This window comes from Parasteatoda tepidariorum, chromosome 11 (assembly GCF_982258835.1).
Source record: "Parasteatoda tepidariorum strain Cologne lab strain chromosome 11, Ptep-v5.0, whole genome shotgun sequence".
Classification (NCBI taxonomy): domain Eukaryota; kingdom Metazoa; phylum Arthropoda; class Arachnida; order Araneae; family Theridiidae; genus Parasteatoda; species Parasteatoda tepidariorum.
In genome coordinates, this window is record NC_141765.1 from 30,569,527 (window position 1) to 31,138,888 (window position 569,362).

General features: G+C 27.3%; 9 protein-coding genes and 4 long non-coding RNA genes across 16 annotated transcripts; 7 read left to right on the forward strand and 6 right to left on the reverse strand.

Annotated features, from left to right (window-relative positions):
- Positions 1–43,474: 43,474 nt before the first annotated feature.
- On the forward strand, positions 43,475–274,399 carry LOC107457473 (protein couch potato-like). Its single transcript, XM_071187649.2, has 9 exons — positions 43,475–43,733; positions 236,231–236,308; positions 237,211–237,264; positions 241,338–241,400; positions 246,042–246,183; positions 256,017–256,150; positions 265,495–265,715; positions 269,298–269,367; positions 271,086–274,399. The coding sequence occupies exons 1-9, from the start codon at positions 43,638–43,640 to the stop codon at positions 271,095–271,097; spliced, it is 870 nt and encodes a 289-aa protein (XP_071043750.2). The 5' UTR covers positions 43,475–43,637; the 3' UTR covers positions 271,098–274,399.
- Positions 274,400–306,560: 32,161 nt separating this feature from the next.
- On the forward strand, positions 306,561–318,117 carry SIFa (neuropeptide SIFamide). 2 transcript variants are annotated; one of them, XM_071187669.2, is made up of 4 exons: positions 306,561–306,711; positions 312,480–312,630; positions 313,292–313,401; positions 318,008–318,117. In XM_071187669.2, the coding sequence occupies exons 2-3, from the start codon at positions 312,498–312,500 to the stop codon at positions 313,387–313,389; spliced, it is 231 nt and encodes a 76-aa protein (XP_071043770.1). In that variant the 5' UTR covers positions 306,561–306,711; positions 312,480–312,497; the 3' UTR covers positions 313,390–313,401; positions 318,008–318,117. The 2 variants fall into 2 exon arrangements, with proteins under 2 accessions (XP_071043770.1, XP_087011148.1); XM_087155022.1 differs by lacking the exon at positions 318,008–318,117 and adding an exon at positions 317,319–317,426.
- Positions 318,118–319,228: 1,111 nt separating this feature from the next.
- LOC107457478 (uncharacterized) lies at positions 319,229–336,258 on the forward strand. Of its 3 annotated transcripts, none has more exons than XM_071187801.2 (5): positions 319,229–319,380; positions 327,828–328,020; positions 330,616–330,749; positions 334,943–335,103; positions 336,049–336,258. In XM_071187801.2, the coding sequence occupies exons 2-5, from the start codon at positions 328,014–328,016 to the stop codon at positions 336,131–336,133; spliced, it is 387 nt and encodes a 128-aa protein (XP_071043902.1). In that variant the 5' UTR covers positions 319,229–319,380; positions 327,828–328,013; the 3' UTR covers positions 336,134–336,258. The 3 variants fall into 3 exon arrangements, with proteins under 3 accessions (XP_071043902.1, XP_015931131.1, XP_015931129.1); XM_016075645.4 differs by lacking the exon at positions 319,229–319,380 and adding an exon at positions 325,007–325,349 and having other exon boundaries at positions 334,943–335,093; XM_016075643.5 differs by lacking the exon at positions 319,229–319,380 and adding an exon at positions 325,009–325,349.
- Positions 336,259–341,449: 5,191 nt separating this feature from the next.
- On the reverse strand, positions 341,450–349,468 carry Trissin (trissin). The gene is made up of 2 exons (XM_016075642.4): positions 349,413–349,468; positions 341,450–341,909 (listed from the first exon to the last, which is right to left on the reverse strand). Exons 1-2 carry the CDS (start codon positions 349,441–349,443, stop codon positions 341,542–341,544), a joined length of 399 nt encoding a protein of 132 aa, XP_015931128.3. The 5' UTR covers positions 349,444–349,468; the 3' UTR covers positions 341,450–341,541.
- An 11,186-nt stretch (positions 349,469–360,654) lies between these two features.
- Positions 360,655–389,123, reverse strand: LOC107457475 (uncharacterized). Its single transcript, XM_016075640.4, has 5 exons — positions 388,773–389,123; positions 366,092–366,151; positions 365,280–365,336; positions 362,359–362,456; positions 360,655–360,908 (listed from the first exon to the last, which is right to left on the reverse strand). Exons 1-4 carry the CDS (start codon positions 388,949–388,951, stop codon positions 362,375–362,377), a joined length of 378 nt encoding a protein of 125 aa, XP_015931126.1. The 5' UTR covers positions 388,952–389,123; the 3' UTR covers positions 360,655–360,908; positions 362,359–362,374.
- A 25,066-nt stretch (positions 389,124–414,189) lies between these two features.
- LOC147801271 (uncharacterized) lies at positions 414,190–417,657 on the reverse strand. Its single transcript, XM_087154753.1, has 2 exons — positions 417,207–417,657; positions 414,190–414,944 (listed from the first exon to the last, which is right to left on the reverse strand). The coding sequence occupies exons 1-2, from the start codon at positions 417,243–417,245 to the stop codon at positions 414,453–414,455; spliced, it is 531 nt and encodes a 176-aa protein (XP_087010879.1). The 5' UTR covers positions 417,246–417,657; the 3' UTR covers positions 414,190–414,452.
- Positions 417,658–430,090: 12,433 nt separating this feature from the next.
- On the forward strand, positions 430,091–435,325 carry LOC139427046 (uncharacterized). The gene is made up of 3 exons (XR_011638198.2): positions 430,091–430,417; positions 433,584–433,626; positions 434,755–435,325. It is a non-coding gene; the product is annotated as an uncharacterized LOC139427046 (long non-coding RNA).
- Positions 435,326–440,362: 5,037 nt separating this feature from the next.
- On the reverse strand, positions 440,363–448,660 carry LOC107449354 (uncharacterized). The gene is made up of 3 exons (XR_001584766.4): positions 448,504–448,660; positions 445,085–445,198; positions 440,363–440,709 (listed from the first exon to the last, which is right to left on the reverse strand). It is a non-coding gene; the product is annotated as an uncharacterized LOC107449354 (long non-coding RNA).
- Positions 448,661–455,537: 6,877 nt separating this feature from the next.
- On the reverse strand, positions 455,538–461,387 carry LOC122269095 (uncharacterized). The gene is made up of 3 exons (XR_011638223.2): positions 461,102–461,387; positions 458,839–458,881; positions 455,538–456,803 (listed from the first exon to the last, which is right to left on the reverse strand). It is a non-coding gene; the product is annotated as an uncharacterized LOC122269095 (long non-coding RNA).
- Positions 461,388–469,609: 8,222 nt separating this feature from the next.
- On the forward strand, positions 469,610–504,177 carry LOC107449355 (xylosyl- and glucuronyltransferase LARGE2). The gene is made up of 14 exons (XM_016064859.4): positions 469,610–470,006; positions 471,684–471,870; positions 473,314–473,442; positions 477,516–477,583; positions 480,623–480,774; positions 487,096–487,213; positions 489,132–489,290; positions 492,990–493,109; positions 495,422–495,575; positions 496,015–496,093; positions 497,247–497,364; positions 498,129–498,218; positions 501,481–501,562; positions 504,041–504,177. Exons 1-14 carry the CDS (start codon positions 469,834–469,836, stop codon positions 504,134–504,136), a joined length of 1,725 nt encoding a protein of 574 aa, XP_015920345.1. The 5' UTR covers positions 469,610–469,833; the 3' UTR covers positions 504,137–504,177.
- Positions 504,178–506,015: 1,838 nt separating this feature from the next.
- On the forward strand, positions 506,016–506,886 carry LOC147801272 (uncharacterized). Its single transcript, XM_087154956.1, has one exon. The coding sequence runs from the start codon at positions 506,125–506,127 to the stop codon at positions 506,884–506,886; it is 762 nt and encodes a 253-aa protein (XP_087011082.1). The 5' UTR covers positions 506,016–506,124.
- A 20,866-nt stretch (positions 506,887–527,752) lies between these two features.
- On the reverse strand, positions 527,753–530,618 carry LOC147801273 (uncharacterized). The gene is made up of 3 exons (XR_015430408.1): positions 530,488–530,618; positions 529,534–529,708; positions 527,753–528,925 (listed from the first exon to the last, which is right to left on the reverse strand). It is a non-coding gene; the product is annotated as an uncharacterized LOC147801273 (long non-coding RNA).
- A 167-nt stretch (positions 530,619–530,785) lies between these two features.
- Positions 530,786–553,386, forward strand: LOC107448949 (F-box only protein 8). Its single transcript, XM_016064323.4, has 7 exons — positions 530,786–531,179; positions 534,007–534,110; positions 539,550–539,679; positions 540,619–540,745; positions 543,992–544,110; positions 546,046–546,230; positions 549,834–553,386. Exons 2-7 carry the CDS (start codon positions 534,044–534,046, stop codon positions 550,031–550,033), a joined length of 828 nt encoding a protein of 275 aa, XP_015919809.1. The 5' UTR covers positions 530,786–531,179; positions 534,007–534,043; the 3' UTR covers positions 550,034–553,386.
- The last annotated feature ends 15,976 nt before the right edge of the window (positions 553,387–569,362 follow it).

The following is a 569,362-nucleotide window of genomic DNA, read 5'->3' on the forward strand; positions in this document are numbered from 1 at the left end:
TTTTACAATAGAATGCAAATAAGTTTAATCCATTAGTTTTCTGTTTCATATGTAAGAAAATTCTAAAATATCGGTTAAAATATTTGTTTTACTCGAATATAAATTAGCCGAAGTTTTATAATTGTTAAAACTATGTGTTGAAGAATGTCTTATTTTATATTAAATACAGAGCTATAATACGGAATAATTGATATTAGAGGAACAGTTTAATAATTTAACCGAAAGTAGAAAAGGTATTCCCATATTCAATTAAGTTTGAGAATGTTGAAAAATTCTGCTAAAGTAAAAACATTATGATTGACAAGATAAAAACTAAAACATTCATTTTTGTTTCCAGTTTTAAAATATTTAAGCTAAGAGTTTAGAATTTAGAGAAATATAGTTATTGTCACACTTTTTCTAAAAGAGTTATTTTTTATTGCATCAAATTCATTCTAATTATTGTTTCCAGATATGTACTTAATTTCTATAATACCCCACTAGACGGCAGCAAAATTTATAGAAATATATTATTGCCATTATGAGAAATATTATTTTAAAACAAAAACGTGATATTGTGATTTAACAAAAATGTGATGCAAATTTGTAAATTGTTTGTATATTTCCGTAAGCCATTCAGTTTCAATAGTATAATTCAGTAATAAGTAATTGCAATTCAGTTTCAATAGTATAATTGATATAATGCAATAAAATCATAATTCAACATTTTAGTGAGTAAATAAGAAATAAAATAGAAATAAATAAATAACTGTTAAAATTAAACAATATTTAATTAAAAAGAAATACTAAGGGCAAATAATGAAAAAGCTTTTAAAAATTTGTTTCTGAATTCAAGACGTACCTTTTTTTGAAAATTTATGTAATTTTCAATAAAGATAATTGAATATTAGTTCTAAGTAGTTAGTTCTTTAGATTATTCATATTACAATAGTTTAGTACATGTGATTAATATATACTAGAATAACTTAGGTTCATTTATATGGATAGTTATTTAACAGAATAAAAACATACGTATAGCAAAAAAATTGCGTAGGAAAATAAAGAAATTAATGATACGAAATAACTTTTTAAGGAAGAATGCAGCAGAAAAGTGGGCGGGGATAATTTTGTTCAAGCATCAATGTATTTTAAATTTATTTAAAATTTGAGTTATTCATTTACTTTTTTGTATGTCCCTTATTTCATTGCCTATAAAGTGCATATTTAAAAAAATTATGAAAGCTTAATCCCTCCCCATAAGCATTCCTTTCTACTTATTTAAATTTCAGAACTTCATACTCCTTATCAGTTTTGATACACTCATTTGAAATATCATCTTCCGTTTTTTATTATACGCAATCACTCACTTGAATTTCGAGATTCAAAATGAAATTTTTGAAAACTTATTTAAAGATTATTTGCTTGGGTGCTTTGGAAGAGTACATATTTACAAAGTAATCCATGCAGTTTTCCTGAAGAAATAAATTGATTTGAAATATAAATCTGAAAAAATCTATTTGCAAACAAATTAACTTGAGTTTATTTTAGGACCAAAAAATAAACTCTTTCAGAAGATATTCAAACTCTCAAACCTGTATATACAGGCTATATACACTGTTGTAAGAAGTTGTAAGAAATTAAGAGAATTTACAGACTTGGTCGTTTATCTCTAGAACTGATTTTAATGAAATTTGATGTGTACATAGATTGATACAAAACAAAACAAATAGCCATTCAGGAATTGTACTACGCACGCATGATTGCGAGTAACACTCGTTGGAGTAGGAAGCTAGGAAATTGTCACAGGCAATTCAGTCCAATTGCCACAGGAAATGATAAAGTGCCTTATTTCAAGTATGAAGTCACGCTGCAAGGCATGTATATTTGTAAGAGGGGACCATACCCCCTATTAATCCTTTTTTTTAATGTTTTCTGCAACAGCCATTTCATACCTTCAGAGTCCAAAGAGTGCTAAGCAGGATCATGCGTGTGTATTACAATTGTTGAATGGCAATTTGTTTTTATTGTATCAATGTATGTACATACCAAATTTCATTACAATCAGTTCAGTAGTTCTAGAGATAATCGACCAAGTCTACAAATTTTCTTAATTTCTTGTACCAGTATAGTTTCCTCAACAGTAAATTAAAATTAATTTGAAATTAAAACTACTTAATGAAGATAGAAGTATCTTGTAGTACACGTTATGAATAAATAAATAACATAAAATACAATTACGCAAGCAAGTTCAAAAGAATATTATACTCTTTCTTACGTTTGAAAACATATTAAGATATGTTTTGAAGTAAATATTTAAATACAAAACTTTTTGTTTCCATGCTTTAGATATAATATTCCAATAAGAAAGAAATTTAAAAAAACTTATACTTAGACTATGAAAGTAGATTAACTATAATAACACCTTAATTTATTAATTTTTTGTTGAAACTAGAAATAAAAGTAAAGTAAAGCAAAAAAAAAATTTTAATTGCAAAATAACATTTTCTATTTTTACTTTATTTAATTATCTCGGCGAAATATTTTGATTACTCATGCCTTTATTTAAGTAAATTCTAAAAAAGCCGAAGGAATAATTACCATTATTTTGTGGTAAAAATTAAGCTAATTTTTATTAAAGATAATTAAAAAAATATTATGCATATAGTTTGATTTATTGTAATGAAACGGTGAATTTAGCATCTTTTGAATTTTCTTAAACGAAAAAAATAGTTATAATTTTTTTGCTTCGAATAAATATCAATCAAAAATATCTATGAACTTTTTAATTACCTATCGATTTGTGCTGAAAAAATCTCAACTCTAAAGATTAAATATCAAACACGTGATGCTTTAACAATTTAAAATTTAATCGGTTATAAGCTATTTCTCATGTTTAGACAATGATCAGGTCTAACCAATTATCTTATTGCACTTAATTCACACAAAATCTAGCATTTTCAATTTGGTGGGGGAAAAAAGATTCCATAGAAGATATAATCAGTTGTGAAGAGACTTGTATAGGCTGTCTTACCTTAAATACTTCATTCTGCCATATTTGAGTAGTGCATTTTCAATTGACAAATCTTAAAAATTGAGAGCAATAGTTTCAGTTCTTAAGAGGGAGATAAATTAAATGCTCAAAGATAAACATTACAGAAAGAATACAATTCATGACAGCATATGTGTTAACATGTAAACATGATTTTAACTCATTGGGTGGGCTTTCCAGAGAAAAAAGTTTTGAAATTGGAAAAGATGAGATAAATAAAAAACCTTCTACGTATTTCACGTCAATGAACAAGTGGGTTTTGCATTGGCAGAGGGGGGGGGGATTTCAAGAATAAATTAACTTTCAACTCAGATACTGGGGAAGTTTAACAGTGAAGAATGTTGAGCAGGATTCTCAAATATGTTTGTAATTATTACATTTTGTGTTATTTCATAATAAATGAATACATCTTTCTGGGAGAGAGGCTTCAGCTGTTACAATAGACCAGAGAAAGCCTACAGAAAATCTTGATAACCAAGATAATTGAGGATTTACTCAGAATATCTGAAAATTTACCCTCTTCCAAACAGAAGTTGATAGTAGACCTGCAATCGATATATGATATTTTAAATTCAAAAGCAGCTGTATAAAAAAGTTACAAGTACGGAAAAAATTTTTATGTTTTAATTTTCTGATATTTATTTGTATTTTAATGACTTTTAATGATATGCGGATAAGAGTTGAATCATTGAGTCTTCTCTTAAATTGTAGTACTTTTATAATATCAGTATAATAGTTATAGCATCATGGTATAGTAGTTATAGTATCATGGTATAGTAGTTATAGTATATAGTATAGAAAATTTTATAGTAGTTGTAGTATAAAAACTTTTATCAATAAATGTGTTCTGACTTTACGCATCTACATTTTTCATTATTTTGGAAGCAAAAAGTTCTTTATAATACGTTAGTTAACATTTTAAAATATGTTCATTGTTTTCGTGAAAATATAGTGACGGAGCCACAATGGCTCAGGGGATAGAGAGTTCGCCTTCCAATGAGGTGAACCGGATTCGATCCCGGCGATGGCTGGTCGATACGAATCCCGCACCGAGCACAGTCCTGACGGGAAATATTCTCAATGGTAGACCGATCATGGGTTAGAGTCCTCTTGCCGCCAGGCTAACAGTGGGAGGTTCTCGTGGTCATCCTCTCCATGTAACGCAAATGCGGGTTAGTTCCATCAGAAAGTCCTCCACGAATTCAAATTTCTCCCAATACTTGAATCGGGACTTTCTTTGTCTTCTGGATTGGGTTCAAAATTACAAGGCTATGGAGTTGAACATTAGTAATCGTAAACCCAGAAATTGAGTCAGCTGTTCAATGACGGTTATAAAATATAAAATAAAATATAGTGACGAGTAAAAATTTTAATCTGGTAATTAATGAAATGAATTTTAAAAATTTCTAACAAATGACAAACAAACAATTAGAACAAAAAGTAATCTTCTAGCAAATAGTACGCCGCCAGCACTTTTATTTTTAAAATATATTTTGTTTAAAATGTTCAAAATAGATCTTCTCTAGATTCCGTCATTTATCTATGCATTCCAACAAAACACTAATATTTAAGAACACCCCACTGTGACGTCATAGCGAGACATTTTTTGAAGCATCTTTCCGCTCTAATCACAATAGAATCACCTGAAGACTTTACCAGGAAACGTGCAATATTCATGTTGTATATTTGAAGAATAAACTTAAAATTAAAAAGTAAAAGTAACGTATCTGTAATTTTTTTTCATTTATTTTTGTTTATTTTTTAAATAATAATTGATATATTACATTGTTATATGATATATTACACTATTTTTAGTAAAAAGAAAATAATGAAACATATCATTTAAATGTGCATTTATTAGCTTGAAAATATAATTGGAGCATGTTGGGCTACAAGCATATACTGTTTTTAACTTAGAAATAAATTTAAAACAGGAAAATGAGAAGATATGCTCGTTGAACATTGGATCAGTCTCAATATTGCATTATGGACTTGTCGAAGGTTTGTGCAGTATGTCAAGCTAACAAAAATACAGTTTTCTTTGGAATTTGTTACTTCCAATACGTTAAAACTTTTATATTTTGAGTAAAATTGTAATTTGTTTCAATTGTTAAATTGAATAAAATTTTGAATTACGTTTATGAAGCAGATTTATTTCGAATTAGATTTTGCATAAATTTATCAACTATAGCGAAGTTTAATTAACTAACAAAGTTAGAAAAACGGAAAACTCAAAATTATTTTCACCTGAACAGTAACATTAACGGTCCAATGTACAACACCATATCCTACATTAGACCCATTTTGTTATCTTAAATTCTCATATATATTGCTGAAATATGTGACGATATTCATTCACAAAAAATTTAATAATTGACAAGCTTATAATATATGTCTAATATAATTTCTAAGTCACTTGAATTCTAAGTCACGTTCTGCATGAGAAAATTCGAAATTGTAAATTATTAAATTATAATTTAATAATTTACAATTCCGCTAAGAACTATTTGAATGACTTTCAGAACATTCAGAGCATTTTCCTAATGATACATATATATATATACGTATATTAATATATATATATATATATATATATATATATATATATATATATATATATATATATATATAAAGCGGTAAAAAGAAAAAAAAGTCAGTAAAGTCATCAGTGTTTATAGAAATAATTATATTCTGAAAACCAACTAATGTTTATGTTAGATCACTATCTTTCAAGAGAAAAGTAAAAATCAGAATTGCAATAAAAGCCTCTTTACAAAATCATATAATTGGAAAGCAGGTATTTATAGTTTCTATGGTGAAACAAAAAAAAGGATATAAAATTGATTTGACGCATAATTAAAGCCTGCAAATATACTCAATTTATTTTGTAGGGAATCCACTCCTGAAAATAAAACACAATCGAAAATCGTGATTGGTTGGTTTCTTCTCGAAGTCTGCCTTATGTAAACAAACGACAGCTCTCCTCCTAAGGAAGCAAGTACACTGTCATTAACATATCGGCTTTTGTTTCCTTCAGAATAAGCTTCCTAAGGATTTGCCTTTAAGGAGAACGTTTGTTAATATCTTAGTGATTTCTATTAACTTTTAATTTGTTTACTGAACCTGCTGGGAAGCTGATTAATTCAGATGCAAAGTTTATTCCAACATTAAAATTAAATTACAAGTTATCGGATTTGAGGCGATTTTTACTCGCGTTGTCGGTTACATCACCTGTTTTATCAACACCGATTAGGTACATCATGCGAGTTTACGTTACTTTTACAGCAATTTCTGATTAATGGAAAACGTTATCGACTAAGTTATTCAAGCACTTTTATTAAATAATTAGTTTATTTCATACTTTTATAATAACCAATCATTTGATTTCTATCATCAAAATTCTATCAGAATATATCTGTCAAATTTATCGATTGAATGCGGTAATGGGAATATTCAAATGCCAAATAGGGAGAAAAGAAATGCATTTTGTAATGAATTTTTCAGAAGTTGCAAGTTTATATTTCATGGATGGAATACTCTGAGTTTTAATATAATTGTTGCAATTAGAAAGTAAATAAATTTACTATAAAATTTTTAAAATATCAATTACGTTTAAAAGGATTTAAATTATAAGTAGAAAATAGCCTACAGTATTAGATAAAAGTGTTTAAGATTTTATTGAAACTGGAGTATTTTTAGTAATTGATTCCGGAAATATTCGTAGGGTATTATCTATAAAGTATTTTGTGGTATTTTGAAAACAGCCTAATAAAACCGAATCTTGTCCGAAACATTTCATACAAACTTCCAATAAAGAATACAATAAATTGACCATTTATATTTAATTAAAAAAGTTAAAGTGAAAGCGTAAGATTTGTGTGTAATTTTTACACAAGTTTTGAAGATATGGAGCTTATGTATTGTATAGTAAAATAATTTTCAGTCAGAGAAAATTTTATCATGCGTTAGTTTTATCTATCAGAAGTATACAATAATCCAATAAGGTTTGTGTATTAGTTTTTAAGAGAGAGAGAGCTTGTGAATGCTGACCTCGAGAAAGCTTTATTTCTGCATTTTTGCTCTTTTATTTTCTATTTTTGCTTTTTTTTTTAAACTTAATTCGCTCTTTCTCTGTCTTAAAAATTTTTGCCGACCGTCTTGAAAAGTTAGCATTATTGATGTGTGTGCTAATAGTTCAATTTAAAAAAAAAAAAAGCCTTGTCGGGATAGAGCTTTCGAATCCCAGAGTTGGTTGGGATTTGAACAACTGGTTGAGAATACGAACTCCGCACCAGGCTCGCACAGACCACAGAGCTGACGAAAAATTTCCTCAGTGGTAGACGGATCACAGGTTAGAGTCCCCTTGCCGTCAGGCTAACCATGGGAGGTTTTCTAGGTTTTCTTGTAACACAAATGCGGGTTTGTTCCATCAAAGAGACCTCTATGAAGGGAAATTTCTTCCAATACTTGATTCAGGAGTTCCCTTGTGTTCGGGATTGGATTCAAAATCATAAGGGTGCGAAATTGAACATTAATGGTCGTAAACCCAGAATTAGATCGGCTGGTCAGCGAGAGTTATAAAACTTTAAACAAATATTTAAAAACGTAATTAATTGTAAAAGTACGGTTTCTCAAAATTTAGAGAAAATGTGTCAAAATAGCTTCGAAACAAATAAAACCAGTGAATTTAAAATTGAAACAGCATCTATTCATATTTGAGCAAAATGCACAGTCTCAATATTGATGTGGAGTGAGATACGTTGAGGAGAGATGTCCGTTTTCTGTTCTCAGAATTCGAACCAAGGACCTACAAAATCATACTAAAATACCCTAACGGCTATAGTTGTACAACCCATCGCAGGAGAGTTAGAAGGCTTTAAACAGTTTCTACCACAAAAGCACATAACTACATACTTTTAGGATATAGTGAAGTAAGCGAAAGTGAAATCAAAATTACCGATATCCTGACTAAGCTATTGGGGACATACTTTCCAAAATGCAACCTTTTGTACCATTGATGTTGGAAAGTAGTATGTCATGATGAGTCCTCGTGTTGGTATATAAAACTTCGTAAATCTGCCTCAACTGGAGTGGAAAACGATGGTACTTAGAGCATCATTTAAGGAGTCCGGAGATCATTGGTTCGAATCGTGGGGCCACCGATAAATGTCTCTCTCAAACATATACCTTATAAAATCTATCACATATCTAAATATGCATTTTGCTCAAAAATGAATATATGCTGTTTCGATTTTGAACACAGACTCTTCAAATTATTTGCTTCGGAGCTAATTTGATGCACTATTGTTCAGTATTGTAATTTTTCTATATGTATTCCAGCGGATGAATGCCTTTTCTCAGTTGAATTAAATAAATAATATCCGGAGGAACAATAGTTGTTTTTTCCTTAAGAATGCCATTTATAGATTTATTAAACAAAATAAATCATTAGGATTCATAATTTTCATATTCTCTAAGAGTTTTTAATATGAAAATAGAAAAAAGAATGAAAATATAAATAATAAAAAGTATTTTACATTTAAACTGATTATTAAGTGTACTGTTGCAGTACAAATTTAAATTGTGTTGCTTAGTGAATTACAAAACAATAGTGGTGAATAAAAAATTTATAACATATATACCAAATATAAAATTACTCAAATATTGCAGAAATCTTTATGCCTTATCAACTTATATGGCATGGCATTAGTTTGGAAGAAGAATTATAAAAAAGTTCTTCTTGTAGAAATAAAAGTTGACGAATAAGAATACTGAAATATGATTTAAAAGATAAAAAAATAATAAAAAGACAGTAAAATATAGAAAGATATATTAAAAATATGGCCAAATTCGTAAAATGAAATGAACTGATCGATTTGAATATTATTTACTCTTTTAAGGTTTATTGACTATGATGTCCATAAAATCAGTAGGACAATGAATTATTAAAAAAAATCATCAACAATTATAATTTTGTGAACTATATATAATTTTATTAAGAAAAAAAGCTTGCAGGGAACATTAAATTCTAAATGTTTTAAGTAATTAGTAATTTGAATGCTTGTGCAGTTTCAATAACTAAAGATATTGAAATGGAATTGTATTTATGTTAATAAGTAATAAAATAACATTCAAGCTATTTTAAATATTAAAATTGGTTGTTATGGAGTGTCGAAAACGAAGAATGTAAATTTTCGTTGAATAAATTTACATTACCGAAATTAAAATCTTATTTATTGCAATTTCATCTTTACAATGACTACGAAAAGTTACGCCATCAAATTTTAGATTCTCTTCATTAAAAAAAGCAATTTTTTTCCATCGAATTATGTTAGAGAGGGCAAAGATCTTTTACAAAGCGCGATATCACAAACATATATAGGTTGGTTGTTTGTAAATGAACTTACGCTCATTTATAGAGATCATAATGAAACTGCTAGCAGTGAGGTTAGTATACTTTTACTAAATATGCCATTCAACATACAATAATTACCATGTTGCATACAATAATTACTAACATAAAAATGAATTAAGGAAAAAATAAATATATTTTACGTACCTTTATGTTAAATGCTATTCTTTATGTTGAAATAGGCATTTTAAATCCTTAATATTACCTTAAAATAATATTTGGATAATAAATATAAAATGATACAATATGTAATTTCATATGTTATTGAACATACAATTTAAATATATATATATGAAACTGATGATAAAATATATCACCGTCAAATCACTGTTTTAAATTATCATTCAAAGCATATGAAGCAAATGTCCCATCCTTAGAAATTAAAAAATCGCAAAATTTTTATCGTGTGGAATATTTTCCTTCCCGTTTAATTAGTGCAATATTTTCAAGGATTTAAAGAAAAATGCCAGTAGAAGTTCAATTATAGTTTAAGAAATGAAACTCTGCGTTTTGGCTATTCAGTAGTTTATGAGATGTATTTGAGCTGTACTGGGCTGTTTTGTCACAAAATCGTGCGATTTTCTTTCACGAAACGAAACGATTGTGATTTTCAAATGTTTAAAATTTCTTTCTGAGGCTTGAGTTATATCAGTGCAATTTGAAAGGCCAAGAAGTTTCATTTTCTCTTACTTTAAAACCATTGTATTCCGAGATGTTACATGGATTTCTGTGCATTTTTACAAGCAGATATCCCGGATTCAATACCTGATAATGTCATAACAAAGGTGTTAATCGATATGTTGTATTATGCTTTATGCTTTCACGTAATTAGTTTCGTTTAAGAAGTGATTTGACAAAATTTTTGTATATGCTTCCCAGGAATTTTTTTGTTCTTAGGGAACTGCTTTGTGTTTTATGGAAAACTTCATGCGTTTAAGAATTCATTTTTTCCATTATACTTTGCTTGTATTCGCATTGCTTTGCATAAGGAAAAAATTATTTTTTTTATAGATACATCATAAAAGAAAAGTTTTGCTTCAAACTAACATAGGCAATCAGCGTATTGAGGGAAATAAAATATTTTTGTATTTTTGTATGATTCATTTTTTTTTCTAAACTATAAGAATGTTTCTGTCACTTTTTCAATTATTAAATAGTCCCTTCATTAACAAAATCTGGTGTGGTGCCCGATGCAATCGCCAATAGGAGAAAGTCTGTGTTTGCTCGAGCCTTTGAAGTTTCATTATGAAAGAATACTGGGGAATATTAAGAAAGCTTCAACAAGCTAGAAATGAGACCAGACACCGTATTCTAAAGAGTCATGATTAATATACATGAGCATTTACATGTATAAGTGAAAGCAGTTCGCAACAGTTGCAGCAACTTGAATTTACTTTTGGTTGGAATATCAATTAGGAATGGTACTGCTCCAAAATTTCTAATGAGGCTCGGTTGAAAAGACTACCTATTCCCGCTTCCGGCATTTGCAGTGACTCAAAGAGCGGCAGTTTTGAATTTATTCGATGTTCGAAAACTACTTTCAATGCAGCATTACTTTTTTTTCTGTGGGGATCTTTGCACTTTAGATAGTATCGAGATATTATTCTTGTTTTAAGAAATCTTTAAAGAGTTACAATGCTCTTAATTTTTATGCATAAAGATTAGATGTCGATGCGGAAGGTTGGATTTGTAATTACTTCATTGAATATTTATATATTTCGTTTTGAGATATGCGTTTAAAATCAATTCAATTAATAAGCATTTCAAAAAAGATGAGAACGGGAAAATTTTTGAATTTGTAAATCCCATGTTTTATCAGGTAAAAACTGATTTTATGATCATGAAAGTAATGTAGATTTGATTTTCCAGAAGTATGTTTGGAGTTTGAGATAAAATGTTTAAAATAAGTTTTTAGAGTTTATTCAGAAATAGTTTCTATTTTTTTAATCTTCAATATGCGCTACTTAAAAAAATCGTCGTAATATTTTAACAAAAGTTATAACCTGGAATGAGAAGTTTTATTGCTCCAAAACAAGAAAATTAATGGGTCAATGAACATATTTGCTTTTAGAAGTAAAGTTTCAAGATCTTATGAAGAAATATTTAATAAATATAAGTGTGATTTGATGCATATGTAACACTTAGTATGGGATTGAAGAAAAAGTTACTTCTTGATATACTTATTAGAAAGAATTAACTGAGAATTTTCTAAAATATACAAACCTTAGTCTATTGTGACTTTTACATATGTATCAAAGCGTATTTTTAATTAGTCAAAAATAAAAAATTTAAATTAAAAAATAACTTAATTTAAAAAATAACTAAAATATAGGTTTCAATAATTATCTTTTTTGAAAAAATATCCAAACATTTAGCTTGCAATTGTGTTTAAAATACATCCTAAAAAAGTAGTTTTTAATTAAAAATAAGCTATAAAAATTATTTTGGCTGTACACTTATTTATTTGAAGACTACGGAACTGAAGGGATTTTGTAATTTTCGGTTTTACAAAATAAAATGCATTTGGCAGTTCATGCATTTGGCAGTTCATATCACTCTGAGAAAAAAGGCATGTTTAAAACAAACAAAATATAGTTAAAGTAACTGTGTTTTTGGATCTATAGGAACAAAAAAAGAGGATAATTTTTACAAAAGCGCATTAGTAATGATTTTGGTAAAAATAAAAATAAAATATTGCTCTGCAATTTGAGTTAAAATTTGGTTAAAATGATAATTTACTCTCATGATAAAATTTGGTAATTTTATCATGATACTTTAGAGCATGGCATAAAAACCACTTATTCAGTTAAATTCCGTTTTGCATTTTTACTGTATGTAAATGTGTGGTGAAAAGAATTATAACTTTGGAAATTAGAATTTCCGTTAAACCGCTATCAAACAAAGTGTAAAATTACAAAATGAATGTTTTAAGCACTGCAGATTTTGCTTGATTACCTCAACTACTGTTTTTTCTTAATAGAAATGCCATTACCATACAAGTAAGGAAATTTTACCGTAATATTTTTCATGTGTAAGCACAGAAATATTTTCCCAACTGTAAGGAGTATATCTCAAATTTTTTGATCAAATTTTATTTCTTAAATCTACACTGTTTAAATATTTTTGTGATCTCAATTCAGCATTTTTTTGCGAAAATGTTTTTCCCCTAACTTAATGTAATACGAATATCAGTCTTTGCCGGAAAGTACGTATTCGAAATCTGAATCTATTTATATTATGAAAACTTCTAGACGAATAAAAATAGTATATGATTATTTTATAGTTATTAATTTTAATCATTGGCATTATTAAAGATTCCTAAAATTCCTTTGCTAAAGTGAATAAAATGTAAAGGAATTTCTGAAACATGTTTCTCTACAAATTAAATAACTAAAATCCTGAACTCAATTTTAAGCAAAATTTTATGTATTTTAGTGTTTTAAATTCACACACTGCTTATTAATTCATTTTATTTCACTTCACCAACTGCATTTTATCCAAGCATATTACAAACATTTTAAGCATTACACAATAAATATGAATCGCTGAATAAGGCTTAATAAAGAATAAATAGTATAGATATGTATGTAGATGATTTCTATGCATTGCTGAGATTATTTACATTCACTAACGTTTGACCGGATATTTTAAGCAATTTAAATATGCTTAATGGTATTAATCTGATGTTCTTCTGTATTAGCAAACTCAATTAATTATTAATTTCAAAAGCACGGCATATCACTGGAAATACTCCGGCAATATTGTTTAAAATAATATCAGAACATAACATTGACACGGTGCAATGAGTTCGTTTTATTTAGCAAACCTAACAAGGCAATTTGAAGTGTTTCAAGTAACAAAAAAATACAATACTGCGAGCTACAGTTTGTTTCTAATTCAATAATCGAATAAGTTTGCGTTCGTGTGTTTTGTCTCAATTACCAGGTGCTTAATTATGACCGAAATTTTAAGTGGTTTCCCTGAAGATGTAAAAATGATTTTTTTTCAGTGCTTTAGAGTTTGTAGTTCTCAATGAATCCTGTTGCAATACACTTCCTACCGAGACTAATTTATTTTCCCGTCATGGTCCCCATAATGTCATACTTTTTATCTTAATTGCTTAGCCTGATAAGCTATAAATGCTTTAAATATTAATTAAAATATTCATTTCTAAAAAAAACCAATTTCAGGATGTTTTATGGTTTCATTTATTTTATAATTTTTAAGAATAACTAAGAAATAAATGTAAAGGATATGGAACGACAGATGGTATAGCAATAGATGTGTAAAGTTAGATGCATTAATTTTTGTAAAAGATTCTAAATAATTTAAGATTAAACTGCAACAATATGTATTGCCCATACTTTAAATTGACAGCTACGTTTAATATCAAGTAATGTATGCTTTCAATGTCACATTTGCGGATTATTATTGTACCTCGGTGGTTTCCCAGGAGTTCTCAAAATGCTGTTTTTCGACCAGTTCTTAAGAGTTCGTAGCCCTCAACGAATCTTATTGCAATGCGTTTTCTACTGAGACTAATTATTTACCCTTCATGGTCCAAATTAAAGTCATACTTTTTATCTTAATTGCTTATCCTTATTATTATTAAGCTATAAATGTTATAGATATTGATTGAAACATTCATTTCTAAAAAAATTGGTTTCAAGATGTTTTATGGTTTTATTTATTTTATTATTTTCAAGAATAAGTAAAAATTAAAAAGAAAAGATATGGAAAGATAGATGGTATAGTAATAGATATATAAAGTTAGATGCATAATTCTTTTCAAACGAATCTAATTGCTTTACAATTAAGTTGCAAAAATCTGTATTTCATATTGCTATAAATATGCTATTATTTTCATAATTCAGCTATATGTGCTATAAATTTTAATTGACATATTCATTTCTGAAAATAATCATTTCAAGATGTTTTATGGTTTAATTTACTTTATTATTTTCAAGAATAACGAAAACATAAATGCAATGGATATCTAAAGTTAAATGGTTATATTAATAAATATGTAAATATAGATCCATAAATCTATACAAAAGTTTCTAATTCATTAACAATTAAGTTTCCTTAATAAGTTTCACCCATAGCTACAGATATGCTATTATTTTCCTTATTAAGCTATAAATTCTGCAAATATTAATTAAAATAGTCATTTCTAAAAAATCATTTTATGATTTCATTTACTTTATTATTTTCAAGAATAACTAAAATATAAATGAAATGGATATATGGATATAGAAAGATAAGTGGTATAGTAATAGATATGCAAAGATTGAAGCATTAATCTTTACAAAAGATTCTAATTGATTAACAATTAAGTTACTATAATATGCAATACCCATACTTTAAATAGACAGCTACATTTTATATAAATGCTCTCAATGTCAATTTATCGGATTATTACTGTACCTGGTGAAGATACATTCTGTTCCAAGATTGAAATATTCAAAAATATCGATAAATGTGAATAAATGCTTAAATTCTAGTGTTTGAATTTTAGTTTGAATCATGGAAGACTGGTTCAGCATAGGGAATAAATATGCATATCGATCGAATTCAGCGTAATCATTGTCTCATTAACTCATGAATTAGGGAACGTACATTTAACATTCACACTAATATATGATTCACAATGCCATTTACTCTCACATAAGCGTAATGAATATAATAATACACTCTATTTTTATTAATATTTTATTGGCTTACCTTAAAGCTAGTTTACATATTGGAGTAGAATAAATATGTTTTAAAATTAGTATTAAAATACAGGTACGAAATATTTTAATTAGTTGTATTTAAATGAATAATATTTTAAATATAAGACTACTTACATTCTAGATTATAGTTGATCAGATTTCTATTCTCAAAGTGTTAATAATTAACTACTTACAACTGCAAAATAGGTTATATTTCTATTTCTGAATTGCAACAATAAAATTTGTTGGAAACTTACAATCTCAAATAAACTATGTTTTAGGAAAATATTCCCCTTAATATTTCCAAAGCAGGATTTGTAGGCCTTTTTATACCATATAAACTTTTATTTCACCATAAAATCATATGAAAAAATTTGAAAATCAAACTTTTGAGCTCAATCTTTGATCAGTTAAAAATTAACTACAAATTAAAAAAATATATCTTTATTTGAAATTCAGAAATATTTTTTTTTTATTTTTCATAAAAACGAAATAAAATTTTAAACTTAATGGTCTTTGAGAAGGCTCCCCATATAAGAATGCAATTTTTTATTTTATTACTTAATCTGTAAAAAATCATAATATCGAATTTTTTGACGAAATTAACTTATTGCTACAAATCCCGAAAGTAAAAACAAAATTTCTAAAGATTTGATAGTTTTAAAATTAAAATAATTTAAAACTCCTTTTTATACACAGACTCTGAATTTTGATTTTTTTCAGTTACTGGATAATTTTAGCGTTTACTATTTCAATGATATTTGTAACATTTTCCTGCAATTTAAATTTTTTGCATTTAGAAGAAAGTGTATTGTATTTTAAATTGAAACATATATTTCTTTTTACATATTTTAATGAAATTTATAGCTACTTTGAATTTTCAGTTTCCACAAAAAGTAGTTTCAAACCGATACTTTTTTTGCTTTGTACTTGTACTTTTACTCGTTACTTTTAAAAGTAACGTTCTCATGTATGGTCACATGGCTTTAAGGAAAGAATTGGAATTTTCACATTCGATTAATCAATTAATGTAAAGGAAGTTCATAAAAGAATGCAACATAAAAAAAGTTATTTAGGCTGTTTACAACATAAAATAACATTATAATATCATATAAATAACATCATAATAACATCATAATAAAATAACAATATAAAATAACTCATTAAACATAAAATATTTTTTTTTAATCTGCTTACTTTAATGAAAAAAAATCTTTTTGATTGAAAGAAAGGAAAAGTAGTGAGGTATTAAACATGCAGAAACTGTTAAGCAGTAAAATAAAAACAATTATACGGCATTTCAGTACTGTGATATATCACCGAGAAATATAGATATTTTGCAATGCATTGCGGTAACTTGCTAATTAATGCTGTGCTTACGGCGCTTAGCATGGTGAAGCCTGTCATTCTGGTCCACTTATTTTAACAGCCGTAAGCAAATGGTTGAACTAATTTCCATTAATTTTACATTGCCGAGCACTTTTGTTATTATCGTATTGATAATAAAAATCTAGGGGTTGGAAAATATTAAAATTTCGATTGTAAAAGGTATATTGATATATCATAGGACTTTAACAATCATTTATGAAAATATCTATAATTTAAGATTTTATTTTTATTGCAGCATTAGTTTCTCATAAAATTTGCAAAACAAAAATTAAATAAAAATTCAAATTAGTCAAGTTATTTTAAAAGTCTGTTATCTAAGAAACTTTATGAAATCAAAATCCAGTTCTTTTATCATGTGAATTACCCTGTATGGAAATTATTTTATAGAAGTTAAAGGAATTGTGACAAAAATTAATTGTGCCAAAATACTTCTTTAAACAAAAATACCTAATAATTGTTTTTTTTTTCTGTATTATCGTCGTCAAATGTTGCTCATCACGCCCTATTTATAAGACAAGATCGATCATATCTTTTATACATGAAGAATTTCTTTTATATTCTAAATGATGAAAATATTATTAACTAACTATAGAAAAGAGTATTTGAATATAATTACAGGTATTAAATATGCAAGTAAGAAATTTTATTGATTTAATTTCTACTATTTTAAATCATTGAAATATACTTTATTATTGCTATTTATCTACATTATATTCATCCTAATATGCACATTCTCATTCAATTTTTGCATTTAAACATTCAACATAACAATTTATATGAATTCTGATTTCGTAGCAAAGCAATATTTTATTGTTATTTTTTAAATTCACGGGAAAAATATTATTTTAATTATTAAAAGCATTAATTCTTTCGTGTAAACTACAAAAATACCTAATTGTAACAGCTAATTATTTTCAAAAAATTCATCCACAATAATTATCTGCTGTGAAAGAAATAGGCATATTGTGTCATTTTAAATTAATAATGATTTCTGAAAGTCTAATGTTATACAAGATTTTATAACATAAAAAACTCAATTATTCTAGAAAGAAAATAATATTAAGAACTGAATAATATTAACTAACAATATATATATATATATATATATATATATATATATATATATGTATATATATATAAGTTCAAAATGAAGAATAATAAGTAAAAAATAACAAACAACAGTTTATATAATATATTAAAAAAGAAGAAAAGGATGAAATTTTATTTAAAAAACCGGAAAAATAAAACCGGGAAAAAAAGATATAATCTTTTCTTCAGCTCACATGATTATATCCGCAAAATAGAGTGCTTTCTGATATTGTATCAATAAAGCCAAAGCAAAATATATTAACACAATAGTGTGAGGAGCACTCAAAAAATTTTTTTATAAAAATAACAACAAATAAAATAGATCACAAAAAGAAAAAAATAGCATGTAAAAACAGAAAATAAAATAAAATAAAAAACATGTAAAAGGGACTATAAAGCGAGTAGCAAAATCAGATCAACTTACAAGGACAGAAAATTTTTCAAGAATGATTTAAAAATGTTTTCGCAGAAAGATTGCCAGATTGCAAAATATTATTTAAAAATGTTTTCGCAGAAAGATTGCCAGATTACAAAATATGAAAACAAAAGATGAAAACAAAAGCACAAATTGAGTGTAACAAGAGGGTTTTAAAGTGTCGTTCTTACTGCACTGCTGAAGTGATTTGTTATTCTGAGCTTTGATTTGTTAGTTACCAAGGATGGGCCCGAAATGGATGTGCGCAAGGTAATATTATACTGGATAATTTTAAAAATTGATCATAAATAGTTTTAAAAGATAGATGTTAATTTAAGAAAAATATAAAATAGAAAAGAGAAGCATAAATTGCCTGTTTTGCAAATAATTTTAGCCGCTGATTTGCACAATATGGATTAGCACATAGAAAAATTATTTAAATTATCAAAGAAAAAAAATTTTTAATAGATAATTTTAACACGGATTTGCCCGAAATGGATTTGCACATGGAAAAATTAACAAAGAAAAATTTTTTAGTGGATAATTTTAGCCACGGATTTGCCCGAAATGGATTTGCACATGGAGAAATTTTATAACTCAATTTTGCCCACGGATTTGCCCGAAATGGATTTGCACATGGAAAGACTGAATAGATTAACAAAGGAAATAATTTAGTAAAGGAATTTTTAGTAAATAATTCTAACCACGGATTTGCCCGAAATGGATTTGCACATGGAAAAATCATACAAATTAACAAAGAAATTATTTAGTAAATAATTTTGGCAATGGATTTACCTGAAATGGATTTGCACATGGGAAAATTATAAAAATTAACAATCAAAAAAATGTTTATTAAATATATTCACAAAAATATACGATTAATTCAGTGATTTTATATAAAATTTTATTATTTTAGTTGGGTATTTATTGTTTCTTATCAAATTTTAAAATAGTTTATCGATTTGTTTTTCGGATAAGTAAATATTACTACATATTCTTTTAATTCTGTTCATTTCATTAAAAGTGGTATTTAAATAGATGCTCCTAGAAACATTAGAATTCCAAGTAACTAGTTTATTAATATTAAAATTGAAATCATTTCTTTTATCGTATAAATCAACAACGCAGATAATTTCAACTTTCATAATACCTAAATCCAAAAAATTGAAATTAATATTATCATCATGATTACGAAGTAAGATTAATTCCTCAGGGTATATATCACTCAATAAAACAGTAAAATCTTGGAAATTAAAGATAATAGTCATCAATATATCTAAAAACAAATTTAATACTAAGAGTAAAATTTTTTTCATAATAATGCAAAAATAAGTTAGCTAAGAGAGATGAATAATTAGATCCTTGTGGTATTCCATTAATTTGAGGAAAAATATCCTTTCCATTGTAAAGATAATTACTAAAAGGACAAAAATTGATCAGAATTTCCTAATAATCAAAATCGCAACAAAGGATATTTTTAAAATCATAATAATAATTTAAAAGGACATCTTTTAGTTTAGAAAGGGGAATGCTATTGAAAAGATCCTGGAAATCAAAAGTCGCAATAGAATTAATTTTATTATGTTTAATGAAATCTAAAATCGGTTGATTATTAGTGATAATCCAAGAGAAACCTTCTTTAGTAATATAGTTAATAATCTTTTTTAAGTAGTTAGAGAAAATGGTGCCAGGTTTAGTAAAATAAGTATTAGACCCACATGTGATAGTTCTAAATTTTACTGGAATTTTATGAAATTTAGGACTGATAATTAAGTAAGGAAATTGTATATTGCTAATTTTAATTTTTAATCTCTTGTAAAAAGCTAAAATTTTTTTAATGACAATATTATTATTGAAATTACTAAGTTCAAAATTTTTACTATTTTTTAATTCCGTATTTAAAAGTTCAGCATAGAATTTTTTACAGAATATAGCGTAATTATTGTTAGCTTTGTCTATGGGAGTAATTACAAAATTTTGTTGAAGTTGCTTAATTGATTGAACAATATTTGAAAAATTTGTTGAATTGTTATTCTTATTTAAATTATCCTTATTATTTAAAATAAAGTTTCTAAAGTAATAATAAACTCCCCATTTCCATTCTGTTAGCATACCTAAAGGTAAAGAGAATCTATTTGATATCTTTAAACAAAAACTATTGAGATCATTAAGAAAGTATTTTAGAATCTTATTGATTGATATATGGTAAATGGGTCTAAATTTTGTGCCTTTTATCATTAAATTCCTAAGTTCCAAGTTTTCTATAATATTTAAATTACCAGTAATAATATGTTTATGATGTTTATCAACAAAATCAAAATATTTATCCTCCTCACAGTGACATTCATAATCGGATATATTAATACTCCCTAAATGTTTGCTTATATCATTATAGTTAAATATGGTTCTACCAAGAGATTTGTTATATTTAAAACTTTTAATAATATTAAAATCTTTTAATGGAAATAAAGCTTTAAAATTTTCAAAAATGTTGTGAAATTTGATCTTATCGAAAATAGGATTTTGAAAGTTAATAACGAAATATAAATTATTTAAACTTTTCTATTTATTAGGCAAAATTTTGCTCATTTTGGCTTTTATGAGATCGAAACAAAGAGTTTTGAAATGTAAATTAATGAAAGAAAAGTTAATAATTAGATCGTAGAACTTATATACTTCATAATTCTTAAGGGAGAAGACATAATCTTTAATTGGTTTATATATATATATACATATATATATATATATATATATATATATAAAAGATTGATTGAGATATATAGGCTTGAAGTAAGATCCGGAAAAAATAATTTTAGTGAATTTAAATTTATTTTTCAAGACACAATTTCGCTATGGGTAGGAAATTTAGAGTTAAAACTATATCCGAAATATAGTTTAGATGAGTATTTTAATTGCAAATAAAAATTATTCTTGTTTCAGTGACAGCCAAAACATAAAATAATTTACACTTAATCAAACTTAATCATTTTATGAAATATTTCAATAATATTTATAGAACCCAGCATCATAATGAAAAAATGTATTATAAAATTAAACAAAACCACTTTATTTAACCTATTCAAATCATTCTTCATAGTTTCAAATAACGCGTTAAGGATTGTTCACAGTTTTGAGCACGCATAAATTATTATAATTATTTGAATAAATCACAAAGCTTGATGCTTTGATCTGCGTTTAATAAGCAGTGAAGGACAACACATATGGTTATTATACAATGCTCCCTTAATCCTTACAGCTCTAATTCTAGTTATACAGAACATATGCCGCTCTATGCTTGATTAAATTCTTGTTTTCAATGAGAATTGGATATGATTGCACTTTGAATTTATCTTTATGTTTTATGCAATATACAGTTCCCAATGGTATCAGGAATTTCAGCCGTTTAAGATTTATATTATTTGTGATCAATAAAATTTATCTTTTTAAAAAATTATTTTTGTATAAAAAAATTTATGATCGATTATACAATGAAAAATTCCAATGCCATGAAACCTGAAATTAATCAGATGGATAAGTTTATTTTTGTTGCTACCCGCGATATTCTAATTTTTGCTTATACACAATTTATCACGTGATTCCAACTTCATCTTCATGAGTAACAATATCTTGCTGCATGTTTAATTTATCATCATTACTGATATGTTAACACGTGTTACGCTTCATGTGTAATTGAATGCTTTATTGTGCCTTGCTTCATTATCTATCATGAGTTGCTTTATTTGTTACTTAAAAAGTTATTATAAGTTGTTTTATGCATTATCTTGTATATTGTTATGTTTCATATGTTATCGGGTCGTTCCGTGTTGTTGTTGTTGTTAATTTACGTCGCACTAGAGCTGCACAATGGGCTATTGGCGACACTCTGGGAAACATCCCGGAGGATGATCCGAAGACATGCCATCACAATTTTGATCCTCTGCGGAGGAGATGGCACCCCCGCTTCGGTAGCCCGACGACCTGCGTGCGAAGTCGAGCACTTTACGGTAGCACAGTTTAACGAGGACCAATACCGTACACCCTCGGTCCCTACGCAGACTCATCCAAGTGGTCACCCACCCGCACACTGACCGTAGCCAGTGATGCTTGACTTCGGTGATCTGCTGGGAACCGTGTCTTAACGATCAGTCCACTGCGGAACGGTCGTTCCGTGGCATTCGATTCACACTTAATGCATAAATATAATAAATATAACAATCTAAACATTGTTTTAAGTTTGTTTCTGTGCCTCAAATATCTTAGCACCAAATGTGAGTTCATAAATATAACTTTTCATATTCATAAGAAAAAAATCCAATTTTCTATATTTTGTTATTGACCCTCTACGTTTGAATTAACCAATAGCTGATTTTTCTATACAGAAACAAACATATACTTGTCGCTATGACGTATACAAATCACATAATTTAGATTTGCATTTCTTTAAGATGTATTGCCCACGGAGTTAGGCGAATTAGTTTACACTGACCCTATGTATCTTATATTATTTATAAAACGTGATAGGAAATACTAATAATTTTCTAATAGAGTATGGTGGGCGTGTTACTGTCAGTGTTAAACTTTTATTCATCATTATAACAACTATTTTTCATTAGTATTGTAGACAATACTTATCAATATTATCGATGCTAATGATACGGAATAAAACAACAGAAAAACAATTTAAGCTAGAAAAACCCTATGTATTCAGAAGTAGAATGCATAAAAAGTACATTTAAATTTTACTCTGAATGAAAAATACAGTTTTTTTCCCCGTTGCAATTAACTGAAAAAATTAAGAATCCCATTGATGAAAAAATTTTGAACACATTTGTTGAACCCCGTTTTGTTGAACCCATCAAAGGGGTTCAACAAAAGGTGGATTTAATTATATATAACCTAATTGAACATTAAAACATAGTTAATATAATAAAACTTAATTGAACTCAGTAAAGTGTAGATTTTTTCCACGCTAATTGATTTAAAATTTACGAGAAAAATTAATTTTATTATTTTTTCATTGATGCATTTAAATATTTTTTCATTAAGGAGTGGCTATAATATTATAAAATTAAATTAAACAACATAATGCGTATATTTAAATAAAATACTATAATTCTATAAAAAAACACTTTAAAATAAAGTTAACTAAACACATATTGTTTAAAAATCTAACTGTATACTAGAAATTCGGCTTCTAAAATTATAGTTCTTTTTACCACATTTAGAAACAGGTAAAAAAACTGAAAATTTAACGTAATTTAAGGGAAGTCGGGTGGGCATATACCAAGAATGCTTAAACTGACCTTTTTCGATGAACCTTTTCTCAGCATCAAGATATTGCGTCAGTTTTTCTTCGCAGAATATTTACATATACATGCTTACACTGTGATAACTGTTAATGCATATCTTTGGCAGAATTTTTTTTTAAAAATTATGAACAGAGAATTTAAAAATCTTCGCGTGATAAAAAGTCTTCGCGTTCTATGACTCAATCTTAATGTCGTGAGGGTGTTATCTAAAACATGCAAATTAATAAGTGCAGACGATATTTTAAATTACTATAACGTATTTTAAATCATCAAAACGTACTAACTGTGTACTTTCTGTTCAGAATCTTTGTACTTGCAGTACAAAAACGCACTTTCTCAGGATAAATTCACCTCTTTTCAATGGATTTTTTCTGATCCCCAAAATATAAGGGAAACCACAATCTGGGAAATATGGTAATTTAAATCATCAAAACGTACTAACTGTGTACTTTCCGTACAGAATCTTTGTACTTGCTGTACAAAAACGCACTCTCTCAGGATAAATTCACCTCTTTTCAATGGATTTTTTCTGATCCCCAAAATATAAGGGAAACCACAATCTGGGAAATATGGTAATTTAAATCATCAAAACGTACTAACTGTGTACTTTCTGTACAGAATCTTTGTACTTGCTGTACAAAAACGCACTCTCTCAGGATAAATTCACCTCTTTTCAATGGATTTTTTCTGATCCCCAAAATATAAGGGAAACCACAATCTGGGAAATATGGTAATTTAAATCATCAAAACGTACTAACTGTGTACTTTCTGTACAGAATCTTTGTACTTGCTGTACAAAAACTCACTCTCTCAGGATAAATTCACCTCTTTTCAATGGATTTTTTCTGATCCCCAAAATATAAGGGAAACCACAATCTGGGAAATATGGTCCTAATAGTTCGGTCAGGAGATTCGTCTAATGTTTGAACCTTTAAATGCTAATATTACTTTATGCGTATTTTGCTAACTTTGAAAGCAAATTGAAAATTTTTTGCACACAATTGTAAAATTCGTTTATCCAAAAATAATTTCATGCAAAAATAACTTCTAGTAAATAATCTTTATTTTTTATTATTTTATTTAATAATGGTAAAAGAAATGAATGTCAGGTATACAAATTTTTACACCATTTTAAAGCATGCAATTTTGCATAGTGAATAGCAAAAAATCGTGCCAAATCGGTTGAATAGTTCTTGAGAAATTGAATGGCAAAAATGTCAGATATTAAAAATTTTATTTCTGAGGAACTATTCGATTTATTTTGATAAAATTTTGAATTTTACGTTGTAAAACTGCATTCTTTAAAATGATGCAAAAAATTTATACCTTACAATTCAAAATTTTTCCGCCATTATTAAAAAAAATTATGAAAAATAATGAATATTTACTAAAACTTATTTTTCTCATGGAATTTTCTTTGGATGAAAGATTTTAATAATTTTGTGAAATTTTTTTTCATTTCGCTTAAGAAGTTCTCGAGATATAACGAAATACTTAAAAAGTAAAATTAACATTAAGGGATCCAAACTTTGGACTGCTCTCCTGTTCAGACTATAGGGACCATACTTCCCAGATTGAGGTTACCCTTTATATTTTTAGAGTTAGAAATCCGAATCCGGTGAAGAAAAGTTATGTTTATTCACAGAGTTTTTGAATAAGTACGTTTTTGTCTCCGATTTCGAAACTTAATATGTGATTTGCTCTTATTAATTAGAATATTTGAAATTACCCTCTTAAACCATAAAGATTGAGACTTAGAACGTGAAAATTCGATCATTGGATCGGAGTTATTCAGGGTAATCCATTTTTCTTGGCGCATTGCTTAATATTGCAGTGTTTACCTGCACCTATTTATACATCTAACTTTGCCATGGAGAGTTGTGAGGTTATGTTCCCAAAATCTTTCATATATTAAGTCGAAGGAGGCTAAACGTGAAACAAGCAGACAAGTAGTTAAAATTATTCAAGTTTTCAAATGTATCAAACGCAATTTTTTTTATTGCAATCTTACAGTTATCAAAACAAGTTCGATTCTATATGTTTCACTCTAAAGTGAATGAGGCAAATTGAGTAAGCAGGATAAGTTGTCAGGATACAGGATAAAAAATACACTTTTTTGATTTACTATATCACTACTATATTGTAGCTATTTAAACAAGCTATTTAAAATGAGGAACACAAAATCTGAGTCAACAGAATAAGTAGTTTCCAAATTTACATAAACTGAAAAAATTAATCTTTCCAAGTTATGCATTTCAAAACTGTTTATATAAATAAATTAATTTTTGCCAATAAATTTAGCTTAAAAATTTAATAAAGTTTGGGTTCTTTTAAACTTTTCGTTTCAAAGTAATTTATTCCATCTCCTTATCAGATTAGAATTAAATTGTATGATCATTTTAAGCAATCGTTAGTTCTTCCCTAATCAGAAATATTGCTCAATATTAATATTTGCAATAAAAAATATTCCGGATAAAATACGTTATAACAAATAAAAAAGTTAAATAATGATATTTCAAATTGCGTGCATCACCTGTGTAAATATGCAAACTTTATTTAAAACCTCAGTATCCATGCAACTAAGAATCTTATGCCGTATAGAGGATACAGGTTAAAAGAACACTTCTATCCATTCTCTTAGCAACGAGGCCCTCTCACTTAGTTATTCATGAAATGTTGGCATGAATTTTGCTGTTTTAGCTACGAAGAGATTTTTTTACCTTTATTGTTTATGCAGGTATTCATGAAAATGCCTGTTTCTCGGAAGCATTGGCTGAGACCCTTATGTAGAAACACAAAAGGGCTAATGACATACTCAAATGTGTAGTTTAAAAGGGAAAAAAATAAATAACAAATAAAGTGAGGTATAACGATATCTATCTAAACGATATTTTATTGTGACTCGCCAAACTTAAAATTAAATCAACATTTCACTAAAAAGTGTGTAAGACTATATATTAGCCATGTATTCAAAATGCCTGCAATTATTCCAAATACTGACTTTAGAATAAGCTAAATACAACAATTTCTAGTATAAATAGCAAAAGTGAGAACTAGCTTTTAAAAATGAAGCTATTTATACATTAAAATGGTGATTCAAATATAAGAATTAGAGATATTTAATTACAACACTTTTGATGAAATAAAATTCCTTGTTATACTCTCATTTACGTTTTATTATAATAAAGTTTGAAATTTTCATTTAGGGCATTTCTTGAGTTGATCATTACTGTGAGAATGAAATCTTACAATTTAGATACATACAATATTTTAATCATCAATTACTCTCACCCTTTATATATCTGCTCATTGGGTTCATACTATGTTTAAAATTATCCAGAAAAAATTAGATGTTGCAAAAAGTTAACTTTAAGTTAAATACAAACAAATACAAACACTTCAAATGTGTGAATTAAGATATTTTCCACAAAGAGAAATTTTATTTCTAAAATTGTACTTTTTGAATAAAATTGGAAAAGTAAGAAAATTATTTTTAAAAAAAGTTTTATAAGCAGCATATGAGTTGCAAAGTCATATAACACTTAATATAGGATAATCACGCATGACAACGACAAAATATCGTAGAAATTGAGAAAGAAATAATAACACATAGTTTAAAAAAAGAAAATAATAAAGTAGAAATTAATTAAAAAGTAATTAGTTAAATAGTAAAAGAATAATTATTTAATTAATATAAAGATATAATAACCACGAAAAGATATTACTTCTTTTTTAGCTCACTTGGCCCACAAAAAAGATCCTTTCTGTTATTGCATAAATATAGTCATAGCAAAATATTTCAATACGATCGTGTGAGGAGTATTAAAAAAACAAGACAGATTTCTTTCGTTAACGAAATTAAATCAAGTAAGAACAGAACAAGAAATTCGAAACACGGCAGCTAAAAATATGAAAAATGTATTAAGAATAAAGAGGGAAAACGAAAGAATGTTACTAACAATCAACTTACGAGCTTGCAATTTACGATACGAAAAAAGTTCGAAGATTTCTTCACACTAAAGTTAAGAACCGATCTGATTGGCTCGTTGCCTGATATGTGCACAAAAACTAGATACGCGCAAAGCAATAAGTTATAAAACTGGATAGATCAGTAAATATTATTAATTTGAAGTCGTATTTTAAATATAACATTTTATTTCCACTATTTTTATAATATTTGCGCATATTTTTTAGGTAATATTTGATATTGTAATTTAGAGTTGTAGGAGCTAGTTACATATAAAATTTTAAAATATTTACAGTACGCGTAAGGGCTTATTTTATTTGTTGGTTTTCTAGGATTTGCTTCAAAAAGGTTTGCACCAAGCAACAATTATTAATTAATAAAGATTTTTTATAAATAATATCACATATTAAATATTTAGTTTTAATTCAATGATTTTGAACAGAATTAAATCATATTTGTTGGATAATAGTTGTTTTTAATCAAATTTTGGAAAAATAGGTCATTTTGCTTTGTTTTTTAGATGTATAAATATCTCTTAATTTCATTCACTAAGAATGGAATTTAAGCAAACTGTCGCTAATTTTGATATTAATCTTTATTGAAATACTTAAATCCGGAAAATTTTAAATTAATGCTGTTGCCATGATTAGTTACAGTATCACTGCGATTATAACAGGATTAATTCTTTTGGTTATACATTTTTTATTAAAATTATATAATTCAGAAAATTAAAAATAATTAAATTGGCAATAATTATAAAAGTATATTTACCATTTAATGTAATATAATTTAAGATTACCATAATGTAATCTATAATTTAAGATAGTTAAAGGCATATACATAAGTTAAAATTTCATAAAACTTAAAAATTACATTTTTAATTCTTGAAAATCATTTAAGTAAGTAACCAATACCATCAACCAGTAACCTAAAATCTACCATAAGTACAGTAATAATGAAATAATGAATATAAGTCTTTCCTATAATCTGACTTTATTAATGTACAAATTTAAGTTATTTTCCCTCCTCAGCTAATACTACTTTTGCGAATGCTTCAACTTTATCTGATTAATCATCACTGATTAGTCAGCTAAAGTTGAAGCATAATTAAAGTCAGGTTATAGCAAAGACTTATATTCATTATTAAGTTAATATTGTACTTATGGCTTATTTTAGATTACTGGTTGATGGTATTGGTTATTTGCTTAAATGAAAAAGATTAAAAAAAAATTTTATCTAACGTAAATACAGAGCTGTGACGTAAATACAAAACTTAAGATTTAATTTTTAAAAAGCAAAATTTTTAATACGTGATATTAGTTTAAATTCAACAAAATCTACAGTATTAAGATTTCTATCATTACAAATAGAAAAACTCAGAAAAGATGAACTTAGCATAAATTTAACTTAATTCAAGACAAAATAAATTCTCTTAACAAAGAAAAGCTAATATAATAAACAAATTGAATCATTTCTTATTTAATTAATATGAAGATAATAATATGATATCCTTTTCAGTCATTCTAATAAGCCTTTAGGTGATGATAAATTGATCATATTTCACAGAATGAGTCTTTTGATGCACTCTATTAAATGCAATTAATCTAGCCTGCCTGATACAATCTCTTAGTCATAATTAATATAATCATGTATGTTATATTCGATCTTCTCAACAAAATTTGCTGAAATTCGATATATTATTTTATTTCTTATGAAATATTTGAAGGATAACAATTATAAAAATCATTACTATCCGAATAATTATTTTATAGAATACGAAAAATATATTTCTCGAGATTTAAAAAAAAAAATCTCTGCATATATATGTGATTCAAGAAACAAACCTGATTAGTAATGCGTAATTTCCCATCAAAGAAGATTTTTAAATGTTTTTAAAGGAAATTTTTGAAAGAAATAGCCTAATTATCCATAAAGACATACGATATGACCGTATTTATGCTTGGTATATCTAAGCACAACATTTCTTTCTGCCTTTTCTAAGAGTTAAAAATATTTTACTTAAAGAATTACAAATTGGCTTCTTTTAAATAGAAAATAAAGAATAAAGAAAAAAATGTGCTCACATGTTTTTCTTTGTTTATTTTATAGACTTTTTTTTTTCTCAAAAAGTATCCACATAATTGGCATGTCCCAGCACGCCGCGGGTACACAGTTTTCAATCAAGGGCTTTTTAGAAGAACGAGTTAATAACTCTTCTTCCTTTTTAGCTTTCTTTCGGGGTTTATTATCATATATATTAAATAGATTTCTTGGGTAGCGAGCAGGTGAACTCGGAGTATTCATTCTAAGAGAAATCTATTTGCTTCTTTTCCGTCATCAAATAACATTATCACCATTTTTTAAAGGTTAATTTTCTTCTTTACTAGAATGTGTACTTTTGCATTAATTTCTTAAAAAATGCTTTTGTTAAATTTGTTTATAAATTTAACACAGATAAGTGAAGGGGCTTTTGTAAATATGTTATGAATAAACTTTCTCACATATTTTAAATATTATTTTCTTGAAGGCTAATTATAAAGATACATGCAAATTTAAAAGCATAAAGGCTGAAAAATAAATGTAGCAACGTTTATTACATATGCTTAGAATTATTTGTTGACATATGGCTTTGTTTTTGGTGTTTAACGTGCCTTGTTTTTATGATTTGAGTAATTTTAAAAGACACTTTTAAAAAATCAAGTATTTATTTTATCATTTATATTTACATTACAGAAATCGTTATTAAAGTAAATAAATTCTAAACCTCCAAAATATACCAGGAATGAATAGTAATGCACACATTTAGATGACTGATTTTTGTAAAAATAATTTTAACTGATTATAAATTTAGAATTGATTTTTCTCTAAAATTTCAACAACTGAGGATTCATATATTTATATTCATTTTCTTTTTTTAGCTTTAAATTTTATTAATGGTTTAAGTTTTTCTAGAACTCATAGTTAACGCTATTTATAAACCGCAATTACGTCATGTGTATTATATATTTAATGGAAAACAACTCCTTAAAATACAGTGCTTGGTAAAGTACTGTAATCAAATATTCTGATTAAGAGATCGGATTTTATGGATAATTTTGGAGAAGACATTTATCCTTGAGTTGATTGATAGACATTGAAGTTAATGATGTATAGTAGGTCATAAAATCAAGTACCTTCAATTCAAAAGCCTTGAAAAATATTGATTTTTAAAAAAAAAAATGAAAAGAAGCATAGGGTAAATAGGGTCTATTGCTTATTGGCATTAAGTATTATACTTCACGTTTTTAAATTCCACTAAAATCCAAATGAATATTTGGAGCATAAATAAGGCGGAGATGTAAATAACAATGTCAGAGTTTTGATATTTTTTTGAAAAATATTTTCCTTCAGGAAGTAAGAAAAAAAACAGGTTTTAGGAGTAATTAAAATGGGTTTCAAATTCATAAAAAAAGAAATGAAATAAAAAAAATAGAAGTAATAATAAAAGAACCTTTTTTGTACAACTCAATAATCACCTTTATTTTGAATCTACTTCCAAAATAGCAACATACATATCTAATTGCTAATCCACAGTTATTCTATATTTGCACATAAAGAAGAAAAATGGAAATAATTGCAATTATACATAAGTTACTTGAAAAGGAAAATTAATTTGTGCTTCTTGTTTAATTTATGAAGGAATAAAGAAGTGGATACAGTTGCAGGATGATCCTAGTTGATATTAATTCAGAATTAATCTGTTCATAACGAATAAATAAAAATAATATGCAATTCAGGTATTTTGTATCTACTTACTTACTGACTTATTAAATTATTTACTTAATTTCCAAAAATTAAATTGTGTATTAGTTAATCCGAAATACCCCCGATATTTCAATTAATGATTATTTCATCAAAACAGTTACACTTAATATATCTAAACACTATCAGAATTCAGTACTGTTTCCTAATATAACATTAATATTTAAAATTAACATTTAGTCTTTCTTGAACCAAGAAGATGCATATTTTACATTTCAGGAAAAAATTTAATTTCAATAAACAGAAAAGTAAAGCTACTCTATCCTCTAAATTGCTTTAAATTCTTGAATTCAATTTTCCGGAGTAACCGTTGCAGAACAAAGAATCTGGTAGATTAGACACTGAAAGGTATTATTTCTTTGCTCATTTTTTATGAAAAGGGAGGAACAAAATATTTTCTCGAAGTTAGAAATGAATAAAATTCTTCAACTACTGCGTTACTAAGAGGAAACTATCCGAATGAACTCAATGCTGTCTATTTAAAATTTCAATATTTGTATTTTAAACTTTCAAGGCTGACATTGTTTAAAGACAATATTAAATTTTATGTCTTATTACATACTTGTTTCGGACATGAACCAATTCAAGCAAAAATATTTCTTTAGTATAAGGTAATATTAATATTTGATTACAGGCTCTTCGTCATTCTGAAATCTCTCTCTGTATATATATATATATATATATATATATATATATATATATATATATATATATATATATATATATATATATATATATATATATATATATATATATATATATATATATATATATATATATATATATATATATATATATATATATATATATATATATATATATATATATATATATATATATATATATATATATATATATATATATATATATATATATATACATACATATATATATATATATATACATATATATATATATATACATATATATATATATATATATATATATATATATATATATATATATATATATATATATATATATATATATATATATATATATATATATATATATATATATATATATATATATATATATACGATAATAGAAGAAAATAAAAGTAATGAAAAGTATTGTGATTCGAAGATGCATTGTTTTCGTTATAACAACTTGACGAACAGCAAAAGCTATAGGCTGGACCCTACACTATCAATTATAACTAGCGCGAAACCTATTACCAAAAGATCAGTTATAGTGTTATTGGCTACGGATGATTTACAGCCCTTTTTCAGTTTTTATATTTTGGTACTATTGTAAATCACATATTATATTTACTCTAATTTTCGTCGGCAGCTTCCATATGTTTATTAGAGTTTAATGACTTTTCATATTTTTTTAATTTTTCTTAATGCTAATTCATTATATATATATATATATATATATATATATATATATATATATATATATATATATATATATATATATTAAAATGGCGAAATTTAAATCATAACTCTTCATAAACAGTATATTTCCACATTTGCAAGATAAATTTCAAAAACCATTGTCGTTTTAAAGCTTATTTAGAAAGCAATAGTCCAATAAAACCTTATAATTGGCCAACAGTTGCACAGTAAAAAATTTTATGCTTCTTAAGAGCAGAAGTGGAAACTACTTTGTACTAAAAATTGTGTAATCATTACACCATTTAGTGAAACACCACAATAATCTATTGCTTTTCTGTTTTAAATAGTTGATACCATATTTGGTATTAAACAACTGCGACGCTTGACAATAAAAGGTAAATTACAGATAATTCAGTAATATTTATTTAACTATCAACTTTCAATAAGAATTAATTATTTATATTACATATACACAAAATATGTTATAATAAAATTAGTTTGTTAATCACACATTATCGAGAGAAAATTAAAACAAATTCGAATTAAATTTAATGAAACAGAAAAAAATATTAATTAGGTATCATAATTTTTTTAATATATTTGACAGATTTAAATAATTCTTTTTACGGGAACATGATTTTCTTTGTTATACAAATAAAACATGCACGCCTTTTGCAACAGGGAATTTCAGTTTCTGTGGAAAGTCTTCCAATATGCAAGACGGCAATAAACTTACAACTTCTCGTTCACCATTTTAAACAATATCACGTGATCATGTAATTGACACCAAAATTGGAGAAAGTAATTCATGAATGGAGAGGCATCTGAGGTTTGTGTAAGTTTGCTCAATCATTCGAACTTAGTTTTCTCCATACCCTTTAAAAGTACGTTCAGTATTAACTTGAAATAAAATACAATTTTTGGAGTTTTTCAACACTAAATTCAGAGTCAGATGCTCATATGTCACGAAATGTTTTTTATCTTAAATTTTTTCCGATATATTCAAGAAAATATATTTTGGTTTTTTAAAAAAATATTTCGTATTGAAAAAAATCTCCAAATTCAATATTTTTTTAGCATAGCATTTAGAGAACACAGAAATGGGATAGATGGTTGTTCACTTTACGGATTAAAATATTTATGAATCACGTTAACACATTAAAACAATACCTTAAAGCAATAATTTTTAGAACTTAAAGGGTCGGCTTTATAATCTCTTCCATTATTTTTTGAGCTTCATTTGATATAAAAGGCTTTAAATCTCTTTTAAAGTTTTGAGCCAATACTACAAATTAATTTTTTTCCTTTTTCAAAATTTCATAATTTTTATTCCGAATTTAAGCTAAATTTGATATAAATTGATTGATACATTTGGTTATTGCATACTTTTGGAATTAATACAACATAAGTCACCTTTACAGTGTCTTTATAATATTATAATTTTATATTAATACCATTATTTGTAACTATGCTCATTTTGAAAATAGTATTTCATTAAATCAGATTTGGATACAATTCAACTATTTTCTTTAAAAAAAAAACGATTGAACTTATTTTCGAAATTTGATGAAAAAATATTTTAAGTAAAATAGAATAATTTACAGTTTTTTTAATATTGTATTGGGGATAAAAACAGAGTTTTTATTAGTGTGCATTTGATTTCAAACCAGACTAGCATTTATTTTTTTCAGTTAAATGTTAAAAATTTGTTGCCTGTAAATGTTTGAAGCCTATGTTCATTCTATCAGAATTATATAATATAATTTCAAATGAACAGTGAGAAAAAAAACTAGTCATCTGTACAGAGATCTTGAAAGCATCTTTTGCTAGAAGTTGGTCTATAATATTTCGGGGGCGTTTTTTCATTATGAATCAAATTCAGTCACTAAGTTGACCACTAACATAAGACAACATGTTTATTGTGCATGAAAAGGTGTTGTCGTTTAGTCAACCTCTTCATGTACTCAGAAAAGAATTAATTCAACAATTAATCGTAATATAGGTGCCTTGAGCCATAATATAAAGAAAAAGTACTATAGCCTTAATAAAGTGTTAAAATGAAGTATTGTGCAATCAAGTTTAAAAAAATACGATAATATGGTTTAATTTTGCACAATATTAAGGTTGCAACACATTTGAACGATATTATGGTTTGACTCTCTCCAAAATACCTAACAATGTTGTAAATATTAAGCATCGATAGCACAGTGGTCAAAGGCGCGGTGCAACCATTAAGAAGGACTGGGTTTCGATTCTCTGCGTCAGTTTGAAGCCCTTCTAACTCTAGCGTAATGAGTGCTTGCTTATCTGGATAGCAAAGGTGGTTTGTGTGCAGTGTTTGCCACAATTTTGCTGTTGGTAACGATTTCGTTTAGTTATGACCTCCATGACTTCCTGGCCCGTAAGAGGCTTTTGCGGGAATGCTTTACTATGTTTTCAATGTATTTGCTCAATCTATCTGTAGTTAGGATATAGTGTGTTAATACACACATTTGTCTAACAAAAAAAGTCAGAATTTTTTCTAAGAATAAAACATTAGAATACTCTTAAATGTTGATTTAAAAGTTTTAAATTTTAATCATAGAGCTAGGTCATATAGCATGTCTACTCACATTAATTAAGGTATCTTACAATCTAAATCGCTTACTGTGGTTTTCTGTTTAAGCGAGTCATTTAAATCGCTTACTGCGGTTTTCTATTTAAGCCAGGCAACCTGTTACCTTCTACCATTTACAAACGACACCCCAGGGGTTCTCCCCAAATACCCGACTCATAATTATTCGTGTAGTTAGACGCTTGGCTCTGAAAACCACGTGTTTACGGTGAACATGAAGAAGTCACGGTTGACGTCAGATCCGCCAGACGGCACCACTTCCTCAAATCCTGGGAGACAGATGATGGAGGTTTACGTGGAAGAATATTCTGAAGATTTCATGTCTCTCTCGCTAAGATTTTTTCCTCAATCAAAACTCAAATTAGAATATAAGAAAATAAAACGAATACTGTTTTAGTACTTTTTTTCCTAAGGTTTTAAGCTGCATGTTTAAACAGAATTTATTTAAGATGTCTTCTAATACAATTTAGTGCTTAAAAATGTCTTAAAAGTTATTCAAAGAGGGAGTATAAACATGGCTAATATAACAGTATTCCATAAAGTCATGAAAGTTATGAATTAAAAGATTTGTCTTTAATAAACACTTAAATGAGGTGTCAAAATACCCTCACAATTTTAAATTATTACATTTTTTACCTAATAATAATTATTATATAATAATTTAATTAAATTATTATTTCTTTAACGAAAAGAAGAAAGGAACTTCTAAATATGAACTAATATCTGCCAATGACATGGTTGTGGTTTAAAGAAATAATAATTCAATAAAAAGTTAGAAAAGAAGATGGAACGAAAAAAAAACAATTGCGAAAAGGATAATAAATATTTTCAAATTTCTTTTGCATAACCTTAAAAAGGTTAATTTACTGTATTTATCAGATGCTTCTCATTGTTGGTTTGACTTTCAGATCATATTCGAACTTTGTTTGGCTGATGATTGGGGAAGTAAGTTCATAATTAGAAACAATACTTTTAAAATATCGCCAGCTGGAAGTCATAGTCTCAATAGCTTAGTATGTAAAGTGCTTATTCAATGATTTGATGCTTATGCAATGCTTATTTAATATTTTATAGCTTTTTGCAAAAAATGATTAAAAACTATAAAAAATTTACGTTAAACATTGAACTTATTTCGATTAAGTTCTTAACTAATTAAGGGAATAAGATTGTTTACAACGGTGTAAAAATTAAATTTTAGGAGTTTTTACGTAATTTTTTTCATGTGATCAATTTAACCAATTGCGTTAAATTAAATCATTTAAAAAGAATTCAAATTCCCTATACTTTCAAAGACAAACAAATAAAGTTACATCAATATAAAGTTACATCAATATAAAGTTACATCAATATAAAGTTACATTTCTATTAATGAAAAATTGAAATGATAAAGTTACATTTCTATTAAAATAATCTTTGGATATGAGAATTTTATTCATAAATATATTTATTTATTCTTCGAATCACATGATTAGTTTAAGATATATATTACTTTCCAGTCCTAATGAGACATACTCTCCCTCTTAAGTCAAATATACCAGATCGGAATCTAAATTCTTGAAATTTAATTGGAATCTAAATCTGAATCTAAATTCTTGAAACAAAAAGCGTGTTTAATAAGAGGAAAGTGGTATGTGTATTTGATTCGCAATCTGCGAAGATCGACTCGACTATATACTAACACTCAAACATTTAAGATGAGGTTCCGTTAAAACTATTTAAATCAAACTTTCGTAACTGAAATTTCTGACATAACACTCATTATGTTCAATCCTCAAGTGTTATTTGATTAGAATAATTGCTAAGGGTATATGAATATTTTGAATCAATTGGTAATATTCATGTTCCCGTAACACTAGCTCTTAGCCACTACTATTAATTTGTCATATAATTGATATACCAAAGATCAACTGATATTGTGATCTGATATTTTGAAAATGTATTTTGAAAGGATTGATTTCAAAATTATTATTTCCTATTTTTTCTTTAAAAAAATACAAAAAAAATTGAGCTTTTTTCGTAGCAGCAAAAAAAAAATTAAATTTGAAAAATTGACAATTAACTTCAATAGCATTTTTGAAATCAATGTTACATATATTAAAGAAAAAATATTTTTGACAACAAATGGCACACTAACTGTGCCGCTTGTAAGAAAAACACTCATTAAATGTTCAAGTCAGTATTTTTCAGTTTTCCTAACAATTTACCTCATAAATTTTCTTAAATATATTTTCTTTTGAAAATTTGAAATTGTAACTTTTACTATAAAAAATATGCGATTATATTTTTCTTATTTAAAATGAATATCACGTAAGTTAAGTTTAAGTAAGTAAGTTTTTAAAGGCCTTTGAGAGGGTATCTTTACACTAAGCATGAAAAATCCATCAAATTTAAAACATATGCAGAATAACTAATACAGTGCATTAAAAATATTGATACAATTCTATAAAATCAAAACCTAAATTTTTCTTAATCAGTGAACAATAATATAAAGCTTTCAAAAGCTGGGGAAATTTGTTAAAAGAAGCCTAAAAGTGGGTCGTATGCATGTCACATGATTTTCTACATAAGTGCGCTGCGTGTTTGAATTTTTTTTATTTTTAGTTGAGCTTTTATTCTGTTTTCTTCTTTTATTACTGCGGGATTTCTCCATCACTTCTTACACAAGTTCTCGTATTTTTTTTAAATATGTAAAAAGTAATAAAATATATCTTTTTGAAAATCGAGTAAATTATGTGTCTGTAACGAAGTTTATATAAATTTATCTGTTCTGCTATTTATTTACCTGTTTATTTTGGATCTTGCAATTATAATAAGAATTTGATTTTTCAATAAGATATACGAATTTAATTTTCCAAAATAATCAATGATTAAATAGAGCATCCCATGCTTTAGTTAGCTAAAATAATTGCATTTTTAACGTCTTAGTCTAAATGTGTTTCTGTTGAAAAATTTTACAGGCATGTAGGTATTTTCTGATTCATTTATTTATTTATTATTACCTTGTGCTTTTATTTATTTATTCTCATCTTATGTATTCATTTATTTATTCTTTATTCTTTTCACTTTTTATTTTCAATAAAATATTTATCATTAAAAAATCTCAAAATGTAAGCAGAATTTCATTTTATTGAAATGAATTTAAATGATGTGTATCTTATAAATCTCCCAAATAAATTATTTTTAAGCTTATACAAAATTAGTTTCTTGCATATTCTATTACTTGTTTAATCCTTTGGTTCCCAAAAGTTTTGTCTCGTGCAGTTTTTATCCAACTTATTTCTAAAATGAAGACTCCTCACCACATATCACGAGTAAATATAGCATCAAATTGCAATAAAATGCTGTCAGTCTTTAAAAGTTGTATTTTATACCAATTCAAGTTTGAGAAAAATTATATTTTGCAGACAGTGGAAGTCTTATAAATACAAAAGTAAAATCTCAGTTATAAAAATACGACAGTTACGATAAAGTTAAACTGACTAGATTTAAAGAATGTGATAAATTTAGCATTATAATATCAGTCTCGAATTTTTTGAGATAATAACATCTTCTATTATTTATGATAATTTTTGATTAAACAAATGAAAGATTTTTTTTAAAGAAGAAATCACCTAAGATATATTTTACAAAAATTCTAAGGAAAAAGATGTATTAAAACAAAGTGTTAATTGAGTTGACAATAAAGATGATTTCAATATTTTTATGAAAGTGATAAAAACTTATATTTAAATAAACTTTGAAGTAAATCAGAATCCATATCCCTCTAAAAAGATATAATTTTGCTGATTTTCATAGTTGTGAGCTTTGGCAATAAATCTTTGTTTCCCGTGTATTTATCTTTCAAGATATCGAAAAATTTAGGGTTTTGCAAATTTCTGTCTCTTAATGTCCTGTTAATTGTAAAAAGTCAAGTCGCATTTCATTTATATTAAATTAAATCCAACTATGTATATTGCACTGTACAAAAATATCACGCTTTTGTGAGTAGAAAAATATCGTTTGCAAGTATTCTAATTTGTTACGTAGTTTCTAAGAAAATTATAAATTTTTTCTAAAGTTTAGAAAGTTTGGAATGTAATTTATTATGAATTCTCTATATACTACCAATTAATAAGAAATCAGAAATCGCATGCCCAAAGATATTTAATGCCTAAATATAGTTAATGGAAATATTCTTATAATATTTCTCTTAATAGCAAAATGGATACACTTTTCACATATCTGATGCAAAAAACATATATGTTAGTAAAAATTCACTGTTTACAAATTATTATAGTTATACTAAGATGAATAAAACAAAGTAAAGAAAAAGCTGAAGCTCATGTAGATCAATATGGAGATTAACAATGTTGTATGGAGAATAACAGTGATTTTAAATTATTAATGTTTCAATGTTGAAAACTTTCATTAGGGCAATTTAAGAATGTCGTTACGTTATTGTACGTTATTTGCAGTTGCTTTTTAACTATCTGACCTAAGAAATTGCTCCATTAAGAAGAAAAGCTCTAATCTTAGTGTACCTGCGCAGATTTCTATGCACTAGATTTAACTTCCTTTAATGAATATTGAATGTTACAGAACTCGAAAACGTTCATGGTTTAATTAAAGTAGATGATCAAAATAATGATGTAACATTGTCTCAAATTTATTTGTGTTTCAATATTATAAGTCTGCATTAGATTAATTTCAACATGATAAAAGTGCCCAATTTGCCACTCCGTTCTATCTTTCGAACCTAATGAATTGTTCCGGAATGAATAGATGTTTTAGTAGTTTCCCTGCATAGTGAGTCACGATGGAAGAAAAACACTTTTACAGCGGTTTTTAAAGCGCTACCACTTGGTACGATTCATAAAAGAATAAATGGAATTAAAATCAGTCTCAAATATTGATCTGTCCTCCTATTTCTAATAAAAAAAGTACGGTTAAAACTACAAAAAATAATAAATTTTACCCTGCTTTTGGCTCTATAGGAACATTAAAAAGCTCGGTAATTTGTACCGAAGCGCAATGGGTAATGATTTTGGTAAAATTAACAATAAAATAGGGGTTTATAATATGTGATAAAACTTGGTAAATGCGGTAACATTTTGAAATTTGATCATGTTACTTTAGAGCATGGCATTAAAATCATTTCTTTAGTTAAATTTGTATTTTTTACTAAATGTGAGGTAAGAAGAAGTATTATTTTGAAAATCAAAATTCACGATAAACCTTTAACTCATAGATTCTCAACTGTTTTAACATTGTTGTTCCCCTCAGGAGCAGAAAAAATTTCAACCCCCCCCCCCTTTTTATGACAATCCAGTTATTTAGAACATGAGGACAGAAGGGGGTGGGACTGATATATAAGAGGAAACATTTATAAACAATTTTCTTACTCGGTAAATTTGTTTGGGTTTTTTTAAATACCAAGCGGTAAAAGTAAGAAGAGGCTATCAAACCATCGTCGCATTTTTGTGATGAGGTTGCTAGTAAGTCTGAGACCAAAGGTGCCTTCAGGAACTTGTTCTTGATGTTCGTAAAAAATGGCAAATCTTCATTTTGTTTGTCAGGATGAATTTTTTGCGAATGTTAATGCAAACGGTAAGGCTCATTTGATAAAACTTTGTTACTAAGTAAATTCATGCCAAGTTGAGAGTTCAATGGTGATTAAACAAATTCAAAAAACAAGTGCGTGGCACTGTATTGATGACACTTCTTGTTAGCCGACATTGTTGGCGGCAGCAAAATACAAACGATGAAAAAAAATCAACTATTCTTCAAAATTAATTAATAATTAACGATAAAGAACTAATTCGCACACGTACCTGGTAGAATAAACAATGAAATCGAATCGGAACAGTGGGAAGAACTGAAAGAAAGCGAGTAAAACCATCATAAGAAACATGGGTCAAATCTAACATTCATACTGAAAGCGCATGCATTTCAATTCGCCAAATGGCTTGAATGAGGCAAAAGCAACTGGCCCATGCGCTGGATTGGAGAATATGTGTCACACAACTTCGTCTTATTGCCGGTACAAGTGCTGAATCCGATAATCTTAATTTGTTATATTAATTCAATCTTTTTTTTCTTTAAAAGTAATTTTGGATTAATTTTATTTATCAAATTATCTTAATTTAATAATTTTATTTGGGATTTTTAAAATTAAATTTGAATGGCAAAACATGCTCATCTCCCCCTACAGCCCAAAAACATACCTACCGCCCCCTACAGCCCCAAAAAAGTTCACCGCCCCTCAGCATACTTCCACCACCTCCCGGGGGGCGGTATCGTCACAGTTGAGAAAAAATGCTTTAACGTATGAACGAAAAATTACTCAATTGAATAATTTAAATACCGTTTATTTTGGTTCATTAACCAGAATTATGTCTTTTTTTATTATTTATTTATTTATTTATTTTTTCAAAGAAACGTCCTTACCATACAATACGGAAATTTTAGCTGATATTTTTACAGTATAAGAGGTTTAAAAATATTTTATAAGTATGATATGATTTTGTAAACATGAAAATGAAATGGAAATATCATGAATTTTTATCTCGCATTAAGTCTCTTTTCTTTTGAAAAGCAGATCGTAATCGCATATCTTAGATAGAAAGATATTGAAATGAATATTGTCATGAATGAATAAAATCGCTTTTATATTTTATCTACGATTTTCTTAACATAAATTCAAAACAATTTTATTAATTTCAAATAAATAATTTCGTTTTCTTTTTTAATAAATGTCTGTACTTCCTGAAACGAAAAATGTAAAGAAAGGTAAAGTTTTGTTTTTGCTATTAAATGTTGATCAATATATGTACATTTATTTTAACAATTTTTTTTTACTCTATCACGAACTAAAATAAGCCAAATATTAAATAACTATTGTTAGTCTAAATTACATCAATGCTAGGTAACTTCAAGTCTAATGTATTTTGTCTTTAGCATTCATTTCATGAAAAGCTTTTATTTCTATAAACATGAATTGTGACTGTAGATGTTGGTTATACAGCCTATTCCCTGTATTTTGTAGATGTCTTAAATTGATAAGGGACTTATATGATCCAGAATAACGGTATTTCGTGCTGAAAAAAATGATGTAGATACTTCGTGTTCATAATTTGTTAGTGATTTTTTCTCAACTAAATATTTTAAACAAATTATACAAAATTATTTTCCTTAATATTTTATTTATATCTCTGCTTATAAAATTAATGAATCCGTATTGTAAAATTAGTTTCTGAGTATATATATATACTCGAATGCTACGTCTGAATAAATACTGCTTAATTTGGCGGAGATAGAGGTGAATTCGAATACACAATGATTAATAAAAAAAATATTGTAAAAAGGCTCCATTCAAACCCACATATTGTAAAAAAAAATCTATATTTTAATCACATAGAAAAATTAATATCATGACACCAATTGAGATTCTACATTTATCCAAATGTCCTTTAATAAAAAATTAAAAAGAAAAACAAATACTTTTCTCTAATTTTCATAACGGAGTTTAGAGACGTATATAAAATTTGTTTTTACTCTTTGTTACCACATCAATAACTAACGTGTGTCAAATATTAAGGTCATTTTTTTATTACAGGTTCTAATCACCTCATATTTCAGAGTAATTCAAATTATCATGTTTATGTTTCTTAATCTCTAAGATACATGTTTCAAAGACACGCATTTAATCATGTCGAGTATAATAGCGGAACTAACATTTAAACTATAAAGCTCTCTAGCATTCTATAATAAAAGTTCTTCTAGTGAATCAAACAACATTATTGTGAACTTATAAACTTAAATTTTAAATGTTGTTTCTTGAATTGATATATATTTTCAAAAATGCCCTAAAATAAGTCTAGTAAAATATTACTCCAATACTTAACAATTAAATATTTTGAAATAAATCGTACAAGATCATTTTTTAATTTTTTTTCTCTACGGGTTCAGCTATTAAAAGGTAATCTTCATGCATCTATTATTCTTTAATATAAATTTTTACTATGAGAAATTACTATGACAAATTGTTATAACTACAGTTACTGATATTATATTTTAAAATATTCATGAATGTGAATTTTAGGGAGTTAAATTTAATCTCAATAAATTAAAACAAAAATATTAGGTAAATTATCAATAAAAATGGTAATTTATATTAGTAGCACGTCAATTTCCATAAAAAAATATAACTGCTATGTGAAGAAAAGAGTAAAAATGTTTCGTAAGCTTGAGAGTTTTGCTATAGTTGAGAAAAAGGAGGCCAAAAGTTGAACAGGTGAGACATTTCTAAGCGATTTGTCGCCAAGCATAGAAAGGCGAAAAGGGGATGTTTCCATTGAACGTAGAAAGCGAACGAGAGCAAGAGAAGGCTTTATCATTCCTATCCTCTAGCAAGAACTTTCGTAGTTCTACATCCGTTTGAAGCAGACAGAGCGCTCTTGCGGATCAAGTGTTTCTACGAAAGCACGTGGTAGAGTCTTAGAAGAAGTTATTAAAGAAGGTTGCTAATTTTTTCAAGAAGATTTTTTTTCTTACTTCTAAACTCAAGAAGCATTTTACATGAGTTGGGAAGGAATGTCAACACCAAGCAGCAACAACAGCCCACTAACTTTAAGCCAAAGCATGGATTCGGTACACACATGCACCGAAGAGGAGGTAAAAAAGAAAACTTTCTTCCATTTAGTTCGGCAGGTGTACAGATGGCTTCTATTTATAGAATATTAAAACTTCTTTCGAAAAAAAAAAGAAATGATTTTTACAGATTTAGTCCTTTATAACGATGTTTTATGTAAAAAAAAGTTTTAATTACTAAACAATTTAAAAAAAAAGAACTGGAGAAAGAAATATAGTTTTGAATAGATTATTTAAAATTATAAACTTTAAATGATAATATTTTTCAGAGAATGCATTAATATTTGGTAACAAACTTTTTAAGACATTTTATTGCTTTAAATTTAAAAATAAAATTGAAAAATTTCTTGTGGAAAAAATTTTCACTTTTTAGGAGGATTTTAATTATTATTTAGAGAATATTATCGAACAAGTTATTAATTAAGCTAATTGTTAGTTGAAATTAGTGTTAGTGAGGTGAATTTTTGAGACATTTTATTACTTACTTTTAAAGCTCTAAACTTAAATTGAAATTTTATATCTAAAACTAAGAACAATTTCATATTTCGTATTAAATATCAAAAACTACTTTAATAATATTAACAGAGCAATCTATTTGCTTTTATGAACTGAACTTTATTAAATTTAAATATAGAAATATGACTTTTAAATTATTATGGAATTTGGGACTAACTTTTGACTTATGTCATAAGTGTTTTAGGGCAAAAAAGTCTTGAATTCTCTAAAACAACAGTTTTACATGTGATTAAATTTATAGTAACGATTATGATTCATGATTTTATATTTTAATTAGTCATTTTTATCATTTTTTAATGCGCTAGATAGACTGAAACTTTAACGTCAATTAGTATCATTCCTTTTTCAAAAATAAATTCTATAATAGAAACTATTAAACACCTGCTCGATGTACTAATTTTTTCATATTAAATGTAAAACTGCCGTACACTTATTTTGCCTGCCAAAGTTTGAAACTAAAGGTTTACGATTGGAGTTTTTTTGCACACGTTTACAAGTATATTTAAATAGTAAAAAAATTTTATGATATTTAAACAAATGTTTCGTTCCCTGTTGAAACTTTAGAAATATTGTTATTTGCATTTTCTTTTTTACAAGACAAAAAGAACTGAGTTTTTTCTTTTTTAAAAATCTATATAATGTCTCGTTTTAAGCAAAAGGTTGTAATATGAAAATTAAATATTCATTTCTCATGGCTAATACTAAAATTATTGCAATGGTATGTTTCCATGAGAACTGTTTTAAATCCTACTTTACAAAATATTACTTACTTCATTTGGCACGACTCTATACTCTGCGAGTCATCAGACGCGACTATATATACTATACGAGTCATCGGACACTAATCTAACATTAAACAACAATGTTTTAGTTTTGATTTCTTCTTATATTACTTTAAAAAAAGCAATTTCATTACAATATTCTGCATGTTATAATTAATAATTTGTTAATGTTTCTTTGAATCCTAATAACACACAATATGGAATATATTTATAAATTTCGTAAAGATTCTTGCTGACTAATAAGTCAGAACAATGTTACAACTACACTAATATTAGTTCTATTAATCTAAGTTAAATACTCATAAATGTAAGATTTTTATCTCGTGTTATTCGAACACGTTTTTCAAGTCCTTAAACACTATTAGTTTTCTTTTAAATATTTTTTAATAAAACTGAGTCCTTTTAAGGTAATTGGTGCTCTTACCTAGTCTTCTTTAGAGTGAGAATTGTTCTTTCCTTCTAATTTGATTTTTTTGCTAAGTAGGGAAAAAAATGAGTTTAAAAAATAATGTACATATTTAATTTTTGAATTATATTCAAAATTGAGAGTATTAAACAGAGAAAATTGAAGTTTTGTATTTATATCGGGACATATCCTTAGTAAGCTGTGCAGTTTTTACGTACTTTAAAAATACATCCTAGGAGTTTTTTATGAATATAAACATTTTCATTCAGTTCTTCTTATTTCAGGAAATTTTTCATAATTCTTTATTATTTTTATTTGAAGAATTTATATACTTAATCGTCTATTTTGTCATTTTAGTTCTATCGAGTTTAATGTCACCATAAATTTACTAATTCGTAACTAACTTTTTTAATTTAAATTGTTTAGTTGTATTTAAATTTAAAAGTTTCTGTCCATTGAAATTTTTTAAAATCACTTTTTTACTATCATTACCGAACACAAATACCAAATATGTAATTTTTTGACATGAAATTTTATTGAATTCTCAGAAGGAACGTTTCAGGTAATGTAAAAGTTTAAAATTATTTTAAGTCTTGTGGCGATGTTTCAAATGCTCTTCTAAAGGTAAGAAAATCTTAACATTAAAAAATATGTTTGTTAAAAATTTATATAAAGTCGCAGTTTTTCATACGTTTTATTTTTTATAAACTGGTAATTTCAGGTACTACATAACTGGAATAAATTTTATATGATAGCATAATTTCAGTCTATTCTTTTAACACCAAAATGAATCATTGTAAAGCACTGCTTGTACTTTGTTTATGCTTAAACTATATTATTTACAATATGTTAAAAATTTCTGAAAAAAAATCTTTGCATATACCATGATCTAAGCAATTTGGTTTATCTTCAAACAAAGCTAATTTTGTCTGTCTTAGTTCATGAAGCTCAATATTACACTGAACATTTTAATCACTGCCTCAAAATATTACTCCAGTTATTTGATCATAGTCAAACATAAAGAAATTATTTTAATCAGTGTTTCAAAAGTAGTCATTTCTGCTCCAAAAAGAAAGTTAAACTTTAACTATAATTTTCTAATTAACGTCATTAACAGAGATTTGTCTGCATTCATGCAAAATTGAATAGAAAACTTAAGCTTCATTTTTGAATAATCAGGTTTAGAGATATAACTTGAAAAATATGTTCAGTGTAGAGTATTTCTAATGAAACTGAAAGTACATATAAGTTCATTACTAATGCATTAAAAAATAAAACAGGGTTTCGAGCATTTTTTTCTAAATCCTATTTTATACGAAGGGCTCTCTTTAAAAGCATTTGATATCTTTAAAATTTTTATTGAGACAATTTATCACCGTGAAAAAACTGCATTTGAAATCATTTGTCTAAGTAATTAGAAAATTGAATGGCGAATTATAACAACTATGTAAACATTTTTAATTAAAGAAAATGTGTTTAGTCACAAGCAGTCATAAAAATAGTCACTGATAATTGTTGATCAGCAATAATCAACAATTACTGACTTCTTAATAGATTCTGAGTTTCAAGAAGCTAAGATTTCTTGAAAGAAAAATAATTGTTGAAAACAAAAATATGTTTTAGTTATCATTTCTTTTGAATAACACTATTCAAAATGAAAATGCAATCGTCAAATAAGAAAGCTTGTCATTCATCTTCATTTTTTCCAATAATTTATTTTAAAAATAGATTTGATTTTTTTAGACTAAAGCGTTCTTTTAATTTATAGTTATCTATTATTATTCAAATTCCTTGCAAAACATGAAAATTCTTTTAAAATTGTTTTATTTTTTAAATTTTTTTAAAGAAGTGCTTAATTTAAAATTGTAAAATATGTGGCGTAAGGTTTTGTTTGGATTTTGCAATAGGGGTGATGATGGGGCTGATTTATGGACTTAGTTTCGCGTCGTTCGAATACAAGATATTCGAAATATTATAAAGGTAAATTTTAAATACTAAATTTGCTTATAAATTTTAAAAAAAATCTTAGAGATGAAAATAAATAACATTCAATCAATTTTTACACCTAAAATTTCAGACGTAAAACTTAATAGAACTTTTGGTTAAAAGGAATTTAATTTTGAAAATGATATCAAGAATAATGCAATTCTAATAATATATTTAATAGTCACTTAAGTAGAATTTTCGATAAAAAGCAATAATACTTAGAATGAAAAACCTTTTTTCTTATATTTCCCCAAATATATGGTGCTTTTTACCTTTAAGTTTTCTTACTCTCTGATGCGTCTGTCTACTGCAGATATCTAGAATGGGTAACGCTTCCACTACATTCATGTCGGAAGAAAATGATAACATTGTGCAGCATTTCTATTCTTACCTGTCCTGCTGCTCACTTCTCTTTTTTTTCCTTACATCATCCCATTTGGATTCTGAAAGATGTTACGTGTAAGCTTGCCTCTGGCCAACTCGGGAAAAAGGTTTTTTTTTCATTTCTATGCCTTTCATACTTTTATGCAGGTATGACTCTTCTAAACTTTATGACCTCTGTTACGTTTTATGTATAATAATCTCAGATACAATATATTTTAATATGAAATAATAAAAATTTTAATATCTTTGCTCGTATCAACTATCGAGTTTGTTTTTATACCCGGGGAATGTTTGAGATGATTGATGGAGGTTTTTTTTTCAAATGCTGATTAATCTGTATGATCAGCCTTAGACAAAGAATGTCAAATGCAGATAATTTTAGAAAAAAATATATGATTATTTTTATATGAATTGATATTTATATTATTCATATTTAATAATAAAGGTCTCATAAAACCGAAGAAAATTTATTTCAGAAAATTTATTTCCGAATTAAAACAATTTTAAAATATCTTCAAATTTACGAATGACAAAAATGTTTTGTTTTGGGAAAGAAAACTTCCTTTTAAGCAGTAATATTTTCAAAAAGTTGAAAATAGCTATGTTAAAATATAGTCAATTAATAATTAAAACCATTTATCTTAAAAATATGAATCTGAAACTATATATTTTTTTTACCAGATTGTTGAAAAACTTCTCTTTTATCGAGCCGATAATCTAATTTTAAATCTTTATCATTATGGGAAAAATTTAAACTTGGCTATTGATTCATTAATAATTTTAAAGAAGTTAAAGTCAATTTCTGCAATTAGATAAACTATTCTGGTTTGCTTAAAAAAATTTCATGTTTCGGTTTATAACAAAATATGCAATAATGTGTCGTTTACGTGGAATTTAAATTAAAAAGTTAAACTTTTTTTGAAGGACTTGCTTACATAGTTTAAAGATCAGGATTAAAAAATTATATATAAATAGTTAAAGGGATTATAAGTAGTGTAAAGTAGGTTACATTTTCTAACTTACATGAAATATGATACACAAAGACCATTTAGAAAGAAATTTTGAGCATTAATATTTTTTTCTTATATTATATTCCGAAGAAGAACTGAATTTTCATATCATAAGTAGGAAAATATAAACATTTCTTATAATGCTCCAGATATATTTTTTAAAGTTTTTATTGAAGCATATATTTCTTCATTTTGACATATTATTTTGGAGCATCGGTACATTAATCAAAATAGTTAAGATTTTTAATTAATGTTATTTAAAAAAAAATAATTATGCTCCAAAGCACTCTTACAGCAGAATAAGTTATTGCAAGAATCATAAACACGAACATAATAAACAGTAAATACTCAATTAAATTCTAGTTAAAACAGAATTGTTTTGTATTCCTAATTTAAATAAAAACAAACCCACTAGATTTGTCGGAGAGTCATGTCCAGATGCCCGCCAGACTGCGTCAGTGATGCGGCGAGAGTGAATTCCATGCACCGGTGAATCTTGTTAATTTAACTCGCACGGCGAAATGGATTTCAGGTCAATAATGGTAGATTTGTTTCAACGAAAACTAAAATAAATTGATTCTGTTTAATATTTTTCTTCTAAAGCTTTTTTTTCTTGGAAATATATTACAAATATATATATTTTAAAATGACAAATTAATTTTTAAATGCATAGTTGTTTAAAAAAATCTAAAATGGAACTACGGAAAATAAAAGTCAATCAGCCAAATACCATTATTTATCGCTTTTTCTAGTTGTTTTTCATTTTTTTCTTTAAAATATTTGATGAACATCAAGGTGAATATTTTCATAGAAGCAGTAAAATGAATTCTAATTTTTTTTTTAAATCGAAGTAAATATCAAACACTAGATCACAATTATTTTCGTATTTGCTTCTTTTTTTTTCAGAAAATAGTTCTCCATTTCTTGGAAATATAACTTTTTTATAAGATAATTCTTTAAAGCATTTTTTTTTTCAATTTTAAAATATCTTATTATTTTTTATCAGAAATGAACCGCACATAAATACACTGAGAAAAAAAGTATGGTAAAAATTACCAAAATATGGTATCATTTACTGCGTTTCTAGCTAAATAGGAGCATCAAAAAGAACAGTAATGTTTGCTGAAGTAATCTGGTAACGAATAGTTTAAAATTAGCTATAAGATAGAAAATATTACTTAATAATAAGCACTAAAATTTGGTATTTTTATCATGATACCTTAGAGTATGGCTCAAAAGCCTTTTATTTGGTTAAATTTACTTTTCTTTTTCATATGTGTTACTAAATGTGTGGTAATACGAATCAAAATTTTAAAAACCACAATTATTGGTGAACCGTTACCATATGAAAGGAAAAATTTATAAGATCAATGGTTTAACTTACAATATATTTTGGTTTCATTACCTAAATTATGGTGTTTCTTTGCTAGAAATGTCTCTACCATACAGTGCGGTAATTTAATCAGATTTTGCTTTCTCCGTGTACAAAACAGGAAAAATTATTACAATTTCCAAATCTAACATTAAATCCATTTTTTAAATCAATAAATATACAGCTTAAATACACAGCTTAACATCTAAAAAATACTAAATACATTTAAAAAATGTGATTAGCGTTTAAAAAACACACAGAAGGAATTCTTCCGTTTAAAAATAAATACAGATTGCTGAAATACATATTTCTGATTTATTTCGTTTATTTAAATTATAATTCGTTGATTTATAATTTAAAAATTCAATTTTAAAATTTATTATACATTTAATAGCTTTATGTTACAAATATTTTGATATGATTATTTTGTGAAAAAACAACACATAAAAATACAACAGTTCTCTTTTCCAGTAATTTGTAAGTGAGATTAATTCAAAGTTAATATATTTTCTTGGTGGTTTGAAACCGAATGCTAAAAAAAAAAATTTCACATTTTAAGTTGCAAAAATATATCGTACGTATCAATCAATAACTTTTTTAAAGTATCTGTATCAAACATTATTTTTAAACTATGAATTTTATTGGTTTAAAACTAAGAATTTTACTAATATTGTTCAAAAGAGGCCGTGATTTTAAATGATTTATTTTTATGCGTGATTTCCTTATATTTAAATTACCATTGAAATACTTAAATCAAAGTAAAACTGAACTTGTTTTCACAAAAATTTGAAATCTTTGTTAACATTGGACTATATATTATTTTTTGTGTGCAAAATTTGTGACTTGGAAGAGTACTTTATAGATGTCAAAAGAACACTTATGGCAGGTAAGATGGTGAACGGCAGTTAAGTTATGAAATTTTCTATTTCAGGGTTGTTAAGCGGAATTATTTTAGCTAATGGTTTATGTATTAAACTTCTGTTAGTTATTCTTCTATATTTTCATAAATATTAAACAGCTTTATTTCTTTGTAAAAGAAAACTTTTGAAACCAATACGACAATTTTGTATTTTTAATTCACACTTACATTTTTATATTGCATAGACTCGGCATCATTTGTTTCCTAAAATTTGCTCAATAGTAAGAAGTATTTTGCTACTATTAGTGCAAAAGAAGTGAAACAAATCTGACACAATCACAGCATACATAATTTAATGATGAAGTAAAATCTTTCAGCTATGAAATAAATAATGTAGCATTATTTAGTAAAGTATTAGTACTTTACTAAAAAATTTTCTATTTAGTGAGGATAATTAAGCTGAAGTAAAGATTACAAAGCAATTTTATTTCTAATATTTTTAATTATAATTCTAACAAAAACTCGATTTCTGTTGCTGAATTTCTAAGCATGATAGTTAGAAATAGGTACCACTTTTAAAACGAATCACATTTATTACAATTTTAAGAAATCAGCTTCAAACAATTTGTTGCTTAAAAAAGCCTGTAAAAATTCTACTTCCAAAAGGTAAGTTTTCATATCATTTCATTATTGTGACTTCAGGCTTAGTTATCCCCTATGTATCATAAATAAAATGAAAAATTTTCTTATTTAGCAAGCAGCACTCAACAATGTTTTAATTTAAAATTAAACGAAATTTTTTATGTTTTATGCAAATAACTCTCAATTAAAATCATTCTAAAGATACATACCTCAGGAGCTTTCATTGTCTTCAACTTCAAATTTCTGACTACTTTCACTTAGAAAATATGGAAATGTATGGAAATTAATACCAGGTGAAAGAGTAACACTAAGTTTTCTGTTCGCAAACAATAAAAATACTGCTTCTAGGTGAATTAATTTTCTATGAAGTAACTGATTTCATTCTCTCAAAATATTGAATTTCTTGTTTTTATGAGAAATGGTAAATGTCAGATTGCAAGAAAGCTTTTTAAAACATTACGAGTTTCACAAAAATGTAAACTTTGGTGTAAAGAAATTTAGTTTTATGTTAAAAACAACAATTTAACTTGAAGAAAAATATTATTTTTAAAAATATTTTCCTTATTAAATGACAAACAACTGTATGAATTAAAAAGACAATAAAATTCCTCTGTCTAAATTTTGTGAACGCTTTCATGTGTTAATAATGATGTGTTTAAAGCTTTATAAATAGTTCCAAGAAGTGTTTTTGTCCAGTTGTAAATATTTTATACTTAAGTGGCTTTCTTTTTTTAACGAACTTCTAAAATAAATAATATTTTATTAAGAAAAAAGAATTAATGTATATTTCACAAAATTTTCTCTTTTTTTTATTGTTGTTTTAAAATATATATGCAAGGAAACTTCCTTCAATCATGTTTTAAAATTTATTTTCTTCTTTCAACAAAATAAGTTTAATACTTTAAAAGATATATTTATTTCCATTTATTATGATACAATTATTTTAAAAAAATTCCTTAACTATTCCAAGAAATAGAAAACAGCTATTGTTTGTGTAAATCTGTAAATATAATACAGTGACATTTGTGCTTCAAAAGATTTTAAATGTGTTAAAAATCAATACATCTTATGTATTTTGAAAGGTATATGGTACCAAGGAATTCTGTAAATAAGGGATTAATATAATGTGATGTAACACTATTACTTGAGTGTTCCATATTTAAAAAATTCAAGCGAATTTATTAAAAAAATCCTTTAATAACATTTATGAAATAATCATGTTTTTCTTGTAAAAAGACAGATTTGAAGCTTTAAGGAGAATGTGCATATTTTGCTTTCTTTAAATCCAGAATATCTTCCTTTAAATCCACGTTTATTTTTTTCTAAAATTTACGGCTTTCCGAAAGCTTCTGTCAATATTATTAATTTTTACTGATTAATAATTAACTCTCATTAATAATTTTTTTAAAAAGTGAATTCAGATTTTTATTAAAAATTTTGTTAGTTTTTGCTTATTTTAACCGTAAAGATACAATATAAATTTTAGACAGTTTTCATTTTCATATATGCTGCAATTTGCTGTTGCTACAAATCAAAAGCCGCAATTTTGTCCATGTAGTATCATGAAATGAAACTGACACCAAAGATGTAAAAGCTGGTTTTCTGTGGTGTGCTTTGAATCATTTAAAGCTATTTAATAAGTGCGCGAACTTTTCCCTATAATAAAACATTCCATGCATATTTTTAAACGCATATTAGCATGCTTCATGATAACCATAACATTAATATAAAGTATTACAAAGGCTTTATCATAATCGATTTTCAACTTATTTTGAATGTAAGTAATGCTACACGTAAACAAAAAAGAATGCATACTTAAAATGAACCTTCCAAAAATATAGTTATTATAATCTCTGACTAACATAATTTAATTATTCAAGATGTGAATTGTTCTTTTATAATTTTTCTTTTAAGACGTCAAATAACATTTAGCAGTTAGTTTCTAGTAATTTCTACTGTAGTATAATATTTTTCTCTTGGAACATAACATAATAAATAACATAGCATAAATGATTAAATAATACTTTCAAACAATAAAATAATTTGAATAATTTTGTAAATAAGGCACTTTTTTATGATATGCATAAAAAACTGCTGAAGCATTTACAAACATTAAAGAATTTGCAACTGAACAATATAACAATATATGTTATGCTTAATGTATAAGACATACATTTAATGAAAATCCACCGCAAAAATTTTTTTAAGAAAAGCTTGACATTTTTTCCTTGTTCAGTTCAAAACTTAAGGTTAGAAACACTGTGTTGTTTGACTAAGGACCTATCACATAACAGACAGGTATGTACAATTTGTTTTTGCAAATTAAGAGATCACTACTCTTACAACTAGAATTTTTTGACTAGCTCATAAATGGCTTTGTAGGTAAGTTAAGAGTCTATAAATAGTCTTTCTTTAAGTGTAACATTGATTTGTATAAAAAGAACACTTAGCAATTTTAATTTCTTATGGACTATTATTAGCACAGTAGTTTTAGGCTAGTTAAATAACACAATGCAATATTACTGAAATTTGCACAGTAATATTCATTTTTAAGTAGTTTTGTTAAAAGAATTTAGTATTTGGCAGAACTGCTAAGGACACGTCATATCTGTAAAATAGTTCAGTCTTTCATATAAATTTTTTATTTTAATGTTCAGCCTCTTCAGCAAGAAATTCTTGTATAATTTATGATAAAAATTTTATTTTAATTTCTTCTTCATCAGGTAATAAAAATAATAATACTTTTTTTTTACAAGTATTTTTTATCTTATAAATCATGTAAAAGTGGTCATTTTACATGATTTATAAGATAAAAAATACTTGTAGTTATGAATTTTAGACTAAGACATAAAAAGGAACAACAACTTATTCCAATGTTATTAAATAATATAATTTTTGAATGAATACGAAAGATGTACAGCAAAGATCTCATTGATGTTCTTATAAATTCTGAATCTAATTTTTTAAAGTTTAGGAAGTTAATATATAATAAATTAATATATATATAATAATAAATTAATATCTATCTATCTATATATATATATATATATATATATATATATATATATATATATATATATATATATATATATATATATATATATATATCTATATATATATATATATATATATATATATATATATATATATATATATATATATATATATATATATATATATATATATATATATATATATATATATATATATATATATATATATATATATATATATATATATATATATTAATTTAGTACTTTTACTTTAATAATAATTTTCATATACCTTTTTAGGCTACGAACAATTACTGAATTCCTACCTTATTTTTTAAATTTATGATTAATTTTCTCACACTTCACTTTATTAATTTTAAGGTTAACTTCTGCATCATCGGTTTAGATTTATACCAAGATTTTCCTATACTCATGCTTATTCATTTTTCGTATAGTATTTTTCTTAACTGAAATCAATTTTAGTAATTTCAAGTCATTAAAAAAGCAATGATGCTTACATTTGAAGTAGATTGTAACTAGAAGAAGAAATCTAAATGCATGAAATACTATTTAACTTAATATCTATCTTACTTAAACAATTGTAGTGATTTCAAATCAATAAAAAAAAGTGATTTTTAATTTTGAAGTAGATTGTAACTGATAGAAGAAATCTAAATATGCGAAGTACTACTTCGTATTTAGCTTAATACTTATTTTTACTGAAATCAATTTTCTTTACTTCAACACTACTTCGTATTTCGTTTAGTATTTATATTAACTGAAATCAATTTTAGCGATTTTAAATCATTAAACAAGCAGTGATTTTTAATTTTGAAGTAGATTGTAACCGAGAGAAGAAATCTAAATGTGTTATGATTTAGAAATACATTTCAGCGTTCATTTCGATTTAGATGATAATGCAAAAGGCCAGAGATTCTCATCTAAAACAAGTATACTTCATAGCTGATGCAGTGCACAATAAGCACGTGATACAACCACCCTTACACAAGAAGTACGTGTCCCCTTCTCTTAACATACCAGCTCCCCCTACACCCAAAATTTCATCACTCGATCCCTTATCCAATGTAGACGCACAGAATTCCAACACGTTTTCTCCAGACCACAGAGTCTGTCTTTTCTCCCATACTTTTGCCTTCTCAAATGCAAATATTTTCCAAATCGCATTGCCATGGTGTTGGAAAGTAGAACTGCTTATATTTATATACATATACATTCATACACACGCATATTTATCTTTATATATATATATATATATATATATATATATATATATATATATATATATATATATATATATATATATATATATATATATATATATATATATATATATATATATATATATATATATATATATATATATATATATATATATATATATATATATATATATATATATATATATATATATATATATATATATATATATATATATATATATATATTTAAACATGTGTGTATAAAGGAGATAGGCAGATATTTGTTGTTTGTGTGAATATTTTAGTCTGTTTTCTTTGTCGCTCTAAACTTAGAAAAACACCAGAAGGAAGTACTTCGATGATTTATAACATATGCGTTTAGGATTTAGATAACATTGTCGAGGTTATGGTTGCATTTATGTGTATTTTAGCATTTGCTTGAGATCGGGCAATTTTATTTTCTCCCCAAAAGATCGGAATCTGAGTTGCTCATCGGAAAAAGGAATGGGAAACTACGTCTAAAAAACTGAGTAAAATAACATAAATTGTTCAATGATTGAAATAGGAAAAAAAAGAGTAAATGGTAGATGCGGGCGAAATGTTATAAGTGCCTATGATATACTATGAGTGTTCATGATTAAAAATGAGGAAATATTTTTTTCAATTTTGAACAATTGTTTCCTTAATTGAGAATTTAAGAGGCACTATACAATAGTGCCTTTTAAATTCTCAAATAAGGAAACAATTTTAAATTCTCAATAAGGGAAATAACAATTGTTCAATTCCAACAACTAAGGCGACGGTAGATGTGATAAAATGTTATAAACGACTAAGTATTTTGTTAATTACTTCTCTATAATTAAAAATTAGAATTTTTAATAGTCGTTTCTTTAATTGAGATTTTTAAACTATTACTATCATATTACAAAAGCCAAAGAATATGGTAGATGATTGGAAAACTTATAAGTGCCTATTGTCGTTTGTTATTAAATATTAGGAAGTATTATGATTTGCTGTTAATTCTCGATAGTTCAATCGATAACTTTTAACAATTGTTTCTTTAATTGAGAATTTAAAAGGCACTTTCGCACACCAAAAAAGTAAGAAAATGGTAGATACCGATAAAATGTTATAAGCGTCTATAGTAGTTTCTGATTACAAATGACGAAGTGTTTTTGTCAGTTATTTCTCAACAATTTAAAACTATAAATTTTAACATTCCTTTCATTAATTGAGAATTTAAAAGGCAATATTATACTAAAAAAATTAAGGAAATACTAGATGAGAACGAAATTTTATAATCTTTGCTTGTCGTTCGTTATTAAAAATGACAAAGTTCTTTTTTCAATTATTTCTCGATAATTTAAAACTATAATTTTAAACATTCATGTCATTAGTTGAGAGCTTAAATGACACTCCAAAATACTCCAAAAAAAACCTAAGGTAATTTAAGTAAATTTATTAAAAAAATAAGTACAAAACATATAACTGGGATATTAGTGTAAGCTTATATCAAGTGGTTTTGAAATCGTTTTGAATTGACGGATAAATGTATTACTTCAAAACTGTAATGACATAGTTTTACTATAACTAAGCACTGGATTATTTTGGGCATGTATAACTATTTAATTTATTTGTAGTACAATCCCTTGTCTTACAGTTTTTATAATAATTAGTTTCTTCACAATAATTCATAAATTATATGCATTATTAGCAAGGTAATATGTATTTCATACATAATACCATAAAAGAAAAAAAAATGCGATGAATTATTTCTCATGCAATAGTACATTTAAACTACTTATTATCCTATTTATATCATATTTCAATTATGATTAAGAAAAACATTTAAAACTCCCAATTTGTGTGTATTATGGTGCAGATGGGATACCGGTGCCCCTTTTATATGCATTTTTTTACATACATTTCCAAATATATTTTAGTATTTTTCAATTTTAAAGACTCAGTCTAATAAGAAGTAAAAAATCTGTTAGAGTTTCGAAATTATATTAGTTCTAAAATATAAAGTTTAAAAAATGTTTTTTTTTTATTTATATTTAAAACTTTATCAATAATTCATATGCAAATTAAAGAAATTTCACTGATCAATTACTGCTTCTCTACGATACAAATAACTGTAAGTAAAGGAAATTTTGAAAAATTATTATTTGGAAGTGAGCCATGCTTGAGCCCCCAAAATTTTACCTTTAGCACAAAAACGAACACCTGTGTCCTATAGTGTATTTCATAAATAAACATTATTAAAGCACTAAATATAAATGATTTACATATTCTGACCTAAATCGATACAAAATATTTAAAAAAAAATAAAAATATATTAAAATTCTACGTCAAACATTTTATAGCAACATAATTAATCAAGCTGAATACTGTTTTCTCATTTCTCATAGCAAAATTGAACTAGTCATTATAGTTTTCATTAAAAAATTAAATAGATTTAAGTTTTTAAAGTCAGATTTAGGTATATCTTTTTACATTATATTAGCTGCATTTTGTGAACATCTGTCAATAAATAAAAAAAACAGTTATATTTGAGCAAATTAATTTATTAATTTAATAAACAAATCTTTTATTTACTTATTCATGGTATCATGGTAACTAAATTATGGTAACTAAAGCAAAGCTAAATTAGTTTCAGTTGAAATCTGCATATAGATGGAAAGTACACTGTTTCATTTATCTTTTGTAACTCATCACTAATTGTTCAATTTTAAATTTATAACTAGAAAATTAAACTTGCCCCAACAAGCTATTAATAAGTATCGTCATAAAATATAAAATGCTTCTAATTTCAGAGAATGTAGGTTGTATTTAAATCAGACGTTTTAAATAATTTTGTTTAAAGTTTGTTAACTGCTTAGACGCAAAAACACATTATTTATTTATCAATCAAATTAACTTTCTTTTTCAGAAAATTGATTAATTTCTAAATATAAATCACAAATGCAATTAATTGAAAGACACATTTTTAAAATTTATATATAACTAATAAATTTCTAATATCTTGCATTAAATAATCTCAATTAAATTAATTAAACTGGCAAACACGTAGAAAGGAATTTAAGGAATATTTTGCCATCAGACTTAAAAAATGAGGATTAAAATATTAGCAAAGTATAATTTTTAATTTACCAATTACTTTAACGCCGGTGACATATAAACTCTATAATTAAATTGACATGAATTTGTTTTGAGAAGATTAGGCAATATAAAAAAGGGGAAAGTTTAATATTTGTTTACAAATATTTGTTAATCCCTTGGTATACATCATATTTAATTCTAAATCTATTACTTTTGTAGAAAACATTATTGACTTTCCGAAATAAAAGCTTTTTAAATATTAAAGAAAGTTCAATTAAATTCCTTACGACAAATTTAAGCAACAATCGAAACCACAAGTACTTCATTCCGTATCATATTCATATTTACGTGAACAATTTTAGAAGATTATATTTCGCTTACTTTTTCTCGATTAAATGCCATTAAATCATTACTTTGAATTTTTTCTCTATCTTATAACATTTATTACGAAATTGTTGTCAGATAATTTGAATGATTTTGAGTTACATGAGTAATTTTTTATACGCAAAATTCTTTACTTAAAATAATCAAGGCTTTTATTTAGCTTTTTGTAATGCATGCTTCTGAAAAAAAACATGTTTTGAGCCTTGAAAAACGCTGTGTATTACGACTTATTGTAAAAGTTAAGCCCTAAATACTTGATTTTTCTCAAATTTAATTATATGGATACTTTAATATACGAAGTGGCTCTCTCGTTTTGAGTAATATGGTTTAAAAATTTCTTTGAGAACAAGAGATAATTTATCTTTATATTGTTGCATTTAAATATAAATATTATACCTATCATCTAGTAAGTTTAAATAGAGGACAGCAACATTTATTAGTCCTAGTTTCAAAATGCTTTTCAGAATTAAATAGGAATTTTGAAGGGTGACTGTACAATAATTCGTCACAAAAATTTTATGACGCTATTTGCCGCGCTGTCCCACGTTTATTTCCATTCCAACATGTTTTGGAATGTTGTTCTTAATTCTACTATATATAAATATATATGTGTGCGAATGTGTGTATATCTGCACATGTTTCTATTTTTAAGAGAGTGTGTTTTCCAAATAAAGTTAATTTCAAGAGAACCACATATTCTGCAATTCTGCTTTTATTCTATGATGTCAACTTAATAAATATTGGGAATTTTTTGAAAATTTACAATATTAATTACCAATTACATTAAATAGAAGAGGACAAATAGGAGTTTTTTAAACGATGAGAAAAAAACGTATTATTTAATAAGAAGAGTAACAGAAGTTTTAATAATTAGGATCTAATTTCAAATAAGGTATTGTGGAATTCACAGACATAGAGTAAACATTTTGAATAAAACATAACTTCAGTAAATAAAATAATTAATAATAAATGACCAGACAACTATGGCCAAACTTAATTATAAACGAACTTTAAATTTTAAAACTTTTCATATAAAACTATGGAATATTCTTAGATTTATAATATTGCATAAAAGCAGTGTTCAATTTTGGATAGACACATGCTTCAGTATTCCAATATGATTAAGTTTAAATAAAAATTCTCTAACTGTAAATTTAACAACAAAAGGTGCAAAGATTAAGAAATCACTCTAACATAATTTCGTTCATGTGATAATTTTTTCATGTATTTTATACAAGAGAAATATTGGAATTCGATAGCGGCCATTAGCAAAACGATTTGACATATTAGTTTGCTAATGAGATGTTACTAGGATGCCCAGATATGACATTAACAGCTGTTCAGTCAGCTCCAATAGACTCCGGCTATCCAATAAACGAACGTTGAAAGGAAAGATTAATCCAAAATTAGCAAAACTGCCGCAGGCGAAAATCAACTTCTCGACTTTTAATAAACAATGGAAAGCAAAAGGGTTGCTCGTCAGCCTTATCAGAATTTAAATTTTTTTGAAGGGGTTTACAATAAAGTACTTGACAATGCCAGAGGGAATTCTTTATGTCAAGTTTTTATCACGAATGATACATTAGTTGAATATTGAATTAAATCTCTCCATTCTATTTGAAAATTAAATAAAATAGTTTTTCAGCATTATGTTTAAGTGTAATATATTGTTTGCATTGCTATAGCTAGAAAAAATTTGAAAAAAACGTATATATATATATATATATATATATATATATATATATATATATATATATATATATTCATTTACATTGTAACTGATTATTGTATCCAAATCAAAGCAAATTATCACTACGATAAAATATTTTAAAATACATAATTAATTATTATAGAAAAGGTTGATTCACATATTAACAGACTTAGACTTCAATTCAATTCTCTTATCGTAATCCGTGAAACCAATTTTTATAATTGAATCACTTTCCTTAATGATAAACAATTAATGTACTAATTTATATGCATTTTATAATATTAGCTTTTATATGAGCTCTAACAGGCTGTTACTCAAAAAAGTGAACACACTTTATCTTACAAAAATTTTGCTATTTAGTTATAAATAAAAGTTAATTAAATCGCATACTAACCAGTATACTACATAGAGAGTAACAGATTTGAATATTAATCTGCATGTAATGGTTCGAGGACTTTTCATTGAGCATCCTAATTAATTAGTGCAGATGTAATGTTTTTCCCTAAAACAAACTTTCTCTGGATTAATATACTTTTTTTGATGATTTAACATTTAAATTAGAGTAGCGCTGCAATCTGTAAAATATGGTCCCTATAGTTTTGTCAGAGGAGCAGACAAAGTTGTTAATTCACTAATGAAGTGAATAGGCAATTTTACGCACGATTTGAAAGCTTGTTTATTCAAACATACATCTATGTGAAGATTGTTTTTTATTAATTATTTATTATATTTTTTGTTAAAATTGGAAATATGTATAAAAATATTTACTGAAATTTATACTACGTTGTTATGACCACATCTAATGTTGGAAGAGAAACGGTCGATTAGTTCTTGAGAAATAAAACCTAAAAATGCTACTTCTTTTAAAAGGCAAAACACACAAAATGTGAAATTAACATAAAAGGGAGGCAAACACTTCAATCTTAAATATTTAATTTATAATTTCAAGTTTGCGGCTTTCTATCATAATTTCGTGGTCAAGAATCCGAATATATTAAAAATAGTAATATTTATTCAGAGAAAATAAGTCTTCGTGTCAGATTTCGCATCATAAAATATCGTTACACAAATTTAGTAGCATATTATTTTTTAAACACTCGAATCATTACTATTGAGTTTAATTACGTAAATCTCCGATTGTTAATTTAAAAGTTATTGAAGATGTTCACTCTTTTGCTCCGAGTGCATTTGAACCATACAATACTTAAAAGCTCATTTAGTACAAGAAATTCTTAATGTATGCTAATTTTTTTATTAAATGAAATAATAGAACTTGCATTTTAGCTATATTAAAATTATATAGTGCTAAAACTGTTTAGATTATTAAATAAGTAAGCTTGTGATCAGGACTCATAGCCATGATCACAAGACAACTTTTTATAATAAACTGGATTATATGTATATTAATAACTTAAACTACCTATAAAAAAATTATTCTTTTTAAAAGCATTTCAAAAATAATTAGTAATAATCCAAATTGATTAGGTGTTGAGTCAATATTTGGGTACGGAGAAAAAAGAATTCTGGTTAAACGGATCTAGTTCATATGGTATTGACACTTCTGGTGAAACAAATCTATAATTCTGTTTAATAAAGCCAAAATATACGATATTAACCCGTTCATTTGATAATTTTTCTATTCATTTGATATCGCTTTACTGGAACTTATTTCCAAAAAATTTTAGTTCTTCTAAAATTATAGTTCTTGTAGTCTAAATTATATTTACTTTACCGCAATTGTAGCAAAAATTCGAAACTGTAACGAAAATTAATCAAATGAGTAGCTTTCATGCCGTGCTTTAAGTTTATCATGATGAAATTAGTAAAAGTAAATTTTACCACGCTTTTCAAATTTTAACATATATTTTATAACCGTATTTTTTTGCTAGTTTTTTCAAAATCATTACCAAAGCTCTTTAGTAAAAATTACCGAGCTTTTCAACTCACTTTTTTTCTCACTGTAATGCGTAATATTTAAAGTGGATATGTGATAAATATTTATAGCTTATGCAAATATTTGAATGTAATATTTACATGTAAATATTTATAGTTTATATATGATAAATTGCATATTAAAAGCGGATTTTTTTCTTAATTTATCTCATCCCACCACAAAATTAAAGAGTTTTATAGAAGAGAGATAGGGTATACACGACTAAATTTATATAGCTCTAAATAAGGGAAATTACAATAAGATAAGCTTGTTTAAACGAATGTAGCTCAAAAGCTTTCAAATTGAGAGAATACAAACTCAGGAAAATAACGAAACAGACTGACGGATTTAAAAGAATAATGAAATAGGCGTGTCCGTCATAAGTTTGATCCAAAATGAAATTTATGACGCGTCGAAAGCTTATTAAGTATGTCCCTTGGAAAGTATTCACAAAACTAATGGAGAAAGTAACAAATAATGTCACATTCTAACAGAGACACTATTTCACTTGACTTATTGTATACAACTGTATTATCTGAGATTGATAATGAAAGAGTCAAAGATATTCAGAAAGTATCTAAATAAAATTATTTATTTTTTGTTATCATAATTAATATGAGCATTGATAAGATTTAGCTTACATGATGACTTGTCAAAAATGTGCTAAACAAGTAACAAGTAACAATGCTCTTTTAAAACAGATTTAGCAGGGTCAAATGTTTACGAAACAGCCATGCATCCATTCATTATGTTTAAAGACTGCATAAACAATCTGCGGAAATAGTTTTTCAAGGGTTGCAATAAATTTATCAATCACACTTCATTTGAGAAAAAATTTTATTTGCTCTTTTTGCAAAATATTAATCTCCATAAGTGGTTTAGTATCAGTTTAAAATATTTTGTATGTGTTTTTTACTTCGCATATGTTATTTATTATAAATGGCTACCACGAACCATTTTACACTTCGAAAAATTCCAAATCAAATCACGGTGAAGAATTACAGGAATCCTAAATGCGGTATCCGTAAAATCCATTTTGCCATAAAATCCATTTTACCGTAAAAACCATGTTTATGGTAATATTTTTTGCCGTAAGTTTTACAGTAATATTTATTTAATTACAGTGATTCAGTGGTTTTGCAGTAAATATTACTGTAAAAATTATGGTATACCATATTTTTTACTTGTGAGGTTTGCTACTCTTAAGATTATTATTTTTAAGCGTATTTTTACACATTCATTGTCATAAAATATCCTGTTTTTTTTTCTCCTAAAATAGTTTATTCTGAGTTATTCCTCTAAGCACAAATCATAATAAAGTATTTTATTTCTTTAAAGTATTATTAAAGTAAATTTCCCTGTTAAAATCGGTGTAGCATTTTAAGTTGAGAGTGAAAATTTGCGAATTTGAGGCACTCACGATATGACAGCCTTGCATTTTAAAGTCCGATGTTTTCCTCCTGATGATCAGAGTTAATATATCAAGCGATATTTATATTTAATGTTAAAAAATTCATAACTATTATTTCGATTCAATTAAATTATCTAATGCAGTTTGTTAAAAGACGCATCTACCATCAGCTACAATTACAAGCACATATACAAACCTAAAAAAATAATTATAAAATAATTGTAGGAGTTGAGTAACTCAAATAATATTTTAAAAGATGGAGTAAGTCTAAAACAACTCTGTTACAGACTCTGTCTTTTAAAAAACAAGTATATTATGAATAGTAATCATGCATCGGTAGAAAATAAACTAAGCAATTTACACGAAGCTTCAATGATTAGGCGATTATATGTGATGGCCAAAAGAAGACACTAGGGTAGATTTAATATGACTTACTATAACAAACACATATACAGATACAAAATTTCAGTACAAAATAACTAATTTACTTATGCTTTTCTATTTTGTGGATAAAATTCGTAGATCAAGTATATTTCAATTAATGAAAAAAACTAAAATAAATAAACTAAAAAAACTGGAATTGATCTACTTAAATAGTATTTCAAATGAGGATTTTACCACAAAATATTTATTTATTTTGTGGTAAATCTTTTATTTATTTATTTTTTGTTTCATAAAGAAATTCGCAAATTAAATATTTTTCAATTCATGAATTAATTTACTTCAGTATTACGTTACTTGAATAATATTTCAAAAGAGGATTCTAGTACAAAATAACTCATTTATTGGATGAAATTCTTAGATAAAGTTTGTTTTAATTGAGAAAAAAAACTATTTTAATCTAAATGAAAATTAAAACTAATATTGAATGTTACGTTACTTCAACAGTATTTCAAAAGTAAAAAATAACTCAGTTATTTATTTTCATTTTTATTTTATGAAGGAAATTCGTAGATAAAGTATATTTCAATTAATTAATAAAAACTAAGAGATATTAAAAAAATCATGAAACAACTGCATGGCAAACAAAACAATACACTAAAAATGCTAGCAAATATATTTGAATAGCTTGTTTTAGGAGTATATTAGTTAAAAAAAACGTTATTATTTTTTTCATGAATAAAATTCTCTAATTGAAGTGTTTTTGATCCAATTCAATTAGCGGACTCAAACTGAGAAAAGACATGCGAATCATCAGTCGTAAACCTCGAAACTTTTCTCGATAGACTGTTGTTTGGGAACAAAAGAAAGAAAAAAGAAGGTTCACACAACGAACACTATTTCCTATACAGTTTCTACGTAACACACACTTTGAAAACCACTTATAAGATTATCCAGAGAAGGAACGAAAAAAAATTATAGCAGTAAAACTGACTATCGTCCCTATAGTTTTTCTTTGCTCGGCATTACATGTAATCGCCTTAGCATTTGAACCTTCAGCCACCAAGAATCTTTCGTTAATACGACGCAAATGTAATTGTCTTTCTACGCAATGATTCTTTTCGTTTCACATGAGAAAAAATGTAAGCTCTTGTATTATAAATAATATATAAGACAGACCTCCCCCTTCTTCCAAAGATATGATGGAAAACCTTCATATTGCTTTGTACCTAAAATTAGATTACTTTTGAAAAAAACAGTGCCGAATGACTGAAAAAAAAAGTATGGATCTGTTATGTGTGTATATTATAGTTGGTTATTATTCTTATTCTTAATTATGTTCATGTTATTTCGGATTTTTAAATTGGATGCAATTCGGGTGATTCTTTCAAGTCTAGTAATGGGCTTAAAACTCAATTCTTCCACATTCGAAGGTTCCGAATCTTACTTAAATATTCTTTACGACTTTCTTTAAGCACATCCGTTATGTGGTTCTCTAACGTTTTGTGAAAGATCACATTCAAACCGCGCAGTTAATTGACTAATAAAATGTGCATCACGTTCTATTTTAATTTATTAAATGAGTTTCGTTCGGCTAGTTTTTTCACTTAGCGCTACGATTACTTATTGTTTCTCACATTTTTATTAAAATGAATTATTGAAGTATTCTGTAAATGTGTATCTGGTATGAAATTATCAATAATATTAATTACTAAGCCTTTAGTGCTAAAAATAAATGCTAATTTTAAAGTCATTCTTAATGAGTACAAAATAATTTTCATTTTTTTTAAATGAAACTTATGAGTGTGAATATTAATGTTAGAATATGAATAAAATCATTTTCCACTGCTCATCAGATTGATTTACAGCAGCAATGTATTTTGATAACTACTATTTTTAGGAATAATTAGAATTTATTACGTTAAAAACAAATAAAAAATATTTAATGGAAATATATAAACATATTACAGGTATTTTTTGATGTCTATGTTTTTTTCATTCTGATTTATATTTATATGAAGTATTTGCCAAGCTATTACCTCCAAAAAAACCATCAATTGACAGATTAAATTGTCACGAAACTAAAAACTAAAATTAAAAACATTTCTCACTCAAATTTTATTCTTATTTATTTGCATAATAAATTTTAATGGAGTTATGTAGTTATGACGTTAACAATATTTATGAAAAAAATCATCAATATTTGCAAAAATTTATGATCTAATTTTAAATTATTCCCCTGACAATTAATTAGAAAGTTAGGTTTACTTTCACAACAGGTAACTTTTAAAAAGTTTTAAGAAAAAATAAATATAAAATATTAGAGAGTGCTGCACAGTGTTAGAACATTAGTCAATGAATTATCGGAACAAATGTAACTCATTGACTTAAATAATTGCAAATATATTTGTACCCTTTATTGTAAGTCTCATCAGGAAATTTATAACTTAAAATATTTCATATATATTATAGCATAAGATGGTAATAACAGTTTACTTATTTTGGAAAAATAAGTAATTGAATTTATCCTTGTAACTAATTAGAATCAATTACGCAATATTTCAATTTTAGGTAAGTAATAATTATTAAATTAAGTAATTGTTATATTAAATAATTACCCTCGGGAACAAATATTTTTGTTGTTTTTATAAAAATACTTGATCTTGTCGAATTCGAGTGAGAGAATTTTAAATGTGAAATTATTTTTGCTCCTAAAGCTATGGATTTTTTAAAATGACATTTTAATTTATTTCGCTGTCAAAATGCACAAGTTTCAAATGTGAGGATTAAAATTGTACAAGAATCCATGCCCGGAAGTGTTATCGCACGGGGTTAGGGGCTCTTTTCTATTATAGTTTGTTTCGAAGCACATAAAGAAATAGTTCATAAAGTTTTTAAATGTTACCTATGCAGTTTTCAAGCTTGTAAATTTTGACAAAAATGCACTAAAAATGTCCTTTAAAAAAATTGTAGATTGGAGAGAGATTTGAACAGTTTGAAATTAGGGATTTGAAAGTAACAGTGACCGTTAAAAATACCATGTAACAGAAAACAAAATTCCCCTGTGTTATTAAATTCCTACTTATTATTTTCGGAGGAATCATTATTGATCCTTGCGATAAATAAGTTTTAAGAATGCATTTACTGCAATTTTTCTGCTTAATTTGTATGTACAATTTCTGGCTGCCTCTTTGCTTATGAAAAAATATTAAATTAAATATATAATTTCGAAAGCTTTAAATTCAAAACAATTTGAAATTGACTTTTCAGCAAAGCGCGTATACATAGAACTTTCATTTTTTTATGATTATGGACATGTAATTTATGTTCTGTGCACAAAAGTATTTTATTGTTAAATATTATTATCAAGGCTAAATTTGAAAATTCAGCAGAAAGCGGAACGACTTCACAAACGATGCAATAGTGAGTCTATAAGTAGGAAGTTGGAATATTGATTCTTTAAAAGTTATATAAAAGTGTTTTCTATTTTCTAAAATGTCTTCAAGCAAATCTCAGACATATTTCAAAGAACCTTAACATAGAAATCCTCCCGCTAGAATTCCTTTAAATATTTGCTTCCGTTTCTTAGCCAAAGGGATATTTAGGCACTCTCGCAACAATTTAAAACTTTTCAAACTTCAAATGAAGAGAAATTTTATTCAAAATATGACGTTAATAGTCGTAACTCTTTATACACATTATAATACTTATCCAATAACTATTAGATTAGTTGAAAAGAGTTGACAAATTTTACTCAAAATTATATTGTTTTATACAATTTATGTGAATGCGTGTTTAGTTTTGCAAATGAAAAGAGAATGCTGGTTAGAAACTTTTGAAGTATTTAGTATTGTAGAAGATAGGGTATGTCTTTTTAAAATAAAACTGATTTTTATTGCTTAATGCAAGCGAAATATAATGTACACTGTTAGAAACTTCTCTGAAAAAATGATTAAATAACAATTTATTTATTGCTATTTTGCAATCTTCGAACAAAATAGTTAAATAACAATTAACAGGATGGTGTTTAAACTGTTGACTGTGAAAAAAACCCGTTTATTAGTTGCTTTCATCTAATACCATTAAACAACCATAATTTCATATCACCAACTATGCCCACTTAATGAAATCACTTAGTTCCTTGCAGCTGATTACATATTGCAGCCGAGAGAGCAAATCTGTCAATCTCATGACTGACAAAGGCCCAGTCTTGCCACCACCTTCCTCCATTTCCTTTAACACATGAAGAAGAGTTTTCAGTATCCGGCACTCTCCAATTTGTGACCCTGGGCTATTAGAATAAGGTTCTCTCATTCACGCATAGATGGAAGCACCATATATCTGTTTACTATAAAAATAAAGCCTCGTATTTCCCATCACTTACAATAGGTGAAACAACCGGATAAACTATTTAAACACATTCCACGGTTCATTTGCTAAAAACAACTTAATCACAACCTAACTCCTACGTCCAGTTGCATTTCTTTTTTCATAGTTTTGAAACCATGCTAATTGTAAATGGTTGAAAATCGTGGAGTTCTGTATTCATGGTTTTTTAACCACACTAGTTGTAAACGTTTCGAAAACCGTTAAGTTCAAAAATACTCTATACCATAAACTTTACTGTTAATTGGATGGAAGACTACTGCAGGTCATTTTATCGCAATTTTAGAATCAAAATTCTAACAGTGTGCTCACAAAACTTTAATGTGCAAAGTATTAAATGATAGAGTATCTGCTTCTATTTGATAAAGCTGATTTTTATTGCTATATGCAAACCAAATTTGATGTAGGGTCTAGCAACTTTGTTGACCGTTTCTTATGATGTCATGAGGAAAGAATACTTGCAAAAAATTTTTATTCAAATCTGCCCAAGAAGTTTTGCTTCTGAAAGGCACATTAAGTTATAAAAAGTGATTTAAAATTTTATAGGCAAAATAAATGTAAGTTTAATAGTTTTTAAAAAAAATCATGGGAAAATAATATGGAATTTATCTTAAAACTATTTTAATTATTTATAAAAAATGCGTTGCTTCGAGCTAGCGCAAATATTAACCCAAAGATAAATTAATTATCACTTGAAAATAAAAAAAAAGCTTTTTATTTAGGAGAATAACTAGACGAAGAAAACTTGAAATGCCCTCTGTCGAAAGACATACTCTAAAATATCGGCTTAAGGGAAGAAGTTTTTTTAAATGCTGAAATATAATCATTATGCATTTTAATATACACATGTAATTATTAGCTATTTCATCAAATTTAAAACCTCTGTAAAAGCGAGTAAAGTTATTATGGTTAATCATTTTTAGTGTGTTACGAAATTTGCTTTATCAAATACTATTTTGTGATAATGAGGTGTTATTATCTATTTTTTTTTAAAAAATTCTCTTAAAATGCATTGCAATAAAGAAATCATTTGATATATTGGGATATTTTGCAAAAAGAAAAAATATTTATCGTTGTTTAATGGCATTTGTAATACCAGGCTAATTAGTAATCAATAAAATGGCCATTTTAAACTTAAAAGTTTAAGTTACTATTATACATTATGGCCCTTAAGATCCCTAAAATTGAACATAAAGCTGCCAAAATGTGCTCTCAAGCGTGATGAAGTTAAACTAAAGGATTTCGATTAATAATTCAATTGGACTAACAACAAAATTAAGAATAACTGAGCAAATTTCTCCAAGTCATTAAACTTAAAGCGATCTCTTTGATTATTTGAAACCTATTCACTTTACTTCTAACATACATGTAACGTTTTATTTTAATTGACCCCTGATGAGAAAAATTAATCTCTTCGAAATATATTATCAAAACAAAATCTTAAGCTCTGCAAGACGAGTCCATTTGGCAGCGCACCTGTTAGTTCTCGGCCATTTAATAGAATAGATTCCTGCACCATCCATATTTTTGAATATTTATATCCAAGCAGCAGATGAATTGCTAGATTTACTTTCAGTACTTTCGTAAATAGATTTTTACCCTTCCTATTTATAAATGCGATGCCTGTACTTTGATGGCTCAGTTAAATAGGACATTTTATAAACATTAACAGCATAGCTCAGTAATAGATTGTAGACCTTTATGATTGCTTAAGAAATTTCTGCTGCAGATTTTTCATTAATTGTTTTATATTACATAACTGATAGGTTTGTCAAATGTAATATTTTATTGAAAACTTCTATATTTGTTTACTCAATTTTATTATTTACACGACGAGAATTATCGTACTGTATGGTTCCTGCTAAAAAGGAATATATAAAAAAACTTATCTAATAAAAATTCTTAACCTAATAAAAATTCTTACAATAAAAAACCAAAATATGCACTATTCAAACCATTTTTTTGGTGATTTTTCCGTTATATGGTAATGGTTAACTGAAAATTTCGGTTCCTAAAATTATAGTTTTTAGTGCTACAGGTTTAGTAAAAGTACCAGTTTAGAAAATTTAACCGAATAAATTATTTTAATAGTATGTTTTAAGATGTCATTATTAAATACTCAAATTTTACCGCATTTACTACCAAAGAGAGACCAAAGTTTTTTAATAAAAATTAACGTTTTTTGTTGTTGCCATAGAACCAGAAACACAGAAGTTTTTTACAAATTCTGATAGTTATGACAATAATTTTTTCTCGGTTTACTTTTTAGACTTCTCCGTTTATAAAATTTCTTATTTTTTTTACACAAGTCTTCGCTTATTTCAATATTATATTATTAAAAAAAACTGAATATATAAAAAAGGCTATTCATAATTGGCTTCATATTTACTTTTAACAGCCTTATTTAAAAAGAATTTTTAAAAAAAACTTATTAACGCACATGTTCAGAAAAGTTAGTTCAGCATTTATTCATAATGCGGTGCAAATTTTCTTCAACTGTAATAAAGTGATGTATTGAACAATGTGTTCCCTTAATTGTAATCCCAATAACTTGTAATAAATTTTTAAAAATGTCTTGCACAGTTCAACTTGGTATTATATTAAGGTAACAGCAAATATGAACGATGCATTTATTCAAAACGCTCAAAACTTTCTGTGAGTAAGATATGTTCAAAAATTGGATTGTTAGATTCTTAGACGAAATTGTTCAAAATAATCATATATATTAATAAATAAAGAATGAAGCATTAAATACTACTATATTTACCTATTCACTAATATTGAATTTAATTATTATCGTGGTATTGAATTTCTGGGAATATTGGATGATATATTGTTCTGCATTTCTTTCAGAAAATAAGTTTTATTCAGAGGAAAGCTCTAAAATTATAATTTTTGAATATATACCTGTGAGCATAAATAAAGCTAAAATGGCAGAAAAATTATTGTAACAAATATTTCTGTTATAGGGAGAAGTCCCAAACTATACTTATTTACTTCAAAAATCATCAAACTGTTGATTGTTATTGTAACTAATAATTTCTACTTGTTTGTTTTGAATTTCAGTTCTAAAAACATCACCTTAAAAATATTTTGAAAACAGTCATTAGTAACTCTTAAAAATCTATAAAAATATGATATATTTTGAATAGTTTACCGAAGGAAAAGCGCAGTTTACTAATATAAAATAGTCAATCGTTTGACCATGGTAAAAATGTTAGTTTGATGAATTATATAATTTAAAAAAATATATATTTAATCCATTTTCGATTTAATTCCTCATTCTACAATCTAACTACTAATTGTATAATTTAATAAATAATTCTATATATTTCCTTTTCTATTTAATTCCTCATTCCATAACCTAACCACCAAATTTATAACTTTATTCACATTTATAATTCTAACATTTAAATTTTTCATTCAAATTACTTTCATTAAAAATTTGATAAAAATAGTCAATCTATATTACGCATGTCAAAAATATTTGTTATTATTAAAATTATTATATATTGTTCTAATGACACTTTCGTAAAATTACATAAAAGTTCAATATTTTTATAATTGGGATAATTTATTTTTCATTCATTTCAATTAAGACTTACAGATTTCTTTTCTACTTATATCAAAATTTATAAGAAGTATAAATATATATCAATTCATTGTGTCATTTCCCGAAAAAGATCATCAAAACGGAATCTATTCACTTACAAAACAAATATGTTTGTTTTAAAACATGTCTGAACTTGTTTACAGAAGTATCCAGATAATGGTTTCAAAGTAGAAGTTTCTTCATGACTAATTTAATTTCAATCAAGTTGGGGTACAAAAATTAAAGTCTTGAAGGGAGAGAGAGAGTGAAAATACAACGGTCGTCTAATCCTCTCTTCTGCTTCGGTTAATCCCAACGAGATTAACTTAATACACCTGTACTTTTCTTAAAGATCTTGTAATTGCGGAAAATGAGGAAAGGATCTTTTGGTCAGAAATGGATCAAGTAATTTCGCAGGAAGCTTTCTGCTATTTGGGCACGTAATAAATATTAACTGCTTTTTTACATTGTTTTCTTAAACTTAACTTTATCAGAAAGTTAACTTTTGTTTCTTTTTAAAAACAGGGGAACTTTAAAGGGTTTTGAGTTTAATTTTTTAGAAGCAATTATATTTTTATAATTAAAATTAAAGAGGGAATTAGTGTTTTTCTTTTTTGTCATGAATGGCATCTTAGGACATTATTATACATTTATCATTACTTGTTATTTAGTTTCCACGTAATAATGTTATAAAAATATAATTTTAATCTTTAAATATTATTTTATGCTTAGTCTAAACTTAATAAAACATCCATGATTAATTGGTATTCTAAGCTACAATGCTTCATTGGTATTTTTTTTCTCTTCCAAAATTAAAGATAAATTGAAATTCACACTGTACTGTATTAAGGAACATTGAACAATTTCTTATTTTGCTGAGCAAAAGAACCGGTCATTGTATTTTTACTTTAATTTGATTGCATTAAAAAAATAAGTGAAGCTCATTTGTCTCTCAAAAACACATCCTTAAAATGTTTATTTTTAGCTTTTATACCATTTATGATTAAGCAGTGATAGGAAAGAAGTTACAAAGAATTTACTTTCTGGAGATATGCATCATGCCACTGTATATAGATTAAAATATACGAACAAAACCCAAATTATACCTAAAACACTTTTCTTTGTTTGGAATTCTAATTATATAAAAAATTTTACATATAGTATAGCACTCTCCGTTTTTCCGTTGGAAGCTAAAATTATCATCTTTGCATATTTCATCACCTTTGTCTACTTCCTCATCTATGTCTATTTCATTTCTATAATTTATTGAATTCATGTTTATTAAATTTTAATATTTTACCTTGCTATAGTTAGAGAGAGTTTACCTATTTTCTGTTTAAAAATGATTCTCTCCATAGAGCAACTAAATAATAAAAGTTTTTAACCTGTTCTAGTAGACAAATGTGATGGGCCTTATTTTTGTTTAGAAAATGGGAAGTTATTTATCATCTCAAAACTTGCGCTACATGCTCTTTCACCAGAATTTTACCATGGTTTCTGTGACTACGAAACTGAACAATAATTCCGTTGAAAATATCCCAAATACAATTCATCCTCTCCTTTTACATTGTTTATCATTTTTTAAGAAAAAAATACAAGGTTTATCTTAAAAAGACAAAAAAAAATCTCTTTCACCAATTGTACACAAGATAAATATAAAACAGAAATAATTGGGTTCTAGTGTACATAAAATAAAGAAGCTTTATTTTCTTGATGTTAAAATAAAAACAATACAGTGATTTTATAGAGCTATGTATCAAAAGATGCACTTTATGTAAATTAATGTGCATTTTATTAATGCGTATTAATTTGCATTACATGCTGTCGTGCCACAGGTCCCTGGTTCGATCCTCGGGTCGGGTAAGGTTGACTCAGCCTTTCATCCTTTCAGTGGGTTGCAATTGGTTTGCTTAAACTATTAATAGTTTAGGAAAATTTAAGTTTTAAACTTAATTTGTTTTTGATTTTATTTCTTGTCAAAAATAAATCGAAAGATTCATTTTTAAGGCAATAAACACTATGAACAGCAAATTTTAAGCATTTTATCACCTTCCCCACAATTTTCTAAAAGGTTTATAAAAATGCAAGCCATAGATTAATTCTTATCTAGATCCATTCAAAATTTAATTCCATATTCGGTTTTTTGACCATTTTTCTAGAAAGTAACAAGTTTTCTACAAAAAATAGATTTTGTTTTATGGTCTTAGATATAGAAATGGATAGATTAAGTCCAAACACTTTCTTTCTTCTACTTTCTGGAAAAGCTTAAGCCAGGAAAAGTGCGACCAAGTTGCTTCCAACCACACTCAAGAAGGTGAAATCCCCCCTAAAAAAGGAACTCGTTTTCTACTTTCGTCTTGAAAATACTATTTCCGAATATAAGGTGAACAATGCAGAAGTAAGCTAAGAAGGACACAAAAGAGGAGGAAAAATCTTCCTTTCCCTTGGACAGAATTCTTGCTGTGATTGCTCTTTAATCCAAGATTCCACGCACCTCAGTAATTAACAACACCTCGACTTTCCTATCCTTCTATAGAACACCGCTCCTGATCTTAAATCAACGGGAAAAATTGGACGAGAGAAACTTTTTATGTGCTTTGTTGGCGGAACTAACTGTTATGATGAAACAAAGAGGGTTGCAACATTTTTCTACTACTCCTTTATTTGGCGCAAAAATCACTGATTTAAAAATAAATTTACTTACACTAGCCTCATTTTTCGTCTTCTACTCTATTTTCTTATTTTATGCTTTTTAGGAACATCCCATTTAAATAATGCTCAAAAAGAGGCAAATCAGCATGTTTCTTTATATTTTTTGTTGCAAAAAATAGTAATGTTAAAAATGCTTTTGAGAAACAATTTTCTATTCAATATAATATTCTCTATTAAAAGAAGAAAAAAATATCAGGAAGATAACAATAATTCCAGAAATTAAACAAATTTATTTGCTTGTTTTTTCCCCTAAATACTTCATTTTTCCGACTTTTTTAGGAATTGAAACTTATTTTTTTATCTCCTAAAAAATAAAGAACATATCGTATGTAATTTAGTATTGCTCATATTTTAACATAATGGTGTAGCCTATCAATATCATGATGTGGTATATTGAAAGCATGTAAAATTATTTTATTTCGAGTTCACTGTAAAAATTTCTGGATCAAATTACAGTAAAAATTACTGTCACCCTGAGTGCATCATCCATGAAATCCGTTTTATAGTAAAATCCATTTTTACCATAAAATATTATACGGTAATTATAACAGTAATAATTATTTAATTACAGTGTTTTAGTGATTTTTCTGTAAAAATTAAAGCAATATTATATTCATATTAGGTTTTCTTCTTGTAAAATTTTACGGTAAAAAGTGATTCTATGATAAAATGAGAGTACTCTGAGTGCCGGTAATTTTTACCATGATTTGATCCTGAATTTTTAATAGTGTAAATAACATTATTTAGAGTTATTTTTTATTCCATTGCTCAATTAAGACAAGAAAAATACGAAACGTTTATTTAAAATGAATTATATTCGAAAACCGTGTTTTACAACTCATTCTAAATATATATAGCACAGTAGATTGTGCTAAGTCATGAGGATTATATATATCATTATTAGTGTTAAGTTTTAAATTTAGATTCCTTTTTGCAAAATAACATTTTTTTCCTTGATACACGCACTTTTCTGCTTTCTTTTGGAAAGTCAATTTAATTATAGTGCTTCATTTTTTTTAACTAAGTGAGCTTATTTCACTAAATAGTAATAAGGAACATGTGTGCATAAAACAAACAAAAAATCAATTGAATAGCAAAAATTGAACGTTTTAAAAAAAATTGTGTAAAATAAACAATAAAATTCATACTTCTTCCACTTTAATTAGTAAAAATTTTTCAGAAAAGCAGTTAGCACAGTTTGTAACAACTCTGTTCTTGATGTTTCTAAATCCATTCACACTAAATTACAACGTAGATTGATCGTTTTTTTTCCATCGAAAAACAGTACAATATTATCGGAAGTTAGAAGAAAAAAATAAATAGTAGTGCAAGTTGTATTGTTTTCTTGAAATAATATTCTTAAACATAATTCGTAAATTGTATGATGTTTAGCATCTTGCAAACTTCTTTAAAATTTAATTTAATGATTTTAAAATTCTGTATGTTAGTCTCGTTGAATACTATTCTCGAAGAAATACTCTTAACATAATAAGTAAATTATATGCTGCTTAACATCTTAAAAACATCTGTAAAAATTCAATTAAATGATGTTAGTCAAATACTTTATGTTAGTCATTAAAAAATTGAATTGCACAAGGATTTGCTTTCCGTTGGCGGTATTTTCTGACTTTTGGCGTTAGTTTGTTGTTATATTAAGCAAAAATGAATGAATTTATACTTGCAGACGTGCAGGAGGCGTTGACTAAGTATAGAGGATAAAGCTAGACTGTCACAACAAATCCAATTATGAACGAAGAGTTTTAATCTGAGGCATGGTTTCTGACAAAAGCAATTTGCCAACTGATTTTTCTTCTTCCCTGATTTTGGAACAAATAACTTCACTCGCCAGTAGCGCTCAGAAATATTAAAAGAAAAAATTCAAATCATGGACAGGAAAACATTTTTATAACTTTTTTTATTTCGGTATTACGTAATTAAACTTTCCCTTTTCCTTAGACATTTTAAACTTTCATTTGAAATAAATTTTCAAAAAAAAAATTACTGCACAACAAATTGAGAAAATATATTTTAAGGAAATATCATTTTGCAGAAGAAGAAACAAAAATTAAAAAAAATAAAAATAAAAACAAGTAAAAACAAAATTGTATCTAAAATTGAAATTAGAAACTTTCTCGGCAATTAGTAATGTCAGAAGCTTAGAGTAAATTTTGATTAATTATTAATTACTATATAATTTTAAAAAATGAAGATGTTTGTTTCCGATTTGTTTCTTAATTAACATTTATTTTTCTGTGTCAGAAATTCTCTTCATAATTTATTAAAATCGTCTGTGTCTAGTTTGAAACTATATTCTCAAACTTTTTATGACAATAATTTTAGTAATCAGAGATTAAATCTCAGTTACTTTTTATTAAAAATATGTAAGAAGAATATGTAAGAGTTTTTACTGGCAAAAATGCATAACAATAACTTGTCATTAAACCTGCTATTCTAACTTATTTTGTAGAATAATTACGTTTCAAAATAGGTGTCTCTTAATTATATTTTTAAAGTTAATGATAAGATGAAATTATTTGTTTCTACGGTTTAACTCGGAAAGGAAAAAAATAAACAAAATAAAAAATTAATTAAACTTTCGAACCCTTTTTATTCTTTACTTAAATTTAAAAAAAAACAGAATTCTATTTTTTAAAACATAAATGCTGAAAATTTAAATTTTGTGCAAATTTTTTTAAAACATCAGTATTAAATAAATTGTTGAAATTATTTAGAAAACATTTTTGATGCGCAATTCTGTTTTTTTATTAAATAAGCTAAAATATTTTTTAAAAAAATTTATTATCTTTTTTAAAAAAATATTATACCTTGCTACCTTCTTTGGAATACTTTCCGTGGTCGAACAAACTTAAGCAACTGGATTAAAACTTTGAAAATAAATAATTTTCCTTAATTATTATTTAGTAGCAAAATTATACAAATAATAATTTATTTAAAAAAAATATTTTCTAAGCAATTGCATTGATAATTATAATTCATCAAATAAAAATGCCATTCTGTCTCTCATGGATCAGCCCCGTATTTAGTTTGAGATCAGAAATTGGGTAGAATTTTTCAAACAATTAACAATAGTTTAAGCAATTAAGCAACAATTAGTAAACAATTGTATTTTTTAATATTACTTAATTTTTTTTGAAAAAAGTACTAAAGACTTGCTGTTTATAACAGATCATGATGGAAAAAAAATACCGTTAAGAAATTTCAACAATCCTCAATATTAAATCGTCTGAAACCAAAGTTAATTATCGAACACATGGAGCCTATTCTCCTTAGTCAAGGTCCTCCAGTATGAAAAAGGCAACACCTTTTTTTTTGTTGAGAAAAATGTATTATTTTTAGGGGCCTGCAAAAGTTTAAAAGTTTCAAAAGCACAAAAATTTCATCAATAACTCAAATGTGTAAGTTAAAATAAATAAATATCATTTGAAAAAAAACGTGCCTTTCTTCTCCCAAATCCTAGTAGTAGTGTAGCCGGTAAGCTATGAGAGGAGAGGCTAATGGATATGCAGTACTATCAGGATAAACGCAACATTAACATTTTGGTTCATGTTACGCCTGTGCTAATACATCAGCTCTCCCCTCATATCTTATCAGCTAGTACTACTAAGGAAAAATACCACTTCCAAAAAAAGCTAATGAAATATAAGTACTCACACATATTTCAATTAAGAACATTAGTCCGTACACAGAGGTCAGAAAAATCATGGCCTTCAGAAATATGAAGTATTTAAGAACTATTCTTCTACTAATAGCATGCAAAAAATAATATTAGGTTAGGATTATTGGACATTTTATTTCAATTCTGATTCTTTTTCTTCAAAGTCATATGATTAAATAAATATTTTTTTTTTCGATTAATCAGCTAATTCCTAAAAATAGATACTGCTTTTCTGAAATAAATGACAGTGCATATAACATTATATAATCAATTAGATAAATTTTCATGAATAAAAATAATTTGTCAGACAAAAATAGAATAACAATGAATTTAAAATATTCAATTAAAATCTTTCACACGTTACACAGTTTTCTCCCTACTACTTTTGTCATTAAACGGAGGAGATTTACAAAACTAATACTATTAAAAATATTTCACTACACTATTTAAACGCTTAAATGAAGTATTTATCGCATTTAAATAAAAGCGTATAAAGGGTAAATATCAACTATATGTTATTCAATTGAATATTTCTACTTCTTACTTTTAGATTACCATCAAAAACTTTAAAAGTGTAAAACCAGATACATAAAGTGATGATAAATTTATTTACAGTAAGAAGCAGTAAGGTTAGCTGCACTCAGTTTGAAAACAATTTTTTTTTGATTTTTTAGAAAACTTATCGAAACATTACTAATCCTAAATTTAAAACATACTTTGCTTAAAATATCTCCAAAGTAATGCGAAGTTTCGTTACAAAATTAAGAACTGAAAAAAGAAGAAATTAAGGTCATGTTACGCAATCTAAAAATATGTCAAAATTCTTTCATAATAAAAAGTACATACTTTCGTGATGGAAGAAAGTTAAAAAATGAAAGAATTAAGATTTCTTAACTTTCACTTTCGCCATTTTTCTAGCACTGTAAAAGTCATACATGAGATGCCTTGACTTAGAACTAATTAAAGTAGGAATGCCTTTTGTTTTAATTTGTCTGCAGCTTTCCTGAAACCGGTGAAAGAACTCACGAAAAAATTACGCCAAACCAGAGAATGTCGTAGCACAAGTGCAAAGAGGACAACGATTAAGAGAAAATTAAAGAAAAAAATAAGCATTGTGATGAAATTGTTTCTTCTAAGGTGGATTAACACGAAAATCAACGAGAAAAAAACATGATTGCTTTTCTAATCTTTGCGCCAGTTTACTAATAATGAAGCAGATTAGTGCTGCTGTATTAGCGTACGTTGAGATAAATTGTATCACGTGAAAGAAATATTTATATCTTATTCTTGCCTTTTTTAGAACCTGCTCGAGACGAGAGTTTTTAATTTCTCCACTCACAAAATAGCTGAAGAACTTTGGACGAAACTTGAGCACCAAAAAGCAAAAGCAGTTGTCAGTTTTAATCTAATTTATTAAGTGCAAGCGCTCGAGCGTGGACGCAAAGTTTTGCACGGCGGCTTCTTGGATTTCCCCAATCTGATGCTTCTTGTGAATGTCATTACATTCTTGCTCTTTTTTCACTTCCAACCTCTTACAAAGTTTTTGTTTAGGTTTTTTTAGTAAGATAAAATTGCCTTTTCTTCTTGTTTCAACGGTTAATATCGATTGAGTTGCTAGCAATAATTATCTTTTTTAGTGTAGCGTTACAAACTAATTCGTGACGTTCAATTAACGATTATTGCAGGACGCAAAAATTGTAAATATTTCTTACTCCAAAGCTGTTCTTCTGTAATCGGTATTAATTTTTTCGTGTTATCATTTGCACATTTATTACTTAAGATAACCTACTTTTCAGATCTGCCTAATTACTTACAACTAGTGAATTTCTAGGATACATCTTAAAATAATTACACTCGTTGTGATATAGGAAAAATATATCAACTCAATAAAAAATAATATACTGAATAAGTGAGTAGCTAAATAAATAAATAGTTAACTAAATAAATAGTTAAATTAATAAATAGTTAAATAAATAAATAGTTAACTAACTTAATAAATAGGTAATTATTTGATGACAACTATATTTACGTCTTATCAGTGGTTCTGAAATTTTAAATTAAGTTTTCTTCTAAAGTTTGGTCTGTTGAAAAACTATGGCTTTATTTGAGTAACTTCAAATATAACTCAAATCAAAATTTATGAATAACGATTGTAATCTGAGCAATGGAAATATTTTTTTTTCAATTAATAATCTTTTTAAAGTTGCTTTGTGGAAGTATAAGCTACAGGTAATTTTAGTAAATTCACGTACGTTAATACCTACTTTTTTGATATTTTCTTAGAAATTTTTAAATTTGAATTGAAACATGAGTCGACAAAATGTATCATAAATAAACTACGTAAGCTCATGGTATTCATCCAGATTTTTCCCCCACTTCGTATCGAATGACGAGCTACAATTCTTCATTCTTTTCTTTATCTGAGGGGTAATAAATTTTTGTTTGGTTGAACAATGTAATTTTAAAAAAGTACTTTAAATATAAATTATTTTTTCAATGTGTTTCACCCATGTTATTTTTATTAAAAATTCCAGTCCTCGGATCACATTTTATGTTTCTAAATAGTTCAATGGTAAAATAATTTTTTTTAAATAAAAATATATGGTTATGTCTGTAAAATAAAGGAAATAATTTGTTATTTAAAAAAATCAGTAAAAAACTAGTGAGATCTCACAGCTGAAAGACCTATCTATTTTCTGGAAAGCTTTGAAGTTTGCTCCTCTCTCAAATTTAAAGAATGTAGTAATATATATAAGGATGAAATGTAACATGCATGAAAATTGCTGATAGAATCCATGGTATGGTATTTGCCTAGATTTCTTGTTTTCATTACTTATCTATTCAAAATGCATCCTTTTACTTTCCATCATTTCATTATTTCCTTCAATCCATCATTTTCATCAGTCCATCATTCAAAATCCATAATTTTTCTTTCCATCTTTTAAAATCCGTCATTTTTTCCAGGCTTCACAGGATAATAGTGAAATTTGTTTAACTAAAAATTATCAAACAATTAAACAAAATTTACGTCAAATATAATATATTTGTCAATGCTATTCATAATTGTTTTAAAATTCAGTGACAGAGATCATGTTGTTTGAATTTCGAAATAGCGCAATTTTCTTTAATGTTTATATGGGTATGTCTATGAAACAAAGAAGCGGATGTATGATAGTTTTTTTTAAAATCCTGTATAGAACTGCTTATTCACTGACTGCATGTTTAAAGACCTTCTTACTTTCGTATTTTCTGGAAAGCTTGAAATTTATATAGATATGAATGTATAAAAAATGCTGGTGTACTCCATGGCGAGGTACTTGATATTTCTTTTTCTCACTTTTTATCGATTCAAAGTCCATCATTTTTCTTTTTTTTCAAGCTCTGCAATAAAGTCTGCTTAATTTGAATTTATCTTTTTTTTAAATTCGTCAGGCATATATTTTTCCTTGTTCTTCGTTTTTTTCCCTTTTAATTTCGTGGAATTGATCACGCATTTTACATTTTAAAATTGAGCAACTGTATAAAATACATCGCTTCAAAAATGTTTCAAAATAAGTATATGGGTATGTCCATGAAACAAAGAAACGAGTATAATATTTTTTTTTAAAATCCTGTATAGAACTGCTTAGCATTGACTGTATGATTAAAGACCTACTTATTTTTCCATTTTCTGGAAAGCTTTACATTTTGCTCCTCTCCGAAACTGACAAAAAATATCTAGATAAAATGTAAGGTGCATGAAAAATACTGAGATAGTCCACGGTGTGGTATTTTTCCAGATTTTCTTTCCCCACTTCTCATCTGGTCACAAACCATCATTCTTCATTTACTTCTGGCTCCGAGCAGTAAATGGGGAAGTTGAGGGGCTATCCGACTTCCAATGAGTGTCCAGGTGAGGTCAATCGAAAAATCCCACTCCATACTTCCTTTTAGTTGTCGATAGGATTTAGATCTGGTGGGAATATCAAAAATCCACTACTCTAATGAATGAAGTTTACTTTTTGTTACAGATTTGTTTTCCAAGATTAATGTTGTTCTGAAAAATAGTTGATTTCAGTTGTGTTCCGAATATGTCTTTTATTTTGTTAAGAAGCGTTATTATTTTTTAATAAATTGTTTTGCTGTTTGATTCGTAAAAGATTTACAGCTTGATTAAGTATATGTGTACTTTCATTATTTGTAAAGGATTTATTAAATAAATATATTTTAAACGGGATGACGGGATCTATCTATCTATATATATATATATATATATATATATATATATATATATATATATATATATATCAAACAGCAAAACAATTTATTAAAAAATAATAACGCTTCTTAACAAAATAAAAGACATATTCGGAACACAACTGAAATCAACAATTTTATATATATATATATATATATATATATATATATATATATATATATATATATATATATATATATATATATATATATATATATATATATGTATATGTATATATATATATATATATATATATATATATGTATATATATATATATATATATATATATATATATATATATATATATATATATATATATATATATATATATATATATATATATATATATGTATATATGTATATATATATATATATATATATATATATATATATATATATATATATATATATATATATATGTATATATATACATCTGTATTTGAAAATAGACTGCATTTTAGCAATAATGCCATAGAAAAATAAAGCTTAGAGAGATTACTTATTTTCAAAACGTTAACTGTTAAATGAGAAAATAATTCAAGAAATAGTATCTCAATTCAAAAACAATAAATTACTTTTAGCTCTAAATTTCTAACTTTAGCCTCCTACAGCTTTTAAATTATAATAAGAAGAAACTTGAAACGACACTTTAAGAAACTACGTACTTGGCATTATTATCAATAAAATTTTTGGCATAAACATGTTTGTGAATATTTTATTACATATTTCTTTAAGTATATAAAAACATGTTTAATAAAAAAACTTGTTGGTCTGTGCATTTCTTTCTGTTAAATTCATAGAGAAATTTTATTCTGGGAATAATTCAAATAATTTATCTAACTTTCCTATCTAAAAAAAATTTCTCTAGCTGTATGGCCTCAACAAAGTAAAATCCCAGTATTATTAAAACTGAAAAAACAAAAACAGTAACAGTACAAATGCTACTAGAATTCATTTGAAACAGTAAAAAAAGTCATTTGTAAGCTACAATAAGAATAAATTCTCATTTGTTTTAAAGCGTATATTTTTAAGCAATTTTTTGGAATTCTTCTTCAAGGAAAATTCTTTTTAGCATTTATAATCAATAAAAATAATTTTTCTAAGATTGTGAATACTTGGCTGAAAATGCATGGTTGTTTTATAAAACTATTTTTATAAATTTCAAAAGTGATGACATTTTTTTCTTTGAAATATTTTAATAATATAATTTGTAGCAAATAATTATTTTAAACTTAGAGACGATTCTTGTGTACTACACTGAAAAAATGTTGTTATTTATTTTATTTCATTTTATTACTCAAATCTAAATCATATATTTTATTTCAATTAAATTTAACGTTTATGTAACATTAAGTCTATGCAAAATCACATACTTATTACTATCATCTCTCTCAGAAATGTGTAGCGTAATAGAAGATCAATTTTTGATTCCTTTAATTAAAAATTAATGAGAAGTATTACAAATAATTTGAGGAGAAAATTTATAATATAATTCATAAAAACTAATTCTTTCGAACTCATGAACCATTATTCTCTTCTAAAGGCAAAATTATTCTGATTTTCTGTTTTTCAATTTAAACATTTACGTCACAAAATATGGGATGTCGCTAATAGGATGATCAAATCTTGGAAAATTTTGAAGGTTATTGCTGTCAAAGTATTTAAGAGTAGTGGAATGCCCATTTTGGTTGTCTCGTTAAAAAATAACATGTGAAAAAATTCCTAATTGAAAAGATATTAATGGGTGTTAATTTTCACGTTATTCAATCAAAAATCACATATTTCAATTTTTGTTTAATAGAAGAGTCAAGATTTATTTCTAAAACAATTTGTATTTTGATGTTTGCTGCCCATTAGAAGTATTTATTGGATTTTACAAAACCTCTTTATTCCACCCATTAACCTTCTTAATTGTTCTTATTGATGAGAATTTCTCAAAACTGCAACTGTCTACAAATGAAAAAACAGAAAAGTTTATTTGTTTGAAACTACAACTCCAATAAACCTAAATTTTGGCTTATTAGAAATTCCGAAAGATTTTTAAAGAACTTTTTAAAATCATTCATCAAGATAATTGTGTTGCGTTTTTTTTTTTTGGTTTTGCCAAAATTCTTGCACTTTAAATAACATTTGTTTCTTCCTTTTTTTTTAAATTATAATATTTAAGAAAAAAAACTCTAAACTCATAAATTCGCTTTTAAAAATTATAATAACAAAAATTATAAAAATTAGTAAGTAAATTAATATTAAATACTGTAAGTAGAATGGTATATAAATGGACACTGCTATACAATACATTCAGCAATATAGATTTTTGAAGTGAGTAGTGCAATTACCTCTGTTGTTGTACCACAAGCACATTTTTGTCGAGGGTTTTCGTGAACAAACTCCTCCATCACGTTTAATATATAATAGCATCTGGAAATAAACACTGCTATATAATACGTTAAAAACAAACAATGATACACAGGTTTTTAAAGATAGTGGTGCAATTAACTCTGCGGCTGCAGCATCAACACACCTTTGTTGAAGGTTATCGAGAACAAACTATCCCATCTCATTTAATGGCCCAGTAATAATTTCTGATTATGGTTTAATATTTATCTCATAATTAAGGATAAGCCATTCATATAAAAACGTCGTTAATATTAATATTGAATAATACTCTGGCATCGAGGTTGAGATATTAACTCTGTACTTCTTTCATTGAATATCAGGTAAGGGGCCTGAGGACTTGGATAGTGTTTCGTCATTCTATTAAACGAGATTTACACCCCTTCCCTTGAGAATAAGGGTTAGTGAATATAAGCCTGAAGCCACGTTTTATCTTTGCGATGAGTGGAAAAACTCTATTCGAACTGCATCATTTGATTACCCTACTTTTTGTATGATACGGGAAAATCAATGATCAAGGAATACGAGTCTAGGACGATGCATTATTTTTTAAGTATGAAAATTTTAAATTTATTGGTATTTGAGGTCATTTCACCTACCTTAAACCTATGAATATTGATTTTAATTTTTAAGTTTCTTTTTGTTCTTTTGATACTAAATGTTTGTGTAGCGAAAAAAAATAAGAAAAATTATTTAAAAGTAAAAGTTTTTCTCTTTATTCTTTGATTACCCTATTTTTTGCATGACACGGGAAAATCAATGATCAAGGAATACAAATCTAGGATGATGCATTGTCTTATAAATGTGCAAATTTTAAATTTATTGGTACTTGAAATTGTTTTATCCATCCTAAAGTTATGGATATTGACATTATGGATATTATGGATATTATGGATATTTGGATATTATGGATATTTCTATTAGTTCCTTTGATATTAATTGTTTGTGTAACAAAATAAGTAATGAAATGATTTAAAAGTAAAATTTTTATCTTTATTCTTTGTTTAGCCTCTTTTGTTTAGAGATAAGGGGAAAACAATGATCAGTAAGATGTGTCTAGGACATGGGATCATTTTATGAATTTACAAAATGTAAATTTATTGGTATTAAAAATGGCTTTATATATCTTAAACTTAGGTGCATGGATTTTAGTTACGTCATTTTTATCATTTAATTTGATATTTTATTTTTAAAAACAAAATAATTGAATAATATTTGAAATAAGTAAAAAAAATTTTAATCTTCATATTCGTATTGTTTTGTTTCCTTAGTTAGTTAGATTGTGCAGTATCTATTTGAAATGTAATTTTTTCTGAGCCTCTGTTCCCCATCATTGATCATGATTATGCTTTATCGATAGTTCCATTTTAAGACAAATTATTATTGTATGAATTTGAAATTTTTATTTGTACTCCCTTGCAATACTTTTATTTTGCTATAAGCTTCTTTATAAATGTTTAGATTTAAGAGCTTTTACTGTTTTAGTTATTTCTTCGCAATCAAATATTTTAAATCCTCACAAAATGATTCAATATTTTACTTGATCTTACACTTTGATCTATTCTTTTCACCAGTTTTTGCTAATTGAGTTTTTGCTAATTATTTTTTTAATCAAAATTCAATCTACTGGAATACTAATTCACATTAAATAAATAAACCATTTATGTGATGAATGATATTTTTAAAGATTTTTCTATTCATATATTGATATTTTAAAAAATCATATATCAATTAAGTGAACTTTGTACAAACACAAAGTTTTCAGTTTTTATATTTTGCACTTATTTGATATTAGTGAAATATAATGCAAGATTATAAGATTTTTAATTGTATATAATATATTTACAAATAACCGCTATGAGCAAAAAGGTATAAAGCTTTCTATTTGTAAATATATTATATTTGTTATGCTAGGAAACTGAGCATCGATTATATTATTTATAAAAATCATGCAAATAGATTCATAGCAGGAGAATTGACAGTTTAGCACAAGCAGCAAAATGAACATAATCAAACGATAACTTCTGTAGATCAACACGGATCAGTAATCAGCGAAATATCATCTCTTTCTCAATTTAACACAGATTCCTTAGAAAAATGTTCTCGAGCTGTTACATTTATTTTAGTTTTCACCATTTAGCTAGTTATCAATCCAAATAAATTGTGTGGTACAAAATCAATAATTTGATATTGTAAGATCGTATTTTAATCGCAGCAATCAGTATAGTTTTCCAATAAAAGTATACTTATTAAATTTTAACATTTTATTTCACGTTAATGTACACTAAGAAAAATTGTATGGTAAAAACTATCAGGTTTTATTTTTTATTAAATGCATGATAAAAAGAACTTTAATTTTTCAAATCAGAATTTCCGGTAAACTGTTACCATACGAAGAAAAAAGTTACCAAATTAATAGTTTAAATACCGTATATTTGGATTTCATTAACCGTAATTATCGTTTTCCTTACCAGAAATGTCGATGCCAACCATTACGGAAATTTTTCTTGTATTTTTTCTCCGGATGGGCTATCAGTTGCTAATAATAACAGATCATAAATTGCTAACTTTTCATTTTATTTACTTTTTCTTTCAACCAAATAAAATACAAGCATACCACAAGAAAATACACATAATTTAAGCTGTAAAATGTGCTATCAACCAAAGTAAAAAAAAATTTAAATTAACTTTTTACTAACTAATATTTTTGTCCTAACGTGCCATAAGCATTTACTAAATAAACGTTATTTTGAAGTTGGTGAACACTCCAGAGCAGCAAACACAGTTATTGATCGAACGCAACAACTGGAAAAGCCGTTATACTTGTGCCTTTGCGTGATATTCGGTCATAAAGAAGTAAAAAGGGCCATCTTCGCAATATGCATTTAAAAAGGCACATCAAGTTCTGAGATTACAGGAGTGGGGTGGATTTACAATGAAGATAAAAATTAATAATTCTCGTTTGTATCAACTCATAAATAAGTTTTTTAAATGTTCGTCATTTAATTTAATTATTATTTTAAAAGTACATTATGAATCATACAAAATGCCCATATATATTTTTAACATTTTTTGCTTTGTTTTTGAATTATATTTATTTTAAAAGTGGGTACGTGTCTATTTTTTTAAATGTTAGTAATAGTTTATAACTAAAAAAGTATATTTTCGAACTTTTGCTTTAGTGTACTGATAAGATAATGCTTTCATTTGTAATGAATTCTCCTCATTTATTTCAGTGTAAAAAAACTTATGAACAAGCATTGCGACCGATTTAGGCATTTACATCATCAAATGTTAGATTTTAAGCAACCCATTGTCGTTTCCAATATTACGAAGCAAATATATCAGTCCATTTTTACTTTGGGTTTATATATCACTATCATTCCAAATGTTTTATAGCTTTAAAATATTCCTTTCATTTGAAATATTAAGATTAATGATATCTCCTTTAGTCGGAATATGCTCTAGTGTTTCGTATTACTCCCTTCAAAAAGTAATATTGCTTTCATCATCAAATAAAAGAAAATTCTGTGATTCTGTTAATTATTAATTAAGACAATATTAAATAAATTGATGCCCTGTATACCGGATGCCAGTAAATACGGCAGTATATTACCGTAGTTGCAAAATATCAAACTACAGTGATTTATTCTTTCAGTCCAGTTTAAAATATCTTCCTAAACTTATTTTGTGTATTTTTAGTAGCATTTTTAGATACATTTATTTGTAAATTTTTCTATTCAAAATTCTTCTTTTTGTAATCTTCGTCCTTGCGCATACAGCATCTAGTAAAAACATGAGTAGTTAAATTATTTCATATATTATGAATAATATGTTTAAACTTTTGTATGTTATGTTTAAAAGTTCCTTTTTATAACTTTTTAATTATTCTTTCTTGCAAACTAACGAGAAACAAAATAAATAAATGAATAAATAAACTGAAGATTTGGAAATATGAAGAAACTAGAATATTAAAATATTCGAGAAAATTAACATCAAAACACATATTTTTGTGATCTTCATCTTTTTGTATATGACATAAAGTAAAAACGGAAATTATAAAATTATTTTATACATTATAAATAATTTAATAGAACTTTTGTATTTTAAAGAAGACTTTAAGCTCATTTTAGTGACTTCTTTATAAATCTTCCTTTCCAAACAACAGAAACGGAAATAAATAATTGAATAAATAAGTGAATTAAAATTTGTGAAAATGAAGAAGCTGGAATATTAAAATGTTAGTGCAAGTTCTCTCCAAAATTCTTTTTTTTTAACAAGTGCAAAGGTATAATAATTAAAAGTATATGAACATATCTAAAAAAAATAACATAGAGGAAGAGGCGACAAAATTATATCTTTAGTAAAAATGCAAACTTTCGATATATTTTAAGCTAAGCATGTTAAGGACAGTAAAATCCTTCTTATTTTCTAAGTATGAAGAATAAAATAATCACAATAAAGGCTAAAAAAACTAGTTGATAACAATAGTTGCAGTTTTATATTGTATTATTAGTGTCGTAATATTAAGTGTCTAGACACGAGACTTAATTTTTTTAACTCTCAGAAAAATAAATTTCAAGCTATTTTTATAGAGGGTACGGACGATATTCTGAACTCTTTTATAACAAATTATCAAAAAAAATTCTGATTGTAGTACAATCTATTTAAACTGATGTCAACGTGCTATTGTCTGCTTCAGTTGTTATTAATTTCATTCTTTTGAAAAATTATAAGAAAGCTACATAAGTGCATTTTATGCGAAAGTAACTTTTAGCCTTTTTTTTAAAACACAATACTCTGATATTATTCCACTTCAATTGTTTTATGTCTATCACGGGTGAAATTTTTAAGGTAATATGCTGCAATATGCGGATAAAAGGATTATGAAATTGCCAATAAAACTTTAGTTAAAAATACATTAATTTAACACCAATTGCTTTAAAAATTATTACCTAGATTTGATTAGATCTGAATGCCATATTTGAAACATGGTTATCATGAAGCTCAGTACATCAAATAATTCATTAAACTTGTTAGGGCATTGCATATTCTGCATAAAACCCAATCGAATTTAAAATTTTAAGAGTAACAATTAGATATAAGGATATTTTTCATGAAATTCAAGTCCATTCACGCCATTTTAGCAATCATATTGATGGTCATATAGCAACGGAGAAAAATTATAGGTGACAGCTATTATAAATGCACAGTGCATCTATTATAAATCTACAAATGTAGAAAAACAGCTATTATATTTAATATATTTTATTAAACAATATGTAAAAAATTTTTAATTTTAAATGTTTGTTCCCACAGAATAATTATAATTGTTTCTTAAAACCTAAATAAACTAGTCAAAAAATTAACAAATAATACTTATGCCTAAAATATAAATTCATTTTTTTTTTTGTAAAAACACCTTAATCTTTAATATTGTAACTATTTTTAATCGTAAAATTTTCACATATGTGCATTTATGTTTTTTATCTTTCTCAAAAAGATCTAATGCAACTTATTTATTATCTTCGTTATTCTTTATAAAAATATTTTAAAAGACTATCTTATTGATATTGTAAGTAAATAAAACCTATATTTGAAAGGATATAACGTTTCGTTTGAAATATCAGTATTCCCTATTCCAAGAATTGCAACCATAGATGAATTAGTCATTCGATGAGATTGATAAAAACCTAAGAATCCTGAAAGGGCATAATAGAAACGAAATTTAAAACGTTAGGGCCCTTTCTCGATATTTTTAGGTACTATATGCGTATTATTTTTCTCGAGTGTAGAGTTGGAATCAAGCTGCATTTTATCATATCGTATTTCATAATTTTAAGATCATTATTGATGTCGACCAGTTTAAAGCATTAACTTATTCTTTTAAGTCTTAATACAGCCATTTCATATAATTTACAATAAATCAAAGTCTGTAAAATGCAATTGAATATACTATTTAACTAAGCCGATCAAACAATTATATAACGCTTGTTTATCAGTTGGGAAATATTATTTTTTTCTTAACGATTAGAGGAAAAATTAAAATTTAACATATATAGTTATATGTCAGTCAAAATGCCATGCATTCTCTGGAAAGGTGGTATAAGATTTGACCTCAATATTGGCTACGTGAAAAATACTATTATTTTACTTTTCTGAAACTATATAAGGTGTTAAAATGAACTAAAATATACATCGTAAGAAATTCTGGTTCAAATTACGGTAAAAAGCACTGGCACCCTAGGTGCATCATCCGTAAATTTTATTTTACTGTAAAATCCATTTTTAGCGTAAATTTTATGCTGCAATTTTTACAGTAATACTTATTAAATTACAGTGATTCTGTTGCTTTACCGTAAACATTACTGCAAAAATTGAGCAATTTTTTTATTCGTGAAATTTTACAGTAAAAATGGATTTTACTGTAAAAATATCGGCACCCTGAGTTCCGGTTCTTTTTACCGTTATTTTATTCAGCTGCTTTACGTAGTTACTTTAAAACATATAATCCTACAAATTTGCTGAATTTTGTAACAAAGGTTTCAGTTAAATCATGTTTATGTTTCACTAGTACATAACAAGCATTTGATTTTAAAATGATTCTAAAGTACAGTAAGATGGCACCTATATTTTAATTAGTGTATGCAAGATAAAATTGTAGCCATTGATATTTTTTCACATACTTTAATTGCTTAACTTTAAAAAAAACAGTTGTGTTATTTATATATCTTATTTTTCAGCATTCATTTTGAACTTTATATTTGCAATATTATATTTTTTCATAGTTTTAATTTTGTATAATTCATCTAATTTTAATGAAAGTCATTGACAAGAGATGCTTCAACCATGGCATATAAAATTTCAAGGAATAAAATCATATTAACAAACTCAAAGCTTAAAAAAATTGTTTATATTAAAGCTAAAAAATATCAAAGCTTAAAACTGTATAGCACAAAAGTTGATACTTTGATACGTCAGTCATAAATTAAACTTTAACTTCTTTCGAATCTAATACTAACTGACAGAGCTAGACATTATGTGTTTTGTTAACTTATTACCTATTGTTTGTACAGATAGATATAAAGAACTTAAATCATTCTGCAATTTAAATTTAAACTCTGAAATTTTTTACTGTAAATAATAAGCAAATTCATAATGTCATGTGTTTAATCTGGATCAAAACTTTCAACAAAATAATGAAACTCTATAAAAAAAACTACTTCTTTAGATTTTGAACATATTTTACTTCACTTATGCATTATTTTCAATTAGTACTTAGCATTAGCTTTATCAAATAATAAAGTTTTATCGAACGTAAGTGGAAAAAATTTAGCTAGGTTAGAAATGTTATGTCGGTAATTATTTAACGTAATTGACTAGATTATGTAAATCCTCTTTTGGGAACAGAATTGTCATTTAGTCTAGACAACAAAAAACATAAAAGAGTTTTGTAACAGTGAACTTCTCTATTTGTAAAACGTTTAGCAGCGCGTGAGAAAATTAACTTGCACCATCTTGTGCGTTATAGTAAACTATATATCATAGTCATTTGATGATTTCCTAACATTGTGAAAATTGATATTTTTTGAGGCAGAACAGTTCGTAAATATTTTAATGCATGTTAGCTTGGTGAACGCAATCTCCATTAATTGTTTTTTAAACTTAAATACATACTTTAAAGTGCATATGAATGCTTAATTCGGTGTTAACGTGAAATAAAATAATCATTTAAAAAAAATTGGTGTTTTTCAATATCAAATTTGAAGAGGTATTTTACCACAGTTTTCACCACATTATTTCACGTAAAATGCTAATGCAGCTCTAACACTGAACATGTCTTATTATCTAACACTATTCTAACTATCTGCGAAAAAATAATATTTTCTTTTGTAATCTAAATATTGGCTTCAATGTAGTATGGTTTTATTTATGTTTACGAGGTTTTTTTTTACAATTGTGTGCAAGGATAACTTGAATAGTTTCTTTATACGCTTGAATTTGACATGGTTAGTTATTACTTACTAATCTCAGATTTCCTTACTATACTCTTAATCAATATGAGTATATTGTAAAAAGAAAAGAATTACCACCTTGAACACTAAAAATAAATGCTCCCTAGGTGAGTTAGATGAAAGAGCAGAGGTTTCTGTTTTAATATCATCCTAGATATCTAATAATGATGAGTAAAATGAAAAAAAAGATACTACCGAGGATTTTTTTTTACTATATGTAAATGGATACGTTGAATCGTTTTATTTTTTATTTAATTATTTTTTTTAAATTTAGAATGGTTGACTGTATCTTACTATTCCCTGATATCTTTATTATACTCTTAATCAAATTGAGTGTATCGTAAAAAATTAAGAACTATCCACCTTGAACACTAAAAATAAATATTCTTTAAGTGAGCTAGATGAAAGAGCGGAGATTTTAGTATTAATATCATCTTAGATATCCAATAGTGAAGAATAAAATGAAAAAAAAAGAGGATAAAATTCAGCCGAGGTTTTTTTTTTTTTTTTTACAATTGTGTGCATGGATATCTTATTCATAAATTCATCAAAGTTGACTATTTCTTACTATTCTCTGATTTCTTTACTATACTCTTAATCAAATAGAGTATATCGTAAAAATTAAGAACTACCACCTTGAGCACTAAAAATAAATGCTCTTTAAGTTAGATGAAGGAGCGGAGATTTCTGTTTTAATGTCATCTTAGATATCTAATAATGAGGAGTAAAATGAAAAGAAAAGAAAAGTTTGTTCAGTGAAGTACCGACTCAGAAACCCAATGAAACATTTCAGAGTAGTATCAAGGGATTTGTGGCGTGTGTTTTTAGTCAAGAGGGCTGTCCGAGGTAACGAGATGAGATGTATAATTCTGTTCGTGAGTTGTTGAATCCTGCGAAGTCCCAAGACAATCCGGGCGCAATCGGGAACTGCATTTGCGTGTCATTTCAAGCTCCCGGATTGCGTTCATTGGCAGTCCAGTCATTAGTTTGCCGGAGAAGGGAGAATAGTTGCAATTAAAAATTAACTCCTTCCTAGGCAGACATTTCACTCCGCTTAGTCGGTGACTTTGCCACACTGACGGCATATTTCTCTGAATAGTTTTTGGAAAGCAAAGGGGTATACTCGAAATTGCAAAGTGAATAAATTATAATCAGAATTTAATTGTGTTGTCTGTGTCTTCGGTGTGCATAGTTAAACGCGAATATTTTCCTCGCAAAGATAACAACTTTGGAATATTTGTGCCAAAAGTTTCCGAAAATATATGGAAGAAACATTATAGATCAACGAGTGTAAATATACTGTTACTTAAAAACTAGATAATTATGTTATTCGCTTCGTCGAATAATTAGATTCTGTGCATTATTAAATATTAAAGAGAAATGTTATTTTTATTAGATAAACTAAACGACATGATTTTATAACATTTAAAACAGCTGTTATTAGCAAGTATTTTTCTATTTTCAAGCGTGATTAGAAATATTAAAAAAACATGATTATAATTACGTTAAAGAAACGACATAGTTCAGGAGAAAATTAAGTTGTAGATGTATTTTATTTATTTTCGAAGTTAAACTAAACAAATTATTGATTAGAGATATTTGATAAATTATGACAACTATTTTTTTGTAATTTATTTGTGCTTAAAAACTCAATAGATACAAACTTTTTTTAATACTGTTATTGTTTATATACTATTAAAGTGACAAATATCAAATATTCCATGGATTTTTTTTTCGCTCGAAAGAAATTATCAAGGATTCAAGCATTCTTCATTTTCATTATTCTTACAAATATCCATTATTATATTTTCTTTCCCAACTAATATTGTTGTATTTCATTTGAAAATTAGAGGATAAAATAAAAAATATTTCAATTACAATTTATATTATATTCACGGATGCTTTTTTGTAGTCATATGTTTTTAATCATTATGTTTTACTAATGAATAACTATTTTTTCCCGAAAAATATATTACATCATTTTACATCATTACCCCTTTACACTCTCAGAAATAAAACTCTCATTTTTGAAGATAAATTATCCTTGAGCAGTATTTCGTTAATTTTGAGAATTATTTAGTCACGAAATCACGTAATTGTGCGTAATAAAGACTAGAAAATGAAAAATAAAGCGTTGAACTAAACCGGCAGGGCTGTATGGTGATGGTACTTCATGATTGACTTCGTACCAGGAAGGTCTGGGGTTCAAATTCCTCATCGGGCATGGGAGTAATTTATCTATCTGTCCTTGTTATGTTGTTCCAACTGTATGGTGCCCACATTAAAGTGATTATAAGAAAAGATAGATGTACTAGGCACTAAGAATAGAAATTTTTTTCGTTGGAAAAAAATAGAATGATTAAATGTTTCTTTTTGACGAAATTCTTTAATTTTGCCAGGAAACGGTTTCGTCAAAAACAAAGAAAGTTTCGTGTTATTTGAGTATTCATTTTTTATTGCTCACATTTATACACATCACTACGCACTTTAGATTACTTACGTACCATGTTACACAAGCATTATTTGCTTCATGTTTTTTTAAAAAACAAATTGAACAACAAAGATTAAGCAATTATATATTTTTTTATTTATATCAAAGTTACTTCTTTTATCATCTATAACGAATTAAAAAAACAGCTAATTTCGTGTAAAGTTACGGTAACTATACAAAAGTAATAATAATAAGTTTCTTCATTTAATTATTGCAATTTATTGTCATTTATTTATTTATTTTAAAAGAAATTTTGTATAAAACTTATCCCTACATAATCATTTTCGCATTGTTCAGTGGTGTTTAAAAAATGCATCATCCTTGTTATTCTTTAATCAAATTTGGGATGTTGAAATGAATAGAAGTAAAAGATCAGAAATTCAAAGCATTTATAAATATTTAGTAAGAAAAAATGTATTTCATAAAAACTATATTATACTTTGCACTCATCAAAGTATTTTGAGATTCAAAGCTATTATATCATTTATGGACTGAGGTTAACCTCACGGTTTTGTTCCGCATGTGAAGCATTAAATTAATTAATATAGCCTGCCAAAAAATATTTTTTTGAATATGTATCTATACCTAAAATATCTTAGTACCAAACATGAATACCAAAAAATAATTCGTAATAAGAGAAACCTGTGGAAAACCATAATTTTTGTTTGTCCTTTTAACGTGAAATCATCCTTGATTATTTGGAATATTAAATAGTTGTATAAATCAATAAATCTCTCTATCTTTTCTTATACTTAAAATAATAATTTTAAATGCTATATCCGCTTTGGTGTAGTTACAAGAAAATAACTTAAAAAGCGAACAAGTTTCAGTAAACGAATTATATTTATTTTTTGTTAATCAATTAACTTATTAATCAATTAACTTAACTATGGGTTTAGTCAGTACTAAATAAGTAACTGAAATAATCTTTCGTTATTTCGATACCACTAACAGTCTCTTTTACTATAATAAATAATCCTTCCCTAAAGACAGCACTTTATTAATGTTTGTTTAAATATTTGATATTGTTATATATTTAAATCTCAACATTTAAATACTTATTCATACTACATCGTCTTTTATACATGAAATAATAATTTTAAATGCCACATCTGTTTAACGTAATTATAAGAAAAATGACTTAAAAATTTAGGGAATGAACTGTAGTTATTTTTTGTTTGAACTCATTAATCAATTAACTCAACAATAGGTTTCCTCAGTACTCAACAGTAATTGAAGAAATCTTTCGTTATTTCAATACCACTTATCGTTTTCTTTAATATACTAAATAATTCTCTCTAAAAGAGGGTTTTTTATTAATAATTGTTTAAGTATAGAATATTGTTCTGCATTTAAATTTTAGTATTTAAAAACTTATTCATACTACATTTATTATAATGAAAGGAGACTGAGCAATTCCATTTGTTGCTAAATACAAGAAGCCAGATATTTCAACATTGATTGACTCTGTGTATGATTAGTTAATTATTTTGCTAATATAGATAGAATAATATCAATAAAATAATATCGAACATTTAGAAAAGTTTAAAATTGATACACAATACCATTTATTAATTTTCCCGTTATATATTTTTTTCTTTAGCTCTATAATTTTGAAAACAAATACTAACCACGATTAAGTAATTATAGTGGTGTTTCAAAGCATATAAAATAAAATATTTTCAAAGCAAAACTTATATAAAAAAAAGAAATAATTATTTTTATGATGTCTTTAAAAAAAATTTATTATTCACACTTCATTAATTTTAACCTAAGCAGCGCTTACACTGCTCCCTGTAAGTTAAAATGTAACCTCATAGAACTTCATGATTTAATAAAATCCTTAAAAAAATAAATCTTTCCAATGGTTTAAATATTCTATCCCTTTTACAAATTTTAAAACAACAAACTAATCCTGACTCAACTTGAAAAATCTACCATATCAGGACACAAAAATGTTAAAAATTCCAATGTCGAAGCTCTCCTTCCAATTCAGTTCTAGTTCCTTCCTTTTTTTTCAGATGGAAATATGTTTCCCACGCATGATTTCCTCACCCCCTCATCTGAAGGGTTCAGACTATGTAGTACAAGTACCCTCGAAAAGTGGTTTTAGAGAACAAAAGGGGAGGGGAGATCAATCGTTTTCCTCCTACCCAACTATAAGCATATAAATATTTTTTTTTTTCATTTGGTTTGTTAGGTTTGCACAAGGAAGATTATCTAATTCTCTGGCTTGCCTGCGCTTGTTTTGACTTGGTATTTGCTACTTGTCATTCTTACTGATGCAAACTGCTTTGAAGCATGTTTCTTATTAAGAGTGTTTTGATTCACATCGAATAAAGTTAATACCTTAGAAATGTGTTTTTGGCATCGTATAAGCTGATAAATTTTCTATTTCTATTATTTTTAGTACTATGTATCATTCCATTATTATTTTTTTTACTAATATTTTTATTACTACTATTTATACTACTACGTATAATGCTATTTTTATTACTTCTGTCCGCCTAAACTACTATAAGCATATAAATACACATATACGATGTTTTCATTTGGTTTGCTAGGTTTGCTCAAGAAAACTTATCTAATTCTCTGGCGTGCCTATTCTTGCTTTGACTTGCTATTTTCTGCTTGTCTTTCTTACTCATACGTGTCTTCTTCTTTCTACTTGTCTTTCTACTGTGGGTTTGAAGCATGTTTCTTATTAAGAGTGTTTTGATTCACATCGAATAAAATTTGCACCTCAGAAATGCGGATTTTGGTTTCGTATAAGGAAACAAATTTCCATTATTTTTAGTACTATTATTTATGTTACTACTATCCCCTTGCTCTTTAAATTTCTCGGTTTGCCGAAGGAAGATTATCTAATTATCTGACTTACCTTTGAAGCATGTTTCTTATTAAGAGTGTTTTGATTCACGCAGAATAAAGTTAATACCTCATAAATACGATTTTGGTTTCGTATAAGATAATAAATCACCACTATTTTTAATTTTATTCAAATAATCTTATTACTATTATACTCATTACTATTATACTTATTACTACTATTTATATCTCATTTTCTAAACGTTTTTAACAAATATATAAAAAATGAATGCTGTATAAATTTTTTAATGCAAAAAAAGAAGCTCAATCAGTGAGTTACTGAAAAATACATGTTTTTGAAAACTTATGTTTACCTCATTGTGTAATTATAGGGAAAAAAAATAACTAAACTGGTATTTATGCATGCTATGCGTTTTGATACAGTTTAATTACATGGTGATATTAACAATGGCAATAAAACATAAAAAATGGCTATTTTATTGCAAAAAATATATTTATAATGATAATTTTATACTATAATCTTACTGTTGTAACAGTTGGTTGAGATTTCATTTTACATTTCAGCCTTTTCTTTTCCAGTGTATAAAAATATTTCGATTTATTCCTTTTTTATTACGTTTCTTATTTACTTATTTAGTCTCAAATCAGCAATAGTTACAAAAATAATCTCTAACTTCATTTTATCTTTTCTAACTGAATTAATGCTAGTCTAATTTTCATAGTAATTTAGTTTTCTTTTCTCAATAATTTAGTAATATAAGAAAAAGAGTTTGCTATTTTTTAAGCTTAATTATTAACTTTTGTCTGCAACATTTTATTATTTTGTTTAGCTTGAGTCCATGGATAAAAGCGTTTATTCCGTATGTCATTACTCATATAGTATATCATTATTTATAGTATATAATTTTATTTTACATTTTTCGAATACGTTAGTGCAAAGAATCCCCTAGCCCTATTTATCTTTTATTTTCTAGAACTGAATTAGAATTACGAACCTTATACATTACATAAACCGCGCAACTGGAAAGTTTTACTAAATCATGTGTTGTACAAAATCTGATATGAAATCCCTGTAAAAATATTCCGATCCACTTAAAAATATACAAATTTTCTTTAAACATGAAACCTTAAGAAAGTGTATGATTTAAAATTATCATTTCCCAGAAAATAGAATTACCAACTTGAAATTAGTGGTAAATATCAAATTATTAAAATTATCTAGCCAGTACTGTATATTTAATTAATTTGACCTTCAGCAGTTACATTTCCAGTACGCATCGTCGATAAAAATGGCCTCACGTGAAAAATGAAAAAAATTATGTAGTCATTATATTGTATTAAGTGCGCACTAAAAATACAATAAAACTATAACGAGCGTCACTTCTTAAATATGTCACATTATTTTAGAGAGTCGAATGTTACGAACAATTTAAACTCTTAAGAAAATATACGATGACGTCAGAGAAACCCAGACCAATTGGGTGCTGGTATAGTTTGCAGTTTCTAAAACGTCCCCACTTTCTCTCTTCTAATTACTTATTTAGCTAGAGGCCCTAACGCACGCCTTACACCACTCTTATGTTATACTATAAAAGACTGTTTAGCTGTTGTCAATTATTCACGTAATGGCTCTGCCAGCCGCATTTCCATCCCCTACTCTGAGTGCGGACCCTCCCTATTGACAAGAATGACTCTCCGGGACTCCCAACCAAGTGACACTATTCTGCACACCTTCTCGGGGAAAGTCACCTACGAGCTACTTAAAGATGTTCTTCTGCAATTACACTGATTACAATACCAGAGAAATGAGGAAAGTTACGGTCGCTTTCTCGCATTTGAATATTGGAAGAGATATCACTGCTTTGTGCGTGATGCAATAAATCTTTCACTTTTGGCTGACCCCTAAAGTGCATTTTATGCAATTGGGACACTATTCGGAATATTGGCCATTAAAGACAATCAAGCACTTTTAAATATGCTGATTTCTCATTTTCTTTTTAGTGGAAAAAATTATTTCCGCTAATGGAACAGGTCGTTTTAGATGAATCTAATTGTCTGATTTTATCACCTGGCTTCAAAACTGAGTTCATTTTTTGTCATCATATGGATTACCTAATCTAGAATTAATCTTAATTCAAAGTTTAAGGCAAACTATGCTTTAAATGGTTTTTAAAGATTTTTTAGTAAGTATGAAAAGATTGTTATGTTAGGATACAGTTTTTGAAAAAATAATCATCTAAATTTCTGAAAGTGGTTAATTAATTCAAAGTTACCAAATAATGTTTGCATTGCCACAAATAAAAAAGAATTATAAATCATAAAAATTTTATTTGCTATATAAATATATTATTAATGCAATCAATTAAGAAACTCAATTATGCATTTTTGACACTTACAATATCTTAATTTGCCTGTATCTTTACGATAAGGGCCATGACTTAAGAACTGCAATTCATTTTATGCAATTATATTGGGATATTTGTCAGATTTCTAACATCTTCAAAGTAGTACCTTGGTTAGTATAAAAAATGAAATGAGTTTTTTTTCACAAATTTGGTTCTGAAAAAAATGACCGCTTACAGAACTTTTATAATGTTCTAATTTTCTAAATAACATGAACTTTGAATTGACTCTTAATTCTTAATTATAATGGATGCAAAATAATTTTAACTATGTAAGTTGATTCTTGAACAACAATCAGCACTTGAGCATTATGCAAATAAATGCCCCTTGAAATGATAAAAAAAATGTGATTTACCTTAATTAAATCGTGAAATACCTCTAAGAATCTTTCCCTTACCATACTCAACTTTAATATAATGTGAAACTACAAAGGATTATTCGCTCATGAGCACTCAATAATGTCTTTTGAACGCATAAAATTATGTATTTAATTTCCTATTGAAAATTAATTCAGTTAATACAACAATTTATCCTCCAAAATTCATAAAACATCCAAGTATTTTATGCTTCTAAAGCAAATAAATCAATGAAAAAAAAATTAATTTTTCAAGCATTTATAGAAAAAACTAGGGAATATAAATTTAAAAAAACTTAGCCATTTTATTTTAAATTTAAATTAAGGAACATCAAATTATTTCATAAAATGTATCATAAAAAATGACCGATAATTTTTTGTATATTTGCTGTAGGAGGCAACAGAAAGAAAAAATAAAAACAATCCATGCAGTTAAATATAAAAAATTAAAAAATAGTTACAAGAATATATTTCAGACGTCTATAAAAAAATAAAATTAGTTGGAAAATGTGTCAGGAATTATTTTATAAATTTAAAGAAAAACCGTTCTTAATACAAGTAGTTTTTCTTTTCCAATTATAAACTTCTTTTTTATATATTTGTTCGGTTTATTGTTTTTTACTTTCAATCACCTTGTATTTATATTTCGGAAAATGCATTGAATCATCGTATCTCTTTATTCTTTAGTTTGTTTTAGAACCAGAAGCTTCTATGACCTTATCTAAGATCGCACCTTTCCCGTCTAACGTGTTAAAGATTAAGCTAAGAGAAAATTTCATTCGCTTTGAGCAGTGGTTTGGGGAAAAGACAAGACGGAATCAGTCTTCTATTTGGAAGCCAGTTAAAGCCTCCTGGGAAAGTGATTACAAGTTTATTCTCGAATCTCCGCCTTGTTTTCCTTCTTAGAAGCCTTACGTTGAGGTTAAGGATGAAGAGGGAGAACTATAAAAGAATCAGCAACGAGAAGGCGACAATTTCGAACTTACTAAAGAATTATATTAATAAAAATAAGTGAAACGTGCAATATTATTATGTACTTAAATTAGCTTCTTAGTTATTTATCAGTTAATATGTTATGGAAATTTTTACAAAGGGAAATTATGATTATTTGGCTTTATTAAGCAAAATTTTAACTTTTTCTCGCTAAAATTCGCTTTAAAATTTTTTTTAACAATATTATAAAAAGAAAATATATTAAGTGTGCAATACTTGATTTATTTAACCAGTTAACAACCTTTTTGCACTTTAAAATAAATTCTCGCCTTGTTTCATTTCTCAGAATCTTTAAGTTTAGGTTAGGGATGAAGAAGGAGAACAGCTACTAAAAAGCAAAGGATTTCAAAATTACTAAAAAATGTATAGATGTAGTCAAACATTAAGTGCTAATATGTAGCATTTAGTGATCATACGTAACATTTAGTCAAACGTTTAGTGTTAATAAGTATTTAAATTACTTTGCTATAAAAATTGTTTAATATGAGCTGGATATTTTTCTGTATGAAATTATGTTTGTTTTGCTTTATTAGGTAAAATTAAAATCCAATGATTTAAAAATTATTTTTCTTTAAAATAAGAACTTACTAAAACCATTTCCTGTAAAATGTAATGCTGTATGCAAAACTCGATTATTAACTAGCGTAATAAAACATAAACCACCACAGTATTTTTTCAGATTTTTTTATTTAATATCTTCTATTTTTTTACCATATCTCTACTTAGTTAACTTCATTTGTTTAAACATTTGACATAACTTTCTACGAGTTTTCATATTCCTGAATCAAAAAAAAATGTACCGCCTGTAGTTGCTCTGCATTTTTTTTTCAGACCACCGTGTGTGGCAAAGTTCTACTTGCTGAGAAACCAGCTTAAAGAGCGGGGAAAGTTAAAATCACTCTATACAAAATATAGATTGTACGGTGGGTGTTTAGTATGCTCTAATTCAAAAGATCTATTAAAGTTTTAGCTGGCAATGGCAGAATGGGGTCTGGCAAAATGGTTAAATTGAATGGCGGAATGGCTAAATTTATTTTGTTGAATTAGAAAACTTGCTAAAGTACTTATTTGAACTGCGAAAATGTCATTATTAATGGTAAATAACACTACGCTGAAAAAAAATTTAAACCTGAAACCATTCCTGTTGAATATTGCTTAAAATGACCTCCTGATTCTAAATATGATAACATTCCTCCCTCCATTCCCCGACCGTTTTCACGAAACGGCCCCTCCGTCTATCCATTTCAATAATTTTACGGCCATGAACTTGGTTAGGGGGAAGTGAACATGATTATTTCCAAATTTTAACTCCTTATGAGGAGCTAGAAGGGTGAAATGTTCTAAATAATCATTAATTATAAAAATAAGTGAGATTTTTCCCCTTAAAACGTTGAGGAAAACAACAAGTTATCGTTTTTTCGAAGAGTATTATTCTTCGCAAGTTTTTAATTCATTTTCTGCATATTCTAGTTGAAGGTTCATTTTTCATTTCCCAAAAAATCCTCTAATAACAAATATATCGCTCATGGGCTACAATAGTGGCACAACTCAAAAAACATGAGCTTCGGACTAAGAACAGGTGTAAATAGGAAAATACACATTCTTTCAGCAGCAATACTTGCACAACTCATAATTAAGCATGAGGGTAATCTTCATTTAAGCAAACGAAAACATTTCCTGTGCATTTTGCTTAGCAATGAAAACTTTAAACCTACTTATCTCAAAACTTCATTTTTTGAGTTGTGCCGCTATTGAAGACCATGAGCGATATTTTGCCACAATTTTGTCTAAAAGGTATTAAAAGGGAGAGGTTAGTAAGCCCTCGTGCAGTAAGTCTTCTAAATATCTTCGCGAAACTCTTTCTTTGAGAGGCAAAATCATTATTTTATCTATAAAATTTTTGCAAAAGAGATAGAGAAAGGAAAATTTTTTGTCAGAAAAATTCGTAGCCTTTATTTGTAAATAAAATCATAAGAAATTATCATTGTTTCAAGTTTTTTTTCGCAATTTTTTTTAAACTTGCATCGCAGATATTTTAGGTTGTTAGTAATTTTTTCTCCGCAAAACATCCTTAAATAATAAAAATATTTCGTAACAATTTTGACTTAAAATGGGGGAGGTAGGGCTCCCGAAAATCTCGCAAGAAAGTTTATAAGATTCCCTAAATCGAACTGATCTTACTGGCTAAACAAACAGGCTAAGAAACAAAGGCTAAAAGCTAAAATATTAAAGGCAAAATTATCTGCAAAATCACCATCTTTGCTGCAATTGGTTATATAAGTTCATGGTCATGCTCTGTTTTCGCCTATCTAGCAGCTCAATAAAATGCAATAATTAAAATAATAAATTTTTGCCAAAGAGAACCTTCTTAGTATAGTTTAAAAAATCCCCTGTACAAGGTGCTTCTTATGTCTCCCCTTCACATGCTGTTAGCCGACAATCGTGGCTAAATATTTCGTCTGGGAAGTACAGGGTGCTTTAGACTGGAAGATGTGGTAAATAATTAAAATGCTACGAAACAATTGTAATTGTATCACTGTAATTGTTTTATACAAATAAAGCTGAGAAATCTTCAAAATCTCCATTCTTGCCACAACAGTTCATGCGTTAAAGTTTCTTAGATTTCTTCAGCTCTATATGCCTTTATAAATAGTAAAACTATAAAAAATATTTTTATATTATAGAATATATATTACAAAAAAATCAGATACAAAAAGGCAGGCCTTTTTTCATGCAACCTAGTGTAAGGAAACATAAATATATGAATAAATTAATAAATCAAAGATCTTTGAATTGATCAAAGAATCATTTAATTTAGCTAAATACTTATTTTTTGCTGGATTTTTTTTACTTCCCATTTAGATGTTACACAGATTAAATACTCATGCAAGCTAAACTAATGTTAATTACTATTGCAATTGCTGGAACTTGATAAGTTTTCCATTTTACAAAGCTTTATTGGGTATGAGTCTTACATACTGCTTACTATTCGAAATGCGACTTTAGCAAATAATGCTTCCTTTTATGAACCTGATTATTGTTTGAAGTTATAAGATCCTATATTGCTTGATTATTATATATCAATTTAATTATAGCGAAAATATTGAAATCAAGATGAATATATTTTTGTTTTCAATTCAAATTTTAAAATAAAAAATGATAATATTAAGCAGTTGAACATCACGCATAAAATTAGTTTTACAAAAATACGGACATTAAAATCAGTTCAACACCTTCAAAGTTCTTTGGTGAGATTGAAGAAGACTCAACAACTGCAATTTAGTCTGTGTCACGTTTTTGAAGTTAGAAAAAGTAATAAAGTTTTTATGGGAAATAATTTGCTCTATCAAAACGGAGGAGTTTTGTGATAAAACTAATATCGAGATGCATATCAGTTTATAATCAAGCAAATTAAACACGATAAATATTATATGTAATTTAATAAACTATGCGATATAAAAATGCATATAATATTTTAAAATTGTATTCATTTTACCTCTCAAGAAATCTTGCAACTTCTTAACAATTTGTCGCTTACTCGATTCAGCTTAAATAACTAGAAAGAGCACAATACCCCACTTGCGTAAAATAGCAATATTTAAATATTTATTTGATACCTCATTTCAACCCCCCATATATACATATATATAAAACACAATTAGTAAAACGAAGAAAACCAACTAACACATCCATAACTGCACATTTACTACACACAGGTGCAAGTATATAGCACTCATAAATAAGTTAAAAATATAGTGAAAACATAGGAAATAATATAATAAGGATTACTGAAGAAAGAAGAAGAAAAATTATTAAAATGAAATATTTTTAAAAATATTTTTCATTCAGCAAAATAATGAAATATTTTTCATATATTCGAACAAAATAATGAAAAGATATAATCTCGTCATATATTTTTACCAGGACGATATATGATATTGCTTTTATTTTTTTTAATTACCCTGGTAGTATTACATTAGTACCTTGCGCACATCCATTTTAGGACCAATTCAACGTAACTAACAAATCAAACGTGCTTCGGTACAACAGAAAGAATGCGCCATTAGAGATCTCTCTACTTACGCTCCTAAACTCTATTTGCGCTTCTGCTTTCATATTTTGTAATCTGGCAACCTTATTACGAAAATATTTTTAAACCTTCATGAAAGACTACGCAACGTGTAAATTCATTTCAATTCGCTACTCGCTTCATTGATTACGTTTTGTGTTTTGTTTTGTATTTTTTTACACTTTATTTTCCGCTGTTTGCTTGATATGTTTCATTTTGTATGTATTTTTTACTTAATGCATTCTATTTTCGCTTCAATTTTTTATGTGCTCCTCACACTATAGTATTGATATATTTTTCTATGGCTATATTAATACAATGTTAGAAAGCACTCACTTTTGAGGATATAATCGTGTGAGCTGATGAAGAGACTATATCTCTTCCTTATTTTGTTTTCCGGCTCGTTAATATTTTTTTAATACTTTTTTACTTTTTTTAAATATATTTTGTTTTAATATTTTTTTTTCTTCTCTTTTCATTAATCTTTATTATATTATTTTCCATGTTGTACATTTTTTTCTCCAATGCCCAATTGGATAAAGACCTAGGTCATACAGGCATCTGCAGGGCAGATTTGTTGACCACTCTTTCAGGGGCAAAGTATTAGGTGGGCCAACGTTGCTCCCACAGTAAGGACAGATAGCACACAGAGGGAAAGGACCTAACCGCTACACTTGGCGAACAACTTGGCTTAAGTATTCTTTGGCCAAGCCCCTACACATCGGCTCCATGTGTTAATATATATATATATATATATATATATATATATATATATATATATATATATATATATATATATATATATATATATATATATATATATATATATATATATATATATATATATATATATATATATATATATATATATATATATATATATATATATAAAATGCAAAACTATCTTAAAAGGAAATAAAAATCAAACAAATAGTTCTTCCTATTCATTACACTTAATAACAGCGAACAGTAAATAGTTGCAGTTTTTCTTTTGAGGTCTCCTCTCCCGAAAAGGTATACTGCTGGAATAAACCATACTGTCAACTTCTCTAGGTATCAACTGTGGGCAACAAGAATAAACGTCTGCTTTGACTTCACCCTTTCCGCCCTAGGCATTTTTCTTTAATTTCCTTTAACCACCCTTTTCAAAACTTCATAAATGGTTGCTCGCATTATTTTGGCAATGTTGACACAAATGCCAAACGAGAGGTTTTCAAGGATTAATTTAACTGAATACATAAGGTACCCTGAAGTCTGTTATATATTCATTTGGAAGAGCGATAGGCGTTTAATAATACTCCTCGGAAAAGAAATCTTTCTTTTTCATACACTAAATAAAAACTACCATTTAATATATTGAAAAGAAAGACTTTTCCCGCTGCATTTTGGTATGTCAACAACTTTCCACTTACAATTGTAAAATGGAAATTCGTTTATTATCATAGTCGATTGCTTTTCACCATGATACACTTTTCAATAAAGTTACAGGTGTTTTTTTTTTCTTTTGCTTCTTCTTCGAATGGCTTAAAGTAAAATGAGTTTTAATTACGAAATGTTAAAGCGCGACTAATGTTGTATTATATCTTTTTAAAAATCCCATTTGTATCAACAAAATCTGGCTTAATTGCTCCTAATATAAGGACAAAATTTTTTATCTTGCGTGGAATGGCAACAACAGTTTAAGCAGCGCCATTTACCACTTGCTTATCGTAAGTATATGAACGTAAGGCAATATGTTGATTTTGGTATCCAACTATTGTTTCAATGCATTTCTTAAGAAGAAATTACTTGTTGAGTAAACTTTTAAGTTCCATTTTTAAATTTAAAATAGAATCTGGAGGGAAATTGATTGTTATTCAGAACTTAATGAAAATATTTAGCTCTAAAAAATATTTTCCTAATTTCAACATTGTTATCGTTAAAATACTTCTTATCCGTCTATATATCCAATATTTATTCAGAGTTTGTAAACACTGAAAATAAAACTTTAATTAAAATGGTTTATAAAATATAAATGAGAGCTTTGTAAAACCAATTTATGTCGCGTTGCGAGATTGATCGTAACTTCTACTCGACTGGCCAAGAATACATATTGCTTGATCGTTGAAATTTTCCTTTGTTTTATACTTTATATAGATGATTACTTTTAAAAATATTGAATGCTTAAAAAATATTTAAAAGAATATTATATGCTTCAAAAATATTATATGCTTCTATTTTCCTTTCTTAATTACAACATAACCCATATGATTTATATTTTTTTAAGATTAAAACCAATATTTTTAAAATATTTTCTTTGTTTTTAAACTTAAACATTACTAAACGTGAATATAGAATATTGATTTTAAATTCGAGTACTGTAAAAAACAGTAACATTAAATGGAGCTTTATAACTCTTTTCTTTTCGGTTTTGCGACATATTAAGCAAATAAAAGAAAAACTCTACATATTTCAATACAAAAATGCAGTTACTAGTATATTATATTTATATCGAATAAATTTAAAAAAATTTAAACAGAACTGAGATTTTGTCTATAGGATTTTCTACATAATCTTAAAAAGGACTGATAGTTTATCTATAGGACAAGGATTTTACGCATTCCATATATGCTTAAAAAATATCATAGGTTGTTCAACTTCTTTTTTTAATATTTTTGTTCGATGAAATATCGGGGTGAGAGGGATGGTGCTTACGTATCGGACTCAATATTTAAAAATTCCGAACAGCCCTTGAAATATTTCACACACATGACATCATTAATCATCAGTAATTTAAATTCAACTGTTTCAGAAGCAAGCTATTAAATCAAAACAAATAATCAAGTTGCAGATATTTAGAATGTGAAATTTTTTCATTCTAATAAATATGGCTATATATATTTATAGCTAATTCAATGTATTGTATTTTATTTTAGTTTCATTTCTTTCAACAATTGAAAGCCTGAGAAGCCCATGAATTATAAACTATGCTTAATTTTTCAACTATGAGTTTTACAGCTTCTGCAAAGCTTTAGAAACTGATCGAAATTACAAAAATGGTTGTGACTAAACTATAATAATAAACTGTGTACAGCTTATTAAATGTTATTGCTAGATAATACAGTCTGTGCTTTCCCCTGGTTCTCGTTAAAATAGTTTTTTTCAAATAGAACTAATACGAAGAAAAAAATAGTTAAATATTTTATTTATTTTTTAGAACTCATTTTTTATTAGTCAAAAGTTTCATATTGTTGTTTTCAGTTAATCTGAAATTTCAGCTCCAATTTCAGTTCAAATGAACCAATCGATTTAAGGTTTTGTAAGATAAAACCAGGTAACGATTTGGAATATTCTAATTGGTCTAACATATGCAATTTTTAAATGTTAACATTATTGCCAAATTATCATTATAATATGAAAAACTATTTTTTTCATTTCTAAAACATACCGCATGTGCTTTTGCCATATTCTCTTTAAATTAGCTTTTATAAGGCAGAATAAATACAAGAAAATAAATAAAATATTTTATAAATTTTTTTAGCTCATTTTTTGACTGTCATAATTTTCCTATTGCTTTTTCAATCTATCTGCAATTTCGGCAGCAGTTTTACTTAAAATAAGCCATTTGAGTTTAGGTTTTGAAAAATATCAAGTTATATGGAAATAAAATGCTGTATAAATACATAATGATTAAACTATGCTTCCACGGGGAAATTTCAATTGATAACTTTAAAAGATACAAGTCTAAATGCTTCTTTGTTATACAATGTCTTAAACTGCAAAATATCAAAAGTATAGTTTCAACTATGAAAATCAAGTAAATCCTGAGGAAGAATGCAAATTTTCTATATTTACTCATAAAATCTAAGAGGAAGCCTCGTTTACTCAGTTTCTGAAAAATTACTACTAATGACGAACCGATGAGTGACTTTTACCTTTTCTATAAGAGTATCATCTAAATGGCGAGATCTACTATTGTTTTGAATATTCATAATAAATAAATAATTAAGGGAAATATTATTTAAGAGGCAGAGCGTTGAGCTTTGTAAGCACTTAAGCTGTATCAAATTCCTCACCACATTCCTAAATTCCTTTCCTCCAACATTTGTCATTCTGACATATTTCTGCTTTTAAAAGCACAGAACGCGAAAAACTTTCAGTTGTATTTACTTAAGTCGCTTTGAAACAAAATTTTCCTTTAATGAAAACTAATGGAAAGAGGAAACGCTTCACCTATTGCTCGAAATAATAAAAAAGTAAAACTATTTAATGTTTATTTCTCTTTGGTACGATTAAATGTATTTTTTCTGTTATAGTTAATTGCAATGTATAATTCTTAGTCATATATTTTGTGTTTCTTAGAAAGCATGATGGTAATAAAATATAAAGAATCCTTAAATACATGAGGATATAAAAATGTTTGACTAAGCCTTAAACTCAAGTATATGAATATAATAAAAAGCTAATATAAACGATTAATTTATACAAAGCACTGTTAACGAAATGCTACCAAAGAAACCTCTGAATTTTCTATTTAAAATATATTTTTAAATGTCTTTTTATTAAAATTCAAGAACAAAAGAGGTATATGGAAATCAATTTAACTATAAAAAATACTATTATAATATTACTATTATCAAACATGTTCTCATAAATGGTATTGATTCATCAATAATGCTTTTTTTTCATTCTTTTCTACAACTTTGTCCACCTCTAAATTTTCTATTAAATATTTCATACTACTATTCGTTAATTTTAAGTTTAATTAATCAAAATTTCATGCTTGTTCTAGCTATGAGAGTGGATTTGACTTCTTTCCCAAATTATTTTTTACTTTGTTCTAATTATATAAGTAAGAAAATAATTTATTTGCAATCTGAATGGGAAAAATTTGGGTGAACAAGCATAAATTCTTCTTTAAAAGTTTTAATTTTTGAAGTGTCTGTTGAACGACGTGTGTCTTTTCAAAATTACCAAAGATGATATTTTGGTTAGATACCTGTGCATATAACAAATTATTTCTCCTCAATAAATTGCTGCAGCCATTTCTGTATTATCATTGGCGATACAAACACTTTTTTCAGCTGATTCGAACCAAACATGAACAACTTCTACCACTTTATAAAATTATTTAAGATGCTGATCTTCAAAATCATATTATATTACACATTTAAATATTAGCACAATCTAAATACAAAACGAGAATGCTTAATCTCGTAATTAAAAGTAACACTGCATATAATAATAATACAAATAAAATATAAATACAAATCATGAAAGAAATTATTTTATTACACATTTAAGTTTTTAGCGTATCTAAATTCAAAACGAGATTATTTAATTTTCATATTTATACTTAAAAGCAATTTTACCATTTATGTCACAGTAAATATTATATAACATATTTAGGCTTTTAGTGCAATCTAAATACAAACCGAGACTGTTTAATATATATATACTTACACTTAAAAGTAACGCTATAATGCGAGTCACGAAAAAAATATAATGCTATATATTGTATTACAGTTTTAAGCTTTTAGCATAATCAAAGTATAAACCGAGAAAGTTTAATTTTTATTCTTATACTTAAAAGTAACAATAAAATGAAAATATTTGCATAATAATAAAAAGATTATTATGCAAATCAAGCAGTATGCACAGGGATTCAGTAAATTATTAAATCACTAAACCATGAAACATAAAATTAAAGATATAAGAATAAATTCCTCTTGCCCTTAAAAGGACATATCCTTATTAAAGAGAAAATATATAAATAGATTCAAATAAAATATTATTTAATTAAATTTCATTTTAAAATTTATGCATCTATTATTATATTGATGACGTATAGCAAAACATATTTAATGGTGTATATGAAATATTTTAATGTTATAAATGAAATCTGTAGCTTTTCCGTATAAATTAAAATGTTTTGTGGATATAAAATACATTATAAAAGTTTTAAAATATGTGACATACGTTAAAAATTAAAATTATACTTATTACGGATTTCGATAAACTGATTAATGATTTGAAACGAATCATTCTTGTAAGCGATGTTGAGAAAAAAGAAAACCTGAAAAAATAGAGATTTGGAACACAATTAGCACAGAATTTCCTTGTAATACAAAATAAGTCAACCTATTTGAAACTAAAAATATATAAATAAAACATTAAAAAATTTTCTAGAGACATAATAAGACAAATATTTCTAAAATATACTCAACAAATCGGTTTCTGAAAATACATAAAACGCATTTTGTTTATTTATGTCCCTATAGCATATTGATTTCTTATTCTGCTAAACTAATGAGTGATTTCATAAAATAATTGTTGCAACCAATTATGAAAAAACAAAACCTGAAAAAATAGAGACACGGAAAACAATTAGCACAGAAATTACTCTGTAATACAAATAAGCCAAACTACTTAATACTGAAAAATATAAATAAAAACATAAAAAAGTTTGGCAGAGACATAAATAAGGAAAATATTTCTAAAATATACTCAATAAATCGGTTTCTAAAAAGGAACATCAAACGCATTTCGTTTATTTGTGTCCCTAAAGCGTATGGATTCCTAATTTTGATAAATTAATATGCATTTTTAGAAAAAGTAATTGCTACAAACAATTACGAAAAGAAACAAAACCTGAAAAAATAGAGAAATTGAAACAATCGACACAGAAATTTACCTGCAATATAAAATATACCAACCTATCTAATACTAAGAAAAATAGAAAAAATAAACATGAAAGATATTTCTAGAGACATAATAAGAAAAATATTCCTAAAATATACTCAACAAATCGGTTTCTAAAAATGCATAAAATGCACTTTGTTTATTTGTGTCCCTGTGGCACATCTTAGAAAAGAAAATAGAGTATGAAGAAAAAAACTTGTTTTTGCACGTGGAGGCAAACAATAAAAGCTTACAAAACATCTAGCCTTAACAAGTAGCTTTTCAAATTTGTATGCAAACATTTCTTACAAGTCATTACTTTATAGGGGAAGCGAAAAACTCAGGTGAGAGGTTGGCAAAAGAAAATTCCATATCTTTTACCGTTCGGAATAACATTTTGCATGAGAGTAATATTTGTAAATTTTTTTGAAGATTTCAGTAAATGTCTACTTTTTTTTTCCTTATCCAAAGTCACTTACTAAAATAAAACAAATTCTTTGCTCATCAAAAAGATAAAACCCAGATTTTTTTTATACCAAATACAGTTTCAAAGACAGTTTTCAAAAATCTTTCATGTAATCGTACAGCATCAAAGAGATTGGAGGAGGGAGTTTGTAGATGAGTGGAGTGTCAAAAGATTTAATAAGAACAAAACTTAACGTCTTCTATCAATTCGTTTCCACTTCACCCTTAAGAACGGTCGAAACTTTTCTATCGAACAGTAGGAAGTCACGGAATCTTATTGGAACGTTTTCTTTACTGTTTTAGTAAATTTGAAACATCAAAGGGATATATTAGAAAGATAGATAATATAAGAATATCGTCTTTATTCCGTTACCACTTATCCGATAAAATACTTTATGCTTTTAAAAGCAGTTAAAAGATATGAGCATCTGTATTTTCGCCCTTGAATACTGTCTTCTGATGCATGCGGACAAAAGCATCAAAAGACTCAGCGCTCTGTACTCAAGTACTGTCTCTTTTGTGATATTCCAAAAGTTTCTTGTGTAATAACTATTTAGTCACACAAATGGTATGTTTTTTTATTGTAAACGCTTCAATATTGATAAGGCTTTGATAAGAGTATTTTGTAAACGACAAGTAAATTTTTTTTAAAAATAATGAGAAAAAACAATATGGGCTAGCATTTCTAGAATTAAAGAAGTAAAATATACATGCTTATAATAAAAAGGATTTTTTTTTAATACGGAGTAATCAAAAGGTTCTTTGATGTTGCTTCGCACAAAAATTGATATGTAAACGATAATTGCTCATTTTATACTTGGATTGTTTTATTTAGTTAAAAAGTTTTCATTGAACATTAATAAGAGTTGTCAATTTAGTTGATTTAACAATCTAAAATCTGAACACATGTACAATTAGCAAAGTAAATTACTTCTGCTTATAGCTATTTTATTTTCAAAAGCAATAAAAAAGAAATTGTCGCTCTCTTATGTGCTTTAAAAATCTTAGACTTCGAAATTATATAAGTATAAATTAAACAAATAAAGATATTCAAAAGTTCGGTTGGAGAACCTTATAAATAAATTCACTAATCTTTTACGATATTAACGATAGGTTAATTTTCTAGTTCTGGGACATTATTTTTTAATGCTTATCATAACTATTTTTATATTTAAATATTTAAAATAATTTATTCTGAATAAATCATTATAAACTAAAACCATTAAATCTTTTGATTAAAAAACTAATTCATTTTTTTTAATTATAAAACTTCTGCCGGCTATTTTACTAAGGAGTATTTTCTTATTCGAATACTTAGATGGTACTTGATGTCTTCTTTTAAAGTTTTCAATTTAAGCAAGCAACAACATTAATTTAAGCAAGCACTTCTATAGTTTGAAAATATGAATTATTTTCAAAACATATATATCAATCTTTTGTTAGGTAATAGAAAATATTTTTTCTCCATGAATGATTTTTAAAATAAATTTGAACAGTATATATGTACGTTTTATATTTCTCTGCATTTCTGATAAAACAAAAAATAATAGTTTACTTTCAAAATTGTATTTTTGTAAAAAAATAAATATTTTTCTTAAATTTTTTGAAAAAAATATAATAATTTCTCATTAAGTTGTTCAAAACAGTTTACATTTTCCTAGAAAAGTAATATTTTTATTAATATTGATAATCTTTAAAATTATTTTTCCAAAGCAGTACTTTTTTAAAATGTGTACGTATGAAGAATGCTAGTGAGGATATTCAATCTATTTTTTTTTGTCCCATGAAAATAATGTTTCTTAATTCGATTTTAAGAGCATAACTGAAATGTTGTCTTAAAGACATAGAGACATATAAAAATGCTGAAATTTATAGTTCACTTACTTATGCTGGGCAAATAATTTTAATTATTTGATTTAAATTTGCAACGACATTTGCAGGGATATAATTATCTTATCAGTAAAAAATTACTTTTAAAGGTTTTATGTACATAATGAAAGATTAAACATTATTTTATAATTGGACCTGAATATTCGTACCATATTTTCATCTGTATCTATTTCGATAATGTAGTAAAAAAGATTTTTTAAGAAAAACTAAGTACTATAGAATAAACTTGAATAATGATAGAAAGAATTTATAGTGAATTTTTCAATACACTGATTTTTGTTGTAAATATAAAACATGAACTGCATAAAAAAATATTGAATCAATGCATCGTCAATTCAAAGGCGTTATTAACAAACAAAGCGTCCAACCAAATGCGGAAATGATCATACAACAGAAATATGTTAATAAATGTAATTCAAGTTAAAAGTATAATGGTTAAATAAAAAATTAATATTACGCATAGTTGATGCTGGTATTAGTGTAATTTTAAAATAATATTCTTCATACCTGGCAGACTTGGAAGCTTCTTTAGTTTTCATTCGAATTACTTAAAGTTTGTATCGAATGCACATTCTGTCTAAACTTGTTGTCAGAATATCAGAAGGAAAATGATAGTCAAGTAAAAGAAGAAAAAAAAATCATAATACTTAGTAAAATCTGTATAAGTTATCGAGCTGGTAAATATGAAAAACACTACTTTAAGAATTTCATTTTAAATTTGTAAACCAGCTCAAAACCAGCTTTAAGTTAGTTATTTTAAAATGTTCTTACCTCCTATCCACCAACTTTCCACCCAATTTCTCCTTTTTTTTCTTAATTGTTTAACTTCAATTTTCCAGTAATTGAATATGGATTTGTGAATTTTGAACGAGATTGAATTTAACGATAAATTAAAGTCCAAAAAAAATTTAAAATTTAGACTATGAAGTATTTTTACTTCCAGTTTGATTATGTTTCCTCAATTATTTGATTTTTAACGAATTTTAGAAATTTGGTATAATTTTTAAATTTTCTAACGCTTGTAACCTAATTTTTCTAACCTAGTTAATTAATAAGTAGCTTTCCGCATAATTTTTAATATTTTTTTCTTAATTATTTAACTTCAATGTTCCAGTAATTAAATATGGATTTTCGAATTTTGAATGAGTTTGAATTTAACGATAAATTAAAGTTCAAAAAAATATTTTTATTTCAAATTTAGACTATGAAGTATTTTTACTTCCAGTTTGATTCCGTTTCCTCAATTATTTGATTTTTAATGAATTGCAGAAATTTGGTATAATTTTTAAATTTTCTGACGCTTGTAACATAATTTTTAAAGAAAATTAATTTTTAAAAGACAACTACAATACTTTTGAGTTTTTTAATGAGAATATAATCCTTAATTAGGCATTAAAATAATTTTTTTAAAAAAATCTAAGTTAAAATACTAGTTAAATATCAAATTTTCCATTTTCCGAACAATGGCGTCTTAAGTGTTTTAATTTTAGATTTCATGTGATTTACTGGACAGAATTGTGTGGATTTCATTCAATTGGTACTATGAAACTAATCCAATAGAACAGAGGGAATCGTGCATCCAGGCTCATCTTTATTAGACCAAGAATTTTAGGATTTGCAGTTGGCTGATAAGAGTGTTAGTAACAAAATAGATGTTTTAATCAGAAAGCAATGGAAGATCTGCACCCATTTATACTCAGTATTTTTCTCTTTTGTTGAAATTCTAACTATCTCAAATTAAATACTTTGTAATATGATGATGGTTTTCAGAGGGTGTTTTACATATTCTTGTGTTATTTGATAATGATAGAATTTATTTTTATAATAGAAGTCCTAACAATAGTACTGTATAGATTGTGGCTACTGATAATTTTTGTTTTCCTTATTCTGTTGATTTATTATATTTTCAGGGCATATTTGTTTTTAACAAAGGAGTAAAAGAAAATCGTACACTCTTATTTGACTCTTTTATGAATTTTGTTTGATCTTTTCACCATATCTAAATGGTGCATAACGCTACAAGATGCGATCACCGTCTTAGAAACTTTTTCTGATTCAGATTTGGAAGATAAAGATAATTGTCAGTTAGAGCCTGCCAAACCAGGGGATTTAGTTGATAAAGGAAACATATATGAAAATAATTTGGCGTCTGTTTATTCAATTCCATGTCTGAGGAATTGTTTTGAAAAGTAATATTAGAACAGATGAAGTGGAAAATTAAATCTCAGGATCAAATGTAATTAAAAAGCAAAAAAAAAAGAAAGCCCAGTTACAAATTAGAATTATAAAGTGAAATTTTATGTCCTGAACTCATGAATTGGTTTCCAATTGAAATTTATTATATTTGAAGAATATGTAGCATGGATCGTCAATATACGACAACTTTTGACTTGACAAAAAGTTTAAACTGTTTTTATTTCATTTCATAACCATCTTGATCAGCCTACTCCATTTTGAGCTTACGATTTACCAATGTTCAAATTCGTAGCCTTATAATTTTAAAATATATACTAAAATATTTAATGCAACACAGTTAAAATGATTATAACCACCAGAGTAAAAAATCTCCTGTAAAACGCCATGTTTTGAAAATGGAACATCGAAAAAAGCACACTTAAAAAAAAAATTTTATTATTATTATTTTGAACAATCTTTAGTAGCTTGTTTATGAAACTTCAAATTATTTGGTTAATCATTTCTTAATTCGGTTTTTAAATGTTTGAAAAAAGAGTACAATCATAGTCGAGAGTAGTATATTATAAATCATTATCGGAATTTTGGTTCAATTATTTAGTTTATGGACGTGGACCTTACCCATTTATTTTCAATTACTGATGTAGTTTTTCACAAAAATCCCTTTTCCAAACAGTTTTGAAAGAAAAAAATTTTTTTTTTCTCATGTTCATCTGTTAAAGTACTAAACATAGTAGTGCTGTTTATTCAGAACACTTAATTTTGAAAATGAATCTATCATAGGTCATATTTTTAGTGTAATTAGTCGATAAATAAAGTCTTACAATATTATTTATCTATGCTTGAATTTTTTCCAAAATTCCTTTTTAAGGCATTATACCAAAACTCATCACTCTAGGTAGAATTTGACACTCATATAATTTTAATGCTATATAAATATTCTCAAGTAACTAACTTTTCTGGTCTTGTACTCACCTATATCAATCATAATGTTTGAGATTTGAACAGTATTTTTATTTCCCCCAAGCCTCTAAGTTGAGTGTTTGCCAGTTTTCCTTACATCTAAAATATATAGAAAATTTTAGAAACTTCAAGAATTAAAATCTTTAGAGAGCAAGTTTAATTTATTTTCTCCGGTATTCCTGATAAATATAAAACCTATAAGGTACTATATGCAAATGAAAGTAATTGAGATTCTGAGTGACTTAGACTAGAAACCAAAGTACAATGATGGTGAAAAGTCTGAAGGATGTGACTAGCAACTAGCCAGATTTGAAAGTATTCAAAAATTTGCATATGGAATTGCTTTGAATTTTGGAAAGATGGTAGAACGGTTATTTTCACTTAAGAAAGGAAATAAGTCTATAAGATATTAAGTATTAACATTATCCGTCTTGGATCCGTTTTGAAAACAATAACAATAAGCAGCACTTCGTCTCAAAATGCTAAAATTAATAACAGAAAGAGGTAGAAAGTGTTTGGAGATAAATATGAAATTGTGAACTAGGTAAAACAAGCTTTTTTTACTTTTAAATTGTCAGGAATTTTAACATAGAGTAAACAAAAAAATTTAAATTTAAATTTACATTTCATTCAAACTTCAATGATATATTTTTGCTTAAAACCCTTTTTTAATGCCATAGTTTTTTTGTTATAATCCGCTTTAACTCCTGTTGTAATATCAATTAAGGAAAACAAATTATTAAATTTAGCCATTGACCTGATTATGAAATATTAGTAATTCTTATAACTTCAAAAATGGCCCCAATGTATCTTAATTAAATGCGTGAAATAACACTGGGGAACAAACTTTTTGATGCATATATAAAAATAATTGATCAGTTGTTAATAATTGATAATTCAAGTGTGGAGGTTTCAAATCTGAAATCAGTTTTGCTTCTGAAGCTACAGATTTTTTTGCTCAAAATTTCATTTTTAGTCAATTCTGCGTTGAAATGTACAAAATCAAGAAAAAAATATCTATACAACAGTAGTTCACGTAACTTTTGAGACGCGGAGAGTTCAGATACATAATCAGGATAAAAATTACTTAGGAACCCATGTTCCGTAAGGTCGTTATACGCTACTAGGTTTGCTTCCCTATTATGAACTGTTTTGCCTCTTCCCAAGTTTCATAACTTCCAAAATTTTATATGTTATCAGTATTTTTCAAAAGTTAAACCGAAACAATAAAATTACATGGAATAGTCTTATTGAAAACGAATGTGTTTATTTCCTATTAATCTTTAACAATCTATGCCAAACATCACTAAAATATAAAAAGAGCATAATTCATTTTTAATATATACATCAATGAATCAAAATTTTTTTTAAAAAGTTAGAGCAAAACAACACTGATCTAGTATTTTCTTTACTCAACTAATATTCTTTGCACTTAACTAGTATTTTTTAGCACTTTACTCGCATTTTCTCTTTTAATTACAGATTTACTAGTTATTTTCTTCATTTAGAAACTGCATTCATTTTCTATTTTTATTTAAATTATTCAAAAAAATTTCATTAAACATTCTATAAACCAATTAATTAAAATATGAAACCTCTTTTAAAATTTATTTTGTTTTTATAAATTACTTGGTCTCAAAATATAAATTCCACTAAATTTGAAATTTCCTAAGTGTAATAAATTCTAGAAGCATCTATAAAATATTTGCAATAATAGGGCTTTATTTTCAAATTGGAAAAAAATTTAAGCAACGTTTTTTTAACAACTATAGCCGAATTTTTTTAAAAAAATATTTACTATTTAAATTCAGCCTCAGGAAAAATCTATTGATGTTGAAAATTGTTATATTATTTAATGAAAAGATAATGTTACTTAACAGTTACCATAAGTCATGATATTTAACGAAAACGTAATAACATAATTTTTTAAAAATTTCCTTGTCAATAACTTTCGTATCATTTTAATTTTTTCATTCGGAGGGTATTTTTAGCACTTCCTTCCTTTTTAGTAACACTTCCTTCTTTTTTAATATGTAAATAAAAAGTAAAATAAAAAGTAAGTTTTTAATATGTAAATAAAATGTAAATAAAGTCTACCTATTTTCTATGATATGAATTTTTTATTTTTTTACTTTGTTTGAGAAATCATCACAATTTTCCACTCATCAAAAACAGCCGAAAAACATTTTTACAAATTTTTAAATTTCGAAACAGTTAAACTTAAAAATTTATACATTTCAAAAGATTCCAGAGACGTAAATACTAGAAATTTTCCGTTTCTTGCTCACATTTCTGAAAAACATATCTTTAGCATTAATTAAAATTTCTAAAACATTGCGAAAGCATATTAGTTGCTAAGAAATACAAAATACTAAGCTTCTTGATTTTAAATAAATATGAAGCTAAGTCCAAAGACTAAAAAATCAATCCGAGTATATTATGAAAAAAAATTCATTAATTTAGTTTCAGTTTATAATCTCCTAACTTATACTTTAACATTCAACTCTTAATGTTATTTTCCTCCTACTGACATTTGAACCTCCATTTCCATGTCAGATCAATGTTACTCTGTATCCTACACTACATATGATTTGGCAATATGGAATTGAATATATATTATAATTTCTGCTTTTAGAATCATTAGGTTTAAAATAGATTATCAAATCTGGATCAAATTACGGTAAAAAGTACAGGCATTCAGGGTGCCGGTACTTTTTTCTGTAAAATTCACTTTTACCGTAACAATTTACAGAGCAAAAAACTATATATACCAAATTTTCTACAATAAATAAATATCGTAAATTCTCTGAATTATTCTAATGAAATAAATATTACTGCAAAAATACGGTATAATATTTTACGGTAAAAATGGATTTTTCGGTATAAGCGATTTTATGGATGATGCACCCAAAGTGCCGGTACTTAATATCGTAATTTGATCCGGAATTTTATATACGGTATAAATCCTGTTATTTTTGGGGGGGAGGAGGGATATTAATGTATTCAAAACATAAACTACAATTTCATGCTATGGAGGACAATTCTTAAATTCCAGATAATTAGCATTTATTATATTGGAAATGATATTTGAAGTTACGGAGGAACATTGAAAAAATATATTTAACCCAAGTAAATACAGGAAATATCAAAGTAAATGTCTCTGTGATACTCCAAAATTGTTAAAGTTCTAACGCTCGAGATAATTTTTTATCGTAAATTATTTAAATGTTTTATTACACAGAAATCTTTCCGAGATCGCAAATAAACCTTGTTATATTTTTTAAGTATTCAAAGTGTTTCTACAATATAAAGCGCACTTTTTGTGCTATTATTATTGCCTGTTTTTAAACCCCATTTTTTATTAATATCTACTTGTATTATTGATGTTTCTTAAATAGTGGTAATAACATTGGAAACAATAGTCAACCAATTAAGAGATTTAAAATATCTAACTAAATTTCCTTGCGATAGTTAGTTAGACATTTAAATTCTATCAAAAATATTTTAAATTCTAACAAAATATTCTAAATTCTGTCAATCGAGAAAATCTTTTAACTTCAGTTTTTTAAATATTTCGTTTTACTCTACGTAAACATTTTTGAGAACCATGTTTCTTTAATTAATATTAAAAGTATTTTTGTTACAAAAATTACTATACTTCTGCAATGGTGGATTGTATTTTAATTTCATATTTTGGTAACATCTATTTATATTATTAATCATTTTGAATTAAGAGGAACTATTTAGGAAACAATATTCAACCACTATAAATACTTGAAATGTTAAACTGAATATTCTTGTGATACCCAAAATTTTTAAATTTTAACAATCGAAATAATCTTTCAAAGTTAGTTTTATACATGTTTCATTCAACACCATAGAAACGTTTATTAAAGTATGTATAAACCATGTTTTATTATTGGAGTAAAAAAAGGTATTTTTGTAACAAAATTGAGTCTTTTTCTAATATGAAGGATTGTTCTTGAACTCACATAACTCGAATTTTATTAGTATTTATTTATATTATTGATGTTTTTGAATATCAGGACTTATACTAAAAGCAATATTAAGCTAATATAAATACTTAAAATGCGAAGATGAATGTCTTTGTGACACCCAAACGTTGTGAAGCATAACACATTTCATAAACATTAATCTCTCAATGTTAGATTTTTTTAATATTTCATTTTACACCAGAAACTCTTTTGAGAGCATGCATAAACCATGGTTTATGTTTTGTAGCATTAAAAGTATTTTCGTAACGAATATTACTTTTTTTCTGCAATGGAGGATTGTTCTTGAATTCTATATTTCGCTAGTTTCTATTTATATTTCCAATGTTTTTGAAGTAAGAGAACTTATAATGGAAATAATATTCAACCAATATAAATACTTAAAATGACAAACTAAATGTCTTTGTAATACCCGAACATTTTTAAGATTCTAAGAATCGCGAAAACCTTTCCGCGTCAAAAGAGTAATAATAATATTTACAGATATGCTTACCTTACGCGTCTTGTTTTGGCAAAATTTCTTGATGTCTTTTATAACGTCAAGATGGATGAAAGACAACTCCATTTGGGCAAATATTTGCAATGCAAATTTTTTGTCGTGCAAAGAAAAACAGTTTGTCAAGGAAGTGACTGTAGATTAACTTTAAAAATATTGATGTCACTCATCCAGCAGGATTTCAATAGAATCCTTCTACTTATTTAGATCTAAGCAAAAGATTTGATTTCAAACCGGAGTGTTTGATAGATTAAATACTAAGTTACCTTTATAACTAGATATCTTTAGAGTTCTTTGAGTTTAGTTGTTTTTTAAAATATTTTAAGAAATGCTTTTGAATTGTTTTTGTAACGCCAATTCACTTTGGTGTTTAGATTAAAACAATTTCAGAAGAAGGAAGTTTTTGTGCAGTAATTATGCTTTATTAACCAGAATTATTGTTTTTTTTCCCAGACATGTCATTACCTTACATTCTGGTAATTTTACCAGAACTTTTTCACCGTGTACGCATCAAATAAAAAAAATCTAGATTAATATATTTTAAAATGTAAAATTTTATGGAGTGCATTTTTTATGAAAAAGTTTGCCTTCTCCGCTACAAAATGTTTTGTTCTGGAATAAAACTATAACCCTAAAATGATTTATTGTGGTCCATATTGTTCAAAACATATCACACCATAAATATAATGTTTAGATTTCGAAATGAAGCTTAAACAATAGTTTTAGAATCTTCTTCAAAAATTATTCATTTTCATTGATAATTGAGAGAAAAAATTTAATGAAAGAAATTAAAAAGTTATTAAAATGCTAAATTTGAAACAGATGGATTTAAAGTTGACTAAAATTGCTGAAAGCAAGAAGCAATTTTCAGTCATAATCTTACCTTCTAACACTCTATGATTTGATACTGAGATAAATTTTTCATTCACTTTTTTTCGAAAAAATACTATAAACTGTTTATGTGTGTTCTCACGTTGTTTGGCTCTATAGCATAGAAGCACACGTTGTTTTAGCGCAAAACAAACCAATTTTACTCTTTCATAAACGAAATATATTAAGTTTATTTTGCCAAATCTAAATACTGCATAAGGACGAATATTTTTTCTTAGAAGAATATGGTGCTTTTTCGTTCTACAAACAATATTCCACATTGCTATTTGGAAACCATATATATATTTTGACTATTTATTTGTAAACATCAAAATGCAAAATCAAAAAAAGTAAACATTGTTACATAAAACTGTCTATATAAATAACGTTAAATTTGTCAAAAGTCTCAGTATCTTTCTTTTTTTTCTTTTCTTTCTGTTAATCTGATTGATTTTTTTCAATAAGCATAAGTACTAGTTTGTCTAAATTATTCGTAAATAACTTTCTTGATGTATGATATTTCTTTACTTTTTATTTAGATCATCATTTGAAAAAATGCAAATAAAATAAAATTTTAAAAACTTCGGACATGTGCTTAATAGCCAAATAGATTGTTATTTGTAAGAAAATTATTTCATGAATTAAAAACATTTGATTATAAAATATCTATTCAAATTTTAACTAAAGCTGTCTTTGTTAAAGCAGCTACAGCACTTCTAATTTTTAGTCGTCTCCCTTAATTAAAATGCCACTTAAGTACATATTTATTCTCATCTAAAGCAATTTAACCTTTTTTTTCTCACGTAAAGCAAGAAATTATTTAATGTATTTGTTAATAAAATTTTATGCTAGTATTTATTCCGTAAATATCCATATACCACATCTGAATACGCATATACGTATATACAGTTTCATACGGGTGCATTATTCGTAAAATCTACTTGATCATAAAATTTATTTTTTTACCATTAAATAGTATACCGTAATTTTTGCAATAATTTTTATTTAATTAGTCAAATTTAACGATTTTGCGGTGAATATTACTGTAAAAAGTTCGGTATATCAGATTTTTGCTCCATAATATACTCCGATAAAAATAGATTTTACATTAAAAAGTGCCAGTGCAGTAACCGTACTGAGTGCCAATACTTTTTACCTTAATTTGATCCGAACTTTTTTACAGTGTAAAGGAGACCTTTAAGTCAAAAATTGTTTCATTCGCAGGATAGCATGATTCAACTTGTGCCGCTTGCAGCAATTTGTACAATATTGTGCTTAAATGAGCTCTAAAATTTCTGAAACTCATGTGGAAATCATTTGCGTTTAGAGGATCAATATATTTGTCAAAAAATTTAAAATTTAGTATTTACAGTTTCATTCGTATTTAAAAAATACGTTTATGAAATTCTATCTTGCAAATGAAACAATGTTTGACAATTTTGATTACAGTGTAAAGGTCTCTTTTGCACTGTAAAAAATTCCAGATCAAATTACGTTAAAAATACCAACACTTAGTGCGGTAAAAAGTACCGACACATTTTAATGTAAAATCCATTTTTAACGTAACCGGTAACGAGATAAAAACCTGATATACCGTACTTTTTACAGTAATAATCACCGGATGCGAATATGATGCGAATATGTGATGCGAATATGTTCCAGATTTCATAATATAAAATCCAGAAATAGGAATAACCAGATGGAGAGATCGTTGCGTAGAAATCCATCATACAATTGGTTTCTTAAATTATTTAATTTTTCACATTTTTGTGACTCATCTGTGAGCCTTTCAGTGTTGATTTACAGAGTTCTTTCTTATAGATAGGATTAATTACGTCAATGTATTTGCAATTGTTTTATTAGAGACTAAGTTTCCTTAACCACATGAAAAAAAACACAATAGCGAATAATCTAAAGTAAAATTAACCAACAATCATATTATATAAAATATAACTCTACCTGAAAAGTAGTGTATATCTCCTTAGTTGTCTTACTTGTCAACAACCTCACGCGTCTCAAATATCCCTTTTTTTTTGAAAAAAAAATTCTAAAATACTCACTATTCTTATAAGTAAACATACTTTACTGATGCCAATAGATTTTTTTGAATGCATTTAAATTTAAAATATATCTTAATGAATCTTCTAAAAAAACCCACAATAAAAAAACTAAACCAAAAAGTTTCTGCCATTTTAAAATTATCTATATTTGACTATGAAATAAAACTAAATTTCGTAATTCCAAAATAATAGGAATTGTTTATTTTATTGCTAGAGGTAATATCAAAATACTTATTAAACTGTATGGAATAGTGCACCGAAAAAAATTTAGGGCCCAAGCTTCTAGAATATGATACAATTTGCTGAGTTCTTGGCTCAATGGGAACACCAAGAACGCTCGGTAATTATTACCAAAGCTCCTTGGTAATGACTTTGTTAATATTAACAATAAAATATGGATTTATAATAAGTGATAAAATTTGGTAAATGCGAAAAAATGAGGCACTTTTAGCCGGAATTTTTATTAACCGGAATTACCTGTTTAAACCGGAATTTTCATTCAACCATTACCATATAAACGGAAAATACTGATTCGTTTAAATAAATATCTTGTGAATGGTTTAAATACTGTATATTTTGGTTTTATTAACCAAAATTATGTTGCTTTGTTTTACGAGGAACCGCATTACCATACAGTACGGTGGTATTTACAGAATTATTTTTTTTTCAATGTAAGCAATTTGTTCTGCGTAATTTATGTATTTTTCTATAAATTATTATTCCATGTGATCTTCGGAAATACTTGTTTATTTATATATTATTTGCGCTTTTCTTGTTATATTACGAAAAGAATAGCTTGAAATTTATGGATTTTAAGTGATATAGTTTTCATAATTGTTATTTTAAATCACTTGCATTTTTGCGCATGGTTAAATATTGTGATTTAAAATAAAGTCTGTTGCATATGTGTTTATTAATCTAGATGCATTTTTAGTAAATCTAAAAACACAAAACTCTAAATACAATGTAATTCAATAGTTTTAAGATAACAATTAAATGCTTAAACGATAAAGTATATCACAAAATTCAATTAAATTTTTTTTACTGTTTTCGATTATTTACAAAAATAAATAGTCAAACTAAAATATATTTGGGTCCTCATAACGATCCTAAAGCTATACTTTTTAAGTAAAGGCCTATATTTTAATTCTTTTGAAATATAAATCTAAAATGAATTTGAGTTTAGAAAAGTGTAAAGTTTAGAATTTAAAATAATTGTAAACAAATGAAGAAATGCTGAAACTAACATCTGCAAGAAAACTTTGATGTATTCCAGGTTCTACATAATAGCCTCACTTAAAAAAAGGATTAAAAATGATTTTTTCTTAATGAAAATTATGTTTCTCATGTAAATGGGAAGGTGTTTTAGTATTACTGCACACTTTTGTACTTAAAAACTAAAATATATTTTTAGACGTACTTTAAAAATTATAACTAAGACCTAATACAGGAAGTTTGAGACCATTACTGATATGATAGGGTATGATAGTGTTGTTTGAAAAGTATTACGAAAATATAAAGATATTGTTTACGATCAATCGCACGATCTCTTAAATGTGCTGCATATATAATTTTAATCACTATTTTCACAGTAAATATGTTGCCTTATTTAGATCAAATTCTTAATATAAAAGCTTAAAAAAAGTAACACGAAATTATTAATGAAACGGGTTCTAGGAATTTTGTAATTTAACACTCGCATTTCCGCCTTCGCAATTTTTTGCATCTCCGGGTTTGTATTTTTCTCTCATTGTATCTAGTAAAAAATATCTTGGAAAATCTAAAAAAATAATAATACAACATTAAATTAACACAAAAACTTATTCCGAATAATTTACCAATCGTATCATATTTCTATCTCTTCACAAATTTATTTTAAGTTACAAGAAAAGAGTATGAAACAGTAACCAAAGATCTTCGAATCCAAGCAGATGTGTACCGATGAACGAGAAAGGATAAGCACTTAGGCTGTATCTAACGACTTAATGGATCTAGCTGAATCTTCATGAAAATGGATGAAATAACCATTTTTGTAAAAAAAGAATTTTGTGAAAAGAAAAGTATTATCTGAGTAATGATCCCTTTTTTTTAAATAAAATTTATTAGGATAATTTGAGAAGAGTTTCGCAAATACCTCTCAAGAAATCAATGAGAGGTTGTGAAAATTTATTATTGGGATGGGATTATTGTATGATGAACTTTTAATTTTCATAATCAGAGATAAATTTAATCTTTTTTGATAGCGTTCAATCTAATAAAGAACAAAACGTATAATGCAAATTTTAATAAAACTAAGATGTGTTTAAAAATATGTAAATTGAAAAAAATTATCATGAGCAATCAATCAGTTAAGTTTATTTATATTTGTCTTTAGAGTAGAGTAGAGTTGCCTGCTGAACCCAAAGTGTTCTTAATTTTAAAGAATAATTTTGAATGCTTATGCTGCCTTAAAATTTCTGAATGAATGTTTCTCAAATTCACCCTTCTTATTGCGAAGTAAGAAGGGTGTGCTTCTCCAGACTTTAAATATGGTGAAAAAACTACCGTAGGTATATGAGTACTAAATGCAAAGCAATCTAAGCAAATGCAAAGCAATTTTTAGAGTAATATACGAGTTTTAATATTATACTCATCCTATATTTTGAACGCATGATTTTTTTACAAACCTGCATATGTATCGAGACAGAAAAATTCAGAAAATAATTTGCTCCCCTTTTTAAAACCTTAAGATAAGTAATATTTCGCTAAGTATATTTGTATTATATACACACACACACACACACACACACACACACATATATATATATATATATATATATATATATATATATATATATATATATATATATATATATATATATATATATATATATATATATATATATATATATATATATATATATATATATATATATATATATATATATATATATATATATATATATATATATATATATATATATATATATATATATATATATATATATATATATATATATATATATATAAACGCAAAGAATAATAATACCATAAAATTAAATAGAGAATATTTTTTAATGGGAAAACATAAAGGTTATCATCAGGACACATCCTTTACGATAATTGCGATATTTCGGAATGAAGAATAATTATCCTCAGATAAAAATTACTCTTTATAATGTGTATTATTATATAGATATTTATGTATATATTCTAACATATATTCAGTTAATTATAATTAATTATGTTTAAGCATATGTTTAAATATATTTATATAAATAAATTTACATATTTTTTTTATATTTTTTTACTTCTTCCATTTTATTGTCTTTGTTAATCCAAAAGATATTATTTTATAATACGGAATGGTAAATATATATATATATATATATATATATATATATATATATATATATATATATGCATTATGCATTTTACCTCCGTCAATATGATGAAATTTTCTTCACATTTGTTAGTTCGATATATTATGAACAAATTTCGCACGCTTTGTGTTTTGTATATTTTTTTATTAATTTAATACAAAAAATCCACGCGCAAGTGTCACGCAAAATGACAATTTTTGCACCCGTAGGAAAACTGTTCCGAATAAAACATTCCTTTGATGAATAAAAGAAAATCTCCCAGGTCCTATTTTTCAACCCTCTTATGCATTTCTTTATTTTAACTTTAACCACGGAATGATTTCCCGTTGTGTTTACAAGTGAAATGCAACAAGAAAGGCATCTTTTTATTTTATTGCCTAATGGATTTTAGTCTGCGCTTTATACAGATTAAATGCCTTTAAATACAAACTATTGCCTATCCCACTATAGGGTTATATATTTATATTCTTTTTCACTCTGTTCTTGCAAATACGTCCGGCCACGGAACGTCAAACAATTACCATATGTAGAAATTTCATTATACAGTTTTAGGGTTACATCTTTTAAAATGCGCATGAACTAAGCTTAAATAACGTATTGAAAAAAAAATTAAAAATCAAAAAACCTGAAAATACATCTAAAAGATCTCGGCTTTTTTATCATCTAGAACTAATGTTTTCCATTATTTCCTCTTCCTGATTGTATCGTACACGCAATGTAGGGTCGACAGGAGGGATAAAGAAAATTTGCTATTTTTTTTTTCCTGTTGAAATAAAATGTGCCTTTCTGCTCAAGCTTTCAGTAAGATATTTTAATCGACCATGGAATCTCAATCAGCCAACTACTTTTTTAAAAGCTTTCAAGAAGTCTGTTTTAATTAGAGAAGCTAGTTTATGAATTAAAGTGTTTACACAATTTATTTATCTCTTTGGTAGGTTACCAAGGGAATCTAAAAAAAGTTTTTAGCCAATAAAAAATCAATCAGTTTAAATTGTATATTTTTCCACTGTAAATTAAAAATGTGCATTTGCAATACTATGTAAAATTGATAGAGAATAAAACTCAATTGATATACATTCTGTTCTGAAATTCCGTCCTTTCTATATTTTGTTTTATTAAAGTTTTGTCTAAAATAGGAAAATTCATACATATTAGATGTCGCAAGTTAATATTTTGAGCTAATGATTGATAATGAGTTATTGATATTGAAGTTTGAGGTCAATCGATCGAAAATTGAGATAATGAGTCTATATTTTTGAACTTTGAGAAATCGCTATTAAGGAAAGTGCTTCTCTATTCTGATTGTATTTTAGACGAAATGGAAAGCCGACACAAAAGATAGATAAGAGGCGTTATTTCTTTCCTTTACTGAGAAAAAAAAAGGGTCAAAACTACCGGTATATGCTAAAATTTACGTGTTTCTGGCTCTAGAGGAACACCAAGATCTTCAGAATTTTTTATTGAAGCACTTTGCCAATGATTTTGCACAATTAAATATGTATATAGCTTTATAATAAGTAATAACATTTGGAAAAAGAGTTGAAATTTTAGCATGATACCTTAGAGCATGGCATAAAATCTATATATTCACTCAAATTTACTTTGTATTTTTGTATTTTTCACTGAAAGTGTGGTAATTCTTCCTCGATCAGAGTTCGCTCACCATGTGTTTTGCCATGTAAAATTACATTCTTTAAAGTAGTGTAATTGTTTTTATTATTTACGCTATTTTATTTAATATTGGTACGTTTTTGTGCCTGATTTTGTAATTTGAAATATCGTATGCACTAATTAATTAGAGTATTTAGGTCAATTTCTTGAACCATTAAGATTGATTCCTTAGTCGTGAAGATTCGATTATTAGAGCAAAAGTTATTCAAAGTTATCCATTACTTTTTGGCTTATACATCAACGAAAATCAATTGTGTATTAGCTGTTCTAAAAGCTTTGCTCTTTACATATAATTTTAAAATTTTGTCAAAACTGAGGGTCAAATATACATATTAAGTGTATCAACTGAATTAAAAGCAAACAAAAACTTTAATACAATCTGAGGAATTACTACTGAGAATATCTTCTTCTAGGTTGTATCTTAGAATGCAAAGTTGACACAAGGAGTAGAGAAAATTTATTATTTCTTTCTTATTGAAATAAAATATACTTTTCAGCTTTGGTTTTCAACGAGATATTTTAATCGACTCTGGAATCACAATGAATCAAATGATTTTTAAAAACTTTGCCGAAGTTGAAACTAGAGTAGCCAGTAAATTGATTTACGAGATAATTTTATATATTTCTCTTATTTTTAGATTTTAGAAAAATCTATAGAAGTTATTTTTTATAGAATATTTCATTTTGTGATTAAATAATCGACAGTACAAATTCTGCACTGTCTATTAAAAATTTAGGCTCTTAACTTCATTTTTTCTACATTTTTCTTTATTTTTAATGATATGCATTATTATAAGTTTATGTAAAAATTGAAAATTAGCATTGAAAGTGTCTTTAATGAGATATATACGTTATTTAGCAAATCAAATTCTCAAATTGAAAAAAAATGCATTTTAATTCCGGGAAAATAATAAAATTCGTAACTAGAAATCAAGTATGTGCATTTTTTATTTAAAAATAAAAGGAAATAAACTTAAAATAATCTGATTCCTAAACAGGATGCCATGTAATCACCATGTAATTCAGGTAAGCCATGTAATTCTTAATATACATTTTTCAAACCATTGCAAAAATGCAAGAACAGTTAAACACATCAGGAGACACAAATTAGCATTCGAGCAATTAAAAACTTAAAGGTTATTAAAAAATTACGAATCACTATTACAAAAGTGGGAACCTAATTATTAAAACCAGTTTGATTGCCTTATGAAACTTGAAAGTGCTTCTCATAAACGATATTCCGCTTTTTCCTTTTTCCTTTCTTCAATAAAACAGATATTTAATTTTTTAATCTCTTGTTTCAAGTTAATTCTTCGTAAAGTTTGGATAACGACTGCTAGTTTAAATATTTGTTTTTGACTTCTGATGTGCATGCGTATTCGACTTCATTTTTAAAGAATTATAAAGTCATACATAAAAGAATGTAATTACGGATCTTGAATGTTAAGTAAATGTTTATATTTGTTATTTTAAGTTCTTCGATTGTAATATTACAACAAAAGTTGCACTTTGAATAATGCCAGATTAAATTTCCGATTGGTTTTAAAATAATTAAAAAAAACTAACTATATATGTTTTATTTTGTATTTTTTGATGACAAAAGGACTTCATTAGGAAAGATTTTCATTTTTTTTAAAACTTAATAGAAATCAAACTGGGCCTTTTAATGAATATATGAATAAATAAATAATCAATAAATGTAGGAAAAAATATCATCTAAATGATTAAAATATGAAAAAAAATATACTGATTGAATGGTTACTACATTTACAAAATTTTTAATTTAAAAATTGTTCAAAAAAATTTACCATTTACTTTTGCTTCAAGTTATCAATTAAGAAACTATATGAAGAAAACGCAACATTTTTTTTTCCTTTTTGAAAAAAGTTTAATGCTCGGTAAGAGTTTTGTTTCCCATTCTTTATGAGAAACTCAAAATTTAATCATCAAAAGGAAAGAGACAGAACTTCTTCAACCCCCATCTCAAGCAACAAATAGGAAACTTCGAAAATCCCAATTTTCCTACCGACTGATATTAAAACGACCCAGAAATATGCTAATGTGCAAGAATATGCTTGAAGTTTGATTAACGGCAAGGACGGAGCAATCGTTGCGGCCAATGTTTATAAAATTCTGTCTGCAGATGGCACTAGAAATTAGGGTTCCTCATCACATGCATAATTCTACAACAAGAACCTCCCCATTGTTAGAATCGGGAAATATGTATCTCTAGACAAAGATGATCACCTGAGAGACTGGCATGATTAGCATTGACAATACATGCCCCAGATAGAGTCGGATATTAGGATTTACCTGGATAAGCCACATCTGCTAGTTCTATTGATCGCGAGCGCTTAATGTTTCACGGGATTCATAGACGTTATTAGAGAGATATTGGAGACTTGTTAATACCTACCTGACTGCTGATGTTCTATGCAAATAGCTAGATCGGCCAACTTACATTGACTGTTCGGGGACTTAGACTAAAGCGGGGAGTCCCAATTGGGGATTCTATATCTATCGATAGAAGAATAGATACAGGCTCGCTTAGCTTAAATAAATGAAGAGAAGTTTTGATGAGTCAATATCTCCAGGTTTTGAAGCAGACGCACTGTTGCAATGTAACAATTTGATTTGGCTTTCAATATTGGCCACATTAAAAATAAATTCGTTAGGCCTTGCTTATTTGAATAAACGATATTTATTTTACGTCTATCTTGCAAACTATAATTGGGCTTAAAATTTTGACCAATTTGTTCTAATGAGGTATGGAGTAGTTATTCAGTTTTTTTTAATTATTTGCTTTATTATTTGCTCAACGTTTATCTGTCGCAAACATCTTTACACATTTAAAGTAATTTCAGATTCTATTCATCTTTAATTAAATATTGAGGACATTTTTTTTTTAATATATACTTTAAACAAAGCAATAAATAGGATATTCTCCAATAACTATAATATGTTCTGTTGTTGTTGTAATACGCAATAGGTAATACGTGGTTTTAAAACTGTTTTACTATTTTAGCTACTATAGCATTTTATGTAATAATAAAAGTTAACACTTTAATATTTTGAACATAATATATACAGCTTAACTTACCTCAAATAAAAAAGTGATGATTTGACGAGTGAATATCTTAAGTTCTTAACCCAATAGCGTTCTGAGAAAAAAGTATTGCATAAACTACCAGAATATGGGAAAAAAATTTACCTTGTTTTTGAGCCCTATGAGACCGGTAAACCGTTACCATATAAACGGAAAAATTACCGAAATGAAAGGCTTAAATATCATATATTTTTGTTTTTATAACAAGACTTATGGGCCTTTGTTTAAACAGAGATGTTATTACCATATAGTTCGGTAAATTTACAAGTTTTTACTCTCCATGCTGCATTCCAATTCAGCTATTTGATTTGCCATAAAATAATGGCCACTTTAAGAATAAATTTTTTATGTGCCGCTTATGATCTTAAGGGGTCACAGTACCTTTGCAACAATTTTTTTAAAATAAAGGTATAATTATTAATTTTGAGGATGCTTTACATGCTCATTTAAGTTATAATCAATAATTCATCTTCAAAAAGTAATTAAACTGTTTAATTTTTTTAAAATTTTAAAAAAAGTTGAAAAAATTCTAAATTTTTAAATCCCTAAGGCTTTTTTATTTTAACATATTTTCAAAAAATGTTTTTTTTCGTATTGCTTGCAATATTTATCTTAATAATTTTGTGCATTCATTTGTTGATATATCAATTAGAATATTTTTTATAGATTATTTTGTAAAAAAGTAGAAAAAAAAGGGTAAAAATTCCTGTTAGGTATATATAACATGCCGTAAAAATTGTAATACGTCATAAAATGCTTATTCCATGCACAGTTTAAATAAGTGTATTATACTCAAGATAAAAAAGTTTACTTCAAAGCTTTATCTTAAATAGAAAAAATTCCTTAGGGATTTAATTAAGATTAAGACACAAAATTATCATCTTTGCGAAAAAGCACTTTAAAGTCAGACTGCTGAGCAAGTTTCTGTATTAGAACAATTAAAAATCATTCATAACTTTTTTAAAAATGTAGATAGAGAGATTAATTTTTTTTCTGTACATTTGAAATACTTTGAAGTTTTATTATAAGCAATAAAAAAAAATTTGGTATTTTCGTCATTTTTTGGGTACTGTGACCCCTTAATAGCTATGCCTATACATTTTAAAAAATTTAATAGAGCTTGGAAATTCCAATTGATGTCATAAAGTGTGAGATAATTGCTTGGATTTTGCTATTAACTTTATCATTCGGTTAAAGTTAACTTTCAGTGAAGAAGGTGACACATTAAAAGTAATTTTACAATTAAAGTAACTTAATACGTGTATATATAACTTTTTAATAACATAATTACATTTGTTTTCCAATTTTATGCTCAAAAAATAGCTATGTTATTACTTTTATTCAATGAAGAGCGGAAGTCTAGTTAAAGAAAAAGTTTTTTTGTTAAATATAAACAAATTAACATAAAAATTCAAAATAATATTTGATCTTTAAATATTTGGCCTAAATATGCAACATCCATTAACTTTATTAAATGTGAAGCATTTTAAAATAATTTAATCCTCCAATATTAAATCAAATCAAAAACTTAAATAAAAAGTCAAATAATAGCCTAGACTAGACTATTATCACCTAGACTAGAATAAGTTGCTTCAAAGATCTTCACTTACTTATGATTTGAGCTCGATCTCGTTACAAGTTAAACACTAATTTTGAAGTTTTCCAATCATCGGTAGTTTTTGAACTTGGAAATTAAGATTTTAGAATTCAGCGTGTTTACCCATATGAATACGGTTAAAAACGAATATTTAAGAAAATAAACACAGCTCAAAATATGTTTACGAAAAACGACACAGATCGAAATGTATGTTTATGAAAATGAACATAGCTCAAAATGCATGTTTACGAAAAATGTGCACAGATCGAAATACGTATTAAAGAAAATGGACATGAATATTTTTTAAAAAATGGACATAGCATTTGATTTCGTTTCTAATTTTTTATGGGTATTAACTTTTTTAAGAAAAAAGTAATAAATCCAACTGAATTCGTGATGTGATATCATCCATCTCATTCAGCTCCTTGTACATTTTATTAAATTAGTCTTTTTTTAAAAAAATTAAATGTTAATAGTTGTTTTCAGGAGGTTGCCATGGGTGATATAAATTTATAATTGTAGTAGTAAATTTATGTTGAAGGAATTTAGCGTATTTAAACTTTCTATATCATTTAAAGTTTTGAATACGAAAACTTTGCATGAAAAGTTACATTTGTAATATAGTCACCTCACGACAAAGTCCAAGAAATTGCCTCGTAATGATGATGTTTAGTGTTTAAATAAGTGAAAAAAATAAGCGCGTAATTTCTCGTTTAATTGTAAACTTTTGGTTGGAAATAGAAAGGGTGCAATTTTCGCTGTGTCCATTTTCTGTTTGTTGTCTGTTTTATTTTCGTAAAAATGAATTTCGAGCAGTGTCCAGGTTTAAAAACTCAGCAAGAAAACGAAATTCGTAAAAATATTTGTTCTCGCTCTAGATTTGGTCGTTGGTTCGGGAACCTTTCCGTCCATTATCTCTGTCTTTTTTTTATATTTGTCTGAATTCGAGCTGTGTCCAGATTTAAAAACTCAGCAACCGAATGTAATTAATAAAAATACATTCCCCCGCTCTAGTTTTGATTGTTAGTTCGAGAGCCTTTCTATCTATACTCTCTGTCTTTTTCTTATATTTGTCCCTATTTGTCTATATCTATCTCTGTATTCTTATTTGAAGAATAAAATTAAATAATGTATCCAAAATGAGTATAAAAGACAGAAAATATAGCTAAAATCTACGAATTAAATATCAGTTAACGATAAATTATTTGCTTTCATTTTGCTCTACCTCACAGTTAGCCAGCATCCAAGGTTTCGTGGCCAAAACTAGTATTTCGATAAAATTGTTTTCAAAATCTAAGGTTTTCATGTTCAGGTAAATTGAATTCATAGTTGAAATTTTGAAATACACTAAAAATACCAACAAATAAAACAAGGTGTCGACTGAAATATGGCGAGCAAAAAAAAATTAAATAAAAAGAAAAAAAATATGTATATATATATATATATATATATATATATATATATATATATATATATATATATATATATATATATATATATATATATATATATATATATATATAGTAAGTTTAAATAATTAAATATAGCAATGAAAATATAATAATTTTCGTAATTTTATATTAAAAAAGAAAAGCAAATTATATTTCCGAAGCAATGTTACAAAATAGCACGAATTAATCATAATATAACACGAAAACATGAAAAAAAACATAATTTTTGTTTTTCGGTATATTTAGTCCACCTTTACAATATGGGCAAAATGGGGCAGGTTTTTTCGAAAAAAGAAACATGAAAGAGGACAACAAAAAAAAGTTTAGCTAATTACCTAGTGGAACTTTTTGCAGATAAGTTTCGAAAGTGATTCAAACAATGTAAAACGTCAAATGATAAGATATAAACTATAAGTTTGTCAAGAGTATTAACTAATCCAGAAAATTGAAAAATTGTACTACAATTTCAGACTTATTTCTCTGATAAAAATGTAACAGAAAGGTGAAATTCCTATATTTATTTCTGAAATATAAATTTAAAAGTTACATTTAAAAAAAATTTACATATTTTTTCACTACATTGTGCTCTCGTCTGTCCAAAAAGTAAGTTATAATGTTTGGAATGATTATGAATATTTAATTTGGGTGATATTAAAGCTGCCTAAACATATTTTAGTTGAAATTTCATTTTTGACTTTCGGCCAAAGATCATGGTCTTCTGGCCCACTGTAAACCTGTACAAAGATCTTGAAAATGCTCTCAGCATATACTGAAACCTTTTCAATTTAAGAAAACATATTTTTAAATTCGAAAGATTTGTTATAAGTGATGAGAATTTAATGAGTGATGATAAGTTGTTGGTTTTGAGATAATAATTAGTTTCTTAGAATTGCTAGTCAAGAAGAAATCATCATAAGATGAATAAATTTCTATAAACAATGGACCAATTACGTCAATAAAAAATTAGCAAACATTTATCACTAAACTTATGTTTGATCTATGTTTAAATAATGTTTAATATAAATTCAAAATAAAGCAATAATAATGATATTAATATTATTTATAAGTTTCAAAATTATTTTTCTATTTAAGCCGTAATTAAATTTAAAACTTTTGCAAAAGCTAATACCCTGATATTTTGAGCCGAACGGAAATAATTAATCTCTACGGAAATATTTATGAATAGCACAATTAAAGCCTTTTTTCATCGCGTTTTAATTAATACAAACTCCGCATTACTCAATAAATTGAAAACGAATCTATTTAACAAAAAATCATGCTATTAATTAGTATTCATATGATTTCAATAAATGAATTATGTAATAAATTAAGTAAATTTTTAAATATTTAAGGAATATGGATAATAGTTACTATGAAAATTTTTCAATTTAAATACCCAATTTGGTTACAATATCAGGTGTATATAAATCAAATTAGCACTTATTTAGAAGTCAATACGCATTTTCAAATAAAAAGTTTCTTCAGTGAATTTTGATTTTAATTAAGGGCAATTAGATGACTCAGTGTTTCTAAATTAGTAGCGAGTTAATTCATAATAATTTAATTCAGTCAGTATAATTTCTAATGTCATATTTATATTCTTATGTAATATTATGTGTTTCTACTGATGCTAAATTAGCCAAAACTTTGACTAAGAAAAAAAATTGTTTGATTAAAAAAAAATTAGTAAAATTAATAAAACTACATGAGAATCACAAGAATATATTATTATAATTTTAAGATTACAAACACATATTAAAACAGATAATACTAATTGAATCGTTTTACAAACGTTTCATTCCTGCTTGTATTAAAAATAAACTTTTTTGTACTCAAATTATAAACTGAGTTAAGATATAAATATAAATAATTACATTTCATTCAAATATGAAACTATTAAAATGCGTTATAACTGGCAATTTTAGGTGCTTGTCACTAAAAATGCTTTTATCTCAGAAGTTTTCGCAATTTCTTTTTTTTCTGAAATTTGCTAAAAATTTAAGCATGTCACTATAATTTATTTCATCTTGGTGTTTTAGTCTTTATAACATTTTTAATGACTTATTGGTGTAGTACCTATTGCTTGGGAACAAAACTTCAGTTTAAAAGCATGGATAAAAAAATCATAAAAGTAACAAAAAGTAAAATAACGCAAAATACAACTCACCTTGTCTTACTGCCTACTAGTTGCTAGAATTTAAGTTTAATTTAAAGATGCAATGAGTAAATTCAAAAATATAACGCCCTGTTGAACTAAAAACATAGTTCAATATCTTAAAATGATTTTTTCTCGCAATTGTAGAACTTGATTGATATTTATGATACAATGAAAAATAATTAATTTAATTGTTATTAAAATGTTGATTACGTTGCAAGAAAATAAAGTAAGAATTTGAAGAAAATATTCCCCCAGGAACTATGAATTTTGAAACAATATAGCGTTATTGCTTTGGTTTTCTCTTGAGAAATTATGAGTACATTTCAGCATGTAACTCTGTTAGTGCGTAGTTAAGGTATTCCTATTTACCACTATTTTTGCTTCTACTCTGTGCCATATCGTGAGAAAACTGCTGAACCTAATTAATTCAATATATTTTTCTGTTTCTTATTATTTTCAATGGTGCCTTATATGGCCAAAAATACGACTTCGGCCACACTAACGTTACACAGGTTACTCCCGTTTTACAGGGAGAACCCAATCATACTCCACTCATTCATTCACAGATCGTAATGTTTACCTGAATATGCAATTCAGTTCCACCAGAGGTATTTATTTGTATGGGAACTTGATGGACTTGGTAGCCTCGACAGACTTAACGTACATCAGTCACCATTTAATACATGAGGTTTCTGCAGCTAGTGTGAACTTCCATTCTCATGAACACGAGCCCAACGTCCTACAAACAAGGCTATCCCGGTCCACTTAAAGCTTCCAACTGACATAACTTAGCTTAACTTTAAAGCTGGCCGTATGTGAACCTAACGATTGATGTTAAAACTTTCAAAATAGAGCAAGAAAAATGCTACTTTTTTAAAAAAAGTTTTTTCTGCGGAGCAGGTGCTTTATAGTTGTTTTGTAAGAAATTAAATATATTAAATCTATCCAGCAAAAAGGTAATTTAGAGTATAATTTAAAGCAAGTTGTTGAGTTATTTTATTTATAAATAATGAAATCTGCAATAATTCATTATGAACAGATTACATTTTTGTAATTGATTTAATTTCATTTTTCGTACTATTTCCTAAAACGATCTATTTTCGATTAATTTGATATAATAGGACAACAAAGTAATAGAAATAAGTTTTTCTGAATTCACTTAATTTTTTTAAAAACTATGCATATTATTCAACTATGTGTTATACATATAAACCATATACTATATACTATATTATATATATTATCATATATTAAACTATATATATATATATATATATATATATATATATATATATATATATATATATATATATATATATATATATATATATATATATATATATATATATATATATATATATATATATATATATATATATATATATATATATATATATATATATATATATATATATATATTAAAGTTTTATGCTCATATTTCCACACGAAATATTCTTATCATTTTCAAATTGTGATTTTTTTTTGAAAAAGTCTAAACTCGTTTTAAATATTTCCATAAATAATTTAGTAAATAAAAAAAGATAGCTATTACTGAAGAATTCCGTTTTTTAACTGTTCAGATTCCCTACACTTTAAACACGTCCTCATTTTGTAAAGCCTTATTTGTTTCCACTATCAGAGCTATATTTTACAAATTGATAATTAACATTAAACAATTATAGCCTACACTAGAAGAATGACTTAAAGATTATGCAAAATCTTCCTGTAAGTATGTTTTAATTATACTGCTCTTGAGAAAATTAAAATTGCATTAGGGTGTCAAATTCTTTTTTCGTCGTTCGAAGTGTTTGCTTAGAACAATTTTGCAAATTCTCCCGCCATTTTTGTCAACTTTAATGTTACACTATTTTCCGGTAATGAGACGTTCTTATTATTTCTGTCAGGAAAAATTGAACGTACTTCCAATTTCTCTTTCCATTGACTTCATTTAGGCAATTAGTGTTTCTGTCTGTCTTAATCGATGTCATCAACTTTCTGCTTTAAATGCGAATGAAATTAACCAATCAAAAGTTAATTTTTTTTATCATTTTCACGAAAACATTATCGAATAGATTTTACGAAATAAGTGTGAGTATATTCTAAATGCTGAGTATATTTTCCTATTAAGTTCATCAATCGCAGAGCAACTTTTTTGTATAGTTAATACAGAATTATATTAAAAGACGTAAACATTTTGAAAATAAACTCAAAAATTACAAACGTGAAAATTTCAGAAACATTTTTTTTAAGAAGTAGTTTAAATTTTTAACTACCATAAGGAGGAGTTTCTCCAGAAGAGCTTAAAGAGAATATCACTTGTTACATATATATATAATATATATATATATGTTATTGTGAATGTCCGAAACATAAAATATGCATAAGTGCATTTATAAATGCGATATACATTTGCCGAGTATGCTATGCATCAATGTTTTTTAAGGTGTTTTAATATCAAAAAGTAGAAAAAGTTTGGTTTTTATTATGCATATGAAATCTAAAATGTATAGGGAAATGATTGTTAATGATTCAAATACTTATCTTAAAAATACGTTAAAAATAGAAAGTTAGAAGACAATTTCCGAAAAATAATTAACGCATAATAATATTGAAAATATCAATCATAAATTAATAACATTCATTAATATAATAGTAACATATTAATATAAAAACTAAAAAAAATGAGAAAATATCGAAATAATATCTAATTAAATAAATAAAATTGATTAATTAAAAACATATTAGCTGCTGCACAACTAGACTTGCTTAACTGAAATATATATATATATATATATATATATATATATATATATATATATATATATATATATATATATATATATATATATATATATATATATATATATATATATATATATATATATATATATATATATATATATATATATATATATATATATATAAACGTTCCTTCTAAAGTACATATTTCTTAGTTTTTCTGATCTCTTTCAAGCAAAAGAAGACGTCGGTTTCGTGATTTTCAATATTTGCCGCTGTTGATGTAAAAGAGAGGCCATTGTAACGAGGCGGGGTGATAGACAGGAAGTAGAGAGTGTCAGGACATTATGGTCTTTTTCTCCCTTTTTGGCGACATCGAATGCCGTGGTTTCATGATGAACTAATGACGCAAATCATACACGGGGAATCGATATTACATTCATCACTCTTGCGGTCTTGATGGAGGGAACTTTGCATCCAGAAATGTAAGGTGTGAGAGCAGGATAACGTGGAAAAATGGAATGCATAGCATCGTCCAAATTAATTATAAATTATTCAGTTCGTTAGAAAAATTTAAAAATGGTGAAATTAGTAAGGTAATTGAATTCCCTGTGGAGTGTATTTAATAATAATAAAGGGAAGGAAAGAATTTTTCTCCAGTTATTTATGTTATGAGAATTTCATGTACCTGACCCCTTGCTCAATTTTTCAATTTTTATATTTTTATTTTATTTATATCTGATTTAAAAATTACTTGTACTGCTATATAGATTAATATATAGATACATAAAAAAATTCCATCAGTTCATGCAGTAACTTGCTCTCTAACATTTTGTTTTTAATTGCTAAATCAAACTGTAAAATATATTCTGAATTCGATATTGCAAGAAATTAAAAAATCCAAGATGAATGTTTTTATGTATTTTAAAACTTCTTCTAAGAATTGATAGAAAGATTCTTCTAAGATTGGCTAAAAAATTTGAATGCATAGTAAAATATTTATTATGCGGGTTTTAAATGGTTTTCATATTTAGATGTTATATATTAAGATCGAAATTTTGACCTTTCACTTCGCAGAACTATTGGAGTATTATTTTCCTCAAAATCAATATTAATAATTCATTTTTAAATTTCCTTTATCTCATAACAAAATCTGAGTTGCAGTTTTATTTGTGTTATTTATTAATCATGTTAATTTTTTTAAAGATATCCAATTATTTTCTTCAAATTTAACGCTTCATCCCAAAATGTTTTACCTTTATTCAATAAAAAGAAAGAAAACTAAACGCATATGTTTACAAAAGGAAACAGATTATAAATAATGGTCACTAGATTTGCTTAACTGAATGAAAAAGAACGCAAAAAGACATTTTTTCGATGATATCGTGCTTTTAAAATTCTTTAAAATCTAAGAGCTTTATTTTATTTCTTGATTAGCAAAACTACATTTTTTTCATAAACTTTTATCTTATAAAAAATTGACATTTTCAAAGTAGAGGCAAAAACTGACCTCAAATTTTTTCTATCTATAAAATGTCTAATTAACTGGTGGTTACTATTTTTTGGTCATTTCCGTTCAAAATTTCATAGGAGGAAAAGTTAATAAAATGAAAAGACATTTGATATAGTTTGTTGGTGTTGTTGTTTTTAGTGTCACTTGCCAATATCAGCAAGTCTGCTTGATGAAGCCAAGAGAATTATAACAGAGGGTGTGTTTCTTGCTCTTCAGTCGCACCATCTTCGGCCAAGAATACTTCTTCACACACACACATGTCGCATCCGGTTTATAAGGTGGACTCATTCATACATCCATTCATTTATTCACAGATCATAATTTTGATATGAACCAGAGAACAATTAATCTCCAATTCAGTACCCCCAGAGGCATAATTTGTTATGGGAACATGGAGAACTTTGTGACTCGACAGATTTAACGTGCATCAGTCACCCTTTATAACACGAGGATTCTTCAACCGGTGGGAAACGAACTCACGACCTCTTGGACATAGGCCCAATGCCCCGGCCCTGATGTAGTTTAAATGGTTTCATTGAACGTTTATTTTTAATTCTATTGCATTTGCGAAGTAAAACAAATGACAACCTACTTTAAGATGCCCATTTAGTTACAATTTGACAAATATATTCCCAAAAAAGCAAAAACATATTTGACATGATAAATTTATTTAAAATTATCGACATATTCAGGCGTTTAGCAGACAAACAAGTTCAAGAATAAATTACATAGCTTTGTGTAGAAATTTCTAGAACCATATTGTTTCCATAGATCAAGACATTTAAGTATATGTATATAAATAAATAAGTTAAAAAATAAATTTTAGAGCTTTATACAGATATTTCTAAGAGAATTCTTTTTGTTATTTTCCTTCTCATACCATGTTTCTTTGAAATGCGCTACGACTAATATAGGAGCATAAATAAGATCAAAGTTCTCAGAAAGCAACATTATATCAAGTTGTGGAAAATAAACAAGTAACAGCTGTTTTAAAGTTCTCAGTACTTCATATATTTTTGAAAACAGATAAACGGAATTGCTGTTTATACCTGAAACCCGATCTTTGATCTTTATAATCCATCATGATAAGAAAAAAATACTGTTGTTCACTTTTTTGCCTTATCTCCAAGAGCTGAAATCAAAAACTTCAGTTCTAAGACTTTAAAAACTATTTTTAACTTTCTTAGCATGTATGGTAGAATAACAGGATACAATTTGAAGTCCCCCCCCCCAGTTCTCTTAGAATTCTTTCATTTGTTATATTTGGTACTTATTATTTTATCAAATTAAAAAGAAGGGATGAAACCGTATTTACATTTATTTTATATATTTATATGTTATTCATATAATGCTCTTGAAGATAATATACGATGGCATTTTTAGTTGAAACTCCAGTTTATTAAAAAATCAACTTAGAGGGGTGAATAAATCTTATAACAAAAAACATTTTAATTCTGATCGCTAGTTTCTTAGAGGTTTAAGCTTTAAAAATCATAGCTAGTCATAACTTCAAATGCACTACAAAAAATAAAATGATTTGGAAATTCATATAAAACAATCATTTTAACATTCTGTCCTCTCATACATATTCACTCCATTTAGGCTACAATGATTTGAAGTTCCAAAGTCATGGTTAATGGTTAATTCACAGTTATTCATTGTTGAATATAAACTTAGTGCTTTTTAACTGAAGTTTCATTGCTAAATTTAAACTAAATTCTTCTTTCTATTCATTATTAAATATGAAACTAATTTTTCATAACGAAAGATTCTATATTAAATATTAGCTGAATACTTTTAAAATTAAAACTAAAAATTCATTGTTAAGCACAAACTTAGTGCTTTTTTAACTGAAATTTTATTGCTAAATATTAACTTAATGCTTCCAAATCGAAAATTAATTGCAAAGCTAAACTTAATGCTCCTTAAAAAACATTCATTGCTAAATATCAACCTGACATTAGTTTGTTTTTCAAAAGAATAAAACTTTTACGTTTCCATACACGAGTAAAATAACAAGTAAAACTATAGCAAAGTATAGTATTGCAGTATTTGCTTTTCGATTTCTAAATTCTGCTCGCTAAATAATATTATAGCTATGTCAGGAAATATCTTTATTCATATTCAATAAAACTCTTCCTGATCTTACTTCCAATCATCCTAAAGTAATAACAAGTATTTACTAGTAAGAGCTTATTTGATGTTATCAGATATTGTTTTCTAGCATGTGCAAGTGACTTCCTTGACAATAGATCGACCAACTTAGAGTAGTGGGAAATCCATAATTATTAGATTTTGAAGGTCTTTCCGCGTTTCCGTGTGCAAAGCGATATGATATTTCACTGCACGGCCTCCGAAACACACAATTCATGATATGTACGGCACTATCAGGACGCATGACTAAACTACTTCAGTAATCCTGCATTAATCAAGTCTGAAGTATTAAATTTTGACTGGTAAAACGGACGTATTCAATATTTAATGAGTCTGTCACTAAATATTAATCAGGTCTAAATGATAGCGGATCAGGCTCTATGTGAGGAACACCTGAAGTGTACTTGTTGACGTCATAAATATATTAAGCGGTTATCCATGTCAGAGGTCATCAACATTCGGAATTACATGCAAATTTATCTAGGTGAGTTTTAACATAAGTACTGTTTTCTGTAACTTATTTTAAGGATACATGCCAGCGTTTAAGTCATTTTCAGTGATGAAATCTGAATTTTACTAAATTAAATAGGTCTGAGGCAGCATGACTGGAACATTACATTAATAGCCCAATTATCGTATTTTGTGTTTTATTGTACATTTGTAAATTGTCCCAATTATCGTATTTTAATACTAGATTAAGAGGTACAATAGTTTAATTGATTGGAATATTAAACTATTGTACCTTTTTAATGGACAAATTTAACTGAAATAGGGTTCAAGTTGAGAAGTTATTGAGGTAGCTGTTAATTTGCATAGTTTTGTGATTCAAAACGCACCGATATCATGGTTCAATGTAAAACCTATTTTTCCAAGCATGAAATAATAAAGAAATTAATATCTATTTTGCTTTAATTGAAGAAAGGAACTATTTATAAATAAAATACATTTATCGTAAACTGATTTGAAAATTCATTTCTTTAGAGACCACCTAAGAATTCTAAAAAATACTTATTATGAAACTTATAATGATTTTGAAACATTTGCTTTTACTGTAGTTTTCCCGTGAACTTACATACCATTCGGTTTTCAGTAGAAAAATAATGATTTTTTTTTTTAATAATCGTGTTTTAAAAAAAATGCGAATCAATTAAGTGGAATATTTTCATTTTGATCTCAAAAGCATTTTCTCATGGGCTTATAAAATTAGTGAGAAGTAAATAAACTCCAACGTTTTCTTTAATTAGTAATATGAATTTATTATTCATTCGTAATTTTTGTAATGATAATTATTTTGGTAAAACATTTTTTTTATTAATTTTTATTAGATTCAAATTAACTCTTATTTTATTTTAAGGACAAAGTTATTCGTTAATCAGCACTCAATTATTTCAACAAATAATTGAATACAATTAGCAAAAAAACTATAAATGCTCAATAGTGCAAACAATGATAGTTAACTTCATAATCTGTCTCTCACTTTATTAGTATCAGGCTTTTGCAACTGATACCCAGTTAAATCAAAATAAGTAAGTATACCGAAAAGTTTGGTTCTTACTTATCTCTACTCATTACACTGTAAAGAGTTTTCGTGCACTTTAACACCTAAAATGGTGATAACTACTTATTACCTAAGTATTTTCCTACATCTGCTTTTAGTGTAGTGAAGCACCTGGAACGTTCGTTTACTTTTCTTGGTGCAAAGTAGCCGCCATCATGTTTGACTGATAATCAGCAAAGCACGAGAATCAGCAAAGTTACGTTTACGGTACAATTTAAAGCAAGAATCGTAAATTTATGTTGCATATATACAATATTTCTTGAAATATTACTAGTTTATTAATCAAACATGAACACAGCACAGACGGAATATCATAATGCATTCAAACAAAACCGATATGAATAGATGTTAAATAATGCAATATAATTTATACAAATGACACATTTATGTAAATTTTATGAGAAAAAAAAATATTTCAATAATACAAATGCATTTTATAACAGTTTATAAAATATTCTGCCAAATGAATCTGACAAGAAAATTTAAATTACTTGGCAAATAACGGACCACAATCATTAGTTTTTATTTTTATTTTATAAATCAGTAAAGAAGATTGAGATTTGCTTTGTATTTTGTTTTATTTTATAACCGTCGTTGAACAGCTGACCCAATTTCAGGTTTACAACTGCTAATGTTCAATTCCTTAGCCTTATAATTTTGAACCCGATCTATAATACAGGGAACTCCTGGATCAAATATTCGGAGAAATTTGCCTTCGCGGAGGACTTTTTGAGGGAACCGACCCACATTTGCGTTACACGGAGAGGAAAACCCTGAAAACCAAATAGGGTTAGCCTGATCAAAGGTGAACTCTAACCCATGATACGTCTACCACTGAGGATATTTTACGGCTGCACTGTGTCCGGTGCTAGCCAGTTCCGGAATTCATATCGACCAGCTATGCTGGGATTTGAACCCGGTTCACCTCATTAAAAGGCGAACGCTCTATCCCTTGAGCCACCTCAGCTCTTTGTGTTTTGTATTAAATATGCTGTGATAAGTTTGTTAATTTAATCCGTCAAGAGGAACTCACATTTTGCTAAAACTCTTCATCTAAACAAACCGCCATCTTGGAAGCCATTTTCTCACTGCCTTTGTTACCTTTGCTACCTTTAACAATGGATCAAAAGCATTTGTTATACGTTTAAAACATGCTTTTACCATCATTTACCACAAGAATTTAGTTAAATTGCTTAAATTCACAATAATTATCTGCAAAATTTACGGAGTTTCAAAAAACACAATTTCTTCACATGAGAGCTGCAGATTGATGTAAGCTATCGGGATTAAGATTTAACTGCACCCATTAAAACGTAAGAGAATGCTCTATTCGGTATTAACTTAAAATAAAGTAATCATTCACACTACAGCAAACTGGGATAAGTACTACACCACGAATTTTTCAGTGTATACTGAACTATTACTCATGAAACGCATCAGCAATTAGCAGAGTGCCAGTTTTACCAATAAGCCAACGCCGCATTTATTTTTCGAGTTTTATACAAGCAGTGTTTATGGTAGGAGAAAATTACATACTCTACAGCTTTTGCCGTTCATTCAAAAGAGTTTTTATTCCTAGATAAATTTTCTATTTTAATTTGGTACTCAATGTTTTTTAACATTATTTTTCAACATAACAAAACTGTACTTATAATTATTCGTTGATTTAGTTTTTTTTCAACATAATAAAACAACTCTACTTATGATAAATCGTTGATTTAGTTTATTTTTCAACATAACAATACTCTGTCTATGATTAATCATTAATTTAATTTGAATTTTACAAAATAGCCAATGTCATTCTAACCTACATTAAAACATGTAAATTTTTCCTAGTAAATGCCTGAGTAATTTTGCTTAGTACATTTTTTCATTTGTGTAAATGAGTCTCGTTTTCTTTATTTAGGCTTTTCTTGTTTCTCTCTCTCACTTGCTCTCTTTTGCTATATTCTCCATCTGCTGTGTTCTTTTCTGTAAAAATATATGTAAAATTTTCAACTTTATGTTTAAAGAAATATTTTTTAAAGTAAATAACAAAATTATGTTCAACGCACTAAAATAAATATTAATTTGCCATTTCAACATGAAATTAATAAGTTGCAAGAGTTCATAAAGTAATTTTTCAATCTTTCACATTTTTAGTAATTTTAATTATTCTTATAAAGCATTTAAATTAAAATTTCTTTTATTAAATGTGCTGAAATGTTTTGTTTTCATATCTATCTAAAATTATATTTGATTTTTATTACATTTAGTTATATCCAACAGCACGCCCAAATAACATAATCTGACTCATCTAAATGCAGATTTTAAAGTATTTTGAAATCTTTAACTATTTTATGAAAGCTTTATGAAATAGAATTTCTAAGTAATTAGCTTAGAGGAATATTATTTTTTCCTGTTATCTTGAATTCATCTGAAAATTCTATCTAGAATTTAACTCTACCTTAAAATTACTTATTTTAAAGATTAGTATGCTTTAATGTTAAATTAAAATATAGTTAGTGATTTTGTATTACTAACTAAACATACCTAACTAAACTTAATTGCCTAAGTTAAGTAAGTTAATAAGCTACTTACCTAAACTACATTTAAAAATTTTATAATTTTGAATTTTAGTGCAATAGAATTTCTTCTATCTTATATTACACTTTATTTTATATTATATTATTATCTTCTATACACCGAAAAATACCTTAATATAGACTAGTTTTCAATTTGTTACAAAATGTGAAGCAGATGTTTTAATAATACTCTTCTATGAGTGAGATATTCTAATAATTCGCTTAAATTTGTTATGTTTCCTAATAGAAATATTTATTAAATAAATAAAAATATCTTTATCATTTTTCCATTTCCAATTTTCGACTTTAATTTTTATTTCATAAAGTCAAAGAGCTTATTGAATTTCAGTATCGCGCTATTTAAATCTCTTCTATCTAATTCGCTTACCTTCTATTGTCATGGCCATCTCCTCAAACAAACCCGATGAAACAGTGGAGTTCAATTCCAATCTATGGAAACCAAAGGCACACCTTATTAGTGCAACAAGTCTAGTTTACACCTGTAGATTGAAGCAAACTTTGTAGTCGTGATAGCTAATGTAAAGTTTATTTCAGACCATCTGATGTGATTATCTCGCGTATATAATAAACTCCCAAACATATTGGTGCAACATAATTGTTACAGCGCTTTCTAAACATTGACCTGTATTGTGATAACCAATCCAGCTTTTCTTCTCAAATTTCTAATCCCAAGGGATCTAGATAATTAGGCTGTTTATTAGCATTCCCTCTTTCAAGCTGAAATCAATGCTGACGTTTCATTTTGAATTAGTGAGAGCTTTTCGAAAAGGGGCTAGTTTCTAACCATTAAAAGGATTATAACGGTCTTTAGAGTACTGTGAAATTTTAATAAGCAAGCGCAAACCATGCATGAATAATTGAGAAGTAAAACATTCTTCCAGATCTATTCAAAGTACGGGAGAAATATTTGTTTTCCTCTTTCGTAGATAATCTCGGACAAATTTTACTCATGTTTTCTCCGCCGAAAACATTCACTGCAGACTTAAATAAAAAATGTATTTCTCTCTGTCAAAATACAGTAATATAAGTCGCATTAAACTTTGATCAGTTACATTTTAATAACCTAAAAATCTAGTCTGCGTGCCCTAAACTAATCCTGTAAAGTTTGGAGATGTCACAAAATCTAATTCAAAATATGGAAATAAAACAATCAATAATTTTGTTTTACTTGTCCTTAAAATAATGTTTACCTATTATTTTTGATAGTGGGATAGATCGGTAGATGTTTTGTTTTATTCTAAAGTTCCATTATTAATATTAAAATGAATGTTCTTTTATTAAATGAAAGTATGTTTAGCATTTCATTTCGAATTACTTTCTTTGATGTTTAAAATTGAAATAAATCTATTTAAAATTTTAAAAAAATATAGTTTATTAAAACAAGTTAAACTTTATATAGAGCATTATTTTGGTTTGCAAAATTGCAATTTTATAAATTAATTTAATTTTAATTCCGTGTAAACATTTTATGTGCAAAACAATTTCGATTTGTGCTTATTGGATTCAATTCACTGTTCATAGATTATAGTCCAAATATTTTACTAAATATAAAGATATATTCTACGAAATCGAGCAATTACACTACTGTTGGTAAATTAAATGATGCAGAAAAATAAAATAATTATTCGAAATTTATAATAGATACTTTTTGCGAACTTCGAATATGTGTTAAATTAAGAAATAATGATGCTTTGCTAATGTATTAAAAACTGATAACATTCGAAACTGAATTAATTTCATTCAATTTAAAAACATTCCTAATCTTGTAAGTTTAAAAAAAGAAAAGAAAGAATCTCAAAAAAGAGAAGACTATGTGATTTAAATGTTTCATGACATATATTATTCACTTTCTGAAATAAGTAGATTTCTCTTTTCACTGCTGAAAAAAATCTTTGAAACAACGTCGTAAGCCTAATTTCACTAAGTCAAAAAATCTAACTGTTCTTAGTCTAACTATTTTAATACTGTAATCATGTGTCATCATCAGTGATGAGGCACTAGATTATATACTGTGCATCGATATTGACGATTATGCTTGCTAGTAGTAATGAAATAATAGCTTTCTATTTGTGTTTATTAAGTTTTTTTAGGTTATAAATTATTCAGTTTCAAAACTTTGAAACTACGCATTTAGTGATAAAATATTGATAATTTAACTGTTCATTTTGTATTATTTTTTATGCAAATTGAGGAATGTTAAAAATTTTGGTTAGCTATAAGAAATGTGTAGTATCTGTTTCTATTTTCAGATCAACTACGGAATTCTTAATTTTCATTCATTAAATTAAATATAATTCGTTAATATAAAATATGAATTTAATAAATAACTATTTAATCATAATTTACCCACTTATGCTAGAATTAAAATTATGCAAATAATAATTGAAATTAGTAGAATTTTGAATATTTCAATTATTTCATAGGATTCTAGTATTAATGGTTACACACTGTAAAAAATTCCGTATCAAATTACGGCAAAATATACTAGCACTTAGAGTAGCTTTGCAATCCATTTTTACCGTACAATCCATTTTTACCTTAAACAGTATATTAACAGTTTTTTTTACTGTAATATTAAGTTTAAAATCAGTGAATCACTGTAGTTAAATAATTAATGTTATAAAATATTCGATGTAAATTTTACAGTGAAAATGGATTTTACGGTTAAATAAATTTTGCGGATAATGTAAGCAGGTTGTCGGTATTTTCAAAATAATTTGATCCGGAATTTTCAATTGCGCATAAGAATCTATACTGACATTCCCAGTATCTTTTCCATTACACCTTTACTGAAAATCTTGCATATTTTTTGTTGAAACTGAACTTTATCTTTTAACATTGGAAAGGGAAGCAATAAATATAAGACATTTTAGATTTGCATAGGATCTGTATTAGATACGTTCGTTTCGTAATGAAACAGTATTTTCAGAAATTCCTCAACGACCATGTACTCCGCTTAGTGCACTATGCTATGTTCTATTCAATTCCATATTTGAACAAAAAAATCTAGGAAAATTTTCTGGTTGAATAAATCTTTTCAATTATCCTTCATTCTCCTCAACATTTTACAAAGACTATGCTATCATTTTTTAAACATTTTGGTACGTATAATTTACATAAAAGTATATTTTCAGAAATTCCTCAACGTCTATGTACACCGCTTAGTGCACTATGCTATGCTCTATTCAATTCTATGTTTGAACGAAAAAATCTAGGAAAATTTTCTGGTTGAATAAATCTTTTCAATTATCCTTCATTCTCCTCAACATTTTGCAAAGACTATGCTGTCATTTTTTAAACATTTTAGTGCGTATAATTTAAATGTAGACAATTTGCAATGTTAAAAAATACTTCCCTACAATCAACTATAAAAGGAAAGAGGGATAAATTCTGAAAAGACAAATCAAACTCTATGAAACAGATTATCTTTTGTAATTGAGTGTGGCATCTATCGAAGCTCTCTTAACCTGGATATACAATCATTTGGGCTAACAGTTGAACTTCAACTTTATGTAAATATTTACAATTTGACATATTAACTAAATATTTCTCTATAAACGCAACTCAATTTGGAGAAGAGATTAGAAAATCTCGTCAATCCCTTTGTTCAATCGAATGTTATACATATGCTCCAAATGAATGGCAACCAATGAATGAAAGCTAATCAAATTGATTTGCAATGCTTATCAGCAATGCATTATAGTAAGATATGTTTGATGCTGTGTGATGAAATTATTTATTTGCATTTAATTAATTTGTAATAATATTCAAATTAATAAAAAATTCCTTTATTTAATTGTTTTTTTGTTTGTTTTTTTGAAAAGGTGTATGCAATTTTAAATGCAGTCTTATTTATAAATAGTCTTTTATAAATATTATAATATATAGTTAATTTCTTTCCTAGTTAATTTCTTATACATATTATATATCATATATATCTACTATCATTTCAATAAATTAATGGCAATGAAGGTTCAGAAACAAAGCAAACATGACTTATTCTTAATACCCCTATTATTAAACAAAAGATAAGGTGGTGTATGTAGGTGGTGTATGTAGGATACCATTAATAAAAATTACAATTTTCACTCACTAGAGTAATTATAAAAATATATCCTTTTTCAAAAACTTAATATTGCGTGGTACGATGGTTAATACAGTGTGTGTTATTCATGCAATGAAATACAGTCCGTACAACACTTAAGCATGCTGATAAGATAAATGGTCGAGCTCACTCAGCAAGTAATGCTCTCCGAAGTTTCATTACGCATGTTGGAGGTAGTTTACGGACTATAACTTGTCGACCAAGCATGTTCCAAATATGCTATATTGGATTCAGGTCAGATGAAAATGCTGGCTATTCCATACCTCAGTTATCTTCAGATTGAAGGCATTTACTTACGATGCTTGCTAGGTGAGGACAGTAATTATAATCCATGGACATAATTTCTGCGCCTATGGCAGTGCAAAACAACCGTACAGGTTGTTTCAGAATGATGTCCCGATACATTTGGATTGTCGTGGTTCCGATTTGAACATGCAGATCTGTTCAGAAACTTTGTATATTTCCAGCCGAAGCGAGAGATTCTGCAACACCGTAACGGTGTGGTTCAATGGTGTTGTCTTGGCGGTAACGAGTGCGTGGCGTTCTCTATTAGAATGATCGACGTGAATCAAACAGCAAACTGAACTGCAACTCGTCAGAAAACATAACGTAAGCCCGCTGCAACCATATCAACATTACATGTTCCCTACTCCAGGCTAATTGTTGGCGACAATGAGTTACCAAAAGCGGAGCGCATCTGGCAGGCCTGTTAGCATATGGACCTATGTTTCCCAAATGTATGTGCATGGTTTACCTAGTAACTGTGGTACCCGTAGCTGCAGAAAGGTGACGAAACAGATTGGATCCTGATCCGTCTGCTTCTTTTGACAATTACTACTGTTTTCATTGGGCATTGCAACTCGGAGCCGACTTGTACTGTAAAGCCTACTGATATTTTAATCTTCTTGTAATCATTGCCAAAGCTTAGAGATGGCATTTTGGACAATTACAGTTACTAGGATACTTCAATCTGAGTACCCCGACATTGCAGGTGGCAGATAATTCTGCCATGTAAAAAATCATCCACATGCATAATCTGTGTCATTACCCCTCTCTGCCACTGTCGTCATTATGACGTAATATCGGAGTCATCTGCTAGTCTCTCGTAATTTGCATATTATTCTTGAAGATCTGTGCGATAGTTCTACATATGAAAGTTTCACTTCAGTGTTCAACTTCCGTGTGATTATGAATTATCCTTAATTTGTGTACATGAGTGTATAAGTCACATATATCTATATAATCGTATACATCTTATCTTATAAATTTGAGAACACATAACCTTATATGTTGGCAAATTTGTTGCTATAATTATTGAGAAAATCATTTGATTAATACTTTTAACCTTATTTTAAATTATTTTGTCTATTTTCATTTTCAAAATTGGTAAAAATTTGTGCTAAAAGACAAGTTTTTTTAATAAAACATAAGATACAATTCTTATGCTGAGAATAGTAAAATATAGACAGAGCTCTAAGTAAATTCGACTGTTTAAACCTAAATTATTTGCATTGAATGCAAACTTTTACAACTCTTTTTAAACGCATTGTTTTTCAAAAAAAGCATCGAGTATTCCATATCTTCATAGAATTTTCATAGAAATCTTAAGAGTAACACTCAGTATGTTAAAACGAATGCAATATCTTCAGAATTAACATTCTCTATATTTAAGCTTTAATGATTTCCATCGTTTTAAATAAAATCTACCATTGCATGAAAATTATTTCTATTTATGTACCAATTCCAAAATTAATGAGAGAATTAAAAATTAAAATCAAAATTTTACAATATTTTAAACCTAGATGTAATTAAACATGTAATAATCAAATATGAATTTTTAAGTATAGTAATTTCAAAGCTCAAATAAATTTTATTTCTTCAACGATATATTACAGAATAAGACAACCTTACTTCAGTGTAATTTTAAAGTCAATAATTAAAATACTTATTTTCTAGTTCAATAAATTGAATTTTTACAAATTAAATAAAATATTCAATGCAATTAAATCAGATGAATTCGGGAGCTGACAATTATTATTTTAAAAATATTAATATATTTCTTAATACTAAGAAGATTTTTAAAAATGCAAAAGTAAAAGGACAACATTTATTAATAGTCTCAACTCAAATATGCCATATTATATTAAAAAACAACTGTTTAAAGTACGTAAACTAATTCAAAAAATACAAAATACTTTAAATAACAGAAAAAAATGAGTTTTTAACATGACAGTATTCATTATTTTTAGAGCACTTATTTTTGACAAAATAAAGCATGCAAAACATACTTCGATTCGGGAATAATTTGCCAAAAATATATTCTGTTGCAAAATTGGACTTTTCATTTTGTTATTTTGATATTGTTATTTATTTGCTATTTTCATTTGGAAAACTCATACATTATCTGTCAACAAGTGCAAACAAAATTAGTTCAAGATTGTTAGTTTATGCCCTGTTATTTCTATTATTACTATTTCGATTATCGTTCTACATATAAGAAACAAAAAAACTTGTATTAAGAGGAACACTTTTGTAAATACTCAACTTGTTAATCTAACTTGTTAATCCAGTAGTGTAATTAGCTTTTTAAAGTGTGTATTAAATTAAAAAGAAGTCGTTTTTTTAAAAAAAATTAATGATTAATTTCATGATATCTTGCATATTCTAAATCGAAAGCGTTACGGCTATAGAAAAATCTTTAAAGATAAAAACAAACTACATAAAAGGCATACAAGGTATACAAACTATGTTTATTGAAAATATTACACCATTGCAGTTTCTTTCACAGTTTTAACTTTCAGTTTCGTAAGGGAAAACAAAAAAAAATCGAAACAAACTTAGCAATATGTACTTGATTGCTCAACGTAATCATTATATATATATTAAAATTTATACTTTAAATTACATTGTTTTAAATTGTAAAAGGATAATTTTCGACTTTTTTTTTTCTTTTGGAGGTAAAACTGATATTACATAATAGTTTGTTCGTTGGGTTTTTCAGGCTTCTCATCAATATACCTTAAATTATATGCGCTGTTAGAAGTTCCTCAGTAAAAATGGTTAAATAGCAATTTATTAAATTATTATTTTACCTTATTCAACCAAAACAGTCAAATCACCATAAAAAGATCATATTAAAACTTTTAAGAGTTAGAAAAAGCGTTTATTGATTGTTTTTCTAATGTTTTTCTAATGTATGTTAATGTTAATGTTTTTCTAATGTATTGATTGTTTTTCTAATATGGTTAAGCAGCCAAAATTCCATCAGCGCCAACTAGGCCCACCCTATAAATCCTTTTCGTTCCGTGCAGTTGAGTACATGCTGTAGCTGAGTGGGTTAATCGGTCAATCTCATAACTGGTTGAACAAGAGTTCGATTCCCAGCGTTGATACAACAATATTTCCTTCATTCCTTAAATACAGTGTCCTGCTCTTTTGAATTGGGGATACTGGACTATTAGAATACGAAACTATCTTTCATGCGTCATAGCACACACAGAGCTCCAAAGTCAACTTAACTTTTATTTTAGAAACTATGCTAATTGAAAACGGTTACAAACCGTAAAGTTTTGAATTCATGGTTTTTTAAATCGTGTCAGTTGTAAACAGCTTCAAAACCGTAAAGGTAAAAGAAAAATTCGAACCATAAATTTTATGGCTAATCGGATGGACAAACTACTGCTGGTTATTTTACCGTAATTTCAGGAAGAAAATTCTAATAAGGTATAAGGAACTGAGTGAATTAACAACAGTTCCTTATACCTTATATACGACATTTAAGGGAATATAAACGACATAAAGAAGCCGTATAAGCGACATTTAAGAGAATTTGCCAAAATTAGTGCAAAACTTTTCAAAATAGGAAATACAAAAAAAAAAAACCTTTGGCTTTTTTTTATCCAGAATATTTCCATTGTTAAAATCTATAATACCCTATAACCAATTTAACTTTTTAACGCAGCACACTATTGGTGATTTAATTTGTTGCCTATAAATGCATATTTTAAGGTTGCTGGGAACCTTTACAGTTGGAACCATTTTCCACGCTTATTCAGATCTCCGGAAAATTTACTGAAATCTCCATCTTGACAAAATAAATCAGTATTGTATAGTTCAAACGGACTAAAATGACATAAATATCATTTAGAACCTTCATCATAAAGCTCCTCAGATGTAGACAAAAATGTGATAAATTCCAATAAGTAGATGCAAAAAATTTCCAGTAAAGTCGCAAAGAATTTCGGAGTGAGTACAAACATTATGACTCTCTACTTGAGTCAATTGGGAACTGTGCTTGTAAATAAATCCCTGCTATTTTTGTTAAGAAGCTTAAAGACGCTTCAACAAAATATGGAGTTTTGAACCCTATGATTCCAAACTTGTAAAACGACATTTAGAATTTTGAACTTCACTCATAACAGAATGCTTTCTCATTTCTACGTATACTACATACATCAACTTAGCAAATTGTTGGTATATATATTGTTTGCCTAAAATGGTTTACACTTAATGATTAAGACACATACTTTTACCTAATTGATTAATACGCATACTTGTGACGTTGCCAGCATTTTGTTCACTGAATTCCTGAAGTTCAGTCTTTGTATGCATCTAATCTTTGTTATGTGTTTAATATTCTTCGGTACGGAAATATCTGTTCAATTTGGAATTTCTTTTAGAGCCGCAATGACTGTTAAGGTAAGAGAAATCTTATTCATAGAGTAAATTATCTACTATTCTCGTAAGTAATGGACTAAGTGGTCATTCATCAACAAAGAAGATGTAGGAATACAGAAGAGTTTAATCAGGAGTTATTATTATTAAGCATAAATGCTCCTTAGATATTATTCATTAACAACGAAGTAAAACAAATAGCAATGATTCCAATGCTTTGAAAAATTTTTGATTAGAAGAGTTTTGACTTTTACTCTACTTTTTCTATTTACTTGAAAGTTTATTTAAGATAAGTTATTTTCCTTCCTCTTTTATCTGTTATATAAAATTACTAAAACTGGTTTTGGATCAGTTTTAAATTGTTCTGAATTCTCTTTTAAATAAAATATCCTCCCCAAACTAAATGCAAAAATGCTTGATTACGTAAATTTTAATTGTATAAAAATAATATTATTTTGACTTTAATTGCTCATTAAATCCAAACTCAAAGTCCATATTGAATTTTTTGAGACATCTGCTGGTAAAAGGTTAACTTGATCAGCTAATTTAAATTACTAAACATTCCAACTATAATAAATCAAATTAATTAATAATAACGGTTTTTAAACTCATATTTGTTTTGCAATATAGAAATTTATTAATAAATAAGTTATTTATTATTAACATTATAAAAATAAACAATAAAAAGCTGTTAGGTGTAAAAATATTACCTTTTTAAAAAATGTGGCTTGCCATACCTTTCCTATTCATTCTTACGGAAAGCAAGAGACTTAAATTAATTTCATTAAAATTATAACAATTTATTTCATTAAAATTATCAATGATTAATTTTAAATAATATTGAAAAAATATCAGGCGGAAGATGTTAATTCATAAATTATCTTTTTGCAACAAAAACCATTTGTGTTAATTATATAAAACATATCATTTAAGTGATCTATATTTATTCTTTATTTAGAATCTTGCTCTAAGTATGATAACAGTAAATAGTCTTGCTCTAAGTATGATAACAGTAAATTAACAGTAAATAGTCTTGCTCTAAGTATAAACAGTTAATTCAAAAAATTCTAAAATGAAGCCATAAATATGCATTTTGCGTTAGAAGTATTTCTACCTCCCATTTCAACCTCTATTACAGGTAGAGACGAAATGATTGGTAGTAGAAAATAATACAAGCGGACTTATATTCGATTCATTAAGAGTGGAGTTGCGAAAATTCAAGAGTTCGTCTACGGAATAAAAGGAGAGAGGAAGCCATTTTCCTGTGAAGGAATTTTTGAAGTGAAAGATTCGGATTCAGAACGTATTTTTGATGACCCTAAATGGTTCTTCTTCGGACGGAACAAATATATATCTATAAAAGAGCGAGGATCGAATACTAGCCTAATAATCGGTAAGAAATACCACCGTGTACAGGAACCATTCCATACCTCGTGGTTCGAGTAAATACAGCTGAAAGTAATTTCCAAAATTCTGGGGTAGATTTTTTTTTTTTCAGAATCTTTTCCTTCTCCCCTATTTTCTGTTTTTTAAAGGGAGATTGTATTTATTACTTTCCTTTATATAAAGTGGGATTATTTTTACCTATGTGTTCTCTAGTTTTTGAAAACATTATTGTTCGGTTTTTGGTATTTATTTTATTTCATTTTCGAAAATAAATCTTCCGATCATAGTTTTACAAAAGCTGTAATAGATGACTCAGTTGAACTTTTAAGAATAATTCATAATGATGTTGGAAAAGCTTAACCTGTTTTCAACTTTTTATTTTTATTTTTGTGGTTACATATAGGTCTTGTAAAATGTGACAAAAATAAGTTTTGAACTAAACAAATGCAAAATTATGCCTAGTTAGCAATTTAAAATAATTTGTTCTGTTTGGGTTTATATTTAATTTTTTTTCGAAAAAAAAAATTCTAATTTTGCTTTTACAAAAATTGTAATCGAATGACTCAACTGGACTTCAGAGGAATTCGTAAAAATATTCTTAAAATTCTTAAAAATTCTTAAAAATATTCGAAGAATTCTTAAAAATATTCGAAGAGCTTAAATGTAACATTGCTTTGCTATAGGGGAAAAGTTATTAATATCAGAAAACCTAATTAAGATTTTATTTTATATTATAACCGTCGCTAAACAGCAGACCCAATTTTGGGCTTACGACTACCAATGTTCAACTCTGTAGCATTGTAATTTTGAACCAATCCAGAAGACAAGTAAACTCCTGGTTCAGTACCCTTAGAGATATGATTTGTTATGGGAACATAGAGTACTTTGTGACTACACAGATTTAGCGTGCATCAGTCGCCATTACATCTTTGGCAGACGGGGATCAAACGCTCACGCTCTTGGACATGGACCAGAGCCCTACCAACCCGGCTATCCCAGCCCTTAATTAAGATTAAGATTGGAACATAACAATTATTATGATGTTTTTTATTACTAATATAGCTAACGTGTATGTGACTACTATAAGTCATTAGGGTTAGCCAAATTGAAAAAGTCTTTATATGGGTATAGTACCAAATAAGATTAAATACGCACTGAGAAAAAGTAGTATGAAAGTAGTATAAAAGTAGTATAGTATAAAAACTTCCAAAATATGGTAAAATTTAACGTGTTTTTGACTCTATGGAAACAACAAAAAGCTCGATAATTTTTACCAATTTGCATTGGTAATGATTTTGAAATTAACTGAATTTTTTACTCTTAGTGTGGTAAAAAGAACAATAATTTTGAAGACCACAATTTCCAGTGAACCGTCATATGAACTGAAAATTACCAAAGGAAAGATTTAAATGCAGTATATTTTGTTTTGTTTTTTAACCGGAATTAAATTGTTGCTTTTTTACCAAAAATTTGATAAACACCATAAAAAATACCATACAATACAGTAATTTTACCAGAATTTTTTTTTCTTTCCATGTTTGGTCTTATTGTTATAATCTTGAACTAAGATTATTTATGGAGAATTTTGTGACAAAAATAATATATTAAACATAACGAATTATTCATTTGCATTTAAATAAAAATAATACACTTCAATTGTGAACTTATGAACATCATCCAGGTTTACGCAACAGCCAAAAAAAGAACGTCATTATCGTCACACTCACTATAGTCTTCCCACAAGGTGCTCAAATATTTAATATTGTTTTTGGTTGAAATTCACCATCTCCTTCAGTTACAATAAAGGTATTGCATACTAGGGAATTATTACATTCATGTACCTTTCCTCTATATAAAATATAAATTTTTATTTAATAAATGCTTAAAACAATTTTACAAATACTTTTAAAATGCTTTATAAATGCTTTATTAAAATGCTTTATTGAAACTTTATTAAAATGCTTTATTAAAATTATTTATAATGTCATCACTCTTTAATATTTTAACTTCTGTCACATAGTTTTAATACACAAATGTGGTGAGAATTTCGAAGCAACTTTTATACATTATATAATCTAAAATATGCGAGGTAGCTAAACATTGCTACTTTAGAAGGGTTTACTAAATTAGACTAATGGAAATATAGCAAGATAATGGTTAGGTTTAGAAATAAATTCTTTCAGAAATTCCTTTGTCAAGGCATAACTACTTTTGCAAAAAATATTCATTTTAGCTTTAATTTTTTTAAAACCGGATGGTGATAAGAATAGTTAATTTATATATCGATGAAAAGTACTTAAGAAGAACATCATAACAAGTCGTGTTATTGCGTCTGATGGTGGATATTTCAGAAATAATAAAATTTGTTTTCATATGGTTTAAAGAAATTAAAGAATTGCGATGTGATTTTTAGTTAGTTTTTCTGTGATTTACACGTTTACTATCAACAATGCTCATTTACTCTTTACTTGGAACTAAAGCCGAGTGTTCTTTATGGATTTTTTTTAAAATTCTTTGATGATAATTACAATTCTTGCTTCAAATTCTTGTAGAAATGAATTTGACGTAAGAGCTGTTTTTTAAGCTTAGCTGTTTTATGCTGTATACTTTTTATAAGTTTTTAGAACAACTCTTATATGACACAGCAACAATAAGCTTAATTTTATATATAAAATAGTTACATACTTGTATATTTGTGGCGCATTACTTTGTGATACTTAGGCTTTCGAATTTATCATAAATATTTTCAATCATAAATCTATAGAATGCTTGAAAGTCGCAGATATGATAACTGTTTTGATTTCTTGAAGGTATATATATTTACTAATCTTCATAAATTTGTTTTCCTTTCAGTTTTTTTAAACCAATTACTGTTTCTACTTTTAGTAACTTTTCTATCAGTTGGGTATTTAATGTCTGTCAATCGGTACCCAAAAGAAAGTATCTTCTAAAATTTTCTTAGATTGCTATATCTAAAACTCGTAATGAATTGCAATTAAGTTTAAGCTTAGATTATCTGAATTTTATTGACTTTTAGAAATTAATTTACAAGCCCCTTGAGTATAATATAGATCTTTAAGTATGGCAATGGCTTTCTTAAAATTTATAAGCATCGTGATAATCATAATCAGTATTGGATAAGGGAATCGATGATCTCTGTTTGAGTTTCAATGTAAGACTAAAATTTCATTTAAATATATTATCTAAGGTACATGAAATAAAGTCTAAAACTGAGAAATATCTATTACTAAATAAAACGTGAACTAGTTTTGGGAAATGCAATATTATATTACACTTATTTTATAAAAACTTTAATTATCATAACAAGCTACAGATTGCATGGAATGTTTATTAATATTTTATTGAATTTACTATATATATCTCTAACAGTATAATTCTATTGTGAAACACACAAACATAGCCTATAATACTATTATAAATTTATATTTTAATATGTTTTAATTACTGAGTATATGTAAAATGTCGTTTCCACGACTTTGCAAATTAGAGTTTTTAAATAACTTAGTAATGCTTTTTAGATCACATTTGTTTATTGAAACACGAACTATCAAACAAAGACTAGACTAAAGAATTATATTGAACTCTATAAATCACAAATTTTTTGGAGGTAGATTCTATTTTGTATTGTTTTAAAGCATTGATGATTTGGTATACATAGTGACACAAAAGTGTAATTTATATTAGTTCCGATACACAAAACTTTGAAACTATAAAATTTGAACATGATATTCATTGTAAAATTTCTTTTACACTACTTAACACGGCAATTCACACATAACGCTGAAATGCATCTGCGAAAAAATTTTAACAGGTTTTTTTTAACATTATGAAATAATTTAATGAGTAATGAAATATTATTGATCTATATCATAATTATAGCAATTTTTTACTGGTCCTATTATTATATCTAAAATTTAATCTCAAAATTTCTGGTATTTATAATTAATTCATCATTATATTGATTTTCATGTTTTTCATTTTTATAAAGTAATAAAGTGTATTTGGTAAATATATGTCCAATGTTATTTTGCTTTATAGCAAGAGTATTTATCCTAGTGCTTAAAATATTCGACAATAGTTCGTAGGTTAAAAAAAGGCTATTGATGATAACTATTTTTAATAAACAAAGCATATAGTGCTGTGGTCTTCTGTGTATAATTTTATATGTGAAGCGTATTTATAATATATCCAAATAAAACAACTTTTTTCCCAATAGTTTTAATTTTATGAAAGTCGTGATATTTATTTATTTCAAAGTTTTAAATTAAGATTTCCAAAGGTATAGGTATAAAAAGTGTGATAGAGTGCCATTTTAATCCAATTGAAAATAAGCTTTAAAGAAATACCATAAGAAAAACACTCAACCTTCGCTATAGACTTATTTTTATTTACTTTATTTTGTCATAATTAAATAATCAATCGAAAAAAGATGCTTAATCATCTACAACTCCTTATTGTTACCGATTTTAGCTTCAAATTACCCAATTTTACTGCATTTACAACCAAACAGCATGATAATAAAAATCATATTTTGTTAAGAATTTTACCAAAATGTCATGACTAAAGCGCTTCGGTAAAAATTACCTTTTTTTGTGTGTTTCCGTAGAGCCAGAAACACAATCACATTCTGGTAGTGTGATTTCAGTGTTTTTTACAGTGTTTGTGTATCACTTTACATATACAGCGTATTTATAATATTTCCGAATAAAACAACTTTTTTCGCAACTGTTTTATATTTTTGGAAGTAACAATATATACTTATTTCAAAGGAGGTTTAAAGTTACTATTGCCAAAATTATATTTATAAAAACTGTGATAGAGAGCCTTTTTTAATCCAATTGAAAATAAGCTTGAAGGAAATGCTAACAGCAAAAACTCGACCTTCACTCTACCCTTGTTTTTATCCACTTTATTTTGTCAAAATTAAATAATCGATAGATAAAAGATGCTTAATCCTCTACAACTCTTTATTATTCTCCGGGGTCGGTACTTTTTTTTTCATTCTCCTAAGCCGTTGGAAATTAATTTATTTGTCGACCCTCTCCTCTTTGCGACAGTTTTCTATATTCCTGAAGTTGACGTGGGGGCTATAAATGACCCCATCTGCAGAGCTGCGGACATAGGGGAGAGTTAGGTGTAGTTTGTCATCCATCACAAATTTGTGTATGGACGGTTGCTTTTGGGGTTTTCATTTTTTCTTCTTCGTTTTTATTTTGTTCCTCAATTTTTTCAGCACTGTAAAATGCATTTTACTGTGAAAGAAATGGAAATAAATAGAATATTTGAAATTACTTAAATCAGTTTGTTAAGGAATTTAAATAAATATTTATTCCATACTGCCTAAGTATCATCGTATTGCATTCACCTTTCATTGGTACTTTTTTTCATTTTTATTTTTTTCATCAATTTTTTCATTAATGTAAAATGCGCTTTGCTGTGCACTGTAAAATATTCCAGATAAAAGGACAGTAAAAGTGCCGGGTGCCAGTATATTTTATAGTAAAATCCATTTTTACTATAAAATTTCACGGAACAAAAAATCTGTTTTACCTTAATTATTACTTTTATATTTGCAGTAAAACCACTGCATTGCTGCAGTTAAATAAATATTTCTGTAAGAATTATGGCATAAAATTTTACGGAAAAAATGGATTTTTACAGTAATTGGATCCGGAATTTTTTATAATGTAAAAGAAGTGTAAATCAATTAATATTTAAAATAACTTTCATTCAATTATGTAAAAGAATGAAAATAATTATTTAATCAATACTGACTAAGTATCATTGTATTCTAATGGTGAGAATTCTAAAGAATCTATAATACTTATATGTATAATAAATTTTTCAACAAAAATTATTCTATTAAGGATGGTGATTTGTTCATTAATATGTAAAGAATAACGCATTTCATTTTATTTACAACATTAATGTCTTCATACAACTATTCGCAAATCCTCAAAAAATGATTTAAATTTATAATTTCTGTTGTTTTCTTATGCCATTTCATAATGCAAAAATCTTAAAAGCCCTTTACAAACAATTTACATGGTCTTTCATAATAATAGCCTTTAATAACTATTATTAGAATCCTTGATGAAAAATTAAGACAAAAATTTACAAGCATTAGAGCTTGTTAATTAGTATTGAAATTATGAAAAAAGCCAAAGTTCGCGAATTACTTTTCTTTAAAGTAGCTGTTAAACATCAAGACTCGTTTAATTACCAAAGAAGCAGAATGGAACTGGAAGACGATTATTTAGAACACTTCTAAAATCCAACCAGCAATCAAATAAGTTTCGAGGGATTCTAAAAATAATACGAGTGAAATATACCTTGTTTACCTAAATTTCTATTTTTTTTTAATAAATACATTGATTCCTCTGTTATCAATGATTATTACTTTACATTGCAAAATTTAATTACAGATGAGTTAAATAATAATGCAAATATATATTTTTATAGAACGCTAAGCCAGATGTCCATTAAGGAATTTTTAAACAGGACTTTGATTTCGGATCATGAAATTGAATTATTGTATTTATTCTAATTGTTTCCTCATTTAGAGACCACTATAATACGAATCTTAAAATACTTCTAATTGAAATTTTCTATAGATGGTCAATGAGAGTTATTTATTCACTTGTAGAAATGACCACGCAAATCACCACAAATGCAAGTACACGGGAATGCACTTGAATTTCCGTGTATATACTCAGTGAAGGGTAATTCTGACATGCATAAGTAATTAGTCACCTCTTTAATAAAATTTTCGAAAAGCAATATCTATTTAGCGAATTAAAGTTGTATATGGCTATTTGAAGCGTATTTCTCTCATTACCCGATCGCAAGATGGAAGACTGAAGTAAAATGAATGCCAAGTAATTGTCTTTTCAATGGCACAATTAAAGCATTTGGGATATGTTTATTTCCACAAATATTGAATTCTTACTATTTTTGAAAAAAGCAAGAATTGAATTTTTTTTATTTTTAACAGTTTCATTGTTTCAGGAAACTTTCTATTTTGTAGAGAGGGAGAGTGCTCAATTTTTTTAGCATAAAAATTGTTTTGTGATTTACAAATAAAAATCAAAAGCAGGAAATAAAACAATTTTAATATAGGCATTTCATCCCTATTGAAAGAAGTGAGTCTGATTCAAAAGATTCTAGTTCAGTTTTCGAAACAGCCTTAATACAATCTAAGTAGTCTTTTAGACGTTGAAACATTGAATTGATGTATGCATAAAGAATGTCTAATATGTTAATATATGTTTCTTCTATGTTATTTAAAATGCATTAATAATTTAATATAGAGCTGAAAATGTTCAAATGTTAAGTCTAATGTTTTGATGGACAGTTTTATTGTATTAGAATAGAACTTCGTGTCATAATTCTCCTTTATTCCAAAAAAAATATTGCTTTGTAGTTTAAAAAAAAGTCAAAAAGCAGGGAATAAAATATTCGAAATACATACATTTAATCCCTAATTAAAACAGTCTAATTCCAAAGATATTAATCATTTTTTGAAGAAGCATTTAGACATTCTAAGACGGAGTATTGCAAGGTGGCGAAAACATTTCGAAAACAGAAATAATAAAAATATTCGAAGGTATAATGAACTTATATATTCCAGCATTAATGATCCGTTTATTTTAAAATTTCTTACTCTTTGTGAATATGAATAGTTAAATACAATTTGCAAGCATTTGTTAGTTTGATTAGCTAGTTTTCAATATCTTATACGTTAAACTCCTTTCATATTATTTGTATAAAAAATTAAAATGTCACTTTTCTTTGTTTATTTTTTTTTAATTTTATTTATTATTTGGTATCTATCTTTTTATTTACTAGCAATGCACACATTTCATTTATATAATCAGTTCTATGGAAGTTGAAAGACAGAAAACTGAATGTAACCGCAAACATCTCGATATCAGAAACACTTAAAACATTCGTGTAACGAACTTACAATATCTATTCCAATATTAATTACCCGTTTGGTTTACTCATCTTTTGTATTCAATTAAAATAAAATTTCCAAACTTCTGATTGTTTGATTAGCTTGATTGATTTTTGTTAAACTTTAAATTATAACCATTTATCTAGACTAAATCTTTATTTTTTAAAAAGTTTTTAAAAAATAAAACCTATGAAAGAAAATTCACAGTTTTTCTAAATACATGCTACTAATTTAAAGATCTCTAAATTTTATTTTATATACATCTCGTTTTATCTGAAAAATTGCTTTCTTTTTAGCAAAATTGTTTAAACATACTTTTTACTTCAAAGATAAGTTATCCTGATAGTTATATTTTAGAAAAAGAAGAAATTCCTCATCATGATAAACATTTTGCAGGTTTGAATACTCTGTAGTGTTTCATTAAATGTCTCAAACATATGAACGTAAAAAAATATTCTTATCAAGTTCTTGAGAAACTGCTAAAAATAATTTATTGCGAGAACAATATTTAAGATCCATATTTTTAATATTTCAATATTTTTACATTCAGCGTTGATCTAAGATCGCAGATGTCGATATTTTGGATCCAGCTACCTTTCTGAAAACCATTACACAATAGTTGCTTTAGGTACAGTTTGTCTTCACTTTTCAATCTTTTTTTTCGGTAAGGGGGCTTAAACAGTTACAAGTTCCTTTGAACAAAGTTATTGATAGGTGTGCAAATAAGTTTTGATTGCCACAAGTGCTTAATGAGCATCAATCTCAGTTGCTATTCTCTACTCTTCTTCTCTCTACCATATGCTATAATGGCTGCAGAGGGAATAAAATGAGTACCGGAACAAGTGACCCTAAAGTAAAGTTTAAGTAATAAAAAACAAAAGTATTGTATATTTTTTAATTAATTTTAGCATTTCTATTAACAATCGTCTCACTCATTACACGATGGCTCAGAATCTAGTCCCATTTTCAATTATATCTTTACCCAAAAGGTTTAAAAACTTATTAAATTTGGCTTCTTTTGGAAACTGATCCCAAATCTGTATAAAACTTTAGTAACCGCTTTCATTTAATACGGTTAAACAACCAGAATTTTATCACACCAACTGGAACCACCTGATGAAGCCACTTAGTTCCTTGCAGATGGGTACATAATATAGCCGAGAGGCTCAATAATCTCATGACTAACAGCAATGAAGTTTGAGTCCTAGCGTTGGCACCACAATATTTCCTCCATTCCCTTCAACCCACGAAGAGTGTTCAATTCCTGCACTCCCTAATCTGTGACCCAGAGCTGTTAAAATACGCATAGATGGCAATCACTTACGCAAATCACTCACGCATAGATGGCAGCTTCATTAACCAGCTCAACTATCTCCAATGCCCAGCTAAAGTTCTTTTTTACTGCTTTGAAACTTTGCACTCATGAAATCGGGCAAATTGCTTTTGCACAATGGTTCTTTTTTGATTAAAGAGTGAGAGATGAGTCTTGGAATTGGAACAAGTCTAGAAGAAGCCATTGATAGACTCTGCTTCAGATTTACTCGACGGACAATCATATTGCTTTTAACAAGTTACATTAGCTTTGATTTCAACTGCAGGATCAATAGAATAACTCGAAAGCGAGGGTTTTCGGTAATACCGTCGTTCTACAACCACCTTGTCGTTTTCCTGGTTGTGATTTTCTTGTAGGATAAAAAATCTTTCCTCCAAAAAGAGAATGACACATTCCACGGAGTAACGTTGTTACATCTCTATTTATCTTTAGCTTACTTTTGTGCGTATGTAAGACCATGAATTTGCTGTTTATTGAATGGTTTCAATTCTCATTCTTTGAATATTCTGGTCATTGATGATGTTATTTGCCTCTTTTTGAACAGATTGGCATAGATTGAGTTTAATCTGTTCTCTAACGGGTGTAATCACCGTTATTTTAAAATTTATTTTGACTCTACCTCTATCTTGGCTTGAATGATCACCGGTGCTTCTGATTCCTTTTAAAGAATGAAAAACCACTTTTGGCTTACGCCAAACTCTTTCACTCTCTTGAAAATTTTACTAGGCCTCAACTCGCTCGTCTAACGATTTCGAATAAACTTTTGAACGGCCTCCATTTGGTCTACACATATTTAGACTGCATATAGTGTCTCATACATTTCATACATTTTCATGTAACAAAACTGGTGAGTATAAAGCAATGCAAAAATTATTAACACCTATTCTGGTACACTCTGTAGTTATGTGCAAACTGTATCTTTTCTTCTCAAAATTACAATTTTAACTTTATGCTATTTTGTTTCTTTTTTATGAGTACACACTTCAATTACATTGTATATATTTCATAGTTATAATATTTATATTTTCACTATTCCAATATTTATATTTCAAGGTATTTCAGTTTTTTCGGTATTTCACTATTTTATACGATTCAATTTGTTTAATATTTCCAAGATTTCATAGTTTAGTGTATTCAATATTTCAATATTTTAAACATATCAATATTTTTCACTATTTATTCACAATTCTTTTTAGGTTTTTTAAAAAAAAGGTAAACATAAATGTATTTATCTTCTTTACTTTCAAATTAAAAAAAAAACTTTAAAGAAAAACTAACAAAAACACTCCCAATTTAAAGAATGCTTGATAAAGTTAAGTATGAACTTATTTATTCAAAACTAACCGCATGGTTTTATTTCTAAAATACCTTTTTAACACCCAATTCAAAATATCGCATCGTGTAAACATTTCAATTTCGGAAGTAATCAAACCATTTAAATATAAATATGAATCAAAACCTTAACAAAAGAGCCAGAAAATAATTATGTATCAAACCAAGTCTTCTTTATTACAAGAATCGGTTTTTTTTCCTTCGCTTCCCGAAACCTTTTATCGTCCGGGAGCCATACTTTATTTGACTGTGAGCCAAGCTGTAAGGTAACCTAGAGCTTCAAACAATAGATCACCCTTCTTCCTATTAAGTGAGAGTGCGGTTGCGACTGTTTCTTTTTTTATTCTTGTTTATAGTGTTATTTTTACTTCGATTTTTTTCCCTTTCCTTTCTTTCCTTTTACGGTGGTTTTCCAGAGGAAATATTGGGGACTTGGAAACACCTCCTTAACATCTCGGCTATTAAGTCTCCATTAAATTCAAAGCGAAGTAGCTTAACGTTGTAAAAACGTTTTTCTTCAGTTTCTTTAGAAAACTTTTGACTTTAAATATTGTTGTATTTTTTAAACACTTACTGACATATTACGCAGAACAAAGTTTACATCCATTCCATAAAAATTCTCTCATCACCAAAGTAACGCATAATTTTTCAAAACTTCTTAGGTGTGATATTTTCGGTCTGGGAAAGGCTAAAAACTGTTAATTATGGCGGATAGCTACATACATGTTTAAAACTTAATTTGTGATATTTTTTTAATTACGAACGGTCAGTACAAGTTTGTTTTTCTTTCCTCTAGTTGAATTACAATATTTTTATTCGAAACCCCAAGATAAAGACGTGCTCTTTACACCAATTTAAATTTATATCAAAAAAAAATATTTCAAGCAAAGTGTTTTACGATTTGATTGTCTAGCATTGGAAAATAAAATAGACAAATTTAAAAACATCAAAACTTCCAACTTTAGAATTTGAATCATCCTTTAAAACATACGCCAAAAAGTGTTTTTGAAATTGGAATTTTGCGAATAAATTGTATATATATATATATATATATATATATATATATATATATATATATATATATATATATATATATATATATATATATATATATATATATATATATATATATATATATATATATATATATATATATATATATATATATATATATATATATATATATATATATATATATATATATATATATCGTATGGTTACGATTTATCTGAAATTCACCATACATTTAAACAAAAAAACCAAAATTGAAAAGTGAATTGTACCGAATAAATGGTTTTTATGACATGACATTAGGCTCCATATTAAAACAATCAAATTTTACCTCATTTACTAAATTTCATTACGTACTATAAAACCATATTTTTTGCCCATTTTACCAAATTCTCTACTAAACTGCCTCGGACGAGCCAAAAATACTTCAAGTTTCACCATATTCTAGTAATTTTGACTATTTCTTTCTTGTTGTGTTGATTAATAAAATATTAAAATTTAGTTAGACCCTCAAACTTACTTCTACAAATGAAATTACAGTTTTCATTTTCTCAACTTTCACTTCGCAATGTGTCATAATAACAATCATTATCTAGTTAATAAACAATAAATATGATTAATTTCTATTATTTACTGTACGAATCAAGTCATATCCTTGCAAATGTTGTTTCACAACTTTATAAATATCTGTACATTCATCAGTTTTCGTTTCTGCAATTTCTCTGCTTCTTAATACCATGAATGCTAAAAATAATATAGAATGCAGCAGTTTACCCTATCAAAATGACTTCTCATGCGACAATTTTAACACATCCCCTCAAAAATTCCTGTGATAATTCGTCGCAAGCCTTGATTAATGAGATGGAGAAGGGGTTGTTAATGGTTTTGAGCAAAAGTCAAAACCCTCTTGAGAAATCACTGGTGACTTTGAAAACCCCGGTTAAATTAAGACATTATCCTTAAATGTACATTCTTAATGGAAGACTATGCACTGTTTAGAAACTTTTAGACGAAGTAAAGGAAAAAAAATCACGTAAACTTTTTTAAGTAACTTAAGTAACTCGAGATAGTTTTGTGGTAAAGGATGGAGAAGAAACTGTTTATGTTTTTTTTTCCAAAAAATAAATATTCTCTTAGCCTGTCCTTTTCTTTAAAAAAATAATTTAAAAAAATGAGTGATTTAAATAGCAATGTAAAACACTTAGCGTTGTCAATCTATAATATACAAAGTGACAAAGTGAAAAACGTGTATTATCTTAAGCTATGAAAGAAGTTGTATCTGTTTTAGTATGAAAAATAAAATCCAGTGTCACAGTTTTTTTTTTAAAAAACAAAGCATTTTTAACAAAAGTCGATGAAAATGGTGTGTTTTCGATGAAAACAGTGTGATTCAAAAACTTAGTATTATTAAATTATTCCATACAGGGGAATATAGAGAGGATGGAAACAAATATTTTTGACTGGGGAAGAACCGTATCCGAATGTTTTTTTATCCAGAAGAAAAGCATTCTCAAAGTCTATAGCTGTTTTTAAAAATGAGCACTGTTCTATCAACGCCATTGCAATTTTAAAAATAACTGATCAAACGACGGTATGAAGTCCCGGCACTTAGGAAGCATCATCCGTAAAATGCATTATTACCTTGCATAAAATGCATTTTTACCGTGAAATATTACACAGTAATTTTTACAGTATTATTTATTTAATTAGCGTGATTCAGTGATTTTACTCTACTACAAAATTACTATATATCGGATTTTTTATTCTGTAACACGTTCCGGTAAAAAGGATTCAACGGTAAAAAGTGCCGGTAATTTTTTACCGTTATTCGACCTGCAATTTTTTACAGTATTCAAAATTATGACCTAAAGAGTCAGTAGTTAAAAAGGATATTTTCTTTCAGATGTAATTCCAGTTGTTTCTGTTTTTGTCCAGAGATTAAATTGTGTCACTTTTTTTATGCAGAAGTGATAGCGATTAACAACATTGCACAGAAAAATTATCAATATTATAGACCTTATGATTAAACAGATTGCTTTAATGCTACTAGAATCCAACTATAGAAAATTATTAATAAAGAGGGAATTAATAAAGAAATTACCTTTATTAAAATTATTAATAATTGTAAAATTATAAATAAGAAGCTTTCTGTAGCAATTTTAAATAATATTGCCTTTAATGATAATATATTAGATAAATCAATTCTTTGTTACATTTTTACAGTATATTTCTAAAAATTTCATTATTGTTAATTCTGAAAAAAACTGACATAAAATGCTTATTCTTTGTTTATAAATTTCTTCAATTAGTTGAGAGATTTTTCTTAGAGGATTTTTTTTTTGTGAGAAATTACAGTATAAATTCACTTATCATCTCTAAGAAAGGTAATAATTGTACAAGGAATCTTTACTTCCTAATATAAATTGTTTTTCGTTTCTGTCGCAAGCCTTAAGAGAAAAAATGTTTCTTTTAAATTAATATTTCTTCATTTCTATATTCTTAATGAATCTTGAATATATCTTTATTTTCTATAATTTTAGGAAAATTCTTTCAGCTTAATTTTAAAATTGAATAATATATATCCTACTGAAAAATCGATTTTATTCTTCTATAAATTATAGTTTTAAAATAGAAAATGATATCAAATAACACTTAGAAATGTAACATTAAAAATCGCTTCATTACCTGAAACTTGTATATATGTAATTAAATTATATACTCAGCATTTAAAACATGTAAACAAAATTTATTCCGCTTTTAGTATTTTTCAAAGCGTTAAAAAAATAGAATTTTTGGCTTATATATAGTAATACATTAACCATATATTAAACTATATATGTCCATATATATCACAAACTTTAGTCTTATTAGCCCTTAGATAGCATTAGTTAGTTTTTAAGTAGTGTAGGCAATGAGGAAATTTTATAAATATTGGGATATTTTGCCAGAAAATATTTATCTTTTCAACTTTAACGAACTTGAGGAATTTTTAAATTAATTAAAACTTCCTCTACCCTAATGAAATTGTATTTTAATGTGATTCTAACACCTTCAATAACATTGCTATTATCCCAAGCGTTATTATCTTATTCATTTCTTATAGTTGTCTATAACTATTTTATATTCGCAAAAATTTTACGTGTATTATATCGGGAGAATACTTTTTTAGATATTGTTGTAACGATGCTTAAAAATATCCATTTCTTTATATATCGAATATTCCTTCACATATCGATCACACTGCTCTCATTTGAAAACCTTGAAATTAAAAGACATACTTACCAAATATGATTTGTATGCGCCATGTATATAAGTATAATAATAATATGATAACATTTTCACACTAAAATTTATCCCTCAAAGATACTTTTCAAAAAAGACATAAATACACTTTAAGAATTTAAAGTATATTTGCTTTATTTTTAGATTTTGTCTTGCAAAAGGGAAAGCTTTAAAGTTCACTATATTAATGCAATTTTGATAATCTTTATCAAAGTATGAAACTTTTGAATTGTGTTTCCTTTTCAATATTATGCAAGGCCATTACAACTTTAACCTTGCAATACATATTGTTCATTTGTTCAAAATAACACTTGTCACTCACTTATAAAATTCACCCATAACAGATGAGTTCAAGCATCATCTTTTAAAAAAAGCTATCTTATATCGATATTTATGCAAAAGAGGGTTTCTCAAGAATCCTTAATATTAAAAACATTGTTTCAAAAATCTTGCGAAATAAAATTGTTTCCATTAGTGTACTAATGAAAAAATTCTTCTCAAAACTACCAGACTACGGTTAAAATGACCATGTTTCTGGCTCTATGGGAACACCATGATGCTCGGTAATTTTTACCGAAGCGCTTTGTTAATGATTTTGGTTAAAATAACCATTAAATATAGTGTTAAATATGTGATATAATGTGTTAAATGTATCAGAATATCTTAGAGCATTGCATAAATACCATTTGTAAGGTTAAATTCACTTTTCATTTTCATATTTGTTACTAAATGTTCGGTAATAAAAATTTTAATTTTTTGAAACTAAGAATTTTCGGGAAACAATTACCATTCGAACAGAAAAATTACCAAATAAATGGTTATAAATGCCAAATATTTTGGTTTCATTACCAGATTTATGGGAGTTTGTTTTTCAGAAATATTATTAACATACAGTCCGGTAATATTACTAGATTTTTTTCTCTGCTTAAAATAATATAAAATGCTAGACTAAATTAAGTCACATCATGACATATCATGAATAAAGATATAACATAAACATTTATAAGATCTCATGAAATTAGTTTTATAAATATTTTTAATTTTAATTATTTTTCAAAGATAGTATTTTCAAAGAGAATATCTATTGGAAATATAACACATATTGATAAAATTTTAGTATATACTTCTTATACTCATAAATGAAAAAAGTGTAATTGGATAGCATGTCGAAAAATAACTGGAAGAAAATAATGAATTTCTGAGAAAATATTTCAGTGATGTTATCCATAAAATAGTTTTGAAAAGCAGTTCTTAAAATACATTTATATATTTTCCAAAATCTAAGTTTTGTATGTAATTGGATCTAGAATAATATTTACCGATAAGTAATGGCAACGATCATTATCAATGTTCCTGGTATAAATCATAGTTCCTGGTATAAATTTAAGACACAAATAGAGTGCTTACATGCAACTATAAATCTTCATTTCACGAAAATAACGACAAGAAATAAAATGCTATTGGACAAATATGTAAAAAAAAATATTAATTTAAATAAAAGATTTAGTGTCAAGAAAAATATAAATAAATTTAAAATTTACTAAAAAAAAATGACTTTTTTAATAAAATATATTTAAGTTTTTGGATTTTTTTTTCTTCATAAAAAAGATGAAAAGTGTAGTTTGTTTGAAACTTAAACTAACAAGCTTTCATCACTAATTATTTTGCTAATATTTGAAAGATTTTTTAAATTTTTTTTTAGAATTATTTATAGAAATTTTGCATAGTCTTAATTACACCAAATTGTTCTTTTAGTCACCAGACTGTAAAAGTTCACCAGACTGTGAAGTGATAGTTAGAATAGTAACTCACATATTATTAATGTTGATTTTAAACTGCATTTATTTTTTTTTGTTTTTATCTCGCAGTAAATTATATTTCTGGTTTGAAATTTTTATTAGTAAAAGGAAATTGTTAAAAAAATAATAGAAGAAGAAAAACTATTCCGCACTAAACAGTTGCAAGGGAATCGTGGAATTAAAGCTCCACTATTTTAAGATCAACAGTATGATAGTGACTATATGGCCATGATGGTGTCAATGTGATTTTTACTTCCTATCTGTTACCTATCAACCTAAGATCGGTATACTTCAAGCCGCCTACGGGGATACAAATCCAACCGGACACAGTCTCACCTCAGAGACTTAACCACTGTTTCAAGTTTCAAAGATTTAAATAGATTCGACGCAGTCAATATCCGCTTGAATCACGCAGTGATAGTAGATACCCAGCAATCTGAAGTCTGAAACCGATTCGAAATTGACCCTGCTGATTGAACCTCAATTCTACACAATGGCGAATCCGTGCTTTAACCACTGCGAGATACAATACTTTTCTATTAATCATTCATCACAATCATATACTGAGAAAACAGATTTCTCATATCAAATTATTTATATGTTATTTAGAACTCACATTTAAAATAGTTTTTTTTTTCAGATGCTTATTTTTGTTACATCTTTATTATTATAGAAGCCGCGATGCCGTGGTAATTAAAGCCGCGATGCCAAACTACTTCAAATCTAGGTGGTTTCTTCGATGACTAACAGCTTGTTTGCGAGGGAAAGGCGGCTGGTGCGCAATGCTAACCATTAACCAATCATTGGTTACTGAATTAGGTTGACTTAACCCCCATGAAATCCTGGCCCTCAAGAGGTTGTTGTGGGAATATTTTTTGCGATATATAAAAAAAATTAAATTAGATGGATTCGTTTGATTCAATTTTGTAATAGAAATATGAAAATTTAATCATGCAGTCAAACAGGTAGATTTCAATATGGTTGTTATTTAATATTCATGGTATTTTTTTATATTGATGCTTCTACAAATACTATGCATAAGATTTGAATTCAAAATTAACATTGATTTCAATTATTATCAACAATGCCCATCATTTCTTCACAGAAAAAAATTCTTTAATATTTTTAACTATTCAAACCTAGTATATCATTAATTACCAATTGAATTGCCAACTGTGATTCTGAGACAGACTAGTTAAGTAACCATTTTCCATACTTGAAACTATCCCCAAGAGTGCTTTATTCATCGTTTGAAGCAATTTCCTGCTATGAGTTTTATTCAATATCTCTTTGTAAAGATGCAAATGTTTAAAGATATGTATTTCTTATAAATAGATAAAAATTAATATTTCTTTGAATATCTTGAAATGAATGCTTCTCATTAAAATTTTTAACCGACTTTGAATAGTCTGCCTTTTCAAACTTAATCTCTGTTCATTTGCTACTACTTTAAATTAAATAGATATGTGCAGAGTGCAAAATAAAAAATGGACTACCTTTAATAACTTTAAATCTATTGATCGGATCTTAACGTTCTAGGACTCATTCCTAATAGTACGAAGAAGTAACCTCAAATATGCAAATTAAATAGTGCAGACGATATTTTAAGTTACGCAATCAGGCACAAAAACGTACTTCCTGTGAATAACCATACCTTTTTTCTGAAGAATTCGGATTTCTGACCCATAAAATGTAAGGGTTAGCCACAATCTGAAAATGTAGTTTCAATAGTTTGGTTTGGAAAGCAGTCCAAAGTTTGGATCCCTTAAGTTCAATTTTACGTCATGCGTATTTCGCCATATCTCGAGAAATTTTTAAGCGAATTGAAAAATGTTTGCCCAAATAATAAAATTGGTTTATCCAAAGATAATTCCATGCGAGAAATAAATTTAATAAATGTTTATCATTTTTTGTTATTGTATTAAATAATAGTAGAGCAAAATTTGAATTGCTTTGTATAAAAATTTTTACATCATTTTAAAGTATGCAGTTTAACATAGGAAAATACAAAATTTGATCAAAATTGGTTGAGTACTTCATGAGAAATTGAATTTTAAGATAGTCTTGCATTTAAAATGTGATTTTTCAGGAACTATTTTACTGATTTTGCTTAAATTTTGTATTTTGTCATGTACAATTATTTATTTTAAAATGATGCAAAAAATTGTATACCTTACAGTTCAAAATTTTTTCGACTATTATTTAATTAAATAATAAAAATTAATAAAAATATGATAAGAATTACTTTGCGATAAATTCAATTTTCAATTCCCTTAAAAAGATCTCAAGATATGGTGAAATACACAAAAAGTAAAATTAACATTAAGGTATCCAAACCTTAGACCACTCTCCTGACTAAACTATGGGGACAAAATTTCCCAGATTACGGTTACCCCTTATATTTTGGGGGACAGACATCTGAATCTATCGAAAAAAAATATGTTTATTCAAAGAAAATAGGTCTTTGAGTCTGATTTCGTATCTTAAAATATCGTCTGCACTTATTAATTAACATATTTGTAATCACCCTTTCCAGCCATTAAGATTGAGTCCTAGAATGTGAAGATACAATCACTAGATCAAAAGTTGTTCTCAGTAGTGCGTTTCTTATTTTGCTCGCTGTGTATAAGGAAATGATTTCTTTTTGCTGAATTTTTATCGCTTAATACTCAATTCTTTGTATTTTAAGAAACAGGTTGGAAATATGTATTAATCGAAGATTTGTAATTGAACTATATGTCCTAGGAAAAATCACGAGCAAGCGGACAAAAAACAATTAAATACACATTGGGGGAAATGACTATCAATTTTACAAACTAGAGAATATTTTTATTATTGAACATAAACACTTTACAACTTAAGTCAACAATAAACAACTGAAGTTAAGAAGTATTTCCTTTGCTATTAAAATTTCTGTCTATGTGCTAATTGAAACTAAAAACATTATATTAAGGCGAAATTTGGAAAGCTCTGAAGGAAATAAAATAGTTATATCAAAAAGAAATTTAAAATAAATGCATTTTTAGCAGCTAAGAAATTACATTAAACTAAATATAAGAGGTTAGAATTGAAAGAATTGTTATTGTAATGATAAAGTTCGATTGTATATTGATCAAAATTTAATTTGCTTTAAAGTAGTAGTATTATTCCTAAATTGATCTATAATGGAATATTAAAATATAACTGACTTTAATGGAACATTTTATTTGGCCATTTACATTTATTTTTTACGTTCCTATGTTCCGTTTGTTTAGTAGTACTGTATGAGTGCCGGCTGTATGAAATCAGCAAGCGACAATAATTGAATTGAATAACTCGATACTGTTCCAGAAGTTTTTCAAAACTTGCCTAAATCATAATATTGGTAATTTTTACATAATGCTAATTTGTTGCGAGAATAAACAAGTGTTAAATTCAGTCATATTTGTGTTCAACTTGAGCCATGATATCGTGTAAATAAGTTTAAAAAGTAGAGTTATATGAATAGGCTATAAAACCATACTACGTTGCAACAAATTTCAACAATATTTCGATTTAATACGCTCCCTTACTTTTAATAACAAAGTTTACATATTTTTTAATGTATGACAATATATTTGCCGTTTAAAGAAACTAAGATAATGTCTTTTTGAAATAAATTATTCATATGAAACACCCTGATAAAAAAACAATAATTTTAATTTTGAATATTAACTCTCCGAAAGCAAATATAAATATGGATTAAAATATATTATTTAAAATACTTGCAATATTAAGGAATCATAAATTGTATTTTAATGAAAGTTCAAATATTAATTTTTTTTTTTAATTTTTGCATACTACACAGAGAAAAAAAATTTTGAAATTACCTTACGGTATGATAATTATATTTCTGCCACACACACCGAAAAAATCATAATTCTAGTAATAAAACTCAAAATATCCGGTGTTTAAACCATTCATTTGGTAAATTTTCCGGTACAGTTTACTGGAAATTCTGGTTTTCGAAATTATAGTCCTTATAACCACACACTTAGTAAAAAGTGCAAAACTGAAAAGTTAATTAAAACGAATAAAGGGATGTTTGTATACCATGATCTATGGTGTCATCATAAAATTATCAAATTTTATCACATATTATAAAGCCATATTTTATTGTTTATTTTACCAAAATCCTTACCAAAGTGCTTCGGTAAGAATTATTGAGCTTTTTAATGCTCCCATTAATCTAAAAATGCGAAAATTTTTACCATATTCTTGTAGTATTGACCATACTTTTTTTTCTCAGTGTATGCGTAATTTTAAAGTATTTCAAAAGATGCTTTTGTCTTTGTGTCAGATTAAATAACTATGAATAACATCTTTTGATAAATTAAAATGAGTTATTCTTAAGAAATAAACACAAAAAAAATTATTTATTACCATACACATTTCCATGTTTTAAAAACAAACTTAAGTATAGATAATAATAATATTTGACTTATGGTAGGTCCAACTTTTATGAATCATAAATGATATTTCAATAGAAATTCAAGTATTGAATTAATTTAATAAAGTTTACCATACTAGGTAAAATTAATGACTGTTAGCGGAACTTTTGGCTTGGAGTCAAATTATATAATAAAGATTAAATAACGAACCGTCAAACTACTATATGCAATATCGAATTCAGTTATTTTCCTATAATACTATCAGTCCCTATGGAATTGAATTTATACACCGAGTTTTTGGAAATTCCCTAATTAGACTCAGTTCATTTGATGTGCGCGTCATGGATTATGATATAATCGGGTAAACTGTAGAATTCTTAACGAGGGCAAGAATATTATGACAGAAAAGATTCAAAAATCATTTCATTAAATATGATCCGTCACTGTGTCAGTCCTTTGATTCTTTGCCAGTATATTGAGGAATATTAATCAGTAAGAGAGAGAGCCTGAAATCAATATCTCTCATACAAATTTAATGGTGTCTGAAGTATTAATCGTATTGCAGTGGAAAAGGGGAATAGGTCAGAGGTTTTAAAATGCAAAGAGGGGGAGTACTAACTTTTCGATTCAGGATTTGAAAAGCGGAAATCGTAAGGGATAGATGAGTGTATGGACGAAGAGGACAAAGTTGAAGTGGGGGTTCGGTACATAATCGCCGATCGCTAAGCCTCTTTTATGTGTGACGGAAAATTCGAATTCTAAATCCGCTTTTCGAGCGTCGAGGGGCAAATACTCCTTGCGGGAGGTACTGCGCAAGAAGAAGTATGTTCAGAACTCAACATATTCAGGGAATTACGTATTGTCTCACCTACAAAGCCTACGCCTAAACAGCTACGACACCGATATATAGTTCTTCAGTAGGAAAACTTATTGGAAAAGCGCATTTAAATATATTACAAGTTCCTTCAAAAGATATATTTTAAGATTCTTTGAATCGAGCTTTTACCAATAGAAGAATTTATTCCGTTATACTTTAAAGTTAATTTGCTGATTTATGATAGGATATTTTACTCTGATATTTAATAGTTCATATTGATTTTGCAGTCTGATAATATTTTCAACTTAAATTGACTTTTCGGGTGTGGAATCTGTTTTTACAATTTAACCTATTATTTCTTAAGGAATAATTATTGCTAATTATATTATAAAAATTTGTATAGACTAGTTGTTTCATTTAATGCATTTAATTTTTCTGAACACAAAATACCTGTTATGCATTCTGGATATTCTGCACGAAGAAAAGAATTCTGGTATAATTACCCTACAGTATGGGGATGACATTGCTGGTAATAAAAAGCATAATTCTGGTTAATAAAACCAAAATATACGGTTTTTAAAACATTCATTTAGTATATTCATCTTTCGTATGGTAACAGTTTACCAAAAACTCTGATTTCCAAAACTATAGTTCTCTTTAACACATATTTGATGGTTAATAAAAAACAGAAACGTAAAGTTAACCAAATAATGGTAATTATGTCATGCACTGAGGTATCATGATAAAAATTAACAAATTTTACTTTATTAACGGATTTTTATCACTTATTATAGAACTATGTTTTTTTTTGTTAACTTCCCACAAAGCAAGAAATACAGTACATTTTCCATATTCTGGTAGTTTTATGTCTCAAAGGCCAACTTTTTAAAAATTCCATTCACATACTTCTCTCTCTCGTTCATTATATGCTTGTTAAAAAAGAGAATACTAAAAATTTATAGTTTTTTTTTGTTAAATACAAACTTTACATAGTCCAAATGGAACATACAATGTATATATATATATATATATATACATATATATATATATATATATATATATATATATATATATATATATATATATATATATATATATATATATATATATATATATATATATATATATATATATATATATATATATATATATATATATATATATATATATATATATATATATATATATATATATATATATATATATATATATATATATATAAAGAGGTATATTCAAATCTATCAGAATAGGGTAAAATTAACCAATTTACCGCGCTTCTGGTTCGCATCGTTTTAATTACACCAGATTGCTCTTTTAGACACCAGTTTGTAAGGGTTCATCAGACTGTGTTATAGTTTGAAAATAATAGTTTGAATAATAGAAGTAATAGTTTGAAAAACAATGCCTATATTATTATTGTTGAATTTAATTCCAAACTTCATATATTTTTATTTTTGTTTTTATCAAGCTCTAAATTAAATTTCCGGTTTGAACTTTTATTGGGACTAGCACCAAGAAGTTCGGTGTTTTTAAAAAATCACCTATTTTTCATGCAGCGTGGCCTAAAAATTGTTTATTCGATTTAAATCCCTTTTTAAATATTGCTTTTTTTAATAAATGTGTGGTAACACATAATGTTTTAAACCAGTTACCATATTAACGGAGATATTACCAAATGCTTATTATACCTCCGTGTTTATTGTATATTGTGCACTATGTAATTTTATTTATTATGCAGAATTATTTGAGCACTGATTATATGATTATATATATATATATATATATATATATATATATATATATATATATATATATATATATGCTGTGCTCAATATTTATAATAACATGTATATTAACAATATTTTCATGCACTGTTAACGTAAAAATAGAGCCTTATATTACTATCGCAGTATTCTAATTCTGTATGATAACTAAAAATATATATCTTACAATATGCAATTTTTTGTAAATATTTTCAGTTCATTGGTTGTTCGTACCGTCTTCTTTCTTCGAAAAGAAGACCAATTCAAAGCTCTCAAAACAACGTTTGATCGAATCTAGTCTGCAGCAAAGAATTCCGATTTTCAGGAGCTTTTGAGAGATTTGCTTTGGACTGAAGTCAGTCAAACAGATCAAAATACTTTTGTTTGGTTTCCCCTCTCAATTCCTTCATAAACCTATGTTCAGACAACTACAATCACGCTTTGAGAATTCAAATATGTCTTTTCCCAAATACTAAAAAGATGCACACTATTGTCATCGCTGGAATTGTAAAGAATTATTTTTGGTTGAATTAACATGGTTTTGAAATCGACTATTGCTATGTAAGAATGGCACAAACACAACATCCTCCACTTTGAAATGTAATAGTTCAATGAATATAATGCAAGTTAGTTCCCGTTAAAATAAAAATAATAATATTTGGATCCCTTTTTTTTAAATTTAGAATTTCCTAATGCTGTACAATGCGCAAAAAAAAAGCGGATAACTCTGTATAACTTCTGATCTAATGATCTTTAGGTTTCAGGACCCAATCTTAATGGTTCAAATGGGAGACCTCAAATATGATAATTAATTAGTGCAAAAGATATTTAGTTAAAAGATATAAATTTTAGAATCAGACACCAAAACGTACTTTCAATGAATAAATACATCTTTTTTTTTTTTTTTTTGATGGGTTTGCATTTCGGACCCCCAAACTATAGGGAGTAGCCGCCATCTTGGAATTATGGTCCCAATAGTTTGGCTAGGGCACCGGTGAAAAGTTTAGACACCTTAATTTTGCTTTATGCGTATTTCGCCATATCTTGAGATCTTTTTAAGGAATTAAAAAAATTCTGCACACAATTAAAAAATTAGTTTACTCGTAATAATTTCATGCAAAAAATAACTTTCAATTAATATCTATTATTTTTTATTATTTTACTTAAAAATATTCGAAAACATTTCAATTGTAAGTAGTACAGTTTCGTAAATATTTTTAAATAATTCAACTTTACATTGCAAAACACAAAATTTGAGCAAAATCGATAGAATAGTTTCTGAGAAATTGAATTTTAAAAAAGTTGTGTTTAACAAACATTTAAACAAACGCGCATGAGTTTTAATCTATAAAATAAAATAATAAAGAAATAATTAGCAACCACAGCAATTTTAACAATATTTAACTAACGGTCAAGTGTCAATCTTTCGAATTTGCTTAGGACTTAATACACTCATTTATATACTCGTGAAATTGCAAATGAACAAAAGTTTGGAAGTTAAATAATAATTAACATTGAATTCTCAATACGCTAATGTAGGTTTATAAACAAACACTAAGTTGAAAAGTAGTATTTTTCTTCAAATTATCAAGGGTTTACTTTGTGGTGTTAAGAGTATATTTTTACTTAAAAAATAAGTAGTTTTGCAACAATCGAAAAGCCTGTAATGATGGTATTTATCTTATTTTCATTTGAATTGTCTAAAAGACGAAAAAGAATTTGGCAAAATCCATCCTAAATAGAAGATTACTTGAAAACATTTTCCCAAGAAAACAAGTTCTCCTTTGTAAGAAATATTTCTGATTTTTAACTTAAATATATTAATCGAATAAAATTCAGTTTAAGCTTGGATGTCATATTTGATATTTATAATTATTTATAAATATTATTTTTATAAAATTTTAGCAGTTTTTATGCAATAAGTAAATTGGATCATTTTCACAAAATTGACCTTACAATTCTTATACAGATATGGACATTATAGGCAAGGATTGCATGTGTCATTAACTCATTATACTACTTTCATATTTTTATAACAACAAATTATAACGCTATTTAGCTTATTGAAGAGCATGGTTTTTCTCCTGACATAAAATAAAACTTATTAAAATGCCATATACTTAATCAATATTATTTTCCTGAGTAAATATGCAGAGTATACACTGTAAAAGGTTCCGAATCAAATTAAATTGCAGTATAAAGTACCGGTACTTTGGGTGCATCATCCATAAACTCCATGTTATTGCGAATATTAGAGCTTTACCGTAATTTTTACTGTAATATATACTTAATTAGACTGATTCAGTTTTTTCACTATAATTATTACTGTTCAACTTGATGTATATCAGTTTTTTTTTATTCCGTAACTTTGTCCTGGCAATAATGGATTTTACGGTACTTTCTGTACCCACCAAAACTACTTTTTGTCGTATTTAGGTTCAGAATTTTTTACAGTGTCATAGGTAATCATTTAGCACCTGAATCTTTATGTATAAAGATGTTTCTAATATTCATTCCAGTTTTTTGTAGCAACTTTTATCAGTAATAATTTTTAAACTTAAAAACTAAATTTATTTTTAAAAATATATTATTGCTTATTATCTAAACTGTAATGGTTGCTTATCATTATTTAATAATTTTGTTTTTTAGATCAAATCGTGTGTGTACTTTGTGTTAAATACATTTTTTTAAAAAAGCAATTTCTCAGAAAATATTCCACTGATTTCGCTCAAATTTTGTATTTTGTCATATAAAACTGTGTTCTTAAAATGTTGTTGTCTATATATATGATTTCCAAAACTTAGATATTGATAATTTATTAAAGAAAATTAGAATTTTATATTTTATTATTTGCACTTCAAATTTAATTTATAATCGCAACATGTATTTTTTGGTTTTTACTATTAATTCCGGAAACTAAAAAAGTAATTTTTTTAAGTTACGTTATATTTAGCTGGTTTGTATAAGAATTAAGTAAAAACATTTTTACTAATGTTTTAACGTAATTATTTGGTTTCAAAATAAGTAATAAACTTAACTAAATAACATTCTTTTTTAATCTGTCAGTTCCTTTTCCAAAAGAGTTTCCTCTCAAAGGAAAAACTCTAGAATTTCAAGTAGCACAAATCTTAAAACTAAATAAATATTTAAGATGTTTGTAAATTTCCTGATAGGTAAAAAATTTTAGATTTCCTAAATCTAGCACACAGATATACCAAAGAATAAAGAGAAAAAGACTTTTAAAAAAATTTCAGAACAAGATGAAATTTTGTTCTTTTGCCAAATCTTGAAGAAACTTTCCGGTTGAATGCAAAGATTTTGTTTGGTTTAAAACTAGATTAGAGCTTTATTTTTTTCTCTCCTTTCCACAAATAAAAACCATTTTAAATGATTTTTACCGCATAAGTTCGTGATGATACTCTAAGTCTTTTTTTTAAAGAGCTGTTACAAAAAGAAAGGCGTTTTATTGTTTTTCATCATCTTCCGTTGATACAGTAAATAACTAATAAAAAAACACCCATTATATTTTTTCATAAAAAGCAATCAAAGTAAAGCTCACTCTTTTATTATTACTTTGTATCTAGCGTTAGGTGATGAACTATTCGAGGTAATATCAAGATTTTGCATATTTTCAATGTTCTTTGTCGGCTTTCTTTCAAGTAGAACTCCTGTTTCTAAATGAGATTAAGTGGTTATGAATTATGCATATTGTTACAATGCCTATTCATTTGTGGCAGAGAGAACTATAGAACATGATACGTTCTGAAACAAATTCAATAATGTTCTTGACGAAAGATCCCAAGAGAGCTTAAAAATCACGCTACTAATCCGCCAAATTTAAAAGTTGACGTTTGAGTCAAGAATCACGTATTTAAATTTTTAAAGAAATAAAAAGGCATTATGAATCAAAGATAAGACAAATTGTGTATTTTATTCAGAAAACAAAATTTATTGATTTCTGCTTTGAATTTATCATATAATAACTGGCTTTAATGCATTCGTTTTTCGCATGGGTTAAATATAATTGCATTGTTATGGAGAGAAAGTTTTGTAATTGTTTGTAACTATGTTGTAGTTAAATTTTGAGAAATTTTGTTCATAAATAGATTTTATTTGTTGATTGAGTGAGCGAGGGAAAACTATTATATCATAAATAAAATAACTTATTGAATAATAAATGCTGACATTAGTCAAGCGATAATTGTATAATACTTAATATTCAGCTTTCATTACAATTTTAGCAAATTTTTCAGATTTTAGCGAAATTATTTGTAATTTTATTCAAAATATGAACAAAGCAGATTTTTTTTAATGTGTTTAAATAAATGTAAGACGCAATTAATGTTACACTTGGAAAACACTTGCAAAACTTTTGGGGGTTCAGTCTAATTTAAGACCAAAATTTATTTCTACCAACATCTAAGTTAATATGACTCATAGATATTTGAACTATAGAGTGGAGAGAAGTATAGTTCGTTCACCAGGAATAAGCACTTGACTTCGCCTTCATCACGTGGTATACGACGATACTATTTCTCTATTTTTGGGAGAAGGATGTAAACAATCTTCAGCAAGGTTGCAATTTGGCGATCGTATGACAAAAATATTTATCTCGCAATTTTATGTGCATTTTTTAGCATTAAATATTTCAAATTTGATGATATTTTGCTCTTTTGAGTGAATAGTTTGTCCTTTTTGAGACATTTTACAGCAATATATTAAATTAGCTAAAGTAATGAGAGGTATAATAGCAGATGATAAAGCGAAGTAAGTGACTGTAAAAGAATTCACTGTTTGCGTTTGGCTCGCATTAAGGGTTGACTCAATTTCAAGAGCGAAGATGTTTCTCATCTTACTCCCGCGCTGAAATGAACTCTTCGTCCGAGGAGGTGGAGCCAAGTGCCAACTCCTGGTGAGCAGACTATAGATATAACGTCTGGAAAGTGAAACCACATTCTCACTAAAAATCACCAAACTGCGCAGTTCATAGCCTGAGCCAAACGTTAATTATTCACATCTAGTGCAAGTATTGATTTACCTCATAACATTCACGGAAATAGCTTAGTCCCATATGCTGAAAATCCGTTGAAACAACAGATTATACGGAGAAAAAAATCTGATTACTGATTTTTTACGTAATTCTTACTGCAGAAAACTAGTTCTTGAATGGTATGATACAGGCTACAGATTTCTTTCTCAAATTTTTCGTAAATTTTAAATTAACTGGCATTTTTTTTATAAATAACCATTTTATTATATCTTAAATCTATAGTATTTTTAAATTGCTTCTTAATTTAAAGGGGAAAATTATTTTATTCTGCCATTTTCATAAATTTTGCATCAGTTACGCAATTTACTACTTCCACTGGCAATATCCTACAAATTATTTTACATCAATATCATTTAGATCAATAACAAATTCTAAATAACTGCTTTTATTACCGGACTAATTTTCGAATTAACATAGTAAGTAAAATAAATTTCATAGTTTCCGCTAGTTTCTGAAGATTTATTTTACTTTCCGTTCCATTTACTTTTCAATTAATTTGGGCTGTGAAAAATCTAATCATTAACAGTAACTATATTAGGAACCTATATTGGTTACCTATATTAATATATTAGGTGCCTATTGCCTATATTAAAATATTAGGTTCCTATTACCAAAACACCTATTATCTATTGTTACAATCCCAGCATCAGAATTAATTAGGCATCACAGGCGGCAATGATAGTTGGAAATTTTTCAACAGCACATTTGACTGATAAGTACCAAGCAAATTGAAGCGTTTGTTTTCTGATAATACTTTGTTATTTTATTTGTTATTTTTAAACATTAAAAAATTTAATTATTATGATATATTATTAAGCAAGTTTTACAAATTTTTTTCTTAAAATATTAAAAATATATTGCAAAACACATTGAAAAACCAGACAGTATTAAATCAGAGCATGGGGAAAATAAATGAATGTCCATTAGAATTAGCACTAATTGTTTTTAAAAACAAACTGAGATAGTATGTTTCTAATAACACAGACAATAGATGAATTAAAAACCATAACCTTAATGACATTTTTAGTAAAACCAATTAGTGAAGGAAAGAAATGATTCCTGTTAACTCCATTAGTAAAAGTTTAATATAAATCTATAGAGATTCATAAAAAATGGTTAATTACATCTATAAATAAATAAATAAGCTTTAATTTACTATAAAAAATGAAAATTCATTTTATGATTAGAGAAAGAGAAAAAGAATGTAGGGAATTAGTTTTCAAATATTAGTTTTCTATTTTTTAAATAACTGATACGTTATATGTAGAATTATATGTTTAATTTTCAAACAAACATTTCATTTTTTAAAAAAAAAATTAATTTTTATTTGTAATTTTTTTGACAGTTACATTATGCATATTTCATAATTGAAATGCAATTTTCTTTTGAGAATTTAAATTTAAGTTTAACAACACCAAAAGAGGTATATTTCGAATATGTTGAAGATAAATGTTTTTGAGTTTGAAATTAATGTCGATAGAATAACGAAATCTGAAACACGGTTCATCTTTTTTCATAAATTGCATAAAAAATCTATTATTATACCTACAGGGATTCAAAAAATTTTATTTTAGAGAATTAGAAATAAACAGAAAGTATTTTCATGTGTTCAAATATTTCATGTTTTCAAAACTTGCATTTGAGATTTTCTGCAAATTATAAGTTTTTATTTATTTTATAACCGTCGTTGAACAGTCGAATATCTGGGTTTACGACTACTAATGTTCAACTTCGTGACCTTCTAATTTTGAACCCAATCCAGAAGACAAGGGAACTCCTGGATCTAGTATTGGGAGAAATTTGCCTAGATCATGTGTTGGGAGAAATTTGCTATTAAATATACCTGTAATTTGACTACGTTCTGCATTTTACGTTTTATGGCTAGAAGCAGATTGTTTGATAATTCTGATATAGTGTATAATTTTAATATTCCAGAAAAATGTTGCAGTTTTTATACTCATGAGCAACAATTGACACTTGATTCAATTGTTTTTTAACAAACTAAGATGAAACAATTTGATTTCTTAATATATGTAATGACGTGTAAAATTTGTAGTTCATTCAAAAAAATCAAAATTCGCAATTAGTTTTCTTAAACACAAAGATTGATCAATTCTGTAAGAAATTCATATTTTGATTCTACATCTATGGTCAAAACTACCAGAATGTGGTAAAATATACCACGTTCCTAACTCTATGGGAACGCCGAAAAGCTCGGTAATTTTTAACGAAGCGCTTCGGTATGAAATTTAGTAATAAAATATCGTTTTATAATGTTTGATAAGGTTGGGTAAATGTGGTAAATGTGGTATTGGGTAAATGTGGTATTCTGAAACCTTACAGCATAAAAACCATATATTCGGCAAAATTTACTTTTAAGTTTTGCATATTTTACTAACTGTGCTGCAATAAGAACTTTAATCTTTAAGACCAGAATTTCGAGAAAGCCGTTACTATATGAACGGATACAATGCCAAATGAATGGAATAAATATCGAATATTTTTGTCTTTATTACTAGAAATGTCATTACACTGTTAGAATTTTCATTCTAAATTTACGATAAAATAACCATCAACAGTCTGTCCATCCACATAACGGTATAGTTTACGGCAAAGAACATTTTCTATCTTCATGGCTTTGAAACCATTTTCAACTAGTATAGTTAAAAAATTATGAACACAAAACTATACGGTTTTTTAACAATTTACAACAACCATTGTTTTAGAACCGAGAGAAAGAAATTTAACTGGACATTGGAACTGTTAAGCAGCTTTATGTTGCTGCCATTTATGCGGGAATTAGAGTATACAATTCTAATAGTCCTGGGTCACAAATTTTGGAGTTCGGGACACTGGAAACTTTTCGTCAGTGTCATGGAGCGCGAGCTTTCCTGTCAATATGCCAGTAGAAAGCTTCGTAAGCTTCACAAATTAACCGGTGAAGGTATACAGCAGACAAGTTTTTTTGCTGACTAAAAACGCATCACTGAACGTACTTCATACGCGGCGGGTGATATGCTAAACTTGAATATTTTAAACATGCAACTGTAAATGAGCACAGTTGTTCCCAAGGAATGACGGGACGTGACGCGACGCAGGCACTCGTTACAACGCCTGCGTCACCTACTAACGTACTCAACAAAACGGCCCTTACTTAGAAAAAGTAGCCCTAGTAGAATAACAATTGAGTAAATTTTCATTTAACCATTTTTTCCGAGAAATTTTTAGCAGTGTGCAGTGTGGTTATTTTGCTGAAAAGTTTTTTTCATCGTATACCAAAAATATAATAAAATGCAAGATTTGTAGTTCTTGCTTAGAGCTTTTATTTATTTCAGAAAAAAAAATTTAAAAAGTCTCAAAGATGTTTGTTAATGTTAAGAAAAAAAGTAAAAGAAAAACATAAGAAATAAAAATACTTCGCCACTACATATCTGCTTAAAAATGCATAAATAGTATACTTGTTTTTTTTTCTCCTTCAATTATTATACAAAATTTCTAAATTCTTGCTCTTTTTTGCGTATCCTTTGAATTCGTTTGTAAATATCAAAGGCATCCGCCTAATTCTTTCCGTAAGACGGTGGTCTTGAAGTACATAAATTAGATTCATCAAAAGGATAGCTCTAACTTGCACTATATCACTTGGTCTTCCTCTTAGGATATAGCCAAACACTACTAGTGCATTAGTGAGTGCTAGCGGCCTAAGCAAAGACAGGAGAAAAAAAAGCGAAATACATATTTTGAATTCATTTAATGACTCAGAGGACATAAGTTCGGAAACACATAGAAAAGCGCCGCGCTTCGTTAAGAACAACCCAACTAATTATAAAAACAAATCATATTCAAATTAAGTATATAATTTTATTCTCAAAGGTTTCTAAGGTTTCTTCAATAAGCTCTTTGTGGTGAAGAATTGTTCATATTTGGCGATAAATGACTACTTTTACGATGCTATATGAAAAGTTTTCAATGAAAATAATTACTCTTCAATTTAAAGTAATGAAACGTATAAATAGAAAAATTCATTTTGAAAATAATGGAGGTAAAATTATTTCTGAAAGAGATTTGAAATAAAAATTTTAAATAAAGACTATTTTTTTTTTACATTTCTGTATGCATCAAAAAAAATAAAGTTCAGAACTTTCTATCAGAAGTGGTATAGAAGATGATAATTATAAAATGTTTTGTACTAACATTTTTTTCGGAATCTCCTTCAATTAGGATCTATTGTAATTAAAAAGAGAACGGTATTCAGCTCTTAATCATTATGCGAAATTGGGGGAATAATTTATGTCTAATGATATGCACTTCATTTTGTTCTTTGAGATAATATACAATTGATTTTTTAATATATATATATATATATATTGAAGATTGTTCAAAAAGTAATTAATTTTTATTTATGTTGACAAATATTTTGAAAGAAACATGCAATTAATTAGATCAGTCAGATAGTTGATATGACGATTGCAAATGGAATTGAATAGAACGTAAATCTATAAATATTTTTCTCCACGTAAACCAGCTTCACATAAATGTTTATTTTAACGACTTATTAATAAATATATAACTTCGTAAAGCATACAATTCAAAAATTAGTGCATGCGTTAATTAACAATAAACATGATACAGCAATATCATACCATCAAATATCATGCAATAACTTTTTCAAAAACTGTATAGGTGTTTAAAAAGAAATATAGGAGCTTAAAATGTATAATTTGTGAGTGGAATTTCTTCCAGCAAGCTTCAAACTTTAAATCCTGGGAATATAAAATCATTAAATAACATTACACTAAACAACTGGTTAGGTAATAATTTCGTTTTCTTGATTCCGGTGACCAGCGAGATACTTCAAAACCAGAAATAAGTGTTCTGGAAACTCTAAATTTGATTTCTACAGTGTTATACTATGTCAATCAAAATGCATTACACGTGGGTTTAGTGAAGCTTCTCGGGGTTAATTGCTTCTAGCTATCCAACAGCAACATTGAACCTTCGGAATAAAATTGCATATTTGAAGAATTTTCGAAGTCAATGACGTGTATACCGACGGCAACAAACATTCCTTTACTTTTCAATATCTGATTTAGTGCCTACTCCCGACGATAAAGATGAAAATGATGAAGATGAGTAAAAAATATCGGAGGAATACCAACCACTGATGAAGAGTTTAAAAGCATAAAAACTACGCAACATTTGAGAATGTAAAATATAAAACAAATTACCAGACAATAGCAAATAAATAGAGGGCATCTAGAAGTATAAAACAATTAAAGATTACGCATTTTCTATAGTAGTTCATTTCGAAAGTGTCAATTCTCAAAAAATGTACTTATACTTTTTTTTTACCCCAATTTTACGTTATATATATATATAATGCGTGTGTGTGGCGCCAGTTTAGATCTTGGTTAGATTCATAGAAACCACCTAAACCGAAGGAAATAATCAGTGATAAAGGTTCTGACTACAAATCAGTTGTCAAAATTAAATAAAATTATAGTGCCCAAAATGTAAAACATCTTTCTAAATGCTTACAAAAGCAAGATATAGATAGTTCTGACATATTTAATTTTATTTAAACGCATCTCTTACAAAATCATAAAAAAGAAAGTTTGCAATGCTGTTTCCTGTAAAATATTATTTTATAATGTTGATGGAAATATAGTGAATGATTTCAGTATCACAATTCCTATTTTTAAACATCTCATTCAGAATAAAGCTTCTTAAAATAAATAATAGATGTCCAAATCATTTATCGTAATCAAGTTTGATTGTAGTTTGTAATAAATATAACAAAAGCTTTGGGTACAACCGAAAGAAAACACAAGCGTGGCGTACGGAGAAAATTTGAATATTAGAGAAACAAAAGACAACAATCACTAATAACAAGACTGATCGAATTAGAAGAAAAGTTTATTTGAATTGCAAATTTTCTATGTTGGTGCCATCACGGACAGTTACAAATAGCATACGGAAGACTGTATAAAAAAAAGCTAAGCTTAATTTAGCTTGAAAGATTTTTGCAATATAACGTTTAATCGGACATTTCAAATCCGATAAAGTTTGTGGATCGCCCATGTACATTCTAGATTTGAAATATCCCCTGAATCTGAATTTCATAGGAGTGAGATCGGGGAATCACAGAGGTCACGAAAGTGGTGCAAGGTGACACGATTGCCAAAATGCTGTTAAGGGACTCTCAGGAAAAGGCGTTGCATTATGTGGATGTGCACCATTATGCATCCATTCATTCAGTCATTATTTGCATTTTACTGCAGCCTTTCTGGTATGACGTTATTTTGCAACATAGCCTGAGCCTTTTACGGACAAAAGATTGATTCGCAATGTCAATATATAGTAGGTGGTCACCCGCGTCCAACATTTGGATCCGCTAGCTTCGGTATAAAACCATGTGAAGTAGCTTTAAAACTATTAATTCCGATATACCCAATACACGAGTGGTACTTCTTGCTGTTCGTCTCTATTCTGAAGTCAGTATTTGATGCACTTTCATAACAGCTTCCTCGGTAACAGTTAGTCGTCTAGATCGATGTCTATCACAGGTGCCTCCAGTTTCTTTGAATTTGTTTATTAAATAAGGTGAAACTTGAGGGGAATATGGACCATGTGTTTGACGATGATCTCGACAGTAAACACGCAAGTATTTCGTATTATTCATCACATTTCGATAAAAGAGTTTTACAACCCGAGAGTTTTATCAATTCCCCCGTACTTCCTTTGGCTGAGTCATTTCGTCGGCACGCACGAACTTCTGAAAACTAATATTTCTACCCCAATATTTAATTTTTATAGTTTTCTGGGTTCAATATTTGGCAAACGTTATTTTGTGATTGTTGTCTTGACTCTGCCAAATATAAATTTCATTATTCGTTCGTTTTTTTTTTAATACGTCTCCCGCTCTAACACTGCTTCAGATTTTTGCGTGCGCTGAACATTTTGCGACGCAAATAAATGGGTGCTTCCATTCAAAAATGTCGAATGTCTGTACCAATGACAGTAACCATGAGCGCCCCTTTGCTACCGTTCTCAGAATCTTTAGCCAGAATCTCTGAATAACAATAACTGAAATCTTATCCCGATCGGCTGCCAGAAGTCTATAAGTAAGCCAAGTTTTTTATGGCCACCCTGTATTTACCTTTTATTTCACCTTTACATCTCTACTTACCTATAATTACCTTTATAAGTTTTTCTTTTTTTTTAGCTCATTTTAATTATCTGATTTCTGTTTTGATAGAAAAAAAGATTTAATATCAAATACAATGATATTTTTCTATACAACATATTATTTTTAATTTAAAATTTTTAAAATGCTTGAATTATTTTATAAAAAACCTATTACAAAACTTATTATATACTTTATTATATAAGCACCTAATTTTACTAAGCACTAATATAATATATCGAGGCAGATATTTCAGGACTCGGAACTTATACATAATTTAGAATAAGTGTTACTTGAAACTTCTACAGACTTTAGAGAAATTTTTAAAATAAATTTCTTACGGCAGCAATAAATCCCGTAATTCCACCAAATAAATCCTTATGCTTTGAATTTTATGGTTCATTGAAAATAATCGTTGAAATATAAATGATTGATTTCCCATACAACTTTCCTGTCCTGTCATTTATAATAAAAAAAAATAGAAAAATACATGAAAAACATTTCCTCTGAAGTGCAACAGGTATCAGAACTGTTGACAGATTCACACTGCCACTGCCTGGCGAACGTATTTTCTTCCCGCTCGTCTTACGCCAGAACGTCAAAAGCTCATTTTGTGTCTTAAAATAACACAAAGCGGAGATAAAAATGTTTTCAGAACAATACTAAGTCTTTCGTTTTGTATCTTACAGTCGTTGACCGTTAATATGTCAACCTGAAAAATAATGCGGAATGGGACTAAATCAGTGACGGGTAGCTGATTTTTTTTCTTCTTTCCCCTTGAAAGATTTGAGTGTATCTGTCATCGCCTTTACATTAACTGGATAGGTACGGCAGTGCTTTAGTTCCGCTACGTCGAGCTCCCCCTGAATTCTACTCCTCATATATTCTCATTCCCCAGTGTCGTGTACATTTTGCATTTGCTGCTTTACACCATTGCTCTTCGGGACAAATTTGTCAACGAGTTTGCCCGCTAATGCTCGAGTCCGCCATAGCTTTTTCTGGCATAACGCCTTTCATACCCTCTATTTATGAAATGTTCTTATTCGGATTTGTTTTTCTCTATTTTATATCTTATAAAAGAGAGATGAAAAAATGGTGTAAAGGAGACAAATATATGTTTTTACCTTTGGTCTTCTTTTTGCCTTATTAAGGGGGATTTTACTCTCTAAAAGAGTATTAGTTTTCGACTTTTTGAAGCATAAATTCTTTATACTCAGTGGAATAAAATCTTTTATCGCGTAACTTCTTTTATTTCCTTTAAAATAAGCATTCCCGAATAAAGTAAGATGTAGTATTGCGCTTATATCAATTGTTCATACTTCAATTCTAAGTTTGAAATCATTTCAGCAAACGAGTAAATTTAAATGAGAAAAAAAAATTGTGGCATTAGTCTTTTTCAAATATGAAAATGTTGAGTTTATATAATTTTAATGATTATGCTTCTTTTCATAATTAATTTTAACAGTATAATTTTAATAGTTGCAAATGTTTCGAAAGGCACTTATATTGAATTAAAAATTGCCGTGATATTTTAATACCCTTATTTTCCAGGATTAGAGGCATATTATGGTCAAATGTGAATAAAGTTTGCCTAGCTTTAATGTACAATTACGTTAAGAAGCAGCTTTCTGGTTTTTGAATTTCTAGAGACCAATATCTTAAATAACCTAAATTACAGTCCCTTATCCGACATTCTTTAATTTAGATATTAAAACAAAAGCTTTTCTGAAACAGCCTATTGTAGGCCAGGAGGGTCATAGAGGTTAAGAGTCAACAATTTCGTGACCAGCAGCATCATTGTAACAATATGGTCAACATTGCGCACAGGTCTCCATTACTAACCTGACTATCTTGTACCCACATATTTGAAGCTGGATGGGCTCCAAGCCATGATTTGGGATCGAATCTCAGTTCTTCACAATGACAGTTCAGTGACTTAGGCACTAAGGCATCGTACTCCAATTCAGACGTTAAAGAGGTTTATTATCAACAGTTTCATTTTTTAAACTCTGTGCTACAAAATTATAATATTTAAAATCTATTTTAGTAACACTCGATAAAATATTTAAGGTGTCATGTGCATTATTAAACCTTTTATTTGACAAAATATTCAGAAATCAATGTTTTTCTTTATAAAATACTTTAAAAATTTGACTGGTGTATCAAATTTGTTTTTTTTTTTTTCATTATCATACCTAAAAAACTATTAATTTCTTCCCATCTTTTATGTTGAGCTTTGTAGTTTCGGGGGATTTGTTGCTTTCCATTGCTTAATGTTTAATCGGTTCAGTTGTTTAATGTCTTCAACGTTAAAATTTATTTTCCTGATATCTGCATTCGTTCTATACTTGTGATCGCAATCTTTTCAACAAATGAATATATAAATAACTGCAATAATAAAAGCGTTAAAGAAGGTCGAAGGTGAAAACTAAAACTAAATTTTAGACTTTTTTTAAAAAAACTTTAAACAATATTGCACTTAATTCTTATTACAATCTTGAAATGATTACATTTGTAACTGAGTTAGTAAAGATTTGTTTCCCTTTTAAATATAAAGTTTGCTTTCTATTTTACCAAACTTAAACTTCAAGTCTAACTGCTTTGTTTGTAAATGAAACTCAAACGTAAACTTCAGTTTAAAATATTAAAAACACCATAGCTTTAGTTTTAAGATTTTTTATAACAATCTGCATCTTTGTAGTTTGCAAATAATTTTGCATTTTAGTGTATTGATTATATATTAATCAGAAGTTTTTTTTCTGCACTCAGACCACTCGACGAAAGCCTATTTCATTTTAACACACTCATAGAAGAACCAATTTGTAAACCATAACTTACTCTAATCATAAAAAGTGAACTTTATTCTCAAAAATTTAAAGATAAATTTCTCCAATTGAATTGTTTTTAAATACTATTTTGCTGCGCAAGGCACTATGACTTTTGTCTGAGTATGTGCTAAATTAATTTGTTTCTTACAGGGCAAACATCATCAGTTCCTCTTTGAGATTTCGTTTCATTTTCAAAGCATTTAAAAAAATGAAATTATAATTAATAAACTAAAAATGGAACAAATAAATTACGCATACATATGTTTGTTTGTTGATATCGAAATTAAAATATCCAAATTTCTTTAGATGTTATTTTACCTACTTAAACGAACATTAATTTGACAGTTTTTTTAATAAAAATAGAAGACATTGTTATATTTTTCAATTAAAGAACAAAAAGAAAATATTTACCCCTCCTTCTTTAATTTTTTTTAAAAAAAATCCACCCTCTCCACAACAAGAAACCCCTTTTTAAAATCTCTCTCAAACTTTCAAAAGTATGCAGAGTAATTATCCTTATAAAATAATTGTCTTTGTAATTAATTGAGCTATGAGTACCTAATTGCGTCTCATATATGCTTTAAACTCATTAGTTTGTTTGTAACGAAAAACCATTAAAATTTTTAATCAAAATAAATATTTTACTTAATACATATTCTGCTTTTTACTTTAAGGATGTGAAATGAACGAGACGCAGCCACGTATACAATAAATAGTAAAATTAAAGCTATCTTCCATCATTTTGAAAAATCAAGTAAATATTCTAGCATCATTGCATGAAAGAACTACTTGTATTTAATAGCGAAAATAAAAAAATTTAGTCTCTTTAAATATTCGTGCTAATGAAAAATTAATTTTAAAATTTATTTATTGTTTTACAATCGATGAGTGTTTTTTTCTGAACTAAGTTTATTTTAATTGTTTTTCTTAATTCTAAATTAAGTAGCATTAAAATATTTAATTTCGATCTTAAATTAGAAAGAGCCCCCAATCACAAAAAAAATTGTAACTTCAGTTATTAGATGCAAATCTATGTCAAACAGCTACTGCAAAGATATATAATGATAATGCAAACATAATAATGAGAAAATTTATCATGCGAAATTCATACAAATGTGTTAATTTTTCACTAAGTTTAATGATATATACAATTAATAAAATATAAATACACTATTGAATTGAAAGAAATCGTTATTATTAGTTTTTGACAGAAAACGCAAATAAATCTGTTTTCGAATTGAAACGAGCGAGTTGTTATTGTGAAATTAAATTTTAATTTTGAAACATCTGAAGAAATGTCCATCAATGATGAGTCCTGAATTTCCAAGCATTTAATACCATCATAAATTATCATTTAAAAATATGCAGTTAAAATATCATAAATTTTTATTTAAAAAAAAACTTGCAAAATCAACATCTATAACTCATGATTATGCATAGCAAATTTGCATACAACCATTACCTAACTAATCTTACCTAACTAACCTAAACTATCCATGCAAAAATAGGAACAAAGACTGTATTTTATGCTAATTAATAATTTCATGTTTATTTTGCTTTTGTTTATATTTATTTTGCATATTTATTATATTTATTTTTCTTAATGTTTGAATAAATTTGCAAAGAAGTTTTAGGTAATCGAGTTTATAGAATATGCTCTGAATAACTGTTGATTAAAACAACATTAATCAAAGCTCCCTCAACTCATAATATACCTTTAAACACCTAAATCTGATTTCATATCTTCCTCAGATATAAAGTTACCTTTAAGAATAAAAAGAAAACAATAAGATCTTTCTCAAATATTTATTTGAAAACTGCTTATCCGGTTTGCTTTTTTCCCTCCTGGTTTCGCGGAGGAAACAAGACTTCTTGAAGCATGTTAGGACAAGCATTGATCGAAACTTTTCTCTTTGCTAAACAATGCAAATCTCTTTGATAGGAAGAAAACAGGAAACCGCTTGATATGGAACAAGACATAACCCACATAATATTTTTACTACTGGCATTATTTACGATTAACTAATTGATTTTGCCCCACGAAACATTGATGGAAAATATATAGAATATGAATTTAGAGTAGGTAGCTGTTTCATTAACTATCGCTTGCAGAGAAAGGTGGCGGTATTATTAATTATTCCGGGTACTGAGGAGGTAGTGCCGTGTGTTCAAAGTCTGCGTGCATAATATATGCATATTTAAACAGATTCCCGTGCACGCATAGTCGAGAATGTAGCCGTATTAGAAATTGAGTTGCTAATTACATTTTCACGGAGAAAGAGATATGTAAAATACGCGAATAATGCTAATTACCTTAATAAACCATTATCAATACGGAAAGGGTAAAAAAAAGTTTTATTCAAAAAAAATTCTGCTTGCGCATCGCTGGTAAATTATCCATCGCATAAATTACATAATTTCCGGAGAAGCGCTGGAAAAAGCGTTATCTCCACTGTTTTCGTGAACATATTTCCTGAAATTTTCGATCCACGAGTATTCAATTAACTCGAGTTGCTTTCTAACCTCTTTGAGTTTTCTTCCTGAACCACCAGTGGATGAAATTAGCCATCCGGCTGAGTTTAAAACCGATTATCCTACTCTGAACTCGATTACGGGGTACTTTTCAATGTTCTTATGGAGCTGAAGCGATTTACTGCCCTAAAGAAGCATTTTCGATCGCAAGGGACCGAGGATTTTTATTTAGTTCTACTGTCACGACTTCAGAATCATGAATATTGAACAGAGTAAGGCGGGACCTTTTAAAGCCGATACTTGAATACAGAGAGAGAGAGAGAGAAAAGGAATTTTGAGAATTAAAAATTTCTCTAATTATTTGCTCTTTTCTTTTCTGCTTTCTTCAATCCTGTTTTAATTACATTCCCTCATCTTGAAACATCTTTTAATACTTGTTTTTCTTTCCATCCTGAAATTGAGAAGGTAATGAGTGTTTATTTCTAACAGCAAAAGCTATTAAACTTTTCATTTGGCTTGTTCCTTTCTTTTTATATTAAATTATAATTCAATACCGTGAAATTGAAAAATTTGAAGTAATGCGAGGGAAATTCATTAAAAACTTCTCCTAATATTAATTGATTTTGAGAGATAGCTTCTCTGATTTTTCTTTAGAGTGAAAAACTTTCTCAAAATTTTGTTGCTCAGACACTCTTTATACCGATAAAATTTAGACAAAGTTTGAAAAGAGAAATTTACTACATGCATCTACATGCAATGAAGAATAACTGATAAATTATTGTTAAAAAAATTTCCTCTTAATTAAAATTGCAGGTAATTTAAATTATTTCACTTGACTTTGTTCTCTTACCATAAATTGGTTGCTTAATATTTTTAAATTTTTTTAACTAAATTCACTACTATGAATACATACATAATATTATCAAAATGAAATTTTAAGCACTGTTACTTTTTAAATTAGTTGTCGGCATTTTCAAATGTATTAACCCTTTCATTATTATGCATAAGGAGTGAGAAACATTGCTATTTGAAACTTTTCTTTAAAATACTTATTCGGTGTATTTTTTACGTCAACTTCTATTTTTTCTAACATTTAAACATAAGCATTGACTTTGTTTACCTATACAATTACTAAATCCTTATTTTGTTATTTTAAATAAATATAATAAACAAGAACTTTGTTCAAACTGTTATCAATTGTTTAATTTAAAGATATTCCTACCTTAAAGTTTTAAAATTTTAAGAATTATAACAGTGATTTTCGTTGTAATCCCTAAGAATAAATTATTAAAAATCACGTATTATCCCTTGAAATTTTTATGTTAGTAGGAAGTTGGACAATATGATATATATAGACATTTTTGTTGATGTTTTAAGATTATTATGTTTGTTTCAGCCAGTCGTTATTATTTTACAAATTCTAAGATTTCAATATAATCTTTGACTTGGTTAACTTATACAATTACTAAATCCTCATTTAGTTATTTTAAATTAACATAATAAACAAGAACAAATTTATTCAAATTGTTATCAATAGCTTATTATAAAGATATTCTAACCCTAAAGTTTTAAAATTTAAAGAATTGTAATTGTGAATTTCGCTATATTTTTGAAAAGTAAATAATAAAAAATTACATATAATCCCTTGAAATTTTCATGTTAGTAGGAAGTTGGACAATATGGTGAATATAAACATTTTTGTTAATGTTTTAAAATTATCATGTTTTTTTTTAACTATACTTCTTAATTCTACTTTTGTATGAACTTATTTGTAAATTGTGTATCCTTCGTTTATTTATTCGTTTATATCTATCTTAAATGTATATCATTTATTACAGAAAAACACTTCATAACTGTTAAAAAGAAATTTAGTGCAAAATAAAGCACAAACAAAAATTACTTACCCATTTCTATTATTAATTATATTACTAATATATTATAGTATTACTAATATATTAGAGCATTACTTATATATGATAGTATTACTAACATGCATTTTGAGATTGATGTGTAAATTAGTAAATAAGTACTCTTTCAAAAAAACACCAAAATATTTAGTGCTATTTACAAATCATTTATATTATAATGTATATGCTAAAAATACATTTTAATAAGTAGTTTTCAGTAATTCGAAACACAATTACCCTACACGATATATGTAAGCAAAAAAAATATATTATAATATAGTATATATTTCAGGATGCTGAGCTTTTAAAAACTCTTAATTCACATTTTAGTATGCAATTAATGGACATTTTATGCGGGTAATTTAAATTTATTTTTCAGATACATTCTGATCTTGCTAAAGTTTTTACATCAAAGTTTTCTACTAAACTTGATTGGTGAAGTAAAAGTGTAATGCCAATTTTTTTATTTTCAACATTTATTTTTAAAAATGTTATTTATTTTGTTTTTAAAGCTTTTTCCATGTAGCACTACATTAATAATACACATATTCTAAAAATTTGGGCTTAAACTCTTACAGCTCTGGCTTAAAGAAATAGTTGTGATATTCAATTCTCTGAAAAATAATCAAATGTGATAAATAATGTGAAAAATAATCAATAATCAAATCACATTAGGGTTTTTAAAATACTAGGTATTCTTTTTTCAAATGAAGTTATATCTGGTACGCAAACAAATCATTGTAACATACTGCCCAGATATTTAACTTCTAAACAAAGTAATTTTGGCAAAATATTTAAGTTGCTTTAAAATGAAGGAAAAAAATATATATGGATCAGTAAATTTTAATTGAATTCCTTGATCCAAAAAATACCATTTATATTTTAATAGATTTATTCATAAATATTACTCTTTTTACTAATTAACTAACAAGGTATTCTTGATAATTGTAGTTATTATTTTTATTTTAGAAATGAATGAGCAACCAAAAGTGGGAAAACATAATAAATAATATCCCTTAAACGCATTAAGCGTCCTCATCAGAAAAAAAGGTAAACCATCATAGAAAACAAATTATGAAAACTTACCATTTTCCACAAGAACATTACTTTTTAGTTAGAACATATATTTTGAAGAAATGAATTGATAAATAAAAATCTGCTTTGTAACAGCATGAATAACATAAATAATACTTCAAAAACTCGCTATGAAAATCTTCTAATAAAAAGCAAAGGCTACGCAAGGGAAATGCTTTTGTCGATAAACCTAGCCCAAGCTTAGATACTCGTCGACAAGTTTTCTCGTCTGTAAATCCTATTTTCACAGCTATTTTTAAATATTTACGCCATACTTTCTTTAAATGCTTATACTGTTTACCAATTACTTTTACTGGTCAATGTATCCAATGAAGAATTACAATTATTATCAGAAAAACGTGCTACTACTTTAAAAATTTTAATAAGGATTTTCATTTTCAAACATAACGAAAACTATAGAAAAAAAATCTGCAAGTAAAATTGGTTTATTATATAGATGCTTTAGATATCAATCTAGAAATGCAAAAAAAAAGGAAAAAAAAGATTGACTTTTTTTAAAGGTTTTAATACAGTACGCTTTAAAAATATTAATATATATATAAAAATATAGTGCTTAGTAAAGTACATAGCATTTAGTTTTCCAAAAGATTAAGGAAAAAGCTTTATCACAACAGCCTGTTGTTGGCCATGGTGTCACGTAAGTGAAAGCTCTATAATTCCGTGACCAATGGCATGATTCTGGCGATGTGACTAGCATTGCTCACTTTATCTTCCAAAAAAGTTGGTGACCATTGATCTGCGGCTAGATGGAATTCGAGCCATGAGTATCGAGCTCCGGTTCTTTGCAATAACAGATCCGTACTTTAACCACTGAGTTATCATGGCTCAGTGGTTAAGTCACTGAAGAGGAATATAAATGATACAATTCAATATAAAAAATCAATATACTTAATCTAGGTTTGAATCATATTAAAATTATTTACTTATTTGTTTCTTATTTAATTTGATTCAATATTTTTTTTTAATTAAGAAAGAAAGATTTTGATTACGAAAGAATTTATGTGACAATTGGTTGAGCGAATTTAATTTTCTCTATTCGTTAATTTTGTTATTAGTTAATTTTTATTAAAATATTTAGAATAGAATAAAATATTTTGTTCCAAAATTGATTCGGTATTTAGACAGTTTAAAAGATCTTTGTCGAATAGTTTGGAAATCAAACCAGTCATGCATAAAACCATTATCTCTTTTGAAGGATTTTACTCTGGGAGATTTTCTTATTGAACATTCTCTATAAAAACTATAGGCTTAGTTGAGGTCTTTCAGAAACATATGTAAGTATTTTGAGAGTAATTAAATAAGTTAAAATTTAATTTTGTCAAAAAAGATTAATTTGAATTGTATGGCAGTTATAAGGGAAAAATAAAAATAAAAAATAAAAAAACAATTTTACAAGCTAACAATGAAAATAAATTTTTCCAAATCAAAATGCCGTCACCATAGTTAATATTTTCAACAATTTATGATTAGTTATGTTTACTTCAAACTTTTGTAATCAAAATTTTAGTTTCTCCTCCAAAAACGTATATGAGTACAATTTTAGTCAGCTCTAAATTTGAAAAAATAAATATCTCCGACTTTAAAATAACAATAACAATTATAATAAAACTAATACTTGATTTTCTCAAAAACATAAACATTAATCAAACATGCATGGAAAGCCTCCTAATATTATATAAAGAGCATACAAAGGATGGCTAATTGATTAGAAATATTTTTAAAAAAATTGCTTGAATTTTTTATTGTTTACTTTTCAAGCTACCAACTTATGGTTTAGCTATTGGATACTTAACTTAATTGAAAATGCTCATGCTTATTATTAAAACATAATTAGCAAATATAAAATATTTTAATTCCTAATTACTAAAAGAAAACAAGCACTTACTTGCTTAAAAAACTCAATAAACACGCATAATTTCGAAATCTTGTTTTCCTCAGAAGCATATTGGTTAATCAAAACTTTACACAGAAAGCCTTTTTGTGGCACATCTAGGGCACTCAAATGCTAACTGATTTATCCAATTAAATGTTTCCGGAAGAACAAAGCTCATGAAAAATCCCTGCAACTCTTGTCTAAGTGGCACCCAAAGCTGCCATTTTAGATTACAATTTGCTGCTTCAAGCGGTGGGTGATTGCTTCCTCTGGTTTTTAAACGGAAGTCTTTCTAGCTGGTATGGGTATTGCTACGATTAATTAATCCAAGCAGTCATCTTTATTTTTTTATTTTCTGTTTCGTTTCATTAATAATGGGTTGCTTATTGCAGTAATTTACATGACTTTATGTTTATTGAGAATTTTACGTGCTGGTGGTTTCGAAGGATGCGTTCAAATTTTATTTAATTTGACACTAACACAATTTGTATTTAGAAAAATGTCATGCTTTTAAATGAGTCATAATATAAGCTTCAAAATTTGAAAGTTACACGTTTAGACTTATATGGATCAACTTGAAATTGATGTTTAAATTATTAATAATCTTTAACTTTTTAAATCAAATGTCTTAAGAATTTCTAATTTTGTTTCTCAATTTAAAAAGTATTAGCTAATTAACAAATATTTAATGACGCTTAACTGAGGAGTATAACTGTGCGGTAGGAAATTTAAGTTGTTACAGTACGCTGGTGTTTAGTTGTTATAGTACACTGGTGTTGTTACAGTACACTGGTGTTTACAGTACAGTTTTGGAAAAGGCTGAACTATATATTTCACATAATCTGAAACCCTAATGTGTTAAAAATTTGAACCAAATTCTCTAACTAATAGAACTTTAATACGTGATACAAATTTTCAACTTGAAAGGAAATTATATCATGTTATTAAGTGCATGTCACACAAAAATGCACATAGCATATTTTCAGTCATTCAAAAAATAAATTATTATTAAATTTTATCTTTCACACAATAAATAAAAATCATTAATATCATTTTATTCAATGACTTAGACATGAAGAAGAAAACGTGTTCTATTAATATAATCAATCATATGAATTGTGTGAAACCATTATATACATACATGCTTGCTACAATATTTAGATTTATAAAATTGCCTTATTAAACTCTCCCCGGCAATACATTTTAAGTTTGAAAGCTATACTTTTTCATAATTCAAGTATAATTGAAAAGAAAACTCTCAATTGACGAATTGCAAATCCTTAATTTAATACCATCTCTCTAGTCTAAAATAACCTGTACAATTTATCTGTTCCACACTTATAATGTTCCTGTCCTAAAGACCAACGCAACAACTACTTAAGGTGTGATTTATGTGACTGTACTCACACACATAATACTCGACTTCCCCCAAAGTGTTCGGATCTTTTGCCATTAAAGACTTACAGAAATACCTTCATATCTCAATTTGTTTGAGCACGCACACACATACATACATACATATATATATATATATATATATATATATATATATATATATATATATATATATATATATATATATATATATATATATATATATATATATATATATATATATATATATATATATATATTGGCTTAAGATTTCTGATAATAAAAAATAATAAGATATTTAGTATAGGGCTTTAGTTATGTAATAAAAATATTAGCACGTGACCTAAGCATTGTTGTTGAGATTTCTCTTTCAACAGCATCCTACAGCTCCAACAGAGCAAATTTAATTCCAGAAAGCCTTCAATATAATTATTTAGCTGGTAAAGTGTAGGGCAGCGATTTTGAAGAAAAGACCAAGGCGGAAATCCCCACAAGGGAGTCAGAGAAGTGCGCCTCAAAGTGTAATAAGCGGAAAACAAGGAGTAGGAAATTTATTTTCTTCTGAAATTTCCGTTTGAAACAAACAGGCTCACGTTCCTTTGTAAACACGGCTCGTCAAAGTGGTTTTGTGGATTTCATGAATATATAGATGGATGGCAGAAAAGCTACAGACTCAAAGAGAGTTTTATACTTGATGAATATCATCACTGGAATCTTCGAAAATATTTTAAGCTACATTTGACACAGACTCGGCAAGAGTTGTTATAGCAGAAATAAAGAATCAGTGAAAAAAAAACTTCAAACTAAAATATAAAATTTTCAGAAAAAAGTTAAAATTTCTATCTCAAAAAGCACTATAGCATCATTGTATTGCGTGAAAAATCACTGTATTACATAAAAATGCTTTGTCTATAATGCATCATAACAGAAACATTGTTCATATTAAATCCATGTACAATTCACATGCATGTACAAGTATACTGCACATTTTATTATGCGTGAAAAAACGCTTGTATATTAATTACACGTATTCTCGAACACGCATTGTAAATGGACAATGTTTTTAATAAAGTGTGCATGAAATGTATTATTTCTATAATAATTTGAAATACGTAGTACTTAACAATTTAATCCATTTTTGAACTGTTTTTGAGTTTCCATAAAGAAAAAAAGAACTTCAATTAATCTAAAATTTAGAATGCGGTTAATGTAGGTGAAAAGATAAAAGTAATTTTTAGAAGCATTACATATATTTTTTTAATATTTATCATAAGTGTAGCGTCGTATACTTTCTGCAGATGACTCTGAATGAATTTGACTATATCACCAACTAAATCCGAATTACTAGTTAAAAGAATTAGCAAAAACTATTTTAACTGTCAGTCTACCATAATAGGCTACTTTATGGTTAATTAATACTAATTTCTATTTATTTTTGTAAAAGCTTAATTGAAAACAAGTTAATGCTCAAAATTTAAGAACAAAGGATGGAATATAGTCTGCTGTAACCATAGAACAATAAGTGATTCTTCTAAGACGTGGTTGTCATTTTTTGTAAAAAGTATTCTTTATAAAATAACTTCTTGAAAATTTTGCATAATGTTGATGCCCTCAAATACGCTTTTTCTTTCATTAAGCTTTTCAAGTACAAAAATTATTTGTATGCAAATTTTAAATGTATAATAATAACAATATAATAAGCAAGAGGTTTTTTTTCAAATTTTTGATGTTATTTTTATAAGATTTGAGACTTTTCATAGTTATGTCTACACACTCATTCTTCCTATTACTTGGGATATCATTATATTAATTCAATATTTCTTAATCGAGTGGATAAAGTGACTTGGTTAACATATAGTGTCTTGATTATGAAGGCCTTCTTTATATTAATTTTTTTTAAATTCATTCTACTGACTTATAAATAACACCGTGGAACAAATTTTTTGTTGAATTCATAGGAGTACTTGATCTTGCCTAATTCTGGTTGAGGTATTTCAAATCTGAAATTATTTTTGCTCCTAAAGCTACAAATTTTTTTAAATGACATTTTTAGTCCATTTTTGTCGAAATGTACAAGTTGAAAAGCGTAATATATAGCAAAGGATCAGGTAAACGCTGCGACAGTTTTCTAGAAAAATTAAGGCACATCATAAACTATTAAAATTGCATGGAAACTCAAGCCCAGAATGTCATCGTAAGTGGCTAGGCGCTTCCTTATTCTGACCAGTTTAGAAGCACACGAAGAAACAGTTCATAATCGAGAAGCAGCCCTATTAGCATATGACGACATTTCCAGTCCAATTTTAATTCTTATGATGTGCCTTAACTCCCCTAGAAATTTGTTGCGCCATTTATGCGACCTCTTGTTAAATATAACGTTTCTAAAGTTAAGCATTTCGACAAAATATAGACTAAAAATGTCATTAAAAAAATCTTAAAGAGAGAAATCGATTGTGATTTCAAATTAGTGATGCAAAAGGATCTAAGATCTGTTAAAAAATTTCTTGCAACACAAATAAAAGGATAATTAATGAAGACGACGTAGAATATGCCTCAAATACATTATGCTATAGAATATACGTATTGTATAAATTAAGCATTTTTTTTATAATTTTTTTAAAATAAGCTTTAGAAAATGTTTAAGTAGTAGGTATATATAGTAACCTTAAACCTTTCTCAATACTTCTTAACAGTTACGCATACACATTAACAATGGAAGTCGAAGGATTGTGATAATGATGGTCGTGCGTCAGGTTTGGAAGGCGTAGTTGTTATATTCTAATTATACTAATATATATAAATATAATTATGTTAATACAGATATAATTATACATTATAGATATAATTATACTAATATAGATATAATTATACTTACATAGATATAATTATACTAAATCACTATTGCGTAGTAGAGCGAATTAATAAGCTTGCATAAAGTGATTTGGACATGAAGGCTTTTTTTAAATTTATTTTACTATTTTAGAAATAATTTATATAATCAGCGTAGAATATATCTTGAATACTTTATGCAATAGAATATGTGCATTGTATTAATTAAACATTTATTATAATTTTGTTAAAATAAGTTTAAGAAAATGTTTTGGTAGTAGGTTTGTAAAACAACCTTAAACCTTTCCCAATAATTCTCAACAGACGCACATACACATCAAGAATAAAAGTCGAAGGATTGTAATAGTGATGGTTATGTGTCGGATTTTGAAAGCGCAGCGGTTATAATATAATTATACTTATATAGATATAATTATATTAAATCACTATTGCGTAGTAGAGAGGATTAATAAGTTTGCATATAGTGATTTAGACATGGAGGTCTTTTTTAATATTAAATTTCTTTAATTTATTTTACCACTTTGAAAATAATTTATATAATAGACGACGGAATATACCACGAATACCTTATGCTATAGAATATGTGAATTGTATAAATTAAATATTTCTTATAATTTTGTTAAAATAATAGCCTAATAAGTGTTAGAAAATGTAGTAGTAGGTTTCTAAAACAACGTTAAACCTTTCCATTTCCCAATCATTCTCAACAGACACGCATGCACATTAAGAATGAAAGTCGAAGGATTGTAATAATGATGGTTGTGTGTCAGGTTTAGAAGGCGCCGCTGTTAAGTTTGCCGAACAACTACTGTTAAGACCGCTGACTTGAGAGATTGCCGAGATCGCAGCGCCACGGACAAATGGTATCCCCATTCCATAATAACGCGCATCATTTTAGAAGCTATCTCAAATAATAATAGCCAATGACTTCAAATGCAGCTGCAAAGTTTCACATGAGAGAATGAGGCAGATATTGCTGCTACTAGGCTAGCCGGGAAATGATATTTGCAAAAACATTCTCTCCTTATTTACGTATTCTGTGTAAAAAAGATTTGCAACTCAATTAGTTGTCATCAGTTTTATTCACATATTTAAATTCATATGAACAAATAAAAACTTACTTATTTCATTTAATAAGATTAAGATTTAATGTGACAATGAAAGATCAGTTTGTTTTTATTTTTGCTTAGTTATTTATTCATTTGTTGTTAATTAAAGAGGTACACTGTAAATTCCGGACCGAATTGCGGTATAAAGTACCGGCACTCTAGGTACATCATCCGTAAGAAACTTTTAAACATGGCGAAAACAATTCTGGTAAAATTACCGTACTGTATGTTTATGACTTATATGGTTGAAAGAAAACATAATATTGGTTAATAAAACCAAATTATACAGTATTTAAGCCATTCATTTGGTAGTTTTTACTTTCCTATGGAAACGAATTACCTGAAATTCTGATATTCAAAATTATAGTTCGTATTACCACGCACTTTTTGTAAATAATATGAAAAACTGAAAAGTAAATTTAACCAAATAAATGGTTTTTTAAGCCATTCTCTAAAACATCATGATAAAATTATCATATTTTGAGACATTTTATAAACTTTATCATACATCAAAACACAATATTTAATTATAAATTTTATTATTTCTTGGTGTTTTCATAGAGCCATAAAAACGGTAGATTTTGAAATATTCTGATAGTTTTGATCATAATTTTTTTCTCAGTGCATTTTTTGTTTAAAATATATACCGTTTTTTTACAGTATTATTTATTTCATTGTTATTCAGTGATTTTACGGTAATTATTTCTGTAAAGTTACATTATATCAAATTTTCTTGCAAACGTGAAAATGTACCGGCTCCCTATCTGCCGATACCCGCATTTAACCGTAATTTGTTCGCGAATAATTTTTATTGATATATACTATAAAATTTTATATAAATAAACAAAAATGAAATTAAAAATTATGCGGAGCTTTTCAAATAATGAGAAAAAATCTTCAAATTTTATTTGCAGGAAAATAAAAACAGTATTCCATGTATACTCAAAATATTACGAAATCAGCAGCCTTTTTAGTTTTTGTGAAAAAAGTAAAAAATTAATATTCTTTTTTGCCGAATTATGTATTTTGAGAAATTCTCACGACAACAGTAATTTTGCAGTGGCAAATTCAACAAAAAAACTCTTAAAAATCTTTTAAATCGAAAAATAAAGCTTATGTAAAACTTTCAACGAATATTAAGAAAAAAGTGAGACCAGATTTTTTTTTGTATTTTCATTGTTATTCTATAAATAAAAATTTTACACTAATTAACTTAAAACTGCCTTTAAAAATCATGATGTCTTTAGAAATTATTTTATTGATAAAAATGTCAACACCATTTAGAAAAAATAATATTCTTTATGTTGTAAGCAAAACTTATTTTTGTTGTCCTCAAGTCCTAAAAAACTAATTGTAAATTTAACTAGAGCAAGAAATCTTTTCTCAAAAAAGTGAAAAGATGCTTCGCATTTGGAAAGAAAGAAATAGATTTACTTTGAAATTTTATTGGGTAATGCCCCCCCCTCCCAAGAAAAATTAATAATTGAATCTTTAAATTTTATAACCGATTGTAATTCCAAAATAAGGATTTAATAACCCATCTAATGATTAAAAAATTATTATTAACTTATAATAATTTATTAACTTGTATTCGAAATTTTTTGAAGTAAAATAAACTTTTTTTCTTAATTTTAATGTATTTATAATTTTTATTGAAAAAAATACAAAATATAGAATTTTTGATTAAAAAAAATGTGCTTTCAGCTTATTTAAGCTGTATTTTATTAAGATATTCTTCTCGTCATTTCCATAGTATAATATGGAAATTAAGACGCACTAGAGTACTAAAATTTATCACTCACGTTAATCTTTAATTTTTTACATTAAAATTCAAACGCATTGACATTTGTCACTTATTTGTAACTTTAAATAGGTAAAGCTTTAACTATTTTTTATTGTCTATACAGAGTTAAAATATTAGAATTAGGTTATTGATGAAGGAAATGACTCAGCATTTTTGCTAACAATAAAACCAAAATGTTCTTAAATGTTGGATATATTTTATTACAAATATTATCTCAGTTATATCTCAAAAGTGAATTTCAATACAAATTTTTTAAATAATTCTACTTTCATGATCGAAATTGTTGAACAATATTTATAGCAATAGTAATTTTAAAAAAAAACAGCTAATAATAGCACTTTATATTATCCTCCATAAATATATGTCTTTCAAAATTTGAAATGATTGCCAATATATTTTATGTGTTTAATAATAATCAAAAACTATCGAAAATACAATACAGATTATTAGTTGAATCATGCATACTCTTGCAGAAGGTTAAAGAGTTCGTAAAATTTGTATTGCTTTATCTATACTAAACGGGAAATGTATAAAATGATGCTATCATATATTATGTTTTTTCTTTTTCTTTTGTAATACCTTTTCCTTCAGTTATATGAAGGAAAAAAATTGTATATATGTAAAATTTGTCAACTATTGTTGGATTCCAATTTCCTTTTAGCGATGTGAGAGTTTTATTTTATAAAATTTGAAAATGATCATGCATGCAAATACATGTGTTTTTGTTATTGATGACAATAGAAGTAAAAAAACATAATCATTCTTAGTTAGCATTGAAAAATGTAGAACTAGTAATTTCAATATTAAGGGGAAAAAAACAAATACCAGTAATAAAAATACTGAAAAAAGTATTGTATTTTTCTAATACTGTAAAAATATTTTATCGAAATGCCTTTTTTTTCTCTAAAATATTTGAAATTTGATTGCATTTTTCGAAACTTCTAAATAGAATATTTTAATATTAAACATATAACTGTGGCAGCTAACTTTATTTACAACTTAATTTCGGATTTAAGTGTTTCTTTCTGAACAAAATACATTTCTCAATCTGATTCTGAAAGGACCTTTATTGAAACTTTATGAAAAACAACTTGCAAAAAAAAAATATTATGGATCTGCAACAGAGGCAACATTCCTCAGTTTTATCTTTTTCTAATGAAAGTACTAATTGCTTTTGCTGTGCTTATGTTAACTATTATGTAAATTTTAATCTGTCAGGGAAACATTTACATTTAATTTGATTGTAATGACATTTTAATTGAATTTAAAGAAATCCCAACTAAAGTGAACGAATTTCTCCTGCCTCTTTGTCATGTTTCAAAAAATATTTACTTTTCCTAAAATTACCAATAGTAAACCCACCTAAAATGTAAATTGTCTTCTTTATGTTACTAAGTTTATATTACTTTGATAGACCACAAAGAGTCCAAAAAATTTATTTTTCCTTTTTTTCGTTATTTTCGTACTTTTACTTCTTACTCGTTACCTTCATCTGAAGTCCGTGCACTTTTATTTGTTCCTTTTGAAATGCAACATTTCAAAACCATGAAAAAATTCCGGATCAAATTACGGTAAAAAGCACCGACACTTAGGGTGCCGGTACTTTTGACCCTGAAATTCTGATTACCAGACCTGACTTGATCACCGGAGCATGTTACGGAGCAAAAAAAAACTTAAATGCTGTTACAGCAGTATTTACTAAAAATCATTGAATAACTAGAAGTAAATAAATTTTGCTGTGAAAGTTATGGTATAAAAGTTTACGATAAAATAGAACTTTGCGGTACCAAGGGGTTATACCGATGATGCATTCTAAGTGCCAGTACTTTTTTCCAAAAAAATGATACCGAAATTTTTAACGTATAATAATTAAAATAAACACCACTAAGTATTAGGGTTATAATGATTGAATAACAGTATAGTTTGATTTAGAAACATAATGATATAATTTAGAAAAAAAATAAACTTAATTTAAACTATATGAAATTTAAGGATTTCGAACAAAAGAAAAAGAAAAGGTAGAAAATTTCTATTGTGATACCTAATGTCTTAATGTAATTGTTTTCAAAGCTTAAAAGAACAACATGCCGAAGTCGCGAAAAACAAAGTATAACAATAAAACAAAAAGAGAAGAGTGTTCTGCTCAAAATCACGTTATTTATTGATTTTTGGAAAGAAAGCTTGGATAGCGATTATAAAAACCAGTTTCTTCTCTCAGGACAACGTAAAGTCTTAGCAATCACTTTTCTGCCCTTCTAAATCGAATTTCCAGCTCTTTTTTTATCTATCAGAGGGTACCGATTGCAACCTTTTTTTCCTTCGAGTATTTTATGGTTTCAGGCGCTTTTGAGTGGTGGGGGCTCACTTGCTTGCAAATAGGATTTCTACTCTACCCTTTGTTATACACATGTAAATGAATTGTATGTTCCTAAATTGAGAGTTTATGCTTTGAACACAGCTTATTAAATGCTATTTCTTACTCGTAAGGAAAGATTCTCGAAATACAATGCAATTTTAAGTTTGAATATATTATTTAAGTTTCTATACATGGTGCTGATTTTATGTTACCAGTTGAATTAGATTATGTTCCTTATATTTTTTGACTGAAATAAAATCAGTTAGAGTTATTGAAAAAGATGTTTTTCTTTAATAAGTGAGCCATTGAAATAATATTATCCCGATTGAAAATTATTTGATAACGTTTGAAAAATAAATTGTTTTATCTATTTATTTTTGCATTGACGATAATTTTGTAACATTATTTGTAACATTGACAATAATTTTGAGCATTTCACACTGTTTAAAAAATCATTTCATTGTTGACTTATAATTTCGGTATTTTTAACCACAATATTTTCAAATTTGTTCCAACCCTAATGAGTTTTGTTAAATTATACGATACATTCACTTAAGTTATTTCTTAATTTACTCAAGTTAAAAAAATACTTTTACACTATTTTAAAGTTTTCTTTGAAATCATTTAAAAGTAGCAAATTTGAACAATATTGTGGTTCAACTCAATTTCAAATTTGAGCCAAATATATGAAAATATCTGAATTCATGATTTCTCAAATATTTTTAGTTTAATTTTCAAAATAGATAAATTTCGGTGATAAATAAATTTAATTTATTGGCAATTTATTAATCTCTTCTGCTTAATAGTTTAATGGTCATCTTAAAACAATCATGAATATTGTATTTATATAGTAAAATGGAGCACTAATATGCGTTGCTATACTCTCTGAAGAAATTAGTACTTATTCCAATCAATATTTCATTTTGAAATGTAGCAATCATTCAAGTATAATCACTTCGCAATCGAGGCTTATCATTTTTGAACAAAATAGCAATTTGAAGGAATATTCTGATAATTTTGTGAATTTTTTACTTTGTTTTAAATTATTCCATATGCAAATAAGTAATTGATTAAACTATTACCCATGTTCTAATATTCATAACAGTATTTACAACATTTGCAATTTAGTTTACTATAAAGATAATACAAAGTGATATCATAATACTATTATAGTTTACTTTTCAGTTTACTATAGTTTTTGCTTCAAAATGAGTTTCAATGATTTAGATTAGTACAAAAACTAAATTTTAGACTTAACCTCGTAACACATTACAGGTTTTGTTTAGGTGTGCAAATATCTTAATTTCCAATTTTGTCCATGATTATTATAAGACATATGCTATTAGTTTTGATTGATAGTATTTTGCACGACAGAGAAAAAATATTGAATTCATGAAAAATGCGCTATATTATAAGGTAGTTTTGTTTAAAATCCCCCTTTCTTATTTTTTATGTACAAGTACATTTTAAATATAAAAAAAAGTCTGTCTAATTCTTAAGATCTGTACTATTGCCAACACATTATAGATTTGTTGGTTCCTTGGTTTAAATAGTATTTTGTTGCAGTTTTCGCCTGGAAAACAAAATATTGTTCAACTGTCTCTCCAAATTAAAGTTTGAATTGGTTTTTCGTCAGTAAACCTTTTTCAACTGTTCAAAAAATGTCTAACTTCAAATGTATGCTTTTCTTTTTTATCTTACTTTCCTATTTAAATAAATATAGTATTAAATCAGAAGTATAAGTAAATAAATATAGTATAGTAATAAATATTAATTTCTAATCGCTAAAAGTGTTTAGAAATATGCCGCAGGTTAAATTTCCTAAGATAAGCGGAATTCAATCATAACTTTATAGTCAATATCAAAAAAGTAGCGTTTAGGTTTCTCTTATTAGGTATAAAAATCTTGTGCACTGTTCTTGCAAAATTTCTAAAGTGTTTCAATAATTTATCTCCTTATTTCTGGAAATATTGATCAAATCTCATTATTTTTCATCTTAATTCATTGAACGTAAGAAATTAATTATAAGAAAATTCATTTTAAATTATCTTTTCAAGTGATTAAATCTGTACACTATTTCTGACGCAAGCACAATGTGATATTTAAATGATTATGAACACTATATATTTAGTCACTGAGAAATTATTTTATTTTATAATGCTCATAATTATTTCATCATAATGTAATGATTTTACAATATATCTAAGACATTTCTGAGTACTATTTCTACTGAAGTTTATTGATAACACCAGGCACTTGCGCGAAAGCATATTGTGATATTTTCTTTACAAAAACATAGCGTTCTTGAAATAAATACAAACTGTGACTTTGTTGCATTATATTTACAGTCTCAAGTTTCCACAAGTCTCAAAATTTAAATATTCTCTAATTATACTAAAGAAGCACACTGTGATTTAAAGTTGAAATACTTATAATTAGATAATAAAAATATGCTTAATAATTTGGTTACAAGATACTTAATAGTTTACTAAAATTGCAACATTTCAGAAGAAAATTACATCCAATTATCAACAAGGATGAAAGAGGGGTGAACAAGGTAACTAAGGTAAAATGAACAAGATCAAACAACTTAATTAAACAAAAGAAAGTAAAACATTCCGAATCTAATTATAATAAAAATTCGTATTACTCAGGGTGCCAATATTTTTTACCGTAAAATTTTAAGGAACAAAAACTCTGATATATAATATTTCTTACAGAACTATTTACTGTAAAAGCACTGAATCACTCTAGTAAAATAAATTTTTCTATAAAAATTGTAGTATAAAAATAGATTTTAAGGTGAAATTGATTTTACGGTACGGTAATTTGATTCTGAATTTTTAATCATGCTCTTGTAATTTAACATTTCTTTGGCTATCCCTTTATTTTATTTAACTATTGTGTTCTATCTTATTTCTCCTTTTCAAGGGCAAATCCTATTATTTCTTATTGCATATTTCTTCTACATTTATATTATATTTCGTTTCCGTCTTTTATTTTATGCTTCGTCATTTATAATACATTACATACTTCGACATTAATAAGATAGTTCTTCATTTTAAAGTCGTAACTGTGGCAAGACTGTGAATGTGTAAATGTTTGTGATTTTATCACAATGTTTAATTTATACAAATACGTTTACTAATATTTAGAAAACATTGTTTAAAATAGAAATACCATTATAAGTTCTTCAATTTTTTGTAACATAGAATTAATTTATCCATATCCTTAAAAACATATATTTTTTAGATGCTTATAACAGAAATTTGAAAATAATTTTTACTGTTCACATGATATATTCATCATATTTTGCTACTCGAAAATTTAGATCTTCCAGGGAACGAAACATATTAATAGTATTTGCGACCCATGTTTATTGGCAGATATCATGAAATACTCACAAATTAATTTTTTATTAACAAAAGACTAAACATGTTTAATAAATTAGCATTATTAATAAAAATTATAATTGCCATTTTTTTTCAATAAACTACTATAATTAAAGATACATCAATGTTGCTAAATAATATATAATATTAGTTTTCCTTGGAAATAACTACACTTTAAGATATATATCGAACATTTAAACATTACAAATTTTTGTAATTGTTTTTACTGTTTCATTTAATGGAAGAGCGTAATCAAGTATTTTATTTTTTAAATACGTAGCTAAAGTAGCCCTTTGTTTTCTTATCATTATTTATTGCACGTTAAGTTGCAGTAATAAGAAAAAATTCAAAGAAAGCATAAATTATGTTTATAAAAACTGCATATAATATTATTAGTTCACAAATAGTATTCAATTGCCTTAAAATTTTAATCATTTTGATATTTTTGACTAGGTCAAAATCATCTCTATTAAAAAAAACATATTAAATTTAAATTTAAGATATAATCTTATAAAGGTAACTTCTAAAATTAAACTAAACATGTATTTCCTGATATTTGCCTGTCTATAGTTATAGTTTTATTTTATATAAATAAAGATTTATATTTAAATCATTGTTTGCACCAATCTGTTTAGCAATTTATAACGGCCAACGTTCATGAGTCGCACTATAACTGCTACTAATATGTTTCAGCCTTACGTCCATCAATGTCCAATTCTACATTCTAGAGATTCGCTGACCAGTCATGGTGGACCAGATTCCTGAGAATTATTTAAGTAAGAAACACGTTTGTTATATTATGACTGCACAAACATATTTTGTTATGTTTTATCAATTTATTAATTTTAAAACAATAAAGTCTGTCTAGGATACAAGTTTTCGTGCGAATAAGAAATTTAAAAATATCTCTGTTTTCCAAAATGTTATTTCACATAAATAGTTTACCTTTATATTTTTATGATAGCTTATAAATTACTGTATTCAGAAAGATGTATGATCAGTTTCTAGGTATTCCTGAATTTATTGAAAGCAATTTCTTTAATTTTTATTTCAATTTGAGAATATGAGAATATAAACCCTTTCTTTGAACTAAACCGTTACTTTTATAATACAATTTTGCAATTGGTTTCAGTTTTCAATTTTAAATAAATTCCGTATGAGATAAAACATATTTTAAAGGTATTACTAAATTCTCGTATAGCAACAGTTTGAGTGCAAGAAATGTAATTACTGTACCTGCAAGCACATCCATTTAAAGTTCATCAAAAAATTTATTATTTACTTAAACATACGTTTATGATCTATTAAAGCTAAAATAAACTTTAATTATTATTTCAAACAATAATACATATGTAGCTCATGATTTAAAATACATATTGTGTGTTTCTTACATTTGATCCATTTTCGCGTTTCTACTGCACGTATATACTAATTTGTTTTGTTCGAAACTTGTGCTATTCACAAAATTTTTAATTATTAGATTAGAAACTAATATACTGGTTTAAAAAATTTTGATTCTAGAAGCTTAATTTCTAATAATTTAACATCTTGTTACACAGTAAAATCCTAAGCTTTTATACAGTAAAATGGTAAAAATGTATCAATATCACCTAAGAAAAAAAATAATGCAATCTTGAGCATTAAATAAAAGGATAGCATCAAGTAAAAGAGAAAAATGAGGTTATAAAATTATTAACTTAATTTATTTTTCAAATTCTTATTTCTTTTATGGTTTCTACGCATTAATTCAAGTGGAGTAGCTATTTGTTCAAAAACAAAACAATATCACCAAAAGTATAACAGGCAAAATTACATACTTGAGAGTTAATTAAAAGGAAAGTAATATTTATTAAATTAAATGTCTCTTTAACTTAAAATTACTTCTACTTCACAATAATATATTACTTATTTTTAAGCTTATTAATTTTAATTAATTATTATTAATTTTTCAATTTTATAGCATTTCTATGCTCATATGATAGGTAAATGAAGGAATAAAATCAATGTATTTAGTTTGATTATTTCTGTGACTCGTTGAGGTATTTCCTAAGTTTAAAAACGTGTTGCGTCTTAATGGAATTTGAAATCATAAAAAGACAACTCTCATTTCAAATGATGCTGTTTTTATGTCTACCATTCCTATGACTTATTATCAAATTAGTTTTAGTAATCACAGGCGTCAGCAGAAAACTCTTTTCCAGAAGTCAATGTTGGATACACTGCTGTAATTTTCTTTCTAAAATTATGGTAAAATAACTAGCAGTACTCTATCCATCCGATTAACCGTAAATTCTACGGTAAAGAACATTTTTTATCTTCACGACATTGAAACAGTTTATAAATAGTATGGTTATAAGACCATTAATACAAATCTATATGTTATTTTATTCATTTACAACTAGCATGGTTTCCAAAGCGTAAAAAGAAATTTAACTGGACATAAGAGCTAGACTTTTCTAGCTCTTATGTCCAGTTAAATTTCTCTCGTTTCAACGATGGTAACGTTGTTTTTTCTAAATTCCATATATTTCAGACTTTCCTTTAAATTTTTGAAAACGTTATCTTTTTTCTGATTGTTAAAAATTTGTATCTATATTTTTCATTGATAAATCTGTACAGAGAAAAAAAATACATGGTAGTAAATCTTTACGTATCAATTGAGGAAAAAAAAAGATGTACGAAATTCAAATATTAAAAAATATCTATAGTTATAAAAAAAGATAATAATAACTAAGTAGTACAATGTTTTCAAAATAGAAATAAAACATTCTAATCCTTTTCAGTAAGTTTTTCCCTGACTACCTATAAATGATTAATGATTTAAAAAATCAATCAAAAGATGTTCTGTTTAAGATCCCAGGCTCCCCACAGGTTTTAAAATGAGTTAAAAATTTAATCAATAGCTGTCGGAGCTAATAAATTCAACATTTCTAACTGAAAAACTATAAAATAATATTTTCAAAATAACACTGATTCACTGTTAAACACTGATACACTGTTGAACTGGCACTCAAGGTGCCAATAATTTTCAGCGTTATTTTGAAAATGTATACAAATATAACACAATTCTGATGTACCGAACAAAAAACTGATCCTGCGGAAAGTTTTATACAGTAATATCTACAATAAAATCACTTAATCCATGTAATTAAATAAATATTACAGTAAAAATAAAGGCTTAAAAGTTTACGATTGAAATGAACTTAACGGTAAAATGAATTTTACGGATGCCGCACTCAAGGCGCCAGTACTTTTTACCGGAATTTCACTCAGATTCTGCTACGGAGCAAAATCTAATATACCGTAAAATTTACTGTAATAATTTCTCTAAAACATTAATAAAATAAATATTACTGTAAAATTTACGTTATATAATTTTGCCGTAAAATGGAGGATTTTGAGAATGAACCGAGAAAAATTTTAAAAAAGTTTTCAAACAACCTCTGTTTACAGCAACAATAATTGTCTGACGATGAATATAAATTACTTCAGAGTAAATATTTCAATTATTCAGTTACATTGATAGAATTTGTTTCTTAACCATACTGCAGAAAACCACATATTTCTAGCATGCTTTTAATTTGTTATTTATTTATTTTTGTAAATTGCGGCTTTTTGTGATTTCAAATATGATTTTCTTATTTAAATGACAATTCAAAGCAAAAAGAAGATTGATATTAACTAACCTATAAAGAATGGTAACCTTTAATTAATTCTATATGAAATCTATCTCCAAAGGATTACTACAATTCTCGTATATCTATATCATGTAATGTATTATAAATGCCATGAAAAAATGTATTCTTTAGTTATTTATGGAATCAACAATCACGATTTCAAATTTCTTTCGCGAAATGGATTTCTAGCATAACTAGAAAGTGAATCTATTTTTCGTCTATCTCTGATCGACAGATGTAAAGGGAATTCTTCTGGTGAGATCGCAATTTCACTGGTATTAACTTGCATTGAAAACCTGTGCCCATTCAAGGAGCACCACATAAAAAGTACTTTGTTTAAACAAGAAATGATGGGAAAAGAATAGCTCTGTGACAAAGGGAAAAATTCCTGAAAACAGATAAATTTTTGATTTGCTTCTTCTTTTCTTTCGGATTTGATTTCTGCCCTTTCCCCCAACATCTTTCTTTTGAAAAAAGTACCGAACTTCAAGGGATTTAATATTTTCCGACCCCAAGGGGGAAATGGCACTAGTATGCGAAAATCAGTCGCGTTGTCATTGGTCACGAGTACAAATATCTTTGAAGGGAAGATTGGAGAAGAGAAAAAGGGATCACAGCGAGTAAATATCCAAAGGAAATCCCGATTTTGTACATCTGCTTCCTGTCTTCTTGATTTTCCTGAAATGATCGGCTTTGTCTCACGGATCAGACAGTTCTGAATTTGACAATCTGAAAAAAATACATATGACTTTGACCTGAGAGAGTTAGAGCAACAAGTATTAATCGATTGTATGACGATTTGCTAGATTTAAAAGTAAATTCATACACAATAAAAGTGGAGGAAATACAGAAATTTCAAACAAAATCTGTGTTTTTTATTACTTAAAAATAAAGCACTTAATTGTTTTTCAAATTGTAAAAAATAGGTTTTTTCTTAATCGGAAAACGAAATAAGAATAAGCATCGTTTTTCTATAGTTGAAACCTTAAGTGATGTTCAAACTTAGCCATTTTATTTTTCACCATAGTAGTTTTTTCGTGGGTTTTTTTTTTTACGACTTGAAAAAAAAAATTTTATCTCAACAACTATTAAAATTAACTTCATGAGATTAAAATAAAACGAATATATTAGTTACTTTAATTTATCTCTAGGATATTTGTAAAATTATTTTGAACTCTGTATATTTCTAAATATTAAAAAGAAAAACATACGCAATTATAATTTTAGCAACCGTTTTAATTTTTTAAGCAGTATTAAAATCAAAAAAGAAATAAATTACGTAAGTTTCTCTATGAAACTCCAAAACAATGAAAAATTATTTAAAAGCTGAAATATGATATTTTCATTTGCATCACAAATCGAAAACACCTATTTCTCTAAAACAAATTCTAAGTTTTTTAAACTGATTTGTATTAATTTAAAATACAATTAGGTAACATATAATAATATAAAATATATCTGTGTACGATTGCCTAAATATATACTTAATATTATAAATATAATACCACGAATTCAAAACAATTAAAGAATTTTTTTAAATAATTTTTACTGTACCCCTAAATAAAAATTACTTTGAGAAAATTGTTATTCAGTGTGAAATAAACTTGCACTCTCGTGATAAAGTTGTACAATGAAATATAACTAACCTGCACGTACATAAAATATTCTGTTTTAATTACCGCAATGTATGGTAATGACATTTCTGATGAAAATACTAAATAATAACGGTATTTAAAACACTCATTTTGTAAAATTTATGAATATCTAATAATGGTTTTCTAGAAACTGTATTCAAATTTATATTTTTCCTTACCACACATTTTGAAAAAAATTAGAAAACTGAAAAGTAAACTTAACCGAATATAAATGGTTTTTATGCCATTATCTAAGGTATCATGATAAAAGTACCTTATTTTATCACATATTATAAAACGATATTTTACTGTTAATATTCAAAACATTTTAACAAAGAGCATGAAAATTATCATTGATAATTTTCATGAAAATTATCAATTCTTTGGTGTCCCCGTGGTGGTAGAATCAAGGTATATTTTACCACATTCTGGTTGCTTTTACCATACTTTTTTCTTTGTTTAATTAACAGAATCTATAAGAAAATATTAAAAGTTATGGAATGAAATATGCTTAAATACGAATTACTTTACAGTAAATCTAAATATAAAAGTGAATTTCTTAAAAAAGTAACCTAATATTTTCATTAACTGATTAATGTTACATAGTTTAAGCATTTAATAGTCTGACATCTTTATAATAATTGCATGAGAATACCGAATGAGTTTTTGGTATTTCATTCATATAGTTATAATACATAATTTGAAAAAGTACACTGAACCATGCATCGAACATTTGAATACTATGAATACTGAATGCATACAGTTACGAAAGTTCATTTTATCATCACGTATTAAGCTTAACTATTAATATGTCTTTACTAAAATTTAGCAAAATAAATATCTATTTACATACATATTAACAAAAATTATCCATAATATGAGAATAAATTGTTCTAACAATCCTTTTACATTAATTTATCCAGGGTCATTTTATTAAAAAGTTTGAAATATTTTGCATGTGTCATTAAAATTAATCGAGATATATTGAAAATCAATTATATTTGTATTGCTATAACCATTTTTTTCTAATATTTGTTTAGTAGTAATAAATTCTTTACTATTTTCATTCGATTCTTTACATTTAGTTTCTTATTTAAGAAAAGATTTATCGACATTGGAAACCAAAATACCTTTATAAATGAATTGGTATCAGATTAAATTGTGACACTATATAGTAGCGCGACATACCTATAAAGAAACAGAATATAAATTCAACTAATAGAGTAGTCAATAAATACCCATAGGGAAAATATGCAATTACTATACTTTACTTGAGTACTTCTTATACAACTTACACCTCACATAACATGTGTACTTTTCTTTCACTTTCATTCTTTGCATCTGATACTATTTGAATAAACTATCATGACTAGGTAATATTTTTTGAGTTTAAATTTGTATCCAAGCCATAAAATCTATATTCAATCCATTATTTATATAACTTTAAATCCACCCCTCCAAACTTGACCTATCTCATATGATATGATAAAAAGACAGTATGATAAATAGACGAGAACATTTAAATGTTTATTTAACACAAAAGTCCTTTACACTGAATATTAAAATTTGCATTGCTATATCTAGTAATTTTCAAATAACCCATTAAATTTAAAGAGAAAAAAAACAGTTTTTTAATAGAACCGATAACCGATCGAAAACCCCGATTTGCGACAAGATTGAAATATTTTAAAAACTCCGATTTAAAATATTTCATATTTTACCAAAATACAGTGTTTCTAAGATCACATTATTCAAACATTTTTTTCTCCAAACTAAAAGTAATTATGATATACTTTGTTTATCGGAATTTGGCAATTGGTAGAGTGTGGGTCGAGAAGTCAAGATTTTTTCTGCACATGCAAGCACGTATAATACGCAAAACAAAGAGTAAAAAAAACGATTCTCCTCGAATAACTTTTAATCTAACGATCGGATTTTTAGACGTCAATTTTTTTTTGTTAATAGGGTTGACCTCAAATATGCTAATTAGTTAGTGCATGCGATAACTTAAAGTTCAAAATAAGACCCACAAACTTACTTTCCCTGAATAAACATATGGTTGGAGTTTTGGATTACTGTTGATTTGGGCGGTTTGGATTTCTAATTCCCAAACTACAGAGAGCTGCCGCCTGTAGTAGTCCCAATGTAGTCTCAATACTTAGGTCAAGAAAGCGGTTGAAAGTTTGGATCTCTTAATTTTTAATGCGAAATGAAAAATATTTGCTCACAAATATTAAAATCATTGATTTAAAGATAATTCCATGCAAGAAAAAAAAATAGTTTTTCATAATAATTTTTCATTTTTTGCTATTTCATTTAATAATTGTCGAATACAATTTTTTATTGCACGGTATACAAGTTTTTACGTCATTTTAAAGAATGCAATTTTATATAGCAAAGTGCTAAATCTGCACGAAATCGGTGAAATAGTTTTTGAATATTAAACTAAACTAAACACGGTGACGCGACAGTCCCATACAGGGCCAAGGCCTACTGTGCCCATCTCAGTTTTCCTGACCTTGGGCTCTGGGGGTGCAGGAGCAGATATTCCAGTTAGGTGATCAGCCGAACGCAGAGTCCCTAGTGTTTAGTTCCCAAACAGCTTGGTACTCATTTATTGACCCACTGAAGGGATAATAGGCTGAGTCAACCTTTCCCGGCCCGAGGATCGAACCCAGGACCTGTGGCACGGGAGCACGAAGCGCTACCACTCAGCCACCGGGCGTTTTTGAATATATGTAATCGAATTTTAAATATATGACATTTTTAAAATTCGAAAAAGCAGGTTAAATTAGTAGTTCATCAAATAACTTCATAGCTCTTGTAAATAATAATTCAAAACAATTTGAATGGGAAAGTTACCACAGAAAAGGAATATTATTATCCTTTTAGTGCGCATTTTAGGCAACTGTTGTAAGTAGTTTGGATATATCTCAAAGAATGTCAACTTTTAGCTTTTGCCTGAATGTTAAGCGACATTCAAACTAAACAAATTTTTCCTCCATATCCTTTGTAAAAACTATTCTTACAACAGCATATTGTGGAATAGGGAGATCATGAAACAGTTATCATTGTACTCAATGCCACCGTAACTACTGAAACATGCTGTTAACCATCGATCTGAAATTTCATGGGCTTTAGGCCGTGACTGAGGATTGAATCCCAGTTATTCACAATAACATTTAGTGAAACTAACCACTGAGCCCTGATCACTCAGATTTTAAAATACCCTTCTTTTTCAACTGCAGAAAAAAGTCAATGTTGCTAAAAATTGTGCTTTTAATTAAAAACAATAACAACTGCATTTTAGTATCGTTAATTACTTGACAAATCCACCAACACAAGTCGAATAAGGCAAGAAAAATAAACTTAAAAAGGTTAAATTTTGAAGGGATTTTATCACTTTTCACGTGTCTTGTTAGAGTCTTTAAAATCTTTCATTTAACCTTAGTGTTTTTACACGAATTTTGAGATAAAAACATTGAAAGAATCATTAAATAGGGGGGAAAGTTCCATTTTCTTTAACCTCTGATCAAATCACGCAATACACTCTTTAAGAAAAGCCCATTTATCTATTGATCATATTCTTTTTCATCTATCTTTATTTATCTAACTGAAATAAAACACTAAATGCTATAACTAACACTGCAATAATGCAATTTTACAAACACTGTAAAGCATATTTGATACTATTAATTTCAAATGCATTAGAGTTTTATAAAATCATTGTATTCTTCTTCTTTATGCTTAAGGAAGCATAGATGGTATATCTTCAAACACTGAGGAAAATATTATTTAACATATATAGGTAAATGAAATGAGTATGTATCTGCGGAATAACTATAGGGTTCTCATAGGGAAATGGTAGAAAAATTCACGTACCAGTAAAATTTCTTATAAATAACTATTCTTATAAATAAACAGTGGGTACAACATTGTGAATTGTGATTTAAAATGTTTACTGAAAGCTATTCTTCTTATAACAGAAAATAGTTTCCACAAATAGTTTTAAAAATAGCTTTAAAAACTTTTAATATTTTTGATAATTTTTAAAACATTCATGTTTGAAGCGTTGGCCAACTTAAGACTTTAAATGGTTTTAGTTGAATAAAATTGTGTCATTCGTACATATTTATAAATTTGCATGAATAACAAGTCCGCTAAATATTTTAAAGCAAAAAAATTTTTAATTATAAGAGGTTTGAATATTTTCAATGACACACTGCAATTTATGGAGGTCACAATTGTGTTGAAGCCCTTCTCCAAATCAAATACAAATTGATACAGAATTGATGACATAATCATTCACTGTTAGACTTATTTCCTTCTGAAACTGTGGTAAAATAAACGGCAGCAGTCTGTCCATCCAATTAAAAGGAAAGTTTACGGTAAAAAGCAAGAATACAAAACTATACGGTTTTTTATCATTTACAACTAACTTAAATTCAAAACTTAAAAAAATTTAACTGGACATTGGAGATAGATTAGCAGCTCATCTATGCGTGAATGAGAGAATCGTATTCCAATAGTCCAGGATCACCAATTGGAGAATGTTCTTCTTGTGTTGAAAGAAATGGGAGAAATACTGTGATGGTCAAAGCTGAAACTCAAACCCCATTCTATCGGTCATGAGATAGACAGTTTAACCCTCTCGACTATAACATGTACCAATCTACACGACACTTCATTAGGTGGGTCAAGTGGTCTCATTAGGTGGGTCTAGTTGGTGTGATAAAATTCTGGTTGTTTAAGCATTACAGGTGAAAATTGTTAATAAACGGTATTTCTCGCATTTAACTGTTTCAATACCATGCTACTTATGATTATTTGATTGTTATGTTTGAATATGGTAAAATAATAATTAAATAAATTGCTATTTAACCATTTTTCTGAGAAATTTCTAACAGTGCTCCCTTTCCTTATGCAAGTCCTAAATTATCTTTATAAAACGTGTTTTTTACTCATAAATTGATATGAGTTTTGTATTAATCTAAGTAAATAAATAAAACAAATTTTTATCTTCGAGGTTTTAATTATGATTCTATCGAAAATAAATGAGCGTTTATAAGTTATGAAAACTTATATTAAAACTAATGATGAAGAATTTAAATAGTTAGCTTATACTTTATGTAATAGTTCTTTCTTCATTCTCTGAAACATTCAAGGATTCTTAAAGCCTCGTTGTTTCTCGTTTGAGGATCAGTAAATTATTATCACATTTAGTTTTTGTTCTAAATTTTAAATTTATATATTATCAATTTATATATTAAATATTTCAAATTCCTATATTATATGAATTTGTACATTGATTTAATAATATTGTCTTCTTGACAATTTTTTTAATATAATAAATTTTGTTTAATAATTTTATTTGTTTATACATAATACATATTTAAAGAAAAGTTTAAAGATTGTGTGTACATTTCCGTGAAAAGATAACAAATCTTGTGTAGAAAAATAGGGCATATATCCACGAATTCAAAACGTAACGCAACATTATTTTTACATAACATGTTTTTTTTTTCTTACGAGTACCATTTTAGCTATACTTTCATCATTATTTTAGGAATTTAAGGCTACCACATTAAAGTGCTTTAAATCTTTGAATTTTTTATAGGCGTCATATATTTAATATATATTTTTTTAATAATTTTAATACGATATATATATAAATTTTCATATATTTTTGTTTAAACAAAACTTTTCCCTAATTGAAACTGACTGTTCAAATACTTCACTGCTCAAACTAAATATACTGATATTATAATTTTACAAGTTTTTCTGTTACATTAAGCTTTCCTATTTCAGAACCTTTCAATGAATAATGAAAAAAACGTCTGAAATTTGTGTAACAATATTCTAAAGTAGCAAAGTATAAACCCATGTTAGCTATTCAAATTGCAATGATTACGTAATATAGAACTTTTTTTCCCTTATAAGTAACGTTTTCGCAATACTTTCACCATTCATTTTCAAATTTCCAAGGCTAACGGAGACTCAGATCAAGAAGACAAATATTTATATCAGATAGCTCATCATTTCAAGCTTTTGTGTTCCCAACTTGCTCTATGAATTGGAGACTGATGAACTGTAGCTATTGAAAGATACCCTGCGGAAATCTGTTCGCCTGTCCAGGAAATGAAGTTTGTAACCAATGCCGGTAGTGGCATCTATCGAATATAAAAGTAAACAACCGATGATCTATCATTGTCATTACTTTATGATAGCTGGCCTCCATTTTTCATACAGATATAAATCCAAGATCTAAAAAAAAAAAAAAAATAGTACAATAATAATTTTTACGAGACTGTGTTATTTAAGTATTTCCTTAAAGTTTAAAATATTTTGAGTTCCACACTCGAAATAATGTTAACTTAAAAAATCACAGTTTAATTTTTAAAAAAATTGTATTCTATGTGATATTTGTTTTTCCTTTACTTCACAGTTTATTTTTCAATTTATGATCTATCATTATCATCACTTCATGATAGCTGGCCTTCATTTTTCATATAGATATAAATTCAAGATCTAAGAAAATAGTAGAATAATAATTTTTACGTGATTGTGTTACTTAAATATTTTCTTAAAGTTTAGAATATTTTGAGTTCCACCCTCAAAAAAGTGTTAACTTAAAAAATCACGTTTTAATTTTTAAAAATTCTATTCTATGTGATCTTTGTATTTCCATTACTTCATAGTTTATTTTTTAAATTTATTGTTGCAATTAAAATTATTTGTATTAATTTTTGCGACAAAATATATGAAAACAAAGCTTAAAAATGCTATTTTAAATATAAAATAAAAACCCTGACTAAATAAAAATTATTATTTATAAAAAAAATTTCACTTTTTTAGTTTACCTTGTTATAAATTTCGGAGAATACTATATTGTTATATCGTCCAAGTTTGCAACCACATTACAGTGCAAATTATTTTTTTAATTCGATATCACGATATTTTCGGAAACAATTTATAGTTTATAAGGATTGCAACAAATTTAAATGAACATATTGCAATGATGAACTGATTTTTATGATATTGCTTGGTTTTAAATATTTTCTTAATATTCCATTTTCAAAATCAAACGTATACATGCCTGAAAAAAGAGAAAAAGAGAATTATATTTAAAAAAAAAATAATATATATATATATGCTTGACTGTTCTATTAATATAACTTTGAAACATTTCATAAATTAAATATATTTACAGCCATTATTTTATGAATTATTAACCAATATTTAGTTTTAAGAATGCATAAAAATAATAATTTGTGATTGTAAATTTAGTTCTTTTTCCAATAATTTCTTTTTACTATTATTTACAAAAAATATTTTTTTATTAAAGTTATGAGTATGATTTTATATTTACCTATACTATTAACGTAAGTATTACTTATGCTTTTAATTAAAGTTTTATGTTAATAAGTAAGCTTCTTTTCCTTTAAGAGCAATGATATTTTCTTTTGTTAAATTTTAATATTGTGGTCTTATTGTGTTACTACACACGTTATTTTGTGGCGTTTTGTTTACATTTTGCTTATGGCTGGTACAACTAATGGATAAAAATAGCATGTGTTACCATTATAAGCACCGTAAACAATAGACTGCATGTATTTTTATTTTCAACCAAAAATAAACCTACTAAATTTCATATATGCCCCTGAGATTTAACTAATATAAATTATTTAGCTATTATAATTAAATAAATAAGGCCTTGATTTGATCCTCTTGGCAACTGTGGTTTTTCCTGTTCTGCTCTTAATTTGTTTTCTCTCTCGACTACTGTGTCTCTTTTAGTTTTGTTTCTCAACTTTGCTTTTCCATTTTCCGTTGGCACCTTTTTTTTTATATTTCAAATCACTTGTGATTCTTGAAAATTGGCGTCTGTTTTTGAAATACGTCGATTGTTATCTATTCATATATTTTTAAAGAGAATGAAATTTATGATATATATATATATATATATATATATATATATATATATATATATATATATATATATATATATATATATATATATATATATATATATATACTAAACTTTCTACATTTCAAAGTCATGGATCAAAATATTTTCTGCATCTTTGCACTGGTACTCCAAACAGCATCTAAGATCAAAAATTTTATTATTTTCTATTATAATACTCTAAGTACATAAAATTTATTAAAATTTGTAGAACTTATTATTTTTTTAATTTGTTGAATTGTGGAACCAATACAATAGTACAAAAATACACTTATGATGTACAATACAAATACAAAAATACACTCGTTTGTGTCTGCAGAATCTCGTACATAGCGAACTCAGTAAATTTAATTCATTTGATTTAGCATTTCAAAATAAAACAAGTGGTATTTCAACTCCCTACAAGCCTAATTTTGTCTTACTCTGAACAAAAATAGTCGGGCAACAGTCCACGTTTCTCTTACAACTTAATTCTAATTTCTTACAACACGGGATTAATTATATTTTTAAGTAGACATACTTAACGATGAAGACACTTAGCATATCAACTTTCTTCTAATATTCGTCACGAATTATAAAACTTATTTTGCAAACCGTAACTTTGTTTTGGACAATATTTAATCTTAAAAAGCAGTTTGTTGTTTCAAGTAGTGAATTTTTTATGAAGTTGATCCTTAGGGAAAAGAAAAGAAGAATTTTAAACATGTATTTTTTCTAAAAATGTCCTGTAAAAATAGGTAAACTCATAAATATGAGTGTTCAGTGCATAGAAAAAATGAATACACATTTTTTGGATATTTATTTAAAATGTAATATATTTTCGATAAATTCAACAATATTGAGCAAGGTTTCTTATTATTCCATGCAAATTACAAGCATCTGGGGTAGTTTAGAAAAGAAAAGTGAAAATTATTTATAGGTTAATTAAGGAACAAAACTCCGATAAAAATAAAATTTGAATTTTGTTTTGAAATTATCTCAGTTATGAAATTATCAGCTTATTTGTCAATAATTTTGTTTCATTAGCAAAACAATTTTCAAATAATTCATTCCGCTAGCAGATCTTAATAATAATTACTCATATTTTGATAACATTTTATTTTCTTATTTAAATTCTTATATGTACTTAGTGTATACATTTTTATGGTTTTATTTTTGATAATACCATTCAAAACCTATCTCAATGATTACGAAAATAATTATCTAAATATAATAATCTAAAATATTTACTTTAGTTGAATCCAAATTTAAATTATATCGATGATATTTTGAAGCTACAGTCTATTTTAATTTTTATATCATCAATTTTTATATCATCATTTTTAATTCAATACGTGTGTTGTTTTAACATTAAATTGCTGTGTTAATAAATCGTTAAATGAGTGGAGAAAATTGTGTCTTTTATGTTAAATATATGAATAGCAGACCTTTTGCAAAAGAAAGAAGAAAAAAAAAGCATATTTTTAGGCTTTTGAATATCAATTTCTTGCATTCGGAAAATGCTTTAAATTCACGTTTTCAACAGACTAAGTAAAGCTTTCGTCGCTTATTTATTTAGTGAATTATATATTCAAGTTCTTTGTTTATAAATCTGGTCCCGTATTTATTTAGCTGCGATTTATTGATTTTACAGCCTCAACAATTGAAAGCTATTATTTTTTATGTATAACAGCATAAGAAGATTAGCTTTTCAAAGATGAACTAATTTTAATTTTCAAAGTTTAAATATAAAACTGTTCTAATGGTAAATGCTATTTAAATACAAACATTTTGCCATAGAAATTACTTTTGCAGATTCAATTACAGCAAGATAGAGTACTCTGTAAAAAATTTGAAGTAATATCATTAAAAATTTTGGTGTTAAAACAGCCTTAAGATTTTAAGAACATGCCCTTTCTTTGAGTTATCACCAATTCAAGCATTCCTTTACACTTTAAATGGTCTAAATATGCTTCCTTTTTTGTGTTCAACTTCAATTCTGAAATATGATCACACGCTCAAACTTAATGCTCACACCCGAATTTTACACCGTTTGCGAGTTATTTTCATTTGTAGAAACACTAATTTCGGTCTGAGTTCGGAAAATGTCCTTTTCTTCTGAAATGATATGACTTTATGACCGGTTTCCAGACATCCTACAGCCTCTGTATTTTATTACAGACAGTTCTGATGTCTCTCCAGAAGACCAGACATTATGCCTAGACTCTAGACAACTAACATTACTCTAGTTTCTAGAGCACTATCGATGACTATAGTTTCAAGGTTTAACTTTTTCGAGTAGGGAAGTGGGATAAGCATTCAAGACAGATTTTTACTCTTATCACCAAAAGTAATTTAAAAAATCCTCTACTTAGAAATGCTCGTTTTCTTGTTTCCATAACTACAGATGTCTTTGGATTCAGTGACCGGAGGATTTCTTTAGTTAGATAAGTAGTGGGTTAGATTTTGAAGTCTTATGACAGGATGCTCATTTTTAATGGGGGTAATGTTTATGGTTGTATGGATATCCCAGGACTGATGTTGAACACAAAATATATTTACATTATTTAAAATGCAAATAAATGCTTGAATTGCTATTGCTTGTTCACACAATCTATGTAAGATATAGTGATCGCTTCATAGTTACATTACACGAGGTTCAAATACCAGCGATCGCTGTACAGCTCAGTTGTACAACCCAGTACGTATTATTTTTTTTATCTGCATAGGGTTTTCATGACTTTCTTTCATTGTTCTTTAAAATTTACTTTTTCCTTACACCAAAAGAAATTAAAACAAACATTCATGGTGTTTCTCAATACAAAAAATAATTGTTTATGTTTTGACCACAGCAATTTTGGTGTGAAGTACTTGCCACTATTCTCGATGTTGAGTTACACTTAATTTTTTAAACATAGTAGGAATCTTGCAAATTCCCTTATTTATATATTAAACATTTACAAATTCTTTTATCTTTTATTTATTTATATGTTTAATTTATTTGGAAATAGTAGATATATGCATAACTTAATTTTTATGTAATAACTTATGATTGTTTGCAATCAAATAAAATGCTTTTGAACACGCAAACGGGCTGATAGCAACAATATCTCTCAAGTAAAAGAAATGATTCTAACTTGGTGCAAAATTATTAAAATGATTGTGATTATACTAAATACTTTCAGATTTGTATCAGATGAACTTTCATTAATACTAAAGCACTCAATACTCATAAAATAAAGCAATTGCAGTGATTTAGCTGAAATATTCAACTTAGTTCAAAATTGAGATATTATTTAATTTAAATGCTAATTTAATTTTGTTTATTTTACAGGTGAGAACGTTATTTGTTAGCGGCCTTCCGATGGATGCCAAACCAAGAGAGCTGTATCTTTTATTCCGAGCGTATAAGGTATTTTAATATAATTTTTCATGTATTTTTTGAATTGTTAATTAACTATATTTAATTTATTTTGAACTATATTTAATTAAAATTATTGTATGACCATACATTTATCCAGATATTACTCACAATTCAGTTTCATCAAACAATAATAATTTACATTAAAATTATGAATTAATAATATTTTTTAGAAAAATTTATTTTAAATATCTATTTACTATCTATCATTATTATCTAACATTTATTTTAATATATGTTTAACACTATTAAATACGCATTAAATAGTTTCTTCAAAAATTTAATTTAATTGAAATTATTGCATGGCCATACAATTATTCACATATTACTCACAATTCAGTTTTATCAAAAAATAATAATTTAAGTTAAAATAATGAGTCAATATTATCTTTTAAAAAATTTGTTTTAAATATCTATTTACTATCTATCATTACTATCTTTTTATTATCTATCTATAATTTATTTTAATATCCACTTTAAAAACTATTAAATACGCATTAAATAGTTTTTGAGACATTGCTTTAACTTCTATTTGTCTTTCTTGAGTTCTTGGAGCGAAACTGACCCAGCTATATGGTGCCCACGATAAAGTGATTATTAGAAAAGTTAGAAATATAAGGCATAAAACTGATTTTTTTTTTTAAAAAATGACAAAATATTTCTTTACTATTGATTAAATTCGTTTCCTCGAAGAAGTGATGGTAGATATTTCGTTACTTGATAAAACGTTCCTTTGGACTATATACCAGGAAGCAGTTTAGTGAAAAACGAAGAAAGTTTCGAAAAATTTGAGTACCTATATTTACAGTGTATAATTTTAGAATAAATAACTTTTAGAAAATAAAAATAGTTAGTATCTTTTGGCATTTTAATACATGTGCATTATTTTTCAGGGTTATGAAGGATCATTATTAAAGGTGACAAGTAAAAATGGAAAGACTTCCTCTGTAAGTTTTTTTTTATAATAATATATAAAAAAATTACATTGAAACTTTAAATTACAGTGACTCTTGGAGCCATACGTTTAAAATATGAGCTACCTGTCAGGTGTCAGTAATAAAATAAAAATTAATTTTAAACACAATCCTAGCCATATATGGCAGTACTTTTACTTTCGTTACTTGTACCGCCGGTACAAGTAAAAAGCACGTACTTTTACTTGTACTTCACTACTTTTTAAATTTAGTACTTTTACTTGTACTTTCGTTACCTTTTTACGGAAAAAGTACAAGTATTTGTAACGGAAATGTCGAATGAAATTGTTACTTTTTTCTAAAACTCGGTAAGCTTTTAAAAAAAAAAAATGCTTTCGAAATGCAATTATTTTGCAAAATGAATAAAAATATTAATTAGCAAGTTATTTTCATTCATTTTCGAGTTTTATGCATTTGTTTAATAAATTTTAAATAAAAAATGTTGGATTTTGTTATTACGTTTTTCAATTTTCTTTTTGAACTCACTAATAATACATTTTTGTCTTAATACATTTTTTACTAAATACATTTTTACCTAGTACATTTTTTACTAAAATTATGTTTATACCCGACCTTGTCAAACAACGCCCAGTCAAATCTCTAAGAACTTCAGAACTATTTGTGCTATTGAAAACTGTTATAATTACTATTTTAACTCTTGAAAACTCTAAGGTATTAATTTAGCCGCTGATACTAAAATTCATTTACAAATTTTAATTATTCCGTTAGGCAGAAATGTTTGGAAAATGACTTTCTCGCATGACTTCCGCATTAGCCATTGTTACAAATAAAACTGTAGACTGTTCTGTTTCAATTTATACTGCCTATTCAATTATTTTTTACTAGCTCAAAGATCACAAAGCTATCTGAAACCCCGTGTTTGCTTTGTTTATGTTTGTGCTTTTAAAACACGTTTCTATAGAGTAAAACAATTTTAAATCAATGGTAATTTAAATAAATAAAAATAATAAACTAAAATTTAAAATCAATTGATAAAATTTCTTTTTCGTGCAAAGTCGTAAAAAGTTTGATATTAAAATTATATTTGATTTTAGAATTATATTATACGATTATATTATAAAATTATATTATAATATTCTTCCGAATTTAAGAATAAATTAATGTCCATAACTTTCAAAATTAAAAATAATTAAATAAATAACAACAATTTTGCAAAAACATTAAAGAACAAAAGAATATTATTCAATAGAATTTTAGGTTATTTTGAATTTTCGATTTCCTAGAAATGTACTTTTAAATCGTAACTTTTTTTGTTTAGTACTTGTACTTTTACTTGTACTTTTTACTCGTTACTTTTTAAAATACGAGCTTTTTACTTTTTACTCGCTACTTTTTCTAAAAATACTTGTACTTTTACTCGTTACTTTTTGAAAGTAACGTTGCCATATATAATCCTAGAACATTTTTTTCTACTTCATGCTAATAGTACTACTGTTTGTATTATAGTACAATTTTTTCAAGAATATTTACACGGGGGAAATAATTATGGCAAAACTACCATACTGTATGGTAATGACATTTTTGGTAAAAACATGATTACTGGAAAACTAAAACATACAGTATTTAATTCATTTGGTAATTAATTTTCGTATATATGGTAACGGTTTAAAGGAAATTCAAGTGAATAAATGGTTTTTATGCCCTTCTCTAAGCCATCATGATTAAACTATAAAAGTTTTCCGCATTTAAAGAGATTATCACCTATTTATAAGAACCCTATTTTATTGTTGCTCTACTTCGCCAAAATCATAACTAAAGTACTTTGGTAAAAATTACCAAGCTTTTTAGATTTCTTGTAGATACATTTCACAATATTCTGGTAGTTCTGACCATACAATTTACTCAATTTAGAATTTATTTTTGCAAACAATTTTTAAAAAAATGTAACTTAGGTAACTTTGTAAATGACAGATATTAAGTGCTGTCAACATATAATAGGCAATTTTTTTGCAATATTTATAAAGTTTATATTCATATAAATCTTCTTTTAATCAAGTATACCGTAATTCAGTGGTAGTGAACACACTATTTATTTTTAGAGATCTTCCAATTCAAGAGCATTTACTTGGAGAGAAATTAATCGTTATGCAACTTGGGTTCCTTATGTTTAAATATATGTGACTTTTCTAAAATATGTATGTTATTTTAGTTTTTTGAATGGTAAATCCCATAATTCTGGCAAATTTAAACATGTGGTGTCGAAACGGACACGGAAATTAATATTTTGAAGTATTTGCGAATACCAATGCATTAAATTTGTAAAAAGATGTGTGCATAAGAATTCTAATATTTCTAATTTCTAAACATACCTTAAAAAATGAAATTTCTTGCTAGAATTACGTAAATTTACATCCAATATCATAAATTTTTCAACTCATAAGAAACTGTATATTTCACACCCATTTAGTATTTTTGAAACTTCAACTGATCTAAAAAAAGCTTTTATATTACAAAAAAATATAATTATTGATTTATAGCAATTTCTGTTTAGGAATTTTTTTAATGCAAAATTTCATAAAGAATAACTAGTTTATGCTTGTTTTAATATATTAAATATGATTAATATCTTACTTCCAAGTAAACTGAAAAATATATAATATTTACGCAATTTTTTAAGCTTTGTTGTTTTGTAGCAATTGAAAATGATTGTCTGCATTTTTCTGTATGTATCATCTTACTTCTACCTTTACATGTTTTTAAAAGCAATGTTAAATATACCGTAAAGATTGATTAATTTGCTCTAATATGATAAAATAAAGAAAAATAAGCGAAAAACAATTTGTTGAGATGATTAGAATTTTAACAGGGAAATTAATGAATAACTCTCAAAATTGATCATTTCTGAATCTTAGAGTGTATCGAAAATTCGAAGGTACGTTTACCTGGATAAATTATAGAAGAAATGAATATTATAAGAACAATAATTAACTACCTAACCTTTTTAACTACAAAATATGAATTATCGTTATAAAATTTTCCGCTTCATTACTTAAAGTGAGGAAGGAATTTTTCTAGAGAAAAACGCATTACGCATTTAGTGTCCGGTATTAAAAACAACTTCCGGAAGGGGAAAAAAGATATTTATAAAAACGAAAAATACCAAACGCATTAATTTTCTTCTACGACGGAGTCTACCTTTAAGTTGTTACATGTTTTTGCTGTCATCAGTTTCATCAATTTTACCTTACAGTTCTTCCAAATTTTTTAATATCGCTGTAAAATTATGTGCTTATGTATAATTAAGAGATACTTCAACTTTTTTTTTTAAATTTATTACTTAAAAGTTGCTTTTATGAAACTCTGAGTCATCTTAACCATAATGGCGGATATTCTCAAGCTTTAGAAAAGAATTTGAAATATAAACTTGCTATTCAATAAGATTTTGTCTAACAGAGTTACTCTGTCTTCAATTTAATGAGTGTAAAAAAATAGGAGATTTAACATTAAAAAACGTTTAATGCACAAATTGGATACACATAATTCTTCAAAAATGCCAATTAAAAAAATTCTAAGCCTGCACTGAGAAAAAGTATGGTCAAAACTACTAGAATATGGTAAATTTTGCTGAGTTTCTATCTCTATGAGAAACCGAAGAACTAGGTAAATATTACCAAAGTGGTGATTTTGGTGAAATAATATAATATAGTTTTATAATATGCGATAAAATTTGGTAAATATGGTAGCATTTGATAATTTTATCGTGATGCCTAAAAAAAAAACATTTATTCTGTAAAATTTACTTCTTTGTTTTGAAATTTTTCCAAAATGTGAGGTAATAATAATTATAATTTTAAAAATCAGAATTTCCAGTTAACTGTTGCCATATAAGCCAAAATATTACTAAAAAAATTATTTAAATGGCGTTTATTTTTGTTTTATCAACCAGAATTATGAATATTTTGTTACCAGAAATGTCATTGTTATACACTATCGTAATTTTACCAAAATTTTTTCCTCCTGGTAGTTGTAAAAAATTAATTTACATAAATACCTCATAAACATTACAAAATCAATTTTAATTGCAGCCTGTAGGATTTGTTACCTTTACAACTCGAGCGGGAGCAGAAGCAGCTAAATTAGATTTGCAGGTAAGACCAATTAGATTTTCTATGATAGTATGTTTTTTGTACATTCTCGCATTCATATTCATTTAATAAATACTAAAGAATACATTAAAATAAACAAGTAAAATTAATACAAGAGTTTTGAATATTATTATTATTTGAATTATAACAGAAAAAAATTTTATAAAGAAAATTAATTGACTTCCTTTTTCAATTTCCTTTTAATATCAAATGATTTGTGTTTCTTACACCCCTTATTATTTTATTTATAATCATGCTACGCTAATTCAAGAACAAAAGCTACGAAGTAAGTGAGAACTTGTAAGGTTAATCATTGCATTTTTTTTGCTGTATGAAAAGTATTAAATTTTTTTATGTGAGACATTAAATAATTTTCTTTCATCATAATATATTTATGATCTGATGTAACTGCATCAATGGGAGCTAAAAATAAAAATTTAAAAATGATTTGAATTCACATTCACAGGCAACACATATTCATCAAGTGACGCTAAGAGAGCATGGGGGGATACATAATCCTCTAACTGTTACAGTTAAATGAAAAATTGCTCTAAAAGTACCAATTTAAGGGTAGAAATGCGACCGCGGTTACGAAATCCAAAGCTAAAATAACTGAAATCTGAAATAAATTTTCCTTGCGAACGATAAATAGCAAAACTGAATTAAACCAGTTAAAATGAAAAAAAAACGATTCGGTGCAAGTGTAATGCAGCCACACATATGTTAAATGCAAATTCATCCATTCTTTCAACCAATTTTATTTCGGTATCTTAATTATTTTAGCTAATTATTTAAGAAGTAAGATATGATAATTAGATATAATAATTTTTATAAGAAATTGTTGTAAGAAATTTGCAACAATAATGCTTGCTGAAATTAAGAAACCAACCCAAAGCAAAATTCTCCGTTTTACTATTCTAATTGTTATAAAAATATCTCTTGGTATTTGGTAAAATTGTTATAAAAATATCATTGTTATGAAAATTTCTGTTTGTTACAACACAATTTTTTAATCCAAATTAATTAAGTCTTTTTTTTAATTATAAATACATATGTATATTTTCTAAGCTCACATATTAAATCTATCAATGTCAATAATTTTTTTATCTATTTATAATGACGCCCATTTTTTAATCTACAACTTTTAGTCTCTTATATATAGTTTTCAGTCGTTTATAGTTTATTTTCCTATTATTTACACAAATTTGCAAACGTGTAATCAACACAATTCTTCCTGGATATTTTTATTTCTAGAATATGAGGAAATGAATCGTTATTTTCTACTTGAATTGTTATAATCATCGTTTTAATTTCTTACCTATTCGTCAAAAATATGCAGCGAAATTAATAGACAGCATTATAAAAGCATCAAGGAAGCTTTTCTTTAGTATGTCATATCGGAAAAAGACAGTAGCAAAAATAAATTAAATAAGCTTAAATATTGCTGAATCATCTTTCCTTAAATAAAAAGCTGGAACTATTTTAAGATTTATTTGACTGAGAATTTAGCTAAATTGAAGTACATTGAACTTTTCATTTTTTTTTTTCGTAATTTTCGTATTTGTACTTCTATTGAAGCATTTTGTACTTTCCTGATATATCTAACTCCCTCACTACCATAGTGAAAAAATACACGAAGAAAAATATGCAAAGGAAAATTCACCCCAGTACCGTAGCGCCACATTACGTAAACATTCTTAAAATCATATAAAATATGTTAGGAAATCAGTCGTTACGTCACAGAGAAGGATAGAGAAACTATCTAGGCCATGTTTTAACATTATTTTTTTTGTATATGGTGAGGAACATTTTTTACCTTTATGGCTTTGAAACCGTTTACTACTGGCATGGTTAAAAAAACGCGAATTAAAAAGTATACGATTTTATAACCATTTACGACTAGCATAGTTTCTAAACCATAAAAATGAGTTTTAAATAGAATTGGAACTCTGTGGGTGCTGCGTCAATATTGGGTGAACGATAGTTTCGTATTCTTATAGTTCAGGACCACCCATTGAGGGGGTGCAGGAAGCTGGAAAATCTTCATGCACTCACGACTGATTAAATATTGTAATGTCAACGCTGTGATTTAAACTCCTGTTCAGCCGGTCATGAGATTCAGTTATTATCCTTCTCAGCTGCAGTATGTACCTAGCAGAGAATAGAACAAAATGGCTTTATAAGGTTTTTTTTAACCGTATTGGGAAAAACCAAGCAATTAACGTCTTTTTCACACAGTTTGAATATAATTTTTTTTATGATAATTCGACTGTTTTGAATGAATACTGTTAAATAGCAATAAAATAAATTGCCATTTAACTATTTTTGCCGATAAATTTCCAACAATGTATAAAAATTATATTTTATAGCAATATTTACAATCAAAAGTTACTTAGTGTTATTACTGTTAAAGCTGCAGAATGGGAATTTTCAAATGTTTTTGTTAAATTTTAATTTTTGAAAAAACACTTTTGTTGCAAATATATCGGTCAAACTTTTAAAAAGTATATTTAAATAGATCATTTCCCTTTAAGTAAATAGTTATATTTGTTACTTAAAACTTCGAGGAGATGCTACAGCGAAATTAATCATTTAAATATTAATTGACAATATTTTAAGAATCTCATGGTTGCTTTTCTTTAATTTTTCGTATTGGTAAAAGACATAAGAAAAAAAGTTTAGTTTAATTATTACTCAAACATCTTTCATTAAATAACAAGAGAAAAATATTTTACGAATAATTTGAATACGAGTTTAGCTAAAGGAAGATGTTTAGCTTAATGAATTAACATTTTGTACTTTCTTCGTATGTTTAACCTCGTCATTACCATAATGGAGAAAATGTACAGAGAAAAATACTCAAAAGAAAACATAACTCCACACTGATCTAAAACGTCTGCTATTTCCCATATTTTCATCTACAAAGTAATTAACTTAAGAACTTCATTATTCTGAAGCAAACATTTACGTCAATACAACGGAGATTAATTAAGAATAAATTGAACAATTTAGAAAACCATAACACAAAAGCAACGGAGAAAGTATCAAGAATAAGAAAAAAGCTTAATATAAAATTCAAAAATTAAACAAGTCGAGCCTTGTTAAAGTAATGCTGTTAGTTTAATTTATTCTAGAGACTATGTTTCCGCAACGAAAAGGAAGCATTCTTCTGCGCAAACTGAAACGTTAATTTGACAGCTTATGGATAGAAGAGAGGAGTTTGATTGACAATGTCTGAGATATTGTTGATTGCAAAATCTCATTCAAAAAGATTTTTGCTTTAAAATTTATGATGCTATTTATTATTTATAAAGATCAAAATCTTATTCCAGTGATAACAGAGAATAAAAAGCAACAAAATTTTACAAAAATAATGGAGTAAATTCAAACTGTTTTATCTTAGTAGAGATATTCTGCAGCGAATTGACAACTTGTAATTTAAAAGGAATTTTTTTAGTATTAAAAATCTTAATTTGACATTTTATCACATTAAAAAGAACTTAAAAGCTGCATTTGTAAATTTTACTGGCTGCTAAGACTATTAAAAAGTATTAATATTTTAAGAGTTTCAGTTCCGGCAGCTTTAATCACGTTTTGAGTTTTAAAAAAATCTTAAATATGTTTTAGTATAAATTTTTAATTAATAGAATAATTCGTTTCAAAGAAAAATAGCACTAATGGATTAATTAAAATGTAAGGAGAACTTTATTAAAATTTAAAAAAATTTAGAAATTACAGATTTTTTTTAATTTATACTTAAATTGAATCAACTACCAATTTTAAGAAACTGCTCACTTTTGTGAAAATTATTTAATGCTAGCTGATTTTTAAAGCCAATAAAATAGATTTCAAGTTATAATCATATAACTACCACAGTTTTAAGTTAGTTAATCATAAGCAAGACAAATTTATTTCATTATCTGCTTATTACGAAGAAAAAAATATTCCCTCTTCTTGAATAACTTTTTATTTTATGCATGTTTTTTTTTTGATAAATTTTGTGACAAAATTATCATACTTTTTTTAGTTTTAATTATTTTTCCGATTAGTATTATTTATGAAAACCTTTGAAGAATTGTCCATAATCAAACATTTTTCGTCATAGCTGACATGCGATTGAAACTTGACTTACATTGAAGTTATTGCTACTTACAATTTCTATTTGTCCACATCTTGAACAATAATGCTTCTTAGAATTCTTATTTTAAAACAATGAATAATCTTGAAATATTTCTCATGCTTGGATTTTGAAATAAAATAAAACATAATCCAGCTCATAATTTCCTTTTTTTTATAAATATTTTCATTTCAAACCGAATTTTTCACTTCAATGGAAACCCGTATATTAATCTAATGTCAATTTCAATTTATTCTTACTCTCAGGATTTCATTTTTTAAATAAATAGTTTAAGAAAATATGTACTTTCGATTAAAATATATTTTATTTCCTATTTGTAATTAAAAGATTCATAACTTATAAACACTCTTGAAAAATGATGTATTAAAGCTAAGATGCGTTATTTCATTGCGTAAAATATTTCAAATAATGATCATTCATTATATTTTAAATAATAGTTTTTACTTATCATATAACCATTAATAAAAGTTTTAGTTGATGATTCTAATGCTAATTCTCTTTCTTAGCAGGGAGTAAGATTTGATCCAGATCTTCCTCAAACCATACGTTTGGAATTTGCAAAGAGCAATACAAAAGTGAGTAAACCGAAACAACCATCACCACCAGCGGCTCCTTCTCACCCAGGCTTACTGCACCCGATAACTGGTCGTAAGTATAACTATAATTCGAAATACTAGTTTTAATAAATTAAATTTTATTTAAAATACTCAATAATTCTAAAATTACTCTATAAGTCTAATATCCTTATCATTTTAACGAACGTTACAGTGTTCGCACTAATTGTTGCATGAGATGAGCCAAAAAGTTATTTTTTACAAACGGATCTGGTCCGATTTCATAATTTAGGGCAAAAGAGCTACTATTGGACATTTCTCTACCAATAAACCAGAACAAAAGCTTTATGAACAAACTTAGTCTGGTTCTGTTTTAGTCAGCATGGAGAAACAAATTCTAGCAAAATTATCATACTATACGGTTATGACATTTCGGACAAATAAAGCTATAATTCTAATTAATAAAATCAAAATATACGGTATTTAAAATCAAAATATACGGTACACTAACCAAATTTCATCTCATGTTATATAACTCTATTACATTGTTAATTTTACCAAAATCAATACCAATTTTACCACATTCTGACAGTTTTGACCATATTTTTTTTCTCAGTGTGCAATGATGAATATCCGTAACTTAAAAGCGCTAGTTTCTTATTTGAAAGAGGGCACACATTTAGTTCCTTTTCGAAAAGATCGTGGTACGCTGAATTAATTGAGAAGATGCCAAGTTAAAACATGTTATCGTACAAATTAATCGTTCCTAAATTTAATCACACGATTTAATGATTTAACATGAACGGAAATATAGTTCAATTTAACACCGTATTAAAGTTGCAGCAAATTTGCACAAAATAATGTTTTTAAAGTGCTAACATTATAGTACCGATTTTTCTGAAAGTGTACTTATCTGAAACGTAATTTACACGTTTTGTACTGCAGGAGCATGTTGCAAATAAGGTAGCACTTTCATTTTTAAAATTATTGTATTTTTCTGAAGTTTTAACAATTATCCATCCAGCAGAAACACCACAATCACATTTCAGATAAAAAGAAACTTTACGTTTCAGTAACAGAAAATGATATTTAGTTTCAAAAATAATGCTGCCATGTATTTTTCTTTAAATTTTTAGTTTTATTGAATATAAAATAATTTTAGGTCACCTGCAATAAAATATTTCTGAGGCCTGTCTTTTTTAAACTTTTTTTTTACTTAACGTATAAAGTCACATATATGAAACGGGATTTTGATGTTTTGTCATTTATGAGAATGCATTGCAAAATGAAGCAGCCTCACTTTAAAAATACGAAGTAAATTGACACTGTGAAAATTTTTGCGAAAAAAAAAAGTATATTTGAAAAATTAAAGATCTCTTTAAAGAAAACTGCTTAGTTTTTATACAAAACAAATTTAGTTTAAATGTTTTCGAAAAAAAAATTTAGAGACGTAATTGCATTAAACTAATTCCAGATTCATCGCGTTTGCTTTTATTTTATTGAAGAAAAAAAATTTAAAAAATAATACCTTTTAACCTGCGTTTTTTTATTTAGTTTGAAATATTTTTCTCTTATACCTGAACAGTAGTAAGCCACTAATACAGTTCAAAATTCCTGTCTTTATTTTAAACTTTCAATGCATTAAATGGTACATCGAATAATAAAAATCTCAACCAGAAAAGGCGAAAATCATTTTTCTTATTATTTTTTCAATATTTTTATATTCAATATTTTATACGCATTAAATATTCATCTATAGATTGTTGAAGCAGCAAAAATAAAATGGATTGAGATTTTTTAACTATATTCTACATAAGATGGCCAAAAATCTCCATTGTTAAACTATTACTATTTTTGTGAGTATAATATAATATTTGAGTGATGCGAAGATAGAAAAAGAAATTTCCTCTCGTCTCACAGAATGTAAGGAGCAAAAGACAAAGAAATGAAAACATCATGTAAGCAATCTGTGAACGCAAATCCATTTATTAGAGAAAGAAAGTGGGGGATTAATATTTGATAACAGCCTAAAAATGAAAAAGGAAATATGGCCAAGCACCTTACCGGAGCAGTTATGACTGCACCCACTCCTACCCCCACAGAGAGAGGACCAGTTTATAGTATAAAAGAGATGCAGTGATAAATATTTGAAACCCCTTCCTTGTATATTGCGACTCTAAACTCCAGGTACACGTAGCAGGACTACGGAGCTGGTAATTGCATCACATCGAATATATCCTCTCCCTTTACCTACGTTTTCCCCCCATGAATTGTTAACCAGACCAGAACGCTCCTTCCAAGTTGCTTTTGCCTCATGAGGGTCCTCTATGGTCGGGGAGGGGGTTCTAAATAGGTGCAGTGGTAAAAAAATGGAGGCGAGCTAAAATAATCACGCACCAAGCATTGTGGGAGAAACCATACAACTATTTGAGGTCAAATGTATTTTAAGGTTACAAAAACATATTTTTCCTTACCAGATTTCCCGTCAACAAAGTAAAGAAGATTTTTTGCTAAGGGCACCTTAGAGAATAATTCCTAAGAGGTAAATTTTGAAAAATAGAGCTACCACGTTTTACAGTGGAGATTATTTTTTTTTTGTTAGCTTATTCTCTTTTTTATCAACCTTATTTTATTTACTCCCTCTGTTCTATAAAATTTTTATGAGAGTGGAGAAATAAAAACATTATACAGGTCAGTTGATAAACAGGGAAGGGGTCAGTTGGTGAATGTGAGAAAATAGAAAGAACATTTCTTAAATTATGTCATTGCTATATTTATTTTTTTAAACTTCCTTTTGTGTTTTTCAACTGGTGAATTTTATTTATTTATTCATTTATTTGCTTATTTTTCCATTTGTCTTTCCATATCATAAAATGATACTCTTTTCTTTTAACACTAACTAAATTTAAGACAGTGTTACTATGTAACTCATCACAATCTAGGAATTTACCATTGCTTATTTTTATAAACCTTATATTAATTTCAAACAAATTAGAGCGGATTAAAAGAAATATAATTTGAAGTTTTATTAAAATGGAGATAAATGATAAAACTAATGTTTGTATTTTGGAAGATGATACAATGTTATAGTTGAAACCTGACTTGAAAAAGCTGGCAACGAATGTGTAGTTATCAAGGGTTAACTTGAAATATCTTATGACAGCTGCTTTGGTTATTGGAATTGAGGCAAAATACAATTTAGATGTATTGGATTATACAGAAAGTAGTTTCATTTTTTTCCCAACATAGGATATAATTGAATTTTTTCATAGTCAACTTTACACTTGAGCAGCATAAACATTATATATGCTTTAACAGTGATATAGCACTGACTACTTAAGAAAAAATTCGATTGATTCTACAAAATAGTTTTGGGATAATACCCTTACAAATACAAGAAGTGAAAAGCAGAATTTTTGGCATATTTTATTTTTTTTATAATCAAAAAGTTTGAAATGCTGTTCATGCAAGAAAAAATTATCCGGTGCGTATGAAAAAGATATATTGACAATACTCTTGTGTCATAACTGATTTGCCCAATTTTGATCCAGAAGTTTTGATTTTAAAGATGCATCACATTTTGGAAGACCAATTAAAGCTGATGAAGACATATTGATGGCATTAACTGATGCAAGCTGGTGAATAACAGCTCGTGAGATCACTGAGAAATTTAATTTACTGAAAATGACAGTTCATGATAACTTAAAATACTTAAGTTCTATCTCAAATCTCGACATATGGAATCTTCATCTTCTCTTACAGAAGATTTCCATCTATCCGCAATTTGCTTTTCAAACTTCACGAAAATTATCTATTTTTAAAGAACATCATCACTGGGGACTAGAAATAGATTGTCTACAACAATGTGAAACAAAAGAGATATTTTAGGCAAAAAAGATAAAACCTGCTCAAAGCAAAGAAGTCAAAAATCCCTGGAATTAATATTTTGCCTGGAGAGAACAAAAATTTTATGAATGTGAAATCATGCTACTGCCAGAAAGATGGCAAAAGGTATTGTTCCAGAATGGACATTATACATAAATCAGTAAAATATCTATTCATTGTAAGAGAATCATCCTTCAAAAAATCATATTTTATAAACAACCAGATACTAAGCTTATATAGTCATAAATCATTATTGCAATTTGAAAATTATCTATCAATTTTTAAACGAAATTAACTATTTTGATGGATGGCTTCATGCATGCACTGAATGGTTGAAGACTCAAAATACACCTTTCTATCTGATTCTGTTCATTAAACACTTTTTTAGTTTCTTATTGAGACTGTTTTTCTATGCTTAACTTATTAAAGATTATTTTAGTTTCTTTTGCTCCTTGATAAGGCCTTTTCTGATGCTTGGGTTAAAAAAAAATATTTTTAAAATGCTCTTTTTCAATACTGTTTAGTCAAGAAGAAGAAAAATTAGCAACGAATGGAGCATTTTGAATTCGTACATCTCTTATAATAGTACATATTACTCGAATTACATTTTATGTACCATCTATCAGAATTAACTCAACCTAAAAGCAGACAAACATTTTAATTTTTTCAGTAAGTCACTCTTAATATTTTTAAAAAAACTGATTCCCTAAAGGATTTTTACTTAAATGAAAGTAATAAATATTAAGAATAAATTATAATTTTTTCATATTTTATGATCTTTAACAATGCAGTAATGAAGTAAAGTTTCAAATACTAATAAACTCAAATACTAATACTTTTCACTTATAAAAAATCTGCTAATTTTCTTCAAATTGAAATTTTACATAGCTGTAGGCCTAGAGAGCAAAGGTCAGAGACGGAAAAAAATGTAACCTAAAAGTTATTTATCATTGTTATAAAAAGAGGATGCTACTTATTAAAAGTCATTGTTTTACATGACGAAAGAGCTTTTGTAAACTTGCTTAAAAAATTATGAAAAGTCATCTTCAGAGATTCAGTTTTCAGCATTTCAAAAAAAATATCTGTATAAACTTTTGCTTAACAAAAGTGGATTTTTGAGAAATTAATTATTATTAAATAAAGGTTATTATCATCAACCTTTAATAAATATATGTTGATAAAGCTCTCCAGCTTATGTTTAATAGCTTAGTTTCTTCATCAACATCTCTAAATATTTAAAAATATTATTAAACATTTATCCGCTTACTTCTTGAAATGACGATTAAAATAAAAATTATTGAAATTTCAAAAGAGAAGAAAATTAGTTCAAGTTTCAAAGAAAAGATAAAAAACACAAAATTTATCCTCAGAAGTTTTTTTTTTTCTTTTTTTTTGCAATATTTATGCATATAATTTGCAATCATAAACAGAAAAAATAATCAAAGAAAATCTCCACTAACAGAAAGAGAATTAGTAGGATGGAGGTACTTCCACTCCACTACATTTAATCTTTTCAAAATCATTTAATGCCATTAAGCAGAGTAGAATCCTTCGAAGACAGTAAGTAATGATCAGAGATTCAATAATCACTTTTAAGTTGATTTATTGCCATAATCAACCACAAAGTTTCAGCTTTCTAGCTCTGACTCGTCAGAGGTTCTATGATTTAGCAGTCAAGTTTGACTGACTTCTATAATCCCGGAGGAAAGCAATCGGACGTGTCCATTAAAACCAGCGGTCACTAAGCACAGGTATTCTACCTAGTTCGTTGATCTAATGGGTATAAGACAGAAAAGCTCATCTTCGCTACTATCCTTGGTGAACTTAAACACGGTGGATGCTCTTTCCCCTGCCAAAGTGAAAGATCGAGCGTGTCCCAGATCGCGCTTCGTCCCATCGATCAGAAAGAGCCTCAGGCCAGAGATCTGTGTCTTTAAACATTGTAGCAGGAAATATGGAGGTCGGGCGGACGTCGACAGAACGTAGGATTTATAACAGAGAAGTTTCAGAGCATTCATCAGCCATAAATGCGTTTACATCCTATGACGATGTCTTTCTTTATTCTTAGAGAATGCGTTTAGATAATGTAATTTAATGCAAAAAGGAAACTCTTAGTTCACAAACTTTATATAAAAATTCTAAATACAAGAATACATATTTCCATACGACACAAAAAATTCTATTGATTTTAATTTTTTTTATAATAGCATGTAGAAAGCAAAAGTAATATTTTTATGTAGGTTGTACTTTTTCCAACCTATATGTTTTGTAATTCACTGCATTTTAAGCCTCTGTGAAAATATGCTCAACGTTAAACCCAAACACCCTACAAATTTACTGCGATCTTAATAAGGCAATTAATTAAATCATATTTCAGCAATTTAAGGATTTAAGGTCAATTTACTGTAAAAAGTACCACTGCTCTGAATATCGGTACTTTTTACCGTCGAATCCATTTTTACCAGAACGTGTCAAGGAAAAAATCTGATGTACTGCAATTTTTGCAGTAATAATCACCGTAAATCACCGAATAACTCTAATTAAAAAAATATTGCTGTAAAAGTTATGGTATAATATTTTACCATAAAAATAGATTTTATAGTAAGAGGGATTTTACGTATGATGTTCTCAAAGTGTCGGTACTTCATACCGTAATTTGTCCCGGAATTTCTAACAGTGTGTTTCAGTTGAACCATAGCATCTTGTAATCAAGTTTAGGCAGTATTAAAATTCACGATATTGCATGACACGATATTCACAATTCATTTTGTCGTCTAATTAAGGTAGCAAAAAATGTGGGCAGAATTATTGAAACATTGAAGGAGGAGAGATCGAACAAGCGTCAACAGATCATAGGATTTATAACAAAGAAGCTTCAGAGCATTCATCAGCCATAAATACGTTTATCAGCAATAAATCCGTTCATCAGCCATAAATGCGTCCATTACGATGTTTTCTTAATTCTTAGAGAATATAATACGAGCAAAAGAGAAACCTTTTGATCAAAAAATTTAAACAAAAACTTTAAACATAAGAATATGTATTTTTATAAGACACAAAAGTTTTTAGTTTATTTTTAAGATAGCATTGAAGAAAGCCAAAATAATATTTTTATGTAGTTTTCAGTTTTTCAAAACTATACTTTTCGTAATTTACTGCATTTTAAATATCTGATAAAGAATCTGCTCAAAACTGAACCAAATTATCGTACAAACTAGCTACAATCGTTATAAGGCGTTAAAGTGAACCATGTTGCAATTCAAGTTAAACCGTAACACCATGTAATCAAATTTAGAAAGTATTAAAATTCATGATATTCACGGCTCATTTTGTCGCCTTATTAAGATTGCAGAAAATATGAGCAGTATTATTTAAACATCGTAGCAGGAGAGATGGAGCAAATGTCAACAGGACGAAGGATTTATAACAGAGAAGTTTCAGAGCATTCTTCAATCTGAACTGCATTTACATCCTATGATGATGCCATTATTCCAAGAGAATGTGTTTGAATAATGCAATTTTAAAAAAATGAAATATTTCTATTTTTCTTTTACATACTTCAAATAAAAAAATTTATCATAAAATTTTATAATAACTGGCGTTATTTCCAAAGGGCTGCTTTCTAAATAAATTGCTTTGTCGGTTTCAGTTTATTTTTTTTGATAGCGATTAGAAATGCCAAACTAATATTTTTTATCCATTTTCCTACATTTTAAGCCTATACTTTAAGCAATTTCTTGCATTCTAAATTTAAAGATTACTTGAAACTTCAAATATTCTCAGAAAAATCAGTTTAACATTAGTCCATAATACCGTATAAATTTCGTGAAACCGTTATATGGAACGATGTTAGAAATTTCTTAGTAAAAATGGTTAAATAGAAATTTATTTAATTGTTATTTTACCATTTTCAACCAAAACAGTTATATAACCATACAAAAGAAAATATTCAAACTGTTAAATGTGAGGAAACAAAAGGTATAGTGACTGTTTTTACCTAATACGGTTTAACAACTAGAATTCAATCCGTGCTAACTAGGCCCACCTTGTGAAGCTACTTTGTTTTTCGCTGCTGGGTACATAGTTTAGCTGAGAGGAATAATCTGTCATCTCATATCCGACTGAACAGGGGTTCGAATCCATGAGTTATTTCCACATTTTTCCTTCCATTCCTTCAGTACATGAAGAGTTTCTTCGATCCGTGAAGGATTTCTTCAATTTCTCCCCAAGGTTTTCCTGCACTCTTCGATCCTTGAACCTAGACTACTAGAGTGCGAAACCATCATTTACGAATTAATGGCGTAACAACCACGTAGCTCCAATGTCCGTTTCAGTTTTACATTTATGGTTAATAAAACCATGCTAGTTGTAAGTGGTTTTAAAACCGCATAGTTTTGTATTTATGGTTTTTTAAACCGTACCAGTAGTAAATATTTAACCGTGAAGTGAAGAAATGTTCACTTTACGGTCTTGGACTGCCGTTTTACGATTTTGGACTGTTGCCGGTTATTTTACCGTAATTTCTGAATAAAAATTTTAACAGTGTATAAAATTGATTCATGTTTCGGATGTGTTTAATCGTCGAAATGAGTCAAATGTTCATTTTTTTAAATAAAAATCATCTATCTTAATGTATCTGACTTTTTTTATTTATTTTTTAAATAATCCAACTAAACAGTGCCTTATTGTATGGCGCTACATTAACTGAATAATCTTTTATGCTTATTTTGTTGATTGTTTAATTTATCTTGTCCCCATAACTGACACTTCAAAGAATAGTATCCAAATTTAAAGTATACATGATTATTATACAAGGTAGAAAGATTAACTTTTTAAAAATAGAACGTTACCAAAGTTTGCCTTCTACATTAAAAAAACTCTTTTGATTTAGTTTCAGTGCTTTTGTTCCAATTAAAAACTATCTTTTTCCTAAAGTTTCAGTTTAAATGTGAAATTTCAAATTTTTCTCATATTTATCTTTTTTATAATTTTCTGTTTAGTTTCCTTTTTAAATTTTAAAAAAAATGAATGCTCACTATGAGTTAATGAAATCTTAAAAGGTATATACTTCTATGGTTTTATGAATTAAAGCTATTATACATACAACAATTATAGCAGTTAGAATTTATAAAAAGAAAATTTATACAAAAGTAAAGCCTCTAAACTTAAAACTTAAAGCTACTTTTAATATTTAGAAATCCTTATTTTTGGAAATAACAATAATGAATTGGAAATTTTTGACAATAACAGTAATTTAGGTTAATGATTTAAAACATAACTTCTTAAAAATAAAATTGTACTTACTCATAATTCTGTTAACCCCGTTTCTACACTGTTCGAATTTTCATTATAAAATTACTGTAAAATAACTGGCAGCAGTCTCTCCATCCTTTTAACCGTACAGTTTACGGTAAAGAGCATTTTTTACCTTTTTAAAGAACACTAAAAAAATTAAAGAAGATTTTTTACCTTACAGATTTTTAAGCATTTACAACTAGCATGGTTTCAAAACCTCAAAAAAAAATACTTTTATTGGACAATGGAGCTAGTCTTTGAAGGGAATGGAGGATATATTGTAGTGTCAGCTCTGGAATTCTAATCCCATTCTGCCTGTCATGAAATTGACGGATTAGCCCTCGAGGCTATAATATGTACCCAGCTGCAAGGAACTAAATGTCTTTATTCGGTGGACTTAGTTGGTGTGATAAAATTCTGGGTGTTTAACCGTATAAGGTGAAAGCAATTAATAAACAGTTTTTCACTTAGTTAGCAATTTAAATACCATCTTATTTATGTCATTTGACTGTTTTGTTTAAGTATGGAAAACTATTATTTAATGGATTTTGTACATACATCTACGATTTACTCCCTTTACAGATGAAATTTTTTTTCTTGTCATACTCTTATTGCGCGTATTTTTCTAACATTTTTTTTTCTGTTTATCCTTCTTAAAAGTTACTGATCATCTCAGTGTAAAACTTAAAAGCATAACCACACAATGTTTGAACTTTTAAAATGAAAATTGAAACAATTTACTTTCAGAAGAAATGGGCACTTTGTTACCCGCTGTTCCTGATGGTTGGCCCCATCATCCTCTTTCATATACTGAAGTGCCAGTATCTACAGCTTTGCACTCAGCAGCTATTGTGCATCCTGCACTTCATGCCCAGTTGCCAGTAAGTTCACCTCCTTATCACATCCTTCTTTCCCTCTATCAATCAATGATATCTATTATTAAAATGCTCAATTTTTGCAAAAACTGTAGATAATAATTTTATATTAAAAAAGATGTTTTTGCTTCAAATATTTTTTTCCCTTTAGAATTGACAAAAATAACACAAATACTGTCAATTTAAAAATCCAGTAATTTGCATATTTAATGAATAATTAAGTTGGTAAAGTTTGTTCCTGAAGAAAAATTCGTTAAAAAATAGCATTATAAAACTTAAGTTACGATGAATTAAAATCCTAAATTCTATCAGAAAATACGATGAGAATATCTCATTCCTAAAAAACATATTTGATTTGATATGTTTAATGATCATAGGCAACATTTGCTTGGTTGATGGTCAAAACATAGAACTTAGAAAGATTAATAACTCAAAATAAATATTATAAAAATAATTTATTTTTTTTAAATTGAATGCATATTGAGAGTAACAAAATTTTATTTAGCATGTTTATTAAACTTCAAAATTTAAGCTGTATTTTTTAGAACACTTTTTAAATTTATTTATTCGATAGAAAAGATCTACAGCTAGCTATAAATGACACAAGAAAAAAAACTTTTACCACGAATAGCAAACAACTTTTTCCTCTAATGAGGATTTTGGACATTTTAAATTAAAGGCTATTATTTGATTTATAATAAGTTTTTTTGATTATTTGTTACCTTTATAACTTTCAAATAAGTAAGTCAACTTTTTAATACAGGATACTGTTAGCATATTTTAAATTTACACAGTTTTCTGTTATCGTAATATTTTGAACTAAATTTATGTATTTTGAACTAAACTTTGACTTTAAATGAGGAAATTATTACTAAAATCAACATCCGCGAAATATAAGTTTTAAAATAATTGTGGTAAATTGGTATATCAATTAGGTAAGTAATCTAATACTATTATTAATAAAATGCTTTTACTCTTAGAGGTGGCTGCGGCTAAGTTGGATTGAAACAGGATTAACTTAAATTATAAAATAAAACTGAAATATCAAATTAAACTGACATATAAAACTGAGGAACTAAAATATTTCACAATATATTGACAGTAATATGAAATATTATGACATTTCGTAATGAAATCATGAAATATTATGAAATAATATTATCGTCATGAAATATTATGAAATATTACGTTACAGTACTGACCCTTAATTACTTAATTTATTATTCCAATAAAATTTAATTCTATTCGAAATTTACAGTAACTTGTAAAATTTTTACAAATGGAGCTGACATGCATTCGGAATGTATATGCTTATATTGATTTCTCAAAAGGTTTTTAATAATTGTTTATAAATGACAATAAATTTCTTTAACTGAAATTTTATGCTCTTTAACTGAATTATTAAAATAAAGAGAAAAGAGTGAACAAAAGTACATAATAAGAGAGTAATATATGAATTAAGTAAAACCTTTTGGTTGAAATAATGTTACTAGTGACTTTTTAATGCACATTTTATTGAATAAAAAAATAAAATGAATATTGATATTTTTAATGAAAATATTACTTTTAAACTCAAAATAGTTATAACATTTCATAATGAAACATTACTTTCCACATTCTTGCTTCTACAATAATTGGAGTCTTTTTGGAGAAGTTAGGCCAAAATAGTTTAATTATATTGCTGACATACAGTATGAACTTAAGTAAAACAGTAAAGATAGACATGGTATTCTGCAATTTTTTAAAAAATAAGCTTATAAATACTTATTTTTAACATTCATGAATGTACTATAGTCTAAAATAAAACAATATTATGTAAATTTTTTAATAAAATCGAAATGACATTCAATGTAAAATTCGTTTTTCGTACTATAATCTGTTTATTCGTTTTCCTTTTATTCTCAAAAACTACATTTATAAAATATGAATTTCTAAAAGGTTCTGGCTTATAGAAATTATCCTGGATATGATTAACGCTTTGCTTGAATTTTATGTCCCATAACACGATACTATTTTTATTGCTTATTGCTACTAATTTAGTATATAACAGTTAGTTTTCGAACGTCGAAACAAATATCTAAAGAAAAACATGAGTATATAGATATACATAAATTTAAAATGTAAATAAATCTATATGCTTATGAAGATATGTTTATAAATTACCTAGTGATTATGATGTTTATAAATAATCTAGTGCCATTTTTAATCAAAAGAATTTAAAAAAGGGAAAAAAAAAATTTGGGGGGGGGGGGGGAGAGAGAGAGAGAGAGATCTTGCGCGAATGATATATTTTTGTTAAGTTATGTTTAGACGATAAAGTGTTGCAAACTATTTTTTATCAAGTAAGACTATTAAGTAATTTATAATAATTTCAATTTAAAAAGTTTTATAAATATTTCGCACAACAGTTTCAAATTTCATGGATATTTAAAATTTTTCAAAATTAAAAATACAATACATAAAGAAACGAGAAAGAAAGAAAAGAAATCAGAAATAAAAAAACTTTATTTTACTAAATTTTCTGCTTATTTTAAAACATATAATATTATTACTTAATATTTCATGGATCGATTTGAGTATAAATAACTCAACACAATCAATACAATTTTTCCCTAATATTTTGGTCATAATTTTTCCCTAATATTTTGTAAATTTATTTATATGTCATATCGTCAATTGGAAGTTTACTAAACGCAATTCTAAATTTATTTTGTATTGTTTTATTTTTAAAAAAATGAAGAGCTACACAAAATGCCAAAGAGAATCAAAATCTAAAATTACGCAAAATTAAAAGAATGCATTCTTAAAAGTATACTTACATAAGTATAATATTTGCAGAATACTAATTCATTAATAAAAAAACTTAGCCTCAAGCTTTTTTCTGAACATAGCCAAAAATTGCTTTCAACACTGTTAGAAATTTCACGGTAAAAGTGGTGAAGTAGTAATTTATTTAATTATTATTTTGCCATATTCAAACGAAACAGTCAAAAATCCATAAAAGAGATCATATTCAAACTATTTAGTGTGAGAAAAAAACTTTATTATTTGATTTTATCTAATACGGTTTAGTAGCCATTCTATCCGCGAAAATGTTTATTTTAGTTTTATTTTTATAGCTGAGAAACTATGCTTGTTGTAGATAGTTTCAAAACCGTATAGTTTCGGATTCACGGTTTTTTAACTGTACCAGTTGCAAACGGTTTCAAAACCATAAAGAGAAAGAAATGTTTTTAACCATTAATTTTATGGTTAATCGGATGGGCAGACTGTTTCGTTTATTTTACCGTAATTTCAAAATGAAAATTCTAACAGTTTAGTCGAACTTTATAAAACGTTACATTATTAACACCACACTCATTATGTTTTGTTTTTGAAGAAAAAGTAGGCAATTTATGTCAAATACAAGGAGAAATATCAATTCTTCTAAGCTAGTAATGCTTTCATAGATTGATCCCTAAAATTGAATTGTGTATTGTTGACAATGAAAAGCTAAACTTGCGATTATTATTATTAGAGTCTCGGAAATTACAATCATTCAAAAAATTGCACTGGAATGGTTAACGAGAAGTATCTCCTTGTTAGGTTTACTTTAATAAAAACTATTTAACTAACATTAATGTATTCGCATGAACACTTTCTATAGCTTTTAAATCAGCGAAAATCAAGCCGATGGAAACCATAAGTTTTTGGATTGAATCAATCTGTTCTGTTAAAATAGCATTAGATCAATAAGTTATTTTCATCTCTGAGGTACGAATACTTATTAGGAAGTAGTCAATATTTTATTTTAAGACTTTCATGGAACAAATTACCTATACCGATTATTTTTATGGGTAGTTCTCAGAAAAGGGAGCATGAGACAAATCTAAACTATAATTTGGCAACAATCAAATTTAAAATTAATTCACATTAAGATCTTTAGAGTAAATTTTCAATTCCGTCTAATGACAGACATATAGATTTCACAAATCTTAAAAATATCGTAAGTTAACAGGAATTTTTTTTTTTTATATTTTTTGACATAAATTATTGTTAATGCGATTTAGAACACATTTTAGAATTCCTTTTTATTTTTAAATGGCCACATTCTTTTAATTTTTAAGTAAATAAATTTAGTTACAACGATTTTTGTTTCTTATTTCCTTACACAAGCATTTCGGTAGAAAATTTTTAAATAATATAAAATTTACAAACGTTAAAAAGTAATATTTTTATATTTAATATAGCAAAAAATATTTAAATTTAATTATAAGCTTTTAGTTTATACAATTACTCACAATTTTATGTGCCTTCAGCTTTTTTTTTACTATTAGCAATAAAAATACTTTTAATTAAATACCAAACTAAAATTTCAAGTAAAATATAGAATTATAAAACAAAGATAATTAATCATGTTTATTTAATTTACTACTTGTTGTCCATGCCCCTTTTTAAGTAAAGATTCTTAAAAGCATCATAAGCTAACGGGAAATATTTAATTAAAATAATTAAATATTAACCTTAATTTTTTGATTAAAATTACTTTTAATATGGTCCGGGGAAAATTATAGAATATTTTTCTATTTTGCTTAGATTCTTTTTAATTATTTATGTTGTTTTGCCATTAAATAGTTGCATAAAAATTGTTTGTAGAACTTTTGTTTGACATAAGAGAAATAATAATAAATTTAAAAACTAGGTTTGATTCTTATTTTTAATACAACTAACAATATTATCCTTTGATATTCGCTGTTTTTGTTTCATAAAGTAATTGTCTTCTGTAGTTCTTTGCTATTAAAATAAATGTCTTTTTTTCAATTTTATTTTTAAAATTGCAATTTTCTTTTTGGTTACTTTTTTAATTCGTAATTATCGGTTTATATTTCTTAAAAATCTATCATAATTGAAAAAAATTTGTTTCGACCAGAGGAACAAATTAAAGTAAAACGCCTTAGGCACAAATATTCAAAATTTTATGAAGTTATTTTTAAGTTTTTGAGGTAAATTAATTTAAATTAAGGAATGCAAAAAAGTTTATTTAGAGAAAAAAAATAAAATTATTTTCTTACATTCCATTCCCCTACTATATTTTATATTCTTTCATCGGCATTTAAATTTAAGATTTTAACCAAGATTGTTTGTAGTAAATTTCTATTTGATTTCATGGAATTTAAAGCTGATATACGGAATATTATTAAATATTAATATATTGATATACGGGATATTAGGTTTTTAGGCAGCAATGATTCAAAACTGTTTGAGCATTAGTATTGAATTAAAACAAAATTTTTATTGACTAAAAAATTTATAAAACCTCAAATAAAAGCAAGCATATGTATTGTATTATTAGACTTTATAAATATGAAGCTTTTGCTATGGTTACAACAATTGAACTTAAACCTGAAAGCAGTGTCTTTGCTTATACAGTAAAAATTTAAATGTTAAACCAGGGTAGTAACATGATTTCAAAATATCTTCATAAGCTTAAAAATTAAAAAAAAATTTCTGCATTAAATTATGGATGATTTATGGGATATTATTAGTGAAAATAGATTACATCTGGACAATGAATTATTTACTCTGTTTTTATAGTTTAAATTTGAATTTCGAGCGTATCCATCAATAGCTTATTCAAGATACTTAAGCCAATCATCAAGATACTTAAGCCAAAGATACATAAATTAAATTTTCTACAATTACTTAAATAAGAAGTTATGTAAAAAAACTATATAATTGCCAAAAATAAGATAAATTAAATTTTATACAATTACTTAAATAAGAAGTTATGTAAAAAAACTATATAATTGCCAAAAATAAGATATATTCGTTAAAACTAAGCCTGCATATCAAACGAATTTAAAAATATATTGTTGCTCTTTAGCATTCTATTAAAGTATCCCAAATAAAAGTGGACACAGTTATAGTGTCATCCCCTGTTAGGGTAAAAACATTGAAATAAGAAAAGAACACCACAGACTGAGCGCAACTGATTAACTAGTTCGCCCAATAGCATTTTAAGTGAGTGCAAAGTTGAGTTACGATGGATGCGTCCAGAATTCAGCAACCAGAAGTAGCGCGATTTTTAATGACAAAAGCGATCATATGAGGACATTTAATGCCAAATAATTATCCTTTATGAAGAATTATTTTCGGAAAATCAGCCGTCAATGGCAGTACATAAATAACGGATCTACGAAGAACGTGAACAATCAAATGCCATGCTCTCTTATGAATCGATTGCTGTTGCTATTGAAATGATTAAGAAAATCAAAAAGTATAACAATTAATATCTGTGCAACAAATAGTCATTCTGCAGCTAAAAATCATACAACTTCACATCACTCGTTTTTCTTAACTCTACATTTACTTTAAATGCTTTTCTGTGGACCTAATCAATAATACGCAGTCTACGTATTATTGATTAATAAGTCTACATCCTTTATAACCCTAAACCGTGGAGCTATATTTCTAACCTGTCCACTTTTTATTTGGGCACCCCTTTTATTAATATGCTTATTCAAGCTAGACTTGTTATTCTACTCTTTAACGTTATTCAAATTAAGAGTATATTAATATTTCTAACTTAAGTAGTTTATCATAATATTCAAACTAGGCGGTTTAGAAAAATTGGATGACAGGAAAAAAAAATTGTAGAAAAATTAGATAACAATGCAAAAACGTCTAGCTAAATACTTTAATTATTAAATTTGATTAGATAATAGTGAACAAAATTGTGTGTTCTATATTCAAAAATAGTTGCTTAAAAAGCTGAATAAATATTTTTTTTAATAATTATTAGATCCCAATAAAATTCAAATAGAAACGGACTTTATTATAATAAAGAAATTAAGAGTTTATTTGTCTTGCATTTCGACTAAGTTTTTCAACTTAATGGTAAATATGAAGCTATTTTCTTTTCTTTGCACTGTTTTTTTTATAAGAAATGCATAATGCTCTATAACTAGAACATTCGGTACAAAATTAACTAGTAAAGTAATTGAAAGTGTAAAAAAATATCAACAAATTATATATTGACTCGGCAACTACGTTTTTAACAGAATTATGGAATTTCTACATAAATTGGCTTGTTTCATATTTGATTTGTAAACACACTTTCATTTTTTGAAACTACATATTTTAAATTTGTTTACTTCATTAATATGCATAAATATTTAAATTTCTTATTAAGCTCCTACAAAAGTTGCCATCCGGGTAATAATTCGCACCAAATTTCACTCTCGAATTAATATGAAACTTGAAAGGAATGAAACTTCATTAATTAAATGATCTCTATTTTTTAATTCAATGAATGAATCTTTAACGATTATATTTTTATTGTAACATTTAAGCTAAATACGAACTATTTATTATAAATAATATTTCTGAAAAGTGCTAATTTCAATGTAAATGATTATTTGATTTGGGCATTTACAAACAGAAGGTGAATAATCTATAAAAGCAAATGCTCGTACCTCGACTTTTCATAAAAATAAAAGTGAATATCATATTAGCATTTCACATTACCATGAAAATGTATCGCGCTTAACTTCTTTCTCAGTGGGATCTAAAACAATGAAATTTTCCTTCCTTTCATGTTTTAAAATAAATAAACTCCCATCTGAAACTATTATGCTCTGATAATTTTCCATAATATTTAGTAGTCCATTCCTGTATAATTTGTAGTTCCTGCTTTTTACTCCTATTATATTATTAGGTTCTTAATTTGCATTAGGGGTTGTGCATATATAACGTTATGAGTTTAATAAGAATGTGAATAAAAGATCTTCTTATTTAGTCAGATACTTATATAGTAGGATACTTCTGTAATAAGATACTTCTATAGTAGGATACTCGTGTAGTAGGAGGCGTATAAAGTAGGATACTCACACAGTAGGATACTTATATAGTAGGATACTATAAAATTTTAAAAAAAATATATCGGATAAAACGTTTGCATAAAATTTTATAAAATTCTGCATATGACGCAGATTTAAAAAATTAAAAAATAAAATGAAATTCTTAAAGAGGAAAACATTTTTAAAAAATTTAAACAAAGTGTTTTAAAATGATCACCCTTAATATAAAGTTTTAGAAACACTGTGAAAAATTTATATAAAAAATATACACATTAAGATCGCAACTTAATATTTAAATGTGGAAAATACAAAAACGCTGTCGAAATATAATTAGTTCAGTTTCGGGGAGGGCGGTTGTGCAAAACACGAAAACATGTTTAATTGTAAGTTAAAACTTTAAAGTGCTCCTATTAAGCATACTTCAATTCTTCTCCGTTTCCTTCCGCAATCAAACAAGTTTTGGTATTTCGTACACCCGTTTTTCCTTTCTGAGATTCATCAGATTAAGATAGTGTTTTTATTTTTACGATAGTGTTACATATTAATTTGAGACCCCATTAGTATATTTTTTTCTTCATTTTTGATTAGGATTTAAAAATTTATATATATTAAGAACAATCTGTGGTAATGGGAATTCTGTATGCAGGAAAAATTAATCAGACGACAGTCTATGAACAGAAGGTAATACGGAAAAAACGATAAACGGATCGTTACGGAAGGTATAGGGTATTTCTTAATATCCTCCCTTAATATATATCTTAATGAAAAAGTAGGCACTTTAGGAATCTCCAAATTATATTTCAGGAGGTCAGAAAAAAGCTGCAAGTTAAGGCACCAAAACCAGTTTGATTGCCTGGTATAAATTGGAAGTGCTTCGACTAATATCCTTTCCACTTATCTCAATTTTCTTCAGCAATTAAAAATGTCTTGATGTCTGCAGATCTCAATTCCTCAGTAATGCATCATTAAATGTTAGTCGCGGTTTTTTTTCTTACTTGAGCAGGAATTAATGACTGCAAAAGAGTATACTTTTGTGAAATATTTTTATTATTATTAGTATTTTCATGAAATAATAAAGGAGTACATGATTAAACCTACTATTTTCATTCCTGGTTATTGTTGTATCAATGAGAAAAAAATATTTACATATTCAATGCAGTTATTTTACTTAATTACGCGCTATTGTTAATAAACCCCACATTGATTCCCGTCTTCATAATAATTTAAATATTTGTAAAACAATAGCATCTGATAATATTAAATCCTTCAACGGTCAACTTTTACTCCTTACTTATCAGGACAATTAAGTAATTTGATACTTTAGCCTAAAGTAATTCAATCTCAGAAGGTATTAAGTAAAGAAAATAATAATAAGAAAAATAATAGCATTGTCAATGCAAATGAAATATGATTAAAATAAACAATATAACGTTAAGTATGCACAGTCCCTTTACCAAAGTATGAATGTTAATGCATATGTGGCTGATGTTTGGTTGTGTGTGTGCCCCATAGCCGCCCCTCACTGTACCTCATCCCATATCGCACGCTGCCATGCATCACCCGTCACAGCTGCCACCACCACCGCCACATTTCGTCGCCAACCACGCTACAACCGCAGCGCCAAATTCGACGCCACCTCCAACTCAGCCGCAGCCGCCACAATGCTCGACACTTTTCGTCGCCAATCTCGGACATTTCATCCAGGATCAGGAGCTTAAGGATGTCTATGGAAGGTGGGTTCCCTACTTTTATAATCGCACGCAGTTTTCCTTCCACTTTACTTCTACATATTTTTACGAAATGTATGGACATTTTAATCAAGAATTGTTTTCAGGTTGCACCTGTGTTTAAATATCAAGAATGTAAGCATTCTAGTCCAATGGAAAGAAAAGAACAAAGCAAAATTGAGGAACTAAATGTTGAAAGAGCTTCAATAAAATAAAGTACTATTGTAAAATAAAAAAAAACTAAGGATTTTCATCAATGTGAACTGATCAATACAAATAGCTTTTTATCTAGAGAACAAAATTTCACATACTCTCAACGTTAACTCTAACATTTTCTCAATGTTAATAGTTGCAGGCCTAATCTTAAATATGCCAATTAATTAGAGCAGACAATATTATAGGTTATAAAGTCAGACAAAAAAACGTACTTTGTCTGATTAAACCTATTTTTGACGCATTCGAATTTCGGGCTACCCCTCCCCCCGCAAAATACGAGGAAGCCAAAGTACAGAAAATATGGTTCAACTTCCTAAAATAGGGTTTCAATTTAGAAAGTATGATATGTTTTGAAAAATATGGGCATAATTTGGAAAATATGAACCAACAATTTAGTCTATAGAGCTCACAGTTTAGTCTATAGTTTGGTCTCCTTAGTGATAATTTCGCTTTTTACGTATTTCACAATATCTCGGAAAAAATTTTAAGCAAATCGAAAAAGTTTTGCACGAAATTTCAAAATTCATTGTCCAAGGTTGAGTAGTTTTTAATAATATATAATATTTTTCACTATATTATTTAATGACGGCTGAAAAAACTTAAATAATATTGCAAACATATTTTTTCATAATTTTTTCATCAAAAATCCAAAATCCAAAAAGCATTGGCCGGCTAGCTCTTGACATATAAAAATTAAAATATACGACATTTTAAAATATTATTACTCAGAGACAATTTAACCGAGTTTATTCAAATTTTATAATTTGTCATTTAAAATTACCTAGCTGAAAATGGTGTAAAAATTTGAATACCTTACGATTCCATTTTTTTTACCATTATTAAATAAAATAATAAAAATATTAATAAATAATTATTGAAATTATGTTTTACACAGGGTTATCTTGGTATAAACGAAATTTATAATTTTGGACAAAAAATTTTCGATTCGCTTTAAAAATTTCCGAGATATAGCGAAATACGCAAAAAGTGATATTTGCGTTTTGAAATCCGAACTTCCAATTGCTCTTCTGACTTACCGAGGCGATATTTTCCGAATTGCGGCTACCCACCCCCCTCCATATTTTAAGTTTCAAAAATCCAAAATCGTTTAGCAAGAAGAACGCTTACATTCGGAGCACATTTCTGTTTCTCATCTCGAAATTTTAAATATTATTTGCTTTAATTAGTAACCATGTTAAGAGTAAGACCATTAAGATTGAGTTCTAGTGCGTGGAAATCGGTTATTCAGGCTGTTTGCTTTTTTATTTTTGCGCAATACATAAAGAATTTTTCAAATTGGGCTTAAACGCTTTATTTATGAACATTACCGAAGTTCATTTTTGTTTAAAACCTCATTATTGCTCTTTTCCAATAAATGGGTAATTTTATTTGTGAAAAAACTTAAAATATTAGGGAAAGTACTTGATAACAATTAAGTTGACAAAACATTTAGAAATCATAGTTTATACGCAAAGATAACATTAATAATGAACAACTTTAATAAAAAATCATTATAATACTTTCACATAACCATCACTAAAAACATTTTATAATTATCTTTCTACTCATAATGGTAGTTTCGTGAATATCACACAATTTATTTTAAAGTTTCTATCACAGGAATGTTCTATCACAGGAACTTTTATTCAATTTAAGAAATATTATGAATAATTCAACCCTCTATTATTAATAATTTGCAAATTGCGGATATTTTTTTTTTATATTTAAAAAATAAAATTTATGCCAACTTTCATAAGTAATTTTTTTTCTTAATATTCTAATATTATCAATGTTGAGAACATTGAGAATTAAAATCATTATTAAAAAAAAAACACTTAAATAACTTTTTTTTCAAAGTGCAAGATTCCAATATTAGACCTATTTTAAATAAATGTCATTCATATCAAAAATAACATCTATGTTACTGGTACAGCACTCAAAAAGTATTTTATTTGATTGAATACTTTATAAACGATATATCACTTGCATAATACTTTTATTTGATGTTAGCACACGACATATAAAGGAGCAAAAGAGCTTCCAATAGTAGTTAAATTTATATTTTAAATAATAAGGAAAATACAATGATTGCCAAAACTCAATAAGAGAATTCTCAGATCAAATTTCTCTACATAAAAGTTTCACGATTGATTGTCTAAGACAAAATTGCCTTACTGTCTGACAAAGCTGTCTAAATGTTTAAATAAATAGAAATGATTTTAATACGGTTGCGTTTTTTTATTACTCATAACATGTATTGTGATCTAAACTTTTCGTTTTTGGTTTCGAATTTCATTGACTGTTGTATGTATTTTTTAAAGACGCGTATTGAAATTTTAAGTCCGTTTTAATTCATTTTTGCGTAGTCACAATCGATGAAGAGTTGATCTATAATGAATTTTACCGTTTTTAATTGCCCAATTGATTTTTTAAAAATTAAAATGCGAGCAAACTAACACAAAAACAACATCATAAGCAAAAGTAAACAAGCTCAAGAGATGGGTGGCTGTTTCGGTACTTAAACCAAATGCCATTATACGTGACAAATAGATCGTCTTGAACGTTTCCACTTGTGTGTGCATTACATTATTTTTATTATTTTACATATAATAGATAGAAAGTAATCTAACATTAGAAAAAAACATTTTTATTCAACTATTATCATAAAATATTAAAAACAGATTTTAAAATTTTATGGTTAAAAAAAATACTGTCACTCCTTCTGCCAGTCCTGCTTAATGTAAATTAAACATCTACAATAAAAAAAATTATGGTAGAAGAATGTATGAATAAAAATCACCTCAGAGATCATCAGGAATTTAAACACATGAAAACTTTTTAACATTCTAATGTACTAACCTCTGCACCGTCCTGTCTCATAATGCGAGTCGTTTTAAAGTCAGATGTAATAAAAATGTCAAAAATGTAATAAAGTTATAGTGGATGACAAAAAACTACTATTTACCTCTATTGATATCAATCAATAATAGTTTTCATGTATATTTTACTTTAAATGCTGAAATATATGACGAAATAAATATGTAAATGATGTAAAAACTATATTTCATAGTAATATTTTCATTAAAAATTTTCCTACATTCCTGATTGTGCTGTTTAAGAAGATTATAGCAATCTTAGCTAACGATACATTTGGATAAAAATCCTTTGTCTTAACCTTCAGTTTTACATAATAAAATTCATCGAAGGAAAGTTTACAACTTTGTTAGATAAAATGGTATAAAAACTAAATAAATCTCATTATGTATGCATAATAATTCGATACTTCTTTCTAAGCTCTCTTTACTTAAAATGGAACGATTTCAGGGCATATAGTGTTTAGGGTACTTTTCTCAAAATCTACGTTTCTTTCAGTTTTCCTGGTTTTTGCCGACTACGAATGCATAATAAAGCTCCAGGACCACTTACATACGTGGAATATAAGGTAAAATTTCATCATTGATCCTTAATTATAATATCTAGATTCTAGTATTACAGTTTTAACAAAATGTTAAAAAAATCATAAATTTCTTGCTAAATTTCTGCATTTATTCTTAACTTAATCTACTTTTTCATTGCGGCATATTCCTATACAATTGATTAGAAGATTTTATCAGCTAATGCAAAAATAATATACCTCTATAATAAAAATATCCCCCTATCATGTAATATGAAAATAATATCGCTCTATATAATCTCTTCCCTCCGGAAAATGTTTAAAAAATGGGTATGGAAGACTATTTGTTAGTTTGTTAGCCAATTACAAAGTTTCATAAACTACTCAATATAAGTAGTAATATCAATATATCAATAAATAATACTAAAAATGTCCTAATTCATAACCCATCATCTATTCTCATTTATTATAATACTTCGAAATAGGTTTGTTGGGAAATATATTGGAAAAGTAAAGGTACATTTTGTTCCAGGGAAGAGAAATATTTTGTGGTAAATTGACCTTTCTGCTCACTGTTATTTGTCATTTCTACCATGTCACTGATTCAAGTAGGCTAAGAAAGCTGATTCGTCCTTTTTTTTTTTTTTTTTTTTTTTTTTACTAAATAAGCGTGCGTATCATATGGCTGTATCACGCAGTAAATAAGTTTCAAAAAGTTCATTTATAATAGCGAATATCGAAAATTCACCATTGATCTACTTAATAATCATGACAAATACAAAAAAGTAAACTATCTATGAGTTTAAAAAAAGAGAAATTAATGCAGATATGTTTGTGATTCACAGTGCTTGCAGAAAATTGGATGTTTTTCCCTTACAAATATTTGAAAAAACTTTTTAAAAGAATTGCAGGAGCTCCGTTATATTGGACAGTATCTGTTCAGTTCACACTGATCTTGCTCTAATCAAACTTATGTTACACAATTTGAATTTTCATTCTAAAATTAGAGTAAAATGGCTGGCAGCAGTCAGACCATCAAATCAACCGTAAAGTTAACGGTTAGGAACGTTTCTTTACTTAACTGTTTACATTTAATAAAGTTAAAAAACCATGAATACAAAGCTATACAGTTTAGTAGCCATTTGCAGCTAGCAAGATTTCGAAATTGTGAAAATGAAATTTATTTTAACTTTGGAGTTGGGATATGATTGAGTTATATTGTCATCTTTAAAAAACAGTGTAATGTGGCTTAATTAATTTATCGTGTTGTTCCATCTATTTCGAGAGATAACAAATACTAGACGTTTTTGAGTTAGGCAGCTCTGTGATGCTGCCATCTATGTGTGAATGAAAGTTCTGCATCCAGTAGTTGAAAAAAATAGAGTATATATTGGGATGGTAGGGCTGGGACACGAACTCCCGTTCAGTCGTAAGACAGTCAAATTTGTCCTCTCCACTAAAGTATGTACGTACCTGGAAAATACAAAGTCGCTACACAAGGTGTTTTGAATTAGCGGATAAAATTCTTGTTGTTTAACCGTATTAAGTGAAAACAGCAAATAAACGATTTTTCTCACAGTTATCAGTTTGAATACCATTTCTTTTATGGTTATTTAACTGTTTTGGTTGAATATGATGAAATAACAATAAATTAGGTTATCAATTAACCATTTTTTTTCAGGAAGTTTCTAACAGTGTATAAATGGCAAACACTAGATGCCCTTAAATAAATTTTAAATGAATAAATATCTGAAATATTTTTATAGCTATCAGAATGAAGACCAAGACTACACAATGAGAATTGATTTTTCCCTTGGAAAACCAAACATCGTAGATGGACATCTCCCACTGATATAATTTGTGATCACACCTTTGTCAAAATGTGCTTATCTGAACCTTCTTGTCTCAAATACGTTGTTTGTGGTGTCTACGTTTTTGAACACTATCTCTCCTCGTTTTGTTCGTCGTGAATTGGATAAACGTGATATTGTGAAGAGGAAAATTTAATCTCTCAATGAACCGTCATTATTGTTGTATTTACCAATTCCTTCTCTTATGACCAAGCAATTTATTCAGTTACTTTTAAAAGTTATTGCATATGTATATAGATTGGAGAAATACTCCATCTTCTGGTGGCTCGTAGTAGAATATATTGCTCACAACTGATTTAAATGGTCTAAATGGTTTTAGTTATATATGTTCTGCTATTCAGTTTTTCAGATATTTTACGAACGTCATTAGTTTTTGATGGTACGTATTTGGTTTAAGAAAAAGTAATAAATATTTAAAGTTAGTATAAAATTTTTTGGATGCCTTAAAGGTATAATACAGTTTTGAGCAACTGTTTGATCCTTTTCAACATTTAAATAGAAACTTACTTTAATTATATAATCAAGTGTTCAGACAATCCATGTAGTACCAAAAAATGTATTAATACCAGTAGCGATTATTATACAACTTCGGTATGAATGTAACACAAACCTGTTTCCATCCGTCTTTTGTATATGTAAGGCAAACTGAAGCACCTCAGTTATTTTCTTTTTTTTTCTTTAATAAGACTTTCTGGGAGCTCTGAACCAAACAATGAGTAACACAACTGTCTTCTCAATTAGGAGACAATTGCTTTTTCAATTTTTTCGTTCATGAACTTATAAATGCACATTAAATCATGTTTTAAAAGCCTGACAAAGTTCTTTTAATTTACAGTTCCTGAATAAGGTACTGAGATCTGAATTTGTAATAAAATTTTCAATGCACTATTATTTCACGTCTACCAAAAATTTATATTTTTATCAATAAATTTAAACGGATAATTTTATTTTTTATTATTTCTGAAATAATCTTTTTGAAAGTAGTTGTTGTTAGTTGTTTTGTTGCTAGCAATCAAAAAACTCTTTTTACATTAGAGATCTACATCATACGTTTTAACGTTTGTAACGGAAACTTAAATAGCAAATAGGCTGCTCACTTTAATGTTAGGTGTAAAGCAACTTGAAAAAAGCAGTATAAAAATTGTGTTATACATTTTGTTGTAGTTCATGTTTATTTTATTTATAAATATTATAAAATATTTAAATTTCTTTAGATAAGATAACCAGGTATAGTACAACACTATGAATAGGAATAAAATATAATTAATTTTTAATTTATATTTTATATTATTTTTAATGCAGAATGAAAATTATTTTTAATATTTTTTTAATTGAAAAATCCCCGAAAAATGTTTCTAAATGTTGTGAATGATAATCCATAGATTTTTAACAAGTCTGGAATATACTTTACGGTAGAAAACTATACGTTACGGCACGTTAAAATCGGCATTAATAAATGTTAAAATAAAGTAAAAACTTGCTGAACAGAAATTTATAAGGTAAATTTTAGCTCGTTATAAGGAGAAAACAGTCATTTGGTAATTTAATTTGAATTTGAATCAAAAATATGCAGTTGTTCTCTAAATAAATAACGTAAGTTAAAAGAAAGGGTAACAAAAGTCTTGTTTAATTATTATGATATATGGTAAGTGAAATGGATTATGATATATGAAAAACCCCAAAAAATGATTCTAAACGTTGTGAGTGATTGATAATCAATAGATTTTTAATATGTCTCTAATATATTTTTATTGCAAAAAAATATTACTTTATTCCACGTTAAAGTTGGCATTAATAATAGTTAAAATAAAATAAAAAACTTACTGATCAGATTTTGATTACATAATTTTTATTTCATAAATAAAGACTAAAATAATTAATTTGGGATTTAATTTGAATGAAAAATGTGCAGTTGTTCTCTAAATAAATAACATAATTTAAAGAAAGGGAAAAAAGCACTTCTTGCTTAAACTTTATGAATATATTATAAATATTAGGATACCTGGGGTGTTCTAATTACCTCTTTTGCTTCAAAATTGAAAAAAATTCAATTCAATTAGTTTATCAGATTTATTTTAAAATTTGTATGATTATTCCTATAAAGAGCCATCAGAAGAGTGGAGGCTAAACTGTTGAACATATCAATAAGATGTCTAACAAGCCTTGAAATAAAAGGTTTGTTTAAAATAAAAATAAAAAAATACCCTGCCGTGAATTTCTGTGTAAATGGGTTCTTAGTAGATCGTAAGTATTTGTGTCTTAATGTGATTGAAAACGTTTAATATTTCTGTCAAAACTTTTGAAAATGTTATTTCTGTGATTGCGCGTACTTTTTGCTCCTTTTAAAAGAAATGGAAGTGTTGAGAAAAGGAGATGAAAGTATAATATATTATTGGTTTTTATCAATGGTTACTTATTAATGTACATAAAATGAAATAATGTACATGCATACGCATTTTTTGCACGCATAAAATTATGCATATACATGTATACTTATAAATAAATGCATACTTATGTATGTATATACATACGTAAGTAAGTAAAACTAAGCATGTATACACAAATATACGTACGCATTTAAGCTTATAAAAGATAGAAGTGTTTTATTCCGTCTATATAGATGTTTGTGCGCTATTGTGTTGCGCCCAAAATACGCAAATTTATTGCTCATGAATTAACTATACTATCAGTATTTGTTGTGCAATAATAAATCATAATTATGTAAAAATTATTAAGTTTGAATTCAAGTAAATTTAGTTTAAAGATATGTTAGTTATATAAAATACTAAGCAGCATAATCCGTATAGAATTATAGTTAAAAAAATTCCATGATTTTTAATTGGTAAGTACTATCTAGGCGAGATGATTCAAATTTGTAAGTACAATAAAAAAAGAAAACAGCATTATTACTATTATAATTATTATTATTCTGATAACAGCATTATTATTATTATTATACTGATAACAGCATTATTATTATTATTATTTGGAAAACAGCATTATTATCACTATTATTATAAGAACATTATCTATGCAAGTTAATTAAAAAACTAAACAGTAAATCCGTATAGAATTACAGCTAAATAATTCTATGAACTTTAATTGCTAAATACTGACTATGAGAAATTATTAAAATTTGTATGTAAGAAAACAGCAAAGATAAAAAAGGAAAATAGCATTATTATTATTATTATATTTATTATTATTATGACAGCATTATCTAAGTTAGTAACTTAAACTACGAAATAGTATAATTCGTATAGAATTATAGTTAAAAAATTCTATGATTTTCAATTTATAAGTACTATCTGTAGTGATTCAAATTTGTAAGTACAGTAAAAAAATAAAAACAACATTACAAATTATTCTTATTTTGATACTGATATGTGATTTAAATAAATAGCAGCATGATCCATATAAAACTTTAGTTAAAAAAAAAACTTTCTAATGATATCAGATAATTTATACCCGTAATTATTTTTCATTAAAAATGTTGACATTTTTTTTAAAAGAAAACCCTATCTTTTTCTTTTTATTCTTTATAGATAAGTGAATGGCAAAAATTTATAATTTTCTGAGCAAAAAATACTGTTTAAAATAGGAGTAAAAACGATTGATAAATGATCCCTTAAACCACCTTGGACTTAAATTTTACTTCTCATTTTACTTTCAATGATTTCAACCTAATTAATATTAATTACAAAAGTATTCAATAAATTCTCTTCGACAAAACTTATTGTAACAAATCACTTTCAAGTTTATTTTAGACGAACTTCCAGTTTTTTATATTCATTTTCTTTTAGAAAGAAATTCGATTCGAGATATGTTTTAATTACTAACTAAAAACGTTGATGTTATTCAAAAGTATAACAAGAGCTTAAAAAATAAGCAAATACTTTGGGATAGTTTAATTAATACAAATAATTATAATGCTAGTTTTATCTCCAGTTGCAAAAAGTATAATTTAAAACAAACCAGGGCATATTTATTTGCATTAGAAAGTTGTTTTTACAACAGTGATATTTTCTAAGATGATCTGATTACCAATATCATTTACATAACAGAGCGTCTCAAAAGATCGCACCAAATTGTAATGGGTGATGAAAGCATTATTTCAGATAAACCAGGGCATATTTATTTGTATTAGAAAGATGTTTTTACAAAGGTGATATTTTCTAAGAAGATTTCATTTCCAATAACAAAACAGAGTGTCTCAAAATATTGCACTAAAATGCAATGGGTGATTAACAAATTATACTGAAGCAATATTATTTTCAAGGAAAAGTATAGTATACTCCTATTTCATACGTTGCATGAAGAACAATAGTTATCCTATATAATGACTAAGCATTCCATAGAATTCTGACATTTAATATATAATCTATATACATCTACTTTAGTCAAATATGCCAAAGAAAGGCATGCCAAATATAAATCATTCCCTCTGCAGAGGATCAAAATTGTGATGGCATGTCTTCGGATCACCCTCAGGGATGTTTCCCAGACCGTCGCCAATAACCCATTGTGCAGCTCTAGTGCGACGTAAATGTACAACAACAACAACCAAATATAAATCAAGTCGATATTTTAAGCAAATGTTTGTCAATAACCTAAAATAGTTATTAACACATTTCAACAAAGTGAATTGAAATATTTCTTTTATTTTCGAACTTAACATTTATTCTACTTTACGAGCATGCAGAGTATATATTAAAATAATTCATTAGAAATATTTTTTTCATCCTTAACTGTTACATTATTAAAAACTTTTGTCCCTTTTGTTGAACCGTTGTATCCTTCATATTTACAGCAACCTCAATAAAGTGCTAAGTTAGAATATAACATTATAAAATTTAAATATTCTTGGTATTGATTGCTTGAAGCAAGAGTGGTATCTATTATCATGGGTTTTACGATTACAGGGTTTAATATTTAACTGATTTTAGAGAATTTTCTAAGACGGACAGTACCGATAGTTATGAGGGAAACACTAGTACACTGAGAAAAAAGTATGATTAACACTACTAGAATATGGTAAAATTTACCGTGTTTCTGGCTCGATGAGAACACCATAAAGCATGGTGGTTTTTCCGGGAACGCTTTGATATTATTTTTTTGATAAAATTAATAATAAAATATGGCTTTATTACTATGCGTTTTGGTATCAAATATGGCAACATTATCATGATACCTTAGATCAAGGCATATTTTTTAAATTTATGAGGTATACTTTAATTCTCAGTCTTTCATTTTTTTTTTCTAATTGTTTGGTAATAAGAACTATAATTTTGAAAACCAGAATTTCCGGTAAACCGCTCATTTACGAACGGAAAAATTCCTAAATTAATTATTTCAATACCGCATATTTTGGTTTTATCACCTTTATTATCTTTTTTTTTACCAGAAATGCCATTACCGTGCAAGTAAGAGGAAATAAATATTATTATTGCCTAAATCCTTTAAAAACACAAATGGGTGTCAAAAATGTACTTTTTTTTTAAAAGTAATAGGCAAAAATTTATCAGAACGTACAGTAACACAAATATTTGGAGATAGCATTGTTTTTTTTAAAAGATTGCACTGCAAAGTTCAATGATGTGTTTAAAAAATATTTAAAAAATATCATATTTTTTCTAATATTTTTAGCAACTGTTGTTGCAAAAATATAAAATAAACTTGAAAAATTTTAATATGATCGTAAGTTGTTTCGATATTTAGTTATTTTTTAAAAAAATTACACTTAAATTAAGAGTTTATGCTTAGTCAAAGTATGTTAGATTTGCTTTGCAGCGTTTGGGGGTAATCAAGCACTTATATACCGAAATATTTAGATGTTTTAGAAGTAAGAAATGGAACAACGTTAAAGCAATTTTAAAAAATAAATTACTTATTCTTAATTCAAAGATATACTCTTATACAGTTTAAAAAATTAGTGCGAACTAGTATACAATAAGAAAAAATGGTTTGAGAATTTCAAGAACAAAATATTTAAAATAATGCCACCCAAATTAGTTGCACAGCCTCCGATAACTCTTGGACTATTTTGTTTCATTTATTTTGTTCTGGGATTAAAAATAAATATCGGTAAAAAAAAAACTGAACAGAAAGAAAATTTCATTGTCTATTCACTCGTCTGATAAATTGCACAAACTTATAAAATTTAGACTAATATTATATTCACTCTACAAACACTATTAAGGAAATACAAAAATATTACCGTAAACCGGGGCGAGTCTACCCATCCAGGGCGAGTCTACCCATTTTAGTTTTATTTAATTTTCACTTTTTTAAATTGCAAATAAAAAATTTTTACCGACGGAGGACTTAGTTCAGACTCTAAGGAAGATGGCGCTGTAATAGTTTGATCCGTTTTTTTTTATTTGGTGTCTTTTTAACCGACCTGTTCAAACGTCTTTTGAGAGATTTGTATTGAAAATCAGCAAACTTTTAGTTGGTGCTCCGTAAGTATATTATTATTATTACTATTTTCACTTAGGTTAAGTGATAAACTTATCTAAGACTAAGATTACATTAATTTTATATGAAAAAAAGCAAAAAGAATGTAAGTTTTGCTGTTGTAAACAAAAAGCCAGAATTCGCGGGGCGAGTCTACCCATTCGAATTTAGTTTTAATAAAGCATAATAATATAATTTAGAACTTTGTTTATATTAAAATTAAGTCATTTTAAATGAATTTGAGTATATTATTTTAATTCTGCATTGATAAATTTATCATTAATAAGAAAATTTAAAGGTTAAATATAAATGTAAATATAAAATATTTTTATTTTACCTATTTTTTCAATTTTTATATTACAAAATTAACTTTTTTTATTTAATGCAAGTTAAATAAATTATTATTTATTATTACAGATGGTTCGAAATTATATTCGCAAAACAAATGGATTTAAATGTTACAAAAAAATGCCATGATTTTGTTAATAATCTTTAATTATTATTATTTATTAATTATTTAATTGAAAATTTATATTAATTTTAATTTATTTTTATCAACAATAATCAGAAAAAATTTTTATTTTATAATGTTAATGATTATAAAAACAAAACTGTGATCAAAAGGTGATAATCGATCAAATACTCAATTTGTGTTATTTTATGAATAAAAAAATGGAATATATAATAAATTTATGAATTTTACTTCATAAATATCTTATATAGTAACTAAAATAACAATTTAATAGTAAAATTTGATTATTTACAATGTTAGCATTCATTTTAGTAGAATGGGTAGACTCGCCCCATACGAGAGATTTGTCAGCAGTTCTATAAAAATTTACAGTAACAGCGTAACTGCTAATATTTTCTAAAATCGATTTTACAGCTTTAAAGAGGGATAAATAGCAATTCCGAAACACCTATTAAAAGCCTTTTTTCTTTAATATTTACAAAAGTTTGACCACTTGAAAGTTGACAAACTGAAAAAATGGGCAGACTCGCCCCGGTTTACGGTAGTATTTTGAGTGTGTGAAAAAAAATTAAAGACATTCTATTTTTAGTTAATTTTATTTTTCACAATCTAAAAATATATTCAAAAGAAATAGTTCACCAAATGAATGGCTTTATCACCTTTTACGATTTGGTACAGCTCTTTCTGATCACTTGTACAATTTTTGGAAATTAATAAAATTAAGCGTCTTTTAAAGAATTAACAGTATTAACAAATTAGTAATTAAACATAGAAGTTAAATATGAAACCAAAACTGAGCTTACCTTTATCAGAATCAATATATGTGAAAAGTTTGCCAGCTCAAATGAACAGTTTCATTGTAAATATTTTCTCAACTTTAAAAAAAATTCGATTGTATGTATATTATGTAAATATATTTTTTTGTTAGTGAAGTTAAAAACGCTTGTCGAGATTGAAACTTCTTAAGTCTTTAAATTGTCTTTAAATGATTTTGAAAGACAACTTCGAAAGAAAATGAAGGATTGTAGAACCATCAACCTCTAAGCTATTAGATACTTTCTTGTTATTGATTATTCAAAAACAGTGAAAATAATGTACTAGGTAATCTTTAATAATAAAACTTATAGAATATCATAGTATACGTAATTCCAGCCTTCTAACATAAAGGGTCCAACACATATTTGAATGACTTATCGCAATTCGATGGAAAATAATTTAATTCAGTTCAAAGAGAACTGAAATCAAAAAATTTATTTTAACATGTTTATTCATGTTGTTTTACATTAGAAATTAAATTTAGATTTGTGAAACTCATTTAAGTATAACTGATAACTGTCATATCTTAAATTTAAAAGGAGTAGAATGATAAACAGTAAATAGAAATCTGAACAGAGCTTCGAGTTCTTTCAAAAATATTTATGATAGTTATTACATTTATTTCATCTTGTTTTATGATTATTATTGTTTGGATTATTTTATCTCCATTATTAAGCTAAAATTGGAATATTATTGGTAAATCCTTCAAATTATTTTGACACATAATAATTGAAAATTTAATGACAACTCAGTTACATTTAACAAAGAAAGTTCTCACTAAATTTGAGTGATGAAACTACAAGGTTGAGCTTAAAATAACAAGAGTCTTTAGAGACCCATAACACCAGATGTATTGAACGAATTATTTAAAAAAACGGCATACATGATAAGCAAAGTATATGTTTCCTATTCCTAAAAAACATTTTAAGTACTAAAAGTCACTAACGTGTTGTTATGGCTCCTTGGAAAGAGAAATCGCCTCCCAATGAGGTGACCAAAGTTTGAAGACCATTGGTGTCCAGTTGAATCAAATTCTGCTTCTCACTCACACCGAACATTGTGCTAAAATGAAATAACCCCAGTGTTAGACTGGCTATGGAACCTTCGGACTAACCGTAGAAGGTTTTCATTTCCATGTTACGTAATAGAGTGAAGATTAGATTTCTCCCCGAAGTCTAGTTTGTCCTAATGCTAAATCTAAAAGTTCCTTTGTCTTTTGGAGTGAGTTCAAAATTATGAGGCTAAAAAAATGCACATGGATAGCTGTTGTTTTGGTTCGAAACGAAAATATGAAATAGAGTGTAGTATATGATTACTAGAACATCAAACTGTGCCTAGTTTGCAAAAATATCAAATTCTAGTTCGTATTAAAACAAAATATTGTTACTTCAATTGGCAATTACGACTTTTACTAAGCATAATAGGCTTAAAACACCTCATTTTTTCTGTCAGAGACATTTGGTGATTTTTTTTTCTTTTATGAAATTGAAACCACATACTTTGCTGAGCTATTACGCTGACTATCTTTATTTACATTCCGCTCACTGCGCCACGTTATATTATGCTCACCCTGCTGGACATTTCATATTTTATTCACAATATATGCCATACATTAATTAAAAAATGCGCGTAAGTTTATTTATTTTTGAGCATATAAAGTATAAGGCTTATTTTCGGATTCTTGTAACATTGAAACATATATCCAACAGTGGCAATACATTTCTGACAAACATTTCTTTTCTTAAAAAGAAATAAGCTCTCATATTTTTCGAAGTTCCCCAAAAAGCCAAAACGTCGCTTAAATCTATATTTTTACCATCACCTTTTTTCAGAAATGTCATATGTTTTAGCATATTTTAGAACTGTCTTGACTATTAAATATTAGACAATCGTACTTTTCCGAGTGAGAAACCATTTGATTTTTTTTTAAATTATGTACTCCAGATCATTATCAACTTGCTCCAAACGCAGCTAGTGCTAAACGGTCAAACTAGGGACACACTGAGAAAGTATAACGTATGAAACTACACAGTAAAAAAATTTGGATAAAATTTCGGTATAAAGTATCAGCACTTTGTATAAACTGTAAAAAATTCCAGATCAAATTACGGTGAAATGTACCAGCATTCAGGGTGCCAGTACTTTTTTCCACACAATCCATTTTTACAGGAACAAGTTACGGAACAAAAAATATGATACACCGTAATTTTTCACTAATAATTACCGTAAAATCACTAAATCACTCTAATTAAATAAATATTATTGTAAAAATTGCGGTATAATATTTTACGAAAAAAAAGCATTTTGCTGAAAAATGAACTTCAGGGAAGTCTTACCCAAAGTGCCGACACTTAATACCATAATTTGATCCAAAAATATCCCTTTTACCGTAAAATCCATTTTTAAAATAAAATACTGTACTGTAATTTTCACAGCAATATTTATTTAATTAGAGTGATTCAGTGATTTTACGGTAATTATTGCTGTAAAAATAACGGTACACCAGTGTTTTTATTCCGAATGAAAAAATGGATGAATGGATTTTACGGTACAAATGGATTCTACGCTTAAAAGTACCACAACCTTGAGTGCCGGTACTTTTGAACTTAATTTTTTACAGTGTAATATCTTTTGCTGGCATATATGTCTCATCACTGCAAGATATTATAATGAATATTAAATCTATAGGTCTTATGCGGAATGTAATGAATATTCTTTTAAATTTAAAGAATATTGTTATTCCGAAATAAACCTTTATTTAAACATCCACATTTCGTTAAACATTGGATTCACCAATAATACCAATTTTTCGAGGTTTTATTAGTATTCTCTTTGTTGCTGTAAAAGCTTAGAATTTATTAATTCCAAAGAGAGATACTTCCTTATTTTTAGCATTTAGCATAAAAAGTGTTATATATTTTAAAATCCCTTAAATTATTTATTTCTTAAAAGTTTGGTAAATCTAAGTATTTACCCATAATAAAATTCAAATATTTCTGAAATTTACAAATCTTTCAGCTTTTACAGTAACTATTCTAAAATTTCAATGTGATATTTTTAAGAAATATGTATTTGTTATTAAGTTAAGTTTTGTGATATTTTTACATTATTATAATTATTTAGTTGCGAGGTTTATTACTTTACAAAAGTTTTTGTTTACAATTTATGTAAGTTTAACTGATTTTAGTTTCAAGCTGTCTTTAAATAAAGTTGTGCTTTTATTTCATCAAGGATATATTCAAATTAATTTGTGATTTATATTGGTCGTTTACTAATAGCTTATGAAAGAACTTGTAGAAACTATTTTGAACATAATAATTCCTGTTAATAAAATGTATCCTTTTGGAGTGAAGAGTGTTTCTTTTAAATGCATTATACGACATTTTTTCACGGGTTTGGGACAATATTAACAATCCACATTTTTTCTAGCACTGACGTATAATCCGAAATTATCTCAAGTGTTGTTTCCAGCTAAGTATTTTACAAGCTTCCAGAGTTTCCACTTGATATCAGTACCATATACAGAGATAATTTTAAAGTGAGGCTTATCTTTACATTTTACCAAACTCTTCATCAAGGATAATCACCAGATTCTTATAAATTTCATCGTAAATTAGTCACGTCACAAGCTTGACTCACACACTTACGTCACAAGCTTAAACGTTCACAATATTTTGAAATGAGAAAATCTGTTTTTTTCCCCAATTTTACTAAATTTAAGATTTTTTATATTTAAGATTAGGATTTTATTATGAACTGCCCATTTTCTAGCTAAATTTATTGATTGCATAACAAAAAATATAATAGCTTTTAATTATTCTAAACGTTTCAAAATAAAGTAGTAAAGTTTCATTAAAACAAATTTAATGAAATTTAGTAATCCTAATAGTCTCTTTTAGAAAAATTTGAGAACAATAGACTAAATAACTCCTTCATTATATACTTTCGATTTATTTGAAAGTTTAACAATTATATATATATTTTAAGTATCTTTTTTGTAATGCTTGTTTTTAATTGAGCAAAAAAATGCCTTAATAAAACCAGGTTAAATATTTCATTAATCTGAATAAATATTTTAACGCAAGCGGAAGAATATAGGTTATTATTTATTAAATATACTGTTGATTTGTATATAAATCAAATCAAAAAATTGGGAGAAAATTGATTGTCTAGGAAAATTGATGGAATTGAAAGCCTATGATTATGAAAATTGTTTTTAGGAAACTGCTATTAAGATTTTCGAATACCATCTGCATGTATGTAAGAGACATTATAAACGAGTCTCATATATTTCAGTTATGTAAGTTTCAAAGTATACTTTTTAGAAAATTAACTCAATGTTTTAGTAAACAACCGGTCAATCTTTTTTTAAAAAAAATTACTGTAGATTTTTCTCCAAAAATATGCTTCCTTGATTTGAATAATTTAAACTGGTCATGATATTTATGTTCTTCTTCCTTACTGAAAGGTTTAATTTTCTTTTAAATAGCTTAGTTATTTCTAATAATTATGAAAATATATAAATAGATGAAAAATGCTAAATATTCCAAAATTAAGTTTCAAAGGCATTCCTTAGTCAAACATTTTAGGTTAATGAAACTTGCAAGAGAGTAAATTCAAATCAATAATTGTAAAAATTAACTATTAACTAGTTAAGTATTTTACTGAAGGCAAGGTGAAAACTCCTAATGAAAATATATGTATCATATTATGACATTTCTTAAAATGATTGATTTAGATAATTTATAAAATTTTAAAAAAAATTTGGAAGTGTAGAATCCATTATTCATGATCACTTGAAATCTTTTAAGCAATCGAGCGTTATTTAAGCGATAAATTTAATAGAATATTATTGAAATAGAGACGATAACGGATATAATCAGGAGAATAATGGAAACATTCTAGATCTGCAGAATTTAATCAGAGGATCTAAAAGCCTAATCAAAAATAATTAAAACCGTTCGTGGTTTTGTTTGAAAATCAAAAGTGTTATAAATCATCGGAATTATCAAACAATCTTAATCTTTCTGTTTCATAATCAATGCATCTATGAAGCATTTATTAATGCATTATGCATCTATTAATGCATTAACAAATTAAAATATATTAACAAATACAATGACAATACATTAACAAATTAAAATACATTAACAAATATAATGACAGTACATTAACAAATTAAAATACATTAACTTTTAAAAGATACATTGCATTTCAACTTCTCTCATTCAAGTAAGTTAATTGTGCCATTTAAAAATATACCATTATGTACCATTTAAAAATGCATGCTAAAATCAAATTACATGAAGATTTTTAAATAAGAAAAACCCTATACTAATGTTATGAAAAATTTGGATTTAAGAAATTGCAAAAAAAATTATGTAACCTAGCGGAAAGAACGATATAAAGAAATCTCAAGTAGCAAAATATCTAATAATAAATGCATTTTTCAATGACGCTTATTTGTTTTAAAAAATTTGGTAAATTTGTCAAGATCTATGAGGATTAAAAATTATCATTTTAATATGTAATATGTAAAATGTCACTATTTTTTTGGCGAAACAGAGTGGAATTATTTAACTGCATATTTTATTTATCAATTAAGAAAAAGAAATAACTAAAAATAGAAAAATAACTAAAGTAAGGGACTCAAGCACAATGGTTACTCTATTTTATAGAATAAATGAGTTACAAGGATTCAGAACCTAAATCATATTTTATCTCTGTAATCATAACTGCTTTTAACTTAACAGCTTTAAAAAATAGGCTTTAAGTTTATGAAAAAGAAAATATATATCTACCTTTAAATTGAAAAAGTATATATATTCACATTCAAAATTTTACCTGTGCAGTTAATTTATATTTCTACCCCACATTTAATAGTGTTGCAATTTCTTATAGCTAAAAATTAAAATGCTCAAACAATGTATATAGGTAAACAGAAAAGAATAAGCAAATCTCATTTGATTTATTGTTTTGCGACCACAACAACACGTTAAAGTATGCAGGGGTGATAATAGAAACAATGGTGATAATAGAAATGGTAATACAGTGTGTCCCAAAACTTAAGACACATACAATTTTTTTCTATAAATTCCGAAATAATGCAAATATTTCTTACAATAATTTAACTGGAGGTGTAAAAAGTTAAAATAAACAAATACCACAGAAAAAAAGCAATCATTAAATAATTAAAGCAGAAAAAAACAGGAAATTGCATAGTTTTGGAATTGACATTAAACCTTGTTACTTTAACGGCTTCTTACTGCTTATTTCTGATAACTGACGCTTTCTTGTTATGGAAACATCAAAAAGAATCTATGGAATTCAATTTAGAACAGGACTAACAAGGGGACTGTCCGAAACTTCAAAATTTTAACATCTAAGCCATAATTGTTTAGACGTAGATTTACGTAAGCTGGCAGTGTTTTGTTAGAAAATCCACTTTGGCCCACCTAATATATCGGTACGATGTAAGTAAATAGCTTTCTAGTGTACTTTGATAGTTAACTGAATTCTGAAGACCACTAAAAAGTGATAAACTGATTTGGTCATTAGATTCTAAGGAACCCGCAACATAAGTGAATAGGTTGTAGACTAAATAGATTTCTTAAACTCTTTCTTGGGTCTTGCCTATTTATATCATTTGTAAATTCATTTACTGCAAAAAAATGTCATGTTGCTGATCACCAAAAATGGTGGCAACTACTTTACACCAAAGTGGTGTTTCACTAATTGTTCCTCTACACCAAAACGAAAGATAGTTCTTGAGGTAGTGAAACATCAAGAAAGTTTTTTAACACAACTTGGTGTAAAGTAGCCGCTACCATGTTTCGTATTCAAGAACACTAAAATTTATGATTAAAGTAGGATAAAATACACATAAAAACCAGTAAAGTAACTTTTACGATAGAATCTAAAGCAATAATCATAAATTTCGGATGCTTATATACACAATATTTCATGCAATAAAATTAGTTTGTTAATCAAAAATATACACTGCAGACAGAAAATGAATATAAATTTTGAAAAAAACCAATGTGAATAGAAGTTAAAATTTTTTATGCAATTGACAGATATATGTAAAACTTATGAGACTAAAAGCAAACATGTTTTATAATTATTGATATGAGTAGTTTGTCAAATCAAAGAGACTGAAATTACTTGGCAAATAATCGACCTCAATCAGTATTTTAATCAATAAGGAAAGATGATTGATTTGTTTTAAATAGGCTATGACAAGTTGGTCAATAAAATCCGGCAAGAAGTACACTTCAAATAAATAAACGGCTATCTTGCGCGTCATATTGCCTCAATCTTGAAATTGCACAATTATTCACCTTTGAACTTTTAATAATAGTCCAAAAGCATTTATTATGCATTTAAAACATGTCCTAATACCCCTGTGCTTAAAGCATACTTCTATAGCATTTTAAAACTATAATTAAAAAATAAATACAATTCTAAAAATGAATACGATTCAAAAACTATTATTTATCATGTTGCCAACAAGAAATTTACTACTTTAAACACTTATTTTTTAGCCCAGCATCCCAAACGTAAAACAAGCTGTAAGAAAACTCACATATAATTTAAACTCACAACTTGATAAGTGTGTATATCAAATAGTGTGCTTACAATTCCTAAAAGAATTTTAACTAACTTCTGTCACCTCTTTTGCTTACAAATGCCGTTTGCCTCAATAAGCTGGTTTGTCACGCAGCATTTCATGCCAAGTATATTTCAATAGTATTTATGCGAGGGATTGACCTTAAAAAAATGAAGAATTTATTTCGATTATTTTCTCATAAATTGACACGAAAATTCATATGTACCAATGTTACAACAACAAAACATTTCAGAAGCTAAGATTTTATTTCTTAATGCATTCTTTTAAATGCAATAAAAACATGAGTTGGTGACATAAAATTAAAATAATAAATAAAAAAACTATAATGAGTGCAGAGAATATTAGCCAAACATATACCGAAACTTCATCAAATGTGTCTAAACCGAAGTGCCACAAATGAAACGTACAGACTCGAGCAAAGAGAGCAGGTCCCATAATAGCTCTGTAAAAAAAGCCCTTGTGAGCAATGCGTTTCATGTTTTCGAGATATTTTTCAGGTTATTTAAATTATTTATTTCTTAAAAAAAGTCTTTCCTTGTTCAATTTATCATTTTCAAGAAACGATAGTTGAAATTTACTGTAATTGCGTAATTAAATTAGTTAGAGTTTGAAAATCTTGTTTATTTTGGTTCTCCAAAACTGGCAGAATTCAAACAGAAGGAAAAATTTATATATATATATATATATATATATATATATATATATATATATATATATATATATATATATATATATATATATATATATATATATATATATATATATATATATATATATATATATATATATATATATATATATATATATATATATATATATATATATATATATATATATATATATAATCGTTAGATCATTTGAAGAAGAAAGGTGAAGTCATCGTACGGTAAACAAAACTGTATTGCAAGAACTAGAATATGAGCTGGTGGTTTTCATCCACTTATGATTAGAGTGAAAAATTGTTTTGTTATCAAAACCGTCAACTATACGGAGAAGAACAAGCTTTCTTCACAGTGTACAAATTCTGTTCGAATTAATTAAAAGCGTTTTTTTTTTCCATTAATTGTAACGAACTAAAATTAGCAAATAAAAATTCAGATGCACCAATCAATCTCTGAGCACCCTTTTATAGAAGTTATTCAAAATAATTCTTAGAGATTCAAAGAGATGGTAAGCAATTCCTTCCTGAATACTCAGAATTCCTTGTACCGAAAGTTGCGATTGTAAAAAATAAATAGCGAATAAGAATAAGTAAAGTTGCGTAAAAAACTTACGTTGCTTGACCCTATTTCGCGCTAATATAAGTCAAAGCTTTAGTAAAATTTTTGTTAAAAAAAATATAATTTATTTTAATTTATATGTAAATTTCAAACATTCAACAGATAGCTGTTTCCAAAACTTTTCAAACCTTTATTTGGTAGCGCCATCTACTAGACATACTCACAAATATAAAACAACAATAAATCTTAACATATGATCCAAATCTAGTTTTACAATTAGAATAAAATAAAAATACTTCTTTTCTGCTAAACTAATTATTAGTTTTGTTCATGAAAGTTAACGCATGTAAAGAGAGTAAATAATAAACAATTAACAAAATTTAAACCGAAAATTCTTTGATTGTTACAATAATTAAAATCAGTACTAAAATTAAGATTTGTAGAGCTAAGTTAATCATGCTCACCCGACATGAAAGACTGTAAAAAATAAATATTAATTTTCTCGGGAAAATTAAACAGTTTTCAGAACAGTTTCTTCGGGTTTAAATCTAACTTTCCGAAATTCTTTTATACTTTTATTGCTGTTAAGTTGGCTTAAAAAAATGAGATTTACTGGGACTGGTACAATACATAATTTAAAACCATTAGATTCAGTTTCTAAATAAACAAATATTAAAGTTTTAAAATTTTACACGAATTTAAAATTCATATAACTATCACATTTCATAAAAATGCAAATTAATATATCTTATACAAGTTTGAGTTCAGGTAATACAAATAACTAATACAAATTGCATTTTGAACTAAACAAGCAATTTTGATTAGAAGTTTTAAGATAGATTGAATTGGTTGACTGGTATTTGCTAATTAAAATGTATTTTCAATTTTCAACTTCTTAAGTTTTTATTGAATGAAAATTTAAATATATTTATACCGAAAACTGGAAATGCCCACATAGTAATTTCATTCAGTTATTCTAGTTAAGCTTTTCTTTAAAAAAAATTCAAAACTTTAATATTCCTTGGTGTCATATTTTTGTATATTCAATAATCTTAAATCTATGGTAACCCTAAAAGACAATGTAGCAGACAAGGTTATGAAGGAATTATTAGACTCTCAAAAAAATACATTTTAAGAAAACATTACTTATTTGCCTGAACTAAAATTAAAAATTAAATGACAAGTTTGAAACTAGATTGCTGTATATATTTTTAATGCGACAACGATGTGAATTGTATGTTCATTCAAAATCCAAAACGACTAATAGTATAAGATATTACGTAGTTGTAAAATTATAGTAAGAATAACTTTACTTTATTGTGCTTTCATGCTTAAAATGCATAATTAAATGATTAAAATACAAACATCGGAAAATAAAGTATTCTGTTATATCTAAATGATATAATTATTTCATGATATAATTATTTGCAGAAAACTCTTAATTTTAAGGACATAAATATTGATACTAGTATTTGGTACTTTCTCTAAACTGTAAACTAAATAATTATTTTTGCACTTCAACTTACAGTATGAAAATGTACACGAAGTTAATTTATGTATTAAGATTTGCATAATAAAAATTACCTTTTTAAAAATCATTTTTACTACTTTTAATAAAGGAAATTGCTGCTTATCCTTAAAGTTGCAATACTCACTAACTTGAACTTAAAGTGGTTAACAAATTTAAAGTGGTTACCAACTTTAGATTGACTTGGTTTATACTATATTTTAGCAGAATGTAAAAATTGTCTTTGATTTGGTAAAGTATTCTTTATTGGTTCAGTTTTCTTATCGTTTTCTTTTTCTTCGTTTAAAGATTTTCTTAAATTTTTTATTTAAACACGATTATTTTTTATACAAAACTTTACAGTCATCTACAATGTTTTGGGAACCATTTATTTCAACACAATCTTAAATCAGTTTGACTTTCCGTGCATTCAATATGATGGTGACTTGTTAACATATTCAATAAGTTGTGACTTCTAACTCATTAATTATTATTGATATACTATTGATATACCTTGAATATACCTTCTTACAAAGCTTGATAATTAAACAAATGAATTACTGGCAAACCGGAGTTTTAAGGTTTATGCATTTGTTTTTCTTTCCCATTAGCACAAAAAACTGCCTTTCTCAAGTATAATACTTTTTAATTCAAAATACAAAGCATTATTCTTAATATACAAGTGGCAGCCCATTATAGAATTTTTTGCTTATGCAGCATTAAAAAATTAAATCTTAAGCATGTTTTTTTCTCTCTCTCTCTCTCTCTCTCTCTTTTTTTCTTTGCTTGCAATTCAACACTTTATGTTACGAAGATAAAGGCAGGCGAAAATTATTCTAGAGATATTTTATAACTAATATAACATTTATACGTATAATGTTTTGAATACGTTTTATATATTATCGATAAAATGCCGCATTCTCCTCGAGCATCCTGAAGTAGATTGTTGTGGTTTTCCTCTCCTTGTAACATTAAAACATATCAATTTTAAAAGCAAAAGATAGAAATAATTTTCATCGAAGTCATTTCTAAAATTATAAGAATACGGGAAAAACTGCCATGAGAAATGCTGTAGCGCGCCGTTCATCAAATAAAAGTTACATATAAAAGAAAACAATTATAGACGTACGTTCATTTATGGTTGTGCATCATAAGTACCATGTGCTATGCACATATATTACTTGTTACACATTGAATTCACCAGCTACTGTCAGCTGGTCTTGCTATAGACATTGATGTTAGTTTACCACCAAAAATCTGCAAATCTGCAAGCATCATAGAACAGACTCCCATTTTCTTCAGTTAAACTTTTTTTTTCTTTTGAAACTTCAACCACATCTGAACTATTTTTACCGCAAATTGTTTCAAATTTCCTTAAAAATGTATAAATAAATAGTCACATTTTAAAATGTTGAACTTTAAAAATAAAAACTAAATCATATAAATATGTATAATATTAAATTGTAACAAGTTTAAAGGATTTAATCTATCACTGTAAAAAGCTGTATCCCCTTTTTCTCGACATATTCAGTTTTTCAAGCTTCTTAGTTCTCTTCAAATAATCATATATTTTTCTTTAAATCTTTTCTACGTGAATGAACTTGGCACTATAAATAATTACTTAAAATTTCAATTTCTGGAATCTTAAATTTCGTTATATGCTAACAAATACGTTTGAAGATGGCGCCACTACAGCAATCTTACTAAACATTTAAAGACATAAAAATATTTGACGCAAGTTTTTCATTTCTTAATATTACATGGATATACAATCTTAAAAATATTTGCCACTTTGAATACTCGATATAGAATATGTATCCATTAATGATTAATGCATAATTCTTAAAAAAAAACATTTTTAGATAGTTTATCAATTACAAAGTAAGATGTTGGAGTTATTATTTATCTAAAAATTTATTAGTTTACAAATAAATTTTGAAAAATCAATATGGCTTCAAATGTATAGTTTAAATTACAAAAAATAATAAAAAGTTAAATCAATAATAATCACTTTTAAAGATAAATTTCGAAAATTCAATCTCCATGATTTTCCCTCATTTATTTCAAGACAATTCTTCTCTTCACTAGATCAAATAGGCAGTTTTAACTCTTTCCTACTGCAATCAAGTGATAATTATTTTGTGAAAAATTGCTACAAATTGGATCAAGTTTTAATAGATGATTTACTTAGTTTACTAGCAACATGTTTTTAAATTAGTATACATTCTAGCTGGTTAGATCTTGCAGACAACTTTCAATTTACGAAAAGAAAATGTGTTTTTAATGCAAATTACAGATATTGTACTCTTTAAAATATATATACTTCCTGACCCCACGCCTAAAAGTCCACTGTGTTCCTTATCGTCTTGTTATAATAAAGAATACATTTTAAAGTAAGAATATTTAAATGCCATGCTTTGTTTTCAAGTGGAGCCTGGAGATTATTCTAATCTTCGACCTACTTTCTCAAATAAAGAAAGCGAAACATTTATGCATAAAAATATAAAAAGCTATTTTTACTTGTGCGTCCAAAATTATAAAAAGATTTCTATAATTTTAAATGTGTATTTTTTTAAGAATGCATTTTTTTAATTAATGTATATAGAAAGTTTACGTTTTCATCGCCTTTAATATAAAAGTTAAGAATCCTTATCAAAGTCTACGAAATTAATTTTTAGAATTTAGTATATAATTAAGAAAAAGAAAACTAAGAATTTATAAAATAATAACGAATTATTAACGAGGGAAGTTAGCTTGAAAACGTCAAAACCTGTTAGATTTCCGAAGAAATAGGTACTAACTAAGAATTTAAGCTAGCATACTGCCTAAATGCTCCCTAGTATATTTTAAAACTACTTCAAATTTTCCAGCATGGATGCTAACCGGTTTCAAAATTTTCTTCATGTTTAAAAACTGGTATCAAAATTTCCAGTACGGTTTTATACCGATTTCACTCTTCTAGTATATTTAAAATCTGCATGATTCTTACTGGTTTTAAAATTTCAAGTATGGTTTTATACCAGGTTTCAAGATTTCCTTTATAGTTTCATACCAGTTTTTACATTTCAGGTATGGTCATACTAGTTCTGATATCATTTTTACTAGTTTTTGACACTGGTTTTTTGAATTTTTTTCTAATAGGTTACTTTTAAAAATAAAGAAATTAAAACATTTATGCATAAAATGCAAAAAGCTATAATTTATTTGTGCATCTAAAATTTATTTCAATAGTCAAAGTTTACGTCTGTCTACTTTCTGTCTATACGTCTAGTGTGTTCCTTTTTCTCATGTTATAATTAAGAATGCATTTTAGAATAAAAATATTAAAAAGTCATATTCTTTTCAAACAATCTAGATTATTCTAATCTTCTACTTTAAAAATAAAGAAACTAAAACTTTAATTCATAAAAATGTAAAATGCTACATTTTACTTCTTCATCTAAAATTCATTTAAGTGGTCAAAATTTTCGTGCATCTGTACACCAAAAATTGCAGCATTTACTTTACATTAGAGAGGTGTTCTACTAAGTGTTTCAGTATACCAGAACCTGGAACAGAGGAATACCTAGAATGTTCGCTCACATTTATTTCTGCAAAGTATCCGCCACCATGTTTGTTTTTCAGAAAGACTAAAAAATTTAAAATAAAATAAGGTATGATACACATCAGAATCAGTGAAGTTAATTGCATGAGACAATATAAAGTAAGAATCAGTAATTTAAGTTACATACATACACTAATTACGATGAAATTAGTTTGTATGTTAAACATGCAAGGAAAGAGAAACGGATGCGAAATAGGCTTAGCAGAGCAGAAGCGAATTATACAGTATAAAGTTATGTAATACAGTTAACAGTGACTTAAAAATTAAATTATAAATATCCTTATTAGACAAATAAAAACATACATACATATTTTAAAAGCTAAGTTTAGTTTTTATGGGCAAAAAACAGCATTAAAGACAATCACAAACACTCGCCAACATGTCATAAATTGTAAACTATTACAAACCTGCCACTCTGATGTTTCCGGAAACAAAAATATTAAACGTGAAGTATTAAGGCGCGTGATATTGGTGTAAACTTTTTTGCTTTTCATGTGTTTCAACAAGCTTTCATACAATATTTGAATCGTGTATGAACGCTAGATTTGGTGTTAACTTTAAAAAAAAAGTGTTCCTTCACAAAACTTATAAGGCTGTCCAACATCAAAACTGGGAGATATTAAACCACATTTTTTTCAATGTAGTTTCATTCCTAAATAATTATGCAGATTTCAATCATAAAATATATATTACTTTATAAATCATAACAATTTTGATAAGAACAAATTTTTAAACGTGGTTTACGTGGAAAGGTTTGATATATTAATGTGTTGTTTTACGTTTCATAATTTTAAAATAATTAAACACCTATATTTAGTATCTGTCTATAATGAGTACTAAAACTCACTCAGTTTGTATTATGTTTAAGAATTAAAGAGATAAAACTAATAAAATTATTATATCAGGATTATAAAATAGGTAATATAGTAAACATACTAAATAAATTTTTGTATGAATTGGTAAATTATATTATAGAAATGCAAATAAGGATGAAATTTACAAATTTTCATCAAATTAATAAATTATTAAATACTAATTCACAATCGATTTTTTTTTATCCCGTTAGCATTTGGAACCGGTTAAATGAACTGAGTACATTGTAAAATGCAAAAAGTTATATTTTTGCATTAGTCACTAAAGAAAACAAAATTTGTTGAAACATACTTCTTATTGCGTCTAATTCAAAACATAATACTAAAATGCTTCATGGGGAGTATAGAGTTTTTAAATCTTATATATCATGTTTTTAAAATTTGCTTTTTATTACATATTATTGTTCATTGTAAACAGATATGAAAAAAAAAATTTTTCTTTTTAAAATTTGCATTTTTACCACTGCATATGTTTTTCATCTGGTTAATTTTCTATTGCTGTATTTGTGGGATAATCAAGGCAAATTTTCTGGTAATTTGAAACTTTTGATCAATAAAAATTTCTTTTCTGTTACATACTCAATAAAGAAATTCCTTTACTTAACATTGAAAATGTGAAAAAAAAAATGAATTTTAAACTTTCTTCTCTTCCGGCTCTATAACTTTAATCATTACTTAAATTAAACTCTTTTTTTTCTTGACAAATGTGTTTTTTTATTTAACTTTTTTCAAGTTACATTAAAAAGGAACAGTAAATAAAAAACTCTTGGTTGCTTTTAAAGATAATTAACTGTAGGCAAAATTCTATAACCATAGGTAAAGATAAAGTCGATGTAGTTAATGAAGAAGAACTATAGACATCAAAGTTATTTCTCAGGTGAGTATATTCATTTTTAATTTCTTTTTAGTCAAACAAGTTGAAGGTTAAAAGGTTTTTTATAAATGCGAAATAAGGAATATTAGTTAAGCAGTTAATACTAGTTAAAAATAAAAATTATTATAAAAAAATTTCAACCCAAGTACACACAAAAATAGTATAGTTTTTAAGTGATGATTAGTTTAATATCATAAATTTTCGTGAAAGTTTTAAATATCATGCCTCTTCACATTTTAAATCATGAATTAATAAGGTACAGAATCATTTACCTCAAAATTATTAGATTATTTTTCAATCCTAGTGCACTTTAATAATTTAAATTTTTTCCATTCCTTTACGAATCTTGGATCTTTATTTTTATTTTTCTCTTTGTTTCAATGTTTTTCGTAATGGGCTTAGTTTGTCATTTATTTTGGGACTATTTAAAGTATTAGAAAATTAATAAAGGTTTGAGAATTTCAATTGTAGATATCGAATTCCGATAAAATTTATAAAGCTTTTAAACTCAAACTTTTTATACATCAAATTCTTACAAAAATTCATAAAATTTTGAAAATTTAATTTTTGAATGTCGAATTCCAATAAAAATACAATAAGTTATGAAATATACCTGTTGGCTGAGTGGTAGCGCGTCGTGCTCCCGTGCCACAAGTCCTGGATTCGATCCTCTGGTCGGGCAAGCTTGACTCAGTCTTTCATTCCTTCAGTGGGTCGATAAATGAGTACCAAGCATGCTTGGGAACTAAACAATGGGTGTTCCGCGTTCGGTTGACCACTTGACCGGATCATCTGCTCCTGCACCCCAGAGCCCAAGGTCAAGAAAACTGAGATGGGTACAGTAGGCCTTGGCCCTCTATGGGCTGTCGCGCCACTGAGTTTGGTTATGAAATATGAACTTTTGGTGATCGAGGAATTTTTGAAGCGTAGTTTAATAATTAAAGATCAAATTTTCGTAAAATTTTAGCTATTGCTATAATTCATTATTTTTAAGTAATTTATTGTATCTATACTAGTTTTCCTGTGAAATAATTGACGATGCATGTTATTTTAAAAAAAAAAGTATGTTTATTAGAAATACATTTTATTTTAAAGTCTAAATTATATTTAAAAATGCATCCCTGAACAAATATTTGTCAGAAAATATCATAATGTAATGATTCTCAATATGTAGTTATTTCGAAATAAATTCGGATAAGTCTGCCTTTTGTTTAATTAAGCATATTATCAAGCAATATTAAAAATATGCTACGGCAATTATTACATACCTCAAAAATCTGAAGAATATTGTTTTTACAAAAATATAACATAATCATCAAAAATTGAACATACTCATCAAAAATTTAATATAATCACTTAGCTAAAAATTACGTTACTTAGAAAAGTTTCTTGGCATAATGATTTAAGAACTTTAATAGACACGTTATTTGTTAATCGTTGTTGTTCCCTTGTGAAGATATATATACATTTTACAACATTGATCTTTTCTTCATTTAGATGTAGAAACGTCAAAGAAGACAAATCAAGACCATCTTATTGTAAACCGTTGACCGTTTCCATCTGATGACATCTAATTGTATACAGAAATTGATGTTTTCTTGGCAAAAAAAGGTCATGAATGGTTTGAATTCATGAGCTTGGAGTAATTCTCCATTATTGGTGCTTAGATTTAAATACGCTACTTCAAGTATATGTGAAGGCCGGGATAGCCTGGTTGGTAGGGCACTGGGCCCATGTCCGAGAGGTCGAGGGTTCAATCCCTGCCGACCGAAGGCTCCCCGTGTAGTAAATGGTGACTGATGCTTGTTAAATCTGTCAAGTCTCAAAGTCCTCCATGTTTCCATAACAAATCAAGTACTGAAGGTACAAGGGTACTGAATTGGAGATTGATGGTTCTTTGATTCAGGTCGAAATCACGATCTGTGGATGAATTAATGGATGCATGAATGGGTCCGCTCTATAAACGGATGTGACGCATGGGTGTGGCAGAAGTCGAATTCTTGGCCATAGATGGCTCCACTGGAAAACAAGAACAATCGCACCTCCTCTGCCTAAAATGACATACGTCAACAACAACAAGTATATGTGAACACTTACTTTGGTGTTTAGTTTAAATTATATTGCTTACACAACTGTGGTTGCTCAACACCAAATTCGGAGAGCTATTTTCAATGAAAATTTCAAAAGTGTTTAAAATTTTGTAATCATAGGAAATATTTAAAATCATGGAAATTTTTATCAAATTATGTTTTACTGAAATTTAAAAATAATTTTTCTTAACTGATTGCAACTGATCTTTTGATAGTCTTTAATGCAATACTTATCTTGCAACTTAAATAATCACTTTATTGTTTAAATATTAACACTATTTATTGTTATTGGCACTGCATTTATGCTGCAAAAAATGTATAATATATTCTTCTAGAGATCCGAATCTGATGGAACTCTCAAAGGGATTATATTTAACAACCTGTTGATTGCATGCAAGAATAAATGAGTTTGGAACAACCGTTGATTAGATTGAGCAATGGAGTAAAAACAAATACGACGTAAAAAGAGAATATAGTAGTTCCAAGAAATGCGAAAAAGTTTACTTCGTCTATCTTCTGTTCTTTACTCTTCGTAGAAAGTACTTTTTCTATAAAAGAAGATGCAAAGGATCTTCTTTTTTCCTTTTCTATCATACACTTGCTTGCTAAAACTAATTAAATATTCTTAAAAACTCTATAGATCCATTATATAAAAAAATCAATTTGTCACTTATTTTACCATTTTGAGAAAATAAATAATTTCTAAGTGAAACTGCCGAATATATATATATATATATATATATATATATATATATATAGGTCCTTTTGAAATTAGGTGCCAATTGAGAAGAAGTTGAAGTATAGATAAATTAAATAAATTAAAAGATTAAGAAAGTATAAAAATAGGCTAAAAAAGTACTTTATAAAAATAATTAAACATTTATAAATTTTTCATATTATTTCCTTTTTTTTCGTTCAGTTTATGTTTTTAAAAAAATACTTAAATTGTTATATTTTTGTCAGATTTGTTTGATTCTTTTATTGTATTTGATTGGATTGATTTTTTCTTAAATGTTGCATTTTTATTTGAAAACTTCGAAACAGAAAACATCAAAAGGACTAGAAATGAAAAACTTTTAGTGAAGGAAAATTTTTTTCTTATATTTTTCACTGTTAATAATATTGTCACTAAAAGCTGGAAATAAACTTTCAATCCTAGCACTTAAGTTGTTGCATTTAAAAATATTTAAGCAAATACTAATACAAAATTGTAATATATATATATATATATATATATATATATATATATATATATATATATATAATGAAGAAAACCTGGAAAAAAGAAAAAATTATTAAAATAAAATGAAATATTGAAACATTTTTATGTGTTCTGATGACGATATTATATATTTTTATTATTTTGTTTCCCGGCTTTTTAATATTTTTTAAATATTTTATTTTAATATTTTTTCATATCTTTTTATCAATCTTTATTATATAATTTTCCATGTTTTCTCGATATTTTTTAACGTAACATTTTCTCAACTACTTAATTAAAAGTCAGCAATTCTTGCATACCAAAAAAAATGTGTTGGTAAGAGGTAGCAAAATTTATATTGAATGTTCTTATTATTTTTTAAGAAGCAGAAGTCTTTTCGTAGTTAGTATGTCTTTGCAATGTCATGTCTGTCATGTTTCAGCCTTCTCTACAAGATATTTAGTTTAAAGAGATTTTAATCTAAATCAAAAAGAGTATGTAATATTTGATGGAATTATTTAGCCAAAAAAAATTTTTTTTCTTTGAAATGTTGTGCCTGCTACCATATTTAGTTACTTAGTTACAGATATAAGGCTGAAATTTTGAAAAGATTGTCACTTTTTAGAACAAATTTTAATCAGGATATGGAATTTAAATTCTTAATTGCCAGTAAAAATTCTCCTTACAAGATTTTTTCAAATTTATTTTAACATCATTTGCAATCATTATAATGCTATAATGCCTTCTCAGAATACTATGTTTGCAAACTTAACACAGAAATTCAAGTAAATTATTTTGGAAGTTCAAGAAAACAAGCCATTTTACACACGAGAATTTTATATTTAAATAAAAAAGCCAGTTTTTTGTTTTGTTTTTTTTCTTCTTTTACGCAATTTCATAGAGCCAAAATGATTATAGGCCAACTGCAATTTGGACTCAATATCAACCGACATTTGATCAACTTAAGAAAGTTCCAAAATTCGACACTTTTTTGGATTGTCCCACAGCGAAATATTGGTATCTTTTCCCTCTTAAAAAGTTCATAGCTGAGAACAATTTTAAATATGAATCATAGTCATCTTGGATCTATTGATGGAGTTGAAGCTGCTGTTAAGTGAGTAGGTGACCCAAGAAGTGTTATCAGGGTATTGATATACCTGATGCAAAGACCCTGTCTACTATTTTGAAAAATGAATTAAATATTTAAAAAAAGTTATATCTGTTAACATTGATAATTTTTCTTAGGAATTGCAAATTGTTTAATGTAAGAGAATAATGAAGATTGAATATTATAAGACGTTCTTATAATTTCCTTTGATCTGATACAAGAGCAAATAGAAAAGGTAAACTTTTAATTATGTTTTCAGTACTTAATGATAAAACATTACTTGAAAAAAATTTTAGAATGTTAGCACACAAACACAGATTTTAAGAAACTAAGCAATGCTTTTTAAATTTAAAAATCTTTATTTAGAGTACCGTAAACCGGGGCGAGTCTACCCATTTTTTCAATTTGTCAACTTTCAAGTGGTCAAACTTTTGTAAATATTGAAGAAAAAAGGCTTTTAATAGGTGTTTCAGAATTGCTATTTATCCCTCTTTAAAGCTGTGAAATCGATTTTAGAAAATATTAACAGTTACGCTGTTACTGTATATTTTTATAGAACTGCTGACAAATCTCTCGTATGGGGCGAGTCTACCCATTCTACTAAAATGAATGTTAACATTGTAAATAATCAAATTTTACTATTAAATTGTTATTTTAGTTACTATATAGGATATTTATGAAGTAAAAATTCATAACTTAATTATATATTCCATTTTTTTATTCATAAAATAACACAAATTGAGTATTTGATCGATTATCACATTTTGATCAAAGTTTTGTTTTTATAATCATTAACATTATAAAATAAAATTTTTTTCTGATTATTGTTGATAAAAATAAATTAAAATTAATATAAATTTACAATTAAATAATTAATAAATAATAATAATTAAGGATTATTAACAAAATCGAAATTCAAACATTGGGAATCATTAAAAATCCTTTTCCCATTCTTTTGGGAGGTAATAATAATTTATAAATAATAATTTATTTAACTTGCATTAAGTAAAAAAAGTTAATTTTGTGATATAAAAATTGAAAAATTAGGTAAAATGAATTTATATTTAACCTATAAATTTTCTTATTAATGATAAATTTATCAATGCAGAATTAAAATAATATACTCAAATTCATTTAAAATGACTTAATTTTAATATAAACAAAGTTCTAAATTATATTATTATGCTTTATTAAAGCTAAATACGAATGGGTAGACTCGCCCCGCGAATTCTGGCTTTTTGTTTACAACAGCAAAACTTACATTCTTTTTGTTTTTTTTTCATATAAAATTAATGTAATCTTAGTCTTAGATAAGTTTATCACTTAACCAAAGTGAAAATAGTAATAATAATAATATACTTACGGAGCACCAGCTAAAAGTTTGCTGATTTTCAATACGAATCTCTCAAAAGACGTTTGAACAGGTCGGTTAAAATGACACCAAATAAATAAAAACGGATCAAACTACTACAGCGCCATCTTCCTTAGAGTCTGAACTAAGTCCTCAGTCGGTAAAAAAAATTTTATTTGCAATTTAAAGTAGTGAAAATTAAATAAAACTAAAATGGGTAGACTCGCCCCTGGATGGGTAGACTCGCCCCGGTTTACGGTACAGTAATTACCCTATCGTTACACTAATTTCCAATTTATATTATTACTTGCTTAAAATGTAAGTGGTTTAATTTTACTAAACATGTCCGGAAGAAGGCAGGACAATTTTCAACAAATCTGAAAAAAATATAACAATTTAATATTTTTTTAAAAAAATAAACTGAATGAAAAAAATGAAAATAATATGAAACTTTTTTAAATGTTTACTTATTTTTATAAAGTCTATACTTTTTTAACCTTTTTATTTATTTTATTCATCTGTACTTCAACTTCTCAAATGGCACCTAATTTTAAAAGGACCCATATGTGTATATATATATATATATATATATATATATATATATATATATATATATATATATATATATATATATCAAGATTTAGCTAATACATTATAATAGCATTAAATTCTTACATATCCGTTTTTGTTTCGTCTTCGTTTAATTTCGTCTTTGCGGAACATTTTGTATATAAGTGTTATCATTAATAGCATAAATATTGTGACACCGCATATTATAAGAAAATAGATTTATTACACATACGCTTGTTCGTTAGGATCTGTATAATATATTACAATTAAAGCAAATATAAGATTAATAATTTAAGTATTATTCGAAACAGGTCAAAGTCACAAGAAAAGAGTAATTTTCTGTTGTCGCAGCACCTAAAATTTTTATTTTGAGTATATATATTTTCCTCCCACTATCATAGTTTGCTTAAAAGAAATTCGCATAACTTTAACCAATGGCTAAAAAATTTACGAATTTAATAGCGTGTTTGTGATACTTAAAGATAAAAAAGTTAAAGTTAAAACTTAAAGTTTTTCTCAATACCTTTTTTTTATTTCAAATATCCAAAGCATTGATAAGCTAGCGATGACCGCAGAAATTAATGTTCAAAGTACTGCAAATTTTTAAAAACTATTTACGTTTACAATTTACCAGTAAGAAAAGGAAAAGTTGGTTTCGAATAGTTTAGCAACTCAACATTAAAGTTATAAGTATAAATGTGGCTGAAAATTTCCATGCCGAGGAAACTGAAATAAAAACTTAGTTTTTGAGCACGCCACTCTATTTTTTTCTTTATATTATAACATAAGCTCATTATGTAGGAAAAGAAACAAATTAAAAATTTCAATGGAAAGTTGCAAACAAAACGAATTTAATGCCTTAGCCGAAGTCTGAACAAAATTGTCTCTACTATAGTCGCCGACTCCATTTAACATCTAGAGAAAGGAAGGCTTCTGCACTGATCAATTTAGTAGTCCGACGTAAAGAATATAAACTCCACAATGGGGAGAATTCGAAGTATGTCATTACGTTTGGGATACTAAATTGAACAGTGGGGAAAACGTGCGAAATATATTATTACGCTCGGACTACTAAAGGATCGAATCTCTCGTTTATGGTTATGGACCACTTCCATCAAAATCCTTACATAAAAACTCAACCCTATCAACAAATCGTTCTCTTATTAATTTTCTAGTTGCTCAGTTCGAGTTTTCTAACCAAATCTTATTTTATAGAGATTGTAATTCCTTATGCCTAGTTTTATTACGTAAAAATGCAATTGCTTCACCAGGGCTATCTTTAACGGCTTTATTAATGTTAAAAATGTCAATGAATAAGAGATTTTAAAGTTATAAATAATTTTGGATATTTTCTTAATTAGCAATAATACATTTTCGTAATAAAATACGATAAAATCCTGAATGTTTTATGTTAAAAGAAAAGAACAGACATTAATGATCAGTTTAACCAAAAATTATTTTTTAATTTGTATAAAATGATTTTTTTTAATTCTTTATTTTACAAAAAATTATTTAAATCAGTTGGACTGTTAATTCTTTCCTAAAGTAGGGGAGAGTGGGGTCAATTGTAACAATTTTTGCTTAGCAATTTTTAACTAACAAAAAATCCAATATATTATTAGTATTAATTGACAGACGAGTAAAGTAGACTATCCTCTACTAGAAAAAAAAATAAATACCTTATTTTAAATGTTATTATATTAATTATTAACAATTTTTGACAGTCGTGCACTTGTTACAATTGTCCCCACTTACGGGGTCAATTGTGACGGTTCATAAATTCAACTGAAACATAGTTAATTAAACATATTATCATAGTTGTGATATATTTTTTTATTGATCAAAATATCAGTGATATTTTAGGAGTAAAAATAATAATGAGCAGAGACCTAAAGGGTTAAACTTTTAACTTTAAGGGGTTAAAAATTTTAATTTACGCTGTGAAAGGTGACAAATAAAATAATGCACATGCAACATAATATAAATGATATAGGAAACTATTGGTGGTTCTTAAAGAATTAAGTAATGGTTTGTAAACATAAGATTATTTCTCAGCTGTTACATTCGTCCCTTTACTTATTGTTACAATCGTCCCGAAGACGCCATTTCAGCTTCATTTGTTAAAAACAATGCTGGTTAATTAACAAAACTAATCTTTTTTTTTTGAAATGTTAATTAAGGTGTCCACTTACATATTCGGTTAATAATTTTTATTTGTTTAAACAAAATTAATTTGTTACAATATAATATTCTAATACCAAAAAAAGTACTTGCGTAGCGTGAAAATATCTTTTGTGATGTAACTCTTTCAAAAGTACATAAAAATGGCTGCTAGCAGGGTGTACATGTAGATTTATTAAATACACCTTGTGCTCCTCCTAGGAACCAAATCTAGAACCCGACACTCGAAAGTTTTGCTCTGTTACAATCGTACCCTGTTACAATTGACCCCACTCTCCCCTACTTCGAAAATATTATCTGTGTTTAAGTGCTCTTCTGCTTTGATTTTCTGAAAATGAACTGAGCTTAATTTGAAACCTAGCACCTTGTTTACCGGCTTTAATCAAGGGGTCGAGAGTAATACACATAAGGACACGAGTCTTTTTCTCCAAGCACTACTGACTTTCGCCAATCAACATGCTTCCTCCCATATTGTCAATCCAGCTTTACAAGAATTTTACTTTATGCAACTTTGTTTCTCTAGTCCTCTCTCTCTCTCTCTCTCTCTCTCTCTCTCTCTCTCTCTCTCTCTCTCTCTCTCTCTCTCTCTCCTCTCTCTCTCTCTCTCTCTCTCTCTCTCTCTCTCTCTCTCTCTCTCTCTCTCTCCTTCTTTTTTCCGCAAGTGCTTGTGAAAACTTTCATTCTAAAATTCCAGTAAAATAATTGAAAAAATTCCGTTTCTGCTCAATTCTCAAAAGTTTGATGCTTAGCAACTCAGAAGAGTATTTGTATGTATGATGAAGGGATTTTAAATAAATAACGAAAGTGATTTTAACGTGCCCAAAAAATTATAAATATTTTTTCAAGTATAGAGATTAGTTTTTTGAAGTATAGAGGTTAAGGCTAAAATTAATGCAAATAATTATTAAGTATGTAATAAATAAACTTATAAAAACAGAAGCTAATAAGTTTTGTAATATTTTTCTTTCTGTATCTGGTCAAAAATCATAATAATTACTTCGTCAGACAGAAATAAGTGACATAGTGCAGTATTTTTTTCTTTAGAGAAAAACCATAACTATTTAAACACAGACCGCAATATTTAATCATTTATTAAACTATTAACACTTTTTTTTATGTAAAAGATTTTCTATTAGACACACAATATATTTGTATTATTGGTAATGCAAATCAGTATTCATGAGCAAAGTATTATGCATATGTTTGTTCGTTATGTTTTGTGTATGTTTGTACATGCTTTGTGTATGTTTGCCATGTTTGTGTATGTTTGTTAGGTTTGTGTTCGTTATATAAGTATACATGTATATTGTTGCGTATATGTATTTAATCTGTATTTTTTATCAATTGGTAAGGAAATTAAAAATTACTTGGTATTAAATAGGCTATGACCAGTTTTTCAACTCAATCTGATAAAAAAAACTCACATTTTGTCAGTACAGTTCATGTAAAAAAACCGCCATCTTGGCCACCATATTGTCACTAGCCTCAGATTGCACAACTATTCGCCTTTAAATTTCTAATGACGGTCCAAAGGCATTTATTTAATACTTGAAACATGTCCTACTACTATTTTACACAGTAATTTAGTTAAATAATTTAAATAAACTATAATTATTCTCCAAAAGTGCAATCTTCTTCATCAACGACCTACAGATTGGTGTGACTATTGGTGTTATGTACACCCTTTAAGAGTATGTAAGAACGCTCGATTTGGTATTAACTTTAAATAAAGTAATCATTCACACAATTTTTAGAGTATTTCAACACCTAAGTCGGGTAGTTATACAATCGCAGTTTTTACCGTGCAGTTTAATATGAATCCCAAAATGCAAAACACTACAAAAAAATCAGAGGAAATTTTGCAATGGCTCCTCGATTTTTGGACAAAATTGAGTTTACAAAATGTTTTTTAAGTATTTTTTGGCACATTTCTAACAATTTGATGCCTAATCTTCAATATGAAAACTATTTTCAACTGAAGCCCACGTTGCAAAAAATTATTTAAAAAAATTATAAATATTCAGCACGTAAGATTTTTGCGGATTTCAGTTTATTTGATTTTTTGGATAAAATTAAATTTAGTACGCTTATGCTGGAATTTGCGAAACCTGCAAAATTTTGCCTTAAATTTAGGGTTTATTCGACGTATATCTTGGTCGGACTCTGACTCTAAGTAGTTATATGTACCTCGGACTCGGGTGGGATAGAATTTAAATTATTCGAGCTCGGACCTCCAAAAGCAAGCCCGAACTCCACTCAAATGGATAGTATGACACTTAACAGACCAGATCTCATTATAAAGCAGTATAAGAAGTGTTGTTGTGGTTATCCTTTAAAGTTTTGATTTTAAAAATGTTTATTTTTGGATACCTAAAACAACTGAATTTTTCATACATTCAGATTATTTGTAATTTTTTGCCATATACTTAGATATTTTTTTACAAAGTGCCTTATGATTGTGAAACAATACTTATAACTTAGTTGATTAATATCAAAGAAATTTAAAATTCAGCAAGCAAATGTACAATAAAATTTATCAAACCAAACAAATTTACATGTTAGCAAACAAATGTACAATTAAAATTACCATATTAAACAAACTTAAAAGGAAAAGAATTAGATTGAATTAAATATATTTCTCAGTTATTTTTTATAATTCATGAAATTTCATCAAAATCAATATTTCTCTTAAATGCCTATTGAGTAAAATGTTTAAATTTTTGGCTCTTACATTGCATCTCACGATGTGAAATGCGATTGCTTACACAATTTAACAAATTAAAAATTGAACATCTATTATTCTTAAGGAGAAAATGAAAATGCAAACTGAGGGTAATGTGCATTGTTATTAATTAAAATTAATCTACCTTTTGAAATAATTAAGAACAAAATGAACAGTCATGCGGTATAGCATTAATTAAGAAAACAAGCAAAAACAAAGAACAAAAAAAAATCACCCTCAAGTTTCAACATTTAAAATTTTATCTCAAGATACGATAAATTACTAAAAACTACTTAATTGAAAAAATATAAACATACAAATGAATCTTTTAAAAAAATATGCAATCATCTGATAAAATCAAACTATTTATAAGACATCTCATAATTGATTTTCTTATTACTCGGTTTACTTTGTCTTCATTAAAGAGTATAAAAGAACCTAGATAATTACACTGCGTAGCAATTCCGAAAATGTATTCACCCTTCACTGACCCCAAATGGTGAAGTTCCCAAGAAAAAAAACCTTTTTTATTCTCCCTTACACCCACCTAGTCATCTCGCTGTAAGCCTCCCCTGAGGTAAAGGAGTAAATCAACTTCGATCAAGGCATCCCGATAATTTAATGAAAAATACAATTTAGTGATAAATTAGATGACCACGTGTGTCTCAAAGCTGGGGCGGCATGTATGCAAAACCATTTTACTGGCTCAACAAGTTGCGCAAACAACGTAGGACTATGCTTCTGGGCTACAATTGGGGTGGTTAAAAGGAATATATAAGGAGAACACATCGAACTGTATTTATTCTTTAGAGAACAGCCAATCGAACAGTTAAGAATACCAGTCCTGGTAAGTTTTAAAGATTTTCAAGTTTGAAATATTTAACGAATTCTATTGCTTAATAGCACTCTTCTTTATCGATACATTTTTAGTATGGCTAATTATTAATTGTTTTAATTAACAGAATGCTGTGCAGGGTCATTATTAACAAGCCATTTATTTAATGAATACTATTAAAAGATGCATTTGGAACATCGAGGCAATCAGTTGGAAGGAGCTATTAATAAATTTGCTTTTGCAATATTGCTTGCGCACATTGCAATAATGGCATATTAAGAATGTGCTTTGTAAAAGGGTTTTATCGAATACTTATATGTAGTGAAAAGGTCTTATAAATTTTTTAAAAGTATTTATATTTGACAATATTGTCGGAGTTAATATTTAATGATACTACTATCAAATCTTTTTTTTAAAAACTTAAGGAGTCTTATTTGTTATATAATATGCTTTGAATCCATTTATTAATTAATCTATCTTTTATGGAAATAAATTGAAACTGTGCTTAATTGCAACATTTTTTGATATAATCCCAAATCTAATTTATTAAAAAGATTTTATTATACATTAAAAAAAATTATTAATTTTACTGATTCAACACATCGTGATATAATGTGTGTTTTTTTATAATTTACTGTATTAAGCGATTTTTTTTTTGCAGCGAGTATTTTTAAAAACTTTTATTCTCTTTCTAAAAAATGCATAAATAATATTTTAATGAAATTTTGTCAGATAAATTGTAAACTAACTTTATCCAAAGGCACAAGTAAAACTAATTATTCTTATTTAAAATTTAAAAAATAACACTAGTCCAGACTATTTTTAGTCGTTTTAAAATGGCACTTGATTTTAATAGATACTTTTAATTCGTAACGCTTAAAACAATTAAATTCCATGTAGAAATTTATAAAAGTAACTGTTATTGAATAAAATATAATTCAATGCAATTTGCAGAGCTAATAAACATTGTTGCACTTTTTCGCGAGACGATTATCATAAAATATAGCAAAGGATTGTGTTATTTATTATGCATTTGTCTTTATGATAAGAAATTCATCATAGCACTTATTTCCATGATTTGTGAATTTATGAAAATTGTATATTCAAAATTTTACCACAAACTACTACTTTTGTACTACAATTGTCATAATCCTATTTCATTAAAAAAAAACTTCTACATTTTTCTAATTTAAAAACAACCTATACAACATAATATCGTTGAAACCATAATTCAAATAAATGACCATAATTCAGATAAATTTTACAAAAATTAGGTACAACAAAAACGTTTCATAAAGTTCTAGAAACGTTTATAAGTTCATGAAACAATCAATCATGAAACAATCTGTATTTTCAAATATGTTTGAAATATTTGAAGTATCTGAAAAATATTTAATGGATAAATAAATTAAATTTCAAGTATGACTAGCAATTGATACAAATCTGTGATCTAAGTTAAAAGGTTAGAGCTTAACACAACTGGTAAATCTAACAATGACTGAGAAATAATTTTAGAAAAAATATACAGAATTCTTTTATTATTCAAACGAACTTGACTTATGTCTAAAAAATATATAAAGTATTATGTAAGTTTCATAAAACCATGAAATGTAATGAAGATAAGAAAAATATGTAAAAGATCAGACTTTCCGTCAAGTTTTCATGCGAAAATGATTGTGAGAAAGAAAATCCCATCCTTTTTCCTACTTAGCTCAAATTTTAATTTCTATTTGATGTTGAAACTCAAATAGCAAAAAATAAGAATTATAATTTTATTTGAATTTTTCTCTGCTTTTTTTAATTTAAATATTCTTGCGTTACCATTTCTATTAAGGTTTATGAACAGTTTCATTTTTAATAAACTTTTTCGGATGTTTGAAAGCAAAAATTTTATTCCTAATATTAAGATTGATCTTTCGCTCTTAACTATTTACGTTTAATAGAACTAATTTAGATTATGTTTTTATTAATAAAATTGAAAGAATAGCAATTACAAAATATGAAAAAGAAAAGTTCTGTTCTCATGTTCTTTATTCATACTCATTCAAGATGTTTCCTGATAGACTTTGACGTTTAGTGCTTTTTTTAAACAGTGACACTATTTTCGTGTGAAGTTTGTTTTGCATAAAAATTATTCCCCTATTAATAAATTTTTTGAAAAGATTTTGACATTTTTTTATAACGCTAAGAAAAATTTATTAAAACGGGTCTGTTTCATACGCCAACAATAGGCTTACTATGCATATACAGATATATATAACAATTATTTCCATGAATTAGCAGACTTAAATAATCCCCGGTGAATACAGTTGAAATGATTTGGATTTTTTAATACATTTGAAACATCAAAACATCTAAAAGAAATTTAAATATAGATGAGATAATGTGCAAATATTCAAAATTGTCCTGCTAACTAATAATGTAAATCATCATAACAATAACAGACATTTCAGCTCCTTATGTGCCCTGGCCAACCTTAAAAGATGAAATAAATAATACAGTGAAAACGGAGAAAAAACGGAATGCAGGGAAACGAAATGCGCAGAAAAAAAATTTTGGTAGTGACATTTCTAGCAACAAAAAAAAATAAACACAATTTTGGTTAATAAAATTCTTAAAAGCACAATATTTACACAATTAAGTGATATTACCGTTCATATGGTAACGGTATACGGGAAGTTCTGGTTTTGATAATTAAAGTTCATATTACTTCATTTAGTAAAAAATACAAAACTAAAATATAAATTAAACTGATTAGATAGGTCTTATGCCACGAACCAAGGTATCATGATAAAAATTATCAAATTTCATAGCATTTACCAAATTTTATCTCATATTAAAAAACCATATTTCATTGTTAATTTTTCCAAAAATCATTACCAAAGCACTTTGGTCAAAATTACCAAAGCCTTATTAGCTTTCTGATGCTTCCTTAAAGCCAGACATATGGTAAACTTTACCAAATTATGGTAGTTTTTACCATATTTTTTCTTCTCAGTGCAACTTCAGTGTTATGTGCCATCACTTTCAAAGCTGTTTGACCTCATTCATTCTCAGGAAATTTTCTGCAGGCATCCTTCATTCAATTTAGTTTATTTAATACTTTCCTAGCTGCATAAATTTTATACAGATTGCTATGAATTTGCGATCTACTTTAGCAGGTTTGAACTTATTCAAATTCGTGTCAAATATATTAATCCAAAAATGTGTTTCTTAAGATTTATACCCTTCATATGATAGAAAATTTCATTAAATGTGTGAGTCTAGTCGGTATAACAATGTTATTATTTAAAAAAATATCGAAAGAAAACTTTTTAATTTAATTTATTACTGCTATAGAATAATGAACAAATTAGCCATATCATGTATTATTATTTTTGATATGGGCTCTTGATATTGTTTTAAAATACTGGGATATATAAAATGGACAAAATATCCTCACATTTCTTTTCGGATCTTGCTTAGAGCATAAAAGAAAAAAATCTTCAAAATTTTCAGAAATAGCTGCTATAAATTTTCCAAAAAGCAGAAGTTTTTATTTCAAATATTTTTATTTCAAATATTTTTACTTCATTTATGAGTGTAGTCTATTTCATATAGCCCTTTTTAGAATTCGTATTTTTTTAATTTAGTTTGTATCTCTGTGTGTTAATTTTAAAAAGTTTAGCATGTTTCTTTTAAAAGGATTATTTCAGTCTCAAAATGTTAATAAGACAAACCATCAGCTATAACTATATGTAAAGCACATTCAAAAAAACTGTGACTGTTAAAATAAAATTAAAACCAACATTATTTCCCACACACCTTGTTTTGTGAAGATTTTCACTTTTCTTTAAACAAAAAGAGTTTGAAGAACTTTCTTTGGTTATTTTTCTCACATGAGAATTAACAAAACAAAGCAGTGATTATTTTTACACTGGTTTTTTTTGTAACTCAACAGTTAATGAAATTTCTGAAAATCATATATTAATATTAGCTACACTGTATGAAATTATGGTATAAAGTACAGATGCTAAGAGAAGCGTACTTTTTACATAATAATCACAGTAAAATCAAAATATTTTACTGCAAAAATGGATTTTACGGATGATTCACCCAAAGTGCCGGGACTTATACCGTAATTTGATCAAGAATTTTTTTGCACACTATAGTAAGAGTAATTACAAGAGCTTCTGTTAAAATTCGTTTACAAATTTTGACCAAATTATATGATATTTTAAAAGATTTGTTGAATTATAATGAAATCATATATAATATAATATTACTAACTGAATAATTTTTTACAATATTATTTAAAAGAAATAAATAAATACGATTAAAATAATAAGTAAACAATTAAAATAATTTTTTGCAGTTTATTACTAGCAAAGTTTAGTTTTTATGCGTGATTACTTAAAGAAAACTTACCTAAGGTTATCTTTGAATATCTTCTGAAGGTCAATAAAAAATGCCCAATATCTTAGCTAATGTTTTTCAACCATGACCCAAAAATATTTAATTCAATGCTCTTTTAATGGAATATCACATTATTTTGGTCATTCAAAGTTCATGAGTAAAATGAATCGATCATAGCCTTGCGTGTTTCGTTGATCTTGACCCCATACTGTCTTAATAGTGAGAGACAAAAGACATAAGGTCTTTTCTAAGAAAATAATGTTTTTCTAATATCTTAATAAATATTGAAGCGAAATTTATTAGTTCCATAATTTTTTACATAGACTATTCAATAACTGTTAGAAGATGCAACAAAAAATCCGAACAATTTTTTCTTTTTAATAATACATTGACAAAAAGTTAGAAAAAAATTCTCATGAAGTGCTTATCCAGGAACTTAAACTTATTAATACAACTTTATGCATTCAATATTATTTTTTCACTTTAATTTTCGATTGTTATTAATTATTTAGGGATAGATTTTAAAACTATATGAACAAAATTGAAACATTCCTTTTTTAAGATTTTTTTTCACAATTTCTTTAATATAAATTATTCTCGGTTCGTTTTTATTTAAACAATATTTAAAAACATTACAAGAAACACTTTTATTTAAATATTTTTTATCAAACCTTAGCTCTCCAGATAAAAAAGTCTGTTCAAAATTATCAGAATATGGTGAAATTCACCGTGTTCTGGCTCCATAGAAACACCAAGAAGCTCGATAATTTCTACCGAAACTTTGGGGATTATGTTTTTGATAAAACTAACAAAATATAATTTTATAACATGTGATAAAATTTGGTAATTCTATATTATGATTCATTAAAACTTGGCATAAATACCATTTATTCGGTTAAATTTATTTTTCAGCTTTGTATTTTTTCTAAATGGGAGGTAATAAGAATTATAATCTTGAAAACTGGAATTTTCAGAAAACCGTTGCCATATGAACGGAAAAATTACCAAATGAATAGTTCAAATACCGTATATTTTTGTCTTATTTCCTAGAATTATATTTTTTCTTACCAGAAATGTCAGTACCATACCGTACGATAATTTTATCAGAATTTTTCATCTTTGTGCAGAATCAAGAAACACTGCATATTTATTTTCGCTTCTAATAGGTAATAATATTTTTAAAATGTTCGGAAACACTCTGATTTAAACTAATTTTTTGAAAAATCCACAATTATGCCTCATTTGATGAAAACAATATTTAGAAAAAGTTTTTAGAAAATGAGTTTATTTTTACCGCAGTGATTCAGAAAACTATTTTAAGATAAGGATTATACATTATTAATAAACATTTTCTACATTAAATGATTAATTGCATTTTATTTCAGTGAAAGAAAAAACTTCAAATGTCTCAATATACATCTACCGTGTTAGTTATTATGATCTTCATAATGTATGCTTGCAATCCAATTGAAGCTGGTGGAAGAAAACCTCCCTTTAACGGAAGTATATTTGGAAAGAGATTTGTCCGAGATATGGGTAAGTGCTATTTCTATAACCGTGATCTGTCATTATTTGAAAAAAAATATGGTTTTATATAACTAAACTGTAAAAAATTACAGTACAACAAAAAATTACGTAAATCTAATTTTTACTGTAATATTTACTGAAAATTACTGAATCACAGTAATTAAATAAATATTGCGTCAGACATGACGAAAAAAAATTTATGGTCAAAGTGCAGATTACAGTAAAAGGGGATTTTATGGTAAAATAAACTTTACGAATGCTGAGTCCACAGTACCAGTACCTTTTTTGTTTTAATTCAATCCGGAATTTTTTACAGTGTACAGTGAAGAAGCTTTGATTTCTAATGCACATTCCGGAAACTTTTCACTTCCGACGTATTAAATGAAGAGATAAAAACCTTTTATGAGAAAATTATTTTTCATTGTGTGCTATGTATGTTGAAATATTATTATAACAACAAATAACCCAGTAATTTTAAAAAAATTTAAAACTAATTTGTAAGAGTATTTGTTCATTTTTATTTTTTAAACGATTAATCATAGGATGTAAGTAATTATAAATAGACTGATTATCTTCATCAAGAAATATGAAGACTGAGAAATAATTCTTTTTATAAGAACCAAGCAAAAAAGCAAACATATTTCTTCTAAAGTAAAATATTTACTTGCAGATGTAGATAGCAGAGGAAGTGACTTCCGTCATCCTGCATGTGATTATGTGTACGATGCTTGTAACCAATGGTACACATCTGGTCAAGATTCTACGTAAAACTTCAAATTTGTAAGTATATTCAATTTTCTTATAATTTTTAAGCAGAAGAAAGCAAAAATTTAAAATATTAAATTTTGATCATACTCTTCTGCATTGCATGCTCTTCTGCATTGAGTTTATATGCGTATCTTTCACATTAAAAACACGGTATTCAATATTTCAATAATGGCACACACAGTATCTCTATTTTGGCATTTTTGACAGTTTTTCGAATTTTAAATGACCTATTCCCTTTTGACTTCCTGAATAAGAAATAAAAATAAGTATTTTACATATAAAAATGTACTACTCCACTTTACTTGAAAATTTTTGACATGAGATTTGATTTCTTATAGCTTATAAATTAAACATTGTTGGAACTTTATTCTAAAACTACGGTAAAATGATCCGCAGCTTAATTAATAATCGTCCTTTTATTAATTGAAAAGTTTACGGTTGGGAGCATTTCTTTACATTCACGAATTTGAAACCGTTTACAACTAGTATTGCTAAATTGTAAAATTATACGATTTTGTAACCATCTACAATTGCCATGGTTTCAAAATCTTAAAAATGAAATTTAAATAGACATTGCAGACAGAGTTGAGGTAGACATAGTTAAATAGACATTGTGGTTGAGTTGAGGTTTGCCAAATGGAATGTGTTTAAAATAGTTTATTGTATCTAGCCATCTATCGTGAGAGTTGACAAATACTAAGCTCTTTTGTGCAATGCAGCTCTGTGATGCTGCCACTTACGCCTGAATGATAGTTTCATATTTCGGTAGTCTAGGGTCACCAATTTGGAAGTGAATGATACTAGAAAGTCTGCAAGTGCTGAAGGATTGAAATAAATGTTTGATATCAGCGCTGAGATTCGATAGTGACATCTATAAATTTGCCCTTTTAGCTTATAGTATGTACCCAAAGGCAAGGAGCTAAGTGATAAGTGGATAAAATTTCGGCTGTTTAATTGTATTTGTCAAAAACAGTCAAAAAACAATTTTTCTCTCAGTCAGCAGTTTGAATATCATATTTTTATGGTTAGTTTACTATTTTAGTTGAATTAAGTTGCAATTGAATAAATTGTTATTTAACCATTTTTTTCTGAGAAACTTCTAACAGTGTAGTGGCATTAAGCTGGTTTAAGTACCATCATATTCAGCATCAAAGTCAAAAATCATACTTTTTAATAAAAGTTTACTTATAAAATTTATATCTTCTAAAATATTAGTCTTACGCCAAAAACTGAGAAACACTTGCATGCAACAAGCAAAAACTTTAGCCTTTAATTAAGCTTTTAGCTTAGCCTTTTGTACCCCTGTTTCGCTTAAAAGTTCCCAACCTTTTTCAGTTACACCATTTTAAAAATAAGAAGACTAGACATGTTTTAAACGATATGTGTAACACGCTTCAATTATAGTTATTAATTATAGTTTTAATTATAGTTCTAAATTTATAGTTTAAAGATGCATTTTCAGATTTTGAACATACATAAAATAAATCTTCAAGCGATTAGAAACAGCAAAATAAAATCACTGGACAAAAAAATTACAACTTTTCGAATTTAATAAAACATTGACGTTAGCAAACAAATAGTCTACACTGTATTTCATTTTTATCCAAATAACATGACCTATATCTACAACTGTATTCTTGATATTTCTGATTATAAATAGCAACTGTAATCTACTCAAAATTTTCTGGTCCTGGTTTATCTATTTTTTTTCAAGCATGAAAATCACACTTTTAATATCTACCAAGTGTATGAGGCATTTCACATTACTTAGCCGGAAATAAATATTGGGTTGGCAAAAAAGTAATTTCGGTTTTTAGTTTCAAATAAAAATAGATTTTTCTGTACAAAAAATGAACTTTAATTAATCAAATATGTTCCATTCTGTCCCATAACCTTTCGTCATTTTTCTGGCAACTTCATGATTCATTGCTCATAGAACCGCTGTTCTTATCAGTTGAGATTTGAGCTCATCATTATTAATGAAATTTTGCCATTTAAAAAGTCTTGTGAATTTTGAAATAAATGATAATTGAATGGTACAAGGTCTGACTATATGTGTGGGGTTAAATCATTTTCTAACCAGGTTCCAATAATTTTGTACTTATTGCTAAAGATGTGTGAGGCATTGCATTGTGGAGATAGAATATGATTCCTTTGTGATAGACCAGGTCTGTCCTTTTTTTCTTTGATTGATTCCTTTTATTATGCAAGTTGCTGGCAGTAAATCTCTGAGTTCATCGTTCGGCTGTTTGGAAACAGCTCAAAATACACAACAATCTTATATTACTACCAAATTGACACATGATCTTTTTTCTGACACCTTTCGGCTTTTGATATGGCTTGCACTGTTTCATCCGTCACAAATACTGATTCGCTGTATTAGAGAAATTTACTTCAATTCTTAAATTAATAATTCAATAAAATTCAATATCAGATTTGACCAAAATTGCTCAACAAACCAGATTAAGAATCAAATGAATCTTATTGTTTATGAGCTATACTGTTATATCATTTGTAAGCAAACTCATAGAACCGGACACAATAAGATGACCCGGATGTTTTGTCTTTAACTACATTATATACACGCGAGACTAAATTTGCCCCTTAAATATTTGTCATATAGCTATGAATGGATTGATGTTCTATTCGGTGATGAAAAAAAAACAGTATAATTAGGATAATCCAAGCGCCAATAGTTATTAATGGCATAATATAAGAGAGATCCGACACGATGTTTTTAATGGACAACGGGCTGGAGCTTTGCTTATTCTCTAGGGTTCCTTTGGATTCAATAGCTATATCAACTTGCAACAATAGCTATATCAAAGCTAACCAGTTACCTATCAAAATACAAGAGGAAGTTATTTACTATCTTTCAGATATCTATTAAAAGCGGCTGAAGTATAGGTTTTCCAACAAGGCAATGCCAGCGCATATAAATCCACTCCATAAAATAATGATTTAGAGCTAAAATTCCTACAGTCTTCCATTACTCCCCACTTAGTCGTGATTTAAATCCATAGGAAATGTTTGATATATCGTATTACGAGATATATTTGAGAACTGAAATGCGTACTTATCAGTACTACGAGTGAAAGAAGACATTAGAATAGCATTATTGAACCTGAAGTGCGTGCCAAGCCTTGTCCTTTCAATCAAACACGGTGAGTTCCAATTGATTAAAAAAACGGTATAGCAATTCAATTGTTAAAATTTTTTACTTAATTTTCTTTGGATATATATTGTGTAAACTATTGTCTATGTCTAAACTTTAATGGCATATGAAGCTGGTGAAAATCTGAATATTTATTTTTTTCTGCTTCAATTTATTTCATTTGTATACTTTTCTGTCAATTTACAAAACATTCAGATGAATAATTGCAAAACAATATGCGCCTGTAAAATAGTAAAGTTTAAATTTCGTTTTAATTATGTATTATCCATGCTATTTTTAAAATTAATGAATTAAAATCTCTTTAGGTAAAGTAAAATTGGTACTAGTACTTGGTAAAATTAATACTTATTTAGTTTCATAAAAAAATAAATATTACCGCAGTTTAAAGATATCATTAAAGCAACAAAAATAAGATTACCTCTTACTACTTTTCGTGTGTACAAATAAATTACTTTATACCTAGATATTTAAGATTATTTATAAAAATATAGTGCATAGATGCAACAAGAAAAATCTTAGATCAATATTTATCGATAGCAAAATGCCCACTATGCTGTTTGCCTTGTGATTGGTCACAATCGTTACTATTAACAAGGATGGTAAAATGCCCATGATTTTGAAGCTACAAAAAGCAAATATGCACAGATTCTCTATGCGAACTATTTTGAAATAATACATTTTTGAACTGCGTTTTATTAGTTTTAAGATAAAAAATAAGAAATATTACACAATTAATTGTATTTTTATTTTCTAGGTTTTTTAAACTGAATAGGTTCAGAAAAATGTTCTAGATTTAGAATTCAAAGAGACAGTTTTGTATTGTGTTCACGCATTTCATGAATAATAAAAGTTTAAACCTGGATATCGCTTATGTCTTTATTAAATTAATTCGATTGTATTGCTTTGCTTGTGATTGGTCACAATAGTTACTATTAACAAGGATGGTAAAATGCCCATGATTTTGAAGCTACAAAAGACAAATATGCACAGATTCTCCATGCGAACTATTTTGAAATAATACATTTTGAACTGCGTTTTATTAGCTTTAAGATAAAAAATAAGAAATATTACACAATTAATTGCATTTTTATTTTCTAGGTTTTTTAAACTGAATAGGTTCAGAAAAATGTTCTAGATTTAGAATTCAAAGAGACAGTTTTGTATTGTGTTCACGCATTTCATGAATAATAAAAGTTTAAACCTGGAGATCGCTTGCGTCTTTATTAAATTAATTCGATTGTATTGCTTTACTTGTGATTGGTCACATTCGTTACTATTAACAAGGATGGTAAAGTGCCCATGTTTTTGAAGCTACAAAAGACAAATATTCACAGATTCTCTATGCGAACCATTTTGAAATAATACATTTTTGAACTGCATTTTATTAGCTTTTAGATAAAAAATAAGAAATATTGCACAACTAATTGTATTTTTATTTTCTAGGTTTTTTTAAACTGAATAGGTTCAGAAAAATGTTCTAGATTTAGAATTCAAAGAGACAGTTTTGTATTGTGTTCACACATTTCATGAATAATAAAAGTTTAAACCTGGAGATAGCTTATGTCTTTATTAAATTAATTCGATTGTATTGTTTTGCTTGTGCTTGTAATTTTTTTTCGGAACACAATTTTGTATTTTAGAAAGTACCTAAGCAGTCGGAAGTAAAGTTTGCATACTTTTTAACTACGGCAAATATACATAAATCAATGAAAGTATCATTCTGGATTTGCAAATTTTGCATTTTTAATTTCTTTTTTTGGGTTAAAATGCTTCAACACATTAATATTAATATTTAATTTAATTTAAAATGCACCTACATTTATTGAAATGTGACTGCTTCCAAAGATCGAGACAAATAAACACGTCTCTTATAACTTAATATATCTCAAAATCATTTAACAAAATGAAAATGAAAACTTTTTTTTCAGTTTCACACCTCATTGGAAAAAACTTTTGCATTTCTTTGGGTGTTTTCTTAAATAAACTCAGAATACATTGTATTATCAGTTTAACTACCTAAAAAATAACAATTATTGTCTATATTTTAAAAAAATTGATTTTGAATCTTCCATTCGTTAAAATAAAGAACATTCGTGGCCAAAGAGATTTTATTTTTATTTTTGTTAAAAATGCCGTCACTGTAAATCATTGAGCTTACATAGCTTTGAACATATACATTTAGTTTTCCAATTTAGTAAAAATATAAAAACCAATTAAATAAATGACCATTTATTATTGCTGCATCGTTTCTGGATTTAGGACTTTCAAACTAATGATAAAAACTATAATTAGATGTTCTTTTATTAGGCAATTCGTGTTTAAAATATTGATTCCTGAATTTAATTATATATTCAGCCAATTAAATTTCTTACCAGTCAAAACTAAATAGTGAATTCTATTCAATTAAGCAAATTTCTTCCCAGTGAAGACATTAAAAATGCAAACGTTCCGGCTTCGTACCTTCGAATTGCGGTCAGACGTGATCATGTATCTGTGGGAGGAATGACTTCTTCCTGAAAGATTATGACTATGACCATCCCAGTTAATGCTTAGCTATTTGAATAAAATATTAAAACATATTTAATACCCATGAATTCTTGGAACTTTAGCTGGAGAACACACACTTATCATGACGATATTGTGACGGGAATTCAAAATTACTCTTAACGCAATGGTTATTATGTAACATACATTTAACTCTGCTATGTAAAGGGACACGAAGGAATTGTATTTACCATTTTATATGAATTAATATTCATCTTAATAGATTACAATTAATAAATGAAGTTTACTGCTTTCCAGATTTCTAGTAAGAAGTAAGTTCTTAATTGTTTATTTAAAATTAGAGTGTATATTTGAATAGTTATGTATGTCTGTTACTGATGCTTTAATGTGCGTAATATCATACAGTGTTTTGTTCAACAATTTTCGGTTTCACTTTAAACTATAAATTGTTGAAATGTGCTGTAACTTTAATATGCTAGATTTATGCTAGATTTCTAAACTTCTCAAACATTTCATTTGTTACATAGTATTGTGGTAAAACTTGTATGTAAGTATGATTCAGTTTAACCCTTTATTAAGGATTCAGAAAATTTGCACCTTATTTTGGTTCAGGTAACAAAATCATAGTGCAATTTCATGTCAATTTTTCTGAGGATGTATGCATATAGTATAATTACTTACATTTTTAGACTGTGTCCTATCATTTTCTTAGTCATTCATTTTCTTTTGTCATGAAAATGACTTCTGACCAACTATGTACAATGTTTATATATATAAAATGATAAGGTACTCGCAATGCCTGTAAAACTGGCTTGTTGAATATCTCCCTCTAAGAATACGCAATTAAATAAGTTTTTTTCTTCAATATTTGATGAATTTTATAGTTTTGGAGAGCACAAAGTTATAAAATATGTTTTATTAAATATGAAACAGGGTATAAAGAAAAATATAAGATAGATAAATACAGGTACAACTAAAATATAATTGCTTTTCCGAGTGCTTTTTCGAGAGATGCTTCTCACTTTTTTTGCTTATAATCTTTTGAAAATAATGGTATCTCACATTGTTCTTGTAGGTAATCAAGTGCTCTTTTTGGGAGGTCTAATAAGAGATGCGATTTAAAGTTTTCATGTTGAGGATTTATTTTTAGGGGCGTTAGCATTTTAGTTCAGAAATATAAAATTAATTAGGACAATAAATAAAAAAAACAATAAATATATTAGTTTTTATGCAGAATTCAAAATTTTGAAATACAGAAAAATTTTAATTTATGTCGCAATCTCCCCTGTACTGTGAAAAATTCTGGTAAAAAAATATCGGCACTCAACATGACTCTACTTTTTACCGTAAAATCAATTTTTACGGGAATAGGTTCCGGAGCAAAAAATCCGATGTATCGTAATTTTCACAGTAATAATTTCAAAAAAATTACTACATCACTCGAATTAAATAAATATTCCTATATCACTCTAATTAAATAAATATTAAGGTATACTATTTTACGGTGAAATGGATTATACAGATGATGCACCCAAATTGTATCGTTCTATATGCACTAGTGCATTCCACCATAATTTGATCGAAATTTTTTACAGCGGTCACATTTTGGTAGCTTAGAAGAACTTTAAAATCTAATCTAAAAAGTTCTTAAATTATAGTTCGTAAAACGTTGCGCAAAGACGACCTTAGTACCGAATACGAAATAATATAAATTACCCAAGAATACGAAAGTTGATTACAGTAAAAGTTAGTAGTTTTAATTACAGAGAAAGTTAACCTTAAGCGACGGTCGCTAAACAGAGGTCAACAAAAGAATTGCTTATGTCAACGAAATAATTGTTAGGAACACTGCAAAAAAAAATTTTTTGCAGAATTGAAAGCGTAACAGCTGCAGAGTTGCCTAAAATGTTCCCGTTTATTTAAATATTTTTCCGTTTCCTTACAGAAATTTAATTTTTTATTTCTCCGATGATTTATTTTTCCGTTCTTCATTTTTTTTATGTATTTCTACTGAAACGTTATTTTATTTTTTTTATTTATTGACTATTTCCTTCATTTATTTTCTGACATTCTTTTCTTTGAATGGTAAATGTTACAATTGAACATCAAGAGTTTTTTATCAAATAACATTGGAATTTCACTCAGAACTCATTTATATTTTTTTTAAATTCCTCGCAACAATTTAAACTTCAAAAAAAAGCATTTTAAATTTTTAAAAAAAATATATAATATTTTTTTTATTTCATTTTCTTAAAATCTTAACACCTTAAAATGGCATTTAACGTGAAAATATAAAAGCTCTTTGAAATAATAACATTAATATTTATATATATTTCTCAAATATTTTTTAATTTTATTCATATTATTCAAGTATTTTTAAGCAGAAATTAACAATACATATTGCTTATTGAGTGCTTGAAAAAATTTAAAATATTTCGCATTGTGCTTTTTTAAAACACTTTATTTTTAGAATTAAAAAATCAAATCCTTGCACAAGTTTTGTTCAGCTGCTTACATCAACCATATTTTTTTGTTCTGCATCAACCCCACTTTTGTGAACATTTCATTTTTTGACCAGACGGTCGTTCAGCTCTAACTTTAACATAAATCTTCTTCCTACTTTATAAGGTTATAAGCAAATAAAATCCTCAACACATTTTGCATCTATTTTGGCAACCGTCTTAGGGCAAAATTATGCAGTGAAATTAATATTAAAAGGCCTGAACTTTCTACAGTTAAAGTTGGCCCTTAGTATGTGAAAAAACAATAATTTGAGCTAAGTTTATTAAAGGCAGTATATGTTTTAGGCTAACTGTTGAAATAGTTTGCAAGTTCAACTTATTGAGTACACTGTTAGAATTTTAATTTTAAGATCCTGGTAAAATAACCAGAAGCATCCAATTAACCGTAAAATTTACGGTAAAGAACTTTTTTTACCTTTACAGTTTTGAAATCGTTTACAAGTAGTATGGTTAAAAAACCATGAATACAAATCTGCCTGTTTTTAACCATTTACAACTGGCACGGTTACAAAATGATCGAAATACTGAACGTTTTGTGTTAGGCAGTTTTATGACGCATCTTTTAAAATGTATTCTGTACCTATTATCCAGTACCATTTATTTTTCACAGCAAAAAGTTCATTTGCAAAAAGTTTATTTTGGTGTACTATCTATTCTGAATAACTAAAATCTGTAAATTAATTATACAGTGTTCTTAAGTAGAGTTGGAAAAAAATATTAAAAATGCTGTCATGTCTTTGCAATATAAACTGTATTTTCTGTCACGGATATTAGAAAAATTTTAGATATTCAATAAAACATTTTTATTATACTCTCCATTAATAAATTTCAAATTTAAGCATTTTCAAAAAGGAAAACTTAAGAATTTTTTAACATATAGTAAAGTTTAAAAGTAAAATATCTGACATTATCTACAGGAATGTTACTTTATAAAATAAAAAATTAAAAACAATTGTTTTTCTGCTACAAAAGCATTAGTTTTGATGCATGAACTATTATTATTACGAGTACTATTTAATTATAAAAACAAATGGCCACATCAGTTGATTAATTCAAAACATTCATCATAGGTATAATACGCTCTAATTTAAAATCGCAGCACTTGTGATAGAAGAAATTTATTTTAGCATACACTGCAATGGATAATGGTTGGAAATAAAACAAAATACTCCGAAATACCATATTTTAAAAAGAGTATTGGTTTATTGTAATTTTTCTTTTCTATTATAGGTTAAATATTAATTTGAAATTTAAGGAAACATAATCAAAATAACAGCAATAGATAAAAAAGAAAACTTGCAGGAATACAATATTTAAAAAAAAAGTATTTCTTCATGTATTTTTTCTACTGTAAGTTTAAAAAACGCAAAAATACAGAAAATATAGCTGAATAATTTATTTAAAAAAAGCGTTTTTTATTGTAATTTATTTCTTTATTATAAAGTTTAAATGTACTTCTTAATTTTAAAAGCACAAGAATAAAAAAACAACAGGTATAGATAAAAAAAAATATGTTGAAATACAATAATTTAAAAAGAGCACTGCTTTCTATATTTTATTTTTTTTCACAATATTGTCTAAATGTATTTTATAATTTAAGAAACACAAGATTTAATTTAAAAAATAAACATTTAATATTAAGTGTTATATTTAGTTTATTATTACCATCAGGAGCGATTTTATTTACTTCTTCAAAACTTCTGTATTTAAAGGAAAAAAATTATTGCATCTTATATACTCTGAAAAAAATATAGTCAAAAGTACTAAAATTTGGTAAAATTTGCTGTATTTCAGGCTCCATGGGGAAGATCAAAAAGCTTGGTAATTTTCACCTGAACGTTTTGACAATGATTTTTGTAAAATTAACAATAATATACTTTTGATATAATATAATATATAATTTTATACATTTTGATTGAAATTAGTAGCTGTGGTAAAATTTGGTGATTTTATCATGACGCCTAAGACCATGGCATAAAAACCATTTATTTTGTTATATTTGTTTTTCTGCTTGATAGTCTGTGTAGATCAAAACATTAGCGACTTCTGATCGATCCAAAATGCTCAAAAATTGTAGCATGTTTAAAGGTTGTGAAACGGTGGCCTGACTACCGTACACATATCTTTATCTACAAACAGAAAGAATTCTGGTAAAATTATCGTACTGTATGGTAATGATATATCTGGTAAAAAATACAATTCTAGTAATAAAAACCAAAATAAACAGCATTAAAACCACTCATTTTATGATTTTTCGTTCATTCATATGGTAACTGTTTACCGGAAATTCTGGTTTTCAAAATTACATTTCTTATTACTGCACAATTAGTAAAAATACAAAACTGAAGAGTAAATTTAACCGAATAAATAGATTTCATGCCATGCTCTTAAATATCATAAAAAAATTACCAAATTTTACCACATTTAATGCATTTTGTCACATATTATAAAACTATATTTTATAGTTAATCTTACCAAAATCATTACCTAAGTGTTTCGGAAATTTTTGGTATTTCCAGAGTCAGAAACACGGTAAAATTGCTTACCTTATTCTGACAATTTTGGAAATACTTTTTTTCCTCAGTGTCAGTGTAGTTGTATGTTATTTTTCCAGTACCTGGTGTTGGAGAATATTCACAAAACAATTTTCATACTCTGATTGGTACGTGATCACCCAATAGGTGCAGAGGTTTCAGGCATGATTCACAATCATTAGTTCATGGTTTGATAGTTCAAACTTAAATATAACCACAAAACTAGCATCACTTGTTACTAATTGCACCTTAAATCTGTTGCAAACCAACTGTTGCTGTAGTACGGAATAACAAGGTATCTTAATAGTTTAACAATCCACCTAAATGAAAATAAAACTCGATATTATCCATACCATAGCAATTTAGAAAATTTATAACACTACTTTCATCGCAATGAGTGAGATAATTAAAATGTTAAAATTAACGGTTTTAAAATTATTATTTTAAACACTTGTGCAGCTTTTGAAGAATAAGTCAAAGATTTTAATGGACATACAAAAAACATCTACCAAAAAACTAGAAAAGCACTTAAACATTTAAGATCAAGCATTCATAAAACCTTATTCTAACTATAATAAGGAGCACGAAAGATGTCGTTGACCCCAGAATAAGAAAGATTTCGATAATTGGAGTCAAAGTACAAAATTTATGAATAATAGCTTTGTCTTTTTTTCAACAGTTGCCGATCAATTAAGTATAAAATAAAGTATTTTTTTAAACTTTACTGAACCATTGGCGATTAGCAAATGTGCTATAAATAAAATGGTTTTTTCCTTACTTAATACATGAACAGTTTCTAAGAAAATCGATCAATATTCACTCTCATTCGATTGTTCCCGGTTTTCCACCTTGAACTGGATATTACTCTTTCACAGTAACTTTTCCAGATATGAAATTAGGTCACATCTCCCCGGCTAAAACTTTCAGATATTTGTAATTATCAGGTTTTTAGGTCACAACTATGGAGTATACTCCCTCGATGTTAATGACATAAGGATTTTTTAAAGAAGAGCCTCAAGATGTTGGAGTATAAAATCCGGATGATCCTGTTTTCTTTTCCAGTTTTCACTTGGATAGGAAAGCAGAATTTTCATTTGCGAATAAGATTTAATACTTAGATTTCCAGTTCGTTGTTGAGAAGAAGAAAATTGAAGCTAAGCTGAATATTTTATTTTATGTCAAGAGTATGTAGAGAGTTCTACAGAATTACAAGCCTTTTAAGAGGTTAGTTGTAATATGATTTAACAATTGAAATTCTTAATACTTTTCCTGGTTTTAAATTTTTCTGTTTTAATTAGTTGCAAGATGATTTTTCTGTTTTATTCTCAATATTTCAGAGAAATCGCGTAATTTTAGCAAATATGGTTAAACTTTTAATAAATGCCTAAAATACATTAAGTTCTACTTCTATTATACAATCATTTTTTTAGCTTCGTTATTCTTTTCAAGTGAGCATTGTTAGCAATTGTTATTTTATATTTTTATTTCCAGTTTATTGATTTAGAACTTAGTGAAAAAATTTCTCATGAGCATTTAAATAAAATAATTTATTAAAAACTTTTTGTTTAAAAGACAAAACTTTCTTTTAATTAAAACGAAAATTTTCGAAAGATATTTTGTGCACAGTCATCTTTCTCTTAGTAATTAAAGTATGGCACGTATTTTTAGCACTAGACTTTGTAAATATTTATAGCATGCACTTACAAGAACCAGTGCTGGTTAGAGAAAATTTGAGCTTTTTTATATTCCAAAGTTTTGTTTTATAATTGTATCCATAGACTTTTTCTAAAAACTTTTCGCGACTAAAATTTTCAAACTTGTTGTAATATTTTAAATAAATATTTTTCTACGAAGCTAACTATATTTATTGCAGTAAACTGTAGTAGTAGTAAGGGCTTGAAAATTATATTAGCCTAGAAGCCTGGGGCATGTGAAATTTTCAATGGGGCATCTATATTTTCACCTTACATACCCAGTCGAGCATGTAAATATTTAAACAGATAGCGTGAACTAATAATTAACTGTACATACATTTTAACTAAAATCACCAAGCTGATAAACGGTAGATGCAGATAAACGGTACTTTTTTGTTCATATTAATGCCATTAATTTACCTCAACGATGCTTATTCGTGCTTAATATTTCTTTGAAATAAATACTTAATTCTTATATGACTTAATACTTCTTATTTTTACTGAAAATAAAGGTGTTGTTGTTGGTGCATTTTGTTGTTTTTTCGAAAGAATAATAATAAATTCATTCATATGTTTTCATTGATATCCGTTAGAAAATATGCTTGGATATGTAAGAGTTGTATGTAAGTTATATTATTAGAGCATGTATTAATAAATTTTCGGATTTGTAGTACTATATTAATGTAGTAAACTGTGCTGCATAAAACTACATATATCTGATCCCTAAGTTTAAAATGCTTTATTTCTTTGACATATGTTACGTGCCTTATTTATTCGTTTGTTTTAATGATTTGCTACTCAAAGTTTGACATATTCACCAAAAACGTAAAAAAATCATAGTAAAGTAAAAAAATCATAAAATGTCTAATGAGGAAATTGGCAATCTTTGATCCCTTCAGTGATCACGTTCTAGAATTTCAAGAAGCTACTCGGATCCAAATGAACCACGTAGTAATAGTCAACTTATTAGAATCGTAATTTATCCGTTGAACTCAACTAAAATCCGTATTTCTATTTATATGTTTCAATAGAACTTCAAAATACATTTAATTTTAAGTTTTTCCTTTCCTTAGGAGATTATTTCCAGATTTTCTCTTTAAAAAACTGATCGCTCTAATTCAAATAATTATTTTATAAAATTTTATTCTATTTAATTTCATACATGATAATGACACATTAAACAAAATAATATTAAACAAATATACATTATAAAAATTGTTTGCATTAAATATTATTTTATGTACGTAAATTGTTAACATTAAACAAAAAATATAATTGAAATTAAAGATAATAAATGAAGTATACACTGTTTTACATACTACATTTCTTAGTTTTAAATTTTTCCAGCTTTGTTTTCACTTAAATTATGTTAGATTTATGAGCAATATTCTTGTATTTATGTTATATATCTAACTTTGACTCTATTTTCATATTTTTCTCATTATTTAAAAGTTGATTTTTATTTTAATTTGAGACGCTTTCACACTTATTAGGATAAAAATGAATTTTTTATTTTTCTTTTGCAAACATATGATCTATTCTAATATAATATTACATAATATACAATATAATATTACATTCTAATATAATATTACATAAACTATTTAGATATTTTTATCAGAAAATTTTTAACAGTTCTAATTTTATTTGTAATTAAAAAAGTTATTAAGCAGTAATTTTATAGATGGAACCAGTTAAAAGGATGCATTAAAACTTTATAATAGAAGTATTACTAACTACTACAGGTATTTTCTTTTTGAAATTTTCTTAATATGTTTTTATGTTTCTTATTCGAAATTTTATATATCGCTGATCAATATGTCAAATATAACCCCATGTGTGTGACATGCTGAGGTTCGTAAACCTCAACAGTACTGAGAAAACATAAGGTCAAAGTACAGAAGCTCTCACGTCTGTCTTTCTCTTTCCCCCAAACAATCACATTGCCAGCACAATAATTGATAAATCGTTTTTCATATTATTAACCTTGTTTATGTCTAAATTTCAGAAGCATCTGGGTTGTTCATTTGCCTCTATCACAGCTGGAGGGACAGTTGAACCCGCATCGTTCTATCAATACTTGAAGGAGAAAATATCATAGAGCATTATCATTTATTAGAGTTAATCATTGTTTGAAACCATCTTTGTCTGTCTCAGGTCTTTAAAATTGCTCTTGACATTGTAAAAAACAAAAATGCAAGGTAAGTTTAAATACTGAACTTATAATTATATTAATCTTTTTACTCATCTAGCATTTTTTTATTTTTATTTTTGATAAAATGACTTCTCTTTTCAAAGTTCACTTTCTTAAGATGAAGTCAATGACTTGACTTCTCTTTTTTTTCATACATTTTGTGTTATACTATTATTCTTAACACTACGAATAATCAGTGGCTATTTCGAATTATAAAATTAAAAAAGTAGGATTTTTCCCTAGCGTTTCACAAGTTTTCACAACTCGTAAAAAGTAAATTGTATTTTTGATCAAAATAATGAACAACCATTTGTATTATTAAAACTCTACTTTTTAAATTAAAAAGTACGCTTTTCTCAAATTTTGGCATTTAAAAGTCATACAGATAAGATGATAATTTAGGAATTTATGTTTTAATAGTATGTGTAAATATTATATGTGTCACTAAAAGATTTTTCAGTTAATGATTGGCAAATCTAATCTAGATTCAATCTGGTATTTATTTTAGGTAAAATGTAATAGTTAGAAAATCGAACAGAATTACAATACGAAAAGCTTTAAATTATTAAAGGTTTTGACCCTTTTAAACTATAAAAGACACTGCATTTGCTGGAATGCATACGTTTATACACAATCTGTTAGGAAATGTACTTATGTAGAATAGATATATTTCAAGTACCAACAAAAGATATCTTTAATATAACCAATGTATGATAGTATATAACTACATATAACATCTCCTTGGACCAATTCCACGAATAAAAATATTGTCAGTAGTACTTACGAAAAAATTACTAGTAATATTTTTGTACAAAGCTTTGATGCTTCTAGATTTACAAATTACACAACCTGCTCCCCGATCATTATAAGCATTTAATAAATATTCCATTGAATTAATTTCAATTATTCATCAATCAACATTATTGTTGTTAAATTGCTAAATTAAGAAAACAATTATGGTCAAAACTACCAGTATATGGTAAATTTTACCAAATTTCTTTCTCTACTAGAACACCAATAAGTTCGGTAATTTTAACCGATGTGATTTGGTAACAATTCATTCGTTTAAATTTACTTTTCAGTTTTGTATTTTTTACTAAATGTGTAGAAATAAAAACTATCATTTTATAAACCAGAATTTTCGGTAAACCGTTACCATATGAATGGAATAATTAGCAGATGAATGGATAAAATATTTTGATTTTATAAACCAAAATTATGTTTTTTTTTTCACAAGAAATATCATTACGGTAATTTTACTTGTTTTGTTCGTCAGGGTGGGATAGAATTTTGTGCTGATTGAAAGAAATGATAGCATATAACATTTAGTTAATCATAAGTTGTAAACGAAATTTAAAAACAATGTACTTTCAACGGAAATTGCTTTATATATACATAGATAAAACTTTAAATTAACAACAACAAAGTTTAAATTTAATTCACAGTAAAAATTTTTATAATTTTGCTAAGTGATAGGATTGCCATAAATTATTACAAACTTTCCCATAAATACCTTAAAGGGAATTTCAAGCCAAAAGGGCTAATTTTGGAGATGATTTTAACTGAGTCAATGTAAATGAAAAAAGAGAAAAATATTTTTTTAATAGTGTCTAAGTCTTAATAAGTAAAACTTAGAGTAGAAAATTTAAATAGGGGGTTACTTATTAACATACTTAACAAATGGCAGAAATATCTAAATTATATTATTGTGGGAAAGACATTTTGATGAAGCAATTTAGTGTTTTGATACAAAAAAGTAACGTGCAAAACCACGCAATCATTTTCATTAAAACAAGATTAAAGTAAATACTTTTAAATAACTTAGCCATCCTTAAAATATATTTCAAGTATTTTCTTGAGTTTTAAGATGCATTTCCGTAACAAAATGCTAGTTACTTCCATCTGAGAAAAAAATTGACCAAAAACTGTATCTTTAAATAATAACACCAATTGCTTTTCCCCTAAATTCATTGTTTAATATCATCAAATATTCTCAACTTCGAAGAAAAAAAAATATTATAGTGTTAATATTATTTGAAAAGAAAATTATATTGCATAAGTAGTAAATATTTAGTTCATATAACATAAATATCTGTAGAATTCAGAAATAGCTGCTGTTAACGTTATTGTTCCCACCAAAGCCCAAACAACAATTTTAATGGATATTAAAAATTCCGAAATTTACTCTTTTCTAATTATGCCTTTAAGTGGACGATTAACGAATTCTAATGTTTAATTTAACAATAAAATTTCGTCCATGGAAATTAAATTAACTTAACAGAATTTAAACTACGTAATCTCTACGAGCTCTAGAGTTTAATAGAATGTACAAATGGGAATTACGTTTAGCTCTTTCATTTTTCATTTTGTAACTAAATCATTTTATAAACACGCTCTTAACTTACACGATTAGACAATTTAAAGAAGTGAAAAACATGAAATTAAAATTTAAACTACTTTTTCGCGATTTATGCATAAAATAATACATAATAATTTGAAAGTAAAAAGTAAAATAAACTGAGGATATTTCTCATTGCTAAATTTCGCTACATTTTATAACTACTCCCCAAAACTTATTAATTTCATTCTTTTTCTTCAACAGTGTCCCCAAGAACTTTGTTACCTCTATGTATTGTTTTAATTTTCATCAGTCATCAATGCTCATCACAATTTTTTACAAAAATCGCCAATTCCATCCCCAGAATGGGAAAACGCTATGAATTACCAGCAGTAATCGTAAGTATGATTTGCCTAATTTACACTTAAAAATGTTTTTTTTTTTGCACTACTGCTAAGCCATATTATTATAACACAATGGTTAAAATGATAGTTTTAAAATAATAATAGAATTCATTGAAAATTACAGCGGTTGGACAAAACTAATTAAAAACTTATAAGTGAGTCACTCTGCAATTTGTTGGACACAAAGCTAGGTTTTTGAAGTTACACTTACAAAATTTTAGGAGTGTCCAAAGTAGTCTTCGCCAGCATCGTAAATGAATTTACACTTTCGTAGATGAATTTTCTAAATATTTAATTCCTGAAACCCTTTATTTCTTCGAATCAATATATATATAGATAGATATATGGAATATATAGAATATATATATATATAGAATATATATATATATAGAATATATATATATATATATATATATATATATATATATATATATATATATATATATATATATATATATATATATATATATATATATATATATATATATATATATATATATATATATATATATATATATATATATCCGTCGTTAAGCAGCTGACCCAAAATTTTGGGCTTACGACTACTAGTGTTCAACTCCGTACCCTTGCAATTTTGAACCAATCCAGAAGACAAGGAAACTCTTGGATCAGTACCCCCAGAGGTATTGATTTCTTATGGAAACACGGAGGACTTCACAACGCGACAGATTTAACGTGCATCAGTCACCATTTACTACACGAGGAGTCTTTGGCCGGCTGGGATCGAAAAAACGAACTTTTGAACATGAGCGCAAAGCCCTACCAACCAGGCTATTCCGCCTTTGAAACTGAGTTATTAAAAAAAATTATGAAAAAATCGTCTGCTATGATGCTAAAATCATTTGTATTTCCAAATTAAACAGTTAGTTTTTTTTTTTTTTTTTTTTTTTTCGTTTTTTGTCGTCTGCGCATACTCTAAGTGACTTTCGTATGCTTACTAATTTTTTAATATCTCTCATAAAATACTTACTGAATTATTTTATAGATTTAGAAGTGAAATAAATTTAAAAGTGCCATTTTATAAATTTAGACGAAGAATTTCTCATTCATATCAATAAAGTTTAAAGCTTTCAGAGGTTTCAGAGACCAGCAATAAATTATGAACTAAAGAGAGTGTTTTTTAACAACCTATGACCAAAAAATATGGAAAAAGCTTGTAATTGTATCAATTACTTTGGTTATCTTTTGCACAAAACTGCACCACAAAAGTTCGTAAGCCTAGTTAAAAAATGTACGGAGAAGTTGGTATATTCGTAAAAAAAAACGTTTTTGTTTATGTTACATTTTCCTACTATAACTGCGAAAATATTCAATAAAGTAAACCAAAATTTTTAGAGTTATTGTTAATTATTAATAAAATATCATTCTAAAATTTAAAACAATTTTGTAAATTATTGCGCAAGAAAGGAGCATGTTAAGTAATCATTTCATACAAAAAACTCGAAAAACATTTATTTTTTTTCATTACTTTAATCTGAATCCTATTAAGTAAATTATGAAAAAAAATCTGATTTGAATATCTCAAAAATTTAAAAAGTTTTGAACAATTTTCAAGGCAGTTCTTGTAAATTTGGAAGAAAAAAAGCTGTGATTGGTATGGAAAACCTAAAGTAAAAATACTAGTTTTTTATATAAATATTTCCATATAAAATACGCTATGTTTACAAATATTTGAGCAATCATTGCATATATTAGACAAGGTAATTGACTCAAATAATTTTAGTTGAAAAAATACTGTGCTTTAGTATAAATATGTATGTAAGTAACAGCGGTAAAATCAATCTCAAGATTCAATACAACAAAGAAAAGACTATCAATGCTACTATATTTCTGCAGAGTTATGCATTTTCGCGATTGATTTAATAATATCCAGAAAAACAGAAAATGAAAGGTAAGCAATCTTTTTATACAAGGATGCTGTCAATATTGAAAAAAAAATATGTTTAAAACCAATCTATAAATCAACGAAAATTTCAGTAATTACAAAATATCATTTTTAATACAGTTAATTTTGTTCTTTATCTTAATATAAAATGTATACAAATTGAACATAAAATGCATATGAATTCTAGATTCTTTTCTAATACGAAATATGTATTTGTCGAAATCCAAAGCACAGAGACTCTTTTTGAAATTTAATTTAATTTTTTTCTTTATTTTTTTTCTTTATTTTAATTCTTTAATTTTTTTTAAATAAAATACCAAAAAATATTTTTAATATTAATGAATTTCCAACTGCAAGATTTAAAAGTTTTTTTTTAATATGTTACTATAGAAAATACTGTAAAAGTTTCCTACGTTTCAAAAACATAAAACAGTAGCTCTCATTACTCATATATCCGTTTAAAATCAGCATTACCCCTTCAGCCTCCAGTTGGTTGGGTTGTATAGGAAATACTAGGCTTTATGCGTAAAATAACTATAAAAACTATTCTATAAAGTTCAGTTCATTTTCCAGTTTCTATCTAAAATAAGAGATGTCACCACTAAGGTTTGTTACTCAACTTGTTATTTATTTATTATCTTTAAGATCTATAGATGGCAGCTCCATCGAATAATTTATAAATCCTCTTCCTTTTCCTCACTTTTATCACGCATCATTTTTTCGCAATATGAAAAAAACTCCTGAGATTAATTAAAAATTATTCTTTATTGATACTTGTAAAATTTGTGAGTATTGAAATTTTTATGTCAAATTGAAAAAAATTTAGCCTTATCCTGTGATTTGAAGTATTAAAGAATAATGTTTCATAAAAATCTTACATATTTTAATTCAAAGGTCAATAATTTTGATATTATTATAAAATTAAAATTATATATTTTGATAAATTTTTTATTTGTGTAAAATCTGATCAAATTTTGTCTCCTAGAATTTACGTTTTCCTTTATTTATAAATCATATATTTGTTTATAAATATATATTATAAATATATATTATAAATATATATTATGAATATATATATTATAAATATATATTATAAATATATATTATAAATACATATTATAAATATATATTATAAATATATATTATAAATATATATGTATTGATATCCGAATGTATACGAATATATGGTAGTTAAATTATTATATTATTTTTTCTTTTAATCCTGAAGAATTATATTACGATTCCAAATTTTTTAACTAAATATAATCAAGTCTATTGTTATAGGAAAAATAAAAATGGAGTTTTCGAAAACAAATTAGAATCTTTATTTAATGATTTTTAGTAAATGCAAATGCAATAATAGGAACATATTTCTTGTTCCAATATATTGGAATATGGTACTTTTTTAATAGAATTTTAGTTCTAAGACAGTCAATAAAGAAAACAATAAAAATAGGATTATAATCCTATTTCAATATGGTATTCTTTCAAATATGGTATTTTTTTTAGCGGAATATTTATTCTATGACAACCAATAAAAAAAAACTGTAGAAACAGTGATAGATTTCTAGCCCCGATGTGTTGAAATATGTTTTTTTTTTTTAAATATCTTATGGCTATCAATAAAGTTAATACTATCTACAAAGATTGCCTAAATGAAAAGAGGATAAGTGTGAAAGCATCAGAAATTACTGTAGCGTTAGTTGTGTCTCAATTCAAATTCATGAAGAAAGATTAAAAAATGGCATTCCGGCCTTGTATAAATTGTTAATCTGTTCACGTAATAGCATATAAAGTGAATATAAAGTTAGGATACGGAGGATTCACCTTCAACAAGACTTGACAGACAGTGATGAAGTACGCCTTTCACGATAACTTTTACAGCAATTGTTTATAATCATTTGTCTTAGTTCTAATTCGTATTAAACAGCAAACATGTGACGATAAATGTCCGCATTGCGCTAGCCTTCGACTTCAGAAATTCTTACTACTGCGCATTGTTTTGTAGACGCATATACCATAACATAACTTTATACTCACTTTAAATGTTCTTATGCGAACTGGTTGTCTCAAGCTGCAATGCAATCATTCTTCATATATTTATTTATAGCCCTGAAGGGTTAGTTATAACGTGTACCCACTTTTCCTTCATGTGAATAGAAAGCTCCTTGATATCAAACTAAATTAAATTAATTCTACCAAACATTTTTAAAAACGATTTCAATATTACTTTTTTTATTTAAAAACAATACTTTAAAGGTATCGATATTTTCTATTTTAGAGAAAAGTTGCCAAAACCCTTCGATTTGTAATAGAAACTGTAGAAACATATGATAAAGATGGAAATGGAGAACTTAATCCTGAAGAGTTAATGGATGTCCCTGTAATACAAAATGCTGTTAGGAACTTTATAGAAAACAAAGATAGTCGAGGTCAGTCCCAGTACGTATCATAATTTATTTTTTCTTTAAAACACTTGATATAACTAGTACTATAACATTATAAAACTATAAACTATAACACTATAAAACTGTAAACTATAACACTATAAAAAGTTTATTGAATTTCTTTTTATAATGATTTTGTATTCCATTTTTAATTGTTTAAAAATTCTTATTTTAGAATCCCATTCCTTATTTTAGAATTAGACATAGCTTTAAACAAGATCTCATAGAAAAATATTTCATTTGGTCTATACTTAGACAAAGAAAGCAACTTTTTTGAAATTTGATTGTTTTTTTTTCATAAAAATTGGGCTCATTGTTAAACCATACACTTTATAACTTGAACAATAATATCATGTATATAAGGTGCTAATTTAAACTATGAGTTAATTTAAAATAGACCATAATATAGCCAAAATGGACTATACCAAAATTCAAGAAAATTCAAAATTCAATTATAAAAATTTCAAGAGAACTTAAAATGCGCAACAAAAAAGAGTTCAAGAAAAATTAATTTTTTCGATAATATGATTATATTTAAACCTAGGTGTGATTTCATCAAATTTCTAAAATATTAAGTTTTAGTTTGTCCTAAATGCACCCTTAATTTCTAAGGGTGTATTGTAACAAACTCTATTATTGTTCTAATTCTAATATTAAGATTTATCGCTGTTTTAAGTATCACATTTTGAAATTGTTCATATATATTTTTGAATATTTAAATGTTCTTAAAAGCACAATCTCATTTATACAGCAATAAGAGTTTCTCATTTATAGTTTTTAAAAAGTTGTAAAGTTTATCAGTCATGAGATGAGATCAGAAGCAAACTTAAAACTACCTCAGTGAGAGTTCATCTCTTGACAACAAGACAATACTTTTATTAGATTCATACGTTATTAATTTTTGCTTTATTTATAAAATTATCAATGAATGTATTTTCAGATATCCAAAAGGAGGAAGTGAATCAGAGTCAACAAACAAGGATCAAAACATATTCTTCGACGAAAGAATGATCATGAGAAAATGATGAATTATAAACGTCTAAAAAAGTTCTTGATTTTAAACATTTTTCTTAAATGTCTAGTCATTGCTAATGCCCGTTTTCTTACTCTATTGTATAATAAATATCATATTAAATATATTCTTTTATCATCTTTACATCTTTCACTATTTATTCACTTTATATTCACTCCATATATAGTTTTATAATACATAAAATCTTTTTATAAATATTCATCAATTTAAAATTTTATTTCTGTTTTACAATTATGTTATGCCAGTTAAGTATAGTATTATAAGTTACCCTATAATATAAAATTTATAAATAATCAAAATAATCCATTAAATCTAATATGATAATAATCATATCAAATTAACGTAATTAATTTGAGGCAATCTAAAGTTTGAAAAAAAATGCTGAAAGAGCATTTTTTGCAAATGGGAGTTTAAGTTTATTTTTAAAGAAGCAAATTACTAACCAAGTTTTAAAATCAAACATTTCGGTCAGAAAAAAAATCAAATGCAAATTTTTGTTAAATTTTAGAATTTCCAAATACTTGAACGACTTTACTTTAACATTCTAATTAATTTGAATTTAGCACGAGTAAATTGAATGCTATTTGATTTTACTATTTGCTTTTAGTTTCTGAATATGAGATCCCATGATATTTTTAATGGAATAAATCTTAAATATTTACTTTTTTATTTTAATGTTTTGCACAAGAATTTATCACATTTCCATATTAACCCTTTGACGCAGCTGGGACACTGATGTCCCTTTTACATAAATTTTTCTGACTCTCTAATTATAAGCAAAACTATATTTTGGTATTTCTTAGTTTTAAAAAGCAGTCTAATCGTTATTTAAAAAAAATTTATATTATAGGAAATATATTTGTACTAAGATTTAAAGTCCAAAAAAAGTAGTTTGATTTTTTTTCTTTCATATTCAAAAATTTATCAATGACTCATTTTGAAAATTAAAGAAATTTCAATAATGAATAACTGTTTCTCTTAGATCTCTCTAACCGCAAATATGTACAAATTTGAAAAATTATTGTTAGGAAGCGAGACGTGTTTGGAAGATTTTACCTGTAGCACAGAAAAAGACACCGGTGTTTTCATGCTGTATTTCAAAACAATAAATTATGCAAAATGCCAAATATAATATTTTTCACTTATTTAGGCCTAAATAAATACAAAATGAAGAAAAAAAACTATAAAGATGTGTTTTATAAAAATTCTGCTTCAAAGGGTTTAAGACCTAAATTGTTTTTTGCACATTTGAGCGTTTCCAAAAATATAAAAAGTTTAAATTTCTTCTTGAAAATCACTATTTCACTTATGTTCCTTAACATTAAATGTTTCATAAATTTACAATTTTATGGAATTTTATTGCTAAAAATGCGAGATACATAAAAATAAATTGCCTTATGACTAGTTTCTACAACTATCAAACTATATTTACTAAATGTTTGATTCTAAATTCTATTCTCATAGTTTGAGCAAAGTGGAAAATATAGTGTCTAGACAAAACTACTGGTTTTAAAGTATTTTGTTATCATTCAATGAATATATTTGGAAATCATATTTTCCTAGAAACACAAAAAGATTTCATATGTATAAAAATTCCCAAAAAATATATCTCGATTTCTACATAATCTTAAAATTGTTTCCGTGATGTATAACCTTATAACCTTAATATTTTGGTGATACAGGAACATTACGTACTTATGAGAAAATGTCTCATTTCGGGAGAAAAAAATTCGATAAATTTCTCAATATCTCATTAGTATTGATACCATCACCAAATAGTTGAAAAAACTTTTAAAATCCGGTAACTTTTCCATAGTTATAACTTATTAAATATTTACCACGCATTTAAATTAATAATTAATTAAAAATATTTTGAAACATACATTTTTTTCGATTTCAAAGTTTTATTCCTTAAATCAAGAACCCTTTATGTATAATCCTGAAAGTATATTGTTTTAGACGAATAAAAGGTAACCAATTGGTTTTTTCTTTAAAATGTTATATTTTTATTTCAAAACTTACGAACAGAAAACATCATAATGACTAGAAATGAAAAACTTTTAATAAAGGAAAATTTTTTGCTTATATTTCTTAATGTTAATAATATTATCACTAAAAGCTGGAAATCAATTTTCAATCCTAGAACTTAAGTTTTCGAGTTTAAAAATAATTAAGCAAATACTAATACAAAATTGTTATTTAAATTTAAATATATTTTAAAACTACATTCTAAATTTTATTTTATTTTTCAAATTTTATGAATTCAATATATGTAATATAATGCAATATTTTATATATATATATATATATATATATATATATATATATATATATATATATATATATATATATATATATATATATATATATATATATATATATATATATATATATATATATATATATATATATATATATATATATATATATATATATATATATATATATATATTAAATTTTTTAACGCATTTAATTTAAATAAAAGTATCAACTCAAAAAAAAAGAACCAAAGATGCTTTCTTCTTTACAAAATTTAAAACTTATTTTTTAATAAAGTTTCAGATTTTTTATGTGTTTTTAATTATTTATTGCTTACTTTTCTTTCAAACAATTTTGGATGTTTTAAAACGTATCAATTATAGTAGCTGTTTTATGAATACTTAAAAAGAATTTTTATAAAGAAAAAAAAAATTTTTCAACCGTTTTCAATTATTTTTGCTTTCATTTTTTTAATGGAATCTTTTAATATTATGTTAAAGTAGGATGTCCTTCGGAGTTTCAAAAGTTACTTTAACTCATAAAATTTTTCGTAATCTCCAGAGACAAGAAAAAAAAATTATTTTGATCTGAATAATCAAATGAACTCAAAAAAATGCTGAAAGAAATATTGAGAATATTTTAAACTTGTACGCGCATAATATTCTCAACTGTTTTATTAGTGGTCAAAGCATTTTGCCATCGTATATTATATTTATGTTTGTTATAAAACTGTTGTATATTGCTAGAAGCATTTTACTAATTATTAATTTAATACTTTTCATTCACTTTGATCTAAGCCTCATTTCGTACTTTAAGCATTCATAATACTTTTAAAATCAATTCTTATTTCCAAAATATATTAAACTAGTATATAAGCTATTCGTACCATAAGGAGCATTTATTATCCAAACATAATCTTTAAACCATACCCATGCGTACTTAATACTTCTTTTATTTTCAAATGGTTTATGAAACATAATATAAAAACTAATAATAACTATTATATTATAGGTCAAAATATTTTATTGTTTTAAATTAAGAGGAAATATTTTTTTAGGTTTCTATGTTAAACTCTTTTTTTTTCATGCAGTCATAACTTAATATTTAATCTAAAAGGCCATTTGTAAATGCTAGTATATTTCTTGACAAATTATTTATAAAAACAATCTAAAAAAATTTACTATTAGCGTTTTTTATGAACTCGTATTTGCATCATCGATAAAGAAATATTAAGAATGAAAAATCTATATACTTAAGCTTATTGCCTTAAAATTATACTGCTTTACAAGTCTGTCTATATAAAAGAAGTAAATCCAATATTTTTCTATCATTTTTTGATTAATAATCACAAATAATAAGGCTTTTTAGCAGATATCTGTTATTAAAAACAGTTTTCAAAGTACATAATTTATTCGCTTTTGAAAGAATATTGACTGTTGGGAATATAATTCTTATTTTGTCGGAGATGTTAGAAAATCTCTGCCTTATACTTCTCTTGCGTTCATATAAATGTATAAAATCAGTAATGATAAATCATTAAATGTTTTTATGCAACAAAATTGAGCAAGTAGTTAATTATTGTTATTTTATAGTATCTAATGACAATTACGAAATTTTAAGTTGCATAATACTGCATAAATGCGTAATACTGCATAAATAAATTACTGAAATATTACCCGATTAATTATTAAATTACCCGACAAAATAAGAACTTATATTCCCTGCAAGAACTGCACCGATATCCAACTTACCCCGGATCACATTCTCCCCAGCCCTTACCTCATATGTTTTACAATTGGGTATGGTGCCACTGGCTTCAAAACTTGGTGAGATCCTCTACAGTAATGATGTATTGGAGCTAGCGGATGCAGTTTTGAAGGCACACGAGGCCATTTAATTGTCCATGGACACGATAAAAAAATTTAAAAAATTACTGCAATACAGTAATTTATTCGTGAATATTATAATTTAACAGTTCATGAATATAATTAATAATATTGATAAAAACAACCTTACAGATATGAATGTAATAAAAAGTTTAATGTTACCAGATTTTCAATTACAACGATTTCTTTGATACTGATGTTGAAGTCTGAAGTAAATAAATTGCATTATTTAAAAAATATATATGCATAATGCTGAATATAGAGAGATATCCAAGGCACAAGCAAGGAAAGCTTGAGAACATATGAAGATGGTGTCTCAATTTAGACTTTTGGGGAAGAGGTTGTCAAAAAATTTTAAATGAAGAACACAAAATGTTCCAGGAAATAGGCAATCCGGAAATTTCTCAGCTAGGCGTAATTTTCTAATAAAATTTTCCTTTTTGCATTCTCTCAACTTACCAAAGCTTCAATATCATTTCGAAAACGTCTCTATCTTTAAATTTTGTTCTATTATGATGTTCGTTCTTTTCCCGATAAATCAAGTTTCTGAGCTAAGCATTTTCAGAAAAGTATTTTTCTCCTTTAACTTTCGTCCATACCTACAGTAATAAATTTTTGATTATGGTGAGACACCCATTTTTACAGATACCATATCAACGTGTGTTCTTTTTTTTAAACTTAAATACACAGGACAATTAGATAGTCAAGTAAACTTTCGGTTACTTCACAATATTATAAAACTTTTATTTTGTACTGAAAATTTCAAATTCATTGAAACTAATTGTTTAAAATTCAACTTTGAGCCATTCAAATATATATATATATATACAGGGTTATTCATAATTCCCTCCGGGGCTTCAAAGCGTTATAGTAAAAGAACAAAAACGAATATGGCAAAAAAGAACATATGAAATTATTCCGAAAGTATTCAAGTTTTAATTGAAGCAGTTGCCGGTAGATGACAGTAACACTGAAACCAGTTGTAGTAAAGAAAAATGGCGTTTGCAGGGGGAGGGAATTATGAATAACAATATTCTGAGAAAATAAGTGTAAGAAAAGATAGTCGAAAGCAGTTCCATCACCAAACGTTAAAAAGAAGTTTATACTTGAAGTAATAAAAAAAGAATAAAATGATTACTTTAATAAACAATAATGAAAAAATGTATATTTAAAGTAATTTATTTTCTTTCATATCCTTTACAGCAATCTGATTAAAAGTCAGCTGACATTGACATTTTTTGCTCATTTATAGTCCTTAATAAATATCTCTAATGTATTGTTGCTTTCTCTCACTTGTCAAAGTTCCGCCAGAAAGTTTTTCAACCAGATTAAGCCATCTTGATGATAAATTTGGTCTTTGGAGCTTCAGACTAGAAATCTCATTATCAGACAATAAATCAAATCGTAGTCCATCCGAAAGGTTTGCTGAATTATCAGGGACAGGAAGCTCTGAATCCATTGATGGTATGCTTCGCTTTTTGTTGTAGTTGAAACAACATGCACGGAACATGGCTGTTCCGCAAGCATTTGCACATTCAGGGCCGCATGCATTGCATGCCATTGAAACTACCTGAGCAGGTGGCAATAATGTAAATAGCATCAACATGGAGAAAAGAAAGATACCTGCAAAATTTAGAGTTGTTATAAAAAATATTTAATTATAATACAGTCAAAGAATTCTTATAAATTAAAGGCTTAAAACCTTTTTTTGCCGTATTATTTCAAAGCTGAAGAAATAATACGACAAAAATGAGGTCATAATGAGGATTTCCTTGTTATACAGTTTAACATGGTTTTAATCTGCAAACTTTTAATATTCAGTTGAAGTACGATTAAGCTAAATGCGTTAAGATTACGAAGCGCTTCTTATTCAGAAAACAGAAAATAAAATAAGTTAAATAAATTTTAGATTTCTTTTTATTTAAAATACCTTTGTTATGATTTAGTAACTTAAGCTCTTTATTGTTATAGAAACAGATATAATGAATTATAAATTTAGTTAGAGTGTTATAAAACATAGAACGGCTGATAAACTGTAAATGTATTTGACATAACATTCTGTTTTGTAAGGTACGACTTTTGACAGAACTAAAGACATTGATCAAATAAAACTAAAAACATTCTTCAAATAATTTAAATATTTAGAAGAAAAACTTATAACACATCATGCAGAAAACGAAATTATAAGGATATTTAAGATTCATCTTAAAAGTAAGATTTTGCTTTTCTACTTACTTGTAGACTTAAAATTTTTTAACAGTTTTTGTATTAGAATAAACGAATGCAATCAGCAAAATTTCTAGCATTTGCTTATTTACAACATTCTTAAGATTTTTTTAATTGTTTTGCGAAAAAGATTTTTCAGACATAACGTCGATATATCAACTGTTGCAACTGCACTTTTCTAAATACTTAAAAACTAACGCTTATTTGAACTTTCAAAAAATTTAATTTTTTTAAATATTTAAATTATTTTTCTCATCTTTTTCAGAACAAATTATCATTTTTTCTTTTCAGTGTTGTAGAAATAGGATTTGAAACTGTGAAAAACTAAATATATCATTTTAAAATTAACGAAATAAACTAAAACATCTACTGAATTAAATAAAAGCCGTAATCTACCACACTCTTCTCCTTAGTACAACTAATAAACATTGTGTAGCTGCATTAAAAAGAGACTGCGAAAGTATCATCAATGAGTCCGTGGTGAGCAGTGTTGAAGTGACACCACTAGAACAAAAATTTTGCGAATTAACCCTTCTTTGCAAATTGCGAATTGACCCTTCTTGGAAATTTTCATCATAACGCTTAGTGAACAAAAAATTTTACTCAAAATAGGTGTACTGTAAATTGGTGTTTGTTGGCAACTTTTTTTCATAACAATTGCGTAAAGAGGAATATAGCTGTCAAAAAAAATCAAATTTCACAATCATTATAGCAGGTTTGTGTTTATCATTCTGTTGTTTGCTGTTGATGCTTGCGATTTCTTGAATGTTTTTTGATAACTAATCTGAAATTGTTTCGCTTATAAAAGCGATAATGAATGGAAAAAGAGGTTTACTTTTGGTGTTTCTGTTATTTTTTGTACAATTTAGATCGAATACCCCAAATAATCTTCCCAAAACTATGTGACAGAAATTTAAATCACTATCCTGTTACTCTATGTTTATTTTATATTATTTTTGGAGAGAAATTTAGAAAAGACAGGGACATTGAATATTACTTGAACCAGTTAGAAGACGACTGAATAAGATGGCCTTGATGACAAAATTCTGATGGCAAGTACCTTGATGCAGATGAAATTATAAGAGCCTTGCAAGAGTTTGTTGATAGTTGTTTTTGTTTTTTTAATTATCATCAGAAATAAAAATGATACAAAGATATTTTGCTTCATGTCAATTTACATGAGGATAGATATTTCTCAAAAAAAGAAAAAATCTTGCAAAGAAGGATTAATTTGCAAGTCCTAGTAAACGCGTAAGAAAATTTTTTAATAAACGTTAAAATATTAACAAGCAGTCTGAGAAATGTGGTTCACGTATGATTTTCTATTAGATTTGAATTAATTGTTAGCGTTAAAATAAAGCTACACTAATGGGCTGTTACCAATGACCGGAAATTTATTCTTAGGGATGAGGTGGAAATATTACTAGAGCATGCACGCAATTAGCTGCACGGTGATAATTACCCTAATAACTTAAATCGTCCTACCGACGATTAATTAAAGTAGACGTTAATTAAACGTTACGGGACGTTAAATTAAAGTAGATGCCGAAGCGCCAAAGCACGATCATAGAAAGTGTAATCTGAACAGACATCTAAGCAAGTAACGCCCAAACCTAAGCATAAAAAATTTAAGACTCTACCCACCATACCGCCATGCTGGACGTTAAAAAAATAAAAAAGTCTACTTCCATCAAATCACGACGTTGATTCACAAGTCTATTATTGTAACAACAATTTTAGGGAAAGAAATGCAAAGTAACCACTCTAGCATTTACAATAGTATAACTTAAGTGTAATTTAGAAAGTGTACATTGCGTTTGTTTAGACGAAAAGTATAGCTACTCCTACTTTTACTACTCATAATTTGCATGCATTTGAGATGAATTTTGCCAAATTTTAAAATAACAGCTATCTGTTTCGATATTACACGAAAGAAAAATGATCTGGTAAAATTACCGTACTGTATGGTAAAGACATTTCTGGTAAAAAAAAAACACGATTTTGGTTATAAAACTAAAATATACGGAATTTAAACCATTCCTTTGGCAATTTTTCCGTTCATGTGGTAGAGATTTAACGAAAATTCTAGTTTTCAAAATTATATTTTTTATTACCACAAGTTAAGTAAAAAAAAATTAAAAGTAAATTTTATGCCATGCTCTAAAATATCATAATAAAATAACCGTATTCTACCACATTTAAAAAAAAATTGCACTTCACATTTTAAAACCATATTTTATTAATTTTACCAAAATCATTACCAAAGTGTTTCTGTAAAAATTACCTAATGTTTCGGTGTTTCCATAGAGCCAGAAACACGATAAATTTTAATATATTCCAGTAGTCCTGACTGTATTTATTTTTTAATGCACTTTAAGAAAAGGTTTGAAGAAAAAATATCATGAAATTGAAAAACATATTATTTGCTTATGTTTTTAAAGAAAAGTAAAAGAATACAAATGAAAATAATTCATAATACATAAATAATTAATACTTACTGAAATATTATTGCTTTAGTCGAGACAAATAATTTTCATAAAGATTCCTTTAATATTTTTTTAATTATATTGGTCTACGCACTAAACATTAGATTACTCCGACTAGACTAAAAATAGTTGTTCATTAAATAGTAATTATTTTTTTAAAAAAAAAACAAGTTTCAAAAAATTAAATAAATTTTCAAAAATAATTATTTCATCTTTAAATATAAAAGTGTAAAATAAATCAGAAGTTCTGTAATCATTTTTTAATGTCTTAAATGAGTCATCTAATAAATTCATAGATTAAGAATTTTAAGTTGATTATAATACTTTAAAATATTTATGTTGAATAGATTGAAGAAATTGATTTATAAAAGAATATATCTGAAACTGAAATGTATTCGTACTTAAAAAATATTTGTCTCTTAAGAAGATTATGAATAAAATACCAACATTAAAAAAATCCAGCTAATGAAGTAGTTCATAATCTCAGCTTTTTCAGTTTTTATCGCTAACAATTGAAAGTCTTTAATAATATTTAATATTTCACTACGTAGATTCTCAAAAGAAATTAAGCTTTCACTTTTTTTAATTAAAAAACATTCCCAATTCGTATTGTTCAAGTTTTGTGTAAATTTTGTTAAATAATCTTTTCATATAGTCGTATATAAAGGAAATAATAAAAGCTTTTAAAGAGATTAGATTTAGTATGGAACTCTTTCGTCAGAATATTATACGTTTTTCTATTGCCTTTTACTTAAAGGAAAAATATAATCATATTTTCACTTTTTTTTTCGCTCAATGTTTAAAATATGAAGAAGAAAAGAAATAATTAATAAAAAATTTGCTAACAATATTTTAAAAACCACTTTTCCTTATATAATTTAGGGTTTCATTTTTAAAATAATGATGATTTGTACTGCAGATAGGGCTTAACTTAAAAAGAAAAAAGTAATTAGACAAAATTAAAAATTTAAGAGCTAATCTAAAACAAAAAATAATATCTTTTTCAAGCATTTGAAGTACTTGAAATTTGATTGTAACTTAAAATTATTGTTACGCTATTATCGTTGAAATTATATAAGAACTCAAAAAATAACAGCACTAACCCAAAACATTTTATAAACTCTGTAAAATATATTATTATAAACTGCATTGTTGCAAACTCTGTTCATTTTCCTGCAACAGGTTTATGCAAATTTGCTTTCGAGGACGTGCACTATTAAAAATGATGGATCAAATTACCGTAAGAAATACCCTCATTTAGGGTGACAGTACTTCTTACTGTAACATCCATTCTTTACCGGTAACATTTTACTATTTGAAGGAGCAAAAAAATCTGTTATGTCATAATTTTTACAGTAATATATATCGTGAATCACCGAATCACTATTGTCAAATAATTATTACTGTAAAATATACAATGTAAAATTTTACAATCAAAATGGACTTTAGGATGTAATTAATACACGGATGATGCATCCAGGGTGCCGGTACTTATTAACGTTTAATTTTTTGCAGTGTCTAACACGTTAAGTCTTATAACTTATAATATATTGGGATGTAAGTGCAATTGTAAAACTATTTTAGAAAAGAAATATATAAATAAAAGAAATTAAAAAAAAAAATTATTTTATTTCTACAAATAATGTCGATCTATTTTACATCAATACTCCTTACATTTGCACTGAGATTCAAAATCCATCTAGTCTATTAGATCAAAATATATTAGACTAAGGCGTTATTTTAACCCTGTTCTGCCCGGCAACTAACAACGTAAGTGCTTCTTGATAGATTTCGAGAAAAGCACTTTGACAAAAGTTTCCTTCCCCTTGCAAATGCTAAACTGAGAAAAAAAAATATGGTCAAAACTACCAGAATATGGCAAAATTTACCTTTTTTATGGCTCTATGGGAACACCAAAGAGCTTGATAATTTATACCGAAGTGCGTTGGTATTTATTTTGGTAAAATTACAATAAAATATATTCTTTGTAATATGTGATAATATTAGTAAGTCTGGTGAAATTTGATAATTTTATTATCATATCTTATATCATGGCATATAAACTATTTATTCGGTTAAATTTACTTTTAAGTTTGTTTTTTTTTTTATTTTATTTTATATTAAATGTGTAGTAATAAAAACTATAATTTCGGAAATCAGAATTTCCGATAAATCGTTACCCTAAGAACAGAAAAATTACCAAAAATGAATGGTTTAAATACTGCATATTTTGGTATTATTGACCAGAATGTTTTCCTTCACCAAAAATGTCATTACAGTACAGTACGGTAATTTTAACTGAATTTTTTCTCCGTTTCTCAATGCTGAAATAGAATTTCAGGAAGTTAATGGAAAAAAATTTATTTTTGAAAAGAAAGATTTGCAATATATAGTCATTTATACAAAAATACCAAATAAAATGAATCTCCCTCTTATGTTTTTTGCCACTTACACGCTGTGCTATACTGCATGAAACGCAGTAACTAAATTTTCCATATTTATTTCAAGCAATTTTCAATCAGATTTGCAAGTTAACTAATAAACGAAAACAAATAATTAATATTCAATTAAGTTTTTAGCATTTCATTTCATTCAGTTTAATTAGAAATTGCAGAAATTATAGCATATTTTACAAGAAAAGAAATACTTAATAAAAAAAATGGGAAATTTTAAACTGTGAGGCGTTGTGTTTAAAATAACGCCAATTATCGCTATGAACAAAACAAAGCGTAACAATCTGATTCATAGCTTTTAAAAATAATAGTAGCTTTTTTAAAAAGTCTGTAGCTTTGGAAGCAAAACTAATTTCAGATTTGAAATCTCCATACCCAAATCTGACAAGATCAAGTATTTGTATAAATGTAACAAAATATTTGTTCCCCAGTGTAATGGTTTTTAAAGAGTCTTTTTAAATTATTACAATAATTCAAATTTAAATTTCATTTAATAAGGAATATTTTAGTAATTAGGAGTAATAAGTAACTTGAAATATTTATGATGAAATTGATAATTTCAGCAACACAGTTATCGAAAAATTGCTGAAACGTGGAGTAAATTCAAATCTAATTTTTCAAATATTGTGAAAATAAGAGTTGCTGAAAAAAAATCATTGAAAATAATTTAAGATTATCTTGATGAAATTAGCTACGTCTTCCATCAAACAAACAATTCTCGATCACCCCGCGATTAGCTACTTTCAAACTTAATTAAACTGTTGTCACAGCTTAATTTTAAAATACACGAATTCTTGCTTCCTTAATTTAAGCTGTAACATTGGATGCCTTGAAAAGAAAATAATAACTACAAGATGAGACATGAAAAACCTTAAATATCCATCACAAAAATGCTCCTTGTACGATAAAAAGGGAACTAAAATTTTTCCACCTTCCATTTTATAAGAGGCTTTAGTTTAATGTAATAATTATGTACTTTTTCATGTACTTACTCATTTTCTTAGTGAGTATACGTATAGTTAACGAATAACTTAAATATGGCTCATCTTTTATTCGAGTAACTGATTTACTTATAGATTTCGCCTCTTTTTTTCTTAAGTAATATAAATCATTACTTAGAATCCGTGATGATATCCATGATTATTTGAGTGTAGATTAAAATATTCAGCGCAAGCTAAAATGGTACCAATTTTTAATACTATTAACTATTAGTTCATTTTATAAATAGCTATTAATGAGAAACTTCGAGTCGCTGTAATTCAGGGGACAGAGCATTCGCCTTCCTATGTGACGCAGGTTCGAATCTTAGTGGTGGCTGGTTGATACGATTTCTACCCCTGCCTCACACTGATCACTGTGCTGACGTTAAAGATTCTCTAGGTAGAATCATCTTGACCTCTGGTTAAATAAGGTAGGTTTTCGTGGTTTGCGTCTCTATGTAACACAAATGCGGAATACAGCCATCAAGAATTCACCCATGAAGGCTGGCTTGCTCCATTGCTTGATCTCGGAGTTCTCTTATTTTCTGGTTTGGGTTTAAAATTACAAGACTATGGAGTTGATTATTGATAGTTGTAAACTCAGAATTGGATCAGCTGTTCAACGCCGGTTGTAAAATAAAATAAATTGAGAAGCAGCGTAACAAAAGAAATTTAACACTATATATTTCTTTTTTTTTCTTCATATAAAACGTATATGGATCAAGCAAAACGGCTATTAACCGCGATTCAGGAGCAGTTGAAAAGCAAAAGTTTTAATATCATTTGAATAAATGGAACTAAGAACAGAACTAAGTTTTATTCATTTAAAATAACTTTTCTGTTATCCTTTTGACGGTGCATTCTTAGTTTACGTCTTTGAAAATGATATATAATTGCATATTTTAACTGACTTATCCTCTTTTGATTAAGAATAAGCTGTTATATTTAGTATTGATATTAGTATTCATTGGACAGACTTACCTACTCTCTGATTGATTTGTCTTATGGCCATGTCAGAACATGCATCTACAAAAAGAGTGAGGAAATGAAGAGTCATACCTTGAAATATATAGTATTTTGAAATCCCCTTGGAGAGGGATTTTTTCGGCTCAGAGATAGTTAGAGAAAAAAAAGTTGCCAAAGTTTGCATTAAGCTGAGATAAAGCAACAGATGTGGTGTAAGAAATTCCCACTAGAATTAGTATATCCTAAGCGAATCCTGAATACTTCGTTAGGGTGTTTAGAAGGTTTTATTCGAAGTAATCCCGTAGAGGGAAGCTTTAAGAGAAATTGTTCTATATTTGGAAAAATATGAGTGGGAGTATAATATGATTTATATCATGTATCTTTTGAATCAATAAATATTTGCAAATACACCTTATTATAGTGCATTAAGACCATAAAATACTTTTAGGATTGTTTGAATTGGATTAAGTAGAGAGTTAAAAGGTTCTTTGGGCAAGAATCTTTTATGCTGCACTAAATATAGACTATATTACGATATTCAAGTTGAAGAAATAATGGTATTTTAAACTGAGTCTGATAAAAGGCAAAATAGAAAAAAAGGTGCAAAGAACAAAAAAAAAGATAAATATTATTTTAGGTGCTTAAAGAATGCTTCTTTTTGTCTTTAAAGAAAAAATTATATTAGATTGAGTGCACAGCAATGCTAGATATAATTTTTGTAGGAAGTTGAGTTATGTGGAAAATAACTTTAAAAAAAGTCTTCAATTCTGTTAAAAATGTCGTATCTACTTAAATCACCTTTAAATACAACTGGAATAGTGTGGCTTCCGAATTATATACATTATTTTTATAAGGTAAGGCGATATACGTTGGGACAATTTGAAAACAAATATTTTTATTTTTACTTGGGTTAAGATTACGGTAGAAATGTAAGTAACATCTTATTGCTTATAACTTAATGAATCTATTAACACTTTAGAGTTAAAAAGATGTTATTTCATAAGAGAGTAATAAATTGTTTTTACACCCTTAAAAAGCATGCAAACATGCCAATGTACCACACCGTGCTGCAACCTTGGGATGCAAGGTGTAGTACCTTTGGATGCATGATATTGTACTAAATGAAAAATAAACAAAGTACAGTAAATAAATCTTATTTGATGGATATGAAATATGAAACATTGAAAAGGCTAATGCAAGAAAAATAATATCAAAAAAATTAAAAAGGCTTCTTTATCTATCAGATTAGTCCATATGCAGTGAAATTCACAGGGAACTTGAATGTTTGCATCTGATGCAATGAAGACCCTGTCAATGAGGGTTAAAACAATTTAACAAGCGCAAGATTCCACTCATTCCCGTTTTAAAAATTTAGTCCCAAGATACAATACATTAAAAAAAATGGCCCGTAAAAGTGTTTGTGGTTAGCTATTCAGATTGACTAACCATGCCATTAAATAGAACACAATTAAAAGTTCAATACACTATCTTAATTTTTAGCACTTATCAAATACGAAAAATAGAAAATAAAATAAATGAAATAATAATAATTTACTTTCCGATGAAATTTTTTAATTTTAGTTTCTAGCTCCCATAAATCTTAATTTAAAGCTGCTAGCTACTCTACACTAACTTTTTATTTTATTTTATATCCGTCGTTGAACAGCTGACCCAATTTGTGGGTTTACGACTACTAATGTTCAACTCCGTACGCTTGAATTTTGAACCAATCCAGAAGACAAGAAAACTCCTGGATCAGTACCCCCAGAGGTTTGGATTTGTTAAGGGAACATGGAGGACTTTACGACTCGACAGATTTAGCGCGCATCAGTCACCATTTACTACACGGTGAGTCTTCTTCCGGTGGGGATCGAACCCACGAACTCTTGAACATAAGCCCAGCGCCCTACCGACCAGACTATCCCGACTACACTAACTTTTTTTTTACAACCGTTGTTGAACAGCAGACCCAATTTTCGGGTTTACGATTACTCGTGTTCAACTCCGTAGCCTTTTAATTTTGAATCCAATCCAAAAGACAAGAGAACTCCCGGATCAAGCATTGGGAGATATTTGCCTTCATGGACAACTTTATGATGGAACTAACTCGCATTTGCGTTACATGGAGAGGAAGACCACGAGAACCTTCCACTCTCTTCACAGGAGAATTCAGATTTAGCCTCCATAGCTATAATAGGTCTCGTTTCATTCAGAGAGAACCTGGAACCTTGTATCCTCCATCAGACATCCATAAAAGAGATGCATATAAAGGAGGTTGTACCTGTGCGTCAAGTGGTATCTTTTTTGGTGGACTGTCCTTACACGTGGAACTGTGAATGCTCAAGGGTATTGATATGACTTCCTCAATATGCGTGTGCTCCCTTATGTTGGCACAATACATGATAATCTCGTGCAACAGGACAATGACACAACATTGATGATTATATTCAGCAACAAATAATTCAGCACATGGAGTGGCCTGCTCAATCACCGGACTTAAATCCTATCGAGCATGTTTGGGATGTTTTAGAAAGACGTCTATCTGCTCTCAATCTTCCTCTTCTAGTCCTTGCTACGCTTACGATTGCTTTGCAGGAATAATGGCTCGCACTTCCAACAGAACTGATAGACCGCATAATTGAAAGCATCTCTGCATGTGCTGTATTGCTGCTGGAGGAGGGCATACTCCATACTGAAGATGCGTTTTCTATTCCAAACTGACACACCTGATTTATTCATTTCATACGTATACTAATTTCTATGTAACACCATAATTGTCTCGGTAATGCTTTTTATGTTATTTTATACATTAATATGTCCACTATAATGTGTTCCAGTTTCATTAACCTCTGTCCGTAACTGTCAACTCTGAAGAAAAAACTTTATTAACTGCTTTCACTTAATGCGTTAAAACAACAAAAATTTCATCGCAACAGCTAGGTCACCTTAATGAAGTCATTTAGTTCCTTGCAGATGGGTACATGTCTTAGCCGAGAGAACTAATCTGATAGATAGAACGGGGAATCGAGTCCCGCCATTGACCCACAGCATTTCCCCCATTCCCTTCAACACATGAAGAGTTTCCAGTGTACTGCACTTCACAATACCCTCATTCACGCTTGGATGGCAACATCATAAGGCTGTTTAACTATGTCCAATTAAAATTCTCTTTTACAGTTTTGAAACCACGATAGTTATAAATGGTTAAAAGGCCGTATAGTTTTGTTTTCATGAATTTTTAATCATTGAAGTTGTTAACGGTATCGTAGCCGTAAAAGTAAAAAATGTTCTTTACCGTAAACCTTACAGTTGCTGATTGGATGGGCAGGCAGCTGCCGATTATTTCCCCATAATTTTGGAAAGAAAATTCTGATAGTGTAGTACTACTTTTATCAACTGAATCCCTTTTTTATTGTATTCTCTTGAATATTAATGGGAACTGTTTCATATTATTTGATATGCCAAAAAATTACTAACGGTCGAACTTGAAGATTAAGTTTGTCACGCGTACAGTTGTTTTACTTCTGTCAATCCATAACAGACCTCTACTCTTCTCAAATCTTCAACCTCGTACAACCTCGCTTCTAAGACCATTTAAAAGACAAGGAAGCTTTTCACATAACCAATTTATTAGCATTATATAAGAAGAAAACCATGAAATTTTCCTTGAAAATAAATCAATATGGGCACACAATGGCACAAATAAAAGTTGTGAGATTTAAATCCAAAAAATGCTTCAGTCAGAATAGTAAGGGTTTTAAATCTATCAATAGTTGTCATAATATAACAAGCAAATACAAAATATACATGTACTTATAAGACCAATTTAATTAAGATAAAAATCTAAAACTAATTAAAATAAGAACTCGTGGTGTTCCCAAATTCAATAGCTCTTGAATTTTTTCAGCGGAATATTCTCCAGAAATTATAAATAATTTTTTTTAAAGTTTTTTTTCTTTCTGACCACTAGTATTATTAAAAGATCGTATGCTCTTAAAATCGTATGCTCTTAAAATAAATAAAAATTTAAACATACTCCATTGTATTATACGTATAAAATGTTTTATATTATTTTTCTATCAGCTAAAAAAATATAACAAAAAGCTCAACGCATTTTCAATGACGAAAACATTTTGCTAAAGCAAATATTATTCATATATACCTGTTTTTTCTATTGCAAGGCAATGGAATTGATTCTTTGTAAGCTTCATACTCTCTAAAAAGAGATAAGAATAATATTTGGAAAGAATTCTCATGACTGCATTCAAAAACTTAAGTAGCTGCGCATGTAGTACATTATATATCATAGTATGTGATAGTTTATATATATACATAAATGTACGTATATATTTGTCTATAAAATTTCGTTTACTTTTAAACACTTCTAATTTAAAAAAGTTTTTATAATTAGAAATATTTAAAATTAAATATTTCTATATTTAATATTTAAACTTGAAGACCTACTGCACGGTGAAAAAAATTCAGGTAAAATTACTGTACTGCATGGTTTTGTGGTAAACTGACATTTCTGGTAAAGAAAACAATAATATTGGTTAATATCATTGGTTAATATACGATATTAAAACCATTCATTTTTTTAATTTCCCCGTTCATATGGTAACTATTTACTGGAAATTCTAGTTTTCAAAATTATGGCTCTTATTACCACACATTTAGTAGCAAATATAAAACTGAGAAGTAAATTTAACTGAAAAATAATAATTTTAATTATTATTAATAATTTTAATTAAAAGTTATTTTTATACCATGCTCTAAGGTATCATGATTAAATTACCAAATTTTATAACATTTACCAAACTTTAACGCAAATAATAAAACAATATTTTATTGTAAATTTTGCCAAAATCGTTACCTATGTTCGTCAGTAAGAGTTACCGTCTTTTTGCTGTTTCCATAGAACCAAAAACACGGTAAATTTTACTATATTCTGGTGGTTTTGACAGTACTTTTTTTTCAGTGTTATATGAGTAGAGAATTTTCAGTTTTTTTTTCAAGAACTAATTTCAGATACATTTGTGTGGAAAAAATATATCACATTAAGTTTTTTGTGTCATAAATTCCTTTCACTAATGATCAAAAATATTTCCTCCATTCCATAATATAAATATATTATACATTTATTTAGATTTAGAATAGTTGTAAGTGCTTCAATTATTAAACACCAAAAATTAAACTTAAATAAAAAAGAATTTTATTTATAACCCAAAATCAAAAATAAATAATAGATAAATCGAATAAAATACATTTTATGCAATAAAATACAAATAACATATATGGGTGAGTAAGTAGAAGAAACTCACAGAGTCAAGCAATCCAAAGGTACTCAGAGATAAAACAGTAACGTAAAACATGAGACTTTGTAGTATTTTAGGTTTATTTTAAAACAGATATACAGTATAGTTGATTTTAAATTTTTTGAAATATAGTTGCATACAAAAATCGCTCGCCAATTTTATATAGCTTTTTTTAGCTTTTAGTTGTTTATGCTTTTAACCTTAAAAAGATACATATACATTTTAAAATCAGTGCAGAATTGAAAATATAAAACAAAGTATAAAACTGTTTTATTAGATAGATAATTTTTGTTTTTTTACTGTAATAAAATTGGACGTCACTATAACAGCCAGCAGACGTTGCACGCCACTATAAATTTCAAACGTACAATTGAAAAGTGGAAACATTTTAAAATCAGTGCAGAATTGAAAATATAAAACAAAGTATAAAACTGTTTTATTAGATAGATAATTTTTGTTTTTTTACTGTAATAAAATTGGGCGTCACTATAACAGCCAGCAGACGTTGCACGCCACTATAAATTTCAAACGTACAATTGAAAAATCAGTGTTTCTTTTTATTCTACCAAAATTATTTACTTGCATACTCTTATTTCTAAATTTTATGTAAATACCAACTAAGATCATAATTTAGTTCTTTTCCTAATTTTTTCAATTATTATTTATTCTTTAAGATATTATATTCATGTAATATTGCCTGATATTACATTTTATAGGCATGTCATTTAAGACAAATAAAAATCCTAATTATTGAGTAGCTATTTTTAGTTCTATTTCGATATTTTTCGAGGTAATTTTTGGAGCTATAATTTTTCTTATTTAGAGCTACAGTGTCAGAATTTTTATTCTAAAATTACGGTATTATTAAAACCGTCTGTTCATCCAATCAGCAGTAAAGTTTACGGTAAAGAACATTTTTTAGCTTTACGGTTTTGAAACCAATTACAACTATTATGATTAAAAAACCATGAATACAAAACTTTATGGTTTTATCATTTGGTAATGAGTTAGTATGTGGTTGAGTTGTATTTTATAAAATGAACTATGAAAAGAGGTTTAATTAATTCATCTAGTTGTATCACCTTTCATAAGATGAGAGAAATACTAGCCCATTTTGTTTTAAGCAGTTTTATAGTGCTGCCATCTATACGAGAATGAGAGTATCGTATTCCAATAATCCAGGGTAACAACTTGAGGAGTGCACTGGAAACTCTTCATATGTTGAAGGGAAATCGTGTAGTGAGAACGCAGGGACTCGGACCCTCGTTCTGTCGATCGTGAAATTAGCAAATTAGCCCTCTGGACTATAATATGTACCCAGCTGCGAGGAACTAAGTACTTCATTAGGTGTGTTTAGTCGGTGCCATAAAATTCGGGTTATTTAACCGTATTAGGTGAAAGCAGTAAATAAACTGTTTTTCTCTTACAGTAAACAGTTTGAATACCATCTTATTTGTGATTATTTGACTGCTTTGTTTGAATATGGTGAAATAACAATTTAATAAATTGTTATTTAATCATTTTTCTGAGAGATTTCTTTTAGTGTGTAATTCCTTTTTTTAAAAAATGAGATTCTTTAAGATTCTACCTCATTCCACAATCCCCTGAAAAATGAGAAAAGAAGAGTTAAGTTCCACACAGACATCTGACGTTTCAGATGGAAAACATTTTGAGATATTTTCTCTTTTTTATAAAATACAATGTTTAAATCAATATTGAAAGATAAGGAAATTATTTTATACGAATCACTTATTACTTTTTTCGTATGTTCTATTAATTTACATTACTTTTTATATCAGTAAACTTTTAAAAAATTCAATGTGCACCCATTGAACATCGATTTTAATTGTTTACTGATCTCAAGTCAACAAGTTTTTCCAAAATTGTTCCATCAATTAAGCAACTACAAAAAAAAACTTAATTACCCCCATAGACAAAGTTAATAATAATTTTGCAATCTTCTGGAAAAATTCCTACACTGTAAAATAATAGTTTAATAATTTTACCCTAGTAATTTAAATAATAATACTATTATTAAAAAAAAATTTAGCTTTATATGAAAGATTAAAAATTGAAACTAATAATATATAATTTCCATACCTAATAATCTGTCCAAAATTTCGTGAAACTCCAATTAAATTTGGAGCAATCACTTTTGGGAATTTTACTAATTCTTACCTAATTAAACCGGGCAACATTTTCTCTAGCTACTTAAATAAAATTATTAACAATATTAAAGAGGTTTTTTCTTGAATTATCACTAATAATCAACCTATATTAGATTTTATTAAACGTTATAAAATTAATTCTATGGTGACTTTTAATTTCCAAGTATGCTCTTAATAGCATGCCCATTTCTAAGCTAAAATATATTCTTTTAAGTGATTGTGATTTTGATTATTGGGAAATTCTAACTAATTTTTATCTTTTTAATAATTATTTTTACAATGAAGGGGGTATTTTTTTTGAATTGATGGAATACCACAAGGATCTAATTATTAATCACTATTAGTTAACTTATTTTTACGTTATTACTCTTAATATTAAATTTGATTTTAGATTTATTTATAATTTAATTATCTTTCATTTTCAAAATTATGCAATTTTGTTAAATATTTTATTAATGTTGTTTCGCAATCAAGATGATAATATTATTTTAATTTTTTAGATTTCAATATTTAAAAAGAAGAAAATATCTGCATTGTTGATTTATATTTAATATAAATAAACTAATGACATGGAATTCTAATATTCTTAAAACCATTATTTAAATAACATTTCTAATCAAGTGAATAGAATTAAACGAATTTGTGGTAATGTTTATTTATAGATAAAACAAATAAATGAACTCTTTCAAAATTTTTCTAAGAAATAGCTGATATCCAACTAATGCAATTTATTCTGTATTAAATCGTTAAGTTAACTATAAGTATAAGTTAACAAAGTATTATAAGTATTAAGTTAATAAAGTATAATAGTTTTACTTAAAAATTCTTTGTTAACTAAATTTATATTTTTACCATGTTGTTGTAGCAATCCAGTTGTGGCAACTATATGACTAAAAATCTCCTAATACTTAATAAAGAATTTCTTTTACAAACTAAAAAATTATTCTTCATTAAAAGTTAATAATTTCTCTAAAATCCTCAATATAAAAAGTTTTATAATTAAAATGCACCCTTATTAATTATAAACTTTGAATTATCCAGTGTAATATTACCTTGCGCACATCCAGTTTGATCCAATCAAAGGTAACTAACAAATCCAACGCGCTTTTGAACTTCAATAAGAACTCTCCATAAAAAGATCTCCTCAAACTCTATTTACACTTCTTTTTTCATATTTTGTAATCCAGAAAACTTGTTACGAAATTATTTTGAATAATTATTAATGATGCCGCTAAGTTCAAACACATTCGAATTCACTACTCACTTTAAATCTTACTTTTTTATGTTTTATTCAGTATTTTCTTGTTTTTTATTTTCCTTTTTTGCTTGATTGTTTAAATTTGCATTTTTTGTTTTATTTTGCACTTTGCTTCATCATTTAAATAGCTTAATATCAATTATAAATGCATATAAATAATTCCTTCATCAAAACCCTGTGTAAAAATATAGTTCTTGATTATTTTTCGAACGCAAAATTATCCTACTTTTCTTTAATTATTTTTTCAATTTTCATTTCTCAAGTTTTATCTTATTCTTTTCAAACTAAACGTTTAGCAGTAAGCAGTAAGTAAATAAGCTGTGAAGGAGAGGTGACTAACTTTCTCCAGACCATGTGCCAATTTCTTTGACTAACAAATTTAGAACATCGTAGAACTCAAACACTTCTTGTACAATCTTATTGAAAAAAGTTAGGAGTTAGTAAATCATAATAAAGATGGAATCTGCTTCAAGCAAGCAATTCATTTCAGCAAAAAAAATAAAACACCAACCAAAAATGATTTCATATACAAGAGAGTAATTAAAAACAGCTTGGATTTGTCTGTTCTTTCTGCTTGCTAAGAAAATCCCTGGTATATGTTTAAAAGCAAGAAAAAAATAAAAGTGAGGGTAAAATCATTTCCGCCATGCTAGAGCACATTATTATGAACTACATTCAATTCGATGTTTTAGTAAAAGAAAAAATATTGACAAATAGTAAGAGAATAATCATTTTAATATTCTTTGTGCCAGATCATTGAAATTCCAGAAACAAGAACAAAATTTGAATGGTCATAGAAAACTAATAATCAATTCGAGAAAAAGTAATTTCGGTTTAGGATGAATACATATATTTGATCCATAAAGTTTTAGCTAAGCTCTCATCTAGGGAGAGGAACAGTAGCTACTATTAGTATCAAATCTTACTGAAGCGCATTTTTGACCAGAGAATGTACCATGACTTGGTTTTCTTTGATGTAAAGATTCGATTGAATTTGCGTCATCTGGAATCAAATTTTTTAAAGACAAATATCAGCATGTCTTGGACTCTTGGACAGTCACAAGTCTAATATTATTTATATCTATCTACAAGATTATACGCATAATACATTTTCGAACCACCTACTATACTATTTCAGTATTTCCTCAGGGTTTACTTATTTATAAAAATAAATTGCGATCCAATTTATTTTAACAAATAATTTTCTGTCTGCAACAGTAGCTGAACCATTAATTATTTGTCTTTCTATAACAAAGCTTAAGAAGGTTACCAAATATTTCAATTCTATGAAAAATATCATGGTACACCTCTTCACTATCAGATTATTTAAGCTCACTTTAGAATTTATCACACTATTTGAACTGACTTTATAACATAGTATTTGAACTCACCTTACACTGTTAGAATTTTCATTCTAAAATTATGGTAAAATAAAGGGCAGTCTTTCATACCCTTAAAGTTTAAGGTAACGAACATTTTTTTCAGTATTTCCTCAGGGTTTACTTATTTATAAAAATAAATTGCGATCCAATTTATTTTAACAAATAATTTTCTGTCTGCAACAGTAGCTGAACCATTAATTATTTGTCTTTCTATAACAAAGCTTAAGAAGGTTACCAAATATTTCAATTCTATGAAAAATATCATGGTACACCTCTTCACTATCAGATTATTTAAGCTCACTTTAGAATTTATCACACTATTTGAACTGACTTTATAACATAGTATTTGAACTCACCTTACACTGTTAGAATTTTCATTCTAAAATTATGGTAAAATAAAGGGCAGTCTTTCATACCCTTAAAGTTTAAGGTAACGAACATTTTTTACAGTAACAGTATTGATACAGCTTTTAACTTGTATGGTTAAAAAATCATGAAACTATATGGTGTTTAAACCATTTACAACTGGCCTGGTATAGTTTTAAAAATGCGATAAAGAGAATTTAACCTGGCATTTGAGGTAGTTTATCAGCTTTATGGTGCTGCCATCTATACGTGAATGAGAGTATCATACTTTAAAAATTCCCAGGGTAATAAATTAGGGAATGCAGGGCACTGGAAACTCTTCATGTATTGAAGATAATTGAGGAAATATTGTGGTGTTTTTGAGATTGAAAGATTGACCCTTTCGGCTATAATATTAACCCAGCTTCAAGAACTATTGGCTTTATTAGGCTGGCCTAGTTTGTGGGATAAAACTTTGATTTTTTAACCATATTAGGTGAAAGCAGTTAATAAGCTGTTTTTCTCACAGTTAGCGTTTGAATACCATTTTATGTTATGGTTATTTGACTGTTTTGCTTGAATATGGTAAAATAACCATTTAAAAAATTTTTATTTACCCATTTATTCAAAGAAATTTCTAATAGTGTATTATTTATTTCACTAAAATAATTTATTGCAAAAGTGTTGTATTTTGATTTCTAAATGTTTTTTTTTTCTTTCTTGCTAGAATTACTATGAAAATTGTATTTAAATTTATGCATATGCAGTTGGAAAAAAACAATAAACAAATCATTTTAACACATTTATTTACATGTGACACAACACGTTAAACATAAATGCAGAGAAACTCTAACAGACACAAAAATAAATATATAATAAATTACAATAAATAATAAATAACTTATTAAAACACTCTTATCTTATAATAAATCTGTAACAGATGTTTTTTTGAGAATTCAAAAAAATTTACAAATATGAGGTGACACATTTTCTTTTTTCTTGTCTTCATTTATCTTTTATATTCTTCAAAGTTCTTTTAGAACCTAATAAATAAAATAAACATTGTCAAACACATTTTACACTTTTTAAGAAATAATGTAATATTTTTAATACATTTTCCAATATGTATTCATTTTCCAGTTTTAGTTGACAATTTGTATATTTAAACCTGCCCAACATAACGCTAAGCTGTTTAATTGATGTCAGTAAATCTATTTATTTAATACCGTTTATTTAATAACAACTCTCTCTGAATAATAAAAATGGGAGCTATTTTCGATACCTTTTTCTTGCTTTCGACCTCTTTTGGGGGGAATTTTGTCTTTGTCTTGCAAAATTTACTTTGGAATTTGTTATTTTCTTTTTGTTTTTTTTTGTTTTTTATTATTATTCCAACTCACTCAATTCCCCATTTCGTAATAAGTGTCAATATTTTTACCATATATTTTTCAGTTACTAGTGTTGTTCTAGTTTATTTTAGCACAGTTATAAGGATCATAACAGTCTCTGAACAGCTGTGTACCTTAAATGTTTTTATTTACAAGTCCATTTTTTCTTCTTAATTTTATAAGCTGACTATTCTGAAAAAAGATATTGTTTATTTATATATATATATATATATATATATATATATATATATATATATATATATATATATATATATATATATATATATATATATATATATATTTATAGTTTTAAATAAATTTCGCTTGCTAATTTTGAGTTATTGAAAACTTTCTTGATTGAAAACAAATAGCCATTAAAAGTAAAAGATTATTTGTTAATGGGTAACAATTATTGGAAATATACTCATTAAGAATATCCCAAAAATGCTTTGAAGTCTTTATGGCTCCATCTGTTAAAACGAATCGAGATGGTTAAAATTTCCCTTTTGGATGACGTTCGATAACGTTAGGGAAAATCTTGCAAACCATTCCCTTTCAGAATCTCTAAACAAAAGACGCGACAGAACTATTTTGCTTCATTCGTTTCATTCGTAACAAATTGGAAATAACAGTGGACTGTTACTTCCAATTTGCATATTTTTGAATTGAATGAAGTTTTAATCAAGTAACATCTTACCACTTTAGTTTTTTGGGATAATTTATCTAATATGCAATTGTGTTGAACATTAAAATGAATTGGTCAAGGTGAGACGTGATTAGTTCCTATCTCTTCGTAGTCAACAGTTATGGCGTAAAATATTTTCTGTAACTATTAAGTTACGAGCTACAGCTCTATACTTTTTAAGCTAACTGTGAGTAGTTTTCGTAAATTTCTTCAGCCGTTGCATAAATGAGATAAGAGCCTTTTCTTTTTATATAATAGGAACCTAAAAATTCGAAAAGTATCTAACAAACTCTAGATTGTTGATGCATATTGATTTTAATTCAAAATGGAAACTATACTGAATCAAACACCAAGATCTAGGCAAATGATCAAATATTTATCATTAAAGTATAAATAAAAAATTGTTTTATAATGCAATACCTTGTTGATATTCTAGTTAGTAATCTAAGTTCCTCATGATGGGCCTTCCAATCCGTTTCTTCAAAATGTCAATAAAGTTTCTTGGAAACTCTAAATGACTAAAATATAAACCAAAAGAATAAGTTTTCATACAATATTTTAAATTAAAAAAAATTATTTTAAATAAAAGTTATTTAGAATACGTCAGCAGGATGGTTCAAAAATTTATGTCAAATATACAGGGTTATTCATAATTCCTTCCGCCTGTAAACGCCATTTTTCTTCATTACAACTGGCTTCAGTGGTACATGTTACTGCCGGCAACTGCTTAAATTAAAACTTGAAGACTTTCGGAATAATTTCATATGTTTTTTTTGCCATATTCGTCTTCGTGTTTTTACTATAGCGCTTCGAAACCCCAGAGGGAATTACGAATAACCCTGTATAAAATCAGGTAAAGGGGACGTAAATAAGCAAGCTAATAGAGAGTGCTGTTGCCTACTAATCTTACTTGTTTGCCATATTAATAATGCTTACTTTCAATCAGCTGTTGGAAATAGTAAATGATTGTCATTTGATTTTAAGCATTTTGATTGTTAGCTATCGTAAAGTGTTCATAAATCATTGAGTTTCTTTTTTTTAACTAAAATTTTTGCTTATGATTAGTGCTGCCTAATGTGCTAGCGTTTTAATGCTGCATTTTCTCATCATCCTTCTTATACAAATTCAAACAGTTTGCAATTCAATTATAATAAAATACAGTTTAAAACAGCTGCTCGAAGCAGTGATTACCTACAGGAACACAAGATTCACAGCGGTGCATGAATTGCTGCACATTAGTAAGCAACAGTGCTCTCTATTGGCTAAAAGCGATATTTCTGCACACATACTTCTTTATGAAATATGCTTATTTAGAATCCCTTTACATGCCTTTACATTTCTGATTTGTGTTTTTAGAACCACCCTGTATATTAAAGTATACATTAATAACTTAATTAAAAAATATAATATTAATTCATTAAGTTTATAAATAAAATTAATTTACTTTTATTTTAATGAACTTAGTAATTTAAATTTAGTTAAACTTAAGAAAGTGATCTACAATAGTAATTGACTTTATGTTGCCAAGTATTTCTCAAAATATTTATTTTAAAATCTCAATAAAAGTCCGAAAGATGTAATTGTCAACTTAGAATTTATTTATGCTAATAAAACAAGTTTAAATTAAAAATTTCAAGCAAATTAATAAGTACTTAATTTAAATATTTTATACATATTTTGCTTAAAAAATTTTTATGCAAAATAATTTTCAAAATTTTAATATAATTTTTTAAAGATTCTATAATTTACAAGCCCTTTTCCAAACTTCTTTCATAATTGTTATTGCAGTTTGACTCAAAAAAATATCCTCTCTTCTTGTCTCTTGTACAAACACTTTAGTGAAAAATGAATAAAAATTCAACACCAAGATTTAAAATTTGCATTGAAATGAAGGCTTGTAAATATATTAGTCGCGCATTTCACTTAAACATACTGTCATGCAAATATATTCTACATAATATGAGAAATTTCCTAAAAATTCACCTCTGAACAAACAGTATCCCGAGTGTGGGTATTTGTTAATTAAATGCATAACAATGCAACTTAAATATCTCTTACAGAATAGAAGTTCTATTATTAGTTAAACTCTGGTAGAATTATGAATAAACTTATGTCAATTTTGCATCCAATCCTGGAAAATTGTTTACCGTTTTGTCCTTTGAATAAATTATTCATGTCTTTTGAATATACAGGTGACAAAGATTCATTGAATGCCTCTTTCACTTGTTTATCGAATGGTAAAGTGCTTTAAGCTATTAACAATTTTTCCACAACATACGATACCATAATTGACGTTAAAAGTGTCTCGGTGCAATATGATTGATGTATTTCAAATAATATTAACGATTAATGATTGTTTCCGTCGATAGTGTCAACAGCGTTATAATATTGAAGATCTTAATTTAGCTGAAGATAAATTATTCAAAATTGTTCTTCTTCAAATGTCATTGACAAACATTTAGACATGATAAAAGAATATAAAAAAAAATCTGCATATTTCTTGTATCTGTATAAGAAAGTGCTTCAGGGAATAAAATTAGTTTAACAAATTATATTTTGTGAATGTTTTTTTATTCAAAATTCTTGTTGATTATTTTAATGGATTCATTTCGAATGAACCAAATTGCATGAAATAGTATTGGTTGAGTTTATTATTTTTACTTTAACATGATTTGTCGGAAGCATCATTGTTATAATGCACCATTGCATATAATATTTTAGATAACATAAATTGGATTAGTAACAAAATTTGTTTCATAAATTTATTTAACATACTTTAAATTTATATCTATTGAGGCACATAAAAAATTATTTGCGATTAGTGAAGCTTGATATGTCATTTTAAATATTATATTGGAAAAATCAGTTTAACTTTGAACCACAGTATCATCAAATATTTAAAGTACCTTATTGTGTTGTAAATTAAAATAATGATATATGCATGTAATGTATCCATTTAATGTTGCAATGTTTGTAAATTAAAATGGTTTAATGGTTCAACAGTGTAAAGTGATTAAATTAAAATTATATTATGGTCTAATCGAGTAGTTATCGCACAGTATTATAAAACTGAAAAATATTTGCATGAAAATAAAAACAAAAACATAATTCATTACTTATAACTCCGTTTCAGAAAGTATAGCTATAGCTTTAAATTTATATTCTATTTTATGTACCTTTTCTCAAAAGTAATATCAAAATTTAATGAAATAACTTCAAAGAAATAAATTATTTTTTGATCTCTCAATTACGCTAATATCATTTTTTTAAATGTAATTTTCTTATATTAATAACATTTACTAAATATTTTCAACTAGTGCAGAGAATATTAAATATCTTACTTAACATCTTTTTCATCTAAAGTCTCATATTCTGTATTTTCATTCGTATCGATTTTCCTGTGGAGCAGAAAGTGAAATTTCATTAGGAAAAATACATTTAAAGGAAAGCATTAATATAATTATTTTTTTCTAAATAGGGCATTTGTGTGAAATATCGTGATGTTTTGAGGATTCTATCTAATAAGAAATGTCTAAATGAAAGATTCCTCTCCATATCTCTAATTTAACTCGAGAGATGTGTTTATAACTTGATTTTGAAATGAAATTATTACGCATAAAAGCAATGAAACGAAGTTTTTTTTTCAAGTTCAAATTAATCGAATGATTCCTTCAAAAATAATATTTTCATGAGATATTTTTCAACAAATATTTTAGGCGAAACAGTCAAGTAAACCTTAACATATTGATTTTAAAAAAAATTCTGTAAATATGCTGGTAATACACTGTAAAACATTTCAGATCAAATTACAGTTAAAAGTACCGGTGCTAGTACTTTTTACAGTAAAATAAATTCTTACCGGAGCATGTTACGGAACAAAAAATTTAATATACCGTAATTTTTATAGTATTAATTACCGTAAAATTACAGAATCACTCTTATTAAATAAATATTCCTGTGAAATTTATGGTGTAATATTTTTTACGGTAAAAATGGATTTTACGATGATGCACTCAGAGTGCCAGTACTTTATACCGCAATTTAATCTGGATTTTTTACAGTTATTATGAAAGTTATATTAATAACTATGTATAATATCAGTACTTCAATTTTAATTACAATTTAAATCAATTTGACAATATTTTGTACTTACCCAAAAAGCTTTTGCCTCAGTTCTTCTAAGTTCTCTACTTCTGTTTCCAAAGACCTGCTTCTGAAAAAAGAAGCATATTTTAAGAATATTTTTAATTTATTAATTTTAAACTTTTGAATGAAAGAAAGCACAGAGAATCTTTATTATTATTCATTTGGGATATTTGTCAACTTCTTTATTTATAAATATGGATACAAAAATACGTTACAAGGGCGATAAAAAATTAACTATTAATATTACACAGAAAATACAAAATTAAATTAAGAGTTCAACTAGTCGATCCCTTTCCTACATAATCACCAAGCCTATTCTGGTATTTATCAGAGCGCAGAACCAACTTGTTCAACCCTCTTTGGTAAATATGCCATGTCTTATCATCGATCCAGTTCTCGGCAGCTATTTTTTACAGCTTTGTCTGAAAAAACCTTGTTCCATATAAGCTTTTTTTTCAATTTCGGAAACAGAAAATAGTCATTGAATGTCCTATCTGGGCCTTATAAAGTTTTGTAACAATGATTAAGTCTTACTCGTACTGTGATATCTGGCATTATCATGCAAGAAGATGACACCTTCGCTCAACGTGCCAAGGCATTTTTTGCCTATAAGAAAAGAATTATTTCTAAAACTTCTACAAAGACTGCTTTCCTAGACATCTTACCAAAACAGTGACTCTGACGCGTCTCCACACTGGCATTAGATATTCATACTACGGTTGACAGACAATTACTGCCACCTGTTTTTCATCTGGGGAAATATACTCGCTTCACAATAATTATTTTTTAAATACTCTTGCTTGTAACTTAGTTTTTGCATTGAGAAAATAAGTATGGTATAAGAAAATAAATTACCAGAGTATGATAAAATTGGTTGTGCTTCTGGTTCTATAGGATCACTGAAAAGCTCAATAATTTTTACCGAAACCTTTTGGTAGCGATGTTGGTAAAATTTAAAATAAAATATAGTTTCATAATACGTAATAAAATTTAGCAAATGTGATAAGATTTAGTCAATTATCCTCATTTTTTATTTTTTACAGAAATGTCATTACCATTCAGTACAAATATTTTTTCCCGAGTTTTTTTCTGCGTGAGGGGATCCACCTATGAATTCATTTTTCCTACGATCTTATTTTTCTCACGAGTATTTGGACAAAACATATTATATACACCTAGTTTAATTGTTTCTAAATAATCAATTAGATAAAATTAACTATATTGCTACCGAAATACATTTGTACGGCAGAAATACATACATATCATTTTCGAATTATCCCGAAAATGGAAGAATGAAAAACCAATCGAAGGAAAATAAAATGATGCAGAAATGTACCATTTGCTACAATCTTCTTCGGAAAACTAGATTTTTCTCTATAAGCTTCAACATTATAATGTTTGACAACATGTGACACTCCTAACAGAATAAAATGATGTTTTCGAAACAACCATCATTTGTGACAACAAAGTGGCACAGTCTAAGGACAAAATCAGCAAATATTTTTGCTCATTATTAGACGCATCTTAAACTTCTAAAGAAAAAGTAAACCACAGATTAAGAAATATTTTACAACTTAACTGTTAGTCGCTCAATAATACCAAAAAATGCCTCTGAAATAAAAATATTTCTACAAAAATATGTGCAAAAATAGTTTTCTTTGAATAAAGTTTACTGTCAGAAAAATGAAAAAAAGGACAAAATTTGGCTCGCAACATTCAACTGCAAGTTAGTTTCTGTTGCTGCACTTTTTTTGTAAATTGAAATTCCCTATTGAATTATTTCGATGCATTTGTTGAAAAACTTCAATATATTGCTCAAAATCCTTCTGTTTTAAAGCTGTTTCTAAAGTGGCAATAACAAGGACAAACTCGCATTTTACCTTTTGATACTTTCTACCAAAGAGCGTTACAGGTTAAATGTTGCCATTTATGTTTTGTAAGTGCTAGATAAGAAAAGAAGAATGTCTTTGAAAGAATAGAACTCGGTGGATTTGAGAAAAGAAGACAATTACTTCGAAATCTAAATCATTTTTGTCATCCACAAGTTGGAAGAATCAAGACATAAATTTGTACAATATAGCCTACATTTCATTCACTAGTTGATCAAATTTGTGTTTAAATAATATAAACATGAAACATCTTAATTTTTAACAACGTAAAATGTCGTGAAATCTATTTTATTTAGATCAAGTTAGTATACTGTTAAAATTTGCATTCTAAATTCACTGTATAATAACTGGCTGTGGTCTGTTAAGTTTACGATTAATTTTATGAACTGACAATAGATTCGATTAACAACTTTGAATACAAAATTATACGATTTCGTAACCATTTACAACTAGCGTTTTTTTAAACAGTAAAATTGAAACTTAACTGGACATTGGAATTGGGTTATGTAAGGTTTTTGATATGTAATGGACTTTAAGTGAAGTTGTGATTGAGTTGTGTTTTGTCAAATGAATCGTGGAATGTATCCTGATTAGCTAATATAGTACTGCCATTTTTCGTGATAAATAGGAAAGGTGCTTTCATCTATATCTGAATGAGAGGTACATATTCCCATAGTTCAGGGTCAACAAAAGGGAATTGCGGGACACTGGAAACTCCTCATGTGTTGAAGGAATGGAAAAAATATTGTGGTGTCAATGCTGGGATTCAAACCCCCATTCAGCGGTGATAAGATCGTCAGATTAAGGCTCTCAGCTCTTGTACCCAGCTACAAGGAACTAAGCGGTGAACGTGAGCGTGAATTAACGTGAATTATGGTTCTTAACCATCAAAGACAGAAAATAACAAACGTTCTGTTGTAATTTTTTGCTAGATTTATTTCAGTACTAATTAGTTTATATGTTGCAAACATTTGAATAAATTCTACTGCTCAAAAATTTTTCTCTGATTTTTACATTAATTTAAATGTTGATTGTGTTTTGGCTTTTTAAAAATTTATTTTACATTTTGTAAATTTGTCAACTTCGTTATATAAAACAAAAAAAGTACTTTATGCAGATTTTTTCGATGAAATTCCAGTTAATTTCGTGCCATTTAATACTAATATACAAACTTTCATTGAAATATTACTTGGAATTAATTACAATGAATTACAATGTCTGATTAGTAAAACAAATATCAGTAGTAATCATTTAAAAAAAACACATTAAAATATATGATTCACTAATAATTTCGAATATCATTTAGACACATTTTAATAATTAGAAAAAAAATGTATGACATATTTTTAAACTATGTCCATAAGTTTTAAAATAAGTAATGTTGCATCTTGGAACTTTATGTTTATAAATAGAATTTACTTGCCTACTTTCACAATCTTTAGATCACGCTTAAATATTTCTAGAAAAAGTATTCACAGGAGTAGTTATCAGAATTTTTATTCATATATTATTTAGAAATAATTCTTACTCATATAATGCCATATTTGTAGCATTTTAAGCTCGTAATATCAATCCTTTTATTTTTTTCTATATGTTTTAGGTTAAATGCAATTTCAAAAAATTCTACTTTTTAAGGAAACATTTAAAGCACATTTTTTTTTAAATTATTCAACTTTAAAGATTAACAGTTATAATACTTCTGACTTAGATAAAGCATATAAATTTAAAATGATATAAATACTTATTCTAATTCAAGAGTGCTTTCGAATTAAAAAATAGGAAAATATAAATCTAATCTGATCAATTATTTTACGTTTACCAAGAAAAAAATCTACATAACTAAAGCAAATTACTTATAATTGTAAACTATCCGTATAATTTTAACTATTTATCCAATTTTACAACAGTAATATCATTCGCATCAAATATACATTTCCATCTGCGCAGACAGAAATTGCCAAATCCGAATAGGAAAAAAAGTTTACTTTTATTTGGCCTTTTCTAAGATTAAGTTTTTTACCCTCATAGCAGCATAATGTTTATTATTAACTGAAATTTCTTTTCTTAAAATCAATATATTAGCAAAAAAAACAATAAATTAAAAAAATTAAAAATTTCGAAAATTGTGGCCCTTTACTTTAATGTAATGAAAGACTCGTTTCTATATCAGATAATAGAATATTTTTAAAGCATACGCGAAGATCAAGGTGGGAGAACTATTTATGTACATTTTCACAAAAATAACTATTGCATGACCATCTGTAGCATTTTGAGGAGTACTATACTGAGAAAAGAGGTAAGGTCAAAACTATCAGAATATGGTAAAATTGGCGGTGTTTCTGGCGCTTTGGGAATGCTCGGCAATTCTGCGGAAGCACCTTGATAAGGATTTTGGAAAAATTAAGAATAAAATATGGTTTCATAATATATGATAAATTTCGGTAACTGTGGTAATATTTAGTAGTTCCATCATGATATCTTAGAGCAGGGCATCATAACCATTTATTCGGTTTATTTAAGTCTCCAGTCTCGCATTTTGCTCTAAATGTGCGGTAATAAAACTGTAGTTTTGAAAACCATAACTTCCGGTATACCGTCACCATATGAATGGAAAAATTACCAAATGAATGGTTTAAATACCATATATTTTCGTTTTCTTAACTAGAATTATGGGGATTTTTTTACCAGAAATGTCATTACCATACAGAGTGATAATTTTGTCAAATTTTTTTTCTCTGTGTTAGCTTTCACAAATCAATGCGATAAAAATCGGTTCTCCCCGAGAGTTATTACGCAATGAAAATGGAATATACAATGAAAAAACTCTTCCTTTAAGAGCGTTATCGTTTTTCTCCCAATCAGCTTTTAGGGACATAAACCATTCTTTCCTTTGTGACCTTCACATGTTTCATTTATTATTTTTCTATTCATATATTATTTTCATATATTATTTTCATACATTATTTTCATATATTATTTTCATACATTATTTTCATATTATTTTCATTTATTATTGTTCATATTATTCACATCAAAATAATATTTTTTATATTACAACTGTTTAAAAATACCATTCGCTTAGTAATTATTTCTACTTAAAAAGTCACTTTAATATTCCATTAAAATAAGTTAAAAACATTTTACTTTTTCCTCCTCATTACAAAAATATGAAGATATTACTCTTACGTAAATGTCTACATTCAGTTAAAAAATACCGCAACCATTTAATAACACTTAAATCAAATTATGAATATTATTTTAAATAAGGCAAAACGTAAAATGAGAACTATTTTTTTCTTTATAATGAGCATTATATAAAAGAAATTTAAAGCATTCTAAATTTCATTTTATTTATGAACCTATTAAGTGAATATCTACCGACGTATGCAAAAAGTTTATAAAAATGAATGTTTACTTTCTTTATTATATCCTTCGATGCCAACGATAGTATTATTAGATTATCAAAACCCACGAGTTGTCGGTTTGCTTAAAGTTTCGAAAACAACGAGATCGATGGCTTGTTACCTTAATTCTATTTCGCAATACATTCAATTTTTTCGCGTACTTAAATATTGTTCTTACTACGCGTTAACCCATTAATATTAATTTTAATAATATATTTTTATATAGCAATGATTCTCATAATTTATTCCGTCAAAATAGATTTCTTTTGGCTATTAACTTTTTAGTTTGAAGAAGGAAAATAATGTTTTATTTTACTTTAAGAAGTAGTTGCATTTTAAATTATATAATGTGTGTATAATAAATATTTTTAGATACAGTAAACATTAAAATACAATTTATTTTAATTCAGTAGCCGCAGTTGTAGTTTGCGTTTGATTTACTTTTTCTGCATTGAATATTTTTCCATGAATTTGAACAGAAACCAAAAATGAATTTATGATATTGAATACTAATTGGAAATCAACATTGGAACATGAAGGATGAAAATGAGAATATTTTTACTCTGAAAACATTAAGCTAATTTTTCCTAAAATAGCTAAGTTAGCAACAAAAAAGAATAATTTATAATAAGGGTTATTATTTTACATTCACTTAACTTCACTGTAAAATATTCCGGATCAAATTACGTTAGAAATTACCTGCATTTTGGGTGAATGAATTTATTTTCAAAACTACTACGCTATTTACTTTCTCAGAAAGCAAATAATTACTCATAAACGAATATATTCCTATTGATTATATAAGAATAATGGTCGCGGGGGATCACTATGTGTTTTTATTTTATTTAACAATATATCTAACAATCAAACTATTTCTAACTCATTTTTTGTTCAATATCATTGCAAAAATCTTTTCTGTAGGTCCCACTTTTATCACACGTTTAGAAAGTATTTCTCTAGATGCTATTCAAATGATGTTATTTAATAATAAATTAATTAAAGCTTGCATTTCCAACGACTGATTTAATTACTTCGTAAAAGCTTACATTTTCAATTTCTTTGTTCTTAATCCAATAGTCGTAATAAAAAATAACTGCATAGTTTATTAGCTTTTTTGTAGCGAATGGTACATCCAAATCGCCTAAGCAATTGATTTTTGAAGGAAGCGTTAAAATTTCTCTGTTTTCATTTTAATGCTTTCCTCGATAATTTTTACACTTAATTTATTATTGTTTCCTTTTTTTCCTATTTCAATTTGTCAAAAAAATTTAACAATCAATCCAAATAATTATACTGAAATTCAATTCGTTATTAACTTTCAATTCAGCTTACTCATCGAATCCATTTAACGGAGATAGTCGCGGAAATCATTTCTTATCGTTGCGGCAATTGTTTCGTGTTGGAGCGGAGGCCGTCTGTTATGACCATTTCCAGCCATTTCAACCACACTGTAAAAAATTCCGATATCAAATTCCGGTATAAAATACTGGAACTTTGGATGCATCATTCGTAAAATTTATTTTACTTCAAGATCCATTTTTACCGTAAAATACATTTTCAGCGTAAAATATTATACTGTAAATTTTACAGTAATATTTATTTAATTAGAGTGATTTTACGGTAACTATTGCTGTAAACATTACGGTACATCAGATTACGATATATTAAACAATATTAATTACGATATCTAAAAATTACCTTCATCCTGAGTACCGGTAATTTTACAGTGATTTTATCCAGAATTTTTTACAGTGCATCCGACTCGATCACCTTAAAATTTGTACTGCTTGCTAAAAAAATAAATAAATAAAAAATTCCAGGGAGCTTTTGTTATTTTTTTTGTAAAAGAATTACTTCACAGAAAATGATAACCATTAAAAGTAGAGAGGTTAATTTTAATTTTAAAAAGATTATATAAAAACAACAAACAGAGGAAATTATAAATTTGATTGATTGTATCTATAAGATGGGGCTGTAAAGGTTCTTATTAATAGCCTATAACCACTTTTTTATATCTAGACACCACTTCTACTGTTGAGTCGGGAAGAAAATTCCAGACTCTAGTTGTCATCCAGTGTATAAGAATTCTTAAAATTATCAGGAGTATTCGATAAAAAAATCTTCATCGTAAGATAATTAAATTCATTTAAAGAGCCTAAAACGTAATCAAGTTATTCGACAAATAAAAACTAAACAAATGACTAATAACCTCTAAATGTACCAAGTTAATAATCATTTAATTTTGAAATGTTATTAAAGAAATGCATATTAATGATGAAATTACTATTAAACAAATAATTATTATTCAACAAAGATTATAGATAGGATAATCAATATGTAGTGTAGATAACACTTTGTGTATGGCTCTTTTTTTTTTCTTTTTTGAAATCAACAGAAATGAAGAAGCAAATAATAGGAAGAGATTTACTTGAAAATGAGATAACGAGCATTTCGAAGATTTTTAATACATTGTTTTTCTTATTTATTTAAGAATATTTCCTTGATAAAAATAATGATATAAGAACTCTTTCTTGATAAATATTCTATCAAAAGTGAAATTTCCTGTTTCTCATCCGGTTTCATTTATACGGATGTATGTATCTATCATAATGATTTGAGTTTTTAATGTGCTTTAATTTTTGAAAAAATAATAAAATGAAACCCAAGAGTACTTCGACTATAATAAATTTCTTTGACTTCATTACGTGAATCATATTATTTTAAAGATATTTATAAAATATATAGTTATTTTAAAGATATATCAAGTACGGATAATTTCGTTTCACAAAATAAATAGATGGGATTTTTCAAAATAAGAAACATTGAGTTTCTTATCCCAACTGAAAGATTGCTATAATGTGCAAGACTTCGTCAGTGATGTGAACTTTTTCTGTATTGAACTTTCAAGACATCTTGCTAAACTTTTACTTAAAATAATAATTTGTTAGAACTATGAGATCATTTACATACACGAAAAATAATAATAACACATTTATGTACGGAGAAACTATTCTGATAAAATTACGCATTGCATGGTAATGACATTTCAGGAAAAGTAATCTATAATTCTGGTTAATGAAACCAAAATATACGGTTTTTAAGCAATTTATTTAGCAGTTTTTCCATTCATATGGCAATAGTTTACCAGAAATTCTGATTTTCAAAATTATAATTCCTGCTACTACACATTTAGAAAAAAATGCAAAACTGAAAAGTGAGATTAATCGATTGAATGGTTTTTATGCCATGCTCCAAGGTAACGTGAAAAATTACGAATTTTTACCACATTTATCAAACTTTATCAGACATACAAAAACATATTTCATTATTAATTTTACCAATATCATTACCTTTTGGTAAAAATTACCGAGATTTTTGTTGTTCCTATAGAACCAAACAGGCGATAAATGTTACCATATTCTGGTAGTTTTGGCCATACTTTTCTTTTCTCGATCTAACATAAACTATTCATAAAATATATATTTTTTTAAATCATTCTTATCTTGAAATGGTTGGTAGTGCACATCATTTTTAACAAATTTTAAAATTAATGAAGTTATAGAAAATAAACCGAAACAAAAATAATTAAAGAAATAATTGTTAGAAAGATTTTATTTCTAATAATCTAAAACCCCTCATTCACCCAAAAGCTTAATAATTATCATTTGCTTCCTGGAAATTTAGTTTTATCAATCTCTATTACTTGCACTAAAAATATATTATGCTTATACTTGTACCCTTTAGTTATTACTTTTCAAAATATATGTTTCATTTTCGCTTTCATTCTTTCCGATACTTTTGCTTTAATCATTTGTAACGTTTTTAAAGAATTTATTTTCCTTCATTCACCTAAAGATTACTAATTAACATTTGCTTCTTGGAAATTTAATATATCAATCTCCTTGTATCACTTTAACTGAAAACATATTATTGAACTAGAATCATTTCTAACTAACGTGTTACTTATCTTACCTTAAAATCAACTACTTAAAAAAATTTAAAGAAAATGTCTCATTTATATTTTATCTAATCTACGTTTATTAGTAATGAAATTGAGGCAGGGGCTCACATATCCTGAGTGCCCGATCTCAACCAAATATTCATTAAAAGTTAATCTGTATTTTTAAATCCGAAATTCTTATTATTTAGAAACTTTTCGTTTCGTATGTCATAAAAGTTTTAGGCATTTGCAGACCACTGATTTAAGATATTTCATCCAGCAATCAGCTACACGTATGTATAACAAAAGCTCTCTGATTTCTAACATTATTTTAGATGTTACTTTCAAAATATAATGGATTTTTAAAATCAAGTATTGCTTACTTCATTTTCTCACACTGAGATAAACAGTATAGTCAAAAGTAGCAGAAAACGGTAAAATATACCATGTTTCTGGCTCTATGGGAACACCAAAAAGCTTTGTAATTTTTACCGAATCGTTTTGGTAATAATTTTTGCTAAATTAACCATAAAATATATTATGTGATAAATTTTGATAATTGTGGTGACATTTGGTAATTTTATCATAATTCCTTAGAGCATGGATTAAAAAACCACTTTTTCAGTTACATCTATTTCTCAGTTCCGTATTTTTTTTTTTTTTTGCTGAATATTTGGTTATGAAAACTATAATTTTGAAAACCAGAATTTCCGATAAACCGTTACTATGTGAACGGAAAAATTGTTAAATGAATGGTTTGTAAATGCCATATATTTTAATTTTATTGCCATACTTACAGGGATTTTTTACCAAAAATGTCATTACCGAATATTGTAATTTAACCAGAATTTTTTTCTATGTGCATTATGATTACATTGTTTAATCACATTGCTCTCAATCAAATTTTAATTCTGCGAAACCCAGGAAGTCCAGAAAAGGAAATATAAAAAAGAATCAGAATTCATTTAGATGGTGGTTTTCGAACAATGAACAGTCTATTTTTAACTTTAAAAATCATACATTCGATTTGGTTTGAATCTCTTCCCAAATATGTCACCTGAAATTCTTCCTATTTTGACTACCAAAAAAGCTCTATTCTAGAAAAAGAGATTTTAGATTTTAAGATGTTCTTAGCGCTTTTGCTTTCTGTAAGAGGTTTTCCGCCGATTCTAAAATGGCATGTCTAACTCAATAAGGAATTTCTTCTTGACTTTTCTCAACATTGTTTTCTTTATCCTCTTCATGCCAATTTAAGAGTGCGTCATAAATTCATAAAGTCTTTTCAAAACTCTGATTTAATAAATATATTGCTGAACCGATGCTAATATTATTGAAACAAGTAATTCAAATAACTTTTTAGATTTAAGTCCTTGTTAACACATGTAATAAGCTTCTTCGATTTCATTTTATTCAATAAAATTTCGAGCTAAATTTTGAATACGAGTAAACGATCTGAGTAATCTTATTTAGTAGAGAATGCCGTTAGGTTTTATTTGATAGTATAGAAAATAAGGAGCAGCGTCAAATCTTTATACCTCTGATGTTTATCACCAATAAAGCTTACTTTATTTAATTTTGTAGTACTAGAACATTGATTTGTAATTTCAACATTCATGATCTCAAAAAAACGCATTTTAAATATTGAAATATCACACAATGAATAAATAGTTAATTATTTTTATTTCCATAGGCATAATTAAATAATAATACAAATACTGACTATAAAAACTGAATAAAAATGGTATGTGAATCGAGAAAATATTGAATTACGCAATTATTTAAATTTGAATAAAATTTTAGTATCAGTTCTAAACTATTTAATTTTTAAGAAAATGCGTCTTTCACTGATTTTTTTTAAAATTACAACTTTAACTCTCCTACACTGTTCGATATTACTTCACTGATATTTTTACAAAATGCAGATCTAAATAACTTAAAAATAGAAAGCTAATTTAAAGCTAAGGGCTTTTTCTTAATTTATTAATATTTACATTAAAAGAGAGTATTGTTTCATTAGCATTATTAACACTCTATTCATTAGCATAATAGCATTATTACCAAACATATTTTACTGTCAAAATCTGATTTAGTAAAGATAAGTACTAAAGATATACAGAGAAATGCACGTCAGTATTTTTTATTATAAAAACGTACGGTCATTTACTATCAATCTTGTGAAACTATGCTTCATTCACTAACATAAAGAGCATTGACTTATGCTTCATTATCTGATATAATAAATAAAGATATTAAAATAAATTCCTTTTTTGATGATTTAACAAAATTTAAAAAATTTAACTTTAGAAACATTTTCAGTATTAATTTAATTTACTTTTCTGAGCGAATATAATGTCTTTTTTCTATCACTCACTGTCACTTTTTAACGAAGACAATCTCAACAAATTTCGTAATATATAAATTATATTATTACATATTTATATATTACATGAATTATATTTTTTTACATATTTACATATTACATAAATTACATTATTACATTATGTAACTTGTTTCATATAAATTGTTGATTACATTAATTAATATAAATAGCCATTAAGAAATCTTAATTTAGAAATTTGATTGAATATCTTTCCTAAACAAGTACAATATCTCTTCTATAGCACAACTTGTCAACTTTTGTTTCATTTCAACGAAGATAGTATTTTACCTTACATACATTTTTACTTTGCATGCAAATGTCAATTGCAAGTCTCCTGTCTTACAAATGAATGCATTTCTACCTCATACTCCCTTTGGCTGTGCAAGTTTTACATTTGGTATTCATTATTTCTTGCCCCAAATTTTATTTTATTCCATCATACGAATACTACAGAATATGAATATAAAGCAAAGCTATCACACCCCGAATAGAAATATAAAGAGATTTATTCTTATCTTTCACATCAAATTTTCAATTTAAAAAAATTCTGGTGACATATTTCTAGTGAAAAAAAATTTTTAACCTTACCTCAGGGAAAATATTCTAGTACGGATTATTTTAAGTTTTATGAAAATGTCGATATGCAATCATACCGCTTTCATTCTAGCTAAATCATTTAAAGTGCCCATTAACAGTTAGAGTTAAAATCACAGTACTCTGCAGTAAGTAGGGAGAATAATCTCAATCCAAACAAACCATTTTAAAAAATCAAAACTGTAACTAATGCAGTAAAACTTTTTTTTTTACTATAAAAAATTACTGTTTTTAATATAACTTTCGTAAAACACGTAGAACTAAACTGACTTTGAACTATTTTTGCGAAGTGACTAATATATAGCTAAACATAACGACAATTATTTTGAAGATGACTTGCTTAATTTGTGTATATTTGAAAGAAAATTATTATATTTTTTTAATTAGATTAAATTTTGGGGCACAAAAAAAATAAAAATATTTTATATATATTAAAGAGTAGTTTACATGTAGGCTAGTCACCAACGAGCAATTATTACTTACAAAAACATATAAACATAAGACTCTACTACAGAATTACTTTACATAAACGTCAAACGGCTACGAAAACATAAAACTCTAGTCGCCAAAAATATCAACCATGTTACAGGTCACAATGATTTACACGTGATTTATGACGATTCCATCGTAAATCCACTTCCTATTTCGATAAATTTTTCGGACCATTTTTTCTACGAATTCCCACATTTTTTTAAATACCTAAAGCATGACGATTCCAATTACTATATTTTTTAATATGGTATTACAGCACTCGAACATTGAATCACGACTTTAAGTAATCACTTTTACGAAGGGCTCGATTTGCAGTGATTCCATCGTCAATTTACTAAACATTGTCTTTCGCTTTTTCGAAAGTTATTACTACTGATTTCCATATAGTATTTTAAATACCAATAATTCATTACGGTAATAGGAGCCATGCCTGTGAGTAATTACTTTTTGACTTTGAGAACTAGATTTGCGACGATTCTACTATAACTTTTTTTAATTATCGAATAAATTTATTTTCCAAAAGAATATATTAATCCAACAACCCTAGAGCTGTGCACACCTTTATATAAAAGATACCATTTTTCAATGATTCTGGTAGCCAATGGCTACTATTTGTAATTGCTAGTCTATACTATAAAAACTGTGGTGCTAATTGCTAGTCTATACTATAAAAACCTATCCAAATTTGGTGTTGAAAAACACTAAAAATTGTGCGAATAATTACTTTATCTTAAGTTAATATCGAGTATTCTTACACACTTCAAAAATTATTGTTAAATCTTAATATCAATAAATTGATAAAGCTAGCACCATCTGCAGCTCGTTGGTGAAAAAGGTTTTGTTTTTGGAAGCTCCTTAAATTTGTCGATTAGTTTGTGCATATTGTGACTATTGAACAAAATTGTTGAGTGACATGAAACTAGAAAGTGCTATAAACGTATAACAAATGCTTCTGGACCATCATTAAAATTTTAAAGACGAATAGTTGAGCAATTTTAAGATAGTGACAAAATGGCGGTTTATTTAGGTGAAGTGCACTGAGGATAAATGAGTTCTTATTGTCGGATTTAATTGATAAATTTGTCATAGCCTAATTAATCAAATGTTATAGCCTATTTTTTATTCTTCTCTACTGATTGATAAAAAATATTGATTGTGTTCTATTATTTGCCAAGTAATTTCAATTAACAAACTAATTATTTTATTTAAGTACAAAGTAATTTTTTTTTATGTAACAAACTAATTTTTATTTTTTTATTTTACCTGCATTTTAAGTTTATGATTCTTACTTTATATTAAATCATAAAACTAATTTTACTGATTCGTATATGTATCATATCTTAGTGAAATTATAAATTTTAGCGTTACTGAATAATAAATATTTTACAGTGTAGAGCTCGAATCTCTACTAAAATTTATTTCAATAAATTCAACAACTTTTGAAAAAAGTGTAAAAAATTATTTAAAAATTTTTTTGAAACAAGCACTAAATTTGGAAAAGGTATTGCATTATATTATATGAATAGAAATTTTTAATGTTTTAATAGGTTATTTAACAATGGTGCAATTCAAAAATCTAATGTGGTATTAATATATTGCTTACAAAACTTGTTTACTATCAATTTAAGCTGTAAAATTGTTTTTAAAAATTGAAACTTGGTGTTTGATGGGTTTAAACTTAATGGCGTACCAAGACCCATAAAATCACTTGATATTATATATATGCTATTCCTTACATCCAAATATTCAATCCAATTTGTTCATTTAAAGTATATATTGCGTTAGAACTATTTAGTGAATATGTAAAAATTATAAAATAATACTGTTTAACAAATTCTAACTTTCAAAAACCTAAAAATTTGCATATTTTAAAGGGCTGCTTAATGTATAAAATAACAGAGGACGCAAATACTAGTAATAATTCCTATAACAAACTGGGTTTTACAAAATGCTCACATTACAATATCGCGTCATAATTACCAAGATATGCATCTTGAAAATGGTTTTTATCTTTAGACCAATTTTAATATATTTTTCCAATCTACTAAGATTCTTTATAAATAGCGTTTCATTTTCAGCTTTTCAACAAGTTTTGCAAAACTATCGCATAATTTATAAATTCGAGTGTTGATAATAAGAAACAAAAATGATTTGAAAAATATGCATAATATTCACATATTCACCTTATTCTTTTCATACAATGATAAATGTCAACAAGAATTATAAATTAATTCAAAATGCTACATTAAGAATATGAAATCAGAGTCAGTCAATTTGGTTATTCATGTTTATAGAATATGATTTCAGAAGAAATTATAATTAAATCAAAATCACAGCAATTATAATTTAAATACTGGATAAAGAGAGGTTATACTTCTCTCTCTCTCTGAGATGTAATAATATTTAAAATCAAAATGATAGCTGAATTATGTTTCTTTCTTAATGTGTCATTAACACATGAATGATGTTGTTTTCCTTTCTTTTTTTTAACATGAATCAAGTTCTGAAGTATAGTTTAGTTTTTCAATTATTTTACAGTTTTGAGGTTTTCTGCAAATATTGGTAGACAAAGCAACTGCTTTGTTTCCCCAGAGTCACGTAATATACAAGAGCCACTATCGAAATTGCTAATATATTCCTTGATATTTTGGCGAATCGCTAATTGGAATTAAAATAGCGTGTGTAATAATGAAATCAAACAGATATTTAGGCAAATATCACTCCATAGGGAGTATCAAAATCTTTTGTTCTCATTTAATAAGTTATAGTTATACCCTCTTTTCATTTCCCGAAACAGATTCCCTCATTTTGGCATGGATTTTATTAGGTTTTTGCAGCATCGACTAATTCCCTATGCCTATACTATGATTGAATCAATTATCAAATAAGGCAATTTTTTTGTTCTTTATTCCATTCTTGGAGCTCTTTCAGAAAGCTCGATTGGACTAAGACACGTTGCTAGAAATTTCTCAGAAACAATGGTTGAATAACAATTTATTAAATTGTTATTTCACCATATTCAAACAAAACAGTCAAATAATCATAAATAAGATGGTATTCAAACTGTTTACTGTAGGAGAAAAACAGTTTATTAACTGCTTTCACCTAATACAGTTAAACAACTAGAATATTATCGCACCAACTACGCCCACTTAATGAAGCCACTTAATTCCTTACAGCTGGGTATATATATATATTATAGTTGAGAGTGCTAATCTGTCAATCTCCTTACCGTCAGAACAGGGGTTCGAGTCCCTGCATTGACACTACAATATTTTCTCCCATCCCTTAAACACGTGAAGAGTTTTCAGTATCCTACACTTCTCAATTTGTGACCCTGAACTATTATAATACTATACTTGCATTCACGCACAGATGGCAGCACCATAAAGCTGCTTAACACAACAAAAGTTAAGTATTTCCCTTCTCTTACGAGAAGTGAGACAACCAGATAAAGTAATTAAACCATATTCATTTGATTAAAAGCCTAAATCATGTAAGGCCTAGCTCCTAAGTCCTTTCTTTTACAGGTTTTAAATCATGCTTGCCTTAAATGATTAAATAACCGTATTAATGACTTTCTTAACCATACTAGTTATAAACGGTTTCACAACCGTAAAGGTAAAAAAAAAAATTCCTTAACCGTAAACTTCGTGATTAATTGGATGGATAGACTGCTGTCGGTAATTCTACCGTAATTTTAGAAGGAAAATTCTGACAATGTAGGAAGAATGTACATTCCACTCTAAAACAGCTGCTTTTGATTTTTGCAAAATATTCTTATTTTTTCCTTATAATTACAAAAATACCCAAAACTTTTTTAAAAATTCTATCTTTATCTGAAAACCTTTACTTTTTTATTTCTGACCTAATTCTCTTAGACGTTGTTTTCTTGTACTAGTTATTGTTCATCAACCCGTCAACGAGTATGGATGGTTCTATACAATTATGAAAATTACGTAAAAACCAGCAGGTAAACCCGAAAAAATTTACTATTGTGTCAGTACGCATGCCAATGTAGAATATTATATGATATTTACTCGTTATAATGCTTCTGCAATCTTATTTGTAACCGAAAATTTCTTTTAACCCGACTAAACGCATTGCTTAACTTACACACTCAGAAAAAGGTTCAGCATTGAACTATAATGCCTGTAACATGAAACACATTAAAGTGCAAATTTACTGTAATCTTTATAATATATTAAGTTGAATTACGTTTCCATTTAGATTGAAAGAAAGTATAGTTTGATAATGTTTAAAATGTAAGATAATATGATTCAATTTTCCACCATAGGAAAGTTTCAGCAAATGTGAACTATAATCATGGTTGAAACACCTCAAAACTTATAACAGTGAACTAAAGGATTTTCAACTTTTTTTCGCTTTGAAGACATGTTTAAATACGATTACATTCAACTATTCAATCAAAACTATCTAAAATATAAACAATCAACCTCCGCTCCTCATTTAGAGTACCGTGAACGGTCCGCGGTGATAAAAATTAACCGTATTTTGTTTAGAAGGCATGTTTAAACACGATTACATTCAATTATTGAATCAAAACCATCTAAAATATAAACAATCAACTTCCGCTCCTCTTTCAGAGACCCGTGAACGGTCCGTGGTGATAAGAAGGTTGGGGAGCTCTGCCTCAGAGCTTGGCATAAAAACCATTTATTCTGTTGAATTTTCTTTACAGATTTGTATTTTTTACTGAATGTGCGGTAATAAGAACTATAATTTTGAAAACCAGAATTTTCGGCAATCCGTTACCATATGAATGGAAAAATTGTCAAATGAATGGTTAATATACCGTATATTTCGTCTTGTTAATCAGAATTGGGGAGGGAGGCTAACCAGAAATGTTATTGTCATACAATGTTGTAATTACCAGAATTTTTTACTCCGTGTGATCAACAATAATCATAATAGCAGCAATCAATTCAAAAATAAAATAAAAGGAAATTAAAAATCACAAGTTAATACTTAAGACTGGAGAAGGGAAATATTTTTAAACTTTGAGTAAAATAAAATCCTTTCCTTATTTGAAAAATTTTATATTCTTAGAATAATTTCCCTAAATATGTACTTTACAGCGAAGTCAAATCTTGGAAAATTCACACACATCTAATAAATATTCTTTGGCTACAACAACGAGCAGTTGAATTCTGAATGCCAATGTATAGAATTTTTCTATTTAAATTTCATTTGGCACCCACTCGAAGTCTACTAAACGCGTTTCTCCAAGGAGATTTCTAGGACATAAATTCTTGAAAAGTTGTACGAAGTCAGCAACTGAATATGTAATAATTTCGTAAAATCAAGAATTTTCATAAATGCAATATTTCTTTGCAGTATATTTAATAATAGTATTTACATTAACTGCATTAAATATATAAGATCTGGTAACAAACGTATTTTAAAATTAAACAAGTTTTTTCAAGTTTGTTTTGGAGTCACGTTTTTTGAAAAAACATTATTGAAAAACTAAAGGTTTATATATTTATGGTCTGTATATTATTAAAGACAGTTTATTACATCAAAAATAAGTATTTTATTTAAATTCTGATCATTATAACAACTACGAATGTGGCGAAAAAAAATTTTTTAAAAATTTTTAAATATTACTGTTTTGTGACAATTCTAAAAGACTTTACATTTGAGAATGGGGTTCAAAAAGTTTTTTTTTCTAATATTACGAATTTTGATATGATCTGAATGTCTTTTTATCTTTGATTATAAAGTCAAATTTTTCTTGGCTTCAATCTCCTATAAATACTCTAAATCTTTTTTCATCAAATTATTAAATACCAAAGCTGTTTAAAAAAATTATTAGTAATATGGTTTAGTGACCATTTCAGAAGCTTTCCATCACAGAATATAAGGCTGAAATAGTTTTAAAACTCTTTTAAATCTTACGAATGGTACGCCAATTTATGATATGGCACAATTTTTTTTAAACTATACGTATTCCTTGTTTTAAAAATTTATTTTAAATAGTTTTTTAAATATTTTGCCTTAAAGTTAGAAAAATATGAGATTTAAAATCCGATATGAGGACAAAAAATATTTAAAAGTTTAGCTTAATAATTAGCAAATTCAATACAAAATAAAATTCTCAGTCATATTTTAATTCTATGAATTACATTAAATTTATAAAATTTATTTACTATAAATTGCATTAAATTTATCAACAAAAAAATTCTCATAGTGTAATAATTTACTAAAATTTAAGCACACAAAGAAATTAGAATGTATGACTACATTTTACATACCCATAAGTAATTTTTACACGTCTATATGATTTTCGAAATTTATGTATTTCCAATATTTAAGAGAACGAAATTGATAATTTTTAAGGGTAGGAAATTAATTTATTCTCAAATTTTTATTAAAATATTATGTCACATAATTTAGGATAAATGTTTTGCATTCATTTTAAGAATATTTTTGTAAGAAAAATGCTTTTCCTAGAGAAATATATTTACTTGTAAAAATTGAAACAATAAAGCTATTTCAAAATGCACCCCTATAATATTTATACCTTCAACGTAAACTACGCAATGCAACTAATTACGTTTAAAGAATTATGTCTTTCTCTAAATTTGCTTTAATGATAAATGTGAGAGATAAAAGTAATTCATTAAGCTCTATTATTTGCTGACTTGCTTTCTTTAAACATTGCAAATAACATCCAACTAGTTAAAAATAACGTTTCAAAAGCCTCTAATCAACTGTAAAGAATAATCCTAGTTTATAAGGGAATTTTTATGCATACAATGCAATTTACAACATTTTATTCAAAACTTTTTAACTTGTAAAATTTGGTAATGTCTTGTGGTAGCTGCAATGGTATCTTTCCAAATAAAATATGGCACTTTAGTTTAGATAGATTAATAAATAAACAAAATTAATATTAAAAACGTACTATTAATTAATAAAAATTTGTACTAAATTTGAAAAATAACTTTAAGAAAAGTATAATATTAAAATAGCATTAGTTCGTTCCTTAAAAAAAGATATAGCATTTCTGAAATATATTTCCTTATTAATATTGTATAAAATATAGGAAAATATTATTTTTCTTTTAAAACATCAATTGTAAAAATTAACTAAAAATCATTTGTTAATGAAAATAAAGATACAATTATTTTTCATGAATTATGGCATTTCTTTTCTAACTCATAAAATAAAATCATGAATGAAAGATATGAATAAAATATTTTAAGCGAAGAAAAACTTATTTTACGAATCATATTTTTATATGTATGTTGAATACAGTTACAATTAATATACAGTTGAAACTTTATGCTTCGACAATGTTCAATTATGGTTTAAAAAAAAACTGCTATACTTTGTTTAGTATTCGAATATTTGTCATTTTATGCTATTTCCTTATACACTGGTGTTATAAATTGTATTCCTTTACTAAACTTAATAAACATCTGTTTGCATTTAAAAGGACAATTGTATACGAATTAACAAAACGTCTTAATATTAAGATGAAAGAACAAAATTCTTATATAAAAACTGAGAAAATATTTTGATCTTTATTTAATTGCTAAAAAATCTGAAATTAACTAGTTCATTAAAAAAATAGCTAAGAATTAATCTCGCTTCTTCTAGCCATGAATAAAAAACATTTTATTGAAAAATGAAATGCAATTTCTACTTTTGAAAAGCTCTTAGAACATCAAACAACTTACTATTACTAAAACAAAAAGATGGAAAGAAAGTAATGCCTTTCTAATTTTAAATTTTCGAAAAAATAATCATTACTAAATTCCCATATTCATTTAAAGTTTAAAAAAATAGTAATGACATGAAGAATATAGTTGGACAAGGTGAGCAATAGATAAATTAAAATCATGAAACTGCTTTTACAAGCTTTTCTAACAATATTTCAGATGCAATAAAATTCCTTTTAGAGCGAATAATAAAAGTTTACTTCTCGACGAAATCACCTGTTGATACTAAGTCGTCAACCAAAATGATGCTTTGTACAGTAGGAATGTTGAAATAGCGGCAGAAATTTTTCATGATCTTTTTTTTTTCAAATAAAAATGTCTTTTATTGGAAGTTTAATGGAACTATACTTCGCTTGATTTGCTTTTTATGTCTTATTAAGCTTTATTTTGTTTAGAATACTAAACATAAGGCGAATCAATATGATAATCAAAATTCATCTATTTGTTATCAAAATTCATTAATTAAGTTAATTACAAAAAAACTAAATTATTTTATTAAATAAGATTTTTTCATTTTGTCTAGAAATAATATGCAAGTTTTTATCTTCGAGTGATAAATTATATGACAACTGGTTTAGTCCATTTATTTTACTACTTTTACAAACTCATAAAGCATATTCGGTTTCGTTTTATTATTTTTTTCAAATATTTCAAAAAAAGCAAATGCTGAAAAAAGGAATTAAGGAAACATTTAAAGATGGTATAAATTACTTTTAAAGCTGATTTGATCTGAAATACATATTTTTAAAGCAAATTAAACTTTCTTAAAAATGAAATTTTCTCTGAACTGTGGTTTAAACATTGTTTTAACAAAAAAAGACTAGAATTATTCATTTAAATTTAAGTGGATCAATGTTTTATCTTTAAAATTTCAGAAATCGAATTGATCTGAATTCAAAACTAACATGACACACTTGAAGTGCGTCTTCTGAGTTCAAAACTAGCATGACACATTTGAAGTGTATCTTCGTTTTATGGAGTGATACGGTTTTACTGGAATATATATACATTTGATGTAAATTTACAAGTCTTTAATACAATTGAAATAACAATACTACTCTTTAATATGAAAATATAAGTCTTAAAGGAAAAGCTTCTCTGCAATTTTAAAATATATAATAAAGCTTCAGTATGTTAAAAAATTTGTTCAGGCTTACTAATATGCATGAATATTTGCAGAAGAAAAATTTTATATTAGCCATGTTTAAGGATTAATAACTTCCCTTAAAATTTAATCAATAATTATTTCCTTCCACATTGAAATATAAATCATAAACAAGCAATATCTACATACTTTTAAGATATTGTTTAATAATATCCATAAATTAATAATTATTTCCTACCGCATTGAAATAAAATTCATAAATAATGGATTTAGATAGATAATCAAAGATTTTTAAAGAAGATAATAAAATAAAGAGATTCTATAAAGAGATTTTTGAAGAAGACTAAAATTTTAAAAATATACCTTATAAAAGTTAGCAAAGTAACTATAATTTTAACTAAAAATTACGACGAATAATCAAATATTAAGATAACAATAGAAATGCATGTTATATTAATTTGAATAATGTTATTAATAAGGTTTAATATGATTAATTTCATACTTCTTAGTAAGATTCTTCAATTTCAATTAAAACATTTCAAAAATATCTTAGAAAATATCTTTTTTTAAAAAATAAATGTAACTTACAGTTGCAACGGATCTTTTTATGAATATGAGATAATTACAGTTGCTATAAATAAGTAGAATGAATTATTAAAATAATGAAAAAAATTTATACTAAATAAAACTAGAAAATGTTATTAATACGATTTCATATGATTAATTGCATAATTTTATTAAGATATTAATTTGAATTATATCAATAATTAAATAAAGAGATATAAAAGAAAAAAATCTCTAAAATAACTTTCAGTTAACTGGATCTTCTTATGAATATGATATACTTACAAATACAACTTACAGTTGATTAGATCTTCTTGAAAATATGACATAATTACAAATACAACTTACAGTTTGATTGAATCTTATTTTGAATATGAGATAATTACGGTTGATATAAATACGTAAAATGAAATTAGAAAATAATGAAAAAAATTACACTAAATAAAACTTAAAAAAATTAAAAATACCTTTTTGCTAATTAATTTCACACTTTTTAGAAAGATTATATGAATTATTACATTATACAAAAATTTTAGAAGAGTTTAAGAAAAAAGTATGAAATAACTTACAGTTGACTGGATCTTTTTGTGAATATGACATAATTACAATTGCAGCCTCCTAATTTTCCAGGAAAGCGGATTCCCTTGCAAATATTGTCGCATGACAGAGTCCTTTTTTCTGTACGAACCGCAGTTACAGTGAGCGAAAAAAAAACGAAAATAATTTTGCAAATATAACTTGCGCCCATTACTGTTCTGTAATTTACGGTGCCGATTTCGGTGAGAGGAGATCCCGTTATCACTTTACCGTCGGACGAGCATCAAATGAAGGATCACATCAAAAGATGGAAAAGTTTATATTCAAAGATAAAATGGTTTGAGTTGTGCGTGGATGTCACTTTCTTGTGAGGAAAAGAGTTTTAAAACGCTTGCATTAAAGCATGCCCATTGTGACGTCATTTTTGCGTTCCACCAATAAGGGGAAGGGGATTCTAAAATTGAGGAAAAAATGCATTATTCTAAAGAATTGAAGAAAAAAATTATGGGAGGGGCTAAGTGTAAGATTTTATGTAATGTTATCGATATTTAGGTTTTTCATTCGGTACATTCCAAGAGAATCTTGAAAAGATAAAATTCTTTTAAGATAAAAAAGTGAAAGAAACTTTTAAAAAATACAGCTTTTCTTCTAAAATACAATCCTATTTTTTACATTTTTAATAATATAAATTTAAGAACTTAATTGAGAAAATTTCAAAAATCAGGAAATTTGGATGTTTAAATATTCAACTTTTATGTAATTTTCAAAAAAAAATTCTGACATGACTTTAATTATTTTTTTGCTACTTTTTTCGTGCTTTTAATTTGGAACATTTTTAAAGGATTTCAGTAGTCACTTTTTCATTTAGTTTTAAAATAAATGTGGGACAAACAAATTTTGAGCACAAACTTTTATTTTCAAAAACTAATTTTTCCATACTGACCTAAATGTACAGTGAGTAAAATAAGAAACGGACCATCCTGAACAACTTTTGATCTAAGGATTAAATCTTTACGTACTAGAGCTCAAACTGATTGATTCACGGAGGTGATCTAGAATATGCTAATTAGTTCCTGCAGACGATATTTAAAATAACGAAATAAGACGCAAGAACGTACTTTCTCTGAATAAACATAACTTTTATTTGACGGATTTAGATTTCTAACCCTCAAAATACACAGCATAGCAACAATCTGGGAAAAACAGTTCAAAAAAATGGTCATGAGAGCAGTCTTAAATTTTGGCCTTTTAATGTTAATTTTACCTTTTGCGTATTTCACCATATGTCGAGAACTTTTAAGGAGAATTTGAAATTTTTTGTACACAATTATAAAATTCGATTATCTAAAGATAATTCCATGCAAAATATATCTTTTAATGAATTTTATATAATTTTTACATCATTTTAAAGAATGCAATTTTAAACGGCACGATACAAAACTTCACCGAAATCGGCCGAATAGCTCCTGTGAAATCGAATTTTAAATTTGCGACGGTTTCAAAACTCGATTTTTCTGGAACTATTCGATCGATTTCGCTCACATTTATATTTCGCCATGTAAAATTGCCTTCTTTAAAATGATGTAAAAAATTAAGTACCTTACAATTCAAAAGTTTTTTGACTATTAAATAAAGTAATAAAAAAATAATAAATATTTACCAAAAATTATATTTTGCATTAAATTATCTTTGAATAAACGAATTTCATAATTGTGTGCAAAAATTTTTCAATTCTCTTCAAAAGTTCTCGAGATAGGGCGAAATAAGCAAAAAGTTAAATTAGCACTAAGGGGTCCAAACTTTTGACAGCTCTCCTGACCAAACTATTGGGACCATATTTCTCAGATTACTGCTACCTCCGATTTTTGTAGTTGCAAATCCTAATCTGTCGGAAAAAAAGGTATGTCTATTCAGAGAGAGTGCATTTTTGTACCTGTACATTTTTTGTCATTTTGTTAGCTTAAATTATCATCTGAACTAATTAATTAGCATATTTGAAGTCATCCCTTCGAGCCATTTAGATTGAGTTCGAGAACGTGAAGATACGATCATTAGATCAAAAGTTATTCCTGTTGCTTTTCTGCTCGCTGTACATTTAAAAGAAGAAAATTAGAAATTGATTATGTATTTTCTGAGAAATGTGTATCAAATATTTTTATTTTGCATCAGTTGAAAAAAAACATTCAGTTTACTTTTTAAAAAAATATGTTAAAAAAAAAAAAAAAACGATAACATGAGGGAAGCTAGTTTGCTCTATAAGAAAGCATAAAGGTTCCAATGTGTTTTTTTACGTGCATGAATGTAATAAAATTAAAGATAAAATCAAAGTAAAATATTTAAACTTACTTTAATACAATTAAATATTTCGATTTAATTTTTTTTTTGTATAAATTGGTGGGATAAGTAATTTGAAACAAGAGGATTTTGGTCTCTTAGTAAACCATTCATAAGAAGCAATTCCCCGTTAATGACCGAAAGACAAGCATCATTGGATGCAATCAGTGAATAAGTGGGTGCTAATTTTGATCAACGTGCGAAGGGAACGAGGGAGCGCGGTATCGGTCCTCGTTAAACTATTCTACCGTAAATGCTCGACTTGCGCACAGGTTGTCGAATCCCAAAGCAGGGGAGCAATCTGCTCTGCAGATAATCAAAATTTTGATGGGGTGTCTTCGGATCATCCTCAGGTACGTTTTTCAAACCGTCGCTAATAGCCCATTATGCGGCTCTATTGAAATGTGAATAAAGTACTACTACAAGATGATTTTTGTATGTATAAAAATGAGTTTTCTATTCTTTTTTTGTTAGAAAATGCAACTTTTTTATTTTAATGCTAATCTGTATTTCCTGATGAAATTATTAAATAAATAAGGAATTAAAGGAAATTAATTGCTGCTTTTTTAAATAGTTTAAATTGCAAATAGTTGTTCTTTGTAAAATTGTTTTTTTTAAAAGAAGAGTATCAAAGGAATATGTTTTTTATGCGATTGTTTTCTTTCTTTATTTTTTTTTAACTTTAAAAACAGGAAAACAGGAAAATTGGCAAGCTTTTTTTTAAAACTGATCTCATATTAGTGTTATATTACCCGCTTTTTTATTAAAGAAAGTAAAAACTTTTAAATAAGATCTAAAAAATATTCTTAACAATTTTTAACATGTTCTTTCAGCCTTTGAAGTTACTAAAGTAATTAAAAATAATGATGACGAGCTTATACTGCATATTCAATGTAGAGCACACAAGAGTGTAAATTTCAAAAATTCTGGTGACAGTTTGAAAAGTATCTGAGAATGAGATAAATTAGAACAGAAGAAAAAGTATAAATGTCAAGCGTTGAACCGCTGACTTAAGGATCGAGTTCTGCGCCATTGGGAACCTGTTGGCGAGAATTTTCTTTTACATGCAATATGACATTTTTTAAAAAATATCTTAAGATCTATTCTACAGATTTTAAATAGCATCTTAGAAATTAATATTTTTTACTTCATAAAAAAAAAGCTTTGTTGCCAAAATGTTATGCTGTACTTAATACCATTTTCTTAAAAGTTTTAAAATATAAATAAATATATTTTTATTTATAAATTTTTTTTCATATGAAAGTAAACAAATAAGCCAAGTATTGCAACTTTTTTCGAAATACAATATTTTCTTTTCCTTTGTTACTTACAAAGTGACAATCTAAAATTACATAAATAGTGACGATACAAATTTATTTTTAACACGATCTATCATGTTAACTTAAGATTCATCCTTATAATATTTTTCAATAAAAGAGTTATCTGATAAGAATTTATGTGTTTCACTCCCTTCGGAATGATGAAACATAACAAAAGCTGATAAAAAATTTGCGAAATGAATATATCTCAACGTAAACTTCAGTTTTTATGAATGGGAATACCAAACCTCAAATCTTCTTTTGAAATATTACTCAGGTGATAAGTTAATATTTAAAAGCTGTTATCGTTTATTTATTTTTGAATAAAAAATAAATAAATTTTTCATCTTAATATATACTGATTAAACAATTTCTGTATGTGATCTATCTGGAAAAACCATGCTGAGATAGTGCAGCAGTTTTCATGATCTGTTTGGTTTTCGAGATGATTTACAGTTTCGGTTTGCGAGAAAAAATTTGTAACAGGATTTTTATATACAGCAATTGTAAAGCAAAACTCTAAAATTTATCTTCATTCAAGTTATTTTTTACTGTTATGGTTTTATGCAGATAAGTTCTGTTATTCGAGTCTTAGTTTTGTTAGATACAGACATAAAAAAAAGTAAATCATTTACTAAATTTACATACGTTTGAAAATAATTTAGCATAGAGCAGGTGATAGAGGTTTTCCTTAAACATTATTTAAAAATTTCAGAATGAGAAGAATATTTTAAAATAAAACACAATTTAAAAGAAACATTGGACATCAACATCAAAGAAAAATGTCTTAAAAACGATGGAGAGAAAACCCTGAAAGTAGTAGAGTCACGCCCTTTGGCTGAGTGGTAGCGCTTCGCTCTCCCATGCCACAGGTCCTGGGCTCGATCCTCGGACCGAACAAGGTTGGCTCAACCTTTCATCCCTTCAGTGGGTCGATAAATGAGTTCCAAGCATGCTTGGGAACTAAACACTAAGGGTTCCGCTTTCTTCTGACCACCTGACCTGAACATCTCCTGCACCCCAGAGCCCAAGGTCGAGAAAACTGAGATGGCCACAGTAGGCCTTTGCCCTCTATGGGCTGTCGCGCCACTTAGTTTAGTTTTTTTCTTTTTCAGTAGAGTAAATTTTGGTAATACTTCAACTTCAAAATATCAAACTAAGACAAAAGACGATTAGTTTTATCCTTACACTACTAACGGGATACTTATGTGCGCTCCTTATGATGACTATAACATAACGTAAGACCATACCATTCTATTAAAGCAGCGCTTACTCATGATTTCATTCTAAACTCGTTCGATTTACAAGGGAATTAACCAAAGCATCTGTCTGGCAATTTGTCTGTTAAAGTTGTAAAGTTGCAAAGTTGCACTTTTCTCCAAAACGATTAAGATTTACCAACAGGAATTTTGAAATCCCATATAGATAGATAGATTTATTATGTTCATTTTAATTTCTACATTCATATATTTAAAAACAATTTTTGCAATGATGACCCACAGCTTGATCTTCTTTTTTTTTCTGCAACCCCGAATTCGAGAATAAAAGATGTATTTTGCGTTTTCTGCAAAACTTCCAAAAGGGAATAAACCCGAACCTTTTAAAACTATATGTTAATAAAAGAAATTAAACAAAATTAAAAATATTTTTTTAGATTATTTTAAGATATTTCTAAATTTAATCGTATCTCTTTTCCTCAAGTATTTATTTCAATGCTTATCAGTTCCAATAACTACACTTAGAGTTTTTAAAAGCTGATTGATGAAACTATGATTGGCAATTGTCACTATTAATGATTAGTATTATCTTGAAAACATAGTCTAAAACAAGTAAAAACAAGGCAAGTAAAAAAAACTATTTTAAAGCTAGATACAAAAGTTAAATATTGTGAAATAATTCAAAATCGATGTCTTAAATAACCTGAAGGCAAAACAATTTTTTTTTATTCCTTGAATAAAAAAAATTATTCAGCTTTATTTCATCCATTTCTTTCTCAAGACAAAATATAAGAATCCTAGCTCATAGTTTTAAATCCATTTAAGATAATGCATAATTCTAAACAAACAAAAAGAGTCTTCTATTTTTTGATTATAAGCCTCTTTTCTTTTCTCAATTTATTTTGACGTGATGAATATTCTTTCATACTTTATTTTGATGCTTTCTTTCCTAATCTTGATATTAATAATTTAAACTAAGCTTTTCTAACATTTAAGTTTTTTTTCGTTTTTTCCGCAATATCTGCAATTATTTTCTTTCACGAATTACATTTTTACATCTATATAAATCAAAAATGAATGATTCTGAATGTTTGGAACAAAGTAAAATACTAATAATTTTAACTTTCTAAACTTTATTAGCGCACGTCATTTAACAAACAAAAAAACGTAATTTTGACTATTTTCAATATTTTTTAATTAACATTACTTACCAAAAAGTAAAAAATAAAATTGCTTTGACTTTCGATAATACTTTACGTATATGTTAAAATTTATTAAAAGAGAACATTACAAGTGCACAAAAATTATGCTATATTATATTTTTACCCTATTTTAAAAAAGCAGAAAGCATTTACGTGTTTCTTTCAAAACAAATTTCAATTTTTACGGCTATCGATACAAATAAAAAAAAAGTCATTTTTAGCTTTTTAAAACCTTAATAAGGAGGTAATCAGTGATAAAGTACGTTCAAAATTTTTCAGAATAATTTCATTGAGTTTAGTTGTTAGAACTGATATTATTGATACACTGTTAGAAATTTCTCGGAAAAAATGGTTAAATAACAATCTATTTAATTGTTTCTTTACCATATTCAACTGAAACAGTCAAAAAACCACAAAAAAAGATTCTATTAAAACTGTTAAATTTGATTTAAAAAAATGTTTTAATAACTGTTTAACCTAATATGGTTAGGCAACCAGACTTTTACTCGTGCAAAACTACGCCCACAGCCAATGAGAATCAAGCACACGTTCTTCTAAAGTCATGTGATACGAAGGATTACGATTTCACCTTTTTTTTTTCATCATCGGATGCCTAGCACAACAGCGGATGCCTAATTATCTACTAGTAATAAGTGTGTGGTGAACAACCTTATGAACCCAGTTAGATCCTTGCAAGTGGATAAAAACTTTAGCCGAGAGGGTTAATCTGTCTCTCTCAATACCGGTTGAACCAGGAGTATGAACCCTACCGCTGACATCACTATATTTTGTTAACCCTCAGTGCCCTGCTCTTCTCAATTGGTGACACTGGACTACAGAAATATAAGCTCTTATTCTCACATAGAAAACAGTGCAGCACCACTGAACACAAGAAAGTCAAGTATTTCCCATCTCTCACGACAGATGGCACCACTAGAGAGACTAATTAAACCGCAATCCACATTCATTTGACGAAACACTATCCTACCACAACTTCTCTCCAATGTATATTTTCTAACGAAAAGCCTAACTCCAATATCCAGTTAAATTTCATTTTTACTGCTCTGAAGCCATGTCAGTTGCAAATAGTTACAAAGCCTTGTAGTTCTGTATCCCCGGTTTCTTCACCATGCTAGTTGCAAACTGTTTCCAACCCGTAAAGTTAATGAAATGTTCTTAATCGTAAACTTTACGGTTAATTGAATGAATAGGCTACTGCCGGTTATTTTACCGTAATTTTCTAATGAAAATTCTAACAATGTAGTAATTGCAAGATTAACAAACACAACCAAGCATAATTTTATATGTTGAAAATATATTCTTTCTCACTGATTGAACTTAAATTGGATTACTTTACAATTATGAATTCGATATATTTTTAAACATTATCGCTCAATGGCTGTCATGAATTTCTTCAATACATCATATTTTTAACACTTTCATTGCAATTGTAATCTTAAAAACTATCGCAGTTTTATACTAAAGGCTCTATTTCTGATATATTTAAAAGCCATCAAAATGTTAAAAGGCAATGAAATCTAATTTTGTCTTGTACATCTTCAGTAAAGCTGAAGAAAACGATTTAAGTGGTACAAGAAATAAAGGTAAGGAAGTTTCAAGTCTCGAAGGATAGAGATTAAAGAACTTTTCGAAAGATAAAAAAAAAACTTTTCTTCCTTCAAATCACTTTAATCTCATAACAAAATCGCTCTTTTCGTTTTGGTTAAAATTCGTATCTATTTTCAAGCTTATTAAAGGTGAAACAACTAGAAATTTTAAAATATTTATTGAAAGGAAACTTTTATTTAAATATTTGAAAACCTTAAGAAACGAACATATTTGGGGAAATTTTTGAGACTCTCAGAAAACTTGCTTTAAATTGTATGGAAATGATGAAATTGTTTACGAAACATATTTTTCTTTTGAAAATCATTTTATTTAGGAACTTGATAAAATAGTTTCATCTCTACACTTTCAGATAAATATACCTCATCTCCAAAGAATGGTCGATGATTTCTAAAATGGAAATGTATGGTTTGCTGCCTTCTGCTCAGGAAAGAAGAACATTTATTAAAAAAAGTTTTTTAATTAGTTACAAATTAGTCAAAAGATGGATCTGCTGACCGAAAAAAAACTCTAAAACAATGCATAACTACTATTTACAGCAATAACGTGATTTTTCCTGACGGAAAAATTAACAGATACCAATACAAAAATTGCAATTCGAATGATCTGACTCTGACTTCTAGTGGAGATTATCATTTCATAATTTTCACTGTAGATAATTTTGAAATTTTTGAAAATTATTCCGTTGTTTTTTTAACAGAACGCAACGAATTGTACATTCTTGTCACTTTAGGTTTTTCTTTAAATTTATTTTTCAAAACGTCAATCATTTTTGGGACACTATTTAAATTAAACACTATGTTCTTAAAATTCTAAATCTAGGTACTTAAGGGATGTAGTACTTACTCTACTAGGTACTTACTCTAAACACATCATTCAACCACGTTTAATTATGTGCTTTGACATTGATAAAAGTCTTTAAAAGAAAATATCAATACCTGATCCAGCCTACCAAGATTTTGGAATTCAAAAGGTTGCAAATTTTACTTTAAAAGCTGCTTGTTTTACTATTTATGGAGGTGCATATGCTTTTTACAAATAAATGACCATTCAAATTAGAAATAAAAATATTTTTCTAATCCAATTCAGGAACGAAACTTCTATCCACAATACTCGAAAACATATTTGAAAGAATACTTACTTAAATACAATAGACAAAATTAAAATGCAAACCGGCACTGCTGAACAAAAAACCACCTTTTTGCACTTGTAATGCTAATAAATATTTTTCAAAACATTTCATGTAACATTTATTCTAAATAATATTTTAATCAGATTTTTAATAAATAGGCATTAATTTGCCTTGGCATTAATTAAATTTGAATAAAAAGTATTTTAGTTATTATCTCTATGAATTTTCCATAATTTCTTTTCGAACTTTTTACATTGTCAGAAATGTAAGAGCGTGATGAATCATAGCAACGTCAACCTTAAAGTTTTTCTAAGTAAACCAATATTATAGTACTTCTTACACTTACCCAGATAGTAGAAAACTACCTCTTTAAAGGGTAAAGTTTGTAAGGTTGATTTTAATGTCAGCGACAACCTTTATCACAAAGTTCAACAAGATTCATAAATTATTAACAAATAAAAATTGCAAGCTTGAAACAATGTTAAATTTAACTATGCTAGTTTAAGAGCTATGAGGTTAGCATTAAGCTTGTATAAACAACTCTTTTATATCGAGAAAGAATCTACCCTTACGAAACAAGCCTAGAAAAACCTTCGCAAATCAAGAGTTAAAAGCGTTCTTAAACCGACGATAAATTCATCTACTCAAAGTTTATTTTAGATTTTATGACCATCTCTAAAACAAAGTTTGCGCATGCTTTTATATAATTTCTTTAACAATATAAAAATGAAAATTGGTCAGATCATTGAGTGTTCAGCACAAACAAAGTATCGCATTTGAGAGCAGGACAAAGATAGAATGAAAAAAAAGCTAAATCAAGATTTACTTTCAAATCTAAAAAATAAGTTTTTTTGTATGCCTATATTCAAATTTTAAGGAAACAAGCTTGACAAACTAATCTTTCTACTACGTTTGAAAAAGGAATAATTAGACAACCTTTCTACGCCAACCAAATGAAAATAAAAATACAAAATTTGCCGTAAAGTTGCCTGCTATATAGGCAATAACATGGTACTAATGTAGAATCATGAAGCAGCTATTTAACACCTTATTTGATCACTTTTATGTTTCAAGATACCACTAGTATGATTCAACATTGAGTCAATTTTTCTGAGAGTGTACATAGAATATCTGGTATAAGTATAATTGACACATAAAAAAATCTAGCATCAAAAATAAAACAGCTTGTTTAAGTTCCTTAAGTTTTAGATAATATTTTGAAAAATAAATAAATTATGTAATTAGGGTGTATCACAACTTTATTTTTAGCTATAAATATTTTACGATAAATATTTACGATAGGTATCTTATTCAATTCGTGCTACAGCTCTTTCAAAATAAATCATACGTGTAACTGTATTAACCTTGTCACTTTTTTTTGCCGTCACTATAAATACTTTTCTTAAAGGTAAACTTCATATATTTCCTTTAAATGTGAAACAGGATGTGAAGTAGCTCTTATCGATTTAGATAACCAATAAAATTAAAGTTCTTAAAGCAGATTACAAACAAAAGCTTTCCGTATGTCCAGTGGTGACAAGATGCCCTGTTCAACAGATATCTCAATATTTTAGATAAAAAGAAATAATAACAATAAACATGAGTTTTCAAAAAGTGATAAAAAAAATTATAATAACAAACACGTTCCTTGAAATCAAGATTAAAAAAACAGCTTTTTTGTCACTTTGATTTTAAAAATAGTTTATTGTAATGCTATTTTTCAACAATCGTGTAATGTTCGGCCGATAACATTAAATTATATTTTTAAATTACTAACTTAATTACAATTTATAAGGATATAAGTTAATTTTAATGTTAATTTTAAATCTGGAAAATTCGGATTCAAAAAGCCCCCTCTCAAAAAATCAGTTTACCTCTGAAATCTGATTGGTATTTTGAACCATAATACGGTGCAAATTCGCTGAAACCTTAATAAAATGTTAAATTTTACTATGATTTTATTTAAACTGAATAATTGCATGCATTACATTCGTTGAGAATAATCTAAATCCAGTAGAACAAAAAAATGATACTATACAGATTAAACAGTCGGTAAAATTAGAAATTGTAATTTTAATGTAGTTGTTGCTGCTGTAGGGGCCCTGGGTAAACTATAAGAAATTCCGGATCAAGTTATGGTATAAAGTAGCTTCATTTTGGGTGCATCATCCATAAAATGCATTTTTATCGTAAATTTTGCAGTAATATTTATTTAATTAGATTGGTACAGTGATTTTACGGTAATTATTACTGTAAAATTTACAGTATATCAGATTTTTTGTTTTGTTCCGGTAAAAATGTACTTTACAATAATTTGGTTCTGAATTTTTATAGAGTACAACATAAAAGTTTTTCATTCTAACAACACACATTTTTGCAACTAGAGGAAGAATGGTCCCCAACAGAGTACATCCTTTTACGATAAAATCATAAAAGATTGTAATTAATAGCTACAAATTATTCTTAAGATCCCCTTTTTTAACCTTAAATATTCGAAATGCGTTGATGGTGGAGAGTTATAAAAAATTATGAACGACAAAAAAATCTTAGACACCATGTAGTAATATCTAGTTTCCAATTATATTCGAAATATATGCAAATGTCTAAGGCAGCCATGAAAAAACGTGTCATTTACATGCTTAGGTTATTCAGAAAAAGATATTAATGATTATATTGAGACTAATATTATATGCATTAATGTATTATGTTTATTTGTTTATTGATGTAATCAAGTTAAAAAGTACAATAGTGTATTCAATTTAGCATTCAGCGGAACGATGTATATTATTCTAACAATGTAGTAAAGCATCCTTATACGATTGTTTTTATTTATTATCGATGATCAAAATCCAGCAATGTGCATTTATTATTTATGAAGCATAACTTAAACATTTTAACTAAATATTAAAATTTCTTGTTGCCATAACATCGTTAAAGAAATCTTTTAGTAAGAAGTAACTACCAAAAGTAAAAGAATCTATATTCTCTCTTGAGTTCAAAATCCCAAGGCTGCAAAGTTGAATATTGATAGTCGTAAACTCGGAATTGGGTCGACTGTTTAACGCCCGCTAAAAAGTAAAACAAGATAATATAGTCCTAGTTAACATCTTATTAAGGTTGCAACAAACTAAACGATATTGTTCAATTTGTATTTCTTACGAAAGTTCTCAAAAGATGGGGGCAAAACTGATCTGACAAAATTAATTCACAATGGCATCTTAAAAGTAAATTAATATTTTTTCTATAGATAAAAATTTTAATTAAGTATAACAAAATTTTGCTATAAATAACTGAAAAAAGAATTTTTTTTATTAACAAAAGGGTCAATTTTAAGCATCCATTCTGTCAACAGAGTCAAACTTACTCCAAAAAATTTTTTTTCAATATTATGTAGATATAAATTAAAAATAAAGGAGTAAAACTTTTATGTGACTTGATAATATCCTTAAGAGATTGGAGCATCATATAAATCATTCAGTATGAAAGAATTTTAGAAAAAGTATTCTAGTACTTTGATGAATGTCCAAATGTTGCTTTCGAAAGTTTGCTATCATTTTAACGGAAAATAGATCAAAGTGAGCACTTCATACTTACTTATCTATACTCATAATAATTTTTTTTAAACTTTTAAATTGTTTTTTTTTTATGTTTTAATGAAATAGTTCTTCAACAAAATGCCATTTCTTACGCATGAAATAGCAAATATTTCAAATTGCATAATGATCAAAACTCCACTGGTTTTTCTCAAAAATTTAATTTTTAGGGTAATCTGATGTCCTAAAACTCAATTAAAAATATATATAGCTATAGCCCGTTTTTTCTTATAAATTGAAGTAATATTTTGCATTAGTATTAAAAAGTTAGCGTACATAAATATTAATACATTTTAAAATTATCTATAGTTGACATTGTTCTCTTCTTCTGAGAAGTGTCCTACGATAACTGCAACATTAATAAATGCAACTTTAACTGCAACATAAACTGCAAGTTAATAAATTGTATTGGGGAGAGTGGGGCAAGACCGCTTAGCTAAGATTCGAATGCCTAAAGTGTTGAGCAACGCAGTGAAAAAAAGTATGGTCAAAACTAAAAGAATTTACCGTGTTTCTGGCTGTATAGAAGCACCAAGCAGCTCAGTAGTTTTTACCGTAGCTCTTCGGTAATGATTTTGGTATAAATTAACAATAAACTATGTTTTTATAACATGTGCTAAATTTGTAAATGTAGTAAAAATTTAGGGATTTTTTCATAATACCTTCGAGCAGGGCATAAAAACCATTTATTCGGTTAAATTTATTTTCAGTTTTGTATTTCTTCCTAAATGTAAGGAAATAAGAATTATAATTTTGAATACCAAAATTTCCGGAATACCGTTATAATATGAATTGAAAAATTATCAAATAAATGGTTTAAATACCGTATATTTTCGTTTTATTAACGCGAATTATGGGGGGGGGGTATCAGAAATGTCATTACCAGACATACATTATAATGTCATTTCAGAAATATCATACGGTAATTTTAACAGAATTTTTTTCTCCCTGTAGAAACTATCAAACTTAGTCAAGATAGTAATTATTTAGCTGTGTATAATAATCATTCCGGAAAATCCATAGATGAACTACTTTTTTTATAAATGATTCTCCCGATTACTGCTGGGGCATAATCACCCGATTATGCCCCACGAAAGGGATAAGATAGGGTACAAATGTTTACTCTATGAGAAATTTACAAATGTTTGAATTTCAGTGTTAAAGTAGCAGACTTTTCCATGTTATATGACAATTTTAAAAAAAATATATTCTTCTAATTTACAAGTGATGTAGTCAAAATCGTACTCAGGCCTGGGGGGGGGAGGAACGATTGTCCCGGGGCTCGGAACTGCTGCGGGGCCGAACAGAAATTCTTGCAAAAAAACATAGTGTTTATTTATTAGTTTTTTTAAAAGAAAATTACAGAGAATTTCTTTATATTGGTATAAAAACTACAATTTTGCATAAAGGGTCTTCAAAAATTCTACAAAATATGAAAATATGTCTTTTTGTGTTTTCAGCTGTGAAATTTTGTCCTGGGCCCATAAAACCTTTGTTCAGTCTTCGATATAGTTACCGTCTTCCTCAGTCACACTGCAGCTTTCGTGATCCCAGCATAGTACCCGGTCTTATCTCACCTTACATGTAGCACCCGGTCTTATCTCACCTTACATGTAGCACCCGGTCTTATCTCACCTTACACGTAGCACCCGGTCTTATCTCACCTTACATGTAGAATCCGGTCTTATCTCACCTTACATGTAGCACCCGGTGTTATCTCACCTTACATGTAGCACCCGGTCTTATCTCACCTTACACGTAGCACCCGGTCTTATCTCACCTTACATGTAGCACCCGGTCTTATCTCACCTTACATGTAGCACCCGGTCTTACTCCAAGAACTGAGGTTATCAAAACATAAAAAAATAGTGCATTATTGGACTGAATCCTTATTGTTTGTTGGAGTATGAATCTTTAGCAAACGTATAACAAGCTGGACTAAAAAAGATTTTATAACTGTAATGACCAATAAATAAGGCTAGTTTAGAAACAAAAGAGCGTTAAAGGGCATACATGATAAAGCAAGCTTATCTACTAATGTTGTTAATTAATTAACAACAACATGCCAATATGGTAGGTCTTTCTTCTTGATTAGTAAAGTGTAATTCAGAGATTGTTCGCTGAAAAACAGAACTAATTTCTACACAATCGCGGCAGCCGGTCTCACCCCATTTTCCGAAACATTATTATTAAATTAGAGACAATTTCCAATAAATTTACTCTATTTCAAATGTATTTACATAATTTTTCTATTTTAAGACATCAGCGAGAAAGTACTTTACTGGCTGACTTCATAAAATTAAATAATATATATTTCATGAGATAAAGTAAAATTTTAATAAATATTAAATGAACGGCAAATGAATAGTAAAATTAACATCAGCAAGAAAGTATTTTTCTGACAGACTTCATAAAATAAAATAATGCATATTTCATGAGATAAAGTAAAATATTAAAGAATCTTAAATGAACGACAAATGAACAGTAAAATTAACATCAGTGAGAAAGTACTTAACTGACAAACTTCATAATGTCAGATAATACATATTTTGTAAGATAAAGTTAATTTTTAAAAAATTTTAATCGAACGACAAATAAATGGTAAAATCAACATTAGCGAGAAAGCGCTTTACTTACAGACTTCATAAAAACAAATAATGCATATTTCATAAGATTAAGTAAAATTTTAACTAATCTTAAAGGAACAAATTATAAATGCTAAAATTTTAATTTATACACCGTATAATTTTTTTTTTGTAAAAAGGAAACTCAGAAAAAAAAATTTTTTTTCAAGCATTACACTAGAAAGACAGCAAAGAAATATTTTTTTTGTTAATATTGAAAATTCTTAAACGGAAATGATCGAACTTTTTTTTTTTTGGAAAAAAAAGAAGTGGTGAGCCTAAGTCAAAAGAGTTTCAATTGAAGATTTCCTCTCCAAAATTTCTATGTTAAGCTCCAGGTCACGCGAGAAAATTCGAAAATACTATGTTGAATTTAAATCGTTGAAAAACTGTTTTTCATTGAAATTGTTCTCTTTAGTATAACAGTGATTCTAGAATAACTGAAAATTAAATGATCTTAACTCAGAGAACTACAGTCTATAATCCCTTTAAGTTTACTTTTAATCTGTTTTTTTTAGCGATATCCGCTCGTTTAATTAGATTTTTTGCGTTAATTTATTTTTTATCTCAGTATTTCATTTTTTATTTACCCATCGGTTTTTACATTTTTTATTTTCATCTTCTCCTTATAAACACTTTTTACATTTCTTCGGACGATGAAAGAAAAGCTTTTTTATAGAAAAGGAAAAAAATTGAATGACTCTGTTTTTGAGATTAAATAGAGATTTAATGCTAATTTGCGTGGGACCTCTTTTATGATAACATTATAGCCCAAAAAATTAATTTAAAACTTCATTTAGAACTTTTAGTCGTTCTTAACTTTTATGACGTTTAATTATGTGCCTCAATAAATATTATCTTTTTCAACAGGTTTATTTATAGAAAAGTATTTATATTTAGCTATAGAAAGTTAAAGCTCAATTAGTGAAAAATATAAATATGCTGTGTTTTCATCTGAAGCTGTTATGTTGTTTAATGATCGAAATTTTTTATTATTCAATAATCTTGTCAAAAGTGCTTCGAAAATCCATTAAAAATATTTAAAATATAGAAACCAATTTTTTAGAGGGAAAATTGAAACAAAAGACAATTTGTTACTTTGCTGTTAATCTTTACTTTACATAAACCCAGGAAACTGTTCAGGAAAAAAAAACTCGAACGTTTGGTATTTACAGCATGTTGCATTTCACTCCTTGTGAGTACATAGTTAGATACCTAGCTTCTTTCTTTTTACTATTTAAACATTTATTATGTTTATTTTATTATCTTACGACACTAGTCTGTTAAAAATTCCGTATCAAATTACGGTATAAAATATCTGTAGTTTGGGTGAATCATCCGTAAAATCCTTTTAACCGTAAAATATTATACAGTAATTTTTACCGTAATATTTATTTAATTATAGTGATTCAGTGATTTTAAGGTAATTTTTATTGTAACAATTACGATATATCAGACTTTTTGTTCCGTAACATGCTCCAGTAAAAATAGAGCAGTTTATTTTTAAAATATAATGTAGTTCACTTGGATGCCAGGATAATGACATTTAATAATTGTATAGCTTTTGACTACCATGCTCTTCTTTTAAGTCTGACATTTTTATTTTGCGTCATTGACAAAAAAGCTGGCACGACACAGGGGTCGTGAGTTCGATGCCCGTTGTTCGAAGACTCCCAGTGCACAAAATGCTGACTGGTGCCCGCTAAATCTGTCGAGGTCTTCCAAGCTCCCGTAACAAATGGAAACTGAATCGGAAATTGATCATGCTCTAGTTCTGATCAGAATTACGATCTGCTGTTTATGGGTGGTGTGTGAATGTGCCCCCCTTATAAAACGGGCCGTAACGTATGTGTGTGACAAAAGTCGAATTCCTGGCCGTAGATGGTGCCCCTGGAAAACAAGAAGAAGCGGACCCCTCTGCCATAAAATAGGCGTTTTAGTATCGACAAGTGGTATAAGACAACAACAACACAAAAGGCCGGGATATCCTGGTTGGTAAGTCACTGGGCCCATGTCCAAGAGGTCGTGGGTTCCATCCCCACCGGCTGAAAACTCCCCGTGTTGTAAATGGTGATTGATGCTCGTTAAATCTGTCGAGTCATACAGTCCTCCATGTTCCCATAACAAATCATACCTCTGACGTTACTGTTCTAAGAGTGTCCTTGTCTTCTGGACTGGTTCAAAATTACAAGGCTACGGAGTTGAACATTAGTAGTTGTAAACCCAAAATTGGGTCTGTTGTTCAACGACGGTTATGAAATAAAATAAAAGACAACAACAAAAGCTTTTTTAAAAGATCTCTGACTGAATTAAATAGTTTAAGATATGAATGATTTAGAAAAAGCTGGAAAATCACCACATTAAAAACTACTTGCTCTTCAAAAATTCCTTAATTGGATTTTTTTCTAAAACTATCTTCTCTGTTCCTTCCGGAAGATTTATTTTAACGAAATAGCTTAGAAAATAACCTGGTGGCCTAATAATAACTTTGAAAATAATAGAAATAACTTAGAAAATAATAATGGCTCAAAAAAAGTAACTTAAACTATCTTCATTTATGTTGGTTTTCGAGAAAATGAAAATAGGTGGCTAAGAAAATGACATATTTTCGTGTTAAGTGCAAATTATTGACTAAAAAACTCCTTACATACTCCAAAAATGCCTTTAAGAGCTTAGAATTAGGCATAGAAAAATGTACATGCAGTTTTAAAGCAGGTCATTATTGAAAATACATGTATGCATAAAATTTTAAATATATATATAATTGTTAAAACCTGAGAAAAATTATTCTAAAAAGCTAAAAATATAGGTATTAATTAAGCATTCAAAAAATCAGCGTTTCATTGCATGATATTAGATTTCTGTGGTAGTAAATTGTCGTATTTGGTGAGGATCCCCTATAAACCATTATATACCACCACCCTAGGACCGACACTACCTTAACTGGACACGAACAATAATTCCCATCTAAAAAAATACTACATAAAATCCCTTCACGACTCACATTTTTAAAAATTATTGTTTGTTTGTCAATTCTTAATTGAGAATTTTTCTCGGAGCTAAGTTTTTCTCATGAACGAAATAATGAAAAAAAGGAGCCAATTTTTGTCAGGAAGATTTTAATGAAAACTAATAAAGATAAAAATTTTTAGGGCTTATGGCTACTAATTTAATTTATTATTGTAAGTTCTTTATTGTATGATTATATTATGTTTAGCAACAATTTTTTCATGATATCAATGTTGTAGAGGTAGATATTTCAACAGTATTTGTTACTTCTTCATGACTTCAGGGGTAAGCAATCGGGTGGCTCTTTAGCACTTGATTTTAGCTACCAAGATCCTACCACCCGCACCTTTTTTCTCAATAGGCATCCTAAATTTTTGACATAAATTGAGAGTACTAAGTGCTTTGAAACTACTACCGAGTGATCTGAGGAGATTTTCCCCTGATCATAATTTTGTACATTTGGAACGTTCCAATCAAGAACTTATCTGCTAACCAATGTTTAATTTTACTTTTTTTGGCTGTACTAAGTTAAATTTAGCCTTGCTAGTTAATAACGTGTGTTCTTAATGGCTTAGGGAAAAAGATTTAAAAAATAAAACAAAAGATTAAATAATTAATTTAGAATGAACCATTAAGAATTAATTTAGAATAAACAATTACAAATTACTAGAATAACAATATCCTGTAAACGGATACGTAATATCTTAATTCGAAACATGGCCAAAAGTATAATTTAAAAAGATTTGCGTTGTCGCAATAACCTGAAAGAAAAATAAATAGCTGAAAAGGAATGGATTTCCTAGAGTTAAAAAACACATGAGACAGATAAAACAAAAATACAGAAATTTGTAAACTCACCACATTTTATTTGTTAGACAGCACTCTTTTTTTAAAAAAATTAAAAAAACGTATAAATGCAAAACATCACTGTCTACAGCCACACAGGCCACAAATTAAAATTTATAGAACAATTTTAGAGATGTAAATGGATTTGTCTCATGCTCAAAAAATCGTCATCAATTTCTTCTAAAAATCAGACTCCACGCCTCCCTGATGCACAGACGTACATCAGGGGGCCCACAAAGAAATCGAATGAATGTTCTAAAAACAGGGGGGAAAGAAAAGAATCCCTCACTTCCACGCTGCCATTACTTTTTGTTGAATACTGTTGCACTTCGGGAACTCAGCTGACAGGTGTCGCTGCGGGAAAAGTTCAGCCTAATCCCATGGCGTTTCAAAAGCTGCTCCTCGAGATAATCTGCTCCTATAGGATCAGTCCATGCAATTTCTTCCTTTTACAAAGCAATACTTAAAGTCTTATATTTTTGCAACCTATGTCTTTTCTTAAAGACATTAAAATTGTTAAACAGTGTTTAACATTGCTTCACTAAAATAGCAAAAAAAATGAAGAAAAAAAAATTCAGCTGCCTTACACATTTCTTTCTTTGGAAGCATGTGGTTAAGAGAATAAAAAAAATGGCGAGTATCCGAATAATATAACATACATATACAATTACAAAACAATGGTGGTGAATTTATTCTATCTTGTCTCAAAAAAAATTTGTTAAAGTATTCATCTTATCCCTTCATTCTCTCTTTCTTGTAAAACAAAAAAAATTTTAACATACAAAACTTCATTATACCAACAATACTGTCACCTAATAACATTTTGTCATACAGTATCTAAAAATGCACAGTAACTTTTGTCAATAAGTTTTAAAAAAATTTTTTGATATTGATCTCTTTCTTTTTTTTTTGTTGATCAATTTCATGTTTGGCACTTATATAATAACATATGACACTAATTGGACAATCTTTTAGATCTACCTCATACTCCTATACTAGTGTTTGCATTATTTTTTTTTTGTCATATGTTATGCAATTATTTACATTTTGAATCCTACACTAGTATTTGCAATGATTATTATCTCAATTCAGCACATTTACTTATTTATTCTGCTCATATTTCATTTTATTTACTATATCAAAATTTTCCTTAAATTCACTATACTCCCTATCTTAATCAGATGTTATTGAAATGACAATATAACTAAAAATTTGCATCACAAGGACAGTAAAAATCCTTAGTAGCTAAAAAAATAAGACGGTTATCAGAAAGAGAAAACCAAGAAAAAAAATAAAGTTTAATTTTTGAATGGGATGTTTCCATATTTAATGATAATTGTACCAGCCAGTTTTCATCAAATATAAAATTTTGAGCTCGAAGGGGAAAAATGCAATTCAAAAATCTAACCACCAAAACAAAATTTGCTAACTATATATTTTTACATTTAAATAAACCTTGAGTTAAAATTGTCAAATCAATACCCTAACAAAAATATGATAAACACTCTAACCATTATTTAGCTTAATATTCAATGCTGATATCATGATCATTTGAGTTGTCATTCTTTAGTTCCTCTCTTAATGACTTTTTTTTGAAAAGTTTACTGACATGAAATTTTTTGTACATGTCTCTTCTATCATCTTTTATATGTACTAGGTAATTGTTATTTCTAAACTTTTTCGTAACCTCAAAAGGACCTTCATATTTGGGATCTAAAGAACGAACATCAGTATTTATTTTTAAATAAACAAGATCCTTACACTCATAATTAGGAGTTGGTCTACCCTTTATGTATTTCTCATGTAGTTCAAAATATTTATTCTCATTAAGCCTCACTATTTCTCTGGTCTCTGCAATGTGCTCTGTTAATTTTTTAATGTAATTAGATGGGTTTTCTTCATTGTTGACATTAACACTACATTTAATGGGAGATTTAAATTTCGACCAAAAAACAATTCTGCAGGAGTATAACCTGTAACCACATTTATTGAGGAATTATAATGCAATTTGAAAAATAAAAGTTTATTTGTCCACTCCCAACTATTGTGACACATTGAAGCTATTGATTCTTTTAAAATTCTGTGAGATCTCTCCAGTAAACCATTAGATAAAGGATAATAAAATGAAGTTTTTCTATGTTCAATATTTAATGATTTTAAAAAGTTAACAAACTCATCAGAAGTGAAATTAGTGCCATTATCGCTAATTATTTCTTGAGCTAACCCAAATTTAGAAAAATAGTCATTTAAGCTACTGATTATGTTTGATGATTTTATATTTGTTAATGGTATGGTCTCTAAATATCTTGAATAATTATCAATAATTGTTAAAATAAAAAATTTGTTGTCAATAGACCTAGACAATTTTCCTACAATATCAATTGACAATCTTTGTCCCACATTGAGATCACTTTTCTCAATAAATTTAGTTTCAGTAATTTTTGGTTTAGGTTTATTTGCCAAACAAGCATCACATGATTCCACAAAATTTTGTGTATCAGCTAACATGCCATACCAGGAATAATTTCTCTTCATTAAATTGTATGTTTTAAAAGTACCAAAATGTGCAGCATGAGCTGCCTTAAGAACCTCACCTCTAAGAGATTCGGGTATAAAAATTCTACTAATAGTTTTATGAGGATGTTTAGGAGGTTTAATTCTCATCATAAGTATTCCTTTATCATTTACAAAAAATTTTTTTGAAGTGAATTTGTCATTGATTCTAAGTCTTGCCAATATTTCTTTAGTTTTGTTACAATTTTGTTGAAATTTAATTATATTCTCCATTTTAAGATTTTCATTCACTTCAAATATATTTACATTATTAACAACAACATCAGTAATGGGCACTCTGGATAGATAATCAGCTGGATTTTTTAAACCTTCTATATGCTTAATTTGAAAATTAAATTCCTGTAAATACATAAGCCACCTACTCACAATCTCTGGTTGTTTTTGCAAATCAATATGAAAAGTTAATGCTTTCGCATCAGTTAAAACAATGAATTCTTTACCATAAAGATGTTGATGGAAATGTTTAACTGAATCAACAATAGCTAAAAGTTCTCGCCTAATTGATGGATATTTGGACTCTGCAAAAGTCAGTTGTCTGGAGTAAAATTCTATAGGTACAAAATTTTCCTCAATTCTTTGCATTAAAATACCACATAAAGAATTATTAGAGGCATCAGTAACAATATAAAATTTTTTGCTATCATCAATATTTTTTAAAGTAGGTGTAAGTAGTAATTGCTCTGAAATAGATTTAAAAGCATTTTGGCATTCTTCATTCCAATTGTATTCAACATTTTTTTTAGTTAAATTTACTATAGGTTTAACAATGTCAGCAAAATTATAAATTAAATGACGAAAATAATTAATCATGCCTAAAAAAGTTTGTACTTGCTTGACATCTTTAGGAATGGGAAAGTTTACAATTTTTTTTACATTATCTGGAGCTGGGGAAAAACCATTTGCATGAAGTTTAAAACCTAAATAAACTATCTCAGATTTACATATTTGAATTTTTGCAGGATCTAAAGTTAAGTTGAATTTTTTAAGTCTGTCAAAGACTTTAATCAAAAAATTAATCATCTCTTCTATTGAATTAGCAGCAATCACTATGTCATCTAAAAAATATTGTACATTAGGCCCTTTTATATCATCTAAACACTTTGAAATTAAATTGTGGAAATAAGAAGTGCTGTTACGAGATCCAAAAGGAAGACGAGTGGGCTGAAAATTTCCAATTTCGCAACAAAAGGCAAGTTTGGCTCTATCCTGCTTTTTCAATTGCAGTTGAAAAAATGCACTCTTTAAATCTAAAACCGTGTAGAATGCTTTTCCAGAAATGTCATGTAAAATGTCATTTATTTTAGGTAAACAAATTTTAAAAGTCTCAGTTACAGAATTTAGTAAGCGATAGTCAATGACCATGCGGAATTTTTGTAAGTTGGGGTCATTAACAAAAGGTTTCTTCTTGACAAAAATAACCGGAAAACAATAATTTGAAGATGAAGGTTCAATAATGCCTGCTTCCAACAATTTTTGAATCTCTTTTTTAGCAAATGATTTGGCAATATTAGGAATTGGATACGGTCTAGTCTGAATAGGAAATTGGTGTAATAATTTAAATTCAGGGATAACTGCGTTAGTAGAGCCTAGAGTAGCATAAGATTTAGAGAAAACCTCAGCATTATTCATTAAAATTTTGAGCATCTTGTCTGCATCATCCTTATTCAACTCAAAGTCAACCGGAGCTTATTTCTGCCCCAACCGGAAGTTGCTTATTTCTGCCAGACCGGAAATTGTTTATTTCTGCCCGCATATTAACCGGAAGTTGCTTATTTCGGCCCGTGTGCTTATTTCTGCCTGTCTTAAATCGAAACTTAGTCTGCAGCGTCATGGGGAGCTTATTTCTTTTTTTTAAGCCTAAAATATTTTTAGTTTCGGTTTCTGTTTTTAATATAGTTTCGTTTTTAAATATTGTTTTTATTTATTACTTTTTTTGAGGGTGGCAACACATAATAATTTTAATATTAGTTTCTTGCGGCGGCAACACTTATAAACTTTGTTATTTGGGGTGAAATATTGTATATTATGAAGTAATGACGTCATCTTTTTATTACTTAATACATAAATGATATCATGCTTTTACTCTAGTGGCGCCATCTATGTGGGGATGATGGAAATAAAATAACTTTAAATCTATTTTAATATTTAAATCTGTTTTATTATTATTTATTAAATATAATTAAGGCTGAGGATCGAACTCACGCCAATCAAAAATCCTTTGTAGGTCAGTAGTTGGATATCATAACCACTGACCCACGAATGCTTGGTTAGATATGCGTAAATAAGTTAAACTTTTGTATTCTGAGCACGTGTATAAATGAAAAGGATTTTATATCGATATCATCCTACAGTTTCATCGATATATTTTCACTTGGCAGTTATTAAGTAATTATTTCTGCCCCTCGAAAGGATATTATAACTTTCTCTGGATGGCAACGGTACTGATCATACACAAGTTAATTATTACATAATAAATAAATAATATCATGATTTTCACTCTAGTGGCGCCATCTATGAGGGAATGTTAGAAATAAAATAACTTTAAATCTATTTTATTATTTAATTTAAATATAATTATTGCTGAGGATTGAACTAATCATGTGGTGATAAGAGATAACGATAAATAGAGGTACCGAGAGGTTTATTAATACTATAAAATAGTATTCATCGAGTTTTTAAGAAATAATTAAGGAATATCTTTTTTTTAATCTTACGAATATATTTATCCTAAAATTTATAAATGACGAATGTTAATGAGAGAAGAAAATTTTGTGCAGTTTCATAATAAAAATGAAGGAATCCTTTATATAGAACGGATTCAAATTATTTAATTATAATATTCGTATGTTAGGAGTATTATTTTATATAAAATATTTCTAAATTAACATAAACTAGGAGGCTTCGCCCCCTGCTCGCTCGCGCTCGCCAACCCCCGGAACTGCTTTCGCAGTTCATTTCGTATTGCTTCGCAATCCGATGCTCGCTTTGCTCTCTCATTGGATACGGTCTTAACGTCTAGGTTTTGTATACTTTTTTGAACACTGAAGTTCCGAAAACTTTTCACTGTAGAAAATTCTAAACCTGTGCATTTCAATATTAATTTGAAATTGCAAACAGTTCACATATTTTTCTTAATCACACTATTCTAAATTTCAGTTCGTTTGTCACCATCTTGTTCAAAAAAAAAGTAAGATAGATCATTCCACAAATAACAATAAAAAGATGAAAAAGAGTTGTGAAAATGCATTGGAAGTGTTTAAGAAAGAGACAACGAGAATTAGGAAACCATGAAGTTCTGATCGAGTCCCACATATCTCAAGCTTTTTGGAAAGTTAAGCTTTTTCGACGAATTCATAGAGATGGGAGTCTGGATGGAGGATGAACTTTGTAGAAAGTAGTATTTAAATATGGGTCCTTGTGCCGCACTCTGAATGCTTCATAGAACTAACGGATTCTCCTGCCTTCATGATTTAAAATTAATGTTAAAATGATTTTATAGAAAATATTTATTGATCTAACTTAAAGTAATCGTCTTAAAATCTTAACGAACTAGGAAAATAATGTAACATTTTTATTTCCTTTTAACAAAATTTTCCATTTTTTCAGAAAATATTTATGTTTTTACAAAAAATTTTCACTTTTAAGAAAATGTTTTAACTTTTTGTTAAAAATTTTCTATCCTTTAAGAAATTAATTATGTTTTTATAAAAGCAATTTCTCTTTTAAGAAAATATTTTTACTTTTTGTTAAAAAAAATTTGCTAGTTTTATAAAAATATTTCAAACTTTTTAACAAAAATTTTTCTATCTTTTTAGAAAATATTTATGTTTTTGTAATAATTTCCTAGTTTTTCAAAAAGTTCCAGATATTTTTCTGGAACTTTTTGTATTATTTATTAAAGGGTGAAATTTTTCTTGATAATATAAACTTTTTCACCTGTGAAAATGCTCAATAAAGACAAAATATATTTTAATAAAATAAATAACATTTTTATTCAAAGTTTCACCTCACCACTTCTGCGAGCATACATCACAGCTTTCTTAAAAATTTTATTTTTACTATACAATTTTTTTATTTGCATCTAAATTTGCTGGTAATTGAACATCGTTCAATAATTTTAAAAATACATTTCTCCCCACTGGAGCTGATTTTTTATTTCGCAAAAAAGTCATTTATAAGATTTACTATATTACTTCCAGGAACAGCTTTATGTTGAATTCCGAGTGCTTGTCCTATTTATAGGTCTTGTAGAAATCGTCCAAATGCTTTCGCCTTAACGAGAGCACAGTGTTTAAAATCTGGTGAATGTATAGTGCACGATGAAAAAGTTGGCATCAGTTCATCTACTTTACGACAGCCAAAATCTTCCAAACTGTAAAACACTCTGCCGGTTAGAATTTCTAAAAATTTCCGTTTCTCGAGTCCTTTCACATAGATATGTGAATACATATCACACAAAAAAGTCAACATAGTATGAAATTTAATGTAGGGTAATTCTCCTTGGTTCCAATCTATTTGATGAATATTTCGGACTATCCAAGAATATTGCATTTTCTGTTGTGTTGGAAGTTCTTCAAACGGGAACGGTGGTTGGAATGTACACACTCCGGTAATGGGATTACCTTTTACGGCATGAAAAGCAAGTTCTTTGACAATGTATGTCCCTGATGAAAGTTGAAAACCTTCAAAATCAATGACTAAAGCTGAGAATCCTTTTCTGTTTCCTTCCTACAATAAAAAAAACGAAAATTTTGAGTCACCAAGAAAAATAATTAACAACACACAGTAAAAATGTTTATAATAATGTTCATAACTCCTTTCGATTACTACGATTAAGAATTTATTTGCAAAGTAAAAGTCTTTACCTCCTGATTTCTGTCTAAAATAAACCTTTTTACAAAAACAAATATGAAACGTTCACTTTTAAGAAAATATTTTTACTTTTTGCTAAAAAATTTGCTAGTTTTATAAAAATATTTCAAACTTTTTAACAAAATTTTCTATCTTTTAAGAAAAATATTTATGTTTTAGCAAAAAAACTTTCTCTTTTAAGAAAATATTTTTACTTTTTGTTAAAAATTTTCTACATTTTAAGAAAAATATTTATGTTTTTACAAAAAAATTTCTCTTTTAAGAAAATATTTTCGCTTTTTGCTAAAACATTTTCCAGTTTTATAAAAAAATATTTCTAACTTTTTAGAAAAATTTTCTATCTTTTAAGAAAAATATTTATGTTATTGAGGAAATTTTCTAATATTTCAGAAAATTCTATATATTTTTCTGACACTTTTTGTATCAATTAATAAAGAGTGTAATTTTTTCTTGATAACATAAGCTTTTTCACCTGTGAAAATGATCTATAAAGACAAAATATATTTTAATAAAATAAATAACATTTTATTCAAAGTTTCACCCAAGCACTTCTGCGAACATATATCACGGGTTTCTAAACAATTTTCTAAGAAATGATTTTATTCCCACGTTCTATAACAAGTATGAAGCACTATGCTATTATGACTAATTGATAAAACGTGGATAAGCCCCCAAACGTCCCGGACAGACATTATCTTTGTAAAATTTTTTGAGAAATAGATAACACGTTCAAGTTCTGTAATCAGAATCATTTAAATATATACTTTCAAATAGAAAGGCTATAGTTAGTTTTAAATTAACTCCTAGTTTGAAAATAAAGTGAGTTATTTGCATTATTATAATATTAAATTATAATAAAACTAATATGTTTTTAATATAAATGAATTTAAAGCGGCAAAAATTCCCATTACATGTTTCTTAGATTCAAAATAATTCATTTGAAATTTTAAGGAAATTTAATTGATAATATAAATATGTCGTTATTCATTCTTTTTAACAAAATGCTCTAGTCTTTAGAAAATATTTTTATTACTGAGGGAGATTTTCTAATATTTCTGAAAATAATTTTATTTTTGTAAAAAATTTCCAGTTTTTCAAAAATAATTTTCATATTTTTGTAATAATTTTCTAGTTTCTATGAAAACTTTTTTGTATTAATTATTAGAGGGTGTATTTTTTATTGAATAGGTTTATAATAGGTAATATTGAATAGGTAAATAATAATTATAGTCATTTATATCAACTGTATTTATGTTAAAAAATAACTAAAATTAAGAGTTATGAATATAGTCTCTTTCTAACATTTTAAGTATGGATGACGCCATTAGAATTCATATAGTATTTTTTAAATTATAAAAATTTATTTTATTAAAACCTTAAGTTTTCCTCTGATCTCTGTACATTCACAGGATACTGGTTAACGAAACCAATCCCACTATTTGTCGTCGGACTAAGAGTAGGAGGTTTTCGTAGTTTTCCTCCTCATATAACATGGGTACTCACAAAGTCCACTTCGAAGACATGTATTGTCTCAAGATCTAGGAGTTCCATTGTCTTCTGGGTTCAAAAATGACAACATTGATAGCCGTAAATCCAAACGATAGGGATAAAAATATCTAATCGTATAAACTAATATTTATTGATTTAAAATTAATATACCTTTAATTCTAATACTTTTAATATTCACAGTAGACGTACTTAATAAATTTTAACAAATAGAAAGTTAATTTAACAAATATTAACTTCATTTAGATTACGTTAATGAGAAAAAAATAATAACTATTCCTAATTTGTAACTAAGAAGATGAGTAATTTTTATTATTAACAAAATAAAAATAATTAATTAAAATGTACGAAACAATTTACTTTCTCTTGGTTAATTAAAGATACAGATTAACGCATCTCAGTAGTTTTATGAATAATACTATTTAACATTATCAATATACTATTTATCATCTATATAATAAAAATAACGTAGTTATAAAATTTTTAAAATTTCCCAAGTTTTGTCACATGCTCTGCCTAAAAACGAATTAGTGCTAGAAGTTAAAATAAAACAATTCTATTAACAATAAAGTTAAAAGCATAGTAAATTACTAAGAAATAAATAGTACTTACTTCAGTTTCAGCATGTTTTCTCTTTAAATAACCGTCCATAACGACCTGGTGAATTGAAAAACTTTCAAAAACTTAAACGAGACACAACAGAAGAACAAGTGAAATACTAATATAAGAAGGGGTTAGGGAATTTAAGTCACTCTATCCTTCTAGTTGCCAAATCATGAAAGTGTAACTCTAACAACCTATCAGAAAAATGCTAAACTGTCACATGCTTAACTATTTACCAGCGCAAGTGAAAGGAACTGAATTCAACACATACGTCATAGCCCAAGATCTAGCTTGCTATATGTTACCAAAATGACTCTCTCTGTAACCAGTAGTTGTGTTATCACACAAAACACGTCAAATCTTAACATGTGTATGGTCAGTACCGTTACCACCCAGAGAAAGTTATAATATCCTTAAGAGGGGCAGAAATAATTACTTAATAACTGCCAAGTGAAAAATATATCGATGAAACTGTAGGATGATATTGATATCAAATCCTTTTCATTTATACACGTGCTCAGAATACAAAAGTTTAACTTATTAACACATATCTAACCAAGCTTTCGTGGGTCAGTGGTTATGATATCCAACTACTGACCCACGAAGGCTTTTTAATTGGCGTGAGTTCGATCTTCAGCATTAATTATATTTAATAAATAATAATAAAGCAGAATTAAATATTAAAATAGATTTAAAGTTATTTTATTTCTAACATCCCCACATAGATGGCGCCACTAGAGTAAAAGCATGATATCATTTATGTATTAAGTAATAAAAAGATGACGTCATTACTTCATAATATACAATATTTCACCCCAAATAACAAAGTTTATACGTGTTGCCACCGCAAGAAACTAATATTAAAATTATTATGTGTTGCCACCCTCAAAAAAAAGTAATAAATGAAAATAATATTTAAAAACGAAACTATATTAAAAACAGAAACCGAAACTAAAAATATTTTAGGCTTAAGAAAAAAAGAAATAAGCTCCCCATGACGCTGCAGACGAAGTTTCGATTTAAGACGGGTAGAAATAAGCACACGGGCAGAAATAAGCGCACGGGCAGAAATAAGCAACTTCCGGTTAATATGCGGGCAGAAATAATCAACTTCCGGTTAATATGCGGGCAGAAATAAGCAATTTCCGGTCTGACAGAAATAAGCATCTTCCGGTTGGGGCAGAAATAAGCTCCGGTTGACTTTGAGTGATGACGTCACTTCCGTCTCACGTACATCGGCTACTACTAACAATAATAGCATAGTCTTTGTAACACGTATCGTGGACTTGGAAGTACTGTCGAAGTTGAGTCCCAATTTATAAATTTGTGTTAAATAATTTTTTAAAAAAGAATGCTATATTTAATCTTATTAGTCGTAACCGCAAATTCTCAGTAAATATATATATTTAATTGTAAAATGAAATTTTTATTATTTTATATTTTCTTTAAAAAATTTCATACTATTTTATTATGTTTTAATAAGTACTTCATTCTTTTGTTATCAATTTTCCAAACGTAAGTATTTGGTTCTTATGCATGATTGCATTCAACAAAATTACGAATTTGGAAAAAAAAACTCGTATAGGGGGAGGTTTAATATATATATATATATATATATATATAATCTAACATTATCTTGCACATCTCTCGACGATTTTCTGGTACTGGTAACGGGAACTATAGTAAATAGACTGGGACCAAGAGCCACAGATATTCTAAAGAAATATCAATCATGGGCAGAGACACAGAATCTCCATTTTAGTGTCAATAAAACCCAAGCAATTGTATTTCCAAAATCCAGGAAAATAGCGAGGAAACAAACAGTGAAACTTCAAAATCAAAATATTCCTATTAGTGACACCATAATGTACCTTGGGTTTCGGATAAACTGTCAGCTCTCCTGGTTGCCGCACTTTGATGGTTTATACGATAAAATTTTATCATTCTATGCTAAATTTAAAAGATTGTCCGGGGTAGATTGGGGGATCACATCAGAAATACGTAAGTTTATATATCCAAACAGTATAATTAAAATCATTTCTTACGGGTCTGAAGTATGGTTCAAAAATCACGTCAGAATAATTAATAAACTTTAAAGGATCGAAAGAATACCCTTATTGAACATCACTAAGGCTTATAGAACCACCTCGACATCGGCACTTCAGGTGTTGGCTGGGACGGTTCCGTTGGAGCTGATTATTCAGACAAATTCTGATATGGCTAATCTTTATTTACATAAGGATAACGTTATAACAATACCGGAAATCACGCCCAGACACCCTTCGGGGCTCATTTCTATTCCTTATAATTTTGATCCACCAATAGGCAATGATATAGAGATCTACACAGATGGATCTAGATTAATTTATAATAACGAATTCCGCGTGGGATGCGCCTTCGTGGTGTACGATGGGGATATTCAAATAGATTGTTATAGATATAGACTTAATAACTACTCATCCGTTTTTCAAGCAGAATTATGAGCAATTCTTCAGGCAATGTACTGGATAATTAAGAACAAATTAAATAGAGATGTTCATATTTTTTCCGATTCCCTTTCGGGATTACAATCACTGGCAAACCCCGAGGAAAACGATTGCTTAATTAAACTGATGAAAGACCAATATAAATCAAACATGATAATCCATTGGATTAAAGCTCACGTCGGACACCACGGCAACGAGGAGGCTGACAGTCAGGCGAAATTGGCCTGCCAAAAACCCGAAATTATCTTGCACATCTTTTAATATTAGAAACATACAAAAGGTCGCTGTTTACTCGGCATTATATAATATTTTTTATCCAAACTGATATTATCTAGCGTTTTCCGTAACATTATTTTGAATTGGTTATGATGCTATGTAATATAGTATTTTGTATTTTCTGATATTATTTTGCGTTACATTTTATTTTTGGAGTAAGCAAGGGGAAGATTTAGATGGTGGACGAATAATTCGGCGATAAAATTTTACTTAATTTTCTGTATTGTTGGGAAGCAGTAAAACATGGAATAATAGTTTTATAATGTCATTCCAAGCATTATTTACTTAGAAATACAGAAATACTAAATAAAATTATACTGCCGTATTCTGCTACCATCCAATTTCTACTCAGTTATTCCAAAGTATGTTTAGTGTTCAGATGATTTTTGGAATAAATATTTTAAATTTAATTAAGAAATAATACTTGAGTACCTAGACTTTTATTAATAATTTTTTCTGTTCTTTATGCAATGAGTTTTTTGATAAATTTTTTATCATTAATCATTTCCAAGTATTTATTTTTAATTTTAAATGTATTAATATTTTTTTTCTATCTGGCCAATTTTATCAACTCTAGTCATTTCTCATTTTACTCCAGCCATTTATAATTTCAAAATAATCATACATTATTCATATTCTGAAATTATGTAATAAAAACCACACTATATAATTATAAAGTTATAATTACATTTGAATTGAGTGGAAATTTTAACTTGAAAAAAAAGCAATTTTCCGCAAAATCCTAAAATAAAATTGCTCAATTTTTAAATGATCATTTTTTTGCAATAATTGCAAAACTTAGACTATGTGCTATCATTTTATTTATTATTACTTTTAAATAAGAAAAATTTCCATAACTTTACAGCCATTTCATGCAGAGTTTTTTTATTTCAATTGCAATGTTTTGCTTACGTGCAATTATATTTCAAGGCAATAAATCGAGGAATCTTTAAATGTCCTTTTGAAAGATTTTATAAAATGGTCAGCCACAGTTAACAATGTGTATACAGTAAACAATGTGTATATGTGAACAGCAGGGATGAATCACACATGTACGCGTCTCTCCCCAAGCTTTCCCAACGTCTCACAACAACCAACAAGAGGACTTAGCAGCCCTTTCATACAGTTTTATTTCTTCAATTGCAAATTTCTGTACTTGCAACTATATTTCCGAGCGATAAACCTGGAAATCTTTAAATGCTTTTTTGAAAGATTCCATTAAATGATTAGCAACAGTTAATTATGTGTATATGACACAAACACACTCACACAGGCACGCGTTTTCCTTCAAACTTCTACACAACAATCAATAAGAAGACTTTCAGATTCGACAGATTTAAAGTGCACCTTGCAGCATGTGCACGCCAGTTCTGTTTTCTGTCAGCATCAAACTTACGCCCCCTTTCTACCAGAGTGTGTCATTTTCCATTTGCTGTGTCCAAAGAGCATCTCAAAATTGAACTGTTTCTTCCTATTAGATTAGCTTCTTAATCCAGCAGACGAAGCTAAAATTATAAGAGAAAAAGTTTAACTTACTTTACATTGAAAACAGTAAATTTGAAACTTAAGCATTGAATATTTACTTAAAACTTTAATCATTTAATTTGAAAATGACTTTAAGAAAACGTGATATCCCTTATAATAAAATTTAATGGCTAGATTTCCATATCAATACCTACGCCAAAAAATCTCGGTATCGCCACGCAAGAATCGAAAAACATTTAATTTTTAACCGCTTTCAAAGTAAAAGACGTATTCTTTCTCTTTTAAAAGAAAATATATTACAAAACGCTTAAGCCCTTTTTATTTGAAGTGAAGATTCGAGTATGTACTGATACAAAAATATCGCAAATTCAATTCTTTCTATTATTTTTTTTTAAAGATAAAGCATAATGACACTTAACTATCTAAATATTTTTGTGCATTGCAAAAGCTCATGGAGCCACCACCAGTAAATGTTCCCATTTTTTTTAAACTTCCTGAATAAAAATTGTAACTCCCTTTCAGCCCTGCTCTTCATTCAATGTAAACGCACTTCGAATAGACCATATTGTTGTTTATTTTTTAATCATTTACTATCATTTACGAATTAATATAAATAATGATGCATCAAAAACAGGAAATTCAGTCTATATTCAAGAAATGAAAATAAAGATGCTTAGCTCATTATTTTAGACAGAAAATTTTAATAAAGTAACAACAATGTTCGTCATATGAAAAAAATTTCAAACATTCTAAAATGTAACGGTTTTAACTGAAAAGTAGCCGATTAATTAACAATTATTTTAACACGACAAACTTATTTGCTGAAAATTATTTCTTATCTTTATCATTTTTGCAGAGAAATTCTATCAGATGCGAAAAACCAAGTAAATATTGTTTTTGCAAGCATATTCTAAACTAACTACAATACTTATTATTTATAGATAGACAATACGTTTTAACAGAGTAGTCAACTACTACGCGCGAACTATTCATTGTGAAGAATGAGCACAATCATAATTTTTACTGGTTTTATTAGATACATAATCATTAAATTAATTCTTAAATGTTTCGATTAAGTGGTCAAGATTATTAAGTACACTGAATATTTCTACATCATCATCCTCTCAAACACAACATGTATTGAAGTGATTTATATTACATTTATAGCTGATTTTTAACTGAAAGAGAGACACTACCTACGATGCTACTTTAAGGTTATATGTATCTATCATTAAAATTTATGAAATGTCCTGAAAAATTACTAAATTATAAACACTTTTGAAATTGAAAAATTCATTCTAGCTGCCGACCATGAACAATATGGCGATGTTTACAATCGTGAAGAAGTTACAACTCAACAGTTGAAAAAGTTTCTCCAGTTTTATATCGTTCGCGAACACAGTTTACCTCCACTAATATTTTCTTGCGTTTTCTGCAATAAAATTGCATTGCCTAGTAATGATATTTTAAGTAATATTTATTGTTTTCTTTCATAAATAAATGTTTATTTATTAATAATATTTGTTGTTCTTTCTCAAAAACGTGATGCTGGACCAAAATGAATGAAATGGATGATAATTTGAAAAGTTCGAATGTTAGATCGATTACTATTTAATTTTATATAATAATGACTCTAATATTAGAAGATCGAATTCAGGAGTCTAGCGTTTTCTAGCACGGCAGTATTATATTCCATTTTTCTAAAGTTAGATAATATCATTTTGCTACCTTGGATCAGTTTTTTTTATTATATTGCAGTACTTTTCGATAGACACGCAACTTAACCAATTAGAATTGGATCCAAATAATATAAGTAATATAAGCCTGAAATAAACTACAGTAAAATAGTTTTCTAGTGGAAAAAATTAATCGTGAAAAATTATGAAGATTTGCATTTGGGGAAGAATTTCGAAAATTGGCGAATGCTTTTGATATTTTGGGTAATTTACTATCTATATAATAAAAACATTATCGGGTTTGCCCCCAAGAGTTTGTAAATGTTTCATGATGCTCAATTTAAAAATATTCCTAAAGAAATAATATAAAACATTAAATTAAAATTTATTTTTGATGAAATAAAACAATATAATCTACATAAAATCTAACAATTTTAAAGACTGGAATAAAATACATATATCGATAAAAAATTATTAAAAAATAAAATTAACTACTTTCTCAGTTTTTTTTGTTCTAAAACATTTAGTGCTGCCATCTATACTTATAAATATGGCACTATTCGATTTCCCGAAAATTCATATTTTCTTCTAAGAAGCGCTGCATAGTTTTTATCAAATTGTTTAGACTATTTTTATATTCGTATTTGGTTTGAATTTAAACAATGAGTTGATTTAAAACAAACTCTGTTTAATTTTTTTTAAGAAAAATTTGTAAATTTATTATTAACGTCATTGAAACGAAATATATTTAAAAATCAAATACTACTATAAAAAAAATTAAAAACAGTAGATAATAAGATAATTAAGAAATTTTCGGAACAAATTTCTCTACATTTTTCTGGCCGATTTTTAAAAAGTTTATTTTAATTCTCGTTTATTTTTCCTTTTTTTCGCTGATGTTCTGCATTTGATGCATAAATAATTTTAATGAAATATATTTGAATTAAAAATTAAAATTTTAAACAAAATATTCAAAACCCATTTTTTAAATTCGTTGGAGAAGTTGGAACTTAACTCAGTTTTGATAATAAAGTATTCAAGCCCTCGGTATATATTTTGAATTAATAGAATGATGAGGATTTTTGTTAAATGTTTAAATAATTTTAAATACTCATAAATTTATACCAATCTATGTATATGTATTTACTTATTTAAGCTACTTATGTAACACTATTGGAACTAAACATGTGATTTGTGTGTTAATTGGGAAAAAATTCAATACACCATGTTTTTGAAAAACATGTTTATTTTAAAAGAATGTTGAGTAGCTGGAAGGAATTTAAGTAATTGCATTTATATGATTAATTGTAATTTAAGCACGGAGTTTACTTCAAAGAAAAACAAATGTTTTTTAATATTTATTACCATAATGTATTGTGCGCAAAAAAAATACGAACACCTTAATAGCATTTGATTTAATGATCGAACTTTCACGTACTACGACTATAGAGGGGAAATGTATGTAGTCACGCACATCACGTTAATTTTTGTTATCCGAATGAAACCACGTGACTGGAGGGGGAATGACGAGAGAAACTTTTTACTTTCCGTTTCTCCTTGTTATTTCAATAGAAGATAATCGATAAGGGAATTTTAAATTCAGAAATCTTAAAATAAAGTAGTTCGCTGTGCTGCATTTGGTTGCATGGAAAAATTTGCTAAAGGAGGACCTTATAAATTTTCAGGTAAGTGACTTCACTTTTTGGAATTAAAATTATTTCATTTATTGCACAAATTAGAATGTTCTTTTCTTTGAACCATCATGATAGTCCCAATTATTCCCTTTCATTCATTCTAAGATCCAAATTTATAATTTTAAATCTATCTTACAAGTAAATATTAATAAATAAGAACAAAAGTTAACCTTAATGCAATAATTATAGAGAAATATTCATTATTAATGCATGTTTTTTTTTTTTAAATTTTATTGCTGAAGTGTAGTAGGCGACGTTTTGATGACATTGTTGTTTCTTTCCTTCTTCGTTTATTTACGTTACAATTTTTACCTCACTGAATATGTCGCCAATCATTCGTCCAACGAAAAGCACTGCTAGCTGTGAATTGTTTTTGATGTAAGCCTTAAATGCATTGTGATGCATCATATGCTTAAAACCTCATATCCCTTTATGTAACAAAATTACCATTGCATTTTTTTTTCTTTTTTCTAATTTTTCTAAAACTATTTTATAGTTTCCGAACGCAGTTAGAATCTTTGATAGTTTATTTCTTGATCTGTAAAAATTTTGCTGTTGGGTTTGCTATCTGAGTATAACGTCATTTTGACTGGTGTTACGGACTGTTTGCGATTATTTACATAAGAAGCAATCAGGTGTGAAAACAATTATTTATATATTAAAATTAAGTTTGAAAGACTATATTGTAAGCAGTAGATTAGTAGAACTTAAACACTGATTGTTCATGATCATGCAGAAATACATCCATATGCTTTTTTTGAAAAAAGTAAAAAAATTATGTACTTTTTCCCATTAACTGCACCCACTTGACGTTTGATTTCAAAATTTTACTTATTAAAAATAAGAAATTCATAAGGGTTAAGACTCTTTATAGCTTAATAGAAAAGTTTTGTAGAAGCGTTTTAAGAGCAAATAAATTTTTGAAAATTTTAAGGCAATAAATTTAAGTTATATTTTTTTGTAATTTTACCCACCTTTGCATTTCACAACTAAATATTTAAAATAATATTTTTTTCTGGTAAATTAACATGTTAAAACTCGAACAAGAAACCATTTTCAATATATATATATATTTCTTGTATGCTTTTCTGTATTCATTTTTATTAAATTCTTTTGTTTTTATGAGTATTTCTTTAACTATGTTTTCCTTCCTTGTTTAATGTATTTTATTTTGAAGACTTAAATAAATAAAAAAACTTCGAAATTTTTAGCTGCTATGAGTAAGGATATATTCAACTTTATGAATTAGAAATATAAAAAGGCTACTGACCTCATAAGTTAGTCAGATAATCGATCCCGTTAATGGATCGTGGCTTGCTCGTTCTACTTTGACATTATTATCTTGGATGATTTATTTAGTTAGTGTGTACTAGAGATAAAAGTTTTTTATTAATATGTTTACTAAATTTTTAGAGTTTATTTTGCTTCATCTCAGCCGAAACAAGAAGACATATCAATGAAAAGATATTTTGTCAGAACAAAAAAAAACAATTATAAGGAAGTTCAATGGAAAGAAAAAGGATACATTTATTTTTGCGATTGCCTATACTGCCTCACAATGGAAAAATTGACATAAGCGACAAAATATTCAGAATTTATATTTTTTGTAAAAATTTTTTGTATGAAGAGCTACTTGTAGCATTGATTTCATTTGTATTTGTTAAATCATAATTTAGCCAAGATTAATTTTCACAATTTTGCTTTTGTCTGATTATTCTTTAATTTTAATTTTCTGACAACCTTTTTTATGATCTTATTCTTTTAATTCTGAAATGTAATTCAAATTAATTTTCTTAAATAAGCCTTTTGAACTGTGACAAATTTCTTAAACACTCATTTTAAGCTGACTCTTTTGTTTCAAACACTCATTTTGAGTTATCTCCTATTTCTCAAACACATATTTCGAACTGTATCCATTTTCTTAAACACGCATTTTGAGCTTTGGCCAAAATATTAACCTCATCATTGATTATGTAGTAAGCATTCATTATTTATGCACAATGCTCAATGATTTAAAAATACTAACTCAATAGTAACTTCTTTTTTGTATAATTTTAGAGCATCAGATAATCTCGAAACAATAAATTTAAGAGATAAAAAATCTGAGTACGATCGTTTCATGACTTTTACTTTTCGTTATTTCATGAGTAAAAAAATTCATTTTGTTGCAAAAAAAAAAAAAAAAAAAAAAAAAAAAAAAAAAAAAAAAAAAAAAAAAACTTCATAAAAATGCGCTGAAAATACTTTGAAATATTGGAAAAATTATTTGAGGATCGATAAATTAGTTTAAAGTCTTTACTTCCATCTATTTTATTGTTAAAATATTAATACTATTTCGGTCATTACATTTGAGCATACATCAAAGAATATAAATTACTTTTTTATGAAAATCTTTCATGCAAAAAAATAAAAATTATCTAGCTCTACCATTTGTTAAGGGCATTATCAAATAATTGTTCAACTATTCATTCTTCATTATTAGAAATTCTTTATTCGCTTTTTCATTTGTAAGCCTCTAGAAACTATTAAAAACATTGTGTTAATGTGACATTAGTTCAGTTAACAGCATGGATGTCCAAAATTGGCCCTAATAATTTTTCAAATAATTCAAACAAATTTAAAAAATTTATTTAAATAAATGATAACATTAATTTAAAGATTTAAAGAAATAATTCCAAAATAATTTTTAGGTATTTATAGAAAGCTTTAGTAAGAAAGAATTAGCTTAATTTCAAATTTACTAACTTTTTTACTTTGCTTCTTAGTTTACTAATCACATGGTAAATTTACTAAGGATTAATATTTTACTATGGATTAAGTTTAAACTAAATTGTTTTCAAAGCTTAAAATTTATATCAGTGTTATGCTCTCACCTTTCGGAAACTACCAATTAATGTTTTTTTACAAGATAATTTTTTAAGACTCCTTTTTTAATCTCATTTTTAGTAAATAGTTTCTCCAGTTAAACTCATTTACAGCCATTGCACATTCATTTTTAGTTCAGGTTGTTTAAATTATTTTACTACTGTTGGGTGAATTAAGTTGAAACAACTGAACACAACTATGTTGAACTACTGTTTCCAATTTTAATCGTTTTGCTTGATATTAAACATATCTTGATGTGATTATGAATTAAAAGTATTTCATACTTTCATACTTACATGTTTTGGGGGATTGGAAAGAAATATTTCTCATAACTTTTGTTTTCCAATTTTCCACCAACCCACTCTTTTCACAAATACATGACTTCCATTTTTAATTTTAATAATTTTGTTTACAAAACAATTAAGAAAAATTAATCAGCCAATGGAAATTTTAAAAAAATTGCATTTCACAAACTAATCAAAGAATAAATTTTTGAAAAAAGGTATGTTAATTACCAAATGTGAACAGAAATTCAAATAAAAAAGACGGTTAACGAAAAACAGCTTTGACACGTTATTTTGAAAGTAACGTTTGACAAACATTCAAACTAGACTTAAATATCAAACGAGAAGTAACTGACTTGAATTTAGGCATAAGAGCATAAAAATTTAGAGGCAAAAGAACCGGAAGCTGATTATAATGAGCAAGGACTACAGACATTACGCATTCAAAGTAACGAAATAAAATAGTGTTACAAACGGAGTCAGTAAGAAAAACAGGAAGTAAAAAAAGATGAAGAAGGGAAAGATCACTAGCGACCTATGTACCCCCTTCTTGCATAGGTAACTCATTCCTTTTAACCGAATTATTGCATTGATACCAGACAATACTGCATTATAATTTTTCAAATTAATACTGTTCTAAGATTATTCATATGAAGGATGTCTTAAATGAAACGGGCGGTTTTAAAAAATCTGTAAAAATGAATAGGATTAATTTTTAAAAAAAGAACTCTTGCTGCAAATTTATGTGACCGGTTACAAATTTTTCACTCAGACTCCCCGGTTTTAGCATAAAAAGTTTTCGACAGATGGCGCTGAAAGTCCCTTCTACTGTTCTTTCTGCTTGGTGAGCTGATTTCATTCACCGACTATGACAAGAAATAACAGAGGAGCCGCGATGGCTCAGGAGATAGAGCGATTGCCCTCCAATGAGGTGAACCGGGTTCAAATCCCAGTGATGGCTGGTTGATACGAATCAGCATCCGGCTTGCATCCACCACAGTGCTGACGTAAAATATCCTCAGTAGTAGATGGCTCATGGGTTAGAGTTCCTTTGCCGTCAAGCTTACCGTGGGAGGTTCTCGTGGTCTTACTCACCATGCAACGAAAATGCGGGTTAGTTTCCTCAAAAAGTCCTCCACCAAGGCAAATATCTCCCAATACTTGATCCAGGAGTTCCCTTGTCTTCTGAATTGGGTTCAAAATTACAAGGCTAAGTAGTTGAACATTAGTAGTCGTAAACCCAAAAATTGGGTCGATTATTCAACGACTGGTATAAAATATAAAATATAAAAAGACATAGCAGATAATGGAGAAAATTTCGAAAACATAATAATTTGATTTTCATTCGTTGAAGTATATTTTTAAATTATTTTTCTTTGCCTTACAAGTTTGCTATCTCGGCGCCATCTGTCATGAAATTTCCAAACAATACTCAGGAACATACCGAGAAAATTTCCAGTTATAAATTTTTGAAAAGCCATCAGTCTAAGTTAGTCATCATCTACCCTGCATTTTCGCTTTGTTGATAAACAACAGATTGATGCAATGTATTTCTGGAGCACCATTCATCCTAGTTACATCTATTTCATTTTAACCTATTTTAACTTCCTAAAAGATAAAATATTTGATTCATTTATTAGCTAAGCAGTATTTCAAAACTGGTACCAATATAACAACTTACTTTAATAAAATTATAAATACATATGTCCTAACTGTTTAAGCGTCGTTAAATCAAAGATACGCCAAATTATTGTGAAACCCGAGAGCTTCATTTATATCACAAAATTAAAATAAAACTAAAATTTACGAGTATGTTTATATTAATTTGTTATGTCTGTAACACATAAAATACTATTGTTCATATCAGAATCATACACGACATGCACATTTTGAGAATTCGTCTTCTTGCAATCAATATATCTGATAAATTATTTTCCTGATCATATATAGCTCTGTCCCCTTCCCTTGGTAAATAAAAGTTAGTTGTTTTCCTACGTTATGTCAACACCAGTGTCGAGTACCGAATACATGAATGCTTATTTGTGCACGAATGCTTGGTGTTTGCGATCAAACGTCGATTATTTTTAAAGACCATCTTTATATATAGGGTAAACTAAATGACCCGTAATCTTTAATATGGTATTGCAGTTGTTTTTACTAAAATATATTTCGCGTGACTCAAGAAATTACTGCTCTGATAAATAGGACTGTTTTCCAAAATTTCTCCATGAGTATTGCGTTCTTCAAATCCTGAAAGTCTTATTCTTCTAGCTCTGTTACAGTTATGGCAAATTCAACAGTTATTTTTTTCGTAATAGTCCCTATTACTTTTGCTTTAGCGGCTATGATTCCCGCAAGTGAGACTATTTCAGAGGCCGATGCGAAAGATATTTTGATGGTTGTAACTTTTTTGGAAAGACTCGACGAAATATTTGGTCGTCATGCCCGACCAAGGTAACATATTTTAATGCTATATTTAAATTTAAAAAAATTAATCAATTAAACAATTAAAATTAAGCAATTTCTTTTGTTAAAAAATTACTTCAGAACTTGAATAAATTGTATAGGATTCACAAATACTAATAAAATTAACAGTTCTATAGTATTTCAAATTAAATACAAGAGTATACAACTTTCAAAAAACATTAAAATTTCTTTTTCGTAATTCTAAATAAATGAATGTTAAAATTTTAAAAGGCTTAAAGTAAGAAAAGTATTTTGTTAAAAGATTAACTGCACTGTTAAAAATCTAAATCAAATTATGGTTTTAAAGTACTTTAATTTTGGGTGCATCATCGGTAAAATCCATTTTTACTGTAAAATATTATACCGTAATTTTTATCGTAATATTTATTTAATTAGAATGATTCAGTGATTTTACGGTAATTATTGATATAAAAATTGCCGTATATCATAATTTATTGTCTCTTAGCGGTCAGATTTTTGGTTCAGTAAAAATAGATTTTACGATAAAAAGTACCGGCTCCCTGAATGCCGCTGCTTTTAACAGTAATTTTCAAAGCATGTAGGAACTATATGCTATCCACACATTAAAGATCCACATATCCACATATTATGTATATATAATTAATAACTACTCAAAAACATGAAATACTTTAGAAGCAATGCTTTTGAAGACTTCTGCCATTTCTAATTAGTCACAAACGTATCATTACTGTATAATATTATTCAGCATTTAAATATTATTAAGTATTTCAGCATCAGAATGTTTTTTTTCTTCAGGAACTGTATCAGTTTGACCTCACAATAACCCGAATTCATTTTTAAATAGCTTACAAGAATACGATTAATTAATTATTTGAAAAGAAAAATATTATGAATTATCTTTATAATTAAACTAAATGTAATATTAAATTATATAAACGATTTAAGAAAAATTTATGTATCACTTTATTTAGAAACTTATTTATTCAATTTTATTCAAAAAATAAGAGCCATTTGGCAAGTTACTCTCAAAATTTTTATTGATAATTACTACAAATAATTTTTTTTAACATTCTCTAATGTGTAATTAATTAGAGTAAGCGGGATAAAATGATAATATTTGTAACTTTTAGAGAAATATCAAAAATTAAAGTAATACATTCGCTTATAAAACAAAATAATTTCAAAATTGAGTTACGTTTGAGTTTGGTTTTCTTATGAATCTTATTTTTACCTCAAAAGCTAGGAACATTAATGCTAATTGTTCAATTGGCTGAGGAGTTCAAAACAAACTGAATTTTTATTCCTCTTTGAAAAAAACAGTCAACTTAACATATTAAGAAACAGATTAAGGCTTGCAGTACTCAGAAACGGGTAAAAATTAGCTTATTAAATCTAACTTGGAAAAATAAACTTAATTTTGAACTGTGTGTGAGCAATATTCATTTTTATTAACTCAATCTTTCGGATTTCCCAAAAAAATTATCTAAAACTACAGTTATATAAGTTTTCATCAAAAATAATTTGAGCTACTTTGCGAACTATATGAAAAGATCATGGATAAAGAATTTATTAAAACATACCGGTCATTAATTAAAGTCTTAGATATCATTTTAATTGTAATTGAATATATTTTAAACTAATATTTCAGTTCGTATAAAAAACGCAGAACTGAAAATTTCTAAAACTTAAAACATAATATAGGTCGAGAACATCTATTTTTTACTGTTCAAATTTATCAACCAGCCAGCTCTTTGGAAATATAATCTCTTTCTTATTTCTAGGCTTTATTGTATGTAGAATAGGTTAGCAATGAACATTTGAGAAATTTTATGAATAACTTTAAGTTATAATTAATTCACTCACTTAAACAACAGATAATTTTTTTTTAAATAGAAAAGTTTTTTTCCTATAGAAAAGATTAACACAAAAAAACTTTATTAATTTCATTTGTATGCAACACAAAATTACAATTTATCTTAAATACTTTAATTTTTCCCACACTGTAACAATTTCATTGTGAGACAAGTTATATTTATGTTATGAATTCTAGTGTTCAATAATGTATATTACGTAATGAAATCCCAACACTAAAATAAATTCCTTCTAATAAATATAACCTTAAAAAATCTTGTAACCTAATATACTTTGTTGACTACAACTTTTATTAGAAGTAAAAATTGTTTGTATTTCGTTTGTTATAATGTTTTGATGGAATACTGTTAACATTTTCTATCGGTTCAACTTTAGAAAAATTGTTAAAAATTGTGCTGTAAAAATTAGTGTTATTAAAAAAGTTGCAGTAAAAATTAATATTTTCTGTTAACAGATGATCATAATTCAAACGTTAAATTTGGTTGTTTTCTTCTTCCCAACTCTCTTTCAATGAGCGAAAAACATTTTTTAAACATTTTAACGTTTTTGGGTACAGAAAAAAAGAACGAAAAAGAACGAAAAAAAATGCAAAATTTGCCAAGTTTTTTTTTTTCTTTTTTTGTAAGTTTGTACTACTATTACTACAATATCAAACGACTACTAATATCAAACATTCAAAGCACACAAAAGAATTAATCCAAAATATCAATATATTTATCAAGCAACACTTAGCTTAAAATATTCTAATATTATTTTATTTCGTAAGACACGATAAGTAAGTACATTGAAATATATTTAATGTAGCTTAAACTACAGATTTTCATATGCAGGAACTAATAGGAAACACTGAAGCTTATAAGAAAATGCTACTTTTAGGTTCTTTTAACTTCTTTTTTTCATTTTAACTTCTCTTAATTTTTACACGAAGAAATTAAACTTTAATTTAAAACATTAAACACAAAAGAAGGAAAAACAAAATTGCATTTTTTTAATTTTGTTCACATAAAACAATTTCATTAAGATACCGCAACAAATTAAATTTTACCAGCCCACGAAATTATACTGATTTTTTTTATTGAATTATGATTGAATTTGATACTCTTTTAAACATTTGTTCATTTAGAAATCAATTGATATGGGTGAAAAAATTTTTAATAATTAAAAAATATTTTTCATAAAATTTTCTTTTTTTTCCAAAATATTGCAATTAAAACTCATAATATTTAAGAGCAAGTTAACTTCAATGAAAATTTCTTGCAAATTATTAATTTTTTAACATTAAATGTGTTCTCTGTTGCAGATATGGTAGGAGCACATCCAACTCCATTCCTGAACGCTTTCGGGTAATTTTTTTCTTCCTTATCAATGTATGAACCAGGTTGAACAACAACTTAAAAATAAAAATCAAGAGTCCTTAATATAGAGAGAAGCTCTATAAGAATTGTAAAAATTCGATTTTCTTTGCGGCCACCTGCTTACTGCTCTCGGAGGTCACCGACAATAGTTCTTACATAAAATGTCTCCGATTGTTGACAATGGATCATGGTTTTTGATTCTCTTGACAACTGATTAACTGTTGGGAGTTTTTCTCATTTTAAATTTAAAATTGGATTAGTTTCATTCAAAAGTTTTAAAAAAGGGCAGGAGTTCTCTCTTTTGCTGAGTTAAACTAAAAATTACAAGACTTCGATGAGGAATATTAAGAGCCACTCTACCACTAAATGGATGGGCTGTTTGAAGTTAAAAATAAAACCTCAGTAAATTTAAGCGACGTTTAAAACCTAATTTCTATAAAATAAGAAAAGTATCATTCATGCCACTTTTTGTTCTGTCATACTAGAGAAAGATATTTGGAAAAGAAATAATTAACCATCATCTAATTCATATTAGCACAGTTACGCCATTTTTACTAAACAGCACCGGAAATCACAGTAGTTTATAAGGTTTATCACCATTCTGTTTAGTAAAAAAAATTCTCTTGAAATTGCCAAATAAATGGTAAAATGAATGCTAAGTCTGCAAATTTTATCGTGATTCTTCATACAAAAAGGAACGGTATGATGTGGAAACCATTTTCTCTTTTTGTTTTGTTTCGCTTCTGAGTGTTGTATTTTAACTAAATGTGGTTGATAAGAAGTAAAATTTTGAAAATCTGAGTTTTTAATAGACAATTACCAGAATAAACTGAAAGATTATCAAATGAATTTCATTTAATACGATAATTTTAGCGTTCATAACCGAAGTTCATGTTCATTTTCGTTTTCGCAAATTATTTTCCCAGTGTCAATTTAAATCAAAATATACAAAGTAATACCTTAATTATACGCTATTATTTACTAATATATTCATAAATTAACTTAATAAAAACAGGGATTTTGAAATAACAACAAGGTTCAAAAAAACTCTATTATATGATATAATTTTTAATTCTCATGTGAAATTTAATAAACATTTGCTTTTCATATTTTCAGACGGTAAGAACAAGTCCCATTCAAGAATTAAACTTGCAGCGCAATACCTGAATATTCAATTCGATTTTTGGAATGCTTTTTTGGAGAAAATTGCCTGGTTATGAAGCTTGGTGGTGCTTTTGCTTGAAATGTGTAATGATTAAGAATGAAGTTTAGAAAAAATATTAAATAAGTAAACGTAGTCGCAAGTATTCTTTGAAAGTAAAGCTGCAGCTTATCGGTATGTTTTAGAAAAAATGTTCTACAAATAAATGTAGTCGCACGTGTTTTTTGAAAGTAAACAGTAGAATATTGGTATGTTTTTGAAAAAATGTTCAACACGTAAATGTAGTCCCATGTGTCCATTGAAAGTAAAGCTGTAGCTTATTGGTATGATTTAGAAAAAGTGTTTTGCAAGTAAAGGTAGTAGTGTTGTGTTCCTTGAAAGTAAAGTTGTGACTTCTTTTATAGTTTTAGAAAAAAAAATGTTCTGCAAATAAATGTAGTCATATGTGTTCCTTGAATGTAAAACTGTGCCTTCTGGGTGTGTTGAAATTGTATCAAAAAAATTAATAAAAGGTAAATAAGAAATTACTTCGTCTTTTGCTCAGGTTCAGGTTCAATTCTCTTGGTTCAGGTAAAAATTATGATCTGTGAATAAATGAATGGATGTATGAATGGGTCTGCCCTATAAACGGGTGCGACGTATGGGTGTGGCTGAAGTTGAATTCTTAGTCATAGGTGGCGCCACTGGAAAGCAAGAACAATCGCACCCCCTTGCCTTAATGGCCTACTACAACAACAACAATTTTTTCTTACTCAATTTCAGTTTCCAAGTTTTGGTTTTTTAAGTAAGTTTAATTTGTTTAGTATCATTATAAACTTTTCAATCAAAAAAATTAAACATCTATAAGCAAGGCCCAACAAAACTACCTACATCTTAGAAAAATCTAAAAGAAATTAAAGAAAATCTTTATATCTAAATGTGTGAATAAACTACTTCACCGAAGAAAAACTTGCATTTAGAAAACAAATTTTTACATTTCTGGAACATATGTATATTACTTGATAAATTTTTTTATTAAATAAAAAGGAATTCAGAATTTTTGAAAAATTTAAAAAATCAATTTGACAATATATCTGTTATTTGAGTTATACTCTGATTGTTGAGGATATTAAAAATGGAGTTGCTGTGTTGTAGTTTTTGATAAAAATGTATGAAGTAACGTAAAAAGGTTTATGTTAGAGAAAAGGTGATGTAGCTATTAATCTCTCAACCGTAAATTTTAAAATAATGTTTAATATTAGGACATAAAAAGATGCTATTACATGTAACTTCCACTTCATTTTTTTTTTGCTAATCTACATTTTATTTTAAAAAAAATATTTTATAAAAGGAAGATAGAGTTTATTTGTTTTCTTTTTAATCGGAATTGCTCAAAAGAGACTGATATACTTATATTGTTTCAAACAGATTTTCAAACCATATGCTTAAATCTATTTAAGATGAAACTTAAAATTAACAATTAATTTTGAAAGAAATTTTAAAAACAACTTTAATTGTTTAAATAGCATGTTTTTGTCAAAATCTTTACCCTTATGACGTCCCATTTTTAAAAAAAATTAGAAAAACTAGTTTTTTATTTAAAAATTTCATAATTTTTTATATAAAAAGATTAGCAAAATTAAACTCTTTATAGTTAACGAAAATTATTTTGTTATAATTTTGAAAACATTTCACACAACATTTGCTCTAAAATGGAATTTATGATCAAAGTTTTAAGAAACTATATTCCAAATTTTTAAATGGTGTTTTTTAAAAAAATGCGTTTTTTCAATCAGGCAAAAATTATAAAAACCATTTTAAAAATAATCTATGAGCGAATAAAATGACATTATTTCCATGCATGCAGTTTAAATTTTTAGCAATGTAGAACACTGTAACAAAATCAATGTATTCCCTAAACTGAAGGATTGACCAGCTAAAAAGTATTTTATTAAAATGAAGGAGCTTAAGGCTAAAACTATAAATTCAGTAATTTGTTCGATAATTCCATATTTAATGTTATATATTTTTAATGTCATTAGTAGAGTTTAATTTAGGTAGAATGTTGAGCAAATGTCCGAATCAGCTATACTACGCTAAAATTAAATGGTATTACTTAATCAAGGTAAAGATTTTGAACGGTGTTATAATTTAAGTTTAATGAAAAAAAGAGTAAAAATCATATGGACATTTTGGGATTGAAGAACCAATATCATTCAAATAACAAAATATCCTTTTTGGAAGCTTTCCGATTTATTAAATCCGATTTTAAAAATCCGATTTATTAAAAACAATAAAAAATAGATAGTTTATTAAAGTATTTTTGAACTTTCATGTTATAAAGACATGTTTTTAAGCAGCAATCAAAACTAGTTTTCAATTTTAAAAATTTTAATTCATTATTTCGACAATGCTACCTAGTTCCAAATTATTACTAGTAAAACACTGCTTTTAATGGTTTTTATTTACAAAAACAAACATTTATTGCGTTTATTATTCATATTTTCATTTGTAAAGACAAACTTATCAAAATGCACTTCATTAAATCAACCAAAATAATAACTTAATAACGATTTTCTTAGTTCAAAATACAAAATATTTACTTGCTCTCAATAAGAGAACAACCTATAATAATTGTGTGCAATTAAAGAAAAATAAAATGGCAACAAAATGTTTATTGCATAATAATTTTTTCTGAGTTATGAAATACGCCAATTCAGGAAAATATATTCCAAGAGAATAAACTTTGACCATATTGTTTATCTTCTCCAGTAATTTAAATGAGAAAATTTCGTGTCCCGTAAGATAAACTAAACGTTTCAAAATGTTTGCAGCGTATTTGCACATAATATTCCAATATCAAGTCTGGTCTTACAAATAAAGCTTAGAATTTCATGAAGTCACGTAATCAATATTTTCTAAGTGTACCGGGGGACTATAATAAAATGAAATAAATATAAAAATAGATGCTATTAGTAAATATTTGAGATGAAAAAAATGAAAACTAAAGTAAAAGCTATGGGAAATAAGATGAGAAACAAGCTTTTAAGAGGAATTTCGCAAGGGAATAATAAGTTGCAATACGAAAAATCGTTATGTGTTTAGTTGCCACATTGTATGTATTATAGATGATAACGCTAAAATACCATTTTTAAAATTCTAAATAAGTCTATATGTTGATTTAAATTAGATTAAAAAAACACAAATATTACTATGCAAATATTACTATGTTGTCATTAACCCTTAAAAAGAATCGTTTAAAAAACCCAGTTAACGGACCGTAGCGGCTGCAATTTTTCTCCTGTAAATTAGTTTTATTTTAGACGTATGAGCTAAATGAGATATGCTGCGCAAATTAAATATTTCATGAAACATTTATTTTTAATAGTTACTACAAATAATATTACGTTGCCACTTACAAATTAAATTGGTAAATACGACATACAGGTTACGAGAAAAAAAAACCTGCAAATAAATTTTTATAGAAATTTATAAAAAGTAAATAAATTAACAAAATTGTAACAAATAATATTAAGATTTCGAAAAAGATCTCCATTTGTAGCGATGCAGAGGTGTAAACGCATATTGAAATTTTCAGCAATGGGCCACAAATCTTCTACCTTTAATAAAGTATCCCATTTCAGTTGAAGCGATTGCTTTGAAGAGTCCAAACTTTTGCGTACAACAGTGAACGATTTCACACAATCGTTATCCTTGCTTAAACAACTCTGAAACAGCAGATCTTTTGCTTAGCATTGAAAAGGCCAAAAAAGACGTTATTTCAGATATATGGTATAAAATATCTTATAATTTAAGTATTAGACAAAAAGAAATGAACATACAACTAGTTAACTAGTTGAACTAGAACGAAGAAACCATCAACGTAGAAACTAGTTAATTTCTGTTCTATGCTTTAATAACTTTGCTCGAGGGTTTTTTTTTTTCCGTTTGCCTTACTCTGTACAGTCCCTGACCAAATTATTGGACGCACTATGCGATTTTATTAAAATCTTAATTATCAGGTGATATTATACAGTTTTATTGCTTTTACAGTTACTTACGTAACTTTTTTACGTATGTTTGCACTTGTTTACGTAAAACAAGTTTCAGTCGTGTAAAAAAATATAGCTGTATAGTATCACCTGATTATTATGATTTTACATAGAATCTTATAGTGCGTGTAATAATTTGGCCAAGAACTGTATACTAAGGTACATTTTCTGTCTCCTTTCTTTATGCATTTACAATATCTTCTTGCTTAAATGAGACTGTGGTATTGGTGCTGTATTCTAAATCTCTTTTTTCTTTGTCAAAAGCAAATATTTCTAATATTCTTTTCATATGCAATTAATAAATTCGGTTTTCTCTGATTAATAAATTCGGTATTTTTGAATGGTTTTGAGAGAGGTTCTGTAAGGGAAAAACCTTACTCTAACACACTATAGAAAATTCGGAATCAAATTACGGTGTAAAATGCCATCCGTTTGGGTGCATCATCCATCAAATCCATTTTGCCGCGAAGTTCATTTTTTATCGTCGAATATTATACAGTAATTTTTACAGTAATATTTATTTAATGAGAATGATTCATAAATTTTTTGATAATTATTACTGCAAAAATTACGGTATATCAGATTTTTTACCCCGTAACATGTTCCGGCAAAAATGGATTTTACGATAAAAAGTTACGGCACACCGAGTGCCAGTACTTTTCATCGAAATTCAATACGGAATTCCTTACGCTGCTGGTAATCTTTCCTGAAAATGATTACCCGCTTGTTCGAGTTTATATCCGCTACGTTTAATAGTCCATAAAATATTGCTAAAGGCTATGTCAACTAATGAAGTATTTTTTATATAATTAATCTAATCTATTAACTACTCATTTAGTGACTCTATACGACACAAAATGAAAACAATCAAGCGTTGCCTATTGCCTTACGAGAAACAATAAATATAATTTCGGTAAGTAACAACAAATTAAATCTTTAAGAAGTAATTTTAAAAAACTCACGGTAACATAGGTGAAATATCACTCTAAATTATTTTTTTTCTTGTATGTGGTTAAAAAATACTCAACAAAATTGAACTTTTTTATGATAACGGTCACCCCACACTGTAAAAAATTGCGGAGCAAATTACAATATAAAGTACCAGCAAACGTAATATCCATTTTACCATAAAATATTATGCTGTAAGTTTTACAGTAATATTTATTTAATTTGAGTAGTTAGTGATTTTACGGTAACTATTACTGTAAAAGGTATATCAGATGTCTAATTCAGTAACCTGTTTCAGTAAAAATTATTTTGCGATAAAGAGTACAAGCACCTTTGAGTGCGGGTACTTATTACCATTATTTGATTCGGAATTTTTACAGTGAACGGGTGCAGTAAGGGATTACTAAAAAAAACCATCGTTTCTAATACCATTAGAAAAACAATTTACAGGGGAATATTTAAATGTTGACAATTTGTGCACTATAAAGAACAATTTGTTATTTATATTGAATTAACAATCTACTTCCTTATAATGGTCAAGCAAACCAACAATTAAAGCTTTTTGATTTGAAAAATTTTTATTATTAACAATAAAACATTTTATTCACAAACTCTGCAGATCAGTGTTTCAAGAGAACAAAATCAATTTGAGGAATTAATTTTGTGAGTAGATATAAGAAAATTAGTAAAAATTCTCAATGGTATGTAATATAATCGATGTTCCGTTGCCATTAGCATGAATTCATTTTCTCATGGCATGTTCGAATACATTTCTGTGCTCTGCGTAAACTGGTTTTACAAGCAAATCCTCAATTCGTTTACCAAAGCGAAGTCTCAATGATGGAGCTCTTTCAGACTTTCTCTCAATTGTTTTCAATTTCGGTACATCTCCGGCTAACATCATCATTTTATACAAATCCTTTAAATGAACTGAAATGTAACACAAATGTAACACAATGTAACGCAAATGTAACACAATGTGTATGTAAATGAACTGAAATGTTACACAAATGTAACACAAATCTTAATTACTTTTTTATAATAAATATTCTATTTAAATATTACACAAGTGTTACCTTGACTCTTTGCTCTAGTTACAAGCAAGAACATATTTTTGTATTTTTTAATTATAACAAACAGTATAATAATTAATAAAAAAATTTATTAGATGATCGGAATTATATTTATACTAAAATATAAATCCAAATAAAAGAGTTCCAATTTTTTCACTCACATTAAAAAATTTATCAATAATTTACTTTGTAAATTAGCGAATAATGAATAAGTGCTTCTCTTATATCTAAATAACTGCAAGTAAGTGGAAATTTGAAAAGTTATTGTTTGGAAAATTTTACCTTTAACACAGAACGAGACACCTGCAATTCATGCTATATTTTATAACCATTAACATACTAATTATAATATTTATAACTTAATACAAAACAATGGAAAATATAGTTAATAAAAATTCGGCATCAAAGGGTTAAAAGTTACACAATTTACGTTATTCAAGATTTTGTCAGGAAACAAATTATAACATAAGATGGAGAGAAAAGGGGTTCGCTTAATTAATGCGATCATACAGACGTTTTGCACCGACTAACTTTAAAATAGCGAAATGTTCTTTGTTATTTAACGAAGTTTAATTCTCCGCTAACTGGTTTTAGTTTTAGGACTTTTTTTAGAAAAAATAACTTGGTAATCATTTATAAAATATGTTTAATTTTTAAAAAAAACTTAAATGAAAGTACTAATAAAAATTCAACAAAATAGAAGGCAGCATAAAGAATGAGAATTTTAAAAATTTTAAAAATATAGTGAAATAATTGGCTGAATAGTTCTGCGAGGCACGCGTGACCATGCAATTAAAAATTGTATTTTAAAATTAAGACTATTAAATTGATACTGCTATATTTAAAGACATTTAAAATTTTAGCTACGTAATTGGTAGCTCTGTACTCTTTCTAGTAACTTAATACCAAACCACCGGTTTCAGATAATCATCCGTGAATTCACAAAAGTTTGATTTAAGAAAATATAAAGATACATCTTAATATTCGTTAAATATTTTTTTTTCAAATCTCTTTAATAAATTAAGTATAAATTATCACATGACTTAAAATAAACATTGTATTTTAGAATTTAAAAAAAAAGATTAGTAATTAATTATCAACGAAAAAGTCACGCTACGTTTGCTAAATCAAGTTCCTTGTAAGTTTAACACATTTTCCTATTAATCACTCCACTTAATTCCGGTCCATTTCATTGTCACCAAATTATTGTTGTAAAAATAATTAAATTTAATTTTTCCCTAAAAAAATTTATCTATCTAAAGTTTCAAAATTTTTATTAAGTAAAAGATTTTCTATTAAATAAAAACTTTGAAACTGTAGAAACTTTTCAAAAAAAAAATTCGTAGATTAAATGGTGAAAAAAAATTTGCCTCATAATTCAAAATATTTCCACCTACTATTAAAATAAATAATAAAAACTAATAAGTAATTATTTAAAAAAAAATTTATGTGAAAAAATTGTGTTTGGGTAAACAATTTTCATCAGTGGGTGAAAAAAAATTTTTTAAAAATTTGCTCAATTAGTTTTAAAGATATGACCAGAAACGCAAAAAATGAGATTTGCATTAAAGGAACCAAATTTTGATCCTCACTCCTAACTAAACTATGAGGGCTGCAATTTCCAGATGGCGGCCGGCTACCCCCCCCCCCCCGTATTTGAAAGATTAAAAATCCAATATGTAAAAATAATGCTCATTTATTCAAAGAAAGTACGTCTTTGTGTCCTATTTTGAAACTTGATTAAATAGTAGTTGACACTAATTAATTAACATATTTGAGATCCCCCCCCAGGAACCATTAAAATTGTCAATCAGAAAGCGAAAATCCGATCATTAAAAATGAAATAATTCACGATATTCCTTTTCTTTAGAACAATGTGCAAAATAAGAAATACAATATGTTAATAACTTTTGAGCAAATGATTAAAATTTCACGTACTACCCGAGTTTTTTAAAAGCTGGAAAATTTGATAATTGAAATTTGAGTTGTTGTTTTTCCTTAATTATTCATACAACTGATTTTAGAAGTAAATAAAAAAATCAATAATCAAGTAATTTAGTATCAGAGAAGCTACTTTAAATTTAGCCAGTTTAACATAAGCAGAGATGTAGCAACCAACTTCATTTGATTTAAATTGTGAAATCGGATTACGTGTATATTTTTATAGTCCAACTCTGTACCACGGGATCAAAATTTTGATCGTTCATGAACTATAAATGGTCATGGATTCTTTATGGTTTTCAATTAATGACAAAATCTCTTTACTTACATTTATGAAACTCAAAATCAGTGAAAGTAATAATTATTTTAGCAACTATCAAAAATTCTTAAATTATGAAATCTAAAGCTTCTCGTGTTGTGTTTCAGTATATACTTTTATGAGACGAAATCCACAACTTAAAAAAAAATCGTTCGAATACAAATTTAAAAATACGTCTTATATTTAATAAAGAATTCTTATTTTTCAACTATTATTACCGTTTTGTAAATATTCGCCCATCTTATTATAGAGTTCGTACAAAAATAAATAATTTTTAACTCTTCTACTTTACACTCCAATGTTATTTCTGTTCATTATTAAGTTATAAAAAATAATAAATAATAATGAGATATTTTTGCCTGATATTATCTTCGAGTAATTATGTGTAAAAATGCTTTGATACGAGCCTTTGCAGGACAAGTACAGTGTTTAAAACTTTCAAAAATCGATAGCAAAATTAAGAGGGTTGAAATCATTCCAGAATGTTCATTATCAGTACAAGAATTCTCCTTAAGAATAATAAATAAATTAATAATCCTACGAATTCTCCCTAAAGAATCATTATAGTGATGGGAATAGAACTACTAAAAATGAATTTTGTAACTGAAATTCATATGAAAAGCCCCACATTAAAAAAAATTTACCTTCTTATTTAATATTTAAGGTTATAATAATTAGAACTTACGTGTTTTATATACATTGGTGATATCTTGGTGATATCAAATATTAGGAATTTGTAAGATTTCCTTAGCATTTTTATTTATTTTATTTATTTATCTATCGATCCATTTATTTATTTTTTTATCTATCTGTCTATCTATGCATCTATCTATCTAATTTATTTATTTATTTATTACCTAATAAAAATGATTTTTTTAACTGAAATTCATATAAAAATTCCTATATTAAAAAACGGGAACGTATGTTTTACCTTCTTATTTAATATTTAAAATTATAATTAGAACTTACGTATTTAATATACTTCGTTAATATCTTGACGCTATCAAATATTAGGACACCTTTTTTGAATATTTTAAATTTCTTTAACACATTTATTTATTTATTGATTGATTGATTTCAGATTGCGGTGTTTTTGAGTTTTATAAATTTGACCTATCTCTAATGATTTACATCTGTCACACGAACATTAGATAAAGTAATAATAATTTGTACAATAATTGTTGTGTTCTAATCCAAATTTTAAAAAGAGCGTCTCATTTTAGGGTAGTTTTCTCTACTTTTTCGACCTTTCTGAAAATACACTTAGTTTCAAATTTCCGGACATTGTATGCCGTACAAGAAAAGTATCTCTATTTAGGAAATCTTATTGTTTTCAAGAAGAAATATTAGCTGTCGTAAAATGTTTACTATTTGACATCAATAAATTCCAAAAATTATCGAAAAAGCTGGAGATGAAATTTGAAGTATTATTCTTTTCATTTTATTAAAATAAATAAACACTGCAAAAAATAATTTACTCATAAGTACTTATCATAAATAATTATACAGATTAACAGATGCTTGTAAAAAAGTTTTTCAAAAAAGTAGCGGGTAACATTAGTTACTCAGTAGAGCTATATTATTTGGCGATTTATTGAAAATTATCTTTGTCTGAAGGCAAGACAATAAAACTTTTATGCTAATATGTTAACAGCTAAAGAGAAGAAAAAGAGCAAAATTTGACATCCATTTACATGCTACTGCACTGAATAATTAGGTAATTGTTAAATTCATTGAGAAAGGGATTAGAGAACTAAATGCATATTAGACATGTATTATCTATAATGCCATAACAATTTACTTTTTAAATGTTGAAAGTCGAATCTAATTCATTTCACAACACATTTTTGCATTCAATTAGGTTATGATCAAATTACATATATGGCAAACAATACATGAAGCACATACCTATAGTCTTTGTATTATTTTACAGGGAAATTTTTTTCTAAAGAAATATAGAGCAAATATTTACCTAGAAGTGCCTCACAGTCAAATCTCATAACCGAATTGCTTGATACAGTCGTTGATTTTGTAACCATCCCCATTATTACCAAAACAAGTAAAATACTAAATTTCATCTTTTAATCTGTAAAGGACAATAAAATAAATATCAATCATTTCCAATCAACTAGATAAGAATAAAGCAAATATATGGAAATCTTAAATAGCTTTTTTACCTTTTAGGCATGGATTTAATGAAATATAAAGCAATGAAAATAAAAACAATACTAAAACTTATAATGCTGTTTTGTCACTATAAAGTGAAACTGAAAATAATTTCTCTTTCTTTGGTTTACAGCATCGAAACAGCTGTATGATGTATAACAAACAGCAGTATATCTGATAACCTTCGTTTTATTTTATTAAACCTTTTTCAAAAAGGCTTATACTAATTATTATATTAATCTTTTTCAATGCAGATATAAGCCTTTAGCACAGCAATGTTAAAGGCTTATATCTGCATTGTCTTTATATCTGCGTTGCCTTTATTTTAAATTGCTCAAAAGAACTTATCCATTTTTTAAATTTCATACAAAAAATTTTTTTACACAAATTACTATATAACTTAGCTAGACTAAACCTCATTCATGCAAATAATTCAGCTAAATGATACCAATTCTATTTTTATAGGGCTTATTTCTTTTATCTATATTTTTATTTTTCAATTATATGCTATCATAGGTTAGCCGCAAGAGAATATTTTTCCAATATTAATTATTTCTATATTGATTTTTTATTTTCTATATTTCTTATATCATTTGAAGATAATTTCCTTTTGAAGTAAATTTTAAATAAAAACTTTTTATACCTCTTTACTCATACGGCATTTAAATTTCGAAATTAATAAATTACTGCACATTACCATAATTAAAAATAAACTTAATTGTCAAAGATTATTGACGAAAAAATATTAAAAAACGATCTCTATAATCCAAATATTTTGAATATCAAAAACAGCTCCAATTCCAATTATTTTAGATAATTGAGGTCCTACTTTAAATACCTTTAACTCAAGACTTCTTAAACTTCTTACATTGAAGAGCCTCTTTTCATTCTGAAACTGTTTACATAGTAACACGTTTAAGGAGGCACTTGTAATGTGTACAAATTGTCATTTGAAGATTAATATTCTTGAAAATGAATTTTAATATAAAACATATTCATACCTGTCTGTACAAAATAGCGTTTAAATTGTAAATTATATAGCTCTACATTACTATATATAGTACTATAATTAAAAACAAACTAGAATATGAAAGTTAATTGATGAAAAAAGATCAACAAAAAGATGTTATGTCTAAAATCCGAATATTTTGATTATCTGAAGAAGGTCAAGTTCTTTAGATAATCAAGGCCCTAGAGTAAATACCTTTAATTCAGGGCTTCTTAAACTTCTTACATTGAAGAGCCTCTTTTCACTCTGAAACTTTTTACATAATAACACATTTAAAGAGGCACTTGTAATATGTTATAATTATAAATTTGAATTGTTAGAATTTGCTGAAATATATTGTTCAAACTTGTGTCAATTCTAATTTGGTGCCGAGTATTATTATATTATTATAGATTTTAAACTTGATGACATGACATTATGTTTCAACAAGAGCGGAAATGTGGTTCAATTTAACACCTTATTCAGATTGTAGGAAACTTGTAGCGTATTATGGTTCAACGCTAAACCGGTTTTTCTGAGAGTGTAGAGTAAAAGGTAACGATTGATTAATTTATAAAAATAATTTTTCATTTATGAAGTATTTTTAGTATTTTTTTAATCTTCTATTTACATTTTCTCACTCGTTTTTTTTTCAATTCAATAGAAGTATAGCAGACATTTTTTTTTTGTTCTAATTTTCTTACTTGGCTGCTCTATGAATGGATTAACTTTCTAAAACAATCTTTGTTTGAAAAATTAAAGCCTCGCAGCGATAGCACTAAAGTTTTAATAAAAATTAACTTTTGAAGAGACATTTCTATTAATTCTAACCAGATTTCTCAGGTTGATTTTGTTTTTCTTCGATAGAAATAAAATCTAATGTAGAAAAGTAAAGTCTTTCTTAAAAATAGAAGTTTAAAGTAAAATTCCAGATACTGAGTAAACGAAACTATAAACTCTCTTACATAGGTTTTTTTTTTTTACCTTACCCTAGAATTTTGACTTTGATTAAGATTTGAGAAATCAAAAAAAAGTAAATTGAAGTTAAAAATTTTCAATGTGTTCGGTAACAACATGAAGTCCTTTAAGCTAACACAGTGTCATTTTGAAAAATGGTGACGAGCCTGGAATGTATAATAGTTGCTGGTGTTACAAAAAAAAGTTCTACTTGCTTCACTTGCTTCTGTTGCGGTACTTATGATGCAAGCAATGACAAAAACGATTATAGCCGAAGACCCGCAAATTTATAGAAGCAATTTTAATTTTTTTTTCTTTTTTTTTTGGGGGGGGGGGTACTTATGATGCAAGCAATGATAAAAACGATTATAGCCGAAGACCCGCAAATTTATAGAAGCAATTTTAATTTTTTTTTTTTTTGTGGTACTTATGATGCAAGCAATGATAAAAACAATTATAGCCGAAGACCCGCAAACTTATAGAAGCAATTTTAATTTTTTTTTTTTTTTTGTGGTACTTATGATGCAAGCAATGATAAAAACGATTATAGCCGAAGACCCGCAAATTTATAGAAGCAATTTTAAAATTGGATTAATTACATACCCACAACTAGGTTCCAATTTTAAAACTCAATCAACTCAGATGCACTCATGAATAAGGTGATTTTCTGCGGCCCTGAGCGGTCGTTTAATTTGCACCCTCTAAGAACAAATCTGACCAGATTATGCAATAAACTTTGAACTAAAAATTTAATTATTTTTCTAAAGTATGACGAACACGCCTCATTCTCAGAAAAAAAATTCTTATTTGGTTTAGGTGGTCATAGGCTTATTTTAATGAGAAACCACTGCATTAAAGTTGCATCTGAAATAATAATAATAAATATACTACGTAACAAAAATAATGCTTTTGTTACGCATGCATTAATTTAGCAAAATTTTAAGCCGCAAGGATTAAAAATAAAATTTTTAAGCAAAAAATTCATTTAATTAAGTTTAACTTTTTTTAATGAAGCATAAATTTAATTTGAGTTAGTGTTTAAAACTCTATATTAAGGTTTGTATAGTTTAAAAAGTTCTCCTCAAACCTTGTTTAACGAGCTACCAGAGGTAATAGAAAATATTTCTTCGTCACCGAAATCTAAGCAAATGTAAGCACGCTTATCACTAACCTTATCAGCAAACAAATTGACTTTTAATTTCAGCACGAATGAAATAAAATATTTATAAATCTTATTTTTATTTCCTAGCACTTATCCAAAGGAAAAAAGAAATTCTAACCTGAGATGCCTGTGAGACAAAGATGTAAGAAAGACAACTTGAGCTAAAGTAAGATATCTTTATTAGCTATGATTTAATATTTTTGTATTATTTTTGAAATAAATTCTCTTTTAGTGCTTCTTTCATCACGTGATAAAGATGCTCTGCTCCGCCTCCTTGGATCACATCCTAGTACTTGATGGACAAGATATTTTTTTATCTTTTATCCTCTCGGCCAATAAGGGAAAAGTGAATGTAAAGAAAAAGATTTTAAATTTGTTTGATATTTTTTTATTTATTCCTTTTAAAAAAATATAAGAGTTTTGCAATACTTAAAATTTTTTACAACTATAAATTTTAAATCTATAGGGGAATTCTGGCCATAAATGTCACACCCTCTTAATTCTAAAAATTTCAGGAATTTCGAGGATAAAGGGTCTAAAAGTAGTTTTAGTGATTTTGAGTAAATTAGCTTTACAGTTTAACAATAATTGAAGAGACACTTTCAGTTTTTACATTTCTTTAAATTTCTCGAGATATACTTAGAGGATTATTTTATAACTTTATAGGAGTTTAATACATGCGATTTCACATCAGCAAAATTTAAAGCATTCAGAGGTTTAGGGGATAGGCAATAAATTGAGATCGAAAAAAAGTTTTTTGAATACTCTGTCAGAAAATATAGTAATAAACTTGTTGCTTGTAACAATTATTTCGGTTGCTATACGAGGGTTGCTATTTATATTTCTGGCCTTGGCAACAGTAAGTGTTGCTAGGCGACCGTAGACGATTTTAATCGAAAGTTTGATATTTTTAAATATAAATTCAGCAGACGATTTACCATTATAGCTTCATTTGTGTTGTTGACAGTAAATTGAAAAGTTCTTCTCTTTCAAAAAATGGAATTGAATCGTGAACATTTTCGTGGCATTATTTTTCATAACTTTCGACGTGGATTGTCAAGACAAGAGTGCTTCGATGAACTTAATTCTTTATTCAGCGATAAAGCGCCATCCTACAGCACTGTAAAAAATTGGTATAACGAATTTAATCGTGGTCGATGTTCGATCCAGGACGAATCCCGTGCAGGTCGTCAAAAATCCGTTGTTGTGCCAGAAAAGATCGATGCTGCGCGTGAACTGATAAAGCAAGATCGTAATTGACATACCGTGAGAAAGAGGCGTCTTTGGACATTAGTATGACTAGCATCAATAAAATATTGCATGAATATTTGAGAGTAAAAAAAAAAAAATTTCGCGTTGGATCCCGCATAATCTGACAAACGCTCAAAAAAAGACTCGTGTCGATTGGTGCAAGGAAATGTTGGAAAAATACGTTCAAGGTACATCAAAGGCTGTGTATAACATCTACACAGGTGACGAATCATGGATCTATGCATATGAGCCGGAAACAAAACAACAATCAACTGTATGGGTCTTCCAGTACGAGGCAAAACCAACAAAAGTTGTTCGAGAAAGAAGCACATCGAAACAAATGATTGCCTGTTTCTTCGGCATTAACGGTCATGTGGTAACAGTGGCGTTAGAGCAACGCAGGACGGTCAATTCTGAATGGTACACGACCATTTGTTTGCCAGAAGTCATCGGAGAAATTCGAAAAAGCAGAAGAACAGGCGAATCATTCTTCATCATGACAATGCGAGCTCTCACACATCGACTCAAACAAAGGCGTTTCTGACGGAGCGAAAGATCGAACTGATGGGTCATCTGCAGTACAGCCCTGATTTGGCACCCAATGACATCTTCTTATTCCCACACATCAAAAATAAATTACGTGGACAACGATTTTCGACCCCCGAAGAAGCAGTTGATGCATTCAAAACGCATGTTTTGGAGTTACCTCAATCAGACTGGAAAAAGTGCTTTGAAAATTGGTTCAAACGCATGCAAAAGTGTATTGATCATCATGGAGAATATTTTGAAAAACAATAAAACCAATTTCGATCCTGCATATTTGTTTTTTCATTATTAGGCCAGAAATATAAATAGCAACCCTCGTATGCAATAACGGCATAAAATTTCGTAAGCCTAGCTTAAATATTTATAGAGATGAGGGCATTTTTAAAAAAAAACTATACTTTGTTTTTATTTTTTATTTTTTGCTATTGCTTTAAAATATTCAATAAAACTAAACAAAAGTTTTTGAAGGAATTTTTAATTAATAAGTATCATTTTAAAATTTGAAACAAATTCGTTGAAAATTGCGCGAGATACAAGCATTTAAAGCAATTTTTTCATGCTTCGCACGAGCTGAAAACATTTAATTTTTTTCGTAATTCGTGTATTTGGCAGCTAATAAAAAAGTCTGATTGGAAATCTTGGAAATATAAAAAGTTTCAACCAATTAAGTATTTTTTACAAATTTCGAAAGAAAGCTCTGAATGGTTAGGGGTTTTCGTGTAATTTCATATTGTATCATAAGATAAGACTTAATAACAAGTGATAAGGCCTTACAATAAACATTTGTACACCAAAATCTGATGTTATAAGGAAAGAAAACGGGGAAAAAACATATTTTTATAGGGGATGATCCCTTGCAATGCTGGCGTCATTTTTAATAAGTCTTGTTTAATAGTGCAAAATAACATTTGTGAAAAAACCCTTATCTTTTAGAACTTTCGTTTAAGAAAAATGCACAAACTATTTAGAAAATTCCCTGAAATGTTTTGCATTTTCGAGAGATTCAAATCAGACTGTTTTCATAAGTAACCATATACGATTCACAACAAAATTTAGAAATTTTCCGTTCATGTGAGTAGTATGAAGAAACTACTTTAAGTACTTACTCTTTTCTCTTTTTTTCTTACTCTTTTCTCTTCTCTTTTGTTCTTACTCTTTTTTTCTTACTCTTTTAATCTTACTCCTTTTTTAACGATTTTTTTTTCAAATTTAAAAATGATAATTTTTTTTCTTAATTAATAATTTCACCAAAAAATTTGTTTCACTCTATTGAATATTTTTAAAGTTATGGCAAAAAAGGCAAGTTCATCGCGTCATCCTTTTTTTTTTGTTCACAATTTATTGCTTATCCCTCAAAACCCCTGAAAATTTTAAACTTTATTGATAAGCAGGAGAAATAACATAAAAAATACCTCTAAAATTATTTAAAAAAATCCTCTAAGTATTTCTGGAGAAATTTTTTAAAAAAATGGTGAAAACTGAAAATGTCTCTTTCATTATTGTGAGGCAGAGTATGTTGCTCTCTTATGTTAATTCACTAAGTTTTTATGATTTTGACTTATTTGAACAACCGAAACTTCGGGATTTACTTTTTATAATTTTTGTATATACTGTTATTATTTTGCAGGTACTATATTTTTTGATAGGAAAATGCTGTTACGTGAAAATGAAGAGCTTAGTAGAAAAAGGCTCTAAGAGACTTTTAGAAACATTAGCTTTAGAAAATGTCAGTAACAGAAAATAATTTATAAACACATTTTCCAACTGAAAACTATCTTTATGATTGGTCAAATACAAACTAAGTTATACTCATACAGAAGACCACAGCACGTTTTAAAACATAAATCTTTGATATAATTTAAATTATTTTTTATCAAAATTAATTAGTTTCTTTTCAGAATATCACCTAGCGTCTTTTCAGAATTACCTTCTTCCTGTAAACTCTTCAATTTTGATACCTCCAGTTAAAAACAATAACTTAACAACCTGGAAAATTTTTGACACATTGAACTCATTTCCATGAACCATGCATGCATATTACATGCGAGCTCCCACTTAATTTATGTTAGTTCATTTATAATGACCATAAACTGCACTCTCAGAAAAATTTGTCCAACGTTGAAGAATAAAAATTGAATTTTGATAGCGTATTGCAAATTTAATAAAGAGTTTAATGAAATACCGTTCCGTTAATTAAACCCGTTCAAATTAAATCATATTATCTTATGATCAAGTTCAATGAAAATTAATATGCATGGTAATAAGTTGTTCAACTTGACGCTGTATTCAGATTGCAGCAAATTGCAACCAGCTTCATTAATATAAAATCCGGCAAAAAGCATGCTTTCGCTTATATAAACTTATATTTTAGTGATGAATTTTAAATTTTTTTTCCATGTTTAAATGAAAAAAACTTCAAGAACTGCACTTTTTATTTTTTTTAAATTTGAAATGCGTTAGGAAATAAAAATTATACCTTGCATTTCGTTCAGAGAAGTTTTTTATTTTTTTGTGCGAAAGAAAGGTTATTGTCTGTACTCTTGAAAATACTCTAGATTATAATTTATACACTTAAAAATACTCTAGGTTATTGTTTGTACACTTAAATGTACTCTAGGCTATTGTTTTTAATCTTAAAAATACTCTAGTTTAAAGCATATTTATTGCCTATGTAAGTTTGATTAGTGAGGTGATTTTAAAATTTGGATTCCTAAGTTCATTTTTAAAGGTCATTTTTACAAAATTTGATAGGAATTTAGAAAAAAACTTCAAAAATACCTTTTTTTCATAATGGCATAAAAATTAATTTATATTTTTTGCCAAAAAAAGAATTAATATAGTAAATTGTGCTTTAAGTGCATCTGAACAAATCACCCATATTATAAAAATTAAAGATTTTTAACAATACATATTCACGAGTTTTATCTCTCAAAAATACTAAATCAAACTGATTTTACTTGGGAAAAACTTGATGGAACCAATTTAATTTAGGACTTAGTATTCGTACTCTGAAATTATTATTAAAAAAAAACTTAATTTCAATATTTTGTTTTCTTTTTTAAATAATTTCATTTTCTCTTTTTAAATCATTAAAAAACATTCCAAAAAAGAAAAACAAATAAAATCATTCTGCTTCATAAGTTCCGTTTCTGAAGCATTTTTAAAGTTTAACTACTTAAAAATCTAAACAGAGGGTTTTATAGACGATAGATAATTATATTTCAACTACCACTAGTTGTATTTGCGGTATATCATTGCATTATTTATAAAGTTATAAGGTATTTTTAAATTCGTCTTACAGTTTGTCCAAGCACAAAAATATTAGATAAATCATATATGCTGTGTCCGAATCTGTGCCAGTTCTTTTGTTCCTTTAAAAGCTAATCAATAATTGTCTGACTCTGGAAATCATTATTAATTCATAGAAAACGTTTGCAATATTCATTTATCTAAGTAGATAACATGAGTATTGGAAGGGAGTTTTAATCTGCACTATCACGTTTGAATAAGTAAAAGAGAGACAGTTGCAAGTTCACCACTCCCTTTTAGGTCAATAAACTTAAATTCTGACTTTTCGAATAAGAATTTTGATAAAATGGATGAAAAAGACTCTTTTTTTTTACTCATAATGAAACACATTTAGCTGCTGTTTTAATTATTTAAAAAAAATAATTATGATTTTTATGAAATTAATTCACTTACAAATACCAAAAGCTGATTTTAGTTAGAACAAACACGAATAATGGTAAAGTTGGAGCAAAGGATGATACATTGCACTTTTCAACATAGTGATATTTGCTCTTTAATGTGATTTGCTTCGTAAAAAAAACATTGTTTGCTAATTTAAATGTAATAAAAAATTGCTTTGGTTATAACATTGTTAATGAATTAATAAATTTCAGGAAAAATCAACAATGTCATAAAGTTAACAATGAGAAATAAAATTCCACATTCGATTGCTAACTCTATATTTCTTTTTCTTTTAATTTTCCAGTGTATATTGTACTTTTAATTTTCTAATGTCCAGAATCTAACTTTTAATTTAATTTTATTCATTTCAATTTCTTTTGATTAAGACGAACATAAACAACAATTCTGCAATGCAGTTTTCTAATGTATTTTTCTAAACTTTTAGAAGCAAATTACATTAAAATTGGCTTTTTGTACTGTAAATACAGGCTCATTGTATTGCGAATTGTACTGTAAAACTGAGTTACAAAAATATTTTGAACCTCGTTCTTTTATTTTTCTGCACAAAAGATATTTTAAAAGTCAATTGAAATAAAAATTCTAATTCCTGAAACATTCTTAAAATAGCCATGTTTTGTGCCTTTGGATCAAATATTTCAAAATTCTCGTCAAATTTATTTAACAATGTAACAGCGTGTATGTGCAATTAAAAATACATCAATGAGATTCAAGATGGTAGTTTTTAGATAAAGTGAATAAAATTTGAAGAAATTATTGTATCCTTAAAATGAAGTCTTTGATTACTAGCAAGACCTGCATTTGATTTAATATAATTGATTTTGTTCTATACTGTTAATCCTAGTTCTCTTAGTTAAGATACAGAAAAGTATAAGGTTAAATATATGTGCTTTTATCTAACATTCTACCCAAGTAATCAATTTTTTTTTTAAAAAAAAAGGTCTCTTTCGTAAAGAATTATATTCCAGTAATGTTATATCTTAGTTAACAAAATGAGTTCAGATTCAAATAAAGAACCCAAAAATGACGCTCCGTTCTAAGGGACGGAGTATATGTTTTCCCAGTAAAAATGTTTTTTTTTTTTTTTTTTTTTAAGTTGGTTTGATTCTTCTTACTTGTATTTCTCTTAAACCACATCATACATAACACCAAAGAATATCGGTTTCCTCAAGAATTACAAATAAAATATTAAAACTACAAAAGAAGAAATATATAATCCCTTTTGTTATAAAATTTGAATTCAAAAGTTTCTGCTTTAAATTCATGTTAAATTTAGTTTTTTTATGAATAAGGTAAGGCATTTTTAAAATATCATTTTTAACATAATAATAATCTCATTTAATTTTAACAAAATATTAATCAGGGAAAACTCAACAACCAAACATTACAGCTCTTTCCTAAAAACATCCAAACTTTTCACCTAAATATAAGTGGTTAACTAAATGCTGTTTTGTATCTCTTATGTTAAATGAAATCGAGCTGGTTTTGAAACCAAACACTTTAATTAAGAATAACATTTTTGAAATATCATGCATAAATTCCAATTAAAGAAACTGCACCTAAAAGCAAAAAGCCTTATTTCAACATTCTTTAGTATTTTATCATTATTAAGACAAAAGTTCTACCGGAAAGTAAAAAAATCACACATTGCCTCGTAAACTTGCTTTATTCAAGATAAACATTTAGAAAATCAAGCAGTACAGTTTTACTTCAGTTACATATTGCCACGACTTACACTTAGATATTTAAACTTCTATACATCATCAGTGAAACCTGAAATGTTTCGTCACCAGGTTGCACATTTGCATAAATTATGCATGTTTCAATCAATAGACATTTTCAATAAATCCAGAAATACTTGGCCACACAACTTGCGCATCCACATAAAATATAGCATATTTTTTTATAAACAGACATTTTAAATACATCAGGGGTCTCCAAAGTACGGCCCGTCATTATCACTAATCAGGACCACCGGAGCAAGCCTGCCAGATTTCTAGTTTACCGCAGTTTATCGTGATAATGTTTCAAACTTAAACATATGAATAAGCTTTCATTTAAATTTTAAACATTTGAATTAAAAATAATATTCACATTTGTTCTCAAAGTAACATTATTTTCGTTTGAATTTATTCTTTAAAGAAAATGCCATTAAAAGTGTTAGAGTGCTCACTTCCTGTTTTATTCATTATCTGATAGTTATTTTTTTTTACTTTAACTTCATGAAAATTGGGCTGACCACGATTGTAGCCCAGCTTCGAAAAATATCTTGAATATGAACTTCTAAATGGTGGTCCACCATGGGTGGTTTTGATTGCGGCTCCCGGACTTTTATAAGTTGAAAACCTCTGAGCTAACTAGTAGCTAAATGAGTCAAGAAGTCTTACCATGAATCAGGTGGAAAGATAAACAAAGCTCCTTAAAAAATCCAAGTTGAGCAATGTTTTTTAAATGTTTAAGTTTGGGTAGAGGGGGACCAATCCCGACTATATCGGCTTAGCTGGCTAGGTCTTGAGATCAAGAATCAGTATATGTCTCATTGTGATAGTTAAGCTAAAAAGTTTGAAGACCCCTGCAATACTATACCAAACAAGTTTTGAGTCAAAATAAATGACGTAGATTTTGAAAAGTAAACATTTTCAATACGTCCTGAAATGCTCTTTTTTAAGCTACACAATTCCAGCTTGCATTTCACTTTAAGCAATCTACTTCTGTACACTGTTTGCAAATGAGAAATACTCGTGCTTTTAGGAAATAAACATTTTCCTACAGACTACTTTACCCATCCTTTTTCCAATTTTCCTTTTCGAAATTAATCCAAATCATCATCAACTATTCAGTCCTTCCTTTGATCCTGATTTTTTACAGATTACGTTTCGGAAATATTTTTTCATAATGAATACGATTCTTCACCTAAAAAATAAATTTCGGAGTTAGTTAAAATAAATACACTGCATTTACATATGAATACTTTCAGCAAATAGCTTATTTCCAGAAATAAAGCCTTTTTACAGTTAGACACCACTGCATATAACAGTTTTATTGTATTGAAATTCGGTGGCTTTTTCTTAAACAAAGATCATTCAAAAAATTATGGGATTTTTTGTTATCATCTATTTAGGGGTTTTACTCAGAATTTCACTTTCAAAAAATTTATCATTAAAAGAATTGAAAGATTGCATATTAAAAAAAGTGTAGGTTTATTATTGTATAAAGAGATAATAAGTAATAAGAGCATGAGTTATGATCATCAGATGCTTAAGTAAAATGCTGGAAATAAACTATGTGAGCAAAAATCATAGGACGCTATGAGATTTTGTTCAAATGTCTTTAGAAATACGAAACAAATTTTTTGATAACTTCATATTTAATATGATGAAGGGATTAGTACTCATACTTCTCAGCGACGATTCAACCACGAGAAGGTTCATCTTTGTATAGAAAATATATTTTTACCACTTTCTTGTAGTCAATTTTCAATACAGAAATGCAGAAATGATTTTATGTATAATATTTGTATACATAAATGGCTTAAATAAAGTTCAGTTGCGAAAAAAGAGACATAATAAATGTTTTCCTATCTATTTCTGTTTATTTCTTTTAACTCCTAACCATTCCTACTTCGGAAAATTTCTCCTATTTCTTTAGATACCAATAAATAATTAATTTCTGTTTCAATTCTTTTCTGTCAAAAAGTTATACCTTATTTAAACTAGTAGCGCGTTTCTCTCTAATTTCTTTTCACTTCATTACTAGTAAGTATAATTTTCATTATAATTAAAAAAAAAATTTTTTTTTTTTACTTTCAATAACAAATATTAACTCGTTTTTTTAAACGTGTTAAAAAGGAATAACGTAATTTCTTTCACAACAAATTCATTTATCAAACGTTGTCTTATAATTGATTAACCTGCCTGTCTTGAAAACCCAAATTAATGCAAAGTAGGGCTGTAATTTCTTCTAGGTTTTTTTTCCCTACGCGTCTGAAATCGATCTTGAAGAAAGGAAGCCATTTTATTCACTTTTCCTTATTTATTTTTCAAACTTCTCTACAACTCTATTAACTCTACATGACATTATTTTTAAACATTTTATAAAACTGACATACTAATGTCTAAAAAAAAATTTCTGAAAGTACTGTCTTGAAGGAACAGTTTAACATGCCTTTTTTAAAAAAAATTTTACCTTTATATTTATTATACAGTATTCGTATAAATAATTAAATTATTATTGAAATTTTAATAGTTTTCTTCAAAAATACATTCTCTTAAAAGCTTAGAGAAGATTAAATCAAATTATTTTTTCTTTTATTTGAATAGCCCAGATGCAGAACCTACCCGGTTTTAAGACTAAAAGCAGGAGATAAGGAAAATGTTCGACCATACGCAGATTGTTTTCTGGATCTTTCTGAATATTTAAATAGGAAATTAAGGAATATCTAAAAGGCAGTATATTTCAATTGTAGTTAAACGAAAACTTAAATTATGATATGTCAAGCTTCTTTTCTCTCCAAATGTTAAGTTATCATGTTTTGCATGAAAACTACTATGGAAAAAAGTGTTTGTTTTATTATTCTTTATCTTGCTTTTAAATTTTGCTATTATATTAATAAAATAATCTCTATAAAAGAATTCACACTAAAACTCTAAATATCCATTATTAATGCTTCTTCATAACAATTTTTATCACGCTTTCTAAAACTTTTGAACAAAAATATTTTTCAAAATTTTGATTTAATTCATTGATGATACTTTTCATAAGGATTTATAAAAGTATTTACTAAAAGAAAATTATTGCATTATTTTATCGAAAAAAATGTGAATAATTGTTTGATCTTGTACACGCTTTTTATGTTTCTAATTTATTTAACAAAGTGTGATTTACCAAGTTAAAATTATGAAAATATACTTTTTTTTTAATTTCAATACTGGTTAATAAAGTAAACTACCTGATCGTTTCCTTCTGTAGCTCTTTGAATACTTCTTCCAAATCTGAAATAAAAATTTTATTGTATTTTCGTTGTTTTTGAAAAATTTAATACAGAACTTAGAGTAGATTTTTTTAAAAAATCCCCCCCCCAAATCGACTATGGTTTGTTTATCGTAAAAGTAAAGCTTGCATTGCGAAAAAACTATTGAGTTTCTATAATATATTAACTCTAAAATGAATTAAATATTCATTTTAAAAAAATTATCATTATAACTTCACCCATAATATGCTCTAAAAACTTATTTAAACAAAATTACAAATTTGAATTTAATATGTGTACAAATAAAATAAAGAAACATAAACTAAGTATTTCCTGCAGTAAACGTCCATTGATTTATTTATTTTCAAACTTACGATACAAAGTACAAAATTTATTCTATGCAAAATTAGAAAAAAAACGCTTCGATGCTTGTAGAGTTTTCTACGTACAATGAGAAATTCAATATACTTTTTAATTTCGAATTTTAAAATTTAAGAATTAGATAATATTAAATTATAATTTCAATACGTTTCTACTTTTCTTTTTTATAGCACACATAGCATTGTACGTATTTAGTATTTCCTAATAAGCATCGTATCGTACATCCGTATAGGTTTTCATTGATTACATGAATAAAAATGTTCGAGATCCGTTTCTACTAAAGAAAAAGAAAATATGTTTATTAATAAATATACTGCAGATACTGCAAATTTTAATTTTTTAAAACTTATAATTAAGCATTATAATTATAATAACTGTTTCTTATGAATTACATAAATTCTGTAATTAAAAAAGAACTTAGGTAATGTCATTTATTTCTCACACTCAATAGCTAATTTTTAATATAATTGAATCTTCATAGATACCAATACCTTTAAAGTAAGTAATATAATTTATAATTATATAGCAATTCATACTATTGAAACAATAAACAAATCAAATATTATTTTACACAAAAAACACATAACATGAGAAATAAAAGTAAAAAAACCTATAAGTAATAAAATAAAAATTTAAAATATACCATAACAAAGATATTATTTTTAAATCAATGTAACTTCAGAAAAAAGAATTAAAAAAATATTTGAATTATCATTTTTAATAAGCATTCAAATTAAAAGCGATATTTTGCTTCTTTGTGATGACTTATGTAGATTTAAAGGGTTAAATTTTAACTTTTGATTTTTGCTTGAAGTAAATAAAAGTATTATTACAGCTAAAAATAGAATTATAATTTATATTAAAAAGCGATCTCAAAATATATTTCGTTTAAATTTTATGTGTTGAAGTATTACTATTCTATTGTTTGTTTTGGTCAAATAGCATAGAAATATTTCAATTTTACTATTGAAAAATACCTTTCATTTAGTAAACTCACAGAAATGTCAATTCAAGTTGAATCACAATATCAAACAAAACTACAACAATTTTAATAGAGGTGTTAAATTGAACTATGTTTACTATCTTATGTTTATGTTTACTATATATGTTTATACTATCTTATGTGGGGTTTCAAATTGAAATGTTTACTATCTGGCTGCTGAACCATAGCATCGCGTAATTAAGTTTAATAAGACGATAATATAGTTTAACAAATTAAAGCTATCATATTAAAGCTACTGCAAATTTAAGCAATACATTTCATCAAATTCTTACAGTGTATATTTATAATTATAACATACTACATGCATCTCTATAAACGTAAGATCGCTCTAGGAATTTCAGTGTAAAAAGACGCTCTTCAATGAAAGAAGTTTAAGAAGCCTTAAATTAAAATTATTTACAGTAGAGTCTCGATTATCTAAAGAACTTGACCTACTTCAGATAATCAAAATATTCGGATTTTAGAGATAATATCTTTTTATTAATCTTTTTTCATCAATTAACTTTCATATTCAAGTTTATTTTTAATTATAGTACTAGATAGTGCAATATAATTTACAATTTAAATGCTATTTTGTACAAACAGGTATAAATATGTTTTATATTAAAATTTACTTTCAAGGAAATTAATCTTCAAATGACAATTTGTACATAGAAAATAAAATAAATAAATACGGAATTATTTTATTTTCATTTTTTAATTTTCCAAATATTTCCAAATTAATTGCCCATATACAAAGATATTAGGCTCAAAAATTAAAAGGTATAATTAGCATATTATGTAAATTAAATATATAAAGCTGCAAATTAAATGATAAGGTTTCAAATTGAAAAAAAAAGATTCTCTGAGTAGATTTACCTGGGCCTTGAAAATCTTCCCATTATTTCCTCAACTCTTTCGAGCCAATGTACAAGAAACAAAAGATAGCGATCATCAGTTTCTGAAAGATTTTTTGCTGGCATTGCTGCAAAAATCTCACCCAGGGATAACAAGACTAGGATGAAAACTTTAAAATTTGACATGATTGTGTATTCCTCAAAGACTTAGATACTTTTTCTCCAAAAATAAGGAAATGATTTAAAAAAAATATCCAGATGCAGTCACTTTTATCTGGACTGTTTCCACTCCTCGGCACGCAAATTATATTTTTAGTGAATGGAAATGTACCTAGCCGCTATTTGACCGTCCTGGTTCATTTATTTCTCATTGATAAGAAAGTAGGGGGTGTAGGTAAACAGTTCAATGACATAATTATACAAATACTGCAAGTGCATAAATAGGATACATTGTTTTTCAATATAATATATTGCACTTTTGTTTTCTTAAACATGAAGCACTTTTTATCACGAAATTTGTGGTCTCTTACAAATATAGAGCTCTTAATATAATTGTAGAAAAAAACGTCTTTTAACAATTAACGAAAATCATGATAAATATTTCGAATTGGGTATTAACAAAATTATCTAGCAATAAATAACAAAATAAATACACATTAAAAGTGTTACTTTTATATCCAAAAAATCGCTAAATTAAATTATAATACAGAGATATCTTTGGTAAATGGAAATAAAAAAATCAACATTGGCGACAGCTGCTCATACAATTTTGCTGTATCTTTACTGTGTAATTAAAATAAAATTAATTTTTAATTGTCTCAATATTTTTTTTTAACTTTCATTATCCATTATGCCCAAAATCGAGGTTTTTATTTATTACTGAATATGCCACACCTGAGCTGAAATTTCTGGAAAAATTTAACTAAAGTATATATTCCTAATAAAAGTTAAGCATTTCTATGTTTATTTGTGCATAGAGAAGGTTATAAGTATAAGTTCAAATACGCATGTTTGATTAAATAAATATTTTTCAAAGATTTTTACATCTTATTATTTGTTTTATTTATATTACACTAATGTGTCTTATAATATGTTTTAGTCTTAAAATTGTATCTTATATCTATCTTAATCACCCCTATCTTAAGGAAACTCTTTCTTGGTATTGGCTTTTATTAACATAGTTTCTATCTTTTCGTACTGCTACAATTATTGGTTATGCATAATTCATGTTACTTACTTGCTTATTTCTATTTTATTGTTTTCATTAAAATATTTCGGAAAATTATAAACGATAAAAATTCTGTGTTGAGATGTATTCTGTAAAAAGATGAATTGATGAAAGAAATTCTGTAAAAAGATTAATAAAGAAACGTTAGGGTGTATTTAAGAAGTATTAAAAAAATAATGCTTATAAAAACAGTCCAATTTCCATGCGTATTGCAACGTTGATGATGCAATTAGGAGTTCATTATTGTTGATAGAGTCCAGAAATTTAGGTCAAACCCAAAAAATTACTTTTTTATGTGCTTGATCTGTAGAGACGCCAATATATATTTGCAAGAATTATTCATTTTGAATATATCATTAGAATTATGTTTTTGAATAGTTTCATAATAATGAATTAAATTTTGAATATTTTAAGACGAAGATTCCCTTCATTGAGTTAAGAGTTTATATTTAATGAAAAGGAGTTGAAATGTAAAATCCAACTTTACATAATGCAATGGTGAACTAAACACTTCCTGACCAAAAAGTAATTCCATGGTGTGCAACTTTCTGCAATTTGGCGAATATTAAGAAGAAAAAAAAACACGTAAAAAGTTCCTAAAATTAATTCTGTATATATATACGAAGATTGCTTGACTGATCATTTATAGAGGCACAGAGAGCCGTGGTGGCTCAGGGGATAGAGAGTTCGCCTCCCAATGAGGTGAACTGGGTTCGAATCCCAGCCTTGGTTGGTCGATACGAATTCAGCACCTGGCTCCCATCGACCACAGTGCTGACGTAAAATATCCTCTGTAGTATACGGAGTTAGAGTCCCCTTGCCGTCAAACTAACCGGGGTGGATTTCATGGTCTTCCTCTCCATGTAGCGTAAATTCGGGATAGTTCCATCAAAAAGTCCTCCACGAAGTCCAGTTTGTCCCAATACTTGATCTAGGAGTTCCTTTGTCTTCTGGATTGTGTTAAAAGTTACAAGGTTACGGAGTTGAGCATTAATAGTCGTAAAACCAAAAATTGGGTCAGCTGTCCAACAATGGTTATAATATAATAATAATATAGATACATACAAATCTTTTGCACATTAAAAGTCTGTGTTTTCTACCAGAGTCACATTTTAGAGTTCTACAATTAAATATAAATATTTTGGAACCCTACTCTCTTTTTTAAGTTATACCTCTTAGAAAAATGCCAGAATTGAAGGATTTGGCACTATATAATGATAAGCCCTATTTTCCAGCTGCTATAGAGAATGTTTTTGGTAAAAAATACTACGATTTCAAAGTACGTTATAAAAATTTTCCGTGTATTGCACCGCAAAATTCTAGAAACTTATAAAGTGCCGATTTGGAACCAATACTAAGAAACAGCTGGATGTTTTAAAAAATGTAACTCATGGAAAATGTGTGGCTTATCAGTATTTTTACCCCAATCAATCAATTCTCAATTTTAATAGCCAATTGCTTTATAGAGCATAAACCATCATAAAAAGATGTTATTAAAAACATTTTATAAAAGATAATAAAAGGAATGAGTTCGATTTTTGACTTCCTAATTTTCAACTATACACACATCGCAGCCTACCTTTATCTACCCAAATTGAATCAAAATGAAAGAGATTTTTTTAATGGTCAGTGTTGAAGAAAAATTTGAACATGAAATAACTCACATAAATAATTAAAATTACAAACACAAGAAATATAAAATATTGCTTATTATAATAAATAATAAAAAGTAACTGCAAACAGATTTTTTTAAGAAAACATGACTACAAAAATAATAAAATACATTAATGTTTTTTTAACACATAGGGATTCATATTTGATGAAAAAATATGACTTAAACAAATCAATTTTAAAAAATAAACATTTAATTGCAATAAGTGAAAGAAAAAAAATTTCTACTTAATATGTTGAGAAATCATCAAATAAATGGAAAAAAACAATGCATAATAAAATATTCTATGTGTATACACAAAAAAATATACAAATGAATTATTTTTATTCATTAATGTCATTCTTAAAAAATAATCATAATTCTTATCAAAGATCTAATAATAAACTATATATTTCTTATTATATATTTAAACTCATGTTAGTGAAAATTGCAACACCATGAAGGAATAGTCATAATTGAATGAAATTTACTACACAGTTGAGTGGTAGTGGTACAAATAAGTGATTAAACTTTCAAAGTAAACAACCAATAACAAGAGATCGAAATCAGTATTTTGTGTAGCCACCACGCACCGCAATAAGCGCTGCTACACGACGTGGCATGGAGTCAAGAAAATTTTGAATGTCTATCTGAGGAAGAGCATTCCATATAAATTGTATGCGTACCCAAAGTTCGTCTGTAGAAGCAGCAGGACGAGGATCACGAGCGACGCACCGACCAACAAAATGACACACATGTTCAATCGGTGACATATCTGGGGAATACGCAGGCCAAGGAAGAAGCTGTACCTGCCGCAATGCAAGGAAGGATTGAACAGTCCTAGCAATATGAGGGCGGGCATTGTCTTGTTGAAATACAGCACCTGGCAAGGCTTGAAGGAAGGGAACAGCTTAGGGCTGTAAAACTTCACTGATGTACCGGTTGTTGTTCAGATTACCCACAATTCGTAGCAATTGAGATCGTCCATGATATGCTATGGCACCCCAAACCATAACTCCGGGTGTTCGTCCACTGTGGCTTTCGATAATGCTCTCCGGAAGGTGGCGTTTACCGGCATAGCGTCTGACACGAATGCGGCCATCATGGTACCACAAATTAAAGCGGGATTCGTAAGAAAACACGGCACGCTGCCAGTCAGCACGCCAGTCCCTATGCTAATTGGCCCATTGTAGCCGCAGGCGGCTATGGCTTAGCGTGATGGTGATCCTGTATAAAGGAGTCCTTGCGCGCAGTCCACGCTGCAGTTGACGTCTAAGAATTGATGAAGCAAACAATGAAACACCTGTAGCTATTGACCACTGTGCTGCCAGTTGTCTGGAGGGAGCCGTACGGTCTCTCAGCTCCATGCTGACCAGGTGTCTATCATCGCGAGCTGACGTGACATTTAGGGGTCCACTCCCGGATTTCCGAGTTGTCTAACACTCGTCCGTCCACTGTTTCCAAACACGCATCACTGTGCTGCTGTTACGCTGCACACGAGCGGCTACTACACCATAAGACAATCCAGCTTCACGAAGGCAGATGATTCTCCCCCTTTCAAACTCCGTAAGTTGTTGAAATCTCGCTCTCTTTCGTCGAAGAGGCGTAAGTAACGTCTAAGCTAACGTTTATCACTAGCAGATAACCACCGATAACCATACACGCCTCGCTACAGCCGTCTTTTTATTTGGTTCCATCCGCCGTTTAGAGAGCGCTGCTCAGCATGCGCTACGGATCTGAAATTCTAATCATTTGTATATTATGCTCTACTTTGCATTTCCTGAAAATTTCAGCTCACTCGCGTAAATCCTTCATGGTGTTGCAATTTTCACAAACATGAGTTTATATTGAATTTTTATTAAATAATTAAATGAATTTGTTTTTATTCTAATAATTAAGTAAGAAAAATATTAACGCAATTATGTGTCGGAATTACTGACGGAAACTGGAGAAAAAAATGTCAACAAATTATTCTGCAAACTTAAAATGCAATATAAACTATGAAATTTCGAAAAAATAAAATTCTACTTGTAATAATTATCTATAGAAACGAACATGTCAATAATTTTAATCAATTATAAAGCTTACTCGGAGAAAATAGAACGTAGGTAGTTTGTTGCATATGACTAAAAAATATCTGGAACGGATTTAAAAATATTCTATAAATATTTCTTAACTATTCTTTTTTTCTCGAAATTTACAGAACATTTAGAACATTCAGCTTCATATAAATTTCAGAGAACAAAAAAAAAAAACTCTAGATCAAAGAACTTGCTAAATGTCCGCCAGATTTCAAGAAGTAGTCTAATTCTGTTAGCAAATTTAAAAAATTTTCTGCTATTTATTATTTTATGAAATACCCAACAAGAAAACCATACTAAACACTTTCCAGCTAACTCAATACGTAAAATATCTCGATTTATGTTTTTAATCATGCGTGTCTTGAACTTCAATCTCCAATTTCTTTTTTATAGCTTCATTAATAAATATTTCTAGACAAATATTTCTACTGTTGATCAATATTTCTAGTACTTTTAAAAGCTATGAATGCCTCGCTTTAATAACTAACTGACTTAAATTCAATCTCGCGATGCAAAGAAAAATATTCTTACGAATTTCTTAAATTCTTGAATTTTCTTAAAAAATTCAAGAGTTGTCTACAAGATGAAATTTGACTGCATTAAATAAAATGTAAATATATAAATGAAATGGGAAATAACATATTTTGGGTACCCTAAAAATATATGCTTATGGTATTTTCCATTTAACCCAAAACTTAGCTTAGAAATGACGATTACAGAGCGATCATTTGCTGTCCGATCTAAATTTGTTGTTGCGTACATAATCTTTTTATTGTTTTATAAAAAATTTGTAGAAAGTATTTTCAGAAAATATGGAACCAAATTCAAATAATTCTGCAGTGTAATATATATATAAATATAATAAATATACATATTAGTTTTTTAGTTTTTAAAAGAAAATTGCTGGAGAAAGTATTACGGCATGGATAAAAACTAAAATAAATAATAATTGTATCTTAATTTTTAAAATTATTTGTAATTTTGAAAAATATATTCGTGGTGTGGATTAGTACTCTCGATAATGAGTTCAATTACAAATATTTGCTAAAAAAATCTGAATTTTATATTCTTTAAGTAATAGAAGCTTACTAATATATTTAAACACATATTATTCTCATTTTCAAACATAAATTTTATTGGACAATAATTCTTTGCAACTATAACATTTTATGCTTTTGAATTTCAAACACCTTAAAGTCATTATTTTTTTTTCTTACTTAATACGTAAAAAATATTACAAAAAAATACTGTATATTAGCAAATTAAAAGTAAAGGCATATAAGATTACTCATTCGACAAAAAAAATATACCAGTGTTTTTCTCTCATTTTTACTTACATATTCAATCATAAGTGCCCAAACAAAACTTCTCTGAATTATCATTGTTTCTTTATAGCATTAAATCAGCTGTATTCCCCGAACTATTTAATTTGTTCTGCCTCATTTATTTTAGATACATAAATTTAAACCATCAAAAGGGTAACCTTTTTTAAGCAAACTTTTAGAATAACTTTAACTGTACTCTGTTTGCTTTGCTGTTTTAAACTCTGTTGTTGAACCCAAATAAAATATTACATTTATGATTACTAAATTGATTTACTTCTTGCTTTCACAGAGTCCGTCAAAAATAAGTCTTATTTATTGATTGCGATTCTGTAGAAGATCAAAATTGTGATGGCATGTCTTCGAATCATCCTCAGGGATGTTTCTCATACCTTCTGTAGTAGCCCGTTGTGCAGCTCTAGTGCAACGTAAATAAACCACAACTATCTCTGATGAAGGCCGTGGTAGCCCAGTGGTTAGAGAATCAGACTCAAGTCTGGAAGGGCCGAAATGCGATCCTTGACTCCACTAGCACCCATCGAGTAAATGCGATATGCGTGCTGTGAAATCAAAAGTTGTATGGTTGGTCGCCGAGCAGTACCATGGGTACAGGGATTTGGAGAAAATTTCCTTCTCCTTCATATCTATGTTTGAATTGAGAAAGTGGCCTCTCAAAAATTGTGATGGCATGTCTTCCGATAATCCTTTAGGGATGTTTCCCAAACTGTCGCCGATAGCTAATTGTGCAGCTCCAGTGCAACGTAAATAAAGTACCTACTTATCTACCTATCTCTGATGGTATTTTTATATAATGAGTACCTTAGAATACTTGATGCTCTCCAAAGGTGCTGGTACACCATATTTGTAGGTACACCATGTAATTAGGCAATAAATCACATTTTTTATCCTTAATCACGGAATTTATCTTTGCTCAGCTACATTCACAATAACCCTATAATTTCAGTTCATCTCTCTCATCCCCTCCGCAGAGGATCAAAATTGCGATGGCATGTCTTCGGATCATCCTCCGGGATATTTCCCAGACCGTCGCCAATAGCCCATTGTGCAGCTCTAGTGCGACGTAAATTAACAACAACAACAACAACAATCATCTCTCTCAAGATACAGAAGATAAAAGCGAGAAGCATATAGATCCTCGTCATCAACTGAATTCCGTGTCCGAGAAGACTCTGTAGCATAGAGTTAGTGGGTTCATGTCCCACCGTAAACCTGATGTCTCTGACATGGTTCCCAGTAGATCACCGAGGTCTTGCAAGGAAATGTATAGAATATCTTTTAACAATACACAAAATAATACATTGGTTTTCAGAAATGAAAGAAATTTCGAAATTCAGTTTAAACTGCATTTTAATGGTCAGTACGGAATACGAACAATGCTTATGCACGCCGGGAATCTCAAAATATAATGCCTCTGAAGACGCGAGAGCTGCTCTTTGTGCGGTCTCTTGCGGCGGAATGCTTTTCAGAATCCCTCCCCCCGGGGAAAGTCCTTATGCCTTTTATTAATTCACTATAGCCACCTTTTTTACCTTTTATAAGGGTGAAAAAGGTGGTTACAACGTATATTTCACCATATTATATTGCATTACAAGCAAAATGCATCCAGTAACCTGTTTTAGTCAATATTAATTTTTTTAATGTTTCTATTCGCGATCGCAAAGCTCGAATGCGCAATCTGGGGAGAAGACCGGTTCCATGTCTTGATTTTACCCTCTTCTCATCTAGGTTGTATAGGAATGTACTTTCCCCTTTCTTAATATTTTTAATATTTAGCTGTCAAGAAAAGAAAAAACTTTTTTTTAAATTTTTATGACGCTTTCTTTTAAAACTATGTTCAATGTAGTTTTCAGTTCAATCTAGTTTCCCAACTTAAAAGTTAATTTATTTGAAAATCAAGACAGGAACTAACGTACTTCCTTCTCGTATGACTCTCCACGCACCAATGGTGAAATCATACGAGGTGTTGCCATAGGTAGAGAGTACTGCTCCACACCACCTGTAGCCTACTTTGATTGCCAATTTTACATGGATTCATTTTCAAATAAATCACGTGGGGCAAAACGAATTATATTAAAATTAATCGAAAAATTATTCGTTGGATAATAAACATAATTATTCCTAATACATTAACAAAATAATATTGACAAGAAAGTACAGAGTTACTGTACGTTTTGAGTATTGTGCGCCATCTATGATTTTGATCGCAATCAATAAAAAAAAATTCTCTATTTTAAAAGATAGTTGGGTAAAGCAAAAAGAAAGAACATTTATTCTAAATTATCAACTATCAATTCTTTATGTTGTTTGTTGTAGTTTTGGTATTAAAAGCAGGTTTTGGTTTAAAGGCGGGAGTTCAAAAAGCTCACAAAAATGTAAAATTCGCAATTAGATATCGAATAAATAACATTTGTTTTATACAGTCTACAAAATGATTGAGCTTTTCGTTTTAGAATGAAAAAAGCAACTATGAAAACAATGCCGTCGTTTTCGAAATTGAGTAGAACTTTACACCAGACGAGCACTTTTCAGATCATACTATGCATTATTTTATTCCATTCTTTTGCATCTATTTTAATTATTTATATACATCTGTCGTGGTTCTTCTCAGAAGAAAAGAAACCATGGTAAATCTAAGATTTTGTTTTTTCTTCCTTTTGTGCAGCTAATATCAGAATGGAGTTCCCATAACATTAGAATTTTAAAAGCTAACTAATAACATTATAATTAATTTATCTGGTTTAAATTTATTTGTTATTTATGCTCGTGTCTTCTGTTTTATTATCAAAATAAATTTTTCAGTTATATCAACTAACAGGAGTAAAAAAACTTAATTTGGAAATAGTTTTTGAAAACTAAGAGAAAATTTTCTTTATCCAATTCTTTTATTAAAAAAATCAATCCAAATCTTTTTATTAAAAAAAATTACTCATGAAATTGTAGCAAAGCACAATGCTTTGAAACACTTGAGTGACCTCAACCAAAAATACTCTTACCTCTCAGATTTCATTTCCATTTGTGGTACAAGCAAATTTGTTAGGTAGATGTCCTGTTTCAAATAATTTGAAGTTTACTTTAGGAGCCTTCCATACAATATTTTTATTGTATATAAATTATGCTAGATTTTTAAAAATTATGCTAATTAATTTTTAGTACTTCCATTTATGAAAGCACACAATGATGTTTCAGGGATCAACGCTATACTTTTTTATTTGACTGAGACTATGCTTAATAGACATTCTGTGAATTTCTGACTTTCTCTTATTAAAAGAGTTTATTATTTGCGAGAATCGTGGGAATATGGAACAATTAAAGCTGAAATTATTCTTATGTAGTTACACTTTATTTATGTATAGCTGCATAATGGGCTGTTTACAATGGTCTGAAGCATCTTTTAGAGTGATTCAAAGACATAATATCACAATTTCGATCCTCACCAGGGGAGTGGCACCTTCGCTTTGGTATGCTGACAACCTGTGCATGAAGTCTACCACTTTACAGTAGAACAATTTTACTAAAACTACTACCACACACTCTCGATCCTTTTGCAAGTTTATCAAAGTGGTTACCCATTCACTCACTGACTACTGCCAGTGATGCTTGACTTCAGCGATCTACTGAACCTCGTCTTATGATCAGCCACTGTGGGACCACTTATTCTCATGATATTACCACTATCAAGAATTTTAAAAAATGCAGCTTTTTCATTCAAGCTTAGATTTCTTGATATGGATGAATTTTTAAACAGTGTAAGCTGTTATCGATAGCCTTGTGTGCACTGAACAAAAATTCAGTTTTCTCAAAATTGTAATAAAAGATTGTAACTGAATTTCTGTAGATGAATATTGCTTACAAAATGCAATAATGCTTCATATTGATAATGTTTGTTTGAATTAAATTTAAATATAATTATAAATAACTTTGATGCTTTATATATTCCAAATTATTACTAAACTTTTCCTTTAAGAATATTATCTAAAAGTTTCTGTTTATTCCATGTTAATTTTTGTAAATTTTTTTTTCATGTTATGTTGATCTTGATTTTATTATTGAAACTGCTTTAAATAAATTAAAAAAATTTGACCTACATTAAAAATGTTTTCATAAATTTTATAATTAAATATATTATTAAAAAAATGTAGTAAAAAGCTATAAGGATACTAGATATTTCTGTTACATGTTTCGTTTAGAGAAATTACATAAATTAATCCTTGCTATACTGAAGGTTTCCTTGTTTTTTAATTTAAATGTTTAATATAACTTTTTTTGTTATAAATTTACATTTATTTTTCTATTCTCCTCAGGAAAAAGCAAGATGACACTGTATCTAAAAAAGATTTGATTTTATGGAACATACATTCCAGTCTTAATCTGCTTTCTAGTAAAATTATATCTAGTGATGAGTTATCTCTTACTGGCTGGTGGATGGATCATGCTAGATGGGATACTGATATAAGATGCTCATACCAAAGATGGAAGTTATGCTCTAGAGTAAGTTTGTGCCTTATATTTATGAACTCTAGTCTGAAAATTAAGAGCTTGAGGCTTAATTTTAACTATAATAACTTAGCTCATGTTGTTCAACATGACCTGAACTTATTATGAGCCAATGAAAATTTTCACATGTCAGGTATTCATTTTATTCAACAAAAGATCATTACTAAGAACTAATAGAAGATCTCTAATAGAGAAAGAACCTAATAGAAAGCATAAAGTTTCATTTTTTATGACAGCTCAATAAATAAAATTGTTTCTAATATGAATAGCCTTCTACTGATGTTATAGTTTTCAAGCTGATATTCCTAAATTCACTGAAATATCTCTTAAGTAAAGTGAAATATCTATTCTATTAAGCTCTTAAATTAAAGACTGAAAAGTTTTATGTTTATCGTTTTAAAAACAATTTTTCTGTATCTCATGTATAAAATTAATTTTTTGTTGATTCAATCTCTCAAATGAATATATTTTTTATTATACCTCTATTTTTCTGTATAATCTAAACCTTTTAGAAACCATTAAAAAAAATTCCCCTTAAAGCTACTGTTCTTTCAAAGAATATATAATGCTAAGTTAGTTAATCCCTTTAGGAATGAACTATGAAATCAGATGAGTTAATCCAAGAAACTTCTGCACTCCTTCTCTTATTATTGCTTTTGTTTTATAGCTAAAGTCAAACTGAAAGAAGCTACAGGGGGGGGGGGGAAAAACAATTTTCTTTTCCTTATATAAACAGATACTCTAAAGCTAACAATTGGGAGGAAAAATCTGAGATACCAATTCTCTCAACATAATGCTGTGAATCCCAGAAATTCAGCGAAATATTATCTGTTGTTATATACTTTGTTAAAAGTTTGTGTGAAATTTCTTTTATATGTGGAGATAAATAACCTAAAGGTAAACAATCAGGTTGACTGATAAAACTTTTTTATTGTTCTGGATAACACAAATGTTTAACAAGTTCACTTATTTAAAAATCATGTCATAAATTTGTCTGTTAATAATTCTTTTGTTTCAAAATATGATAATGTTATATTTTTAAAAAAATTTAATAAGAAAGATATTTAAATATTCTGTACTTTTTTTTTAATTCTGAAATTATAATCTCTTCCAAATTTTAATTAATTTAATATTGATTATGCATCTATCTATGTTTAACCCACTGATGGTTCAGCAAATGGACAAAATTAGGAGAATGTTTCTCCTCAATACATTATTTACTCATTTAATAACATGGAAAAAACGGTTTTGCTATGCAGAGAAGACTTCAGGTTAAAATCTTTTTACGTGCAGAACTGTCAGTGGGTTAAAAGCTTAAACAAACTTGCTTTAGTAATTGATCCAGAGTTTGAAAATTTTTCCATTATTTTAATTGTGAGCTATTAGATGAAATGTAATAAATGCTTTTATTTTAATTAAGATTTATGTATTTTTTAGGGGTTTAGCAGCTCCTGTAAAGCTGATGGCACTCGTGCAATATATCAGTATATTGTGTTCAATCAGCATATTGAAATCAATAAGCTTGAATTTTCCATCACTGCTACTGCTGATCAGTTAGAGCCACAGGCAAGTATATATTAATGTGTTATGAGAAACAAACCTAAATTTAGTTAAAAAACATTCAGAATTATGCATTTAATTTTTAAGTTATATTAGCAAAATTGGTAGGGTTGTGTGAAAGTTAATTTTATTTGTCTTCCAAGCTACTGCATTAAAATTTTTGCATTATTTTAAGCATTTTATCTTGAGCTTGGTTTGACATCTGACTCTTTTTCATCAAGCTTTACATGTAATCCAATCCGCCGTGTTAACCTTGTTCCTAAAATAGAATACTTTTCTTATCTCTGAACATCATAAGTTTCATGTTTTTACTACATTAACTTAAAATACAAAAAGCAGTTTATGAAAATTGTCAGTAATTAATGTGAAAATTTATTTGTTTGTGCAAGTATTAATATGTAAACTTTTTCTGTGGAAATGTATCATTGACTTGCCCAAAGTTTTTTCAAAAGTTGTGAAATGTAATCATTTGAAAATAATCAATTTAAGTTGTTTTTTTAATTCACAACATTTTAATTTGATTTCATTAATTTATGTCATTGTGGGTGAAAATACAAACGTTCCTACTAGCACTGATCTGATGACAATGTGCATGAAAGAAAAAGATGTGTGCTTTGCATTATTTTTCTATCTTTCTTTGTTCTATTTTTTATGAATAAAATTATTTTGAAAGTGTTTGAGTGTATATTTTATGTATATGCGCATTCTATCTTATAAGATGTTGACATTAAAACTTTTTATAAAGTTTTCTACTTACATACTATGCTAAAGATTTGTCTAAGTGCTAGGAAAAGAAGAATTTTCGATGGAATACATTACAAGGAGTGATACTTTCCTTTCCTAAGGAAAAATATTTTTTGAATATTTTCAATTTTATTCATTTTTTATTATATTCCAACTATACAAAATGGTTGAATTAATTTAAATGCACCACAGCAAAATCACAAATCTACCATTTTAGTAATGTTCAGATTTGTGCTTTTGATATGGTGTTAAAAAGCTCTGATGTTCAAGATAAATTTCTGTTTCTTGCTCATGTTTTTTTTTTTTGTGTAATTTGTTTTGCTGTGTGTACAATTTATTAATTTATTGATCCAATTATGTTAAAGCATATTGCATTTTTCGTATCAATCTATCCATATTTCTTGCTTGTGTTAATCTTTAATTCTGAAAATTCTTATATTACTGACACCATCTTGAGTTATTTGTTGCATTTTAAAATATAATACATTAACTGATGCTTCTTATATTTTTATTCAAAAAATTTCTATACTTTCTTAAGACCTGTGTTCAATGATGTTTGTTAATTGTTTTTATTTTTGTCTCAACTATTTTGATTAACATTACATTTATCTGTAAAATTAGTGATCATCAATATTAAGGTATATTATAATGTTAGTTAGCACCAAGTGGATTTAGTTACACTCTATCTGCAATTAGTTTCTAAGGTGGCTTCATCTATCTGTATAATATTATCAAATATAAATGTAATATTATTATTTCACACCAGAATCAGATGTATACCTTTTATACAGTTTCCTTTTGTAAAATATTTTTATTTATTACCTCGACATTGGAAAATCCCATGTCTGAATTAGTCGGGACTTTGCCAGGTCCATAAAATAAATTTTTCTAGATAATAGGTCTTTAAGATAACAACCCTCCAAATATGCATTCTTCAATTTAAAGAATAACAAAAAGGCAATAATTAGTATCGACTTCATACAACAACATTTTCTTGCTGATTTAATGACCTTTAATCAACTAAAGAATGTTTAGTATGATAAAATATCTATAAAAGTATTAATAAAAGTGAGGAGAGGAGGCAGTAATTTGAACTTTCATGATAAAGACACATTTTTTTTTCTATTTGATGTGAAGAATTAGCAGCATAGATAATCAAAATAATAATAACATTAAAAAAACAAGCCTCAAGTTTCAAAAGTAAATTAATCCAATTTAATAAATAAATAAAACAATGAATAGAATTGAGTAAATTTTTACAGTAAAAAAATTATAATTTAAATGGAAACAAAGCTTATTTGCTGGTGTTCTTTTTAAACATGATAAATATTGGGCTTTAATTTCATGGTTATTCTTTTCCACAAAGTTGGTTTTTCTTTAACTGCTCTTGACTTGTCAACTCTTTTAATGTGATTATTAAAGCAGAATAAATGATTAGCTACCAAGAAAGCAGGAAGAAGAAATGGAAAACAAAATTTTTTACTAGTACTTTTTTGGACAAATTACAATTATAAAAAAAGAAAAGAGATTTGTTTATTTTTTCTTGAAAATAGACATTTACAGTAAATGGGTGTCTGGATTTGGGACTTTCTACTGTGTGTACCTTTTTTAAGAAGGAAGTTTTATTTGGAACTCAAATCTTATGTTCTATTCTTTTTGAAGAAACATATCAAATACAACTGATTTGATTTGAAGCAAATCAGAAATAACTGATTTGTTTATATACTCTTTTTTAAAGAAAACATAATTTATATCTTTCTTTTTTATTTATTTGTTTAATTTTCCATTGCCTAGATATTATGCAATAATCTTTGTTATTTTAATATTTCTTCTCAGAGAGTTTATCTTCCTCACGTAAACCTAAGTCCTATAAACTTCCCTTCTTTCTTGTTCATTTTCTTATTTCCTTCTCACTTTTATTTTTGCATCAGATATAGTTTTTTACACTTACAGATAAGCTATAAAATTGTGAACACTTCTTTACTGATGCTTTATAAGCAATCTTACTTTTAATGGCAAATGTTTTAGATGACTTTACAGGGCAAAACTGTTGGCACAATTTGAAAGATCATGCGAAGCTTTTAGAAAAGGTATTATTTACACCCATACAAAATTTGCACCGACCAAAATGAGGAGAAGTTAATAACTTTTTTCTAACTTTAATACCGGCAATCTTGAAATCATTTTATAGGATTGTGATATTTGTATAGGAATGTTTTTAGAATTATAGTGGTAATGAAAAAGGAACGAAGCTTTGAATTTTCCATTGGGTTAGAAGGATACCATTTCTAAAAGCTTTAAGCATGATCTTTCAAATTGTCCCTACAGGTTTGTCATGTAGAATCTTACAAAACATTTACTGTTAAAAGAACAATTGTTTATATAGAGTTAGAATTGAAGTGCTTGTATTTTTTTGTCATCCATCTGTAATTTTTTTACCCAGTTTTTATGTAGTGCAATAGGTTTTACCTTTAAATTTGCTTTTGTGCTTGTCGGTCTTTAAACTCATTATATACTCAATTATTTTTTCATAAAGCTAAATTATTTTAATACGGCTTATGAGTTCTTAATTCTACTAAGAAAAGCTATCAGTATTTTTAACTAGATATTTTTTTTAGAATTAAAATTTTTATATTTTTTCTGTGTTATAAAATATTTTATAGCATAATACATAAACCATACATTCAGCTAATTAAAGGTTAATAGTTATAGATAATTTTTACTTATGTACTTGAAGACTAATCTGAAATATGCTTTTTATACCAGTCAGTTGTCTTTTGTATTAAAAGCATAAATAAATTAAATTATTCAAAACAAATTATTTTATATTTATAAAATTCGTTTATATATATATATATATATATATATATATATATATATATATATATATATATATATATATATATATATATATTAAAACTGAATGTTTTTATATCTATTTTTTGGAGTGTGTCTCACTACATAAAATCTGGCTAAAATTTAAAATAATTTATTTCTGAATTTGAGTCAATTATAATTATTGCTTTATGACATTTTAGATTTGCATTTGAAAGCAAAGTAATTTTTTTATTGAAATTAAAATTTTTAAGAACGCTTCTACTTATAATTTAGTTTATGATTTAGCATTAAACTTTTGAAGCCAGTTTTACTTATTGATTTAAAATATCTATGATTAAAAAAATGCTGAAGTATTACTTACCTCAAACAGTTGGGTAAATTGATGTTACTCAGTAATTAAGAAATCTTCTTCTTTATGCTCAACTTTTTATTTACATTTTACTTTAAATTGCTGTGAGCATGTTTGGAATGGTTTAATATATTTTTTTCCCCTTTAGGTTATTGGAGCTTCTTTTGGTGCATTAGCTTTAGTTAAATTAAAGGATGGTAGAATGGAAAATATGCAGTAAGTGTAATTTAATTAGGTTGTTCAAACATTTTTTTGAATCAGCGTAAGTGTTAGAATTTTTTTACTTTAGTGGATTTTTCAAAAATATTCTTGTTGACTTAACTTATATTTTAATTGACTAACAACTGTTTTTTATATTAAAAAATTGTCTTAAATTATGCAGTGTTTTTCTTATAGTCTAAGCTTATATTTAATTTTTTTTTAAATAAATTAATTAAAAATTCTATTTAATTTTTCCTCAATGAACATTTTAAAGTTGTAAAAAAATTTACTTTTTAAAAAGTTTTAATTTGTATGATACATCCAAAGCATTTTATTGATTTATCTTGAACCTTATTAAATTTAAAATTGAATCATTATTACATTACTATAGAAAATAAATAATTTAGTAAATATTTTTGCAACTAGTATAAGCATTAAAGATATGATTTCGAGTCCACTTTAAGGTACTGTGTTAAATCTAATTCATTCCTACTATTCCAATGCAATTTTTGTATTTTTTGAATTATATTCTTATTTTATGTATGAAATAATATATATAAAAAAATTCTTGAAATGCTTTTGTTAGAGTGAAAATTTGAGTCACTGTGTATGCTTGATTATCACATTTGATGTCAATATTTAAATATATAATTCTATTTAAAATATATCATTTTATTTAAATGTATGATTCTTACATATTTCTCAAAAATTTAAATTGTGAAATACGTTTTAAAAACGAACTTTCACCTCTTCCAATGGCCATCCATGTCACACTAAATATTGTTCTTAACTCTTAGAAGCTTAGCATTTTTGTAGACACCTAGTTGTAGCTGCCCTACCCATTTTTATGTTGGTAAAAGATATTTATTTTTTAATCTTTATTTGAGATTTTTATTTCCTCTAAAAATTAGACTTTTATTTATTATTTTTTTTAGCAATTATTCAGGCTTCTACTGTGTCTGCAGCCTTGTTCTAAAATATATTTTCTTCTTCAGCTTTTCATTTAATATAGATTTTATCGCATTCAATTTTATAATAATTGTAGCAAAAATATCCATAGTCATTCATTTTTTTTTTCTAAAATTAAGACTATAAAGTAAATAAGGATATTAAATTGAGCTAGCTTAGAAGAATTGAAATTATTACTTCTTTAAGCATTGAAATATTTGAGCAAATTTATGTATGACTATTTTATACATCATTCAAATTTAAAAACAAAATAATATCATTTAAAACATATTTATTGATATACGCTTAATGTTAAATCCAAAAGAACATATTGTAAGTATATATATAAATTCAGAATAATAAACTGCTTTTTCTTAAAGAAAAGCACTATAGATTATTATTATTTACACAATTTCAAAAGAAATTAAGATTGCGTTCTAGAGTTAAAAATACATTTATTAAATTTTACTTAGAATATTGTTTCCTTGCATATGCTTAGTTATTCATATACATATAAAATATTTCAGTGGCACTAAAAATTCCTATCGCCGCAGTAGCAGAAACTATTCTGCAGGGCTGTGAATGCTGCAGATTATCTCACCATCTACAGATAATTTTTATCTGAGATGTAAAACAATTAAATAATAATAAAATGCTAGAAAGAAAATGTCCGCTTTTGTTTTCTTTTTTAAAGTAAAAAAAAAGTGGTGAATAAAATAGAGTTCAAGTGGAAAAATAAAGGTTTTTCTTTTCTATTCTCATTGATAAATGGTAAAAAATCAACTTCCCCCCTTTTTGAAATTAGACAAAAGAAATTGACCTAAAACAATTCATCAGGCAGATGCAGTCTGCATGTAGTGCTTCTATAAAATAGTTACTAAAACTTGAGTTTTTAGAAAAAGTTTTTATTATGACTTCTGGTGAAATTGTATTCACTAAAATATATTCATAAGAGGTGAAAACATATTTAAAAAAGTGAGAGGAAAATTTTTTAATTATTTTTTGAAAGTTAAATTGTTTAACTAAATTTTAAAATGCTACTTCCAGTTTTGAATCTGAAATACTTTGATAATCTGGTTTGATATCATGATTTAACTTTATCTTTAGGGATCTGATATTTAGAAGCTTTAAGTATCGATTTTTTCATTTTTCTTTTTAAGGGTGTAAGTTTCAATGAAATTTAAAAAGGCATAAATTTCTGTAAAGATTTTTTTTATCTATCCTATGTTTTAGTGCAAATATTGTATGTATATTGGGTAAGCCAAATTTTTCCAATAGTGGAAAGAAAATATATGTAGTGATATATCTTAAAGACATTAATTATATAAAACTTGAACTTAATATTAATTATTTTCTCTTTAGTTATTTACATTGTTATTTACATGCTTTGACTATGGTTTTATTGAATCGTTCTTTTATGCATTAATATGTAAGTTCCTAATGAAATTTAAACATACATTTCTTGTATTTAATTTTTATCTACTATTTGCAAATTCAAATTTTACTATAAGTTCAGATAAGTCCAATTTTTACAATATTAGTCCCTACTTGATTCCATTTGGATTGCAGACAAAGATGGTACTGCAGATTGGCTCAGAAAATTCTGATATTGGGCCAATGGCTAATGTACAAGCACCATTTAGTGCATACTTATTTTAAGAAAATTTTAATAACTGTACATTAGAGAAACATGTATTTAAATTATCAGTTTGACAATTATGTTTCTTACTATCTAGTAAATCTTAATCGAACCTTGTTGGTATTCCCATGGAAGCCCTTTTTAATAATTATTCTCATTTTAATAAGAATACTAAATTCATCTCAAGTTGATTCTGCTTTTTTCCTTTTCTTCAATAAACTTGAATACATTGCACATATTGTTTTTTTTTTTATCTAACTTATATAAGGTGATAAAGTTATTCTTGTACTGTGAGTTAGATTAAATAAATTTCTGTAGTTGTGATTTGTATTTCAAATAGTGCTAAGCTGTATATAGTTTAATACAAGAGATTAAATTTACATTTATCATTAATACTTTATTTTCCGTAAATTTCTTTCAAAAGATAATTTTATTATTTTTTATTAACTGATTAAGAAAATTTACAGATTACAGTTTTCTTCAAATATTGAGCCTCTAACTTCTAAAACTACTAGTTTTTCGGCTGGCACATCATCAATACACAGTGTTACAGTCATGCTGATGTGTTATGGGTATTCTGGGAGTATTCATTTCACTAATCCTATTCTTATTCCTCGTGGTAAGAACTGTTACTAATATTATATTTCAGAATTTTACATTGTGATACTAAGTTATCATTATTGTTTAACTGTGCAATTTTTATTCTTTTTTCTTTAGAGAAAATTCAATGGTTTTCTTTAGAAATTTATTTGTATTATTAGCTACGAGGCCAGTTTCTGTATCTAAAAAAAAAGAAAGACTTATAAATAAGAAATAATTTTGAAAAATCTTGAAATTGTTTTAATTGTAGTTTTAAATCAATATGGAAATTTAAAGTTTGTCCCTTCCCCTGAGGTGAGCTTTTGCTACCATCTTGAATTTACTAAGAAGCAGAAAAGATCCAACAGGGGGGGAATTAAAGAGTACTGTTTAGGCAAACAAGGTATTTTTCTTTGTTTTTTGTTGTTTTTTTTTACGCTGAATCTAATTACTACAAACCAAGTCCATCAGATTAATGGCTCTTGAGTTATAAGAAATTTGGTAAGAAATCAGACTAAAAAAAAAGTAGAAATTTTTTATTTATACCTATTTAAGCTTCAGAAATTCTTATCAAGACAAGTGAAGTATTATTTCCTCTATATTTTTTAAGGTTAAATTGAATTTCAAAATGTAGTTGATACGCTGAATAGTTCAAATGTGATAAAAGTTTTTAGATATAAAAAGTACACTTTTTTTAATACTTTTTTTTGTCCTTTTTTTATACTTTTTCAGCATAAAACAGTACATAGTATTGCATTCTATGTATTGTTTTAATTGCTGAATTGAATGGGACGAAGACCAAAACCAAATCAATAAGTTTAATGGGTAAGAAGTTATGAAAGTATCATGTATTAAAATTATAATTTTTGACTCATACCTTTTTACGAATAAAACCCTTATAACTTCAAAACTATTAGCTCTATCATTTTAATTTTGATTTTATTGCCTTTAGCGTAAAAATTGCATACCCTGTTATTGTGACATTTGAACTAAATAAATTTCTTTCAAAATTTTTATCTATTTGAAGAATATTAAGTGACAACTCAACAGGTATATCAGCTATATGCTTAATAATAAATTATTTATTCCATATTTTTTATTTAATTCAGATACTTATATAGCTGTACTGTATTTTAGTCATCTAAGAATTTCAAGCATATTATGAAATATTGCAGATTAGTATTAATGCTAATTAATAATTATTAGTATAATTATTTATGAAATATTTTACTCTTTGGAGTTACTTGAAGCTTTCTTTGTCGTGGAACCCAACCATATTTCAATGATATTCCGCTATATGAAAATTCAATTGGCATAGCTCATCATCGTGAGTGAATTGTAAATTAAAATCATTTGCCATGTTTACAGTTCCTTAACCCTAATCCTTTCTCACTCTTAGTAGGTGGAGGACAACAAATAGTTTAATTTTTAGTTCACATTCCATTACTGAGTGATATTTAACTTCACAAAAGTCATGAAAGGATAAAATCGTATTCTGGAATGCTGAAGTATTGATGGATAAACAGTATTACAGAACTGAAAGGACTATAAAGTGGGTACAGTAAATGATGGTTTAAGATTGCATAATCACTTAACTAATATGCTTATTTCTTGCACTTAGCAGATCTAGTTGATGTTCAGTACCCCCTCCCAAAAGAATCATCTAGTATTAATATTAAGCTATATTCTGGTTAAGTACTAAATAATGTACAACATAAAAGAACAAAAAACACTATTAAACAGTTACCACACTTAATGCTTGCAGTTGGTATTTTTGATTAAGAAGCTTCATTTTCTTTTTCAATTAATCATATTTCACATTCAAATCATATTTAGTTCATAAAAATCAGAAAAAGGATAAAATCATACTGATAAATGAATAAATAATATTTGGGGACAGAAATAGTTTATCAAATGTTCACAATAGATGATGTTTCGAAATAGCATTATTTTTCCAAACTCATACATTAACATTAGATTTCCTAGAAATTACAAGTCAATTTCTTTTAGTTAAATAAACATTAGAAAATGTTTCGTCTCTCAACTTTTTTTCAAAATTATTATTTAATTAAAAAATCTCTCTTATAGATAACTAATATACTTACTATTATCTAGAGATGCAGAAAAAAGCAAAGTCGGCACCTGGTAGAATATCTGTCCCCTAGATTCCAGATATTTGGATCATTACTGTATTGCTAAATATTGCTTATATTTCTTTATTATTTTAGAAATACATAACAAAAATAAAAAAAAGATTTCATAGTCATTGCATAATGTTTATATAATAAAAAAATGTGTTAAAAAATAAACTTAGATGCAAAACTTAGAAAGTTAAACTCACTTATGAGAATTGATACTTGACAAGTTTGGCTTACTGGAAATAGAATGGAAAGAACCATTGCTAATTGCTAACAAATGCCATGTTTCAACAACCACTCAGGATTGAGATACCCACACTACATCATTTGCTGGTGTGACATTACTTTAACTTTTACTTTAGAATATCATTTGACACAGTATGAGCTGGTATGCATAATCATTTCAATTTTTTTATTTACTTATTGGAATAGTCTACTATTTATTCTATTTCCTTCAGTTTAATCTGATTCAGTTAAGCATAGAAAAATGCATGGAGTTAAATACTTTTTTTGTCTACATAGCTATGTGCCATGCTTATATAAAATACAAATACATTTAAACTGTAATAACTTTTAAATTACTAGTCCTATCAATTTAATTTTGATTTCATTGGATTCAGAGTTTAAAAAAATACAGTAATTTCCGGTAAATAGGCCGCGGCCTATACGTGTTTAAAAGTTGGGCTGTCACGATGCGCGGCCTGTACGCTGATGCGGCCTATATGTAGAATTTTTTTATCCCATCCCACAAGTGAGAATTTTTTGATCATGGTGGATTTATTCAAAATCAGATGTTTAGTAAAAATTTTCCAAAATAACGAACCTAATTCGTAATGTTTACTCTGGTAACGTTTTTCTTTCTTATTTTTTTAAATGAATTTGCCGAATTTCGGATCGCTTTCGGAAATTCCAATATGGCGCCCATATATTACGATAATTCAATTATACTGTTAATTTCCGAAAATTAATTAATTACAATAAATTTAGTTCAGTTTTGATCGTAGATTATGATGGGGTGAATTTAAAAATGTCCCATCTTAAGAAATTTCATTAATTAAAATAATTATCTATATTATAGAAATAACAATATATATTTTTAATAAGCTAACAACTAATGATTAAAAAACAAGCTAACAACTAAATACAATTTAAAAATAAAAACTAGCTTTCAAATAATAAAAAAAAATAGCAATTAATATCTAATAAAAAACAAAAGAGATTGATTTACATCGAATAAAAAGAAGCCTCAAAAGGGATAGAATTCATTTTGTATCCCACTTGGTAGTTTCAATTTCAAAAGGGTGTGGCTAATTTATGGTCAAACTGGAGGGGGAAAAAATGGGGACAAATGAGTAGAGCATTTCCACAGCTGTCAAGATTGATTTATCAGTTTCTTCCAACTTGCATTTCTTTATTTTGTTCATTGGAAATGCAGATGTTTTTACTTTTCACTTTATTTTAAACTGCTTTTAGAAACAGATGTTTCCTTTGACTCAGATTTGTTTTCATGTTTTTTTTTTAAAGATAAAGTTACTTCATCAGAATAAAATTCAAATAAAAAGAGAATTATACTGATTTTTTTTTCTCTTGTTAATAAAAATTTCTTCTAAGAAAAAAAAAAGAAAAAGGGATCAGATTAAGTGCTGAATATCCGGCAGTGAAGAATCAGATTTCGATGGTTTTGAATAGATATATGCTCAAAAATATTTGAAAAGTATAAATAAATAAATGCTGATTTATTTTGTGATTAGTTTATTTTTTATCGCATACACATCCTTAACTTAGGATCATTCTCAATTCTTTTTTTTTTTTATGATAAGTATACATAAAAATGATGATGATAATGTAATGAGTATACATAAAAAAAAATATTTATCAATAACTTTTTTCTAAGTATAGAGTTTATGTTTTAAAGATTATTATTTTTTATGAGTATTTTCACACATGTAATATTTGATAAAAATCGATGATCGATCGAAAAAACGAAAGTGCGGCCTTTACGACGGTGCGGCCTATAAGATGAAAATTGAAATTTTTAACGATGTTTTTTGCGGGTGCGGCCTATTTACCGGAAATTACTGTACATAAAAAATAATACCTCATTTGTCTAGATAAAAGTTTCAAACACATAAAGGTATATAATTCAAAATCATACTTTATATTTCATGTTTACTAAATCACTTATGCTTTCTAAGCTAATAGTCCAATCAAGTTAATTTGGATGCCATTGGTGTTTTGGCATAAAATAATACGTTGGAATGTTAATGTTTAAATTCTCCTTCCTTTTGACCTCCTCAATAGATACAAGATAGTGGTTAAAACTCACCTCGAAGGAGGGGAAAATTCAGGCATCCATATTTTGCTGAAACAACAATATAAACACAGTATTCAGTAAATTGCTATGATTTGAACTAAAATTAGAATTTACTAAACTAATGTAATTAAAATCTTAATGTGCAAAATATTCAAGTTAATAAACAAATATTTAATAAAAGAAAAATAAATAATCATTTGCCAATTATCTATGCATTCATTATTCTTAAGTATGAAGCATGTTTAACAAATAAACATTATCAATTGAAGATAATTAGCCACAATGACCAAACTATTGATTCACCTGTAATTGGGCATATCTATAAACTTAAACTTAGAGTTTATAGTCTTTTACAAGACATTGCCCAATTGGGTTCATTTTGATATAAAATAGGATCATAACATCTTATGCCAGAGAAATGTTTGCTGTCTAATAAAACTATTCAGATTTCGAAGAAAAGCTCAGCAGTGACAAAAACGCCCTCTCTCTCCAAGGAGCGAGAAAAAGCTGCCAGATAAGCTTGCTTTTCAGATAATACTGGTGTAAAACAGTTATTTTCCCATCTCTTACCTGTACACAATGAAACTATATCTTCATACATCATTGGGCATGGATTCTTCTCTAAGTCTAAGTTTTAAAAGTTCATCTGCACCTTAGTGCAACAATGTATAACACACAACCTTTAAAGCAATTTCCAACATTTCCTTAAATCAGGGCCATAGTCAGAATTTCTCTTAGAGAGAGGGGGAGGACATCTCATAAATGAGGTTGGCATCAGATATTTTTTACTTGATAATTTTTAGGTTTAAATTTAGTTATATATTTGATCTATCATCTGTATTTGTTTATTAAATATTAGTACAAATAAGTATATTAATTAGTGTATATATATGCATAGATGATGACTAGTCCATTTATTCTCATTTGACAGATAAATCACATGGTATGATCCAATTTTTCTCATATAAAGACAGAGTTTCTTTGGTTGTCATCAGCATAAAATAAGTAAAAATTATAAAGTTTTTAACTGCCAAATATTTCTATATCCTAATTTAAAACTTTTTTTATTGTAATATTCATTTATCATACTTAATATTCTTGTCTTAATATTTCTATGTTTTTTTTATTATTACTTTAAATTCAAGGCTCAAAAGTAAAAGCAGCAAGTCTTTGTTATAATTTGTTTGTAGTTCTTTAAATTATATTTACATTTATTTTAAGCCTTGTGCAAAACTAAGTCCAGTCAAGATATACAATTCAAATAATAAATACAAAAAAGCATTAACATTATTCGAAATTAACTTAATGCATTATTACTTCTAAAAAACATTTGAAAAGTTTTTATTCCAAAGCTTACCAAAAAAAAAACATGAATTTTAAAAAGAAAATCACATAAAATTACATTGGTGAAATTTTATCCCAATAGAATCAGGAACTAAATCAGTGAAACCAAAGTTTTAATACAATAAAAAATTTTGGGACCTTTCATTGGAATAATTTAATTTATAGGCAAAATTCTGTTTTTCGTAAAAAATAATAATAATAATTTTAGCTGTTAAGGGCATTAATGAGTGAAGATGTAATGGGGCTATCCCCTAATATAATACAATAACTAGCATAAATATAAACTTTATTTGATAAAATTTAATTTTTTTGAAAATTTTCCTGAGGAAGCAAATGACACTGTTGGGAAATGGGATTCAGATTTATTAACTGACATATACACAACTGTTAAATTATTGACTTTTTCAATATCATCATGTGAGAAGGTATCATGTGAGAAATAGGCTTTGTGTCTTATTAAAAGTTAATATACTCAAGATGTTCTTATACCTGCATATAAATGAAATTTTACTATATTTTAGGCAATTAAATCACTTATCTTTTATGTATTATATTCTCTTAATAGTTGCATCATATAACTCAGCTACAATATTATCAAATCCTTGCTCAATTAACTCTTCTCCTCCAAAACATCCATTATCTATTGGCAAACAAGAAGATATCTTCATTCCTAATGACGAAAGGTAAAAACTTATTATTTATTTCTTAAACTCTTATTAACATTATAAATATTTATATGTAAAAATATATAAAGTATGAATCAGCTTTCAGGAGAGATACAGTACTAGAGTATACCTAGACGATAAGAAATCACTTATCAATGCATAGTTGGAAACATTTTCCAAGTGTGGTAGAGATAAAACAAAACTTACGAAAGAACTGACATGAATAACGTGTATTATTCTAAAAAGTCCTTGAGTACTATTCTATCATGAGAGAGCATTTGTATATTTGTAGCATGTTTATCTGCCATGATCCATTTTACCTTATGATTTCTGCATGATGGGGCAACTGCACATTACAGCTGTAACAGGTGTCTCCACCTGAATGGGTTTTATGGCCAATAGTGGATCAGGAAGATAGTGAGGTGCCTTGTCCTTTTTATTTGCTAGACCTTACTTGTCATGATTTATTTTTCTGAAGGGTACTTAAAGATCTTTCGGGAGGGTGTACAAAAACCCCATTAGCAGTGCTGAGGACTTATTGCATGCATTGTAGCAATTGCCACAATACATGAGTTGTGTGTCTTAGACACCATTCCAGAAAAGATTTTTGACCAAGCATTTCAAGGTAATATCCAATCATGTACTGTGTTGCTCCTATATGTTTATAATTGCCTTACTGAATCACCCTGTATATATATTTATATTATGGATAACACCATGATTGACTGCACATTTGTTTTTATTGATTTTATGTCTGATTAAGTAAGTTTTTAATGACAAATAAATGAAGATCAAAAGGGAAAAATAGTTTATGCCCTTATTTCACAAAAATGACTATTGTATTGCTATCTGTTGCATTTTAAGGACTACAAAGTTTTGACAAAACAGTCTACTCTTCTTATGAGTGTTATTATGCAGTTAAGGTAAGCCATGCTGAAGAAAAACAGTTACTGTCTGTATGTTTGGAGAAGAATGGTTCTTATCCAAACCACTGCATATCTACTACATATTCCAAGAAAACTAAAAAGAAACTTACTGCTTTATCTATCAAGCCATCAGGGAGGAGGGGGCATAAAGAAGTGAAAAACAATATTAATAAGCTACTAGCCTTAATAATTAAAGGAAAACCATCCCCAAAAGAAAACTTTGTGACACTAGTTTCCCCATTAAGGCTGTTCAAAATCCGGATTTACAGTTCCTAAAAACTTTTTAGGGTAATCTGATTTAAGAGAATTTTATGAAAACCTCTTTTTTTTTTAATGTACCTCATCAGAACGATGAGGCCTAAAAAGGAACAAAGAAAAATATGGTGAAGAGGACAATGGGAATACTAGTGAGGAAGTATTGATTCAATTCGAAAATTGGATTGGAAAAAAACAATTTTTTTTCTACCCAATTTTCCAATTTTTTTTTTCAGCATCAAAATTTATAAGTTTGCTTTGAAAATTTTAGTGAATGTAAATAAATACTTGTGACGTTTCTATATATTTTTATTTTTACAATTTCAATTTTATTCTTGCTCCCAAAATTCTCAAACCCCGAAATTAGTTTTTTCTCAGATTTAGCTTTCTTGGACATAAACTGTTCTTCCGCATTGATCTTCAAATATGATATTTTTAAATTTTAAAACTTTTATAATAGTAATAGTAGTCACAGCTATTAAACTTAATTAAAAATATTAATTTTTAATTGTTTATTCCTGTATTAAACTGATATTATTTTATTGACTAAATTTACATTACATTATTTTTAATTTTTTTCATCGATGGTTGTACGAATGGCATGTTTTTGTTATTGTAGTTCGAAAGTGATAAATAATTTTTTTTATTTCTTAAATTTAGCTATTTGTAGTAGTAAATGATTCTTTTTAATTTTCCATTTCATGATTTTACTTTTTTTTATGTTTAGTTATAAATGACCTAAATCTAATTTTCAGCATTAAGGATCATTATAATTTAATTACTCTTGTTACACAAGTCTCTATGGATAGATTGTCTGCTTTGGAACGTAGTTTACAGTTATGGAATGGTCCAGTTTCTTTGGTTATATATATAATGAGTAAACATGCAGATAAATCGGAGTATGAATGGCAAAGGTAGGTAGTCTTCTTTATATTCAAGTCCTCATAAAAATTATAAACACTTCTAAATATTAGAACATTAATCATTTATGTGGTCTAAGAATAAGATAATGAGATAATTTGATATAAGAATGTAATTGACTACTCAAATGAAGATTTTTTATAACCTTATTTAGGATAACAACAATCCTCAACTGTGTCAAGGATTCCATATTTCAGAAAAATTTACCATATTTTTCGGTGAAATCACAGCAGCGCTATCGAAAAAAACAAATTCCTACCTGTGGCTCTTCCGATGCAGCGACACTTGTGACAAAATAATTTTTGGTGGCAAAAAAATTTATCAAGAAAAATTATTTACGACAAAATCATTTTTTGAGAAAAAAATTTTATTACAAAGTCAACAAAATATTAGTTCATATGGTGATATACGGCCAAACAATCACCAATTTTTGGCTACTTTCGGCGGTGGTCTGCTCTAAATAAGTGAACAAAATAACAATAGAAACACTGCATATGGAGACCAATTTGAAGGGTATGTTTCTTGTATCCACCCTCGACTTAAAAAAGGATCACAAGCTAGAAATCCTAGCTAGAATAGATAAGGAAGTATCCCCTTTTCTTTTCCCCAACCCCTTTTAAAATAACTGATTGATTCCTCCTTCCAGTAGAAATTACAAGCTGAGGAGGTGGGGTATAACATCCCTCTTTTAAACAGTTTCTTCTCCTATCCTTCTAGACTGAGTCATATTGCGTTATTTTCATTGGATAAGAGGGCGTTCTACCCAATAAAATTCCCCACACACAAAAATTGTGAAAGTGAAACTTGCTTCTTTGCAAACAAGGAAAGCAAATGTGTCTATTTGAGATATACTTACTTGTGAATTTTCTAAGAAATGAATGCGTGCAAAAATTTTGCTACTGCCTTTTGTGTATTATTATCCATTTTAGTTCCACACCTCGGTTAGTATTTATTGTTTATTTATTTCAGTGCATATTTGTTTGGAGACAATTTGTATGTCTACATTGATAATAACTATTTTCACAATCCACATTACCGGTCACTTGTGAATAGTGGCATACACTAAGGTAGGAATCAACCTCCTCCCACCTTTTGAGGGTCTAATTCTTTTCAATATTTGTGAAGTTTTAGCCCCTTATTTTGGGAAAAAATTATTTTCGTTTTATTTTTTATAAATTGAAATTTTCTGCATAAAAAAACAATTTGCGATTAAGAAGGAAAAAAAACATAAATTGCATAAAAAAAAGGGTTTACTAAAGTAAATAATTGGCTACTCTATCAGAATTTTGATGAAGCCATTTCTTTATCTAATTTCAAGTTATAAACTGTCCCAAATGGAGATTCATACAGAATTTCTAGGATTGTAAAGTTGTGATATGTTCAACTTTTAGGGACATGAATAGGAGTAAACTCTTCCTTGTTAGCATTTTGGGAAGGGGTTCTTCCATTTAAATAGTGTCTCAAGAACACTTGTTGTAAAGGTGCTCTCGCAATTCAATAAAAAGAATTTTTATTTTATTTCAGTGCATCATTTTAATCAGGGATGTGATTCTTTCACCGATTTCCGCTTTTTTTTTTTCAGATTTTTCCGCTAATTTCCGCGGCAATTTTTTGTTGCACAAGTTAAAATATTTTATGAGGAATTTAATTTTCCGCAGAACGAAAGTATTGAAATCATCATTCCTCCCTTTGAAGTTTCTCTAAAAATCATTTCCTTGGGATAAAACTGGTTGACCTTTATGAGATTTTCTACTTTTTAGCAAATTTCCACTTTTGTCTCTCGAATTTCAGCCGTTTTATCACAAACTCCTATTCTCTAAAAGTTTTTTTTTTATAAATATCCTGCTTTGTTTGTGAAAATTCAGTCATTGAAATAAAATAATTATATTTATTTACGATTTTCAAAGATAAGCAGAAAAATAAAACTACATTCTAGCTGCTAACCCTTCCACCTTTTTACTTGTTTTAGCTACTTTCTCCGATTTTAAGCACAGAAAATAAGATTTTCCGTATTTTTATCCATCCGCTGAATAGCTTGTATTTTCGTAATTCAGACGTCGCTGTTTCCTGTTTTTTGGTGTGAAAGCAAAAAAAAAAAAAATAGAAGTGGATTTGCTGCAAAAATATTTATTTGCTCATTCAATTAATCTTGTAAATTTTTATTTATTATGTCTAAACAAAAGTAATACAAACAAGCCTCTTAGAAATCCCAAGTCCAGACTCTGCGAATATCTCGATTCTTATTCACGCGATTTTAATATCAATCACCTATTTTTGTACTTACCTGATTTAAAAGTTGCGCGTTGTGATTCTTATTTACGCTATTTAAATATCGTGCATTATGATTCCTATTTACGAGATTTAAAAATCCAATATCGCGTTTTGTATTTATGCATTTTTAAAATCGCGATTTTATTATCAAACATCTATTTTCGTATTCATCTGATTTAAAAGTTGAACGTTGTGATTCTTATTCAGGCGATTTAAATATTGTGCATTGCGATTCTTATTTGCGAGATTTAAAAATCCAATATCGCGATTTGTATTTACGCGCTTTTAAAACTCTATGTAGCGATTCGTATTCACTCGAGCTTATAATCCAATGTCATGTTTCGTTTTCGCGGTTGTAATATCAAACATCGATTTTCTTATTTATACGTGCTTTAAAAATTAGAAATTGGGATTCGTATTCGCGCGATTTAAAAATTGCGCATCATGATTTATATTTTCGCATTTTTTTTAAATTCGATATAGAGTTTTATATTCTCTCAATTTAAAATCATGCTTGTGATTCTTATTCATATATTCATACAATTTTGAAATTAACCATCGGGATTTATAATCACATGGTTGACAAGTTTAAAAATCGTATATAAATTTATATATTTATTGGATTTCCTCTTTTTTACTTTTTTACTACTCTCACCCCTGTTTAATATACTATTTGATTCACAATTTTTCCTTTGCTTTTATTTTAAAATTGAATTGTTCATCGAATATTTAATAAAGACTGGATCAAGTCATTACTTTGGAGATAAGTGCTTTTTTCTATTAAATCAAATTATTATTGTATTTTCATGTTAAAGGATGTGGATTTTATTTTTGGTCTATCAAGTGTCATTGATTTAGAAAATTGAATTTTAGATTTTAGTGTTCATGTATGATTTTATTATCTCATGGGTTATGCTCTTGTTTTACATTTATAAAACTTATTTTTTTAAAATTGTAAATTGAAATTTTGCAACTGTTTCTAAAACTTAAACAACATTGCTTTCTTTCAAAAATACAATGTTTACATTGTAATTTAATTTATACTTGAAACATATTTATATACACAAAAGATATTAACATATTTATGTACACAAAAGATATTTTTACCACACATGAAATATATTTATTAAATTCTGAAATCTTTTAAATAAATTAATGGTGTATCAAACACCACCTCCTCCCCCAAGCGATGAGCTAGTGTGCAAAATTGTTTTGAAAATTCTCTGCTGCATACATTTTTCCCCATTGAATAACATGGTATAGCTGGTTTTTTGATGAAGGAAAGCCTACGGCTTAAAGTTTAGAAAAAGCATTTAGACGTTTAATTAAATTTATCTAATGTCTTCCTTATGCCAAATAATTGTATTTACGTATGTGTTTTCATCTGATATGCAATTTATATTTTTTCTTGAATATTTCAGGCTCTATATACAGAAAAAATTGAAAAACATTAAGCTGTCAACTTCTAGTCATGTTTCTTTAGTGTTTGGAAACTCGGCCAATGATTATCCTATTAATTCTCTTCGAAATATTGCAATGAAGTAATAGTTCTGTATTTTAATTGAATGATTCACATATAAAGATATTGTTTTGGAAATAAACAAAAAGTGCATTCAAGGAAATAATTTTTTTATGATTGAAACTTACTTATGGTTACTTTGTTTTATTTAGAACTTTCAAAGTTTTCTAAATACAGTTGATTTAAATACTTTTTTTCTCGTAAAGTTATCGATTTTAATCATCGTATACTCAAAAATAACCAGTAATTTTACCAAAATAAAAAAATCTAGATACTATCCTGTAAATTAAGTATCTATATCAGAATTTTTTATAAATCTACCTAATTAAATTTTCCACCAGAGGTTTTTGAAATGACTGTATTCGAAAATGACTTGCTGTTTTTTTTTGTGAAATGATTGTTTTTATCTCAGCTTTCACATTCAAAATTATCTTAATAGTTTTATGTAATTTCCTATTTCTTTTTGAATTGCACAGATAAAGGAACTTCCATCAATTGTTACACCCCTAGTCTTAAGATATTTTGTGGATGTTGAACAATTTGTAGAAAAAAGTTGCCTGTATTGCTCATCTAGTTAACACTTAGACAGCTGATCATGTGACTGGAAGTCAAAGTGTTAACTAATTGATAGTTATTGTCCCAGCGTAAAAGTGATTGCATGAAGCGAGGCCAAATATTGATGTGTAGCTCTTCATACACAGATATGTATCTAGCTACTTGGACATCAATCAACCCTCCTAATGGCACTGATTAGCTTCTAATCCTTGAAACCACAACCTGCATTATCTTTAGATCGGTGTGAAATTCTTAATATGTAATGTTTAAAAATATTTTTAAGGTATTTGTATTAATGCTAGCATGCATTATTTTTAAAAACAGGTAATAAATAACCCCTTAACAATGTTTCGCACAACAATAGTTAAGAAACATTTAAAAACTGGTAATAAATAACCCTTTAACAATGTTTTGCACAACAGTAGTTAAGAAACATTCTAAGTTGTTGCAAAACTTTACTCTTTATGTATGAAAATCACATTTAAAATGAGTTTTTAGAAAATTTAAAATCTTTCTATCAATATATTTCTTATTCTTTATTATGCTAATTGGTATTTCTGGGAAATCTAACTCTTAACAATCTGACATTCTATCAAATTTGTTTTATCATTAAGTAAAACAAGCTATTTCATATATTGCTGGAAAATTTAAGTTAAAGCTTATTTTCTGGTAAAGGGATGACTTGCTATCATTGGCGCAGCCAAAAAAGGGTTAGAGATAAAGAGAGGTTTGAGTTTATATTTTAAATTTTTTTTCGCTTAGTTTGTGTAATGCTTAGAAAGTGGTTGAACCTTTGACTAGAAATAAATTTTGCTTAGAATATTTAGAAAACATTTGTAATTAGTATCTTCATCCGACTCCAGTTGAAATTTAAGCAATCTAGCTACCCAGAAAATGGACAAATTTTGGTTGATGATAAATTCTATTTGCAGTTTGTAGTGTCAACAGGTGAGACATAAATACTCTAGCTAGTCAGAAAAATATAGAATATTCAATTGATTATAAATTGTTTTTAGCTATAAAAGGATAATAAAATTTACTTGTAGCAGTCAGGAAACTATTAAAACTCATAGTGTCATCAGGCTCTCTAGCTAGTCCGAAAGTAGTTGAAAATTTGATGATGGTAAATCTCCTTTGGTGATAAATTTTGCCATCATAAAATGAGTATTGTTATCAAACACATGCCAGTTAAAATATGTTGAGTTACTAATACTCGAGTTACTCAAAAAGGGTTAAAATCTTGATTGAGGATATTTTTGGCAATGATTTTTTTTTAAATTATTGTTATTGCATAATTAATAAAATATTTAGAAATTTAAAACTAGCTGCACAATAACTATTTATTTGTAAACGTTATTCAATAATTATATTCGAAAATAATTTTAGTTAAAAATTATCCTATTTAAATTGCTGTACTGAATATTTATAAAAATTAAAACTTTCAATTTTAACTTCCTTCCCCTCCCAGAAAATTGTTTGGCTGCACTGCTGTCTGTACTATGAAAAGTTAAATTTTGTCTTTAAAATGTAATATGCAAGAAACTCATTTTTCAGATAACTTAGATTTGTGTTTCAACAAAAGGAATTTCTCTGCTAACTCTAATTATGCTTTAATAATAAATATTTTATTTAAATGTAATGTTTTAACTGCAAGATGAAGAGAAAAGTAGAAAATTATTTAGTCAATTGAAATTGTCAACCACTAAGATTAAATTTTAATTCATAATATAAATAATTTTAAAAATAAAATTAATTCACGTTTTTTTTTTCTTTTTTTAGGAATGTTAAAAGCAAATTTATGTTTCTTTTGGATGCAGATTTTCAACCTTCGCCTGATTTTCAACAAAAGTTCTCTGCTTCAATCAAAAGCCATAGCTTAAATCTAAAAACAGCTTTTGTAGTACCTGCATTTCAGTATATGGAGCTACCTCAGGTCAGTTTACGTCTCAATTATACCTCAAGTAAAGTTTTATAAATGGAAATTTTTCCAGTCCAATTTACAGTTTACCAATTTAATATTGAAATATTATATTCTTCACTCAAATAATGAAAAAAAAAATCTTACTTCAAACATTATGTAATGTTGAACAAATGGGAAGCAATAAACTCTGTTACTGTAAGCAGTGCATATTTTCCATTTTCTGTGTTCATGAGTAATTCTAAATTACAATGTCCTAACTTGAGACTAGGTTTCATATAAATAAATTTAAAATTACTTTGGCAAATAAATTTTGGCTCTAACCAAAATAGTGAGATACACTTAATCAGTGATTACAAAAATATTTGCTGTTTGTAACCTAATGAATCATTTTAGAAAAACTGTTCAACACCAATAATATTACTTCAATTTACTAATGTAATTTCATTTTTAGAGAGGAGACAATGCTCCCCAAACCAAAGAAGAGCTTTTGCAGTTACTGCATAGAGAAGATCCTTTCATAGCACCATTTAGTATCCTTGTATTTTATTTTATACTTTATCAATTGTGGAGCTTTATTGAATACATGTTAACTGATATCTTGAAAATACTTCAAAAACTTGTTAGGGACAACTGTAAGTTTCTTTTTTTCCTAGTCTTGAAAACGAGACTTTTAATGAAATATGCTATTATTTGTTCAACTTTCCTATCTTTTACAAAAAAATTAAATCTCATTTTCTGATGTTCAATAAAGTACCACTTTGCATGTTCTTATAAAGCTCTTCAATTATTAATTCCAATATAAATTGCAAAATTATTTTTTGTTTGTTCTTATTTCATTATATCTTTTGTTTGTGTTAAATAATGTTTTTCTTATTCAGTTCTTTTTTAGATCTTTTTAATTTAAATTTTGATGAATTTAAAACTCTCTTAGCATCAATTAATTTTAATGATGCTGGATTCAATTGTATTTGTCTGTACTTGCAATCATAACTTTACTAAAAATAAATACTTCTAGAACACATAAATGCATTTTTCTGAATATTATTTTTATTGTAAAAAAATATTCTTGAGGTACAGAAATTAGATTTTCTGACAACTTGTTTAATTTTGAGTTTAAGCAGGCTTCATATGTTAAATATTTCTTTATATTTGTTATTTTTTTTTAGTTTATAAACAAATTTTAACTACATTTTAATCCTATTCTGTAGATAAAATAACTGGGTACTTGTTCCTCTAAAGTTAATCACTGATAGTTCTAGCTTGTTTTTCCTTAAGATTACTTGAACCCTTCTCATTACAAACTTTCTGTGACTTATTTTTTTTTTAAATTTATCATTATTTTAAAAAAAATTAGCATTATTTTTAAAAAAATTATCATTATTTTTAATTAAACTAATGTACTTGGTTTAATGTTTTTTTTTACTTATATTTCTAGATATTTTTGAACTACTCTTGTGTATTACTAAATGCACAAGAGTAGACAAAAATTCTACTTGTCTGTGAATTATCCATTTTTCAAGCATAAAAAATTATGTAATACATATAAAGTAGGAAATACTAAATTAACTCTTAGGCGCCAATTTCAAATATTTAAGTGCTATGGAGACACTGTGACTTAACTAGAAGTATTTTTCTATCTCTGGAAAAGTTATCTGTACAATTTCTTTCCTTAAATCAAAACAGGAATTTCTGAATCCAGTGATTCCCATAAAAACACAGATTACTGGAAATGGTACAGAGCAGATAAATTGTATTCACTGAGTATGTTTTGTGATAAATATGAGCCTTATGTCATTTTACAGTGAGTGTACAATTAGTTTTTAATCTTAGATTAGAAATTCGAATAAGGTATTTTATGTTTTATTCTATTGATTATTGAATATGTTTTATTAATTGAATTATTATTTTAAACTCAGCTAAATAGTTAATTTTGAAAAACAGTTTTTAATTTAAAATTTCATGTGTTTCATATATAAATGTTATTTTAATTTTTCATTAAATAACTACAGTCAAATTACTGATTCAATAATTAAAGTTTACCAAGACCAAAGGACAACAAAAAACTGGAGTCAAAAATTTAAACTATATCTAACGAAGGTAATCTTCAGAATTAATGAGATTTGAATCAAAGATGTAAGTGACTAAAGTTTGCCAGCAAAAGTGAAGGAAGTTAGATGAAATTCTCTTTCATTTTTGAGTTTTTTACTTTTCGCAAGTTTTGTGTTCAAGAAAAATTTGTGCAGATGAATTAACAACGGTTATGACTGGATAACGGATGGATAACGGATAATGACTGGGGGAAGGTCATGTAGTTTCTTTTCTTTCATTATTTAACCTTTTGTATAAAATTTTCTTCTTAAACTTCTTTTACTTGTATTGTTTTATGCCAAATAGGATTTGACCTATTTTTGAACTTCAAAAAGTTTGTTTTGATTTTTTTAAAAATTAAAATAATTTTAAATACTTTTTATATTTGTTTAATTCTTTGAAGAACATATTGCTAATTAAGTAAAAAATATGTGAAGCATTAAACATTTGAGATAATAGCCATCCCTTTAATTTCAGGAAAACTGATGCAATTCCTTTTTATGATGAACGATTTTCTGGCTATGGAATGAATAAAGTAACACATATAACAGAACTTTATGCAGCCAAGTATGCAAATTTGTTGTATACCTCATAACTATTATAAATTTGTTTTTGATATGTATTTAAATATTTCTTTTAAAAATAATTCTCCCCCTCCCACAGGCACACACTATTTTAAGTTACACTCGACCTTAGTGAGTTCATATACAGTGTAAAGTCTCATATCCGGAATCGATGGGACTTCAAGAAGTCCGTATAATAGACCCCCAAGGTAAACAAAGCTTAAAATGATTTAATAAATGATCTGAATCTAAGAAGCAAAAAATAAATAAACATTATTTTTAAGAGGAATAATGTTTTAGCGTTAGAATGTCTAATCAATCAAATATAAAATATTAGAAAAAAAATTTTATTGCTGAAAATATGGAAAACGAAAAAAATTTAACAGTTATGAAAGTATTAATCCGCCATTTTGAACTAGAACGATTCAAGCAGGAAGGGGAAATTCATGTCATTCTTGAACAAAGCTTAAAATGATCTAAATCTAAGAAGCAAAAAATAAATAAACATTATTTTTAAGGGGAATAATGTTTTAGCATTAGAATATCTAATCAATAAAATATGAAATATTAGAAAAAAAATATTATTGCTTAAAATATAGAAAACGAAAAAAAATTGACATATGAAAATAATAATCCGCCATTTTTAACTAGAATGATTCAAGCAAGAAAGGGAAATTCCCGTCATTCATTAAGGTGGGTAAGTGGAGGAGAAAAATTCATTTCCTCCTTATTTGCGAAAGAAAGTAAGTGTAAAGAGGAGATCATTTAAGTTAAGGTGGGGAAGTAACAAATTATTGTTTTCTCTCCATTCATTGGCTATCAATCAAGCGTAAAGGCGGGGCGCGCTGATCAGGTTCTCTTTATTTTTTCTTCTATGACTGAAAGAATCTGCTAAAGAAAGAATGTTACCCCCTTCCCCCCGCCTCCTAAATATTACATGGTATGGGGAAGAATGAATGTTTTGTTTCTCAAGGACTTGTATCCTTTTAGACCTATTCAAATTTTCCATTTTGACTCCCCCTCCACGTTAACGCTTGACCCCTTTTACCCTTTTCCTCAGTATTTCTTCTTTCTATAAAAAGGTTCCAGGAAATGCCTCTTTTACTAGCCACCTGCATGGGAAAGGAGGGGACTCAGTTGCGGTCTTTTGAAAACAAATCTCCCTCTTTTTCCTACATTCCAAGGGAGGAGCGTCACTAACGGTCACTCAATGATCTTGGTAGATCTTCACTTCCCCTTTCTGGTGATTTATGGGTTCGATGCATAAATCAGAGGTTCAGTAGTGCAAGCTAGAAAAAGAGAAAATGTGTCAAAAAACTTTTTTTTTTAAAGGAAAGAGGAAGATGGAGAGATGTTTGTTTATTTTGATTGTTAAAAAGTGTCCAGGAAAGGGACGTCCGGATATGGGACGTTACACTGTACATTGATATCAAACAAATATTTAAATTAAAGACTTGTGACCCATAATTTTAAAAGAACATCCCATATTTGAGGAAACTGTAACACATCTTCAAAAATTCACTTCAATCTATCTCCATTCAATGCACATTTTTTATCACTTTGCATTTTCTATATCCATTACCAATACCTCAAATCGCATATTGTAATTAAATTAATTTTGTAACAAATGTTTCTCTAGTGATTAATTCCAGTATTCTATCATACTTCTTAACAATGAATGAGTTCTACAACTTAAACAATAGACTCTCACCACTCAAAACTGTGTAGAAAAGTCAAAATTTGTCAGTTTTGTCTCTTACTACTGACCACAGAAAACATTACCCAATGTACAGAAAAGTCAAAATTTTAACTTTTCATGATTTTTATTACCATAATTTATGAAAAAAGGCTATGTTAATGAAATATAGTAATGAAAATGAGTTTAAAATTTTCTTATTGCTGTTTATTTAAAAAACATATTTTTAAAAAATTACAAATATAAAAAATGTACTAAATCTGCTTTCAAAACATCCTTAACCTTCTGCTATAAGAAAGCGTAAATAAGCAAAGAGAACATATCCTTTCTTTTTCCCCATTCATTCCACTTTCCTCATATTCTTTTTTCTTACCATTGTTGGCTATGATGATGAAATAATCCCCAGTTTTTACTTTCTTTCTTTGATAACTGTATTCTGGAGATAAAGTGGAAAATAAACTTTGAATTTTTGAACGTTAATGCATTTATTTTATTTGGTAAGATTCTCTTTATGCTTTTTTATTTTGTGTTAATTTTTACTATTTAACATTTGGGTTGTGTTTATACTTTTGAATGTATTTCTTTTTAATTTGTTAGGCTCACTAAGTTGCTCCAATTATTGAATTGAAATTTATTTTACCTCATAAAAATAAACGATGCTAAGCAATTGTTTTCAATATGTCTATAGGGATTTAAATCAATTACATTCTGCTTAAGGGTTACTCAAAAATTGTAAAAAATTTTATCCCTGAATTCTAGAACAAGTTTTTAATCTCATAAAACATATTTTTTTGGTTAATAACTTTCCAATAATATGTTTACAAAATTTTTTTTTTCATCTTCTTTTTGCTATCATTGCTTCAAACATGTTTGTGTCTTAAATGTTTTACTAGTAAAAATGCAGAAACATTTAATTGTATTGTCACTTACATTTATTTCTGATATTACTTTCAAACAATAAAATTATATGTTTTTGTTTCATCCCAATAAATTATTTTACATTCCTCATAATTTACTTGTTTTTAGTTCTTGAGTTCATCATTTAGAATAGTTTAAAAACTGTTTGCTTAAGTCTTTAAAATTTCTGTTTTTAAATTGTTTCATCATATTTACTAATTGATTTATAAAAATGTAAGAATCAAATTTTGTTTGTATTCTTATTTAGTATGCATTATTAAATTTTTCGTCATAAGAATATCTTAAAATTATGCAAAAAAAAAAAAATTTTAGTAGCTTAAATTTAGTAACTTTTTTTAGCAACTTAAAATTTTCTCTGAAGCTACAAAACAAATAATAAAAATCTCAAACAAAAAGTTGAAGTCTCAGTTACAGACTTAATTTTGATTTTGTATTATAATTTCCATTTTTTCTAAAATGGAAACATTTTAAATTAGACTACAAAGCATTCATCGTTGGAATCATTACAAATGAAACTAGAGACAATACTAACATGAAACAATTATGTATCTTCTATGTTGCATAGTTAGTGTTTTTTACAGCCTACAATAAATAGTTATTATCTTGCTGATAAAATTTTGTAACTAATTGAAATGTTCTTTATATTTTACAGTTACACATTTGTTGTACTTCCGGATGTTTGGGTTTTACATTTACCTCATAAAATTTCATCTTATGCAGTTGGATTTCTTCAGGTATAATGCCTTAAACTATTATTTTTTATTAATTTTGAACATGTAAACGGCAATATTATTCACTTTATGTGTATTAAAGTGTAGATATGTTCTATTTAAAATAATTCTATGAATATTGCCAATCACTGTGGCAAAGGAACAAACACGTTTCTTATTATCTAATTTCGATCAATAATTAACTATATTTCTTCGAAGCTTTATTACTTTTTTCTTGAACTATATTTTAATAATTTGTACTAATTATTCAGACAATTGAAAATGCATTTATTATATGCATTGCAGTTGAAATTGTATTTATTATATGCATTGCAGTTGAAAATGCATTTATTATTTAGAGTTTTGTTTTTCAATTACTAACGATTAGAACAAAAAAATTCTAAGCTGAGTAATTTTTAAGCCACCACAGAAAAAAAAACTCTTTAGGAAATATTCGTCTGATGATTATTCAGCAGGAAAATCAAGAATATCTGAGAAAGTTTTGAATATATTACTATGTAGTTTTTTATTGCATTTATTTAGAATGAATACAAAAAAAATGTGTTTTTCAATTAGCTTGAGCAAAATCAATTTTTAGTTGAATCTTAAATTTTTTTTATACATTATTTGTTGTTTTTACTGTATGATGAAAGCATCTGTCAATCAATTATCATTTGGGTATTTTTACCGTGTTACCTCTTTAGGAGTCGTTCTTTTTCTGACTTATTTTGGCTAACCTCTATTTCACTCTCATCTCTCTTGAAATTGCATCTTTAATTCATTCTCCAATGGCCCAATTTCTGGTAACCCTCACTAACAGTAGAGTCAAACGTGCCAATGAATTTCAGGGCATTATATCTTCATAGCAGATTTGGGCCAGAATTTTTTTCCTCGGCTGAAAATATTGAAATAATTTTTCTATTTCATCTTGATAAATGGCTACTAAGTTAAACATTTTTTAAAAAATTCAAATTAATAATTAGGTATAAATTACAAAATAAGCTTGAATTTGAAAGTTTTCCACAGCCATATAAAATATTTGCATGCTTTTAAAAATGGCAAAAGGATAATATATATTGAACCAGGTAAAGTTTCTGCTATATTTTAAGAAAAATCTATTTAAAAACACCTTGGCAGTTTGTTCTATAATTATAATGTACCTGCTCATTTTATCTACCTACGCAAAGTTTGTAATATTTAAGTTGCTCATTTTAGAAAGAAATATATATTAAATTCATTAAAATATCAAAATTTACTTGTATTATTTAGTAACTTAATACTTCTACTCCATGCCCAAAAATAAGGTTAAGGTGTAAAAGAAAATTAACCCCACATTTTTAAATTTAAACACACTTCTCTACAATAGTCGCATGCTTTAAGATATCTTCAAAATAATAAAAAGACACAAAGAATTCATAGAAAAAAGTCAGTTAAAAAAATTATTGATCAGAGTCAGTTTAAAAAGAATTTATAAAAAAAAAGGAATTTATAGATTAAAAAGAATGTATTGATACAAGTTTCTCACAGCCTAGGCATTTGAGGAAAGTGGTTTCAAATCTGTATTTTTTTCTATATTCAGATAATTTATCAGTATAATTTGTTACAATTCTGAAAAGCAATTTTATTGATTTATCATTGCAGCAATAAATTGATGTAATTGCAACAATTATTTGTAGCCATATCGTTTGTTTTTTCAGATAATGTACATTTTATATGTAATTCTGTTAATAGTCAGCAATAATTAATGGGTCATTCATCTATTTATCATTTTCAGTAAATTCAGTAACAAATTTTATGGGATGATATCAAATCATATATTTTGAAATTTAGTAGAATGATTTTTCTGTTTCGGTTTATTTAAACCTTATTTATCCTGATTGATTATTCAATAATCACAGACATTTTTTATGAAAAGCTGAAGACTATTCACAAAATTAATTTTATTGTAAAACGTTCAGTCTTGTACTCACTTTATGTCTTCTTTATTTGAAACTATTGAAACTGATCAATGGATTAAAAAGGACTTAAGCCTAATTATAAATTTTAACACAAATATTTAATTAAGATATTATTAACTAAATGAATCTCTTTTTTTATAAGTATCTGCTTTGTCATTTTCAATTAATTTTTAAATTTTAAAAGAAATAAGAAAATGATAATTTGTGTGTTATCAATTTATTACCTGTTCCATTAAATTCACATTATAATTTTTTTCTCAATTTCATATATTTTTATAAGTTCTGTCTGTAAATATTAATTAAATAAGGAATACTATTTTTGCATCAAAAATGAAGTATTATGTGAAAGACATTTGTTCCCTTTTTTCTATTTTCATCCTATTTTTCAGTGTTTTGGTCCCTTTTGTGATTGAAAAACTATTGAATTGTGACAGTGGCATACATAGACAGCTATTTTATTTGTTATTTACTTTCTTTTATTTTTTATTACTCTTATAATGCAGATTTTGATATAGTAATTTAAACTTTTCCATTTTATTTTCAGAACCCTCATCAACGTCTCCTAAACAGAGTTGAAAGATTTGAATTCATTTCTAACATTATGAAACAATACAAAACTGGAAACTGTAAAACACTATAAGTGTACTTACACATCATATAATAAACTTTTGCAACTCTTGACTCCTCGATTTTCTTTCGTTGCTAAGTAGTTAAAAACTTTTGCTGCTCTGAATCCACAGCAGACATAAGATTTTGAACCTAGCAGTTACCCATAAAGCTATACTCAATAGTCTCCTCAAGTGTGTGTGTTTTTTCTTTTCATCCTGCCTACTTTCCTGGATTCTTAAGCCATTACATGTTCCTCAGAGATCTAAAGTATGGATATATATGCAAATTTTATTTAGTTATCATAAGTATTTAACCAATTCAGCATTGTAGACAAACCTCGTTTTGTCCCATATTCAATGGTGTATGCAAAGGGGAGTTAGGGTTCAACTCCACTCCTTCTACGTTTGGTTGCTTTCAATAATTGGGAAATTAGAACCTATTACTTTTTTTTAAAATAATATTTTTTGTTTCATTTCCTAATTTTCTTTTATTATGAGATTAAACAAAACAAGCCACATTAAAAAGTGTTTACAAAAATTAAATAATTGATACTTGGCATAATTCGAGCCTTCTTTCAAAAAAGCAATAAATGCTTTTGACACATTGATATTGATGCTTAAAGTATCCTTATCCCAATCCAAGGAGTCATCTGATCCCCTATCATAGAATAGCTACTCATTTAAGCAGTCCTTTTTACTTCTTTAAATAGCTTCTATCATATCTATGATCCGGTGCTCCGATGGAACCAATACTTTGTTTAATTTCAAGTCATTAATTCTTCCAAACCGAGAACTATCGAGAATGCTGTGATATATAAACTTTTAGGGGCATGCATAGAAGAGCATTTTTTGAGGAGCACTTTTGTGAGCTTACTGTTGTATGTTAGTTCTGCTCTTGTAATATCTGAAATCGATTATTAAAGATGGCTACTCAAGTGTTGTTAATTAATTAAAATGCCAGCACTGTCAAAGTGAACTGTAACTATATTTTTAATCCCTTGCACTTCAAATTAGATATGAACAATTTATTTCTTCCTTTACTTTTCCATATGTGTTGACAATGAGTAAAATGCTGAAGTAAAAAGTATGAAACGTGAACATTTTATATTCTAATATAAATGTATTATCACTGCATTCATAATTTGACTCATATGTGTGATAATGAATTAAAATTCTTTTTATTTTATTGAATCCTTAGTGGATATTACACACTATAAAAAAAATTTATTGTCTTTCTCATCACTATTGGATACTTCATACGCTCATGATCTTCAATCCTTTATCCATTTTTAATGGATATTCATCTACTGTAAAACTCATCCACTAATTTTAAAGAACTCATTCTAAAGACAAGTGAGCCTTAAGCATATTTCAATAAAGAACTCAAAAAATTTTCATCATTATCATTTTGATATCCTCGGCATCTTAAAGATGTTGAAATAATAAAACTGATTTAGAATATCACTTGGAAAACTGGAACATAAAAAAATATTAAATCAAGAATGTCAAAACGAAATAATCAAAAAGAGAAATGTATCAAGAACCCATGTTACAGAACAGTTTCATTAAAAAAAAAACTTAAGTCCATGATTGATGACTCTAATTCTTCCGAGGAAAATAATAAAGAAACATAAGATATTGATTTGTGGTGATAGGTTCGACGCTCATCGTAAAATCAAGTTTATTTCATATTGTTATCTGTTTGTCTTTAATCAATTGTGTTTTTACTTATTTTGGAAGTGAACTGAAATAAGAGTTCTGACGTCATCATATTAGAATTGTATAAATACCAGCACGCACATGACAGCCTGTCAGTATTTCTCTCATCACCTGCTGTGATGATGCTTCTTGTAAATCAAACCAACTTGTATATAAATGTAAATATGTTAAATAAAATATTAGTATCTCGAAGGAGCTATCTTCGCTTACCTCAATGGTGACCCGGATGTCTGACGATACAAGTAACTTTTATTTTTGATCTTTCCTGTTTTGGTTCTTGGATTAATAGGAAACTGCAACTATGGCGGAATCGTCTGCAGTAAAAATTCCCATCTTCAATATCTCTGATCCGCACCTGTGGTTCCATATGGTCGAAGCAACTTTCCAGCTTGCGACACCGAAGCCTATCACGGAGAGCAAAACAAAGTTTAACTACTGCCTCGCCCATCTACCTCCTGAAGTAGCCGCAGTTGTAAGGGACATCATTATAACTCCTGACGTAGACGATCCTTTCAAAAAGCTGAAAGAAGAAATTATTGCACGCTGCGGGGAAACAAAGTCCCAGGAAATTCGACGTTTACTCTCCGGAGAGCAACTAGGAGATAGAAAGCCTAGTGAACTCTTGCGCACTATGCAGAGAAGAGCTGAATCCCACAAAATCTCAGATTCTCTACTTTTGGAACTATTTCTAAATCAGCTACCACAGCATGTTCAGTCGATATTGGCCGCAATCCCTTCACTAAGTTCAACTAGAGCAGCAGAAATTGCTGATAAAGTAATGGAAGTGTCAACTTCAAGTGAAGTTAGCGAAGTTTCTTCAAATCAACAATGCACCATTGAGCTTTTAGAAGAAGTTAAAGCACTACGAAAAGAAGTAGCTGCATTGCGGACACGCAGCAGGTCTCGCAACCGGAATTATGCACAGTTTCGTAATCGTCAAAGCCAATCCTCATCTCCACATCGAAACTCCAAAATGTGCTTCTATCATCGGAAATTTAAATCTGATGCTAGAAAGTGTGTCAAACCCTGCATCTACCAGAAAAACCAAGAAAGGCAAGAGTGAATGCGACTAACATCTTGCCTCCAACAAATTGTCGCCTTTTTGTTAGAGATAGACAAACTAACAAACAATTTCTAGTGGATACCGGAAGTGACTGCTCAATTATTCCAGCAAATAAAAAAGAAAAAACTCTTTCTCCTATTCAGACTTTTAAAGCTGCGAACAATACCATCATAAAAGTATACGGTAAGAAATTGTTAACTTTAGATTTCGGTCTTAGACGAAAGTTTAATTTTCCATTTTATATTTGTGATATAACTAATCATATTATAGGTGCAGATTTTTTATACTATTTTAATCTTAAACCTAATATTAGAAAACGTTGCTTAAATGATATTACTACTAATTTAAATTCTCATTGTATTTTTAAAAATTCTGACATTATTTCAATTAAAACTGTTCTTGGTGAAAATTATTATGAAAAATTGTTAAACGAATATCCTGAAATAACGAAACCTATTTGCTCAGACCAAATTGTTAAGCATAATGTTGTACATCATATAGAAACTTTTGGTTCACCAGTTTTTGCTAAACCTCGGCGTCTAGCGCCCGATAGGTTAAAAATAGCAAAAATGGAATTTCAACATATGTTAGATTTAGGCCACATGCGCCCTTCCAAAAGTAATTTTTCATCACCTTTACATTTAGTTCCCAAGAAAAATAGTTTGGACTGGCGTCCAGTAGGTGATTATCGAGCTTTAAACGCTCAAACTGTTAAAGATAAATATCCAATTCCTAATATTATGGATTTTACTAGTGAACTACATGGAACTAAAATATTTTCTCACATTGATTTAATTCGAGCTTTCCATCAAATACCTATAGCCCATGAAGATGTACATAAAACTGCAATAATAACTCCTTTCGGATTATTCGAAAGTACTCGTATGCAATTCGGACTTTGCAATGCAGCCAGTACTTTCCAACGCTTTATTGACGAAGTAACTAGAGGCTTGGAAGGCGTTTACGCTTTCATAGATGATATATTAATAGCTTCCGAATCTCCCGAAGAGCATATAAAATATTTAAAATCACTTTTTGATAGACTGCAGTATTTTGGTTTAACAATAAATCCCTCTAAATGCTTATTTGGTCAGAATAGTTTACAATTTTTAGGCTTTAAAATTTCCGAAAAAGGTATTGAACCTTTAAGTGATCGCGTTAATGCAATTCTAAATTTTCCAAAACCAAATACGATTACTCAATTACGTAGATTTCTAGGATTATTTAATTTTTATCGACGCTTTATTCCTAATGCAGCTCATATTTTATCACCTTTAACCAAGTTTTTAGAAGGACAACGAAATATTAAGAAATCTAACAAATCATCAAAAAAATATGATTTACCGTTAATTTGGACCGATACTTCAAACAAATCTTTTTCTGATGCAAAACAAGCAATAGCCGATGCAACTCTATTAAAATATCCAAAACCTGGTGCTAATTTAAGTCTGTGGACTGACGCATCGGATTTTGCAATCGGCAGTTCTTTAATGCAATATCAAAATAATGAGTGGGAACCAATTGCATTTTTCTCTACAAAATTAAATAAAAGTCAGCAAAATTGGTCAACATACGATCGCGAATTATTGGCAATATACGCGTCAATTAAAAAATTTCGTCACATGCTTGAAGGTAGAAGTTTTACTATTTTTACTGATCAAAAACCTCTAATTTATGCGTTTAAACAAAAACCTGAAAAATGTTCCCCACGCCAATTCAGATATCTTGATTATATTTCTCAATTTTCAAATGATATTAAACATGTAAAAGGAAAATCTAATTCAGTTGCTGATACTCTATCGCGAATAGAAATAAATGCAATTTCAAAACCTCCATTAATAGACTTTAAAAAACTAGAACAGGAACAAAATGAAGATTCAGAATTAAAAGAAATATTAAATTCAAATAATTCATCTTTAAAATTAGAAAAACATTACTTTTCTTTGGAAGATGTTAATTTAATATGTGATTTTTCTACTAAGTACCCTAGACCTTTTATTCCAAAATCATACAGGCAAATTATTTTTGATAATTTACATTATTTTTCTCATCCTGGAATATATTCAACTACGAATTTAATTTCTAAACGATTTGTGTGGCCCAACATGAAAGTGGATATCAAAAATAAAGTTCGTTCTTGTGAGAAATGTCAGCGAGCTAAAGTTTTTCAACACACTAAAGCTCCTTTTAGTACATTTGCTCAACCCGACGCAAGATTCTCCCATATCCATCTGGATTTTATTGGCCCACTTCCTATTTCTGAAGGTAAGCAATACTGCCTTACAATAATAGATAGATTCACGAGATGGCCAGAAGTTATCCCTACTACGGATATGACTGCCGAGACCACCGCAAAAGCACTTATTCACGGTTGGATCTCTAGATTTGGCACTCCCGTTACTATAACTACCGATCAAGGCCGGAATTTTGAATCAACTCTTTTTCGAAATCTCACTAATATCTTAGGCAGTAACCACATCCATACTACTTCATATCACGCGCAAAGTAATGGAATGATAGAACGATTTCATAGACAACTCAAAAGTTCTATAATAGCGCAGGAAAATAATAAATGGACAGAAATTTTACCAATTGTCTTATTAGGTATTCGCACAGCTTTAAAAGCTGATATTAATGCAACTTGTGCACAACTTGTTTATGGTACTTCCTTACGTCTACCTTCGGATCTTTTTAACTCAAATTCTTTATCTCCACCAGTAACAGAAAATTATGTTACAAATTTAATGGCCGCAATGAGAAAATTAAGTCCTGTACCGGCATCAGCACACAGTAAAAATAAGTTCTATATTAATCCTAATTTAAAATCTTGTTCTCATATATTTTTAAAAGTAGATAAAATTCGTCCTCCACTATCACCTGCATACACCGGACCACATCGAGTAATTGAACGTTCAGATAAAACCTTTATTATTGATTTTCATGGTAAGAAAATAACTGTCTCAATAGATAGAATTAAACCAGCTTTTCAAATTTCTGAGAAATTAAAAATAAATAAAATTCCAATGGTCGAAAAGCAATTATCTCCAACAAAGGAAGAAAAGCAAATTGTTACAAAATCTGGTCGCCGTGTGCATTTCCCAAAATATTTTGTTAAAGAGTATGGAATATAAAAGCATCTAAATATTTTGTATCTATTAATTGTATTCCAAGTTAAAATTTTTTTCTTCGTAATTAAGACATATATTTCAATTTACTACTTTGTATTTTATGATTGTTTTTAAACAACCATTATTGGTATCGTGACTTTGTCACTGGGGGGATACTGTGTGGTGATAGGTTCGACGCTCATCGTAAAATCAAGTTTATTTCATATTGTTATCTGTTTGTCTTTAATCAATTGTGTTTTTACTTATTTTGGAAGTGAACTGAAATAAGAGTTCTGACGTCATCATATTAGAATTGTATAAATACCAGCACGCACATGACAGCCTGTCAGTATTTCTCTCATCACCTGCTGTGATGATGCTTCTTGTAAATCAAACCAACTTGTATATAAATGTAAATATGTTAAATAAAATATTAGTATCTCGAAGGAGCTATCTTCGCTTACCTCAGATTGTTTATATTGCAATGATGTGTTTTCTAACTCAAAAAAGAAGTGTAGAAAAGTGTTTTTGCTTAGCTCACAAAAACTTCAGTGGAAAGGGAGGAAGAAGAGAACTACTTAGCGAGTGAATTTTGAACATAATACTCTTAAGTGTCTTATAAAAGAAAAAAATTTTTGTCTACTAATATTTTTTCTCTGAAATTTTAGTGTTTTTAAATTTCTTCTAGAGTTAACATATGCATCTAGAGTGAGGTAAGACTGGGTGACTTGAATTTTTTTTAAAAAATCATTTATCAAAGAAGTTGTGCATCTAAGACTTTTCAGGAATACCATAGTGTACACAAATAACTTCTTGATTAAATTCGACAGTTTCTAGGGCTAAAAGTTTAGCTCCAACGAAACTTCAAATTATTGCTATACCCCATTTTTTCTTTTTTTACTCCAAGCTTTAAAAATATTAAACAGTTTATTAAAAGAGCTGAGGCTCTTGCGAGAGGTCCAACAAAGTCAGGCCAAGCTTGCATGACAGTATGGATATGATATAACAAATGTGTAAAAGTAGTTGTACATTTATTTAAATCCATATCTAAATTAAGTGAACATTTTCTTCTCTTATCAACCATTTTAAGTTTAAAAAGGAATCACACTACTTAACAAAATGGGATACTACTTCCTGCCCTTGAAAAATGATTCAGATAAAAAAGTTTTAGATCACTAGAGCAATATACATGAACGAACTATATATAAAAAGCTTTGACCTCTACCCCATAAAAGGCCCTGAGCAAAACATATTATTAAAAAAAAAATCTCTCGTTATTATTCCTAAGAATTTAGAGGATGTTTTTTTTTTAATTTAATAGATGATTACCTAGGCATGGTTTCTAAAGGTCCCCGAGCAAGAAACATTTTCTTAGTTTAAAACATGAAATTTTAATGATTATTTAATCTTTTAAATGCACAACTTTTTACTTTTAGAGGCATTGCGTCTGATATATGGTTGATAAAAATTAATCGATGGCATTATCTCCGAAAAAAAATTATCGTTTAATCTATATAAAAAATCTAAGCAAAATTTTAGCAATGCACTTAGTGATTCATTAAGTTAGAAGCCCCACATCACGTAAGAAGATATGAAAAAGAAAAATAGTATTTGATTTGGAAATAAATCATCAAAAAATAATCTCCTTACCAGGAACATCACGCAAGAAAAATTGTTTATAAACCACAATAGTAAACAAAGGGAAAAAATATTAAATCATTTTAAATGATTATTCAGGCAACTCATTAAATGCAAAATACCTCACATATATGTTATTGATAAAAAAAATAAACACAATGACAAATGTCAAAAAAAAATTTTTAAAAATAAATATTAAGGACCCGCGGGGGATTTATTATATTAAGGGAATAAGAGATTATGATTTATATAAGAAATCTTATGATTTCTAGTTAGAAAATAACATACAGTAGGAAAAGGGTGAGACAATTTTTGTGCAATAAATTTGTATCTTATCACTTTGATACTGATTTTTTTATTTGGACTAATTAAGATTATTTATTAGATATAAGATGAGAATTAAAATTATTAATTAGTTTCTGAGAATGAAATGTGTGTTTTTGTTAATGCAGATTAAAATACCGAAACTTTGTGATGGTTCAGATTAAGACCTACCCCTCCATTCTTATCAATATAACTTGAAATATTTTAAAATAACAAATCATTGACTTTTCTTTATAACATTAAAACTTTTCAGAGGAGTAGAGGGAAGAAGCTAGACATAGAACCAGTGTTTTTGACAGATGGAATAGTCGAGAGTTGCGATCGTGAGTTTTGACCATGGAGGATAAAGTAGCCCCACTCTAATATCCAAGGTCTTGTCTCGATCGGCATCAGGGGAGAATGAAAACAAAAGCCAACTAAAACGGGACGGAGCTTTTTAACTGTTTCGTTATCACAGTTTATGTTTGCCTCATATGGAAGAAATTTCCGAAGTCTGGAAAGTAGTTCAACCGGTTCGATTCGAGCTCGCAACAGTCCCGCAGTGGACTGATCATTAAGACACGGTTCCCAGCAGGTCACCGAAGTCAAGCATCAGTGTGCGGGTGGGTGACCACTTGGATCAATCTGTGTAAGGACCGAGGGTGTGTGATATCGATCCTCGTTAAACTGTTCCACAGTAAAGTGCTCGACTTCACTTGCAGGTCGTCGGGCTACCGAAGCGGGAGTGCCATCCAGGGCCTGATTACCGAAAAGGCATAGGAAGCAAGTGCTTCCCCTGTAAAATTCTAGGGGGGGCCCCCAAACGACTGAAATTAAGGGCCCAATTTCTTATTTTTGAAAATGTACTAGTGACTTATAACTGCACTAGTGAACGTTCATTTTCTGTATTGAAAAGAATAAAAAATCGGTGGAGATCAACTCTTTCAAATAATAAATTAAGTAGTTTAGCCCTTTTGGGCAAAAGAGAGCGATATTACAAATAGGTTACAATTTGCAGATATTATTGAAGATTTTGCGAATTTAACAGCGAGAAAAAAACATATGTAATGGTAATAAAGCTATGAATTTTCTTATTTCTTTTTTCTCTATCATTGTGCTCAAATTAATTTTACTCTGCTTTTTATTGTTGAACTAAACACACAAGACTTTTAAATATCTATCAGTACGAAAAATATTTTTGTTTCATGTTTGAAAATTATTTGGTATGATTTTTCTGGTGCAGTAACAATAATTTATGCTGAATTAGAATTTTGTGTTGTTCTGCCGCTAGTAAACGAATTGGCGTAAAATAAGAGACTAATCTTGCAAAGAACCTTTCGTATAACAACAAGTAATTTTATAATTTAATTTATTGGAATATTTAAATTTTGTTAACATGTTTTTGTTACCATAAAGCACGTAAAGAAGGGCCCAACATGATTGCATAAGATCTCTGTATTCCTTTCTAAGGTTCTAATAGTTTTCTCATGGTTCTTGTCTCTTTAAAATGTATTGTTTATGGGCGAAAAATATCAAAAATTTCTTTTGCTCAAGTTAGGGGGGCCCCAAAATTCTATTATGCTTCCCCTATTTTCAGAGGTTAATCGGGCCCTGGTGCCATCCCCTCTGCAGAGGATCGAAATTGTGATGGCATGTCTTCGGATCAACCTCAGGGATGTTTCCCAGACCGTCGCCAATAGCCCATTGTGTAGCTCTAGTGGGATGTAAATGAACTACAACAGCAACAACGAGATCGCATCGCTCGAATACGCCACCTGGGACGAAGACCGGTTCCATGTATTGACGTTCCTCCCTTTCCTCTCCTTCTCTTCGTTGTTGTATAGGAATGTTTTACTACATTTTCCCCTTCCATAATATTTTTTTGTATTTAATTGACAAAATGTTTTTTTTTAATTTCTGCAACGTTTTCTTTTAAAGCTATGTTCAATGTAGTTTTTAGTTCCATATAGTTATCTAACTTAAATTTTTTTTAATCAATTTGAAAATCAAGACTGAAACTAGCGTACTTTCTTTTCCTATGAGTCTCCACAGGCTAATGGAAAAAGTATACGAAGTGTTGCTATAGGTAGAGAGCTCTGCTCTACGCCCCCTATAGCTCATTTCGATCTCCAATTACATAAAAAGCTCTGCTTTGGGCATGTTTGAGAAAGAGAAATCCTCTTCACGCGCTTTAAAATCAGTTTTTTTTATGTTCAGGGCAAAGATGAAGCTTTAATGAGGAAATTTTTTACGTTGAGGCGTTAAGCTTAGTTAACAGTGTGTACCGCAGTGGACTGATCGTTAAGACACGGTTCCCAGCAGATCACCGAAGTCGAGCATCACTGGCTGCTGTCAGTGTGCGGGTGGGTGACCACTTGGATCAGTCTGCGTAGGGACCGAGAGTGTGCGGTATTGGTCCTCGTTAAACTGTGCTACCGTAAAGTGCTCGACTTCGCGCGCAGGTCGTCGGGCTACCGAAGCGAGAGTGCCATCCCCTCCGCAGAGGATCAAAATTGTGTTGTCTTCGGATCATCCTCAGGGATGTTTCCCAGACCGTCACCAATAGCCCATTGTGCAGCTCTAGTGCGACGTAAATGAACTACAACAACAACAGTGTACTTACTACTTAGATTCGTCACAAAATAAAAAGTTGATTAGTTGTCTATTGGTGAAATATATTTCCTTGTTAAAAAATCATCAAACAGCTTTTCCTTCTCTCTTGATGGCAATCGGAAATGCATGAATTGCTAACCGAGAGAACGGTCTTTAGGAGGTCATTCAAACCACATCTGATTGCCCTAAGTCCCGCAGTGAACTGATAGTAAAGACGCGACTCTCAGTAGAACACCGAAGCCAAGCATCACTAGCTGCTGTCAGTAAGCGGGTGGGTGACCACTTCGATCTGCCTGCGTAGGAACCAAGGGTGCGCTTTATCGGTCCTAGTTAACTGTTCTAACATAAAGTGCTTGACTTTGCTCGCTGGTCATCCAGCTATCAAAGCAAGGGAGTTGTCCACTATGCAGAGGATCAAAATTGCGATGACGTGTCTTTGGATCATCCACAGGGATGTTTCCCAGACCGTCGGGAATAGCCCATTGTGTAGCTCTAGTGCGACGTTAATAAAGTACCTACCTACCTACCTAGTTGCCCTAGACACGCATTTTATATTTTAGAAACTACTTGTTAAGGGCAGTTCTTACTGTATACGGCTCGCGTATTGACAAAACATACCGTAGATTGTAAAAGGATTGGCGAAAATTTCTATCGGTGTTGAAGGAGCGTCTCGCAAATCGCCAAACAGCTGTGTGCTTATGTTTTTGTTTTGTTTTTGGTATCACGTATCTATCATTCACCAAGTTACATATGGGTGTGACATTTCAGAGTTTCAAATAAGCTGATCTTAATTAGATTCTTCTGCATTAAATGAAATATAAAGCGTATTTTTTTGTTATAGCTCCGACATAATCGTTTGTATTTGTTAACATAATTGTGTTTATTAGCGTTTTTTAGAAGGTCGTAATAAAACTAAGATAAAAAAATTATATATTATTACCACCATAGCCCCTTCTGTATTTTATAACTTTCATTAAATGTATTTCGAGTAGTGAACTTCTTTACCTAGTCATCCACTAATTAATATTAATAATTTCATAATAACCTGATATCCTTAATAATGAAATGATTATTACAATAAAGTTTGTTTACTTAAAAGATTAAAAAAAATTTATTGATCAGCAGGGACTTTGTTACTAATTCTATATTCATTAATTAAACTTAATGGTTCTGCTCGATAACCATTTACAATTTTTTTAAAATTTTATTTAATTTTCAGTTATTATGGAATTCCTTAAATATTTTTTCGACGTAGAGATTATTTAGCAATAATGCGAAAAGATGAAATTTATAAATGTATAATATTTATAAATGTTTAAAAGAATTTTTAGCAACTATTTTGTACTAATTATTTTAGTTGAAATGTTCATTATACACAGTTTTACAAAAATAATTTTATAAAAAAAATGCATTTTGCTCCGGAAAAAAAATTACTTGAATTTGTCAATAGAAATTCCCTAATTGTTGCAGCAAGAACTTTTAAATTTCTAATCAAACTTTCCTTTATTATAATTTTGTGCAAATAATTATTATTAATAATATAAATGACTATTAAAAGGAATTAATTGAAAATGTTCAATTTTAATAAATTAACCGTTTTAGCAATCAGATTAATAACTTTTTTCATAATTTACAAATGGAAAAAAAGTCTTTGACAGTTTAAAAGTGAAAAGAAAAATAAAGTTGAGATTAAATTTATAAAGTAAGCATAACTCGAAGGAGGTTGAAGTAAGGGCATTGAAATCAAAATTTCAAAAGAAAAAAAAATCACGTTTTAGTGTACAGTGAGCAATAAACGAAAAATCTAAAACTAACTTTTGATCTAATGATCAGATGTTTACGTTCTAGGACTCAAAATTTAGATTTAGAATTTCCTTAATTCCCTACCACCATTGTAGATATTTACTTTTCACCTAACTTGTAAAATTATAAAGTTTAGAATTCCTTACAAAATCACTCAGGCGAAGTGATTGTGTTTTATTTAAATATTATTTAGAAAGAATTTTTCTAAAAGTATTTCTTTTAAAGTTTTTATCAAACTTTTGCTTTTTATTTATCTACAGTTATTGAAAGTTAAGTTGATGTTTTTTAAGTTGAAATGAATGCCGCCCTGCTTTGCATATTTCAAATATTATTTCTAAAGAGATGTATAACTTAACATTAAACACCCAGGACCTTACAATTGTAAATCAAACAATCACTACATTTATTTATTAAAAAACAATCTTATGACCTGATAATAAATTGATCTAAATCTTAAATGTGAGTTTTATAACATATAATTTATTTAAACTCAGCACATACATCTAACCTCTGTTGACGCCAATGTCTCAATTTTAAAATATAGTTTTTCTTTTATAAATTTTCTGATATTTTCATATGAAGGATAGTATTAAGTTCGAGAATTAAAAATTTGTGCCCAAAAAAGTTGTTAAAAATTATAATTATTATTAATATTTGACTACAGAAAGTTTTTAATAGAAGGTTGAAATTTTTTTTAATTATGTTATTTTTTTTAATTATGCTATTTTTTAATTATGTTATTTTTTAATTATGTTATTTTTTAATAATATTTTTAATTACCAAACTCATATAACAGTATTTAGGAATCTATAAATTTATGTTACGTATGATAGTTGCAGAATAACCTGCAAACAATATATGTAAATAAAATATATTTTTAAAATTGTGCATTTTCTATTACATAATTGCATTTATTATTCTTATATTGAAAAGGTATCAAGTTATCTATGACCTCCATAATGAATGAAGTATTTATCGACTTTTATAAATATTAAGGAATTGAATCAATTTTTCAAGTTTAAGATCTCATCTCATTACAAAAAAAAAAGTTATTTAATAAAATTATGCAAAAAAGAAGTAATTTAATATATTTTTTTTATAAGGAATGCTTCTAGTAATGAAACAAACTCTTTCAAACTTTATTTTAAAAATATTGATTATTTCGTTTACAAAAAACTATTACTTTAAAGCGTGATAACATTTTTGAATACTTAATTTTTTTTCTAGTAAATAATATGTCTTGGTTAATTTCTAAAAAAAGAATCTTTATAAGAAAGCTTACATTATTCTTTTATAGAGAATATTGATTTAATAGAAAATATCACTAAAATAAAACAGGTTATGTTTTCTTACAATAAAAGATAAATGGAATTAATTCTTCAAAATAGCGTTTCAATAAAACATAGCATTAAAATGTTATGTTATTTTTTGTGATTGGTTCAGTAGTAGTAAATTATTTTTATTTCTTCGCAAACACAATTCTTGTAAAAAAATTGAATCTGATATATCAAAAAACTAGATCGTTTTATAAAATATAAATTATAGCGTTTAATAAAATATGAATACAGTGTATTTGTAAAGTGATCCTGATAATAAAAAGGTTATTTTCTTTTTTAATTCTCTTTTAAAAAGAATTAATTAGTTATTTTTATTCATTATGGCTAGACGAGGAGGAGAAAAAGAATATCGAATTACACTGTTTAGGTTAATGTAATTTCGTTCTCCCACCACATTTACGCGTAATCCATCGCCAATTCCACCTGCAATCGCCGCGTTTACAATCTACGGTATGTTTTGTCAATACGCATACGGCTCATGCAATTCCGATTATTGACGAGGGAGAATTAGAACTTGTTTGGTGAACATTTTTTCTGCTTGGGCTACAGGTGGCAATGCAATGGCAATACTGCACATGCTTTCACGCGCGTAGAGATTCATCGGAGTTTTTGTTGTAGTTAATTTACGTAGCACTAGAGCTGCACAATGGGCTATTGGCGACGGTCCGGGAAGGAAATTAAGAAAATTTGACTTAGGTTTATCCCTCCGATTATTTCATGCTTACGAGGCGATGTGTGAACAGGCTAAATATTCTATGAAGTTTTATTTGTGATTTATGTTTAAATTTTCGCAGGATTTTACCATTCATTAGTGTTTTCGGTAATTTATAAATTCTAACATGTCGTGAACCACAGCATAAATAAGGTTAGCCATGTTTTCTGTGTTATCCCTTATTTGGCTATATTTGTGTAAAATAGCACCGTTTTTTTTGAGGGGGGGGGGGTAACATAGTAAGCTTGCGGAATCTTCCAAATTGATATGTTGTTAGCCTATATGGCAACGTTACTTTTAAAAAGTAACGAGTAAAAGTACAAGTATTTTTAAAAAAAGTAGCGAGTAAAAAGCTCTTATTTTAAAAAGTAACGAGTAAAAAGTACAAGTACTAAACAAAAAAAGTAACGATTTAAAAGTACATTTCTAGGAAATCGAAAATTCAAAGTAACCTAAAATTTTATTGAATAATATTTTTATGTTCTTTAATGTTTTTGCTAAATTGTTGTTATTTATTTAATTATTTTTAATTTTGAAAGTTTAATTATTTTTACATTATTTAATTAATTTTACATTAATTTATTTTTAAATTTGGAAGAATATTATAATGTAATTTTATAATATAATTGTATAATATAATTTTAAAATCAAATATAATTTTAATATCAAACTTTTTATGGATTTGCACGAAAAAGAAATTTTATCTATTGATTTTAATTTTCTGTTTATTATATTTATTTATTTAAATTACCATTGATTTAAAATTGTTTTACTCTATCGAAAAGCGTTTTAAAAGCACAAACATAAACAAAGCAAACCCGGGGTTTATAAAAATTTATATTTGCTAATTCAGAATAAATATTTGTTAATTTATTTGAATAAAAAAAAAGATAAAAGTGGTAGAAATCATATTATTATGGAATGAAATCTAATTCAATTGTTACAAAGCTCCTTCAATAGTGAACATTTAAAATACCCAGAAGCCAAACCAGAAATCAAAATTATCTGTTTACATATAAAAAGGAGCTTAGATTTATGTTAATTTTAGAACCATAAATTTTTTTTTAAAATTTTGTTTTTATTTTCGGAAACTTTATTTTAAAAATAAATTACCTTGTTCGACAAATTTGATAAGCATTATAACTTATGTCAGAAAATGAATTTTAAAAAAATACATTCATATACAGGAAACCCCTATAAATCCAATAAACTACAAATTATATTTTGTTCTTAAATATAAATTTTTTTTATTTTAACATATTTCATAATGGCAATTTTTGGATTTGTAATAACGATGTGCAATACTAAATCCACTCATAATCAAAAATTATGAACGAAAGTTTTATTTTAAAATTTTATGATATGAATAACTAATGCGTTTACGTAATAGTATATATGTTACGTTTAATATAATTCAAAAAAAAATATTTTGTTGCAAAATAAAAAAAATTATAATATTTTAGATGTCATCCTTTATCACAGGCAATTTTCAGAAGATGAATAATGATTGTTCTGGACACACAATTCTGGAGAACATTCCACTCACAATGATAGTTGCAGTCAACAAAAGATCAAAAGAGCCGTCTTTTCCCTTTCAGGGATGACAATTTTAAAAGGTCGAGGTATTTAAACACGAAGTTAGCTGTGAATGCATATATATTGCACATTAATTTTATAAATTAAACATAAGCTGTTGTTGTTAATTTACGTCGCACTAGAGCTGCACAATGGGCTATTGGCGACGGTCTGGGAAACATCCCGAAGGATGATCCGAAGACATGCCATCACAATTTCGATCCTCTGCGGAGGGGATGGCACCCCCGCTTCGGTAGCCCGACGACCTGCACGCGAAGCCGAGCACTTTACGGTTGAACAGTTTAACGAGGACCCGTACCGCACACCCTCTGTCCCTACGCAGACTGATCAAAGTGGTCACCCACCCGCACACTTACCGCAGCCAGTGATGCTTGACTTCGGTGATCTGATGGGAACCGTGTCTTAACGATCAGTCTACTGCTGGACATTTTGTAAGTGGGATAATATTATTTAGGCTCATAGGGATAATATTACTGCCCAGGCATTTTTTTAAAATTTAATCTTTTTTTTTTTTGTTGATAAGTTTACCAAATTTCAGAAAGAAGTAACGATTTCATTCGACATTTCCGATACAAATACTTGTACTTTTTCCCTAAAAAAGTAACGAAAGTACAAGTAAAAGTACTAAGTTTAAAAAGTAACGAAGTAAAAGTACGTACTCTTTACTTGTACCGGCAGTACAAGTAACGAGAGTAAAAGTACTGCCATATATGGTTGTTAGTTTCGCTGAAAATTAGAATAGATGATTAAATCGATGAAGACACTACAAGTATATCATTATTGAATGGTGCGTGTTTTCACGCTTAGGCGTAAAAATCAGTCGGGAGTTGTAATCCGGGAGTCCTACGACGATTTTCATCCCCTAGCGCCATTTGTGCTTAACTTTACACTGTCAAGCATCCATAGACCAGCTCCATTCCTTCGGCCCTTCTCTCTCCCCTCTCCTCCTCTTTTCAGTTGCATAGGAATGTACTACGATATTTTTCCTTTTCTTTGTATTTTTCAGTTTTAATTAATAATATGTGGCCATCACAACGCTCGAATACGCCATCTGGGGAGAGACCAGTTTCATGCCTTTCAGTTGTATAGGAATGTACTGTGATATTTTCCCCCTTTATGTTTTTTGTATTTATTTGCCACAAATATTTTTTAAAATTTTTACAACGCTTTCTTTTGGAACAATGTTTAATGTAGTTTTCAGCTCCATATTCTCGATCGCAACACTCGAATACGCCATCTGGGGAGAGACCGGTTGCTTCATGCCTTTAGCCCTTCTCCCTTCCCTCTTCTCCTCTTTTCAGTTATATAGGAATGTACTACGATATTTTCCCTTTTCTTAATATTTTTCCTTTTTACTTAATAAAAATATTTTCTAAAATTTCCGTGATACTTTTCTTTAGAACTATGTTTAATGTAGTTTTCAGTTCCATATAGTTTTTCAAGTTAAAAGATTTTAATCTATTTAAAAATCAAGAGAAAAACTAACGTACTTCCTTCCTCTATGACTTTCCACACGCTAATGGGGAAAGCATGTGAAGTGTTGCCATAGGAAAAGAGTTCTGCTCTACGCCACCTGCAGCCCATTTCGATCGCCAATAGTTTTCCAACTTAAAAGATTTTAATTAATCAAGAGAGAAACTAAAACGTACTTCCTTGCTCAATGTAGTGACGTAGATTTTCGCCTAAGATTAGAAGGAAGTGAAGGTCCTATCTTCCCGGTGGCAACAAAATTCCAAGAACTTACCCTCTTTCAGGTTTACCTTAGTCGAGTGGTTTATCTCATTATTGGCGAATCTTTAGTGAGCGCAAAAATCTGAAATTTCATGCCCTGTCTATGATTGGACAGATTTATTACTGTCTCTAGGCTTTAGAACATCTTACGTCGAAGTATCTTGCACACGTGACTGTCATTAATGATGTACTATTTCTTAACTTGGAAATAAATTAGCAGTTGCACAAAGATATTATTTAGTCTTACTCAATTAAGTCATTTTATTATGATATTGAACACAATAAGATTATATTACTTCACCATTTATGTCTTTTAAAATCACATTAAAAGGTGAATTTTATTAAACATGATTTTAACATTCATATCGCTTGATTGTTATCGTTAAAAAAAATTTAAAATTGATGTTAAAATAAATTTAGACTATCATTTAACAAACATTGAAGATGTTTGTTAGTTAAGCTCTTAGAAAAACAGTTGTTTGTTCATTTATTTTTTTTTAAAGGGAAAATATTTATTTTCAGGAAATATTTGCTAGGCAAAAGTATTAATGTTTCATTTTGCTATAAAATTTAACTACGTCAACTTCTCTCAATAGAGTAAAAATCTAAAACACATTATAAATTAATGAAGATTTTTAAAAATAATAAGTGAAAGAAATTAAAAAAACAACATAATTTTTAAAAGATTTAACTCTGTAAAGCGCTGTAGGCAAGAAAACTTGATTGCGCATATATTTCCAAAGATTTAAAATCTTTCTCCATCGAGTTTAACAACTAAATTGGATTTAAAATGAAATTCTATCAAATAAAATTTCATTCGGAGGAAAAAAATCTACTGGAAAGAGAAATGTTTGCTTCAACTTGTAAATTTTTAAGGTACTTTTTATTTCCATAAGTACAAGTACAATTACAGCAGATTTTTTTCTTCTTCTTTTTCCAAAGAGGAAAAAATCATGTTAATTAAAATCGTTAGCTTTTTAGGAAGATGTTCTACTATACAAATAATTTAAAATGCTGTCTCCAACTTAGCTGAACCCGGATTTAGCATTAATATTAAGAAAATCTCTGATACAAAAATAAATAAATAAATTCCCAAGATTCGATAGTAATTCAAGATTCGATAGTAACTTTTCCTTCGAAAATGTATCCCATTTTATTATTTTTATTAAAAAAAAAAGGTGAAATTGTTAAAAATACTTTATAATATTGCGAAATTTGGTTTTTTATTTCAAGTTTAAAATTATTCTTTTTTCGAAATCATCCTTATAAATTTTACCATGCTTACTTTAAGAAATGCTTTAAAAGAATTGCCTTATAATATGAAGCTTTTTTTAATCATTTAAAACTTTCAAATTCTGTAAAAATGGCCTCTGTTAAAAATGTTACAACCAACCACTGGAGTGAAATTTCCGAAATTCGTCATATATCCTATAAGAATGAATACAACTTTTTCCAAAAGTAATATTTTAACCTTAAACTGCTCTTTAGTATAATTTTCAAAGACCTACCAAAGAAATTACCAAAAGTTTCACTAGATAACATTAAAAAAGACATTGTCTATTTCTTACTTAGAGACTGTATTTTGTTTTTAAAAAATTCCAAAAGCTTTTCTTTAGCAATTTGGAACCATACTTAACTCACTTATTTTGACGAAGAAATAGACTAATCTTGTATTCCTTCACGAAATATTAAAAAGTATTACCTCGAAAGTTTGTTATAAGTCACTAAAACTCAATTCTGGGTTCCCATTTTTTTAGCAAAAAAAAAAAAAAAAAATTAGGAACTCTTTAGGACTTTTTTTGAAAAAAATTAAATAATTGTTTTGAAAAACTAAGGGCATTAAATATAGTATAATTGTTCATCCTGAAATTTACATATGTATGCCCCCAGTGACAATGCCAATTTTTGCATTTAAAAAATAAATAAATAAATACTAAGAGAGCAATTTCATTATAATTCAAGCACTGATACCATTGTATTTATTACCAGGAAAATTTCGCGAACCCAAGCTTGGTTTTTTCGAGTGGGCCTATTTAAAGAAAGAAACTCACATCTTTCCAAGGTGGTGTTTTTTGAAAATTAATTAAACGAGATCATTAAGCATAATAATTGTCCTTAGAGCAATACTTTTTAAAAATTAAAGAAAAATGAACTTGATACATAAATTGGTATAGATTCAACTCATTCTAAGCGCATACTAATGTGCCGTTAATTATAATGGAAAAATGAAGTAACTTGCGAATATTTTTTAATTTATATAAAATAATTGTTGTTGTTAAAAAAATTTCCATTACAAGTGCTTTTAATATGATAACTAATATTGCATTTTTTTCAAATATTTAGACGTATTACAGTGATTTAAATTAAAAATTAAACTACTTCATTAATAAAAAATTATCTATTTTTATGAAGTGAAATATGTAAATTAGGGGTGTGCAACCAGCGGCCTGACAAACCTTAATGTGCGAACAGCTGTAGCAACTTGAACAAAATAAAAAGATCAATTCAATTTTTTTTTTTTTTTTTGAAAATAAAAAAATAATTCGAAAATTTATAATAGCGCATCTAGGTTTTTGACTCACCCTATCACTCTTAATGTAGTTTTTCGATAGCTTTTTTTCCGGTGGTTAATGCTACGAATTTACGCATAGTTTTGAAAATCCCAATATTTTTAATACTATACATAATTTCGAATTTTATTTGTCACTATTGACTATCTTCATGTATGCCGATTTTATGATAAATCCAATGACTTTTCGCTAGTTATTACGCTTTTCTCCGTGATTTAAAAAATCCTGACATTTTTAGTACTAAATTTTCACAGCACATGGGTTATGAATCACGCAATAAAATAATGATTTTTTACGTGCTCTAATTGTGCCGATTTTGACATAAATATAAGAGGTGAAACGTTATTTTCTTCTTCCTTTTTTGGCAGTTATTGATGTATTGTGTTTTGATTATCCCGATATTTAAACAAAGATTAGAGCTCATGATATTTGATTCTTTCTTTTCTTCTTCTTTTTAGTTAATTTAAAAAGTACTTACGTATTTCAGCGAAATCGATTCCTTTCCAAAGAGAATAATAATAATAAAGAAATAAAACGAGATATATAAATTTATATTAAGCGCGAATCCCTTATGCAAGGGAACATTTCAATACACTTTCCCAATTCTATAGTTTCATGAACATGTGCATGTTTAGCAACACATATCCAACCTATTCTCTTTCGTGATCACATGATTTAAAAATCACATGTCGTGATTCGTGCGTTTTTAAAATTATTTGGTTTGATTCTTCTCGTAATTAAGTCACCCATCGTGATTCGTATTCTGGCGTTTAAAATATCATACACTGTGAATCTTCTCGCAATTTAAAAATCACGCATCTCGATTTGTGTTCATGCATCGAGTGTTTTATTCACGCTGTTTAAATATCACACATAACAATTCGTAAATTGATTTAAAAATCACACATCGCTACTCGTATTCACGCGATTCAAAAATTAGAAAAGGAAGAGCACCATGTGGGACAAATTCCAAAAACTGATTAAGTTATTTGCCTTAAGTTTAAAGCAGATCACAAGATCAGATTCTGCAGAAAGACTGTTTTCCAGAATGAATTGGGCTTGTTCTAGAGATTGTGGAGCAGTCCTTAAACAAAATTATTAAATTTTCATTTAATATCCCGAAAAAGCTATCAGATGATCAAGTAGATAAAATTATCACAATATTTGAAAATTTGCATATCGCAGGTTAAACCGTAAGAAATTTTTTAAGCCAATTGCTATCTACATGGACCATCTTGTATCATATGCTGGGAAATTTGTATATCCTTAAATTTTAACAGAAAAAAAAAGTTTAATCAAGATGAGTAGCGTAATGTAAATTTTAATTAGCTGTTAATATATATGTGTATTAATTGTAAGTAGTAACATGTTAAAAAAGTATTGGTCATAAAGAGTTGTAAACAAGTATCTTAATAGTTTTTTATTATTAAGGAAAATAATTCCTTCAAAATTAATGTTTTATTTTATTTTCTCTTATAATTTATTTAAAATGTTTTAAAGTTGGAGTACTAATTTGCCTACTAAATGTTGAATCTTATAATTCCCTGCAAGGGTTTTGTTTTAATTTAACATCATTTTTAGTCCCGCGAACTTTCTTTAAATTATTCAACTTGCATTTAATTTATCAATTAGTATATTTAATTTTTAAAAATTTTAATTGTATGAAAATTACAAATTTTTAATGTTAAATATACTTTATTATGTAATGTGATGAAACAAAAAAACATGAATTTTCTCATTATTTTTCACTTTATCTGAAATTTTTTTCTGATAATTGATTCTGTTCTTTCCCTAAGTAATCAGCTTTTAATTTTAAGCACTTAAAGATATTCAATTTTATGCAAACATATTACATGATTAACATGTCTTTCTAAATACTTGGCATGCAGCACTTCAATGGTCAATTTGCTGTGAATGTGGCCCTTCACTCAAAAAGGTTGTGCATCCCTATGCAAATTACTGTAAAGCTTTTTTCACATCTTCAAAAAAAAGAATTTTTGTTCGTCTATTTATAAAATGTTTCATTTATAAGGGTATATAATAAAAGAATTCGTGATGTTACGCATGAGAATTTTCTTAATTATGTCATGTTAAATTAAGTTTCATTCCAAGTAAATACAAGACTCTACTAATATCCAAACACCTTAATTTGTTCTACTTCTTTTTTTACCCACAAGCCCTAATTTTACATTTTTTAAATTCATTGCATTAAATATCTTATGAAACTTTATACAGGATAAAAGTACGATTAAGCTTGAGAGGATTTATAATTTTCAAACTAAGATATTTCATATATTAGTTTTCAATGTTATAGATTAATTAAATAGTCTAAAACGATTTTTCATGGTCAGAAAATTTTTAAGGTTCCTTAATTAAAATATAAATTTATGTTTTCATAATTTTCTTGTCACTCTTTTGTAAAATAATTCTCTACTATTGTTATGATTCAGTTCATTAAAAATAGTAAGTGATTGAAATATTTTGAAATTATTACTGAATGGCAAATACATTACATTAATTTTTATAATTAGCTATATATAAAATTATTTCCAGCCAAAACTGTTATTAGGAATTAATATCACATGTTACTAAGTAATCTAGAAAAAAACATTTATCTTTTACTAACAGCTGGTACAATGGTGCACCCTAAGCAAAAGGATTAACTAATTTTAATGCAACCATTTTTTACCATAAAGGGTACCATCTTAAGCAAAAGTAAGAATTTATAAAAAGAACCAATATATTAATGAAATGACATCTCTGCCTGTCTCGCTAAAATGTTTTACTCTTAATGCATGGTCTCATTCCAGGAGATAAAAGAACGAATTGTTTCTAATATTTTTGTAAGACTAAAAAATTGTTTCTATCAACTATAATGATACTGAAATTTGAGGAATTTTTACTAAAATCTTGCACCATAGTAAAATTTAAGCAGTATTCAAGGACCAAGGGAACCCTGTAAATAACGTTGAATTAGAGCTTCAATAATTAATAAGAGATTATTGCATAAAACGATTTTTTTTTTAATTGGTGCTTATTTAAAATTGAAACAGTTTTTAAAATTTAACAGTTTCGTATACTGGAGATTCGATTGTAATTTGAATAATAATAAAAAATGGAATCAATTTGAAGTGAATATGAGCTTTTAACAACTTATTAATGTCAAGGAAAAATATTACAGGGGAAAAGTTAATTGATATTCTAAATACATAATTTATTAATATAAATAGTTTTTTTTTTTCCAGTTAGAATTCTGTAAAATGATGCACAAAGTTTTGATGAGATAGAATTTTAACTAAACATTCTCTCTTTAAAAAAAAAAAACTTTTTTTAAAAATTATACACCTTGCAAAAAAAAAAGCGGGTGCTGCTTAAAGGATATATTATTAAAAGGTACATTAACTCTGCAGTGTGAGAACAGAAAATTTGTTAAAAACGTGCATATAAACACAGTAATTGTTGAGCAAAAACCAAACACAATAGTTTTATTATATACAGCTTAAAGATGACATACAAATACATTCTAAAAATATTGAGTTGCCCTTCAAAAGGTAAGACTGAAGTTTTAAACATGCTCTTCGTTCAAAAATTAAACAAATTTGAATATACAGCTGATTGAACCAATTTTCATCACCTAGGACAGACAAGATGTTTAATAATGACAGGCTGCTCTAGCTTCCACCTCTAGGTTTAGTAAATGCTTGTAAATTTGGCTCTCCTCAGAATAATGAAAAGAACAGACCTGAAATTCAACTTTTAAAACATGCATGATTGCAACCATTTTCCACATCACCTAAGAGCAGGGCTGTAAACTCTCTATGCTTTTTTGAAGTGAAACTTCAAATAATTATTTTCATTTTATTCTTACAATAATCTTAAATGAAACTCTTAACACTTTACAAATAAGCAAAGTAAATACAGCTCTGCTCAAGAGGTACGGTTGCACAGATGCGTTGACCCCTTTTATTAGGTTGTTCCAAAAACATATTTAAAAACAGATTATTATAGTACTTAAAAACCTAAACATGCTATAATTTAGCTCACTTTCTTTTAATTTCAAATGATTAAATATCTAAAAAAAAAATTTAAAACATTGCTTAGGGTTTAACATTTTATATAATCTATTATTATATATAGAAAACCAGAAACAAGTAATAAGTACACTATAATCATAATTCAATACGGAACAACCTAACAGCATATAGCAAGGCGGGTTCCCCAAGAGGCATATATTCCTTTTGTGTCATGACCATTAAATATTTTTAATCACTTAAATCGTAGAATTTTTTTTATCCTTAACTTGAAGGGAAGAATGATTTACATTCTATAAATATCTTATGCCTTACATTACTTGGTTTTACAAAATTCTTAATCATGAATGGCACACTTGTTCAAATTTATTAAAAAAGGTAAAGAATGTTACGGATTTTATAAACTCCTTAGGCACTTATTGTTGGTTAAAATGGCCATGACACTATACAAAAGAACACCATTTATAACTCTTCTAATACAAGAATTAAAATGCAAAAATATTAATGAACATTTTCTTTATACTATACCCTTCTAGGATTGTTCAACAAAATCTCTTAATCTTTCAGACTGTTATATTGGCTCTACCATCCACAGAACCTGAAATTAATGTTAAACACTTACAAAATATTTAAAACGATTATGTAAAACTGCTTCTATTACAGCAGTTTTAAGTCTTTAAAAATATAGGAGAAAAAAAAAACCCCAGCAGGGTAGCATTATAAAAATAATATCTAAAGACAATAGGGAGTTTATTAACAAATTAAAGTATATTATATTCTGAAAACATAAAATAAGAGGAATGAAATTATTTTGATTCATTAATAATTACAAATCAGAATTTGTGTTTGGCAGTTGAATGCACATTTGTGAAGTTTTTGGTATATATACAAGAGCTGATAATTAAATGAACAGGGAGAAATATGGTTCACATTGAAACGGGAGCTAAAGAAGTATAAACATTGAAAAGATTGTTAGAAAATCACATTCTTTCTTAACAAATTTAGCTATCCTATTTCAATTTGAAAAGCGTAACAGAAAATACATATATTCTCAAGAACCTTCTCAAAATTTATTCAAGATATAACAACTAAAAAACAAAATTCTTTTTATTCATAGAAAACCCATTTATTAAATAACCACTGAGTTCTATTATCTAAAAGGATAACGGCATAGCCAATTTATGTGAAATTAGACGAGGTACTTACCAATATGTAGAACAGTCACACCAAATCTACTAAACTCTTTTATTTTCTCCATTAAACATTTAATTTTAAATCCTGGGAAGTTTTGAAGCTGCACATTGCGACCCAGAATTACATCAGGAAGATGGGGTTTCAAATAATTCAACTTTTAATCCTGGATTACTGAAGCCTTAACCACCTAAATGAAAAAAAATATATATTAGAAGAAATACTATAACATGCTTAAACAAATACTAGATCACTGAGTGTGATAACTAATGAAATTCTTTCAGTTTATTTGTATTTCTTTTACATTCATTAAAATTATTTAAATGTAGTAAATTATAAAACATTTTTGATTTTATGCATACAATATTACTTGTATTATTATACAATTCTGAGTTATAAATTAGACCACATGTTTTCTGTAAGCGAATGCATACCTGCAACCTAAACACATTTTACTGTAACAGTCTAAATTGTGATATCCGAAGATACAACACAGGAGATTTATATACTATAATATGTAGCAGAATTATAGTCATATGTTATTTACTGCACACTTACACGTTTATACATAATGTTAACAATCAAGCGACTACACTCACTATTTATCACCAAAAAAGGTTACACGAGTTAAAATAAATATATGAATTGAATAGTACGGAATAGAATATTTAAAATCCAAAACTATAAATAAAACTTTTGAAATTAATAAAACCCTACAACGTACCAAAACAAATCTGATAACATGCTTACGGAATTAAATATAATCGTAGTAAGTTTCTTTATATTAGCTATACGTTGTTTATTCAACATTTACACGAGCATAGGAAGAAAAAATAAACACTTAGCTATATCAATAATCGAGCGATTATAATATGTATAAATATTAGATTTAACACGGGATGTAACATACAACAACATAAAAGTTGAATATTTTCAAAATTCAAAACTTATATAAATAGTTAAACTTACCATAAGAGATTTAATAGATTATCCAAGTCTTAAAATGAAGAGTTAAGTACTAAAATTAATAAAATCAATGTTTATCACTAGTGATTCTAACACGTGCTGCACTGAACTGCTACTCTACAATGGAGCCAAAGCACAAAGCAGGGCAAAAGCAAAGCGCTGGTTGGCGACTAAAACAGCAAATAATGTAGCCACGAGAATTAAAATAGTAACCTTTTAATCGTTGCCAACATATAAAACAGACCTTCACTTCCTATTAATCTTAGGCGAAAATCTACAAAAATCTGCTCAATGACTCTCCACACGCTAATGTGGAAAGTATGCGAAGTGTTGCCATAGGTAGAGAGTTCTGCTTTACGCCACCTGTAGCCCATTTCGATGGCTAATAGCTCACGTAGAATTTCTCAGCTGTTTATTGTGCACTCTAACTGAAAATTTACAAAAGTGGTTCTTTAACAATTTAAACAAGTTTTTGCTTTGGACAGATATAGGCAGCCGGAAACAATCTAAATAAATAAACAGACTATAACCTGTTTGTTTATGTTATGAGTGGCGTAAGAGAAAATTAACTTGCACAAATGAAATCATCAATAATTACGTGAATACTTTGATGCTCAAAAAGTGATGAAGCATGTTGAATTCTTTAGCTGTTTCTGAAATTTGACGTTTGAAAGAGTTTACTGAGTTTGATCATGGTATCTAATGCAGAGTGTATTATTAACTTGCCAATAAGTATTTTTGTAATCGATATGTGATTTGTTTTATTATTAATTTCGTTTAGTAATTTTGATTGTTTTCCTTTGTATTACTTTGATCTTATTATTTTTTAAATTTTTTTTTATTATTTATTATATTAATTTTGTTGTTCCGTCTATTAATTTGCTAGAGATAAATATCTGCGTCAAATTTCAATTTTTGTTTAAAGTTTGAGTTAATAACTAGGTACAAATTTATATGTTTTATTTTTAATTTATTTTGTAATTTAAGCTGCCATAGCTTTTGAATTGTTTATGTGCGTTGGGGCAACAAGAATATTAGTGTATGGTGAACCAGGTCCCCTAAATGTCTTCAGGATTCTTAATTTTTATCTACTTAAAACTTAATATTTATTAAGTCAATTGTATGTAGGACAAGGCTTTATGCTTATGTTTATATAGTACTTAAAATGTTGTTAAAATTTATTTATCTTTTCTTTTCAATAATTGTTTTATTAATAATTTTGCATGAAGATAAAAGTATTTCTTAAAATATCTTTAGTGGCCTGAGTAGACCTACGAATTTTGCCAGTTGCAAAATTTTGCAAGAGATCAATTGAAATTTCGTTGTTCCATATTTCAAAAAGAAATAAAAAGCCTTTTTTTTTGTCTAAAATATTTGATTTTTTTATTTAAATCTTTTTCTTGTGAAATTGCTGGAAATATTATCAAGTATTTTTTAATGTTATTTAACATTAATTAAACATTGTAAGAAAAATAATTATACAAATGTAAATTTTTATTACTAAGTAATTAATTATTCATTTGTTGCAAGAAAAAGGGAAATTGATTAACTTTTATAACTCCTTAACTTTTTTAACTCTTATAACTCCTTATACATTAGAAATTATATTAAAAAATAGTGTTACACAGAATATTATCTTTAAATCACTGCTGACTTCGAAGTGTTATTCAACATGAAGCAACGCAATTGCACCAAACTCCTCTAAAACAAAAATTCTGTCCCCTTTTTCTCAAAAATACAGTATTTAACAATTGCACCAAGATGCTCTAAAACTCTAATAAGTAAAAACAACTTGCAAATCGCTAAGTGAAAAGTGCGCATTTTGGTCAAATTCATCCCTGAATTTGAGGGTAAAAATATATTTTACTGTTTTAAATTAGTTTAGCAATTTTTATTTTTTTCACCTAAATATAATGCGCTTATTTTGTAAAAAGTTATGTGTTTTTTTCCCTTTATCGAATCAAGCGTGTCAAAAACTGATGACTAAAGTAAATTCATTTATCATATTAACATCCTATTGAAGATATTAGAGCTCGAAAGGCAAGTTGAAGTGATTGATAAACGCTGGTATAACAGCATGGAATTACAGAAAAAGCAAGCGCATTGAGCTGATCTTTTACAATTTGAAATTCCCATGTCAGAATAATATCATATTAATTAGAAGTATTGGAATTAAGAAAAATCAATAGGAAATGTCTGAAAAAAAAAAAACAATTGGAAAATAGGCTGGATTTATGATGGAATCTTCAAAAATCAATTGAATCAAAAAATAATTTTTGAAATACAAAATTCCTACGTCTTAATAATATATTTATTAAAATTATCCGGATTTATAAAATCACTTGAAAATTGACAAAAAAATTGTCAAAAACTGTAGAAAAAATTGACTGTTTAACAACATGGATGTTTTTTAAATTGAGGTGAATTAAGTATGTCAAAAAGTAATAGATCAAATTTATAATTCTCTGTCTTAATAACATCATTGTAGAAATTGTGGAATTCAAAAACCATGTAGAAATAGCCAAAATATGATAGATAACTGCAAAAATAACGATTAAAAAACCATGTGGATTTGCAAAGAAATCGGTCTAAAAGACCCTTTTCTCCTCTTTTCTATGGGATCAAGATCAAAAGGCAAGCTGGGTAAAAAATTTTATTCGAAGGAAGTTATATATTGTTGATGATATTATGTTTATATACGTGATGGAAAATAAAGTTTTATTTAAAGTAGGAATTTTGTTTAATTCTGCCCAATATTGTTGGCATATTTCTTTTTTCATATTTAAAATGCATGTTTATCTAAATATAATTCAAACGTTTTTTAGACTTTATTTTTGCAGGAGTAAATTGTTTTGGTCATAGACTTGTTTAAAAATTCCTTTGTTGTTTTTCTGTTACATTCTTTTTATTTAATGATGCATTTTTCCCCACCTCAGTTAAACTCAATATTAATTTTAGATTTATATGCTATGCTCAATAAACCAAATTTACTTGTTTCAAAATGTTAATACTGCTATCCTATCTCTGTTAAGCTCTAAAATGTGACATTATCATTTATACTTCTAATTAAAAAAAACTTAAGACCTGGGAAAAGAAAACAATATTTTAATTTAAAATGCTAATGATATAAAATAAATAATTCTGCATATTTGTTCTGTAATTGCATTTTTTTTAAAATAAAAGTTCGGCACAATTAGTAAATGCATGCAATAATGCTATCTAGAATGAATTTATTTTATTATTATTATTTGTTACATCATTGTTTTTTTTTTTAAATGATGAGTAAAATTGTGATTTATCCTCTTAATTTTTACGATTTCAGTTCAAATCATTATCCTGGGGTTTAATTGTATATTTTACCCATGTGGTTGCTCTGTATTGAGTCTTTACAAAATAATTTTGCAAAGGGTTAATAATTGAAGCATAATTCTTGAAGTTGAATGCTTTATAATTTTCTCTGTTATTATTCTTGCAGTCATTTGGAAATTTTTTTACTTCATGTTATATTATTTTGCTTTTTAGTTTCAAACACTGTTTTGAGTTAAGCAACTGAACTGAAATGGGCCAGGTATTGAAAAAACTTAAAGAACATGAAAATGACATGAATGCTGGCAACTGTTCTATAGGTATATAAAACAATTACATTTTTATCAATTCATTTGTGAAATTACGGAAAAAAAATGGAACACCCTAAATAACAATTTGTTGTAACTATCATATTTTCTCGTATTAGGTCTCAAACTTAATGGTTCCTGGGGGTGACCTCAAATATGTGTAATTAATTTGCACTGATGTTATTTTAAGTTATGAAATAAGACACAAAAACATGCTTTCTCTAAATAAGCAAACATTTTTTTTCCCCTTTAGATTCCTGACTCTCAAAATATAAGACATAGCAACAGTCTGGGAAATAAAGTCCCAATAGTTTGGTCAAGAGAGCGGTTCAAAGTTTGGACCCTCTAATGGTAATTTCACTTTTGCCTATCTTGCTGTACCGCAAGAACTTTTTAAGTGAAGTGAAAAAGTTTTGCACGCAACTATAAATTTTTTTTATCTGTAGCTAACTCCATGCAAAAGTAATTTTTAATAATTTATTATTATTTATTAATAATTTTTATTTGAATTATAAGGTGCACAATTTTTTACATCATTTTTAAAAATGTAATTTTATATGGCAAAGTACAAAATTTGAGCAAAACTGGTCAAATTTTATTCTGAGAAATCAAATTTTAAGAAAGTCATTTAAAATTGACTTATAAAATTACATTCTTTAAAATGATGAAAAAATTGTATACCTTGTAATTGAAAATTCTTCCAACTATTACTAAATATAATAATGAAAAATACTTTATAATTGTGTACAAAAATTTTTCAATTTGTTTATAAAATTCTCGAGATATTGCAAAATACGTAAAAAGCAAAATGAACATTAGGGGCCTAAATTTTGGACTGCTCTCATGACCAATTTTTTGGGACTGTATTTCCTAGATTGGAGCTATGTTCTATATTTTGAGGGTAAGGTATGTTTATTCAGAGAAAGTACGTTTTTGTGTTTGATTTCTTATCTTAAAATATCGTCTGCAGGAACTAATTAGCGTATTTGAAATCACCTCCATGAACCATTCAGTTTGAGTCCTAGTACATGAAAATCTGAGCATTAGATCTAAAGTTATTCAGGGCATTTTTTTTTTGTGTGCACTGTACAAGTATTAAAAAATTACTGTGTTTTTTGCCTGTGTTACAGTGTCTTCAAATCATTCAGTAACTTTGTGGTGCCCAGATTTAAAAATGTTAAAATATAAATAAACCAAAATTGATAAGTGTCTTTCATTATACATTGCTGCTAACCTTATTAGACTCTTTATAAAAGTAGTTTTCTATGAGATTACTTGTGTATTTTTAGTCATAATTAAGGTTTGGCCAAATAGTTATTCCAAAAAGAATAGTTAATTACATTACTAAAATTTTTGCTGTTATCTTTATATAGTTTTTATATCTAAACACCAAAATTGTATTTTATTAAAGCTAATAAACTGCTTATCCACTCATTGAATTTAAAGTAATACAATAGACATTTTCCTCTATCTAATCATGAAGAAAAGAAAATTCCTAATTCAAAAGTTACTACAAACTTCAGAGAGAACTTTTATGGAGAAACTAACTTGTATTTGCATTCCATGGATGCATAAGCCTATAGTGGTTAACCTAATAACAAAAAAACTCGAGTCAGCTGTGCCTTTTATTCAAGTTTGTAACCACTGTATTGAATCACCCTGCATATGTTCAGTAGGCAAAATGAAGAATGCACCACCCTAAACTTTTGATCTTATGATTCGTTCTTCACATTTTAGGACACAATCTTAATTGTTTGAAGGAATGACCTTAAATATGCTAATTAATTACTGCAGATGATATTTTAAATTTCAAAATTAGACACAAAAACATACTTTTTCTTAATAAAAATATCTTTTTTTGACGGTTTCAGACCCCCAAGATATAATGGGTTGTCGCAATATGGGAAATACGGTCTCAACAGTTTGGTCAGTGGTCCCAATTTTGGACCACTTAAAGTTAATTTTACTTTTTGCTTATTTCGTGTTATCTTGAGAGTGTTAAAAGAGAATTGAAAATTTTTGCACGCAGTTATAAAACTCATTTCCAAAAAAGGCAAAATATAACTTTCATTGAATATCTATTATTTTTGTCGTGAACAGTTGTAAGTTATACAATATTTTACATTGTTTTAAAGATTGCAATTTTAAATGATAAAATATTGAATAGTTCCTAAGAAATCAAATTTTGAAAAAGTTATATTTTTAAGTTCGATTTCTCAGGTATTATTTGACTGATTTCGCTCAAAATTTATATTTTGCCATTTAAAATTACACTCTTTAAAATGTTGTTAAAAATTGTATACTGTACAATTAAATTTTTGTTCAACTGTTATGAAATAAAGTAATAAAAAATAATAACTATTTACTGAAATTTATATTTTATATATTATCTTTGGTTAAACGAATTTTATAATTCGGTGCAAAAATTTTACAATTCGTTTACGAAGTTCTTGAGATATGGGGAAATACACTAAAAGTAAAATTACATTAAGAGGTCCAAAATTTGGACAGCTTTTCTAACCAAACTATTAAGACCATATTTTCCTGATTGTGGTTAACCCTTATATTTTGGGGGTCAGAAATCCAAATCCGTTGGAAAAAAAGGATACATTTATTCAAAGAAAGTATGTTTTGTGATTTTGTAACTTAAAATATCTTCTGCACTAATAAATTTGTGTATTATTTGTCACCCCTTCAAATAATTTAAATTTAAGTCCTAGAACCTGAAGATCCGATTATTAAATCAAAAGTTATTTCAGATGGCCCCTTTTTTATTTTGCGTACTATTCATAAACATTTTGAAGTTGTTTTTATTACTCTGTTATTTTATAGTAGCTATGTTTGCATTCTGAAAATTTCTTTAAAATTCTCAACACATTATTGTTTTTCAGTTGCAGTTGGTAAGAAACATATTTAAATTTTTAGTTTTTTTTTCAAAAATATTATTAACCAGTGGTTAGAAAAACTACATTTTTTTGTAACTAGCTACAACTACTTCAATAAAAATGTAGTTAACTACAACTTCTTATTTTTGAAAAGTAGCTATAACTACTTAAACTATAAACTACTTTTGAAATGTAGTCTCTTAATTACTTCTAAATACAAATTTTTCGAAAAGATTTAATTCACACTCGTGTTCAAATTTAAAAAATATTGGAGTTTGAAAGAAAAAATTCTTAAGTAATAAATTGGATTATTTTTACAGGGAAAATTATTAAGAAATATCTATTCATATTTATATGAGCTAACTTATTATTGAAAACCATTTTTTTTAATGATTTGATTATCCTTTCCAGTTCAGGCAGCTTGCATTTGTGCTTTCTCTAAAAAAAATTAGCTTAAAATAATAATTGTTGACTATGCAAAAACGGAAGAAAAAAAGACTCTTGTGCTCAAGCATTTCTCTTGTTAAAACTGAGCTCTATTAAAATTTTGAGTATAGCTGCAACAACTGAAAACACACAGTTCTGTGGATATGATCATCATCATGCTCAGATTCTTTCAAATTGGTCAAAATCAGTGTAAGCCAGAAAAAAAAAGAAGAATTTTAGAGATAAAGAAAAAATTATGTATTCGATTGTTTGAATTAAAAGTTGAAGAGTATTTTATTATGCCTATTTACTAACGTTAATTGCATTTTTATTAAACGATTAATAATGCAAATCCCATACATATCTAAGTATTTAGCTGCTGACACAAATGAGGCACCCCTAGATTTCTGTAAAAAAAGCATTTGATCACAAAACTGTTCGACAGGATTGCCACTCCACAGGGAGAACAGGGAAAACCTGGAAAATACGGGGAATTTAAAAATCACCTAAAATAACAGGGAAAATGCAGGGAATTTTGATTTATTCTTTACAAACTGGGAAAATACAGGGGATTTTGTTTCTTATTTTTATCTTTTAAAAAATGGTGACCACTGAAAGTGTAATCTATGGGATGTTTAACCATGATATTTCTGCTAAACTAAAGTATTTCATTTACTATAGCATTATTTAAGTATGTTCAGCTGTTTTCCAGCAATTAAAACTAATAAATATAGTTAGCCCAACAATAACTCGCCCAACAATAACCCAGTAATTGTTGTTTTCTTTTAATATATTGTGCATAAGGGAAAACACAGGGAATTTTTTTTCCAGATTTGAGTGGCAACCCTGAATGAAGATCAAAAGTTAAATTCCAATTTTTTTTTTCCAAATAAAAATCAAAAATTTAACCTCAAAATAATTATCTTTTAAGTATTCTCTTTTGCTTATACTGTTTCACTGCATGACTGAAATCAGTGCCATTAGATCAATCATTAAATGTAAAATGGAAAAAAAATCTATATTCCATACAAAAAGCAGGAGTGTGTTTGTGTTTTCATGTAATAAAAATCAAAGTTTTATTAAAATTGCTTATTTAACAATAGATAACAATCTATAAAACGAATAATCTAGTCAGCAATTTCAATATGGCTTTTTTTCTTTGTAGAGCACAAAGTTTATATGCACCTAACTTTGTAGTTATGAGTAAAATTAAAGAGTTTTTTTTTTTTAAATGGCGGGTAGCATTTTACTATTGAATTATGTTTCTAGTTATGAAGGAAAAACAAGAGTTACGAAAAATTACTAAGGGAAGGAGTGCAGATGATTTTAGTGAAATAAAGTGTTTTTATTAGATTATGAGACTAATTACTATGAAATAAGTGATATGTTATAGAAAAGCAAAATAATTAATAGTGAGTGGGTAGCTTCATTAAATATTGTTTGCTTTGAATATTTTGGATGTTCTACCAAAGAATTGTTTTAAATTTATGAAAGAAATTGAGAGAAAGGGGAGAATTGCAAAACTTTGAACTGTTGGTTGTTTCTCATTTAAAGCAAACATAATGCTAACTCTGAAACTCTTGACCATGGGGTCATTTCTCAGAGTGCCACTGATGGATTTGAAAATCTTGCATCAGTTAGGTTTAAAATTATTAATATAAAATTAATATATTATTGATTTAGCTTAATGGTTGTTTCAGTGTTATAGATGAAGGGCGTTTTATTGGATTTGCAATATTTTTTGCGGTCATCTACTTAAAAATAGTATTATTAGTTTATTAAAACAGTCCAAATTACAAAAATTTAACTACTTCATGAAATAGTATTCTTCAATGTTTCATCTTCATTATAACTGATTCAGAATTTTTTGAGATAATTGGGCCAAAAATGTATAGTTTCCTTATTGAGTCAACACTAGTGTAATACAATGGATGAAATTAAGAAAATGTGGGTAAGAAAATGCATTAATAGCTTCAGAGTAATCTTATTTTAGTTTGAGATCCATCCTTTGTATTCATATTCTGAAAATTTTTATTCATTTATCACTTAACTAAAAACATTGCGACTTTTTTCATTTGTCTGTTTTTCATTTACTTAAATTTATCAGATTTATCAAAAGTTTTCATTAATGTACTTTAAGGTTTCCCTGATCTTGCTGATCTTCCTCCAGAAATAAGTTTGTGTGTTTTATCTCACTTAAATGCCACTGATTTATGTTTAGCATCATGTGTTTGGGGTAAACTAGCACAAGATCAGATTTTGTGGCAAAGGTATGTTAAATTTCAAGTATAATTAGCATCTGCAATATTTTATGTCTTTCAGTTTACTAACAAAATTTTATTATTTTGAAACTGTTCAGTTGGTAAATCATTTTAATTTATAGCTTATATTATTAATCTACTCACTATTCATTAATATACCATTTCATGTATAGGGTGTTACGGAATTAATGACCACAACTATAAGGGACATTATAACTTGTTAAAATTTTTTTTTTCTCAATACGAAGCAAAAGATAAGCTGGTAGAGGGTGCTTTCTGACTGAGTAAAACATCACCTTTTTAGAATGTGTCTTTTAGCTGATATTTATCAGTTATGCAACAAATTTCGAATACAGTTAAAGGACAGGGACAGGTCTATTCTAAAAATGCAGGGACAGGTCTTTTCTATTTTGTGCCTGGAATAAAAACTAATCTTGGCATCCCTTTATCATGTATGAAATGAACATCTTTTAAACATTGTATTCATGGGTGTATAGAAAAAAACTAATTGTCATTTAAAAATTTTTAGTAAAAATTTTTCATTTCAGTATTTTATACTTGGTAATAAAATTTTTTATGTTGTATATAAATATTGAATTATTCTGATTCAGTATATATTGATTTAAAAATATATTTTATTTTCAGTGCGAAATATAAGTTTATAAAATGGAAAATAATTTATTCGTTAAAAATTACTTTATGTTTACATGAATTAATGTGCTACTTACATCTTAAGTCATTTGTAGGCTACAATTTCTGTACTTTTTGTTAATATTCAAAATTTTATCGTATTTTAATTATTGTTTAATTATTTATAAACTAGCATTATTCAAATTAATCTGAAAAATGTTGATATTGACTAAATCACTGTATAAAGCTCAATTTTTTAAATGAATATATTTTATGATTCTTTTTCTTATTCTGAAAAATTGTGTTTTTTCCTTCTAGTTTATGTAAAAGTCAATGGAGATATGCTTCTATTTATTCAAAAGAGAAGCATAAAGGTTTCTCCTATCAACAACTGTATTTGCAGTTAGATGAAGGAACAATTACTTTCAATGCTGATGCTTTTATGGTTAGTATAACAATACATAAGCATTTAAATATATCAGTATTGGTTTCCGCAATTTTAAACATACAAGACAAGTATTTATATACAGTGGAAAGTCGTGTATCCGGAATCGGTGGAACTTCTGGAAGTCTGGATAATAGATTTTACCATATAGTAGACCCCCAAGGTAAACAAAGCTTAAAATGATCTAATAAGCAATCTGAATCTAAGAAAAAAAAATAAACATTATTTTTTGGGCAGCAATGTTTTAGTATTAGAATGATATCTAATCAATCAAAAATAAAATATTAGAAGAAAAAAATTATTGCTTAAAATATAGAAAACGAAAAAAATTTGACAGTTATGAAAATATTAATTGCTCTTTTCACCCTTTTTAACTAGAACTATTCAAGCAAGAAGCGGAAGTATCCGTCATTCATTAAGGTGGGTGGGTGGTGGAGATTGTTCAAGTTGAGGACGGGAAGTGACAAATTCTTATTTTCTCTCTGATCATTGGCGATCAATGAAGCATAAAGGCGTGGCATACTGATCGGGTTCTCTTTATTTTTTCTTGTGTGACTGAAAGAATCTGCTAAAGAAAGAATATTATCCCCATTTTCCCTGCCTCTTAAATATTACATGGCCAGGGAAGAAAAACGAATGTTTCTCAAGAACATGTATACTTTTAGACCTATTCAAATTTTCCATTTTGCTCCCCCTCCACGTTAACGTTTGCCGCGTTTACCTCTTTCCACAGTACTTCTTCTTTCCCTAATACTATAATAAAAAGGTTCCAGGAAATGCCTCTTTTACTAGCCAGCTGCATAGGGAAGAAGGGGGGAGAAGACTCAAGTTGAGCACTTTTGAAAACAAATCTTCCTCTTTTCCTGCATTCCAGGTGGGGAGCGTCACTAACGGTCTTGGTAGATCTTCTTTTCCCCTTTCTGGTGATTTATGGGTTCAATGCATAAATCACTAGAAGCTAGAAAAAAAGAAAACATGTCAAAATACCTTTTTTTTTTTAAAAGAGAGGGGAAGATGAAAACCTATTTGTTTATTTTGATTGTTGAAAAGTGTCAGGGAAATTGACCCTGAATCGATTGACCTTGATATCGGATGTTACACTGTATATATTTACTAAAAATGTCTGGCATTGTGACTTGTAGTAAATTGGTCATGGGTTGCAAGAGTATGTTATGGATTATCTTTATTTTAGCAGTGCATATTTTTTGAAAATAATAGTTTTTTTAAAAATTTATTTATTTATTTATTTTTTTGTTAAATTTGAAGTCTAATTTAGCTAAAATTCAAAATTTGTTTTAAGAAGTTAATACAAAGTTTTTAGAATGTAAATTTAGCAAAAAAGCTGAAGGGATGATAAAAATCTGTAGATATTGTTAATACTTAATAGAATGCATTTCCTATTTTTTAATCATTAAAATGCAATGCTGGCTTTTATCATATCTATCCATCTCACTCTATCTGTGACCAGATATTTTGCCTCTCTCCATGTCTTTCCTATTGTTTTTAATTTACTTACAATTGCATTGCAGCAAGTGTTTTTTAGGTTTTCCTGTTTTTCTATTGCCTTAAGGATTCAAATCAAAAACTTGTTTTACTTTAAGTTTTTCAGATTTTCATGAAATATGACCAATCCATTTCCATTTTTTTTAATTTCCTGTTCAAGTGTTTTTTTCTGTTGCTTTTCTAAGGATTTCTGTGTTACAAATTTTATGAAACCACGTGATATGTAAGATTTATAGAGAAAGACATATTTAACATTAATATTGAAAATTCTAATATTTGTTGATTTTGTTATATCTTTGTTTTTCTGGAATTTATTGAGTTATTCTCAATAAATTTAAATAAAACTGCAAACTCAATAAATTTTAATATTAACTGCTTCAGGCTTTGTTTAATCTTTTTAGCATATCTTCATCAGTTCCTTTGTTGTTAAATTACACTTCCAAGATAAATAAAATTGTTTACTTCCTCTTGTTTCTTATTTTCTAAGAACATGTCATTTAATTGATTAGGGTTAATTTTCAAAATTTTAGCAATACATGAGACTTCTCTATAAAGTTTTTGAGACATCTGAAGAGAAATTGCAGTTTTTTGAGTGTTCAAATATGATTTTACAAATTCTTAAAGCTATAATATTGGGATCATAATCTACAAATCATAAGCATAATGGCTAAATAATTTATAATAGTAAAATATGAAACTCACAATAGCAGTAGTTTTACACTTGTATTTCTTATTAAATACTGAAATATAATCTTGTTTATCTTTATTTCTTCATTATTATTTTTTACTATGCATGGTTTATTCATTAAAATTTTAGTTAATTCAAATTTTGTTACTCTTTGTATTTCATTTAAAAACAGAACCGAACTTAATAAATGTTGGAACAGTAATTTTAGCAATATTTCAAGTGGACATTACCTATGCTAGTAAACATCACTAAGTAATTTCATGAACTTGCAACTGTACAAAATAATTCTTATGAAATTTGTTTGAGATAGCCATATAAGTACCCTACTAATGAGATTAGATTGTATCAAGCTTGTAATGAAGATGTTTTTCTTAAAAAATATAGAAAAAATTATATAACAACGTAGCCCTACTTCCTGGTGGTGTAATAGGTGAATTACCTTCTTGAGCAGTGTTTTGAAAGGTAAATTGGTCTACAATTTTTGCATATGTTCTTGATGCTTTTCCAAATGCCCCCAGGGTTATCAAAGGAGAAAGGTTCGATTCTCTTGCAACAAACAGACCCAAATATGTCATTCTATTTAATAAATCTATACTGTTAACAGTCCATGCGAAAAAATACACAAACTGAATTTGCTGGGTAGAGTGAAGACTAAACGCTGGAAGCATCTCACTTACTTGCCAGATTATCCACTGGAAAAAGCAGTGGTTTTATTTATATTATTGAAAAGCCATGATTGCCTGGGCAAGCAACTTTGCTCATCCTTTATGCCCTCTATATCACCTGATGGAACCTATGAAGAGAAATTATCTGCTTTTCTATGGAGCACTTGTGGACTACATCTCAGTGACAAGCCAATATTATTGTGGCCAGAAATCTCCTTTGCCAAACGTTGAGGTCGTTTTTTTTATTGTTGTTTATAGTTAATTTGTTTCACCTTGTTGTATTGTGTTTTCTTTCCTTTTGTATTTGCAATTGGAAGCAAATTTTTTTTAATTAATCGTTATTTCTTACATTTTAGCTTTTTTTTAATAATATTTAATTGTACTTTATAGGGTATGGATTACTTCATTAAACATCAGCTGATTGATGATAACCCACAAGAAATTGCACATTTTATTTACTGTACACGAACTCTAAATGTTCGACAAAAGAGAATATACTTAAACTCAAGGTAATAAGAAGTATTAATTATAAGTCAGAACAATAAACATTTTATGAGAAGGTTTTAAATAGTATTTTATTTAGTTTAGATCTGTGCTTACATTAACTGTTATAAGTTTCATTTTAATAAAATTATTGTTAACGCATTAAAATCATATTGTTCTTTGTGATCATGACTCAGGAGAAGTAGTTTCTTTTAATGATCTTATAATAATCTTGATTATATAATGAATGTGTTTACAGTATATGTTCATATTTAATAAATGAAAAAGAAAGTTATCTCAAATCTTTAGTTTTATTAATATGTCTGTGATTGTATTTTTATTAATATATTTATTTCAGTAATACATTGAATAATTCATTTTAAATTTGTTTGGTCTTAGGTCTAGATATAAATTATAATTAAATTATTATATTAATTTATAAAAGTTTTAAAATTAACCTATAAGTAATTTATGTAATTTATATATTTTTTTATTATTCCATTAATGCTCAGCCATATATAAAGGTCTATACAGAAAATTTTTTATATGAAAATAAGTGTTAGTTCATATTTGTTTATTCTAAGTTTTTGTTCTGATACCTTTAAAAGAGTACTGTTCTTTTATTTGAGATTTAAACATTAATATATATAGAGAGAGATAATTTTTAATGATAGTTACAACTATCTTATTTTTGCAAAATTAATTGTAATTCTGAAACACTTGTGCTACCACTTTTTTGTTTTTGAAAAGTTTCAAAAAGTTATCAAAGTTTACTTTTACATTCAATAAATTTTTAAATCCGGCTTACATTAATCTTATCTAATTTAATTCAAGCTTAATATCAATATATTTTAGAAATAAATATTTAGAAAAAACTGTGGAATAAATTTAGGTGACTGAAATGTATTGATTTAAAATTAACTAGTACTTGATGCATGCAATAATATAAGGCAGTTATTTTTTATATACTATTATGTATTTTTATTTACACAAACTTGAAAGGAAACACTAAAAATTTCATGCTTTATATAATTAGGATATCAAAAATGAGTATTTTAATTTAATATTTTTAAAAATTTAGTCAAACTATACTGAAGTTTTAAAAGTTGTGTATCTGGTATTTACTTCACAAAACTTACTTCAAAAAATCTCAAGATCTTTGCTTTTTTATTTTAAGTTTTACTGAATTTCTTCTGTTTCATCCTCTTTCTCATCCAATATATCATTTGATGCTATTCTCTTTTAAAATTGCCGATTCTTCCCAATCATCACACGTGGCAAGATTACTGTCTACGGTAACTTTGTTTTCAGACATATAAATGTCTTTTTAATTCATTAATTTAATAAGTTCTTTGGAATATTGTGAGTTATTCTCATATGTGCAGACATGTCTTATAAGTCTACTTCTTTATGAATGGATGATTCAGGCAACTTCTTTTCAATCTGCAAGGCAATCTCTTTTTATTAGGGCCTTAAGAAATGGTTTATAATAGTATTAAAAAAAAGTCTTTAAAACTTGAAGTTTGAGGAAACATTTTAAATTGTTTAGAAGTTAGAATAGATGCATTTTGGGTAATCAAAGTTATTTTTTAAAATCAAGGGTAACAGAGAAATGCATTTTATTTAAAAAAGCTTTTTTTTCAGTTGATAACTTTTCAAATTAATAGGGAGTTTTCATGATTTCAAAAAATTTGTGTTATTAAAGTTTGTAAAATTGAGATTTGACTGTAGTAAAGCAGGCAGTAACATTTTAAACTTAAAATATTTCCCAAAACCTTTTGTTTGGCTCAAAATTCAAGAAATCTCACTTTATTCTAAAACTTACTAACTTTATTTGATGTGGTCAAATAAGTATCCTTCTAATAAGGTTATATTTTATTAACTGTGCATAAGATATCTATATATTTTACAAAATAAGAACTATCTTTTTGTAATTTTTTTTCTTCTTTTTTATATTATAGGAGAGATGTCCTTTGCCATCTGATTGGAATGCACAATTTTTCAAATCAATTTTTACCCCATGCTCTTCGAAGATTTTTTGAGACTCTCCAAGCGCCAAATCAACTTGATAGCTACCTGAATTTTCTTTTGGAAAAGTTTTCTGCACGTTTTTGTCAGTGTAACCCAAATCTGCAACTGAATACTGGTTTGTTATATTTTTGTTTTCTTATGATTAAAATCCTGTTTTAGCAGATTAAAATAGATTGTTCTGTTTTCATTTATTTCTAAAGTGTGCAATATGTGACACAGAGAAAAAATTGAAAATTTATTTATATTTTATTTCTGAACCCAAAACTTATTAATTATGATTTTTTTTTGAGTTTTTCTATAATTTTTTTTATTATTGTTTTTCTATAATCGAATTTTTGGATTTCATATCTTTATATATTTATACATAGTACAGCAAGGAAAGCTCTTAAATTATCCAAACTGGACTCTAAAAAATAACCTCTCTTTAATATGCGGTATAACATTAAACAGCCTCACAAATTTGGTTTTAGTGGGTGGGGATAAATGGGGGAGAATCTGAAGTATTATTTTCTAATTAAGTTCTGTTCTCTATGGATGCATTTTTTCAAACTGAATTGAATGAGATCGAATATGAAGTAATATGACAAATAGTTCAGAAAGTGGAAAGATTTTACTGTATAAAAAGTGCTATTTTTCAAGTATATTTATCTACACTTTTGACATTGCTTTCTAGTGGCTGTTTTGGCAAGTGAGGTATTATACATTTTTTATACTAATTCAAAGTAGCTAAAATTGAGATGATAGAACCAATAGTTCAGAAGTTATAATGGTTTTGTTTTTATTAAAAAAGGCGCAATATTTAACTTGTACCTATTAATGCATCTGAAATTGCTATCTAGACAAATTAAGTATTGTTTTTTTTTTGTAATATTTTTACACTGAATCAAAAGAAATCAAACACTAAGCAATAGGATTAATAGTTCATAAGTTGCAAGGATTTTTAGATACAAAAATACAATTTTTCACTTGTGCTTATTTACTTTTTTATTTTAATTTACATATCCTGGGACAGAGATAGCCTAGTTGGTAGGGCACTGGGCCCATGTCCAAGAGGAGGTGACAGTGTTTTCTCTACAGCGCGAGAATGCAAGAATCTCGCATATTTTTTTCTTTTCTCGCATTAAAAAATTATTACTGCAAGAAATTCGCGCATTCTACAAATCAATTTCAAAATTCGCGAATTTCTCGCATTTTGGAAAAAGCTTCGCATTACACCATTTAGAATAAAATCCATTTCACTTTTCTACCTATATCTTTCATTATTTTCAGCATCTGCCTCGTTATCCAGCTTCCCGATTTACCAGTATTGTTCAGAACCTTTTCTAACAACAGAACACTACCCCTCCGAACCACGGAACCCCTTCCAGAACACATTTCTCTGCAACTACGTGTTTACCTTAGATAAGGTTTCTTCATGTAAGACGTTCAAATTTTTTATGCACTAATGTAGGATGGACAAATATACTTTGTAAAGGCAAAATCTTCTATGATGATGCAGCAAAAAAATTCAATGCTTTAAAAAATAGAAGATGTTAAAAATATATTATAATTAAAGAAATAGTTTTTTCTTCAAGTCTATTTGTGTTTTTTTAATTTTTAGAACTTACTTAACTTTTTGAAATCTCACCTGGTGAGAAATTCTCACCCATATTTTTTCTGTGATGAAAACACTGTGGTGAGTTCAATCTCCATCGGCCAAGGGCTCCCCTTGTAAGTATATGGTGACCGGTGCATGTTAAATCTGTTGAGTCACAAAGTCCTCCATGTTCCCGAAGCAATTCATACCTCTGGGGGCAGAGATTCAGGAGTTTTCCTTCTCTTCTGGATTGTTTCAAAATTACAAGGCTACGGAGTTGAACATTTGTAGTCGTAAACCCAAAATTTGGGTCGGCTGTTCAACCATGGTTATAAAGTAAAATTTACATATTCTTGCAACTAGAATTTTGTTTCATTGCATCTAGTATGAAAAAATACATAAAGAACAATACCTTGCTTTTTAAGATAGCCACTAGATAATATTGTCCAAGAGTGTAAAAAAGTACCAATGAAAAATAGTTGTTTTTAAACATAAAAACTGTAGCAATTTCTGAATTGTTCGCCCTGTACTACTGGGTAGAACTTTCTTTTTAAATGTAAAGTTTAAACCTTATTTTTACTGTACTAAAATAATTGTAATGTGCCTTCTTTAATTTTACTTTCTGAGATTTGCATGTTTGATTTCGAAGCTTGAACTATCATTAAGTTTTTACTTCGATACATAAGTCATATTTTAGCACATAATGTTTAAATTTTTAAAATTGTTTATTTTTTAATTTTTGTTTATTTCTTAGACTGTAAATAATTCTTGTAACAACATGAATTTTGGCAGTAAATTTTTATTTAGATCTGTTACAAATGATATATGTAGTTATAAAAGCCAACTCAGGTTTTAATTTTAACCATTATTGGAGTTTTTTTTTTATCTTTGATGCTATGAAAGATTTCAACTATTTGAGTTTGCTATACTCAAAAGCTCAGTTACTTTTGAAACATTGCTCGTTATTTTGTCATGTTTATTCTTGTGAATAGTGATTATCCATTTCTTTTGCTGATAGCGAAACAGGTTTGTTGTGCATCTTCACCTGATGCTCATCACATGCTAAAAACAGAATCAAGTATTGCAACCCTATTAATACCAAGTTCACTTGTATTAATAGGGTAACTTGTTAATGGTCATTTTTTAACACTGAACATGCATTTTACAAATAATGGCAGATCTATATCAAATGTTAGCTCCCATGCAACAGTTTTGTAATGAGTGTGTGCTCGATGCCGAAAACGGAGTATCGAATATTACAACCGTTTGAAATTCGAAGTTCATTTAGATCATGGTCAATTTTAAGAAACAGTATGGGGTAAGCAGGGTAATGGCACTTAACCCTAAAAAAAACATCAGTTTAGAGTATGGGCATTACTGGGTAGTGGCACTAAAAGAGTAAAACTAAATCTCAAATGAAACTCATCTGGAGTGGTAACAAACTACGCTCATGAGTAAATGTTTTCCTTATGAGAGGAGCCAGTTACTACTCAACTCTTCACCTACTTGTACAATAATATATGCAAGTGCTCAGTAGCTTGTAACTAGTCAATGACGCCAAATATCGATGTTTAAAAGGCCAAGACTGAACCAGAAAACTCGCACTCTCTCTCTTTGTTTTTTTAAAAGCTACTGGTATGTAAGATACTTCTCGAAGTAGAGCCCATGCTACAGCACGGGTCTCAATTATGTGTCGCTATTAATATCAGTATGTTAACTTTTCATCTAATCATTTGTAATCTTATTCGTCTTTCACGGTCGTTGAATTAATATTCATTTATGTTAGAGCTGTGTTTCTTGAGTTTAACCATTGCATGGTCTGCAATTTCTTGATTGTTGGGAAGAGGGCCCCGTACCCAGCAACAGTTATTATCACAATGTCGCTGATAGTTTTCCTCCCGAAAAACGTTAAAAATTTAAAACAAAAATTTATTCCAAATATAAAAAAACTAAAAAAGTGAATCTAAAATTTGTAGAAAGTTTAGAAATAGCGCTAATGTGATTGAAATCTCTCAATTAATTTTGAATTTTACTTTTTTTATATTAGACGTTTTTGCATTTTAATTAGATTTTTTTAATATCCACAAATTATTTTATTTGTAATCACTAAAACAAAGTTATTTTTATATTAATTTTTTTCAGATATGGTATATATCTTGTGCTTTTCTCTAATTATGCTGTCTGTAGATTTGACTAGTCCTCACATCAAAAATAAAATGTCAAAAAGAGAATTTATTCGCAATGTACGTTATGCAATTCATCGAGCTGATGATGAGTTTTTCGGACACATGTATGATGATGTTTATCTAAGGGGACATATTGCTCCAAATTCCGGAGATTAGTCATAAGCCTAAGTGTCTATAGAAACTAATGTTGTTCATGCTAGTCGAAGTCAGAGTATATGTTGTAAGCTATATTGTAATTTTTGTTTTTATTTAAATACAATCATGAAAATGATGTATGTTACTTATGTGCTATGCACATATTTATGTGATTTTCTGTGTTAGACTTGTGTATTGTGTTGTAATATACATATTCTCCTGATCACATTATGGTAAATGTGTTTTTAGATTTTGCAAAGAAATTTATTGATTTATTTTTATGGATCCCTGATTTGATGTATTTTCTAAGTCAATTTTGCAAAAGAGTTTTATTGTGAAATTTTAGAGTTTATTTTGCTAACTCAAGCATTCAGTTTTTGAATTATTTTATGTTATGTGACTCAATTTGTTTTGACTAAAATAATATATTTTTATATTATGACACTGAACAATGAAATCACTTGGTCATTCTAAATTTTGTGGTGCATAAGTAATGAATTTAAAGAATCCTAACAACATATCTAAGACATAGTGTTACTTTCTAGAAATTTTATTTGGAACATCAATAATTTTAAATTGTAATGAGAAATATATGTGATATTTTTGTTTAGGAGTAAAATTTTCATTCTTTGTGTAATGAAACATTTTAAATTAAGAAATCTGTTCTTCCTTTATCAATCCAAATTAGGTTGTTATACTTTAACACTAATCCACAATTTAAAAATAAAAAAACTCATTAATTAGTTTGAATTTTGTTTTTATTTTTTCTTTAAAATGAATTTTATCGAAACATGACTGAATAGCTGTTTATATGAAATAGTAATTGAAGCACTCTGTAAGAGTTTCTCAAAAGCAAAATTGCTATATTTTTTTATAACTGTCAATGCAGCTTAAAAATTAAAAATAAGAAATTGAAGGCTAAAAAGAGAAGCTGAAACTATTTAAAATTATCTTCTTTATGCATTAACTACCAGTTTCTATTATCTCCAATAAGTGTTATTTAAATAAACTAAGGAAGCTTAGATTAAAATTTAAAAAAATTTAAGTATTTGATGTTAAGTTCATACTTCTTTGTTGTTATTAAGTTTATTGCAATAAGAATTTTTTATACTTTAACAATTTTATAGCTAATTAAAACTGCAACTGTTTAAAATTATCTGCTTTTTGTGCAAACTACTTTTTTGGAGAGAATATGAAACATTCTTAGCATGTGATTTTCATTAGTGAATATTTTTTATTTTGATTTGATGTAAGTTAGTACTGATGAAATTGAATTATGTTAAAAAATCTGATGGTTATTAGTATTTTTCCTCCCTGATATATTTTTTTTAATGAATCTAGGAATTACAGAAAATGTTTTGGGAAAGTCTTTCAAACATATTTGTTTTATTTTTTTATTTTATAGTGTCAACAAATTTGCTTTTACGATCTTTAACCATTGACGATCTTTAACCATAAGATCTAAAATATCCTATTCTTTATTTTGGCATCAAATGTAGCTTTAAGCTTGACCAATTAAATCAAATACTGTCCTGCAATAAAGGAAGAAAATTAAGTATGTTTTTATGTATTGATATTCACTTGAAAAAAATAATTATTTCACGTTTTTTCATTATTCAAGAGTATAATCTAATGTGCGCTTATGCTCATTTGTAGAAATAAATTTATCATGGCTTTAAAATATTTCACTACTTTATTAATAAAAAAGCATGCATAACTTTTAACATTTTTAAAATTATGATTCATATAAAATTTTCTGGATTTGCCTCTTGAAAATGAAATCCATATAAATGTGTCTTATTTCTAATATATTTGAAGGGAAAATAGAGTTATTTTATCGACAAATGAACTACAATCAAAGTGTTCAACAATAGAGAACTCTTGCTTTTATTTTTGCTCCATTGTGTAAAGTTTTACTGCATTAAGTTTATATGAAATTTGTTTTTGTTAAAAGTTTTTTTCCTAGTCTCTCGATTTTCAGAAACTTATCACATGCATAAAATGCTCATTAATTATATATCTATTATAATTATGTCTTGCTCAATTAGCTCATTGTTTAGATTTTTCCCCTATGTTAATGTTACTTATACATTATTGATTCTGCACGTTAATCTAATGCAAGATTAAAGCCAAACAGAAATACTTAAAAATATTATTAAAAACATTTAAATTTCTTAAGACTAGTGTTATAAGTGTCATATTACACTAATTTTCATATCAAGTCGCTATAATAAGTTATATATATTTTTTTAAATATAAGGAACAAAGAACTGCTTCAACTCAATATATATATATATATACTTTGTGTTTTAAGACATACCATACCAAAGCTGAATGTAAAGAAATAAAAATCTTAAGTATTCAAAAATACTGTTTTTTTTCCCCTTCCATTTATCCCCTGTAAAATGTTTTTTCCTGTTCTATACCTTTTATTTTGGCAAGAAGCCAACTTTAAGTAAAAATGCCTAATTTTTGTTATCAATAAAAGTTATATGTAATTAATAAATGTAATACCTATAACAGTTTTGATTACTAATTTGAATTCAAAATTGTGTGAAAAGATGTGTTCATTTTTGGTCACAATATGTCAGGAAAATAGAACAGTTGATTAGTTAATAACATATACAGGGGTTGGAAAAAATAATGGAAACACTTCTATGCTGACACATTTTTTGATTTTTTTTTTAAATACATAGAGAATTATTTTATAAATTTAGAAGTGTTTTGGTTATGCGATTTCTCATACTCATAAATGAGGTTTAAAACTTTTTAAGGTTTGAAGCCCGACAATAACATTACAAACAAAAAATAGTGTTTTTGAACACCTTTTGCCAAAAAATGTAGCAATAAATTTGTAACTAGTAATAATTATTTTGGTTATAAATTGTTAATAATTTAAATAATTATAATAATTTACCTATATTTTGAATTGTTTAAAAATATATTCAGTTTTGATCACAATATGCCAGGAAAGTGGAACAGTTAATCGTGTATTAACATATACAGGGGTTGGGCAAAAATATTTTTTTTTAATAATTCCTTATATCTACTGTGTATACCATTGCATATTCGTTTCCTTAAACTATAAAAATGTACTGTTCTTATAGAAGGCTTATAAATTCTAGTCAAGAAATAAAATTTTATGATATATCTTGTAAGGAAATTTTTCTATGTCTTTTAAATTTATTGTATTCAGAATAGTAAATTATATGTGTAGCTGCATCCTCATAGAATAGCAGTCATTTAATGTATTGCCAAACTAATTTAGTATCAAATTTTAATGTATTAAGGAAGATCAATAATTCAATGAAAAATATTTAATTTATTACTTGCCATTAAACTCAATTCTGCTTAATAAATGTTTTTGTAATACATGATTTGTGTTTCCATTTCATTGTACATATTTATGAAAATGATATACAATCTATTCAGTCAATTTTCATCAGATACTTTAAGTTTTCGAAATGCATTTCTGAATTTCCAGAAAAATACTAAACAAACTACACTGGTTATCATAAATTAAGGAAAATTCACAAAAATCGCGATAACTCAAGAAATTACACATGGAATTTTATGAAACTTACCCACAATATACAACACATAGTAAGGTATTAAACAACATAAAAAGAAATTATCAGACATTAATAGTAGTATAGAAATTAGCACATGTATAAAATAAACAAATTGGAAGTATCGGTTTGCAATAGAAAAAGTACCTTTAATATGGAATATGATTGCCTCTAGAAGCAATACAGCACAAACAGCGATGTGTGATGCTTTCAATTATGCGGTCTATCAGTTCAATAGGAAGTGAGAGCCATTGCTCTTGTAAAGCAGTTGCAAGCGTGGCAAGGGTCTGAGGGGGCGGATTGATGGCAGATACACGCCTCCCTAGAGCATCCCAAACGTGCTCGATAGGATTCAAGTCCGGGGATCGAGCTGGCCACTCCATGCGAGTAATTGTTTCCTGTTGAAGATAATCATCAACAATGCGAGCTCTGTGTGGTCTTGCATTATCGTCCTGTAACAGGAAGCAATCACCAATTGCCCCGGCATATGGGCGCACATAAGCATCAAGGATGTTGTCTCGATAAACCTGAGCATTCACGGTTCCCCTTGGAAAGACATGGAGGTATGTGCGCCCTCCTAAGGATATGCCTCCCCAAACACAGACACTGCCTCTTCCGTATGCATCTCTTTCACGGATGTTTGATGGATGATAACGGGTCCCAGGTTCTCTCCATATCAAATAACGTCTACTGTCACTTTCTAGACTAAACCTGGACTCATCCGTAAAGAGAACAGGCCTCCATTGATCTGACGTCCAGTGGACATGTTGTCGGGCCCACTGCAAACGGTCTCTCCTATGGCGTGATGTGAGCGGCACGCAAATGGCTGGTCGTCTCGCATACAGACCACCTTCGTGGAGCCTTCTGCGCACAGTTGACGTTGACACCAACCTTCCGGTGGCTGCAGCAAGAGAGGATCTAAGATGTGTCGGAGTAGCGGTTCTATTCCTGCGTGCACTTAATGTCAAATATCGGTCATCGGCACTGGTCGTAACAGTTGGCCGTCCTTGACTGAACCTCCTAGATGCCGAATCTGTGGTTTGAAATTGCCTCCAAAGTCTATGAACCACAGATGGACTCACATTTAGCCATCTGGCCACTTCTGATTGACTCTGCCCTGCCTCTAGTCTCCCGATGGCTCTCCATCGTAGTTCTTCAGGCAAATGATGCCTAGAGGTCATTATTACGAATTGGCTATCTCAGATTTTCAATGTCGCAATCACAGTAAAATTTGTGTGCTTTCTCTCAAACTTGGACTTTTATGCTCCAGGCAGATGACGTAAGCCGAGTGCAGCGCCACTAATTTGCATATTGCAATTTTACTCAGCTACTCTTAGTGGACAACATATGCAAATTTTGCACGGTTTGGCTTACTTTTGAAAGAGTTATCGCTATTTTTGTGATTTTTCCTTAATTTATGATAACCAGTGTATTTTAAGTTCTATTCTACCAATGTGTGTTTTTTTACTATTTTTATAAATGTAAGAAATGCCAGTTATTCTAGATGTACTCTGCTTCAGGGATGTGTTTTCTCCGCCACTAATCGAAAACTAGTATTACTGGGAGTTAGGTATGTTCTTTAGTGATCATGTTGGAATCTTTATGTCTGGTAAGCAAAAGTAATGTGGAGGGATGTCTACAAATTAGTGTACCAAAAGCTATCTGAAACTCCTCGTTTATTTTGTTCGTAGTTATGCTTTTAAAGCATGTTTTAAAAAGCCAAACTAGTGTAAAACAAATCGTAATTGAAATTTAAGAAAAAAATGCTCTGTACTAGAGTGCTAATTAATCATGAAAATTGCTAAGCAACCAATTCATGCACAATGAATTATTTTTTGCCGTGCAATTGAAAAAGCAACGTAAGTGCTTCACATTTGATTCCGAGAAAAGTGGTTTGACAACTATTTTCCTTCGATTGTTAATGCAATGAATGCTAAAATAGAATGTCAAAAAATTGATAGAATAAAATTTATTTTTGAAAAAAATTTTCTTGCTTTATGTAGCTTACCATACAAAGATGCCAACTATATAAAAATCTTAATTTTGAATTTTTTGTCACTTTTTTGTTTCAATTGCCAGCATTATTGAAAGCATTATTCTGTGCTGAATGATACTGAGTGTAGTTGAACTTCTCAAAACGTGTTTCGCTTCATCTAGTAACGTTTAGTCTCCAGAAAGTGCTAAAAATGTGAATTAAAAAGAAATTTAAACAAATTTAAATTTTTTCCCCTTTCCTTTATAACCAGCGTTTAACAGCCGACCCATTTTTGGGTTTACAACTATCAATGTTCAATTTAGTAGTCTTTTAATGTTGAACACAATCCAGAAGACAAGGAATTCCTGGATAAAGCATTAGGACAAACTAGTATGCGTGGAGGAATTTTCACTTAAAAAACTTGCATTTGAGTTACATTAAGGGGAATCCCATGAAAACTTTTTATAATTAACCGGACAACAAGGAGATTCTAACCCATGATTGGTCTGTCACTGAGGATATATTAGGTTAGCACTGCTGTTTGTGCAAGCCAGGAGCAGAATTCATGTTGCCCAGCTTTGATTTGAACCTGGGTCACATATTAGATATTTCCTGAGATACTACGGCTCAATGTTCATTTTCAATCATTGATTATTTTCGATCATAGATATAATAATGATCAAAAAACGTTTTTGAAGCATAGGGTATAAAACATTGAACATTGTGTTCAGCTATCTTATGTATATATATATATATATATATATATATATATATATATATATATATATATATATATATATATATATATATATATATATACACACACACACACAAGGCCGGATTAACCATTAAGCACACTAAGCACGTGCTTAGGGCATCAGAGGTATGGGGGCACCACGAAGCACCAATGAAATTTTTTTTTCTACTAAACATAGTTTTTACACATTTTAATTCCATTTTTCTTACATGGTTTTAACCAATTGATTTTAACTAAATTGATATTATGTTATAATTATTTCAATCACGTGGAAACAAAAAAGAAAGTTGTGTATTCACAAAATGACCAATGCTTTTCTCCTAGCAGACCACCTATATAGTCAGTGAATAGCTGAGACCTGAAATATGAAACTAGAGCTGGGAAGAAGCTTTGTGTAAACAAGCGTAACAAATTGATTTCCTACACTGACCTGTCAAAGCATCCTTTTCGTCTCTGAAACATCCTGGGGACCGCTAAATCCCCCCTAAACTTTTGCTTTCTTTTCAGTGAAAAATACTACTTCTCTGTATATGGAATATGAGATAAGATTGAAACTTTTAAATCGTCTTTCTTTGTGGTAACTTTCTGTTACAGAAAAGTAGGAGGGCGAATAAAGGAGAGGTTCCTGGACTAGCATATTTTTAAAACCAATTACGGGATTAAAACCAATTACGGGGACATCAATTTTCTCATTTTCCGCGTACATTTAAAACGTAAACAGATTTTAGAGTGCGACTCGATCTTGACTATAGTGTGTGTTTTGTTTTATTTCATGTTCGAGGAGACTTAACTTAATTTTAAAAGTATAAGTCTTTTTTAAGATTTAATAATTCAACGAGGTTATAAAAAGAAACAAGAATCCCCCAGACATTCTTTGAAGACTTCACAACTGCCGACGTAAAAAGTAACAATTTAATTTTATTAATTTAGTTTTAACTTGTGTTTCCCTTTTTCATTTAGAGATTATTGAAAATGTTGTAACAACGTAATGGGATTTTTATTCATCATGAGATAAGTCACTTTAATTAATTAATTTTAAATAGAATATTTCAAATGAAAATTACGTATACTTGTCAGTGGAAAAATTTTATTAGATTCCAAATTAATGTGGAAAAAGTAGGCGTATTTTATAATGTAATATGAGTTTAATTTATTTCAGACCAAATGAATAATTTGTTTATAAGGGGAATCGGTTGTTCTAATCCAGTTCCCGTTCAAATCGCCTAATTTGATATGCTGTGAGCAAAATAAAAAGTGAAAGTTCAGAATAATTTTTAATCTAATCTAATGATCGGATTTTCGCTTACTCAACCTTAATAGTTCAAAGATTTAACCTTAAATATAAATCGTTCAAATTAATGCTGACTATGTTTTAAGTTATTATGTCAGACTCAAAAAATTACTTCCTCAGAAAAACATATAGTTTTAAAAAAAAATTTCGACAGTTTTGGTATTCCCACCCTTGAAATAAAGCGTAGGGTGGCAGAAATTTGGAAAATATTGTTCCAATAATTTATACAGTAAAGCGATTAAAAGTTTGGACCTATCCATGTTAATTTTACTTTTTTCGTATTTCGCCATGTCTCTGGAAATTACTAAGCAAATCAAAAAGTTTTTGCCCACAATTTTAAAATTCCTTTATTTGAATATAATTTTATGTAAAATAATAATTATTATAATATATTTTATCTACTGAAGGTAAATTGAATTGTAAGGTATTATATTGTTACGTATGTAATTTTAAATAACAAAATACAAAAATTTAAACTTAATTGGTGGAATAATTCTAGAGAAATCAAAATTCTAATATACGGCGTTTTGAAATTTGCTAACTCAGAAACTATTCGATCCATTTCATTCAAATTTTGCGATTTAAAATTACATACTTTAAAATAGTGTAAAAATTTGTATACGTTACAACAGAAAAATGTTTCGACAACTTTTAGGTAAAATAATTATAAAAGAAAAAAATTTAATGAAATTATCTTTGGATTAACGAATTTTATAATTTTATAAAAAGCTTTTTTGATTCACTTAAAAATTTCTCGTGAATTAGTGAAATGCACAAAAGGGGAAATTAACTTTAAAAATTCCGAACTTTCGACTGCCTCCTGCCAAAACTATTGCGACCATATGTTCCAGATTGTGGCCAGCTGACATCTATATTTTAAGTGTCAGAATTCAAAATCTGTGGAAATGAGATATATTTTTTCAAAGAAAGTACGTTTTTGTAATTTATTATATGAATAAGACATCGCCTGCATTACAATCTAAAATTGGCCCATTTAAGATTTGACTTTTGAACCCATTAAGATTGAGTCCTAGTGTGTGAAAATCGGATTATTTAATGAAAATTTGATCGGGGGGGGGGGTATTCACTTTTTTATTTTGCTTACACCCTTTCTCAGAAAATATTGAATAAATTTAAAAAATCTTTTTTTTTCCTTCATGTAATAGGGTATGATTTTATAAGTTTTTATAATTTAAAAAAAAAATGAATTTATTTCTTGTATTTTTTCTTTATTTTCCTGATTAAGATTTTAATTAAAATTCCTTTTACAAAAAAGAGCTCAAATTCTACATTATTTTTGAAGTTAAAATATGAACAATTTTTTCAAAACAATTTTTTCAAAACAATTTCAAAACAATTTTTTGAATATAATTAAAACCAGTTAATATAATCTGAAAAAAGGTTGCTAAAAGTCAGCTACTTTAACAAGCTGATAATTTGTCCATATTTTAATAACTTTATGCGGTAATAACTTTTTAAATTATTTTAATAGTAACGCTTTCTGAAGTCCTATGCTTCGTTTAATTAAAAAGCATGGGAAGCAGATTCAAAAATAGTTGTAATACTAATTAGTGGAGTTTACTGTTAAATTAAAATTAATAATCAGTTTTTGTTAAATATATGAAACAACCATATTATATTAGTGCATTAGCTTATTCATTGAAACATTTCTAATCCTCCTTAAAATCATAATCGAAAAATATATAACTTCTCAAAATAATATTAGATTATTTAAGCATATCAAAGATATTGAAGACTATTAAAAATACTAGTTAATTAAGTTACTTGGTCTGTATCAGTGCAGTTGGTTGGCTACAGTTGCTCTTTAAATTTAACTGATTTAAGATCTTCTATTAGAGTGCGAAAAAGCAACTTTTCTAATTAAAAACAACTAAATTTCCTGTCGGTCTGTCACTTATTACAATCATTTTAAATTATTTGCGTTTAAACCTTCACCGCGCTGTGACGAGACCGACAGTAAAAATAAATAAGACTGATATATTTTTCTCGTTAAGGGGGAACCACACCCAGAATATTTTAAAAATTCGAAAAAAATTTTATTGCATTTTTCGAATCTTTGTACCCTTCCTAATGTCTGTCTAAAACGATTTCTCGGTACCTAACTTCGTTTGGAAGTTGTACCGGAAAATAGACAGTAGTCGCTAGGTAGAAAGGCCCGTTCGGCAGGATTAGGAGAGGCGACATTCTTTTTGTGTCTCACCCATTCTGTTGATTGAGAAGGATATATGGACCTAGAATTGCTGAGTAAAGGTTAGTTATTACTAATTTAATAGATTGAACATAAGTGGAAACTTTAAACGCTGTTTTTCTCAAAACGCTGTTTCTTGACCTGGCCTAACGTTTTTCTCATGATCTATACAACGAAATAAGCTGTTCTTAATTTTAAATTACGTAAAAATATATTCTTTAGAAAGTAGCTTAGGATTTTTTTGATATTTTTATATTTCGATTTTATATTAGTATTTTAATGAAAAACTTAACTTTATTTTTAAGTTGCCGCCATTTTGGTAATTTTACGAATATCAAAAAACAGCTATGCTACTTTTTAGATGTCTTTATGTTTCAGAAAATCTAAACAAAATCGTTTTCCTATGTTTTAGGACTTCTAAATCCATGAGGCCAGTGAGGTGCTACTTTTTGATGGCCAGCCACACATGGAGCTGCCTCCAACTTATTTTTTATTATTTTGTAAAAGAAAATTTTTTAAAATAGACTTAAATTGTAGCTAAATAACATAAAACAAGCAAGAAGTCTCTGCATTGTTTCTATTAATTAAAAAAATTTCAAGAAAAACGTTAATATTTTACCATCTCAGGGTGGGGTCCTCCATTAAGCCGCTTAGACTATCTGTAAATTTATAGTAAAATTCATGTTCAATTCGTAAGCATATCATGCGTTTATAAAATAATCACACTATCACTTATATACACAACTCACTTTTTCACAAACACGGAACTAAAGTGAAGTAACATATCACGGTTTAATTATAAATTAAATTAATTATTTATTCAGAAATTGTTTTACATTAAACATAATTAATGTATAGAATATTTTTGATTGATTGTTATAATTAAAATAACAATGTAAAATAAAATTTTAAACATTAAGTTTTTCAAAGGAGTGGAAACGAACAAATTTTGTCACAAAAAGTGAAATAATTTCGTTAATAATAATAAATGCCTTAAATAATGAGAAATCTTTTATAAAATCATGGAGAACTGTCACAGGTTTCTTAACATTCTAAGAGATAAAAAAAAAGAAGTTATTTTTATTTATTATTAATTTCGTTTATATACTAAATTAAGCTTTTGTATTCTCCATAAAAATTGGTTAAGTTCAATAAATTTTTTACGTGAATATTTACACACCCACAATGAAAATATTTTTAGCAAAAATTTAAAAAGCATATTTGAAAATATTTCATAACACCCAGAAAGTTTGAATTGAAAATTAGAGTATATGTAATAGAATGAAAAATAATATAGCTTGTGGGACAGGAAATATTTTTAAAAATGAAATACCAGGAATGTTGAAATTATTTTAATTTTGCTCTAAAATCGAAGAGCACATTATTAGCCTTGAAAAACTTACAAAGAGTTATTGAAAAATTTTGATTTCAACCAGATTCTCTACAAAAAGGGTTAAATTTGGCAGTTATATAAATTTATTTATTTTTGTAAACTTACTTCAGTTTTATTAAAGAAAAATATTTTTGTAAATTTATATTGATCTTCCTAATTAGATTTAAGGAGCACCAGAAAATGTAAGTGCTTAGGGCCTCTGAGGTTCTTAATCCGGCCCTGCACACACACAGTCGTCTCCACTGAATTGCATATTGGATAATCGAATAACCCGCTTATACGAATAAGATTTAATGGAACCAAATCATTTTATATGAAACTAATGTTACATTTTCTCGTTTGAATGGATATTTGTTATTTCAAGTCCTCGCATAATTGCATAAAGAAGATATACTGAAATGAAGAAAATCTGTTTATTTTAAAGAAATATTTCACCAGCTAAAATAAAATTTTCAGTTAAGAAGATAAGAATACAATAATTGGTCACTTCAATAGGGACTTCAATAGGGTCATTTGTTGCTCTGAACAGGTGTTGGGAGCATAGTTTAAGAATTAATCAAATATTGCTGGCAGATATACATTGGAGGAAGGGGGTTTTACTTCTCTTTAACTTACTTCATTCATACATTATTTAGAATGTAAAATGGTCCCCTCCTTGTATTCTATTAGCTTTGATAAGAAAAAGTTTCAAAAACTTATCACACTGGCCTACAGTGTGTCTTTCTCTGAAATAGAATAATTATTGCTCACTCTGGTGAATACAAGATGAACTTGAAAAGGAATGATTTGAAATAATCGAAGAAAAAAATTTTGAAGTATTGGAAGAAATAAATTTCAAAAAATCCAGAACTGAAATAGCAAATTAATTTAAAATTTCTCAAGTTTTGTGGATAAAAATAAAGAAATCTGAAAGTATTCGAAGGAATACGCAAGTCATGAAAGTCTTAAAAAGAAAGGGAAAATCGAATTTGTTATAGAAGCAATCTTCAAATACAGATTTTTTTTAAAGGAATAAAATAATACTATAGTACCTGTATTATTTTTTTCATTAGTATTGATTCATTTTTATGTAACTTTAAATGAAATTTTTTAAATAATTCTTACACTGATAGTTTAAATTATAATTGTTTATTAATCATAAAATGGAGTTTATTTATAAGTCAAAACACTGTACTATGCATTAGATACCATTAAAAAGTAAAAATTAAGCATTTAAAATTGAATAATGCACTCCCCTTTTAATCAAATAACCTGCTTAATTGAATAGTGCTGGCTGGAACCAATGGTATTCCTTTAAGCAGGGTTGACTGTATATATATATATATATATATATATATATATATATATATATATATATATATATATATATATATATATATATATATATATATATATATATATATATATATGTTCCAGCTCTATTTGAGCAGATGTTCCAGTTGGGTGGTCTGCTGAAAGTGGACCAAGCATTATCGATCCACTGAATGGATGAAAGGCTGAGTGAACCTTGCCCGGCCCAAGGATTGAACTAAGGTCCTAAATTGGTTGAATAGTTACAGATAAATAATAATTTAATTACATAGTTTATTATTTTAAAATATGTCCTACTTGGAGCTTGTGCCATTAAACTTCATTTCAATATAATTGAATTCAATATTATATTATTGAAATAATGTATATATATTTATGAATTTTTTAACAGTAATTTCTTGTTATTTCTTATTTTATCACTTAAAAAGTTTTAATTTTTATAATATTTAGGAAAGATTAACATTATGTTAAAGTTTCATGCTTTGTATTAAATATTAATAATTTGGTTGCAATTTTAAATTTATTAAAAACTTGTTCTAAAGCTGTTTGGATAGTTATTATTGATTTTTGAAATCGTATTGGATAAAGCGTTAAAAATTAGCTGAATTTTATGTTTTTTGATTTAAAGTAACAATAAATTCAAAATACTTCTTCAAAAAATTTTAATTTTTTATACACCTATCCATTATCCAAGCAAGATATTGCAACTCTAATAATTTAACTCTTAATTTAATGGTCACAAAGTTATGTCAATTTTAATTTGATCTTCCTTTTTATTCTTTTAGTTCATCCACACGCAATGGTGTTCTATTAGACCCTGTTAATTTTGCAATTTTTAAGCTCTTGATATAATACCTCACATATCATAACTTGATGTGTTACATAAGCGATTTTGCATCAAGGGACCACTAGTTCACTAAATCACTTAACATGGAAATACTAATGACAAAAAAGTAAAATTGCGTGACAGTTACCATGCAGAAGTAAAGAATTTATTATTATAATTTAAAAAAAAAAACTACTTATCATATTTAGTTACTCACTGAGATTTTCAAGTATACATCAAGAAATGTTTTGCAGCTGCTTTAATTCTAAATTTTTTACATTTTTTTTTTCATTTGATCAGGATAATGATTTATCATTAAGGATAATAATTCATCAGAATTGTATAATATTTTCTTTATGCATTGGCCTTTTCCTCACTTTATGACAGGACAATTTTCACATTGGTCTTTTCTTCTCTTACTCAATTGATCGCTATTTAACTATGCTAGAAGAAAGACACAAATTGTGGATTTCGGTGATATTCAAGAAAGACTGATCCTTTACTCATTTCTTTTCTGCCATGTTTTGTGTATATATTAAATACAATTGCTTATTGATTAAAAATGTATTAAGATATTCTAAAAAATATGAATGAATAAAATCTTTCATCTTGGGGGTGGCAAAGAAAGTATAGTTACAAATATAATCATGAAATATGGATCTCCAATTCATCAATATTCTTTTTATGAGATCTTTATTTTGAAACTAATGCGAGTTCTTTAACTGTTAATCAGTTTCTTCATATATTTATCAGAAAAACTTTTTTTTGGTTATTTACTTTATTACATGAGTAGAATGATTGCATAGAGTAACAAGTTTGAGGATGTTAAGGCACGGGGATTTAAATGATGAATATGATGTAAAAAAGTATATGCGTAAAAATGTGAGGAAAAAATTGGGTGTTGATTCATACAGTCATCAGTAAGAGACCACAACAGTTAAAAAGTCAACATTAGAAAAAAAGAACAAGTTTTTTAAAATTTTATTTTCATTTTTTAGATTGTATTTTGTATACTGGGTGTTTTATAATCATCACCTTTAATACATATTTTTAGACTCTATAGAAAATATACACACTGGGGATTGGAAATTATTGTTTAAATAACGAAAAAACAATGTTATCAAACCCGGCCAGTCTTTAACGTTGAAGGCGAGATTAAAAACACCAAAATCTGTTTGACTGGTGGACACTAAAATAAGGTGAAATGTAATTATAGAATAAAGCTTTAAGTTTTATATGGCATTCAAGCGGATTTCGATAATTTTAATTCCACTTTTCTCAATAGTTATGTATCAGATTTCGGTGCATTTTTGTTTTTCGTATCTTAAATATTAGTTTGCAATCCTTATGGACACTTTCCCCCTTTTTTTTAAACTACGGATTCGTAAACTGTACCTTAAGGATGGTGATTACGGAATATTCTGTCGTTCTAATCGTGATGCATTAAGATTTAAAACACAAATTTTTTTAAAAGAATAGAAATTAATTATAATTAATAAAAAAGTTAATCTGCCACATCTTTGACAGCGTATAAAACGGCGACAATGTTTTTCAATTTATTCAAATGAAATAAAAATAATGATTTCAATCTTATGTGAAAATAAGAATGTACCACCAGAGGGATAACAGACTCTTTAAAAATCTATTAAAATCGATTTATTTTTATTTGCACTTGGCCTTCTATCCGTTAAAATGATTTTTGTTTTTAACACTAACGCAGATTGACTCTAATTGCTTTGTTTTTGTTTAGAGGCTATCTGTACCAACTTTCTCTTTCAAACTATATTGAGTTCTAAAAATTAAAAAGCACATGAATCATGGTGTATTCTTTTAAAAAATATTATCTGATATCATAGAAAATTTGAATGAATAATTTGAAAAAGCTGTACTTAATAAAAAACGAAAAATGATTTTAAATCAATGCAATTGGATCCTTAACATGAAAACTAGTACTTTTAGTAAATGGAAGATTTTTGAAAATTAACTTTCGTGCATGAAAATATGAAAAGTATATTTCTTAAATATATCGTTCTTAAAACCGGAGTATACTTTAAATCGCTGAAACTTTTCAATTGCATTATTTGTTTAACTGGAGAGTTTTTGAGCAATTTAATTCATAATTTAACTGTGATTTCACAACACTTTATTTGATGTTAGCTATTTTTCAATAATTAAAATAATTACATAAGAAAAAAAAACATTTATAAATTAAAAATTCACAAATGCACCATTCGGGATTTTCAGAAACCTAGGGATCATATCCATTTCATGCCGATGGGCGTGTCTGCCTATAGGAGCAATTTTTTGCTTAATTTTCCAATGCACATTTCATATAAAAGCAAATTAGCTATATAATATTTTTTTATTATAAATAAAATTTATTTACTTATAATACCGTCAAGATATTATAACATCAAATCGTTAGTTTACACATAGAGAGAGAAAAGGGATATAAGCTCTCTGGCCTTTAAACCAATCAAACTTTTTCAACTGTTTATGAACGGTTATGTTTGAACCATGGATATCACAGGTTGTAGATAACGACGCAGAGCTTTCCCCTTTTCCCTTTTTATACATACTATTAATAAAAATAATATTATAAATATGTACCATTAAATATAATTTTTTATTACTCTAAGAAATGTTACTATGGTTGATTATTTTAATATCATAATCTGAATCTCAAACTTAAGGTTGGATATACACTGTGCAATTGAGATTCGGCATATTTAGCAATGTATTAAAAAAATAATCTTAATTTTTGTAAGTTACTAAATAAGTTAGTATTTTTTAAAGAGGGCTATCCTTTACAAAATATGTTTTCTTATTTATTCATCCAAAGCGCAAAAAGTTTTATATATCCACAGTTTGTTATTGAAGTTGGTCCTATACTTTAACCATTTGACGCTGATAGGACGCCGGAGTCCCTTTATATATTTTTTTCTGACGCTCCAATAGTAAGTAAAAATATATTTTGGTATTTTTTAATTATAAAAGAACAGTTTAATAATTACTAAAAAATCTGTTAGATTATCGGAATTATATTTGAGCTAAAATAAAATCCCCCCAAAAAATGGTTGAAATTTCTTTTTTATTATTCATATTAAAAAGTTTATAAATTTAAAAAATTTCAATGATGTATAACTGGTTCTCTTGGATGTAAATAACTACAAACAAGTGCAACTTTAAAAATTTTTTTTGGAAGTGAGCCTTTTTTGGAAGATTTTACCTTTAACGCACAAAAATACACTGGTGTGTTTTATGCTGTATTTCATAATCATAAATTAAAATGCAAAATATAATATTTTTCACTTATTTTGACCTAAATTAATACAAAACAAGGAAAAATATGTTTAATAAAAATTCTGCGTCAAAGGGTTAACAAAAGTAGTATACCATTAGCTTGTTACCGCTGAGGTTCATCAGTGATTTTTGTGGAACAAGCCTGCAACTGCACAGTCTCCAAGCAATTCATAAAAATATTTTTTTTTCTTTTTTCTATCTGTGTGTAGACACTTTCTTTTGAAATGTTCAATAATATTTCTTCTTAAGGCATCCGACTGGGTAAAAATCGGCAATTTCGATGAAAAATTAGATTATTTTATTTTATTTTTAATTATCCATATTTGAAAACAGCTCATTAGTTTTCCAAAACCCTTTAATTTTTGTACTCCGATTTTTAGAAATGAAGTTATAGTTGTTTTTCATGTGCTGACAGACGAAACCGAAACCGGAAGTAAACGCACGAAAACGAAACTAAATTATTTTTCTTATGCTTTGAGTATTTTAACTTTTTTCAATTATAATAAATTATATTTTTAGGATATAATGAAATTCATTTTCAAAAACTATTTTTCGAATTATAATTTTTTTGTTGTCAAAATTTTTTTGCCTTTCGAAATTTTCTTGCATTTTAGATGTATTTTCTGTTGAACGCTGATTTTGAGAAAATTTCTTTACGTTAAAGCACTTTTAAAAAAAAGTTCATAATAGAATTGCTTGAAATTCTGTATGTATATTGTGTATAATGTTAGTGATGTTTTCAGCTTAAATCTAAAGTGTAAGTCTGAATTTGTTATTTTTATCACTACTTAAGTAAGAATAGTTAGAATTTTTATTTAAAAATTCAATAAACAACATATTTAGTTCTATTTCATTGCCTCTTTGAAACATTTTTAAGGATTTTGTTCAAATTACAAGAAATCACATTATTGATCTAGAAAAAAAAATATTTTGAAATTAATGCATAACAGTTTGTTGTAGAGCTGTTAGCGTGATATAAATAATTTGTAGTTTTTGCGCTCAAATCTGCCCTTATTTTGAAAACTATTTTATGAGTTTTTAAACCTTACTTTAAATTTATAATTTTAAGACCCGTGCTTGCCAAACATAAAATTAAAATAAATATATATTTTTTTTTTTAAAAAAATGATGAAACCAGTCGGATACTTTAAGAGCCCGTTGGCTCGCGCTCTCAAGCTGCTCAAAGTTGGAAGTCGGTTCGATTCTGGAATCTGACGAAACTCTCTTCGCGTTTACTTTGTTTGTTCTGAGCTGTTTATTTACGTTGCACTAGAACTGCACAATGGGCTATTGGCGACGGTCTGGCAAACATTCCTGAGGATGATCCGAAGACATGCCATCACAATTTTGATCCTCTGCGTAGGGGTATGGTTCCTCCAATTTGGTTGTCCAACGACTTGCGCTAATACCTCCCAGAAAAAAGAAGGCCTTAGCACGGGTTACCATAAACAAGAAAGTTGATCTTTTAGTAGTCCAAACGTAATGGCATCTTTCGTATTTTTTAACAACTGTGCAGTTTATGTTCGTTACGTCGGGCTACTAAATTAATCCGTGCTACGGCCTTCTCTCTTCTAGAAGGTGTTGCGTGCTCGCAAAGTCGAGTACTTTACGATAGAACAGTTTAACGAGGACCGATACCGCACACCCACGGTCCCTTCGTAGCCTGATCTAAGTGGTCATCCACCCACACACTGACCACAGCCAGTGATGTTTTTCTAGGTACCGTGTCTTACGATAAATTCACTGTGGGACCCGTCGTGTATACAAAGATATATTTATTATTTATTCATTGTTACTCAAACATATGCAGACTTGAATGCTTCTTACATACAAAGTACAGCTTATAAGCTCGTTTCAAGCTGAAGAGCAGATAATACAATTGATAACACATTTCTCTAACTTAAGTTAAAGAAGGGCATTTCAAAGATATATCCAGAGTTGCAATAGGATTCAAACTCAGAGAGGAAAATTCATCCATTTGTGAGGCTGCAAACTAAAGAAAGAGCATTTATTTGTTTAATCACATAAGCAGGTTTGTATGCGCAATAAAAAGGAAAACGGTTCATAAATCTTTGCCAAGTTGAAAGTCCCGCAGTGGACTGATCGTTAAGACACGGTTCCCAGCAGATCACCGAAGTCAAGCATCACTGGCTACGGTCAGTGTGCGGGTGGGTGACCACTTGGATCAGCCTGCGTAGGGACCGAGGGTGTGCGGTACTGGTCCTCGTTAAACTGTGCTACCGTAAAGTGCTCGACTTCGCGCGCAGGTCGTCGGGCTACCGAAGCGGGGGTGCCATCCCCTCCGCAGAGGATCAAAATTGTGATGGCATGTCTTCGGATCATCCTCCGGGATGTTTCCCAGACCGTCGCCAATAGCCCATTGTGCAGCTCTAGTGCGACGTAAATTAACAACAACAACAATTGCCGAGTTGAAAATGAGATATTTATTATATTAGCGAGATTCGTTATAGCGAGATTCGAACCTGCTACCTCCACGCTTCGGACAAAAACAGAAAGTAAACGCTTTTGAACTCTATTTTTTACTTTGTGAAATACAAATAATTTATTTTATTCGTGAATTAGAGAAAAAAATATTTTCATTTAATTTGCAAATTTCTATATATTTTTTTTATTTTATTAATATTCTATATATTTTTAGAAGAAACAAATATTTTCAGGGTAGCCACTTTTCAAAAAAATTTAAAAACTGTCAGAA

What these genes read in the sequence shown, in the direction of transcription:
- LOC107457473 (XM_071187649.2), top strand. Translation starts at nt 43,638, where the DNA reads ATGAGTTGGGAAGGAATGTCAACACCAAGCAGCAACAACAGCCCACTA. An exon ending in AAAATGGAAAGACTTCCTCT is followed by an intron (nt 237,265 to 241,337) that starts GTAAGTTTTTTT and finishes TTTTAATTGCAG; the next exon opens with CCTGTAGGATTTGTTACCTT. An exon ending in ACTGCACCCGATAACTGGTC is followed by an intron (nt 246,184 to 256,016) that starts GTAAGTATAACT and finishes ATTTACTTTCAG; the next exon opens with AAGAAATGGGCACTTTGTTA.
- SIFa (XM_071187669.2), top strand. Translation starts at nt 312,498, where the DNA reads ATGTCTCAATATACATCTACCGTGTTAGTTATTATGATCTTCATAATG. An exon ending in GAGATTTGTCCGAGATATGG is followed by an intron (nt 312,631 to 313,291) that starts GTAAGTGCTATT and finishes ATTTACTTGCAG; the next exon opens with ATGTAGATAGCAGAGGAAGT.
- LOC107449355 (XM_016064859.4), top strand. Translation starts at nt 469,834, where the DNA reads ATGAAAAAAGCAACTATGAAAACAATGCCGTCGTTTTCGAAATTGAGT. An exon ending in TTCATTCCTAATGACGAAAG is followed by an intron (nt 487,214 to 489,131) that starts GTAAAAACTTAT and finishes TCTAATTTTCAG; the next exon opens with CATTAAGGATCATTATAATT. An exon ending in CTTCGAAATATTGCAATGAA is followed by an intron (nt 493,110 to 495,421) that starts GTAATAGTTCTG and finishes TTCTTTTTTTAG; the next exon opens with GAATGTTAAAAGCAAATTTA.
- LOC147801271 (XM_087154753.1), bottom strand. Translation starts at nt 417,245, where the DNA reads ATGGACGGTTATTTAAAGAGAAAACATGCTGAAACTGAA. An exon ending in GAAAACATGCTGAAACTGAA is followed by an intron (nt 414,945 to 417,206) that starts GTAAGTACTATT and finishes TTTTTATTGTAG; the next exon opens with GAAGGAAACAGAAAAGGATT.
- Trissin (XM_016075642.4), bottom strand. Translation starts at nt 349,443, where the DNA reads ATGGCCATAAGACAAATCAATCAGAGAGTAG. An exon ending in ACAAATCAATCAGAGAGTAG is followed by an intron (nt 341,910 to 349,412) that starts GTAAGTCTGTCC and finishes TAAATTTTGCAG; the next exon opens with GTATCTTTCTTTTCTCCATG.
- LOC107448949 (XM_016064323.4), top strand. Translation starts at nt 534,044, where the DNA reads ATGGGCCAGGTATTGAAAAAACTTAAAGAACATGAAAATGACATGAAT. An exon ending in TCAATGCTGATGCTTTTATG is followed by an intron (nt 540,746 to 543,991) that starts GTTAGTATAACA and finishes TGTACTTTATAG; the next exon opens with GGTATGGATTACTTCATTAA. An exon ending in AAATCTGCAACTGAATACTG is followed by an intron (nt 546,231 to 549,833) that starts GTTTGTTATATT and finishes AATTTTTTTCAG; the next exon opens with ATATGGTATATATCTTGTGC.
- LOC107457475 (XM_016075640.4), bottom strand. Translation starts at nt 388,951, where the DNA reads ATGGGCGCAAGTTATATTTGCAAAATTATTTTCGTTTTTTTTTCGCTC. An exon ending in ACAAAAAGATCCAGTCAACT is followed by an intron (nt 366,152 to 388,772) that starts GTAAGTTATTTC and finishes TTCTTTTTTCAG; the next exon opens with AAGCAGGTCTTTGGAAACAG. An exon ending in CTGAGGCAAAAGCTTTTTGG is followed by an intron (nt 365,337 to 366,091) that starts GTAAGTACAAAA and finishes TCTGCTCCACAG; the next exon opens with GAAAATCGATACGAATGAAA.
- LOC147801272 (XM_087154956.1), top strand. Translation starts at nt 506,125, where the DNA reads ATGGCGGAATCGTCTGCAGTAAAAATTCCCATCTTCAATATCTCTGAT.
- LOC107457478 (XM_071187801.2), top strand. An exon ending in ATGAATTACCAGCAGTAATC is followed by an intron (nt 330,750 to 334,942) that starts GTAAGTATGATT and finishes TTTCTATTTTAG; the next exon opens with AGAAAAGTTGCCAAAACCCT. An exon ending in GATAGTCGAGGTCAGTCCCA is followed by an intron (nt 335,104 to 336,048) that starts GTACGTATCATA and finishes ATGTATTTTCAG; the next exon opens with ATATCCAAAAGGAGGAAGTG.